The sequence below is a fragment of the Panthera onca genome, chromosome C2, assembly GCF_046562875.1.
Source record: "Panthera onca isolate mPanOnc1 chromosome C2, mPanOnc1 haplotype 2, whole genome shotgun sequence".
In the NCBI taxonomy this organism is placed as follows: Eukaryota; Metazoa; Chordata; class Mammalia; order Carnivora; family Felidae; genus Panthera; species Panthera onca.
In genome coordinates, this window is record NC_138347.1 from 87,998,970 (window position 1) to 88,548,843 (window position 549,874).

At 38.5% G+C, this 549,874-nt stretch overlaps 1 protein-coding gene and 1 pseudogene across 2 annotated transcripts; both read right to left on the reverse strand.

Moving 5' to 3' along the window:
- Positions 1–22,225: 22,225 nt before the first annotated feature.
- On the reverse strand, positions 22,226–266,724 carry KCNMB2 (potassium calcium-activated channel subfamily M regulatory beta subunit 2). Of its 2 annotated transcripts, none has more exons than XM_060639254.3 (5): positions 266,219–266,724; positions 60,541–60,663; positions 44,812–44,982; positions 42,230–42,425; positions 22,226–27,923 (listed from the first exon to the last, which is right to left on the reverse strand). In XM_060639254.3, the coding sequence occupies exons 2-5, from the start codon at positions 60,594–60,596 to the stop codon at positions 27,639–27,641; spliced, it is 708 nt and encodes a 235-aa protein (XP_060495237.1). In that variant the 5' UTR covers positions 60,597–60,663; positions 266,219–266,724; the 3' UTR covers positions 22,226–27,638. The 2 variants fall into 2 exon arrangements, with proteins under 2 accessions (XP_060495237.1, XP_060495235.1); XM_060639252.3 differs by lacking the exon at positions 266,219–266,724 and adding an exon at positions 242,933–243,045.
- Positions 266,725–389,656: 122,932 nt separating this feature from the next.
- On the reverse strand, positions 389,657–434,027 carry LOC132684279 (inositol 1,4,5-triphosphate receptor associated 2-like; annotated as a pseudogene).
- Positions 434,028–549,874: the final 115,847 nt, after the last annotated feature.

Consider the following 549,874-nt stretch of genomic DNA (forward strand, 5'->3'; position numbering starts at 1 on the left):
ATATCACTTCACATTTGTCAAGATGGGTATTATCAAAAAAACAAAAGACAACAAATGTTGGAGATGACGTGTAAAAATTAGAAACCTTGCACACTGTTGGTGGAAATGCAAAATGGTACAGTGTTATGGAAAACAATGTGGATGTTTATGAAGAACTTAAAAATCCACTGCCATATGATCCAGCAGTCTCATTTCTGGGTATTTATCCAAAAGAATTGCAATCAGGATCTTGAAGAGATAGCACTCTGTGTTCATTATAGTGTTACAATAGCCAAGATGTGAAAACAACCTAAATGTCTGTTGACAGATGAATGGATAAAAGAAAATGTGGTACATACACACAATAGAATACTATTCAACCTTAAAGGACATTCTGTAATATGCAACAACATGGATATACCTCAAGGACATTATACTAAATGAAATGAGCTCAGCAAGACAAACACTGCATGATTCTACTTATATGAGGTATCTAAAATAGCCAAATTAATAAAATTGAAGGGTGCAATGGTGGTTACAAGGGGAGAGGGGCAAAGGAAAAAGAGAGTTACTAATCAACGGGCATAAAGTTTCTGTTAAGCAAAATGAATAAACATTGGAAGTTTGCTATCCAACATTATACCTATAGTTTACAATAACGATTATACTCTTAAAATTGAGTTAAAAGGTATAACGTGCTAAATGTTTTTATATCAATAAAATAAAAAAAAATGGATTTTCTTCAGATACTTTTGTTTCCACTTAAATCATTGATTCATTTAAAATTTATGTATGTATGTATTTATTATTTATATATTTAAACAATTTTAACTTTATTTTTTTAATTTACATCTAAATTAGTTAGCATATAGTGCAACTAATGATTAATGAGTAGATTCCTTAATGCCCCTTACCCATTTAGCCCATCACCCCTCCCACAACCCCTCCAATAACCCTCTGTTCTCCATATTTAAGAGTCTTTTATGTTTTGTCCCCCTCCCTGTTTTTATATTATTTTTACTTCCCTTCCCTTGTGTTCATCTGTTCTGTGTCTTAAAGTCCTCCTATGAGTGAGTCATATGAAATTTGTCTTTCTCTGACTGACTAATTTCGCTTAGCATAATACCCTCTAGTTCCATCCACGTAGTTGCAAGATTTCATTCTTTTTGATTGCCAAGTAATACTCCATTGTATATATATACCACATCTTCTTTTTCCATTCATCCATCGATGGACATTTGGGCTCTTTCCATACTTTGGCTATTGTTGATAGTGCTGCTATAAACATGGGGGTGCATGTGTCCCTTCAAAACAGCATACCTGTGTCCCTTGGATAAATGCCTAGTAGTGCAATTGCTGGGTTGTAGGGTAGTTCTATTTTTAGTTTTTTGAGGAACCTCTATACTGTTTTCCAGAGTGGCGGCACCAGTTTGCATTCCCAAAATTTATTTATATTTAAATTTTGAAATAGTGATTTAACTATATTACTGTTCCTAAAATTGATATTAGTTATCCCAGTGCCATCTGTTATAGCCATTATTTTTCCATTAATTTTGAAGTCCCATCTTTGTCAAAGATATGATGTGTTTCTAGGCTTTGTATTATTTTAGTTACTTTTTCTATTTCTGCACTGATGCTATGCTGGTTAATTGCTTTATCTTTATTATCTGGTAGGGCCAGCCAGCCTCTATTTCTTTCCAAATTTCTCTTAAATAGATTTTTAGTTTATTCTTTCAGAAGAAGCTCAGAATTTTATTGTCAGTTTCCCCAAAAGTTTTTTTTTAAGAAAGTTTGATGGGAATTATATTAAATATATAGGATATTTACTGAGACTTCTTTGTAATACTAAGTCTCTTCATTCAGGAATGTGGTCTCTAATAAAATCTTTCATGTCCTTTGGTTAAATTTTGTCAATTTCTTCATAGAAATGGTATGTTTTTCTTTTTTTTTGCCACTGAGAATGTTATTTTTTTCCCACTGTATTTTATAACTATATATTGCTGGTATAAAAAAAGCCATAGCTTTTTGTTACATTTATTAGGTAATGGCCATCTACTAAACTTGCTTATTGTTTCTTATAAGTGAGACTATTGCTGGTGTTTTTAAGAGGAAAACAAGTGACCTGGGATCCAAGGAGGGGCAGCTAACTGACCACCTTAGAGGTCTCACAGGTTGTGACCCTTAGTCTTGAATTTACAGTTACTTTCACCAATACCCTCTACAGATGGATAAAAACCACATTAGTAGGGGACAAAATGAATAAACCAGAATGGTAACTAATTTGTATACCATGAAAAGGTATATTTTGTAGGAATGGGAATGATCTTATGTTTTAATCCAAGGCACTTAAAAAAAATGTTTATTTTTGAGAGAGAAAGAACATGCAAATGGGGGAAGGGCAGAGAGAGAGAGGGGGACAGAGGATCCAAAGTGGGCCTTTCACTGACAGCAGAGAGCTCTATGTGGGGCTCAAAGTTGTGAACCATGAGATCATGACCTGAGCCGGGTCAGATGTTTAAACAACCAAGCCACCCAGGTGCCCCAGCATTTTCATTCTCTATTATGAGGTGGTTGGGAAATAAACTTAACAATGAAAAGTTTGCTTGGGGAGCAGGCAGGTCAATGGTCTTGGAGTTCATTTCAGTTGGATCTTACTGGAATTGAGTTTCCTCAAATCCTAAGCAGATAGTGAACATTTCTTCAAGGTCTAGAATATTAGAATTCTGCCTGAGCCATTTTCATCCTCCTGTCTAGTTCTGCACACGTGCTCCTAGGTTTGCCTTCTGGACCCAGCATTTTTCTGTTGACCACTGACTTCTGTTAGTACATTCTTTGTTTAGGTGCATTTTTACTACCAAGAAAGTTGCTGTTTTTACAAGAGCAAGTCTTGGGGAACCTGAGTGTGGCTCAGTGGGTTAAGCATCCGACTCTTGATTTTGGCTCAGGTCATCTCACGGTTCGTGGGATCATCAGGCTCTGTGCTGACAGTGTGGAGCCTGCCTGGAATTCTCTCTTCCTTTCTCTTTGCCCCTTCCCCACTTTCACTCACTCTCTCTCTCTCAAAATAAATAAACATTAAACAACAATAACAATAACAACAGTGAATCATGAGTGTTTGTCACCTGCTTAAAATAAAAAAAGGGCAAGGTGTGCCTCAGTGGCTCAGTCAGTTAAGCATCCGACTTTGGCTCAGGTCATGATATCACACCTTATGGGTTCGAGCCCCACATTGGGCTCTGTGCTGACAGCTCAGAGTATGGATCCTGCTTCAGATTCTGTGTCTCTGTCCCTCTCTGTCCCTTCCCTGCTCACACTCCGTTTCTGTCTCTCAGTCTCTCCGTCTCTGTCTCTGTCTTTCTCTCTCTCTCTCAAAAATAAATAAGCATTAAAAGAATTTTAAAAAGAGCAATTTTTCTATGGGATCAAAGAAACTGTTTCTCTTACCATTATGTGTCAGTTTATTTAGATTAACTTTCAGAAGGTGGCCTTAATTTTCTGATTTCCAATTTAGAGAGTGTGTGGGAAAATTACCTAGTTATGAATCCTCGACCCCTTGGTTCACATAGCCACAGTGCAAAAACAGAAAGTTTGGTGGCCATTTTGGTTTTGTAATTCTTTTTGTGTGAATTAAGGTTACTAAATACAGAAATATAAAATTAAAAAACACATTTTGATAACAAAGGGGACATTGCCAAAGCTAGGGATGACGGGATGGATAAAGCTTGAATATGCATACCTGTGCCCTTCTCCATCTCAATTCCCTTTCCATGGTGAACACCAACGCCACAGCTGTGGGAATCCCAATGATAGTTGAGGTATGCTCCAGGGCGAAAAAGTCTGGATACTTTTGAGAACATTGTTAGATAATGGGCAGAGGGTTCTCTTCTTGTCCTTGCCTTAGAAAAGTATGTTTTGTATTCTCCTGAAACAGGAGAGGAGAATTAAGCCCCTTAGTAAAAGATAAAACTTCTCACCAATTTAATAAATAAACACCATCTCATTATAGTTTGGCTTAATACAGTTTATCGGAGTCAGTCCATTGGGTGTTATCTGAAACATTTGCTAGAAAAAGTTTCAAGGAGACCTGCTTAAGCTGAGAAAGCACACAGAACACCGACCACATTCATCAGAAATCCAAACTGAAAGAGGAGCCAGATAGAAAATAACATACTGTGTGAGTAACCTTATAAGTAACAAAGGCTAATTAGCTTGAACAGGTGTATTTTACTTGATATTTGGACATTATTGGTCCTTTATTTGTTTTCTTTATGGTTTACATATTTACTATTTATAAATCATGCTCTGGTCTTCCCAGATGCTGCTGAAGCAGGGAGATGGTCCTACTCCCCCTTTACAAATAAAGAAGTTTTAGAGTATGTCTTTCTCAGTTCAAAGCGTAAAAGCGAATAGCCTTCGCGGAGCCTGTGTTTCATGCATCTTCTTTTCAGGTCCCATCAAGGCTGTCACAGTGCATTTAGCTAGCGGACCTTTACCAGGTAGTGGTTGGTACACTGTAGCCATGTCCTGGAATAGCTTCCACGTTTCTCAGAATAAAAATTTCAGGACTAGAAGGGGAAAGCCTAAAAATTGTCGAATTACTAAAAGAAGTCATATAAAGAGAGCTGACTTGTTAATCTTTGAGACTGGCTGCCAGCAAAAGGTAAGAATACAAAGAATCAAGGAGAGAATCAAGAGTAGACCTGAGCAGGAAAGGAATCCAGTAGTGGCAGAGGAAGAGAAATTCCTTACATGTTTCCGAGAAGGAAAACATGGACTGTGGCATCCCTGAAGCCAGGAGAGAGTAAAATGGTCATTTTGAGGAGAACCAGGAAAAAAGCCATTGGATTTTGGAATCAAGAACTAATGGCCCTCCGGAAGCAGTGTTAGCAGATCAGAGTCAGACCTCAAGAGGTTGAGAAGGGAAAGGTCAATCATGGGAGGTGGCAATACAGCTGGATGGTTAAGCACAGACATTTGCAGTTAGCTAGTCCGGGTCCAAATCGGCATTCTTCCTAGCTCAGTGTTTCTGATGAGTTACTTCAGCTTTCCAAGACAGTTCCCTTGTTGGTATTGATGAACTAATGGCAGTGCCTACCTCAGGACGAATAAATGGGACAATACATATAAACACTTAGCATAGTGCCTCGCCCACAAGAAGCATTCAATAAATACTAGTTGCTAAAAAGAAATAGAGGTAGTGCATTTCAATATTTTTGAGAAACCTGGAGGGAAAGGTGATTGAAGAACAGGAAAAACTTGAGAATATTTTTTGGCCAAGTAAAACAGGGTAAAAGAAAATATTGGTGCTAGAATAAAGGATGGCTAATGCAGGTGTGAGGGGAGAGTGAAGACAACATGATGAAGGCAGAGGATCTTGGCCAAGCAGGCCTTTTCAGCCAGAGTAAAAGGATGTTAAAGAACTCACTAGATTACCCTGGAGTGAAGCTCACAGGTACATTTATTGGCTGAGAGAATGGAGATGTAGTGAATATTTAATGGCTTAGTAGAGGGAAGAGGGTTGGAACAGAGATGTAGTGCATGCTATGGCAAGCTCATGAAAAATGAGCACAAGGTAAACAGCTAAGCCCTTCTGGCTTGGCTGACAACAGGATGATTTCATGGTGGACCATGCAGCCAAATGGCCAGTTAGGAGACTCACATTGGCAAGCCTCCCCGGGTGGAGAGAAGGTGCAGAGAGGGAAAGTGGAGGAGTTTACCCAGAATTGGGACTGGCAGTAAGGTACAGGAGAGGCTCTAGAGGAGAGAGGTTCTGGAGGGCAGGTGAGAGCATAGTTGATGAGGGACTGTGAGGTCCAGGTGGAAAAACAAGCCAAGTGATGGTTGAAATGAGCTGATGACCAAAGAGCCTGGGAAATGGAAGGAAAGGTGTAGGCAGAGGTCAGATGGATATTTTACTGCATCTTTCTAGAGTTCACATTAATTCACAAGGAATTTGAGAGAAACTGACTTCTTAAATAAAACTAAGGTAATTTTTACAAAGAAAACTTGGCAAACCTTCACTAGAAAAAAAATAACTTTGGGTCTGTCTCCTTTTGATAAAAACTAAAAAATGCATAGAGGTCATTTAGTTTTCTTGGCCAAATGCCTTCCTTGAATAATGACTTCAAGGTTAGGAAGCTAGGAAATTAAAGATTTCTCTTAAAAATATCTAATCCTATGGGGACATATGGGAAGCATTCTACTACACATGTGGAGAACTGAATACACAAAAATGAACTCTATACTTAAGACTTTGAAAATCTGAACAGTTGAATAGAAGAATTTTTGGCTTACGGAGACAGTTTATGTATCAACAAACAAGTCATTTCTCAGAATAAGTTAAAAAATAGTCACTTCTAATAATAAATATTACCATAATTAAAAGAATACTTTTAACACAACAGCTCTGATACGTTGGTATATTAGTTTCTTATTGTTGCTGTAACAAATTACTACATTTAGTGGCCCAAAACAACACAAATATCTTACAACTTTTGAGGTCAGATGTCTGAAACGGGTTTTGCCCGGTTAAAGCCAAGGTTTTGGCAGGGGCTGCATTCCTTCTGGATACTCTAAGGGAGAATCCACATCCTTGGCTTTTCCAGCTCCTTGATAGAGGCTGCCCACCTTCCTTGGTTGGGGGCCTGTTCTTCCATTTTTTTAAATGTTTTTATTTATTTTTGAGACAGAGAGAGACAGAGCATGAACGGGGGAGGGTCAGAGAGAGGGAGACACAGAATCTGAAACAGGCTCCAGGCTCTGAGCTGTCAGCACATAGCCCGACACGGGGCTCGAACTCACGGACTGCGAGATCATGACCTGAGCCGAAGTTGGCCGCTTAACCGACTGAGCCACCCAGGCGCCCCTGTTCTTCCATTTTTAAAGCCAGTAACACAGCATCTTCCAATCTCAATCTTTCTCTCTCTCTCACCTCTGTTTCCATTGCTGAATATTTCTGACTCAGACTCTTCTGCTTTCCTCTTCTAATGAAACTTGTGTTTATACTAGGCCAACCAGGAAAATCTAGAATAATCTTCTCATTTCAAGATCCTTAACTCAATCACACCTGCAAAGTCCCCTTTGCCATGTGTGATAGGTTGCACAGGTTCCAGGGATTAGGACACGGATGTCTTTCGGGTCTTTGTCTTCCACAGTAGGTATGGTTAACCCATGTCACGGAAGAGGAAACAGGCTCAACATTTAAAAGGTTTTCCTGAAGTCACGTAGCTAGTGATGCAGCATGAATTAGAGCTCAGGCTACCATGCCATCATAGAAAGTTAAATATATATATGACATATATATATTTAAGTAAGCTTCACACCCAGCATGGAGCCCAATACGGGGCTCAAACTCATAACCCTGAGATCAAGACTTGAGCTGAGCTCAAGAGTCAGACGCTTAACTGACTGAGCCACCCATGTGTTGGTGTATATTTTTTATACAAGTGCTACATGAATATAGGCATGCTCATTAGTTTTCCATGACTACTATAACAGATGACCAAAAACTTGATGGCTTAAAACAACAGAAATGCATTCTCTTACAGTTCTGGAGGCCAGAAGTTCAAAATCAGTGTCTCTGGGACAAATAAAAGTATCAGCAGGGCCATACTCCCCCTGAAGTTTCCAGGAGATTGTCTACTTCTTGCCTCTTCCGGCTTCTGGTGGCTGCTGACAGTTTTTTTTTTTTTTTTAATTAAATTTTTTTTTTTAACATTTATTTATTTTTGAGACAGAGAGAGACAGAGCATGAACGGGGGAGGGGCAGAGAGAGAGGGAGACACAGAATCGGAAGCAGGCTCCAGGCTCTGAGCCATCAGCCCAGAGCCCGATGCGGGGCTCGAACTCATGGACCGCGAGATCGTGACCTGAGCTGAAGTCGGACGCTTAACCGACTGAGCCACCCAGGCGCCCCAAAACAGTTTTTGACTTTTGGACATACCACTCCAAATCTGTGCCTGTCTCACATGGCCTTCTTCTCTGTGTTACAGTAGCAAGATTCCCTCAGCCTCTCTCTTATTATAAAGATGCTTATGATGGCATTTAGGGCCCACCTGGATAATTCAGGATGATTGTCTCATCTCAAGATCCTTAACTTAATCACATCTGCAGAAAACTGCTTTTCCCAATAAGGTAATATTTATAGGTTCCAGACATTTGGATACGCATCAGTGAGGGTTCTCCAGAGAAACAGAACCAATAGGACATCTCTCTTTTTCTCTTAAGAAACTGGCTCAGAGGAGAGCCGGCTAGTCTGAAATCTGTAGATCATGGGGCAGGCTCAGGAAGAATTGTTGCTGCAGTCTTGAGGCAGAATCTCTTCTTCTCTAGGAAACCTCAGTTTTTACTCTTCAGGCCTTTGACTGATTGAAGAGGCTCATTCATGGCATCAAGGGTAATCCCCTATAAAGTCATCCATCCAGATGTTAATCCCATCTACAAAATACCTTCACAGCAACCCCTAGCTTAGTATAGGATTAAATAACTGAGTACTATTGTCTAGCCAAGTTGACACATTAGACTAACCATCAAAGGACACATATCTTTGAGGGCATTCTGTTTTTCAAAAAAAATTTTTTTTAATGTTTATTTATTTTTGAGATAGAGACAGAGCATGAGTGGGGGAGGGGCAGAGAGTGAGGGAGACATAGAATCTGAAGCAGGCTCCAGGCTCCAAGCTATCAGCACAGAGCCAGACACGGGGCTTGAACTCACGGGCTGTGAGATCATGACCTGAGCCGAAGTCGGACGCTCAACCGACTGAGCCACCCAGGTGCCCCAGAGGGCACTCTTTAGCATGGTACACCATGTTATAAAAACTAAGGTTTAGGTAACATAGAAGAATAAAGAGTAAAATGTGAAAGCCCCTCCTTTACTTTTTGTCCTCCATTCAACTCTTTTCCCCAAGACATCACTGTTAAATGGTGTTTACAACTTCAGATATATAGATTTACATAATATACGTTTCTGTGCTTATATCCATTTTATGTGTATCATAAATTTGACTTGCTTTTTAAATATTTTGTCTTGAAGGTCTTTCTGCATCTGTATATATAGGTCTACTTCAATTTTCTTAACTACTGTATAAGTGTGCAAGGTATAGATGTACTGTGAAACACTTAACTACTTTCCTTAGTGATGTATCTTCCTTTTCTTTCTTTCTTTATTACTATGAACAGGACTATTACAGTACACATTCCTTGATCAAATATCTATGTGTAATTAGTTACATCTTTAAGAGATATCCTTAGAAGTGGAATTGCTATATCAAATGGGATTCACATTTTAGCATTTGATAGTACTTTTAAATTATTGTCCATAAAGGCTATAATAATTTGCACTTGCACAAACAGAACAAGCACTTACTTTTACACAGCTTTGATATGAGGAATCATACAGTTTTAATATTTTACAGCCCGAGGGGAAAGTGACATATGAAGGGAAAGTGATATATCATTTTTTAGTTTACTTTTCCTTGCTTACTAATGTGATCAAACATCTTTTCAAGCATTTATTGGCCACTTTTATTTCCTTTTCTACGAATTGCCTTTGTCTGTCCCTTGCTTATTGTCTCTTGCCATGTCTTTTTCTTATTTATTTTTAAAAGCCTTTTATTTATTAACATAAAGTTAATTTGTCTATTTTATGAATTATATATATTTTACCTATATTTTTCACTTGCTTGTGAACTTCATTTTTGGTTTGTTTTGTGGATATTTTTGACTCTGTGCATATTTTCGTTGTAGTTGAATCTGTCAGTATCTTCCTCTATGGCTCCTACATTTTGTGTGTTGCTTAGGAGATTCTTATCAACTTTCTATTAGGCTATGAGTAGAAAACTTGCTGATTTTGTATTTTTTGCAGAGTTTGTATTTGATTTCCATAGTGCAAGCAAACCCAGACAACTGTACGGTGGCCTGATAGTTGGCTATAGTTGTTGTGATTTTCAATGGACTGTATTCTTCAAGATCTTTGACACATCTGAGCTCTCTAGATATCTTTTTCTATAAATAAAATTTTCATGTTTATTTACTCAGCTGTTATTTTAATTAATTTTTTTCCTGGAACCACCAGAAGCTAGTTTATTAAGTTCCTTATTTCACACCCTATAATTCACAGATATAGCATTTTAAAATTTTACAATAAAATCAGTGACAAAGAAAGCAAGAAGTTAGTGGATAAGCTCACAGTCTGATACTCTAGTGTCATGCTAGTGATGAGGCTGTTTCTTAGTTTCCCTCGGCATCATTTGTATGTTGGCTTTTTATTCCCTGCCATTTTATTGACGGAGAGTTAGTTCCCTATAGTTTCATCTAGCATAGTAGGGATCTGAATTGGAAATGGTATCTGATATGAATATGGTGTATCTATATATACATGTATATATATATATATATATATATATATATATATATATATATATATACATATACATGTGTATATATATATTTAACAGCATCTGCCATTTCACACTGCAGTAATTGGTCCTGGTCCAGCCTCACCATCAAATTACATGATTTCAAATGACATTACAAAATCCCAGGAAACACTAAATGTGAATGATTACCCTGTATCATAGTGTAATGGGACTCCCTGTTGGGCTACAATTGAGTGCTCACTTGTTTCTTTGATGTTTTTCCTATTTCAAAGTGAATCTCAACAATATTTTTATATAAAATATTGAATTAACTAAGCATTCTCTCTATAGATGTTTATTTTCATGAATTCCATCATCCTGCCTATGGACCCAAAGTTTGGCAAATACATAGACTCTCCTGAACAATTTCAAAGTTTTTAAAAATTGTGTTGTCCATTGAGCTTTTCCAGGCATAGGTAGTTTTTGAGTCACATTTTGAAAGTTTTGTGTTAAGAAGTGACTATGTTTTAGGTCAATCTGCTATGGTGGATATAGATAAGACCTGAATGTATGGAAAAGGGGAGAAAAAAGTCAGTGAGAATTAGAATTAGACTCTTGAGGAATTATGTGTCTTTAAAATAAAAAAGTTTTTGAATAGGTAATAAATTCAAGTAAGTTCAAAATTCAAAGTTACTAAATGGTATATGGTTAAAAATGCCTTGAGGCACCTAGATGGCTCAGTCAGTTAAGCTTCTGACTCTTGATTTTGGCTCAGGTCATGATCTCATGATTGGTTAGATCGAGCCCTGCATCAAGCTCTGTGGTGACAGCACCGAGTCTGCTTGGGATTCTCTCTGTTTCCCTCTTTTGCTGCCCCTCCTCTTCTCTCTCTCTCTCAAATGTCTTTCCCTTCACTATTTTCTAGCCACCAAGTTTCTTCCCAGAAGACATAAAACATCATTTCTTGTGCATTTTGCAAAGATTGTCATGTGCAAGCAAGATACATATATATAGGGCAGGAAATTTCAGGCATGAGCTGAAGGTACAAGCCATGGCAGAATTAATTCTTCTTCAGGGAAACCTTGATTCTGCTCCTAAGGCCATTCAACTGATATAATCAGGCCTGCTCAAGTTATCTCAGATAAACTCCCTTACTTAGAGTGAATTGATTGTAGACACATCAATCAGATGTATGTCACACATACAAAATTCTTTAATTATAACACATAGATTAGTGTTTGATTGGATAACTGGGGGTATGTCCTAGCCAAATCTACACATAAAACTGATTGTTCATGTCTTGTCATCTTGGCATTTATACACATCTCCCTAAACCATACTTTTTTTTTTTTTAAGTTTATTTATTTTTTTCGAGAGAGACAAGGACAGAACAATTGGGGGGGGGGGGAGCAGAGAGAGAGGGAGAGAGAGAGAATCCCAAGCAGACTCCGTGCTGCCAGCATAGAGCCCAATATAGGGCTCTAACTCATGAAACTGTGAGATCACAGTCTGAGCCAAAACCAAGAGTTTGACACTAAACCAGCTGAGCGACCCATGAACCCCTCCCTAAACCAGACTTAATTTCCAAATAAAGGTGATAGCCAAGTCATACTTCCACCCAACATGACACAGCTATCCAGTGAAAATACACTAACTCTTTCCCAAAAAAGAATATAGAACCCTTGGGTGATGTTCACTCTTATTCTTGATATTCTGTAATTCAACTATTGTGATGTAAAGTTACCTATTATTAGTATATCTTATGTTAGACGATCAAGGTATAAGAAAGGAGAGAAAATAAATATATTCATTTAAAATATATACAAACATTCATAACAAAATAAGGACGACGTATCTGTAATTACTATAGTCTTCATTTTTGCAACTAGTCAAGTGGTTATATCTGGTATTTATAGCTTACCTTCTTTCACTACCCATTTCTTTTTTTTTAAGTATTTTTTTTATGTTTTTCTTTTTTTTTAAGTGTTTTTTAACGTTTATTTATTATTGAGAGACAGAGAGACAGAGCATGAGCAGGGGAGGGGCAGAGAGAGGAGGAGACACAGAATCTGAAGCAGGCTCCAGGCTCTGAGCTGTCAGCACAGAGCCTGACAAGGGGCTCGAACTCACAGACCGTGAGATCATGACCTGAGCTGAAGTCGGACGCTCAACCAACTGAGCCACCCAGGCGCCCCTGTTTTTCTTTGTTTTTTAAAATTTATTTTTGAGAGAGAGAGAGAGAGAGAGAGAGCGTGAGCAGGGGAGGTACAGAGAGAGAGAGACAGAAACACAGAATCTGAAGCAGGCTCCAGGCTCTGAGCTGTCAGCACAGAGCCCAATGCAGGGCTCGAACTCATGAACCACGAGATCATGACCTGAGCCAAAGTCGGCCGCTTAACCGACTGAGCCACCCAGGCGCTCCCCCCCCCATTTCTTTTTTAAAAAATAGTTTATAAAAATGTTTATTTTGAGAGAGAGGAAGAGAGCGTGAGCACAGAGGGGCAGAGAGAATCCCGAGCAGGCTCAGTGCTGTCCTGCAGAGCCTGATGCTGGGCTTGAACTCATGAACCATGAGATCATGACCTGAGCCGAAACCAAGAGTTAGACACTTAACCAACTGAGACACCCAGGTGCCCCTCTTTTGCTACCCATTTAATATCCTCTTTGCCCTCAGCAAGAACTTTAGATTATTTTATCTCTTTTCCTAGTGGGGTGACCCAAATTTTCATTCCTGAAGGGTCTGGGCCATTAGCATTCCTGTCTGAATTGGGTTTTTGTATCTTTCTATTGACTTTAATCAGAGGGTATGATAGAACTAAGGGACACTCTAAGAGATCTCCTATATTCCAGACACACTATTCCTTACCCTCATCGTGTAGTAGCAACTCTAGGATCAGTCTCCCCAGCCAATATAGTAACTCTATCTCTGCCTGTTGATTCAGAGCCATGAGGAAGAAGTGGCTGAATGTCAATGTTAACTTCCAGTTCAAAGAAATCGTTGTGTCTTCTGGTTGAGCAGCCCTGCTCCCTATGAAACTTAAACCTTTAGACTAGCAGAGCAGAGGTCTGCTGGGAATGGGAGGTAATGGGAATAAGAAGCAAAAATTTTGCTAGTGGATGATTCAGACTAGTAGTGAATGATGCCACTCACATTTCTACTCCTCAGTCCCAGGACCCATGAATTCTGACTCTGGGAGAAATAGAACTATATATTGGATGCTAAATTAGAGCATATATGGCATCCTGATGAACCTCGCCCAAGCCCCTGCAAGGTATTGCATCACTGTAACTGAGTTTTCAAAAGGCAATTCCACTGCTCTGTCAAGCCAGATGCTTTAGGATGGTGGCAACATGGTAAGACCAGTGAACCATGATCATGGGCCCTTTGCTGAGCTTCTTTTATTGTGAAGTGAGTTCCTTCATGAGAAGCAATACTGTATGGAATAACATGATAGTGGATAAGGCATTCTATAAGTCCATGGATGGTAGTTTTGGCAGAAGCATTGCATCCAGGGATGGCAAATCCATATCTAGAATAAGTGTCTGTTTCAGGTAGAAAGAGTGCTGCTCCTTCCATTATGGAAGTGGTCCAATGTAATCAACTTGCCACTAGATGGGGAATGATGCCTTTTCGAGGACTTAGTGTTGGTCTCTGCTGCTGGCAGATTGGGTACTCAAGCAGTGGCCATCGCCAGATCAGCCTTAGTGAATGGGAGTGCATGTTGCTGAGCCCATACGTAACTGCCATCCTTTCCACCATAGCCATTTTGTTCGTGAGTCAATTGGATGATGACAGGGGTGGCTGGGAAACATGCTGACTGGTAGCCATAGAACAGGTCATCTTTTCTGCTTGAAGCACGCCCTATATACTGGCTTCTCCCTTACTTCTTTTCACTAAATAAGTCCTTAACAAATATTCCATATCAGTGCATGCAGAGTTTTATGCATCTTTCTAAGAGATTGCTTTATTTTTTTGTTTTATGTGGCCAAACTAATTTTTAGTAATGTGATTTAGTGGAATTGAACAGTGAGGGGCAAGCTCCTTTCTAGGCCCGAGTTGTGCTGTATACCTGATATGTTGAACTGACCTCATAGAACTAGAAATACTTGGTACCTAAGCAGGAAGCTAGCAAAATGGCAGGGACATTCTCAGAGCACCAGTATCTAGACCAGTTTTAGTCATGACCGTTTAGCCCTTGTGTAGTGGTTGAAGAGCATTAACCTAAGCCAATGACTATTTTTGGCTATCTATGTCTCTTCCCAAAATTCTTTAACTCATTAATGTCTATTTCTTTTATTCATTAATTTGTATATCCCCTCTGTAATTTTCTTGTGGATAGGGACCTTGTCTTAATCATTGTTGTATTTCAAGTGCTTCACATAATGCCTGATGCATGATAGGTACTCATTTCTTAGTCACTTATTACTTTATTCAGCAAATATTGACTGACTCCCTGTTATTAATGCATCTTGAATGAACAGCCCCTTCCTCTATTCCTTCTTTTTTCTAACTATAACTTTTTACCACATTCTTCCCTTATTTGGCATAGAAGGAAAACAAGTCTTATTGAAAGATAACTTAGTTTGCTTCAATTCTACAGACATTTATTGAGTGCTTACTTTGAAAGGGCACAAAATTTGAGAAGACTTTCCCTCAAGGCACCACTGAGTAAAAAAAAAACAACCCCAAAACAACATATAATGAATATAATTAAATATAATCAAAAGTAATATGGCAAATACAATGATAGAAATATACTTTTGGAGCTAGGAGAGTGTCTTATAGCCACTATGGAAGCAGTGTGGAGGTTCTTCAAAAAATTAGAACATAGAACTACTATATAATCCAGCAATCTCATTTCTGGGGATGTATGCAAAGAAAATGAAATGAGGATCTCCAGGAGAGATATGCATTCCCATGTCCACTGCCACATTATTTACAATGGCCAAGATATTGACACAACTTAAGTATCTATTGATGAATGGATAAAGATATATGTATATGTGTGTACACATATACATAGGTGTCTATAGATATAGGTATGTATATACATATAGGTATATTCATTTAACCATGAGAAAGGAAGAAATACTGCCATTTGTGACAACATGGTTGGCCCTTGAGGGCATTATGCTAGATCAGACAAATCAGAGAAAGACAAATACTGTATAACATCACTTATATGTGGATTCTAAAAATGCCAATCTCATAGAGACAGGGAGTAGAATGGTGGTTTCCAGGGGCTGGCGGGGGAGAGTGGGGGCAGTAGAGAGATATTGGTCAAAGTCTACAAACTTCCAGTTATAAGATAAATAAGTTCTGGGGATCTAATGTACAGCATGTTGACTATAGTTAACAATATTGTATTATATCGTTGACAGTTGCTAAGAGAGTAGACCTTAAACATTCTTATCACACAGAAAATGGTAATTATGTGAGGCAATGAAGGCATTAACTAACCCTACTGTGGTAATCTTTTCTCCCTGTCTACATGTTGAACACCTTACATTTACACAACGTTATAGGTCAGTTATATCTCAATAGAGCTGGAAAAAAAGAATTGTGTATTGGTAACCCAGGAAGCTTGCCTCTCAGATGGATATCTCTTGGGTAGGATGTCTCTGAAGCAACAGTTCTTCACTATCTCTCAGAATTTCCCCGTGGGATGACACGTCAGCCGCCCGCAGAGGGAGCTGGCTCGATAACATGGTCTCTATTGGGGCGATCTCTCTTCCCTTTTTCACTTTGCTTACTCCCCTATTGGTATTTTCTGAGCCTCCAAATAAACTGCTGGCACTTGAATCCTTGTCTCAGGGTCTGCTTCTGGGTGAACCTGAGCCAAGACAAGTAACACACACAGGGTAGAGACAGGATTTGAACCCAGGCACTTAAAGCCTGAGTCTATGCTTTTACCACTGACAAGAGGAGGCAGGTTGGGCAGAGAGCAGGGGTAAAGACACAGAGGCTTGAGAAAGTCTGGTGGGTTTGAAGAAATGGTTCAGTATGGCTAGAACAGAACATCTAGGGGGCTAGGATGTGGCTGGCTGGAGTGGGGGTGGGGGGGGTGGAATGAAGCTGGAAATGTAGCCTGGGGTGAATTCATGGTTAGGTTAAGGCATTTGAGCTCTATTATGAGGGCAACAGGAAGTCATTACACAGTTCTCTTCAGAGTGTGATATGGTCAGATAGCCTTTGCAGAAGTTCCTTTTGGTGGAAAGAATGAATTGGGGTGAGAGGCAGTGGGGAGACTGGAGAGAAGAAGACTGGTTTGGAGCTGTAGCCACTAGCAGAGCAACAGTGTGGATAGAAAAGAAGGTGACCCGACAGGTGCTTCGAGAACAGGGTCAATGCAACTTGGTGACGAGTCTGGTTGTGGGCATGTGTGGACAGTGAGAAGTATTGGGTGGGTGGCAGGGAGAACTGGGGCATGTGTGAGCTATGTGTGTTTGTATAGATTTAGAAAGGGGACCATTTCAACCAGACGTATTGGGTTGTAGGTAGCTGGAGGCTACTCAGGTGGAGATTCCCAGAAGCTGATAAAGATAGAGCTCTGAGATTTCAGAAAAAGCCCATAACTAGACATACAAATTTTGAAATATTAATTGATATTTGAAGATCTTAATGCGCTACGCATGGACGGAGTTCCTTGGGAAAAGGGAAAAAGGGCTCTGCAAATGATCTCACTTGCTCTTCATAATAACCATCTGAGATAGGGAGGAAAGATGATTTTCACCATCATCTTGTAAGGGACAAAATCAGGATATAGAGAGAGGTAAGGTGGCTTCTCCCTTAGCTGGAAAGGGGGAAGAGCTGAGGCAAAGAATAGATCTACTGGCTCCATATCCAGTGCTCCTCCCATCATACTGCACTGTCCCTCCCAAAATACATCTGCCTGCCTATATTGAGTGATAGAGGCTCTCTCCAGAAAAGTTTTTTTTTTTTTTAAAGAAGGTGTCATTTCTTTCCTCATGTTATATATGTCTCTCATATATTGTAGACATCTGGCATATGTCTAATCATGATGTATAATATTCTTTTATGCATTTTTGCTTATTTGCTGGTAATTTGACAGACATCTAACATAATGGTTGGATACACGCATCAATGACACGAATCCCATTTTTCAAGGCAATGCTTGCAGGTGCATTCTTGGAGGCTCAGCTTATCTTGGTCGTTTTTCTCAGTCCATTCATCCCTGCGTCAGCTGTCACCATGGTCGTCTTCCCTTTTCATTATTTTTGGCCATGTGCAAACTAACTCTATAGAATTAAGTTTTAGGCTGTAATAATTCACATTTATTCAGTGGACATCCTAAATGCCCACAATAAATCTTCCTGAGGTTTTTCTCTTCCTCCTTTCATGCTGTGGGGAAAGCACACTCCAAACAGTACAGTAAGTCATGTCAGGAAAAGACCCTGACACAGAGCCCCTCTGAATACAGAGAACACAACCAACCTTTTTTTTTTTTTTTTGCCAAGACTTTAAAAAACCTCCTTCCTTTTCTTATTTGCCAGGGAGATGATACTGAGATTTGGAAAATGTTGCAGGAGAGGTTTTATATGTAACAAATTGTGACATGTTTTATTACAGGATTTGTGTCATATTTTATCTACTTGGGGAAAAATACCCTGACAATGTCACATATATATAAGTGAGTCAAGCCCTTGTAATGTCCCTGGGGCGGCCGCAGTTTGAACTGAGTCGAACCGGCTGAAGGAGCAGCTCACGTACACAGAGAGCAGGAGGGGGCTTGTCATGTTCTTGCTGTGGTTGGCAGTCTGCTTTCCCACCTCTCTGAGAATATGCTAAGTGACGGTGGGGAAAAATGATCCCAGATGATGGCAGGACACCCTCGGTTGTGTTTTCTCAGCTTTCTTCCGTTTTAACCAATTGCCAGTCAATTTTACTGATTTTGTTTTAGGCACAAAAACATCACCATCCTGATCTTTCTCTTTGATCATGAGAATTTGCTAAGTTTGTTTTAATTGTGATAGAAATCAAGTTATGACTTACTTGTGAGAAGGGACAGTTTGTAGAACTTCTGTCCCCTATTCACTCCCCTCTTTCCCCCTTTAAAATGTCTAGAACACAGCCACTACATGCTAATGACTGGCTTAGGAAGCAGATGTGCCCTGACTGATAAAAAACTTGAATAAAGCTACTTTTTTTTCCCAAATGGTATGTGTCTGTGTGCATGTGCACATGTATAGATTTTTTAAAGCACTGTGGTCCCTTTCCCACCACCTCAGACCTCCTGATTATCCAAAGTATTTTTGTGAGGGCAGAAAGTATTCCTCCTATAGCCATCCTTTCCTTTTGGGAGAATAAAAATTGTTTCCAGTGTGAGGATATTTAGCCATATATTGGATCATTTTCTTCTTACTCTTCCCAGTTTGCTGGAAATCAGAGACAGAAAGTAGGGGATAAACAACATTTTCATTGCTGAGTTGAGAGCTTATGTTTATGTTCTCACTCTCAGGGAAAACAAGTGCCCTGTAATCCTGTGCATAAAAATGACAACGTACTTAGATAAGGTGTGTGGTTAATCAGAGCCAGTTTCTTGACTCTTTTCTTGCAAGAAACAAGAACTTGGATCCAGTGTCTGGCACTCTTGAATGGATCCTTGGTGTTAACGACTCTGGTTCAAGTGTATATATTCATGTTCTCCTCCTCCTCTGTGTCTCTCCTTGTACCCTTGTTTCTTTTACAGGTGGCTCTCTGGAGCCCCTCAACTCAGACGCTTGTTTTCTCAGCATCTTGTGCTTCTATTTTGAAAAATGTTTCTGGGATTTCATGCACTGTCTAGATGAGGTTTGATGCAAGTTCTTAACACTTTGTGGGTAGTGACAGTGAACAGAAATCCTCTTCATAGGTTTCTCCTCCAGAGAAACTGGGGAGCATGTGATACAATATCTCAAGTCAATCTCTTGACTCCCCATCCACATTTCTCTGTTGATAGGGGTGCTTTCAAGTCTCCCAGAACTGACCTTAGTTATGAGATTTTGTTTGGTGGTGCTAAGGCTGGAGTCAGTCCTAGAAAAAATTGTAGAATCCATGAAGCTCATTTTAATAATATTTGTACTGCATCCATCTTTTTACCTTTGCCTCCAAACTCTCCGTGCTCAGTACTAAAAATAATAATAACCTTTGACTTTTATTGTGTATTACTATGAAGTGATTGCTGTCATCCCACAAGTGTTTACCATATGCTAGACATTTTGCTAAGCATTATCATATATTATCTCATTTAATCTTATGACTTGGATATTATTATTCCCATTTCCCAGATGAAGAAATTGATGCATGAGTGAGTTAAGTATGCTTCCCTGTGTCTCACAGCTAGTGTGTAGCAGAACCAAGATTCAAACTTAGGTTTGAATGATGCCAAGGCCTGTGTGCTAATCGCTTGTTTAGACTACCTTCCCCTTCTTGGGCATTATTTCATTTTATAGGTTTAAGATTCTAGTTGTCTCCCATCAGAATTTAACTGTTACGTTTTCCTGCAGCCCTGCTCTTTGCTTTCTGGCATGATGGTTCTAGGGTACTGAGGATGTATTGGCAGAGAGAGACAGCATTGCCTTATGGTCATCTGCAAGTTTGCTGTCAGATCACCAGAATCTATAGTAAAAGGAACAGATCTCTAATGATGGCTTTTCAGGTATATTGTCATTTGGAAAGATCTTCCTGTACAGAGAAGTCTACTTAATTTGCCTACTTTTTATTAATAATTCACTTATTCATTTATTTATTTAACTGGCATTTGTTGAGTCCCTTCTATAGGCCAGGAATTGTATTAGACCAGATGATAAGAATTTAACAAAAAACAAAGATGAATAAAATAAATCCATGCCCTCCAGAATCTTGTAGGAGTACTAGAGAAATAAAGCAAGACAATAATGTGGGTAATAAGTGTTTCCATAGGGGGTGCAATGGGGTGTTATGGAAGCGTAGAAGGCAGGCACCTAGCCTGGGCCTGGGGAGCTCAGGAACGACCAACTGGTGTGGATGAAGTTTGAACTGAATCTTAGAGGATGAGTGTAAGTTAGCCAGGTGGCTAGAAGGGAGGTTGGTGAAGGGAGTCTCAGGCAGAGAAAAGTGTAAACACAAAGGCCCAGAGGTGAGAAAGAATTTGGAAGACTGGGGATGGCCACTGATCCCATGGCTGAAGAGTAGGGGATATGGGGGTGATGATGGGAAGGGGATCTGAAGGGCCAGTTCACTCCATGATCCAAGTCCTTGGCAACAGCAGTTTCTGGGGTGTAAGTCTTCCTAAGTAAAGGCAGAACACTGGGCTGGGCTACAGTCTGTTGAATGCAAAGCACTTCCTAGCAGGCCTCTAAGTCTGCAGATGCCAAAGTTACTCTGGGCTCCACTTACTGCTTTCCATACAATAGAAGTTTTCCCAGTGGCTGCTATTCAGGGATCACAGGCTACACTGATATCAGAGGTAAAGTGAATGGCTGGCTGGCTGGCTTTAACTGCTCTTCTGAAGGGCCTCTTTAAGGTTCCAGTTCTCCATGGTTTTTTTTTTTTTTTAGTCTTTTTTTTTTTTGAATTGAGTTTAATGGTAAATGTTCAGTTTCTGCGGCTACTCAACTATTAAAATGCTTCGTTCTTAAAGCAGAGAGAGTTGCTGATTTCTACTATTAGACAATTTGGACACGTGGCTTTTCAAACATACCAAGCAGAATCTTCTAAATAGCCTTGGATGCTTGCCAGGCTAACTTGAAGGCTGTTAGTATTTAAAGAGTTATTTATTCAGCCAGACAGGATAGCATTTTTAAAGAAACGGAGGCCTGGAAAGCCTCTTTGAAATGTTAGCTTCAAAACTGGTGTTAGCTCAAACCCAGTTTGTTGTGAGAGGCCTCAGCTGGTGGAGCTGGGCCTGGCTCCCGAGATTTCTGTTGATGGATGCCAGAGCTGTAGTTAGAACACTTTCTTTTTCTAGGAAAGCTGAAATTTCTCAGCTGATTATGACTTTCTAGAGATGGATCTAACTGTAGTATTGGCACCAAATTGTGTATTTGCCACAACAGTTGAACGGAAGGGATATCTTTTATATACAACATGAGTCCCCGAGCTTAAACTCTGTACTTTCTTCCCAGTATTGCTAGATGTTAGCTACAGCAGCTGATACACATACTGCTAATTGTTCCAAAAGGATACTTCTGTCATGTCAAGGATGATGCAGGGGTGGCCTGCTGTGTTTCCTCACCACTGGAAGGAGCTAACTGTCAGGGTTTACAGCTGCCTCACTGACTGCTGGAGTTTTAATGCACCAAATAAAAGGACTGAGCTTTGGTGACTGTCCAGCTGGAGGAAGCTGATGAGTTTGGACAGACCTAAGTTGAAAGTGTTATATGGATGTGTAGATGCTGAGGTCACCATGGCATCGCAGATGGTAGGTAAGGTCGTGGATGCTTCTTGTTGATATCTCTGTGATAAGCTCTCTCACTGTATGGTCCAAGAAGGAATCATTTTCTGAAATGTTATGATGTGTGAAACAGTTAATGGGTAGAAAGAACCCAGGCTTTCCTCTCTTCATATGCTCCTTAAATGAATTTATTCCAAAATAAGCAGCAAATGGGACAACTGAATCTGTGCTAGTCCAAATAGGTATTTATCAGTCCAAAGAATCCAAGGCCCTTAAGAAAAACACAGAGAAATTCTTCAGTATTGGATGAATAGCAATAGTTTTTTTAATTAGATTTTCGAATTCCCAATCTCCTTTCCCCGTGGCGTATCATCCTCTCCCTTTTAAGTTAATTTGTTTCCTAGCTTCCCTCTTCTTGCCCTATCAGTTGTTTCTAAGGGAACCTTGTGTCCTTTGCTGAAACCAAAGTATCCCCGCATCTCTCATTGAATGAAAATCAGAAATTTCTTTTTCTTTTAAATTTTATTAATAACTGGGGGAGTGATAGAAAAATTGCAAAGTAAATTCTGAGTACTAGTTCTTTTTTACTCTTTCAGTCCCATGAGTTTTTCTCATGTCTGCAGTGCTCTTTCTCCTTCACCCAAAATCTCTGTTGGTAGAAGCACTTGGTCCAGGTTGCCGGTAGTGGATATCTGTTGTTTTTGCTTGCCTGGCACCCCTTCTTCTCTTCTTTCACATGTCCATTTTCCTTCGGGAGTTACTTGACCCCACCCAGTGGGCTGCTCCGTAGTGACTGGGGTGGGTCAGTAGTGGCCAAGTGATACAGAGAGAGCTGGCAGTTTGGAGGACTGAGCGGAGTTCTGGCTTAGTCTCCTCCTGCAGTTATAGACATGAGGAATTTTGTCACCATGGGGCCATCTTTGCTGGTGTATGAAGATTAAGAACACAACCAACAGAAAAAAAAAGCTAGGAGAAAGAGAGAGAGAGAGAGAAACAGAGAGATACAGGGAGAGGGAGGGAGGGAGGGAGAAAGAGAGAGAGAGGGAGATGGAGAGACAGAGATATTTTTATGAAGGGAAGTTGTGATTTCTACCCAAAGCAATTTCTGGTACTGCTAACAGTGCTAATAGGGGATGAAATTGTGTAGATGACCTTGAGCCTTCTCCATGTCCTGATATCACACTATGTTGGTAACAAGTCACATTACAACTTGCAAGGGCTTGGGGATTACATTTGTTTTGGAAGAAGCTGGCTAAAGAACAGTTCTGGAAGCCCTAATTAGGTGATTATATTGAGAGAACAACTTTTCTTCCTACCTAAATGAAGCAGTTAATTCATAAAGTCACTGCTGGAGTTCACAGATTGACATTTCCTTCCAGTTCCTTGGCCTTGCACTGGAGAATGGTACTTTAGCCAAGGCGAATCCATGGCATAATTATAGTAGTGTCTTGTTAGGAACATATCTATGCTCCTAAGTAATCTGGTTACTTAGATAACTTAGTCTGGTGTCAGAGTTGAATAAGAACATAATGTAGAATTTCAGACAGTGAAATTACTTGAGAGATGGTGCAGGATTAAAATTCACATGGGCATCAGAGGATTAAGCTAGCTCATCATTTATGAATGTGTAGGTTCTAATAGGTATATTATTAACCTTTTAAAGTTGATGTCATTTATAAATTTTCATTTATGTCATAATCCTGGCTGAATGTGTGATTTTCCATGGTTTTGTATTCTAAACAAATGAAAATTGCTCTTTCCCCAATCCCTCCTCCATTTTTTAATAAAATCGCACTAATAGGGTAAGTTAGTGACACAGGAGTACTGATCTGATTTTGTGTGAATTTAGTGGGTAGATATTATAGGGAGGCAGATTTCAAACTGCTATCAGGAAAACTTTCCAGCATTGTCTTATTAATTGGTAAACTATCCCACTGCTGGCAGGATTCAAGTAGTAACTATCCCTATCACTAGATGATCCCTGTGAAGGATGTTGTAGAAGCGATTTAGGCATTGCTGTGAGTTCTGGGCAAAACGACATTTTTGAGCAATTCTAGCTCTAAGAGACTATGTACTACTAGTGGTTATATGATTAATACTATTAATACTACTTCTACATTTTGCTATTAATAGTAATAATTGCCACTTGGTAAGCATCTATTATATGCTATATACAGTGCTAGGCATTTTACATATATACCCCAGGTCAACCTCATATGAACCCTCTGTAGATATTATGCTCACAGATGTGAATTAGAGACCTAACTGTTCTCTCTCTCTCTCTACTTTTTCATATACGTTGTCTTGACCCCTTCTGGTTAATTACAAACTCATTCTTAGGAGAGAAGGCAGTGTTGTATACTTGTATTATTCCTTACAGTTGCTGCCATTATGGAAAGGTGGAACAGATTCACCTAAAAAGTTGTCTGCTTAGTTCTGTTGTGCACATCACCCTGACAGGTTCTTCAGGAGAGTCCTGAAACTTTGTTCCTTGAGTCAAACTTCTCACATGGTACATACATTGGAGTGGTTACCGCAGAACTGTGAGGTTGTTCTTACTGAATGTTTTACATAGAGAAAGGGAAAAAAAGTAGAAGTTGGGAAGAAGAGGAACAATGTCCAACCTTTAATCACCTCCTTTTCCTCATCAGGACAAAAATTCCCTTGCTTGCTGGAGCATTGTTTGCTTCAGTATTTTGGCAGGGGAGGGGAGGAAATTTAATTGTGCTTGTGAATGACAAATTATCGCTTTAAAATTATTGTTTTAACTCACTTGCATCAATTGCTCATATTATTTTGCTGTCCTAACAGATCTCTCTGTTAATGTCAATGATTATTTTGCTGTCCTAACAGATCTCTCTGTTAATGTCAATGATTACAGTGCCAAGATGTTTTACCCACTGAAATGTGATGTTTATGGCTTGACATACTGAAAATAATATTTGTTATATAAATGCCACGCATAATCACTTTTTTTGGTTATTTACAGCAATGAGAAAAGAGTAATGTGCTGGAACCCTAAATGTCACGTGGCCTATATAAGAGGTATTTTATGATTGCCTACACCATCATTATGATCAGTCAGCACTTCATCAGTGGCTTTCTGTAGAAAGCCGTATTTTTTATTATGGCTATTTGCATGCAATCATTGGTATATTTACCATTTTCTGGGTTTTAATATCATTACAACTCAGGGAATTTGAAATCAATAAAGTTTTAGATGGGATATGCCAATTGGCTAATGAAAGTGATTTGGAAGCATAGGTATTCTGTAAGGGATATCATCTTTGTTGAATAATGTGGAGACTCAGAGCTCTGCTTCTGGGAGGTGTAAATAAAGTTTTGGGCCCTAAAGAAGGGACATGTGGCTTATGGGGAATATTAGCAGGGAGGCCGTTTTTAATCCATGGACAAATATGTGTAGGTTCTATTTAAGGATCAGTTCTGTGCTATGAAGGTTGGAGAATGGTATTCATCCTTCCTTCCATACACCTAGGATGAAATGTTAATGTTATAAGGGGACTCAGTGATCAGCTGGCCACACATTCTAATCTTATAATTAAAGAAGTCAAGAGACTAATTGAGAAGCCTGAAGTCATCTAGTCACCATGTCTTGAAAGACATCTTTGCCTTCCAGCTCAGTGGTCTTCTTTACCTTTTACCCCTATAATCCTTTCCCAACTTTAGCATTCCTCAGTGTTATCAACAATACTCCAAAGCCATGGAAATGGGGGAGAAGGTACAGGCTGGGTATTTTCTCAGCTCTCTGCCATTTGAGTATCTGTGTAACCTTCGGGAAGTTACTTAACACCTCTAAGCCTCAACATTCTCTTCTATAGAATGGGAAAATAATAATGCTCCCTCCAATAGGATTGTAATAAAGATTAAATTAGCTAACCCATGCAAAGCATTTAAGATATTATTATTATTCCCAGTTCATTCTCCTTTAATAATGAGCATTTAATTGTGGATACATTTAAATTACTTGAAGGGGCCGTTGTTTTACTGGAACTTAGAGGGCACTAGTTAACTTCTTTTTGGTGTCTTTATTTTGACATTTCTTCATTCTTCTCTGAAACATTAGTTGGGAATTTTTAATTACAAGTCCGTGAAAAAAAAAAAAGTCATCTTTGGATTACTTGAAGGGAAGCTCAAGAAATATTGAAGATTATAAATTTTTAGCTCCACGATTTTTCTATCATCTTCAGAATTATGTTTTTAGAGTAAGAGTCGAATTTTCCATCATATTTTCCAAATATTCATAATATTGCTTGAAAGTTTTATGTGTTTGGATGTCAAAGGGACTTTCTTTATAATCTCTTTAAATGCTGTAAATGTAGTGAATCATAGGTTTTTGGACCGCCATGGGCTTGTCAGCTTAGAACAGAACGCAAGAGGTATTCAAATCTTGCTGATGTCATGGATTTTTGTTTAAATTTTAATTACACATTTGAAGTCCTGATTATACCCTAAGGATTTATGTGCTTATGGAAAGTCAAACTATGAATTACAGTATTACAGGATATTTTCCACTTCATCAGATTAGTTTCACTATTCATTCCACAAATATGTTTTGTAAAATTTTCCAATTTGTAGAAAACTTTGATACTACATTACAAAAGGGTACTTAAATATAGATGAGAAAGATAGATGTATGTCTTTCCCTTTTGATATTGATGTTAAATAAAAGATGGAATGTTTTTGTTTAAAATCAGTCCCTCATTCCACCCCGCCCCCCTCAACACAATAAGTAAATGGCATTGTGAACAAAGTCTTCCTTTAGAGCTGTTACTCATTTTAAGTGTGTGTTAGGAAAAAAGTCTACTCTGTGTATAAAATCTAGCAAAAAATAAGAGAATTGTAAATAGAAAAATAAAACATGTAGAGGAGACAAATATTCTGTGCACATAGTTTTAAAATCCCAATGGGGAACACTTGTCAGAAAGAGAGACTACATACTCGTTAAGTTAAACATAAATTCCCAAAGAGTAACATTGCAATATGTTAATTTGCCACAGTAGATTTACCCACTGAAATCAGTCTACCAGTCTTGGCCAGCAAGTAGGATCTTAATTTTACCATCTAACAGTTGACTTGAAATAGAATAAAGATTTTCACATAAATATCTTAGTGACATAGACTTTCCTGGATTGCAGTGGTGCACCTACTCAACATTCAGTCAATTCACAGGTAATGAAACTCTTTGTAAGTGTTATCTCCTCACACAGTAGCAGGGTCTTAAATGGAAAAGGGCTCTGTTCATTTTCTATTTAAATCACAGGAAGAGATTATAGAATCAGTTGATGAAAACAGCTTATTTTTGGAAATCAGTTAAAAAATCTGAAGTTATGAATAGAAAATAATAAAAGAGAAGTAACTGTCTGGGTTTTCTCCCTTCTTTACAGTGATATGGTAGAAATATAAGGAAAATGCTTAACATCTTTTAGTCAGGAAATCTGGTCCCTTCACTTGCTACAGGGCTCAGTTTTGAGTAAGAAAAGAAAGAACATTTTTGGCTGCAGCTTTAGTAAACAATGAATGATGAAAAATATTGCAGAAATGTCTTCAAGAGATCTGACAATTGAGAACACAGACCTTATCGTGTTGATATTGTCTACATTCCTCCACAAAGCTTGGCAAATGAATAACTGAGCCCTGTTTTGGCGGAACGAGAGAAGGAAGTACTAGTTCCAGCATCAAAACAAGATAATGAAAACAACCAACCAACACAAAACAGTTATTTCTTCTCCTGAATAATAAAGACATCATGTTTGCATATAGAACAGCTTTTGCATTATTGCTCTACATATAAGAATATATTAAGGAACTCATAACAGACTGCACATTACAAACTTAAGGTTCTTTGGTGAAGAATGAAAGAAAACAGTATTTGAGCTTTAAAGAAAATGATCTCATCCCTTTTGCTTTTATCTATTGATCCGTTGGATCCTCTCACAGAGCAGGGAGAGGTACTGTGTGAGTTTCACCATGGCTACAATCACCACGCCCCCAGCCATCATACATGTTGGCCAGAACAGTGAATGGAACAGCACGTTGGAACTGTAGAGTTTGGTGAGGATGACGCTCTTCTGGTTTCCTTCTGGGTCGGAATAGCAGGAGAAGTGTTGATACTTCCTGAAGTTTTCCATGACAACATTCACCAGGGACATGGATTCTTCAAAATTTTTTCCACACTTAGGTATATAGGAGCACTGTGGAAAATGAGATAAACTGTCACCAGAAGATACTTTCTTTGTGTATTTATGTATGTCTGGTTCTGGGAGGGGATGGGATATTGAGGTCAGCTTAATGAGCTGTGAAATAATCATGATGGTTTTTCTTCTTGTATTCAAACCAGTGCCTCCAGAAACCCTAAGATCTCACACAGTAATGAAGACAATGTTTTTGGGTATCTGACCCACATGGACCTAAATAGTTCACCCATGTATAGTTTGATTATTGATTAGAATTGGATGACTCCAATGGATTCTTTTCACCGTAGCATGGTGAGTTTTAATTATTCCCTACTGAACACACTTTTCCATGGAATCAGAATGTCAATTTCTGTCTTTTGTCTATCCACGGCTGTCCATATAATATCAAAAGCTACCAGTTCTCTCAGGGAAAGTAGTTTATTCTCTTTTTGCTTGGCTTACTTTATTCAGCCAAGTCACCTTGGTCACCTTGCTATAGTAGCCAAGGAAATAGCTATACCTCTGGTGAGTTGCTGAAAAAGAATCCTGGAAAGGGTAGAGATACTGACTAGTTAAAGAGCCGTGATGAATTGTTCATGCTCAGTGAGCATGATAGCATGACAAAGCAACTTTTTCCATAAGCCAGGGAAAAATAAAACAGAACCAAATGAGTTTTCTCTTCAAGCAGCGCTCATCTGAAAATTTACACTATATTTCCTTTGAACTTTTCCCCTCTCTTATCTTTACTGTTGTATCTCTTCTACATGTCTCTCCTTTCCTCCTACATACTTATATTCTTGGATTGCTTTCTTTGTGTCTCTTTTTCTTCCCTGCCTTGCCCCGACTCCTCACCTCACTTTATATTTTCTGCTCTGTTCCCTCTGCCTGTCCTTTCTTTCTCTTCCCCACTTCTCTATGTACAGATGGAATTAAAGAACTTTGAGTTTTTATTATTTATTGCATATACTTTGGAACCATTTTTTCCTAATTTAAAAAGCAGTCTTCAAGGAGATGAAATCTCTGTGCCCCTTTTCCCTTGGCCTGTCAATGGGCAGTGACAAAACTGATTTTTTAAAAAGTTAGGAAAAAAGTGATTGAAAGAAATCTATTCAAACCCCCTCCTGCCTTCCCACCCCAGCCACCCTTACAGACAAAACTCACAGGGATCTGCACTAGGCCCTAACTCTTTGTTTTTCTAGATCCCAGGGCATTACATTCTTAGAAAATCGACCCCGACTACAAAACATGTTTTTCTCTAGCCTGACCACAACACACATCCCAGATGAGCCCCAGTCAGAACCCCTTGAGAAACCTGCCCCCTCTTGCTCCACTGGCCACGAGTTGACCCCGGCCCCACATTCTCCCCAGAGGATAGCTGCAACCCTTTCACATCCTTCAAAACACCTTAAAAGGCCCAGCCTAACAGAAATGTGGGCTGGCCTCTCTCCTCCCTTGAAGAGTAAATAAACTCTTGTCTTGCTTGTTGCTTTACTCCGTGCAATTCTTTGCCACCTGTGCCACTGGCCACCCTAACAGTGATTTAAGTCACTTTCCAGGGAGATGTGTGAGTCCTTAGCTAACTCTTTCCCCTCTTTATCATAATTGCCTTTCAACAGGAAAAAAAAAATCCCTGCCTTATTGTTATACACATTATCAAATGATTAATTTAACTGATTTTTCTGAATTGAATTGGTTTGTGACAAGATCACTGCTAATCTATATAATGTTTTGGTGTAAATTAGACAGCTGTGTCCCCTCTTTGGAACACTATTATTTTTCTGTCAAAAAATTGTCCTAATACACTTATTTTATGAAAAAGCCTCACATATTTTACTGCTATTGCCAACTTACAAGTTGTGCTTACAAATATTCACATCTATGACTTTTTACAGTGTGACTGGTATCCCAAAGGTTGTGCAGTGCATAACTCACACAACTGTATGTGGAGACACAAAATGAGGTGCGGTATTGTTGACCTTTAAGGTACATTCTGGAATTCCAGAACAATTTAGACCTGTAGATTTCACAGGAAAAAAAAATATAAAAAAGAAATGGAATGGGTTTCGCTAATGGAGTATGTTTGGATTACTCTTTTTCCCTTATTTTGTTTACAGTGCTGTAATCATTGGATTCTTTGACTATAAACAGCAGGAAGAGTCTTACTTAGTTAAGAATGGAGATGGAGTATGCTGGTATTAATCGTAAACCAGGCTTAAAGTAATGTTCTCATAGCAGGGCTGGTTGACACCTTCCCATGTAATCAGCTAAGAATAAATGTGAGTACACTCACAATATGAGTACAGCAGAGAGCTGGCACTAGAACAACATTAAGGGTCTGAAAGTAGCTCCAAAAAAGCAGAATTTCTCAGTGAGTTACAAGTTAGTACAAAATTAGCCTATGACTCCATGAAACAAATTTTCTACCAGTTGGATGCCTTTTGGATCAAAAGAGTTTAAGGCAGGATGGAGATACCTACCTTTGTTATTTTTTTCTTCTTCAAAGCTCCCTCATGTCTTTATAGCTTTAAAAAATGTTTTCTGAAGCAAAGCATTAAAGACATCACAGACAAGCCATTTGTAGTTGAATTTGAACAGAGCCAATTTAGATCATAAACGCATCAGGCTTCTGTATATTTTTGTGCCAAGACAGTTTATAGTAGTGGTTTCAGTGGTTAACAGTACCAAATTATTGAAATGATCTCAGTAAAATTGGCATTCCATTAAAATGGAGTTTTTCTTATGCTCTTGTGAATTGATCTGGCTTAAAAAAATTTTTTTTTGAAGAAACATTTGTCAGTCAAATAACAATAATTCTGTCACTAGGTAAGATTCTTTCAAGTAAAATGAGATGTAAAGTATTAAAAAGTTTTTTTAAAATTTATTTTGAGACAGAGAGAGAGAGAGAGAGAACGAGCAGGGGAGGGGCACAGGGAGAGGGAGAGAGAGAATCCCAAGCAGACTCCATGCTGTCAGCACAGAGCCTGATGCAGGGCTTGATCCCACGAACTATGAGACCATGACCTGAGGCAAAATTAAGAGTTAGATGCTTAGCCGACAGAGCCACCCAGGCGTCCTGATATAAAGTACTTTTGAGACTGTCTAGGAAGGATCTAGTACAGGTTTACTATTCCTTATTAAAGTTTCAAACTATCAGGGTCTCATATACGTTTGGAATGGCCAGATAAGGCATGTTCTATAGAGATTGGACTGACTCTGCCAGTGTCAATCATTCATTTACTTTTATTATTGATGAATCCTTCTTTTGTCATGACCAATGCATGCGGTAGCATAATGAGCTCAAGCTGTGTTCAGGAGATCTGGTTACTGTGTTTCTATAGGCAATTTACTTGGCTCCTCAGAATCAACTTCTTTATCTGTACAAAGGGGTTAACAGAGCCTTCCGGGCAGGCTTTGTGTGAAGAGCAAATGATGAATATGCCTAAAGCCTCAATACATTTTCATTTATGTACTTTCTTATTGGAATATCACATTGTCCACATGATCTTCTAAAGTCTTCAACCAAGTGCCGCATACTAAACTACGAAACTTCTAAGAAGGGCAAAATTATTAGTTATGTGGTTTTCACAGGGGGAGTGCCGTTCAATGGCTTTTATGTTATGGTCCTTGCTTTTGTGTCCCAGGAGAGTTGACATTATGCTGAATCCTACACTAGGATTCTAGGTTTCTGTCTCTATGGCTCAAACTTAGCCATGTGTACATTCCTGAGGCTGGTGTGAATTTGGGGTGAAGGTTTAATGATCTTATGATTTTATCACATGCTTGGAGGATCATTTTCTGTGTTTGGTTTAAAATACGCAGAATGCATTTCAGCATATGGAAACTTTACTAAGTGATCTATGTTTATTTGGAAAATATAATGTGGATTGAAAAGATAAAAATCCCAGCATTTTAGATCATTTCTTTTTTTAGTGGGAGGGGTGGGTTAGGAAAGATTTAACTTTTAGACTCTGCATGATATATATGATAAAGGAACATATGAGTTATAATTTTATACACACAACACACTTAAGTACTAATAAAAATATGGTAATTTTTTTACCATGGCCTTGAGTCATTCTTTCTTTCGTGTTTTAACATATGAATATATAAACCTTTCAAGCCTCTGAGATGCTCATTCAGTGGAAGACATAGTCTCACATACCTGTTCTCAATCCTGAGTTTTGTTAACAAATCTTATTGCTTTCCCAAGTCCCTTAAATTCTCTTTGGTATTGAAAACCATCAAACTGGCTCAGGGGTATGGCCTTTCCTCTCTTAGCTGAAGAAACCTGGGTCCTGACAACTTGTCTTGTGGCCCTTACATGGCAATGAAGACCCAGCATTGCATATTTTCTACAATTCTTTGAAAAGTGGCTGAAAATTCGCTTTTATTAACCTCACTTCCAGAATCTTTGATATCACTGGAGTTATTTTTATTCTGATGATGGACAGAAGTTTTGAGGAACTATCTGTTGGGCTTTGCTTAGACATGCTTTGCTAAGCATGTATAAAGTAAATAGTGACAGGCCTTCACCCTAAACATAAAAGGTGTGGGGAGAAGTGGGGGGCAGTGGGAAGGGGATGGTTTGGCTGAGTAACCTCACTGGCCAGTCTCTCTTTTTTATATTGGTAGGAAAGGGGCTATCAAGGGGCCTCAAGGGAAGGGTTTGTTCTTCATTTGTTCTTTTACAAAAAGAGAAGAGTTTTATTTCAGAGAGTGGTTAGAAGTTTAATGAAATCCAATCAATGTTGAATGTCTCTAATGTGCCTGATGGCATGCTAGACACAGGCATCAAAAACGTAAATAATAGGGGCACCTTGGTGGCTCAGTTAGTTGAGCATCCAACTTTGGCTCAGGTTATGATCTCATGATTCATAAGTTTGAACCCTGCATTGCTCTCTGTGCTGATAGCTCAGAGCCTGGAACCTAGCCTGCTTCAGATTCTGTGTCTCCCTTTCTCTGCCCTGCCCCCGCCCCCATCCTCTCCTTCCTGCTTGTTTTCTCTCTCTCTCTCAAAAATAAGTAAACATTAAAAAAACATAAATAACACAAGGCAGATCATTAGAAAGAAACAGGAAGAGGTTATAAAGCAAGGATGGGGTGATAACAGTGGGACCAGGAATGAAGCTAATGAGGTTTTCAGTAAAGATATATCCTCCATGGGGGGGACCACGAATTTGCTCTCAGAACTTGTTAGTAGCCAGGGCATCCTAAGCCCACCATGGCCATGAGATAAAAACATAAAGATTGCTAATGTGAAACATAGATATTCTTGGTTCTAGAGTCAGATGGAATTGTTTCTCATGTCCTCAAACAACGAATGTCCTGCATGTGGTGATGAAGCTGGTCCACTGTGTGACATGCCAGGGTTTGTGTTCTGTGCTGGAGAAGAAGAAAGGATCCGCATGTTGAGAGAATATAGAGATCACCTGCTGGAAGCCCTGGGTTACTCCAGTCCACAAGTGTATTTTAAACTTTTGAGTTTTTTGGATATAAGTGATGGACAAAAGAGATGAGAGAGAGAGTCAGTCGGGATGTTTTCTTTCCCTTTTGAGACTTCTTGTTCCTTATCGTGGCTTCTAAAAAAAAGTGAATCCCAAAAAATCCCACAGAATCTACTGTCTGCTTGATCTTGGCAAGCGGGACTGTTTGAATTGTTTGCAAGAGGAAAGGAAAACAGCATTCACACTCTGCTATGCGCTAATGTTCCTTTCAGTATCGAGACACAGGTCCCTCCGGAGAGAAGTGTTCCTTTCTTGTGTTTCCCAGAGCTGCCACGCTGTTACGGCATTTCTGCCTGATTTGAAGTAGAGAAGAAGCTAAAAGGACCCAGGAAGTCTACTAACTAAATACAAGCCACCTGAAGTCTTGAGATTAGTCAATACCCAAGATGGCTAAACCACAGAGGCATCCGCCTTCCCAGTTCACAGTGTATCCAGTTAGGATTAGAGTAAGTCAGACACGTCCTCTGACCTTGCCCTTTGACATGATCTTCTTTCTCAGCAGTTGGAAAGGAATAGATTATGTCTCCATGCTTTTCTTCTTGATGCTTAGTTCAGGGTCCTTTTGGGCACATTCTTTCATTTCTGCACAAAGGTGCCCTGGGATGTCCCAGAATTCAGTTTTGGCAAGAAGTGACTAAACTTTGTCAATCATAAAAGCATTTCTGAATCTCTGGTCCATAGGTAGCTTCAGCAAAATCTCCTAGATATCCTTCAATTTAAAGTGCTAATTATGGGGATTTCATACGTCACATTTCCAGGCATGTCTTCTGCCCCCTTTCAGGGTTCACTTCTATCTGTTTAGTATCTATTCTTGGAAACTGGTGATGAATACACAGCCCTGACCTTCCCCATGGATCACAGATAATTCTACTCTGGGTGCGATGACCTTTTGCTTCTAAGCAGCTCTTGGGATATGATGGAATGGCATGGATTCTCACCTGTACACTAAAACGTATTATCAGAGGATAAATATTTCATATAATTAGATTTTTCGTCCTCTCAAGGGGATGCTCTCATGTTTTCCTCTTTAACAGTAGGATGAGATGAAGAGACTTCGAGTTTTATTCAGACCTAATTAGTGAATGTGTGACTTTAGGAAAATTATTTCATTTTCTGAGCTCAGTTCCATTACTGCAAAAAGTGAAGATAATAGTGGTACCTAAAATGTGGGGTTGCTGCTGTAATTAAGTAAGTTCAGGGGCGCTTGGGTGGCTCAGTCGGTTAAGCATCCGACTTCGGCTCAGGTCATGATCTCGCGGTCCGTGAGCTCGAGCCCTGCGTCGGGCTCTGTGCTGACAGCTCAGAGCCTGGAGCCTGTTTCAGATTCCGTGTCTCCCTCTCTCTCTGGCCCTCCCCCGTTAATGCTCTGTCTCTCTCTGTCTCAAAAATAAAATAAACGTTAAAAAAAAATAAGTGAGTTCATGTAAAATATTTAATATGATACAGTGCCTGGAACATTGTAAACTCTTGATAAAATCTGACTGTTGTTTTAGGAGTATGGTTTTAGTCAGGATTAAATGAGATGATCTTTGTAAAGTTCTTAGCATAGTGCTAGGGACACTATACATGGCAGACATTTGACAAATATCAGATTCTTTTCTTTCCTGTCTAGATTTTCAACTTCACTTGTACCCTTTTACCCTTCTTCCCTTTTACCCTTACCCTACCAATACAATGTAGAGGACTTTAGTGCTTCCAAACTTTGCTTAGGATTTTGGGATCTTACAGCATCTACATTCAAAGTTACATAAAGTCTTGTTCTGCCACTGTCTGGAGACATTTTTAGTTGTCACAATTGGAGAGGGGAGGATGCTAGACATCTAGGGGGCAGAGACCAGGTATCCTACATTGAACAGGACAGAAGCCACCCTCACAGAATGACAAAGAACTATCCCCTGCGCCCCCACATCCCCAAATATCGATAGTGCTGAGGTTGAGAAATCCCTGTCTAGATATGTATATTCTCTGCATTTTGTAAACCCCAAAAGCTTCAAAATGACAAAGTGAGGGACAATGGTGAGTTTGGAGTTGCAAATAATTGATTAGTTTATAGAACTTATTACATCAATAATAGCTGTCTTCCCTATGACAATTGTACATAAAATATAATATAATATGGTACTATCCCACATAACCAAAGAATGGATGTGATATTGCGATTTATAATAAGAAATAAATATTTGTTCTTTGTCCCTGTTTCTGGAACAGAGCTCCTAAAACCCTTGGAATTTCCTAAGTGATAAGAGCTATAAAGGCGTCTTTTGTTAGATTAATAAGGTGACTTTGGGACCACACTTACGGATTGGGGCTGGCTGCCAGGAGAACCACCTATGTGATTAGAGTATTAGAATGTTCAGTCTTACCCCCCTGACCTCCTGGGAGAAGGGCTGGAGAGTGAATCAACTGCCAATGGCTGATGGATTAATTAATCATGCCTATATAATGAAGCCTCCATAAAAACCCAAAGGACAGGGTTAGGAGAGCTTCCGGGTTGATGAACGCATGGAGATTTGGGGAGAATGGCATGCTTGGAGCAGCTCTGTGCCCTTCCTCATACTTTTCCCTATATGTCTCTTGCATCTGGATGTTCCTGAGTTCTATAATTTTAAAACAACCTGGGAATCGAATAAGCAAAATGTGTCTCTGCATCTGTGAGCTACTCTAGCAAATTAATTGAACTTAAGGAAGGGGTTGCTGGAATCTCTGACAACCTGGGCTTGTGACTGGCATCTGAACTCGAGGTGGGGGCAGTCTTTTGGAACAGGCTCTTAATGTAAGGAATCTAATGCTATCTCTGGGTAGATAGTGTCAGATTTGAGTTGAATTGTAGGACACTCAGCTGGTTTTGGAGGATTACTTGATGGTGTGGGAAACACCATCTCTTCCCGCCCCACACACATTGGCATTGAGTTCAGAACCCCTTTAATGGATACGTTTTCTTGTTTTATACCAAATTTCATTTTAAATCCACTCTCAAACTACAGAGTCATGTTTTGAGAATCCCTGGTGGGCAGAATAGGTTTTAAACTTCCAAAGGAGATCAGCATTGAGGAATTTAACAACCATAGTGAATTAATCATCAGCCACTGTTTGTGATTCCTCTGACAGCCTTGCGGCCTTGAGAGGCAGAGGCCCTTGAGCCCACTTGCAGCAAACAGGAACAGTCAGCCAATTGCTCTACAAGAGCATGCCAGCTTATCAGCTTAAGCAGCTCCAACTGTAATATTGACAAGAGGCTGGGCACTGGGTTTAAAGGCTTAAAAAAAAAAAAAGAATATATGAGAGATTGAAAATTTAAAAATAAAATTCTTTTGGATATTTTCTACAAAGATACAGACAGCCTGACTGATATCCTTTTGCCTCCTGTTTTCTCAGATCAAACATGGTCAGTGGTGACTTATGTATCTCAATAAAACAATACCCATTTCTTGGCAACTCTGGGGCAGACTGTAAGCTTGTGGGAGGGTAATAGGAAGGAGAGCTCCACATAGAGAATATTTTTATGTTTTCTATAGGAATATCCTGAATACTCCCCATGTTGCATGAAGAGTGGTTTAATGACCTTCTGATGTGGAGGTAACTGTATTTTCAATATATATACTTGTTTTTTTTTCTAAATGTTTATTAATTTTTGAGAGAGAGACAGAGACAGAGACAGAGTGCGAGCAGGGGAGAGGCAGAAAGAGAGGGAGACATAGAATCTGAAGCAGGTTCCAGGCTCTGAGTTGTTAGCAGAGAGCCCTACGCGGGGTTTGAACTCACAAATTGCGACATCATGACCTGAGTCAAAGTCGGATGCTTAATTGATTGACTTAACTCAAGTGTCCCCCAAATATGCTTCTGATTAAAGGCAGAGGACAGCTGTCCAGAGCGTGAAGAGCTGTGGGGCCAGAAGGGTGAGCCACCTTTGGTGCCACCTTTCCCTTGGGAGTATGTGCTGATTCTAGAAGGGGACTGAAAGCCTAGAAAGCTTAACAGAATTTTTGACAGCCTTGCAGAGGTAGGGGCAGGAACCATCATTGAAGATCTATCAGGTAGGGGCCCCAATGACCCCCCCCCCCCATTCACTGTATTGGGACCTTGAAGGGACTGCATTCTAGGAATAATGGCAACCTGAAGTATATCTCCAAAGGGACTTCAATTCAGACTTGTATATCTCAGTTTATGAAGTCAGAATGACATGATCATGTACAGAAACAAATAGAAATACTATTTGGAAAAGATGACATCATGACATCATCCCAGGCTTAAAATTATTTTTATAAATAATTTTGCAAATGTGACACCTGATAAGAAATAACTAGATATTACAAGACAAACATGAAAACATACAAGAGAAGAAAAGAAAATAACACATTAGTGTCTCTGGATATTGAAGTCATGAAGATAAACTTTAAAATAACTATAATTTTACTTTTAATGTTGAAGGATTTAAAAGACAAGCATGAGATATTTCATAAAACTAGAAATGATAAAACAGACTCAAATGGATATTCCCAAAATGAAAAATACAATACGAGAAACTAAGAACCCAATGGGTAGGTTTAACAGTAGGTTTGTCAAAGCTGAGGAATGAATTACAAATTAGAAGATAGGTCAGTATTGGGGATGAAGCACTGAGAGATTAAACAGAGGATAGCTACAAAAAAGAGAGATATGGCCAGTATGAGTGCCAAAAGGAGAAACAGGAGCGAATCAAAGTAGAGAATATTTGATGAAATACTGACTGAGAACTTTCTGAAATTGAGGAAAAACATCAAGGAACCGCAAAAGAAGCCCTGGGAAGCAGTAAGCAGGCTAAATAAAAATAAATGCACTCTCTGCCACTTAAGAGTTAAACTATACAAAACCAAATAAAATGATCTGTAAAATAAACCAAGATTAGCTTCAAAGAAGCAGCAATTAGACTGAGAGTTGATTTCTAAATAGTAATAAAGCTTACCAGAAGACAATGGAATGTTTCTGATGTGCAGAAACAAAATAACAGCCAAGTTCAGATTTTAGGCTCAGTGAATGTATCCTTCAAGAATAAAAATGAAATAAAAATATTTTCAAACAAATGAAAGCTGAGATAATGCTTTAGAGCAGATACTGCACTAAGCAAATACTGAAGAGTATTCTTTATGTAGTAGAAAAATGATCCTAGATGGAAAAACAGAGATAAAGGAAGGAATGAATGATAATAAAAATAGAGAATCATGAGGACACATCTAAATGAATATCTACCACCTACAAAAACAATAATAATGTCTGCATGAATTTAAAGTGTATATAGAAGGGGTGCCTGGGTGGCTCAGTCGGTTGAGTGTCTGACTTCGGCTCAGGTCATGATCTCGTGGTCTGTGAGTTCGAGCCCCATGTCGGGCTCTGTGCTGACAGCGCAGAGCCTGGAGCCTGTTTTGGATTCTGTGTCTCCCTCTCTCTCTCTGCTCCTCCCCCGCTTGTGTTCTCTCTCTCGCTCTCAAAAATAAATAAACATTAAGAAAAAAAAAGTATATATAGAATAAAATAATAATACATACCTTGGGAAGATAGTAAGTAGGAGTTAAGATGTTTTAATGTCCTTAGTCAATATCACAAGTTGTAATCTGTAGGCTAAATCCTAAAAGAATACTAATACAAAAGATAACATCCAAGAAAAAAAGGGGGGGATGAGATTATAAAATAATCCAGTGAGGAAAATGTGGTCTTTTCATAAATTGACTTGGGCAAATGGCTATCCACATGAGAAAAAAAGAGAAACCCAGAAACCAGGCTGGAGGGAAGGTGGGTGGGGGATGGTTCTAAATGGGTGATAGGCATTAAGGAGGGCACTTGTGATGAGTACTTGGTGTTACATGTAAGTGATGAATCACTAAATTCTACTCCTGAAACCAATACTATACTCTATGCTAACCAACTTGAATTTAAATAAAGTCTTGGGAAGCCAGGGGATGAGGGTGTGTGGGGAGTGGCGGGTGTGGTGGTGGGAGGTGGTGGCTGGAGGGTGGGGGGGTGTGGGGTGGGGGCAGTGGAAAGAAACCACTTTCATAAAAATCAATTCCAGGCAGATCGTATTCTAAATATGAAAGGAGAAATAATGACATTTCTCAAAGATAATTTAGGAGAGTGAGTTCATGAACTCAGGATAGGTAAAGACTCTTAAACAGGACAAAAAAATACCAGAAAAACAAAACAAACCAAAAAAACCTCCCCAAAACCCAAACACCAAAACAACAACCACCACAACAGCAAAAACAGACTGACAAAAAAATTTGTCTATTCTGAAATTAGAAAGCTCTTTCATTCAAAGACATCATGAAGAAATTGAAAAGGCCACAGAATGAGAGAAGTTATTTACAATGCATGTAACCAACAGAGGTTCATATCTAGTTATAGAGAATTCCTACAATGAATATGAAGAAGAAATAATCTGATAGGAAAATGGACAAGGGACTTCAACAGACATTGTACAAAAGAGAACATCCAAATGGCCAATAAATAAATGAAAAGGAATGTGACAATATTAGTCATCAGAATCCCAAAGAAATATCAGTACATTAGCTAAAGTTAAAATTGCAGATGATAGCGATGTCAGTAAGGATTTGAAACAATAAAAACTCTCATATCTTTAGAGTTGGTGGGAGTGTAGCTGGGCAGGCACTTTGGAAAACCATTTGATATTATCTACTAAACTTTCAGATGTGTGTACCCTCTGATCTAGATATTTCATTCCCAGGTTTATATCTGCCAGAAATGTGCATGCTTGTGCACCAAGAGACATATACAAGAATATTCATGGCAGAATTATTTGTAATAGCCCCAAACTGTACAGGACTCAAAATGTCCATCAGCAGTAGAATGGATAAATAAAGTGGCATGGTCATACAGTGGGATATGATATGTAATGGAAATTAATGAATGGTCACCAAGTGGAATGGCTCTAACAAACCTAAGTATAATGTGAAAGAAGTCAGACACAAAGGGAAATATTCTGTATAATTCCATTTATATCAGGTTTAAAAACCAGGCAAAACTAAAAGATAATGTTTAAGGATATAGGCTTAGGTGATAACACTACAAAGAAAAATTTAAAAAAGTAATTACCATATTGTCAGGATGGTTGTTATCTTTGGCAAGAGACAGCCTATTATTGAGAGGGTACGTGAGGGGTATTTTTGCGGTGCAGGAAATGTTTTATTTCTTTACCCTCGTGGTGGTCTCTGTGATGAATACTTGAGCTGCACTCTTTGATTTCTTGCGTGTTTCTGTATGTTATAATCCATGGTTAAAAACAAGGTAATGGGGCAAATAAACCAAACAATGACCTAGTATCATGCTGACAACAGACAGATACTGGTCCTAAATTTTTAACTGAGACTTTCTATGGTAGGTTCACTCCCTGTTTATAGCCTAAATAATGAATTCACAGGGCTGTAGTGATAAAATGTCAAAATGAGGAAAGGGAAATTTGTCCTACTTTTTGATGCCTCTTCAACTTTGGCCAATTTCCAGTTCCACAGAGATCTGAGAGTTTTATAGGCATTTGCCATTACAGGTCAGTTTTGATTTAAAGATCTGACTTGAGGGAAGATCTTGAAAAACAAACACTTGTGCAAGAGCCAAGCTTTATGTATTTGCAGAACAGGGTTAGGATTGGTATTACTTGTAGCTGCCACAAACGAAAGGAAATCAGAGCAGACATTTTCAAACGATGGTCTCTGAAATATTCATTATGTTCAGTCCTCAGAGATATCTGCAAGGATTCTTTCAAGTTATTGTGGCCAAAATGCAAGGTGGATTTTCTTCCTTTGTGTCCATATAACACAAAACAGGTCCGATGTTCTAGTGTCTAATTTCCAAACTACTGCATTTTTTTCAATACATATAACCTGTATCATTTAGGTGCTGATAATTGTGATGGAAATAAAAGTTTTTACAGAAACAGTACGGTTCATGAGGCTTGTATCCTAGTAATGAGAGCCAGTTATCCTACTGCAGAGTGACATCAGGTGGTCTTGGCATATCTAAATTGCTACCATAAATCCTATACTCAATATATTTAACTTAACATTGATAATAGCAGGTTGGTCCTGCTGACACGTTACTCATCATCTCAGACCTTAGAAATGCAAGTGTTCTGTACAGCTTTCACACAATACACTTTTGTTGTCCATCTACCTTGTGGAGTTGAATATATCGGCTCTAGAAAATTCAGCCTCTCTGAACTTAGTGCATATGAGGAGAGAAACACAGACACACACACCGTGACCATGGATTGAAGGTCTCCCCTGTGCCAAGGACCATGGTCTGCTGCACACTTTACATACACAGCTCTGATTCTCCAAATGACTTTGCAAGATGGCCATTGTTGTTTCTCCTTTTAGAGAAAAGGAAGCTGAAGCTCCGAGGGATTAAGTTATGTCCCTGTGGCAATCAAAAGGCAGTTTTACCCTAGTGCTCTCAGGTATATGACGAATACCTCTTTTTTGTTTTTTTGTTTTTGTTTTGGCTTGTACCACTTGGACTAAGCTGCATGTTTGCTTTGAACGACCTAGTCTATTTGTGTAGAAATGATAGGATGTTTACTCTCCTAGATGAAAGTAAAGGGTAAATCCACACTACCACAAAATGGGGGAATGATCTGTCCACAACATGCACAGAAAATAAATGTCTCCCAGGCAAGAGTCAAATAGTTCTGTGAATGGATGAGGCAGGGCCCGCTTTCCAGTGGTATTTTCCTTTGAAATGCCTGCATGGGAGGACTTCAGAGGGCTGAGTGCAGGAGCTCTGTGAGGGTGACCGAAATGCAGTGTGTGTGTGTGTGTGCCAAGCTCCTACCTTCTGATTGATTTTCATGGTCTCTTCGGTGTGGTAGAGAAGGAGCTTTTCACCAGAAGAAGTCAGGTTAACGTACACCTGGAGGCAGGGGTACTGAGAGAGTTTCCAGCAGTCTGGACCACAGCTGAAGGAGCAGTTAAATGTTTCTGTGATGGACGCATTCACCAAGGTGCATTGAGACTCCTCAGTCCACACGCTACTGAGAGAGGGGAGAATAAACACAGGCCCAGACACTAAGGGCGAGGAAGGCATAATCAGAGGGGATCATCTGTTAGCTCCTTAACCTGAAGAATCCAAATCTATCGTACAATCTATTTGTTATAGTTTATGCCTTTGAATTGAGCAGCTTTAGGCAAGGTACAATATAAAGATGGATAAACTGCCTGGCACCTGAAAACTTCCAGTGACTTCTATCAGATGTACTATAATATCCAATGCTTGATTTAAGTTAGATTTTTACTTTTTTATCAAATTCGCTGGTAAGCATAAGGCATCTTTTATATCACACTTGTAGTCACCCTGCATTCCTATCTTGTCAGCCGTCACACCCCAGTCCTCACCTCTGCAGTGTCTGCCTAGTTTGTAGGTAGCAGAGGTGTAAGAGAGAAGCGGAGGGAAGATGGCAGAGGGTGGGCAGACTTGACATCTAACTTGATAGATACGAGGTCAGTGATACATTTCTTTGTATGGTCTTTCTAATAAGGGAGAAAAGATAACTCCACCCTTTCATTGTACCAAAACCGATCACTTGTAGCATCTGTCTTCACCCTAACTGGTGTTTTGTATACATTTCCAAAACTTTATAGGTTGGGTATTGAATTTTTTTAAGGTGAGTTTACTGAGAGTCAGAGAAATCAGGAAACATTCAAGGGCACACAGCTAGTAAAGCGATGGAAATGGCGATTCTACCCAGTCCGGCATTTCTCTAAGGCCCAGGCTTATTCCGTGGTACTGCGCTGACACCCTTTGAACACAGTGGAAGAGAGGCCCTTCCATGGAGATAATGGGTTCATGTCAGTGCCCTGGGAACCTCTATTAGAAAGATCAAAAAAGAAAAAGTAAACAAACCTCCAGCTGCCCATTGGCCAGTTTTCCTTCTAAAATACATGTAATTTTATGATCAAGGGTAACATTTGTGATTAAGAAGAGACACACAAGCAATCAAAGTTTTGCCTCTGGGTATAAGCTGATTACCATTGTGATTGGAAAACAGCACATTTTCTTCACAGATGAATACTCTTTCTTTTTGCTGGACATGTGTTGACTTCCCTTTTCATGTCCAGCTTTATGCTGGAGGCAGGTTACTGGCCCTGACCCCCTCTGGCGTGGCAAATTGTATTTTCCTAGGATATGGATGGTCAGATTTTGCTTATACAAAGGGGAAAAAAAAGTCTTAGATGGTTCTAAGCACAGATGTGAAGATCTGAAAGCGGTTTTGGAAACAGTGAACACTCAGGCCTGAGGCATCAGCGCTTTCATTGAGAAGGAGCACAGCTGAAGGCATCAGAGACACAGAGCAGAGCAGCCACAAATGGGAAAGATGATGCCTTAATTTTAGCAAATTACTGTCTTTCAGCTAGATTTTGCTTCTAAAATGAAAGTATTAATTTAGGTGGATAAATGAATGCCACAAAATGGTTTGATTCTCTTTCAGATCGAAATCTCAATTTTTCATTTGAAAGGGCCTCATTCCTTTGAGCCAAACCACTGTGAGACTTTCCCCATTAGTTACAGCAATGCTGGTCTCCCCTGTGCTCAAAGTGTCCAATGTATGGACAACAGTTAGCTAGAGAGGCTGTGGGGATTTATCATGTGGCTTACTCAGGGGGAATACACTTGCTGTCTCAGTATTTAATTGCCTCCCTATCTATTCAGTAAACCTAGGGCAAATATTAAAATGAAAGGAGTTCAAAATCTGCTACTGTTAAAAGTTGATGCATAGCAGTATTTCTCAGCCTTGACAGCACGTTAGGATTGCCTGGGGGAACTTTGAAAGATGTTGGTGACTGGGTCCTACTATATGCCATTAAATCTGACCTTCTGGGAGGATGGGGGAGGGGTGACTGAGCATCAGTATTTTTTAAAGTTTCTCAGGAGGTTTAAATGTGCAGTTGAGAACCACTGACATGTGGGGTGATGAAGAGGGGTGTGGGCTGGAAAAGAATGATGGTGGAGAACAGAGGTGTGAAGAGGCAAGAATAGGGACTCTGGGATTAGTGGGATGGGGGTTTGAATCTTACCTCTGCCATATGCTAGAGTTGTGTGATATCAGGCAAATTAGATTTATCTTGAGCCTCAGTTTTGCCATTCTTATAAGGAGCATATTTGTATCATACTGCCTTTATAACATACGTGTGAGCGTTAAGCAAGTCAAGTATGGGAAGGGAAGTTCCTGCACATAGTAGGTAGTACTATTTTTATCATTATTATCCGGTAGCATTATTAAAAATATTACATGCCAGTCACTGCTAATAGTTATTATTGGGAAAGGAGGTGAGGAAGAGGACTTTAGGGTTGATAAGCTATGGGAGAGGAAGGAGGAGAAGACGAACGACCGTGTCCCAACCACCCAATGGCATTACCTCTGCATGTATGAGCGCAGGAGTGTGATTCCCAGCAGAAAGTACATCATGATGGAGCAGACCATCATGGCCAGTCCCAGGAGAATGGCCCGGTCCTCTCCTGCTTTCAGTGCTGTGACAGTTTTCCTTTTGTCCAGGAGGTCGTGGTCCCTGATTTTTTGGTAAATATTTCTGAGGTTGAAAATAATACAGTCTTACATGAAGTTCACAGTTAATCAGCACACTCCTAGAGAGTGGGTAAGTTTCTGCCCATGCTTTCCTTACTTTTCAGAGGAGCCCTCTAAACCTACCTGAATGCAATTGGATCCCACCATGTGACAACTATCTCCCAACACACACATGCACCAACCTTGAGCCGAAACAAGTCCCCCTTCTTTCCTTGGGGCCCATGTCTGGTTGTAAGCACCTTTTTCCTCCTCTTAAATCTGAAGAAAGAAAGCACTTCCTTCAACTCTTAAAAGAATGCTTTTGGATTTGCCATTTAACCTCCAGCTGATCATTATTGATCGTTTTAAACTCTCTGAATACCTAATGGAGCATTAATTCAAATAAATGGCAGTATACCTCAGAAATCTATCAACTTAATACCTTATTTCCCTTCAGTAGTAATAGACAAAAATTATTTTGGTTAACATTTTTCTCAAGTTTAGGGTAGCTTAGGGCGCTGTTGGGTTGAGATTTATAAGCAGTATGAAAATGTGGAGTCGTGACCCAGTCTTTTTTCTCATAGATGTAAACACTTGAGTGAGTTTTGAAAAATGTCAGTCAAGGGCCAGACTGCATAACTTTGACTACTTTTATTAGTATTTTTAAAAAATTTTTACAGCAGAAACATAGAGTAAGAAGGGACGTGAGACTGGACCAAACTGGCTCCTGTGTTCAAAATCTGATTTCCCTGCTGACTACCTGTGTGATCAATGCAAGTTCCTCATCCTTTCTGATTCCCAGTTTCCTGCATAGTGGGAATAATGTTTAACTGCATTGTAATGTTTAAATGAGATGACATAAGTAAATCATCCAAGAGAATGACTGACGTGAAGCATTTAACAAGTGCTCCCACTGGAAAATGGGGTGGGGAGCTATAGTTCCGTGACAGGTGCATCGAAGTATCCTAAAATTGCTACAATCTTCCAAGGAATTTCTAAAGGACAGAATGGCAGGGAAATGAATAATGTAGAAAGCTTATGAGCAGAAGACTGGATTTGAAAGAAGATCTGGAAGAGAAGACAAAAAACAAGAAATTGCTGGGCTGCTGGATGCTTGGAGAGATATGTGAGAAGTGTAGGATTTGGTAAAGCAGGTGACTGGGGAAGGAGCAGCTCAGGACTTCCTTTAGTTTCTATTCTGAGAAGCAAGTTTTGGATTGCAGGGGTCCAGGAGTAGGGGTATTGTTGTTGGCCTTTAGGGTCTTTCAAATAGAAAGCTGAAAATGGAGAAGGAAACTCTTAGAGCTTTTTTTTTTTTTTTTTTTTTTTTTTTTTTTTTTTTTTTTAGCTTCAGGCAAAAAAGCCAATATACACAAGAATAACTTCAGATTTTCCTTAAAAATTTTTATCACTAGTCATTCTTGTTGCTTGGAAAAGAAACCAGAGTGAAATCCAGAATGGAACTTTGCAGGGCAAGGAAGAGATGCCTGTTACTTGTACAATTGTGTATATATTCAGGGCTTCTATTTAGGTTTGTGCTCCAGGATGGCCTTACTGATATTGATGGCTGGCATCCTTTTTGGTTGGCTAGTTCATTCTGGACTGGTTGTTAGATATTTTGATTCTCTGTGGAAGTGTGAAAACGTGTATTAGTTTAATATATTTCCAGAAGGTTTTAGGGTAGAGTATTTATTAATTTAGTTATTGGAGTATGAAATTAACCAATTAGCTTATTATTATTTAAAGTTCTTTTCATGAAGTAGTTTATACAAATCTTAATCTTTCCTTAAAGAGTGGGCCCATTGTAGTAGGAGAATCATAGCTAAATAGAAGCCATATTTCTGTGGTCTTGTCCTTCTTGGCTCCCCTCCACCCTCCCTCACTCTGGGCTGCTCATTATCATCATTGCCAGAAGCCCTGAGAGTTCATATCTTTCATTATTCTCCAGTTCCCAAGTCTAGTGCCCCCAGACTAGCTGCTGTGCTTTAGACTTCCATAGACTGTCCACCGCCCACCTCTAAGTTTCTCCATTTGTTTCCTGAGATTTCCTTTGGAAAATATAAGATTTATATAAAAGCTCTTTAAACTTGACTCTTTATTAACTTGATTAAAAAAAAAATCTTTTCCCATTAGCAGCTAAAGCCAATAGTAAGCAGGAAGAAACTGAGTGGCTTCAAAGACCTGTTGTAGAAGCACGTGGGTGGCTCAGTTGGTTAAGCATCTGACTCTTGATTTTGGCTCAGGTCATGATCTCACAGTTTGTGAGTTCGAGCCCCGCATCAGGCTCTGTGGTGCTGGCACCAAAACTGCTTGGGATTCTCTCTCTGCCCCTCCCCTGCTTGTGCTCTCTCTCTCTCTCAAAATAAATAAATAAACTTAAAAAATAGACCTGTTGTAAAAGTAATGTGATGTTACTAGGCTATTATTTATCAAAATGTATTTAATTCTGATGGCTGTCTTTACAATTTGCATTTCCTGCAGAGGGAAGCCAGCAAAGAGAAAGCAGTAGTCTGACGGTTCCAGAGGATTAGGCTGTCACTCCACATCACTTATGTCAGCCCATATCTGTGAAAGATGCAGTGTAATCAGTCAGTTATGTCACCAGAACAAGAAGCACATAAAAGTGATTCAAATGAGTAATTTAAAAACAAATCACAGTTTGGAAATGGGTGACAAATGATCTTCATATGCTTTGGAATTTCTAAAGATGGAAAATGGTTGGTTTCCACACAGGCCAAAGGTATTTGGGAAATTAGGATATTACTCAGTCAAAAGAAAGTGGATGAGTCGAGTGGGACATACTCATGAAATTTATCAGTAAATTATTATTGAATTCATGGATAAATTAAGGAATGAACAATTTGGAAAAACAAGGAATTCAGTTTAAGTCCACAAATTTATCTCAAGTGCTGGAAGTCTCTATTTCCTGGGGATATGGCCCCTGCCCAAGAAAGGCATGAAAATAAATATCAACAAAGGGTAGTGAATTCAATGATGGAGCGATTCACAGAGTGAGTACAGAAGGGAAGTAAGTTCTCTAGCCTGGAGGGAGCAGGACAGGAAGCAATAGGCGTTAAGGTTAGGGAAGGCTTCCTGGAGGTAATGTCTTAAGCAGAATCTTCAAGATTGAATCAGAGTTAACCAAATAAGACAGGGACTCTAGGGTATTTCAAACAGAAGGAATCACATGAAGGAAGGGATGAAGATTTGGAACTGCAAGGCGACTGTCAAAAACTACAAGCATTTTACTATTACATGAATGTGGGACAGGGGATATGGGGCAGGTGAGTTTGGAAAGGCACTAGGTCATGAAGTGTTTTGTAAATCCTTCTAAAGAGCTTGGCCTTTGTCCAGTAGTGAACGGGAAGCAGTCAAAGAGTGACATAATCAAAATTGAGTTTCAGAATGATCACTTTGGCTACAGTGTGGAGATTAGATTAGAAATAGAACAAAACAAATCAGAAAGAATTAGGAAATTGTTACTGTAGTGTTGGCAAAGGGTGATAAGGCCTGGATATAGGATTGAAGTAGGATAGATGGAGAGAAAACGATGTATGGAGAAATATGTAGAGGTAAAACTTTAGGGTTTGATGATTGATAGAATGTAGAGGATGATGAGGAAGTCAGAGGAAGGATGTAGATTAGATTTAGGCCCAAGTACTTGGCTTGGATCACTGGGGATTGGTACAACGTGTTAAAACTGGGATTCTTCTGTTCTTACTCTTCAGGGTCCCAAAGAAGGGACTTTTGCTGCCTTGGCTAAGAAGGGAGAGGCTGAGGGTGCATCACAGATTCTCCCACAAGCATAGTGTCCTGAGCTCAGGTGAGGAGTGACTAATCTGACTGATGAGATGGACCAGAGCATGACAGTCATGGGCCAGGTCTATCTTTTGGGTGACTTTGAATGTCATTGTTCATGTATGGCACAATTTTTTAAAAATCCTTTTGGACTTGTCTGTGTTCAGGCCTGGGGTGCCTTGACTTTCCTATCTCTAGGTAGTAAGCCCCAGTGGGGGAGGGCAGTATCCATAGCCAAAACCAAGTGGTCAGTTAGGTGGGCTCTTTCATGCCAAGCTGTCTTCAGTGCTATGTTTCTGGCTTCATACCAGGAAAGCTTGTACTTTGGAAGTTACTGTGCCAGCACTAACAGAGCTGGTATTTCATCTCCCTTTGGTTCTTTGCATTTATTCTCTATGAATCTACCTGAAAGGGGGCAGAGGAGAAATAAGGGAATGAAGGCCAGTACAGTTCAATGAAGTACAGTCTTGGGAGGAAGAATCAGTATGGAGCAGGACTACAAATTCAGTTTTGAACATGTGCGATGTCCAACAACAGTAGGTATAGAGCAGGAACTTGGATTTCTTAAAAAAAATTTTTTTTTTAATGTTTAATTTTGAGAGAGAGAGTGAGGGAGCAAGTGCATTAGTGGAGGTGGGGCAGAGAGAGAGGGAGAGAGAGAGAAGCCCAAGCAGGCCCCACACTGTCAGTGCAGAGCCTGATGTGGGGCTTGAAACTACAAACCATGAGATCATGACCTAAGCCAAAATGAAGAGTTGGATACTTAACCAACTGAGCCATCCAGGTGCTCCAGGAATTTGGATTTCTAAGCTTGGTGCAGATCTAGCCTTGGTGTGTTCTGGAAAAGCAGTACATTTGAGCTCTGTTGAGGCAGTCGTGGCTTCAGGATGAACTATGAATCAATATAGTGGATATAAGTCAACATTTATAGATGTTGACAGAATAAGTAGTAGATAATGTATAGTCTTTACTACGTGTGCAGGGGGCATTCTGTCCAAATCTTTTTGGTGAATGGGCGTTATTAATAAAGGTACAAGGCAAATCCAAGTACAATAAAAGTCTCACAATAAATCTACAAGGCAAATCCAAGTATGATAAAATATCTTGCATAAAAAAGGATTTTCAATTATCTAATAAAGCTTCCTTCACCCCCCCCCCCCAAACAGTAGTCAGCACAATATAATTTTATTTCAAACTCCATATTTGGATAGTTTCTTAAAGTTTGATATTAGGACTGAGGCTATAGTTCATAAGCAAATTATTTACAAGACTATCTATATGCAAACATGGATATAAAGAGTAAAATGTGTAAGATTTTTCTCCCTAGCCTTCCCTATTTAAATTCAGATTCTCCTGATAGTTAGCTTGCCAGGAGAAAATATTCAGGTTAAGGCAGGGTAAAGATTATTTATTAATTCATTTGTTTGTCAATATTTTTAAGTCCTCATCGGATGAAATATATGGTGCCGAGTTCTGGGGATACAAAGTGAGTAAGGCATGTCCTGTGGGGCTGGGTAAGAGACCACTGAAATTGATTTGAGAAGAATACAGAAGAGAAGCAAGTCAGTGTGGTGCAGCCATTTGCCAAAGGATCAGTTAGTGAACAGCTCATTCACCAAGAGCCAATCTACTGAAGGATCAGTTTGCTAAATGGATAGTTTGCCTACTTTATCACATTTACACACTTAACAAAGACTTTTTAAAGGAGTATTATCTTAAGTATGGTAAATGAATACGGATACCTTTTTGTTATGGATATTTTAAGAACACATTCAATCAAAAAGTAAATTCTTCTTGTGAATATATTCTTTTTAGCAGCTTTGTAAGATCTCTTTGATTTTTTTTAAAGCTAAGCTTCCTAGGGAGACTGAGTCTTTTTATAAATATATTCTTATGAATATATTCATAGATATATCTTTCTTGACTACGTGTGTGAATATATTCTTCTAATAGATATAACAAAAATTGGCATTTGATTTGGGAGAATCTCAGTTTATATTAATTTTTTCAAAACCTTTTTAGAGTCATTGCCATTTTGCTAACATTTTAGCATCATTGGTATTCTTATGACAAATTTCATATTGACTACTCTGATTTGTTAACTTTATCAATTAACCAAATTTCTTTTAACTATTTATAAGGTTATGGTAGTTAATTTTGGACAGGAATTTTAACAGCTTTTTGAAGATTTTTTGAAGTTTCATTTGAAAAGTTTTTATTTTGTCCTTATGACATCATCTTCCAAAATGTTTAATTTGTCTCTGCTCTGGTCCTGTTATTGCAACGGGAGGCATCTGGGTAAAAATGGTGGGACCCTCTGCTGGGGGAAAATTGAAGAGGAGAAATCAGCATATGGCACAGATTGGCAGTCTGCTAACCTGTAGAACTATGTAGGATTACATTGAGCATACTAAGTTTTTGGTACGTAGCTAAATTTGAGAAACTCATCAAAATGATTGGCAAATTATTTTGGCGGGGGTGGTGAGTAATGGTTTCAGGCAAATTGGCTATCACTGTGTTGGGTATTGCTTGAGCTGGGCATTCAGCAGATTGACAGTAGATAAATGATACTAGGGCTATTATTTATAAGCAGGAAGGTGGTGTAGAAGTGTGCCAGTTGAAGGCCATAACTTGATTTCATTGGCTATGGTTAAGGGTCCTATAGCAGACTGAACTGAGTCTCTGATGAGCAAACAATTTAGAAAGAGAAGAGTATCTAGCAGAATGTGACAGAATAGGAGTAGCTGAGAATAGTTGGATTCTAGGATCTGGTGGGTGGGGGATGGCAGGCAGCAAGCTGGTTAGGTAGGCAGGGGCTGTAGGTAAAGGATCTTGTGTGTTTTCTTAAGTCAGAAGAACCATTAAAAGAATTTAAAGAATGAAATGATATAATCTCATTTGTACTTTAGGAAGATCACTCAAGTTAGTGTGGTTGATTATTTAGAAAAGTTTAAGTCTGGAGGTGGAGGCTGATTCTGGAACTCTCCCAATGTTTCAGGGGTTAGGTAAAGAGGAACTGGAAAAAAAAAAAAAAAAAAAGCAGTGGCAGAGGAGATGAAAATTTAGATCTGAGCATCATTGGTTTCCAGAACAAGTAACACCATGGATTTTAATGAGATTTTCTCATCAGAGAAACAAAAGACAGTGAGGGTGCTGGATGGAACAGAGAGGGCAAGAAGACAGATCTGCAAAGGGTACGGAATGTGTGAAAGGTGAGGGGGCCTGGAGGGTGTGGGAAAGATATGAATAAAAGTAAACAATTATGTATATCTGAAATTACTTGGGGGGGATACTTAAGAAACTCATACATAATACTTAACATACTGAATATTTATGTTTATGTCTTTCTGGTCTAATGAATACTGAGCTGCTTAACAGTGAGAGCCAGACCACATTCATCTTTGTAGGCTCAGTCTCTTGATTTATTAGGGTCACAAAATATATTCCTTTTATGTGGGCTAGATATGGCTACGATATGCTTAGATTGTGAGGTAGCCAGCATTAGGAAGCTAAATGACCAATGGAAACCAACTAAATTAGGGAAACATGGCTACAGCAGGCTCCTGTCTTCCTTTTTCTGTCAGTGTCCATTGGACTCTACCACCAACAAATTTAGTATTACTTCCAGAAAGACTTAAAACTTTTGAGACACTAAGAGCTCTCATTTCCAGACTTCAAGGAAAAGAGTCTTCTGTTACATCCTTTCGGGGATGAACCTATGGGGCAGTGGATGGCTGAGGGTCAGGTGAGCTGAAATGAGCAGAGTTGCTATATATTTCTGTTCCAGGAACACAAAAACTGTTATCTCATATGGCAGAGCTGGGAGTGGCATTGATTAAAACAGTCATTGAGGTGGATGAAGCTAGAATGCATTATGCTAAGTGAAATAAGTCAATCAGAGAAAGCCAAATGCCATACGATTTCACTCATATGTAGAATTTAAGAAACAAAACAGATGAACATATGGGAAGGGGGGGAGAGAAAGGAGGGGAATAAACCACAAGAGGCTCTTAATGATAGAGAACAAACTATGTGTCGACAGAGGGAGGTGGGTGGGAGGTGAGCTAGACAGGTGATGGGTACTAAGAAGGGCACTTGTGATGAGCACTGGGTATTGTATATAAGTGATGAATCACTGAATTCTACTCCTGAAACCAATATTTCACTGTATGTTAACTCACTAAAATTTAAATTAAAAAAAGAAAAAAGAAATAAACTTTCAAGGAAAACAGAACAAAACAAAAAAAACCAGCCATTTTTCTGCCTTTTGTCCATCAAAGCCTTCCATGTTTTTGAGATGTGCTTCTTCATATGTATATCCTCTTTTTCTATTACTTCCACACTTCATGTTTTCTTTTCCTTGAGCTAATAGGTGTGTGTGTGTGTGTGTGTGTGTGTGTGCACATATAAATTTAATTATTCTGTTTCCAATCTTTTAAAGTACATTCCATTGGGAGAAATGTGCTTTGAGTTTGGGAACAAATGGTAGTCACATTTAATATAGTCATTAACAAGAGACGTTTTGTCCATGAGCCTACTGTTATTGTAAACTTATTAATCCACAGGACTTGCCAGGAAGTCTTGAAATATTATTTTATGAGTAATGGACAAAGGATGAAAGCAAAATGATGGAGATAAAAGTAGGAGTTATTTCTTTTTAGTCCTGCCTTTAACTTACCAGATCACACAATTTCCCAGTGGTATCTTAATTTTTAATTCTTAATTTTTAATCATATTGTAGCCACTTAATTTTATTTTTTACCTGATCTATTAGCATATTGGAATTGATTAAAAACTCATTAGTGAAAATAGAAGGAAAGAAAATTATGTGAATCATTCAGCTAAGGTAGGGTAACTTGATAACCTAAAGAGTCTTTGAGAAGTACTGCTTTTTACATTGACTACAGTATTTGGCACTAGTGCAATAATGGTAAAAATAAGTAACAAATAACTAGAATGACTCTATACATGGAGATAAAAATAGAGTTACAAAGAACTCATGGGTCGTAGAATAAAACATGATAAAGTAGGACATATTTAGGACTGAATAATAACAAAACACTAAAGAGCAACTAATGGGTTGTGACTAAAGCAATACATACATTAAATACATTAAATGTAAATACATACATTAAATAAGCAATACATTAAATGCTTGTATTAGGTAAGAAAGGAGCCTAAAAATTAATGTGGTAGACATCTAACTTAGGGAGTTATAAAAAGATTAAGAAAATATATTAAAAGAAAATGCAAGAAGGAAATAATAAATAATAGAAGATAAATTATATTAAAGGATCAATGAATTCAAAATTAATTTTTTGAAAAGACTAATGAAATATACAACCTCTGACAAGACTGATCAAGAATAAAATAGAGAAGGGCCAAATAAATATTAAGAATTAAAAAACCATAAATACAGATACAACATGGATTAGAAAGATAATAGAGGATATTTAAAGCAACTTTATAGCAAGACATTTGAAAACTCTGAAATACATAATTTACTGAAATATACAGTAAATTCTTTTAAATATAGAACTTACTGAAATGGATTCAGAAATAACTAGAAAATCTGAATAGTTCTAAATCATTAAAAAATTGAATCATGAAATTTAAATATCCTCATAATGGAAATCATTCTGGAGTATAGAAAAAGATGGAATGCTATCCAACCTATTTATGAGGTTAGTAAATTTTGATGCCAAAAGCAAATCGTACAACACAAAGAGGAGAGTAATGGACCAATTTCATTCATAAACATAAATGCAAACATTTAACAAATAAGTTAGCTCCCTAAATCTAGCAATATATAAAAGTGAAAACACATCATTCTCAATTTGGGGTTATCCCAGGAATATGATGTTGGTCATCATTTGATTATCAATGTAATGTATAAACATATTAAAGGGTTACCATTATATGAAGAGAAACATATTTGATAATAATTAACATCCATTCATGATAAAAACTTTTACAAAATTAGAAATAAAAATATTTTTTAAATGTTTATTTATTTTTGAGAGAGTGCAAGTGAGGGAGGGGCCAAGGGGGGTAGGTATGGAGGACCCGAAGCAGGCTCTGCGCTGACAGCAGTGAGCAGGGTGTGGGGCTTGAACTCACAAACTGCAGGATCATGACCTAAACTGAAGTTGGATGCTCAACTGACTGAACCACCCAGGTGCCCCAGAAATAGAAACATTCTTAATATGATGAAATAGAGGAAATATAGTAAACCTGATACTTAGTGGTGAAATGTTTATGAGCAGGAACAAAGCAAAGATATTCACTATTATCTGTTTTATTTGTGGTTTACTGGCTGTATAATATGGCAAGAAAAATAAATGAATTTTATATTTATTGAAAAAAAAGAAGCAAAAATGTATTATTCACTAATGATATGATTGTGAAGAAAATGCAAAAGAATCTATGGATAAATTATTAAAATTAATTAGAAAATTAGTATAGTTGAAAAAGTCGATATATTTGCTTTTCCACATGCCTGTAAAAGCAGAAAATATAATTTATATTTATTCATTTTGTTTTTGAAAATATAATTTAAACATTAAAAAATCAAAACACTTGGGAATAAATCTAATGAGCTATGTGCAAGTTCTCTTTGGAGTATCTATGAAGTTTTATTGGGAAATATTAGGGAAGACAAATCAGTGTAGAGATTAATCATATTCAGTGAAAGACTTGATGACATAAAGTTGCAAATTTGCCATAAATTAATTAATGGATTTCATAAAATTCCAATAAAATTTCAAGAACTTCAATAAAAATTTCAAGTGGGGTAGGTATGACTTGACAAGCTGATTCTAAAATTTATATGGAAGTACAAACATCTAGGGATAGCAAATCCACTTCTGATTATAAAAGAACAAGGTGGGCAACTTGTCCTGTCAGATACCAAGATTTTTACAATGCAAAAGTTTGTAAGCTCAAGGGTGGTATCTGTTTGAGGTAGACAGAGTTGACCAGTGAAACAAAATGGAGATCCAAGAACATATCCACGCATGTGTGGAAACCTGATATATGATACATGTGTGCTTTTAGATCACCGGGAAAAGGATATTCTATCTAAGAAAAGGTGCTGGGCCATTTGGTTATCCATAAAGAAAAAAAATTGGATGCCTACTTCACAAAACACAAAAGTCAACTTCAGATGATTGAAGACTTAATTGTCAAAGGCACACCTACAAAATATTAAGGAAACTGAACTTGGAGTAGGAAGGGATTTTAAAATGTTCAAAAAAATGCTAACACATTAAAATAAGAACATATATTTATGAGAAGACATCATAAACAGGGTGAGGACAAACTGGGAGAAGCTATTTGCACACAATAAACAGCCAAAGGGTTAATGTAAATTTTTACAAAGAATTCCTGCAAGTCAATAAAAAGACAATCCAGTAGAAAACTTGACTTCGTATTTGAACAGGCACTTCACAGAAAAGAACAAAGGAAACAGGCTCAATCTTATTAGTAATCCGAGAAATGGGAATCGAAGTCATAGTGCCCTCTGGATTGGTGAAAATTAAAAATCTCAAAACCTGGGGCATGTGGGTGGTTCAGTCAATTAAGCATCGGACTTGATTTTGGCTCAAGTCATGAGCTCACAATTCATTGAGCTTGGGCTCTGTGCTGACAGTGCAAAGCCTGCTTGGGATTCTCTCTCTCCTTCTCTCTCTGTCCCTCCCCTGCTCATGCTCTCTCTCTGTCTCTCAAAATAAGTAAATAAACTTAAAAACAAAGTCTGAAAACCCTATGTAAGGTTGTAGAGCAATGAAATGACATTAATGGCTGCTGTGGAAAGCAATGGCATTACCTGGTAGAGTAGAAGCTGTACATACTTTTGAACTAAATATACCCATTAGGTACATATCCTAAGAAATATTTGTACAAAGTGTACAAGAAGACATGGACAAGAGGGATTATAGCAGCATTGTTGGTACAAAAGGAACTAGAAATGATGCAAATGTCTATTAGCAATAGACTGGATGAATAAATGGTAGTATATTCATATCAGAGCAGACTACACAGCAGAGAAAATGAGATGTAGCTACCCACATTGGCACTGATAAATCATAGAAACATAATGTTTGGTGAAAAAAGTTTCAGAATAATTCATAAGGCACGATTCCATTGATATAAAGCCTCCAAACATTCAGAAGTAAACAATATATTGTTTAAAGATTCCAATGTGATAAACTGAAGAAAAAGCAAGGGGATGACAAACAGAACATTCAGGATGGTGGTTATCTCTGGGTAGGGAGGAGGGTGCTATTAGGGAAGCATCCACAAGGGCTTCAAAAATTCTGATTGCTTTATTTTTTAACCTTAATGAAGGGTGCTCAGATGCTTATTATATCATCATCTTTTGTGTGTTAACATGATGAATATTCCTTTATATCAGTTCACTATTTAATAAAAACAACCCAAAGAATATTTGATAAAAGCTTGGCTGTACTGTCCTTAGCCGATAACCTCTCTTTCCTTTAAATTCTGAATTAGTTATTGTTGATGCTGTTTTATTCTGCTGCCTGCAATTTTGGGATTAAACTAAGCTCACCTAACCAAGAAGTTTGTTCAGAGATGAAAAAGTTTTCCTTCATAGTGCTGGTGCGTGGAATGGGGGATAAGGATAGAAACCAGTATTTTGCATAGAGCAGATGATCAGAACAAGGACTGGCTTTGATTTAAACAGATGGGAAAAAAATGCAAAATTGACTTTAACTTCCCTTGAGCCATAAGACATTTGGTTTCAGGATTTGGGGTGGACTTTTCCTTCTCTTTGGTTGCTCTGCCTGTCTGTAAGCTATTTCCTGATGTTCCACCTCTTGAGGAATCCCAGGGAAGCCAGTGTCCTAACAAGTTTGGCTGTGGTCTCTCGAAGAGGGCGCACGGAGTGGAGCTGAGGAGTTTTGGCTGCCTGGCCCCTGGGATCGCTGCAGGAGCCTGGCGCACAAAGGCCAGCTTTGCAGAATAAGAAAGTGGAGGTGGAACCATTGCCAGCAGGTCTGGGCAGTGCTGCCAGACAACCTACTTCATTTATTTCCAAGTAATTAACTTGAGGACCTTAATGATCTAGATTCATTATCAGCCATCATCACCTTCATTACCACCATGATTACTGCCACTAAGAGCATCTTAAGCAGCACAATAGACGCTGTTCCAAATCAGTTTTAAAATCGGAGTCTTGTCCTGCAGGAGTCTGTGAATTAGGCAGTGAAGAGGAAGGTGTGGTCAAGGCAGAGGTACAGACAAATGAACCAACATCAAACTAAGGATACTGGCTTAGTGGCAGATTCCGTTGCTGGGTTCGTTGGCTGTTTTTCCATTTGTCTTTGACTTTCAAGGCTAAAACCGTGCAGATTGATTTCATAGGCCTTGGCATTCCTATCCCATAAATAAAGCTTGCTGAAAATTATTTCTTATAGTCAATAGTTTAATTATTTTAAATCTTATAGTTATTGAAATCATAACTTGAAAATAAAAAAAAATGAAAGTAGTAATTTAAGAGTTTCATATAATTTTAATGGTGTAGAATATGAAGCTAATTATTGGCTCCCTTTAACTGCACAAACATTGCCAACATATCATATCCACATGTTTACTGTCTCCTTTGATATGCGATTTTCAGCTGTGTTTTAATACAGTCTTCCCCGCTGCGGGCTTGGCTGTTCATTGCTGTTCCAAATGTCTCATGTTTGAAAGAGCCGATGGAAGCTCTGGGTGCAGGGGAGAGAATATGACCTTGAGTTCAAATTCTGATGCCATCACTGGCCAGTCGTTGGACCCTTGGAAGTTATTTAAAAATCTCTGAGCCTCAGCTTCCTCATCTGTAAAATGGGCGCAATCATCTCTATCTTATAAATTAAGAGGGCAGTTTATATAAAACATATAGTGCATAGTAATTTCTTCTCTGGTGTTAAACTTTTTGTAAAAATGTTTTATATATATATATATATATATATATATATATATATATACACACACACACACACACACTTAATTAAATTATTCGATGAGAATAAATAGGAGGTGAAATAAGTCACGCTTCACCTTCTCTGGTGAAGCCTTCAACATCTCAGTCAGGCTGGCCATTGAAAGTCACAATATTGCTCTAGAGCAGCACAATCTCTGCCATTTCTCACTATCACTGTCAGGGAATTTTTTTTTTTTTTAAGGAAACGAGATTATATGCAAAATATGCAATTTTCAAATGACACACTGAGTTTTAGTCTTACAGTAAAGATCTTGCTGGAAAATGATTCACTTACTTGGATTGAAAGCAAATGAAAAATAACTTGATTAAGCCCTGAGAAAAAGCACGTGGAAACCTACAGATGAACAAACATAGCGAATTTTCAGTCCATCTTCTTGTGCTGTGTTGAGCACTAGGACTTTGTTCAAACACTAGTTGCCTCTGGGCTGTAATTTTACCTAAACATCATATCATTATTTTCCCCATAATTAAGATAGTATAACATATTACAAAGCATTTAGAAAATGGAGAAGTAAAAAACATGTTTTTCCTTCCAGGCTTTTTCCTGTGTGTGTGTGTGTGTGTGTGTGTGTGTGTGTGTAGATACACACACACATAAGGTGGCTGCAATCATAGATTGTATGCAATTTTTCAACTTGATTTTTCAGTTAATATGATGTCAAAGTATTTTTAAGTGCTAAGTGATATATTGCATTTCATGATTTATTTAACAGGTTTTCTGTTGTGAATACTAATGTCGCTTCCAAGTTTTTCGCCGTAATATATAGTTACTGCGAAGAACAATTTTGCTTTTGGAATTTTTCAAAGGATTTCCTCTGTAGGGTAATACAGACTTTAAAAGGAAAAATGAAAGTACCAGCTCTCAAAACTGCATTCAAGCCAACCTCCTTCAGGTCCTTCCTGTGTCCAGCACCATTTATCAGGTCTGGTTTCTGTCAGCTTCTGCAGGCAGATGAGCCTTGCTTAAGTTGCAATATGCTGGTGTAGGTAGTTGTGTTTCCAACTCCACCAAACCCAAGTAATAGTATAAGGTCAACGAGGAAAAGAGAGAAGCGGCAGAAAATAAACGGAGAGAAAGCAAATATTTAAAAATGGCCAGAGAATTTTATGAATGGATGTGCTCCCTAAACACAAGTGGGAGAGCTAGACTGAGATGTGTAATTGTCGTTTTGTCTTTTATTAACATTGCCTCTGCCTTTCAATCTTTCTTCTCATTCCTCCACTCCTCCCCTACCCCATGCTACTTCTTCTTCTAAGGACTTTGAGGGCTGCATGGGCTTGTCCATCCTCTTTTCACCCTCTCATAGTTTCTGCTTTCCTTCCTTGCCATATGTCTTTGAAAGGCAATTTTTATCACTTTGGTTCAGTATTTATTGAGAATTTACTGTGTGCCAGGAACAGTGGTAGGTGCTGGGGATTCACTGTGAACTACAAAGTCTGTGCTGGTCAAGAGGATCGTGGGAGGCTCTGATTGAATGGATATTCTGAAAGCAGAGCTAGAGCTAGCTAAGTGATGAATAGGTATGTGTGTTCATGGATGAAGGGCATCTATGACAGGGAATAGCCTTTGCAAAGCCATGCAGTGGGAGGGAGCACCGAGAGTGCAAGGCGGTGGGCCAGAGTGTCAGAAACCCTACTCCCTCAATGTAGTGCCCGTTCCTCATTAACACTTGCCAAACATGAGGCTCAGTTGCCTCTTGCTTTCCTACTGGCGCTCTGTCTGGGTAGTTGGGTTAAATGATTCTGAAAAGCCCCCGGGAGTCCCCAGTAATTTACCTTTTCTCATCGTGTCTGTAAGATGAAGAGGTCCGGCCACTGGTCCATATAAACATCTTAGAGGATGTTGGTCCAGGGGCTGTTTTCCTTACAGTGGAAGTCCTGGAGGAATGGTGAAAAGACCTAGAAGGGGAACACACTGAAGTTAAATCCATTGCCTTGAGTGTGGGGAACTCTGTATCAGTAGCAACCAATAGCTTCGGTGGATCGACTCTCTTAAATAAGGCCAGGTTTCTGTTGCTATAGGGCAGTGGTTCTCAACCTTGGCTGCATATGAAAATTAATTGGGAATCTTTTAAAAACCAGATCCCTTCCTCAGAAATATGCATTCAATTTTTAAAAAGTTTCCTTGTTTCTAATGCACTGCTAGGGTGGAGAGCCACAGCTGAGCCACTGCCGTAGGGAAACCCGGTTAATTGATGTTAGCATCATATTCCTTCTCCACAAATCTAATTTTGGTATGGTTTCACACTCTTTGGTACACTCTATTTTGGTTCAGATTTGGATACTAAAATTCTATTTCTCCTTTCCTATTTAAACTCTTTTCCTTGATGTTGACAGATGTGCATATTGGATGACAAAACATCATCTTTTATTTTTATTTTTTATTTAAAAAAATTTTTAGTGTTTATTTTTGAGAGACAGAGAGAGAGAGACAGACAAAACACAAGTGGGGGAGGAGCAGAGAGAGAGGGAGACACAGAATCCGAAGCAGGCTCCAGGCTCTGAGCTGACAGCACAGAGCCCCACGTAGGGCTCGAACTCACGGACAGTGAGATCATGACCTGAGCTGAAGTTGGAGGCTCAACTGACTGAGTCACAAGGGGCCCCAAAACATCATCTTTTAAATATGCTCTGCTGTTGCCAAAGCTGTGGATGCATTCTGTGGTGTTTGAGTCTCTGAGAAAATCACAGCAGCAGGAGCAGAAGCAGATACTCTCTGGTTCCTAGAGGCTAGGTTTATAGGATCAAGAGTCAGGATGTTAGACGAATGTTGTGTTCTCTTGGTTAGGATTTGGCTTAGGGGTAAGTTTTTTCATCTCTAAGCATAGCACTGAAAGCAGTTAGCTATTATTATTTGTTTTCTGCATAATAGTCACTTTCTAGGGATTTAGAAATATGAAATATAGAAATCTTAATCACATATAAAAGTTAAAATAATATTGAGCAAATAGAACAAAGGAAGGAAGGAAAGTGATTCCTTCATGACGTACAATCACTTATGACTTCATTTTTTTGGTTGAATACTATTTTAATGGGAGGCATGAGACTGGAAATACTAGCTATTATATGATATATTAGCTACTACATGCCAGGCACTTTGCATATATTATTTATTCATATATCTTGAGATGTATATTCATATATCCACCTTGTGCTTATATAATGAAAACTGCAAGGTGGATGGTGCTATTATTTCCAGATTACAAATGATACTTCCAGGAGATTGAAATATTTGCTCAGATTTAGAAAAAGTGAAGCCATGCTTCAAAACCAATGTCTGCTTGCCTCAAATTCTCATGTTCTCTGTAGAAAGACATATTATGATCTCAGCCCAGTGAATCTCAAACTGTAATGTGCTTGTGAATTACCTGGGGGTTTTACAACAATGTGGATTCTGATTTGGTGGGGTCTGGGGTAGGGCCTGAGTTTTTACATTAATAACACAGTCTCAGGTGATGCTGTTGTTGAATGTCTTCAGAAAATACTGAGCAGCAAGGGCTCAGAGCATGTACTTAGAGTCAGTGGTTGGTTAGAGGCCCAATTTTGTCACTATATAACTGTGTGGCCTTAGGAAAGTCACTTAATTTTGCTAGGGCTTGGTTGTTTCTTGTTTTTTTTTTTTTTAATTTTCCCAATGTTTATTTATTTTTGAGAGACAGAGAGAGACAGAGCTTGAGTAGGGAGGGGGCAGAGAGAGAGGGAGACACAGAATCCAAAGCAGGCTCCAGACTCCAAGCCACCAGCACAGAGCCTGATGCAGGGCTCAAACCCATGAACCGTGAGATCATGACATGAGCTGAAGTTGGATGCTTAACACACTGAGCCACCCAAGTGTCCCAGGGCTTGATTGTTTTTAATCTGTAACATAGAAAGTTTGAAATAGAGAACCTTTATGATTGCTCTCAGGTCCAACATTTTGTGATTCAGTAAATGGTAGAAGGAATCCAAGCATATTCAATTCATTGTGTACTGCCTTTCTGGGTCTAGGTCTGGGAATAGATTTCCTTCTGCAACTCTGGGGCCAGCATTCAAGAAGGAACAGGGACCATGGAGATAGCAGGGGTTTGGTAACCAGTATAGATGAAGAAAGGATACACCTGAATGGAAGCCCTTAACAATTTTAGAAAGGCTTAGAAGTTGAATCTGATAGCTATTTTTAAAAAAATGTTTATTTATTTATAAAGTTTTTCTAAATGTTTATTTATTGTTGAGACAGAGTGAGACAGAATGTGAGCAGGAGAGGGGCAGACACAGAATCCGAAGCAGGCTCCAGACTCTGAGCTATCAGCACAGAGCCCCTCATAGCTCAAACCCATGAAGTGTGAGATCATGACCTGAGTTGAAGTCAGACACTTAACTGACTGAGCCACCTAGTTGCCCCTATTTATTTTTGAGAGAGAGAGAGAGAGAGAGAGAGAGAGAGAACGCATGTGGGGGTGAGGAGAGGCAGAGAGAGAGGGAGACAGAGGATCCAATGTAGGCTTTGCGCTGTGAGCAGAGAGCCCTATGCAGGCTCTTGAACTCAAGAACCATGAGATCATGACCTGAGCTAAAGTCGGAAGCTTACCTGACTGAGCCACCCAGGTGCCCCCAAATCTGCTAGGTCTTTAAATGACTTGGATCTGAGATACTGAAAGTTAGTTATGTTCCTTTTTGAAGATCTGTAAAACACATCAAATAGCATGGAGATTAAATCCATTACCAAAGCCAGTCAGCCTTCAGGAGATAAGAATGATTTGAATCTAAGTTGAATGAAATACTCCATAAGAATGTGGACTGGCTTAAACTTCCAGGAAGTTACTTCAGCACTGACTCTAGTGGAATCTTCTGCTCAGCTCAGTCACTCTGGAAGGACTAGGGACGTGGAGTAGACAGAAAACTGGCACACTTTGAGTTAAGGTAAAGCAATAAATTAGTGAGTTCCTGCCCTGTTACTGGTTATTAACCAGCATTTAATAGACACACCATACACATTATGGATGCTTTGAAATCATTCTAAGTGCAAAGAGCTGCAGTGATTTTAATATGCTTAGGATACTTTCAGACTGTGTGTCATTATTCTAGCATGTACCTGGCTCTGTCGTTTTAAGATATGGAAAGTGGGAGACGAAAGATATATTCATTCTAATTAACCATGTAAAGCTTGTTAGAAGGGACTCAGTGACTCCTCAGGTTAGGTCACTGAGTGGAATTGGGGTTTCTCCAGCCCAATGTCCTTTCATAAAGACAAACTGTTATTTAAAGCCTGTTAGGTTTGCTGTTAATTAAACTGAAAAGGAGTAGCTGCTTTCAGGACAACAGTATAAAGGTTCTGTGGAAGTTGAAAAAATTTCCAGGCTTCAAAGAAACTCCCAGGATATGTTAATGGAAGTTAATTTGGAGGCTCTCTGAGCTCAAAGGCAGTCCTCCTGAACTCTTAAATAATTACCTCAACTTCACTCACATTCTAAGACAAGGAACATCTCATTTGAATTGTGATAAGAACAGTGATACAGAGACAGAAAAAAACACTTTATACAATTTTGCGATTTGGAATCCTAGCATGAGCAGAGACCTGTGTTAGTGGTGGCACGGGCTGTGGGCAGGGGGCGGAAGCCTGGATCCAGTTCCATCACAAAGTGACCTAGGACTTGCAGTGAGCCTGGCAGGGCCATGACTCGTGTGACTCCAGATGAATGTGGTCGAAAACCCAGCAACCTAAAAGACCCAATCTCAGCCTTGAATGAAAACAGGGTGTCTGTGAGAATGTGACAATTTCTTTGTCTCAGGAACTTACAAAGGGCCTCTTTCATTGCTCAAGCACACCTTGACTCTGGTTTCTACCTCCTTGACTCTGTTCAAGCTTTCTCTCTGCCTCACTTCCCAGCCTGGTGAAGGAGTTTCTTTGTCTCCAGGGCTGTCTCAGATGTCACCTCTTCTGGGAAGCCTTTCTCTGACCCACGGTAGCAGCTCCCTCAGCTCTGCTCCCAATCCTTGGTACTCCACTTCTGTTAGAGCAAGGCATGGTCTCTCCTGCTTGTATGCAAATCTGCCACCCCTGCTAGGCCACAGGCCCTTCCAGGGCAGGGCTGCATCTTACATACGTTTATGGCACAATGTAGTTCACACAATGACACGCTGCTTATGTTTGCCGCCTGACTGTCCAAGTAGCCATTTGAAAGCATAATTGTTGGTATGACTCTGGCCTCCCGTGTTGTGGCTCAGTGCTGCTGGGTGCAGCTGCAGCTCCTTCCTGACCAACCCTGAGCTCAGCACAGGTTGTCATTCCTTCCCCCACTCACACCTCCTCCTGCTCCTTCTCCTGATTCTCCTATTCCCTCTGTCTCTTTCACTGACTTGGCCAAAAGTTTCTGTTGCTTGCTGAATTGTCATCCAATAAGGTTTTCTTTAGAAAGGCAGCATGGTCCAAGGAGAGCCAGATGGGGCCTATTTGTCTGTTTGCCTCCTGGCATCACCAGCTACCAACCGTGTGACCTTGGACAAGTCAGTTTAACACCTCGGCGTCTAAATTTCCTCAACTGGAAAAATGGGAGTGGTGACATTTGTTTTTCTGGGTTGCTTGGAAGATTAGTGGAGTGACAGATGCCTAAGGACCTAAAGTGAGATCGAGGCACATACTAAACATCAGTTTCTTTCTTTTTCCCCTTGTTATTAATTTTTATAGCAAATGAATGGGATTTTATCTTTTTGTAAAAAAAAATCCAATTAAGTTGCTTGGTACTTGCACATTTAGACTATTGATTTTTTTTTTTTTTTTTTCTGATGGGTCAGTGGCACTCAATAGAGGAAAAACAGTTTTCTGAGATACTGAGATCATGAAATCTGAAGTACTTCCTCATTCCCGTTAATTTCTGGTACGTATCCTAAGCCGGGAGAGCAAAAGACAGTGTCCCTGAACCCTGGCCACACACTACAACCACCTGAGGAAATGTCTAACAAACACTGGGTCTCCAGCCTGACCGGTGAGGATCGTTGGGGTGGGGACCTTGCACTGGAATGTTGTATAAAAGCTGCTTCAGGTGATTCTGATGTGCAGCCCAGGTGAGAAACACGGCTGCAAACTCTCAGGTTCTGATTTCATTTAAGTTGAATCCTTTATGGAGACTCGCCCTGTCTCTAGAAGCTTCAGCGGGAGAGTAACATTTCTGAGTACTGTTCTGGGCAGTGGCTTCTCCACTGGAACCAGTGCCGAGGCCTTGGGGTGACAGCTGCAAGGACGAGTAGCATATGAGGCAGGGGAAGAACAAGCGGACGGATGCCGTTTTCTGGTGTCGGTGGCCTTGAGCTACGCATATGGGATACTCTTAACGCACTCTGCTTTATTAAACAGCAAGCAGGAGCCAGCAGAACTATTTAACACATAATTACATGCCTAATCTTGTGTAAAATTGTAACACTAATGACATCACAGCAGCAACTTGAAAGGTCACTCTAAGCACAGAAATTTAGGAATGCTTCTAATCTGAGAGACACTATCTTTGCAGACGGCAAATTATATGTTCTCCATAGGAACCGAGTTGTTTTGGCTTCAGGGCCTTTGGAGGGAGAAGCCAAATGTATGGTGATAATTTTAGACCTAGTGATTTAATGTAGAAAACACTGGTACATCTTAAGAGCCGCTTTAAATGTCTTTGGGATGTTTCTTTCTAAAATAAACTATGACGTCTTGTTTTAATGAGTTCATTTGGGCGTCCATTTGACGACATTTGTGAAGTGCCTATACGTGCCAGGCACCGTACTGGGTGCTGTGGGTGACAGGCCATCATATTTGCTCCTAAGGAGAGTGTACAGTCTATGGAGGAGTGGAATAACAAATCGACATTTGCACTCTACCAGAACTGCTCTTTCTAAGGGTGCTGTGACTTCCCAGTGGGCATATCTGATAGTTTCTTGTCTCTTCACATCTTATTTAACTTGCTCAGCTTACGGAATTTGACATTAATATCGTTGGTCGTTTCCTACTTCTAAGATGCTTTACAACCTTGACTTATAGGACAAGGCTCTCTTGTTTTTCTTTCTCGCTCTCTAGCTGTTCCTTCCGTTTCTTTGTTGGGTGCCTGATCCTCTCTCTGCCCCCTAAATGTTAGTATCATCTGGGGGACTAGTCAGTACCATTGAAAAGCCTTGTGACCATACCTCCTAACAGGGATGTGAAAGACCTTTCTTCCCCAGTTTGATGCCTGAAAGATGGAGTGAATGGCTCTGTTTGCTGCTCAGTTGTAGAGGTAAAGAAGGGTATCACTGAACACTAATGGCCTCTTTGAGAGGAATCAAGAGAAAATGGGTTCTGTGAATTTTTTTTTGCAGACTGCTTTTCAGCAGCCGGGTTGACAATGTTCGGACTCCTGTGGCTGGAGATGGGTGCAGGAGTCACTTGTGACCTGTCACATATGCTGACTGGACTGCTGCTCATGTAATCAGGATGTGTTTGACTTCTGCTTCAGGAGGACACAGCCCGACTTAAATAATGTACCTGTCCGTTAGCCTGCTGGTGACTTGGCTCACTGAGCATAGCATTTCTGAGGCTCTGGGCTTCTAATCTTCACTCTGTGGCCGAAAAGTTGTATGAATGAAGGCAAAACACTCCTTTTATCCTCAATGTTGCCATCTGTGAAAGGATGTGGAACTCAACGCTATTCTTTTAGTGAATTCAGTTCTTAACAAATACTGAAGACGTAGCATGTGACAGGCACTGAGCTGGGTGTTGGGGATATATTGCTGAACACAAAATGCATGGCCCCCCTTTTATGGACCTTACAGTCTAGAGGAGGGGCCAGTTCGGCCACACAGGGGTGCATGGGGGCATGGGGGTCTTTAAGGTAAGATTGTTATGCATGTGCATATAATGAAGCAAGTTGTACATGACATCTACAGTCACAACAGCTATCAGAAATAATTGTCTCCAGGCTTAGTTGAAAAAGCCTTGAAATTAGTTGCAGGTTGAAATCCCAGCTCTACAACACAGTAATTATATAACCTAAATACATTGTTAAACTTCTCTGAGCCTCATTTTCCTCATCAAGAAAATCGGAGTAATAACAGATATCATAAAGATTCACCATGCAGATAATTTGAAATAATGTATGACATTGAGTAGGCACTCAGTAAATGTTAGTGTTTTTCATTTGGAGGAAATAGAATCTTTTTTTCCAAATTGCCATACGAATATATCAAGTCCTTCTGTTTGCATCATTTAAAAAAAAAGAGTCTTATGCAGAAATGGAACACATATTTCTACATGGGCTTAATTAGTCCACTATTCCATAATTCATTTCTTAATGAGCTTTTCAAGCAGATAATCACAACTGATGTTCAGTTTGATTCCTTCCATGCTACATATTTAAAACTAGTTTAATTGTTAAACATTCACTCTATTGGGCATCACACATACACAGCTGGTGTGAGAAAACCTGCTCATAACTCACGTGTGCCTCAGATTGGTACAAATGACAGATTTATGCTGAAACCATCCATCTCTTCTTGGTGAATATGGTTTAATTCTTCTATTTCAGTTGAAAATCAAGGATGCTAAACTATAATAAGAGTTTTTTTTTAATAGAGAAGAGCTAGAAATGCCAATAATAAACATAAAGGTATGAGGTTCTTCTCCAGACCTATACAAATAATGTATGTATATGCATTGTTTCATGAAATACAGCAATCTGTTTGGGAGCTCTCGCTGCTTACCAGAAGAGGAAGCCGATATTCAGAAAAGTAAGTAAATTGTCTCAAGTCACAGCTATTGACTATTGATCTATAAAGTGATGATTCAGAATTTCGGACCAACCCTGTCCAACTCCAAAACCCATGCTCTCTCAACCTCTTTTGAGGTTTTGAGACTGCTTTTGCCTCCTGGCCTCCTGTTCCTCATATATAACATGAGAGAAATGAAGGAGATGAGTCTAAGTTTCCTTTCATCTGAAAAATGTTATTTCGTTCTGCTTTGGAAAATTGCAGTCAAGGTCTATTCCTACAACCTGGCTTTATAATTTCACTTTGGTTAGATATAACTTCTTTCTATATTACATTCTGTTAATTTTTAAAATGAAGTCTTCAGTAATGCTCATGGTAAATCTAGTAAAGTAGAGGGAGGAGAAATTAAGCACCAAATAAGGAGGCAGAATGAAATCCCCCCCATGACTCTTGAAAAGGATTTCAGTGGACCTAGGCATTTCTGTAGAGCGGGACATCTTGGGTACAAACCCTGTCTTGATGTCAGGATTCCAACAGACTCTTCTATCTAATTTCTCCCACTCCCTACGCTGCCTCACCACACAGCTCATTTATAACTCAATTGTTAAATCACCACTCTATCCCAAGGAGGGAGCTGTGATCGTCAATGCTTTAGATGCTGTAGCATATTGGTGAGAGAGACATTTTGGGGGCAAGAGAATATAGTTCATAGGTCCAACTGTGGTCATCACTGAATGGACTTTATTTAGTCCATGGTCTCTCCTAGTAGGTGCTCTGAACGGACTACTGATAATATGTGTAAAATTCTACTCCTGGAGGAAACTAGCATTCTGAACTTGCTGTTCTCAGCCTCAAATTGAGTGCCCTATCTCTTTCTTTTTGCCAACAGGATTATTCCTTTGATTTATCCTTGTCTTTAATTGCTAAATGGAATAGTGGTAAGAAACCATGAGCTCTGAAAGCAGAGTAAACTTGAGTTCATGTCCCATTTCTGCCCTTTTGCTATCAATATTACATTGGATACAAGTTAATTAACTTCTCCGAGTCTCAGTTTCCTTATCTGTGAAGTGGGAATATGATGTAATCTTCAAAATTTTTTTGTGAGGATTAATTACAACAATGAACCTGACATTATTGGCAGCTACTTATTTATATGTAGCTATTTATTTATGTGTATATAAATAAATGTTTATCTGTATATACTAATATACCTAATATGCCAAATTAATACCATTATTCTGATAAAGGGATTTGAGACAGAATTCTAAGAAATCATTGAATACTAGCTAGAAGAGATACCAGAAATATTCTAGGACATATGCCAATAATTAGTCCTGGAGATTTTAGGTTTTCTTAGATAAGCTGTTTAAGGCTTCAGGTAAAAGGCAAATGGGTCTAATTATAAAAGTAGTTTTTCATGATGCAAAGTCACTAAGTTGGCAAAGGAAAATATTTTTTAAGTTCTAAATCCTACTTTGATTTGGTGGAAGGAACTGTACTTAAAGATACAAGAAAAAAAAAAAAAAAAAAGAACCAGCAGCAGAAATAGTGATTCCTTTTTGAAGGCCACAAGTTGAAGAAAAACCCATTCAAACTGCTTGGATTTTGTGGTGAAATACTCTTGACAATATATGTTAGCTATATAGTTCCTTTTAAAATGTATGTTTTTATTATTGTCTAAAAAAGGCCTGATGTGATAATTCAATTGCTAAGGATAATTATAACATAAATAATATAATTACCTTGGAATAGGTTGCTTAAATATCTTGCATCTCCTGCATTTTGTAGCATATATGATTTTGGCTTCCACATTAAGAACTAAGAAGCCAGGAGACTAAGAGAAACCACCGAAGATGAGCGAGTGTCAGAAATTGGAATCCTACACATCTACCCCTAAATAACCACCCAAATTGGAAAGAAGCAGCATGGAGGCAGATAGGGTCACTTTTACCGCTCACTTTCATTTCTTCCTTGCTCTGTGATATGGGGTGAGTTAATTAACCTCTCTGAATCTCAATTTTGTTACCTGTAAAAATGAGGGGGCCTGTAATATCTACCTCCAACAATTGTTTTGGTATTAAGTGAGAAGACATGTTAAGTGCCTGGAGTATGATAGGTACTAATCAATGTAAATCTCTCTCTGAAAGGAACTGATTTCATTACCTTGTCCAACATCTGTTATCAAGACCCAGAAAAACTGCCTCTTTTCAAGCAGGGAAAAACAGCCAGTGTATATGGTTGGTGTCTCGAAAAAACAGACATCAAGCCATTAAGAAGCATTTATTGGGGCACCTGGGTGGCTCAGTCGGTTGAGCGTCCAGCTTCGGCTTAGGTCATGATCTCACAGCTCATGAGTTTGAGCCCCGCATTGGGCTCTGTGCCGACAGCTCGGAGCCTGGAGCCTGCTTCAGATTTTGTGTCTCCGTCTCTCTCTGATCCTCCCCTGCTTATGCTCTGTTCTCAATCTCGCCCTCAAAAATAAATAAACATTAAAAAAATTTAAAAAAGCATATATTAAAAGTTGCTTCATATTAGAAGATGTTAAACATATAGGGATAAACGAAAGAAGTGATTTCCCTGTCCCTCACACCTCAGCCACTCAGTCTCCAAATTCTTGTATATAATTTCTTACTATCTCTAGAGGACCACTATTCAATGAAAGTATAATATGAACCATATAGGTAATTTTAAGTTTTCTAATAGTCACAATAAAAAAATAAAAAGAAAGAGTAGAGATTAATTATAAGAATATATTTTATTTAACCTAATATACTCCAAATTTTATCAACATGTAATAAAATAAAAATTATTAATAGAATAATTTATGCTTTGTTTTAAAAAAGAAAATGAAGGCTTTAAGATTGAGTGCCTGTTTTATACTTGTAACACAAAGCAATGCAGGCTAACCATATCTGAAGTGCTCAGTAGGCACATGTGGACAGTGGCTAGTGTTTTGGACTATTTTCGAATCTACCCTCTGTCACTACATCAATTTTTGTGACAAAAATAAAACACAAAAAATAATCGTCATTTTCATTTATTGACTACTTGCCATGTCATGAGTCTGGTATTTTATATGCATCACATTGACAACTACCCTATTTTATGGATGATGAAGCTGAGGCTTACAGGGATTAAATAATTTGCCCAAGGTCATACAACTTTTTAAATGACAGATCTGGCATTCAAATCCAGGTCAGTCTGATTCCACTGTCTATCACACTGTCTGTCTGGTTTCCTCGAATAGCTAACTGGTTACCTGTCTTACAGCAGGACATTTTGATGTGGTTATGTCACAATAGCCACTTCAAATGTAGTGCCATTATTTTATCATTATCACCTAGTAACTTTTGTCACAGACATTCTTGACCTTCAGCAGTCTTTGAGCCTGAACCTATTCATGAGGACCAGCCAGACCCTCATTTCATTCTCAAGTCACTTAGAGGTATAGGGTTGGGGTGAGATGCAGGGATATAATAGGAGTTCAGAGTGGGTCAAGATTGCTGGTGAAAATGCCAGCATTGTTTCTAAAAGGGATGAAGTTTCCTTAGCCGAAGCCAGATCTAGGGCAGGAGCTATACAAGAGGAATCATACCAGGTAGCAAGACATCTATCAAAGACTATCGGGATCATTTGAAAAGGATTTAGGGGCTGACTTGAAAGTGCAGAGATAGAACAATCTGACTATTAATCAGAATAACAACTAAAATGAATGGAAATATAACAAATATGTTTAATTTGTGATTTCACAGTATTATTTTAAAAAGGCAACTGGTTACCATTAGAAGATGCTAGGAAACAAACTTATTACGTTGAAAATTGGTGAGTATAGGGAAAGAATCACTCATCCTACGTTTCCAATATTAACAAAAGCACTGGGAAACCAAATAGCTAAAGTAAAGTTTGTCTTTATAGAAATATTTCACCTAATTAAGGAAGATTGAACTATCATCATTTTTCAGCTCTTAAGAAGCTAAAGTTCTTAGGCTTTGATCATCAATGACTGTTATCATCAAAAAAGAGTATCAGTTATGAATTAGTCTTGTGAAAAACAAAAACAAAAATAACCAAACTTGAATCTTATCAATTCTCTGGAGCCAACAAACAATTTATAGAAAACAAAGGGGACAGAAGAACATGTTATAAAATATAGTGGGGACGCAATCAATGAAATTGAGACTTTGAGAACAGATACCCTGGAGTGTTTAATAAATAATTGCTAAGATAAAATAGAGAAGGGGCCTGTAGATTAAATGAGACTTAAAAATATATTTACCCATTGCAACATTTGAATTTTATTCAGATTCTGATTTACAGACTATGAAAGGAAAAAGTCATGTTCTCTTCTGTTTTTAATCTTTATTGCAGTCCATTTCCACTAGAATTATTTTTTCTAAAGCATACTTTTAGTAAGGTTATGTCCTTACTAACATGTTAACTAACATGTTAACTAAGGTTAACATCCATCAATGGCTTTCCATTATCTGTAGGTAAACCCAAGAAATATTTCACAGGCTCTAAATACTCTAAGGAGGGTGATATAAACATGAACTTTAGGGAAGGCTTCCTAGATGAAGGGGAAGTTGATAGGCAAAGAAGAGGAAGAATATTAGACAGACATTCTGGGAAGGGCAATCGAATATGTTCTCTGATGTGAGCATAGTATGTAGGGATTGGGTGGGAGGTTGGAACTTCATGAAGTGGAGGGTCTGTGTTGTGTAGCTAGAGTGTGAAGAGCTGTGAAAACCAGGTCTCAGAGGAGTTGATACTTGGTGCAGTGGGATACATCATTGCACTTTTCCTTTTGCTCCTTAAATATCATTATAAGATGAAGCTCTTCTTTTTGTAAATTTTTTTAAGTTTATTTATTTTGAGAGAGAGAGAACATGAGGAGGGGAGGGGTAGAGAGAGAGGGAGAGAGAGAATCCCAAGCAGGATCCAGGCCATCAGCACAGAGCCTGATGTGCGGTTTGAACCCATGAACTGTGGTATCATGACCTGAGGTGAAATCAAGAGCCAGATGTTTAACTGACTGAGCCACTCAGGCGCCCCAAGATGAAGCTCTTCTTTAAAGCAGTGATTCTTAATTTTTTCCCCTTCATGACACACATTCTCATGCAGTCTACTCCATGGGCATTACCAATTTCTGAAGGTCAGGCTGCAGCATAGTCTCCCAGTTATGCACCAGCTTTAATGTGGTGGCCTTCATAACCGATCACAGTACAGTGTGTCTCGTTACCCCAGTGGAAAACCCCTCTTGTGCTGATGGTGGTAAGGTAGAGCCCAGCAACCTGTTGGCAGGAGTTTGGGTCAAGAGTGCTAGGGCTACAATGAGGAATATTCTAATTGGCTAGTCCAGAGCCAGCAGACAAATGCAGGTCCAAGACTGAAGGACAAATACAAATGTCAAGAATTATATTCAGATTCAAAGACTGGCTTTAGTGTGTTTCCAAGAGGGAAAGGTATTCAGGATCATGGAGAATGACACAGTGGCTTCTGATCCTCTCAAGATCTGAGACAAGTTTGGCTCTATGATGCAGGGAGCGAGCCTGGAACAAGTGAGGAGAGGGTCCTGACATAAGTGAGGCAGGCTTGGAGGCAAGTGCTTTCCATCTTTATTGGCATGTGACTCTCTCCTTTCCCCCTTATTGACTATGTGGCTATCAGTTGGCAATTAAGCATACCTTAGCTTGTTTCCTGATTTTTAAAAATAGACTTATTATTGGCACATGGAAGGAACTCCACCAGGTAGCTCTTTTAAATGGATTTATCTCAAAGCTTCAATTATGTCAAGGTCAAAAGATGACCCATTTCTTTTTTTCTGAGCATTCTCACCTTATATAAACTGATGCCTAAAACCAAAATAAAGCTCTTCTCAAACTCATGTTTGCCATATTGCTTTCAAAACATGTCAGTGAATGAAAATAAACACTGCAAACAAATTGTAGAGGAAAAAGACAGTCATTGTTTCTTTCAAGGAACAGAATTCTGTAAGAAACAAAAAGAAATGCAGCTGCAGTAGCCAAGGATAGCTGCCACTTGAGGACATTTGGCTAGACTTGTCCCTCATGAATTGTGGGACCAGGAAGATTGCTTCAGATGCTGTGGTGTATTACAGATCTAGAGTTTACACAGCACAGGGACAGCAGGTTTATTGAGGGAAACTAGATGACAAACCAACCTAAGCTGGTGTTAGTGACATAAATATTTATGCGATATGGAATTCACCAAAAATATTCAATTACTATAAACACCTATTTACTGCTTAGTGATATGTTAAGCCCTTTGTCATCTGAGACTCGTAAGATCCTTAGAGGTCATTCTTTTCCCTTGTATCTGATGCTTCAATTCTTTGGAATGTTCTAAAGAAGGAGTTATTTGGCTATTGATTAAAAAACGCTACTGGTGAGGAATCTACTTTCCCTGGAGACAACCTCCCCCCATTGTTGGACAGTTCTATTTGTTGGAAAATGTTTCTATAATTTGAGCTGTAATCTGCCTTCCTAGAGTACCATATTGCTCCTGGTTCTGTGTCTGGATTGCTTTCCAGCTGTTTCAGTCAGCTGTAATATTCTGTCAATACTTCTTCACTATAAACTGAACATTATCTAACTGTTTATCACATTACATGATCTCAATTTCTTTTCTTATTTCCCGCCTTAGGCCATACTCCATTGGGTAATGCCTTTCCCAAAGTATCATGGGCAGAACAATACTAAAATTTATTATTTAATAGTGCTATATTTAAAAAATTAATTTAGTTGCCACAGAACCTTTATAAGATAGGTATTCTTATTATTCCTATCTTACTGATGAGGAAACAGAAGCAGAGAGACTTTAAATAGCCTGCCAAAAGTCACGGAGCTGATAAGGAGAGGACCAAGAAAATGAACCCTGGCTGCCTACACTCAAAATCTATACTCTTAAACACTGTACAATTGTATTTTTCTGAATATATTACTTCTAGTATCATTTGATTAGGCTGAGAATGGCAAAACTATTACCTCCTTCTGTGTATGTATCCTGAGGTCACATTAACACTTTTGGCCATTATGACTGACTGATACAGACAGGGAATTAAATCAAGAGTCAGATCCTGAAATTCCACATCTGTCTTGCAGAGGCCATGCAGAAGTCCTTATCTGGAAGATGATGGAGTCCTATTTTGCATTTAATATGATGAATCATAGTGTTCATTTTTTATTTTGATATCCATCACACATTTTTGAGCATGGGGGCAAGCCACATGATCCTATTTACATATTGGAAACACTACTCTGAAGCTAGAATCGAGGATGAATTGGAGCGGGATGAAATGATAAGCAGGGAATTACATGATGATGAGGGCAATAATCCAAGCAAGACCCAAAAGGAAGTGGAGATGGTAAAGAACAAAGAGACCCAGGCAGTGTTTGGAAGGTGTGAGGTCGGAACTCAGTGACTGATTGGATTCAAGGGGGAAAAGGTGATGGGAGGAAGATTTAAGAAGGATTTTCAGGTTTCCCTTGAGGACTGTGTGGATGGTGGCATCATTTACCACAGTGGGGAATATAGTAAAGGGAGGGGTGCTCTGGGGCAGGGGCAGGGGGGATGGAGTTTGGGGGAGGGCAGGGATGGTCAGGAAGGATAAAGGAAATGTCAAGTGAAACACCCAGTAAAGGGCTGCAGGCGGTGGATGTGTGTAGAAACTCGGAAGGTCCAGCCGTGTACGACGTGCTGAAGTTTGGCTTTTGTTCTTGTTCTTGGGAGCCCCAGAGGATAAAGTCCCTGCGCTGCCCTTGATGTCTTCCTGTGTCAAAACTCAAGCAAAATGCTTCTGATTTTCTTTATTGCCTTGTCAGTTGTAAATGAATTTACATTTACATAAGGAATAATGTTTGACAAGAACCATGTTCATCACTTCAAGATGGTCCCCAAATACTTGAACAAGGTGACTGTTTGGTATAAGTGGTATGTTTGAGGATAGTAAGTGATTATCTCTCAAGAAAACGAATTCCTATTTGTAAGAATCTGATATTTTTGTGTAAAAACACAGGAAGTTTACATCCCAGTAAAATAAGAGTTAAGAGTCTGTTTTGTCTAGAATACAAATGTTAGGTCATTTTTCCTTAGTTTCCTCTCTTAAAAAAGTATTCTCCTTGTTTTTATCTTTTAAACAATTTCTGTGAGTTTCTCATTCATTGATGCATTCAATTTATCCAATATTTGTTAGAAACGTACTAGATCAGGTCGCATACTGCATGTGAAGGATTAATTCCTTTTATTTGGCCATTATCAGAAATATGGGAATTCTTAAAAGAAATCAAACACTTAACGCACAATAGTGAACGTGGTGACTTGGCAACAAATATTGATTGGTGAACTGCTGGCCATTTTTAATAGCCTACTTATTCTTGTGGGAATCGAGTATGAATTCTTGCTCCAGAAAGTCAAAGATGAAACAGTATGTGTCTCTGAACTTTGATGCATTTCTGGAGTCCGGCTGCAAATATTACAGAATATTCAGAAAGCAGTTCTGTCCCTGCATTTGTATGAGGATGATTCTGGGAGGCCTATTAGCCTCTGTAAGTTGAAATCTTTTGCTATCTTACAGAGGAGTTTTCTATTTAAAATTAAGGTCAAAGAGACAAGGAAAATACTAAGGTGTTAGATAGAAGGAACACACATTTGACCTTCAAAACTGCCCTAGGTATGACATCTAAACTGTTGGGATCATTTTGAGCTATTGTCCCTACTGTCTGCTCTTCTTGGATATATTTTCAATAGGGAAGAGAAAGATGGCAAAGTTGTTCTAAGTTGGAATGGACAAAAGGAAGTTCTTGTACTTCTAGAAGTAGTTCTTGGCAAGCCTATTACATGTGTCTCCTTTCCAGTCCAGAACTGGGTCTTCTCAGTGTGTGCTTTCCTCAGTGTCTGTGGCACAGGTCTGGCCTCATGTACGCCTACCTCTCCTGGTATATAAATGAGAGCAGAGGACCCACTGAACCCCAGGTGTTCTCTTGCTCAACCCCATCGGATCTAATGCATTCTTCAAGACTGTGAGTAGGAAACAGGGCCCTTGGTTATTGTAATGGACTGAATGTTTGTAATTCCTAACCCCCAAGACGATGATATTAGGAGGTGGGGCCTTTGAGAGATGATTAGTTCACAGGGTGGAGGCTTCGTGAATGGGATCACTGCCCATATAAAAGAGACCCCAGGGAGCTTCCTCGACCTTCTGCCATGTGAGAACACAGTGAAAAGATTGCCCATTTGTGAATAAGGAAGTGAATCTTCAGCAGACATTGAACCTGCTGGCACCTTGATCTTGGACTTCCCAGGCTCCAGAACTGTGAGAAATAAATTTCTGTTGTTTATAAGCCACCCAGTCTGTGGTATTCTGTTATAGCTAGCAGATTGCTCGGTGGAAGACAGACATAGTAAGTACTCTGTAGGTCTCTTTCTTATCTTACTCATCTTTATTTCTTTTGCTCTGTATCTTTCCAACATCCAGCCTGAAGAAAGGAGTAGCCCTGAGGGCTAGGATTGTAGCTGAAGCAGAAAACCCTGTCCTAAAAAAACCCCCTAAGTTAATGTGTTTGAATAGGGGCATACTGAATATTTGCTCTGTGGCAGAAATGAAAAATGTAATGGCTTTCTGACTGTAAATGAGAACTGGCAAATGGGGAACCCCTTACTTCATGCAGGTCAGCAATCATTTCAGTAATGGAAGATGAGGTACCATAAACTTTCAGGAGACTGTGCCTGCTAAATTTCTAGAGTCCCAAAGGGGACATTGTTTTTTGAGTATTTAAAAACATTTTCTTAAAATTTATTTACTAATTTTGAAAGAGACAGAGACAGCACAAGGGGGGGAGGGGAAGGGAGGAGGAGGAGGAGGAGAGAGGATCCCATGCAGGCTCCATGCTACCAGCACAGAGCTGGGCACAGGGCTTGAACCCACAAAACCGTGAGATCATGACCTGAGAAGAAACTGAGTTGGATATTTAACTGACTGAGCCACCCAGGCGCCCACCCCCCACAAAGGGGGACATTGATCTGGAGTATGGGTTAATGAGGAGAGTGAGGAGGAAGGGGCAATGAACATGCATATGTGGTCTTTTCTTAGATGAGGGCATTCTCACTACAGTCCAGTAAAATCATGTTATTTTTTCTTAAGTTTATTTATTTTGAGGGAGAGAGAACACACGCTTGCAAGCAGCAGAGGGTCAGACAGAGGGAGAGAGAGAGAGAATCCTAGCAGGCTTTGCTCTGCCAGCACAGAGCCCCATGCAGGGCTCGAACTCACAAACTGTGAGATCATGACCTGAGCCAAAATGAAAAGCCATATGCTTAACCAACTGAGCCACCCAGGTACCCCTGTAAAGATCACGTTCTGAGTGTAAGAGTGTCCTGTTTTGTTAAAAAGACATGTGTCTGAACAAAGGGGTAAAGCCTATTTGATTATTCTGGACTCAGATTAAAAAAGGGGAATGAGCTGGCCTGAGATTATTAAGCACATACTGCTATCAAGAAATAATCACCATGCAAATATATAAAGGTTATATTGATTAGTAAGAAAGCAGTAAAAGAGGAGTAACTTGCCAGAGAATAATGAATAGGAAATAAAATGTGTTTAGCAAGTGTTAAGACTGGATATCAGGAATCTCTCTGCCTTGAGCAGAGGGAGCAGACAGAAGGGCCCTTCAGCCTTTTCTCTCTTCCCTATTCCCACATCAGGGCAGTCAGGGCTTGTTGCTCTGGAGGCCTGCCTGACACTATAAGATGCCCTGGCCTACGCCGGGTCTCCCTTTGCGAATATGGAAGGGTTGTAATGGAAATCAGCAGCGAAAAGTAATGGATACCTTGTCCTTCTAAAAACGTCATCCGACCTCTGTCTTTGAAGTGATAGAGGCAAGTTGTATGGGTGCCACTGGCTTTGAGTTCTGAAGAAACCACCAAGGGGTGTTCAGGTGAGGCTAAATCCCTGATGGGCATAGGAGATGGTGAGCGAGGACCAAATTGAGCTAAGGTGGAGAGTGGTTGCTACCAGTTAGATAAGACACCTGACTGTTCCTGCATGTTCTGGTTCCTTAAAACTCACCTCAAACAAATCACTTTTTCAACGTGTGTTTATTGAACACCATTCTATGCAAGGCATTGTTACCTACATAGGAAAATTTAGTAGGGAGTAAAACCAGCCCTCATAAAGCTACTAAATTAAACCATATGAAATTGAAGATATTTGGCCATTTTTGACCTATGCAAATGGCCATTCCATACGGTTTAACCGAATGTATTCGAGTGGGGATAAGGAGATGAAAAATAAATGAGCCAGTACATGTATCATGTCCATTGGTGACGAGTGCCTGGGGGGCTGTCACACAGGGTAAGGAGGGCCTGATCATTTATATACATCAGTCAGGGAAGCCTCACTGATAAACTCATATTTTGGTGAAGCAGTAAGGGATTGAGCCAGTGGTATGGAGGTAAGAGATCTCACCTGCTGGCAGGAGAATAGCAAGTGTAAAGATGCTGAGGTGATCATGTGCCTCTTGTTTTTGAAGAACAGCAAGGAGGCCAAGTGTGGCCCGAGCATTTGGGCGGCGATGGGATGGCAGGAGGTGAGTTAGAGAGTTAAGAGGCAGGCGGCTAGGTCTCTAAGGGGCTGGAGGCTAGGCCAGCACTTGGCTTTTGCTCAGGTGACATGGGGAGTCATTGCAGGATTTTGAGCATTGGAAGAGCATGATCAACGTAGATTTTCCTGGAATCGCTGTGCCTGGTGTGTTGAGAACAGACTGCAGAGGGCAAGGGTTGAAGCACGGAGTCAGTTTTTGAGGTCATAGAAATAGTCAAGACCCGAGAGGAGGGATGTGTGGAGTGGTGTGGTAGCAGTGGGGGTCTTGAATACCTTGTGAAGGTAGAGCCTGACGGGACTTGCTGAGAGCTGAATGTAGGCTGTGTGAGAAAAAGAGGAGGTGAGGGTGATTCTAAGATTCATATGCAGCTTTGCTCTTGTCAGGTGAACAGAGATAAATGATCAAGCAGACAGATAATTATCAGTTAATGAGTATGTATGCTCTTCAAATCTCTGACTAGATTTTGTGCAATTGTTTTTCCCAAGAGTAAGTATCTGTTGCTCTTACCCCATGTTTATAGGCATTTCTATTCATTCACTGGAAGAGCAATCCTAGTACCAGCAAACAGCACTGGGTGCTGCCTCTATCACTTAGCAAAGGTGTGAGGTATCTTTCCTGGAAGCCTCACACAACTCTGTTAGATGAGGTGAACAAAAAACCTCTGCGGAGAGGTGGCTGTGGTTAGATGAGATAATGCATGTAAAGTGTCTAGCAATGACTATTTTATATAAAGGCAGTGATAATAAAATATGTACGGACACCATTGAGGTGTTTGGCAGCCCTCTGCACTACTTTCACACATTTTGTGTTATTTTAACCTCTGGAGCTTTTATTTTATTTTATTTTTAAGTGTTTATTTTTGAGAGAGACAGTGTGAGTGGGGGAGGGGCAGAGAGCGAGGGGGACAGAGGATCCGAAGCGGGCTCTGTGCTGACAGCAGACAGCCCAATACGGGGCTGGAACTCAGGAACCATGAGCTCATGACCTGAGCCAAAGTCAGAAACTTAACTGACCGATGGGGCGCCTGGGTGGCTCAGTCGGTTAAGCGGCTGACTTCGGCTCAGGTCATGATCTCACAGTCTGTGAGTTCGAGCCCCGCATCAGGCTCTGTGCTGACCGCTCAGAGCCTGGAGCCTGTTTCAGATTATGTGTCTCCCTCTTTCTGACCCTCCCCCGTTCATGCTCTGTCTCTGTCTCAAAAATAAATATAAACATTAAAACAAAACAAAAAACTGACCAAGCCACTCAGATGCACCCTTCTGGAGCTTTTATACTGAGAACAATTTTTATGATGGTTTGTTTTTTTATGTTGGTAAAAAAGAATGGTTATTCTATCTCAACAACTTCACTGAAAATTTTGTGACACTTACACATTGATAAAAGTAAGTGAAAACCACGCTAGGCCCTGTCTGGCTCCTGGCCCTGCACAATGTTACCCTTGGTCTCTACCTTCTGGCTGTACTGGCTTGAGGCAGTCCCTCGATCAGACTTGGGCACTCAGTATCAAGGTAACCCTGATGCTCCTGTCTTTTATTTTTCTAAGTCATTAAAACCAGATTTCTGCCTTGATTGCTATCCCCAAATTCCTATAGATATAACTTAAATATTATCCACTGACCCTGTCTGTGAATGTGGGACCTGCTTTCTTCTTGCGACAGCCTCTCTCAGAGCCTGGAGCTTAGTTGGTGAATAACTTCCTGGTGACCAGGACCCTATTACCAGGGTAACCATAGAATTTAGTGCCCAAACTGGAAAACTTTGAGAGTGAAACACTGAGCTATTCATAACTATGCATGGACAACCCTATTTATAACATATAACCATAGGTCTGGATTAGCATCCGACAGTCCAATTTTTGGCTATTGTTCCAGCATCCACTGGTACTTTCTTTTACTGTTAAATTGTCTTGATTTGGACAGTAAATTGTATAACCCACCAACTGAGTTATAGAAACCTACTTGGAGCAGATGTTTTTCTGTTAAATGGTAACTTTATCAGAGACTGAATTCCTGGATCTGTTTCTAAATTATACTCCTGTCCATTTATATAATTTCCTTATTCTGGCATCAATAAAGTGTTGATTACTATAAACTTCATGGTACATTTTAATATAGGAAAGAACTAGTCCATCATTTTTTTTTTCTACCAAAAACTTCTTGGCTATTCTTTAGTATTTACTCTTCTAGATGAATTTTAGATATAGCTTGTCAAATTTTGTTTCAACAATCTTTTGACTTTGATTGGAATGACTCTGAATTTTGGACCAATTTGGAGGGAATCAACATTTTTACCAAATCAAGTCTTTCTGTACTTTCTGCCTTCCTGCCTGGACTTCTGAATATCATTGCTAACTGTGGATTTGCAATTCATATGAAGAGAACCTTTTGGGATACCCCACTGGCTGGATTTGTTGCCTGTCTCCACAGTTATTATGGATCTAATGCCTTGTACAAATGACACCATCTATCGGGGTCTTCTGGTGGGTCAGACCCCACTTCTATCCCACCCCAGCATTTCGGCCTGACTTGTGTAAGAACTGGTCATGCACGAATAAACCATAAGACATGATAAAATGGACTTTCATTAAGCAGTACAAGCATTCTTACTCTCAGAGAACTTGGAAATGCATTTACATGATATATTACTGTGATGGGAATGTAATGGTCAAAAAAAATTAAATGGTTCTAATGAATTCAAGGTAAATTAGAGACCAGACATACAGGGGGTGAAAAATGAAATCGATGAGGTCAATTAAGGAAGGCACATTTGGAAAACTGGAGGAGTCTTTGCACTGCAGGTGGCAGGCTACTTTTCAACGTCATCCTGCGGGGCTGGTTAATGTTCACTGATCCTGTAAATGTAACTGTTTCTTCCTCGGGGGGAGGGAGCGGGTGGTGTTTGGGGGTTTGGTTTACTTTGGACATTAGACAGTGCCTCCGGGTAAGTTGGCTATTGCTGTCACATTGCTGTTCAATGTTCGTACATCACTGGGTGTCCTTCTCTTTCAGGCTTCACTTGTGCAAAATTAAGAGAAATGTGTGAAAATTAGAAACACAGAATTGATGAGTCTGGCTGAGTTTTTTATTTGCTCGGTGAGCTAGAGATGGGGCTCTTTGTTTATGCGGAGGGAATTACGACACAGGTCAGTGGGATAAAAGAGGGGAAAATGCAGATCTGCAGCCTGAGAGTAGATGCTCATTGTCTCCAGTAAAGGGAGGGCTCCTCTGGAGAAATGAAGTGGCAAGGCAGGGATCCTGAGAGCAGTGCCTCTTGACCTTTTAAAATTCATGCCTCCCGCAGTGCTTTTCATTCTGTTTTCTGACTAGTCTTGTGAGATACTGTGATTTATAATACGGAATACATATTTGGTCTTCTTCTGTTTCTGGCACAGAGCTCCTAAAACCTTTGGAATTTCCTAAGTGAGGAGAGCAATAAAGATGTCTTTTGTTATGTTAATGAGGCAATTTTTGGCAAGCACCTTTGGTTGGGGGCTGGTTACCAGAAAAATCGACCTTGTAGGTTAGAGGGTTGGAACTTTCCCACGCCCAACCCCTGGGGAGGAGGGTGGGGCTGGAGCTTCCATCAATCACCAATGGCCAAATGATTTAGTCAATCCTGCCTATGTAATGCAGCCTCCCTAAGACCCCAAAAGGATGAAGTTAGGACACACACAGAGATTTAGGGAGGGTGGTGTGCCTGAAGGGGGGCATGGAAGTTCTGAGCCCTTTCCCCACACCTCGCCCTATGCATCTCTTCCATCTGGCTGTTTCTGAGTTATATCCTTTTGTAATAAACAGGTATGCTGGTAAGGAAAATGTTTCTCTGAGTTCTGTGTTTTAGCCACTCTCACAAGTTAATTGAACCCGAGGAGGGGGTTTGGGGACCTTCTGATTTGTAGCCAGTAAGTCAAAAGCACACGTAACAACTTGGAACTTGTGACTGGCATGGTGGAGGCAGAGAACAGTCTTGTAAGACCTGATGCTGTCTCCAGGTAGATAGTATCACAATTGGATTGAGTTGTAGAATATCCTGCTGGTGTCTGATAAATGCTTGATATTGTGTAGGAATCACTTCCTACCCTCCCCACCACACATGCACGTGCATGCACACACACCCACACACCCACACCCACACACACACACAGAAATTGGGTCCAGGAACTCCAAAGATCTTTCTAGACAAGAACATTTTGTCAAGTGTTACTTTCAATAATGTATATTACAGAAAACAAACACACAAAAATACTGAATATGCTTAAAAATCTACTTATGTATTCCTTTTTCAATTTGAGGTCCCTGTTTTGAGTGCAGTATGTAGTCTTCAAGTTGGTTTGGAAACTTGATGGCTTTAAAATTCTTGAAGCTGCTGCAATTTGCAAGATGCAAACAATGGTGGCAAGTGTCCTGGGCTGGGATATGTGGATGATGTTGGTCTCGTGAAATGGGTGGAGAAGGAGAGCAAGTAGGATCAGGCAGAAGAAACTCTCAACCAAGACAACTCAGGGATTGGGGGAAACTGGCTTTGGGAGAGAGGCTGCTGCACCACTGGGGAGGCAGATGGCCCAGGCATCAAGGTTTGAGGTCCAGGGGAGAGCAGGTGCTAAGTAAAGAGTTGCGGAAAGAATCTTTGAATGAATTGTTCTGGGGAAATCTGTACTTAAATTCCTACCTGCATGGAGTAGATAATGGAGAAAGATCATCCCTGGGAAAAGAGACCTGGCAAGAGCCAGCCAAATTGAATGTGGACACAGCAGCCCCTGGTGATGCAAAATCAGATCAAAGGAGAAGGTGTCTGGACAAAAGTCCTGTCCAATGGATTGAGCCAATGTGGAGTGTATGTGCAGATGCGAAGCACTCCATCTCAGGGCTAAAGAGGCACAGACCTGCATACAGCTTCAGGTGTTGGGTTGGACATGTCAGGTGGCTCTTGACTGACATTTTGTGGGTGAGGTGAAGTGAAGGTAGATGAGGCAACAGTGGTCATAACTAAGCACCTTATCGTAATCTGATCTAATCCCTAGTTCTAACATCTAATCCCTAGTTCTACTCACAGGGGTTGCAGATGGATGAAGGAGATGTTTTAAAGTACTGGTTCCTTGTACAAAACGTTCCTACCTTTGCATTTACTGAAGAGTTTTATGCAAATAATTACTTTTTAAGAGTTTGGTTTGTGTTTCTGTCTGCAACACATGAAGAGGCATGGCAGAAATAAAATAATAAAATATGAAAGTAATATAACAAAGTTAAATAAGAAAATATGAAAATAAAACAATTCAAGATCACAATGCAGTTGTCACAAGGCAATGAAATGAATTGCCAAGTCACTTGCCTAAAAGATATTTTTCCTAGGAATCTGGAAGAGGGAGGTCTCTCCTTTTGTGAGGAGGTATGGGAAGATTTTATATACGAGGTGGGATTTGAGAGGAATTTTTATGTTTTCATAAGATTTGGAGAGGCAGAGAGGAATGGTGATGTGCAGAAGTAGATGTGGACAAAAAGAACTGCAGTAGGTATATGGTAGGGATGGTTTGTTGGAGACCAAAGCAAGTCTCAGATCGAGACTAAAGAAGGGAGAAGGGGACACAGGAAGGTCAAGCATAGAATAGAATATTTGGAGTAGGAAAGATAGGATACTTTGTGTTTTACAATTGCCATCTTCTTAGCAGAAGTAGCAGAAAGGGCATTTAAGTAAATGTGAGGGGAGCAGAGATAAGCTTGGGGGTATGATAAACAGGGGAAACGTCTAGAATGGCAATTTTTGAGAGGTTCTGGGGATTAGGGAACCGACAATGATTAATAGAAGCATTGCCTTGTACAAAACCAGAAAGGATACAGCCCCCCTGCCCCATATGCACACACACGTACACACAGGCAAACACACAGCTAAACAGATTCTAGCAGAGCTGATCTGGAAGCCTGACTGGCACATGCTGAAGAGGAAGTAGGTGGGTATTGTAGGAGGAGAATTGGTGACAGGTTGTGCAGAAGGAGAGCTAAATCATGTTTACTAAAGAAAATATCCTTTTCTTAGCTCCTCTCATGCTCCCTTTAGAAAAATGAAAAAAGGTGGGATAAAAAGTCAACAAGAAATGGGAGGTGGTTTTATTTTATAAAACAGAAAAGCAAGGCTGCGACAAGGCTCCTCTCTCCTGACCTTTTAAGGGATGGCTAGGGTCGCCGGCGGATGGCAGGCTTCTTTTTCTAGCACGTAGTTACTAAAATGTGTGTGCGGTGCAAAAGCCACAACGGTGCCCTTTAGGAAAGAAAGAGTGGATTCCAGGAGTCCATGTCCACTTTCACACTCTGGATGATTGTTTCTTTGGTGTCTACTTTACAAGAGGGCACAACCACCATTACCTGATTAGCAAAGTATGTTTGAGAGCAGGAGGCTAGGGTTTTAGTTGGATGTGCTCACGCTGTAATTTTGGCAGGATTCCTGTACTACGTTATTCATTTCAGACGTGAAAGAAGAGCAATAAAGATACTATTTCTTTTTCTTGCTGTTCTAAATTCAGTTCATTGTTCTCGTTGATGGGATTTCATAGGGTCACGCAAAGTATTACAGTTACTTATACTCCTTCAGTTGTCTGAGTTAAATAACTGTTTAAACACCCCTTGCTTCTGCTTCCATTTTATCCTGTGACTATTACAATGCTCTGGGCCAGGAGAGAGATTTTGTTCTTTTTTTCGTTTTTTGGGGTAAAGTTTAGTTTTAATATATGCGTATTATTCTGGGTAATCAAACCCAGACAAGCTCCCTGCGTTCACATCAGGCTTATGATAGTCTGCATTGGGTGACAGTGCTCAGAATCGTTACGGGCTCCTGGGTGGCTCAGTCAGTTGGGTGTCTGACTTTCGATTTTGGCTCAGGTCATGATCTCATGGTTCATGGGATCGAGCCCTGCAGTCGGTGCAGAGCCTGCTTGGGATTCTCTCTCTCCCTCTCTCTCTCTCTGCCCCTCCCCCACTTGCGTGTGTTCTCTCTCTCTCTCTCTCTCTCTCTCTCTCTCTCACACACACACACACACACACACACACACACTAAATTAGTAAACTAAAAAAAAAAATGCCCCGAATTCTTAGTTGTTCTGATTCTTCAATCCTTGACTCCCCCAGGAAGTAATATGTTGTAATGGTAGGGTATTAAGGATATCTACTTTTTGGGTGACAATTTATGAAAAATCAGTTTATAATTTATTCATGCTTCTTGTTATAATGAGTGTATTTACACAAAGATCAAAATATTCAAAAGCATTTGCTTTTAACAAATGGGCGTTAGATTTTATGTTTGGCAAAATGACAAATAGTGTGATGGAAAGAACACTGGACTATGAATCAAATAATGGGCATTTAATTCTGGATCCTTTATTTACTGTCTAACCTTGATCACTTAATTTCCCTGAGCCTTGGTTTCCTTTTCTATAAAATAAACCTAATCATGACTTGTGTTCTATAGTGGTTTCCTAGTTTAAAATGAGTTTGATATATGTCACTCTATTGAAAAGTGACAATAACTTAATAAAAATAAAAGTAACAATAACTTTGTGAGTGTTGACTTAGTTACTATGAGTCCCATGTTTCAGATGAAGAAACTGAGGCACTATGGGGTTTTTGAACCCATCATGCCACTAGAAAATGGCAGAGGTACAACATGACCCACTGTTTTCTACTTCCAAATCAAAGATTTGTTTCACCAGACCACAGTGGTGTTTTTGGCTTGATTCCTTTACAAGAAATTGCTGAGGATCAAAAGATACCATCTAATCTCCCTCTCCACCTCAGCCACTGACTCATCCTACATTTTATCATCACCGGTAAGTACCATTTCAGGAATCTTGATTTTGAGCATCCTACTCCCTGGTCAACAACCCTGTTTCAAAGCTTATTGATTCCAAGATTCTCTCTGGTACATTTTTTTTTTTTATCTTATTGGGTCCCCCAACCCAATGCCACTGCCTCTTCTCATTATCCATCAACGTGTCACCTCCTCTTTTTACTTCTGTATTATCTAAATGTATTTCATGGTCTTTCACTATAACCCTCCCTTGCAGACACCCTTAGTTCCTTTGCCTCACTTTTCTGTCATTGTTTTTGCTGGACTAAACCCCAACCTTGGGTAAAAATAACTATCCATCTTCACTGTTCCTGCACAGTGGCAGCCAAACTTTGCTGAAGAAAATCACAAAGCCTGACTTACTGGTTTTACATTAAATAATGACTGTAAATTTCAAATGGCATTCAGCCATTGCCTACAGTTCTCTAGTGAGTTTCATCTCTCTCTCTGAAACTATTCATATGTTCACCTTTCCTGTCAAACATCTCACAGTTTCCAATTCCCTAACTGATGACCTTGCCTCTTCTACCATAGACCTGTGTGGTAGTCCCCCCCAGTTTTGTGGGGGGTACATTACTGGACCCACAGTAGATGCCTGAAACCATGGGTAGTGCTGAACCCTAGATATACGAGGATTTTTCCTCTATGGGCATACCTCGGAGATATCGTGAGTTTGGTTCCAGACTGCCACCGTAAAGAGAGCATCACGATAAAATGAGTCATATTTTGGTTTCCCAATGCACATACAAGTTATGTTTATACTATACTGTAGTCTATTAAGTGTGCAATAGCATCATGTTTTTTAAAAAATGTAAATACCTTAAATTTAAAAATACTTTATTGCTGGGGCACCTAAGCAGCTCATTAAGTTAAGTGTCTGACTCTTGATTTCAGCTCAGGTCATGATTTCACGGTTTGTGAGTTTGAGCCCTTAGGGATTCTATCTCTCTCTGCCCCTCCCCTGCTTGTGCTCTCCCTCTCTCTCTCAAAATAAATAAATAAACTCAAAAAAATTTATTGCTGAAGAATGCTAACCATCATCTGAGCTTTCAGTGAGTCATAATCCCTGATCACAGATCACCATAAGAAATATAATAATGAAAAAATTTGAAATATTGTGAGAGTTACCATAATGTGACACAGAGACACAAAGTGAGCAAATGCTATTGGAAAAATAGTGCCTATAGATTTTCTCATTGCAGGGTTGCCATAAACATTCAATTTGTAAAAAAAAAAAAAAAAAAAAAAGCATATTGTGAAGTGTAATAAAATGAGGTATACCTGTACATACATGCCTATAATAAAGTTTAATTTATAAATTATGGACAATAAGAGATTAACAATAAAAATCAACAAAATAGGACAATTGTAACAATTGTAACAAAATACTGTAATAAAAGAATGTGGTCTCTCAAAATATCTTCTTATATTATATGCATTCTTCTTGTGATGATGTAAGATGATGCCTATGTGATAAGAAGAAGTGAGGTGAATGGCATAGATGTTGAGACATAGGGTTAGGCTACTATTGACCTTCTGACTATATGTCAGCAGAATCATTTGCCTCTGGACTATGGTGGACCATGGGTGACTGAAACTGTGGAAAGAATACTGTGTGGATGGGGCAGGGGTGACTACTGCACATCTGCTGGCATCTTTTCTCACCTTTCCTGTTTTTCCTCATGGGATTCCCACCCCATGCGCTCAGCCAAGATCTTTCCCTTTATTCTCAACTCAGGATCCTATTGTCTCCTATTTCTGCAAAGTTTTCTCTCCTTCCGTTATTCTCCACCTCTCTTCCTTTTTATTGCTTTTGTGATTACAATCACTCTAATTAGCAGGATTCTAGAATATTCCATATGAAAAAAAAAATTCCTCAATCTCGCACCTCCCATTCATTACCTCCTTGTTTTTCTGCTTATCTCTACAGCAAAACTTTTCAAATGAGTTGAATATACCTATTGTCTTCTCTTCCTCATTCTCCATTCAGTCTTCATATATTCCATTAGGATGTGAATCTCCAACTCTCACTAAAACCTCTTTTCATGGTCAGCAATGATTTCTAAGTGCCAGAACCAATGTACAGGTCTTTACTCTAAATTTACCTGAACTCTTAACAGCATTCAATATAGTTGGCTACTTATTTCCTGAGCAACTCTTCTCTTGTAGATTCCATAACACCACACTGTTTTGGTTTTCTTTTCTCTCTCTGTTTCTTCTCAGTCTCCTTGGGTGGCTTGTTGGTCTCTGCCTGTTCTCCAAATGTTGAAGTGACTCTCTTCTTTATCTATGCTTCTTAGATGGCCTCATCCAGTTCCATGGCTTTAAATACCATCTATAGCTAACTGATTCCCAAATTTATATCTCCAGACTTATCTCCTGCGTTCCTGACTCCAGTTCCTCAAGTCAAAAATTTAAAAATAACTTTTGATTGCTTTCTTTACTTCACCATACTTTCCCACATCCAGATAATCTCCATACTCTGTATGGAGTACTCCACAATCTAATTTATCTCTCAAACCAGTTTTCTTTGTTACTGCTATTACAACCCTGGTTTAAGCTATCAACATTTCTTCTACCTGCACCTCAGTAGTAGCCTCATTTCTGATGTCTCTGCTTCCTTTTTTACCCTTATTGTCTACACCTTACAGCAGTTAGAGAGGTATTTTAAAAGGGGAAATTAGAGTGGGCCTTTCCTTGCTCTAAATCTGCTAATGGATTTCCATTGCTCTTGATATTTGAACTCTTGATGGGCCCTATGTAGCCTCGCTGACATTATTATGTCCTGTTATTCTTCTTCATCCGGCCACACTGGACATGATGTCTCCTCGGAGCCTTTGGACATACTGTTCTGTCTTCCTAGAATGCTTTGCTCCTACCTCTTGGCTTGGCTGTATATCCTTCTGATCTTTTTGTTTACAGCTCAAGATCATGTCTCCAGAGATGCTTTGAATCACCACTCTTTCTGAGAGTCCCACTTGCTTTTCTTCTTTTTCCTAAATACTTTCTACCATTAAAATTTTTTCTTTATGGGGCGCCTGGGTGACTCAGTTGGTTAAGTGTCCGACTTCAGCTTAGGTCATGATCTCATGGTTCGTTGGTTCGAGCCTCATGTCGGGCTCTGTGCTGACAGCTCAGAGTCTGGAGTCTGCTTCAGATTCTGTGTCTCCCTCCTCTGCTCATGCTCTGTCTCTCTCTTTCTCTCTCTCTCTTTCAAAAATAAATTACATTAAGAAAATTTTTTTTCTTTGTAATCCTTCTCACAACTGAAATTACTTTGTGTATTTGTTTATTTATTTACTGTGTTTCTCTCTCAACCAGTGGGTCCATGCATGACATTAGCAATCTTGTTTATATTTTTTATAGCTTTTCTCCAGTGCTTGGTATGTTTCCCATCACCATGGAGGTGAGAATATTTGTTGAATGAATGCATATGCATAAGGGATGTGAAACTGTTCATTGTGCTGTACTGGTGTAACACATTCTATTTTTCACAGATTACTTTAGTAGATCAGTAACACAAGTGGTCTGTATTGGGCACTAAAAGGTAAAATCATAAGCCATATTGGCTGTATTTGCCATGCAACAGCTCTCTTTCCCATATGGAGAGCTATTTTTTGTTTTGCAAAATCAAAACTGGACTAATAGGATATGGATAGACTGTAAGGAAATGTTGACTCAGGTAAATAATACCTGTTAAGAAAAGTTTGTGGCAAAATGGCATTGCATAAGATGAGTACAATTGTATTTCTTCTATGTTTTAAACAACCCGACCTTAAACTTCTATTGCTTATTCTGGATGAAGGCCTGAGCAGAATATACAGTAGTATTCAGGCATCACAGGAAATAGTCTTACAACACTGATATTATAGAGGCAAGGGATGGGAATCAAGAGTATCACTCACCACGATCCGTTCCTAGCTTCTTTGTCCAAGCTTGAAGGTTTTCTTTAAAAGTAAGTTAAAGCTCATTCTGACTGAGAGTTAATGCAGACCCAGAGAAACTGTCCGTTATCTCATCTTAGTAATTAGAAGTATGCCACCTTGAAGGTCTCACACCTTCCCATTTGCACTGAATTTAAGGTTAAAGAAATCGTCCAATATCTTGTGTCAAGGCTCTAAAACCCAGAATTTCAACTGGTACACATCCTTGCTAGTAAGTCAAGTTATTGGATGGTATGTTGATCAGAAAATGGCATAAGTAGTAAAAAAGTAAACTCTAAGTATCTTCTTATAAAGATCCTTCCCTTTCATGGCCAATATTTGCTTCTTTTTCCTCTTGATGCTTATCTCTAAGGAATTGTTTTGTTTATAAACATTTTTCTTAGAAATCCTATTTGTTATTTAAATCAACATAGTACCCATTTCAAAGCCCTAGCTCCCTATAGGAGTTGCTTAGCTCTTGGATACTTTTCTGCACAATGTCTTTGTTTCTCTTTTTTCCTTAAGTTTACTTCTTTCTTATAGAAGAAAATTTAGCAAATGCTGATAGGTACAAAGAAAAGCAAAGGAGGAAAGGAAAATTACCACCCAGAATCAACTGTGGTTAAATTTTGAAATATGGTACTTTAGGCATGAGGCTAATTTTGAGGAGTCCTATCTTTGACAACAGAGTTGGGTAAAACTTGGAAGAAGGTTGTGTTTTAGCTGAACATGAATACATTTTTGAAATAGTTTGAGCAAATTCAAAAATAGCACAGCAATACCATTGACATTTTGTTTTACTTGCTTGATACAAAAAGGTGGCGGTGATCCAACTGGGGTTAAGGTTTTTGACTTTTTGTTATTTTTTTTTAATATGAAATTTATTGTCAAATTGGTTTCCATAAAACACCCAGTGCTCATCCCAACAGGTGCCCTCCTCAATACCCATCACCCCCCCCCACCCTTCCACCCCCCATCAACCCTCAGTTTGTTCTCAGTTTTTAAGAGTCTCTTATGTTTTGGCTCCCTCCCTCTCTAACCTTTTTTTTTTTTCCTTTCCTTCCCCTCCCCCATGGTCTTCTGTTAAGTTTCTCAGGATCCACATAAGAGTGAAATATATACACAATGGAATACTACTTGGCAATGAGAAAGAATGAAATATGGCCTTTTGTAGCAACGTGGATGGAACTGGAGAGTGTTATGCTAAGTGAAATAAGTCATACAGAGAATGACTTTTTGTTGTTAAAATGATCTCAACCAAAAAAATATTTCTAAGATACTAATAGGTATTTTCCCATTCCACGTTAAGCTTAAAATTTTTTTTAACATTTATTTATTTTTGAGAGAAGAGAGGGACAGAGCATGAGTGGGGGAGGAGCAGAGACAGGGAGACACAGAATCTGAAGCAGGCTCCAGACTCCGAGAGGTCAGCACAGAGCCCGATGCAGGGCTCAAATTCATAAACCGCGAGATCATGACCTGAGCCGAAGTCAGATGTCATTCCACATTAAGCTTTAAATAAAAATTCAAACATTATAACTTTTAGAGTTTCCAAACCTGAAAAGATGATGGTATTTCCTACCCCTAATATATGATGAAGAAAAAAAATAAGGCTAAACTGCAAAATAAGTATGAGAAGGTTCACAATATGACATCTGTCATGTCTATTTTGAAACCTTTTTATTTTTTAAACATCAGGTTCTTTCATGGAGCATTTATTGGGAGCCCCTGCTTTGCAGGTGCCCAGGCACGTCCCCTGTCCTTGCCGCCCCAGATGGAGGAGGTGCTGACATTGCCCGCCACAGCAGTGGTGCTCTCTGAGCTGTCGGTCATGCTTCCCTTCCTCTGCTGATGGCGTTAGCATCTCTGGGATGCAGGGGGAGCCTAATGTGTGCCAGCCAGAATAGGGAAATGTCCATCTGCTCTGCGCTGGGCCTGAATTTCATCACCGGCGATGGCTGCATAGCAGATGCCTGAATCCGGGGTACGCAATGGCCATTTACTCAGAGGCCACGGTAGAGGAACTTTAGTCAGTCTGTTTATAGCCTGTAATGCGGAGAGAGAGCCAAACGTGCTAAACAGGCTGTCTCTGCAGAGGTCTGAGCTTCGAGATCTATGCAGTCTCAAACGGATGGGGCACACTTTGTTTCTAACTCCATGATGTTGTTGATATGACCTTGGGCAAGTCCCTTTACCTTCATGCTTTGTTGTAACAAAGTATCATCTGTAAACTAATTGCAGATTATAGAATGCATTCTATGTTCCCTGCCTGTTGTGAGGACATAACATCAGATCTCACTTATTCATCTGAGCATAGCACACATGCTGCCTCCTTTGTAGCTGTCAAAAAGGGAACCATTCTTTTTGATTTCTATGGGCACTTTATTAGCTTTTCTCTTCGGACACATAATAAATACATCAGCAAACATTTATTAGCTGTGCCTACTTTATTCCAGGTGCTATTCTGAGTACTTCGGTGGTTATGGGTGATCGGGTGGGGTGGGGTGGGGGAGTAGTAGAATCAGCTACAAAGATCCGTAACTGAGTTCTTGAGGAGTTACTTTAAAAATGATTCAGATTACCTATATTCCATCTGCTTCTCTCCCAGCAACTTATAAACTCCTTTACGATGGAGTCTCTTGCCTATAAAGAGACTTGACTCTTTATACTTGATTACCCTTGACTACCTCAAAGCATCCATCAACACACCCTGTGCAAAGTAATGACCACATATTGGACACTTACTAATGCCAAGCGTTCTTCCAAATGCTTTACATGAATTAACCCATTCAGCCATTATCACAACACTATTATTATAAACATTTTACAGATGAGATCAGAAAGTGGCACGGAGCAGTTAAGTAACCTAAGGTCACATAGTGGGTGCATGGCAGAGCCTCACACAGGCAGCCCAGCTCTCTAGCACATACTCATAATCACCGTGGTTTCACATCAGTGGTAGGTTGTTGAATGAATGAGTGAGGAGTGTTGGAATGTTTTAAAGAGTGTAAAGCACTTTTATGGGTTCAAGTCATTACTACTGCTTTTGCTCCAGACAGAACTATCACTACAGGATTACAGCTGACATCCTATATAGCATTTTGGGGGAAAGAAATCTCAGCATTCTACTTATGATGGTGGAGCTCAAGTACAGATGGGGAGCAAGCACCTGACCAGAGTTGAGCAAACTTACTGTGAAAGATAAATTCAGCTGTAGGAGAACTAGAAAAACAATGTCCCTGATTTCTGATCCTTACCTGTGGGGCCATGACACTTAGGCCAATTCTGGGTGACTTCTGATTATAGGCTTAGCCCATAACTAGTCTCTTTCCCAAAAGACTCTGTATGAGATTATCTTTTGTACCCCAAACTGACTTTTCTCTGAAATTATTTTTGCCCTCAATATACCCTTTCTAGTACCCAAGCTAGACAATGCCACCTCATCCTCAGTTTCCCCCTCCTTCACTTTGTGGCTAAGTCTTGCCCATTAAGTGTTTCTTAAAGATATCCCCTTCCCTTCTATTCTGACTGCTGTTAATGTTAATATCCCTCCCTGTTAAAAGGCATCAATGGCGGTGCCTGGGTGGCTCAGTCAGTTAAGCTTCCGACTTGATCTCAGGTCATGATCTTGCGGTTCACTAGTTGGAGCCCCGTGTCGGGCTCTGTGCTGACAGCTCAGAGCCTGGAGCCTGCTTTGGATTCTGTGTCTCCCTCTCTCTCTGCCCCTCCCCTGCTTGCACTCTGTCTCAAAAATAAATAAACATTAAAAACATTTTTTACAAAAAGGCATTAAGGGCATTTAATTGCCTCTAAGACAGACCATAAACTTCTTACCATGGTGGTCAAGGCACTCCACTACTGGGTCTCAACCTGCTTTTTGGATATCATCTCCCATGATACTTCCACAGTAACCCAATACGTTGTAGCCACACTGGGTTCTTTACAGTTCTTGGAATGGATCATATGTTCCCATGTCCCAAGGATGTATGCCCTACCTTCTTTAAAAAAATTTCTTTTCTTCTCCACCTGTTAAAATATTTGATCTTCTTCAAGGCAAGCTCAAATGTCATTTCCCGATTACCCCAAGATAGAATTCATTGCCATTTCTAACAACTCTATGTTTATAGTTTATGTTCTCTTCAGACATTCTTTGTGTTACAGGGTGGTTGATATGCCTTTTCCACAATAGATTGGAAGATCCTTGGACTTGGAAAACATTACGTCATCTTTGAAGCCATGTACCACCTAGCATAGTTTTCCTGTAATTTTAGCTTTCTGAATGTGTACACCTCTACTCCCCATATAGGTTGTTGGTTTTTGGCAGGCAGTGACCATTTACAATATGAGCTATCTTCTGTATTTGGGGCTTTAGTTGACTTTAAATTTGCTTTTGCCAGTTAACATGCATGTATAGGGGATCAAAAGAAAGCTATTACCTCTGATTCCTACTTTCAATGAGTGCTGTGAGGGCTGAGAAATAACACCTTTAAAGCACTGGCTGCATAGCAGAAGCTCAGAAGAGGTAACGATTGGTTAGCTTCATGGTTGCACTCCTTGGCAAGTCATTTTATGTGACTGAGATTTGGCCTGAGCCATCCAATCTCAGGACTGATTGTCTTCCATAATGAAACACATGTGCAGTTAAATTCTAGAATACTCTCCAAAAGAACATTTATCTTCCCTTTTTCTCCATTGTACCATCAGGCACTTTTACCATGATGTCAGTTGCTCCAGAACAGATAATCGATTTACTAGTACCTTGTAAATGCTTTTAATTTTGGATAGTTTTATTATCATTATTGTTATTATTTTTATTTGTCTCTAAACTCTTTGTACCCCCTTGCTTTAGTCTTCCTGCAATATAGAAAAAAGCCTCACTTTTGCAGATTACCATGCCTGGAGCACAGTAGGCAACAAATATTTGTTGACTCAATGAATGGAGAATGAATAAATGAACTCCATGCTCCTTAGGCAAAAAAGGACAAACTATTTATTTAAATGAGTTGTCCACATCAGTCATGCAAAACTCACTCTGGCTCTAGGCAGCATAGCTGGGAATGGTTTTCTGTCCTGGGGCAGATGGATCTCTTCCTCTCTCAAATACCAACTAGATCCATTGAAAGAACAGTGCCATGGTGGATGCAGGCAGAATTGAAAAGAACATGAGCATTACATGAGGCAGGAAATTATTTGTCTGCTGGAGTTGATGAGGAAGTTACACTGGGGAATCAATAACTATTAATCTCTGCAGGATCTCTCCCTCTCTCATTACCTAATGAAGCTCTGCCAAGCAGGAAACCCATAAACTCTCACAGTCTGAAGAACAGTGTGGAATCAGGATTCTTACGGGAAAACCTGACTCTAAGATCTGTGTGGGTGTGGAAGTCTATCTGAGACCTTCTGGGCAGTGTATGCTGAATGACAAGGCAAGCCTCCACAAGGATTCCTAAAACCCAAATGGGATTAGATGAGGGTGGAGATGTGGGACAAATTTTATGAGGAGACTCCTTTATGTATCAGGCCCTGGAATAAGGTGCTGTTGGATTTCCCCTTCAGATTGGAATGGCTGACTGGCCATTTTATTGCCCTCATCAAAGGAAAATGTTTAGAAAGTGAGTTGATTGAGAAGTGGGTCTTTTATAGATGGCTGCTACAGATTAGAGTAGTTATATGAGATTATTACATCAGCTACCTTACATTCTTCTTCAGAAAAAACAGCACCAAAACTTTATCTCCTTTCCCCCTCCTTCTCAAAATCCCTAAGGCTCCATGTCTTATTTTCTAAACCACTTTTTTTTTTTTTTTTTGTCAAGGTCATTGACTATAAAGACTATGAGATCTTAATGGCAGAGTGGATTATTTTAATTTTTATTTGACCTCTTTTCTAAGTGATTTCCTCAGCAATGAGTGAGTTTCCATCTCTGCTCTCTAAAAGTGGTTAATGGATGTATCTCTCTCTATCAGTTTAGTACGGATTGTGTCTTCCTACTTATTTTTTCATAAGAATACATCTAATCTGCTCTTTGTGCCCCTGCATCAACATTTGTTGAGCAACATTTAAGAGTTTAACAGCTAATATTTATTTGGCACTTCCCTGAGATTATCCAAGATCCATTGGCCTTCAAGTACAATGTGTCATATTCAGAGGAATCTCTGCTATAGTTCTGCTATGATTTTCATGTCGGTGCCCTTGGGAAAGAGCCCATGTCTACAGTCTTACATAGTTACTCTGAATGTCATCACCAAATTAAAGGCAGAACAAAATGCTGAGATGATAAATTTAATCAGCTTTCCCAGAGGTTAGAAACATTTCTCAGACACCTCTGCCCTGACACATCTATATTCCAATCTGTTCAATTCGGCTGTCACAATTTCACCTCAATTTACCCATTGCAAGCACTTGAAATGCTGCCTTTAATTAATTCTCTGCACTCAGAACTTTGAGCAATGCCAAGTGAGTTAATTACCCAAGTTTATGGCTTTAAGCATTTCCTAGATGCAAATGATGAAAACTCTTAGTGAGTGCCAGCACCCAGTCTTCAAAGACTTCAGCCTCCTCCCTCCACAGAACTGTTCTGAGGAGCTAGAGGTGGGTGTGCTGGGTGCAAAATGACCAGATGGTATAGAACAGTATCTAGATGAAATTTTCACTGTAAACTAGCAGATGGTTATTTTTAGAAACATCCTCACTACTTTATTGAAGAAGTGGGAAGGTTCAAAGGGAAGTTGTAATCTGCTTCTGAGCAAATTGGATTAGAATTGTTATTATAGGAATTCTCTTAGGATAAGTCGCTTATATCTCTATGCTAGGTGTTACAATTTGAGGTCAGGTAATGATCATGGATGCCAAAGTGTACTGTTTTAGTGGAAATTTGTTTTATAAGGAGTTTCTCAGGAGGGAAGGAAGGAAAGAAATAACTTTTATTTTCTCCTCTCTAGGCAGTCTAATATATCACATGCATTCCTCATGAGAACTGTGTGATAGGTATTAACATCCCCATTGTTATAGTTAAAGAAACTAAAGCTCAGAAAACGAAACTAAATTAAAGATAGTTGAAGGATTTGAATTCAGGTTTGCCAGACTTTTGGGGTGATGCTTTCTCCATTAGACTACCCCTTTTCTGTGTGTAATTTGATAAATAGCACTTAACCATTAGGAAAGTCATTAATAAAGTTGTTGCTCCCCTTGAGATCACTGGGAACATTTGTTTGTTAAATTGGGATCCTAGTTTGTTGCAATCACTACTACTTGTCAGTAAGAGAAAGGTTTCTTCAGTTTCTTAAATATAAGCACATGTCTTGCCCCTCCTAACAGAGGAGAATATTTCAACATAATGGACCTGGTGTCACCAAGACACAAGGCCTCAGGATAGCTAAGGAATAGTTTTGTGTTCCAAGGTAACTTCACATAAAATGTTCCATTCTTAATTTTCAATAGCTAGTTTCCACTTGTGGACATTAATCTAAAATTGTTAAAAGCATAAAGTTCAGAGTATTTCCCGTGGGCCTGGGAGAAAGGGTATAGACAAAAGTCTAATCTCTTAATGGAGAATCAATTAGTATAAAACTTTCTACTGTGCAGTATAAAAAAGGATTTTACCCTATCATGCCCAATTTTCTACCCTCACTCATAAGTCATCATTTTTCTTTCCTAAACTTTGAATTTTGGCAGATTATTCTAGGAGCCTCTGTTGCCCTCCAGCTCCCCTTTCCTTCCCCAAATGGCATCTGGTAATGTTTGAACTGGTAAGAACTGTGTGTTGATAGAACTATGAAGTGTTTCTTACTCTTTAATACATACACAGGGAATCTTGATATAGGAATCAAGAAGGAAAAAGAGCAAATGTTTACTAGAGAGAAGTTATTGTATCAGGTGAGCAAAGTACTTTTATCATAGACTAAGCTCCATTGTATAGACATAGCTGAAATATTCTTCAGTTCTTTACTTTTTACTTGATATTGGGGAATATAGTTTTGGCAGTAGTTATTTTTGAATAAAGTAATGGCTCCAAGCTAGGCAGACTTTGGCCTCCATATACACAGAAATATCACAGAGGAAATAAGAAAGTTTTATTAGTCTCCAAGTCAAAACTCCAAGTCAAAAATCCCAGATCGAAGTCCTACCTCTGGTAACAATTAACAGAATGAGCTTGGGTTAGTCATTAGACTTTTTATTTATTTTATTTTTAATTTTATTTTTTTAAATGTTTATTAATTTTTGAGAGAGAGCATGAGAGTTAGCAAGCTGGGGTGGGGCAGAGAGGGAGGGAGACAGAGGATCTTGTCTGATGTGGGGCTTGAACTCATAAGTTGTGAGATCATGATATGAGCCAAAGTCAGATGCTTAACCGACTGAGCCACCCAGGCACCCCAGTCATCAGACCTTTTAAAACCTCAATTGCTGTACCTGCATAATGAGTACATTAGACATGTCAGTCATATTTCCTGCCATGCCTATAGCCCCTTTTATCTGGACCCTACTGAAAATAAGTAAACTTACTGCCTACAGCCACAGCAAACTGACCCTGGGTGGATAATGACATAAGGTGGGCCAGCAAACTTTGAGGGGATTTGTCATGAAAAGATGAGCTGAGATTTGAAATAGAATTGAGGCCAAGACAGGTCATGGTGAGTGGAAGTTAAGGGTACTTCAATCGAGCAACATTGAGATCAAGAAAAGATTTACAGATTCAAGGACAAGACCGAGTCAGTTATTATGGTAGCACAGTCATTAAGACCACAGGTCTTGGAGTTTGTGGATTCCCATACGCTATATAATTATCAGCAATTTATTTAACTTCTCTAGGGTGCTAGTTTCCTTTCAGTGAAATTAAGATAATAATAGTACTTTCATCATAGGATTGTTGTGAAGATTACATGAATTAATACATGGAAAACCCTTAGAACACTACTTGGCACTTTGCTACATCCTATGTCAGTGTTGTGATAACTGTTATTGACTGAGAAGCACCATACCACAGGCTGTATATTGATTTATGTCAGTCAATCCTTCAACAACTTTGTGAGGTAGGTTCTATTAATATCTCCATGTTAAAGATGTGGAAAATAAGGCACGGAAATATTACTGACGTCTTCATGGTCACATAACTAGGAAGAAGCAGGCTGGCATTTAAACCTGGGTTCTTTGGCTCCAGAGTCTGCTTGTTGACCATGACTTTCTACTGCCTCTCTGTAATTGATATGTCCCAACAAGAGGAAAGCAGAGCAGGGCAAAGCGTGGCTGAGTCCTAGAGATGGCTAGAAATTGGTTTAAAGAAGAGCAAAATCAGCTTGAGGAGACTTATGGCTGCCCTGGGTCCAATTACAAGTCCAAGGAAACCTTACCATGTTTGTTCCTGGTCTTGGAGTACCACGAGATCCTTGTGTAGCCTTCTAGAAAGTATCCCCTTTCATGAGAGGGCTCTAGTGAGCAACAAAGAGGAATGGATGAGGTGAGCCAGTGGGTACCAACCCTTTGTCTGTCTCGTTCTCTAGGATTGATGAAATAGGGGTCGCTTTGTTTTGGTTTTCACCATCTACCTATCATTTAGTATAGCACATAGTAGGGGCTACTGAAATACTCATTGAATGAAAGAGTGAAAAACTGTGATGCATTAAACAAATGTAGAGTATAATTACTTCCTTCTAATGATTGATATCACTATTCTCTTTCTTTCAAAGACTAATTTCTCATGTACAAGTCTGAATAGTTACAGAAAAGGACGTTCTGCTAGAAAATTGAGGATTTGTATTATAGTCATAAAACTAGTGGTTGGGATTTCTTTTATTTGAAGGACTAAGAGAGCAAAAAGGCATTTCAGGTTATTATTCCATATTTATCATGTCAACAATTTATCAGGCATGCCTAACTATAAAAGGCCCATTATAGCTTCATTTAATGTGAAATACTGTGTTATTAACTTGCTACATTAAGTGTATTTCATCCTAACCATGGTAATTTCAGAGATCACAGTCTCTTTCCATCTCTGCTAGTAGTTAAAATAAGATTTAACTTCTGCCACCCTAGCACATCATTCGCTACTGAATATTGACCTTCTTGAGGGTCACATGTCTATGCACTCTAAATTAAAATCTGTTAATGATATCATTTCACGAATCCCCAGAAATAGATGTTTTACATTCTGACTAATGTTGCATTCTCTTCAAGCAATGGCCCTCTTTTTCTTGCTGAAAATTCATAGCAAGACCAGTGGTCGATGAATCTGAGCACTTCTCTGGCTTCCCTTTGATCCTCCTGCATTAAATGCTTAAAATTTAATGCTGGAGCTTATAGCGCCATGAGCTCGAGAGAGAGAAATAAATGAAAAGTCAACCTTTTGGGCTGTATCCCTGTGCAGGCTTTTGTGTTTGTGTTCCACCTTTCCCCCCCATGGCTGCTAAAACAGTTTGTTGTCAGAACACTCTCCTGTCAGAAGAACTTTGTGGTTGACACAATGCAGAGATTGGAAAATGTCACTATTAAAGAATTAAAGTGAGCAGGGCTCTTTCCAAACAAGTCCATTTGCACCTGCAGAATTTTGTCAACACGGCAGGAGCCTGGGGGTTCACGTCATTTGTACTAGCACTTGAGAGTCTGTTTGCTTTTCCTTGGGGAAAATTCAGAAGATGAGAAAGCCCAGCTGTTCTGAGAATTTCTGAGCCTTGGAGGATCGAGCTAGAAAGAGGAGATGGGGAGGGGGTATTGGGGTAGAGGTGGGGGTCAATATAATCTGATCTCTGATATGGCTGTGACAGATTACCATCATAATTTTTTTTTTTGGTTTTGTCTTGAAAAAAACTTAGCCAATATATGTTTTTCATTTCTGGAGTTGATTTATTATTTTAACATATTTAGACACTTATGACTATAACTTCTTAATAGGGCTGAAACTTTGGGGAGAGGGCCTGTGCTGAGCAGGGAGAACATTGTGCCCGATTATGGCCACAGGACCCCTGGGCCCCTTTCTGCATGCTTTGTTGTACTGCTATGGAGCAAACAGTGGTCCTATCTCAAGGCTTGTCTTCTCTTTTGCTTTCCCCCCTAGGAATCTCACTCACTTTGCCAACCAGGCTTAGCCCTAGTATTTCCTCAAGGTATCACCCCAAAACTCACTTGGTTTACCCTGCCCTGAACCCCACACAGGCCTGAGAGACATGCCTGGACAAGGCTCGGTGCCTTTGCCTCAACTGCCCAGTGCCCACTTGGCAGGACAGGCGTTGGCTACTTCTTGGCCAGCATATGCCAGAGCACAGTGATGGGAGATGGTGCCCCATAGCCATATTGAAACAATATTGCAAAGTGTGTGAGGCGATTGACTCAAAACCCTTTCAGGGACTCCCCCATCCCCAGCCATATGCTTGGTACTACAGGTATGTTTGTCTTCCTGTATCACTTAGGGCATTTTTTTTTAACGTTTATTTATTTTTGAGACAGAGAGAGACAGAACATGAACAGGGGAGGGTCAGAGAGAGAGGGAGACACAGAATCTGAAACAGGCTCCAGGCTCTGAGCTGTCAGCACAGAGCCCGACGCGGGGCTCGAACTCACGGACCGTGAGATCATGACCTGAGCTGAAGTCGGACGCTTAACCGACAAGCCACCCAGGCGCCCCACTTAGGGCATTTTTTGACGTTTCCTCCATTATACCGTGATTTGCTGCCTCCACAAGGGCTTTCCATGAATGCCTTGTTGCTGTGTAGGGAGGCAGAGAGAAGAGCCTCAGGTTTCAACTAAGATGTTAATTATGCTGGTGACAGACCTGCCTTAATGGGCCTTTATTGGTATCTCTGCCCCAGTCTCAGAAAATTTAAAAATTTGCTTTTGTTTTCACCTTGACCAAAGAATGATCATTATTCCTATGAGTTGAGTAATGATGCAGTAGGGGTCAGACAAGAGTAAATTTTGAGGAGCATCCAATGTCATTGGAGTTATTTGTTTTGCCATGGTCATGATTCCACAAGCACAGAGTGAGTGTCAGATCAGAGAAATTTTACTATAGCTGAGACCTGGGTGTGCAGGTGCAGAACCCATCTGATAAAGGCCCCTGACTTGTTGGAAGAGTGTGCTATCCCATTGGAGGTTTTATGAATGTGAGTAGCATTTGAATCTTCCTAAATGAATGTACCTAATTTCCCTAATCATTTACTGCAGAGTAATTTTAATGGCTGTACCCCATGAAATATATACTGACAGTGAAATTGCCTTTATAAGGTGTTCTATGACTTTCAATGCTATGATTCCTCAGTGAAATGTATTTTTATGATGGATATTAACAGTTGGTTAGACTCTTCTTACCAGCCCATTATATCTATAAATCAGTGCATCTACAATATTTAAGAAAGATGAATTTGTTAAAACTTAGGTTTATTTTTTCACATAATAATCTTTAGTGCTGGACAGGTGCTTGTTAATTACCCAGTCATGTTGAACTTCTCTATAATCACTGGACAACTTTAAATCTAGCCTATGAGCCTTGGTTAGATGTGGAGTTGGATTTATAAAAGAGAGATTTAAATCATCTGTAAGGCAAGTTGATTCACTCATCAGGTATGTACTGATGGTCTGCTGTCAGCCTGACCCCAAGCTAGGCTGGAGGTCTGACCAAAAAGAAGAGGCTGGCTCTTGAAGGTCTTACGTTCTCATAGTTGAATGGAGGATGTAGATCCTTGTCTTAAAAACAGCAAGCCCAGAGCATATCAACACCTTCTCTTTTCAACCCCAGCCCAGAGAAAAAGCATTGTAGAGGGAAGAGCCTTTGTGGGAGAAACAGGAAAGAAAGCCCTATTCTTAGGGGCAAACCAGAGTCAGTTAAGGAGGGGAAAATAAAGCAAGAAGGAATGGATAGAGACAGATTTGATGAGGGTTAAGAGGCCCTTATAGAAAGCAAATACAATCAATGGGAAAAGAAAAGCAAGGATTGTCTCCTCTTCCTCCAAAGAGGGCTGGGAGAAGTAAGCATTCATTAAGTGTTTTCATTTTATTTGTTTTTGAAAGCAAGAGCACAAGTAAAGGCAGAGGGCCAGAGGGAGAGAGCACACCCAGTGCAGAGCCTGACGTGGGACTTGATCTCACAACCCTGAGATCATGACCAGAGCTGAAATCAAGAGATGGATGCTTAACTGACTGAGCCACCCAGGTGATCCTCACTGAGTTTTTATTATGTGCTAGTTGTTTCATGCATGCTGCTCCAATTATTTCTTAAAACAGCCCTGTAAGTAGATGTTATGTCCAGTTTTAGGGAAGGTATTGAGGTCAGAAAGGTTAAATAACTACCAAAATTCATATTCCAGTATACAGTGAAGATGATGTTCAAGTACAGGTGTGTCTAACTCCAAATACATTCTCTTTCATGAAACAGATTCCAATGCCTTGACTGCAAATTCACAAGCATGTTCATTCATTCGGCAAAAACCGAGACCTTAAGATATATCAGACAGTCAAGATTATTTCTCTCATTCCTTTCTTTTCAACTTTAATGCTGCTCTCTGTCCTTGTCTTCTGTTTTGTACCCTTTTAAGTTCTTTTGAACTTGTTACTTGTAAGAAATTGATGACTTTGCATCCCTGGTCTACTGTTAGGGAAGTTAAATCATTTTGTTACATTGAGCCTCTGATTTTTCCCCTGTAAAGTGGAGAATAATAAGAATCCCTACCTCATGATGTTGGGCAGTTTAAATGAGGTAATACATCTGAGCACATCTGTTGCCCAGATGGTGGGTGGTTAGCATATGTATGCTCATTAATATATTCACAAAAGATTCTTTCTGTACAGTGGAAGGTGGTACAGACATGTCTCTTTGGAGAACAATAATTCTACTGATAGTGATGATGGTGAGTAATGATGAAGAAAATCCTTAAAGACAGAGGTCATAAGCTGGCTGCCTAAATATGTGTTTTGTGTGGTATACTCAGTGTTAAAAGTAGTTTCCAGTATTTAAAATAAGATAAGTTTATATAAAAAGCCCCAATCTTTTGATTCTCCTGAAAAGTGGGAAGACCTGTCAATGGTAGGTTGGTGTTCTACATTAACTGGAGCCAACCAGTCATACTTCCTAGTCTGGGTGACCATATGTCCTGGTTTGCCTGGGATAGCCTTGTTTATACCTATTTCCCTAGGATAATTAATAGTAATATGCCCTTTTTTGGGGATGGGACAACATTTTATGTGTTGCCCTCATCTCTAGCATGCTATGGTGTCTGTCTACTCACCTCAACTGCCTATCACCTTTATGTTATCTGCCTGCCCCTGTAAGCATTTGAATTTGTGACACCCCCCTCCCCCCTATTTTTTAAGGGCATCTTATTCCTCTTGACTTTGTTTCAATAGCACACTGCTTTCCAAAGGATGCATCAGTTTGGAGGTCAGGAAGATTTAGCTTCTCCACCTTTAGAAACTATACTCACCAATCACTCTTGAATGTAAGGAAAAGGTAATGTCCTGTGAAGTGGCATCTGCCCTACAGAGAGCTTCTGCCAGCCTTGGTAATTCACTGGAAAATTTGGTCAGACCTAGACTGTCCAACTAGACAATTTATTTAGCTCTGCAAGGAAAAAAAATCTGGAGTTGTCCCCCAGAGGCAAATTCATTGAAACATTTAAACAGTGGAAATAAGATATTATTTCCATGGCTATCCAATAACAGTCTGTTACTTTTATAGAGTTCCTTTCCTTGGACATAGAAGTCTTTCCTTCAACATATCACTTGAGGTGGACAGAAAAGTGTTTTTATTTCTAGTGTTATAGATAAAGAAGCTGATTTAGAGGTTAAGCAGCATAGGCTAAAGTCACATAGCCCATAGCACACCCCCCTTGCCACCACATGCATGAATGCACACATTCTTTTCCTGTTACCTGAGGACATTTCTCTACACTGGAGCCCCCTTTCTCCCCTGTACACACCATGTATCTTATGACCTTTTCCTAATTACATATCAACTGATAACTTGAAATTATATATTTTTATAAAAATTGAAATATATAACCTTGGCATGTACTTTCATTACTCTCTGCGTGTTGAGAGATAGAGTGGCTCAGTAAATGTTTATTGTAGGCATTCCATGGGTTAGATATGGTGCCTGATTTCATGACTCTTACAGTCTGGTGAGGAGGGGAAACAGACATAGTCAAATATTCACAGAGTACGGAATTAGAAGTGGACAATACAGATAGTCCCTGCCCTGAGAGATATTTATGTCCCAGTGAAGGGTAAGGATTGAGAGTGGTAAGAGGGGCACATTGGAGGGGTGTGGGGGTGAGGGAGTAATGGGGAAGATTTACTATGGAGACCCAGAGAAAGATTTTCTTAGGAAGTAAAATTTGACTCGAGGTTTAAAGTGGGGCTGGGGTTTAGGTAGGAGAGTTCTAAGCAGAGGAAAGGGGATATGAAAAGGCGCTGGCAGGAGGAAGTTTGGCTTCTTGGGAGAAGTTGGAGAATACTAATGGGTTAGAGTGCAAATAATGAAGGGGAGGGTGGTACAACCTGAAGCTGCCAGACCACATGGGACTTTGGGGCCATGAATCCTGGACAGTATTCTGAAGGCAATGGAGAATTAGTAACAGTTAAGCAAGGGAGCAGCAGGATCAGATTTAAATTTTGAAAACATCCATGTTGCTGATATTTTATAGTAGAATAGATTGATGGAGCAGGGCCGATAGTGAATGTGGATTTTTACAATGCTGGAGGGGCTGATGAATGGGACCAAAGGGGGAGTGAAGTTAGAGACAGACTTAGCATGGGAGTAGAGGCAGAGTGTCAGGATTACCCCTAGGCTTCTGTCCTGGGTGGTGGTGGTGCCATTCATTGAGTCAAGGGGTGGGAGGAGCAGTTGTGGTGAAGGTGAGATTAACACTAAAGAATTGATACCAATGGTTTGTCAATGGGCAAACATGCCAACTTTTACTCACTGACAGAAACATCAGTGTCTTCTGATCTCTGGGTGGGAAGGTATTATTCCCAGTTTGTGGCCATTCAGTAGATAAACATTTACTGGCACCTAGCTGAGTTTTACTAAATAGCAATACTGTCAGTAAATGTGGTTATTTCCTATTGCACAGCTCTCTTCAAAGTGGGCATCTTGGGTTTCACTGGCAAAAGTCACGGCAGTGGGGATCCACTTAGAAGAATTTTAATTTAATTCTGAGTAATTCTGTCATGTCTGAGCTGTCTTTCCTGATATTACCCTCAACTCACATCTTATGTGCAGCTCCCTTAAACCATTAGGCATAAGTCTATATATTTTTTTCATATTAAACTATAATTTGTTGTTGTTTTTACCATCACTACTTTGAAAGCTTCTTGAAAGCAGGGACAATGTCACATTCACATTTCTTTTCTAGGTGTCCAGAAATTGCTGGGCACATGGGATTTATGCAGCAAATGATTGTTGAGTAAATGTTTTATATCATAGATATGTTTTAAATTTGTTATTCATTTGTCTCATTTTTGTCCCCACTGACAATGTACTATAGTGACTGTAGGAACATTTTCCAAAAAGTAGTGAGGAGGAAATTTGAGACCTAAACAAATCTTTCGGGCTGTAGTTCATTAAAGTGCAAAGAACTGTTTTTAGTTCCTTAAATTGTAAGATGTATACTCAGATCCTTTAGCAGCTTGATTTTGGGGAAGAGATGTAGCTAAAGTTTGCCATGATGCCACTGTAATAATGTTTGGTTACAGTGTGGGAAGGGAATAACCTGGGTTCTGGTCTTACGTCAGCTTCTACCGTTCTTTAATGAAGCTGGTAGACAGCCTTTCTATGATTATTTTACAGTCTTTTTTAAAATTACCTGGGCAATGTCATTCATGCATCATAGACCATTGTTTGGCACTAGTAATCCAATTAATTTAAAAGATTAAATATTCTTGGTTAGTTTCTTTTTTTAAAAATACTTTGTTAGTATTATTTGTCTCCCTGACTTTCCAACTTATTCTTGACAATATTCCTGATGTCCACCTGGAACTCGCAGAGTCTATATATCCAAGAGGCTCCTTTAGAAGCCCTTTTTCTGAAAGCTGGTGCACATTATGAATGTCATCCAAAGCCATCCATCAAACTCGTTACTGCGTGGGCAGAGGTGAATGAGCCTCTGGTGTTGGGTCAGATGCTTCTACAGCTCGTGGGGCTTGGTCTTAGACATTCATCTTTAGCTGCGGAATGGCAAGGTCCCAAAAGGAGAGTACAGGCTGTTCTTTGATGAGAAAGACAAGAAAGCCCAAGTGGGCGTGAATGAGGGAGTCTCAGTCTAGCAAGTAAGTGCAGAATTTAGAAACAGCCCCTTTTAAGATACAAAGCCAACATTCACCGTGGCCTGGGCATTTTAAATGGTTGATTCTTTTAGATTAGCTACCTTTTAAGGAACATTGAGTTTTCTTATGTGGCAGGAAATGAATATTTCTGTTTAACTGTTTTTATTAATTGAAAGTTATCTTCTTTGCCATACTTAAAATACTGATTATCAAGTTACTGTGATATTTTTGGAAAAGGCATTTGTTTAGTGTCCAGAGAGATGTTGGGTTTGCAGCCAAGCTCTGTTAGTCACTAGTCTTGTGTCCCAAGACAAGCCCTTTGGCCCCTCTGAGCCTCAGGTACATTGTGAGTAGTAAAAGGGGTGTGTGAAATGTGTCAGATGTGGATCAGTTTTATTTGTACTCATAAACATTTTATTGGTCAAAATTGTATCATCTCTAATGGTAGATACCTCAATATTTTGTAAATATTTTCTTCCCCATATGAGTTATTAAAAACTCCTTCATTGTAGTTGCTGGGGTCCAAAATCTTGATCCTTTCTTTATCTCATATCCCACACTCAACTGGTCAGGACATCCTCCTAGCTCTACTTTCAAAATATATTGAGAATCAACTACTTATTACTATCTCTACTGCTACCACTCCTGGCCCCAAGCCACCATCTTTTCTTACTTGGATTGTCACAGTGTTCTGGGTATCTTTGCTTGCATTCCAGATTCCTTACACTAAAGTCTATACTCGACAGAAGCTAGATAATCACTTAAAATTGAAGTCAGATCATTTCATCCCTCTTCTCAAAACCCTCCAGTGACTACCTGTATAATCCAGAATAGAAGTCAAAGCCCTTATGAGGACTAATAGGCCCAATGTGATTTGGCTTCCCATTACCTCTTTGACATTATCTCCTCTTGCTCACTGTACTCTAGCCACACTGGTTTCCTTTTCAGTGCCTTGAATATATTAGGTACACTTTGCTTCAGGGCCTTTGCACTGACTGTTCCTTCTGGTTAAATTGATTTCTGGCCAGTGTTGTCACCTGTTTCTAAAATGTCATCTTCTCAGGGAGACTTATCCTGACCTCCTAATTGAAAATGTAAACTTATGCATACCTCCTCAAATCTCTAGTTTACTCTAGCTCTATTTTTATAACTTTCTGTTATAGAAAATTTCAAACATATACAGAAATGGAGTATAATGAAGCCCCAAATATTATCACCCGATTTCAACAATGATACAGTATGGCCAATCTTGTTTCATCTACCCTCACCCACTACTCCTTATCCCAGATTATTTTGAAGCAAATCCAAAACCATAAAATTTCATTTGTTATACAGTCAATTGTTATTTTTTTATTATTCATAATTTTATTTTAACCACTATGTATACATTTATAAATGCACATATGATATAGTTTATGTACATGGATTAGGTGGGTGTTTAAGGACACATAAAGTGTCTACTAGAAGATTATTAAAGTGTAGAAGTCTGAAAATCATATAATTACATTTGTTATATAGTCAATTCTCATTGGTTTTGGTTGTTATGTTCCATAAAGTTGCTACAAACACTGAATTAGCAAATAGAGAACCATTGCTTCTAAGGGAAATAGCGGGTTAGGATTCTATGAGCATCTGGTTATATTTTTGTCAAGTGGTCAGTGCATAACTTTTTTTATGTGTGTTTCCATTTAAAGACACCTTATTTAATATGTGTTATTGATTCATTTACATTGAACTCATGGCCCACAGCACTATAACTGATGCCTGAAGGAGGTTTATCTGACACATGTATTTTCTCCACATGGTACATCACAGCCTTCTTGTGTTTAGGAGTACTACACAGGACTTCAGCACTATGCTTGGGGGGGCCATTTTAAACTGCAAAATCACTCACAAAAAGTACAAAAATGTGAAAAATGTGTGGCACGAAAGAGACCATGAAAAGGACACTTGTTTATAGTTACAAAAGCTGAAACAAGAAAGTAGACCATTTCCTTGTTTGACTTCAGTTGAAAGCTTATGTGCCAGGTGACTTAAATATTTTGCCACTCTGTGCATGTGCATGAGTGACTGCAACAACATTATGAGTATTGATTTTGGTGTTCCAAATAAATTGTAGCGTGTAGGAGAAATTGCAAATATGGAATTTGCAAATAATAAAGATTATGTTTCAATATTTACCTCTAACAAAAGGAGTTTCTTTTAAAAACATATCACAGTATTATTATTTCACCAAAATTTTAACAATTACTTGGCATCACCAAAAATCCAGTTATTGTTGCATTTCCCCAATTTTTGCTGTCTCTTTTAATCTGTAGTTACTTCTCTACTTCCCTCACTTTTTCTTTTTCTTTTTATCTTGCAATCCTGTCATGAAGAACAGATTTTTTTTTCTGATGGTCTGGATTTTGCTGATTGTCCTTCTGGTATTGTTTAATATGGTCTTTTGTGCCCTGTACTTTCTGCATATTGATGGTTATATGTGGAGGCTTAGTCAGTTTCAGGTTTTGTTTGTTTTTCTTTTTTGGAGAGATTATTTTATGGGTTGTGTTCTGTATTTCCATCAGAGAGCACATAATCTCTGTCTCTTATTTTGTCATATAAACAGCTATTGATGCTCATTTCTTAGATCAGTGGTTCTTAAGCGATTTTTCCTCCCAGAGAATATTTGGCAATGTCTAGAGACAATTACCAGCAGCTGGAGGGTAGAGCCAGGGATGCTGCTAAATATTGCACAATGCACAGGACAGTCTCCCAGAACAAAGAATTATCCAGACCAAAATTTTGGATAATGGTGATGCACTAATTGTATCATTCCTGTTTTGTTGATCAACTGAAATACTTTTTTTTTTTAAAGTAATTTATTTTGAAAGAGACAGAGACAGCCCAAGTGGGGGAAGAGAGAATCCCAAGCAGGTTCTGAGCTGCCAGCACAGAGTTCGACGCAGGGTTTGAACCCACGAAACCGTGAGATCATGACCTGAGCTTAAACCAAGAGCTAGATGCTTAACTGACTGAGCCACCCAGGCTCTTCTAGCTGAAATACTTAAAAAGAAAAAAAAATACTTAAAAACAAATACTTAAAAAGAAAATATAAAAAGTATATATATATATATATATATATATATATATATATATATATATACATACACACACACACACATATACATATACATTATTTATACATATATATATATACACACACACATATACACATATATATGTACATATATACGTATACATATAGGTATATTTAATGTTTATTTATTTTTGAGAGAGAGAGCATGAGCTGATGGAAGAGGAGAGAGAGACACACACACACACAGAATCTGAAGTAGGCTCCGGCTCTGAGCTGTCAGCACAGAGCCTCACGCAGGGCTCAAACTCGTAGACCATAAGATCATGACCTGAGCTGAAGTGGGACACTTAACCAACTGAGCCACCCAAGTGCCCCTGATTATAGAGAAAAACTTCCCCTCAAAGTTTTATCATCAACTTCAATTATCCTGAAGTGCAAATCATATAGAAGTGGCAGGATTTAAACACAGTAGTGCTCAATATTGTACCATTTTTGGCCAGTAGGAACCTATTCAAGTAGGTATCTATTTTGCTCTGTTTTCTTTCTCTTCCTTCCTTCTGTCCTCCCTTCCCTTCCTCCTTCCATTTAATAAAATATATAACTTACTTATTTAATATATTTGTTATCTATGTCTCCACTTCCTGGAGCAGGCATATCTATTTCTTTTGTTAGTATATTTAAGTATCTAAAACAGTCTCTGATGCATAGTTGACACTTAAATATGTGTTAAATGAATAAATAACATTGAATCATTGGAGGGGGTACTATTTTAGATTGTGTGATCAGGGATAGTCTCTCTAGAGGGTGCATTAATATAAGACTGAATGACAAAGATGCCAGCCATGTGAAGAATTGGGGAAAGAGTGTTCCAGGCAGAGGAAAGGGTTAACACAAAAGTTCTGATGCATGCATTAGCTTGGCTTATTTGAAGATCAAAAAGAAGACAAATGTGGGTAGAACAGAGTGGGTAAGGAGAAGTGGTGCCAGGTGAGGTTGAAGAGGTAGGCAGGGTGAAGATCTTTATAGGACATGGTGAAGAGTTTGTATTTTATTGTTACGTGGGAAGAAATTGGAAGGTCCTAAGTAGGAGAAACCTTGATTTGATTTTCCTTTTGAAAAGAAACAATCTGGATGCTATGTGAGGAAATGGCCTTTGGAGGGCAAGGGTGGAAATAAGATCGGTTTGGAAGCTGTTGGAGTCCTTCAGGACTAGATGAGCCGTGTGGGTGGGAGAAGAGGTGTGTGTGTGTGTGTGTGTGTGTGTGTGTGTGTGTGTGTTGAAGGGATGGTAGTGACAATGGAGACAGGGAGAGAAGCAGCTAAAATATGAAAAACTGAAACACATAGATGTATTCTGGTTTATTACATGCAATTACCTAAAATATCTAGTAGGTTATTATAATAATAAGCACCTGTACAATGGGCAAGGTATACAACTTGATATTGTGGATCAAATGACACATCAAAACACAAATTTTTACAGCAGCACATGACTGTCATCAGTGTTGTCAAATATTTTAAATCTCTAACTTACTAAAAATGGTTGGATTGTTTCCTCATTTCCTTGTGGTTGTTTGGAGCCAACAAGCTGTGAATAGAAGTGATGTATATCACACTGGGTTAGAGCATTTACATATATGTCAGTGTGAGACTGTCTAGAGGATTCTTTTCTACTGAGATGGCAAGATGGCGGCTACTTTGTTAGTCTGGGTGCCCCCCTCCCAGTGACTACAATGAGATCCCCCACCCCCACCCCTGTCAATAGGCAAAGGACATGTAGCATGAGTGAGGAATAAACCCTTGCTGTTTTAAGCCACTGGGATTTTGTTGTGTTTTTGTTTTACTTGTAGCATAATTTAGCCTCCTATGATTGACACATGGCAAAGAAGGCAAAAGTCTTGAAGACAGAAAAACCAAACCATCTTCCAGGAGATGTCTAGGAATGACCACTATTTAAAAACAATATCTACAGACTGCTGAAATATATATATATACCTTCTGGGATGAAGAAAAGTATAAAATATGTCTGGAAATGGGATCTAAAAATGTAATATTCTGCAGAGTGGTTGTTTTATTCATCTATTTATTAGGAAAAGAACTTTCTGAAGGAATCTTTGACCTGGCTGACTTCAGCCCAGCATTGGGCTAATTGAAAATCTTACCACATGAAGTATAAAAGTCAGGATAGCAGAAATCCAAAAGAGAAAGACTTAAAGAGATAAGAGATTTTAAGATCATTGGTAGTACTGGAGATTAAACAAACAAATACAGTAGAAGAAGAGGTGGAGAATTAATGAAATACCTGACTGGATTTTGGTCTGCTTACAGCTGCTGACTCTGCTGGAAGAGACTCTGGAAGAGACAATCATTTCAGCCATCTTCCTAATCAATAGTGCAAGCTGGGACCAAACTGATTGTACGGTACATGAAACACAGCCTAGGAGAAGCTGATAGGACCTAGACACCATGATATATTTGGCCTGACTCACTCACTTGCTCTTGTGCCACATTTCGGTCAGTTTCGATAAAAATCCAGTACTAAGGAATTTTCTTTTTTTCTCTTTTCCTTCCCTCATGTCCTAGTGTCCCCTTGGTTAACAAACCTGAGTAGAAAGTGGTTTTGTTTGTTTGTTTTTGCAATGTTTGTGCAAGATTTGCTAACCTGGTACCAAGTAGAAAACTTCTTTGCTTATCTGTTTCTCCCACATTACATTTCTGGGAAATAATGTGGTAGGCTAGAGTAACACACAAGCCTCTCTTTTCAAGAGTTAACCAGGCCTAAATATGCACTTACACACTGACACTTGATCCCTGGATTCTCAGCCTCGTGGATAGGAGGTTGGGTAAGCTTGCGAGAGAATGAGATAGGTGCGAATGATGGACTAAGAATTGCATGCTGTCGCTCTCATCTCTTTTGCTTCTTGAAAAGACAGCGCTACAATGATTCATAACTTGGCTTAGAAATAGTCATTCATCTGATGGTGTCATGGGTAACATTGCTTGATGCCTTCTCCCTGACACTCTTGTGTGAAAAATAAGCAATTGCATTTCCTTTCTGTGGTTTCCCCCCCTTCTCCTTGGCCCATCATATTTCCCAAAATAACCTCACTGATTCACTGGGAAGATTTTGTGGATACAAATATGTCTTTAATGTCCTTTGACTGCTGGATCTAAAGATATGAATGCCATCAGGGTCCACGTCTGGGTGAAGTCACCCATCTTTATTATGCCTGATGCTCATTCCATTTCTTTAATGAAAAATCACAGGCAGGAGACCAATTGGAATGAAAGAGCAATGTTAATATGCATTGTCATTATCAGAGCCTGTCCCAGAGCCAGGTGTGAAGTGATAGCTCAATAACTGTTTTGTGTGATGAATGAACGAATTCACCAATAACCACATTCTCACATAAAACGTCTATACCTGCTTTCAAGGCACTCACAGTCCTTTGCAAGAAGCAGACAAGTAAGCCAATGGTATCACTGCTTTTGAGAAATGGTACATACATATTGTTAGCACTATGTGTGGACTGTGACAAGAGCTTATAGAAGCGGCATTTAACACAAACTGGAGGGGGTTGTATTAGTTCCCTGTTGCTGCTATAACATATTACCACTAACTTAGTGTCTTAACACAAATTTATTATCTTATAGTACTATAGTTTCTAGCTTAAAGTCTGACACAGGTGGCATTAAGCCAAGTTTAAGGTGTCAGCAGGGCTGCCTTCCTTTCTGGAGGCTCTAGGGGAAAACTGTTTCCTTGTCTTTTCCAGCTTCTAAATGTCATCTACATTTCTTGGCTCATGGCTCCCTTCCTCCATCTTCAACTTCAGCAATGTTGCATCTCTCTGACCTTCCTTCCTTGGTCACATCTCCCTCTGACCACAGGCAGGAAAGGTTCTCTACTTTGAAGAACTCATATGATTAGATTAGGCCAACCTGAATAATTCAGGCTCATCTCTCCACTTCAATTAATCTATTCACACCTGCAAAGTTGCTTTTACCTTATGTAAGGTAACATATATTCAGGTTCCAGGGATTAGAATATAGGCATCTTTGGAGGGGGGCTACTATTCTGCCTATCACAATGAAAAAATAGGAAGTGAAGGAAAGCATCCTAAAAACAATGACACTTGATTTGGAGCTAAAGGCCAAACTGAAATTCTCAAGGTGAACGGGGAGAGGAGAGAGACATGAGGAAGGGATTCTACGCTAGATGGGAACCCCAGCTTCTGTGGGGAAAATGTGTAGTAGCTGGTAAATTGATTCAAGGGAAATCCAGAATTGATTTTTCTTGGTCTTTTAAAAAGGTATATGGCTATTTCCTATTACTGCAATAAATACCTACACATTCAAGGGTTTTGCTATTATTAGCCTATTAATTCTTGTTTCAAAAATTTTTTTAGTTTTGAGAGAGACAGAGACAGAGACAGAGAGACAGAGAGGGAGAGAGAAAGCAGGGGAGGGACAGAGAGAGAGGGACGGAGAATCCCAAGCAGCTTCTGCACTGTTAGCACAGAGCCCTATGTGGGGTTCAAACTCATAAACTGAGAGATCATGACCTGAGCCAAAATCAAGATTGGACGCTTAACCAACTGAGCCACCCAGGTGCCCCTATTAATTCTTGTTTAATTTGCAGCCCAGTGAGGGAGGCAGATGCTAGATGTTATTAATGAAGATTGTTTGGTTTTAACTCATGAACTAGTGGTCTCTAGCCAGGGCTATGATGAAGGGGTAATCACAACAGGATTAGAAAATCAGTGAAAGGAAAACTAGATCTGTAATATGAGAGACAATATGTCTTTTCAGTTAATTGTGGGAGAAAAACCAGTTACTCGAAATAGTGACAGGCTGCAGTCTTGTGCTTTGTTGGCTCAATATCTCATATTATCCTAAGTGTACATTGTATGTTTGCTATAGCAGCTTTCCTACTTGAGGGCAAATGTGGAAGTGCAAACAAACAATATATTTGAATGTCTATTTCATAAGAAGACAAAATGAAACAGACTCTGGTCCATAAAAATAAAAATAAAAAATCTCAATGTTCTTCACATTCAGTGTATATCAGAAAACAGCTCAAGAAATATTTGAAGAAAAAAAACCCTGTGAACCCAGAATTCTATAACCATTGAAAATATCTTTCAGGAATGAAGGTGAAATAAAAATTTCAGGCAAAAGAACACCAAAAGAATAGACCTGTTCTAAAAGAATCAGAAAAGGAAATTATTCAGATGAAAGAGAAATTATACCTGAAGGAAACTTGGAACATCAGGAATGAGGAAACAGCAACAAAAATAGTAGATAGAGTAGACTATTCTTTTCCTCTGGAGTTTAAATATGTTTGATACTTGAAAGTAAAGGTTAGAGCATTGTCATCTGAGGTTTTCAATAAGTGCAAATGTAATACATAGAACTATTATAAAGGAGAAGGATAATGAAATCTACATGGTGGAAAGATTTTCACACTCTATTTGAAGTGATAAATATTCTTTCTATAGACTACAAAGAATTATGTAGATTGTAATCCCTAGACTGGCCACTAAAAAATTAACAGTGAGATATAGTAAAAAACACATTAGGTAAATTAAACACTAAAAATGTTTAAATAACTTGACAGGAGTCAGGGAATGGAAAACCAAGGAATGAGAAATAGAGGAAGCAAACAGAAAAGAATTAATAAAATAGTAGACCTAAATTCACCATGATTATATTAAATGCAAATGTTATAAACACCCCCAACTAAAATACAGAGATTGCTGGGATGGATTAAAAAAAAAATGAACCAACTATATGTGGTCTACAAGAAATTTGCTTCAAAAAAATGATATAGGTAGGTTAAAAGTAAAAGGGTAAGAAATGATACACCATGAAACTATTAATAAAAAAAAACTGGGGTGGCTATATTAATATCTGAAAATGTAGATCTTTGAGCAAAGTAAATCACCAGGGATAAAAAGTAGTGCATTACATCATAATAAAAGACTCAATTCACTAAGAAGAAATAACAATTCTAAAAGTTATACACTTAACCACAAAGTTCAAAATACATGAGACAAAAACTGACATAACCAAAAGGAGAAACAGACAAATTAACAATTATAGTTAGTAATTTCAAAGTTTCTCTCAGTAATCCACAGAATAGTAGACATGAAATCAATAAGGACATAAAAGACCTAAACAGTATTATCAACCAACTCAATCCAATTGATGTTTATAGAACATTCCACCCAACAACAGCACACAAAATGTTCTTTTTTAAGTGCATAAGGGAAATTCACCAAGATAGATCATATTCTAGGTCAAAACAAACCTTAAAAAATTGGAAGAGATTGAAATAGTACACAATATATTATTTGACCATAATAAAATTAAACTAGAAACCAACATCAAGAAAACATCAGGAAAATCTCCAAAGCCTTTACTTTTCTCTTCTAAATAGTGTGTACCTATTCTGTATGCTAAAAACAACAAAACACTGATGAAAGAAATCAAGGAAGACAGAAATAACTGGAGAGACATACTGAGTTTATGAATTAGGAGACCCAATATGGTAACAGTATCAATTATCCCCCAATTGATCCAGAGATTTAGTGCAATTCCAGTTAAAATTCTGGCAGAGTATCTTCAAGATACAGACAATCTGCTTGTAAATGTTATATGGAAAGGCAAAGGAATTAGAATAGCCTGAACACTTATGAAAATGAGAAACAAAGTCAGACAAGTTATACTACTGATTTTGAGACTTACTGTAAAACTATAGTGGTCAATCCACTGTAATATTAATGAAAGGATAGGTACATAGATACATGGAACTAAATAGAGTCCAGAAATTGATCAACACAAATATGGTCATCTGATTTTTTTTTTTACAAAAGTGCAGACAATTCAGTGGAGAAAGGCCAGTCTTTTCAACAAAGGTGTTGAAACACTTAGACATATATATGAAAAAAAAAAGAACATCATTTAAACTTCATACCACCTTATACAAAAATTAACATGAAATGAATGATAGGCCTGAACTTACAGCATTAAACTAATAAACTTTTGGAAAAACACAGGAATAAATCTTTGTTACCTAGAGTTAAGGAAAGAACTCTTGGACATGATACCAAAATTCATCAAAACTCATCAAAATTCATTATTTTTGCTTTGCCAAAGACTGTGTTATAAGAGTGAAAATACATGCTACAGTCTAGGTAAAAATATTTGTAAATCACTTATCTTACAAAGGACTTGTATCCAGATTGTATAAAGAACTTTCAAAATTCAACATTAAGAAAATAACTTAATCAAAAAAGCTTTTTAAAAGTTTTATTTATTTAGGTAATCTCCACACCCAACATGGGGCTCGAACTCACAACCCTGAGACCAAGAGCCACATGCTCCTCTGACTGCCCCAAATACTTAATTTTTAAAACAGACAAAATGGCTTGATACACAACCAAAGTATATATAAAGATGGAAAATCAGCATGTGAAAAAATATTCAACATCATTAGCCACTTGTGAAGTTCGAGTTAAAACTAAAATAAGACAGCACTACACATCTAAAAAAATAGCTAAAATTGAAACACACTGACAATTAATACTCAGTGCCTAACAGGATGTGGAAAAACTGTAACTCTCATAAATTGTTGGTCAGAATGAAAATGGTACTGCCACTCTTCCACAGTATGACAGTTCCTTAATATATGACCTGGTAGTTATGTTCCAGGCCACTTACCCCAGAAAAATGAAAACTTATGTTCACACAAAAACCCACACGCAAAAGTGTATAGAAGATTATGTATAATTCCCATAAAGTGGAAACTACCCAAATATCCTTCAAGTGATGGATAAACAACTGTGGTACATCCATACAATGGAATACTACTCAGCAATAAAAAGGAACCAACCATGCATACAACAACATGAATAAATCTCTAATGCATTGTGTGAATTGAAATAAACCAGACTCAAAAGGTGACAGACTATATGATTCCATTTATATGTCATTCTGTAAAAGACAAAACTATAAAACAGTGGTTGCCAGAGGCCAGAGGTGAGGCAAAGATTTGAGTACAAAGGTGCATTAGGTTGAGAGAACCCTATTTTGATTGTGGTGGTGGTTACATGAATCGATACATGTGTTAAGATTCATAGAACCAAATAGCAAACACACAAAAATAGTCATATTCACTGTATGACAAAAGAAGGAAAGAACTATTTGGACATCCAGATGGGAGAAGCAGACAAATCTGCTGCAGTTCTCCAGTTTACGATTGTGTTTTTGATGTTGAACAGGAGAAAACCTAAAAACCGTGAACTTGTTCCACTTGAAAATCATATGCATTCCCAAGCCACTGGAGGAAAACAGGTTTGGGAAGGTAAAAAAATCAAAAAGAAAAAGAAATCAAACTTTGAGAAGGAATACAATGAAGCCAAATGCTGTCAGCTGCCCTCTGAGAGCAGGGTTAATCGCTTCAGAACTGGCTCAGAGGCCCAGAGTGGAGTCACACAGGCTGTCACCTAGGAATCATAAAGCAAGACCTTCCCCACCTGTTCACTGGGGATCACGGTCAACGAGGCATCACCACGGCCTGAAGAGAAGGGTCTTGAAATAGAGCTCACTGGAATGTTCAAAGGTCCTACAACTCCCTTGTGGTGAAAAGACACTAGTGAGAGGAAAGCCCATGACTTTGGCCCGCTTGGAGCAGTGCCAGCTTCCCTGTGCAGGATTCAGTCTGCTGAAAGGAGAGTGTCGACACTTGATCCTTATAAGGGAAAGAATAAAGCAAGTGTTGAAAATGCAAGAAACTAGGCTAAAATGTCACACACTGTGCTCCATAAGTAGCCCTAATTTGAAGACAACTGAGTAGGCCCAGCTTGGTGTAGGATGCTCATGGGAAATTCACAGGGCTTGGTTGAAGGCTGTGAGAACTAGTAGTTCAGGGACCCACCCTGTCTTTGGGGGTCCATAGCCTGAATTACACCTCATCTCATCACCACTTGGAGGAGATCCGGTTATCTCCAGAAGGGACAGATCTCATACTTTCCACAGTGTCCTGAGGCTGTCTTATTCATCTTTGCCTCCCTTAGTCTAGGAGAGTGCCTGACATACAGCAGGTGCCCAGTAAATGCTTGCTGCGGAAGTTGATAATGTCAGCTTTGTAAACCTCAAAGGACCACGTAAGTATAAGGGATTACTTTACTGTATTAGTTGAGGAGATGCCTCCCTGAAGCTACCTTAACTCCCAGGCATAGATAGCTGTCACCATGCTTGATGTGAGCAGGGGCTTTTTAACTTCAGTTGTCCAATTCTCTCTGGAGGAGTCAGCTGAAGCAAACCCATAGGGAGTGTGGACCCTGTAGGCTAGACTTCGGGTAAAGTTCCTATACTGAGGTTGTACTAGGCTCTGTCAATATTTGGAAGGCCTGGGAATAAATTTCCTGCAACCATAGCCAAGGAAGAAAACCAATGACAGCCTGAGAAAGACATGATCAGGCAAAGGATGCAAGATATGAGTAGGAAGGCCTGGCAAGGCCCGAGGAACTTAGAAACAGGTGGAAACATGACACAAGGCAGCATGAAAGTAAATTGTTCCTGAATACAGTGGTGCTGGAGCCTATGCTTTTGGAGCAGGTGCCCAGTCTAAAAACCCAAGTCATATTAGATACGAGAATAGCAAACATAATAGAAACACTGTTTTTCTTTCCTTCAGTTTTCCATTTATATCTGGACACATCTTGATGTTGACATAGATGTATTTTAGGTTAGACGTGTTGGAACTTGAATAGCTCATCTTTTTTCTTTTTTAAGTTGTTGAAATTTGCCCAAATGTGAAACACCAACATGAGCCTGACAAGCTGATCATTTAACTTACTCCAAAAAAGTAGGGTTTTATGTTTTTAAAAGCAATGCCTAAAGAGAAAGACTGACTCTACTATTATCTGTGAGTATGAACTCCTCTTTTAAAGTGAGCCAAATCCTGGAGGGATGGGGAATGTGCCTGGGAGCTCTTCAGTCTCTGATTTGGGGTCAAATAGGACCTGATCCACAGAGCACTGGGCCCCCCTGTAGTAACTAACGTGCCAGTGTTGGAAAACCTCTGCCCCTGAGATGTTCCTAAGGGCCATGGTATTAAAATATGCAAGTTCTAATTCCTGTTCTGGGCCTTACCTGCTCTGTGACCACAAGTGAGTTACCTTTCTAAGGTTAAGTTTTCTCACTGGTAAAATGGGGGGAATAATAGTATTTAGCTCATAAGACTATCCATGAGGGAGATAAATGAGATAGCATATGGATGTTTAGCATGTCTCTGACATATAATAAGTGCTCGGTAAATATTTGATATTATTGTTTTTATGTACATTATCTAGGCATTCAGAAATGTCAGAAATATCACATGTAGAAGAAGAAGCCAAGACCATGGCTGGAGTATAGTGGATCAAACTGCAGAACTCTTTCCCTTGGGAATGAACACTCCATGGTTAATTTGCAAGACGATTGGGAAGTGGTTGAATTGTATACCTTGGTAAGAGGGATGTGTGGAATCAGTAGGGAACAACTGACAGTAGGGACAGACACCTCACGGGAAGAGGACACTGACAGAAAATGGTCATACAGCATGGGAAAAGTTCAGGTATTTTCAGCATCTCTACCCAAACCTCAAGCAGGTCTGAGGTACCACTGTAGACTTCTGACTTGCTTCCTGAAAATTCAACCCCTGTCTACTCAGGGTCCTGGGAAGTTCTGTTTAGTTGTCATCCTACCATGAAAGGGAAGTTCACTAAGCCAAGGGCCCTTTGTTAAATTGTGTGATTAAAACTAGAGGTGGGTGGGAAACCAAACTTCACTGGTTAAATGCACCTAGGATCTAAAAAATTCCAAGTGCACAGAGTGTTTAATAATCTCTCAGTGAGTCAAAGGCAGTTCCTTATTGGGTATGGCAATAAATCCAACCACAGTAGCATGGTGTGGTTTCCAAATAAACTAGATTTATAATAGGACAGTGAAAACAGAAAGACATCCCCCAATGCAGGTCCTAACTTGTCCCTCCTTGAAATGAATACCGCAGTCTAGCTGAAAACCATGTTAGCTCAAAGACACAGGTGGATCCTATGTCAAAATATTGAGAAGGTAGACTTCAGAGGAATGGCTCACACAAAACTTCCACTTGAATCCATAGAAAGAACCTTTCACTATTTGCCTCAAATAACCAGCAACTTTTTGAAACAACCCAACACACAAAACTGCACCACTGCTCTTCATATCTCTTCTCCCCAAGTGAACTGAATATTCAGGAGTTAAATTCTCTTCTGTGGCTCTTGCAATCCCCCTAGAATAGAGCTCTAAAAGGAGATAGGCAGCAGTTTCAGAAAAGCATGAGGCAATAATCAGCCAACATTGCTTACCAAAGCACAAAGCTCTTGGGAACACAAGCCATTATTCAAATCAGCCCCAAACTCTCTTTTTAAAATCCTCCAACTGAAAAAGTAGGTTGGAACCTTCAAAATCTCTCTGTAATTACCTCCAAAATAAACAAAAGTGGTCAAATATTTTTTTTTCCTCTTCAGTACTATAGAAATGCTGGGGCAGACATACGGAATTTCAGGATTAGAGAAGAAGAGCTTCAGAAAACAGAAGATGTGTTCTTTCTAGATGGACGACTCTGGTTCAGGTGTGCTTTCCACAGTCAATCTCTCAAAGAGAAGTGGGACCCAGCCTCAAGTGCAAAAGCTGTATCTCAGGCTGACAAACATTAGGTGTTACTAACATGGCCCTTATCTGGTCACTGCTGCTTCAAAGCCTCCACTGGAGTGAAACTGTCCACCTGCAGATTAACAAGCACAAACTCTTTCACCTGACCCCAAATAACCTTGTTATCACTGTAACCTATCTTTCTAAACATGGCTCACTCACTCCTGCTCACCATTCCTCTTTGTCATTCATAAGCACATCATGCTTTCTCCAGAGTCTACATGCTTACATATGCTGTTCTCTCTGTCCCAGGTACCCTCCCCATCATCACTCAGCAAATTCCCAGTGGTCTTCCAAGACCTGGTTCAAAGTCACTTCCTCTGTGACACCTTCCCCCACTGTCTCAGGAAGAGAAAGTTGCTCCTTTCCTTGCTCTCAGTACTCTGTGCCAATCCTTTAGAGTCTTTGGGAGCACTTGTAATATAGCTGTTTGAGGGTATTTCCCCACAGTGAACCCCTCCAGGCAAGGACTGTAAGTTATGTCCAGTATAGGACCAAATACTAGCAACTCTGAAGGAATATTTGCTGAATAAACATTGAAATGAAATATTTTGGATTTGAAAATTGAAGAAGGAAGGTCATATTTTCACGTGTGTATGTGTGTGTTACTGAAAGGACGGTGCAATTTAATCATAACCAGGAATCTTTTGTAAATTAATACCACGTTTTTCTGGCTACTAGCTATTTTTCTGAAGGTTTCCATTTCCTCATGGGTAATGCAAAAACGTGTGGAGACCTTGAGAGTTAAATAAAAATAATTATAAGATTTTCATATCTAGAGGGAATTTCTATATTTCTTTTAAAAAAGCAGACTGTAGTAAGACAATATAGACAAATACTTTTACAAGGTTAGTGATCAGACATTTGTGCATTTTGGGGTCTCTGTTACTTGGGGACTTCTATACAGGTTTGCCCTTTGGTGCTGAAATTTTTCTAATGACGGCCAATCTTAGACCACACTATTGGAAGAGGTCATGGAGAGGATGTGACCTCCAGTTGACCCACAAGCCCACCTGGGCAGTTTGAGGCTCCTCCCCTGCACCTGTTCTTGCCTACCATTTCTACAGCTGGAGCCATTTTAAAAAGGCTGCTTTGAGATAATGATGGGTTCTTGAGACCAAGTGGATGGTATTCACGACTGAACCCAGTTAAGGTCTCTATATAAGCTTTTAAGAGGGCTGTGGGTGAGTGTAGCAATCTATTTATCTTGTTTGTGGGTGCAGGATATGTCTTGTAAGTTCCCTTGCTTGTGAAATCTGCCACCTACCAATCTGGAGTGGCTTTCTTCCTTGTCTCTCTTTGCCCTCTGTGTATAGGGGCCAATTTGCAAACAAACACACATCAAAAAGTCTCCTTCCTTTAAATTATCCTAGGGTTTGTATGAGGGTGGTCTCAGAGCATGGCTCCTCAGGTGGCATTATAGGGCACTGCTGATGAGCCTTGAGGAAGCCCTTCCCTTGGCAGAGATCATGTTCCTGAGGGTGGGGTAGAGAGTCGGGGGGGTAGGGGGCAGGGTGAAGGGTGGGAGGGTGGCACAGCCGGAGTCTGGTCCCAAGTATTTTGCCTCCAACAGGATGTGGGACTTTGTACAAGGCAACTCCTGTCTGTGGTTTGGTTTTTGGATTTGTTCAACCAGATCTCTAAAGTGAGCTCCAAGGACTATTTTTGCTCCAAGAGTAGGTGACTTCAGGAGTAGGTAAGTCCTTTTCTTCATTTTTAGCTATAATATTATTTTTCTTATCTTGGATGCTCTTTAAACATTCATGTGGACCAACTTTATAAGACGAGCTGATTTTGTATTGTAATTTTAGAATAGTGACTTCAAAAATTTCCTGGGGATGAGATGCAGTTTCTCTTGAGCATTTGCCTATGTCCACCAGGAAAGAATAATAATAAAAATTTATAACTGCAAGATGAAGAAGCTCTAACATTTACAGAGTAATCATTGCATGTTGCTCGCTATATATGTTTTATCTCAATGTGTCCTTACAACAATTATCTCAAGGCTACGATTTTACCCTGATTTTACAGTGAGGAAACTAAACATTGTCTAAGATCAATGGGCTGAGTTCATATTTGCACTTTTCATTTATTTTTTATTTTCGTACTGAGTTCATATTTGAACAACCTCTTCCCTCTTTTTTCCAATGGAATATATACATATATAGTAAAAGGAATACTGAAGACAAAAAAATGTAAAAAATGAGTTCTTGTGTCTATTTCCTCCTGGTTTACAGCTGCTTTACCCTTCTGTTTGGTTTTAATTTCAAACATGGTGATTTTTTTTTACCACTTGCTATTTCCAATTCATAGATGTGTTAAAGCGCCTAGAATATAAAATTTCTCTGAATAATATAAAATACCATTTAAAACTCCAGATTAAAGAAGCAGTTTGTCCACTGGTTAAGGCAGCAATCTTTGCCTCTGATATTTACCACGTGTGAATCTGAATCCTGGCTCTGATATTTATCATCTGTGTGACCTTGAGCAAGTTACTTAACCTGCTTTAGATTCCCTTCTGTAAAATGGAGATACTGAAAGCAGCTAATGCTGATGAGAGTCTTAACAAAATAACATGCATATAGAACAATTACTATTGTAGTGCCTCACATATAGCACACATCTTATAAATGTCCATTTTTGTTAGTTGCATTATCTCAGTAGGTTAAAATGCCATGAGAGCAAAGTCTCTGTCTTTCAACATAATGTCTTCAGCACCCAGATCAGTGGCTGGCACCGGAGTAACATTTAATAAATATTTGTTGAGTCAATATAACACCCACACACAGCCTCCTTCTAGCAGACTGTACACACTATTAATTAATACTCAGACAGTCTTTTGGGATAGGTTTCCAAAATAACAGGTGGATTTTTAATCAGTCCCAAGTTCCACCCATTATACACATCTACAGATTACAGCTTCTGGGTGGTAGCCACCCCCCCTCATAAATATGCTAATCTTATTATTTTCTATTGGGGAAGAGTGACCTGGAGATAGCAGATACACTATTAATCTCCTGGTTTGAATAAGGATGCTATGGTAGGAACATTTAATTTTTAATTTTTTTTAGTGTTTATTTTTGAGAGAGAGAGAGAGAGAGAGAGAGAATGGGGAAGGGGCAGAGAGAGGGAGATACAGAATCTGAAGCAGGCTCCAGGCTCTGAGCTGTCAGCACATGCGGGCTTGAACCCATGAACCGTGAGATCATGACCTGAGCCAAAGTTGGACGCTTAACCGACTGAGCCACTCAGGCGCCCTGGAACATTTTAAAACTTAGCGGCACAATAGAAGAATTACACTCAAACCTCAAGGTGGGACACACAGACTATTTGAATACTTCCTAGTCACAATGACCTCAGCAAACACCTTGTCTGATGGAGAGAGGGTGGAAGCAAGGGAACCAACATTCGTTGCATGTCACCGTAGACCAGGAAATTGATCTTAGTGACCTTGTAACTACGCTGCATTTTACATTTTCCACTTTCCAAATGTGAAATCAGAGGTTTCGACAGGGAAGTCGAACAATTGGCTTAAAGGAAACATAACATGGTTTTGAAAGAGGTCCTTTTATTCCAAAGCCAGTGCTTTCTCTGTTAAATCAAGCCTGGCACTTAGAAAAGGTTCAATAAATGGCAAACATTAAAAAAAAAAAAGTTAACTTTATTTCTTCTGGCCAGAGAGGATAATGGAAGTGATACTGGGCCTATTCTTAATTTTCAGTGGAACTTTCAACATTTTTTGAGGATTCAGTCTTCTCTAGCATTTTGGGTTGAACCCTGGGCTCTCTGGAAGAAAGGGCTTTATTGACTGAGAGATTCCTTGCAGCACCAAGTGAAGCTAATCTTGCAGCGGGGCCCTATTCTATGGTCTTCCAACAACTTGCACAAGAAGCCCATGGGATGCCTCATGGAAAGCTTGCATCCTGCCCTGCCCCTACCACCAGTTTACCAAAATAGAATCTTCAGGGGTTAGGCCTGTAGATCTGCATTTAAAAAACCTCTGGGGCACCTGGGTGGCTCAGTTGGATAAGCTTCCAGCTTTGGCTCAGGTCATGATCTCACAGTTCATGAGTTCAAGCCCTGCATGGGGCTCTGTGCTGACAACTTGGAGCCTGGAGCCTGCTTTGGATTCTGTGTCTCCCTCTCTCTCTGCCCCTCTCCCGCTCCTACTCTGTCACTGTCTCAAACATAAATAAACATTAAAAAACCTCTAGGCGATTCTGATGCATCTTAAAATTTTATAAACCAATTCTAGGACTTTGGGGGGATACTGTAACAGGTGGACCCCAGGGGTAGGCTTTATACACTCTGAGTCTAGAGAGACTGGGGAATGGGGACCTCCTCTGGGCTTCTCTGAATGAGAACAGGTCTCCCAGTGTCCATGTACCAGGCTTCCTTTTCCTTTGAGGAATGACAAAGTCTTGCCTCTTGGTTTTTAGAAGATAGTAGGGGAATCTGTTTTCAGGGGAGAGGCAGGGCTGGGCAAGAGGAAGACTGTCTGGCACTTACCAAGGGGACCTGGCTATGATAGAAGTTTCAGGAATTTAGGATTAAGTTCTGTCTGCAAGATGAGAATAAAAATAATGCCTGCAGATTAAATGCCAGGTTAAGGGTTAATGATGTGAAGGGTTTTGTTTGTATTGTGGCCATTAATGTTCACAGTGAAAATCTATGCAAATGTGCACAATTAAAATAGAGGCACTGTGGCATGGTGGTGAAGTGTTTGTGCTCTGGAAGACCTGGATTTGAATTTTGATTCCATGTTGGCAAGTGCTGTTTCCTTCCCTCTCATGGACTCCCTTTTCCCTTGTGTGAAAAGGGATTTATCGTGATATCTACTTCATGTGGTAGCTGTGAGGGGTAAATGAACTGTAAATAAGCTAGTGATGTAAAGAGACTAGCCTGGTTCTTAGAATATAGTAAGTGCTCAATTAATGTCTCTTTAACAGGAATCTTGGTAAAGGCAGGGCCAACGTCCACGCAGTTCATAACTCTGTCTCCAGTTCTTTGTGCAGACTAGGCATTCAACAAATATTAAATATGGGTTGAATACACGAATGGAAGCCAGAGAGGAAGCATGTGATGGCCAGGGCCTCATCAGAAGCATCGGAGGGAATTATAATATTGATACTATAAGATGGTTTAATATGAAAATTAACAAGATCCTTAGGGAAGATGGAAATCTTTCCAAACTTTGCTCCCTATTTAGTACCAGGAAGAATTTGGATGTTTTGAGTACCTTTCATATGCAAAATGGCTTCTCTTACACACACACACACACACACACACACACACACACACACACACACACACACACAGAGTTATAGCCCCCCAAGCAGGGAAGAAACACAAAACTGCTTTCCTCTAGCTGGCATGCAAATCTGGAATCTAGAATTACTGAGTTTTGGAATGTGGCACCTGAGAATTGTGTCCTGATAAGGTTCTCTCCAGAGCCCCAGACTGTGGTGCATTGCCTCCTCTAATTTGGATGTGTGCGGTTAAAGGACGATGGGGAAAGGCAGGAATGAGACGTTTGAAGTGATTGTAATTTGTAATCTGGGGCTCTGAGAAGGAGCTGGAGCTGAGGCCCTCCTTGATTCCTATAGCCTGAGGGTGCCCTGTAATTCAATGGTAGTTTTGTCTAACTATATTACTTCAGGTCCCTGGGGCACCTTCCAGGGCAGGGGATCTGAGAGCAAGGCATAGACAGGGGCCCCAGTGGCTGGTTTGGGCAGGCTTCAAGTATCAGAAAGGGGGAGTATGCATTTCCAGGGCTAGGCTGGGATTTAAGTGTGCTGGCAGAAACTGCTTTTTTTTTTTTTCCTGGGCTCCTCTGAAAGTCTTTGAGACCCAACTATGAATTCTAAACAAGCATCTTATCCGCATAATCTGTTACTTTATCTGTAAAAATGGTGGAAGTAGTTTTCTCCCAGAATCTCATTGGAGATGAAATAAGAGCTATGTGAAATTGCTTAGATGAACAGTACAAACAAAATCCTGGGGAGACTGGTAAACAAGTACCAGAACTTCATTAAACCAATGTGTTAATTAAAAAGAATTCTCAACTTCCACTAAAACAGAATCTCTATTTGATTCTGTCTGTTCATTTGAAATTACCGAACTTAATGAACAGAATTCTATTATTTAGAATCCATAATTTATGCTTTTGACTACTTTAGAAGTGCCCTTTCTGATGTTTAATTGAGTTAGTCTTACTGTATTAAAAAAGTGAGTTAAAAAAACACATTGTGTTAACTTGTCTTTTGCTATTGATCTAGCACTGTGACAGCTGCTAGTGACAAGTCTCGGAAAACCTGTATAAAGTCAAATGCCCTCTTCTGTGGTTCAGTTTCAATACTTTGTGTGTCACAGCCTATGGCTGCAAGTTTAATTCAAGACCTCTTCAGAGCTGAAGCTCAGGTGACTTAGCTAAGGTGCCTGGAAAGCAGGAAGTATGTTGCCTAGCAACCAGAAACATTTGAAAATATCCAGTACATCTTCTGTTCAGTGTTCCCAGCCTTCCTGTTTTTCCAATACACATAGCAGATGTCAAGCCTCCCGTTTAAAATTTAAACACATGAAACACCATAGTGAAAAGCAGGGACAGCACTTCCATTTGCAAACTAACAAACTGGCTTCAGGAACCAAATCTTGGGGAAGTGCAGAGACTCCTTTCCTTCATGTTGATTTCCCCCATCTTCTCCCCCAAATAGAACTAGGACACTGCTTTTTTCTCCCCCCTCCTTTAACCTGTAAGAAGAGTTAAGCTGCTTATAAATCAGGGATGCTTGCCAAGAATGTTGATAAAGATGGCAAGAATAGAAAAAGACTTGAAAAGATCATTCACTGATTTCATCCATTCTTGCATTCATCCATTGGTGGATTAACAAATAATACAGTATTGTTTAGTAATAGCCAGAAATCACACACATTTGGGTTCTGTGCCCTACCTTGCTCTGTGAATGACCTCATTTGCAATTAGTTAACCTCTTACCAAGTTTCAATTTCCCCCTCCTAAAAGGGAATAACAGGACCTGCTTTGTAGGTTTTTTTGTTTTAGTGAGAATATAATGTAATCTAGTTGGTAAAGGGATCAGCCGAGATCATGGGACAGAGGGAGCTGTCAATAAATTGTGGGTGATACTGTTGCTCCTTTATTTTTGTCGGTAAATTCACTAAGTCCACACTATGATATGGAGGTGTTTCTAACTTAATGCAAAAGAGTAGAGGCTCCAGAGTCTGACTACCTGATCAAGCAAGTTTCTTAACCTCTCAATGCCTCAATTTTCTCAGGTATAAAATGAAGCTAATGATAGCGTTTTACTCCACATGTTGTGAGAATGGAACAAGAGACCATTTGTAAAGAGTGTAGCCCGATGGCAGGCACACAGGGTTAGCATTTCATGAACGTTGGCTATCATCTTTATCATTCTGTATCTTTGCCATTGGAGTTACAAAGATGAATAAATCATGGTCCTTGGTCTTAAGTAGTCTCGTGGGGGTAGAGGCACTTGCTGGAGCACACTTATAAGGAATTACCTAGATGGGGATAATGATAATAGAGGTGTAAACAGAAGGCAGTAGAAGCCCAAGGCCAGGTGAAACTCTCCTAAGGCAGCCATTGGAACTATGGTTCTCGCACTTGGCTACACATTAGAACTACCTTTAAAAATGACTGATGTCTGCATTCTCCTCCCAGAGATTCTGACCATTGGTATGGGGCATATAACCTGGGCATTTTAAATCAGGATTGTTTTAAAGCTCTTGGATGATTTTAATGTGCAGCCTAGTGTCGATAGTGTTGACATTTACTGCAAAATTGGCACAGGTATCTGGAAGGAGCCGTGAAGTTTTTGCCCTTGTTATCTCTATCTTGCCACGAGCATTTCAGAGTAGCAATTGCAATAGTAGCAATTCCTCTGATCTTCCGTGTAGTAGTATTAGCAGTAATACTAATACTGACAGTAACTGCTATCGTTTATTTGGAGCACACTGTGTGCCAGGCACCGTGCCGGGGGCTTCTAATGTATCTCATTTAATCATCCCAACAACCCTAAGAGTTAGGGGACTTTTCTCTCCTTTGCATTGATGAGGAAACTAATGATCAAAAATTTACCTTGTTTACCCAGAGTCTCACGATTAGTAAGTGCCAGATGCCTCTGCTCCCTGCAACTCAGCCACAGGCTATCACTGTCTACCAGAGACCTTGAAACTAGACCCTGGAAATCAATACTACTGGCCACTCACATTCTCCCTCAGGCCTTTCTCCTTACATTTCTACTTGCAAATAGAAAAAAAAAAATGAGGTCTGGTTGCTCTGTGGCACTCCAGTGGCTGTGTTTTGTGTTGAAATGTTAAATAAGCTCCTGGTGGGGAGGAGCCCAGAGTCACCCTGGGGACACAGGGGTTTGGAGTGGACTGCAGTGTGAACCTGTGGAGGACTGGGGTCGGGGAGGTAGGAGAGAAAATTAGGCATTAGAGCTGGGTGGGGGTGGGGCCGCAGAGAGACCTGTTCTTGTTCATCACAAGAAGAAGTCTAGGCCTGCCATAGTGACCACAGCCAGAGAAAAACAACTTTCTCCTTTCTTGAAGTCCCTGATGGTACAGTAGCCCTGGCCCAGGCCAGGGAGTGGAAGTGGAAGTGGGAGTGGAAGGCTGTGAGGTTAACAAGACAGGGGAGACCAGACTAGAGCTATGTGTCTAGTCAAAGTTGCTCTGCACTCATTTGGAAATAGTGTAGACCTTTGAAGTATGGTTGTTTCTATACACTGAAAGGGATAGGTCAGTGAGGGTGGCTAATGTGGCCTTACACATACAAAGCACGGTGTATAATCACAAAACGAACGTCAAGGGCTGTTTGGGGAAGGTCTTTGTGTATATTATCTCATTTCATTACTAAAAAATGCTATGAGCTTGGAATTATCATGATCTTGCTACAGATAATTATACTGATCAAAAGTTTAACTTGTTTTATTGAATCTCTAGTACTCTAAAGGTTTTTTGCTGAAGATCAAGCAGCTGGTGATTTGAGAGCTAGGCAAATGCCTCCTGTCTATGGCTATGGATACCAAAGGCAAGGATGGGGGGGGGCATGAAATATAGACATTAACCAGTGTGGGTCTTGGAGTGGATGTTCACATCAAACTTCCAACAGCTGGTCATGAGATTGGATGGGCCAAGGTTTTCCCCTACCCCTAAACACTTGAAGGTGTCTCCTGTAGTCTGACTGGGGGTAGGGGAAGCAGTACCTAGTGGTAGTACTAAGTCCAAATGTGTCTTCCATGTTGGTACTTTTCTCCTTCTGCTTCTGGGTTTACTTTTCTATGCAAACCTTTTTTGGAAGAAGAGGATGGGATTTTATTCCTTTTAACTTTGATTATAGGATACTTGGCATTCTATTTCCTGGCAGAGATGGCTTTGACTCTAAGTTTGGTGTTTGCTTTTAACAATAATTATTTCAGATATGCTACATCTAAATAACTGTTCAAAAGCATAGGCATGAATAATTTTAAAAAGTTAGAAAAATAAGACTATTATAGACAACTCTAAAAAGTTTTTTTTTTGTTTCGTTTTGTTTTTGGTCTTTCCCCAAATACAAACATCAATCCTTCTGAGTGTGTGTGTATGTTATGTGGGTGTGTGTATCTGGAACTCATTTTCAGACCTTCTTTCCTGTGCGATTAAACTCTAATTTTAACATTCCTGTAATTTTACATTTTACAAAAATAAAACCTACTCTCATTTATATTACTTCAATGTAGGCAATGAAATATGTATCCACAATTCATAGTATCTCATATGGGTTTTCAGATAGGCCAGTCCCACCCATGGGATGGCTTGTGAGGCGAACCAGGCTTGATTTTTGATAGGTCTCTAGTAATGGCTGATTAAGATCTCCCACCTGCCCAAGTGCTGCTGTACAGTGACAGCCTGGCTGTCACAGGCCTGTGACTCAGAAGTGATCACCGGGGAGTGTGCTCACATTCCTGCATGGATACCACAGGAGGAAGGTCAGAAACTCAGGCTAGGTCTCTGCTCAAATCAGGTCAAGCTGCCAGAGGGATTGTATAGGGATATAGTCAGTACATTTTCCTCAGAAATGGTTGGATTGGGATCCCAGCTTGAGGGCTGAGGCTGGGAGCATGGGGTTCTCTGGGACCTAGGACCATAGATTTATGGGAAAGGGCCTGGGTTTTGGTTTAGAGGACTTAGGAAAAGTGGCCAAAGGAGGGTTTATGGTAACCTGGATTTGAATTTGAAGAAGGGGAAAGGGTGGTCAGTACCCAAAGAGGGGAGAACAGAAACTGAAGAGGCTGGAGACTCACAGAAGTTTCATTTTCTAGAAGTTAGGAATTGATGATGATTGGAAAATACTGTGGCCACTCAAATATGCCCTTTATTCTTAGCCTTAAGTGAAAAGACCCTGTGAATGGGCTGGTACTGAGCATGTGCAAGAGAGGCAGAGTTGAGTCTTGATCCTCTCATTAACTGGTATGATGAATTTGAGAAAGCCAGTTAACCTTTTGTATCTCATGTTGTTACATTGCAAGAGAAGAGGAAAAGTGATTACTTTCTTGTTTCTCTTGTCTGACAAGGTATTTTTAAATAAACGTTTCGCCTCTATGAAAGGGAGAATATTTGTTTAGAGTTGTTCTGGCCAGGAGAATTTTTTTTTCCTGCAATGATGGAAATGTTCTATAACCCTGCACTGATCAATTATGGGGCCACTAGACACAAAAGGCTCAAATTGAGCACTTGAAATATGACTAGTGAGTCTAGGATACAGAATTATAAATTTAATTAACTGAACCCCACCTTTGGGTGATGCCTGAAACATTTTACAAATGACATAAACCAGGGAAGAGATGATCTTTTATTAGGTGACCTTTCTCCTTGGGGACTGCCACCACTGTTTGGAACCATCTGAGATGATTATATGAAAGTGTAATTTTTATAAAAAATACAGGAAATGCCATTTTTTTTTTACCATGGTACTTGAAATTAAATTGTTTTCCATGGAGGATGAAGATTTTAAATAAAATTATCTGAACATAAAAGCACTTCATCAACTACTAAAGCTGTATTTCTCAATTCCAGCATTATAAATTGAGAGGCTTCTCTTCTCCAGGGCATGACATTCATTGGTCTATGAAAAAAAAAAGGCATTTCGTTTATTGCTTAAGAAATACACCTTAGACTTGCCTCCTGAATATCCTTGGGCTTTTAAAACCCTGGGAATTGTGTTGATTTATACCATCATTCAAACCACCCAATTTCTCATCTTAACATCTTATAATAAATGCTTGAAATTACTCACAGATTAAGTCCTTTGAATTATTCAGTATTTAGAAAGAGTTTGGGCCTATAGCCAGCAGTGATCCACATGGAAGAGCCAAGATCTGCATTCATGGAAGCAGGTACATGTTCACAGGAACAAAACGTATGGAGAGCATTTATACATTTGCGTGACTCTCAAAGTTTTCATGGCTCATAAATGAGCTCGTGTGTGTGTGTTTGTGTGTGTGTGTGTGTGTGTATTTTCCTCCCCACAACTTTTGGTCCAACATTAACTGAGTACCATTAATTAAAGAATAAGCGTTTTTCCCCATGATTAAAACATTTATATTCTTTGTAGCTTTCAATCTGAATAATGGACTTGAATAGCTACTGCTTTTTTTTTTTTTTTTTCTGGGCATCTGAAAGGGACTTACTGGGGTCTCTACATGACCACCTCACTAAAATGACCATCTAGAAGCCAAAAGGACATAAATGGAGAGCTAAATATCTCCCTGTTCTTTTTTCTTTTTTCCTCCCCAGCCACATCCTCTTTGCTTTCTGAAAGCTTTAGGAATAATGGAATGGTGGAAAGCATGTAAACAAACCACGACTTCAAAAACCTTCCAGATCTATGACCTATGCTCCATTCCAGCTTCCTCCTCTACAAAATGAGAGTATGGATATCTGTTAAAAACATGAAAATATCAAGGATTCAGTACCTAGCAAACTAGGAGTCTCTTAGTAAATGCTTATCAATATTATTGGTCAGACTTCACTGTCCTCTTTATTTTCTGATCCTCTGTCCCTTTTTTGTTTCCCTCCTTTTTTCTCCTTCTTTGTTTTCTGTTAATCTTAATCATCCTTTTCATAGTCCTCTCAGCCATCCTAAAACTTTAAAGGAATAAGACTATATGTATAATTAAGTAACCTTCATCCCTTTCTTTGTCTAGATTTCCTTTAGTCTGCAAATAGAGCAGGAATGACTATCTGTATATAGAGTATATTTTTAAAAAGCTGGTAAAGTTGAGGATCCCATTAGGTTGAAGATACTTAAGAGTAAAGGAAAAATGTATTAAGTACCCACTTTTTACCAGGCCCTGGGATTAGACACCTGCAGTAAGGAAGGCGCGTGTGGTCTGTGTACTCTAACTCCATTGGCTTCTGTGAATAGAGATTTGACAGTGATGGGCTCAGACTAGGTTCCTATCCCTTGTTTCACCATTTTCAGCACTAGTCGTTACATAGAAGTGAATCCTACTAGAATTTTAAAGAAAATCATCAGACTAGATCTGTTTTTGCTTTGGAAAAAATACACCTTAGAATGTAAGCAGCATTAAATTGAATTTAGATTGGCTGTTACAGTAAAATCCTAGAAGAGGAGGACCTTTGGCTCTTATACTATGGCTCAGTGGGCCTCAGTTTCACACTCACATAGCCAGACACTCTAAGACTTTAGGACTCTATTTGAAGAGTATTTTAAAAACACAAGCAGGGGCACCTGGGTGGCTCAGTCGGTTAAGCGTCCGACTTTGGCTCAGGTCATGATCTCACGGTCCGTGAGTTCGAGCCCCGCGTCGGGCTCTGTGCTGACAGCTCAGAGCCTGGAGCCTGTTTCAGATTCTGTGTCTCCCTCTCTCTCTGCCCCTACCCTGTTCATGCTCTGTCTCTCTCTGTCTCAAAAATAAATAAACGTTAAAAAAAAATTAAAAAAAAAATTAAACGTTACTCCTCAGGAGGATGTGATTGAAGGTGAGTTGGGAAAAGAGATGAGCTCTCGTTCCTTTTGTTTTAGTGCTGTTGGCTGGAGTGCCTCCTCTGGTCTCTTTAAATCTGTTACATTAGAAATGGAAGAAATTGGAGAATAATTATGTTCTTGAAGGAAATAGCCGTGTATTGACAGAAAATTTCTTCACATCTTTGGACCCATGATTCCTTTTTAGAGAAAGAAGGGCATTGGGCTAGCACTGTATGGTCTGAAAAGTCCTTTCAAGAATCGAAGTGTCAGGGCTCAGGTACTTTAACTAACCATCCTAGTCAGGGGATGGTAAACTGGAAGAGAGTTTGTCCATACACTTTCAAAAATATTTGCCTACTTCTTAAGGGGTTAGGCACAAACTAGAATTTTAAATCTGATAAATGTTTTAGACGGTGAAATGGGATTCTTTAGTTGATGGAAGTATTGAATTGTGTACCAGAAGACCTGTTTTCTCGTTTTTGTTTTTTTTAAGCTAGTCTTGCAGCCATAAGTGATTAGTATGAACTCTTTGGGCTTTAGTTCTTCCACTGTAAAATTAATATAATTATGCCTGCACAGAATTATGAAGATTGAATGAGGTTATGCACATGCAAGTACTTTGCAAACTGAAAGGCTTTAATAGACATAGATCCCTGAATCACTTCCATCTTTCTTGGGGTATGTTTCAGAAATTCCATATACTGCCCTTAAATTGGTTGAAGCTGTGACCCTTAAGCTTCATTCCAGGCTTGAGTCTACCACATGAGGATCTTCCTGTGGGTGAATTATCCTCAGTATTGAATATGACCACATTTTTTTCTAATGGGAAGTCCTATTTTATGTCAATGATATGTTCTTAAAATTTTGCATAGTGTATAATTTGGATAACTGAAAGCTAATTTTCCCAAATTGGTAAGTAAAAAGGAGAGTGCATTGTTGGAACACAGAAATCTATAGCCATTATGACAATTCCTCCCTACTTCCTCTTTCTTCTTCCTCCTCACTTATTCTTTCTGCTGTTCTCCCCATTTTCTTTTTCCTCTTCTTTTTCTTCTTTCTCTCTTTCTCCTTTTTCTCTCCTCCCCTTCCTTCAGAGATGCTTTTATATATCTAGATGCAGAATTACCTATTATTTTTAGAGCTTTCTCCCCCAAATCAGCAGCCCATTGTCTCTTGGTACTTGTTTGGCCTTCTTTAAAGTATTTTAGCATATCTGATCTTTCTTCCAAAGTTGTTTATTTTGGGAGTTTGTTTTTTGCACTAGCAACATGGTTTGATTAATGATTAGAAACTTTGCTATAGTATTTAAAAAGGGGAATATAATCATAACACTGAATGCTACAGATTTCCATTTCCATTCAAGGAAACTCAGTTTGGCTAAGTTTAATACTTAAAAAATGGCAAGTGCAACAGGCTATAAAGAAAGCAACAGAGAATGAAAGTGCTTGAATATTTCCAACCTCTGTCAACACGTGAGTTTTCTTTATGAAATCCAGCTACACATAACTGCTGCCTGGGGACCCTGATATCCCCTTTCCCTTTGGTGAGGTTTCCATAGTAATATTTAGAAATACTTCATCTTTTCAATAGAGGTATTGTGGAGTGGTGGCAAGAGTATGACTGGAGAAGACTCAAGTTCAAGTCCTGATCCCACTACTCAACTAACCTTAAGACCTTGGATAGACACGTAACCATTCCTTCAATCTATATTTCTTTCTTTAGACAAAGGAAGAGGTAAAGCATTTCTCAGAGTATTTGGGTATCAAATGAGATAATTTAGATGACTGTGTCCTGTAACTTCTAAAGTGTTATATAAGTTCTGTATGTTATTCCTGGTGAAACATCTCCTCTTTTGAACACTACTCCAAGCACAATAAAATGGGAGAAAAATAATCTTAAGAATCTGTAATTACCAAGATACTTGCCACTATCAGGTCAATCTGAATTTTTTACTACCCTTTTATAGGAGAGAATGTCACAGATTTACTAGAACAACAGAAATTTAGATTATAATATGCAGTACTCAGTATTTTTTTTAATATTAGGATTTTGTGAATGTTCCTTCATTTAAAATTTTGTGATATCTAATAATGCTCTGAAGACTTTTGTTTAGCTTAAGTCCAAAATGAGAAGTTTAAAGTTCTTTTTCTCTGTTTCATGTATTTTTAATACTTACAGAGTACTTTTTTTAATAGGTGAAAGACACGTAAACGTTTGTTCAAACAGGAATATGCACTGATAGCAAAAGCTGATAGACATTGGTATTCACATTTTTTGATGGGAATATAAAGGGAATTCACTATATTTAAGTATACTCTATTGTTTCATATTTGCCAACTTCCTTTTTCCCTTATCAAAGAATATGCAAATATAAACAAATTTACATAGACATGAAATTTGAGTTGGAAGTTCAGTAGTTGAAAAAAAAAAACATTCCAAATTCCACATTTAGGTAATTTATTATTATTTTTGGATTCTCCTTTTATTGTCCCTGGAATTGCAGATAGGACAACTGCATTATTGTGGAGACAGGTACTCTTAGGTATAATGTATAACCAGTTATGAATGAAAAAACATTGTTAGGGAGTTTTCAGCCTCAGAGTTCCTTGTTTTTGTGCTCCAAGACTTCTATTTCTGTGTGTCCTCACTATAAATTCCTTATTTCTTTTCATTAAGGTAAGTTATTTAGTGTGTTCTCAATCTGAAGTCTGAGGTGATAGATACAGATCAATAAGATTTGATGACAAATGTTATAAAGTTGTCAGAAAAATAGGATCATATGCTTGAATTTTAAAAATTGAGGCTACAACGGCTGCCACCAGCTTTATTCTGGAGATGACGTAGCAAGATTTATGTCATAAGACTAACCCTCAAATTGTCCTATAAAATATCTTTCACTTGAGCAGAATCTCATTAGTTTATCATTTCAAAACTGCTAAGCTCTTAGAATTCTTATCTGAAATGTCAAAAGCAAAAGAGAGAGTTTGTAGCCCACTTAATTCTTGATTCCCAATTTTGCTCACCCTAAACCTCATCTCTTTTCTCCCCTCATATTTCATTAATAAGTTTAGGAATATTCCCCAAACTTTAATTGATAGTTTCCTTAGTAACAGTAGACCCAAAGTTCTCAGTAAGATTTCAATTGTGTCAGGCAAAGGTATTTTTCCTTCCAATTACATTCATCTGTAGTTTTACCTTTAGGAAGAAAGCCTATTTAAAAATAGGTAATTTATTCAAAATCTTTTTACAGGGATTTTTGGATTTTTTCCCTTTATCTTCATTTAGATTTTTAGAGATGGCAAGAATAACATACATACTAAAAATTTCAAAACTATACCATTGTCCTAATGTTCTGGTGGTTGCTCAGGAATAGAAATAGTCATAAAAGTAAAAAGTAATAAATAAATTGAATAGTAAAAATTGAGATTCTGAATCAGACTTTAGGTTACAAACCTCTAGTCACTTCTACAGTTTTTGAAACTTCCTCCCTGACCTGCAATGCTATTTGTATCTCCTCCTATAATTGTTTTACTCACATGATTCCTGGGCATTATTCTAATTTCCACAAACAGCATTGAGCATTCCACTGGATATGTGCCTTGCCTTTCATGTTCTCTTTGCAGAAGTCTTCCTTTAGTAATAGCTACTGGGTTCCCATTGTACGGCCATGTAGAAACTCCAGACTCATAGACCGAGGCTTATTATAAAAATATGATGAGAACCAATGAAGAAACTTTTGGATGTGAACATTAATCTTCCTTTTGTCAAGCCATGAACCAAAAAATCTGATCTGACTTTCCCAATTATCCATGCAGTTCACTGTCGTCATGAGCGGTAATCAGGAGTCAACCCTTTTTTAGTGGCACTGCCATGATTTTGGAAAATCTCACTGCTGCAGTCAAAGATGTAGAGATTTCCTTAGTTCCTATTTCCAAGAGCATCCTCGTGCAGATTCCTGGATGGAAATGCAGAGCTCTTTGTGTTATTGTTAGTCTCCTCCACTGGGCTACTTTGTCCTTGGATGGTATTTGTTTTCCTAAATCAAGCATGCTCAAGAGATGTTCCCCGTCTATCTAAATCTGTTCAGATTTCCTATAAGAGGCACTTGCTAATTTGCTTCTGTCGTTTAAAAAAAATAATAAAAGCTGTCTGTACTTCTTGCCAGTAGATATTCACAATCCAGAATAGCTTGGGATATGATTTGTTCCTCTTTTAAACAGAAGGTTTTCTGAACTAAGCAGATATAGTATGTTTAGCTATCACTCTGATTCATCAGGGGATCTCCTTGGTAACTAGCTTTTTCTCTTTGTTTTGGGAAAGTTCTTTCAATTAAAAATGAACAAATTAAAAGTTGTATACCATATACAAATATGAACCTAGGGGCATATATAAAAAGGTATTACTAAAAAGTGATAGTTTCATATTTGCAAAGTGTGGGCGTAGCAAGATTTCCTTCTCTAACATAATGAAATGGGAATGGGTTATGGAAGAACCTATTAGGGTTATGGGTTTTAAGAATGGTGTCTTAAGCCATATATCATAATAACTTGACAAGAACATGCAGTTGTGGTAGTCAGTGTTTTTTTTCACGAAGCTTGGGGGGGTTTTCACTTTAACCAGAATTTGCAACTTGAGTGGCACTTATTTGTAATTTAAAAGGGTAAAGGATAATTTACTCAGAAAATATTGACTGGACTATTAAATGCTTAATTCAATTTTCTTCTTTCAGTTTCTACCTATCACTGCTTGTTCCTTCAGACTGATACCGTTTAAAGGAGGCAGCACTTGGCATACTACGGCAATACTACTGATGAACTTCATAGAAAGGACATAAAAATTGCCTAGGTTTGGAGTTGATAACTTTATGACAAAAATATCCCACCGGCATGCTAATAGCTCTGCAAGGCAGTGTGATGATGTTCTGTAAAAATGAGGTTACTGAAGTATTAAATATTAATTTCTTCATTTAAAAATGGAGCCAGTGTTGATGTGGCTGACTGGTTTGGCAAGGATGAGCAATAGCTGCCTTGATCTCTGACTGGCTTTTGATGGTACTAACACTCACAGGCTAATATTGTGGTGCTAATCCTATGCCTCAATGTCACAAGAAAATGATCACCCCATGGGGTGTATGAAAGAGCCACTAAAAGAAGCATTTTCAAGTATGGATTTCTCGGGTTAAACTAGAGTATCATTATTGCTAATTGTGGTCTGTTGAATGAGCTTTTAAAATCCTGATAGCTACTGGTTTTAGCCCCACCTGCCCTCCCATATGTCAAGGGTAGTTAATGGCAGAACCTAGGCATGAAGGTAAACCCAGGCCTACCTCATGTCGCAATCATTGCTCTTCACCAAGATCCCTCTGCCTGTTAATCACTAGACCTCTCTTCGATGGTCTGTGACTTCCTACCCATGTGGAATTAGGCAGAGACAATGTCCTTAGAGGAGCAGTCCAGCATTCAAGATTCTAAACAAGTATAAGAGGAAGGAGCAAGAGCCTTCCAGATGAATGAAGGATTTGTATATTTCTTTAGGTAAGAAAGGGAGAATATGGCATATGAGTATTTTTGATAAATGCTTGATAAACCCATAAAATTGGGGTCATTAGCAAAGAGAAAGCAGTTGGTGGGTGAAGCTTAAACTGATACAGGCTGTGTGGTTCCATGATAGTTACTAGTCACATATGGCCATTAAGTACTTGAAATATGGCTAGTCTGAATTAAGATACACTGTAAGTGTAAAATACACACCAGAATTTTAATACTTTTACTTAATTTTAATACTTAAGTTACTTAATTTTAAGTAATTATTAATACTTAAATTAAAATACTTAATAATACTTAATTTTAATACTTAAAACAGATTGTCAATATTTCACTAATAATTTTCACATGGTATCATGTTAAAATGACAACATTTTAATACACTAAATAAAAATTAATTTTAGCTATTTCTTTTTACTTCACTTTAATTTGGCCACTAATAAAACTTAGAGTTATATATATGGCTCACATTTGTGGCCTGCAATTTATTTCTACTAGAATCACGAGCCTTGGAGATGTAAAGGGAGGAGAAGTAAAGTTCCAAGTCCCAACTTGGAGGTTATGATGATGGAAAAAGTGTTGCTCTCTATAAAATCCATTACATGAATTAATTGCAGTAACATACATGAATTGGGTTCCCACTGTAAGACTCTGCCTAGCTGGATGAGAGACAAATAGAACCATAAAATACAGTCTGTAGTCTTGTTTACATGGGAAGGCAAGAAATAAGCCTCTGAAACTATTGACTGGTAACAAACCTCAGGGTAAGTGCAAATAATGGTACCTGTCTAGGATGTAGGAGGTGTAAGTTGGTTCTTACCCTATATTTTTGGGTAACTATTAGTGTGACCTTATGTAAATTACTTAACCCTTTTAATGGTCAGTTTTCTTATCTATAAAGTTGGCATAACATTATATTTTCATGGCTGTTAACAGGACCAAAATCCAAATGAGTAAGAACCAATATCCATATTCATATACGTTATGAATTGTGCTATATTTGAAAATCCATTTATTAGCTATTACTGGGTTAGACAGATATAGAACCACTATCTCTTGGGGACCCTTGTTAAATCTACAGATGTTTTTAGGCTTCTGACTCATTCCCAGTAGCACCTGAGTGTGAATTCCATGGACTCTGTGAGCTATTTTAAAAAGTAAACTTTATTAAGCATATATAATTAATTTTTACTTCTCACAGCAACTCTGTAAAGTTGCTATTGTTAGCCCCATTTTACTAATGGGAAAACCAAAGCTCAGATTCAGCAAGTCTAGTAGGTTTGAGAGGATGGCCTTAAATCTAGGTTCTCTCACACATGGTTCTGTGCTCTTGCCTCCAATTCCCAGAGTCTGATCCTTTTGTATTTGGAGTAGGGCCCAGGTATGCATATTTTAAAAACTTCTAGAGATTGCAGTAGGCATTGAGGCTCACGAACCCTGCTCAGGCAAGCTCTTTGGGACAAGTATTGTCTTGTGAGGCAGCTGGGAGCTTGGACTGTTAGAAGAGTCTCAGTCTGATTCCTGGAGCTTCTACTGATTTTCTTGATCCTATCCTGCAGGATCACACAAGTAGTCTGAAAACCTTTTAACACACACACTTCAGATACTTCAGGTGTCCTTTGGGGGTATCTGTTGAAGGCATGTGGGGCCCCTTCTGAAGAGATAGTCTAACAAAGTTTTCAGACTCCAAGTCTGTTAATTTTTCTTTACTGGGATGCTTTTTGCTGAGAGAATAGGGGTGAGAATTAGAGGCAAGACCCTGGTGAGGTAGTTGGTTGAGGAGAGTGTAGGTCCTTTCTGGACACCTTGAATGGGTATATATAAGTGCTAATAGAGAGCCCTAGGGGGAGATGTCAGAGACATAACCCCAGTAGCTTCAAGAGTCGAGAGAAACTAGAAATTCCTGGTATTAGAATTGGATTCTAATACTTTTTCAGTAAAATTTAATATTAAATATTTTAGTTGTTTCTGTTTTCCTTCCTTTTAGATTCCCCCAAGTGATAAAACAAAACAGAAACTCTTCAAAAATAAGGGAAAAAAATATTTGGATAAAGAACAGCCAAAGTGAGTGACAGCCAGCCTCCAGACAGCCCGGCTAGTAGGTGTAGAAGCTGTCAACACAGCTGGAGGACATGGGCAATCTTGGAATAAGTGTGCTTCTAGACAGACAGGCCTTAAAGAGACCTCTGGGGCCTCACTAGGCAGGCACTGGTAGAGCCAGATTAAAAGAAAAGGCACAACCCTTCTTCGATCTCCAGCTCCCTCTAACCTTATCTCTCTCCCACAGGCTTTGCCTCGACTTTATTGGGATTAGGGGATATGTGCAGTCTCCTTTAGAAAAAAGTGGGAGTGGGAGAGACCAACAATCAGTTGCTGGTTTGTGTGCATGGATATGCTTCAGAGCTCTTTGGGGTCTTGCAGTCCATCTTTTCCTATGGTCTCATGCCAAGGTCATACTCTGTGTTCTCCTCCAACCATTTGAGGGAAAAGCCCTGAATAATGTCTTTAGATAACATTTCTAAGGACAGAGCATCTTGTGAATAGGGACGTTTTAAACTGCCCTGCCTCCATTCCTTGTTGGAAAGAAATGAGGAAAATATACATCACAATAAAATGTTAGGAGCTCTGGAATGGTGAGGTCATAGCCCAGGATTCATTGTGGCAGGGAGTTTTCAAATCTATGTCTTTGTAGGTACTTGTCAGACCATTTGTTCTGATTTTTAGTCCTCTTTATTTTAACTGTCAACCCTAGAGGTCAAAGGGGACAGAGTAGATGGGTATGAACTTAGGTAAAACTCCCCTGTTTCCAGAGATCCTGAAATGTGGTATGGTCTCTCCTGCCAGTCCTAAGACCTCCTTGAACATAGTCTTCAGCAGCTCTTTTTCCTTTTTTTTTGGGGGGGGGGGCAGCGTGAGGTGGGGCATGTATCTAAATCATGTTTCTCATACTGCCTTGTGTAGAATCCTATATTTTCATGTGTCCTTACATTCAGATGGACTGTAGGCTCTGAGAACAGTTGGACTTATGGATTATCTACTGAAAATCAGGTGCTATGACAGAGATATCAGTGGAATGAATGAGTATTAATAACAATTGAGCCCTTACTCGATAATATCCCACAATAGTAATGAAAGTAGACATGCTAATGTAGCTTCTGTCTTTTGGGGGAGCCAGCCAACAGACAAATAAATTGATGAGTGAACAAAACAATTACAGATTATTAAGTGTTAAGACAGGCGTAAACAGTGCTGTGATTAATAGAGAAAAAGGAAGGGTGTCAGGAAAGGTCTCCAGGTCCCATTCAAATTGAGTCCTGTAAGGTGACGAGAAAGTCATAGTCATGCCAGTAATCGAGGGAATCCTGTGGCAACAGGACATTGTATGTCTCCACATTATTCCAGGACATGTCTGTCTCCCCTTCCTCAATCCCTCAAGTGCCTGACACATAGAATACAAAAAGAATTAGCATATCTTCCTTTTCTCCTTCTGACATAGGCAGTCAGAAGAATCCCTGGTGGGGCAATCTTCAGAGTCTTCATGTATTGGTGGCTCTGTGTGGTCAGGTATATGTCAAAAATGAGGTGTTCAGCCTACACAAAATGTTTCCCAAAGCAATCCTGTTTTACTCAGTCATTCCTATTAGGCTGCCACATTTTGTGAAGATAAACAAAACAAAGTCTGTTTGGGTTTTCTTGAGTAGTATTGCTAGGTTTTCTTCTCTTCTACCTTCTTCCTCTTTCTTAGGCCTTTTTGGCTAACTTCTTATAAACCCTGGTTCTCTCTACATGGTGTATAGACTATCGGCCAGGATTGTAAGAAAAAGGCTGGGAAGTGAAGCACAGAGCTGCTGGTGGGAAGAGCAAACACATGGGGCCATGGGCACCAGAGGAGAGAGGGGCTGTAGTGCTTCATCTGGTCCCACACAGAGGCTGCCCATGAAGAGAACAGGTCAAGTCATGGCCTAGCTTCCTACAGGGCCAGGGTTTCTGTGTGAGAGCCCCTTCCCATTCCTTGTCTCTTATCTATCCCACTGTCCCCATTCTTCTGATTTCTTTGATTGTTCAAAGTCTAAAGTTGTCCTCCATGTAAATGTTTTTCTTAACAGCTTCCAGTGTTTATCCACAGGAAACGTGCTACCATTTATAAAACTACAAATAAATGGAGGATGGGGAAAAATCCCTGAGCCAAGAAGCCCTCTATGAATTGATGTCAGCACAAGAGAGTTTGATTTCCTACTGTTAAGTTCTGGCAATGGTTTTGTTTAATTTGATTTTATGTCTATTAATGGGAGCAAAGGTCCTATCATGAGGAAATGAAAATTAGGCTAAAGAAGCCTACTGATCTCTGGCAGGTTGAGTCATTCTCTTTTGGCTATAGTGAAGGGGGCAGTTGGATCTGGGCTCTGACCGCTGCCTGATGCTGAACAGCTCTGTGGCCCACGCTAAGCTACTCACTTTCTCTGAATCTCTATTTCTACATCTGACCTGAGGGAAAACACCTCCAGCACTCTTGGAAAAATTCAGTGAGATAATGCAGCTGGAAGTGTTTTTGTAACATGCTAAACAAATGGGAGATATTATCTTTCCCTGGCATGGAAAGGTCAGGAATAAGAGGGTCAGACAAACCATGAGAAAATTGATTAAAGCATAAGCATTTTGACTCTGCTACCTAGGAGCTGTGTCAGACCTCACAGACTGCCTGAAGGAAATTTGCTGTGAGAGATTACTTTACCCTCAAGTGGGTTATGTTTTGCCTCTCTATAGGTTATTGTTACCTGGGTGCTAATGAAAAACTTGGGGTAGGATACTTGATGTGATCAGGGGAAGCTGAGAGGTCTCAGGAGGGAGGGGGTGGTAGAACCAAGAACAATATGCCAGGACCTTCATTTTGAAGAGACAAAAGGGTGAGCTTGGAGAGAACAGTAGAGGTTGGAGGAGAAAAATGGGTGGACGAGGAGGATGATAGGGAGAAAGGAAACCCATGAGGTAGCCTGTGATCAGCCTCAGCCCTAACCTTACCTCTCTGTGCATCTGTCTCCACGGTCTGCCTACATTTGTCTGCCAAAAATTGGACTGCAGCCCAAAGCCTGGTGTAAAGCCCTTGTCCTGTGTGCCCACTGGGCTAGTTCTTGTCATTCATGTCAGTGTGTCCAAGCTGTTGGGCTGGACTTGTGCCCTGAGAGGCTTCCAGTTCCCTACTGGGGACTGAGCCCTAGCATGATGCTGGCCTGCTTACCCTAACCTCCCTTTCCAGGCCTGAGCACTTTTTCTAAACCTCTGCTGCAGCCTAGTATAGGAGCATTAACATGGGTCTGGGATCAAAGAGACTTGAGTTTGCATACTGATCCTATCACATACTAGTTGGGTGAATTTAGGCAGCTGATGATCCTTTCTGAGTCTCAGTGTTCTTATGTTTAGAATGGGGATAATATATGTGTTTTGAACATCTGTGAGATGATTCACGTAAAGAACCTAATAGACCTGACACACAATATGTGGTCCATAAATGGTCAATATTATGATTATTGTTCTTCCACACAGAGAAGCCTCTGAGAACTAGCACGCTCCTACCTGCCTGACAGGAGGCCAGACCCTCCTCCACCTACTGGATCTGAAATTTTCAGTATCACTCTTCATTTTGTAATGGTGCTGTGGACTCTCTATACCCTGGCCTCTATTGTTCATGGTGTGCCTAAACTGACTCTATTCTCTTGTTTCCAGAAGTGGTCTACAGCAGACCATTCCACTTTTAGATAAGCTTTTCCAAGAAAATGTGTGAGCACCTATCAAAGATTACTTCTACTTACTAAAGCAAACACTTAAAAAAAAAAAAAAAAACCTAAGGAAAAAGTGCTCAGATACCAACTTGCAGTCTTTACTTACCCACACTTGCCCTTGCTCAGGCTTTGTCCTGAGTCTACCCCAAGCAGGTGTGGCAGAAGTTCTGACATCTACAGAAATCAATCCCTGTGGGAAATTGGCAGTTCATACTTCTAAACTTAACTTCACCTTGATCTCCTTGGAGTGCCCTCAGAAACATGGTAGTTGGTTCCTAATTTGATTCAATTTAGAAGAATAAAATCCATTATTTTAAACCTCAGCAGGTTCTAGAAGTCTGGCTAGTGTTTACTAATCAGTAATTTAAATACATTAGGCTTTTTACCAATGCTTATTAAAAGGCTCATTAGGCTTTTAAGTACTAATAGCTTTTATAATAGACATGATGAATGAATTAAAAATACATCAAAATCATATTTTAAAATTATTTTGTCCTTCACTCAACATTTAAGAAATATTTGCTGAATACCTACCACATGCTGACCTGTTCTGCTGAGGATTCAAAACAATAAAAAATTCTCTGCCCTTGTGGAGATTGCCTTCTATTATAATTATTAGTAAAATAAATACATAAGTTGTGTATTATTGAAAGATAATTGTTCAAGGCACATAGTAGGTAGGAAAGGAGGAAAATTTAGGACCTGCAATCACAATTGTGAGGTGCTAGAGTCTTTCCAAGAATAGTTGAGCCATGTGGAATTCTGGGAGGAGGGCATTCTTGGTAAGGAGAGCATCAGGTGAGAAAGGCCGTGAGGCCAGAGCTTGCCCACTCTGTTCCAGGAATAGCAAGGAAACCATGGTGAATGTACTGGATTGAGAAAGGAGAGAGCAGTAGATGAGTTCAGGCTGTGGCAGACAGCTTGTGAAGGACCTGGGAGGCCATGTAGGGACTTGGGATTCTACTCTGGGAGAGGTGGGTTTTGAGAAGAGGAGTGTTATGAGCTGACTTGCCTTTTAACAGGGTCACTGTCTTGTTGGGAGTAGACTGTAATGTAGGGAGGGAAGGCAGAAACACAGAGCCTTGCAATAACTGAGGTGAGAGATGCAGGCAGTTTGGGTTAGTGTGGTAGAAGTGGTGGTGTCAGATTCTGGCTCATTTTTGAAGGCAAGGTCAACCAGATTTACTGATGGGTTAGATGCAGGAACTCAGCAAAAGGTCAAGAATGTCTCCTAGACTTTTGGCTTGAGCAACTGAGAAGTTAGCATTGATTGAGAAGTGGATGAAATAGGTTTGGAGAAGATCAGGCATTCGTTTTAAAATGTTAAGTTGAAGATACACATCAGATATGTGTGAGATGTGAAAGATGTGATATTAAGTCATCCTGGGAATGGATGGAAGAAGAGCAAAGGAGTGGTAGTAGAGATGTGGAAAGACCAAGGAGACTGGGAAGGAGTGGTCCCTGGGACAAAGAGGAAATTAGAGAATGGTGGTTTTAAGTAAGCAAAGAAGGTGTGAAGTATGAAATCAGCTATCAAATACTTCTGAGATGCAAGTAAGGTGAGGCCTGAGAGTTGATATTTTGATCTAACAAACAGACAAAGGAAGAATTGGTGTAATTATTTGGGCAAAGTCTAAATGAAGTGAATTTAAGAGAGAAAGGAAAGAAAATAATTGGAGAGAGTGAGTACAGACAAACTTTGAGAGGAACTTTAATTGAAGGAAAATAGGAAAATGAGGCGGTTCCTATAGGGAAGTGGAATCAAAGAAATGTTCTTGAAGGGTTGGAGAAGAGTAGCCTGACTTTAAGTGATGGTATAGGTTCCATGGAGAAGAAAACTTAATGGTGCAGTGTTGGAGCACTGTCCTGGTTGGGCATGGAATCTAGTGCCCATGGGTGGAGGTTGGCCTTTCATAGAAGCCTAAACATATGTAGCAAGAGAAGGGAAGGCAGGACTTAAGAGTACAGGTGCTAGGAGATGGGGAAGTATGATGGTGGGAGCTTGAAGGAGTTTTCACGTGGTTGCTTGTTTTGTTTTGTTTTGTTTTTAGTGAGTAAGAAGTAAGATCATCAGCTGAGAGTGAAGATGCAGCAGTAGGGGGAGAGAGTTGATAAATAATAAAATGGGATAGAAGAATATTACACTTGCGGCTGGGCGGCTAAATTGGTTGAACATCCTACTCTTGATTTCGGTTCATGTCATGATCCCACAGTCATGGGATAGAGTCCTATCTTGGGCTCTGAGCTGAGTGCGGAGCCTGCTTAAGATTTTCTCTCTCTGCCCTTCCCACACGTGTGTGCACACACCTGCGTGATCTCTCTCTCAAATTAAAAAACAAATGAAAGAATATTACACTTGGGCATAGACTGAGAAGACATAACATGCTTGCCCTAATGCCACTTGAAGTTTATGGTCATAATTAAAAAGTGAGGCCATCTTCTGTTGTATGTTTGTATTCAGCTATTTTCAACTGCATGAGTAGAAGCGAAGAGTAAGTAGAAAGTTGAATTTAATCAGGGTTAAATCAGGGTTGAGTTTTTTCCAAGTGTGATGAAATAACGTAGTAATGGAAATGGGTAATATAATTGAGGATGCAGGCGAAAGAATGATAAAAAAAATTGGTGATGGACTTCAAGTTGGTAAGAGAGAAGTCACGTGAAATAAGGACATGGAGACAAGAGACAATGAAAGGGTAGTATGATCAGTGAATTGGAGATCTTGGCATCTGTATCAAACCATCATCAATGGTTTTTGGCAAGATACAAGAGGAAATGAGCTGGGGAGATGGGAGGTGGTGGTCAGAGGGTTGGATGCTTCAAATTTAGATTATGGACATGTTGCAGGTTTGGGGAAGGACAAGCCTGGAGGTGTGACCCTAGGAATGAGTGGCTGAGATAGGATGAAGGACCATATCACGGGAGTGGAGGAGTTTCAGAAACTGAAAGTGAAGACTCAACATGAATATTAAAGTTGCTAAGAATTTAAAGAATTTCCCAAATCTTGCTAATGATATTGAAAATATTTAAGATACACTGTTATCTTCCTCAGCATGCACAAATCTTATGTTGTTCACAAAGGCACTTCACTATAGGTATATGAACTCATGAAACCAATGTTAGCACAGATCCTTGTGCATATTTCGTGTCTCTGCTCTGCATTTCCATAAGGAGTCTTTATGTTCCTCTAGGCTAGCAGTTACATTGCAGTCATTCTTTTATGTATTGGTTTTCCTAACCCAACTGTAAGCTCTTTAAGGTCCAAGATGATATTACTACTCATAGTAGCCTTGCAGGCTGGCATAGTGGCTCAATGGGTGTACAATAGGTATTTGTTATATGTAGTATATGGTGGCTAAGAACACGAATTCTGAAGTCTGACACAACTGGGCTCTAATCTTATTAACCACATACTCCTGGAAAAGACACTTAAGCCCATTTCCTCATCTATAAAATGGAGACAACAATAACACCCCCTTATGGTGATATGGTAAGGAGTTGATGAGATGGCGCTTTACATGTAAAGTGCTCAGTATAGTCCTGGTGCATAGAATGCGCTTGGTGACCGATGCATGAAGGCAATAAAACTTCATGTTTGACTGGATTGTTTCCAGAGTGGTATACTTTCACATCAGCCACCCTGGGCTACAGTCCTTCAGAGAAAAACGGTATGGGGAGCAAGCTGAATGGTGTCCAGTGATCCAATAACATACTGATGGAGAAATTGATGAAAGAATAATTGTATTTTTTATTAATAGAGCAGACTTCATGAGCTCTCTTAGCAAAGGTGTACACCTCTCTGTACATACAACCCGGGAAATGCACGGTCTTTGTTTCCATAACTACTCAATGAACTGAGTGGTGTTGCCAGTTCCTGCTTCTGTGTTGTCAGTGATTACATTATTGAATCACATGTTGACTAAACTAGAGCACACAGATATGATAAATGCTCATATATAAGCATGGAAACTACTATTTCACAAAGGCACACTTAAAGAAACGTTCTCATACTTTTTGTTTTCGGGGAAACAAGGACAGACCCAGAGCAAGGTGAAGTAGCTAAAATGCATATTTTGTCATGCTAGCATAGCCTTTTTTTCTGTCCCTCATTAAGCACCCCCCCATCCTTTCGATTGACCAGAAAACTGTGCTGTGGATCATCAATTTCACCTTCTGTCTCTATTCTGTATTTTCTCCCTAAGCTCAGATCTTCCTGCTCTGAGACACTGGGGGATGAGATAATGAGTCTAGACTGCTCATTTTCTCTGTCTAGCAGATGGGAGCACCTGTCATGTGTGGGCAGACTGCCTCTCTAGAGGTTGGGCAGCGGTAGAGTATTCGGACCCTCTCTCTTTCTAAATGCCACAAGGTTGCACAATTAAGAGAGAGTCAAAACATCTTATGTCAGCCCTCAAAGCAACTGACAAGTGTCTCTTCTTGTATTTGAAGTTAGAATTTTAGTAGAATTACTCTGGATTGGAAACTTGAATCCTAAGAAAATTTTCATTCAACAGGCCAGAAGTTTTTAGAAACCAACACAGACATTTTTATACTCTCTTTAGGTTTCTACAGGTTCAAGATGACATTGGCCAAGTGCTCTATTTCTTTTGTGTGTGTGTGTGTGTGTGTGTGTGCAGCCTGTGTATTTACAGGTGTGTGTGAGAGAGGGGGTATGTGGCGGGCAGGTGACTTTCAGGGGTCCAATCTTTTAATGCTAGTATCACATTGAATCTGAAACTGCTTTTTATTCCAGAGGCAATTCCATTGTCACCTGTTACTTGCTTTTACGTACAGTTGTCCTAGAAGGAGGAACTGGTTCCTCTGCATCCATCCCTAGGCAGAAAAACATCTGAAGAGTGAGCCACAAGACCTAGATTTTAACCACAGAGAAGTTACCCAATAGGCAAGTGACTTTGGGAAAGTCCTATCACCTCCTCAAGCTTCCCCTCCTTCTTAGCAGATTAGCAAATTAGCTGCCCTTAGACTAGAAGCAATGCAGCAGAGTGGTTATGCTTTTTGGCTGGGAATCAGCTGACCTGGTTCAAATCTCGGATTCAAAACTTAAGAACTATAGGACTTTGATCTTTAGTTTTATCACCGGTAAAATGGGGATAACAGTTGTACCTAGTTTATATAAGGACTGAGGTCTTCTGTTGTGTAGCCCTCCCATGGCCCATCAGTGGGCCATGATCTTTGGGTAGATTTATTCAGCTAATTTTGAATCTACCTAACATAAAAATAATAAAGCCCTTAGAACACTAGCATGCAGCATTAAATTGTTGTTGTTGTTGTTCTACCTCTAAGATGTCTTCTACCTTAAAATTTTCTTTTATTTAACATCCCTTGCTTCTTTAGTCCCCATTCTCTTTATCTGGTGGGTAGAACCCAGAGATGTTGCTAGACATCCTATAATGCATAGGACAGAACTTCTCTCCACCAACAGAGAATTACCCTGCCCTTGAGGATTGCTGGAGCAGGGAATGGTTTAAAGGCTGCTTTGAGACTCTCTTGGCGATGAATTTTCTTTTTCTTTGCCAAGTAAGTATGTATTGGTAGTGGTGATGTTTTTGGCTCCAGGTGAGTGAGGATAGAGTAATACCCATTTTATGTCCTTAACTTTCCAGTGGGAAAGCTCAGAAAGTCTAGAAGAATAAAAAAAAATCAAAAAATAAAACTTCTCTCAGCAGTATCCATATGTGCTCTCTTTCCCTTATCGCTGTGCTTTGTTGCCTCTTTGCCCTCCATTTGGGACACAGCATCCATTTACTGCACATGCCCTCATCATTCCTACCTCTTAAAATCCTATTCATCCTTTAAATAGGAGGGACTCAAACATGATTTTCCCATGATGGTTTTCCAAATCCTTCAAGTGTTTCCTTTGTCCCTCTGACTCCCAGAACCAGTGGTTTATATCTCATGACGGATATCCTATCCTGCCTGGTATTTCAAGTGTTGCTGTTCCTGCCTAGTCATGCCTCTTAAATGAGAAGTCCCTAGAAGGCAGGAATTGCTTCCCATTCTTCTTTGAATCCTGTAGAATTTAGCACACCATGTTGTACACAGTAAGGGCTCAACCAACAGTAATTGAATTACAGTATTGTCCCGCTGGTCACTGCAGGTGCCCATGACATCCCTCAGCCTGCACAGGATTCCTGTTTCAACATTCCTACTTATTACCTTTACAACCTCCACACTTAACCCTCCCTCTCTCCTCTCCTCTGTTTAGTGACGAGCAGGCTATTTTAGGAATGCAGCACAAAGTGGCAGCTGCTATTTATAAAGTAGGAAGTGGTCTGTAGTCCCCTGTGGGTCACGTGTCTATCCATCTTCATTTATATTTGAAAGATATATTTCCTACAAGTCCTTGTGGTTTCCTTTTTTTTCCTATCACATCACCCACCCTACTCACTACCCCAGTCATTGGGGATTTTTATTTTATTTTTGCCTTGGCTTTAATTTTCTATTTGATTTGGATTTCTTTCCTATTTCTTCTCTCTTCTCATAAAAAGCAGAAGCAAGAGAGAAAAACCCCACTAAGCTATGTAAATGTCTTTTTATGAATTTGACCTGGAGAGGAGAGCTTCACTACTATGGGAAAAATGAACCTCTGCTCCTGTGATTTGGTAATGGAAATGTGGTATTTTATGAAATCTTACACATTTTTTACCCTGGTAATATGTAAACCATTTAATATTCTAATAACTTGCTATTGAAGAGTGGAAGACATAGTAATAGCTTTATTTTTAGTACTGGTGAACAGAATTAAATTTGGGCCAGCTTTTAAATATGCAGTGTTCATACACCTGTATGTTGGAATTGTGATTCAGACACACACTGGAGCAATACTATTGGATTGTGCAGATTCATAACTTCAGGACCTCATGAGTAATGACATTCATTATTTCAGGTCTTTAAAGAACTTCTGAACTCAGCCCCCTGACACTTCTCCTTTCCCACTTCCATCTAACCTTGTTTCTGCCAGGGTTAGAATTTTAAAGATAGTCACAGGTCTTGTTTCCTTAAAAAACATCTGTCAGTTCTCCATTATGTACAGCATGAGGTCCAAAACTCCTTAGTGTGGCAGAAACGGGTGTTACACTCCACTGCTATATATCTCTTTACCTCCTCTCCTGCTCCAGTGTTCGATACACATTTTACTCTAGCCATGGCAAGCTCCTGTCCTTTCTTTGAAGACACTATGGACCCTTCTGTGCCTTTGACTCCCTCAACAACGACTTTCCATTTTCCTGGGAGGCTCTGCTTGTCCCCAGGCCCCCATCTCCTCTTGACATGCCCCTACACTTCATTCTATGAAGTGATAAATGTGAAAAGGACTTAGCAGAGGGCTTGGTGCAGAGCAAGGGGTCAGTAAATAAACATTCAGTGAATGAATAGACACCTGAGTTGGCAAATTCAAAGGGAAGATTTGTGTCCTATGAATGGGTTATGTTCTGGATATTTATGTCAGTTTAACTATTTATGTCCTATTTACCTCAGCATGACTGATCCACGTATAATGTTATTTTTATATGAATATATACATTCTTTCCTTCCTTGAAATCTCTCAATGGCAACAGAGGACCCTCTTCCTCAATAGTTTTCACAGTAATTATTGCCCTGGAGGCTGCTGCTCTATCAGCCTGGGGGAGCAGCAACCCTGGGGGTGGGAAAGGAAGGGAACTTTGGGCAGGAAGGTTGATACTCGAGTGGGGCTTTGGGGACCAGAGACCTGGGATAGTAGAGGTTCTGACAGAGGTTTATATTAATTTTCTAGAGCTTCCATAACAAAGTACCACAGACTGGGTGACTTACATATCAGAAATTTTCTCACAGTTTTGGAGGTTAGAAGTCAGAAGTCAAGATGCTAGCAGGGTTGGTTTCTTCTGAGGCCTCTCTCTTTGGCCTGTAGATGGCCATCTTCTCCCTTATCCTCTCACATGGTCTACCCTCTGTGTGCATCTGTGCGTTAATTTCCCTTATTATAAGGGCACCAGTCAGCTTGGGTTAGGACCTACCCTAATAACCTATTTTAACTTAATTATCTCATGAATGATCTTGTCTCTAAAAGCAGTCACATTCTGAGGTACTGGGGGTTAGAACTTCATATGATTTTTTGGGGGGATACAGGTCAGCTCATGAGAGGATGATAATGGGGACCTCAGTGTCTCCTCACAGGAATGCCTGGAGGGCAGGGATGATACCCTCAGCATTCTTCAGTGGCTTAGTTATGGTGGGCATTTGGTACAGGTTTTGGAACTGACTTATAGCCTCCACTTAGAAGTGAAGTAAGCTTCTGATGGTGGCCCTCCAACATGTACATGAGCTTCTCCTCTCAGACTTTTTTTTCATGTGTGAATTTTATTGACCTTCTCATTTAAATAATTGTGGAAAATACTGACCATGATCAAGGATTGAGGCCTTCCCTTGTGCCTCCCTCCTGTGAATTGAAAAATGGGCCATGATGTTTAGGTAGGTTCATTTAGCTAACTTGAAATCCACCTAACTAGATTGCCATGCGGGCCATGTTTCTTCACAAAGATGTTTTGTTTACATGTTTATTTCACCAACGTTCTTCATGAAATTTTTAGTGATGGGTTTATCACCACCTGATTCCTAAAAAAGGTCTTGAGGTAGCTCTTAAAACGTAGACATAGTATGTCTCGAGCATCATCTGCACTTACCCCTTTTATGACCTTGTTGCAGATGCCAGGAACGTTGATCTGATTTGCCTGACTTGTTCTCAGTGAACCATGCTTGCGCCTGGTAATTGCCATTCTCTTGAGTCCACAAACCACATTTTTAAGTAACCTTTCTGGAACACTGACATCTACTTCCCTGGTCTGCAGCTCCCCAATGACACATGAACATCTACATTGAATAGACAAGTAGGGCTAAAGTATAGAGATGTACATGGCTACTCCATGGGCCATTAGGATTAGCTGGACTCCTACTTGAAAGGCTTAATGGGGAATAATGTCCTAGGACAGCTATTTAATTGGACTTATACTGATGGAAAGATGCTAAGAAAGGCTTAGATCTGAGAAAGATGACTTGTGTGATTTCAGTCTCATCGTTATTGTCTTGACATTAGATTATTCACTCATATATTGACAAATATTCTCACTCTAGAAGACAAACTCCCTGAGGGCAAGAACTTTGCCTGTTTTGTTTGCTGTTCTATTGCTAGCAATCAGATATGTTTCTGTTATTAAGCAAGTCACTTAGATACTCTGAAACTAAAATTGCTCCTGTGCCTAATGATAATACCAATATTTGTTCTATCTAACCTCAAGGTCATTGAAAACATCTTAATGAGATGTAAAAGCAATTTATAAGCCATAAAGTAGCTTCTAAAGATAAGCAGCTATAAGGTATGTGATTTTGAAAGGCAAGAAACAAGATACGGAGACTCTATATGATAAAGAGCTTTACTCTCACGTATGGAGTTCAGACTTGGAGTACAAATCAAAACTTTAAAAGGAATCCATTCATTTGCTGGGTTGTCAGCTCACAACTCAGCTTTTAAAAAATGTTGAATTTGATTAGAAATATCAAAAAATAGCTATAGCTGTATTTGAAAGCACAAATTATTGAATTTGTGAGTGACACACATGAACTTCACTTGTATCACTTCCCTAGTAGATGAATTCTTTTTATGAGAAATGTCCTTTGGCAAAACCTCAAAGGTGGCTGAGAATTCCTTGAAGTAATTTGTTTAAATAATCACATGAGAAGATCCCTCTTAAACTTCTCTGTAAGCAAACACATGCCACAAAGCAGAATGCATTTCATACCTTTTGGGAGTCCATTAATTTATTTTCAGTGGCATTAAGTAATGAACGCTCTTACAGCAAGGTCACAGTTCCATTTTATATCAAACAGCTATCCTTTCTCATATATGATACATGAAGCACATTTCTTGCTTAGGGCAAAATGTTTTATTAAAATCATCTCCTTTGTTCTTTTGTATAGACTGTTTTCTGTGACAATAAAGATTGTCTGCATGACATATCTCTTTAGGACAGCCATTGTATAATTATACTAATAGAGCTTAATCTAATGCTACATTAATTTTCTTCCATTATTTTTTCCAAGAAGGAAGCCACTATTGTTTACATGACAATGCAATTTCTTTCTTTTTGTTTTCTTTTATCTGTGGGAGATTTATATTAGGGGCAGTAAAGGAAATAAATCTCAGGGTTTGGGAAGCCTTTCTCAATCCTCTGGGTGCAAAGGATCCCTGATAGTTACAGAGCAAATAGACCAATCATTATATCCTACTTCCATGCCCCCCACTACCATGATTCTATTATTCAGGCATTCTTGATGAGAGGAAAAAAAACATCCTGTAGCAAACAAGAGTGAATGGCCAGGTTGTTTGACTTTAGAACAATCCCTCCTATCCCTTGTACTTGAATGTTTACAGCGTTTCACCCAGAGTAGTGCAAAAGCCTCTCAGTTGGTCTCTTTACTCATCTTCTGCTCCTTTAATCCACCCTCTCTCTGTGGCCTGAGAGATCTTCCTAAAATGTCAATCTGATCATGTCATACATTAAAGTTCCCTAACTCCTTAGTATGGCTTATAAAGCTCTCCATACACTGTCTCCAGAGTGGTCTTCCGATGTTGACCCTCTTCTCCCATTACTAGCATTCCCAGATGCCCACAGGGAAAGCCCAAATGCTCTTCCACTCTAAAAGTCCTGTGTGATGCACAGTGAGGTAATGGTGTTATCTTTTTATGCACTGATGCCACTTTAAGTATCAAGTCCCTAGAGAGAAATTATATAAAATCAATCTTTCTAATAATATGAATAACTTAAGGAATGAAAAGTAATCTCTTTATTTTGTATTTTGTTAACCTAACTTCTCTTAGACCCCTTTTATCATTTCTAAATGGGGTTAGTTTTAGTAACTTAGGGTTGTTGTGTAGGTCAAATGAGATAGTTAATGCAGAGGTCTTAGTACACCAAATGATCAACAAATGTTGGTTATTATGACAATATTATATTTCATATCAGTATTATAGTGATTAAAATATTATAATTTTATTTCACTAATGTTGGGCATGAGAGATAATGTTTTCATATTTCTTATTTGATACCACTTCTGAGATATTATCTACTTTTCATATGTGAACAAATAGAAATTAAATGATATGCTTGATAAACAAGTGCTTCCCAAGTTTGGCCTCACTGTATTATGTAACAGATAATAAAGCACTGGTTTCACTTTTGGAGTAAGATGCTACAGAAAAGGTATAAGACTCTGATATACATTTTGTATATGGTCCTCATCCTTGGGCAGATTTTATAGCCCTCAATAATCTATATCATTGTTTATTTCATTTTTTATCTTATATTTTATGTGTTTATAAGTTACCTCAAAATTTTTTTTATTATTTTTAAAAATTTTTTTTCAACGTTTATTTATTTTTGAGAGAGAGACAGAGCATGAACAGGGGAGGGGCAGAGACAGAGGGAGACACAGAATCTGAAACAGGCTGCAGGCTCTGAGTGGTCAGCACAGAGCCCGACGCGGGGCTCAAACTCACGGGCCGTGAGATCATGACCTGAGCCAAAGTCGGACGCTTAACCGACTTAACCGGCTTAACCCAGGTGCCCCAATAAGTTACCTCAAATTTTTAAGAAAAAATTTGAAGAGGAATTTAAAAAGGAATAAATATAAAAATACCATCTGAGTAATAATATGGCCCTCTGCAGAGTTTATGATGTTAGGTAAAGTTGAGTAAAGGACAGTATGTGAGGGGTATTGTATTTTTATGATTTTATAGGAGAGTGAAAATTTATTTCTATGACTAGGCAATACTTTAAATCCTTTAGAATAATAACCTGTGTTTATAATGATGAAAAAAATATTATAATTCAGAGTTAGTGTCTCTGAAATACTGTGTGGCCTTGATCATACCATTTCTGAAATGAATATCAATAATAGATTTTTAAAATTCTGAGCTAAATCTCAGTGCTGTTATCTTCTTGACTTATTTAATTTCTCTGAACTTCTGTTTCTTGGTCTGCAAAATGGGATGATAGCAGCCATCTTGCCACGTTGTGAACATTATAGATCAAGTATGCTTTGTGCCTGGAATAGTGCTTGGACTATAGGATGTATCCAATGAGTTGAAGATAAGATGTATTCAATGAGTTGCACACTTTAATGCCTACATGAATCACCTGGGGATCATCTGAAAAGTCAGACTCTGATTCAGTAGATTTGGGGTGAGATCTAAAATTCTGCTTTTGCAACAAGCTCCCAGATGATGCTGGTGTTTACGGTCTATGACCATACTTTGAGCAGCAAGCATGGAGAGCAGGGGTTGGCAAATTATGGCCCATAGGCCAAATCCGGCAGTTGCTTGTTCTTGTAAATGAAGTTTTGCTGGAACACAGCCATGCTCACTTGTCCATGTATTGTTTATACCTGCTTGTACACTACATTGTGAAAGCAGAGTGGTTGCAACAGAGGTTGTGTGGCCCACAAAGCCTAAAATATTTAGTGTCTGGCACTTTACAGAAAAAGACCATCAATCCTTGATATAAAGCACTGTAAGTTCATAACACTTTGAGGGGACAATGGAATGCCACTGAGGGAGATGGAAGGATCTGTCTGAGGAAACACAATATTGTAATGGGTCTCACCGGGTCCTCAGATGCTGGGTGTGGGTTTGATTTGATCTATGATTGTGAGGCACTGTGTATAAGATGCAACTGGGCTGGGTGACATATAAGACTCCAAACAGGCTTTGGAGTCTTGGCCTTGCCAGTTATTACCTCTGTGACCTTGAACAAGTCATTTTAACTTCTCTGTGCCTCAGTTTGCTCAGCTGTAAAATAAGATTCATCAAACCAGTCCATGGGTTCTATTAGAGAATTAGTGATTATATATAAAAGATATTTAACATTTAACCTCCATTGGAATAGGTAATAACTGCATTATGGTCTGTGTGTCCTCCCAAATTCTTATGTTGAAACTTAACCCCTAAAGTGATATTATTGAGAGATTGGGGCATTTGGGGGGTGATTAGGAATTAGTGCCCTTATAAAAGAGGCTCCAGAGTGCTCCCTAGTTCCTTTTACTATGTTGAGGACAAAACAAGAAGTCTGAACCCTGGAAAAGGATCCTCACCTGACCATGTCGTGGCACCCTGATCTCAGACTTCCAACTTCCAGAACTGTGAGAAAAATAAGTTTCTGTTGTTACAGTGGCCCAAACTAAGACGCGCTGTTCCTACGGCATTGGCCAGGAAGAGAGAAAGTCTTGTCAGCCGTGAGAGGCTTGCTGCCAGAATTTCTAAGCTTTTGTGATGCTCAGAGTCAAGTGGGTAGCTGTTTACAGCTTCCATGCAGTCCTTTTTGGGAAAGGGCCCTGGTGAGAGCTTGTTTTCAGACAACTGAGCTGGGCATCATGTCAGCACTCGAGTGGTGATGGTAATAGTTTAGAACCCAAGACCAAGTCTTCTCACAGGGATAGGGAAACAATGGTGGTTTTATTGAGTGCCTACCATTGTCAGTTGGTGTACTAAGAATTTTGCACCATTATTTTCTTTACCCCAGTCTTATTGAGAAACAACTGACCTACATCACTGTAAAAGTTTAAGGCAAAGAGCATGATGGTTTGATTGACATATATTGTGAAACAGTTACCATGATAGGATTTATGCCATTCAGGGTGTGTCTGCTGGTAATGTCTTTGGGTGGGTGAGACCTGCTATTATGATCTCTATATTTGGGCAAGGGAACTATTTGAGCTCTGAGGACAGGAATGGAGGATGGGTATGAGAACATTGGGATAGGACTGCTGGCTTGCTTCCCTACCCAAGTGAGGCTGTAGGATGGGTTTCACAGTTACCTGGATTTTCTGGTTAGTCTTACTAGATGGTTGGGACAGAGTGCTGTATTTAGTAGTAGGTGGGGCTATAAATTGGCCTCTTACCCTGGCAGGGTAGCAGGAGGGGATCCAGGGCCGCCTATACAGCTTATTGTTTAGGGGCCCAAGTTGGGCCAGAGTGTATACTGAATATCCTGGTCAGGTGAAGCCATTGGTTTTGCTCTGTAGATGGGGGAAGCCATGAGCTGTGTCAAGTGCCATTGTAAGCATTGCTGTTGGGTGAGTTGTACAGTTTCTTGTATGCTCTGGTTAGGTTCCCCAATCAGACAGGCTCAAGTCTATATTCAGCAATGAGTAGGTCTATGAATTAGGTTCTCTGCCTGGGCATAGTGGGAGAAGCAATCTAAAGCCAATAAAGCTTTTTTGTTGTCTCAACTCATGCTGACCTGTACCCCAAGTTCTATGGCCAAACAGGGCCACTGGCTTTGCTCTGCAAGCTAATGGCTCTGCTGCCCTTCTCTAAGTTTGAGTACTGCTGGGCCACACAGTTTCCAGGACTTGTCACCGGCTTTTCTGGTCAGATGGGGTCAGAAGACACTTTCCACAGCAGTTGTGGCTATGCCTCAGTTCCCAGGCCTGGGCAGAAAGGGGAGGGGCTGCTCTAGGCTACTCTCTTTCCCAAACTGGTGCTACAATTCTGGGGGGTGAGAGTAGGAGCTACCCTCCTCCTTGGCTATGAATTAATCCCTCTGCTTGTGCATAACACTGTAAATCTCCACACCCAGAATTGGCTTTGCTGTGGGGTGATCAACTCTGCCTACCCACTTCTTGGCTTGTGTTGCTGAGGCACACAACTTCCAGAAGTTGTTGCCAGTTCTCCTGGTCGGATGAGGCTGGAAGGTACTCTTCATGGCAAGTGAGGCTGTGACTCTGCTCCTTACCTGGGCATGGGCAAACTGGGCTCTAGGGCCACCAAAACTCCCCATTTGAGGATATGAATTAGGCAGATCTGTACCCTGATAGTATCCCTAGTTGCCATTTGGTTCTTCAGATGAGCAAAGCTGCTGGATCACCACTTGGGCTCTGCAGGTTTGTACTTGCTCTGGCAAGATCCCTGTACTAGCTGTTGCAAGCCCCTCCCCACTTCCCTCACAGTGATTCCCAGTGGTTGAGTCTCGCAGATTCCTCTGCAATCCCAGTAGTGCAAGATCAAAATAGGGGCTCCCCAATAAAGACCCTAATGTTTGGGAAATGTTGGCCTCCCCTGGGTTCTCTTTTTCTCACTAGAAGAGCTGGAGGCTCAAGGGATACCTCTTCTGGTGCTGTGCTGGCCTGATGGAGGGACAGTGTGGTCAATGTATAGCCGCTTCTCTCACCCTTCTAATGCAGTCTGTCTTGCTCTTTGTGGGATGTGTGTGTAGCTTGCTTCAGCCTCATTTTCTAGGATTCTCTCAGAGGTGTGTGTTGTTCTTGAATAGTTGTTAGTTGTTCTTATAAGGGGAAGAGAAGTCAGGAATGACCTATTTTGCCATCTTGGTGATGTCACTACATTATTTAATCTTCTGTACATTCTCTGCAATGTAAATACTACTCCCTTAAGGAGAAAATTAAAGATCAGAAAAATTAAGTAATCCAAGGTCAACCACATAAGTGACAGAGCTACATTAAGACCCAGAACTGTCTGATTCAAAACCAAATACTCTTTCTACTTGGCCATGAGGCTTCCATAGGCTAGAGGGGAAAGTAACTTGGTAAAGACTTGGTAAAGAGATTAGTGCTCAGGGGCTTATCCTAGACTTGTTGGAACCCTAGCTAATCGTGGGAACATCAGTTCTAGGCTTTGTTCACTGCTCAGAAGGGGATTCTTAAAAACACAGTGAGCCTGACTAATCTGATGGGAAATTATGTGAAGCTTAGAGGGCAACAGGTTGGATAGTAATAATAGTAATGATAATGATCCTAGCAATGGCTACCATTTATAAAGTATTATGATGGACCATTTCTACATACACATGTTGTGTTTAATTAAAATAACTTCCCTATGAAATAGGAATTACTCATTTCAAGAGAGGTTGATTTGCTTGTTCACAAAGCCCATGTGGTAAGCACAATGGATCTGAGTGGACTGATAAACTGAGCTGTGGAGCATAGTATTGACCAACTCTGAGGCCACATTTAGCTTTGATATTAGCTGATGTGGTAAGCTTTGACAAGCCATGTGTCCCTCTAAGTCTCAATTTCTTTACTGTAAACAGAGAGAATTTCACCAAATAATATTTTGTGGATATCTGAGCTCTAGCATTTTAAGGCTGTATGAAATTTACATTAAACTTGACTAACATTGTTATTTGGAGAAATTTGAACTTTTAAGAACTATAGTTTTCAGAAACATGTTGAGAGCTTTAACATTCATTTAAATATTTAAAGGTGAGGGACCCATGTCTAAATGAGGGTTTGTTATTCACAGATGTTTTGTTTGGCTGGCAACCTGAGGATTTAGAACATTCTGCCTTGAAATCAAATTGCATAATATTATGCTTCTGTGATTTTCACCTGGCAGTTGTCACATCAGATCTGGCCTCCATTCTGGAAACATGCACAGAATTCCAGAGTGAGTGCTTCACGCATGAACTGACTTTGCTATTTGAAATGGTAAAAACATCCTTAGTCTATTGCCTTGCAAAGATCCTTCAGCAGGAGGGGCTGGAAGGAAATGAGTGTCTTTTGAGTGCTGCTTCACTTCACTATGGGATTTCTGTCAAGGCCCAAGCTCAGGCATTTGCCTAATGAAGTAACTTGGCGTTCACATAGTCTGATGGGGTGAGAGCTGTCTGCCCGGCATGTGACTCCTACTCACTCACTACTGTGCATGCCAGCCAGACTTAGTGAAGGTGTCTTAATTCAGGAAGATAACGTTCTGGGCATATGCGAAGCTTTGGTATAGTTGTCTGAGCAGTCCTTTAAGCTTATTATTTTGGGCAGCATTTGCTGAGTAATATGCTATGTGTATGGTATAGCGCTGGTTACAGGAGGCTTGGGGTGAAGGGGCAGAGACAGAAGGAATGGCCCTCTGGCCTTTGGTTTCCCATTGTCTGGCATGCATTCCATCTAGACTGGGAGGCAACCAACCTCACATCAAGTAGTCCGTGAAGAGATTCAGCTTTTAAACCACTGCTAGAGAATGTGACACAGATGTTCAGAAGAAAGAGAAAACAATGGAAGAAAGGGATTGGCACAGAGGCTAGAAAAATGTTCTTGGAGTATTTGGTAAGGTAGGTTTTCCAGTTGGGTGCCAGAAGAAAGAGGAGAGGCTATAATGAAGTAACTCTACCTTGATGTGATAATGTAGGTCTATTTGTTATTCATGAATGGACATCTTTGAAATTCCTCAGGGATGAGCAGACTAGCAGCTTACTGCACCAGCACTTTGGTAGCGTGAGGAAAACCTGTTTCTTAAAGTGTGCACTTGAGAAGTTTGAGAAGTGGGCTAGGAATATGGCATCTTTTTGATAAGGCTTTAAGTTTTGGAGCCAATGGTGGCTGTCTTTCCTTCTATTCCCTCTTTTCTTCTCTTGCTTTGCTTATTTCTCTTTCCTAGACTCTTTCCATGAATGATGGGGTTCTAAAATGCCAGTTCCAAGATGGGATTAATGTTAAAATGGGGCCAGGGCAAGGTCAAGAACTTGGGAGAGGATGGAACAATGTTAATTATGAAGTGAGCAGCCTCGCTGATGACAGGCCACAGCTATGACAACAGCCCTTAATCATTGATGGAAAGTTTGCTATGTGTTACCCCATTTGAAAATGGACTCCTGTGGAGTAGGTGACTATCCCTATTTCACAGGTGAAAACCCAAGGCTTAGAGAGATGACCTAGCTTGATCCAAGTCACATGGGGCAGGGGTGGGGTTTGTTTCCAGGTCAGTCCACCTCCAAAGTCTAAGCCCTAGGCTGAAAGCAAGAGACCTGGAATCAAAGCTGGAGTGACTGAGAACTTGCAACTAAAGACAAACCCTCACATCTTCCAAAGATGCAGAGCAATGAGGGCTGAACTCACAAACCCACACAAATGAATTCCGAGGCCTTGTCCCCTGTGGTGTGGGCCCCTTTTGGGGCAGCATAGCCGGAGGGCTCTAGAATGGATAAGTGCCTCTGCCAGGCCCTGGCTCTGTCGCCTTGGACAAGTTGCTTCTACCCTGTGAGCCTTAGTTTTGCATTTTGCAGAGATGGAGTGACAGCGGAGAGACAGAGTGCAGTTAGCAGGCAAACAGCAGAGGCCAGCATGCAGTGGGTATGAAACCAGTGCAGCCTCAGAGGCTCGCCTCTGCATTTGGGTTTTACCGAGCTCCTTTTAAAATGTCTTCAGCTGAGCACGCTGCTTGTCTCCTTCACTCCAAGGAAGGCACGTTTTAATCATTTTGATATATGCTATTTAAAGCTCACACATGAGACTTCTTTTTTTTTTTTATTTTTTTTTATTTTTTAATATATGAAATTTACTGTCAAATTGGTTTCCATACAACACCCAGTGCTCATCCCAAAAGGTGCCCTCCTCAATACCCATCACCCACCCTGCCCTCCCTCCCACCCTGCCCTCCCTCCCACCCCCCATCAACCCTCAGTTTGTTCTCAGTTTTTAACAGTCTCTAATGCTTTGGCTCTCTCCCACTCTAACCTTTTTTTTTTTTTTTTTTCCTTCCCCTCCCCCATGGGTTTCTGTTATGTTTCTCAGGATCCACATAAGAGTGAAACCATATGGTATCTGTCTTTCTCTGTATGGCTTATTTCACTTAGCATCACACTCTCCAGTTCCATCCATGTTGCTACAAAAGGCCATATTTCATTTTTTCTCATTGCCACGTAGTATTCCATTGTGTATATAAACCACAATTTCTTTATCCATTCATCAGTTGATGGACATTTAGGCTCTTTCCATAATTTGGCTATTGTTGAGAGTGCCGCTATAAACATTGGGGTACAGGTGCCCCTATGCATCAGTACTCCTGTATCCCTTGGATAAATTCCTAGCAGTGCTATTGCTGGGTCATAGGGTAGGTCTATTTTTAATTTTCTGAGGAACCTCCACACTGCTTTCCAGAGCGGCTGCACCAATTTGCATTCCCACCAACAGTGCAAGAGGGTTCCTGTTTCTCCACATCCTCTCCAGCATCTATAGTCTCCTGATTTCTTCATTTTGGCCACTCTGACTGGCGTGAGGTGGTATCTGAGTGTGGTTTTGATTTGTATTTCCCTGATAAGGAGCGACATTGAACATCTTTTCATGTCACACATGAGACTTCTAATATGGGCTGAGGCGAGTACAGCATTCCTTGAGATGGGTGCCAGAACACCCTGTCACCTTTTCTGTTAGACTGATGAACACATTCCTGACATATGCTATAATGCCATTATTCAAGATGAATTCTCAGGTGGTAATTTCCACTTTATAGCAGTATCATTTCATTTCCGCATCCAATAGCATTAATGCTTATTAACCTACTAAAGAAAAGAACTTGACGGTTCCTAGAGAATCACTTCTGGAAACTCCTGGCTTTTATTCCTGCTGGAGTTTAGTTGTCAGAAATAGAGTTCCATTTGCATTTAGTAGACTGTGAAGATCTCTCAGAAGAAATTAAACATGGATCCCTAATTTATATTAATGTAATATAATTGAGGTCTTAGTTGGAACATTCTAGGTCATGTTTACATGTCAGCCTGCTTTTATCACGTTTGCATGTCTGGATAGGAGACCATTGCCGCGGGTTTCAAAATGGTAACAACGTACTTTTGTGGGCCTCCTTTATGAGAACCTACCAGTCCCCCTTGGTTTCATTACCCTTCCATCTCCTGTTAAAGGGGGCAGACAGCTGCTGGGATGCAGACCTCCTGTTTTCCCCTGGAGGAACGTGAATTCTGATGGCAGGTTGTGAAATTCAGGAAGCTCTCACACTTTACAAAAATAACTTTGCAGCCTGGGGCTCTGGAGAAAGCCTCAAAGGACCAAGGCAGCTTCTTTGGAAGTTGGCTCCCAGGACTGAGGGCCCAGCAGGGCATCTATACCTGGCACGCCTGGAGTCCAGGGACTCATACCCTCCCTGCGTCTCTGGAAAGCCCGCTCCTCAGATCAGTAAACAACAGTACTGTCACTGCTTCTGGGGGCTGTCTCACTTCCCGCATTTTCTCTCTGTCTTATTTTGTTTTCCTGAGAATTCTGTATAGAATAGAAGAGGCTGAAAAAGCTCCAGGGAAAATCAACAAGGGAGGGGCTTTGCTGCCCTGGTCAGGTGTATAGTTCTTTCACAGTCACTCTAAAAAGCTTTCTCTTTCGATTTCTCAGCACTCCATCCGGGCTAGGGCTGTGATATATTCTTCCCCATTCCACTGTCTACTTCTGTGTGCATGAAACCCAGAGATCATTCTGCACCAGATCTTTGCCACTGAATTTCTCACTCGTGCTCCGAAGCCATATCATACCACTTCCAGTCTGGATTTGGGTATCTTATTTACACAGTGCTATCACATTTATGGGAGAATTAAAATTAATACTCGAGCATGCTTTCTTAGTTTGTCCAAGATTTTCTCTTCCATGGAAAGGGGTATGTAAATATAATACAGTTTACTAAGACCCATACACCAAGAGCTAACATTTACTGAACATTATGTTAAGCACATGATAGACTTAATTTTATCCATTTAGTTCTTATGACTGCTCTCTGAGGTAGAAACCATTATGCTCCCCACTTGCAAATGAGAAAGCAGGTTTCGAGAGCCTGAGTGCGATTGCACGGCAAAGTGGCAGAGTCAAACACTGAACCCATTGGGTTGAATATAGAGCTACTCTCGCAACGAGTACGCACATCTTTCAATAAGTACAGTAATACAGCTCCACTTTACCTTTTGCTGATTGAAACAGGTTGCCTCTGTGATTTTCCTCACCAAATTCTCAACATTGTAAAAACAAAACAATGAAAGCAAACAACTTTTTTTTTTGGTCTACAGCTTAAAGTCATATATATATCTAAAAGCACTTTAAAAAAATTGCCAATTTTAGCTACTTCTTGTTTTCCTCCATCTCATTTATTTTTGCCATTAATCTCATTATTTTCTTTTATTTTGGGGGGTTTGCTCCATTGCTCCTTTGAGTTGAATATTCAGTTTAAGTTTTTGGTTCTTCTTGTTTTATGATAAATATATTCAAAACTATGCATTTTCCTACAACTATTTTAGCAGTGTCTCTCACGTGTTGACATTAGATGCTTTTATTGTCTCTCAGCTTGAAGTATTTTTTTTAAGTGTGCATAAATAAAACCGAAAGCTGCTTCTTTGAAGAGACAAATAAGAGAAACCAACTTATGGCAGGACTACTTAAAGGATGAGAATACTTGAAGTCTGGAATGAAAGGAGAAAAATAGTAAAAAATAAAAAGAATGTAGTAAATCATTGCATGCTAGTAAATTTGAATGAAATAAAATGGATACATTTCTAGAAATGAATAAAATGTTAAAATTGGCTTAAAAAAGAATTGGTTAGTTCTATAACCTACAGCCTCCAGGTTCAACCCGTCTCACAGATGAGAACCAAACTTATATAAGAAATAGATAGTTTTTATTTTAGTAAATAGAAAAAGGGAAAATTGTCGAACACATTTCATGAGGCTAGTGTTACTGAGACCCAAGACTTATGCATAGCACACACACACAAATTATAGGCCAATTTGACTATCATTGATGTAAAAATTGGGGATGAAATATTAGCAAACCCAACATTGTGTTTTAAAAAATCATAATCATGGTTTAATTCTAGAAATATAAAGATGAGTTGACATGAACAATTTATTAATGTAAGTTAATAGGTTAATGAATGGTGAAAAATTAATGATACCTAAAAACCTTTTAGAGAACCAAGATTTACTAATTTTATAAAAAATTATATGCCAAAAGATTATGACCAACATCATAGTTAATGGATATGCCTTCAGGCACAAGATAAGGATGGCCATCATCTCTGCTAGTGCTCAATACAGAACAAAAGTATTCTGGCTATGCACTAAGAAAAAGTGTAAGAGGAGTCAGGATTGGAGAGGAAGAGAGGACTGTTGTTATTTGAAAATGACATCATTTACATAAAAAATGGAAAAGCACCTGCAAATAAACTATAAAAACTAATAAGAATGGTTAGTACATTTGCTGGGTCTAAGGATAATTTAGTATGTTTTGTTAGCAAAAATCAAATAGAAAAGTAGAGAAAATGTAGCATTATCAAAGGCTATGAATATAAATCATCTACGTAGAAATTACTCTCACAAAGAATGCATAGAACCACTATGGATAAGATACAAAATCTTATAAAAGAGATCTGAATAAATGGAGTGATAGCACTATGTTTGTAGATGGGATGTTTTTGTGAAGGTGTCACTAATCTCTCATCTACCGATGTCAAGTTTCCTGGTATTTTAATTGAATATACAAGTTGACTCTAAATAGTATCTGGAGAACTAAAGGTCTAGAAATAGCTAAGCTAATTTTTAAAAAAGGAAACGGGGGGATTTTCTTACCCAATATTAGACACATGACACTATTAAATTTAAACACTTAAAACGTATTAACAAGGTCTCAGTTGTATGTTATAAATAGCTTCACAAACCAGCAGAGAAAAGATCAATTACTCTATAGATGATGTCGGGAGAATTGATTCATCATATGGGGGAGGGGGAGTTGAACCCTATCTGATATCATATGTAAAATGTATGTAATTGAAATCAGTTCTGAATAAGAGTAAAAATAAAAATAGAAGGGTATGTTTGAGAATATCTGTAACTTTTAGATTGGAAAGAATTTCTTGAACAAGACCAGAAGAGCTTAAAACATAAAAAGCAAGGATGAAGGGTTTAATGACAACAAAACAGATTGTATTCAATGCAGGAGAGCATAGTTAAAACTGTGAAAAATGACAAGCCAAGAGAAGTTATTTGTGTAAAACAAAGAACATTAATATCTAAACCATGTAATTACAAATCAATAAGAAATAGCAGAAACCTAATAGAAAAATGGACAATTTAGAACACGAGATACCTATGTGCCATGAACTGAGGGAAACAATTAACCTAATAAAACCATATTGAGATATGAACAATATCACAATATCATTTACTTAGAGAAATGCAAGTTGAAACAACTAAATGCCACTTTATACCCATCAGATGAGAAATGTTAGCACATCAAATAATGCCATGCTTTGGCAAAGATATGGAATCGAAAAATGGTACAAAAATGTCAGTGACCATAAGTATGCAAAAACTTGATGCCTCGGTATGTATATTTACCAAAAAACTCTTTAACAGATTCATAAAGATACATGTGTGATGATTGTCAAACTGCTTATAGCAGCAGGATGTAAAGCAGTTAGGTGCCCAATGCTAGGAGAACAGATAAAGGTGATTTATACGTACCAGGGAATACTAAGAGCACTAAGATCTACATGAAAATAGGAAGACTTCATTTAAGAACAGTGTTAAGAGGACAGAGAAACAACTTATTTATAACCTAATACTTTTTATGTATATTACATATGTATATTACATATGAACACTTTATACATTTCAAGAATACATATATCTCTAAGTGGATGGGTGGAAGCAGGGTGAATGGACACATAATCAATAGTGGAGTCTGTGCCTATGGTGAGGAGGGGGGTGGGGGTGTTGATAAGAGAGGTGAAAAAATAGAGCTTTGCATGAACTCATGGTGAGAGTGTGTCAAGAGCTGAGAAATAGTATTAATTCAATTTTGTGCACCTGAAATCAAAATAAAAAAGGAAGAAAAGGAAAATATACTATAAATGAAATGAATTATTTTTACATATTGGGGCATTACTGATCCTCCTGTTTGAAAATAATAAATCACTATGTCTTTTATCATTTGGCTTAAAATAACAATCTTCTTCATGAATTATTAGTCAGGATTTATTTAATGACTCTCTTCCCTATTTTAAGGAAGTCAGATAATGTCACTATTATTCATTTCTGTATCCCCAGACCCTAAAACATTATGACTTGCCCATGAGAGATGTTTGATAAAATGAAACTGAGTTGTTTATCAAAAACAACATGAAGTGAAGCCTACTTAACAGTTTTTAAGCACTTACTATGTGTTAGTAAGTAGCACATATTCTCAATTCTCAAAGCAGTCTGAAGTAGGCTTTTTCACTTGTGTTTTATAGATTACAAAACTTGGGTTCAGAGAGTTTAAATAACTTTTCCATGTTTATAAGTGATGGCACTAGGATTTTTAACTCAGATTGTTTTGATTCCAGAGGTCTCTTAATTACAGGACATGACCAGATCGTGATAGAAAGTAGCTATGTTCTTTCTCTCCCCCGCCCCATACATTTTGGTCTCCAAATTTTGCCTTGAGTGTATTTCTAGAATATAAAAGGGGAAACATGGGAAAAGCACACCCGTAACAAACTTCAGCTGCCCAAGAGGAATATTCTCCCTTTGGATTATTCTTCCACCTACCTCATTTTACATGCAACTCAGAACGATTACCCAAAAGGCAGGCCAGGCCTTAATGCTGATCTTGGATAGATTATGAATTGATCTGGAAGAACTGAAATGTAAACATACTTTATAGTTCTTTATTATATCTACTTAGAATTAAAGTATAGCTGTAAGATTGTATTTGTTTTCCTTAGAGCTTACTTGCATTTATCCAACAATAATATATATGGAGAGGTGGATCCAGATTAATTAGGTGAATATGTAATAAATTCTACTACTGAAAAATGCCTTTTTAATAAAGATAACATATCTGTGGTGCTGGCATAGTTTTAATCGAAGTCATTTTTCTCCTTCTTGAGTGGAAGATAAATGTTCTCTAATGAACTTTGTCACCGTGGCCAGACCAAGTTCATTAACAGCATGATACACTGTTAACTTACTATCTAGAATTGTGGTTTTGGAGATTGATGCCAGAGAGCCCTCTACCACTGTCCCTTCTGTAGTTCTATCTGACTAATTCTCAGATCTGCTGGCTTAAAGGAATGGCATCAGAGGTGCTCATAATAGTAGATCCTGACTTCTTTCCAGGGAATGTCCTGTCTTCCCTGGACTACAGCATCAACACCCACTGCCTTGCAACTATTACCTTTGTATCCATCTCTAAGTCAGACGAACAGATGCCATTTGCCCCTCGGAGAGTTAGCCTACTTTCTTCTGGCCTGCATAGCTAAATTATGCTAAGTCTGGGCCAAAATGAAGCCAGGAGTTAAACCAAGCTTTATAATTTGGAGGAAACAAATTAACATGCCTGATTATAATTACAACCTGTGTCACAGATAGTGAGCCATTGCCAGATCCTTGTCTGTTTGTTTCCAGAGCCTTAATGGAGTCTATGGCCCAGAACAGGTGGTAATGTGCTGTGGGCTCTGCCCTACAGCTGTTTGATTTCCCTGTGATCTTGAAACTGCCTTCCCAGGACTATCATCTAGTCAGGGAGATGGATGCCTTTAGGAAACAAATGTTCTCAGGCTTGCTCCTCTAGATGCGGTCACCTTTTGTGATACACACCACATTTTCTTGTGTTCATATCAGAAACTGTTTTGAAAGTGATGATAGCTTTGGATTCAGAGAAATGCATGCAGATGGATGCCACAAATGGAGAGCCTGCCTTCTACCTGGAATAAATAAGTGTCCTCCTTTTGTGGTTCCAGGAAGACCCCATAAAACACCTGTCTCTGCACTCAAGTAGTGCCAGAAATTCTCTTAAAGTTCAATATCTAATACTTTTCCTTCTGTTGAAAGGTAAATACAGACACAAAGGCTTATTGGTCCTGTTGACACACGCCTGTTTCCAGATGCTTTCATTCTTGGTGCTTGGCCTTGTTTCCTCCCTCCCCATCTCTGTGAGCAATGCTCAAATGCCTGCCAGAAGTAACCATATATCTTGGCTACAAGTTTTCTCAGCAGGACAGGAGTTCCACTAAGAAGTGATATTGTGCTCCACCAAGAGCCCTCCTAACCAGTGACTGGATAAAAAAAAATCCTGCTTCCCCTGAAGTGTCCTTCTACACTGGCCTTTAGGGCTTTCTTGGTGTGATTCCTCATCAGTGACCTGAAGAGGTAGTTGGTTTGATGTTGTCCCTTCATTGCTGGAGCTCTTAATTTCTGGTCTTAATTCCCTTTCTCCTATAGGTGTTTCTTCCCCCTTGCGAAGAAATGACTGGTACTAGAATTGTTGTTTCAGGGGATTTGCTTTAGGAGAATTCCAAATATGAATGGCAGTGTGAGAACACAAGAGAATCTTGGATCCTGAACAAGAGGGGAACTACCATTAGAAAAAAGAAAATTACAAAACCAAGAGCTTATCTATTAGGGGCAAAGATCTGTGAAAGGCATGTTTCAATATAATTCTCCATTTAACTTGACAAGAGATTTATGTGGTAGATTCTTATCCCCCTTTTACACATGGGCAAACTAACACTCAATAAAATGAACTTGCTCAATGCACATAGCCTGTAAGGGATACAGAACTTTGGTTCCAAGTCTAGTATTTCTACAGCACTATGGTTGCCTGCTACTCTGCCTTCCCGTTTGGGATAGGATGCAAAAGGAAGGCAGGATGGGTCTGCAGCAGAAACTGACCTAAAACCAAGAGAAGAAGTTGATGTATACACATGTAATTTTAACTTAGGGACAGCCTGTGAGCATTCTGGGGCAGAAGCAGCACCTTCTTGGTCCCAGTCATCTCGTTGTTGCTCCAGTGCTGAGAATAACTTGCCATGCCAGATACGCTGAGTTCTAGGTGTGTCAGGAGGGGTGTACATTCTAGGTGTGACAGAGTATGGTGGTTTTCATGTAGCTGTGTCTGAGCACACCCCTCAGTCATATGGTACCACAGGAAACATGGGCCTCAGAAATCAGCCAGGCTGGGTTTTAATCCTCCTCTCCAACACCCCCCTACCACTCCCCAAATCAACACTCCAGTAATAAACCACTTCTCTTTCTTTGTCCAGAGGTTCCCTTTGCCAGGAATTCTACCTTGCCAGCTTTCAATCTGGAGAGTTTCTCCTTTACCTTAAAGTCTCAGTCAAATACTACCTTCTTGGACACCTTCCCTGATTGGATACTCTGCTTAAGTACTTTATTTTTGACTTGGGCATTATCGTTCCTGTCAGATCCTAAAGGACTCCTGACAACCAGGCACATTTGGTGAGGTGGTAGGACTGGGTGGACCCTTGAGGTTCTATTTCACATGCTCATTTGTCCTGAGGGACATTGGTCTGTGAGAAGGCTATTGTTTAGATGTCTAAAAGTGTAGAGGGCAAAGAGCTATGGAGAAAACAGTTGCCTATCCCTCTAGTACCTTCATGAACAAAGTCTGAGCTCTTCAGGGATGATAATATTTGAAAAAGACAGCTCTGAGAATTGGGCAGTGGTGACTTGGTGAGCAATGCAGTTTGAGGAGAAAGGAGGCATCACATGTGAGGAGTTGCTGAAGGTTCCCAGAAATAATAGGGCAAGACCCAAGAGGGTTAGGCTGGAAGGACTGAAATTTGAGGCATTTCTGTGATCTGAACCTATTGGTTCCTACAGACTGGAGAGGTTAAAGAGATCAGAGTTTTAGCTCTTCGGAGGTAAGGGAACTTGTCTGTGTGCCAATAAAACTTTATTATTATGTACACTACTGTTTAAATTTCATATGATTTTCATATATCATGAATTTTTCTGATTTTTTAAAATTAAGACTTTTTAAGAGCAATTTTAGCTTCACAGAAAAACTGAGGGAAAGGTGCAGAGTTTTTCATACATCCCCTACTCCCACACATGCACAGCTACCCCCCATTATCAATATCCCCCACCAGAATGGCACATTTATTAGAATTGCTGAACTTAGATTGACACACTGTCATTATTCAAAGTCCATAGTTGACATTATGGTTCACTCTTGGTGTTGTACGTTCTGTGGAAACCTTGTCTTTTGTAAACTTTACATTTTGAAATAATTATAGACTCCTAGGAAGTTGCAAATCAATGTACAGGGAAATACTGTGCACCCTTCACCTAGTCTCTTCCAATGTTAGCATTTTATACAACTATAATACAGTATAAAAAATGAAGTTGACATTGGTATAATCACTAGAACTTATTCAGATGTCATCAGTTATACATGCACTTGTATATGTTTATATAGTGCTGTACATCTTTATTACATGTTTAGCCTTAAACATGTAGGGCTCCTCCACCACTCCTCCAATCAAGACATTCAACTGCACTATCCATCATCACAAGACTTTCTCAGGTTACCTTTTTATAGTCACTTCTGTCTACTCCTATCTCTAACGCTGGCAACCACTAGTCCATTTTCCATCTCTATAATTATTTTATTTCATGAATGTTACACAAAATAATGTAGTAGTATCCTTTGAAGATTGGCGTTTTCCCCCCACTCAGCATAATTGAGGTTCATCTAGGTTATTTATAGTAGTTTTTTTTTTCCTTTTTATCCTGAGTTGTATTATATGGTGTGTATGTACCACAGGGACCTTTATTTTTTTTTTTATGTTTATTTATTTATTAGAGAGTGAGAGAGAGAGATAGAGAGTGCAGGGGAGGTGCAGAGAGAAGGAGAAAGAATCACAAGCAGGCTCTGTGCTGTCAGTGCAGAGCCTGACATGGGGCTTGAACTCACAAGCTGTGAGATCATGACCTGAGATGAAACCAAGAGTCAGATGCTTAACTGAGTGGACCACCCAGGCACCCCCAAACCTTTATTTTTTTATCTCTATATTTCCTGCATGGCATCTGGCACATGGTTGGAGTCCATCCAGCATCAGCTATGTGAAATAATTGACTCTGCAGATAACTTTGTCAAATATTTTGCGTGAATGTGGAAAGCTGAAGTTGGTTATTTCTATAGCATTTAGAAGAGTCAAATATTCTGACCTACTGGTTCAAATTCACCATGAGTCCCTCTGGATGACCAGTCACTTCATTTGACTGATGAACTGGATTATATAAGACTGATAAAGAAACTTTATTTGTATGTGGTATGATTAGGCCAGATTTGAAATTGGTGCTATGTGTGAATTAAGCCTTCGGTGGCTTGATAACCTCATGTGATTTTTTACCTGGCAGTGAAGGTCAATTAAAACTTGAAATCACAGAAAACGAAAGTGCATTGATGGGGTTTAAGTGTAAAAATCTGATGAATGTCAGAACTTTCCCCTCCTAACTTAAACTTCCAATAATAGTAATGTTTTCCATTTCTATTGTGCTTGAAAATTATAAAAGATAGTTTTCCATATTCTTACTTCTTCCTGAATAAATACTGTGAGGTGTGTGGGGAGCACACAGTGGTGGTGACACTATTATTGTCATTGCACTTGACAAATGAGACTACAAAACTATGTAAGTGTCAGGTGATTTGCCTAAGACTGAAAAACCACTTAATGAATGAACCTGGGTAGAACTCTGATATTCATTCAACATCCATTGTATCAGACTGATGTTGCTCATCGATAAGCAAACCCTTTTTTAGAACACAAGAAATCTTTGCTTTTTTTTTTTTTTTTTTTTTTTACTTACAGACTACATTCATCATTTGTCTCTCAAAATCTCAATGTCAAAGTATCCCAAGTATGTATTCCTACAGCATTCACTTGCTGAAAGTCATTTTTGTAAAAAAACAAAAAACAAAAAAACAAACAAAAAAACCTCCAAACCAGAAGAAGCTCTATCTTAATTGTTTTTCCTTAAACAAATCTTAGAGGTACTTAGAATAAACTGCTGTATGATATTACAGATGATTGCGGTAATTTATTTTACCTGGGAGCAAGATCCTAGCTGTTCAGTAAATTTTCTACAAATCTCCAGATGGCTTAATTATACCATTTTAAAAGCCAAGCATATAAAAATAAAATGGATAAATAAGCACAATTTGGAAATATACAGTGAAGAAAAATAAAAGTTAAAGCAAAACTTGAGTTTTTAAAAATGAAATCTTTTCACTTATGATAAAAACTCAACAAACTAGGAATAGTTGATATTCATCAACTTGATGAAGAATATGCATATAAAACCCACAGTTAACATCATACTTAATGGTTAGAAGCTGGATGCTTTCCTCTAATATCAGGAATAGGGCAAGCATTTTCTCTCATCACTTCTACTCAATATCATACTGAAAATCTTAATTACTGCAATAGAACAAAAAAAAAAAATAAAAGATACAGTTTGGGAAAGAAGAAATAAAACTGTCTTTGTTCACAGGTAATATGATTGTCTATGAAGAAAATGCCAAGGAATTGACAAAAGGTCTCCTGTAACAAGTGTTTATAACAAGGTTACAAGACACAAAATTAATATACAAAAGTCAATTGCTTTCTTATATACCAGCAATAAATAAATAGAATTTAAAATTAAAGAAAAATAGTACTATTTAAAATGGTACCCACCCCCACCCCACCCCACCCCCGCCAAGAAATACTTAAGTATAAATCTAACAAAATATGTACAGGATCTATATGTAGAAAACTACAAACTCTGATGAAATAAATTTAAAAAAAACCAAATAGATATTCCATGTTCATGGATTAGAAGACTCAATATTGTTAAGATGTCAATTCTTCCCAAACTGATCTATAGATTTAACACCATCCAAGTTAAAATCCCAGAAAGCTACTTTGTAGATATTGATAAAATGATTCTGAAGTTTATCTGGGAAGGCAGAAAGCCTAGAATCCATAACATAATACTGAAGAAAAGGATTTATACTACCTGACTTTAAGACTGACTATAAAGTTAATCAGGACAGTGTGGTATTGATGAAATAATATATTCATAGATCAGAACATAGAACAGATATATAGATAGATACATAGAATAGACAGAATACATAGAATAGAACAGAATTGGAGCCAGAAATGGGCCTAAACAAATATAGTCAACTGATCTTTGACAAAGGAGAAAAGAGTATGCAATGGAGAAAAGGTAGTCTTAACAACAAATGGTGTTGGACTAATTGGACATCCATATGCAAACAAACCTGAACACAGATTTTATATCTTTCACAAAAATTAAACTCAAAATGGATCATAGACCTAATGCAAAGACAAAATTATAAAACTTCTAGAAGAGGGCTTAGGAGCAAACCTAGGTGACCTTGGGTTTGGTGCTGAGTTTTTAGCTACATTAGTTAAAGCACACATCATGAAAGAAAAATTGATATGTTGGTCTTTATTTTTTTAGTTTATTTTAGAGAGAGGGTGGGAGAGGGGAAGGGGCAGAGAGAGGGAGACAGAATTCTGAGCAGGCTCCATGCTGTCAGTGCAGAACCTGATGCAGGGCTTGAACTCATGAACCATGAGATCATGACCTGAGCTGATATCAAGAGTTGGGCACTTAACTGACCAAGCCACCCAGGCACCCCGTATATGTTGGTCTTTATTTAAAAAATGAGAACTTTGGCTCTGTGAGTCAGAGATTATTTTTTGTTGTAATAGTAAATATTTAACCCAAGTGAATTTTAGAACATATATAAACAAAAAGAGGAAACTTTTCAAGGTTTTAAGACTTATCAACAGAAGTTACATCTGGTACTCATTTCATTGGGTTGTAGTAAGTGGTGATATATAAAGTCCACAGGAGTGAAGGACTTTTCTTCCTGGGCAAGAGAAGCCAACTTGTATTTATTGAGCACTTGTTCTATGTCAGGCATTGTACTATACACTTACATATATAACTGCAAGAGGAAATCTCTCCCCCTCTTAGCCGTGAGGTTCATACATCCTCACACTGCTCACTGATTGCATCCTTCATTCCATATGGACGTAATAGAAGAATGTTCTGTGCAGTAGAGAAAACTTTTAACCTCAAAGGTCCTTCTGATCTATAGAATGAAGTGGTAGATATAGATGTAAATGTGCTCTAGTGGGTCTCTCTTTTTTTTTTTTAATGTTCCAGAAGGCCTTAGTGTGATGTGGACTCACAGAGAGTAGAAATATAGGAAGGAACATGCAGCAGGAGAATGGACAACTTAGGGTCAGGCTGAAAAGGAGCTCTTTTTCCCAAAGGGGAGAGTTACTTGTGAGGGTAAGGAGCCTAGAATTGAGTTACAGAGATATCACTTTATTTATTAAGAACTCTGCCAGGTAGGTGGTATTTTAGCCATTTTATAGATAGTTAAGGGAGTCTCAGAATAAGTAATTTTTTCAAGATCACACAACTAATAGCAATAGCAAAGGCAGAGTTAAACACTTAACTCCAAGGCTAATATTCTTTCTTCTCTTCTAGTGGTGGCATAGTATAATGGTTAAGTGGGTAGATTCCGGTGTCAGGTTACTTTGGCTCATTTTCTGGGACTTCTATTAGTTATTTAATCTTGGACAATTTATTTCACATATCTATACCTCAATGTCACCATCTGAAAAATAGTGAAAATCCTATGATTGTATCAGAGTGTTGTATGAATTGAGATAATTATGAGCTTTTACCATATTACATGGTACATAATAAAGGATCGATACATGTCAGCTAGAATTATTCCAACATGACCTTGCTTCTGTTGAAAACAGCAAAATATATTTTAATGTGTTACTTGAATTCATAGACATAAAAAAATATCTGACCAGCAACTTGAATCTTAGAAAGTCCATAAATAAATGACTGACTAGTGGTATTTTAGGAGGTTTGTGTGGAAGGAGTTTCACCACAATCGGTTAGCATAAACCAGAACAGCCTATCTAAACTGCTCCTCTAATCTATATGTTCTTTCTGATAAACTTCCTGGCTAAAATATAATTTATTCATATCTGTCTCCTCTGATGAGACATTCAATACCTTAAATCTATATATGAGTTGGGGCCATAACATATTCAAGGTACTACATTATTTATACAAGGAGTTTACAATCTTGTCAAGAGTTTTCTTTAAAAAATATTTTAACATAAAAAGTGAGAAGTGCAATAAGAAGTGTAGATTCAATACTGTAGGTGTTGGGAGGTAGAAACGGTTGCTTCTGGCAGGTAGATGTGGAAAAGCTTTAGAGAAAAGGTAGTGTTTGATTGGTGCCTTGACCCAAGAGTACATTTAGACACTCAGAGATAATAGTGAAGGTGATCTAGAAGGGAATAAAAGCAGGGAAAATATAAAGGAAGGATGACGGAGTTCAGTAAGTTAGTGTATGTGAAAGAGATTAGAAGGAAACAAAGTTTGGTTGAAATCGAGTTGTGGGAATCAAAAGCAGTCTAGAGAATTTGAATTCTCTAGGTAAAGGGTACAGTTGAATATGTTTAAGAATAATAGGCTCTGACCTGCCCTTTGGGAAATAACTCTGGTGGCCAATTATAGCCTGGACTGCAAGAGAGAGAAGAGGTGAGGAGGTGAATTAGGTATTGTGGAAATCCACAAGGAGGTCTGAAATAAGGTGCTCACTGTGAAAAGGACATATCTGCAGTAAATTGTGGGAGTAGACCTGGCAGCGTTGAGCCATATTTGGATGAGTTTCCAGGGACTGAGAGAAGTCTGATACATTTCAAGGCTATGTGGGTAAGAGAATGCTGGGAACCCTTGATAGAAACAGTAGGATACGTGGCATTGACAGAAATACTGAAGTCACTGGGGGACATAACAAGGATGAAGTTCACCTTATAGCACCTCCAAGTAGAATGTCCAGTAATATTTTAGAAAGGGGGGGATGGAAAATACAATATCAGAAATGGAAAACAAACACTGTATGCAAGGGTCATTATGATCCTTGGATTTCTTCTGTCATCCTTGTGAGTGACTAGTGTCCCCAGCTTCCCTCTGTGAGTTTGCTAGTGGTTTCTTCATATACCATCTCTCTGTGTGTGACCTTCATTTAACATATGCTAGATCATTTACATTTACCAACCCATATAGTATTAAAATCAGTGTGAGACTTCAGAAGTTTTTTCATTCTATAATTTCACTGTGAAGATGAGGAGACTGAAGATCAATGTAATTAAGTAGTCTCTGAAGGTTATTAGACACTGATGAGAGATCTGCTCACCCCCCCTCTGCCAGTGGAGTTCTGCTTCATTTGATACCCCTCTCCAAAGCTGCCCTGTATCATAAGATACCTCTGCCCACCCCTACATCACAAGCAGCTCCTGACCCCAGGAAAAGAAACAGCAATGCTCAGAAGAGATCCCGCTGTTGGAGAAAGATGATTCTTGAAAGGAGGCTCCAGCTGGCTTGCTCAACTTACAAAGCTAATTGTGCATATTTATTCTACATGAAGATGAACAGAACACTGGAACTTCAAGGTAGCAAGAGTCTGAGGGAGTGCACTTTTTCTTATATGTTTTTTAAAGTCTCCAACACACCATATTCTCACAATTAGGACACCGGTCCCTTGGTTTGCATTTATGAATGATATTTCTGGAAAACATAATTCATTGAAATAAAAGGGATGTTTGGTGTGGGAAATAATTTGTGGTGAATCCCTGGGTTGGGGCTGGAAAACTGAGAAGAAATAAGATCCTTGTTGTCATACCTGAGTCACAGATCCCAACCTCATCAAATACTCAAACTATTAACTAATTATATCTAATTTTGGATGTAAAGTCCAAATTTTACGTCCAAAATTAGCTTGGTAAAAAAAATTATATAAACTCTATGAGGTGTGCAGGTGGAATATCCTTTTTGTATTTCATTAACAATGATGCCAACAAAATTATCAAACTCTAGCAGTAACAATTATTTGTGGTGCTAAGACCATGAATTAGGTAATGAATAATAATTGAAGTATTGAGTTTTATAATTATAATAATTTGTTATTTATCATTCAGTGATATTTATAATGATTATAAACTGAAATAAAATTTCATGCCAAAATATAAATGTTTTAAGTGTGGTCATATGGACTCTGGGCGAATGACTGGTGTGTGAAAGAGACATAGAATGTGTATTTAGATGTAAAGTTTTCCCAGCTCTCTAACTTGGTCTCACAGCCTGGTTGAAGAAGGAATTTGAGAAGACTGGGAAGAGCTGTCATGAGTGATGAGAACCTGGTGTGGAAAATATTGCGAGTTGCCAAATGATACCTGTATTAATTTATGGAAATCTGTGAAATAGTGCTCCTCAAAGCTATTCCACTATAGCTATATCTAAAGCTGTCTTTCGCCTTTCCCTCTGTGTGGCATAAAAACTGAGCTCATTGTGAGGAAGGTGAGTGTGTGTGTGTGTGTGTGTGTGTGTGTGTGTGTGTGTGAGCATGCACGCAGATCTCCTTTTACTAACAGTGCTGTTATGTCCTGATAAACCCATCGTAAGTTGAAAATATTGTAAGTCCAAAATGCACTTAATGCACCCAATGTAGCAAACACCATAGCTTTTCTTAGCCTACCTTAAACATGCTCAGAACACTTACATCAGCCTACAGTTGGGTAAGGTGTCTAGCACAAAGCCTATTTTACAATAAAGTGTCGAAAATCTCCTGTAATGTACTGAATACTGTACTGAAAGTGAAAAACTGAATGTCTGTATGGGTACAGAGTGATTGTAACTGTACCGATTGTTTATCCTTCTGATTGTGGGGCTGACTGGGAACTGCAGCTTGCTGCCACAACCCAGCATTGTGGGAGAATATCATACTGTATACTGCTAACCTGGGAAAAGATAAACATTCAAAGTGAGGTTTCTACTGAATGCATGCTGCTTTTGCACCATCATAAAGTAAAAAAAAATGTAAGTTGAACTAATGTAATTGGGTACCATCTGTATATGTTTTTGTATATGCACCTGTGTAAGGGAGATTTTAATGAAAGAAAACCAGAATCCCGTGTCTATTGGAGACTTGTCTTAGTAACCTGTTTGTCTTCAGTCTTCACCAGCCCACTGGTAGGGAGAAGAAAAATCAGCATTTTGTATACAAATTGTGCTGGCTCTTAGCTCTCCTCAGTTCAAGCACACTGGCAAAGTACCTTCCTTAAGCAGGTATTTTGGCCCATCTCCCAGGCTGCTGAGCACTTGCCCAATCAAGTCTTTGTCCTCTGGGTACTGCTGGCTTTCTTCCAGGCTTTCCACTGCAGAAGACCACTACCATATCTAGACTGCTGTCTTCTGCTATGTCCCAAAGCTGACCAATCGCACACCAAAACAGGTCCATTCCCTTTGATCCCCATAGGCCAAAAGCCTCAATCCATTTCACAGGGGGGCAGGAGAGGGGAAGATGGTCCTCTCCATTGGGCTCAGGCTTGTGCCACTGTGTCTTCCACTGCCTCCATCTCTGATTTCACACCAGCCTGATGAGACCAATGAAACAGAGGTTTGCAGAGCCTCAGGCATCCTGTAAATTTAATCTCAATTGCCCCTCTTCTGCCTTTCTCAACATTTCTCCCTAGGACTTCATGTCAGAAAGATGGCAGCTGTTCATTTTGCCTCTTAGGGAGACTACCATTGGGTTTTGCAGCATTGGACCAAACTATGGGTCTTAGTTGGCTCCCAAGGGTTTAAGAGCTACTCTGTGTGCAGCCTTTCCCCTTGATCTAGGCACTCTTGGTGCCACAATGTTCTTGTTTAATATGGACATAAAGGCAGAGGGACACACCCAGGAGTCAGAGCAGGGTCCTATGTTTTCAGCCTCTGTTTTGAGGTGTGTACATTTCCTGAGGCATCATGCTGTTTTGTTTCCAAAGGAAACAAAAGCATCAGAATGAGGAAGTCTTGCCTCCCAGGTGATGCAGAATAATTTATGATTTCAATTAAATTGCTCCCAAACCTGTTGCACTGTCAACCTGTTGTGGTGAATGCAAACCAAATAGGCCATATTTTTTATTTTAAAGGAAAACATTTCCTAGGCAAAGCTGGAAACCATGCATGAACATGACACAGTGTCTAGAATTGCTCTTTTCTCCATAGGAGAGTCAGTATCTAGATATATTACATTGGGTGTGCTTGCATGGATTGAAAATTACATTAAAACAACAAACTCTTAGTAAAATCCAAATTAGTTCACCAAGGGAGTGGCAAGAGAAGCTGAAATCCCTAAGTCGAATTTTAGTCTGTAGCTTTGGTCCCACCTTTTCTCACCAAACCCTTTAATTTGAATTGCAACAGATAGCATAGCTGAAGTTTCATAGCTGAGGTTTGAGTTTCCCTTTCTCATTCTTTAAATACCCTGACTCCAGTCAGAAGGGCCATTCATCCATCCAGTGTCCACCATGTGTTATTTGTTCCTAAACATGGGCAGCAAAAGGGAATCAAGGAATGCCAGCTGGACAGGCAGAGGCAGCTGGGTATTTTGTTGTCTTGTTGTGGGTCAAGGGATAAAATGCATACAGGCTCCTTTGGCTAAGAAACTCGGGTCCTCTAGCCCACTTTCTCAGTGTAGCTGTGATTGACAACATTAATAACTTGTCAGTCCCTTTTTGGCCCAGGTGAGGCAGGAAGCATCACTGTGAATGACATCTTTACCAGAAATCTCAGAAGGTACTGAGACGTTTATCAGTCACAGAGAGAAGTGAAGCTCAAGTGGGAAGATGGCCAAGAGGGTTGGGTTGTGAGTGAGAAGTAATTTTCACCTCCAAGGATCATGTTAAGAAGAGTAAAAATAGTCTCAGCTTTTCTTCAAGTTCAGTTATCTGAATCCTTTTGAGAGTTAAGCTTCTATTAGGAGACAATGGAAATACTTCCCCTGTCTTAGAGATGTTGTGTAGTCTTATTGAGTTTTTTGGTTCATTTCTTTGCTTGCAAATAATGCCTCACATCCAGCATTACCAAAAAAGAATTTACTTTTTCAAGTAGTTGTAATTTGCTTCTTAAAACACTAGAGCTTGTTAGGCTTTCATGGAAATTTTTTCTAAAAACTATTGTAGCATTTCTGACCTTATAAGAGCACAGACCATTAATGTTATGGAACATATTCCTTGGCAGATCGAAGCTCAGGCCCCCATCTACAACATCAATTTGCATCTACTGATACATATAATAGCTTCTGTTTGTATCCGGGAAGGTAGAGTTACAGAAAGGAAAAGAATGGAGGAAATGACATAATGTCTGTGTTAACCGTCACTTGCTTGAATTTAGCTCAAGCTAATATCTGGAGCTCACAGCATAGTTATCAGGACCTCAAAGTGGGCACAACTCTTTTTAAGAAAGAATTTGTGAGAGGCACCTGAGTGACTCAGTCGGTTAAGTGTCCAACTCTTGGTAATGGGCTCAGGTCATGATCTCACAATTCATGAATCAAGCCCTGTGTTGGGCTCTGCATTGACTGTGTGGAGCCTGCTTGGGATTCTCCCTCTCCCTCTCTCTCTGCTCCTTCCCTGCTCTCTCTCTCTCTCTCAAAATAAATAATGGAACTAAAAAAAAGATTTTGTGATATTCTACACCCAGCCTAAGCCTGATTGGGGTGCAGGTGACAAAGTGTAGCCAAGAATTTGAAAAAGGTTGTTCTTTCTGTGACTGGAATCAGTGTAACTCAGTAGTCCATGATCTTGGAATTAACAGTCGCTTTGCAGGGGAGATTGGGGATAGCAATCTTGTTTGGAATGCTAGGACACTTCTTTTGAAATTGATTTTATGTTCAAACGTACATTTTAATTTAGATTGTAGGTTTAGTTGGCTGTGGGTTCCAGAAGAATTTTGCTGGAAATTGTCAGGGAACTAAAGCCCACCCAAACCATCTGTTGACACCACCTTGTTGTCATGGTCTTAACATGAACACAGATGGTTCAATGGTAGCAGGTAGTCTCTTTTTTTTTTTTAATTTAATTTTATTTTATTATTTTATTTTTTTTCAATATATGAAATTTATTGTCAAATTGGTTTCCATACAACACCCAGTGCTCATCCCAAAAGGTGCCCTTCTCAATACCCATCACCCACCCTCCCCTCCCTCCCACCCCCCATCAACCCTCAGTTTGTTCTCAGTTTTTAAGAGTCTCTTATGCTTTGGCTCTCTCCCACTCTAACCCCCCCCCCTTTTTTTTTCCTTCCCCTCCTCCATGGGTTTCTGTTAAGTTTCTCAGGATCCACCTAAGAGTGAAAACATATGGTATCTGTCTTTCTCTGTATGGCTTATTTCACTTAGCATCACACTCTCCAGTTCCATCCACATTGCTACAAAGGGCCATATTTCATTCTTTCTCATTGCCATGTAGTACTCCAATGTGTATATAAACCACAATTTCTTTATCCATTCATCAGTTGATGGACATTTAGGCTCTTTCCATAATTTGGCTATTGTTGAGAGTGCTGCTATAAACATTGGGGTACAAGTGCCCCTATGCATCAGTACTCCTGTATCCCTTGGGTACATTCCTAGCAGCGCTATTGCTGGGTCATAGGGTAGGTCTATTTTTAATTTTCTGAGGAACCTCCACACTGCTTTCCAGAGCGGCTGCACCAGTTTGCATTCCCACCAACAGTGCAAGAGGGTTCCCGTTTCTCCACATCCTCTCCAGCATCTAGAGTCTCCTGATTCGTTCATTTTGGCCCCTCTGACTGGCGTGAGGTGATATCTGAGTGTGGTTTTGATTTGTATTTCCCTGATGAGGAGCGACGTTGAGCATCTTTTCATGTGCCTGTTGCACATCCGGATGTCTTCTCTAGAGAAGTGTCTATTCATGTTTTCTGCCCATTTCTTCACTGGGTTATTTGTTTTTCGGGTGTGGAGTTTGGTGAGCTCTGTATAGATTTTGGATACTAGCCCTTTGTCCGATATGTCATTTGCAAATATCTTTTCCCATTCCGTTGGTTGCCTTTTAGTTTTGTTGGTTGTTTCCTTTGCTGTGCAGAAGCTTTTTATCTTCATAAGGTCCCAGTAATTCATTTTTGCTTTTAATTCCCTTGCCTTTGGGGATGTGTCAAGTAAGAGATTGCTACGGCTGAGGTCACAGAGGTCTTTTCCTGCTTTCTCCTCTAGGGTTTTGATGGTTTCCTGTCTCACATTCAGGTCCTTGATCCATTTTGAGTTTATTTTTGTGAATGGTGTGAGAAAGTGGTCTAGTTTCAACCTTCTGCATGTTGCTGTCCAGTTCTCCCAGCACCATTTGTTAAAGAGACTGTCTTTTTTCCACTGGATATTCTTTCCTGCTTTGTCAAAGATTAGTTGGCCATACGTTTGTGGGTCTAGTTCTGGGGTTTCTATTCTATTCCATTGGTCTATGTGTCTGTTTTTGTGCCAATACCATGCTGTCTTGGTGATTACAGCTTTGTAGTAGAGGCTAACATCTGGGATTGTGATGCCTCCTGCTTTGGTCTTCTTCAAAACTACTTTGGCTATTCGGGGCCTTTTGTGGTTCCATATGAATTTTAGAATTGCTTGCTCTAGTTTCGAGAAGAATGCTGGTGCAATTTTGATTGGGATTGCATTGAATGTGTAGATAGCTTTGGGTAGTATTGACATTTTGACAATATTTATTCTTCCAATCCATGAGCAGGGATTGTCTTTCCATTTCTTTATATCTTCTTCAATTACCTTCATAAGCTTTCTATAGTTTTCAGGATACAGATCTTTTACATCTTTGGTTAGATTTATTCCTAGGTATTTTATGCTTCTTGGTGCAATTGTGAATGGGATCAGTTTCTTTATTTGTCTTTCTGTTGCTTCATTGTTAGTGTATAAGAATGCAACTGATTTCTGTACATTGATTTTGTATCCTGCAACTTTGCTGAATTCATGTATCACTTCTAGCAGACTTTTGGTGGAGTCTATCGGATTTTCCATGTATCATGTCATCTGCAAAAAGCAAAAGCTTGACTTCATCTTTGCCAATTTTGATGCCTTTGATTTCCTTTTGTTGTCTGATTGCTGATGCTAGAACTTCCAACACTATGTTAAACAATAGCGGTGAGAGTGGGCATCCCTGTCATGTTCCTGATCTCAGGGAAAAAGCTCTCAGTTTTTCCCCGTTGAGGATGATGTTAGCTGTGGGCTTTTCATAAATGGCTTTTATGATCTTTAAGTATGTTCCTTCTATCCCGACTTTCTCAAGGGTTTTTATTAAGAAAGGGTGCTGGATTTTGTCAAAGGCCTTTTCTGCATCGATTGACAGGATCATATGGTTCTTATCTTTTCTTTTATTAATGTGATGTATCATGTTGATCGATTTGCGAATGTTGAACCAGCCCTGCATCCCAGGAATGAATCCCACTTGATCATGGTGAATAATTCTTTTTATATGCTGTTGAATTTGATTTGCTAGTATCTTATTGAGAATTTTTGCATCCAGATTCATCAGGGATATTGGCCTGTAGTTCTCTTTTTTTACTGGGTCTCTGTCTGGTTTAGGAATCAAAGTAATACTGGCTTCATAGAATGAGTCTGGAAGTTTTCCTTCCCTTTCTATTTCTTGGAATAGCTTGAGAAGGATAGGTATTATCTCTGCTTTAAATGTCTGGTAGAACTCCCCTGGGAAGCCATCTGGTCCTGGACTCTTATTTGTTGGGAGATTTTTGATAACCGATTCAATTTCTTCGCTGGTTATGGGTCTGTTCAAGCTTTCTATTTCCTCCTGATTGAGTTTTGGAAGGGTGTGGATGTTTAGGAATTTGTCCATTTCTTCCAGGTTGTCTAATTTGTTGGCATATAATTTTTCATAGTATTCCCTGATAATTGTTTGTATCTCTGAGGGATTGGTTATAATAATTCCATTTTCATTCATGATTTTATCTATTTGGGTCATCTCCCTTTTCTTTTTGAGAAGCCTGGCTAGAGGTTTGTCAATTTTGTTTATTTTTTCAAAAAACTAACTCTTGATTTCGTTGATCTGCTCTACAGTTTTTTTAGATTCTATATTGTTTATTTCTGCTCTGATCTTTATTATTTCTCTTCTTCTGCTGGGTTTAGGCTGCCTTTGCTGTTCTGCTTCTATTTCCTTTAGGTGTGCTGTTAGATTTTGTATTTGGGATTTTTCTTGTTTCTTGAGACAGGCCTGGATTGCAATGTATTTTCCTCTCAGGACTGCCTTCGCTGCATCCCAGAGCGTTTGGATTGTTGTATTTTCATTTTCGTTTGTTTCCATATATTTTTTAATTTCTTCTCTAATTGCCTGGTTGACCCACTCATTCTTTAGTAGGGTCTTCTTTAACCTCCATGCTTTTGGAGGTTTTCCAGACTTTTTCCTGTGGTTGATTTCAAGCTTGATAGCATTGTGGTCTGAAAGTGTGCATGGTATAATTTCAATTCTTGTAAACTTATGAAGGGCTGTTTTGTGACCCAGTATATGATCTATCTTGGAGAATGTTCCATGTGCACTCGAGAAGAAAGTATATTCTGTTGCTTTGGGATGCAGAGTTCTAAATATATCTGTCAAGTCCATCTGATCCAATGTATCATTCAGGGCTCTTGTTTCTTTATTGACCGTGTGTCTAGATGATCTACCCATTTCTGTAAGTGGAGTGTTAAAGTCCCCTGCAATGACCACATTCTTATCAATAAGGTTGCTTATGTTTATGAGTAATTGTTTTATATATTTGGGGGCTCCGGTATTGTGTGCATAGACATTTATAATTGTTAGCTCTTCCTGGTGGATAGACCCTGTAATTATTATATAATGCCCTTCTTCATCTCTTGTTACAGCCTTTAATTTAAAGTCTAGTTTGTCTGATATAAGTATGGCTACTCCAGCTTTCTTTTGGCTTCCAGTAGCATGATAAATAGTTCTCCATCCCCTCACTCTCAATCTAAAGGTGTCCTCAGGACTAAAATGAGTCTCTTGTAGACAGCAAATAGATGGGTCTTGTTTTTTTATCCATTCTTATACCCTATGTCTTTTGGTTGGCGCATTTAATCCATTTACATTCAGTGTTATTATAGAAAGATACGGGTTTAGAGTCATTGTGATGTCTGTATGATTTATGCTTGTAGTGATGCCTCTGGTACTTTGTCTCACAGGATCCCCCTTAGGATCTCTTGTATGGCTGGTTTAGTGGTGACGAATTCCTTCGCAGGTAGTCCCTTAAAAGCAATTTCAGGGAAGTGGATATTGTGGTCATTCATACATGGATATAAGAGCAGGCGAGAAGCAATATGGTGGATACTGGGATAGGGTGAGCTCTTCTCTTAGCACTGGAGATTCAGAACTGTACTTGGCATAACTATAAATGTGAATCTGTTGGTAATGCCTAGTAACATTGGAAATATTGTATAAATGTTATCCTCTCTTTCTAGATTTCTCAGAACCATTATGCACATATGCTGGTTATTGCATACTGGCTTATAATGCAGAACTACCCTTGTAGAGTACAGAGATATGTAGAGCATTTTGCCTTACTCTAAATGGGCCCAAATTTAATGAGGAGATTCAATTTCGAATTCCATTGGCTGTTTGCAAGAGATCAACCTCACAGTTCTTGGCTTTTCATTTACTTCTTGAATTATTTGTGTTCATTCCATATTTCTTTGAGGTCAAGGAGTTTGTCTTATTGATATTTGTGTATCAGTGTCTATCACAAAGCTGTTCATGTAGCAGGTACTCAATAAATGTTACATAACAACATATAAAGATGACTGTGATCTCAGATTATTAGTAGCCTTATTCCTCAGAGAAGGACCCTGTTTATATGGTTCTGCACTTCTCTGATTCTTGACAGAGAGTCCCAGTGTGACTTCAATGTTTCTTTTGCTCCCCAAACTCCCCTACTCACCTCAATCAAATCAAACCTTACAGATAGGCCTGGCACTTTCCTCTTGAATTTGATGCAGACTCTCAGAATTTTGATACAGTATTTGTGTTTCACCACCCTCCCTTTCAGGAGCAATTAGCCATTCTGCCCATGGAAATTTTTCCTACAGAATTGCTTTCAGTTCACTCTTGCTTATTCTATACCACAGAACCTATTTATGATAAATCCAGAGGGAGAAAGTAGTGTGAACAGATGTATAAATGTAGGAAAATTTAAGACCATCTCTAGAGAACAGTGAGTAACTCAATATGGCTGGTACCAAAAATACAGGAAGGCAGTCAAAGAGTCAAAGTTTGGAAAGCTAACTGGGCTTGGAGTAAGAAAGTTGGGGTGATGATGTAGATAATTAGAAGTCATTTAAAAGAGATAAGGAGTGATCTGAGTGAAAATATTCTTCACATATGTTAAATGCAACTAATTAAATTTACTTCAGCTAATAAAGTAAACAATGTGTTGTTGAAATAAGGTTTAAGAGAAGATATTTAAGTAGACAGATCTTATAGTGAAAGTAGTTATTACTTTTGGGCTATGAGCAATTTAAAACTGGGAGTGTTTTCTTAGATAGAAATATAATGGTTAAAAAATACATATAGTTGAAAGTATTCCGTCCAGGGTAACCCAACTAAAATTGTTCAAAAGACTTAGGCATTTGAGCATCTCCCTTTCTCTATTATGATTTTCCCTTCCCCAAATCTCAGGAGACTATATCATGTTCCTTAACACAAAAGTTAGAAAGTTGCCTTCCCTGGTAAAGTCTATTATATCTCCCAATAATGATGTTTTGATTTATTTGAACCATACCCTGAACTGGGCACTTATAAAAACTCCTCATTTTCTCTATGGTTTTAAACTGTAATTCCCTGAGAATATTGCTAGATCACAACCCTCAAATCTCATTCTCTAATCTTAGCAATGATGGCTAATGTACTTTCTCCAGCATTTGACTACATCTATTCTGATTTGTGTTCTGTGTTATAGAAAGCTAAATGATAAATGCACTTTAACTGACGGAAACCAGAATTAGCGTGTTTTTTTTTTTGTTGTTGTTGTTCATAGGTTTCCTTTTCAAGAAATATTTGTTTACAAGATGAGGTGGGAATAGAGTCTAGTATTAACAAGGAAAGCCAAGGGCTCTTGACTTCTTGTGTTCTTTTGGCATTAAGCATAGAATCCAAGAGAGGAGAATTTGAGGGAGGAAGTGTGTTGAGAAAGGGTGGGGACAGTGCCAGCGAGAGTTCCATATAAGACACATAATAGCTAAGCTCTAAAATCACTCACATTAGAAGTATGAGTTTGAATGTATTTTGAAAGCATTAAAAATATGGAGGAAGATCTTATGTAGTTAATTTGGGCTTAAGCTGTTTTCTTAATTAAAACTAGCTAAATGGTTAGTTTACACTCATGGACATTGGCCGGAAGGTTCACACTAGCTGCTTCCACACAATTACAGCTGTCCTCTGGATGTTCAGGTTTCATTTTTCTTCCTCTGTCAAAATTTATATTCTTGGCTTTTCTTTGGAAAATCAGTGACGGAAATACAAGAGCAGAATATTTGATTGCACTGGGTACTATCCCCATAATATCATTCTTAGTCTTTGAGAAGCAACAGCTTATTCAAACACAATGTTATCAGATTAGCATAATCAGGGTTGAAATGGCTCATGAAATACAGGTGGAGATAGGGGAGCATAATCAGCAGCTGCGGGTCTGTTCTTTTCCACCTGTGACTGTAAGTCAAATGGTGACCCTGATGAAAGAAAGTTAACAAAGGTTTTCAGGGACAAAGTTGAGGAGGTGTCTGAACATTTGGGGGAAAAGTTGTTTCCTGGCGAATGTTATCATAAAAGTGAAATAAGTCAAAATGAGATACCATTTTTCTGATGCTCTTAGGAGAACAAATGTGATAAGTTCCTTTAAAAATAGGACTGGGGTTTTGGGTTTCTGTATCACTTGAGTGATGAAGCCCTGGTCAGACATAAAAATATCCTCCCAGGACTTTCTATTATAATTCCCTAAACAGATAGGCAAAGCCACACAATCAAACCTCAAACTAGTTTCAAAGACAAAATTGATGATTTGACATAGCATAAATTGATTATGGTATTTTCTTTGTAGTTGTACATTTAAGGGAAAACATTATCTGGTAACCAAAAGATGAGAATTTCAACTTTTCTTGCTGGTCACTTCAGAAGCTTAGGCTCTTAATAGAAAATGAAACAAATATCAAAGTTTGTAAATAACCTGGCTAACTCGAGCTCTAAACCACAGTGAGGCAATCAATAAGATGATATTAATCGTACTTAATTTAAAAAGGAGACCTAAGCATTTATAGATTGCTTTTCTAATCCTGCGTTTTATCTTTGGCTAGTGTGAGGTAATGTAGGGACAGTAATAATGATCACTTGTTGAATGCTTACCATGTGCCAGACACTTACATGATTTAATCCTTTCCACAATCCTTTGTGGGAGATTTCATTACCATTTTCACTCTATAAATGAGGGACAAGTGCTCGCAAAGGTTAAATAACTTGTTCAGGTTGACGTTTAGCCATTGGAGGAACTGGTGTTCAAATTCAAGACTCTCTGATTTCAGGTTTCCTTTGTTGTTGTTGCTGTTTTTGCAAGATCTTGTACAGAGCGAATATTGCCAGGAATAGAAGTTTTCTACTTCCTTTGTGGGATCCTTGGGTAAACTCAAATCTCACCTTGTAGGATATGTCATGTCAAGGTTTTACTGTTTGCAGTTAATACATTTCAAGGCACATGAACAGATGACCCCTGATTTATCTAAGAAGGGTAGAAAAGTAAACAAATGTGTATTGAACATGTAATGTGCCAGGTTGATAGGCACAGTACCTCTTTTAATCCTCATGATGGTCCATTTTGCAGAGGAGAAAGAAGGTTCAGAAAAACTAAGGGACCTGCCCAAGTTTACCAACTAAGTTGGTAAAGAGCTGGGGTTTGAACCTAAGGCTGTCTGATTCCAGCTCCCACCTTCTCTCCCCTGCTGCACACTGCTCGAGGCCCCGTGATGCACTACCTCCTTTGTGGCAATGTCTGTTCTCTATATTCCTGATAGAACTATTAGTATAGGTTAGAAAATGGAAAGCTACTTGAATTTTTCTGAAAGCCCCCAAATTCAAGGTATTATGCAAATTACTAACATAGAGGTCAAATGGATCACACTGAACAAATGATGTATTGTCTCAATGAATATGTTTAAAACGGAGACATTGATCCCAGGCAACATTACACATTTTCCACAGTGGAATTCAGCTATTTTCTTTAGTCAGATGTTTTAGTGCAGACATTTTACAGCTGCGAAAATGAATTTATGTGTTTTCAAAAATCCAAGGCAATAATGAGAAACATTTTTAAAAACACTGAGCTGTTCATGGATTTGGTGTCAACCAATCAAGGGTAAGGAGAAATAGATACATTGGAAAGTTTTTTTCCCCCACTCTGAGACTTGATTAAAGGAAAGCAGTTTAAATTTGCCCTTGCATGGTTTAAGTCTCCTGTGGAAGAGGGGCCTTGGGTGAGCTAACATCTCTGGGAATTGGGCCTAGACAGAAATAACAAGTAGGTACTCACCCACGTGAAACCTGAAGCTCTAAAGTGGGCATCTGTGTCTGATGTAATTTTTCATCTGTGCGATGTAAGACCTCGTCTCAGGAGAGCTTCTGGGCAGGTGTTCTCCCTTGTGAGATTAGACCCATGTCTTACCCAACACTCAAGGAAAGGACTAGCTGGGGTTTATCCCACAACATCATGGATGGCTCTGACATGTCATTAAAATTTTTTTTAATGTTTATTTTTAAGAGAGAGAGTGAGACTGAGTGCGAGAGGGGGAGGGGCAGAGAGAGAAGGAGGCACAGAATCCGAAGCAGGTTCCAGTTTCTGAGCTGTCAGCACAGAGCCTGACATGGGGCTCGAACTCAGGAACCATGAGATCATGACCTGAGCTGAAGTCGGAGGCTTAACTGACTAAGTCACGCAGATGCCCCATCTGATATGCCACTTTTTAAGTGGAAGTCTTGAATACAGTCCACTGTTATTGATTGGTAGTCATCTATAGGGCATTTTTTTTTTTTTTTTGCAAAACAGAGGTGGGTATAGATTGAAACTATGAAAGAAAACCTGAAATAAATTATATACACGTTCTGAATCTTAAATCCAAATATTATTACCTTTATTTTCAACTGAACTGAGAGATGGATGAAACAATTTTTTTTTTATTATACCCCAGTGGACTGGTTTGAACCTATAACTGATTCATTAGACTGGAACCAGGTTAGAACATCAAAATATTTTCTAAATCACACATGAGTCACTGAATATTATTCAGTTAGAGTTCTTGTACCAAGGGTTTGTTCACTATCAGAACTAAAATTCAAGTTAACAATTTCCCTGCTATGTATCTATCTGTGTGAGGACATAGATGCTATTAGATGCCTTGGTAGTAGAATGTAGAATGGGGAGAGAGAATACATACTAAATCAGTGTTTCAAACTTTTCTTTTAGCTACAAATTTCCTTCTTTCCTTCCTTCCCTTCTTCCCATACTGATTCTGAAAGTCAATATGAGTCAGATAAATGTGATCCTATGCTGTTTGAAGCAAGCCCTGAGGCCCCAAGCCCAGGCAGATAGATGGTCTCTTATTTCCTCTAAGGAATACCAGGACACCATGGAACATGGTTTGAAAAGGTCTGCACTAAATGATATTGTGCAGGATTTGGGTTCTTTGTCTTCAACCATTCCTTTGGCACAGATGATTCCTGCAGTTCTATCTTGACATCTCTCCTGAGTGCTAGTCCCACTTCCAGTTGTTAGCTATCCATTGGTCACTTAGAGTCCTTACTGGTATTCCAAACTTGACATGTCTATGCTGAACTGATTCTATGTTCCTCTTAAGTTGACTGTTTGTGTTAACATGGCCACCATTCTCCCGGTTAACCAGGCTTATAACTCATTAATTCATTAGTTAATTCATTAATTTATTTCTTCTCCTATCCAGCCAAGAAAGAAAGAACTCCCTACCTTGTTATGAGACAATGAAAGCACTCTTGGGGGCAGGCTTGGTCTGTGATGCTGTACTCAGATTTGAGGCGAGCAGTGAAGTCAATAATGGGTGCTTGGAAAAGGAGGGAGCAGCAAGTACCTCAGAGGATGATACAGAGCAAAGCTGAGGCAGCAGTTCGAGAGGTTATTAGGAGTCATGGCAAGGCCAGGGTTCAGACCTGGGTCAACCCAGGAAAGCGTCATCCATGGTGGTTGCTTTAACCTTGTGCGTGATGATTCTCGTTTGGGTTGTCTTTAAGGCACTCCATGGCCTCATGCAGTCAGGGGGCTAGGTTCTTCTTTTGGCTCTACCCTTTATTAGCTATACGAACTCGAGCAAAGAGCTTCCTGAGATTTAACATTCTCAAAGGTAAAATGGGAGTAACAGTTCCTTCTCTGCCTTTGAGTTTGTGGTTGGAATTAAACAAAATAGTGAAATATGCATAAGTTTTAAAATACTCTGCACATGGGGTGGTGTTAGGTGGTACACTGTCTGATCTCAACCTTTCATTTGTTCATTCATTCAAATATTTACCAAACGCTCACTGTGTCTGGGTGCTATGCTAGGCATGAGGCAATATAGCAATAAGCACAACCTCTTATTCTTATGGGCAGATTCTGCTCTACAGAATAGATGAGGAGGCACATTTTAAAGAAATTATCACACAACTAATAATAATTTCCAGATATATGAAACTTACTATGTGCCAGTCTTGTTTTAAGCCTTTAACTAATTTAATCCTCTTAACAATTTTAGGAGAGAGGCAATAATGTCATCCCATTTTACAGATGAGGAAATTGAAGTCAAGAGAGTAAACAACTTGTTCTAGGGTCTCCCAGATAGTAAGTGGTATAGCCAAGAAAAGAACTTAGTCAGGCTCTCAGCTCTAAATTCTGTGTTGATGGTAACAATCACTATTTCAAGCTATCCCCCATACATGAGCTGGTACATCTAGTGGGTGAGAGCAGTCACTTCCAAATTCCGTAGTTAACTACTTCTCTGATCTTCAGTTCCTTTATCAGAAAATAGTGAAGAATACTAATACCTTCTTCATGGGGATATTTTGAAGATAATACTTGTAAAGGAATTAACACAGTAACTGACATCACAAATACACAATAAATGTTAGCTTTTAGCCATTAACTCTGATAAGTGCAATGGAAAAAAAAAGCAGGGTGGTGCAAGGTGTAAAACAGGAAGGCCTCGTCTTGACTGGCAGAGGGGGCTGGTAGGCCAGTACTCCTGGAAGAAATATTCAAGCTGAGACCCAAAGTCTCAGGACAAAAATGTTGGAAGGAGAAGGGTGGAGGGAGCTGCTGTGTAAGGACCCTGGGCAAGAAGGTTGTCAGTGACTTCCAGGAACAGAGAGGTGGTCAGTGAGGGTGAAGCAGTTGGAGCAAGAGAACCAGGGGTAGAAGTTAGCCTAGAGAGGTGGGAGGGAGAGCTTCTCCATCTGTTCCTCCCTTGTCATTCCCCCTGCCATCATGCTAATCTGAGGCCTAGTATCTCAGGCCTAAATTATTTTGATGACTTTGTAAGTATTTTTCCTGTGTGTACTCTCTTGCACCTCCCATTTAGTGAGTGTATATACGAGGCAGATGAAGGTCTTCAAGCATTTATTTGATCATGGCATTGCCCTACCAAAACCCCTGCAAACATTTGCCATTGCCTGTCATATTTGTCATTGCCTGCCCCAGATTCCTTCACCAAGCATGCAGTGGCATCCACCTGTTTTGGGTCTTCTCTTTCACAACTACCTTTCACATGCCCCAAACTCTTAGCAACCTTGCCCTCCTCTTCCCTGCCTGGAATGTATCTCTCTTGCCCCTTTGTTTCCTGTCTTGACCTGTGTTAAGTCCTATCTATCTTTTAGGACTGTAACAAATGTTCTCTTTCCCATGAAACCATCTTACATTGTGCCAGCCAGAAGTTATGTCCTTGTCTTTGAGACGCCGTGGTTTTTTGGTTGTATTTCCTGGAGGTAATTTTTCCTCTAAAAATACTCAGTGAAATAAAAATTCATTTTTTTAAATTTAAAAACCTGCATGTAGAAAAGTACAAAAGTCATCCCTAATGCCATCACGCAGTCTAACTATTGTTAGATTTTGCCATATTTTTTGTACAGGTTGAGAACTTAATTCCTATATACTTTTCAGTATACTATCCTATCCATAAAAGTTCTTTCAAAATGGTATTTTAAAGGCTGCATAATATTCCCATGTAGGAATATACTACATAATACATGTAATCATTCCCTGCTGGGAACTTCAGTTTCTTTATCCATAAGAAGAATGCCTGGGATGCCTGGGTGGCTCAGTCATTTAGGCGTCTGACTCTTGACACTCAGGTTCTGATCTCATGGTTTGTGGGATTAAGCCCCATATTGGGCTCTGCACTGACAGTGTGGAGCCTGCTTGGGATTCTCTCTCTCTCTCTCTCTCTCTCTCTCTCTCTGCCCCTCTCCTGCTAGCACTTGCTCTCTTAAAATAAACAAATTTGAAAAATAAAGAATGCCTGTTTCCTAGGGTCATAGTAAAGATTAACTGAGACATACATTAAAGCTCTCTCAACAGTGCCTAGGACATGGTGGATGCTCAATAAATGCTGATTGTTCCTTTTATTTTGCTAGAAAAATTTCCCATGATTCATCTGCTCTCATCTGAGGAAAAGAGTGTGTAGTATGGATGGAAGAAGGGAGTGTTCCCATAAAGGGTCTTCTCTCTGCCCCTGAAGGAAGTCATAGTTCTTTGTATGAAAAACAAAAGGCTTCCATTCCCCCACACCCCAAGAAAAACATCCTTAGACTCAGTAAAAATTATCCAGGAAATGCACATTTGCATTTTTAGCAATTTGTTGGGTCAAGGAAGGAGCTTGGAAGTTTTAGTAAAAGTTGGGTTTGAAAAGGATAGCAATTAAATTTGCTTCTGTTTTCTGTGGCCCTTATTTCCATATATAATTGTAGATTCTAGACCTCAGGCCTTTCTAGCCTAATTGTTGCAAGCAAAAATACCTTTGGGCCTAGTTGTTTGATGCTCTAAAAAAACTTCAGAATAAAATGTCTTAGAGGTAGTCTTAATTCATCTTGTTACTCCCAACTTGAGTGGAAGTCCAAGAGTAATCCTGTCCTCTTGGTGTTTAGAGTCCGGAAATCTTTGGAAATTCCACTTGGCAGCCATCTTCTACCAAGTTACATGTTCTGTACTTTGAGTGCTTTTTAGTTTTCTAGTCCCTTGGCCACTTGGTGAAGGTGGTCAACTTGGTCTACTGGTCAACTGACCAGGCTGCTTGAAGACACTTGTGTTCTCCACATTTTAATATCCATATGATTCCCCCCTTTTATCCTTAGGGGAAAGGAGCAGTTCCATACCTCAAGTATTCTGTAATCTCTGTAGTGGGTGGAGGATAGTGTATGAGGCCCTCAAACCTTGCTTCCCTTCCTCACTAGACTGCAAACTCTTTGAAGCCAGAGGCCATGGAATGCTCTACCCTGCATTCTCAGAACCTAAACTGTGTCTAATACGAGGTAGCTGCACAGTAAGTATTAGCTGAGAGAATTAATGATGACTATTGCTTCCTCCTCTTAGTAGAGAAATCCTTCTAGGACATAGACTTTAAGATCTAACAGATCTAGGTTTTAATGCCACCTCCATCATTGGCTGTGTGCTCCTGGACAGGTCATTTATCTTCCCTTGCCCCAACTTCTCATGCAAACAGTGGGAAAATTTTTCTCATCTTGCCATAGGACTAAAGGAGATAATATGCGTTTGAGAGCTTGCCACTTAGTACACTCACAGTCAAAGGAACTTCCTTTCCTTTAGGAGACATCCCAATTTAAATTTCATTTTAAATTCTCTTTACCTCTCTTCTCTTTGTGATGAAATTTAGAAGAGAGCAAAATATGCAAGGGAAAGGCTGTAAAAAGAAGTAGGAAGATTGGGAAAATGGCAAGGACATTGAGATTTTTCCAATGTTTTTTTCTGATTTTTATTTTAGTAACTTTAATTTTACAAAAATATGTTCTTGTTTGTCAGTCACAAAGCTTATCTTCTCTTAACCTCCCTGTTTCTCCCTTGTGAGTCATAAGTGAGAAAGAGGCATGAACAGAGTGACAGAAAGTGTCAAAACTCTCCATGCTTGTCCCCTGAATGCAACAATGAGGCTCCTTAGGCCTGTCTTGGTAGTTATGTACTTGGTCTGTCCTTTTTTTGAAACTAGGTAAGGTTAGAGAAGAATTTGGGAGGATGGCTCAGTGCACAGCTGTGGTCAGATAGGTTGTAAGGATAAAGTAACGTAATTCACGTAAAGAGAACTTTAGCATGGTATCTGAAACATGGTGAGCCTGAAATAACAGCAATATTTATGATGATGATGATGATGGCTAGCAAGAAAGCCCCACAAAGTGAAAAAAATTATATTATTTTTGCTAATTTTTAAAAACCACTTTATTGAGGCATGTTTGACATGTAAAAAGTTGTATTTATCTTTAAATGTTTATTTATTTTGAGAGGGAGAGTGGGGAAGGGGCAGAGAGAGAGGGAGAGAGAGAATGCCAAGCAGGATCCATGCTGTCAGCACAGAGCCCGACATGAGGCTTGAACCCACGAACCATGAGATCATGACCTGATCTGAAATCAAGTGTTGGATACTTAACCAACTGAGCCACCCAGAAGTCCAAAAAGTTATTTGTATTTAATGTATACAACTTGAGTTTGGGTTATTTCTTTTTAAATGTGGAAAAGTAAGAATTTGAACTAGTGGAACATAATTTGATACTGTTTAAAAGTTTTTTTCTGCTTTTGATTACATATTAACTCTAGGAAATAAAACTAAATTTACTTTTAAAAATACTACCTATAAAGTGATTGTAATTTTATTAAAACCTATGTAACATTTTTTCTGTTGGTATACATTGAAATGTATACCAACATTTCTTATAAAAACATCAAGGATGATTTCTTAATGTCAAGGATAATTTCTTCTTGGTAATCAGTTTTCTCTTTGGTTACTTTAAAACTTGCACTCTTGTATTTTTTGAAAGCATTTAACTTTTTAAAAAATAGTGATCGCATTTCTTTAGAATAACAAAATGATTTTTAAAACTAACACAATTAGAAGCAAAAATTCTGATGTCCTAGTAATAGCTAATTCTGCATCATAGAAATTTGGATGATTGTTATATCCTAAAAGTAATGTAGAAACAAATAACACACATACAATAAAATAACCTTAAAGAAAGCCAGTATCTAAGCAAACAGAAAAAATAAAACATGTTTCCTCCCTTGCCCTATACCACATTTCCGCAGTGAGATGGATGGGGGTCTGTCTAGTCCCAAAATCTCTCTAGGGAATAAAATGGAATTATTTTGCTGGTTATCCATTCTAGACTGGTCTAGGGAAGAAGGAATGAGTTGGAAGATACGATATCTAGGTCCCATTTTCCATTTTCACATGTGGTTTGGTATGAATTTGTAGGTATATCCTGAAAGCTTACTCTCTTCTTTGATTTTTCCATTTGTGAAATGGGAATTATAAAACCAACACTACATATATTTTAGAGCTGTTTTAACAACATAATAAGAGGTCATTTGAGCATTTCAACTTGTACACAAGGTCCTGATAGGTCAAATGACATTTATCAGCCTGCGAGTGAAACTGTAAACCCTTATACATCATTGTTTACTTTCCTGGGTTAAAAATCTCCTGGAAGTCCAGTTTTTTTTTTTTTCCCAAAGAATTTATGCTGTTTGTTGTTTTCCTTTAGAAGCTTGAATTTAATTTTCTTATCTTCTCTATTTTGCTCTTACCTCCCTCTGAGCCTCTATATCCCATGACTATAATTTTTTTCTCTGCAATATGTATTTTCATGTTTGTTTCAAGTGATTCATAATATGGACCTATATTTTTAAGCTCTCCTACCCCCTTTATATTCCCTGTGTCTCCTACCATATCCATATTAAAATTTTATTTAAAGGAGAACCATAGAGCTACCACAGAAATATCATTCCTGCAAGCAAGTAGGAAAATGGGTCCCATGCACATTGATTGGCCCTTTCATTAAAGCTTTTAAAGAAAATATGGTTTTAAAGAACTGTTTTAACAAGATACCAGAGCACAGAAGGAAATTTCTCATGTTAGATATTCACTAGTTTGCCCTCAGAAATTATGAATGATTTCTTTGTCTTCAGCATTTGCTGATAAATCAATTAGCAAAGCTGAAACCTGTGAACACACACATTTTCTGCATGAACTCTGAAGGACTAATCTGAACTGAAGTGATAATGACATTTACTTTATTCTCTGCCTTGGTGATCCCATATATAAATTCTCAACTGTAATAAAATACCTCCATTGCTGAGAATGAGAAATGCACAGCTCTAATTTTAGTCCTGAAGTTTAGACACTTTAAGCACAAGTATCTAGCAGGCTCTTATAACCAAAGGTTTGAAGAGGTTCAAAGGCATTTTAAAAACAAAAACATTGGGTTTAAGCAGGCAGTAACATACCCAATGTGCGATCCTTCCTATCTTTTGATTTCATTTATCTTATCCACTTCCCCTCAGTGGACCGTACATTTCGTATTCTTTAGAATTCAAAGATCTTTCTTCTAGGAGATGTATCCCATTTGCCATTATATTGTCCCTTTCCTCACACCTGACTCACCCTTGAGTTTCTGTGTTCAATACTTCGTGTTGTTCATGGCTTTAAGGTGAAGATACATATGCTGTAGAGGAAGATGATAAAGTGGAAACAGTATTGGTCTTAAATCTGACTCTGGATCTGGTCCCAGAAAGCTACTTGACAGTGGGCAAGGTATTAAATCTTTTAGGGCCTCTTTTTATAGATAAGTAAACAGGTTGAGGTTGATAATGTCTAAGCTTTCATCACCCTAGGATTCTGCTGGTCATAAGCTATTCTTGTAAGAGTTCTCAGTATTCCATGTCCTGTTTCCAGCATTCTTAGACAAGGCAGCACCTTAGACAGCATCTAATCAAATCGAGTAATTTTACATACTCGGAAATTGATAGATTAAATGGTTAGACACAACAGGGTAGATTTTGGGCTTTTTCATAGAAGGCAAGTGACTTCAAAATAAATATCATTAGTCACTAACAAATCAAAGGAATGATTGAGTAAAGGGAATGAATGCTAACTGGTATTGGTTAAAAAGAGATTTTCTGGATTGGTCTGAGTTTGAAAATCATATCTCCTCAGCCCAAACTGATACATTGCATTTACATTTTAGTTTGCTAAAATATCCATAAAACATTACAAATCCTACTCTAGTTTTTGAACTAAAACAATAGGGTAAGCTTGGGTCATGAAGAGAAGGGAATATGGATTTCAGACACTCCAAATTGCTGGCCATACACTATAAAAGATGCATGCTTCTGGTTTACGCTGTGTCTCCTCAGGTTTAATGGCCTCTCCTCAGCCTGCTTCTGTGTTGGATATTATTTCAGTTAGCCTGTCTGTGGCATAGTCTTCTGTATTTGGGAATGAATTTCATAATTTCTCTCGATCATATCTGACTTCACCTGTCTCGTCTCCATGCTACTCTCACACTCCCCTCTAGCTGCTTGTCCACTCTATGGTTTAATTTTCTATGGTGGTGCTTATGCTTAGCAAGGAACAGCACTCCCATTGGCTGGTCCCAGAAGGGGGGGACTATTGGGCAGGGATGGCAGGGAGGAGGGCATGCTAAGGATATGGTGAGAGGAAAAGAGCCAGAAACAAGATGCCCTCGAGGGAGAGAATTGTGCCAAGCTGTAGTTGTTGGGTTAGCCTGATGGGCTTCTCCAGAAAAAGGCTTGCCATGGTCACCTTGGGATGGCTCTGGGTTTCCTCGGTGTGAGAACTCTTGTTCTCGGGCTTTGAACTATGTTGCAAGCACTCCTTTCCTTTCAGACCAATATATGTATGATGTCAGTTTCATTTGCCAGCCTCTGAATTTGTTTTGTCCTAGGCATGACATTTTCAAAGGTCTCTGTACATAGAATTAAGGTGCTTAAATCTGCAGTAGAATTTCCAATCCACAGTAGGATCACCACTGCACAGAATATGCCATCATGCCAGCACTGCATCCAGTTCCTTCTCTCATCATTCACCTAAAGCGCCCTCTCCGAGGTCACCACGCTTCCTTGTTTCTAAAGCCAGTGGATGTGGTGACCCTCTCTTCTTTGCCCTCTCTGCATTTGTAGATCACTCCCTCCTGGAAATGCTCTGTATTTGGTGCATTTCTTGGGCAGTTCTGGTTGCCTCTTTCTGACCATTTTGGACTTTTTTTTTTTTTTTTTTTGGCTTTCTTTGTGCTCATACCTCAGATTATCATTTTAATTTCTTTCAGCATTTTGTTCTTGGGATTCTCTTTTTATCTACATGCTCTCTCTGGGCCATGTTTACAGCTTCAATCTCTGTCTCTGTGCTTATGCTATACCTTCCCAGGACCTTAGCCTGTGTCTCTAGCCTATTTTGCTATTCCTTTTAGCTCTTGAACAACCTATATTTGACCACCAACTTTACAAACCTTTGCTACAACATCTATTCTGTTACTACTTCTACTTATGTAACTCATAAGCAACACCCTCAAGACCCAAATGCCTTTTTCTGCCCCAGATCTGCTCCTCTTTTTCCCCTGGCTCAGGAAGTACATGATCCTCCCGCTCCATGTTCTCAACAGCTCGTTGCCCTTGATAATCAGTTAGTCACAGAACTGTCAATTCTACAGTTTCCATACCTGCCTATCACCACGCCTACCACTGGTCCAGGCTGCAATCATTTCTTACCATAAGAGCCACTTTCTAGGGCAATGTGCCAATTGCCAATTCCACTGTATTTTATATATTACTAGTTCTCAGAATGCGGTTCCCCCAGACCAGACAAGCATCACTGGGGAGCTTGTTTGAGCTGCAGATTCTCCAGAGCTAAAACATCAGAAACTCTGGGGGTGGGTCCAGCTGTCTGTGCTTTAATAAGCCCTCCAGGTGGCTATGGTGCTCACTGAAGTGTGGGAACTTCACCAACCTCATGGCCTGATTCACTTCATGATTATCCTACTTGAGCTACTTACCCACTATGTCGGCCTCTCTCCTGTCACAGGGCCTTTGTATATGGTGCTTCCTCTTCCTGAAACCCACTCCTCCTCTTTACTTGGCCGAGTCCTCCTTACCTCTCAGGCTCTACTTAGATACGACTTCCACCAGAATTCTATCAGGGGCTTGGCCTAAATGTCCCATGGCACTCTGTGGCAACATCTATTTTTCATTGTCCTTTTTACCATAATTGCTGGTCACTTGCCTGGCACATACTCTAGAAACTCCCTGAGGATTTGCACCAGGTTTGTTCTATTCGCTAAAGCTCTCTTAGCAACCAGGATCATTCCAAGTGCATAGTCGGTGATCCACAAAAAAGATTTTTGGACAAATGATTCTGGTTTTGAACCCTGGATCTCTGTGGCTTGATTCTGCACTATAGTTACAGGTTGTACCTACTCCAGATTGCCCATCTCTTCAGACTCCCCAAACCTGCACTTTACCCTGTGTTCCAGGCCTCTGCCATATCAGCCAAGGCATCTGAGCTGGTGAACAGGGTGTTATCCTCAATCCATCCTTCTTACATCCTCCTCCCTCCAACCACATCAAAACAGTCAGTAAGCCTCTTGAGGAAAAAGTATGCAGAACCCTGTTATTAATTATAGAGACATCTAATAATTCAGTCTGGCAGAAACCCTTCAAGTCAGCCACTCTCTTCTCCATTCTTTGCCAAGACTACTCAAGGTGGGCAGGCAATTACTGACCAGATATTTGCATAATAGCTTTCCCTTTGTTGCCTTTGTTCTTATCTGGCCCCAGCTAATTGCTTGAGAGTGCCACTATTACTTCTCCACTTCTTCTGATAGGAAGCTTCTCTACTGATGTGTAAAATTTAGGCAACTTGCTTTTCAAAGCACAGTGCAGAATTTACTGGTGGTGCTATCAATTTTAGAATAACGGAGGAGGAGACAAGGCCCCCAGGCAAAATAGAATGAGGACACTTTCTGTATATTTTCTTTACTCTGTGACTTAAAATGAGGGCCTACTGAGAAAAGGCTAGGAAAATAATGCAGTTTTCCACTTTTCTATAATCCTTATAGCAGCTTTCCTTCTGAGTCAGCTGTGGACAGGGACATTCATTGACCCGAAGTTTATGCTATCCAAGGAGTTTTGTGTTACTTTAACACAATCCAGAACCTTCTCGCACCAACTCCAACCTTCCCCCACCAACTCCAACAGGGCCACAATCACTAAAGAATAGCAGGGGGTAGGGAGACCCAGAGACCTTGACACAATCACCTACTTCACCTTTCTTTTCTTTTCCTGCTACTGCCTCTCTATTCCTGGCATTTCTGCCCTGTGGTCTGCTCTCTCTGTCTCTCTCTCTCTCTAGCAACAGATTCCTCCCCAATTAACTTCTCTAAATAAATTCTTATGCAGAACTCTATTTTATAAAATAGACAAAGTTGCTTTTTATAAGGGTGTGGAGATTTCACTTACTAAAAGTCAATGTATTCCTCAAAAAATTAAAAATAGAAATACCATATGATCCAGCAATCCTACTTCAGAGCATATATCCCAAAGAATTGAGAGCAGGGTCCTGAAGAGAGATTTGTGCACCCTGGTTGACTGCAGCCCTATTCATAGTAGCCAAGAGGTGGAAGCCAGACAAATGTTCGTCAATAGATGAATGGATAAACAACACGTGGAATGACCTAGAATGGATTATTATTCATCCTCAAAAAGGAAGGAAATTCTAACACATGCTACAGTATGGATAGGACATTATGTTAAGTGAAATAAGCTAGTCACAAGAAGAAAAATACTGTATGATACTACTTACATGAAGTATCTATAGTAGTCAAATTCATGGAAACAGAAAGAATGGGGGCAACTAGGAGCTGGGGGTAGCAGGTAATAGGAAGTTACTGTTTAACGGGAATAGAGTTTCAATTGAAAAATGAAAAAGTTCTGAGATTGGTTGCAAACAATGAGAATATACTTAACACTACTGGACTGTACATTTAAAAAAGGTTAAGATGGTAATTTTCATTGTATGTGTATTTTGCCACAATTTTTCAAAAAGTAAATGCATAAGAAAAAAAAGTCAATGTACAAGAATGAGTTTGAGAAACACAGATATTTGAACTCTGGGGTCTTGGGTGGCCATTCATTCTTAACATTCAATGTATGTTCTGTTTTGATTGTATGATATTTAAAAAAAAATACTATCACTTGGTGACTCTCCCTACCCACCTTTTAAAACAACTTGCCTTATAACTCCAGGCTGTTCACTAATTAAAGATCTCAGGAGGATACAGAATTAAATTTGAAACATAATTTCACCCATTGTTGTGTTTAAATTGGATTTATGTCACGTTGGAGTTTTTGTCAATTATTCTTTTAACAGTAATTAAAGAAATGTTTTTTTAAAAAATTGAAAGCAAATGTTTTATAACCTTTGCAAAAACTCCATAAACCCTAGAATTTTGGTGAACCACAGTTTGAACACTACTGCTCCAACAGACTGTTAGTTTTTACCTAGTTTCCACCTCTCTCCAATTCTCCACACATCTGCTAGACTTATCTTTCTAAAACACAGAAGTGACCTTGACATTTCTCTGCTTAAACATTCTTGGCATAACTTCATCCCTCTAGTGTTGTGCTCAGCCCCAGCTGTACCTGGATATCATTGAAAAATGCCACTTCAGGACCTTCCCCAAACCAAATAAATTGAATCTCTTAGGATGGATCTGAGTATATTTTAGAAGCTCCTCAAGTGTGATGTGCAACCAGAATTTAGAACAACTGACTTAGAAGAAAGTGGATACACTCCTTAACATTGCCTGACAAGATTCTGAGAATCTTATCTTTCCCCAATTATGTTTAACTTCAACATAGCCCTGCACATCTTGGATCACATGAGGTTCCCTGGGCACATGCACACTCTAATCCCTTCTTCCTTCTCGGGCTGCTCCCTGTGACTCTGGCCTTTTCCATTCTATCCCTGACAGATTGGTGTTCCACCTTGTAAAACACAGCTCAAGTATCACTAATTTCATGTTGGTTTCTTCCTTCCCCTACCCTTTCCTCTGTCTCTCAACTGATCAATGAATGAACTCTACTGCAACTAAAGCTTTTTCTTTTGATCTCTCCCTTGCTAAATGTTTGGCTTTTTGTTGATGTGTATCCCTTGGATAAGTTTCCTTACCAGAATGAATGAATGAATGAACAAATGAATAAGTAGAACATCTAACAGATTTCTAAAAAGCCTGTTCACTTTACCTTTATATACAAGCTCAAATTCTGTAGTGCTTTACAGACTTATTATTATCTATATTTTGCATCTCAGAAAAGTGTTGCTGTGTAGTTATCTCTTGGCTCAAACCCAGAGTCCTCTATGAATCCAAAGCTCATCCCACCAGACCCTCTTCTGCCTGGAGCAATTTCCGGGGTTCAGATGGAGACAGTGGAGCTAAAAGGTCAGGTAATCTGAGTTCAAGATTGTGTACTCCGTAGAGATTTTTGGGGCTGGTGTTAGACTCCAACAAGAAACTTACACCTCATCTGTTATTCTGTATTTTTCTAGATTCCTTGTCATCAAACTATCCACCTTCCAAAAGTTTAAAAATCTGATTTCTTGTTAAGGCTTCATGATTTACTTTCCATGTCTTTTCTTCTGTCCCCAGAATTTAAAATTGGAAATATTGCAGAGCCAACACAAAACAGGGAATTGTGGTCAAGGAGATTATTAAAAGGGTCAGTTTTTTACTAGTAAAGCTTGGTCAGAGGGGGAAAGATGAAAGTCAGTGTCAAAATACCTTGCCCATAACCATGAAAAACACTCCCCATGGCAGTCTGGAAAATGAAGCGTGGATGGCACATCAGTCAAAATTATTTATGCGAAATTACTGACATGGTGGTACTCGAGTACCTCCAAGATTTCTGCTTCAGGAGTCTTATGCAATTCATGGTGAATGCTGTGTTTGTTGTATCACTATGTTAGTAATGGAAATGACAATGTGACTTTGTCCCCACTTTCATGCTTTGCATTCCAATTTTATCCCAATCGAAATTTTTCCTTTGATTATTCTGTGGGCCTGGCTGTGCAAACTCAGTGTTGTGCACAGTTCATGACGAATGAAGCTGAGGAGAGGCAAGTGGCTTTTAGATGCCAGAACACTTACAAGTGAGCTTTACTTTTTCCAGTACTGTGTCCTATGGGTCATTTTCTCTGTCATAGTGATGATATTGGAAACAAACTTTAAACTAGACACTAATGAAATGGTTATTGAGCTTCACCTTGTATATCTTTGTACCTATTAACATCACAATCCACATAACATTCCAAAGTGCTCTGCAATCATAATTGATTCAGCAAGGCAATGATTTCCAACTGGCCAAGGAGCTCCTTTATGATGTGATAAAAATCCATTATAGGCAACAGGCATAAGAATGTCAGCTTGTGACCTAAACTCTTCCCCATGGTGCCTGTTTAGGGCAGGTAGCTTGAGACTGTGTGACTGACCCTGTTCCTTTATGAGTGCCAAGTGTCCACAGGATGTCTGGCACTGTGTAGAAAATACTGGCAGGCACACCTGTGAAGCCTAAGCCTCAGGTTGGAAACTCCACTGATCCTCTTCTCTCTAGCCATAAGCCACATAGAAACCTTGATCTGAAGCAAACAATGGAGTAGATGTGTTAACTGGAAGAGGTTCTCTTATAAATCACATCTTGAATTTGGTGCAGATTTATGGGAGCTGTTTGAGAAACAGATTTGGAGCCTGATACGAAATTGGATCTTTTGTCTTTTAGACACAAAGAAGTTCTTTTCAATCTGGCTGTTGTTGAAGGTATCTGATTCATTCCTGGACTTCAGTAGTTCTAACAAGGTTTTGACAATCTCCAGGGTGGTGGTGGCAGGGGGGCAAGAGGAAGAGGATGGGAGAAGAGCATGTAATATTTTCAGGGATCTTGTAAGGGAGAAATGAGAAGCAATTAACCTCATCAAGAAGGAAAAAACAGACCATAATTTAATTTGCGTTGATGTTTTCTCCTGGAGAGTGGGACAGCGTCATGATGAGGGGAGGTGGTGGTGCAGAATTAAGAAAAGAGCTTGGACTTTGGAGTAATACAGACTTGAGTTCCTATCTCAGTTCTTCCAGTTATTTTCAGCTGTGTGACCATTGGAGTTTGGTCATGTAATTCTGAGTTTGTTTCCTCATTTGTAAAATAGAAAGTGTCTTTCTGGTTAGAATTATTGTATAGTTTAGTTAACATGGGGAAAGGCCAAGTGTGTAGCAAGTGTAAAATCAATGCGCTTTGTTCTTATTCTGCACTGTTGTTGAGGAGAGGTTATTAAAATGGATAATCTGCAACTGGATGCAGGCGAGTGTGTGGGTAGGACTCAGAAACTTAGTTCATAAAGGGAAGGTGTCCAAGATGGGAGGCTAATAATGGAGCAATGTCAAATCTGAGTGGGAAGCAAATGTATGCCTCAACATCTGAGGGTACAAATCCAGGCAAAAAAGTGGCAAGGTTTGACCAGAGGGTGAGGTAGTTTAGTGGAAGGCGGGTCCAGACACATTTTCAGGCACATTTTTCTCTCCCATGGTGCTGTTTTGGAAGGCCCAAGTTTCCATGCCTGAGGGTGGTTCTGGAGATTATTTAACCCAGATCTGAGACATACATAGTGTTGCTGACCTGCTGGATGGTATCCAGTAAGGACCATTTATGTTTAGTCTTCACAATGAGATGGAAAAGACCCCTGCTCATCATCCTGTGAAAGTTTTATTGGCCTGCAGTTAAATCTGGGGCAGACCTCAGGCTCCTCAGGGAGGTAACCTACAGAGTGGTGTGGGTACTTGTTGGATTACCAGGTTGACCCATTTTTCAACTCAAGTAAATTACTTTACCTCTTTGGCCCTAGTTTCTTCAAATTTAAAAAGAGGATAATAATTCCCACCTGCCTAGTTATATGGATTTATGAGGTTCAGATTCAAACAGAGATAATGTATGATAACGCTTATAACTGTAAACTGTGAAAACTGATACAGATTATGAACTGTAAACCATCATGTAAGGATATGAGAAGTTTTTAATGTGCCCAAACATGTCTTTTGGGTGTGATACCCATCTAAAACTCAACACCTCATCTTATAGATGCATTGATCTTTGTTTCTTTTTTGCAAACATATGACCACTAAGGTATAGAATTAAAAGACTCAGTAATTCCATATTCAAACAGATAATTGTGTTCACCATACCTATAATGAATAGTCTAATAAATAATTCCACTATTTCTATGTCTTGGAAATGAGAATCTCCAACAAGTTTTCCATAAGAGAAAAAAATAAATGAAATCTCTTGAATGATACTAATATGAGACTTTTGTATTATTTACTTTACTCTGCAAGTTGGTATCTCAGTATAATTAATTATCCATTCATCTCACTTTAACAATTAAAAAAAATTATTAGAGAGGCAGAGGGGGAAGGAGAGAGAATCTTAAGTAGGCTCCATGTTCAGGGCAAAGCCTAACTCGGAGCTTGATCTCACGACTATGAGATCATGACCTAAGCCAAAATAAAAAATTGGACACTTAACTGACTGAGCCACCCAGGTGCCCTGCATCTCACTTTTTGAAGTGTTTTTATGTGTTAACATTCCTCTTTTATTTTTTTTTAATGTTTTTTTATTTCTGAGAGAGAGAGCGTGAACGAGGTGGGGGGTGGGGGGGGGGGTGGCACAGATAGAGGGAGACAGATCTGAAGCAGGCTCCAGGCTCTGAGGTGTGAGAACAGAGCCCAGTGTGGGGCTTGAACTCGCGAAATGTGAGATCATGACCTTAGCCGAAGTCAGATGCTCAACCAACAGAGCCACGCAGGCACACCAACATTCCTCTTTTATATCTATACTCACTTATAAATAATGCCTACAATTGACAACTTACATATTAATTTCTCTAGATGCACCCTCTTCCTTGAAGTCTAGACTCCTATATCCCACCTCCTACAATACATCCCCACTTGTATGTCTAATAGACATCTCACAATCAACATCTTTAAGACTGCTACCATCCCCTGCAAATGTACTCCTTTTGCTATATCTCAATAAATGGCTGCTCCATTTTTCCAGTTTCTCTGATTTCATGCTTGGAGGTCTTCCTTGATTTTATCTTTTGTCACACTCTACATGAATTCATCAGCAAGTCCTATTGGCTCTGGCTTCCAAATATATTCAGACTCTGGCTACTTTCCACTGTCTCCATTGTTTCCAAACTAATTTCTTGCTCAGATAATTTCTTCCTAATTAATCTCCCTGCTTCTGTTCTTCTCATGCTTTCCTGCTTCCACAGACCATTCTCACCATAGCAGCCAAAGTGAACTCTATGTTAAGTACAAAATACATCACACTACTCCTTTGCTATGATCTTTCCACTACATTCCATCTAATTTGAATGTAGGGTCCTACATGATGTGCCCTATTTTCTGCCTCCCACCTTATCTCCTAATATGTTTTTCCTTGTTCACTTTGCTCTTGCCTCAGTGGCCTCTCTGCTATTGATCAAACATTTCACACATGTTGGGTACATAAGGAAGGAGGGGGAAGGGCATCCCAGGAGAGAACAGCAACTTCAAAGTCTTGGTCCTCAAAGAACTTAGTATGATTGGAATTTCAGTGCCCCTGGGGGTGAGCCTATATGAAGATATAGGCTTAGCCAGGTAATCAGTGGTTTGGTATGCAATGTCCAAGAGGTTAGACTTTTTCCCAATAGGTAATGGGTAGCCCATAAAGAGTTTTAGGCAGAAGAGTGATATAATAAGAGTTGTATTGTAGGAATTTAGAGTGAAAGATGTACTGAAAGTAGGCACCTGTGGGGAGTATATGGCAATGGCCCAGATAAAGAATTTTTTTTTTTAGTAAAATTTTTTAAAAAATATTTATTTTTGAGAGAGAGCGCACCAGGGGAGGGGCAGAGAGAGAGGGAGACACAGATCTGAATGAAGCAAGATATAGGCTCTGAGCTGTCAGCACAGAGCCTGACACAGGGCTCGAACTCATGTACCATGAGATCTTGACCAGAGCTGAAGTAGGATGCTTAACCCACCGAGTCACCCACGTGTCCCCAGACAAGGGATATTAAAGGTCCAATCTATGGTAGGTACAAGATGATCAAGAGTGTTTCAGGAAGTAGAACTTGACACACTATAGACATTAAATAACCATGGGTTAAAAAAAATAATAATAAGCCTTGTCTAAAAATCAATAGAAGTTTGTCATCAATTGGTTCTCAGAGTAGATATTAATGCAAAAAATTCAGATCAGTGACTCAAAAAACTACTTGGAAATCAGTTTAGGGACCTTCACTTAATTCAACAAAAAAGCAGACTCATAAAGGACCAAGTCATGTTTTTTTGAAACTGTGTTCTCTGGCTAGACTCTATAGTATATTTAATTATGGATTTCGAGACACATTCAATTGCCCCTGAGGAGGAACTGAGTCAGGTGATATATGACTTTTTATTGGTTTGCTTATTTTATCAGACACTTTTTTCATTTCTGGTACTTGTTCCCAAATGTATCATTTGCCATCTCACACATCATAAATATGTACATAAATATTTTAAAAGTTTCTGTTTTTCCAGGTTGAATATGTGCCATTTAATGGATATTAGCTCTAACTGAAAAGTACCTAAGGTAATAAACTGCTCTGGCCTTTAAGCTTAAGTTAAGCCAAATAGCATCAGGAATAGCACGTTTGAGTTGGCAGAGACCTTAGAGATCATCTACAACACTCTCACCCCCACCCAAGAGACGCTGTTGTCCATATGTCATTTAAAAGGAAAACAGAAATTGAGTGGCAAGGAGACTTGCCAAACCTCATAACTGCGGTGGACAATGATTTGGAACACAGGAATGAGGTTTTCTGAGGCCATATTATAGCAAAGGAGTCACACACACAAAATAAAAGGAACTTTGTATGCACTAGCAGACCTGGAGAACATGCTAACAATATAGGCCCTTCTTGTAAGATTCTGATTCAATAGAGATCTTTGCTTTTCAAAAATACCTCCCTGCCATGATGCTGGTAGAGCTGGTCTATGTACTACAGTTTGAAAGTGACTTAAACAAAATATGTAGGCACAGACATATACACCATCTAGGATTATGATATTACCCAGATTCTAGACTGATCGATACTACTTTAAAAAAAATCTCTACTAACATCTATTGTTATGGAAAATGCACATAGACCATCACGGGGCTCTTTGTGGCTGATGCCAACATAACATGATAATTGCAAATCTAGCTGTCCCTTTCCAGCAATTTCAGTATCAAGCTCTCCCAATTTTGATGTATTTCAAATATGTGTCATTCCTTAAAAGAGTCTAAGATAAACACTGAATAATGTCCATGTCCTCAATGAACCTGTGTCTTCGGGAACTAGATGCGATTCCTTCTTTGGGGGAGGCAGATGCTGGGCAGTATTAACTTTGTGTGCCACCTAGGACTCTTGGTTTTCCAGAGTCTGAAATAATGTGGTCAAACTATGACTTTGGAAATGCTTGTATGAGGACTGAGTGGAAGATCGCCAATGTATAACTTGAACATGATCTATAGGTGCTGGTGTGATTGAGATAATTCAGACCCTCCATGAATATTTTCAGTAAAAGCAATAAGCCCCATGCCCCCCCCCCAAAAAAAAAGGCCTGTGGAAAACAATGTATACTACAGACATGAGAAAGATGTAGTCTTTTGGGTTCACATGAAATACACAAACTTGAACTGGGTTATTACAGAAAAATTGCATGGAACTGAAACAGACTTTAGGAATCATCTAATTTGGTGACCCCCCCCCCACCCCCCACCAAAAAAAAATTGTAGCTACAGACTTTTTTTTTCAAACAAAGTTTTATATAGAACCCCCAGATATAAAAAGATAAAGGCAGAGCCATTCTGAATGAAGCCAGGGTGCAGGGAAAGGCTAGCCTGATCTTCCCAAACTGCTGGCTGTCAGACTGGATATCCTACATCAGAGCCCTGGGGCCTCAACAGAAAAGCACTATTTGAGTCCATGCCTTCTTTTTTTGAGAGCAGTGAGGGACCAAGGTTAGGGATTTGCCCATAGCAGGAAGGGGTGGAGCCAGATTTTAACTCACCCAGTCTCTTTGTGCTCCTAAGAAGTGCTAAGTGCTGCTTTCTTCCCTGGGTTTCTTTAGGGAACTGGTCTAAAACAAGGAAGATAGGAGTGCTCCCTCCCCAAGAAGGTCTGTGGTTGAGAAGCCATAAGCTCCTCATTTATGCATACCCTGAAGCTCCCTGGGTAGAGTTTATGGTTCTACAACAAGAATGAACTCTGGAAAAGGGAAAAACAGTAAAAACCTGGTGATCCTTGCAATTTGAAGACAAGGGTTGTGAAACATCACAGTCAGCTCTTCCTTTAGGCAGATCCTTACTTATGTTGACCCCTCAAATGAATTTTTATTGATTTTAGCATTGCATATTGATGGTATGTGGGAAGTTTGAGATTTTTCCTCTAGCAGTTCTCAGGTGTGTGGGACTAACTGTAAGAGGATGGGAATTACTTTAAATAAAGACCCCTCAGAGGGGATTTGTGAGACATTAGCTTCTTCTCCATCCTAGAATGTACCATGTTTTTGTAAGTTACCTCTACAAAATCCCGTAGCAATTTGCTGTCAGTCACTAATCTTAGGCTGTTTTTCAGTGCTCATGCAACATCACCCAACACATTGAAATAAAGTTAGTAGACTTGCCTTTTTTCCCCTTCAATTAGAGACTAGGAAATTTGCCTGTTCAGGGGAAAAAGAGTGCACTAGTTCTGTTCCAAAACTATAAGTGTAGTATGATGTTAACTCTACAGTTGACCTTTGAACAACATGGGTTTGAACTGCACAGGTCCAGTTCTACATAGCTTTTATTTTATTTTTTTAAAATAAAAACAGTACATCACTGTAAATGTATTTTCTCTTATGATTTTCTTAACATTTTCTTTAGCTTTATTGTAAGAATACTGTATATATACATATGACATGCAAAGTATGTGTTAATTGCTTATGTTAGTGGTGAGGCTTCTGATCAACAGTAGGCTATTAGTAGTTAAATTTTTAGGGAATCCAAATTTATATGTGGATTTTCAACTGCATGGGGCCAAGGGGGTTGGTACCCCTAACTCCTGAGTTGTTCAAGGAATAATTTTATTTTAAAAAGTGATTAAAGTATTAGATGAAAGTAGGGTGGTTGAAGCATTGGAATCAGACTCTGCAAACTGTTTTAACCAATTGTAAGCTGTGTGACTCTGGCAAGCAACTCAATTACTCTGTGCCTTAATTTCAACTATAGATAGGAGATAATAGTAGTGCCTATTCTGTAGTGTTGTGAGGCTTAAACAAGGTAACATATAAAGCTCTTGGTGAAGTGTCTGGCACATAGAAAATTCTCAGTAAATGGTCAGCTATTATTAGTTCTGAATAGTGGGACAATGGGTGACTTTCTTCCTTAATTCTGCTCCCCCCGCCGTAATTCAATGCAATTATATTATATGGTATGGTATGACAGAAAACAAAATCATAAGTACAAAACAAAAAGTTTCCATTTTTGAAAAATGCAAAAATTTGAAAGCTCCTTCCTTTCCCAAATTCAATGTCAACCAAACTGATGCTTAGTTTTTAAATGTAATAGTGTTTATGAAGAGGAGAAAAAAACAAATGGAGCAAATGGACAGGTAAAATTGTCCCACCCAATCTTCTTGAAAATATCCCTTCACCCCCTTTCCTCTCAACTGCCCCTTTGTCTCTATGACCTTCTAGCACCAAACAAGAGAGGGAAGTAGGAAAGAGAGGGAACAATGAGAAAGGTGATGTGTACTTTTGGTTAAACACTCCCAAGGTTTGAATCTAAGAGGATGGCATTTTAATCTCAAGCCAACCCTCCTCTCTCATTGTCACACTTGCGGGGTGCCAGTCTGCCAGTTGCTTTTAGTATATTATTGACATGGAAGCAGATCTGACTTGATTGCACCTCTTTGTAGATTTAGATAAAAAGATCATTCAAAAGATTGTAGCTCCTAATGAACAACTTAATGTGTTAGGAATTTCTTTGGGCGTCTTGCTTTAGGGAATGGCCTGAGACCAGGCTTTTACCTCACCCTGCCGCTCCAATTAACCAGGATAATTTATGGAATGGCCACTCCAGGCCCAGGTTGTAAAACTGAATTGAAGGGGTCCCTGCCTTTCTAGGAGGCCTCACACAGTCCTTTTTCAGATGTGAATGGTCCTGATGGGGATCACTGAATGAAGGCCATGGGCTAAGTTCCCAGGGTGTGATGTGGGGTCTGTGGGCGGGGGATTTCTGGGGGGCTGTGGAGGGGGCATCCAGTTAGATTGACACAGGCTTCAATGTTTGAATGTGCGCTCAGGCAGAACCAAGTGTGCTGGCAAAACTGAATGGTTTTTAGTGCTTCTATCAGAAATCTGGGGTCTGGAAACCTGCTGTTGACCTGACTGGAGGGCTTGAATGGTGAAAGCTGAGCAGTTGCAGTATTGGAGTAAAAACCTATTACATGTGTTTATAAAAAACTTATATTTTAAATCATTTTCTTCTCATTTTTTTAATTTTAATTTTAATTTTTTTTAAAAAAATTAATGTTTATTTAAGAGAAAGAGAGAAACAGAGCACGAGTGGGGGAAGGACAGAGAGAGAAGGAGACACAGAATCCTAAGTAGGCTCCAGGCTCTGAGCTGTAAGCACAGAGCCTGAGGTGGGGCCCGAACCTGCGAAAAGCAAGGTTTTCGAACCACGAAGAGCAAGATCATGACCTGAGCCGAAGTCGGACACTTAACCAACCTGGATCATTTTCTTTTTAGATAAACTTGCCTTTATTTTTATAAAGGGACTTTTTTTTTTTTTTTTTTTAAGGCTATAGAAAATGGTTAGAGAACAGAACAAAACAACCTAATGTGTAGTTAGTGTTTAGAGCCTGAGGGGAATCACTTTATTTGCATAGGTCTGTTTGGCCACTTAGTTGTGTGACCTGAACAGTTATTAGTTGTTGAGCACTTTCTAGGTGCCAGACCCTACGCTGCATGTTTTATCGCCGTTATCTCATAAATTACTCACCGGAGTCCTTTGCATAGACCCTCATGTTTTCTCCATGAGGATCCTGAGGCTGAGAGTAGTGCGGTAATTGCTTAGTGGCCTAGAAGTAGTGCGATGATGTTGGGGGGCAGCTCAGCCTCCGCGTCTTCAAACATGAAATGAAAATCATAATAGCTGCCTTCTAGGCTGCTCGTCAGGAATAAACGAAGATACGCACATATAAATCATGTGTAAACTATATGACATGTAAATTAAAAAAATGAAAAATTATATTATATACACATATATATGTGTATGTATCTGGTACCTAATAAACATTTAATAAATGGCATTATTTTAACAGAAGTCTCTTTTCTACAAAGACCAAGTTGCTTCCGTAGAGGAATGTGTGGTGAGCAGTGAACAAAGAAGCTTTCATCTGGGGTCGGCTAACACACTCCTGGGGTCGGTTTAGTTACCGTCTGTCACCTCCCTGAGCAGCTTCCTGGAAGTCCTTTCTCTCTTCCATTAGTGAAATGAATTATTCACTGATAGGAAACTTTTGCTTTTACCTCAGGTGATGGTGGCAGGGATTTTAACCTCTCCTTCAGCTCCTTGTTAGAACTAGACCCTCTTCTATCTGTGTGAACTTTTTTTTTTTTTTTTTTCCCGCTAGGCTATCAGCTCCTGAAAGGCAGGGACTGAATCTGGTGAAGACTACATTCCTTGGCTTCTGCCGGAGTTCTGTTCCTTGCCATGTCCTAGTGGCAGAGTCACCTGGACCCTCAGACAGAAAGGATCATTGGAGAATCTAGTCAACCCACAGAATTCTGTTTATTGAGAAAGAAAGATCCTTGGATTCCAGGATTCTGTCTTCCATTCTGTATTTCCCAGCACTTCCCAGGCCTTAGCTTAGCATGGGATAATCCATCTCTATTAGAAAATTTGTTAGAGGTTATTTATTAAAAATGGTTAAATGAAGATTTTCGCTAGTAGAAAAATGTGGTACAAAAATGGAAGAAGTTAACACCCAGATGATAATAGTAGAGGAACAGAAAAATAGACCCATGGAGTAGAAGAGGGTGCAAATTATGTCCTCCATACCATCTACTATGCTTATATGATAAATGTGGTGTTGTAAATCAGGAAAGGGAGAGGAGACTATTAGACCTGTTTGGAGAAAAAGAATATTCCTCTGACATCATCCGAAACAAATTCCAGATTGATTAATACTCTAAACATAAAAAAAAACTATGTTGTCCTAGAAAAGGTATAAAGGAAAAATATTTTAATTTTGACATCAAAGCTGGAAACCATAAGGGAAAAGATTGGCATATTTGACTGCAAAAAAATAAACAAATAAAACTATGACACAAAATACATGTAAATGCAAAAAAAAAAAAAACCATACTCAACATGTTGGCAATGGTTACCTTTTGTGAAATTAACACAGAGGACATGTCATATATTATTTGGGCTACTAGAAAAACGTTAAATAGAAAAATGTTCAGAGAAAATATATTTGTGTTTGGCTATGGATCTATCTGAAAAAAAAAATACGGTAGGTTTTTCACTACACAATTTTACCCTGTATCAGTCTTATTTCTTTCATTAGTAGACAGTATTTTTTCATCTTTCTTTTCATGTGCTTCTAAAAAAGCCCCCACCCCCTACCCCTTTCTCATCTTCTGAGAAAGGTTGTAATCAATCAGAAATTGATTTTTAAAAACCCAGATTTTTTTAAAGATGAAATAAAATGTTGGCTAAAATAGTCCATCCTCAATCTGTTTGACCTGTAACCACAATTACTTCTTCCCCCTGTCCCAGCCCCGTCCATTGGCATATCATAAAATTCCTTTTTAATTTGGATCTTTGCTGGTATTTGCAGTTGGAAATTATTTATACCCCTCTGGGCAGGAGAAAGCCTGGGTTGGAGGAAACTTAGTTCCATCTAGTCAAATCCCCCATTCCAAACTTGAGTTCCCTTCCCCAAACCCCTCTTGGTCCATAAATGTGCCTATGCCAGCTGCCTTAGTCTGAATGAGGCAGAGGGCACACAGCAGAGAAACAGTGAGAAGGGGAGCTGTGGCAGTCCTTAGACCCTAAAATCTGAAGAAGTTTTATATACTGCTCTCCCATATAGAGAAAAAAAAATCAATTAAAGATGGTTGTATAAAAGGTTTTACTTTCTGGATAGATCTTCTGTTCCACCATACACACTAAGTAATAAACGTACATGAAAGTGTTGGAGCATTTATGAGAATGAATCATTCCTAAATTATCAGCTCACATTATCATATAAACGATCACTTTTGTTTTCTCTCCCAATAGTGCTATAATCGCTAATAAAGCAGTTTATACATGTTTTAAGCGAGACTACAGCGCCCCAGAAAACTAGTATCCTATTGCTTTAATACTAAAAATGCAAAATTATTCAGGCAGCTTCCATCAGATGCCTGAGTGTCTGGATCAAGTCCCAGTCAGTCTACCCTACATCTGTAAGGAGAACAAGTCAGACTGAACCCTGAATACAGAACTGTAGGAAGTGTCCCCGGCTTGGCATATTTAAAGACCCAGATCACGCTGCTACTGCTGGAATCTGTTCCCAGTCTCAGCCACTCTCCTCTTCCCATCCCTAAAAAACTCCTCCTCCAAGAATTTGGGTCTCCAGAAGAGAAAATAAGTGGAAAATAATGATCCTACCTTTGATGCATGGTGGCCATGTTATGGGCAATTAAAAAGAAGTTCTCTAGTCTAGTGAAAAGGATGGCTAATATAATAGTTTGGACTTAAGTGATGCAGATTGGCTCTGTGGAAAAAAAAAAAAATGACCCTGAGGGGGGAAAACAGACCTTTATAAATTTCATCATACATCATGTGGAACAAAAGAGCCATTGAAATTGGTGTTTGAACAAGTGTATTATGAGGATGCTGTTTTCAATAAGTTCTGCCAAAATCTTAAAACCACAAGCACTTTCAGAGCTGATAATTGCCTGGAGAGATAATCTACTTTCTGTTCACTGAAATCTAAGTGAAGGAAAGAGGATCCTGTCCAGAGAGTTTTAATTGGCTTGAAAGCCTTAATCAGATGATGAATTTTCCTCTGCAGACCCTTTCTTAGTCTGTCAAGAAGAGTTCCTGCTGCTAAATCTGAAAATGTTGGCCGACAAACATTCCTTAATAGAAGTAAGAACATTGTAGATAGGTGCACACAAATACAATATATACACAATGGCTCTGTCTCAGATGGTTTCTGTTTGTTTTTTGAGGAGGTTGGAGGGGGAGGATTGCAACTTTTGACAGTGGAAAAGAGCAGGTGTAATCAATTTGTCTTTCTGTCGAGTACATTTGAGTGGGTCCTGCTTACTTGATATTAATACAGTAGAAATCTGACCATTGGTCCCAAATCAGGAAATAGGGATTTTTTTAAAAAAAAATACAGACTTTGGTTCTTGGAGAGGGAAGGAGGGAGAGAGAATGTGCGAGAGATTGAGCAGGCTCTCCCCTGTAACATCAGAACAACTATTGCCTGGGGCAAAGTACTCTGCATTGTCTACCACTAAGCCTCACCAATTTATCTTGGCCTATCAATGTAAAAATCCTCTACTACTCCAGCCTTGGACCAATTTTTCATTATTGTTCAGGGATTTCTATGGTGGACAGTGGGCTACTATTGGAGCCACTAAACTTGTCTTTTGGTTGGGATGTTAATATCCTGAGCTATCCCTTTCATCGTCTTCTTAAGGCAGAAGTGCTAACCCCATCAGCTAGGACAACCTGTTGGCTTAGCTGCCTTTTGTTTTGTGTGCATCTCCTTTGTTAGTTCCCTTGCAGAAGTTGGACATCACAAAGATAACACTGTTTTTGGTAAAATAAGTCATTTCGACCCAGGTTTTCCTGGCTGCTGGGGGGAGACAGTTTAGTCTGGAGCTTCACAGACCCCAGGTTTCTACTCTCCTCCTGCTATTGTATCACTTTCAGGCATGAAAACAGATAATTTGAATACTATGGAGTACAGTGAACAGTCTGCTATGGTAACAAAAAGAAAGGAGCCACTGACTCTGCCCAGGTTCTTCCATTGTGTTTCAGTGTTTCCGAATTTTCTGAGTGCTTTTATGTCTATCATCTTATTTGTTCCTCAAAATAGCACTGAAGAGAGGAGAGCAGACATTATGCCCACTCTTATGATTGAGAGTTCTGTGCCTCAGAAAGGTTAGGTAACTTTCCAGGATCACATAGCTGCTAAATTTAAGCCTCAAGAAGGAAATTTATCTTCTGCTTCCAAATTCTAGCCTCTTGAGGTCATTCTGGTGAGAGATCTGATCAAAGGCAAACTGTGGGGCGCCTGGGTGGCTCAGTCGCTTAAGCCTCCAACTTTGGCTTGGGTGGTGATCTTGTGGTTTGTGAGTTTGAGCCTCACGTCAGGCTCTGTGCTGACGGCTCAGAGTCTGGAGCCTGCTTTGGATTCTGTGTCGGCCTCTCTCTCTCTGTGCCTCTCCTGCTCATGCTCTCTTGCTCTCAAAAATGAAGAAACTTAAACAATTTTTAAAAAATAAAAAAAGGCAAACTGTTATTGTTTTGATATTTTGTGAATCAGTCATATTGGAAAATAATAGTTCAAATTTCTGACTGGACAAATTTCTGACATCATCTCCAACTACTGAATTAAATAATATTTTTGATAAATTCCTAGCCAAAAAGAGACTGAAACTTACCATTATTGTTACTTTTTTATATTTACATAATTTAATTCTGGTTTAGATGAGAAAATAATGTTTAGCCAATGATTAGTATAAAATTAGCCAAAGAATATAATGTAATTGCTTATGTTACTTTGTGAAATATAAATAGCAAATGGGTCATATTTAAACAGCCAATTACCTGTAAGTATATAATAGCAATTTTTAGAATAACTTTTTTATTTCTGAAACATGCATTTTAATATGTCTTAATATATCTAAGGTAGCCATTTTATACACCATGTAAATAATGTGCACTTTGTTCATGTTCTGAACTTCATACTGAGCTTCAATATTATATCAAACTCAAAGTACATTATGTCTTTTTCCTCCTATAATCAATTGGACATATAGAAAATTATGCCACCTTGAAAGAGAACTAAGTTCATTAAGTTCTTATTTTGTGCTCCAGAGTTTACATACAGCATCTGTTTTAATCATAAACTTTACCATTGAGGAGCTGAGCTTCAGAAAAGTTAAATAATTTGCTTATAGCCACTCAACTATTTATGGTAAAAAATATTTAATCCAGGTCTTTTCTCTGCATCACATTGCTTCCCAAAAGAAATTATTGTTTACTTCTTATAAATGTAAATATAAACCAACTCATATGAAAAGTCCTATTCTGGAAGGTCTAAAGGATGGATACAGAAAAAAATATTATTCTGCAGAGGAAAGCTCAACATAAATTAACTGGTGAGGGGAAATAAGTGATGGATGTGGGAAAAGATCTGTCAAAAAAAGTGACCTATTGAACAATTTCTACCAGTATTTGTAAAGATAGATAAGCCATGATCTGGTAATTACATGATCATGCTTATAATAAAAAAACAATTAAAACATTTTAGTCATGCTACTGTTTTTATATGAGTTTATGATGATGTAAAACGGTGGCATGACCTGAGAATGTAACCTGTAAATTGAGGAAAAATTTCTGACAAAAATTATATTTTTATGAGATACTGGTGTGGAAATTACAGTGCACTTAGGCTAAATAAATGGTAAAGTGAAGGCACTTTTGATTTTAAATAATGTTTCTAACAGGGATAACATAAATATATGCATATAAAGTTTTTTTCCCAGTGAAGTTTAGTCTTGGTAATGTTCTCTCCATTGACTACCATGTGTATATATTGTAAACATTTTTGGATTACTCACAGTTTCCAACAAGTGGGATTGATCGATGTCTACCTGGCTTGGGATTCATTGTCCTTTCCTTCTCTCTAGTTGATAATAGTAAGGCCATTATCCCTTATATCTAAAACTACCTTTACATCCCTATCAACAATCCTGTGGAGTAGGAATCCTATCTGATTAACCTAATATATCACTGGGTAGTCACTTTATTATCTTGGTTTGTGCTTCTATATATTTGTAAGTTGATTCTTCATAGCTCCTAATAGCTAGTATATATATTTTAAACTTGATAAGTTAATTTTGAACTTGGTTGGGAGGAGGACTGGTATAATTAACTTAGCAGTCTTGGTGTAATTTTCTTATGGTATTATGATATAACTCACTACTGACCACACTACTGACTATACTCCTCCACTCATGGGGTATCACCTCCTTCTGTAACCACCCAGCTCAAATTAGCATCTCTTCACCCACCCCACTCCTGGTCATTCTTATTATACATTTTAATACTTCCATAGCATTTATCACCAACTGAATCGATCTTGCTTATTTTCTTACTTTTATTACCCAACTAGAATAAAAGCATCATGAGGACAGACTTAAATTGTTTACATTGTATCAAATACATAAAACAATGGGAGATTGAAGAATAAATGTATGAAAGAGGAGAACTAAATGGTCACCTTTGAATCCTATTCCTTTCCCCCTGACCAAAACTGATTGGACAATGGTCGGAACCTGACTCAAAGGTGGGGTGCAATTCTTAAGCTCTACAGGGATATCTGAATGGATTGGTATGGAAAAGATGCAAGCATATTCTCTCTCTCCTCTCTCTCTCTCTCTCTTCTCTCTCTCTCTCTCTCTCTCTCTCTATATATATATATATATATATATATATATATATATATATATGGACAAGTAGAAGATGAAGGGAAATGCTCACAAAGCAGAGAGAGAAAAGATATGTAAGGGAGAAAGAAAGCTCACGTGGTTAGAGAAGCCCTGTAAAGAGCTAAATTAAAGTGATGGAGACAAGGAGTGGAAAGGCACAAGCCCTACTGATCAGGTCCTCAGTGCTATCTGGATTTCCAAATAAGCTTTTGCTTCCAGATCTTCCTCCAGGAGGACCGGCTTTGTCTGGCATCTCCTTGTCTAGGGTATGATGTGTTTCCTTGGTCCCTGTGCCCTTAGTAGACCTCTGTTTTTACATCGAAAAGTGCTTGATCCAAATTTCCTTCTTGATGTCTGATTTAGAGTGCAACATGTTCCGTTCTGCTCTTGGAAAAAGAAAAAAAAAACATCTAATGATGGAACAGGATTTTACAGTTTATGGAGTGCTTTAATGTGTATTTTGCTATTTTTTCCTGACAGCAACTCCTCTCCATGAAGTGGTTCTTGATTTCCTCTAGGTGGGAAATTTCTCTCTTCAGTACTTTGTTACCACTTTGATCTCATTCTCAGCATGCATTACAGTCTTTATTTGTGTAAATGCTTTACCTTTGCTACTAGGTACTAAGCATCTAGAAGGCAGAGACTACGTCCTGTTTATTTCATCCCTCACAGTGTTTAGTATCCTGCCTCATATAATATTGTTGCTAAATAAAATCTTTGTTCAAATATTGATCTGGTTTTAAAACTGACTATAAATCCATTCCATGATCTCTGGTTGCACTTAAGTATTCTAATGATTTAGATCTTAAATTATAAACTTTGGAGTAGTTATTTTAAACATTTATTTCCTCAAATATATTTATATATAAATATTTTCTCAAATATTTATATTTATGACTATATTTGTATTATAATCCATAGAGTCCACAACAATTTCTGGAAAATATCCCATAAGAATTGCCATATGGGTTTTTAAATAAATGATCAAAAAAGAACATTTAGAACACGTATTATAAAATTAGTAAACTTAGTTCCAGACAAATTTATTTTAGTTAATCCAAGCCTTTGTCTAGATTTTTATTCTTCAAAATTATAACTTCTCAGACTATGCATGAGGTTCTTCAGATTTGGTGATTGTTTTTCCTACTATGTAAGTGGTATTCTGAGGACTGAGTCTGGGGTGAATAAGGTTATCATCCATGGGATCCACATTTGTCTCAAAAATCCTAGGATTTCCCTTTGGTTTCATCCTGTTTTATTTTTAAATATTCAGAACTGAAGAGGGGGGAATAAAAGCAAACCAACAACAAAAATGCACAAGATTACAATTTTTGCTCAAGGGCAATAATGATAGCACCAGAATTTTGCATAAGATAAATAAATCTCCCCTTCTGTTCTTACTAGGTACAATGTTCTAAACAACTATATTATTATATGCTGAGGTCCTATGTTTGATATCCTTAGTACTTTTACATGGATATTAGTTAAAATAGGATATAGGAAGGACAAGATAAGATAAGGTGTTTGGATGGTTCTGCCCTTGAAAAAAAAATCGGTGAATATCTGTTTCCTTAGCTACTCTGTTAAATGGGTATTTACACATTCTTTAATCATTCACTAAGCACTTACTGAGCACCTGCTGTATCTTTCTATGTACTGTGCTAGGAACAGGAGCAATAAGATAAAACGTGGAAGAAGACACACAAACAACTGACTATAAAATCCTATGGTAGGTGCCAAAGTAGAACTTAATAGTTTTCTATAATTGAGATACGCACAAAAAAAAAAAAAAAAAAAAGAGAGAGAGAGAAGGAAGGAAGGGGGAAAAAAAGCATTATCAACCCTGCTTTTGTAAAGGAGTGGGAGGATTGCTCAAGGAATTTTATGGACACATGCTTGAACTAAGTTTCAGATAGAAAAGGCATATAAGACCTTTTAGAAAGAAGGGACATTATAGGCAAAGGCATGATAATGTACAATGATATGGGCTATACTGGGTAACTGCACAGTTGTTCAATTACCTGGAAAAAGAAAGGAGAGTGTTGGGGAAGGAGTTTGGAGAGGGAAGGAAACTTAGCTAATGAATGGCTTATAAAGTCATTCTAAGAAATTTATCATTTATTGTGGGGGTAGTAGGGAGCAATAGTAGAGAGGGGTTAAGAATGTAATAGGGGGCACCTGGGTGGCTCAGTTGGTTAAGCATCTGACTTCAGCTCAGGCATGATCTTATGGTTTGTGGGTTTGAGCCCAATATTGAGCTCTGTGCGGACAGTTCAGAGCCTGGAACCTGCTTTGGATTCTGTGTCTCCCTCTGTCTCTGCCCCCCTCCTCCCGCTCCCATTCATGCTCTGTCCCTATCTCACTCTCAAAAATAAATAAACATTAAAAAATTTACAAAAAAGAATGTAATAGCAAGGCTGGAGTTTAACTATGTAAAATATAATTGGTTGGGGGAGTAAGGCTGGGCTAGTGAAATAATTTCTCAAGTTGATACATGTCAGAGCATTTGAAAACAGCAATTGCAAGTGAAATAATATTTTGCTATCAATTGCTATTATTATTCACATGCAGTTTTAAAGTTCAGAAAGTATTGGCTAAAACAAGTTTAAGCACATGGTTAAATACCATTCCAGAAAGCACATTAATGCCTACCTCTCTAGCTGCCTATTTTATTCCTTATTTCAGAAGAAAATAAAGATGCATTGTAGAGCACATGAACAAAAGGGAAAAGAGAGGCAAGTGGATTATCTACCTTCCCAGAAGAGGTGTTTTCAATATGTGCGTTCATAGGTACATGAGGAATAGTGGTCAGAGGAACTGAGCCTGAGACCCAGTTCTAATACACGTTAGCCGTATGACTTTGAAAAGTTAGTTGACTTCTCTGATCCTCACTTTGCTCATCCTTAAAATGGGGTAAGAAATTCCTGCCTTGACTATCTTATAAAGTCACTGTAAGCATCTGTTGATGGGGAGCCTGGGTGGCTCAGTTGATTGAGTGTCTGACTTCAGCTCAGGTCATGATCTCACTGCTTGTGGGTTCGAGCCCTGCGTCGGGCTCTGTGCCGACAGCTCAGAGCCTGGAGCCTGCTTCGGATTCTGTGTCCTGCTCTCTCTCTGACCCTCCTTCACTCATGCTCTGTTTCTCTCCCAAGAATAAATAAAGAATCTGTGTTTTTTATTTTTTTTAATAAAAAAAAGAATCTGTTGAGATAATACTGTAAGTACGAAAGTATTTAATTTGTACATATTTTCAAAACAAGGAATCCTGAGGGATACCAATAGCAAGAGATCATAAATCATTATTAGAAAAACTTTCTTCAAAATGCTTATAGATATCTCTCCAGAAACTATCTATCTCCAGGCTTACCTCTCTCTGTTCTGTTTTTCACTCTGTAATACAAATGTAAGAATTTATTTTTATGAATGATGGTGCTTGGATTGGAAATGTTACTGTTATGAGTGTTACACAATGACAATTTCTCCAAGCAAATAAGACATATTCTAGGACTAGCCACATGGAATATATACTAAGGAAGGGTGGTTGGGTCAGTACACATGGTTTATTTTTAATTAAAAATTTTAAGGAATAATAGGTTAGTACAGAGGAAAGAGAATTTTGGGTGGAATCGTATTACTTGTTCATTTAGGCTCAATTAGGCTATAAGTTACATCCATAGGGAAATTGTAGGTTCACATATCCACATAGTTCAACTCACTTACAAATATTCAACTACCAAATATTTATTTAACATATTATTAGAGGTTGTTTGGGAAGATAGATTAGCAACATTAGAATTGGAACTTCAAAGCATTTCCAGCAGAACTTCAAAGCATCTGCAACTCTGGCAAACTCAACAGCTTGGCTATTTTTTATGCTCTCTTTATCCACAAAGTAATCACTATGGCAGGATAATATAGACCTGATTAGAGCCCAAGTAAAGAGGCGTGGTTGAGCTCTGTCAGTTAACTTTGCTCAGGATTGCGGGAACTAGCTGTTTTGTTTGAGGAAACTGGAATGAGTATCCAGAGAGACCCCACTATGGTGAAAAAAAATTGTCCTCGGCTAAAGGATCACAAAGAATTTTCTTTTTCCTCTTCATCTTAGAATCTGAAGATTTAAAATTCCATCTACTGCTGTACCAAGATCGCTCAAGTTCCTGGCCAGTAGATGGCTCTCTCTCTTTTTTTTTTTTTTTTTTTTTTAAACCAAGGTGCTGTCCAATGTACTGAATTTAGTAAAGGTTCAGAATAGCCTGTATCATAAAGATAATTGAAGTAATGGAACTCAAGTTTTGAGGCCATTTTCTCACTAGTTTGGTGAACTTGAATGGAGATATCTATTGAATATTTTAAGTCGATCTTTATTTCCTTTATAATTAGGAGGCAAACTCATGAGGCCTTTCATGCTTAAATATTTACACAGATTTTCCTTCTGCCTTTCTCATCCATGCAGCAAATTGATGATAAAGTTGTGTTAGATCTATATTATCTGATTGCAGGCAATGCTGACACATTTCACCGCATAGCACACTTTTTCCAGTTCTTATATGATAGTGCTAAATGCCTATCATATGAAAAGATTGGGGTTATTTTATTGCATAACCATGATTTATATCTCATCTAATCCTCCATATATATAACTTATTAGATGTCCTCTACATTTTAGATTGTTCCAGTTAAAAGAGGAGCTATAGCAAAAATTATTGAGAAGTAAAACTATAACTTAGACATATATATGTGGGACAACTAAAAAGTAGAAAAATGAAAGTGTAATAAATTAGAGATTTTATTCAAAGGGCATACAGGGCTTCAGTATTTTTAAAGCATATGACTAATTTATTGAAGCAACAGAGGCAGAAATGGTGTTATGGAAAGAGTACAAAATGTTGAAATCAGAAGATGGCTGTCTTTCTCTTTTGGGAAAAACACTTAAAGTCTGAATTTCAATTTTCTAATCTGCAAAGTGATAATATAATATCTACTTCATAACTTTCTTGAATAGTTACACTGTCTGAGGTAATATAAGTAAAACTTTTGTGTAACTTGTAAGATAGCATATCTTTTTGGTCAAAGCTCCTTTTCTTCTTGGCAGAGTCCCTGGATTCTATTACTTATTTCTTTCTCTTTTTGTAAACAAGAAAACCGATGCATTTTATATTTCTCTTGACTGTTATTTCTTTGCGAGGAGGCTTCTGTTGTATTAGCTGGTGTATTCTGCTCCTCTTTCCCTTACTTTCTGTTCCAGAATCAAGTTTTCAGGCTTTTTTTCTCCTCCACAATAGCTAGTGACAATTAGAAACTGAGGGATAAAGCCTTTGTTATTCTGAGTTGTTAACAAAAGAAACTTTTATTTTAGCAAGAGCAAAAAGGCATCATTGCTATTGGTCAGTGTCCAGAGAGAACTTGGAAATATTTTAATTATAGTGAACTTGTATTGCAGCCGTGTTCATTTTAATGAAACTTGACTTTCCAGTCTTATCTTTACTGAAATATTTTCACATTTTCTCCACTCACTTTTTCCTTTCTAAGACTAAATACAAATGCACTTTTAGGAACGTGTGTGTGTGTGTGTGTGTGTGTGTGTGTGTGTGTGATTAAAAAATGATGATTAAAACATGGTCTTCCTTGGAGGGTTATAGTTTGTCTTCCTACCATAATTTTAAATACATGAAAACCAGAAAACCTTGAGAGAGAATCTTAGGAATGTAATTTTACAAAAATTGGTGAGAGGCTGAACTTTCAAGATGGTAATGACTTGTAAAGGGCTGAAAATAAATTGAGGGGCCACAAACCACTTCACTCTGAGTATTAAAGGAAACATCATCTACTGGAGAAAGAACCAATGCAAACCAGCCTAGATGTGATAACTACCAAAAAGGAAAACAGATGTGGCTACATTTCGGGTATCTTATTCAATGTCAGGAAGGGGAAACAATATTACAATGGGTACTATAGGAGGTATAGTTCCAGGTAATAACATGATATTTTGTTTTATCTTCAGCCCCTTTATTGTGTGAATAACGAAAAATGCCATGCAATAAAAAGATACAAGTTGAAGGAAGCATAGGTGCAGAAGCCATTGCCAGAAGCAGTCCTGCATCATCTCCTAAAATCACTGAATTTTAAGATAGAAGTTCTGATGTTTTTATTTTTATTTATTTATATAAAATTTTTGTTTTTAATGTTTATTTATTTTTGAGAGAGAGACAGAGAGACAGACAGAGTGTGAGCAGGGGAGTGGCAGAGAGAGAGAGAGAGACAGAATCCAAAGCAGGCTCCAGGCTCTGAGCACAGAGCCCAATGCGGGGCTCGAACTCATAGACTGAGATCATGACCTGAGCTGAAGTCGGATGCTTAACTGATCCAGGTGTCCCATGATGTTTTTAACTATATCAGGTCAAAGACAAGTCTCCTGCTCTAAATACTTATATAATTCTTGACAGTTTACAGTTTAAATGTATACAAATATACAATTATATAACTCTTTACACTATACAATTGTGTATAAGTTATCCCTTTAAATTAATGAGTACTCACAATGTTCAGTGTACTATATTATGAGGAAAACATATCCTCCACCCTGAGAAAGCTGAAATCCTAATAAGGTCTGGGGCATGTAAACCACTGACTATAATATTAAAATTTTTTTTATGTTTATTTTTGAGAGAGAGAGAGAGAGAGAGAGCAAGCGAGCAAAAGAGCAAGTGGGGGAGGGGCAGAGAGAGGGAGACACAGAATCTGAAGCAGGCTTCAGGCTATGCTGTCAGCCAAGAGCCTGAGCTCAAACTCACGGACCACGAGATCGTGACTTGAGCTGAATTGGATGCTTAACTGACTGAGCCACTCAGGTGCTCTACCACTGACTATAATATTATTGAGGCTCAAGGAAGGAACCAACAGAGGCTATTAAAATAATTTACAGTAAGGGACTCTAGTTGGCATCTATTACTTTAGCTTTCCTTCATCTTTCTTTTGGAGATTGCCTCTTTCTCTCATCATATGTTTCTGGTAGGGCTATCAATCACAGAGCACTACCCCCACCTCCCCCCCACCCCCCACACACACCCCATCCCGATGTGGTCACATGAACCAAGGTGGCAAATCAGAATGCCATGATCAGTGCAGGGCCAGTCAAATCTAAGCAGAGTCACTTGGAACCTATTTCTGGGTAATTATTTGGATGTTTGAAATCTTCTGAGGGCAAAGTCTATGTAAGTCAGAAGCTGCTGGTGGCTATCTATTCTTAACACATGGAGAGAAATTTCTAGAAGATGCAGCCAATCTGAAAGAAAAGCCAAGAAATGAATAGAGGACATTTTTGAGCAGATCTAGCTATGCCAAAAGTAGTCAACCTCTGACATTTTTACTTATATGAGCCAATACATTTTATATTTGCTTGGATGTGTTTGAACTGTGAGTTCTGAATAACAGACTCCATTCTTTTGAATCAGGTCCTAATTTTATCTATCATAAAGATTTCTCTGTGCATTCCAGTTAGGATTCACATATTTACTAGTTCAATAGGGATTTCTTGAGTGTCTTTCAAGCTAGAGAGGCACTGGTTATTCCATACTTTTCTCCCTTTTACCATTTCTCTTAAGTCTCTTAAGACTATTAAAGTGATTGAATATGCCCATGGTCATAGCATGAATGTCATCAGAAGGTTTTGTACTCTTTCAAAGAGGAGCTTTTCTGTCAGCCATTGTGGATGCTCAAGGTCTCACTGGCATTTATAAGAATGTATTTGGAGGGATTCACATTTTGTCTGTGATTTCAAATGAATAAACAGAGAAATGTCATGGAAGAAACAGCAGAAATATACTTGCAAGCTAGCATAGTTACACTTACAGAAGTGTAGTGATTGGTCCAGTTTCAATAATTTTTCAACAGCTTTTTAAGTCTGAAACATTTGTGAACTTACTTTGACCCAGATAAAATGGAAAAAAAAGACATTATTCTTTCTGCCTTTTGATTACATATCTTCTTCTTCATCTGTGTCTGATTATATATTGTGTTATAAACCAAGTTTTCATATTCATAGCAGCATCATATAGGCTTTCCATATGTTCACTTTTTAGATAACTGAAAATTATTCCCTTAAGTGACACAGTTGATTTATAGCATTAAACTGCTTGAAAGGGATCTTTAAAAGTTAACTATGTATTTCCATGTTTTTTTCAAAAGAAAGTGTAATAACAATATAGCTATTATTTTTTTAATAAGTGGATTCCATGTGGCAATCCCTTTGTTAGCCATTTATATTTAACATCTCCTTTAGAACTACTCCTATGATGGAAGAGATACACTCCTTATGTAAGAGAGGAGTAGACTGAGGATCAGAATGGTTAAGTAACTTAACCAAGATCACAAAACCACAAGGAGGCCAAGCTGGAATCTGAACTCAGATCTGACTCCATGGCTGCTATTCTTATCACAATGTCATGATTAAGAACATCAAAGGTGGGGCGCCTGGGTGGCTCAGTCGGTTAAGCGTCCGACTTCAGCTCAGGTCATGATCTCTCAGTCTGTGAGTTCGAGCCCCGCGTCGGGCTCTGTGCTGACAGCTCAGAGCCTGGAGCCTGTTTCAGATTCTGTGTCTCCCTCTCTCTGACCCTCCCCCGTTCATGCTCTGTCTCTCTCTGTCTCAAAAAAAAAAATAAATAAATAAACGTTAAAAAAAAAAAAAAAAAAAGAATATCAAAGGTGTGCTTTGCAAAGATATAATGATGATCTCCCTGGCTTCAGATACTCTATATTATCTGCCCTGGTGCAAATGGCCTCATGCTGTTCTTTCTTTTGATTTATGTCTGACATATATAATTTTCTCCCTTATTGTAAGAATGCTAACTCTCTTTTACTATTTTAAGTAGGCCTGGCAGAGGCAAAATGTGTCTGTCCTCCATTTAAGATGATTGCTTCTTAGCTGCTTTAAATCACTTTCTAGGATAACTGATCCCAGGCCCTCTGTATCCATGTGGAGACAATAATGATGATAATGGTGATAATAGGGTGATCATTTATCAAATACCTTCTATAAGCCACTAGATGTATTACATATATGGTCTACTTTATCCTCACTTGTAGACATTTCTTTTGGTTGCTCAGGACTTTTCCCACTTATTTTCTAGGTCTTAGGTAAATTTCAAACAGATAATATTGACTAATGGGTAAATGATACCTTGCTTAAGTGAGCTACTTAGACATATATATTCACAAAAATGCACACTCAGAAGCTCTGATTATTTACATTGACCTTTCTACCTCTGGTCAAATATTGGCAAGGGTAAAGATGGGAATGAGAAAACCCAGAATGGTGACATGCCAAGGAGATTTTCGATATAGTCATGATGTGTTGGTTGGAAAATGACTTAACTACTTCTGTTAAGTGCTGAAAGGTTTGAAGTAATCTTATTAATTCATGTGATTACTTGTTATTATGCATCCTCAGTACCTAGAGCTACAAGAGGCATGAAGTTTATCTTTAAATGAATGCTTCTCAATTATGCAAACACCAATGTGTTTTGGTATAATTTTTCCTGTGGAGCCATTAGGTGGTTAATCTGTAGAATATGAGTACACCTCTTAAAGTACAAGTCTGCTTGATGACATCTGCAGTTTGCATTGTAAATGCATCAATAATAAAATGATTTTGCTGAAATCGTCTCACCTGAGGAACATTCATATGAAGTTTTCTCAATTTGTATACTCTTATCTAAATATAAGGCAAGGGCATGGGTTTTGATGTTTGTCTGATTTTTTTTCTTAATTATTCAACACTTTGTTCCTCTCTGACATTGGGTTCAAAATAGAAAACAGAGAGACAGTGTTTTTCTGGGAGGAGACAGGATGTATTAGCCAGCTGGGCCAACCTGTTTGTTTTCATTTGGGTTTGGATACATTTAAAAACACATTTTTAATGTTTGTTTATTTTTGAGACAGAGAGAGACAGAGTGTGAGAGGGGCAGGAGCAGAGAGAGATGGAGACACAGAATCCTAAGCAGGCCCCAGGCTCTGAGCTGTCAGCATAGAACCTGATGCAGGGCTTAGACTCAACAAGCTGGGAGATCAGGACCTGAGCCCAAGTAGGGTGCTTAACCGACTGAGCCACTCAGGTCCCCCTGGATACATATTTTTAAGTGACTTATATATTCTCTATGAATTTTCTCTGAGCTAAAATTGCCAAGTAGGTTTGTATGTACAAGCATGCGTGTGTATTTGTGTGGTGTATCTAGATGCTGCCTGCTTGAATGCTGTGACCATTGAACTTTCCAGAAGTGACTTACATCTGTATTTGAACCTACATAGACAAGTAGCTAATAGTGACTCTCATGATGGAGTGATTCTCATGATATTTTCCTGTTAGTAGGAGCCCACCCTGCTTTAAAGAGATCATTCATTACCACTTTATTTGTCCACTCTTGGTATCCTTGGAACTTTGGAAATATTTTTGGGTGTTTATATTCATGTTCTACTCAGTCCTGGTTGCCTTGTTTCAGAAATCTGTATCTCATTAGTATCTATAATCAACAGTGTGGTTAAATACTGTATTTCTAAAAATCAGTTCTTCTGCCTGCCATGGAATTTATGCTATAGAGATGTGATTTACTAGAACCCTGATTTTCAGCATGATGCTATCGGAGAAAAGCCAGAGGAGATGTTGAAGGTTTAAATTTGTAGATATAAATGTGTTGACAGAGTATGTGGAAGGGGTGTAATCAGTGGGAGCTATGTGTCCCTGACCACGTCTGGTGGGGTAACTTAATAGAGTAGTTGGAGCTGCTATAAAGAGCTGAATTCTCGGGAGAACAAGCTGATGTGACACAATACAGTTTAGCATAGCTCTCCATGTCTGGAAGGGTGTATTCTTTGGCAGGGAAGTGCATTTATAGTTGCTGCCATGGCCTCCATCCATGCTTGAATTGATTTTCCCTAGAAATTTTTCACTTTTTCTCCCAGGTAATTCTACTTTGCATCATTTTCCGCCCTAGATAGAGTAAACTCATTTCAAGAAGGGAGAATTCCCAAATTGTAAACTTAGAAGTCAATTCTGGAGGAAGCACTGTGCTGAATTCTGACTGCCAGCTGCTGCTTGTGTGACTTTGGGCTCATTATGACTTTCCCTCTTTTTTAAAATGGAACAGCACATATTTGTCTAAAATAGTTGAAACAATATGGGCGCCTGGGTGGCTCAGTCAGTTAAGTGTCTGACTTCAGCTCAGGTCATGATCTCTCGGTTCGCGAGTTCGAGACCCACACTGGGCTCTCTGCTGTCAGCACAGAGCCTGCTTCAGATCTTCTGTCTCCCCCTCTCCCTGCCCCTTCCCTGCCTCACACACTCTCTCTCTCTCAAAAATAAACGTTAAAAGATTATAAAAAAATAAATAGTGGAAACAATACAGAAGAGCAGGAAGTAGAAAGTGGTCCCTTCCGCCCTAGCTCCTCATTCTCCTTCTCTAGATGTAACGACTACCAGTCACTCAGTTTATATGATTCCAGACCTTCCACTATGTACATACAGGTTTATATACTTTTTATGAATAAAAAGTTGACTTTGCTACATACGTTTTGTATCTTGATCTTTACGCTCAAAAATATTTCTAAGATATCCTTCTGAATGAGTTTAATGTCATCTTTTTCATTGTTCTTATTGCATTCAAAGCGTTCTAGAATACAGTTGTATCCTAAGTTATTTGACTAGAAAATACTTGGGTGTCCTCAGATGTCCAACATTACTAATAATACTACAATGAAGACAATTGCACATAATATCCTTACACACTTGTGAAAGTATTTCTGAGGAATAAATGGCTGCAAATGGAATTGCTGAGGTAGTAATTTTGCTCCTTAAAAATTTTGATAGATTCTGCTGAATTACTCTTCAAAAAGTTTTTATTGATTTATAATCCCTCAAAAGTATATATAAGAGCTGAATGAATTTATTAAATTGAACTCTATTTTTCTTTTGTATAAAATGGCACTAAATTACCTTTTTGTTAAGGTTAACCTGAGAATTAGATAAAATAACACAGGTAAAGTAGCTAGCACTGTGCCTGACCAAAAGTGGATACTTCAGAAATCTTTATTTTCTCCAAATGCTCCATTTTGCACAAAGCAACAATGAAGCAATTATTAAAGAAGTCCAATTTTCCCACCTGGGTCATACCCAGTGTTCTCAGCACTCCAGTATTCATACCTACATCAGTGCTGAGCTTCTTAATTGAGTAAGAGGTCTGGTCACTATTGTCTTTATACTGGTCATTATCCTTCTTTGCACATGATGCCCATTGTAATCAGAATTTAGGTATTTTAAAAGTATTTTGCAAATGTCTCCTCAGTCTTTTGTTGTGCCTCTTTGTTTCCATGTAATTTAGAGTTTTGAGACCTGGAATTCTATTTTGAGTGATCAAACATGAAAGTGCTCACATCTGTTTGGTTTGACAAAAAGTCATAAAGGAGGGTTTGAGAGATTGGTAGATGCTAAATTTTGATGCTCTCATTGTGTCTAAGCCATTCACTTATTTGTAGGAGGTCTCTGGGAGCATTCTGGCAATTCCATTCCAGAGCGCCCACACTTCCATTGCGACCTCCTTCACTTTATATGGTTGTATATACCTCCCCTGTACTTCAGTTGATGCTTGTATATTTGTCTGAGAAGTGAGATGTGATGCATGGCCATCCAGTAGAGGAGAAATGTCTTTCATATTTCATGCACATACAACTGAATCCAAGTTTACAATTTACCTTAGAGAAACATCCAGACCTGGATACTGGTAGTCTTCAAGTCTCAGTGGATTTTCTGTCTGTCAGTGTTCTGGCCCTCAATCATCCCTACAAGATGCCCACCCTCTGGTCACCCACCTCATTTAAGCTCAGTTAAGCTTTGGACAGCTCTGAATATCCAGTGCATTTTATTTTATAATAGACACTTCTGCATTGCTTACTCTGTGCAGACACTGTTGTGGGCGCTTTATAAATATTAACTTACTTGATCCTTAATGGCTGCCCCTGTTTTTCTGGTTCCAGCTCTTAAGGAAAGATAAAACATTTCTAATCCCTTGTCTGTAAACCAGCTTTCACATACCAGGTTCCCCAGGGCCTACTCTTTTTCAAATTAAGGAATTCCAGCTCACTCACTTGTTCACATACCACACGATTTTGAATTATTTTATATCCTGACCACTCTCCTCTGAATGTCCTCTGATTTGTTAATGACTCTCTCAGAGATTGCAAGCTGTCTGGTTCTGGCCCACAGATGTGTTTTGCTTGGCACACTTTTTTATTTATTTTGTTTTTCAATAAAACAGAAAAAGCAAGAGAAGATGGACCGCCTTTCCACAGGATATGCGTTCTCCAGCTCCAGGTTTCTATGTAGCACCTATTGTTTTAGTTATGGCTTCACTCAACTTGGCCCCTAGAGTTGTCTGAGTTTGAGACCCTGCTGAAATACAATATCCAGAACTGAACTTAGATGCCATCTGGCCACAGCACAGTAGAGGGCATCCTTCATTCTACAGTGCTATTAATATTGTAAACTTGGATATATCTCTTACAACCAATTTTCTTGAAATGCATTTTTAACCCATATATCAGCCATTCCTCCACACCGCTTCTGAGGCTGGATTTAATCATTTTTACTTTCAGAATAAAAAATTTACTTGCACCAAATCATTATTGAAGAGTATATACTTTCTTGGCAGTTTAGAGATAGAGGGGAAAGAGATGGTTTTAAAAACCCAGCCTTCCCCTTCAGGTCTCTTCTCTTAGCCTTACAGCTCTTGGGGTCTCCTATTTCCTTATCCCTTCTTTCAGCACCAGTGGTTAACTTGACTGCTTCCTGCATCCTTTCCCAGAATCCCCTCTCTGGGGCTTCTCAATCTTTTTCCTTAATCACACAGAGCAACTTAGTCCTGGGCTAGCTGTGCCAAACTTGGTGCTCACAACTATTGTCTTCCCAGCCAACATCAGAGCCTCTACCTATCAGGAACTACTTTCCAAAGAAGGCAGCAAGTGACTCTCATAACCAAATGTATTTTTTCCTACTGCAGTAAGACCACTTGTTTTAGAGCTAGGCAACATGTCCAATCCAGTGCTCTCATCTTACAGGTGGAAAAACCCAGATCCAGAAAGGTCATATTAGTTAACTACCATAATGCAGCTAATTAACAGGGAGGTAGATCATGGAAGCCAGCACGTCTGTATATATAAAATTGTGCTATATATGATGTTACTAGAAACTCTGTATTTATACATGAGCAGTCACTAATTCTATGTACAGTGAGTCTTGGGGCTATTATATTAGATTTGACCTTGTCTACACCAGAGTGGATCATTGCATTTCCTCTCCCCTTACACACACACACGAGTTGCTGTGTCCCAGCTTGTGGCTAAAAGGCTGCTGTATTCCTTTCCATACTGATTTTTGTCATAAAATGTCTTTGGATTTCCTGACAACATTTTGCAAAAGGTAAAAATTACAAAGTAAGCATTTCCAGCTACACGAACAGTGGAATCTAATGTAGCAATATTACAGAATGATGGGATTTTAGAGTTGTGAGACCTTATCTATCATCTAATCTGATCCTCCCCTGCTTTTAACCATGTGGAGATTTAGGTCCTGAAGAGATCAGCCTTCTCTGAGAGCCATAGAATCATTTAGTTTCGGAACCAATAATAGAACCAGGCTGTCCTAACTAGTCCAGTCATACAACTCCATACAACTTCCATGTAAAAACAAATAAACAACAAAGCCTGCTTCTCAGCATTGTTTTGTGTTGATTGATAGCAAAGGGGATCATGTGCCACTTACAGTAATCTCTTAAGATCTTATAATAATCCTTACATTATCCTGTTAAACTGGTTGTAGCTCTGTGCTTAATAGATTGAAATCTATTATTCATAATGCCATCTTGTTCTGTTCAAATAACATTATCCTTATAACTAAAATTTTATGGATTCATACTCCATTTCATAGCACAATGAGATAGAGTTTTTAGAACAAAGAGTTTTCATTTGTGAATTCAGTTCAGTAAGTATTTTGCAAGTACCTACTGTGTCCCTAGCATTATCTTTAGCCTTTGTGGTAATTCAGAGGCAATATATTGCACATGGCTTTTAGCCTCAGAGAACTAATATTGTGTTGTGGGTGTCTGGGTATCCAGAAACATCATGAGAATAATGTTCTTTCTAAGGAGGTGAAACAGTGTAATGGGTAAAGGCATGGACTCGAGGTCAGGCAGTGTTGGGTTTGCACCTTGGTTTTTTATTTACTAGCTGTGGTATCTTAGTTAACTCTCAGTGTCCTCATCTGGGGATAACAATAGCACTTATTTCATAGAGTTATTTCCAAGATTCTGTTAAAAGTCAAGAGTGAAACCACTTAGCACATGCCTCACATATATTGCTCAAAAATGTTAGCTAAGGCCATCACTCACGCAGGTGGAGTCAAGATGGAGGAGTTCATGGGACAGCCTTGCCCTTGGTGAATTGTGGATAACTGTGGTGGGGCCTTTATTAGGGATACCATAGGTGGTGGTATACTTTCAAGCAGTCAAAGGTTTTCAGAATTCTCCAGTGGGAGTAAACCAGTCTACGAGTGGGTTTTGACAGCTCTTAAAACCAGTACTCCACGGTTGGGAAATTGAAAAACAAAGCAAAACAAAACAAAAAAAACAAACAAAAAAAAATGTGAGCCGATGTTTAAAATCTTTATTATTTTATGCCCAATGAAGTCTCTTTGCTCAAAGCACGTTAGAAAAACCAAGTATCTCAACACATTTAGGGGAAGGAAACTTAGGCTTTGGATCTGAAATATTTAGATTTTATTGGTTGATTGACTACTGGTTGACTGATTGGTTGAGTTCTGTTTGTGTGGCTCAGTGTAGCCCGTTTGCCCACAACAGCAATCTAAGTTTTTGAGGAAGAATCCTAAGAGTAAAGTTGGGAATAGTAATCACTTCCTGGAGCATTATCTTCAATGTAATTTTGAATTATTTGTTCTTGTGAGAAGTGTCCTCCAGATAGAAGTCTCCCTTCCTTTGACTGTCAGTGTTTCCTGTTCACGGCAGGTTCTCAGACAAAGGCCTCCCAATTGGTTGTCAGTTACTGGTGTTCCCACCCTGCCTTATCTTGAACACCCTCTGTTGTTGCTAAAAAATTAGCCACTCAGAGGAATGCATTTGAACCAAATGGTACAAAGTGCTTTGGAAAGACCTAAAGCATTGTTTGTTGATCTAAGATAGTCAAATGAACTTCCTAATTACTTGCCAACTTTTGTTTGCTTCTTTCCAAGTTCTTTTGTTCCTCGTTATATATTTTTTTCTCCTTTTTTTTAAACGGAGAAAATAAACCAAATATAGGGAAGGAGGAAAGGGCTTTAACAATGCATCTGTATAATCTGAAAGAAAAAGATTATGCCTAATTTGAATGAAATGTTTCTTAAACAACTTTGCAGTCAGACTATTAATAATCATTTTGCAAAGCTGGTGACAAATACCAGAGCACACTGGAATATTAGGGATCCGTGAATTGCTGTCAGTTTGAATTTGTATATATTTTCTCATAACTAAAATTACTCTGATTTAGTTTGCAGAGGAAGAAAATCTCCTGTAAAGTAACACTATTGTCAAATATATTTGTGTGAGACCATTTGCACATATGCAAAATTAGAGATCTCAAAACATTCTTGGATAATTAATACTAGTAAAGATCAAAGACTTGTCTAAAATAATCAATTAAGATACCTTTTCTAGAGTTGTCCAGATGTTTGCAACTATTCCCCAATTCTGTTTGCATGTTTTGATGGAGCTTCTTTCAGAAAATTGATCAAACAGAAGAGAATTCTGGTAATAAAATAATTGAAAATTTAAAAGGCTGAGAAAAATCACACAACTCCCTTGTATTAGAGTTGCAACTGTGACTTGTGAATGAACCCCACACCATTGTAAAAAATGAGAAAATATACACTAGAATCTAGAAACATCCTGAGTCCAAGAGAGACGAAAAATTACTTCCCTATGAAAGGAAGCATTCCCACAAGTTATCAGCTCCCTGTACTCTGGAGTTTTTGGTCCTACAAATCTTTCCAGAGTCAGGAAGCATTGTCTTGTCTAGTTTTCCATCCTCTAGCTATTTTCTGACACAACCAATCCGATACCATTCTCTTTAATGCTTCTTTCTACATAGTAACTATCACCAATTCCTCTGCTAATTCAAAAGGGTGAATGCAAAATAAATACGGTTCTCTGAGAGATTCTAGCTTACCTACAGTGCATGCCACTCAGTCAGCACTCTGCTCCCTCAGTTCTCCCCAACATGGCCCAGATGGCTCCTGAGATGACCCAAGAGCACACCGCACACTGGGGTAGGATCCAAGAAAAGGAGGAAAAGAGATAGGTGCTCAGGGATGTTTGTACCAGGACACAGTGCTCATTGGTCAGTGCCCTCCCTGGTTGTGTGGGACGTGGGAACAGAGCATTCAGCCGTGCAGGGTAAATAGCAACTAGACTAGTGCCTGGTGCAACTAACCAAAGGTGGTGACGAGGCCCCTGAAGCACAGAGCTGAGAGGGAAGAATATTTACTCCAGTGCTCCTCTGCCTTACAAAAGAAATCTGAAGCTGAGACATACATTTATTTAATTAAATTAATTTTAAAAAATTAAAAAAAAAAACAAAAACAACAACCCTGGAACTATGATCCATGAGATATTCTATGTAATTTGTCTTAACCTATTTCAGGATATTTTTGTGGAGGATGATGGCAACAATCAAAATACAGTCCGAAATGGAAAGGACTTGAGAGGTAACTGAGTTTAGTCTTCTCGCTTTATAAATGAACAACACTGGCCCTTGCATGTTATGGCCACGGTCCACGTACTGAGGCCCTGCAGTGCAGGTGAACACTAACCTTCTCACCACACACCGCCCCTTCTTCATTACCTAGGATATGTCTTTTTACACATTCATAGGCTCCATCTTCCTGCTTCAGGCTTGCAAGTTTCCATCCTCCTCTTCGGTTGTATTTCAAACAATGTACTGAGTGTGGCGATTGAATTATTACAGTTCTCTCTGTATTCTATGGGCCGTTTAAAATTGGCTTAGGTTAAAATGGGAAACTTCACACTAGTCGTAAGAAACTCTTAAGAGACACAGCAATTCAATCTGGTTCACGTAATAATAGCAATAAAGTAGAAATTGAACATTTTTTTTTCTCTCCCAACAAGCTAAAAACAATTTACAGATTTTCTTATTAATCCTCACAGAAGAGCTGTGACCATTTTCCTCACTGGAGACCTCAACCACCGAGGTCATGAGGCAGAATGCACAGGAACAGCAGGCTCTGGTGTGGGAATAAAGGATTTTGTTTCAGGGTCCCTTGGTGGTACTAATATGCTGTTTGGTCTGGTCCCTCTGAATTTCCATTCATTCATCATTTAAAAAAAATTTTTTTAATGTTTATTTATTTTTGAGAGAGACAGAATGCGAATGAGTTAGGGGCAGAGAGAGAGGGAGCCACAGAATCCTAAGTGGGCTCAAGGCTCCGAGCTGTCAGCACAGAAGCCGACACAGGGCTCGAACCCACAAGCTGTGAGATCATGACCTGATCAGAATTTGGACGCTCAACCAACTGAGCCACCCAGGTGCCCCTTCATCTTTTTTTTTTAATGTTTGTTTATTTTGAGAGAGAGAGGGAGGGAGTGAGGGGGAGGGGCAGAGAGAGAGGGAGAGAGTGAATCCTTAGCAGGCCCTGTGCTGCTAGTGCAGAGCCCTACACAGGGCTTGATCTCACAAACTGTGAGATCATGACCTGATGACCTGAGCCAAAGTCAAGAGTCGGCCTCTTAGCTCCCTGAGCCATCCAGGTGCCCTGTAATTCACTCATTTAAATGGGAGGAGTTGGGCAAGGTGATTTCCAAGATGCCTTCATGGCAAAGTCTAAGAGATTTCACAGGGATTGGAATCCACAGCTTAGCTTTTCTCACTTTTGATACCCCTGGTTAAACAAGTTTTCCTTAAGGCTCTGTAACTTTACTGTTTTTCTAGATCTTTCCTGTTTACAAATTCTTTTTCTTCTCCTTTTCCTAAGAGGAACAGGAAAGAGAGTAATTCCTTTTTTGTGTCAGGAAGTGGCCCACCGATAGGGATAGAGAGGAGGAGGCAGTAAATGGACAATTACCTTATTTATCCCTGGTAGAAGCCTATTGTTCTTTGGGGTTTGAAGTTTCTTTCATGGCAATGTCACTCCCACCCTTTCCTCTAAGTCTCACATTCTACTTTTTCAGACTGAAAGCATCCATTATTTCTTCCAAGTTCTTTCTTCAAAATGTTTCTGCTCTTAATTAATCCTTACTCCTCCACCCCAATAGTACCATAATCCATTTTAGAGGAAGAAGAGCCTTTTGTCAACCAAAAGCAATGTTTATTGTGGCTTTAATCCAATGTCCAGTTCTTCGGAGTCAGTGGTTTTTCTATCTGGATACATATTAGAATCACCTGGAAGAACTAATAAATAATACAGATACCTTTTCTACCCCAAAACAATTTAACCAGAATCTCTGCATATCAGAATTAGGCCTAAGTATTATTGCAAGGGTCCTAGCTGAGTTTAACATTCAACAGGGGTTGATAACCCAGTGCTCCCAGGTTTTGAAACACTTATTAGCCTTTGTTTATTCTTCAGCTTTAGTCCATTTTACTGGCTCCTTCTGGTCAATCTGCAAATGTGCTCAGCCTTCTGTTATCTTAATAAAACACCTTCTCTTGTCCCTCAAGCTATGATTCCTTGCATCCTCTTTCCTTCCACTTCACCCTCTCAATTGTTCTGCTCCAGGTCAGTCCTGAAATAGCTTTCTTTGAGGTCACCACAATGGCCAAAATAGTCCCTCTGTCTTCATCGTCCCCAGGCTCTCTGCAGGGCCTGACATTCCTGATCATCATTGCCTCTATGACATTCTGTCTTCCCTTGGCTCCTGTGATTCTGAATTCTCTTGGTTTCTTTCCCAGGTCCCCAAAGTTTCCTTTAAAATTACACCTCTAAAGTGGCCCTGAAGTGTAGCTGCTTCTCACAGTTGTATCCTAGTTGCTTTTAAATTCTTGATTTGTTCTTTCCCCCAAAGTGATTGCCTAAGTTTAAATGATCACATTTGTGAAAATGGCTCTAAAATCTGCATCCCTCTCCTGAGTTGCAATTTATATTTCACAAGGAGACATTCTTATCTGGATGTTTTTCCTCCATTTTGAACTCATGTGTTCCAACTGACCTTCTCCTCTTCTACCAATTCCCTTCCTTCTCTGTGATTCCCCACTGAACTCCAACCAACACTCTCTTCCCACTTTTCTGGGCTTAAAAAGTCTGGTTATCTGTCAATTTTCTCTCTTATTCACTCCTCATATCCCATGAATCCCAAAATTGAGTCTTTCTTACCTTTGTAATTTTTAAGACATCTGTTTCCTCCTTTTCACTTCTAATTCTTATCCAAGCTCTTGTCTAAAGCCACAGATCAAATATCCAGTCTTCTATTTGCTGTCCCAAATTCCCAGTCAAAATTAGCCTTTCCTTTCTTGGTGGTCCCAAAGCACTTTGTGGGTCTAGTATGAGATTTAGCACATAATTCTCTTTAATACATCACTGTGTGTGAAGTTTTCATTACTTAATTATAACATCTCATTGTCAGAGACCATATCATTTTGGATGGAGTTAATATTAAAACAACAGACTTACAATTTATCTGAGTAAAGAACACATACACACACACGTACAATACAGTGGAAATGGTTATGCACCATAAAGTTTAATGTGGCATGAGGCTTTGTGAACGCAAGTGATCCTTTATCACCATGACTAGTTTGGATTGATCACTCATCATACCAACACATACTTTATAAATGTCATTTCATTCAAAATCCCGACAAACAAGCAAGGTCAATGTTATGGGAATTCATTTGACACATGCAGAAACATACCGAAAACCTTAAGTGACTTGGCCAAAGAAACACAGCTAATAATGGAAGAACAGGGGTCAAATCTAGATAGAGAACCTTAGAATCCTCACACTACATGAGTCCCTCAGATTAAGTCCCACCCTGTGTTCACATGCTGGGAGATGGTGGGCCAGAGAAGAAGAGCCTTGGCTAGAGAAAGGCTTAGAGATAGCAAAGAGCTGTTTTATTGCTGAAAAAGAGTAAAACATTCTGTTCTTTGTTTGGACTCTCGTTGTTGTTGTAATTTCCCAGGTGTAGAGTGAGCCTGAGTAGCGGGCAGTGTGGAGGGCTTTCAGTGGGCATGTGGGAAGTTACTCCCATGCTCTGCCAGCTCCTCTGGTCTGTCAGTCCACCACTCGTTTCCTCTCTTTCCTCCCTGAAGGCACTGTATCCAAGAAACACCCATTAAAATGACAAGAACCTTGGACTTGGTTGTATGTTCTGATCAGCTAAGTGCTGAGAAAGAATTTGTTGGATGGCCTTGTGAGGTCCCCTCTAGCTAACTCCCATCCATGTTAAAGTCACGTGCAGAGGGCAGGGACATGTGTCCTTTATACAACCCCCAGATGCTGTTGGTAACTGAGCAGTACTTTCTTTTAAGGGGTAATCAGTATTAGTTTGCAAGCAATTTGAGGGCAAAGGAGCATGTCTTCTAGTCTTTTTATTAATCTTTTTGTCTTACTAGGCTACTGACTCTGAATGTAAATTATACCTATTTCATGGAAATAGTGTGAATTTGAGTTATTTATTTTTAAGGAGAAGCAAAAGCTTAAGTGCCTTCTCTCAAAAGGGGCCCAATAATTGATTGTTTAAAAGAACTGAATTAAACTGATTTGCATTTGGGTTGCTTCTTAATCAGAGGAAAAGGAAGGAATTGTTTTTTCTTTTTCTTTTTAAAAAAATTTTTAATGTTTATTCTTGAGAGAAAGGGAGAGAGGGAGAGAGGGGAGGGGAGGGGAGAGGAGGGGTAGAGAGAGAAGGAGACACAGAATATGAAGCAGTCTCCAGGCTCTGAGCTGTCAGTACACAGCCCGACCCAGGGTTCAAACCCTCAATCCATGTGATCATGACCTGAGCTGAAGTCGGATGGATGTTCAACCAACTGAGTCACCCAGAAGCCCTGAGGAATTGTTTTTTTCTAACAAATTCTATGCGACCTTGATAAGAAAAAAAATTTTTCTTTAAACATAAATTTTTATATATTCTCCAAATCATATTATGATTTCAAGTTCTATTTCGTAACTGTAACAACAGATGAGGAAAAGGCATGGTGTTTTGTTACCAATTGTAGTTTCAAGATCTGGTTCTGATAAATATTTCAGGTTTGAATTCTTATTAGAAGTTCATTTAGGGGCGCCTGGGTGGCTCAGTTGGTTGAGCAACCGACTTCGGCCCAGGTCACGATCTCATGGTTTGTGGGTTCAAGCCCCACGTTGGGCTCTGTGCTGACAGCTCGGAGCCTGGAGCCAGCTTCGGATTCTGTGTCTCCCCCTCTCTCTGACCCTCCCCCACTCATGCTCTGTCTCTCTCTGTCTCAGAAATAAATAAACATTTATAAGAAATTTAAAAAAAATGTTCATTTAAATTTACCTGCAACCTTAATGGTCTGAAAGTTATTATTTTAAATGCACATTGCTTTGGAATTTCTTGGCAATGGTGATTAAGAGTATAGACTCCGGAATCAGGACTGGATCATCTGAGGTTGAATGAAGGACTTAACACTAACTGTGTGACTTTGGACAAATTGCTGGACCTCTTTGTGCCTCAGTTTCTTTATCTGAAAAACAGAGATAATAAAACCTACTTGTAAGTTTGTCAATGGGATGAGATAACATAGAACAGTGCTTGACTCATGAATAAGTAATCAAAATTTGTTAGCCACTATTAATTTTAATAATTTCTTATAAAACAGTTTGGCTCTGGCATATTCCTTTTCAACGATTTCTTCCAATTATCTACTCTTTCTTCTCTGCCTACCCTTACTCCCTCTCAAGTATTTACTCTTGGGTAAACTGATTTGAACAATCTCTTGGTACCAAAAGAATCTCTGAAGCTGATCAGAAAATGCTCAGTGCTGGGTGACATTCCTATTGGCAGCCAAGAGCTCTGTCCTTTCTGTCTCTGAGTGGCCTGCCCATACATCTGCTTCCTTATTCTGCTTTTGACAGGTATTCCTAAAAGTCAGCATTGGCCAGTATCTAGTTCATCTTGCAGAATTTTTTCATCAAATCCTATAAGCACATCCGGACCAAGAGTAGCCCCAAACTAGATTTCTTGTTTTTGTTTTGTTTTGTTTTTCCTAGCATGGTGCCAGATGGCACTTATGTTAGGATAATAAAGGAAATCTGTTTTCTTCCTCCTATTTTCTATATCTGTCATAAATCTTAACTGACTTTGGCTGAATAGAAATTTAGAAGTTCAAGTTTCAGGTGAAGTTTCAGTTTGAATTTCACTTTAAATTTTTATTAAAATTGATTTGCTTTTGCAAATATGAATTAATTCAATGTCACTTTAGTGGAAGCTTGTTGACAAACAGTGATAAAGATCCAGCCAAGAGAACACTTTGGCATAGGAGAGTTTTTTTCTGCTTATCTTTATTGAAGAACTACCAGTAAGAAACCCCTTAGCTCCTATTATGCCTTTGAAATATGGATCACATCCAACTGCACTACCTAGCAAAGAAGAACGAAATCTGCACACCATTAAAGGTGCTGTCAGAATTGACTGTGGTATTTATTCACAAATCTAGCAGACTACTGAGGCATAAAACGTGTAACTTATTAGGTCACTGCTTTCGAATACAAATTATAATAATTTCCCGGTAATAGAGCGTTTGAATATCTACAATTTAAGGAGAGCAAACCCCAGGAAAATTACCATATTTGCTTGAGTTAAAATAGTTACAAACAACAACAAAACAGCAGCAGCAGCAACAACAGCTTCTAGAAATGGAAGGACCTGTCATCCAAATTCTACCTCGACTGAGGAAAGGTGATTATATAGGAAAGTAGCCCATGTACTACATTGACGAGGTCAAGGCCGATTTGGGGAAAATGGGATGGCAAGGAAATAGAGCTTATAATGCCACTGATCTATAGTGGGTTGTGGAGAGTATTATGGAGAGAGAATTGGGACATAATTTATATTTTATCTGAAATGTGGTGTCAACCCAAATTATCTTAGAAATTGGCGGCAGAAGAATGGAATCATTTTTTGGTTTTGTTATTCAAAGGATAAGACTGCAGAAAAAATAGAGAAACAATTTGAGGTTACGTTAAGGAATATATGTGAGGTCTGTTACAAAACTGTGTTCATTTGTGTGGCTCTCCTTTCCCTTTTACTACTTCTCAGTGTGGAAGCGTGTGGGGGGACACTGTCAAATCACTCTTCCATAGTTACCATTTAGAATCCTATCTGCAAACCTTGCTCAGCATCTGGATGAGGGCCAGCACTGTGCGTTAGGGGTTTACTTAATGGGTAAGGAGAGAGAGCAGAGATAGATGTTAATCCACAGGAAAGCAGATTGCCCTGGTCAGCTGCCTGCAAGACCTTTGTATGTGAGTCATGTGCTTCCCTCTGTTTCCTGGGGTTCTAGGCATGACCCTTTTGGTACCTCACAGTCTGGGCCTGTACAACTGGGGCCTGTGCAGGTTGGTGCCTGAGCAGAAAATGTGTCAAATGGCCAGCAGGTGTCAACTTCAGTGCGTGAAAATTGAGGAGTCAGTCTGGCTTTCTCTTGAACCGCAGCTTTGCCACCTGCAAGTTGTGTTGCCTCAGTTTTCTCAAGTATAAAATGGAAATAAGAGGAGCACTCATTTCTTGGGTCTGTTCTGAGCTGAAAATGAGAAAACGCATATCAAATGCCTAGCATAATACCTTGAACTTGCTAGGGGTTCACAAGCTACAGAAGATATTATCATGTCAAGTGCCTATATGTAAAGGTCTTGTTAACAGGAACCATATGAAAAATGAACAGCTACTTTTCCATGGTTGTTGCCCCCAAATCTTCTCTGGAAATGTACATGTCTCAGTGAAACAATCTCCAGAAGGAAAGGTGATGTATTCGTAGTTAGGTGAGGCAGTGTGGCCTTGGATCTAGAGTCAGAGGCACTGGCTGAGAGGCTAGCTCTGCCATTACTTGCTGTGGGACTTGGGACAGGACATCTAGTGTCTTTGAGCTTCCATTTCCCTGTCTTAAAACTCCCATTTCATGAGGATGCCCACCACACAGTTATGGGACTCAGCTTAATTGAGCGTGAATTCCATGTGTAATGCACAAAATGAGGTAAGATGCTAGTTCACCAGCTATCAAGAGGCCCTCATGGCTCTCCTCAAAAGAAAGGGTGTCTATACCACTCTTGCATCCTAACTGGCTCTTTGTCAACTGCCCTCACTCTTGCTTTGTTTTTTGGGGAAAAATTCTTTTAAAGAATGGCCTGTTTCCTCACCATCTGCTCAGTCTTTTAATGATATTGAATCTAATTTTGATGCTTAACCTTGTTTTGGAAAGTGATCTCTCCTTTCACCAATGAATTAGTAAAATGCAAATCACAAATCCAAAGCCCTGCCTATTTGAATTCTCTGTAGCATTTGACATGATTACCTGGCCCCCACCTTAATAATAACAACAGGCACCATTTCTTGAAAGGCTATTTCCTGCTCCACCGCGCTAGCCACCTGCCCCTGCATGGCAGGTATGAAGGCCTCATTTTATGAAGGAGGAAACTGAGGCACAGAGATGTTAATTAACTTGCTCAATGGGACATAACTGGCATATAAGTGTCAAAAAGAAAAAAAAAAGAGAGAGAGAGGTAGATTGAAACCCAGTTAATACTGATGCTTCTTCTTGGAGCTTTGTCCTTTTCTTAGCTTTGATTTGTAATCTTTCTCTATGAAAATACCCAAAGCACTGCTTACCTTTCTGATGGCATTTGTCTCCTCCTAGCCCCTGGAACCTGATATAGTACTGGGTAATCTATAATCTCCTTGAGAACATCCTTTAGCATAATGACTTGTGGGAAAAATTACTTTTTAACAAAGGGAGCATTAGACGAAGAATCTTTCCTTGGGCTGATAAATCTGAAGAGTTAACACTAAGTTGGAATGTGAAAACATCAACATCTTCCTGGTTCATTTATAACCAATATAACACTGACCTTCTCAAGCTCAGAGTTCCCTTAGGGTTAATTGGTCAAGAGGTTTCTCCATACTCTTGCAAGGGTAGAGAAAGATAGCTAAAGACACCAAAAGTGCATACTTTGTTTAGAAGTTGCATTTGAGCGGCACCTGGGTGGCTCAGTCAGTTGAGCTTCTGACTTCAGCTCAGGTCATGATCTCACAGCTTGTGAGTTTGAGCCCCAAGTCAGGCTCTGTGTTGCCAGCACAGAGCCTGGAGCCTGCTTCAGATTCTGTGTGTGTGTCTCTCTCTCTGCCCCTCCCCTGCTCACTCTCTTTCTCTCAAAAATAAACATTAAAAAAAAAAGTTGCATTTGAAAATCTCATTGCTGTTCTGATTGATGACAAAAGATCCCAGTCAGGGGGAGCATAATGTGAGTCCAATCAACTCTAGGTAAGGTCATGCTCAGGAGAGGAATTTGAGCAAGTTTGTGTGATGCCCAGAAGGACCATAAACAAGAGACAATGAGTGTTGTTACATTTCCTGCTGACCTTTATTTAACAGCACTCTCTTATTAGGAAAGAGCTTACTTTAGCTTATTGTTAAAATTGCTGTTTGTTCACCTGGTTTGAAAAAGAAATGGGCAAGAGTAAGCCTGGAGGTAGGTTAAGAGTTTGCCAACTCCGTGTTGGGGCAGTGCCCTTTTGGGCTCTTTTTCCTTTAATATTGCAATTATATGAATATAATGAAAATATATGTATATAATATTATACAAATATACACATATATGTTGGGCAAAAGGGCTGATGTATTAAGTGGATGCAAAGCACAGGGTGGTACACAATGTTATTTTATTAAAAAAAATTTTAATGTTTATTTATTTTTGAGGGAGAGAGAGAAAGGGAGAGAGTGAGCAAGCAGGGGAGGAGCAGAGAAAGAGGGAGACACAGAATCCAAAACGGACTCCAGACTCTGAGCTGTCAGCACAGAGCCGGATGCAGGGCTTGAACTCATAAACCTTGAGATGGTGACCTGAACTGAAGTAGGACGTTTAATCGCCTGAGCCACCTAAGTACACCTACAATGATATTTTAAAGGAAAGTGTACTAAAACATAGGAGGACTTCTAGATACAATGAAATTTCCATTTTTGTAAGTGAAAATAATTGAATATAAGCAATTTCCTATGGCTCAGCTTTTTACAAGACACCTCAACTTACACTGACCCAAGTCCTATAATGTAAGTGACACTATCCCACTTAACAGAGATGAAGCTCAGAGAAGTTAAATGATTTTTCCCAAGGATGTGCACTAGATGGATCTTGAACTCAGGTCAACTTCCTTCCTATTCCAGAAGTGTGTCTTTTTATAAAATCTAATTCTTCTCTTCATGAAATTTGTAAGTAGAATTAAAAGAAAAATGATGTAAAACTGTGTAATGAGTAAGTAGCAAAATGTAAAACCTGCTGGAAGACCTCAAAGCCTGGAGAGGTCCTTTCTAGCTTGGAGGACAAGGAATGGAAAGAGAGAAAGGAAAATGGAAAGGGTTGAGAGAAAGGGTCATTGGGGAGTTGGTAGAAGTCTGACAGTTGGAAATGGAAGGGAAGAGAGACATTTCCTGGGTGTTCAAAGTGCAGTGGGCCAAGGGACAGAGGCATGAGGGTGTTATGATTGGTATGTTTGAGGGGTGGTAAATAGTACAATTCACTTCTATCACAGGGTGAGAGAGGGGAGGTAAAGATTAGGCTGGTGTTTTATGTGGACATCAAAAACTGGAAGACTGTGATGTCCTGTCCTGGGAGACTTGATTTGCTTGGTTGAGTGAGAGCCACTGAAGAGCTGTGATTAGGGAAGTTCCATGATCAAGGTCAGGCTTTGGAACTACTCATTAGGAAAGGCTATGAGGAAGAAAACAAGGTGGGAAGAGATTAGAGCATTTTTTTTCTTCCAAATTTATATATGATAGATCCATTTAGGGTGTTTGTTCAAGTTGCAGGCCTTACCCAGAAATATTCTGATTAAATACAGGTAACCACATGAATTGATATTTTTAAAAAGCTCCCCAGGTAATTCTTATGGAAGTGATTTAAGGACAGCACTTTGAAAAAAAAAAATCAGACTAAAGGCTAGGAGGTTAGTTAGCCAAACTATCATAATAACCAAGGTGTGAGAACAAAGGGGCTTTATTTGTATAGGGAGGAATAAAGATACACAAGAGAATTTTGAAGGAAGAATCAATAGGACTCAGGCCAATTGAGTCTATAGTTGGAGAAGGATTCAAAGAATAGTTGGCTTTAGAACCTGGACCATCAGTAGCACAATGAATAGAAATATGAGACAGAGTAGATTCAGTAGGTCTTACTGTGAGTTAAGCTTTGCCAAGTGAGTTTTGAAGTATAGACAGCCATCACAGGGAAAGGTCTACCAGGCAACAGGCAATGTAGGACCTGGGTTGGGGAGCAGGGTCACAGCCAGAGAGATAGTTTGGGATGAAAGTAAAGACAGTATTTTCAATTACTGAAAAAGTATAACAAAAAATAAGAAAACGAAAAAGAGGATCCAGCAAAGAGGAAAGCTAGGAAAGAGCTATAAAGTGGGAGGGGACCTAGGAAGTGAAAACATAATTAAAATCAAGGAAAGAGGGGTGCCTGGGTGGCTTGGTCGGTTAAGCGTCATCAGCTCAGGTCATGATCTCACGGTCCGTGAGTTTGAGCCCCGCGTCGGGCTCTGTGCTGACAGCTCAGAGCCTGGAGCCTGTTTCAGATTCTGTGTCTCCCTCTCTCTCTCTGCCCCTCCCCTGTTCATGCTCTGTCTCTCTCTGTCTCAAAAATAAATAAACGTTAAAAAAATTTTTTAAAAATCAAGGAAAGAGGATTTTAAGAGAAAATTAATCTCTCTCTCCCTCCCTCCCTCATATCTCTATCTCTATATCTCTATCTCTATCTCTATCTCTATCTCTATCTCTATCTCTATCTCTATATCTAAGGAGGGAGGGAGAGAGATTTTATATATATTATATATATATTATATATATTATATTATATATATTATATATTATATATATTATATTATATATATTATTTATATTATATATGTATTATATATTATATATGTATTATATTATATATATTATATTATATATTATATATTATATATTATATATTATATATTATATATTATATATATTATATGTGTAATGTATATAAATATGTATTATATATATTATATATATTATATATATGTAATGTATATAAATATATATGTAATATATATAAATATATAATATATATTAGAATAATATAGAATAATTGAGGGTCAGGAGGTCTGTGAAAAAGCCAAATTGGATGATAAAGGGTAAAGAGGGCAGTCACAGGAAAGCTGTGTGGTCAGTATTCATACACCAGTGCTTTAAAAAAAATGGGGAGCAAAGGAATGGAGGCAGTAAGTATAGACTATAATTTCAGGATGTTCTTTGATCCAAGAGAGTTCTAGTTATGTTCCAGGGTTCTATAACCTCCCCATCTATTGGGTTACTCAAACTAGGAATCTAAAATTGTCCTTGACACCTCCTCCTTTACTCCTTTACTCATATCATCTCAGATTTAACCCATTGCCAACTCTCTGATCTGACTTCTTGAACACGGATGAATCCTTCTGGCCACTTGTCTGTCATTTTGCTGCTACCTGGTCTAAACTACCCTCACCTGGATTATTACAATGGCCTTTAAATTAGCTTCTCTGTATCTACTTGGTCATCTCCATTTTGATCAGCACATTGCAGCAGATCAATGGCAGAGATAATGTTTGCAAAGCACAAATATCTTCTCAGCCTCCCACTTAATGCTTTGAGTGGCTTTCCATTGCTCTTAACATTAATGAGCAAACTTCTCCACGTGGCCTGTGAGGGCTTACCTAGCCAGACTTTTTTGCCTCTTCTGCCTCATCTTAACCACCTGCTGCTTGATCCCTGCCTCCAGCTACACTGGCCCTTCCTTGGAGCACAGTCCCCATTTACTCCCTGTAACAGGCTTCCTTCTTTGTTTCATTCATTAATTTTTAAAAATTCAGTGCCTTTCACTGGAGCATAAGCTCCATTAGGGCAGGAAATTCCCTCCCTCTCCTGCACACAGGTGTGGCACCTGATAAATGTTGACTAAGTGAAAGGGTCGTGCTTCTGCCTTGCACATTCTTTGCTCTGCTTAGAAAGCTTTTGCTCTAATCCCTGCTGTTTTCACACTTGATTTTTCTTGTTTTCACTCTCTTGCTTCCTCATTTAGCATCTTAGTCCTTTCTTCTTCGGAGAAGCTTTCCCTGACATTCTTGACTACATTAATCTCTCTAATTAAACAATCTCTTAGCACTTACTACATTTGTAATTTTACATTTATTTGAGTGACTATTAGAAAAATATCTTTCTCATTCAGGACTGTAACCTCCATGGTTGGGGATGGGGTCATTTCTGATTTGGCTCAACATTGTAACCCCAATACCCATCGTAGTGCCTAGTCCATAGTGAATATTGAGTAAATATTTGTTGAATAAATGAATGAGTTGTTGAGTCAATGCTGACATGAAATGAGGACTGATCAATTAAAGGCTAGCAGAATGGATAGTAGATATATATTTTTAAATGTGGACGCCTGAGTATGTTGGTCTAGGGTAAGAATCTTCTTCTACTCAATAAACTAAACACCATATGATATCAAAATTACATGCAAGGCAACTTTTCGTAAAGGCATATAAAACAGAGCATATCTCCTCTTTTTTTATACCATGTTTTCCTCAGTTTCTGTTCAGCAGACACCAGATCCACTTGTCAGGGGAGAAATAGGCCGAGAAGATTGAGAAGCAGGTTGTAATAGGTATTCTTTGGCCAGTTTTCTTTGTACCAAGGCTATTGTTATCTTGTATATACCCAAAGAGATTTTTTTCAAATTTGGTAACCTATTATCCAAGCCTTCCTTCTCCTTTGGATATGAACATTCTCTCTCTCTCAACATTTTTTTTTTATTCATTCCAACAGAGAATCGAGTCCTGTACTGTTCTATTTTTATGTTTTTAAAGCAAATAGTTACCTTGAGTTGTCTACACAGAAGCCCCACATGACTGTTGCCAAGCACCACACAGGATCAAATAGAACCACTAGGAAGTGAGGTTAAAGCATTCATTGGTTATCCCCACAGAGAGGAAGAAACTGGATCAATCCTGGTAGAGTTTTGCCTCTAAAGTTAGGTATTATTTTCTTCCGGGTATCAGGTTGTTGTTTTTCTCCCTGAATTTCTTCATTTGGAATATACCAGGAAATGAAAAAACAAATCCAGAGACAATCAGTGGCTCCAGATTTACTACAGAATACAATCCCTCTGAGGAAACTGCAGTTCAGTTTGATGAAGCTACAAATACTTCATATGGTCAGAAATTTTCAAATGCTTGTACAAAGCCAAACTCAAGACATTCAAGAATTATCTCACGGGCAATATTTACCATGAGCTTCTTCTCTCTACCTCATAAAGTACTGGGTGCTGTGTAGCCAGAATGACCCTCTGCATCTTTGTGAAGCAACAAAGATTCTAGATTTGCATTTGAATGACCTGTTGTTGTTTTTTTTTAACTTCCTGAGAATTTCACTTTGAAAGATATTTTACTTTTGTGGATAACAGTGATGGAGTCTAATGCTTGACCTTTATTAGCTTTCCAGTGAAAAAATTAATAATTAAAAAAAAGACGTAAAAAGTCTAGCCAAACTCACTATTTATAATGTCCTGAACTATGTCACATGTACACTGGAATTTCCCCAGACACATGTAGTATAGTCAGGGCTTTATTTTGACAAAATTCCAAATTGAATCCTCCTTTGGTAGGATCCTACGTGGATTGGTTTTATAAATTATTTCCAATGACAGATGTCTGTGAATAATAGGATTCTATGGATAAACAGGCAACATCAGAACTCACAAGCCCCCTTTTCCTTGCTCTTCCAGAAGAGCCCTGTCTGCACCACAGTGCACAAAGGGGATTCAGTGCAATTAAGATTTGTGTGGTTTCTAGAACTCTACATCTCCAGTCATGCAGCCTGGTAAATAATGATAAGACATTTACCTGATTTCTCTAGTGCAGCTTTACCTCAGGGAATAGGGTGAAGAGGAGAGCATATATCAATCAAAAAGTTATTAAAAAAATCTTATATATTTCATACAGTTCTATTCACCTAAGAATTATAAAAATGTAGTACCTGCTCTCAAGGAGTTTGTAGCCTAATTATCTGGGCTAAAAATTATACTTTAAAAATTAGTTCCATATTTTACTACTTGCCTAAATGTCCTGATTTACTCATTGAGTGGATTTGTTGAAAACTGAAAATGAACTTCCATATCCAGAATATTCTGGAGTTTTAATTTCACACTCAGGAAAACACCAAAGTGACAAGGAACCTGCATGTGGGATTCATTTGACATTTTCCCTATTTAGTACAAATTCTGGCAAATGTAAACCAAAGCCCTGCTGTCTGGTCACATAAGCATCTTCTCTTTCTTTCCTAGGAAGTCAGCACGCTTGACATTTTGACAGCTGATTTATTTTTTTCCCTCCCCCTGAGCTGAAATTCTCACCCAGGCTCATCTGTCACCCTGGCTTTGAGGAGGAGAGGGTTTAGGTGTTTGCTGTCTGAGGTTGTCAGACTTGAAGTTGGCTTCAAATGAAAGGCTCCACCATACTCTTTAGAAAGATAGGGTAGTGGCTGTGGGCAGACAGAAGAGAGGAGGAGGGATGGGGAAACAGTCAAAGAAACATCTGATATAAGCTGGAGAATATGAAGAGAAGAGTTGAGAGGGCAAGTGAATGAGAAGTTAGCAAGCACAGGTGGGTCCAGGGCTGTCTTATTATAAAATAGTTCCATGCAGCCCTCTTTCTGAGGTGCATTGTTTATTTGTTCCTTTGGTCATTAACCCATCTTAGGTCAAACTGGACGCTATAGACATCATTCATTCATTCATTCATTCAAGAATTATTTACAGGGCAGGGCGCCTGGGTGGCTCAGTTGGTTGAGTGTCCAACTCTTGGTTTCAGCTCAGGTCATGATCTGGCTTTGTGGGTTCAAGCCCCACATTGGGATCTGCACTGGCAGTGGCAGTGTGGAGCCTGCTTGGGATTCTCTCTCCCTCTCTCTCTGCCCTTCCCCCACTTGTGCTGTCTCTGTCTCTCTTAAAATGAATAAATACATAAATAAACTTAAAAAAAATTACTTATAGAGCATTAATTACTGCCAAGAACTCTACCAGGCCCTGGAAATAGTGCAGTGACTATAGCCCAGTCCTTAACCTCTAGGGACTTACAATCTAATTGGAGAAGAGGGGGGCAGATTAGTGAACCAAAGATCACAGCACAGTGTGCTAAGGGTTGTGGCAGAACCATACACAGAGTATCCTTGGAGCAAAAGGGAACAATATCCTGTGAAGAGTTAAAACAAAAAATCAAAGCTTGAAAATCTGTGACATTTTTTTGACAACGGCACATCTACACTGTTGGAGAGAGAGAGTACTGTTGGGACTAGTCACATTTAAAGAGGTGAATTTGAGAAATGACAAAATATTAAAGGAAACACAAATACACAAATCTGATCATTAGTGTTACAAACCAACCTTCAAGAATCTGAAATTGGGGAAGTTGTTTCATGTCGGATGAAGTTCAAAACTGATTAAAGAAAAATTTAGCCTATGTAGTAGATTGGTATTCAAGACTTTCTTCCAATAGTTTAATAGGAGGTGCTAATTTTTATTAAGCAATTAAAAAAATCGAATTCCTTTGCATTAAGAAATTAGTAATGTTAAATCTAGAATAATTGATGATGCTAATTGCCAATTTCATGCATGTCCTGCACTGAAGTCCTATTATACAATGTTGTGTTTATCAGGTTAGTTTAGCAATAATAAAGCCCATGTAGTCACAGACAGAGTGGAGAAGGGAGATATTGAAAATGGAGCCTGACAAAGCTGAGGGAAGGCACTTGGATAAAGTTCTTTTAACATGAATCTGTAAAATTGGGTTTGGTATCTCAGAAAAGCAGATATTTTCTTGATTTGTCCAGAATTTCCTCTTTAATTTTGGGTCTAATCAGAAATGAGCAAATGTCAAACATTTCAGGAAATTCTGCTTCTGGTGCTGGCCAGATGCTCAAACACCCTGAGCTTTTACATGATGCCTTAGTGCTTAAGTGTCTCTCAAATGATAGCTACTGGATGACTTCGGAGGCATTGCAATTCCAAGAAATATGACTTAAAGGAGATACTTCAGACCAAATCTCTCAGGGTCAGGGTCATTGTGTGTGTGTGTGTGTGTGTGTGTGTGTGTGTGTGTGTGTATACACACACATATAATGTTTAAAGTTTCATCTAAGATAATAGTTGAAGTGAATATAGGTAATCTGTGTATCTCATATAATCCTCACAACCCCAGGAATGACATGTTATTTCAACCTATGTTTCTGCTGCAGAAAAGGAGACTCAGCAAGGTTTTGACAACTGGCAGTGGGCAGAAGTGGGATTCAAACCTAGGTATTCAGGACAGTGAAGCTGGTGTTCCAACACTCCATTATGCAGCATGTCTAAAGATTAAGGTTTTCTTAATGAGCACATTAGGGTTCATTTAACTTGTTTCTCAGGAGTTTAAGTCTACTTTTTATTTAGGGAAGGAATACATGAAGCCACTCACATTGTTCACAGAAGAAAGAAAATAAGCTTTTCTTCAGGTTCTACCTTTAAAAAAACTCCTCTAATCACTGGCAGTCTTTGGGCACTAAATACATTAAAGAAGGTTAATCTGACATTCTGTTTATGAAGAGTCTCTGTGGCTAAAGGAAGAGTAAATTTTCATAGCTTACTAGTTCTTTGACCTTGAGCCATTTGACTAACTTTACAGCTTAGTTTTGCTGTCTGTTCAATGGAAAGTATAATATGTACTATTAAAGCATACTGTGAAGATAAAATGACAACAGCAATGAGAACGCTATTGCTTTTTAAGCGTCTCCTCTGTGCCAGAGTACTCTCATGAGGTACTGACTTACATGGTCACATTTAATCTCTAACCCATAGAGGTACCAGTGATGTAACTGAGGCTCAGTACAATTTTTAAAAACTGCCTGTAGTCACATAGCTATGAAGTGGAGGAGGTTAGATCCAGATCAAGCCTATCTGTTCCTACAGCCTATGCTTGTCTTAGATGCTGTGCCCTTTTCACATTACTCTACCTCTATAGACTACAGAACATTCTAGAAATATTGGGCATTATTATTTCCACCCAATTTGGACAATAACATTATTTCATTATACTTTAATTATTTGAAGACATGTACTTTATGAATACTAGGGAATTCACTGTTAATGAGACCATGAGGTTGACCATGCTGTTTTGAGAGCAATAAATGAATGTAAGTTACTAGTACCAGCATTAGTTATTGTTAGTTGATTCCTGGTGCCAAATAAACTACTGGGGCTTGTATGCTCAGAAAGGGGTATTGAGCCCACCTGTATCTTCTAACCTGGTTTTTTCATCTTCTCTCTTATCACCAACAGAGGGCAGAGAAAATATAGATAATGTTTATGTCCATAGTTAAAATCTTTTTTTTTTTAACATTTATTATTGAGAGACAGAGAGAGACAGAGCATGAGCAGGGGAGGGGCTGAGAGGTGGGGAGACACAGAATCCGAAGCAGGCTCCAGGCTCTGAGCTCTGAGCTGTCAGCACAGAGCCCGACACGGGGCTCGAACTCTCGGACCATAAGATCATGACCTGAGCTGAAGTCAGATGCTTAATCGACTGAGCTACCCAGGCACCCCTGTTTATGTCCATAGTTATAGGTACAGATCTGTGAAGATGTCTTTTCGAAAAAGAAGTCATCTTCAGATAAGATCAAATTCAGGCAAATTGAATTTTTATTTGCTTTGACATAGATTGGAATCAGTGATATTTTTTTCCCTCCTGTGTAGAGAGGAGAAAGAAAAGCATCTTGATAAATCTCCTTGACTTTCCTCAAGGTGTTCAGTATCTTTCTCTTTGGAAAAAGCAACAGGGTGTTATGACACAGCTTTGACCCTGAGGTTGAAAAGCTTATGCCTGGGGCCTAATGCTACTGATAGATTTTGATGGGGACAAACATTCAGTTCCTGTATTCAGCAGCTTGTTCATTCATATGACAATCGATACTATAGATACATCCGGGAACACAACAAAGTCACTGTTCTAGAGTTTACATTCTAGCAGGAGAGAGACGGACAATAAAAACTCAACATACAATATGTTGGGGGATAATCTGGTATGCTGCAGAGAAAAACCTGGGACTTGGAATAGGAAGCTTGTGAGAGGGTATGATTTAAAAGACCTACAGGAAAGTCTTCTCTGATAAAGAGACATTTGGCAGAAACCTGAAGAAAGTGAGGGTCTGAGTCATGTGGCTGTGTAGGGAAAAAGTTTTCCAGGCAGTGGGCATGGGCTCTGAGGTTTGAGAGGACGTGGCAGGTTTGAGGAAAAGTCAGGAGGCCAGTGTGGCTAAAGAGTGCTGAAGGGAGGATGGAAGCAGAGGAAGTGAGGGAAGAACCCAGGGCTGATCACACGTAGCTTGTGGACCACTGTAAGGATCTGGCTTTTATCTGTGGTCAGATGGGAAGATGTTGGACACTTTCAAGCAGAAGATACTATGGTTTAAGTTCAATGTTGAAACAAACCGGGTCTTGGATACAAAATGGAATGTGTGGATGGGAGCAGGGGAGACAGAAGCAAAAGGTCAAGAATGATGAACATAGTGCAGTAATCTGAGAGTTGGTGGTAACCTGCCCAGAGTGGTGGCAGTGGGGATAATAATTACATTCCAGGTACAGTTTGAAAGTAGAAGCAATGCGATTTTCTGCTACGTGTGAAGGGAAGATTCGAAGAGGATTCCAAAATGTTTCTTCTGAGCAAGTGGCAAAATGGAGTTTCTATTTACATACATGGGAAAAATATGGGAGGATGGCATTTTGTATGGAAATTCAGAATTTGATTTTGAACAGGTTGAGTGTGAGGTGCCTATAAGACATGTATGTGGAAGTGTTATATAGATAGTTGAATATGTAAGTCCAGGTTAGGGATCAGAATCTGTGACGTGTCTGTGTATGGATAGTTTCTAAGGTCCTGAAATGAGGTTGGACTCATTTAGGGAGTAAGTAGAGATAAAGAAGAGATGTATAGTTGAGCCATGGAGCGCTCCAATCTTTAAAGATTTAGAAGATAATTAGGAGCCAGCAAAAGAGATTGGAAAATTCTCTGCCTGTAAAGTAGGGAAAATCAAACACACACACACACACACACACACACACACACACACACACACATACACACACACACATACACACATTCTTTTTCTGGTAAATCTGAGCTAACAAGTCAGTCTACTGGGAAGGATAATGCTGAGTTTTTCATGACATGCCAAGAAACCGAAGGAGAAAAGGGCTCTGATAGGGGAATAGCACTTCTCTTCAGTTTTGGTTGGACTGACAAATGATTTTAGAATTTGGGGTGAAGATAAGGTAGATGACATGAAGTATGATAATGGGGAAAATGAGCAACATGGTTATAAAAGGAGATAAAGAAACCTGTATGATGTAAGTCTCCTTGTGGCTATGAATATACCTGCTTTTTGAAAAAAATTAGGAACTCTAAACGAATGAATAAAGAGAATAGAATGCACCAATAATACACACCAAGATAACTTCTAACATTTTGGTATACTTTTTTCTAGTTTTTTCATACACACACACATATATATATAAATTAGGATTATATTGTAGATACATTATTATAGTCTGTCTTTGAATTGGATATAATAGTAAAACTATTCTTGGAAGGTTCACTTGTCATTCTGTTTTGGTGAGAGGAGAGAGACGATCAAAGAGAAGACGGTGCTAGGTTGAGAAATGTGTGGTCCAATATCAACCAATGAAGTCAAATGATGGCTGTATGTGTATACGAGAGAGACACACAGTAAGGGCGATTGTGGACTTGGTGAGTTGTGTCTTGGTGACTGACACATTGGTTGTGCTATGCATGGGGGCTGAGAAGACAAGGCTGACTAAAGCTTTGCCTATTTTTTATGTCAGGGTGGATTTCGGACTTGTTTTCCTGGACAGCTGGAGAATTGGTGGTTTTTTTCATTGCTAGATGTAGCAGAAACTGAAAGGGGAAAATATGTATAAATGCTTTGGCTGATATCTATCGATGTAAAGAGGTAATGAAATGAATTTGTGACACAAAGTAGGTTGTTTTGACTAAATTACTTGGTTTGCCTTTCCCCACAGCTTACAAAGAAAATAAATTCCATATCTCCACTATATTTTTGAAGTTCTAGATACATATACCATCAAGATTTAATATAGGAACTTTTCCCATATATCTGTGAACATTTTGAAAGGATATTTTAGTTAATCAGTGAAGTGTTATGAACATGATGATAGCAAAATGATTTCTCTTATTGACAAGTTTTATGGCACGGATTACCTCTAAAATAAATACTTGATGAAATTAGATTCAGAAGATATTGGTTAAGACAAGAGCCAGTGAAAATCTCTTTCAAATAAATAATGAAAACAATAGAAATAATGTTCAGTTGTAAACTTCTGACAGCAGTATGTAAAATGTGTGTGTGTGTGTGTGTGTGTGTGTGTGTGTATGTGTGTGTGTGTGTGTGTGTGTGTGTGTGTGTGTGTGTGTGTTTTTCTGTTTGTGTATTGCGAGCTCTCTTTTCATGTATGGGTTCTTGACTGGGGAGCACAATTGGCTAGAGAATGGGACTTTACAAGGTCAAGGTCACACATTCCACTGGCCACATAGAGGCAGAAAACTATGTCACAATCATCAACTGCATCAGAAATTCTATATAGTCATTTCATGGACTGATGCTCTTGGTCACATAACTAGACAAGAGAGTTTGGCTGGTTCAATCATATTCATCAGGAAAAAGAGACACACAACTTCAAGCTATATGCTTTAGGCTATAGTGTATTGTCATACACTATAGGGCAATGATTTCAACTTTGTGAATGGCAGTATATACACAGAAGCTCCCAAATGTACAAACTCAATTGCATTAGAAAAGAGAAAAGCCCTACTTAGTCTTAACTCCAATATTTAGCTGAAAACAAGCATACTATAATTGTCTTTCACTTTTTTCCTAGTTAATACTGCATCAATAGCAAAGTTTTAGAAGAATATCACATTCTTTTATGAATGTACTATTCTATGTATCTCTGTTATTCATTATAATCAAATCAATACATCAGAACACAGGCTTTTTCAAGATCTAAAGCAGCATCTTTACATTTCGGAGTTTGTGAAGTCCATCAGGGAAATAACGCCAAGAGCACTGAGAAATTCACTCACTACGTTTCTGCCACTTCACGTTGAGGGTCATATGCAATGACAAATACTGAAACTTGCACCAGAGATCAAGTTGGTGAAACATTATTTTCTGACCATTATATTTTTGCTTTAAAAATCTCAACCTATGATTTCCTGACAAGTCCTTTTCTGATCGAGCTATCTATACCAGTCCTATAATAAAGTACAAAGCAGTGTAAGTTCCTCTGCAAATCCACTCGTTATCTGCTGGACTTTGGAACCCAACTGCCCTCTCATCTTTCAAGGAGAATTATGCTTTTATGCTATTCATTAAAAGAAGAAGAAGAAGAAAGGAACAAGGTAAAACGCCAAGTCCATAACCTCTAACGAATCACTATTTCCATCTGCAGCCCGGCAGTAGTCTAAAAGCAGGAGCAGGAACAGAGAGAAAAGCCCCTTCTTTTAATCTAAAACTCTTGCTCTGCTTTAGCAAAAACCATTAACACAAACAGTGTGGATCAGCCTTTCCCTATGCAAAATGGACGAAGGTACCCAATTTTCTTTTATAATAAATCCGAAGTAGTTCTTTATCAGGGAAATCCGTTGTAATCTTTCAATTTCCCCTTTTAAAAATTAGACTCTGGCCATCAAAGCATGTTGGCCATGGGAATAAAATATTTATCTAACAGGTTTCCAGTCTTGACCACTTCCTATTCTTTATTTTTCTTAGACCTTGATGCCTCCCACCTACCAAAGTCTTCACTCAACCCTACCAACAGCCCAGCTGGCACCACAGATAAGAAACAAACTGTTTTTTCCGTGACCTCTAAGCATTCTACTCCAAGGGAAAAGCAACGTGGAATGCACACTCAGCAGGCTACGAGCCTGGAGCCAGTTTGTCCTCGAGGCATTTCTGCCATAAAATATAATACTATCCCCTGTGTTTTGCTCTAAGCCCATCCGTTCCCCACTCCCCTCTCTCCCCTTCCTGCTCTCACTCCGCACCTGGCTGCAATTCACGACCCGCACCGCACATTGCAAACAAAAGCCCAAAACAGCAACAGATTCCTTTGTTTTACATGCAAATCCTACCTCCGGTAGTTGTCACATCTTCCTCAAAAGCCACGCTTAATTTTTAATGACAGCGATCCAGTGCAGTCCTCCAAATAGCCACGGGTAATCATCATTGCCTCTCGTGCCTAAAGCTTTTCTGGACCATTAATGTCACAACCCTTGCTAACTCATAGCTTTAATACTCTCTGCTCAAAATGTCTGAAAGAGTTTGGGAGGACAATAGTGACAGGCACGCTAGACAGCCATGCTTGAAATTAGTTATCAGAAGCTCCGTTAAAGCTGCTTCATACTGTTTTTAAAGCGTGCAGGAGGTAGGATTTATTAGCCTATGATAGGCATGCTGTTTCTGTTTTTATTAAATACTGTAATAGGCTGTCTGTTAGCAATGCTGTGATAGGTCCAACATCACTTCCCACTGCTTTCGAATTCTCATATTAAAAAGGGAGAGAGGACTCAGACTTCCTTGGGAGACCGAGAGGGACACCACCCTGCCTACTGGATCAGATTTCCAGATCCTCTATAACCGCAGGAGGAAGAATTCCTTGTGCAAATGGTATTTTTACATGGAAGGTGAAGTTGGGATAAAAACACTCTAGGATTCCCCAAACAATTCTCTCACTCCCAGCAAGGGACTCCTGCTCTTCCCAGTTACAAAAATAAATGTTCTCTGGAGTCAGATAAAAGAATCAGTCCCCGTGGGAAATGCTCTCATTATTACTGAGGTAGGAGTCAGGGTATGCATATATGCAAAATCTCAAGTGATGTATCAAATGGACTGAATGGATCAATGAGCACATTCATTATTTCATGCGGATTTGCAGAGCTTTGTGTTACAGTTTGAAGCAATCACATGTGTGCACTCCTGTCAAAGTGCAAAGAACGAAAGGTGGGTGGAGGGGAGGGGGGGGATCCACATTGGGCAGTCATGATCGTGGAAGATGGAAGGAGGATTTCCTACCATTGGTCAGAGATGAGACTGGAAATGCTACTCGGAAAAGTTGCTAAGTACTTTTCCAAATAAGGAAACAGAAAAAAGTTCTTGGTAGTTGACAACAACACAGAGAATGTGTTATGCTTCAACTACCCAGATTTTGTCCTTTTTTTATAGTGTTCTTTCTCCCCTCCTGCTATCCCAGGAGCAATAGTTATGTAGTAGTTGCTATGGAAACCGAGTGGTCGCTCCAGCAGAGGGGCTGAGGAAGGGCGGCAGATGGAATACGGACCGACGGAAAATGTACTATGTTGGTCTATAGAATTGAAAATAAGGAGTGATTAATGAACACACAAAACTACTACCAAACAAAATCACAAAGGGAGTGATTGTAAATCACCATTATTTAATTACTTGTCGTTCTGTTATCTGGAAATGCTATTATGATCACAGCTTCCATTATTTGATTATATGTAAGAACCGAATACCTGAATTCTTAGATGCCTGATAAAAAAAAAAAAAAAAGATACTTTTTTGTTTTTTCTGCCTTTTTTTTTTTTTTTTTTTTTTTCAAATTCCTGGTTGTCAGTTTGAATATGCCTTGATTGTATGTGAATTTTAGTTATTACTTGACTGGTCACAATTTCTTCTCAGGAATAAAGTGTGATTTAGTGGGAAAATCTCCTTGTATCACAAACCATAGCCATGTTTCATTTTGAATGAGCATCCTTGTAGTGGTTTCTCTGAGGCAAAACCAAAATCTAAGTTGAATTTCAGTAAATAACTGTTTCCATAATGTTGGGGGGGGCAGAGAAGATTTTATTTTTTCATTTTCACATTTGCAGTTCTTCAAATAGAGAAAAAAATATATATATTTTTTGTATTCCATGTCCAACATCTTTCACCAGCCTCGTGATCATGCACAAGAAACTATATCTTACCAGAGTAATTAAAATTTCACAGTTGTAAGGAGTCTGGTAATACAAAATTATCATCTAGAGTGCCTCAGCTTCATAGTTTGTAATTGGAGTAACTGACACCTTTGAAGGGAGAGCTCAAAAATTCCAAAATAAAATTGTTGGGAGGCAATTCTTCAGGATTTTATGAAAATCCCATTTTTATATAGGCAAGCATATCATACAAAAATTTGCAATGGAAGAAGGATTATATCAGGGAGAAAGGATTTATGATATACTCTTTAAAAATGATGAGAGAGTAATATTATAAATTGAATATCCCAAATATCTTTTTCAAATGTAGGAAAGTATTTAATGACTGTATATGACAATCTAAACACCATTAACCACACCATGTATGATTTGCAGCGGTGGGAAGAGAGTCACAAAACTCCCTCCGTTGGATATTTCCCTCCAAATCCTACGTGTGGTTAATTCAGGAAATAGCTGATACTCCTACATGAGACAAATAGACAAGATTTGGTTCCTGGGATGAAAGGAGAGGACGGGTCTGGGGCAGAGATAGTTTGTGGTGCTTTGGGGAGACTCTGTCCCTGTCAGAGCAAAGGTCACATGATCTCTCTGAAGATGAGGGGGGTTGCTGAAAGGACTCCTCAGATGGTTGTGGGCGGGGTGGAAGGCAGTTCGGTGGAGGTAATGGACGAGGAGCAGGGAATGTGGAAAGGGAGCTGAATGGAGGGAAAGAAGAGGGAGAGTGATCTATGAGGGAGGGAGGGAGGAAGGAAGGAATTTCTTGAGAGGTGGCATAGTGTCAGAAGAGGACCCAGGCTTTGAAATAAAGAGCCCTGATTTTTGACCCTCGGTTCTGTTAGCCTGGTTGGGGTCTTGTGTAAAATGGGATGCTAACATGTCTGTTGTAAGACTGAAGTGACAATGGCATGGGACGTGACAAGGGAGGAGTGAAGCTCTTTGTAAACTGAATGCTAAAATAAGTGCCAGTTATACATGAGCAGGAAGAAAGAGGGCGGCCAGGAAGGAGGGGGTACAGTGGGACAGAAGAGGAGTAAAGGAAGGGCAGGAAGAGAAGGAGGTGGGGCTGGGGAAGACAGAGGGGTAAGTGGAAGAGACTTTCTCCTGTTGAATCACGTAAGACAGAATTTCTTTCTTTCTGCTTGTTTTCTGGATCCCACTCCAATAACTGTTGCTTTATCGTTCTTGCCCTTTAATGAAGTTTCAGATAATAAAGTGTTCGGAGCTCCCACCTTTTTCAACAAGAGAAAAACTTACGCTGAATTTGTTGAAAAGCATGTACTACCATTTCAGAAACAGCTGATCTGAGGATTGAATTTAGTAATTCTTAGCATTGCTGTTTTGGATGGTTCCCTGGAGAATGAAGTTTGGGGCAGCAGAAGGCAGGAACTGAAGTGATATTTCAGAGCTATATTGCCAAACACATTCAGCAAGAGTACCTTGCGCATCTGTAACTTGATAACATTTTCAACAGCATCTGCTTTCTGAATGCACATTAAAAAAAAAAACTCGTTCTGGAAAGAATTTGTGTATGTTAACAAATATTAGGTTGAGAACCGGAGCCTGGGTGAGAGTGATGTGATCACATATGCAGAGAATTTGCAGTTTACATGCACAGCCTGTAAGTTAAACAGTTTAATGAATGGAACGATGAATGCATAATTTCATTATGAGTCATCACTATTAAAATAAAAAAAATTGATAGATACATAACCAGAAAGTGTAGCTATCTGTTGCAGATACAAGTGCTAATTATATTTCGGAGTATATAATTTATGCTCTGAATAATAGAGTAACTGCTTTTCCTCTGTTGTGACTATTTTTTCTAGGAACAACAGGAAAGTTACTTTAGAAACCACTTCCTTCCTGTTATATTCCTGTGAATGCTGAAGCTGACTCACTCTGAAGTCCAAGTTTAGATCCATGCAAGAGGCATTCTCCAGTATAAATGTGAAATTTTAGCCCTAGAAAAAAATTAAAACAGTGGAAGACAATGTGACATTTAAAGCAGTGTCTGATTTCCAGGACACAATGAGGTGCCTTTCATTGGTCTACATCACTTTTCATAAAGATTTTCCTTCTGATTAGAGGTTAAAAAAATTTAGTAGTAAAATGATAGTTTTGAAAACTTCACATTTATATATATTCCCATACATCATATTCGATTGTCAGAACAAAGTTTTCAGGAGGCAGGACCAATTTTAATAGTCCCATTTCCTTTTGGAGGGCCTGAGGGTGAGGGAAGTGAAATGTTTTTCCAAGATCACATAACCTGTACATACGTCTTCTCACTCATAATCCAGTGTAATTTTTACTACACGAAAATTTATACCTAGTTCCTGATATTTCTCCTAGAAATATTCAGAAATATGAGCACTAGGAGAATTTTTTTAACTATTAAAATCCTAAGAGTTTCCTGCTGTATTTTTTTTTCTTTTCATCTGGCATATGTTCATGCCTGGATTTTTGCTTTTGTTTTCACAGCTCTTTACATTTTTAAGATACAGTGGGTAAACCTTTTTAAAAGGTAAACTATAGATTGTCACAATTCTGCTAATTACGGAATTGACACTGAATATAATTTCATGTTCTTGGCAGCAGCTGAACAGGACTCTTTGATCTATGGGCCTGGAAGCACAAACCCACCTAGTAAGGCAATGAGTTGGATCATCTTCTTGGATTCTTTGTTTTTTTTTTTTTAAATTTTTTTTTTAACGTTTATTTATTTTTGAGATGGAGAGAGACAGAGCATGAACAGGGGAGGGGCAGAGAGAGAGGGAGACACAGAATCTGAAACAGGCTCCAGGCTCTGAGCTGTCAGCACAGAGCCTGACGCGGGGCTCGAACTCACGGAGTGTGAGATCATGACCTGAGCTGAAGTCAGACGCTTAACCGACCAAGCCACCCAGGTGCCCCTCTTCTTGGATTCTTTGATTGCGTTTCTGTCTGCTTAAACATTAGGGAAGGTCTTGCAGAAACTCCTTCCCCTTCCTGTCAGCAGTTAGAACTTTCTGCAGGCTCTAGTGAATTACCATTCTGTATGCTTACAGTTGAAACGGGAAAAGGAGGTAGATAATTATATAATATACACGTCAATTAATTTATCTGAATTTCCAAAAGAGTAGAAAACTCCTGTCTAGCATGCCCCCTCCCACCAGCAAGCACAGATAGAGATGCCGGAGCCTTGCTTGGATGCCCATGAAAGACCACTGGCAGCAGCTAGTTTAACCCAACTTTTTGAAGCTATCATTCTTTGGCTGAGCCATTGCATTTGGCAGACAGTTTATTGGGGCTGCGTCTCCATCCTTCTGAAACCTGTCAGAGTAGTGGACATAAATCAGCTTAAAAATAAAACATAAAATAGAACATTGACAATTGTTGGAGTTTTATTTCATTTGGATTCTCCAACTTCCCAGGGCCTAGCTGCAGTCTTCCTGCTTACCAGAAACATGTACTATATGGCATTGTAGCACTCAGGGCATGGTGGATCTATGTGCAGTCAACGAGAAGCTGATTGCTAGTCGCTGTGATGATGATGATGATGATGATGATGATGACGACGACGACGATGACTTATGTGCTACAGTAATATGTACTCTCTACGTAACATAGCATTAGATAAAATACCTGCTGCTTTCAGTGTAAGTTAATTAAAGGACCTCTGTCTTTGGGGTGCTTGGGTGGCTCAATTGGTTAAGTGTCTGACTGACTCTTGACTTCAGCTCAGGTTATGATCTCACAATTTGTGAGTTTGAGGCCCACGTCAGGCTCTGTATGAGATTCTCTCACTCACCCTCTCTCTCTGTTCCTCCCCCACTTGTGGTTGCTCGCTTGGTCTCTCTCTCTCTCTCTCAAAATAAATAAACATTTAAAAAAGACCTCTTCCTTAAAAACAAAACAAAACAAAAAAAATCCTTTATATGAAGAAGACTCTGAGATTAGGTACAAAGGACAAAGATTTACATGTATGTTGGTGTTTATATTCATTTGTATATTTTAATTCACTTTATGTTGCTAGATTCTTAAGGTGGGGGAAGAAACCCTTGACAAAAAAAAAATGCTTGCTTTTTAGCTAGTGTGTAAACATGGATTGTAAAAGGTCCTGCAGTACAGAACTATAGGAAAATCCTAATAAATCTATTATGCTTTGTTGACTGGAGAATTTCTAAGTGTTTACTCCATGCTAGACATCTAGGAAAGTTTTAACTATTTCAGTATTTCATAATTTACTTAGACAAAGAATGAGCAAAATGGATGTCAACAAATACATTTGTATACTGAAATGTATTTGTGAGGTTACTTTTAGCAAGGGTATCTTATCAAGGTTGGATATGATAGTGGTTTCACTGCATGTTGCGTTTTTTCTCCTTATATACAAAATACAGTTTTAACTCTGATTTAAAAAGTGACATATGCTCATTTGCTCCTGGTTGCAAATTACGCATATAGAAAATATAAATCAAATTCTCCTGTGATCCTATAATCCACAGAAAATTTCTATTATTTTTTCTAACTTAAATCCAAGTTAGTTAACATAGTGTAATAATGATTTTAAGAATAGAACTTAGTGAGTCATCACTTACATCTAATACCCAGTGCTCATCCCAACAAGTGCCTTCCTTAATGCCCATCACTCATTTAGTCCATCCACCCACTGAACACCCTGCCAATTTCCATTATTAGTTAAAAACTAAGATTATATTACATATGTACTTTTATGTTAATTTTCTCTTTAACATTATAACATTTTCCATGTTACTGTGAAATCTTCAAATCTTTTTTAATGGATGCATATATTTTGTCATGTGGATCTTCCCTTATTTAAAAAAAAAGCCTGTCATTGAACACACAGATTATTTGGAGTATTTTTCTTTAGCATAACGCTTTACTGAAGGCCTTTTCACATAAATTTTGCTGTAACATCTCTGGTTATATGTATTTAGGATAGATTTCCATATTTGTATCATTAGTCTGAAATATGTGAACATTTAAAATGCTCTTGGTGTGCATTGCTAAGCTGTTCTCTTAAAAGGTTGTACCGTTTTCATGGTTCTACCACGTCATACCCTCCCCATGGCAGGGTAGTCCTCCTGGTGAGACGAGGAGGCTTTGTTCTTCTCTTTCACACAGAGAAGTTTATTTCACTTTCATTTTGCTTTTGGGAATGGGTTGGAAGCCAGGAGCCATATGAAAAGAGGGGAAAGAAAGGAGGGGAGGAAGAGAGTTCCTAATGTTAGAATTTCGGTTTCAGTTTCCTGACGTGGACATGTTTGTGTTCCCATCGTGGGACATGAGAGGGAAAATGAATTTTGCAAATTCTAAGGCTTACGCTCATGTTGCTCTTACTGCTCAGAGCAAAATCTCCCCAACTGTGGGCCTTGAAACCTGGGGGTATTGCTACGCCTGGGAGATTCTGTCGTATTCACAAATCCACAATTTAAATCTGGTGTGTCTTTCTGAAAATCAATTTTCTTAAAGATTTTGGTGGCAGGAGTTCTGAATTTTTGTGTTCTGTCAAGTTTTTAGCACGTGTATAAGTTAGTAGAATTGCTTTCACAACATCATCAAACCTGGAATGTTTTAGATAAGCTTAGCAAACAGAATATTTTTATGAAATGGAAATCAGTGGAAATCTGGAATTTTCTTTGTTTAAGGAATTCTTGGAGGCATTCGTCAGAATGAACGGAGAACATATCCTTAGAACTGATGATGCTGATGCAGAAGGGTGTGAGCATATGACTTCTTGGTAAGTAAGAAGAGGCCTATCTCTGTGGCTTGTATGAAAATGGAGTTTGTCACCTTTCTAAGAATTGGTAGTTTTTGGATGTCACACATACAAAAATAACCCCCACACAAATCATATCAACATCCTGCCAAAATTTCATTCAACCAAATCTCAATTTAAATTTACATAGTTCATGTTTTAATTCCTGCCAGTGAAGTAACTCAGATTGTGTGTGTGTGTGTGTGTGTGTGTGTGTGTGTGTAGACAGAAAGAGGGAAGTTTTTTTAAAAAAAATTTTTTAATGTTTTTATTTATTTATTTAAAAAATTTTTTTTTGTTTATTTTTGAGACCGAGAGAGACAGAGCATGAGTGGGGGAGGGTCAGAGAGAGAGAGGGAGACACAGAATCTGAAACAGGCTCCAGGCTCTGCACTGTCAACACAGAGCCCGACGCGGGGCTCAAACTCACGGACCGTGAGATCATGACCTGAGCCGAAGTCGGACGCTTAACCGACTGAACCACCCAGGCGCCCCTGTTTTTATTTATTTTTGAGACAGAGAATGAGCAGGGGAGGGGCAGAGAGAGAGGGAGACACAGAATCCAAAGCAGGCTCCAGGCTCTGAGCAGTCAGCACAGAACCCAACACAGGTTTTGAACTCATGGACTGAGAGATCATGACCTGAGCTGAAGTCAGACATTTAACCGACTGAGCCACCCAGGCACCCCGAAAGAGAGAGGTTTTAATGCTATTCCTAATTTATCTTTTAAAAGTATACCAATTCTAAAATTATGTTTTCAACCGGGATCACTGACTGATAGTTAAAAACAGTATATTCTTTTTAAGTGAGCCTGAAATATCAGAAAATATGCAAGGTAATGAAGGAAATTCAGAATAACCTGAAATCACTGAGACATGTGTCAGAACTGACATCCCTTAAGTGCATCACAAAGCACTTGATAGCAACAAGGCTGATAACATTACCCGACTATGTCTAGTAAATGTGTAATGAAAAGCTGCAGTCGGTCAAAACCAAAGTGTAGACTGTACCCAAAATTTGTTTAAAATATGGGTTTATTATTATAGAGATGGAAAATGACCTTTTTTCTTGTGCAAGAAAACACTGGATAAGCATTCCATGAAGTCATCACTTCAGGGAAATTTAAATACCAATGATACAATTTTTAAAGGAAAAAATCTCCAGAATTCCACCAACTAAAAAGAAAGTTTTGGTTAGATTTACTAAAATGCATTGCATCGTAAAAATCAAGCAAGCCAGTCCAAAGTGCTTGACATTGTCTTTAAGTTCAAAACATTACCTTTTCCATTCCTTTGGAGGATGAAGCTCATGGGATAGAAGATAATTTGGTAAAATCTTAACTATGAACATGGCCAGATGGTTGTTTGTTAAAATTAGAAAAAAAAAACTACCCCTTCATCAGGGCATTTGTGAATCACCTACTAGAAAATTGTACCAATATATAGAAAGAAAAGGGAAACAACCTAGGATTTTATGAAATGAATGGTAGCCCCAGAATGGTAAAGTAGGAAAACTGTATGACCACAAGTGGTGGCTTTGTATATCTGAACCAAGAAGAGGTAGCAAAGGAAATATAATGCTGCTAAAGTTATGTTTTCAAAAGACTGAGATTAACCCTGCTGTTTTTTAACTTAAAAAAAAATCGAGCTGTAATTGATATACGTCATTACATTAGTTTTAAGTGTATAACATGATTCAATATATGTATATATTGCAAACTGATTACCACAATAAGTCTAGTTAACGGCTGCCCTCATACATAGTTATGGACTTTTTTCTTGTGATGAGAACATTTAAGATCTACTTTCTTAGCAACTTTCAAATATACAATATTAATAACTATAGTTGCCATGCTGTACATTACACACCCATGACTTATTTATTTTATAGCTGGGAGTTTATACCTTTTGACTTGTTTACCCATTTTTACACTCCCCACTCCCCCACCTCCAGCAACCATCAATCTGTTTCTGTAAGATTTTCTATTCTAACTTATATGTGTGAGAATCTAAAGCTTCCACATATAAGTGAGATTGTATGGTATCTGTCCTTCCGTGTCTGACGTATTCACTTAGCACATAATGCCCTTAAGGTCCATCCGTGTTGTCACAAATGGCAAAATTTCATTCCTTTTTTTTTATAGCTGAGTAGTAGTCCATTGTGTATATACACCACATCTTCTTTATTCATCCATTGATGGACACTTAGGTTGTTTCCATGTCTTGGCTCTTGTAAATACTGCTACAATGAACATGGGGGTGTGTGTATCTTTTTTGATTTTCTTCTGAAAAATACCCAGAAGTAGAATTGCTAGATTGTATGCTGGTTCAATTTTTAATCTTTTGAGGAAACTCTATAGTGGTTGCCCCAATTTACATTCCCACCAACAGTGTATAAGGGTTCCCTTTTTTCTGCATAGTGGCTAATGTTTGTTATCATCTTAAAAAATTTTTTTTGGGGCACCTGGGTGGCTCAGTCGGTTAAGCGTCCAACTTCGGCTCAGGTCACGATCTCACGGTCCGTGAGTTTGAGCCCCGCGTCGGGCTCTGTGCTGACAGCTCAGAGCCTGGAGCCCATTTCAGATTCTGTGTCTCCCTCTCTCTCTGCCCCTCCCCTGTTCATACTCTGTCTCTCTCTGTCTCAAAAATAAATAAATGTTAAAAAAAAACTTTTTTTTTTGTTAATGTTTATTTTTGAGAGAGAGAGAGAGAGACAGACAGACAGAGCATGAACTGGGGAGGGACAGAGAGAGAAGGAAACACAGAATTCAACACAGGCTCCAGGCTCTGAGCTTTCAGCACAGAGCCCAACACAGGGCTCTAACCCACAAACCATGAGATCATGACCTGAGCTGAAGTTGGATGTCTAATTGACCGAGCCACCCAGGTGCCCCTTCTTATCTTTTTGATAATAGCTATTCTAATAGTTACAAGGTGATATTTCCTTGTGGTTTTGATTTGTATTTCCCTTATGATTAGTGATGTTCAGCATCTTTTCACGTGCCTGTTGGCCATCTGTATGTATTTTTTGGAAAAAATATCTATTCAAGCCCTCTGCCCATTTTTTTAATCGGATTGTTTTTGTTATTGAGTTGTAGAAGTTCTTTATATATTTTGGATATTAACCCCTTATCAGATATATGATTTGCAAGTATCTTCACTCACTAAGTAGGTTGCCTTTTAATTCTGTTGACAATTTTGTTTCCTGTGCAAAAGCTTTTTAGTTTAATGTGGTCTCACTTGTTTATTTTTGTATTTGTTCCTTTTGTTTTTGGTGTCAAATCCAAAAAATGGTTGCCAAGACCAATGTCAAGGAGCTTACAATCTATGTTTTTTTCTAGTTGTCTTATGGTTTCAGGTTTTACATTCAAGTCTTTAATCCATTTTGAGTTTATTTTTGTGTGTGGTGAACTCTACTCTCTTTATTTTCATAGTAACTTGGATGTTAATACTTATTCATTTTTATTTGATAGTTCATTATTAGTGATATTAATTTCTGTGATGTTGATTTGAAAGTTACTTAATGGTGAAATATATGATGAGCACATATTTAGTAAGCAATGTGCTTAGCAAAAGCAATACCAAGTACAAAGATGTATAGATGAAGAGGAGATTCTAAGACTCCAGTAAGCTGAATGTAGCTCACTTTTGCATTCCTTTCTCCAATCAGCTAATGGTTCTGTGCAGGTATGGCCTTAAGCTCTGCTGCGTGTCCTGTGGAGAAAACTCCATGGAATGCTTAAATGACTGAAAACTGACTTCTAGAAGTCATGGGGTGGGGGCAAGAAAACAGCATATCCTAGAAGGCATGACCCAGGGGATCTATGAATTCCTAGGGAAGGTCCTTGTTGGAATGTTTTGTTTTTTATATTCCAAGGAAAGAAACAGCAAAACATGCACATTGACTCCATTCTGGCCCTGAGCCTGGGAGAGTACAAGGTATCTGAAAGCAAGGAGGTTTTTTTCAGGTGCCCAAGGAGGCACTCACTGTCCACTTCTATACCAAAGACCTATGGGAGTAGAGACCACATGCCCAGGAGTGCCGCTACTTGGGTTCTCCAAGGATCATATGTAAGCCCCAATCAGTCAACAAAGAAAATAACAAATCCCTAAGAGAATGTAGTAGTTAGAAAAAGATAGTTTCAAACAAACTGAATAATGCCAAGTCAAATACATCTTCCAGAGGAGATAAATGATAATATATTTATACAGTGTGCGAGAGAAGGCAGGCAAGCAAGAACACACTAAATACATGACTTTCTATCTAAACTATTTTGCTGGATATTAGAGACGCTTGGATGGTCACCACTATGATGGAAGATCAAGTAAGTGCAAGATATATTCGAGGCACAGAAAAAATACAGAGGCAGAAAAAGATATGAGACCTGGGGACTTGAATCCAGCAAATCAAACAGTTAACAGATGTTACGGGGGCAGAAGAAGGAAAAGTTGAAAAAGAGGGAATGTTTTTTTTAAAGTACCAAGAAAGTGTTTTCCCTGAGTAGAAGAAAGATTTGAAATCTGTTGCAGGCTGGACTTGACAGTATTTTCTCATGATCATCCTAAAATTGTAGTACCCTTGTGGATCTTTGTTTTGTAAATGAATATTCATTGAAAGAACCAAACGACCAACGGAGGCAGAAGACCTGGTAAACGGTAACACCTGATACACACGTTCACACTTGCACAAACATACCCGCGCAGTTGGCTAGGGAAAGGCTGGCCAGCAATGCACTGTGAAAGTGCTCTGTGAGCACACTTGAAGCCGAATGGTCATGCTGAAAAAGGAATTCTGATAAAAGCCTGGAATGGAGAGGGAGAGGATAAGTAAAAAACATTCCAAAGGACCCCTTCTTGAGGAAAAGAGGAGAGAGTCAAGTATTTTAAATCTCCTATTACAGGGGACAGAGGAGGAGCCATGTTGATGAGTAACCTAGCATCTTGGTTGTGGAAACAGAATGTCCTGGTGAGAAAAATATTTAGTATTTAAAAATAGTGTGGAGAGGAGAGAATAATCATTGATGGAATGGAATGGTGCGGTAAAACTCCCAAATTAACAACAAAAACCCATCACACTACATGACAGCTTGATTAAACTAACAAAAAATGGCAAAGGACAAAGGGAGAAACACCAGTATAAAATAAATAAGATAAAGTGGAAAGGAAGACATAAATTTTAAGTATACTGGTTATTTTATTATTTGTAAATAGAAGTTTTTCTTTAAAAGACTGAAATTTTCAGATCGGATTAAAGACAAATTCAAATTCTGTATATCCTATTTATTTATTTTTTACTTTTTTTTAACCTTTATTTATTTTGAGAAAGAAAGAGACAGAGTGAGAGCGGGGAGGGGCAGAGAGAGGGAGATGCAGAATCCGAAGCAGGTTCCAGGCTCTGAGCTATCAGCCGAGAGTCCGATGAGGGGTTTAACCCACAAACTGTGAGATCATGACCTCAGCCAAAGTCAGACGTTCATCTGACTGAGCCCCCTATATATCTTATATAGGCACTCAAGTGCCCCCTATATATCTTATGTATAGGAAAATAAAATTAAAGTGATAAAGCTTGAAAATTAAAGGGTTGAAAAAGAGATACCAAGCAAACACAAGCTAAAAGAAAGGGGTGCAATATTAATGAAAATCAATATATTTAAACTTAGAAACAGTACACAGGATAAAAGGAAACACTAGATAATGATAAAATTCTATAAGATGATAATTTCTAAAGAAGGAATAATTGTCATAAACCTATATTTACTCTCCTACAAAGTAAAAAATGTAAATCAGTAAATTCATAAAGCAAAAATTATTGGAAATCTAGAGGTGAGCTTTTAAATGTTTTAATAGGAAGCCTTATTATTTTTTTAAAATGAAATTTATTATCAAATTGGTTTCCATACAACACCCAGTGCTCATCCCAACAGGTGTCCTCCTCAATGCCCATCACCCACTTTCCCCTCCCTCCCACCCCCCATCAACCCTCAGTTTATTCTCAGTTTTTAAAAGAGTCTTTTATGGTTTGGCTCCATCCCTCTCTAACTTATTTTTCCCTTCCCCTCACCCATGGTCTTCTGTTAAGACCATGTAAAGTGAAAGCATATGGTATCTGTCTTTCTTTGTATGACTTATTTCACTTAGCATAACACTCTCCAGTTCCATCCACATTGCTACAAAAGGCTGTATTTCTTTCTTCCTCATTGCCAAGTAGTACTCCATTGTGTATATAAACCACAATTTCTTTATCCATTCATTAGTTGATGGACATTTAGGCTCTTTCCATACTTTGACTATTGTTGAAAGTGCTGCTGTAAACATTGGGGTACAAGTGCCCCTATGCATCCGCCCTCCTATATCCCTTGGGTAAATTCCTAGCAGTGCTATTGTTGGGTCATAGGGTAGATCTATTTTTAATTTTTTGAGGAACCTCCACACTGTGTTCCAGAGTGGCTGCACCAGTTTGCATTCCCACCAACAGTGCAAGAGGGTTCCCATTTCTCCACATCCTCTCCAGCATCTATAGTCTCCTGATTTGTTCATTTTAGCCACTCTGGCGTGAGGTGATATCTGAGTGTGGTTTTGATTTGTATTTCCCTGATGAGAAGTGACGTTGAGCATCTTTTCATGTGCCTGTTGGCCATCTGGATGTTTTCTTTAGAGAAGTGTCTATTCATGTTTTCTGCCCATTTCTTCACTGGGTTATTTGTTTTTCGGGTGTGGAGTTTGGTGAGTTCTTTATAGATTTTGGATACTGGCCCTTTGTCCGATATGTCATTTGCAATTATCTTTTCCCATTCCATCGGTTGCCTTTTAGTTTTGTTGATTGTTTCCTTTGCAGTGCAGAAGCTTTTCATCTTCATGAGGTCCCAATAGTTAATTTTTGCTTTTAATTCCCTTGCTTTTGGGGATGTGTCAAGTAAGAAATTGCTGCGGCTGAGATCAGAGAGGTTTTTTCCTGCTTTCTCCTCTAGGGTTTTGATGGTTTCCTGTCTCACGTTCAGGTCCTTTATCCATTTTGAGTTTATTTTTGTGAATGGTGTAAGAAAGTGGTCTAGTTTCATTCTTCTGCACGTTGCTGTCCAGTTCTCCCAGCACCATTTGTTAGACTGTCTTTTTTCCATTGGATATTCTTCCTGCTTTGTCAAAGATTGGTTGGCCATACTTTTGTGGGTCCAATTCTGGAGTCTCTGTTCTATTCCATTGATCTATGCATCTGTTTTTGTGCCAATACCATGCTGTCTTGATGATTACAGCTTTGTAATAGAGGCTAAAGTCTGGGATTGTGATGCCTAGGAGACCTTATTTTAAGTGAATGACAGTACCCTCTAAGAATTGGACAGGTTGGGGTGCCTGGGTGGCTCAGTCAGTTAAGCATCTAACTTCAGCTCAGGTCATGATCTCACAGTTTGTGAGTTCTGTGAGTTCCAGCCCTGCGTTGCGCTCTGTGCTGAAAGCTCAGAGCCTGGAGCCTGCTTTGGATTCTCTCTCTCTCTCTCTCTCTCTCTCTCTCTCTCTGACCCTCCCCTGCTGATGCTCTGTCTCTCAAAAAAATAAGCCTTAAAAAGTTTAGAATTGGACAGGTTGCGTATACAAAATTAAGTACACCCATGCTGCCCTCTTTGTCGTTCTGTGCCAGCTCATCCTTGTCTCATTTTTCACCTGAGCAAGTCCTCATGCTTAAGATCCAGCTCCTACCATCCCATAAATGCCCATGCATTTCTCTAATACTGCTCTTGAGAAATAATGTGTGGGCAAAGAAATGGGGCCCTGTTTTCTTTTGTGCATCCAGTGTATAGCACTGTGCTTGACACCTAGAAAATATGCAATAAAAGTGAACTGAACTCATGTATGAAGAGATGAACACATCCATGAATATGATGGATTCTGTTGCTTAGCTTCTTTTGCTTTTATTCTTCCTGGTAACAGTGATGGGTGTGACTTCCTGCTGAGAGGCTCACTCATGATGATGACATAACCTGTGTCTTTGTATATAGATGGCTTCTCTTTTGTCTTATGACCCACATGCTTAGTTGGTGAATGATGCTGTGAATGCATTTTATTTAGGTTCTGCTTCCTGAACTGCCAGTTGTGTCCATATCTGTAAAATTATTTGTTCCTTTGTTCTGGCCATTTTGTGCTGACTGTAGGGGGGTGGTTAGTGTGGAGGCAGAAGAAATGTTACAGAAGCTCTGTTCAGTGACCCAGAAGATGTCTTTACCTTGCAGATGGTGTTTCATACAAATTTTCTGGTGTCCTGCTGAGATGCCTTCCTTGGCTGATGACTTCTTGAACATTTGGACAACCATTGCTTTGTAGCCTAGACACCTTAGTACTTAACTTCAATTTCTGAAACAGTCTAAGGGGAAATTAATCCTGAATGGATTCAGGGAAGTTCAGTTGGTGAGCTTGACTCTACAGCTGCTAGAAGTGCTGCTTCTTGTAGGTTTTATTTATTTATTTATTTTAATTCTAGCTTCTGCCATCTGTTAGCACGGCCCAGGTGTGCAGGATTTTCTCGTTCTCCTGTAAACATGACTTTGCCGTCCCCTTTATTTGTCTGGCCATTAGTTATCAGATTGTTGATGGTTTGACTGACCACTCCTCAAAGCATCTGCTCCAGATACTACTTCTCCAAGGGGAATGAAGAATAGCTAATATGCTTTGCAATTAGTAGCTTAGGTTTAATTGCTTTTGTCTAGTTCCAGTCAACTTGCATGATTTTTAATCTATGTAATTCAGACTCAGTTATCCAATTTATGAGTATGTAAAATGTATCATATGGAAATCAATATCATACTCCTCTGTCTTCAAAATTCATTTCAAGGACCATTTTCTCAGGGAAGTCTCTTCTGACTCCATCCAGAATGAGTTAGGGTTTCCTCTTCTCATATTCTTATTTTATTATATGGCACCTTTCATTGTAGTTGTTTATATATCTCAGTAAAGACATTCAGCCTGACTGACCAGCTACCATAGTTTGAACTCCTTATATCCACTGCGGTGAGTCCTCAAAGAATGCAGGAAAGCAGTGGCAGGGAATATTCTAATAATAAATTTTCAGTAGTCCTTCTTTAGAAGGTTAGTTCAATATAAGAGCACTGGATTTGTAGTTGGAAAATCTGAGTTTCATTGTCATGGATCCCGTTTTTGAGCTACAGCTCCTTGGGAAAGTCATGTGCATTCAACCTTCCTATCTGTAATATGGAGGTACTAACATAGTGTGGCCACCTCATAAAGTGTTGTGAGAACCAAATAAGAGGGGATTTGATAAAGTGTGAAGCAATATGAAGAAGAAAGCTGTGGCCTCTGCTCATTTTGACATATTCAATGTACCCGTTTAGGTCACATGATATTTTTTTACATTTAAATATCATTAGCAAAAATTATTGGTCACACAAGCTATATTTAGCACTCCCAAAGAGATGATCAAAGTGATTTGCCTTCTGTGCCTAACCAAGGCTTTAGTAATCCCTCAAAGATGGAAATATGGCAGTTTACAAAAAAATTAAGCACAAATAAATAATTGGAGCATTCCTTTGCAAAATTGGTTGCTGACTCTCTTTTTGTTCTGACTAAATGGGAGTCCTTGCATTCATATATACAGGAGGCATCTGACCAAATCAGGCTGTCTATAAAGAATTTTATAGAATAATTCCAAAGGAATGTCACACTCTTGCTCTTCTTGATATGAGGTCATAAAATTCACTTGGCTTCAAAGAGACTCATGTGGCTACTGGGAAGTTACCTCACCTTCTCCACCTGTTGTGCATTTTCCTGAGCTCCAAATGACCTGCTGACCTTCCATTTGTTGAGGGATGGATTACCTATTAAACACTATCACTCTGACAGGGCCTAGAATGAGTTAGAAAACTTCAAATTTTACTTCTATTTGAGAGTCCCGCAATCACTACCTGTTTTGGTAATTTCTCCAAAGCCTTCACATAGCAATTGCTGCTGTTCCTTTTTGGGGGTAATCAAAAGCAGCTTAGAGACTGAATTATTCACCTCTCTTCTGGAAAACCTGGTACCTTTATTGGGACCCTATACTACTTTCTTCATCATCTAGGACAGGCATTTTTTTGCCTATGATATTAAAAACTTTTATGCCAACTAGTTATAACTTATCAAAGTAATAGAGGCTAATTTGTTTTTTTTTAATCTGAGAAGAAGAGTCAAGGTCTTTAATAGTGATGGCAAGGTGGTTGGCAACATCATGTCTGGAAGCTAGAGTTACAGCATCCAGAAGAGTCTGGCATTTGCCAATGTCCTTGTAGAGCTAAACAAAGTAGGACAAGTGGAAGTTGAACCATTAGGCAAAAATTGCTCAGCAACTTTCATACAGGAACCCTTGATATTGATGGAACCAACAAGAAACTGGCTTCAGAAAAAAAGGCGGAAAGTTAAAAATTTGAAAAAGACCTTCATCAGGCAACTGAATTAGGTTTGCTATATGACTGTACCCCAAATCATAACTGATTTTGGGAGAAATATGAGAAACCAAGAATTCATTTCAAAGTTATCAAAATCTAGATTTATAATATTAACATTTCTTAATTCTTTTCTAAAATTTTTTCGTTTAAAATTTAAAAATCTTTTTTACATCTCATTCTCGTATTGTCATTTTTCAATTACAATTCTTTGGTGTTTTATAACCAATGTACTAAAAACTGAACATGATAAAAAAAATACAGACCAGTTCTTTGGAAAAGACTAGAGAGAGCCAACTGAAGGGCAGAAACAAAAATGGAGTAAAGATGGACCCAAAGAAAGATTTGTAAAAATGTTACATATTTTTTCCCTGAACTCTTTGGCATGTCATTGATTCAAATGTTACTCTGATCACAAGATTTCATTCTACTGAACATCACTTTAATATATCCCTACCCTAGCATTATTTTCAAAGATTGTTCTCTGGTTATGTTTCTTGTTTAAAAAATTGTGCTGACTTATATCCTAGGACACTAGGATAGGTATCTGTTGTGGATGGGATATTAGCCCAATTAGTGAAAATTAATAGAAGTATGGGAACATGAGTGAGATAAAATGGCAAATTATAGCCCTAACCTTTAACCTTTTTAACAGAGGAAACTATTATAAAATTTATTTCTCCAGAACTCTAGAGCTGATATAGAATTTGGCCTAGGAATACCTGCCTTCAAATCTGAGTTTTGCCACTTACTTTCTTGTGAATTACAACAGCCTGTCAACTTCTGGTCTCTCCTCTATTAAATGGGACCTCACAGAGTTACCATCTAAGTTCAGTTATGTGAAAGTCCTTTTAATACTCTAAAGCACTGTACAAATGATAGTTAGTATTATGGTTATTGCTTAGTAATATCAAGTGCTATCTGAAAAACCTAATCTCATTGAAGGCAAGAGGATAGTTTTGCTTCCTCTAGATGTCATTTCCATTGATCTTAGTAATGTTTTTAAATTGACCTTTGTAACATAATGTTAACCTTATGGAATTATGGCTAAGAACAGAAGTACAGCTCCTGAGTATGTTTCTAACATCTGACTAGAAGCACAATCTGAGAATGATTCTTGAAAATAAATGGTAGTCTAGGGACAGAACAAGTGATGTTCAATAAGAAGTATGGGGACCAGAGTAAGTCACATTTCAGTCAATGACTCAGTAAATACTCCAGTGACTATTAAGTTACTTAAGTATACTGATGACAAGATTGTATAAACTGGGTTTTACTTCTGTGACAAAAGATAGGTTCAGAATCCAAAGTGACCTTGGTGATTTACAAACGAACTTAGAAATAGACACAATAGAGTTTTATCTAACCGGGAGCAGAGATAGACACGGGAGGAGGGAGGGCCCAAATGTGCCCATGTTTATGGCGGGGAAAGACCTGGCTATGTGTGAGGACGCAGGAAGAGAGTGAGAGGTCCTGGGTAGTTATCAGATTGCCTGTGAGTCAGCAATGCAGTGCTGCAGTTACAGAGCAAGCCAAGCGCTGCAGGGCAGGAAGGTGGCATGGAGTGAAACCCAAAGGTGTGGCTCCTCTTACAGAAACACCTGGACAGGCCACATTTGGGTGACTAGGCTGGGGAGCCCTGTGGACAACTTGGCTCAGGAGTTTGTCTCTGATTAAATACCTGTAAATATTTATTTAGGACACTTTACCCTCATTACGTTTGCAATGGGTTAATTAAGATCCTTTACTCTTTCTGATGGGAGCCATGGAGATGATTTATATATGAGACAGTGCAGTTATCTAAAAGGTGAATTCTATAACCCCAACCATCTTAATCTACTTTATTAAAAAAAGCATTTGTGAGTTGTTTAGAAATACTTAAATATTTTAAGGACATCTGGTTTTCAGCCCCTGTGATCTCTTGCATTCGTACATCTGTAAGTTTCCCACACGTAAGGGTGCTGTGCATTGTGCCACTTGTGCAAGCTTACTCCCTTCCTGGACAGTTCCGTTCCCTTTTGTCTGCCTGCCTGCCGAACTGCTCCTCACCCTTCAGGCCTCAGTTGAGTCCTCACTGTTGTGTTAAGCCCTTTTTGACCCTCCAGGGTAGAGTTACATCTTCTGTGCTTGCGTCTTCTGTGTCTTGTACCTTTTTTTGTTAAAGGCTCATTAATCACACCACATAGAATTAAAATGTGAGCTTCTTGAAGTTACGGATAAAATCTTCTTTATCTTCGTATTGTTATTACCTAGAAGGGGCCCCGACTCATGGTGACTGCTCAATAAATATTTATTGGATGATTAAATGAAGGAAGGAAGATAAGCATATTGGCACAAAATCTATGTAAATAGGTTTAAAAAAAAAAGTCTGATATTTAGCCTGAAGAAGGAGCCTCTCCAACTTTGCGTGCCCTTTCGTGTATACCCTACAGATTCACAGGGAGTTATATTCGAAGTTGAATTTTTTAGAGTTTCCAGTGAGCTATAAGGAGGAAGTCTTAGCCAGTATCACCTAGGCTGAGGCTTTCCTCTCTTTACCTACAGAGGAAGAGCTACACAGAGTCCCTTTCAACTCTAAGATACTTGATTACTTCATGCTCAACTCTAGGCCTTACTGTTCTTTGGCTTGGACCAGTTTCCTGAGGGTCCATGATGGAGACAGAATCAGCATGAAGGAGACGATTCCACCTTCAGTACCCTGCTAGAGGCTTCCTCTGCTGAAATGATCCAAAAGTTTAATGAGTGAAGAAATTTTCATACTGTCACGTATTTATTTAATAACGGAGAGCGATGTGACACCAGCACTTGTGGTTTTCAAGGCTGTAATACATAAATGTGTCTTTTTGATTCTGTAAGTCTCTTTTCTCATAGTAAGTTTGATCAGAGGGAAACAAAAAATCTTTACTATAGCATTGTCTCCAGGTGATCTGCTGCTGTCATTTGAATGAAGTGTTTGATGCCTGTTGAGGATTTTAATGATCTGTTCCTGTCCCTGAAAGATATTGGTCTCTAAGACACGATCCCCTCCATCCACCAGCATTTTAGGTTCGGAAATAAAGCAACAACAAACCACATCGTTTGTTTGCCTCATGGCATGTGTTAAAACACACACACACACACAAAAACAAAAACCGTCCTCCTTTCCTCCCACCTGTTTTTAATATTTATCTTTTCATGAGTGCATTCAGCTGTCTTCAGTGTTGTCAACATGTTCCTAAGCAGGCTGACTGGGGTGTTAGCAAACATCAGCAGCAGGAAACCTCCAGCCCCTGACAGTTAGAGAAGACTCCCCTCCGAGCGGTGAGTTTCAAAAGCACAGATTAGTTAATTTTTTTAAAACTTAGACTCTTAGATATCTCAACAAGTTTATTAATGTTCTGATTTAATTGTTAGGATTTAAAATACTTTAAAATGTTTTAAATGTCTGCTTTAAAATGTTAGGATTTCCACAGTGCCTCATGATTTTATTAGTTTCTTTTATTAACAAATGAGTTATGGATATTTTAACTTATAGCTTAATTTTTAAGAGTCCAGAAGCTACAGTTTGTTAGAGACATCAAGACCTTCATGAGACCTGTGGTAGGGATTAGAGCTCAAGCTTGGGAACCAGGCTCACTTGAATCTGAATTATGGCTCCGCCACGTCCTAGCTTCATAACCAGGGAATGAGCCTCTCTGTGCTTCAGTTTCCTCATTTCTGAAGTAAGATTGACTTTATCTCCTTTGTAGAGTTATTGTTAAAGGAGTTACTACACGTAAATCTCTTAGTACAATTTGAGATACGCAGTAAATGTTAAATGGTGATGAGCAATGGTGATGATGGAGAAGCTCAAAGATGGCATTTTTTAGCAGGTGGGGTTCATCCTGTTTTGGAGAATTCAAATCCTTATCCTTAAAAAACAAATTTCACCTCTTAGGATGGGAAACATTTAAAGGTTTTCACTGTGTTAATTGTCAAATTTCTTGAAGAGCACAAAACAGCTGAAAGCTTCACTGTTTTGACTTTGTAATAGCAGCCCTGAAGATTGAAAGCCAGTTCTGTGTGAATCTAGGCACTGCATTTACCATTTATTTTCTGAATCTCTCAATACATGTCTTGGGCCTTTATTTAAACACATGGGTGACAATTAAATTGCAGGAGTATCCATGGCCATTTGTATTTGGGTGACCGTCACTTTCTGATACCGTGAAGACACAGATTCTGACAAACAGTAATATTTGGGAGAAGTTTACAAAAGAGGATCAAAAGGATCAGTGGGGAAAGGAAAGGTGTTACTATTTTAAGGTAATTAATATTTTGGTTTTCTTGACAGTAAAAATAGAACTTCACCAGATGGCAGATGTCTTTTTGGTTAGTAATGTTATGCTGTATTTTGAATGAAGAGATGGCAGGGGGAGGAGTTGTTAAGAACAGCTTTTTCAAATCACACCAAAGCATGCAATCTGGGATTTGGAAATGGGGAGGAAATGAGAGAGCAAGCCAGGTATTTTTATTGCTTAAGCACATGAACTTCTTTGTTTTCTTGAGAAATTGTGACTTTTTCAGGTGAAATTGGACACATGAGGGCTGTGGAATTCTGTGTGGGGTGCATATGTCAGAAATAGAGCAACATGAAGACAAAATTCCTGACACCTCAGAGCAGGGGTCTTTAGGGTAGTTAGGAGAATGCCTCCCTGAGGAGACTTGCAGGGACAGAACAGAGTAACAGGACAGACAGGTGGCCCTTGCTCTAGACTCTTCTGTGGTATGTTCTCCTTTTATCACTTACAGACTGATTTGAACTCCTTTAAGCCCCTAGGAAAATCACTGGGGAAACAAAAGTATCCCCAGGGTAGCTCACAGCCTGGTGGAGACAGGAGCCAAGGTGAGAGCAAGGCCAAGGTCTTTTAACTATGGTAGCTGGTGGGAGTTAGACCTGAGCCCAAACTTTTTCTGTCTTATACTCTAAGTGTTCTCTATGTTGCTCTCTGGAGGCACCAGGGAACCAAATGGCTGAACCATGACTGAGCCTCAAACATGATAATAACTGAGACTTATTGAATACCTACTATACCTGATACTTATGGATCAGGATCAGTGCAATCTCTGCTCCCTTGTTAAGCCCTCAAGATAGGTATTATCTCCACTGCATTGGAATCACGGGATCATAGTGGCTCAGGAACCAGCTCAAAGTTACACTGAGCTGTCATTAAGCCCATATGTTTTTGGAGCCAAAGCCTATATTCTTCACATGATATCACGGGGTTCTTTAGGGCGTATGCATGGCTTCTGGCTTGTTCTCACTTTCTTTAGCATCAAGGTGAGGATGAAAGGAAATACACATAGTTATAAGATTTTATATCCATATTTTAATGTGGCGCCAAAACATGAAGTATGTATTAATATCTTTTCCTCCTTTTTTGCCACATGGAAGCAAGGTGGCATGTGGAAAGGACACTATTTTGGAAGTGAGGCCATGTAGATTTTAATCTGAGCTGCATCGCGATAAAGCTGTGGCCTTGGGTAAATCATTTAATCCCTCTGACCCTAGTTACTTCAATACAATGAGGAGTGGACTAAGTGACTATATGTCTGAATTTTTTTTCAGGTCTACTACTCAATGATTTTTAAAAGACCTCAAAATCCTTCACTAACATGAACTTGCACTCCCTACCAACCACTTTATTTTCATGCGAAAGGTTAAGGTACACATATAGCAGATAACCCATTTCAGGTCCTCTTTGAGTGCAGATAGACTGTTGCCCTCCTGATTGAGTCTTCGGTGATGCTACGAGTAGATTCAGAAACACACTTTTCAAATAATTACCAATATTCATGAAGATAATTAACTTACTCAGACATTTGGAGGCATAATACAATGCTTGGCAATATCATCTGTTGCCAGAAGTGTTTACTGAAGATGCATTTATTTCCCCCATCAGCTGAGGCATGAGGGGGGAAAGAGAAGATACTTTCATGGTTTTATGTGCTCTGTGGATATTCTTAGAAATCTCCCTAGCTTCATTATTTGCTTCCTAGACTCATTAATTCTGTTGAGAAAATTAAAGAAGCAAATGCTCGTGAAAGAAATGAAAACTCTAAAATGCTCACATCAACATATATTATCATGAGGAAATAGTAGTAGCTGCTGGTTTGTTGAGTACCTCTGAAGCCCAGATTCTTCACATCTGTCATGGTCACTTGCCACGGTGACCTTTTTAGGTAGGCATTGCCATCTATTTTTTTCTAATCAGCTTTATTGAGCTGTAATTCACATTGTCCTCTTCCTTTTATCGGCCAGGATAAAAAAAATCTTACAGAATTTATGTTATCTGTTCAAAAGAACCTATTGTTTATGATAAAAATACTACAGGAGCCCAAATCTATTTTGTTACAAGCAATGTTTTCCATTATGTTCCCTTCAAAGGAGAGAACATGATCATGGGAGGTCAAGAAAGGATAACAGATGTAAGATTAGCCATCTAGTTCCTTCTGTGCATGTTGGCGGTGGAGCTCCTCAAGCCAGAGAGTGGGTGCTTGTGACGGACTGTGGAGGGGTGTGGCTTCCAGTGTATAAGCATTTCTCCTAAATCCTGTACACACGTTTTTCAAGATTTTCTTTTGCCCATTGTCCACTGTTTCAGAATCTGAGAACCACCTAAATTTGGAGCTTATCTGATTCAAGCTTCAGTTTTCAAGGACACTCAGAAAGGAAGTAACATACTCAAGGCCACATGCTCGTCTAAAGTGGACTTGAGATAGAGTCCAGACAGCTATATTTAATTTGCTGCATTCTATTACTTAACTTTTTTCATCCATGTTAGCCCTTGATCTGAGCGACCATAGGATAAACTTAGGCCTTTGGAGCCATGGTAATAGGATTTTGTCCCTGCCAGGTAATAGAAGTGCAAGTACGGGTCACATACAAAACTTTTGAAGACATCGTCTTGTTATAGGGAAAAAAGTTTGTTGCATTGGGTTTTCTCTAAATATGTATTAGAACAAACAAAGTATTTTCCACTATTGCCGCTGGCAGAATTAACTTAGTAGGAAGTTTTAATTTAAATATATTAAACAATTTGGAACACGGTAGTTTCTATCTATAAGTAGACAAATGCAGAATTTCTTACCTGGAACATTTATTTTCTTTCTATAGATACTCAGTATGATCAACAATTTCATGTTGTTTAACTCATACTTTTGACATTTTAGGAAAATACTGTTACTACGCTGCTAATTATACTCCCACATTCTTGACTCTGCATCTTTTGCTCTGGCCTCTGGTTTTATTTGTTTTAACACACACACACACACACACACACACACACACCTTCCATAATATAAATGAAAATAATTGGAAACTTTTATACTTGATATATGAATGTAAAAGTTTATGTGAAACCTTTGTTAAGATTTTTTTTTTTACTCTTTATTTCAGGGCATGCTACATTTCTGTTTAATATTTTCAGGTTGTTTTTGTATTAAAATAATATTGTCACAAGTTGGCCTCTCTGGCAGTAAACACTGAGATGGAGTTTGGGGTGTGTATCCGTTTCCTAGGCCTGCCATGACAAAGTACCCCAAACTGGGTGGCTCAAATAATACAAATGTATTGTCTTACAGTTCTGGAGTCTCTAAGTCTGAGATCCAGGTGTGGCAGGGCTGGTTCCTGTGAGGCTGAGGGAAACACCTGTTCCAGGCTGCTCTCTCAGCTTCTGGCAGTTTTCTGGCAATGTTGGCATTCCTTGGCTTGTGACAGGATTATCCCAATTTCTGCCTTCAGGTTCATGCAGCATTCTCCCTGTGTGTGTGTCTCTGTGTCCAACTTTTCCCTTTTATACGTCCTCCTGTCATGTTGGCTTTAAAGCCCATCTTACTTCAGTATGACCCCATCAGATCTAGTTATGTCAGCAATGATTCTATTTTCAGATAAAGTCACATTTGGAGGTACTAGGGGTTAGGGCTTCAACATATGAATTTAGAGGGTATTCGATTTGACCCATAAAGGGTACAAAATGTATACCTTCAAGGGAATGGTACAAGAAGCAGCACTGGGCAGGCCCCACAAAGCCTCAGACAACCTGGCAGCAAGCTGTGGAACAAATAATGCCCTTCAGCATGTCTCTCTGAGAGGACTTGATACACTGCCTCTCTCAGTCATCCGGTGTGGATTTCCCGGGAAGGACTTCCTTCCGGTAAGTCATCTCTCTGAGTAAAGGCAGGCCCTGAGGGACTGACAGTTGATGCCTGGCTGCAGAATACTCTCCTCAAATGGACACCAAGTGCTTCTATAGACGGGTATCTGGGTAGTGCAGCTCCATGTCTGTCACAAATATATTAAGTATTACTGACCTCTATGAGGTTAAAGCAAAACCTTGATCTCAAAAAAATACTAATCTTATAAAATATCTCTTTTTCCTGCTTAAATGCCTAGAATGTTCCCTATGGCCTGTAGGTTAAGGTATAAATCCCCTAATCTAACTCTCAAGGCACTCTGCCATTGGACTCAAAATTATGTTTCAGTCTCTTTACTCTTCAACAGGATCCTCTGTCTTAGCCAAGCTGCTTTTTCTCTATGTAGGGCATGGAACCCAAGTAGAACTTCTTCCTTAATATCTTTTACCTATTGAGTATTACCTACAGAGATATTGAAATCTTTTACCTATTGAGTATTACCTACAGAGATATTGAAAAGGTAGATTTCAGTCCAATTGGAAGGGTCTTGAAGCCAAGACTAAAAAAGTTGTAATTAAATCTATAGTCTAATCCAAGAATTGACAAAGTATAGCCTGCAGATCAAATCCAGTCTGCCATCTGTTATTGTAAATAAAGTTTTATTGGAACACAGCCATGCCCTTTTTCTTACATGTAGCAATGGTGGTTATTCCTTTAATTCTACAGAACTGAGTAGTTATCACAGATACTGTATAGCCAACAAAAGCCTAAAATATTTACTGTCTGGTATTTACAGAAAAGTTTGCTGGCCCTTTAATCCAAGCCTTCTCTTGTAGTGGAAAAAGTACAGTCTTTTTTGAGGATGGTTCCTGCTCAGACTGATCTTTACAACCTTTAAACTCATAAGGTATATAGCAGTTTTCCAGGGTTGGGATTTGTGCTTCCAAGGTCTGTGTCCCTGTGAATTTGTGATTTATAATAAGAAACATATGTATTTGGTTTTTATTTGTTTCTGGCACAGAGCTTCTAAAATCTTTGGAATTTCCAAGTGATGAAAGAATCAAGGTCTTTTGTTTTGACTTTCAGAAAGCTCCTAGGTTCCCTAAGGGCTGGTTGCCAGGGAAACCAATCACGTGAGTAGAAGGTTGGAATTTCAGCTCTCTCCCACCCCTATGGAAAGGGGTGTGAAGATTGAGTTCAATTGCCAATGGCCAATGATTTAATCAGTTATGTCTGTGTAAAGAAGCCTCCATAAAAACTCCAAAGATCAGGATTGGAGAGCTTCAGGGATGGTGAACATGTGGAGATTTGGGGAGTGTGGTGTCTCAGAGAATACAGAAGCTCTGTCCCCTTTCCCCACACCTTGCCCTATGCATCTCTTCCATCTGGCAGTGCCTGAGTCCTATCCTTTTATAACAAACTGGTAATGTAGTAAGTAAATGTTTGTCTGAGTTCTGTGAGCCACTCTAACAAGTTAATCAAACTCAGGGAGTTGGGGCAGAAGATGGAACCTCCAATTTATAGCCCATCATTCAGAAGTGCAGGTGACAATCTGGATTTGCAAGGGGTGTCTGAAGTCAGTGTTGGGGGCCCTCTCCTGAGACTGACTCCCTTAACCTGAAGACTTTGATGCTATGTCCAGGTAGATAGTGTCAGAATTGAGTTGAATTGTAGGACACTTCCACCTAGTGTCAGAGAATTGTTCGGTGGGAGGGGAAAAAACCCACACATCAGAACGGGTGTCAGAATTGTAGTCTCATAGCCCTAACAAGATTGTGAGCTTGTGAGCACAGACTGTGCCTTCATTTTATTTTGGATTTTCCACAGTGTTTAGCATGAAGTATCTGTTGATGACCTGGAGATCTGTGTCACTTGCTTGAGAGGCAGTTGGTTGGAGTGTCGAAAAGTGATCTTTGGAGTCCAATAGATGTAGGTCCTCTGTCTTAAATGTATAACCTTGAGAAAGACCTAATCTCTCTCAGCCTCAGATTTTTGCTCAGCCCTGCTATGGCAGTCACAATTTTGAGGCTACAAGTGTCTTACAGGTAAAACTTGACCTAGGAAGTAGACTTTTGTTCCAGGTTAAAGCAACAGTTCTCACACTAAAGGAGAGCTCAGCAGAGGACATTGTGTGGAAGGTATCACGGGGGTGATTCATCTACCTCCTGCAAGAAGAAAGAGGAACAGATAGAGCTTTGTGCTTTTCACTGGGGCGTTAGTGACATTTGGGAAGTGATAGTTCTCTACGGTGAGGGAGTATCCCTCTCTTTGTAAGATGTTTGGCTTTTCTGTTTCCCTCCCCCTTCTTTTTTTTTAATGTTATTTTTTAAATTTATTTTTGAGAGAGATCCAGATAGAGCATGAGCAGGGGAGGGGCAGAGAGAGATGGAGACACAGAATCTGAAGCAGGGTCCAGGTCTGAGCTGTCAGCACAGAGCCTATGAGGGGCTCAAACCCATGAACCGCGAGATCATGACCTGAGCCAAAGTCAGCCACTTAACTGACTGAGCCACCCAGGCGCCCCTCCCCTCCCACTTCTAATAGTGCCCTTGCCTACCACTATTTCAGCCATAATAGCCCATACATAGTTCCAAATGTCCCTTGAAGGTTACTACCATCTTGGCCGAGAACCACAATACATACTTCAAATACCACTAGAGGTTTAGCATGTGTTTTAGAGAACACTGAGGAAAGCAAGTTGGGGTTGTGGAGATGTCCACAGAACAGCTCTACTTCAACCTGTTTTACATTACTTAGATTTTGTTTGAGAAGATTCCTATAAATAAAGGTTTTGAAAATAGAAATGCAATTGTATAGCTGAAGTCAAACATTGCTTAACTGTAAAGGCTGAACTACAAACAGTATCAGATTGAAGCTGAGACAGGGTCCATTCAACTCAAGGAGGCACAGAGCTGGAAAAGAAAAGAATAAAGGGGTCCTGCCCCATCAAGACCAATACAGACCCTCCCTTATCTTCTAGGAATGGACACAAGCACTGGCAATCCTACTGCGATCATAATGACAATACTGCCCATTCATTCATTCATTCCCTACCGTGAGCTACACATTACATACAGACTACTTCTATGCTGATAACTATTTCACATGGTAGATATTAGGCAAAAATAGTGTCCTGGAAGTTGAGCCATATCTCTATACCCACACATCTAATTAGTGACTGAACCTGGATTCAAGTCCATATTTTACTATCAGAGCTTACCAAACTATGATATGATTTGTAATTTGTTCTTCACCTAACATTTCAAGTTAACAGATCTTTATTTGGGGCTGTTGCTATGTTTGCTATGCTTATGCTTAAATGCTAAAAGATTGTATGTGACATTGTATATGAGAACTTATTTTCTTCCAGTCAATCCACTATGTGTCCTTTTGAAAGGCTTCTTCATGTAGTTAAGTGAGGTATTTCCCCGGGGGTGACTTGGGCATGCCGAGCCCTCCCCTAGCAGGGCTTTCAAAGGAGCCTTCTTCCTGTGTCACTTATTACTCAGGGTTGGTATAATATCCGAATCAAACATCTCCACAGGGGACAGTTTTTCTTTCTAGCAAGTCTTAAGGAATGGTTCTGGGAGGCAAATAAAACACTGTTTGAAACTGGGGACTTTTGATTTTCTTAGGCAGAATAAATGTGAGCCACTTATAAAAGCTCTGAGTCAGGCCTGTAAATGATTAAGTGGATTGCTATTGTTAAATAAATAGGACAAGCGAATTGATTCTCCTCAATGAGATACAGGAGTCTATCTTGCAAAATCAGCTAATGCACCTAATCACGCACAGAAGTGAGATAGGAAACCTTTATGCGTAGATCAATAATAAGCCATTTTTATGAGACGCAGATACAGGGCTTCCTCTTCTTTTGCTCATAACATGTCCCTCCCATATGTTCCACCTCTGACAACAAATTGGAGGTATGCAGTAGTTCTCACTTATTCTCTGGCTTAATCACATAGATCAATTGCATGGGAAATGCCATAAGGATGCTTCTCTGTATTTACTGAGATTGCTCCATCGTTTCAGGATATGAAATTCTATAGGAATCTGTAGTTTATATGTCTGTCTTCGAGTTTCATTGTCATCTTTTTTGAAATAAAATATAATGGATTGGTTTGACCAACTCAAGACAAAACTATTTTGGCCAAACTTTCAGAGGTGTATGTTTCCCCCTCGTTTCTTTCTTCTACTTAGTGTCCCTTTTCCCATGGTCTCAGTAAAAGTGGTCTGATGAAATGAAATGAAAATGTGATGTGGATAAAAACATTAGGGGGAGAAGAACAGTGCACCTGCAGCTTAGAAAGATGGATATTCTTTGCTTTTCATTTCTTTGTCTTCTAGATTGGTTGAGCGACATTGGACAACCACTGTTAGTCTAAGCAAAGCAGCTTTACCTGTCCCTCACCACTCCCTTGTCCACCATCTGTGCTAGGCAGTGTGGGTCAGGCATGGCTGTAGTGCCCACAGGACCGAAGTCTGGCTCCCTCGTTCCTCTTAATATGGGACTCTAGACAGTACTTCCAAGTGATTAATTAAATGCAGGTTTTCACCCCCGTGGAACGACTGGTTGGTTCTTTCCAACTCCCCTTCTTGAGCTCTAATGTGAGGCCCTCCTAGATATTTTTAAATATGCAAAAGACTATGGCAGGGTACAATATTTAGTGAAAAATAGTGAATTCCTGACAATAAAGAGATAGCAGAACAGAAGAGAAAATTTGGGTGAGGATAGATGTATGGTTGAGACTTTATTGATAACCTTCCAATCATATGCCTTAAATATCACCCTGTACCGTCTCCCTTTCAAAGCTTCCATTTAGAAAACTAAGGAATTTAAAAAACTAAGGAATCCAGTTGCTAACATACAGTTAAAATTTTCCTATTGCTTTAAAGAAATTCAATTAAAATTTAAAATGTTTTTTTTTATTTAAATCAAAATTCTGACCACTATTTGATAAATACATTAAGAGTCTCATTAGCCCACCCTACTCTTTTCGGGTAGTGGATGAGAAGAATTTCTGAAATATATAGTGCCAGTAAAATAGATATATTTTTATATTTTAATTTTGCCTTTTTGGCTAATGTTCTAATGATATGGAAAACCGAGCTGAAATCCTCATGAATGATTTATAGCATCATTTAAATCCTTTTATTGAATGAGAGCTATTTCTAATCTGGGCATGATTAAAATCTTCCATATTAAATAATAAATAAAAAAAAACCTAGTCCCCTAATGTCATTTAGTATTTTATGATAGAAAAATGTTGTCTAATAGGTTTGTTTTATTTAATTACCTTTTCATTTAATCAACCAGGAGTCTATTACACTTTACAATAACCTTATTTTGGAAAGGAGGACAATTATGGGTAGAGTGGTTAGGCTAACTGCCCAAGGTCCCAACTCTACAATACCCTGGGGAAGAATTTGAATCTAAGTTTCTTGACCTTCTGTTCTAAGCTCTTTAGCCTACATTTTACATTTCTTTCCAAAAATTATATTTTTGGGTTAAATTACTTAAAACAATTTAAATATGAATAAGAAGTAATGGGTTCTAATGGTAAGGAAATTGAAGGAATACTAAAAAACTGCAAAATTTTGGACAAATGTAAAATATTTTTATTGTGGTTGGGTTTCTTAACTTATAAAAACCTCCTCAAACCCTCAACTGATAGGGTTTTCATAGATGATATGCTCTTTTATTTATTGTTAACCTTGTAGACATACTGGAGACACACACACAGAAGCCTCCCCCCCACCTCATTCATATGTATAGTCTCTGTCACGCGCATGCGCGCATGTTCACCCCTTTCCCCCAGTCCTGTAACCAGTTCCTATTGTCTCTCTGTCAGGGGAAGTATATTAGAGCTGGTCACAAGAAACATGTATTCTCAGGTTGCCATTTATTGTGTACCTAATGGCAGACCTGTTTACTTTTCCTTTTGATGAGATCCTAATCTTTTGTAAATTGTAAATAGGACAGAAGAAAGCACCTGTTCTGATTCCATGTGTTCTCTCAAACTACAACTCTCCTTTAAACTTAATTTAGCCAAATGACTCATGTAATGTTACACTGATATCATTGCAAACAAACTCACTCCTCAGTCATACCCAAATCCTTGCTATCAGGAGCCTGTGAATTTCCTTGTATTCTCACTGCAATTTGACCCATAGTAGATACTGGCCACATTTGTTGACTTGAATGCAGCCCATTGTTACAAAGAACATAAAAGTGTGCAAAAAAGGAAGTGCTATAACAAAAACAGTTCAAGCTGTGGGACTGGACAGATTAAAGGATTTACTTCTGGCTCTATCATTTCCTAGCTTGTCTTCTACAAATACTTGAACTTTTTTGAGACTCAGCTTTTCCATGTGGAAAATGGGAATAATATTCTCGTTCAACAGCACCTAGCAGTTTCTAATACATAACATATGTGCAAAAGTGATTGTGATTATTATGTTATTGTTATGATTATTTGTTATTAGTTAAAATCCCAAATATGGGAAAATCATAGAACGTGGCTATTTCTGTTTTGGCTGGGTTGGAAATTAAACATTTCCTGCATGGAGAGAGTCTATAAGGTCTGTTCTTATTTTCCAAGGTAGAAGAGAATCCTGTACCAGTATATGGAGTGAAATTTGTTTTAAAATATTGTATGCATTAGATTTATACTGACCCATAGGATTAACAGGCCTCATTAATACTCTCCCAGGAGCTGGTTAGTACAAGCTGCACGGCAAAATCCATGAACTCCCATTTTAATCTAATTGTACTGGAAAAGTCAATGAACAAATGGTGTTGACTGAAATTTTGCTGTCTGTCCTACACGACTAAAGTGAACTACTTATGGTGACAAAGGTATCCTGAGGTCAGTGAAACTTCCTTTTCTGGTTTACTTATATAGAGCGTGTACAGTGCTATGAGAAACACTTAAACCTGAGTATCTCATGGGGTGGGACAGGTTTATCATTCATTCACTCTTGATTTTATTCAAAAACAACCATTGTTTTGAGTTTTGGCAATAGTAATGATTATCAGCTAGTATTTGTGAAATGGTTACCTTGCTTACTTTGTTAGCACAGGAGAGCAAAACACAACTTGGGTACAGGCTCCGCCTTTGTGTTGCTTATCGTCTAGTAGGGAAAGACCAATGAGAGTAATAAAGTGTTATGGATTCTCTGGTGGCACTGTAGACAGAAGGTTTGAAGACAGAGGTAGTTAATCCCCAATTTTTTATGTGGTATTCAAGGCACTTTGTGATCTTGCAACAGCCTAATGCTTCAGCCTCATCCTTCCGCATTTTTCCCACCCCACTGCCAGCCTCCATACATACACATCTGTACTCCATGGTGTATTAAACTGTATCCATTGCCACCCTGTATTAACTTATATTTTTCTGGCTGCTCCTTCACAGTTGCATTATTTGAATTTTAGGATGACCTGGGACTGTCTCTAACTTGGTAGGAAGCCTAGATCTTGGCTGAGCCTTAAACCAGTGGGGAAAAAAACGGTTAGCATCTTCCAGGCAAGAGAGGACTTCCTCACTGAAAATTCTGGGGAGTCACATTTCTAAAGAAACTGCCTCATCAGTACCTGATTTCTTGAGCATAGTGCCTGAGGGAAAAGCTAAGGAACTCCATTTTATTAACCAATCCAAATCCCTGGCAAATGTTTTCCCTGGAGGATTTTTTGAAAGCAGGGAGTGAGGTCTCAGTGGTGAGGAACATGAGCACGTGGGCTCTCTGCAAAACATTTTCTCCTGGAGGGCAACTGGAGGCAAGTTTCCATGTCAGATGTTTGACTCCCACATCTGATGTGAATATGGCAAAGAAGTTCAGGGCAACAACTTTACGCCCTGATCTCAAGAGACAGGTTTTGCAGAAATCCAGTCTCAGAGGAACACATTTGCAATGCTAGGCTTATAAGTGTACTTCTGTGTCAGGGGAATTCAAGTCTGGCAAGTCTCCTTTTTACTCTTCATTTATTTTACAAACAGTCTTTGATTATTACTATGTGTTAGGTAACACTTGAAGAAACAACTCAAGTTGCTGTACAAACTTGAATAACTCTTAAGCCTGCTCCAGTCCTCACTCACTGGGATAATGTGAAGGCAATGGTCAGGTTTTGATGGTCAGGTTCACAGCTGCTGTCTTAAGAGTGAGTATATGCTACAGTTCTGGTGATTTTTCTTGAGGGAAACAAGGACAGTTTCATATCATTCTAGGAGGGTTTCTGCTAGACTATTATTGAACATGGTTCTGACATGAGATTTGTCAAAGGAAGCAAGCCTGGCCTAATTTTTCCATTATCTGACTCACTTCCTTAAAATATAGTTTATAAAACTAAAACTAAATTCCCTTTTAGTGATGACCATGGTATAGTACCAAATTTTACAAGGAACAGTAAGGATGTCCCCAAAGTTGTGAAATGAAGAACGCCAGATCAAGAGATATTGGCATTTTTGCTAGACTGAATTTCTAGTTTGAAAGAGGTGAGGGCTAAAGAAAAGGGTAAGATCCCTGGCTAGTGCTGGGAATGGTTCAGAGATCTTCTGAGGTCTCTGAATGTTTAAATCAGAGACAATTACCTAAATACTAAAAAAACAAAACAAAACAAAACCCACCCAGCAAAATGATTTAATGAGGACTGAAGTACACAAAGCCATGATATCCCCACATCTTGATAGCTTTGAGCCATGCCTGGGTGGTCAAGGATTTGACCCAAAAGGGTCTGGCAGGGTGGAGTGGGGGTAGGAAGGTAGGAAGGTGTTTCACAGCCCAACAAAGGGGCTGTAATCCTGGAATGCTGAGAAGACGTTAGGAAGGGCAGCACTGGAAGGGAAAGCTCATAAATTGAGATTTAATGAGAAAGGTTAGGTTTCTGGGAAGTGATGCACATAGAGAGCCAAGCTCGTTCCTAAATTTCTCTCACATACTCAAAGGACTTAAAATTAAAGAGAAGTGGTTTCTATTGCTTTCATTATTTATGTGACCTTGAGCAAGTCATTTAACCTTTGTAGAGATCAGTTTCTTCATCTGTAAAATAAAAGGATTGAATTAAACAATCTTTAAGGTCTCTTGCAGCGCTGATATCTAGGAGATTAAAATCACTGATATTAAAGGGATTAAAATGTTCTCTATCCATTTCCCTTCTCCCCAACAAAAACAAAAATAGACTATAACCCTGATAGATATTCCATACTCAGATGGTTAGATTGTTAATGAGTTATTAACAAATACTTCAAACACTCTATTTGTCTTTAGGTAAAAAAGAAATCTTAACAGGATCTCTTAAGATGTGCCCTGAACTGCACTATTGAGCCAGCTCATCCCTGTCTCCCCGCTGCCCTGTGCCTTTTTTGCTCCCCAATCCTGTCTGAAGAGCTGTGGTTCCCACAGCATGGCCTTCTACCTCATCTTGGTACCAGGTGCCCCCGACCTCCCTGTGCCTGGCTGACTCTTAAACTCTAGGACTCACCATAACAACAGATTCTGCCAGGAAACCTGCCCTTCCAGACACCTTATTTCCCACTTCCAAAGAAAACAAAAAGTCTTATTTAGCTGACCCCCCACTTTTTATAAACTTTCTAGCATCTGAGCATTATCTCCATTATTGTAATTTTAATTGTTTATTCACCCTTCTCCCCTACTAGTCTATAAACTCCTTGAGGGTAAGTGTTGTCTTATTTATTTTTGAATTGCAAGGCTGGGCACTTTGCTTGGCACAAGGAGATACTCAGTTAATGTTGCTGAATCAATGAATGAATAAATAATTTAACACTATTCAGGGAAAGATGCAGAGACAAAGCAACATCTTTAAAAGACAACCCAGACACATGTCTGCTTTTTCTAATAGTCGATTGCAAATGAATGCTCTGTCACCTTCCCATTGGGAAGAGTCTAACAGCAGAGGTAATACTAATCACTTCCCATTTGCATGCAATTGCCAATTTTCTGAGTCGTGTTTGGCTGGTAGCAATGGAGTCTAATCTGGTCCCATCCATTGGAGAGCATTCCATTCTAATAGCTGCCTTGCCAGAAGTTGGAAATGCATCACGCACAAGCTACTTGTTTCTGCATCATAAACTTCTAATGTTTCTTTAGGCTGATAGAGTTTCGTATTTCTTGAAGTTGGGAGATGAGCCAAATATTCTTTTTTGTTAGGCAATGTCTTAGATTGCCCCCTCCTCTTGTGCCACCCTCCTGTCTCAGTGCTCAGTAGAAACCTGGGATTTCTGAAGTTAGCAGATCTCTTCTCCAAGATGCTGTTTTCTTCTTAAAATCAAATGTAAGTTTCCAGATGCTGACTATAGTTAAGAGGTCAGCCATTTCTGGAGTTTATGTCTCAGGGGGGTGGTACAGAGGTCTCAGTTCTGGAGGTTTGACACTTTAGTCAATCCATATTACCCCTCTCTGCCTCAAAACCTCTGCATCCTTCTCCCTCTAATTCTCTGGGGATGTGGGAGTAAGTGTATAATGATGGCAGGAGGTGGAGACTGGTCCTCAGCATGGAGCCATTGATGACTCAGGACCAATCCAGAGGTTTAGGTATTGAGAGGGCCTGGGAACACAGAAATGAATAGGACATGGTTCTGAACCCCATGAAGATTACAATCTAATAGGGAAGCAGATAATTAAATTACAATACAATTAAAATACAATACAGGAGTAAGCACATACTCTTTCATGCCATTTGTTATCTCCTTGACACCAGAGTAGAGCAGAGTGCAGTGTGTAGAATGTGGTCCCCTGCTGCCCTAGAATGCCTCTTTTCATTTGTTCCTTCACAAGGCTGGGACCAAACTATTCTATCTTGTGACTGGTTGCAGTTAACCCAGAGCAGGTAGGGAGGAAAACAGAGCTGTGACTTGACTCTGGAACCACTACTGAGGCATCTGTCCTCTACGTGTGTGAGGTGTCAATGCCACAGGGAAGAAATTCTTATGGCCTTGCCCTTTAGGGGCTCACAGTCTTCTGGGGGAGATAGATATATTACATGTTTGCAGTCCAACCTTTCTTGACATGGTGGAAATAATTATGGGGCATAGTGAGGACAGGAGAAGTCTATACTGGAGGGCACATGAGTGAAAGGGAGGAGGAGATGGAGAGAATGAGAAGGAGAAGTGTTTTTTTTTAAATGTTTATTTATTTTGAGAGAGAAAGGGAGGGAGAGAATGAGTGGGGCAGGGCCAGAGAGAGAAGGAAAGAGAGAATCCCAGGCAGGCTCCACACTGTCAGTGCAGAGTCCAACACTGGATTGATCTTAATAGCAGTGAGATCATGACCTGAGATGAAATCAAGAGTCAGATGCTTAACCAACTGAGTCACCCAGTTTACCTCCCTTTTTTTTTTTTTTAGTATTTATTTATTTTGAGAGAGACAGAGAACATGCAGAGCAAGGGAGGGGTGGGAGAAGGCTTTTTGAACTGAGACTGGGGAGATGAATAGATGTTTACCAGGCTAACCAGGTAACAAAATGGCATTCCAGGTGGGATGGATCTAGAATTCTTGACCTGATAGCTCAAGTGATCTATGATAGTTGAGATGCAGCTGAATGGGGTAGGACAATTCCAAGGGCACAACACTTATAGTCATGGTACAGGTATATGACAGGCACTAACAGTCCAATGGCAGGGATTCATTGGGTGGTTGGAGAACAGAGGTGGTGAATCCAGGCAGTCTTCACCCAAGGGGAAGCACATTAAGCTGTAGTACCTTGAACACTAAAAGATCTGTAAGGTAAACATCATCTTACATCTGCTGAGGGGTGCTGTCAAGGCAGACTGAAGCCTTTAGGCATCACATCTAGGGGGCGCCCAAGGATGGAAGGCCCCATGGGACCCCACCATCATCAGCAGATACCCACCTCTTTTGGCAGGTTAGAGAAAAATTTGAAAATTCAGTGTCAGAATGCTGAGAATGTGATGGAATTTCCATAGATTGGGCCAAGGGTACAGCTGTTCTATCTGCTGAAGCGCCTATAAACTGGCTCAGCTTGGATCGGCTCATGGTAGTGAAGCAATGAGAGACCCCCAAGTGGAGCCTGGGGTGGCAGAGGCAGAGGGGAGTTTTCTTATATCACCACTTCCATCATATGATTCCTTCATAAAGACTTAGAGTAAGTCAGAGATGCCTCCCACTTGAAGCTCAAACTCCTGTGCGTGACCTTCCAATTGGCCCCACGTTCCCTTTTTACTCTTATTTATCACCTTGAAAAAAACATCTGAAAAATGTTCCCAGATTACAGTAGGCCCAATCCTATCTCTAGAATTTTGGTTTTTCCTTTTCTTCCACTTGGAATGGCTTCCCCATTATTTGGGTAATGACATTCACCATGAAAGACCCAGGTCCTTTTCTTGCCCATGTTTTTTCCCCCTAAACATTTCCTGTCTACTCGAGCCAAATCGACCACACACACACACTGGTTTTCTATCCTGAAGCATTTGCAGTCAGGACTATACCATTTAATGTGTGCCTGTCCTGTGATGGTTTTGCAGATGTTAGCTTTATCTTCTTAGATAGATGATGAGTTACTACGGCAAGTTTTTTAGTACCAGTACAATACTGGGGCACCATGTGGAGCTAAATACAGGCAAGCAAATTATCCAGGTGCTTGAAGTAGTTTAGAGAGGTGGATTTGAGTTTCATTAGACACCTAATGCCTTATATTGGGTTTTGAAATTGGTAGAGCCTTGTTTGCATTCTAACTAGTCCTATCAGTTTTCATAGTTCATTGTGAAGGATTTTTTTAAACTAATCACAATCATTTTTGGCTTTACTTTGTATAGTTTTTGTGGGTTTGGGACTTTCATTTTACTTTAAAAATATTTTCAACAACAGAAGGTTTGGAGTAAAGCAGGAAACAATGACAGATAACAAGTATAAAGTTTATTTTGCCATTCTGGTTTGAAGCCTTTACTCCACTGGGTTATGCAATTCAAACCTCAAAAGCCATTTGGGGGCCCAAGAATTTAAAAAGCATCCTCACTCTTGGTCTGAGAGCTGAGGCTTTCTCTAATAAGTAAGAGAAAAAGGTTTCTTTTATGATAATTCCAAGTGAAAATAAAGGTCTATGAATGACAGTGACGGCTTTTAGGAGCCTTGGGTTGTAAATGTCATGGTCAGTGGTCAATCTGTTGAGCTCTTTTATTTCAACAGCTCTGGATTACATGTGTTATTAACTTCCTCAGTCTTGTAGGAGTCCAAAATGCATCAGAACTGCCTGTGATGTGGAAAACAATAGCCAAAAGGTGACACTTGAGGAGAGGTGACAGCGCTGGCATCTTAGCCACATGCCCCAAATGTCATCACATTTTGTGGCTGTTTACAGGGCTGCTTAAGGCAGCTTGGGAAGAGAAGAATCTGGGATGTGCAGGCCTGCACCCCACCACTTCCCCACCCCACCCCACCACTTCCTAGCTTTCTGACTGAGAGCAAATCATTTCATCTTTCTGATCGTCAGTTTAGGTATCTGCACCATGCAAGATGGGAATAACACACACTCTGCAAAATGATTATGTGTATTTCTGCATGGCCTAGCACAACATCTGGTACTAGTTGACAGTCAGGAGCTAATCATTACTATTTCAAAGAACATGGCTTACAGGGACAGGTTCAGAGGTGGCATGATATTGGGGACAGAACAGAGGCTTTGGAGGAAGATCTGGTTCTCAATTCTGGCTCTTCCATTTATCATCAACCAAAGTGGGTATAATACATAGCTACTCTGGGCTTTAAATTCCTCATTTTTAAAATGGGATAATAAGCATAGCTACCTTCAAGAGCTGTTTTGCAGGTTTAAAGAGTGGTAAGGCATGTAAAAAGTAAACCCCTGAGGATAATGCCTGGCACGAGGTAAGTATATCATAAATAGTTGCTGCCCTTGTTGTTGTTTATTTTCGTATCCAAATCTTAAAGAATGAAAAATAGGGGTGCCTGGGTGGCTCAGTCGGTTAAACGTCTAACTTTGGCTCAGATCACGATCTCACAGTTCATGGGTTCAAGCCCCATGTCGGGCTCTGTGCTGATGGCTCAGAGTGTGGAGCCTGCTTCAGATTCTGTGTCTCCTCTCTCTGCCCCTTCCCCGCTCGCACTCTATCTCTTTCTCTCTCAAAAATAAACATTAAAAAATTTTTAAAAAGAATGAAAAATAGTATTTTGGCTTATTGCTTTCTGGTATGTCTGGGAAATCAAAGGGGAACATTGTTCTGAGGAAGGCGAGAGGGCTTCACCAGTGGTATACTGGTGAATGTTTAACCACTGGCTATCCTTACCCATCTACCTCTCCAAAAAAGACCTAATTTGTAGCATTCGCTGGTGTCTATGGTGTAGATTCTCCCAGCCTGGCCACCCCCACTACTAAAGTGACAGCAGCAAGCACAGAGCTGGGAAGAGGTGGTAATCAGTGGCTTTGCTTGCTATTGTTATTGTTGCCTCCAGCACACCCCTGGGGTTTCCCTCTTCCTGAGCTCTCATACTACACAAGGGCTATAGGATCACACCATCTGTTCCGTACATTCTGGTGATGTACCTCAACACATCTGAGTGTTGCCACGTCCTTACAGGACTGGGAGTCAGGAGACCTGGGTTCCAGTTCTGACTGTCCAGGAAAACCTGTGACTTTGGGCAAGTCCCACTTAACTCCTTTGAGCCTCAACTAAGTCTGACCCCTGCAGAGTTTCTAAGACTCTTTCCAACTCTAAAAGTCATTATTCAATTATTTCAAAGATACATCCTTTCCATTATTTTTTTCTAGGTTGCGAGTCTTTTTATCTTGAGGCAGAATGGAGAGACCTTGGATTTTAACAAGCTCTGTAGAAAAAGAGAGAGAGAGAGAGAGAGAGAGAGAGAGAGAGAGAAAGCTCTTTATCTTTATTGGTTCTGATGAATATTTGTTCTCTGTGAAAGGGATTTTATTGATCATTACAAGAATGCATTCTGGAAAGAATCTTGTCAGTGATTAGATATTTGAATAAAGTGGGTTTTACCTTCCTTTCAGGGTTATTATGTGGTTTAATAAGATAATGCAGCACAGGAATACAGTTTGGAGTATGAAGTGCTGACCACTCTAAAGGTATTGTTTTAAACAGGCCTTTCCTATTTGCTATGTAGCTATGTTAGCATAAAAATAGGTGTTTAAAAAAGTATTTTTAAAAACCATCTACCACAAGCTGCGATATGTGATGCTTACAATCTCTGCCTATAAAATAAATGATTATTTCATGGAAAAGGATACCATATTTTATTCTTTTTTATTTTTAAATTTGATATTTTATTTCTTACTGAAGCATAGTTGACACACAATGTGTCAGGTGAACAACATAGTGATTGGACAACTCTGGTCATACTCACCACAAGTATAGCTACCGTCTATCACTATGTTACAATACCACTGACTATATTCCCTATATTATACCTTTCATCCCCATGACTTAGTCATTCAATAACTGCAAGCCTGTACCTCCCACTCCTCTTCAGTCATTTTGCCCATTTCCCACTTATACCACTTTACTAGTAATCTACACTTTACTACCAGAAATATACAAATCTGATGCTTTGCAAGAGATTTTCAAACACCTATGGAACTAAAACTTAATATGAGTCCATTTCATTTTATTTAGTATAAGAATAATGCCATCAGGTGCTATAGCACTCCTGACACTGCAGGAGTTAAAACACTGAAACTAAGAGAAAAAATATTAATGGAAACATAGGAAAAAGTCTCTTTGATTGAAAAGCAAAAAGTCTCTAAATAAAGAATTTAAAGGGATGTTAAAAGTATCAATTCTTAATTTATCTGGCTGAGAGGTTTATACCCGAAATCCACCAATTATTTTCTTTGCTTTTTTTTTTTATATCAGCAATGCTTAAAAGCTGTATCTTGGCAACACCAAAGCATCCACTGATTGTGTTATTTCAGACTAACAGTCTGTTCACTCAGTGAATAATTTGTGAATGGTTAGGCTTGAATTAGCATTACTTGTTATTCATCCATTCCACAATTTTGTTGCACACCCACTATGTAAGACACTGTGGGGATATAAAGATAGCTTAGACTTGAGAATTCGTAGTAGGTTGAATGATGCTCCCCCCCCCCCAAAAGAAATATCTATGCCCTAACTCCCCAAACCTGTGGTGTTACTTTATTTGGAAAAAGGGTCTTTGCAAATACAATTAAGAATCTTGAAATGAGGAAATAATCCCCAGTTATTCAGATGGGCCCTAAATCCAATATGTGTCTTTATGTGAGAAAGGCAGAAGGGCACTTGACACAGATGGAAGAGGAAGTAACGTGGCCACAGAGGAGGCAGAGATTGGAGTGATGTGGCTGTGAGTCAAGGGATGCTGATGGCCACCAGAAGTTGGAAGAGGAAGGAAGTTAATTATACCCTGGAGCCTCAAGAGGGCGTGTGGTCCTGCCAACACCTTGCTTTTAAACTCAAGATCTCCAGAACTGTGACAGAATGAATTTATGTTTCTTATGTCATCAAATTTGTAGTAATGTGTTACAGTAGCCTCAGGAAACTAATCTAGATCCTTTCTCTAAAGAGAACATATTTCTTTCTACATTATATTGTTCCTTAAGTTTGGTGAGGAGTTTAGAATAAGAAGAGGTTGCTTTCTGTTGGAGATATTGGATATATTCACTAGAGGAAGAATGATTTGAGAATTCTCTTAAAAATGCATAGGAATTGGATTTAGAAAGATTGAAATGATGGTAGTGGTGTTGGAGGGTGGTGGCAGGTGCGGGAAGGTTGAAGTAGATGTGTCTGGAATGGGGGTGGAGGTGGGCAGAAGGAAGCTTGTGCTTATAGTCTGTAAAGTGAGAGACCTATACTGGGAAGAAGGAGGGGTTCAATTAGTTTGGGAATAGAAGAGACACACATAATCCTGGAACCAGAAAGAGCTTTGTGTGGCTAGCTAGAATGTGGACTTCATTTTATAATCCACAGGCAATTGGGAATTAGTTTTTAAGCAGGAGGATTCCAGGATCAGAACTGTGTTTAAGAAAGATTTCTGACCATGGTATGATTTAGATGGAAAACATACTGGAAATGTGGAGAGACTGGTTAGAAGGAGATAGTGTTAGAGAACTTCCAGAGAACTGGAGTGTTTTGAACTATGAGTCCCCCAAACTCATATGTTGAAGTTTGAACCCCAGTGCCTTAGAATGTGACTATTTGGATATAAGACCTTTAAGAAGGTAATTAAAGTAACATGGCCCTAATCCAATAGGATGGTGTCCTTAAAGAAGAGATTAGGACACTAACAACATACAGACTAAGGGGTGACCATGTGAGAAAGGTGGCCATCTGCAGCCCTGGAAGAGAGGCCTCACCAAACCAAATCTGCTGGCCCCTTGATCTTGGTCTCCTAGCTATAGATCTCCAGACCTGTGAGAAAGTAAATTTCCTTTGTTTGAGTCACCTGGTCTGTGGTATTTTGTTATGGTAGCCCTAGCAAGCTAATACAGCGAGTTAACACTAGGGCAGTTTTGTGGCAAAGCACACTGTTCTACCTGGAGATGTGTGCTGTTATTTGCTTTTCTAGATACAGTTGTGGTTATATATATAAAGACATGCAGCTTAATTTCATGACCTCCCCAAAGGAATTGTACCATTGCCATGTTCTAACTCTGAAAGCATGGTGCATCCAAAGGCACAAGAACAATACAAATTTTATAGTTGCTATAATATTGCTTCTTTCCAGGATATTAAACAGGATCTCTTCTGGTTCATAAGCTAATGCATTTTTCTCCTGCATTCTTGGTCATAAATAATGATACAGGACAAATGCTGCCTTCAGGTCTTTGTTGATTGAGTTATGAAATATGCCCATTGCCTGAGCTTCTGGGCATCCAGATACAGCCATCCATCTTGGTCCTCCTCTTCCTAACTTGTCCAAAATTTACCTGTCAGCCAGACCAAATGCCTGATTGAGTGTATGGGTTTGTCCTAAAGGTGAACAGCAGTTGGGAAGTAAATGAAAAAGATATGGACCAACCCATATTGAATATTAATGTAGTTAATATTGAATGTTTCTGAGAAGAAAACATTGTTGGGATGAAGTGATATAAAGTAACTTGTCAAAGTATAGCTATAAGAGTAGGGAAAGGAGCCCTAATGGATGCCAATTCAGGTTGGTCAGGGGTGATTAGTTTGATGATATTCAGCCCTCTATAGTGGGGGATTTGCAAGTTGTTGGAAAGCAAAAGAGATAAGGAAACTCAGACTAGTCTTAACATTTTTCCCATTTACATATTTTTTTTCAGGCTATGCCTGCCTAACCCTGGGCTCCATGTCATGGTCAGCCATAAAGCTGATTGAATCTGCCAAGGATCCAGCACCACCCTTTTTGTTCTGGGGTGGAAGGAGAACTCCAGGCTGTCAGGGAGGTGATGATTAATCTGGGAAGCAGATCACATATTTAACACTTTATTAATTTTTGTAAGTTAGTGTGGAACAGATTGAGCTAAAGGTGGCTGATTTGCTATGGGGTATTAGATGGCACTGATTCTTTCATAATATTTGCTCAATGATGAGTCAAGTGAAATGGGAGCCATCCCTGCCCCCAAGAGCTCTTAGGCCAGTTGAGTACATAAGAATTATTTAGGTGAAATAACCAGGTAACAAAAACTAGTGCCCAAATTACTGGCGTTGCTCTGTAAGTGCTTGAGAATTAGGAATTTCAGAAAATTAAGAGGAATATATAAGTTTAGTTGTAGGAGGCTTTATGGAAAGTAGTGTTGGGATACTCATTAATTCACATATTATCTATTCATTTTCCATTCACACAGCAAATATTGTAAGTTATATACAATGTTCCAGGTTCTGATAAAATGATGAAGGCAGACATATTTCGTATTCTTCTGGAGCTTGCAGTCTAATGCAAGATAAAAGTCACATAATTGTGCAGATATTAATTATAGAGTGTGATAGGTGCCTTGAAAGAAAATGATTAGGGGGAATAGTCTGGAGGAGTGGGTACTTTGAGTGATACTGAAGCAAACATTTATTATTGTTGATGTTTTTTGGGATCATGGACGTCTTTAAAGATCTGTTGCAAACTATGTGTCCTCTCTCCAGAAACATGCACATATATTTTCGGTTCAGGAAGCTCACAGATTTCCGGAAGCTTCTTTGTGAGTTTCAGAGTAAGAAATCCTACCTTAGGGACAGTTGTGATTGGAACTGGCTCTCAGGAAGAGAAAGGGTTTCCACAGCAAGAGAGAGGGTGGGAATGAGCAGTGTCTGCAGGATGGTAGAAAGCAGGGGGTTCTCACTTGGCAGGGTTATCAGTCTTACTCCAGTTCCACTGCATGCTCTCAATTCACAAAAGTCAAAGTGAATAATAAGGGATGGGATATTGCCATGCTTGTGTGCATCTTGAATTTGCTTGCAATGCTAATAGTGGCATTTGGCCTTTAGATAATGACTTCTCTCCTTCTCCTGGCCTACCTCTCTCCTACCAGTGTGGTTCCCATCTGCACCAGTGAGTCTATACGGTGTATGAGGCTATGGCAGAGAAGTAGACTCCATGGCATTGATTTTCTGACTCAATGGGTTTCAAAAACAACAAGAATATTAGCGGAACTGTTGAATACAAACCATCTCCTAATGCATTTTTAATTAGCATTTGGCCAGTTAATTTGTAAAACATGTGAAAGGAAAGGCCTATTAAAATAGAATTCATGCTTGGTGAGGTAGACTTTTCCATAAACTACAAACCAGATACTTCCTCCAAATGGGAACTGTGGGCAGGCAGGTATACAGATCCCCTGTGGAGACTATTTTTGATATTAATTATCTTGCTGTGCCTTAAAATGGTTTTTGTTTGGGTGTTAAAAGGTTTGTGAAGATTAGATTATTTAAATGGCAAAAATCAATTTTCCTGAACTTGGACAGTCTTTTGCAGTCAACTGTAAAAAAGCCAAAGGGGTAGAGAGAGAGGAGGGTTTTATGCATCTCATTTCTCCTTTTTAAATGTGAAAACAAGATGAATTGTTGGTGCAAAGGAAAGCTAGGTGTGCATGAGAGGAAAGGAGTGGGTATACAACACACTTACCTTTCTTTGGCAGATGCTGGCCAGGGCAGTGGGGATTTCCAGTTACCATGGCTATGGCCAGAAACCCCATCATGACCTGTACTCCCTGAGCTTGGAAGCTTTTTAGTTCAGGTGTTAGGAGGGCACAGGCAGAAAATGAGATAAAAGTATGCGGCGTCACTGCTGAGAGGGGGAGCTATCATGTGCCCTGAGGAGAGGGAATGCCATCTGTCGAACAGCAAATGACTTCTTCTGCAGGCTCAATACATAGTTTAAACAAAGTTTGGTTTTAGTTCAGGGGATGTGTATGACTGTACCAAAGGCCTGTGCCCAGTTCTGAGCTGGATCTGTCCACAAAGAGCTTCCTTTTGGGCAGAGGAGAGAGAGGCCTCATGCATTAGTACAATGGATACAGAGCAGGCTGTGCTATGTAGGGACCATGACAAAGACACCCACTGTATAGTAATCTTGCAATACAAGTTTGGTAGGTGTTTTCGTCTGCCACAACAGCCACGACAAGACACTACACACTAGATGGCTTCAACAACAACATTTATTTCCTCACAGTTATGGAGGCTGGAAACCCAAGATTTGCTTTCTCTGGAGGCCTTTCTCCTTGCCCTGCCAATATACACCTTCTTGCTTTATTCTCACATGGCCTTTTCTCTGCATGCAAACACCCCTGGGGTCTCCTCTTCTTCTTGCAAGGACACCAGTCTTATTGGATTAGGGTCCCATCCTAATGACCTCATTACCTTATGAGTCTTTTTAGTCTTCAGGTATCTTTTCATCTCCTCTTTCTCTTACTCCCTCTCTGTTCTTCACAATTATGTGTCTCTGCCTCTTCATCCAAATTAGTTATAACCATTTAAATATTTAAACATTAAATGAAAATTTCTCTTTATGTGAAAGTATCATGTGGAAATATCAAACTTACCTAATTCAAACTTACCCTAATCCTTTACTTCATGACCTGAATGACCTCCTTAAAGACCCTATCTCCAAACAGAATCACATTGAGAGTTAAGGCCTCCACATATGAACTTGAAGAAGTGGCAGAGGGCACAATTCAGTCTGTGACAGTGAGTGCATGGATGGCTGATTGGATGAAAGAGAGAATAAAGAATAGAAGTCTGGAGTGCTATGCAAATTATGAGAAAAAAAGATTAATTTTGACTTGAAGAATTAGGGACGTTTCTTAGAAGATTTGAATTTGAGCTAGGTCTTGAATAGTGGTGGGCACATTGATAGGACAGTATGGTGGTAGAGAAGGGAAGCTATGTCATGCAGAGGACACAGGATTTTTAGAAAAGTCTAAACTTAAAAAAAATCATCCCTTGTAACTGTTACTTTAATGCTCTCCACAAAGGAGAAAGATGGCGAATTGAATGTAAAACCTCATCATATATTGTAATTGCTGAAATACATACTTTTAATTTCATATTATGGTAAATTGAAAAACAAAGGGGAAATAGGAGATTTTAAAAGATGGTAAAATACACATACAGGTGCACAGAGAAGAGAGAAGAAGAAAATGTGGTTAGGAAGAAAAGAGGATGCCTGGCTGGCTCAGTCGGTATGTGACTCTTGATATGGGGGTTGTGAGTTCGAGCCCCATGCGGTGTGTAGAGATTACTTTAAAAAACTCTTTAAAAAAAGTTTCTTTAGGAAGAAAAGAGAGAATGGATCCTTCTATCCTCTCAGATTCTGTCATCTGGAATCATGAAGGGAAATCAGGCATTAAGCTCATTTCTTACTCAATTATTCACTCCTCATGAGAATATGAAAACACATCCCATTTGTTTCTAAGTAGACAGAGTATTGTAGAGTAAGATTGAATGATATTTTCAAATAACAAGGATTTTCCCTTTCCCACTTTTTTTTTAAAAAATCAAAACCAGGTAAAAATCAGCTCCCAAGAAAAAACAAAACAAAAACTGAAAGGCAGTTGTGAAGGAAAGGTTATCTTCTAGCAGAGGCTGTATAGAAGTAGAAAAGGCCTTTTCCAACTTTGTTTTGGATATGGTGGCAGGTTTAGGGGTTGACTGAATGTTTTTAAGCCTCAGGTAATACTTGGCCCCAACTTGTGAGCCATCTTTTCTGCCTCAGCAGTCCTCCTGCCCACTGCTTAACTACAAGGCCTCTCATATTATGGCCATGTTGATCATATTCACCAAATCCAAGAATGTTCCTGGAAACAGTACAGATACAGCTGGCCGATTCACCTACTCAAGGGAAAGTTAGAAGATCGGAGTCTATGCAGAAGAAGCATTAAAAGCAGGAACTTGCAGGAGAAATTTCCCAGCTGATTTAAAAAGGAATTATTTGTTGAAACAATAGATTTTTAGGTGGATTGAGAAAGTTTCTCTATTTTTCTCCCTTTTCCTATAATACAGATGTAAGTCTTGTCCCAAAAGGGCTATTTCCATTAGTGTTGCATTTTATTGAGATCACTGCTTCTCACCAGTGGGTTAGAGCCATTAGTGCTCTGATTTTTAGCCATCATGACCTCTCATTACCCAAGCTGTTTTGCCTTATGATCATAAAAAGCACATAATAATAGAACCACTGGTGTTTTAGATTTCATTACAATTCATATTTTGTTTAGCGCTTTCCCCCCTGTACACTTTAATTTCTGTGCATGGCTGAACTGTCTCATTTTCACAGAAATGAAGTTAGACCCAAAGGCTGCGGGCATTTTGGTTCAGGAGGTGATGATTCATTTCTGAGCTTTGGTGTCTTTCTACCCCCCAGTGGGACAAGTGCCACACATACAAACACAGAGTGCTTTATCTTTTTCAGACTGTGTTGTTTTCATTATCTTTCCTAAAAGTAGATATGGAAATCTTTGCTCTGCTCAATTGTTTTTAAGGCCATGGGCCATTAGAATTCTTAGAGCAAGAGCGTCTAAGTGCATTCTGGATGGCCATGAGAACAAAAGACTCATTCTTTTATGAGTATCGGCTACTTTTGGTTGAGTACACACATTACACACATGCACATACTTTCAACAATTTTTTTTTTACTGAATTCACTGTTTCTTAATGGGTTATTAAATTGGTCAGTGTGTGCTTGCTGAATGAAATGACCATTCCCACCCCATGCCCAATTTCATTTGCTCTATCAATAGAACTGGTTTGGGTGCATGGACAAAACTTTAGCTGCTTGTTAAAAATATCTTTACCTTTCAGGGCACCCAGGTGGCTCAGTCAATTGAGTGTCTGATTCTTGATTTCTACTTAGGTCATGATCCCAGGGTCGTGGGACTGAGCCCTGCATCTGGCTCTGCACTGGGAGTGGAGCCTGATTGGGATTCTTTCTCTCTCTCTGTCTGCCCCTCTCCCCTGTTCATATTCTCTCTCTCTCTCTCTAAAAAAATACCTTTGCCTTTATCATTGTTTTCATGGATGTATAAAGAGTCTCAATAAAATCTGAACACAATCCTTCTGAATGAAAAGTTAGTGACATCATATGCTGTTTCTATGGGAAACCTTTTTTTTTTTTAATTTAAGTAGCATAGAGTTTCCTGTTGCTGCCATATTTGGGGTCACACCATAGGTAAAGGCTCTGACATTCCTTTTAACATCTGTTCCTAAGGACTTCTCATCCCCAGGAAAACCAGAGGAAAGACTGAACCTAGGTTGCCTCTATTTTAGTGCCAGGGTCAGATCTTTGTTTTTCCTATTTCATGCTACTGTTTCAGCTATCAGAACATCTGGATTTGAGGCCTTTTATGTGCTTTGTCTTCAGTTTTGTCAAGCACTTTAGATTTGACTCATTTCCTCTTAGCCCTTTATTTAGTTTCCTGCTCAATTCTTTTTATCTTGTTGAACTTCTTTAACTTTTGGCCAGGTGGGACTTCAGATGTCTTCTCTAATCCAAAACAATGCCTGGATCTTTGAACTTATTCCACCAAAAATATGAACTCAGTTAAATGTGGGGACTTCTAGTTCCAAATACTGAGAGGAAGGGTTTGGTAAATTTCTGGAAGGTGAAAAGTGGGTGAGAAAGATTGCTGGATAAATGGGTGGAGGGAGCCAGAGTTCAAAGCGCCCACAGGGGAAGTTTGCAATGAAAGTGAGAATCACTTTTTAAGGAAGGGCTCCCCCAAAAGGGTGACAGTAGGTATAAGGAGGTGAAGCAGGGTAAGGGATAGAAATCAAGGTAATTTATTAGAAATCTGTCTCCTAAATGGCCACACAAGTGAACCTTCTCACTGTGGTTTCTTGATTTGCCTCTTAGCAAACCTAAGCATTTCTCTCTAAGGAAGTAGAGAAGCTAAATGAGAAGCAGAGGGCTTCGAAGAAGTCCTTCCTTTTTTTTTTTTTTTGTCACTTTAGGCATTCTCCAAACTGCCTGCCTATGATCCACATGCACAACATAGTGGAAGTCTGCTAGTCAAAAGACCCTGCTAACTTGCAGAAGGCTTTCCTTCAGCCCTCTCCCTCAGGGTGGAGCCAGAGAGGGAGTCTCTGGGACGACTGATGGGAGATGTGCTTTAAGGTGGGTTTGCAAGAGATGCTGCATCTGGAAATGTAGAAATAAGTGGGAAGAATGAAGGGATAGTTCAGCATGTTGGAGACCACAGTAGCAAAAGACAGGGACAGAGGGTCAAATGTTTAGAGCTTTCAGTTGCAAGAGAGTAATGGGCTTAAAACCCACTACTGTTTTTGAAACTGTGGAACTTTGGTATAAAAGATTAAAATATAAATTTATATGTTAAATATATAAATATTTACTATAAAGTTAAATATAATAAATAAATTAGGAGCAGAGGCTTACCTGCTCAGCACCTTCTTCCTCACCATTAGTCCTTGACATGGATTCTATAGCATTTACATCAATACTGGGGTTCTCCAAAGTATAGTTTGAGATCTACTGGACCAGATTGTGAAGTGCTGATGAAGATGAGTAGAAGAATGTTAGAAAGATGAGTTGGGGAGTTTATTCAGAAGGCTTTTAATGCCCATCTAAAAAGTTTGAATTTTTATTCTGGAGACTTTGGACCATCTTGGACATTTAAAAATACATTAATTTGGCAAGGGCTGTATATATATTATATGTATATATATTTATGCTTGAGTAAGGTTGAACTTTCACTACAATGTGGGACATATTAAATGATAACACTGGAGGTGAGCAGTCTAGGTTGGGGACTAGTAAGGTTCTGGGCAACAGGACCTGAGCCAAGATGGTGAAAGTAGGAAAGTAAAATGTAGGATGGTGTGAGAGGTCGAAGTGACAGGACTTCTATAGAGCATGGGTGGGGGTAGGGGCAGGAGCAGGAGCCAATGTTGCCCTCAAGTTCCTGAATTCATGACTGGTGGTATCAATGATGCTATTAGTAGAGATAAGAAATGAAGCCCTAATGAAGAAACAGTAGGTCAGAGAAAGGGAATGCTTAATGCTTTACTTAGAAGTAATTTAAGGTGCAGACTTCAGAGTCCAAATTACTTAGGAATCATAAGGAAGGAAAAAAACACACCTATGGGCTGAGATTTGAAAGAAGAAGTTAACAAAAAGTGGGGGAGAAGATGAGGGGGACTTTTCTTGCATCAAAAAAAAAAAAAAAAAAGAACACCCTCCAGTTCAATAAGATGGTCTCATGAGGAAAGACCTCTTTTATAAACTTTCGTCACAATTCCAATTCCAACCCACCAGACTTTGAGATCTTTCAAATAAGCCCACCATACAGGACACATAACCTCTGAGATAAGCTCAGGATTGTGGTTGTGTGGGTGGTACAGAGACCTGCCCCAGCAGGAATTGTTTTTGAGGTGCAGGGAGGGGTGGTGGTGAATGAATGAGGGGTGAGGGCTGCTGCTTCTCTATGGATTGGGAGCCCAGGGTATAATCCAAGGGCATACTGCCTTCCTGATGCCCCACAGACCCTGATGTCAGAAATGGTGCTCTGAATTGCATGGCTTGCCAACTTTCTGAACCCTGTCGTAAAATGCCATGTATCTGGATAAGGGCTAAGATGAAGGCGGCAGTACCAAGGCTGGCAAGGCTGGGGAGCAATTGGAACTTCATAGACTGCTGGTGGGAATGTGGATTAGAACAGGTCTTAGAGAAAGACTTTAGCATATCTACTAAAGTTGAACATTAGCATACCCTTTGACCCAACAAACCCACTCCTGCTATACTCAACAAAATTGAATATATGTAGTCACCAAAAGACTTGCGTGGGATGTTCATAACAACATTGTGTGTTAACAGCCCAAATCTGAAAATAGCCCAAATGTCCCTATCAACAATAGAACCGATGAAGTGTGGTATATTCATGCAATGGGATACTGTTAAGCAATGGGAATGAAAGAAATGCAACTCTATCACAATATGGATTAATCTCACAAACACAGTATTGAGCCAAAGAAGTAAAACACTAAAGCATACATGGCATGGTGTTCCATTCATATGAAGTTCAAAACCAGACAAAACTATCAATAGAATTGGAAGTCAGGATGATGGTTACCTTTGGTGGCAGGAGCAGAGGGTTCTTGATGAAAGGAAGGAAGCATGAGGAGTCTTCTGGGGCAGGTGGTAATGTTATGCTTCTTGACCTGGTCCTTGTTTGGATGGTTAGTGATTACTGTGTTACATGGCTGTGTTCATTTTGTGAAATTAAACAAGTTGTACATTTCTTCTACATTCTATCTATAGTATACTACAGCAAAATTTATAAAACCAACAAAATAAAACTCCTAGTGTTTTGATCATCTTACTCTCCTTCATAGAATCTTCGGATAGTTCTTCACAGCTTTCAAGTTAAAATTCAAATTCATTAGCTTCCAATATGAGCTTTTACAATCTATCCCCATGTATTTTCCCAGACCCATCTCTTACCATCCCTGCTAAGAACCCTATTTTCCAGCTACACTGGAGTTTTTTAACTATAACTTTAGTCTTCCATATACTTCTATACCATCAAGACTTTGCTGGTATTGTCCCCTTTGTTTGAAATCCACATCCACATTCATTATCTTGATGGCCTAGCTCAAATGAAATGTTACTTCCTTCAAGGAGCCTTCCCTGAGTTACTCAGACATGCATGTGCTTTCTCTGTGCTCATACTACTAACTACTATAAAAACACATGTTGTCTAGTTCAGAATAAATACTCCTATATATTTGCTAAATTAATGATTTCTTTCTGAGCAGGAGGACCTGAAATAATGGGATTTATATTTCAAAGAATCTTGTGATGTGGATAGATGCAGAGACTGTCAATAGGAATTATGGGCTTCACTGTTTTTCATTGTTTACTTAGTGCTGTTGCCCCACCCTGGCAAAGAAAGAATGTCTTCGTGGGCTTCAAAGCCTTTCGTGAGGCTACATTATTTTCCAGTGCTATCTCTTGATGGTTCCTGTAGCAGCTGCAGACTAAAGATAATTTTATTTTGCTCTTATCTTTTGGGGGGATGGGGAGAAATAAGAAAGATACATCTACTTGTTTATTTCAAGTTAAAATAACATTTTAATCTACAGAGTATGAGCAAGAATAAAATAGGGTCAAATTCTGCCATATTCCTAGGACTCTATGCTTCTTGTGCCACATTTTATTCTTATAGTTGCATCTCCAGAGAAGTTTCTAAATGTTAAAATTTCATTTCTACAGAATTCAGGTCTTTGTATGTTAACTTGATCACACTGTATGACTCAAAAATAATCTTCTAATGTTCCAGCCACTTACTGCATTAGGAGTACATACATATTAGAAGATTAATATTGGTTTGTGGGAGTTTACCCTTATATCAAAATGCACTAATATATGTATGGAGAGAAAGGGAAAAAATAGACTACGTGAAAATTTGTTTATGAGCCTCCAGAGCTGTAATAGAGAATCAGAAATATGTGAATAAAAACTCACACTAATTTAACTGGACAACTTTTAGGTGTTTTTTTTTTTTTTCCTTCTTTTTGTTTTATATACACCAATTTGAAGCCTCACATTTCTCCACCCTCTGCAATTATAGCCACCTAATTCTGCATCTACCCTGGAGACATGAATGAGCTAAAAAGAGACTTTCTAATCAATTCTTATAATTATGCAGTCGGATGGAAAATACTGATAAGTGAGTCTTATTCTTAGTTATGAGCTTTGCATATTTGGAAGTAGATGGGTGGGCTGCAACACAGACTATAGCATATGCCTAGATCTGGAATACAGAAGTGACCTTCCTAAGCAAGACATCTTAACAAGCCTTGGTTTTCACAGTCTTAAAATATGAAAAGAAAAATACTTCATTAGGCTGTGAATGTCACTTTTAGCGTTGTTCATATTTATTTTAAAGTGTCATCAGATCATCTCCATGCAGTCGAGACCATTGTGTAACCTGAAGCTTTGGTGTAGCAAAACCTCTTCCCTAAGCAGAAACACAGTGATAAGGAATAGCCCCCAGGTGGTTGGCATCAGAGCCTGGCTGAAACCCAGGTCTCTGACAGTTGGCTTACGCTATTCTTCCTTTTGACTCACTCCCACTCTTTCTGTAGGCTCATGCTGCTGTAGAAAACACAAAGGTGTTAGATAAAACACATGTCCTCAGAACGTGGACTGCTATGAAGATGTTGGATGCTTCAGTCTCCCATGTACCAGGAAAGAGTCAGCATCCTCTTCATTTCCCCCTTCTCCAGCCCTTGGTAGAACCTGGCTGCTGTGATGATGGCATACAGATACACTTCTCTAGAGTGGCTCAGAGGCCCTGAGCACACTCCCAATGGGCCTCCAGAACTAACCACACCAACCGATACAATCAGGCAGCATTTTACTCAAGTACGTTATAAGAGGTAACCCTCCCACCCACCCCTTCCCCCCAAATTGTTGTTCACCTATTATAAGGGGTGTAGTTTGAGCAAGTCAATCAAAAACAGGATGGACTCTGAAGCCCCAGAGCCCTGGGTTCTAATCCTACGTCTGCCATTTTGTACTTCCCTCTTGGAATCTTAGGCATTCCTTGAATGTACATTCCTTGTGGGTTATTTAGGGATTTAGTGGCACAGGCAAAATTGCCTGGCACATAGTAAAAACTTGAAACCAGTCTGAACCAAAAAGTTGTGTCAGTTAAGGCTTAAGAATCTTGGATTCCATGCAGTTTAAATGAGCTCGCATTATAAGTGATTCAGAATGTGCTGGGGCAACTAATGCAGTCTTCTGTCTTCACCCCATTTACCCTTGTCACAGTGCCTTATGCTTCCAGTTGAACGTTTTTGTCAAATGTATCTGGTTACATGCCAGATCTTTCCCCACATCCAAAAATCTGCTTTTTATTCACTTTCTGATCTATGATCACAGGTGTTTTTGGGTTTTTTTGTTTGTTTTTTGTTTTTAAATACTGGAGGGGTGCTTGGGTGGCTCAGTTGGTTAAGCATCCAACTCTTGATTTCAATTCAGGTCAGGATCTCATAGTTCATGAGAGTGAGCCTTGTGCCAGGCTCTGTGCTGACAGTGTGGAGTCTGCTTGGGATTCTTTCTCTCCCTCTCTCTCTCTCTCTGTCCCTCCTCCACTCACGTACTTGCTCTCTCAAAATAAATAAATAAACTTTAAAAATATATATTGGAAAAGACTTTTAGACTCTGGCAGGGTGGGGCCTGAGCCTGTTTTGCTCTTGTTGTTTTTACTGAGCATAGAGATAGAGGAATGAATGAATGGCTAGGCCAGAGAGTGCTGGTATCTCAAAAAGTTTCATTAGCTAAAGAAAGCACAAGTCATCAAGTCACTGCATGCTGTCAGTAGGCCCAGGCATCATCCTTCCATTTAAAGGGCAGGACGTCAATTTTTAACTGTCAGAGTTCCCAAGTACATATTTTGGGTCTGCTGCTGACTCACAATATGACTCTGGACTATTAAAATTAGCTTTGAAATTTGGGGGGTGGTGATATTTGTCATGGGAGGATGAACTAATTAATTTGTATGACATACTATCTCATAGAAGTAAGAGGGTAATGAGTATAATCATTAAAGCAAATTAGTTAATATTTCAAAAGTGAAAGCAAAACTATTTCATGGATGAAATTTGAGATTCAGGATCCTTGGGATAAAGAGCAGCATGAGACACATGTTGACCACCAGCTCGTTACTTCATAGACATAGCACAAATCCTTGACAAGGTTGAGTTGCCTAGAAAGACAACATTACTAATGTACACTTACTCCAGGTTAAAAGCTGCACAAACACACTAGCTCTGGGTGCCCTGTGCTCTCCTCCTCTTCTCTCTCTCTCTCTCCCTCTCTTCCTCTCTCTCATACTTTCTCTCCGTGTCTCTCTCTGGTTGTTCCTAAGCATGCTTATTGTCCTGAGTTTTTGATGAGTTTCCTCAAAACATCAGAGACTTCAGAGGCACAGGACATGTGGTAAAAAAAAAGACCTTAGAAGTCATGTGGTTCCATACCTTAATCTCACTAAGTCTAGTCTTTTAAGAGTGACTCCTGTCATTTCCCTGCCATGGGCTTATCCATGCTATTAGCAAATGAGGTCAACCTGTCTATTCTCCACTCATTGGTTTCAGTTTTGCCCTAGAATATTACACAGAAAAAAAAAAATCTGCTTGAAGTGAGCTGTTCTGTCCCTATATAGTCTTATCTCTTCTAGCGATAGAGCCCCAGTATTTTTGTAATTCTGCATTCAGTATAGATTCCTGTCCCCTCACTGCTCTTCCCTGACTTCTCTGGACATGCTCCAATTTGTCCAGTTAGTCCATAGTCAACAGCAGTGGCTTTGCACTGATAAAATTCCACACACCGAGTTGACTCAGCTTGCTCTTTGACTTTACATCGCTCCTGTCCCACTGCTATGGCCCCAGGACCTGAGGACCTAGCCTAGCAGAGCCCTCGAGACAGTTCTGACCTTGATCAGTAGAATCCTAGGAACTCTGGTTTGGTAGCTGTTGTGATTCAGCAGCAAGTCAGCCTGACTGCTGAGTCTATTCTGGGCTCTTGTGACCCGACTATCGTAAGTGGATTTCCATCAAACTCCTGTAAATAAGTTATTTTCATTCATCTCTCCATCCTCCATAAAATGCTTATTTAAAACTTATAATATTAGGGTCTGGACATTTAAAGATGGATAAAACATAGCATCTGCCTTCAAGAAGTTCCAGGTTTGGTGGGAGAGATGTATCCAGACATATCCTTGTATAAGGACAGAGCTTGGTAAAGCATTTTAAGAGCACCATAACAATTAGCATGGAACTTCATGGTACCTGGGTCTGGTTCTGCTCCTCTGGACCCAAGTTCTTGCCATCCTGGGACCTTGTCTGCTCATGGCAGGCCCTCTAGAACTGACTGGTGGCTGGGTCCACCTCCCAGCTATACTGAGGAGCCAGGAGTGACATCATTGGCTTGACTTCCTAATGCTGCCCATCTCTCATCACATGTGGGGGTCCTGCCCCTTCCTGAGAATCTGCATCCTGTTCTTCTTTGTGGATCTAGCTGGTGGCCAGGTGTTGATCTACAATCTCTTTAATAGGTGTTTTTGATGTGTATTTTCAGCAGGTTTTAGCTGTGTAAACATGGAGTGGCTTACACGATGTGGAATACCCTATGTATTTTAAGGTGCTTCCCTATGTATTAATGATGAATTTTAGGCAATGAATGTCTTGTCTTCAACTCTTTGATCTGTTCTACTCACATGCCGTGCTAGAGGAGTGAATAGAGGCAGCTATGAACTCTCCTTCCTGATCCCATTGTTTACCCAGGCAGGCTACCCTCCCACTTTTCTGCTCCAGTGTCTTTTCCTGCTCTTATATTTGTTCCTTCTTCCACACCCTCCTATTATTGTGTCCTACCCCCAACAACACATTCAGAATTCCATTTTCTCATGGTATAGAGATAAAACCCGAGATAACTTCTTAGATAGGAGGAGATGCAGTGTACAAGAAGGAGCAGAAATCTTGGAATTAGATGAACTTGAATTAATACCAGGCTGTAACACTCTCTGGCTGTGTGAGCTTGGTTAAATTTAAATAACCCAGCTGATGTGATTTACAGATGTCTTCCACTAAGTGGATATAATAACTCAGCTCATGGATGTAGGAGGTCATTATGAGTCAACATGTATAAAGCTCTTAGAACTTGGCAGATCCTAAGTATGTACCTGTCCCTCCCTTCTCTTGTATATCAACACAAAAACCCCATCTGTAACTTTGTGATTGCTCTTCTGACTCTAACCTGGGTAACAGCCACAATGTATCCGTGTAGTAGCTCTGACTTGACAGAAACTGCTGTTATGAGCCTTGGCAAGATTTTTGTTATTTTGTCTTAAAAATATCATTGAAAACATCTTTACCATTAGTCTAGGACAAGGTATGGAGTAAGGACACATATTCTCTTCGAACAATTTAAGATGGAGAGGACATCAATGAAGACCATCTTTTTCCCTCTTTGTGTGTCCTCAGCTCATGATGTGTATTATTTTCTCTGACATCAGCCAAGTAAGAGTGTATCCAAATCATCACACCAATAGCATGGTGGTGGGAAGGAATAATTGCATGAACTGGACAGTTTGGGTTCAGATACCAGTTGTACCTTCAACTAGGTGAATGATTTGGTCTCTAGTTTTTTTAGGGTAAAATATTATTAGAATGAGTCTAATTGAGATCATTCTGAGGATGACCTGAATTAATGTGTATAAAAGCCCTTAGAAAGGAACATGGCCGCTGGCAAACATCTTAATCAGCTTTTGCTATGATTATTCTACCCTTATGAGCATTATCATTTAGGAAAAAAAAATCTTTGTTAGTCCGTAAGCAAATATATCTTAATCCAAATTAATTTAATCATGGAAAATAGTTATTTTTTCATTTTTTTACCAATGGTGTTCTTTCTGGATTTATCATTTGCATTCTTTCTTAAGATTTATATTCATATTCCCTACCCATTTTTAATTTTTACACATTAATAATTTCAAAGAACTTCTTATGTTGATGTTTATATTCCATCACCTTTCCTTTGTTATTTTGCCTTAAACATATATATTTTCAACCCAGATTAAAATTTGCTTCAAGATAGAAGTAAAGACAAGATTTACTTCAGGTCTCTTTACCAAAATTTTGACATTAAAATTTCCTTAGCCTTTTAGGCACTTGTCCTATATTTTATAATACTTAAGGTAACACAGTGAGCTGACACAATTGGTTATAACTGTTTAAATTGCAGCTGGTGTTTTAGTCAAGCAATCAATATCTAATTATGTATTTTATTAGGGAAATAATTTCAGGGGCCTTAATCCTATCTTTATGCAATGTGGCCAATGTGCCAGTCCAACAGGTTTTACTTAACTATATTTTCATTCTTGACTAATGGGCTTCTAAATTATACAAAGCCTTTTGGCTAAGAACATTGCAGGTGATGGGATGAATTATAAGAACATATATACTATTGTTCCCCTATGAGATTGTGTTTGCTGAATTTACATAAAAACATGTTTATAATCAGTTTTATATCTTAAAATTATATTTTCATTTAGTAAAGACTTTTCCTTACAATTTTCCAAACCAGCATAAGATACAACCATGGAACTTTTTAGAAGATAAAGTATGATAATAATGACGAATAACACAGAGTTCTTACTATGTGCCAGGGACTGTTTTAAGCACATTCAGCACATTTAATTCACTCAGTTCCCACAGCTAGCATATGTAGTTCGTGGTATAATTCTCATTTTGCAGATGAGGGAACGAAGCATGGGGAGAAGGCTAACTTGCCCAAGAACACCCAGCTAACAAGCGGTAGAGCAAGCTTAAACCTAAGCGGGATGAGTTCAGTGCACTGATTTAGCAAACATTTTCTGTAAAGGGTCAGATAGTAAATATTTTAGGCTTTGAAGCCATATGGTCTCTGTTGTAGCTACTCTCTAGTTGTAGTGCCAAAGCAGTAAAAAATAATACATAAATGAATGCATGTGGCTGTGTTCCAATAAACCTTTAGTTATGCACACTGACATTTGAATTTTATATTTTCCTCTGTCATTAAATATTTTCTCATTAAAAAAAACATTAAAACATGTAATGAACATTCTTAGCATGTGGGCTGTACAAAAACAGGCAGTGGGCCACCCTTGGCCCTTGGGCTACACATTGGCGACTCCTGTTCTATAGGGTAAGCTCTTAGCCTCTGTGCTTCCTCTGACTTGTGTGTACCAACAAACAGAAATCAAAGGTATTCATTCTACTAATGGTGTTACCAAATAAAGGTAACTTCTTATTTTATTTAGGACCAAGTTAATTCCTATGATCAGAAGATACTGTTTATGAGAACAATTTTATTTGGTTTGAAAATTGACCAATTAGATTCTTATATTTTTCCTGGGTGTTTTTGTTTCTTTCACCCTTAATGGTGGTATAACCATCCTCAATTTGAATCTACATGGTAAAAGTGAAGACATGTTTACTATATAGATTCAAACAGATGATACACGGAGCCTGCTTGGGATTCTGTGTCTCCCTCTCTCTCTGCCCTTCCCCTGCTCAAGTTCTCTCTCTCTCTCTCTCTCTCTCTCTCTCTCACAGAATAAATGAACATTAAAAAAATTGAAGACATTTTGTGATTACTGAATTGGCTTTGATAAAGTACAAACTTAATGGAATAAATCAGAGTGAGAAAACCCAACCTCAGGTTCTGTATTATGCTGCTTTACCATCCACATTTATGAATTAACCTGATTCATCATCAAAACAGCATTTTGTTTTGTGTGGATAGAACCTCATTCATAGCATTGGCTTCTGGCTTGGTTTCTTTATTATAGGAAAGAAATTCCCATTAAGCCACTAGGCAGCATGATTAAATTTTTAAAATAACATTGGCATCATGGCAACATCATTTTAATTGTTCTCTCTGCCAGCCTCGTTTATCTGTGTGGCAACCACCTCATTCATTAGCACCTACCACCTGTCCAGAAGGTACTCAGTGCCCCATCTCCAAGACAGTTCCAAACAATAAAGCCAGTTGTATGTCTAGACAAGTCATGTTGACTTAGAATATGACTGTGGCTCCTGAACTGTTGCATAGGGACTGACAGCTTTCTGTCTCTGAGGGTCATGAGGTTCTATTTGAGATGGGGGCAGGGAATGGCCAGGGCCCAGAGGAGCAAGACAAGAAGTCAGGGTTGTTGAGGAGACAAGCGTCTCAGCCTCATTAAACGTTATACGCTGTCTTCATGCCAGGTAATGTCAGAATTCCGTTGATTAGCCATACCAGGAAGGCTGGAGAGATCATCTTGAAAAAAATGAAGGACTGCAGGAGATTTTCAGACTGAAAGGACTTACATTATTGCATAGAGATAGGGTGGCCAGATAACTTAGATTTTTGCATCAACTAGCAATTGTGGCTGCAAATGTTGGTTCACTTGTTTTATAGCCCTTTATAACTGTCAGGTGCTTTGACCCTTATGAGATAGCTCATTAAGTAGAGGAGAGGTCCTAATCTCCCTTCACAGCTGAGGGAAGCAGGGCCGAGGTGAGGTTTATTGATCCAACCAAAGTGGTTGGAGTATTGCTCCAAACTCCTGGACAAATGCTCTTTTTGCTGTGGTTCGCCATCTGTGCTACTGAGGAATGGTTAAATGTTGTCAAAGCTACTAGCCATTGAATAAGGAAAAGCAACAAAATGTACATCTGTAAACACTTAAATGAGAGAAAATCAAAGGCCTTGATTTCCTATTTAGGAGAGAAGGATTAAAATTACCAAGTTCATACATTACTAGAAATACAAATCAGAGCTTGTCAGTGGTCATTGTGAAGCCTTTGTTACCTCTTCTGTAAAATGGGAATGATAAGTCTCATTAAGTTATTGTGGGAATAGAATGGGAATAGTAAATAATAACATGGGAATACCAAATCTCACTAAGTTACTGTGAGAATATAATGAGATAAAGCCGACAGAAGCATCTAGTATAGTGCCCAGCACTTAGTTGACGCTTAGTGGACATAGTTCCTTTTTTTTCTTTTGGAATCATTCTCTGAAGCCAGGTATACATGGGTAAAGCATCAGACATGTTTTCAATCATCGGTACAAACTGTACAGAACTTTCTTCAATTTGAAAGTGCTTTTGCAGGTACCACTATAATTTTAACTTTGTATTTTATTTTTAATACCCCCTTCTATCCCTAATGAACTGAAATATGCAAACCAACAAAGAAAACCAGGATTATTTAGGAGCGGAGGGAGTTATTAAAAGCTACTTTATGTATTTTTTTAACGTTAAATGTTTTTATAGTATTAAAAAAAATACAGTATTAGTATAGTTTTAAAAAGTAAAAATACACTTTTTAATACTATATGAAATTTACCATCGTGTACAGTTTGGTGTCACGAAGTATATTCACACTGTTGTGTGTCCACCACCCCCATCCATACTTATATCATCATTCCAAATTGAAACTCTGTCCCCATTAAATAGTAACTCCCTTCTCTTTTCCCCACAACCCCTGGTAACTAGTATTCTATTTTCTGTCTGTACGAACTTGACAATTCTAGGTACTTCATATGAATTGCTTTGGGTCTTTAAATTTCTGTTCTCACATGCTGTTTCTTTAAAGTACCTAGAAGCTTAGTTCCTATTTTTGCTGTAGTATTGTGTAAACTCGAGTTATTTGATGAATTTTCATCCCAACATTTAAAATTATTTTATCAAAAATTCATCATACACTGTATGTTAATTAACTGGAATTTAAATAAAAACTTTTAAACCCAAAACCAGAAAAGTAACGGTGGAACTAAATTTACAAAGGAATCAAAAATTTTCCAGGAGCAAACATTGCATCAATAGTAACTATTCCCCGGACAGAAAGAATACCTGTAGGTGCACATGTTGGGTGGATGTGTAAAAGAAAAAAAATACTGTTAATTATCCAAAACAAAATAGTATTAGTTGGTATTTTCATGTCACTGAATATTGTGTATTTGGACTTACAAAAAGTACATCATAAAGTTAAAGTTATTGAAAATAAGTATATTGCTATTTTACATTTTTTGTATAAAACGGTATTTGAGTATTTGGATTTTTTTGGTTTACATTTTACTGTAAATAAGCATCTCTACATTATTATATGTTTATTCAGTAGGCATCAAAGTTTCTAGTGGCTCCTCAATTCCTTTTAAAACTATTCTTCAAATCAAATCAGTAATAACTACTAAATGATGTTTTAAGTGGCCAATAAATTCCATTTCAGAATTTCATCTACGTGCACTTCAGCATTCAACTAATAAATGCCTGACATTATCGCAATTATGCAGCAACTTTGTGAAGAGAGATTATAGCTTCCACTTTACAGTTGAAACATGGAGATCCAGAGATCTTGAGTAATTTGCCTGAATCATACACAGCTCCCTGTCAGTCCGGGTATCGGACTCAGGTCCTCTCCCTCTAAGTTGTGGGCTTGCTCCTCTCAAGCCTGCTACATTGAGTAGCTGCGGGAGGCATTATTCAACCTGTACAGCTGTCCCCTTTCTCTTTTTCGTGTTACCATTTGTTTATGGTACCCACCATCTTCCTTACACGTCTAGCAGGTATAGACTGTTCCCAACCAAAAATGGTTTGACTTAGCATTTTTCGACTCTATGATGGTGAGAATGCGATACGCATTCCGTAGACACCTTACTTCCAATTTTGATCTTTTCCTGGTCTCATGATATGTAGTAGGTCCTCGCTCACGTTGCTGGCTGGTGGCAGGGAGCTGCACCTGCCTGTTAGCCTCGGGAGCACAAGAGGAAACAACGGAGACACTGACGGCTGTTCTGGTTTTCATTTTCAGACACTATTCAATAAATTACATGAGATATTCACATAATTATAAAGTAGCCTGTTGGAGGGTTTTGCCCGGCTGAAGGTTAACGTACATGTTCTAAGCACGTTTAAGGTAAGCTGGCCTAAGCTGTGATGTTTGGTATTAGGTATATTAAATGCATTTTCAACTTACAGTATTTTCAACTTATGATAGGTTTATTGGGAGTTCCCTATTCTAAGTTGAGAATGATCTGTACATTGTTTTACTACCTATACCAAACTTTCATCTCGTTGAAGTCTGAGTATTCTTAGTCACCTTGGTGTCTTCCATGGGACCTCATGTGCCACTAACTACATGCTTTCTGAAATGAGGCAGTATTGGTGCATGTTCAGAGTATGTCATGTGAGGCCATCTTCCTGGTGTCAAAATATTAGGACAAAAAAGTGAAAATTACAGTCAATTATCCAGATACTTTTTTCATAAATGCCTATTTGGAAACAAATCGGGCTGTAAAACACGAGAGTGGACCTTTCATTTTTAAGCAGGAAAATTAATGATATGTAGCAACATCTTAACTGTTAGAGAGTCTTGTTGCTATGTAGGCTATGTTGTCTTCATGATGTCCAATTAACTTTTAAAGTCACTCTTTTATACTATTTCAGGTAGACTACACAAACCTGGGAAAAATTCATCTTTCTCGTTGGTAATGGAATCGATCCCCATTTATAGATCCCATTTTGATATGATGGTGCCAGATTTTGATTTCTATAACTTAGTAACAAGAGACAGCCCCTGAAACAGGTTATTAGTAGGGTGCCCAAAGAGCAGGCATATTCTGAACTTCAGTGACAAATTAAATCCTGGACATTTAAGGAGCTTAGGTCTAAAACTGTTTTATATTTAGGGCTCTCTTGATAGTATGAATATATTATGTATATAAATATATGCATATTCAGTTATATCTTACAACTGAAGTTTCAGATTTCATCTTTCCTGTAGTATGTAAAACAAATTGAGGGTACCAGCATAATGTGTTGCAAAGATGGCCCATCTGTCAAATATTTCCCTTTTTGGCATCTCAAGAACAGAGAATCACTAGGGATCAATTGGAGTCTATATTTTGTGTCTGCTATATATTATTTGAGCCTATATATTCATTTAATTAAAATTTCATAAAGCCTAAGATTATACTCTTTCCCTGGACTATGAAAAACATGATATCTCCTGAATTCACTGTCACTCTAATTGTATCTCCTCTGCCAGTAACAATGCTTTCTATTCTTGGGGTTTTAGACCAGCTTTAATATGAACTCTCTCCCCAGATATTTTACAACACCGTATAATGCAATTAATGAGCTAAATTTTATAAGCAATCTTGGGGAGAAAGAAAAGGAGAGAAGTGTTAGCCACAAGGGAAAGAGATGTTTCTAGGTGATATCAGAAGACCAGGAGTCGATGCTGTGCCTATCTCTCCAATATCTACAGATGTCAGACCCAGCTCCAATTAGTATTTACCTGGTAGAGGTACAACCTTCTAAGTGCTTAAATGGCCTTTGGAGAAGAGAAGGTTGTTAGCAATTCTCCAATCAGCAGAAGTGGAATTCTAACAGCCTGAAACTAATTGAGGCTGAGGAACTAAGCCTGTCTCTGGAGTTCTCAGGCTGAAACAGGGCAGCTGGGAAGCTCCATATGTTTTGGTTATTTCTATGTAATCCCACAAGTCTGGTGCCTCCAGTGACCATTGCTCCTTAATGGCCCTGGCCATAGAATGCTGGCCACTTAAGGACTGTGGATGAGGTGGTTTAATTTCCCTCTTGGCTCCTAGTCTTCTCCGCTTTTCTTCTTTTCCTTCTCTTCCCCTTTTCCTCAAATTTTTATGCTATATGATGCCCTGAAGCCCATAACAGACAGGAGGGAAGCATGCTTAGTATGGTGATGGTCAGGTTTAGTATTGTGGGAGACACTAAACCATTTTGTTTCTTTTGTACTTGAACCCTAACCATGCAAATGTCTAATAGAGGCTTTTGAACACAGATTCACTTAGGCAGAAAAACTTCCATAATAAGAGAGACAGTGTATGAATATCTGAAAATAATAAGCTGTGGTGAAGTAATGTCCACTTGACAATCTTGGGACTGTGTCAAGGATAACACATATCAACTGCTTACTAAGTATTGGGTACTATAGTACCCAATGCACCTTGCTGCATTATCTCATGTAATTCTCACATTTAGCCTAAAAAAGTAGGTATTGTTACCATCCTCGTTTTACAAATGAAGAAACGTAATTAGAAAGGTGAAGTTATAATCCCATGTTTCCTTGAGTTTGGGACCTAAGTGCTTAAGTACTCTGCATTACTGGCTGGTTCTAGGCTCCCTTGACTTTGGTGTTTGTGACTTGGTGCTCATTCCCAGCTTCTCCTACCACTTAGCACTTTTAGTAGTGGCTTCACCCTACTTGATTTCTTGCGGAACCTAACACTACTGAGATTCTAGCACACCATTTTATCTACTATCCCTGTACTATTCAGATCTAGCTTCATGGTAACCAGCTCCTTTTGGACTAAGGGGATATGTAGGGGTTCTCAGACTAAGCAGCTCATCTCTTTGGCTTTGAGAACCACCTATCCTCCAATGAATACAGGCTTAGTGGAATGATTAATCAAGAAGATCTTTTCTCATTAGTCAAATGGTGGGAAAAGACCCAGTGAGGCCCACCGGACCTCTCTCCATGGAACAGGCATGTCGAGCAGAAAGCACAAACCCCCCGAATAGTGGAGTGCCTAGGCAAATGACTTCTCCCCACAATGTAGACCTCAAGAGATACTTTGCCCTTTTTTTTTTAATTTTTTTTAACATTTTATTTAATTTTGAGACAGGGAGAGACAGAGCATGAACAGGGGAGGGTCAGAGAGAGGGAGACACAGAATCTGAAACAGGCTCCAGGCTCTGAGCTGTCAGCACAGAGCCCAACGCAGGGCTTGAACTCACGGACCGCGAGATCATGACCTGAGCTGAAGTCGGCCGCTTAACCACCCAGGCGCCCCAACTTTGTCCTTTTTAAAGACTGACTCTTCAGTTGTTCCTCTAATGCCGTGACTTTCCCCATGTTATACCATTAGAAGTTTTTAAAAAGATAGCCTGAAACAATTTTTGTCGTTTCAGGGGCAATAACCTCCAGTGAAATAGGCTCAGCAGTAGAAGCTCTGGAAACTGTAGTCTTACTATTTGAGTTTCAACAAGGTAAGCCAAGCCATTCATGTGCTCTTTGGCCACATTCACATTGAGCCTGAACAAGGCAAGCTCAATCATCATCTGGGCAATGGGCAAACTAGAGGAGGTCAAGTATACAGGAAAGGTGTTCAAGAGACCAAGAGAAATGTGAGAAAAAAACAAAACAGAGAGAAAATAAAGTTGGAGAAGAATCATCAGAAATGAGAAACAGATATTTGGATGCATAGGCCTTTCAGAAAACAGCATCTCTGGTGTACTTGTCACTGATTTGTACATCCTGTGCAATTACATGACTAATGCTGTGCTGGGTGGCACTTATAATCTAATGCAATTTGACCGACCTAATCTATCAGGAATGACACGTCAAAAATGGGCCTGTCAGCTTGAGTAATTGAAAAGGAGCAGCTCTTTGAAATTTCATTTTTAAACGAACTTTGAGAATGTTAGTAAACTTGGTTACCAATATTAAAAGAAAATTTCTTTTTTGTCAAACAATGCCCTTTCCTATATGCATTGAAAACCTGGTGCCCACCAAGCCAAACATTTGGAGTCTCTGATTTAGTCCCAGACAGACAAGATGCCTCTCTGCTGGATCTCAGTGACTTACACATCTGAGAGCACACTCTCCCCCCACATTCTCCTCATTTCATATTCTGAAATTTTCACTTTCAACATATCAAGCCAGCTATTTTCTTCTCTCAGCCGCTCCCCTTTTGAAGAAGAGAGTTACCAAGCAAAGGATAAGCATGAAGCAGTCTCCCCTAATAATTTTTCTTTCTTTTAAATAGATTGTGCACTACCTGTGAGAGTCACCCTCCCTTCTCAGGATCCTCCCCCACTTTTGATCAAATGCAGCTCATGTTCTGTTTGAGCAGTAAAGTCAAGTTATGCGTAATGCTTCTGTGTGTGCTTTGCCTGGCCAAGCCTGGCCCAGGACAGCTGCGGCCCTGCATGTGTAGCTCTGCATAGCATTTGAACCATTCCAGGACAAGGCAGGTGGTGCTCTGGAAGCAGAAGGAAGCTGGCTTTAGTCCTGGGTGGCTGCCCCCTCTGAGATGAATGTGGTGGGAGCCTTGGACACCTGCAAGCAAAATGTGCCATGGTCTTCCCTTAGCCCAGTCGCATGAGCTCACCCTGGTTAGCTGAACTTCTGCCTCAGTTTCTTTTATTGGACCTCTAAGTTCCTGCCACAACCACAACCCTGTCCTTGTAGCTTCAGCCCCCTTGACTGGGACCTGACCTTCTGCCTTGTTCTTGCTTGCTCTCCGGGGGGTTAATTTTTAAATTCCTACTCACCAGATTAGGCAAAGGACTGTTCCTGCTCCAAACAGCCCTGTCTACTCTGAGTCGTTGCACCCTGTGCTGCGTGATTTCATGGCTCTCGCATTGTCTGCACCTCTGGGGTTGTGCCCACCTACTGAATCGGACCTTTTGATGCTGAGAGCAGAACAATCACATTGGCCCAAACCTTTGGATGCTGACCCTCAGGGGGTGGCAATGCCATCAGATCCATTTCTTTAGCTCCGGACCTACTAACTGGCAGTCCCCGCCCCCCCCCCCCCCCCCCCCCACACACACACACACATTTTCCAGCAGCACAAACATTTAAATAATTCCAACATACCTTGTAGCTAGGTGCCTGCCCTGAGTTATGGTCGGGTCTGGTACATCAGACTATGAAGAGACAATCACATACTTCAGAAAGTAAGGGTGCTCCAGAAAAGTTGTTCAGAAGTATCTGTAGGGGGCATTCCAGATGACAATTAACAAGGAGGACACATTATAAACAAAAAAATATGAATTATATCCTATGTGCTGGCATTTTATTCCTTAATCGATACAATAGTCCTATAGAATTACATTTTACCGGCAAGGAAAATGCAGCTTTCATGACTGTATTTTATGCACTGAGGATGTGAACACATGCTTCTTTAAGGCATTCCCCATGTTCCAGAATCTTCCTGCCACCAGTCTCAAAATCTTTAAAAAAGCCATCACCTTTAAAAATGAGGAAGAAACCTTAGCACCCCCCATAGTTCAACCCTCTTGTTTTGCTGATGAAGACACTGAGTCTCTGAGACTTACTCCAGAAAATGGGCTAAGTAGTGGCAGAATCTAAAGACAGTATCCTGATTCCAGTTCAGAGTTTTTTCTATTGGTCCCAACATTTCCCTGCACATATATAAGGATTCCTCAAGAAAAGCTGTCAGATAGGGGTGCCTCGGTGGTTCAGTCGGTTAAATGTCTGACTTCAGCTCAGGTCATGATCTTGTGGTCCGTGAGTTTGAACCCTGTGTCAGGCTCTGTGCTGACAGCTCAGAGCCTGGAGCTGCTTCAGATTCTCTGTGTCTCCTCCTTTCCCTGTCCCTCCCCTGCTCATGCTTGTTCTCTCCCTCTCTCAAAAATAAACATTAAAAATTTTTTAAAAAGAAAAGCTGTTGGATAGATTAATGTCATAATTAAAGAGAATTTCCAATAATTCTTGTTTGATAGAGACTCCCAGGAAAATCTGCATTTAAGACAAGTCATGTGAAAAGCTTCTGGTTAGACAGGGAAGATCCGACTCAGAGCTTCCACTTTTTTCCCTACCTCATTTCGCTAAAACAACACTAAAAGATTTTAGAAAGTGTAAGCCCATGAGGGTAAAAAGAATAGAAGAGGAACAGTGGGCACGAGGCATTATTAAGTGTTTAGAAGACAGAAAGGAGACAGCTGAGAGAATGGCAAAAACCTAAGTACTTTCAGAGCAGGATGCCAACGATGAATTGGCACAGTAATTCATCTTGAAAAATGTTGTAATGATTTAGGCATAGAGGCACTAGGGACCATGAAGGGTTAGAGTGAACTCTGGGCTGAATCCTAGCAACCTGATTGGAGGGTGCTAATAGGATAGTCGGACCCCAGGTCCCCACCCCTGATCTATGAAGCTAGGTGAATAGCCCTGCCTACTTCTGCAGGACATGGTGGGCTTATACTTTGGAGAAATCTGACCAGAGATCTCATTGACTCAGGTCAAGTGGTGGTAAGACCCCAGGCTGAAAACAGGGACACTTTCACTGAAAAGTGAAATCTCAAGCACATTTCCTCTAAGAGGCTTTCAGGAAATCTGTGAAAATCTTTGACCTCATCAGTTCTTTTAGGCAGAGGCAGATTGTTTTCTGGGAAGATTGGACAGCTTCAGGGAAAAGGCCAGTTAAATACTGATACTTTGGGATTTTCTAAGGCAACATCAGCTTTCCATAGGAACTCACAGAAGTCCACCATTTCAGAACTCCTATCTCTACACCCAGAACTTTGAGTTGGCTTTTAAATGCTTCACTTTTATTTATTAAAAAACAATTTGTTGTCTGTTTATTTTAAAGAGAAATAGAGTGTGAGTAGGGGAGGGGCACAGAGAGAGGGAGACAAAATATGAAGCAGGTTCCAGTCTCTGAGCTGTCAGCACAGAGCCTGACGTGGGGCTCGAACCCATGAACTACAAGATCATGACCTGAGCTGAAGTCGGATACTTAACTGACTGAGCCACCCAGATGCTCTCATTTTAAAAATATTTTAATGTTTATTTATTTTAGAGATAAAGAGAGACATAAATACTTCGCTTTTAAATAAGAGCTAGCCAAGGGTAAGCAGGCATTATTGAAAGTATCCAACATGGAAGACAGAGAATAAGACATAAGAAAACAAATAAATAGGAAAAAAAAAAACTTGCAAAAAAATATATGGAAGTCTAAGGGTAACTCTCTTTACATAAAGCTCCTACAAATAAATATGAATAGATATTATCTTTTGAAGCTCAGACTTATGGAAGAGCCAAGTAAATAATATGGATTGGCAATTTATAGGACAAACATAAAAATGGCCTACAAGAATGTTCAATCTCCAACAGTGATTAGAAAAATGTTATCTAGGACAATGAAATGCTTGCTAAAAAATAAATTTTTAAAAAGTTTTACACTGGAAAATGTTAAAAAAAATGGATAATGTCCAAATGGGTGTGAGCAATTGGGCTTTCCCATATAATAGTGGTCATAGTGTAAATTGGTATAGTGTTTTATGGGACAGTTTAGTACTATTTGTGTAACATTTAAAAATAATGTAGGGGCACCTGGGCGGCTCATCAGTTGGCCGGCTGACTTTGGCTCAGGCCATGATTTCATAGCTTGTGAGTTTGAGCTCTGCATTGGGTTCTGTGCTGACAGCTCAGAGCCTGGAGCCTGCTTCGGATTCTGTGTCTCCCTCTCTCTCTGCCCCTCCCCTGCTCACACTCTGTCTCCACCACTGCCCCCCCCCATTCTCAAAAATAAGTAAACATTAAAAAATAATAAAAATAATAAAAATAATTTAAAGTTATGCATACATATGGTCTCAACAATTTCACTTCTAGAAACTAGCTATCAGAGATACTTGCACAAGTATAGGTAATATAAATACAAGGGTGCTCATGGATGTCTTATTTGTAACAGGCAAAACTTGGAACCGATCTAAATATGTACTGATAGAGGAAATCATGGAATTGAATATGCTAAATGAATTTAGTGTAACATGATATAGCTATTAAAATGGTAAAAAAAAAGATAAGTGTGTGTTAAAGACAAATGTCCATGATATGTTATTATATTAAATGAAAAAAACTGTTAAAGAACTGTGTGTAAAGTATAACAATATTTTTTCAAAAGCAACAAATATTACTTAGCAATTGATATTTATTTAAAAAAATTTTTTTAACGTTTATTTTATTTTTGAGACAGAGACAGAGCATGAACGGGAGGGGCAGAGACAGAGGGAGACACAGAAATCGGAAGCAGGCTCCAGGCTCTGAGCCATCAGCCCAGAGCCTGACTCGGGGCTCGAACTCACGGACCGTGAGATCGTGACCTGAGCTGAAGTCGGATGCTTAACCGACTGAGCCACCCAGGTGCCCCAGCAATTGATATTTAAACACACACATGGAGGTTTCTGGGTGGCCCAGTAGGTTAAACGTCTGACTCTCGAGTTGGGCTCAGGTCATGATCTCATGGTTCATGAGTTTGGGTCCTGCATCAGGCTCTGCACTGTCAGTGTGGAGACTGTGTGGAATTCTCTCTGTCCCTCTCTCTCTGCTCCTCCCCTGCTCATGTTCGTGTGTTCTCTCTCTCTCTCTCCCCCGCCTTCCCTGTCTCTCAAAATAAATAAATAAACTTAAAAAAATAAACACGCACATTTCACACACAGAGAGAATTGACTACAGAATTAAACAAGTTACACTGGGATGGGATGGGATGGTGGATGTATACTTTCCATTTTCTCAAGCATTTTGAACTTACTTTTTATAAGCATGTGCTAATTGTTTAATTTCAAAGCACTGATGATTGTTTTAAATTTGATCCACATGCAGAACAATCAAAACTAGCTGGGTATAGGTTAGAACAGTGCTTAGTTCAAAGTAGAGCCCAATAGTTATTGTCTGAACAAATGATTTCTAATAATTATCACCAACTGTTTGTAAATCACACCTCTGCTTAAAAAGCTCTTTTTAAAACCATTCATTGAGTAATTGTCTTATAACACTTGCTAGCTTAATCTGAGTTCTTTGTGGCTTATGGGAGCACTTTAATTCTGAGTTTGATCATTACACCTACCTTTGAGCAGTGGAAAGTGAAGCTTTAATTACTGCAGAACCAGTAGCAGGACAAGGGAATTGTGTTTGCACGCCTCTATGAAGGCTGTCCAAAGGTCTTCAAGGTTCAGATCTATATGGTTGGGTGACAAATGTCAGGCTGTGGATAGCACAGGGCTGGGATCTGAGCTCAGGGTGGGGCAAGGATTAAAAGGTGCCTTCAGTGGCTGTCTGACACTCTTACCGGCAGTGAACAACTCCAGAAGGAGCCATGCACTGCCAATGATTTTCCTTTTCAGCGCTGTCTGTCCTATAGCACCTGGAGCAGCTGTACTAAGAGGCGGTAACTGATGGCTTTGATTTACTGAAGAAGAATAACGTGGGCAGTTATCTAGTTCAGGGAGAAGTCCTTGTGGATGTGAAAACTGTGCCCTCTCGGTAATAGGGGACTGTTGTAGATCTTTAAACTGTCATTTCTGCCGTAAACCAAGCCCAACCAGGTATGGGCTTCTCTCTGTGTATTTCTGTACCTGTCCTACTCTGAGAACAGCTTGAAACTCACCCCCAGCTAAACATTGCCCCACTGTACTGATTCACTTTTTATGGTTCCCTCATGGCTTGTGATTCCATTGGGGCTGTTATTTTGCCATTTTGATGAGTTATATTGTATTATTTTCAAGCAGTGTCAAACATGCACGTCTTGTCTCCCACATTAGAAACAACTTGCCAGAGGAAGGGCAGAAAACTGTACTACTGATGCTGTGTGCTAAGCAGAGTGTTTCCTTTCGGAATGGAAGCAGAACGGCCACCCCCACTTCTTAGGAATGTGGTTTTTGTTGTTGTGGTTAGTAAAGAGAATATTTTTGAGGGCATTATGACCTCCAAATTTTTGGAAATCCTCTAATTTATATTAAAAATTCTTCTGAATTTTGCATCTGTACCCCTTGTCTGTATATTTGTTTTAATATATAAATAATAATTCAAATTACTTAATATAGACCAAAACAGATGCCCCAAAAAGAGGGAGCTTTCTCTCTTGTGGCTTCTAATTTTATGCCCAGGTGTTGCTTGAATATTTGGAGAAGCTATCAAGCAACATACCTATAAGGAAGATACGATTATATCAATTTCAGAAGCAAACAGCTGAACCTTGGCAGTGTTAAATAATTTGCCTAAATTCATGGATTCACATATGGCAGATCTGGGATCCAAACACAAGCAGTCATTTCTACCAGACCATGTTATAGTGATTCTTCTCTATTAATTGTTTTTACTCTTTTCCTCTCCTTTGTCTTATCATTAAATAGAAATTTCATTATACTAAGTATAATGCATTTAAAATGCATTTTAAAAATTATTAAGTAAGATCTTTAATAACATTTTTTTGGTAGTATAGATGGAGCTGGGGTAAAGCAAAGCTTCATCAAAAACCCTATCCAAAATTTTAGGAAGTGCCCAGTCACTGACCCTCTGCTGAGGCTGCATTCTTCTGAGCTTACATTTCTGGCAGAATGACTGAGTAGCAAATCACCAGATCTAAGTTCTAATTCCAGTGATGCCACTAAATAACTTCCTATGTACAGGGGAGTCATAAACCTCTCTTATGCCCTTCTATCATTTGTATTGAGGGAGTGGAGGCTGGAATCAGTATCTTTGAAGTCCCTGCACTACTGTTTTCTTCTAATGGAAGAATCAACTGACAATGGAGAGAATCCACCCCTACCAACGTTTTCATAATATTGTATTAGCAGAATCCAGGCCCGGTGTATTTTTTCAGCCAATGTTTTTCTCCATAGTAATGCTATGGTGCCTATTTCATATTGTGTTTTCTTCTCTTGATTTGCCCTGGTGTCTAAGGTTCTACCAGAAGTGTGTGAATTGGACACCAAGGTTAGTCTTGATGAAGCCCCCAAAGCCTGACAGACCCATGTTTGTTCTTTGGCTCCAGCTTCCTTTTGACTGTCAAGTGTTCTCACCATTCTGCAAGCTTCATCCCAGCTGCAGCAAGAGGCCCAGTAGAGTGTTGATTTGTCTTGGCTCAGATGCAACTCATAGGGTTATTTTAATGATCAGGCAGTTCCATGTAAAGAAAGAAATTCTTCCTTCATCAGCTACCAGCTACCCCCTACTGTCCAAGAACCTTTGGTTCTTCAATGATTCAGGAGGCAAAAAAGTATAATCTTCTGACCTCCCTTTTCAGCATCCTTCACTGTAGGGAAGATGATTAGAAAGGATCAGCCTTTAATTAACTTCCAGGGCCTTCAGCTCTGTTTCACATTCCTCTTTCTCCTGATTTAGTGATTGATTTAGCACTCTTTTGGAGGGTACAAAATGATCCACTGCCAATATTTTCTGGGGATTTGTATGGGATTATTTTTTGGGATTTACTTATTTCTCTTACAAGCAGGAGATAAACAATTGAGGGTTTTTTTTTTTTTTGCAAATGCAAAAACCTTTAGGAGAGAATTATTAAGCTCTACTCTTTCATGCATTTTAAATTTGGCTACCAACTATTGAAAGACAATTAATTGGAAGTCATTGGAACAGTCACCTTTGGTCATACTTAGTAAATCATTCAGTTAAACTCTCAACAAGCATTCACCTAAAAACTTTGGTATCATCCTCCATCCCCTCCCTCATCTCTCACTAGCAATGTCCACTTCTATCAGGGAAAAGTCAGTTTATTTTTCTAAATATCTCTACTAACAGTTTATTTATAAATCCACTAAATATTTGAAAAGTAGTGGGCAAGTTTTTGAAGACTTTACTAGAAAATAGGTATTAAAGGCAAATAAGAATATGAAAAGGTGTTGGACATCACTAGTCTTTAGAGAAATGCAAATTTAAACCACAGTGAAGTACCACTAGACACTTATTAGAATGGCTTGAAAAATAACAATGCCAAGTGCTTGTGAACATGTGAAGCAACTGGAACTCTCACACACTGCCGGTGGGAATGTATAATGGCACAAGACTTGGGGAAATCATTTTCTAGGTTCTTGTTAAACATATACTCCTAGGTATTTACCCAAATGAAATGAAAACTTATGTTCACACAAAAAGGTGGATGATTTGTAATCCCCCCAACCAGAAACAACCTCAGTGTCTTTCACTTGAGGCATGGGTAAGCTTTGGTACCATGGAATTCCACTCAGCTATAAAAAGAAATGAGCTACCGACACACACAACAACATGGATGAATCTCAGACTCAAAAGGCTGCATACCAGATATAGATGGTTGCCAGAGGTTGGAGTTGAGAAATTGACTCTAAATGGGCAGCGTGAGGGCATTTGGGGAGTCACAAAACCATTCTGTATCTTGATTGTGGTAGTGGTTACACTATAGTATACATTGTCATAGTTTGGAAATAAGGCAAATTTTACTGTATGTAAATTTCTCCATTGAAAGGAAAGAAAGCAATTTATTGAGCACCTTCTATGTAGAGGAATCATTGTTCCTGCAGTGGAAAAGACAGACCAAGTCCTTGCTCACCAGTATCTTATATCCTTGTTCTGTGTTCACTCTGTTCTGTGTCCACAGTCCAGGCTCTTTATGTGTCTTGCCTGCTCTAACCTTCTCAATACATCTTCCTATCCCCCAGTTTTTCTCCTCTCCAATTTCCTTTCCTTTCCAACATATCCTATAATGTTGCCAAAGGAATCTTTTCCTGATGTAAATTTGATTATGTTTCTTCCCTGTGGTAGTAGAGTTCCATGATTTGTGGCCCTTTGGCTCCTTTTCTATGTTTGGGATTTCCTACATTAAGGATTCTCAGTGCCAAGGTAGAGGCTAGAAACTCATATTTCCAGCCTCCCTTGCAGCTGTGGTGCCAGCCTGAGACTTTGGCTCTACCAATCAGAAGAACGTAAGTAAGACTTTGATTTGCAAGATAGTAATGTGCGGAAGGAAGTGCTGTTGTGGAAATCAGTTGTGTCTAGAGTGACAGAAATGGCTTTCTTGGAAGGATTGGTGATGCTTTGGCAACTAATGCCCAGGGTCATTGGTGTGGCTCCTGGAGTCTATGCTCTGTGGAAGTGACAGTGGTCTTTGTTAGAGCCTACAAGCCTAGACTCTGTCCTTCCGAGTGTCTCTGAACTACTTAATATCCTGTAATAAATTCTTTTCCCCCCTTAAGCTAGAGTGTTTACTATTTCATTTCTTTAGTTGGCCTATGAATTTCAATTGATATACCTGTTTATGAACTTTCAATAACTTCTCATCACCTTAGGAAAAAAAAATCCATACTTTTAACCATAGCATGTAATGCCTTCAATATACATCTCTGATATACCTTTCAGTCTCTACTATCCTCAATGTGTTCTACATTTCAGTCACCCTGAGCTTTCAAACACTCTATCCTCATTTATATTTTCATGCCTTTGCAGATGATGTTCTCCTTCTTTGTACAAGTTTCCCTGATGCTTTCTCTTCACTTTGCAGCCCTTTTCTCACATTGTCCCTATTCACTCTTGACCTTTATTCTTCCTTCAAAATTCATCTAAATATTACCAACTCAAATGCCTTCTGTGAAGCTTCCTTTGACAGCCTTACCCTGGTCCCAGTTCCCTCAGAGATATTTGTTTCCTCTTCTACTTGAGAACTTCTCATAGGGTATTATAATGAATTCAATAATCCTTGTTGAGCAAATACCATGGGCCAGGCATAATGGTAAAATCTGAGTGATAAGTAGGAGTTAATTAGGTAAAGAATGGAGTAGAATAGGTCTGCAAAGACAAACTAGCACAGAATGGTAGGCAAGCACATGGAGAGTATGAGCATCTAAATGCGGGTACCTCTGCTAGGGCATGGAGAGCAGATGAGTGCCCTTCATGCTTCTGTAACTTCTCTGAGGCAGGAGCCAAGTCTTACTCATCTTTGTGCTGCTAGTGGAGCTGAGCCAGACACAGAGTAAACATTCAGTGAAGGTTTGCTAAATTAATAAATGAATGACAAGATCATATGTCTCCCCAAGACTTTTGTCTGATGCTTGAGCTGGAGGAAATAACTGAGGCTTAATTTCCTGTTCATCAGTTCAAAGCCATGATATAGGAACCACCTTTAATTATCGAGCAAAATTTCCTGTATCCTCACACTAATAATCCAATGTTGCATTGATATGATAGTGGTGAATTAACTTCAAAAGTATTGTCTTGGATAATTATTCAGGAGCCATCAGTTTACACATCTTTAAAAGCCTATTAACACAGCAAATATTTGATCTTTTTAATCTGATCCTGTCATCATAGCAACCTCACAAATCAGCTCTTAGTGTTCTAACATTATAGCTTGGGCAAAAAGGGGCAAAATGGTTTTCTGTTCATGACACTGGAATTAGATGCATAATCAGGAATCATTCTTTCTCTAAATCTCTCTTTTGAAGCCGTGGGTCATCTTTTGGTAAGAGAGCTATCAAATGAAATAAAGGCTGCATATTAAGTCAATCTGTGTATGGTAGTGTAGACACCTCAAGTAGCTCCATAGTTCCAAGGTACAGAAGAGAGGCTTTCTGGCGAGGGTATAACTAGAGGCACAGAGCTTTACAGTGCTTGTTATTGAAATGCATACCATGCTGCTTTGGACAATTCTGAAAACCTCCTACCATCAGATAGCAATGACTTTCCTTTGATTTGGTACCAAAGTTATGCTGAATTTTAATCACCTCCTTAATGCTTAACTTCACAGAGAAACAGACTGAGTATTAGGGATATCTTTCTGATGTTTTCAGTGAACCAGAGGCACAGACGTGGCTGTCATCTTCATCCAAGGACAAATCATAATTGGCTAGACTAGCAAATTGCTTTTTCTTATTGGAAATTGCCATTGGCACATTAGATTGAAAATAAAATCCTTACTGTATGGATGTGATGTGGTTCTTCACCATGCAGCTGTAAGTGGAAAGTTGTTTTTCTAAACGAATGTTTATAGAGATAATTCAGTTTGTGATACTGAGAGATATAAATTTGGGAGATTACTGAAGATGATTCAGCCTTCATTTTTTTTTTTTCTTGAACTCCTACAATTGCCTCTTTTCCCCCCTCCCTAAACGTAAAATGGTACATCCATCTTGTTAGGAACATTCTCAGAGGATATAAATGAGCAGTCTTCCTTAAGAAGAAAATGAGAATTGAAAGGAGGAATATGCCATCATCACAAACATTGTCCCCAGATGGCAGACGTGGGACTTCATATTGGCATCATTAATCATGGTGGGGCCCTGTGGCTGTCTGCCATACAGCTCTCAACTAGACACACTTCTATGTGTCTCTGAGGCTCATTTGTGGATGTTAAAGATGGTGGGTTCTGTGCTGTACTTAGGTAGAAACTCTGCCAGTGAGTGGGGGTCCTTCTCCTAGCTTGAACATAAGCACTGGAAACAGTATCCTCTTTAAAAAACAAGGTAGCACAGGTTTCTGAAGCAGAATAAAAATGTTCTTCCAGTGCAACCAGCCATTCTACACCTAGCTGAGAACAACTGGCTAACTTTAATAAGCCAGTGATGGTGAAACTAGAACATCTATTTTTTAGAGTCCAATTTGAACCTCTCAGAACTTTTTACTGTCTTCTATATCTATACTGCAGACAAGCTTTATAAACAAACATCATGGCACAGCAGAAACAGCAGAATTTAAAAGCAGACCGTGCAAATCAGGCTTTACTAAGGTAGGAACAAAATTGTGTGACTAATGGACATTTTCCATGCCATTTGGTATTTAACAAAATCTTGTCCTCCAGGAAAATAAAAGTTGAGTTCAATATTCAGGTGTCACCCTAAGCTCTTAGATTCTAGTTTCTCTGACTGTGTACTCTTATACAGTGGGCTTTGAAGACAGACTGTTGGGATTTTGATCAGGGCCTGATTTACTACTATGTGGTCTTGGGGAAGTTATTTGGTCTCATTTGGCTTACCTCTTAGGTGGGGACAATAGAATGTCTTTGAGGATTAAATAATGCCCATTAAATGATTTACACAATGCCTGGAACATGGTAAGAACTCAATAACATTTAATATTTTCTAGACCTTATAACATCTCTGCAAATAGATTTATGCCTCTGAACCCCAGTCATATGGCTGGGGTTTGGTTTAACTGCTGTCAGTCTTCCTGAATTCATCATGCCTAGCTGATGTTTCTGAAGTATATTAGAGTGATTGGTTGGTAAGGGGACTCTGCCTGTTCCTATTCTTGGTATGGTATCTGAAGGCTGAAGGAACCTAGAGCCCTTGATATTCACTTACTAGGGAGGTTGTGAGATAAAGGCTACACGTGTGTGTGTGTATGTGTGTGTGTGTGTGTGTGTGTGTGTATGTCTGTGTTTTGTATATGCATGTAGGGGCATTATAAATTTATGTAAGATGTGAAATTGGATGGTTAATAACTTGGGGCATGTTTGTGGTAAGGAATTGATTATTTTAGTAAAAGGCTAGGAGCTGCTGAAAGAATCATCTAAAGTATGAGATTGTTGGGCTTTGAGAAGATATGCAGAGATGATAATACCAATTCACTAAGTACAGAAAGGGTTGGAGGTTGACTTGGGCAGTTTGCTCATCAATTATGTAGACATTTATTGTCTACATAAATTGGCATAGATGTGAGCAGTATAATTATTTGTTAACTCATCTGATTGATGATGAGCTCCTTGAGAGAAGGAACATAGTTTGTCTTTGAATCCCCACTGTTGACCTAATGCCTGGCACAGAGTAGGTGCTCACTAAAAGTTTGTTAAATGAATTAATAAGTGGGGCCCTGAGAGGAAGGATTCCCTATAAGTCACATGGGGCTTGCAGCTTGGCAAGTTTTGTTGTACTCTTGGGGAACTTAACGTTCATGAATACCCTTAATACCCTTGAAGGAACCAAATCTAAGTAAGTTTTGTTTTGTTTTCCAACTTTTTAAATTTATTTTTGGGACAGAGAGAGACAGAGCATGAACGGGGGAGGGGCAGAGAGAGAGGGAGACACAGAATCGGAAACAGGCTCCAGGCTCCTAGCCATCAGCCCAGAGCCTGACGCGGGGCTCGAACTCACGGACCGCGAGATCGTGACCTGGCTGAAGTCGGACGCTTAACCGACTGCGCCACCCAGGCGCCCCATGTTTTTTGATGTTCCTGTTTACATGGGACACTATCAACTTTGATTTTGGGGGCAATAACAATCTTCTGACTTGGAAATATATCATAAGACAAATTTGGAAATGGAATAAATCTGGAGAATCATTTTATCATTCTTAGTTACATGTTATCCAGCATAGGATTGTGTTTCAGCTTGGTGATTGATCCACAGAGTGAAAGTTTGGGATACCTGCTATAATTAGTATTGCCAGACCTTTAAGTTGTTCTTTAGAGTCATAAACTCATTTTCATAGTAAATAGTTTTTTCTGGCTGGGGTGAGTTTAAGATTAAGTGAGTACATGAAAATGTCTGAATTTCTGAATTAATAGCATATAACTGTGTCAGGAGAAAAATAACAGGATGCCAATGTGTTGTGAACAATCATTTATAAAAGTTAAAGCTCCTTTGCATATTGGTAAGATAATGCTGATCAGTAAACCAGTGGTTCTTCCATACTACCTGGTCAAGGGACAGTTAAGGAGCTATTTGTATACATAAGCATCTTAAATTGCCCTCGTCTATCTCCCTAATGTTGGAACAATGATGTTAATGGACCAATTTGAGATTGCACAGGACTTTCTGACTCTTGGAAAGTTTTCATATCCTTCAGAAATAGGGGTATTTTAGAACTTTGAGTTGGGTCTCAGATGATAATGAGAGTCATTTCAAATGGAGTGTGCTGATACAGGTCACAGAAGTAAAATTAGGATTTATGAATGTATGATGGCACAAAAAGTCATGGATGATGAACTGGAAAATCTTCCATGTATTTCTCTTTCTGAGATCATATAGCTTTCTTTGTCTCTTTTGGGCTTAAGTTCAAACTTAATGGCCACTTTGTTAATTAGAACTGGCCCAATAATTCAGAGATCAAGAGCAATGGGTATTTCTTACTGATGATGAGTACATTTAAAACCTACTATTTCCCGCCTCTTTTTTTTCCTGATAATGAAAACTCATATTCCTGAAACCCTGCTGGAGAGGTTAAGGCCTACCTGGATAAACCTGTGCTTTGCAATTTGGACAGTTTTCTCATCTGTAAAATAAGAGAGCTGGACAGATGATTACCTAATGTCCTTAGCCCTGATATTCGAAGGGTCTAGGATTCTGTGTCCCATGAAGCCCCATTTCCAGAGATATCCAAAGAACACATGTTTACAACAAGGAAGATCTGCATTGGCATGACGATGACATATTCACATTTATAGGACCAAGGAATCTCTGGTTGATTGACTTAAAATACAACTACAAAGACTACATCCCTCCATTAAGTAAGTGCTTCTGTTGCCTCTGGTGCTCCTGACAGTATCTTGACAATCTTGATGCTTGAGTAATGCTGACACAGTTAGCTTGGAACATGTCATAGGAAAGTACCTTGAAATTATCTTTCTCTCGCCCCACCTTCAAGCCCCTGCCATCATTATCTCCACTATGCAGTTTCCTGATTGACTCTTTCAGAAACTGGAGCCTACTTGTCAAAAGATTTTAATATTAAAAATCTATTCTTCATTATATATACAGTGTGACTTCAGTAGTTTAGGTCCACTTAGTTTAATATTTTTTTAATGTTTACTTATTTTTCAGAGGGGAAGGGGCAGAGATATTGGGAGACAGAGGATCTGAAGCCAGCTCCAAGCTGATAGCAGAGAACCCAATGCGGGGCTTGAACCCACAAACTATGAAATCATGACCTTAGCAAAAGTCAGACGCTTAACTGACTGAGCCATCCAGGTGCTCCTAGGTCTACTTAATTTAAATCATAGTGTCATAAAATCTGAAGGTTGGAAGTCAGTAGACAGATTTATTGTGATGCCTAATTCTCTGATAGTTTCTGTTAAATCATGTGGTATATGGATCAGGGATCCAGAGTCAGATGTCTCAACAGAAGCACATACTTAAGTTAAATCCTCTTCAGCTGAACCAACAAAAGCTTCGCCCCCGCCAGATGCTCCCTTGGACCGGGTTCACGCAGCTAGCTGGTAGAACAGGCCTAATAGCTGTACGGATAGGTGAGTCTCTCCCCAAGAGTCGGTGGGAACTGCAGATCTCAGAGGAGCTGCCTTGTATTCCTCTCTCAGAGACAGATTAGAGATTGGGCTGGAGTGTGGAGAATGAAGTCTACTGTGTGATCAACAAGGTGGACTTGAGCTACACAGAAATCTGCATGGAAAATCATCAATGCTGACTTTCCTGTGCAAATCAAGCATCCAGCTCATGACTAAGACATTTTGGATGAGGTGACAAAGGATGAAATATAGATATTACTATTCCAAGGTATTGATTTTACTTAAAATGACAAAGTCTGAAAATCTAGTAGAAGATGGTATCCTATGAAAAGGAAATATAATCTCTGAGTATTTCTTTAGAAGATAGAAATAAAGCATATTATTTTCAAACTCTTGGTTGTTATTTCATGAATACTAGATAATATATAGCCAAAATATCTTGGCAAGATTTCTTAAGTGAGGCAATATGTACATAAATTTCTAATGTGTTTGAACATAAATATGAGTGTACATTAGACAGAAAAAGAAAGCAGACACCACTTTTAGCCATATTTTCCTATTTCTTGTTGCAAAGAAAAGTAATTATATTTTATAAGATGAAACAGAATATAATTTTACATTGTGTTTCTACAAAGTAGTGAAAAACAATATTTGCAATTATGATGAAGATATATGTGTCAAAGTGTAGTCAAACATGACAGCCATTAAATGCTTGGTTGGAGAAAGATCTTTAATTACACAGGACATTAGATACAGTTGGATTGAGAAGGATTATTGGCCAAGTCAACAAAATTATTTTTGAGACTACATCCATGTTGTACCAGTGAATGAAATCAAGACGTACATTTTCAGCCACACTCAGATTTTAGGTACCATCAGGGTACACCTTCCTTACTGTTACTCATGATCACTGGCCATGCCTCCTTGAAAGGGATGTTCTCAAACATAGTCACTGAGGCTTTTGGGAGTGTGAGCTCTCAGAATGCTTACTGATGTTTAAAAGCACAGATATCTCAAAGGTTTCTTAAGAAGGAAGGCTGATGGTATGGAAACAAACAAAATGGGAAAAACAAGGGAAGGTAGAGGTCTAGAAGGACTCCATCTTAGGATTTGGGGGTGGGATTTCTCTCCCGGGGAAAGGATTGGTAAAAACAAAGTTATCCTCCAGTCTTGGTTGCGCTAAAAGAATTATGGACTGAGTGGGTCCAGAATAATAATATTAGCTAAAGTATAGTGTGTGCTTATCGTATGCTAAACACTGTGTACACACCTCATTTAATCTTCAAAATAATCTAACGGTAAATAATAAGATTTTGCCCATTTTACACATCAGGCATTGTTCATGGTTGCAGAGTTAGGAGGTAAATTCAGGGTGACTAACTATCTGAGTTTTCCCTCAACTTGTGGATTTCCTGTGACTGTAGACTTTCAGTGCTGAAACCAGAACAGCCCCAGGCAAACCAGGATGGGTTGATTACCCTAAAAGTGATGGTACCCACAGTCAAGCTCAGAGCCTGATATATTAATTCTCCTGATTTTTACTGCCTTTCCAAGGCAGAAGTTCAAGTTCAGGACAACATGACAATGAATCCAAATGACAAGTACCTATGACAAAGGGAGGTTTTGTCTTGAGGAAATAAGGCTCAGCTACAATATTGATCAGAACAGCCAAGAAAGTGAACGTATGTTGAATCACCTAAAAAAGTGAAGAATGGCTCCAGACCCTTAGAGGGAAGGGAGCTGAGTTTGTAGGTCTGCTTTAGAAATTACAGGTACAGAGAGGTTCCTGACAGCAGGAAGCCTTACCAGTCATTTCCTAGTCAAGAACATCTGATATTAAGAAGGATTAATGCCCATGATTTATTCTGGACTTTACTTTTGACACTAATACTATATAACAGTAATCATAGATGATGATCAAAACCCATAGAGTTTTATTGGAATGTCCTTTTGAGGACTTCGATATCCTTGGGAGTGGCTTTAGTGGGTATCCCTGTTCTCACAAACTCAGGGCAGATGCTAGGTCGATGCTTATTGGACCTAGTATGGCACTCTGGCCACCCTTAGCTGGCATAGAATAGAGCCTGGACAGGAGAGAGATCCTGGAGTTTTTGTGTCTGTTTTTCAACTCTTGCCTATTTATTTTGTTTGATGTCTTCAGAATGTATGGCAAAATAGAAATTGCACAAAATTTGATGTCATATAGTTCTGTCTTTGAATACTAACTCTGGCTCTTATTGGTTGCCTTGGGAAATTGACTTGGCTTCTTTGAATCTTGACTTTTTCAATTGTAAAATAAGAATTTAAATTTATAGAGGGCTATTCTAAGGATTACAAATAATTTATGTTAAATGTCTAGCACATATGAGGCATTCAACAAATGGGACCTTCTATATGACTATAAATCCAGACCTATAGGTTTCAAAATGGAGGCTTGGAATCTTTAATTGTTTTAAATTAAAACTATCTCCCAGTGTTGGATTTATCATTTTAGCCCAAGGCTGACACCTTGTGGAATTCTCTGACAAGTAAGAACTTACTTGCTGGTTTGTATATGTTACTAAATCTTTTCTGGAGGCTGAAGCAGAGATGCACATTGAGGGGAATATTCTAGTTACTTAGGTAATAATAATGGACAGAGTAAAAGTAAATTAATTTTTGGAGTCATTTTGGGAGATTATTTCTGAAATTAATTAAAACATTTTCATTTTATTTATTTATTTATTTATTTATTTATTTATTTATTTATTTATTTAGTGTTTTCCCAGAAAATACATTATTGCAGAATTTTAAGCCCCCCACCTTTGCTTAAATTATCCAATTCCTAAATATTATTCAAAGTCTGACATCTGTCTTTCTTTCCATTTACTTCCCCTGACTTCCTGTCACTCAATGACAACTCACATGAGAAATTCTGTGTCACTTACAGGCAAAAGCAGGTATATAATTTGTAGGGCCCAGTATAAACGAATTGAACCTTTTGTTCAAAAATCATTAAGAATTTCAAAATGGCAATAGCAGGGCATTAAACCAAGAGCAGGGCCCTTCTAAACATGGGCCCTCTGTCTTTTATTAAGCACTTTAAAAAATAATGATCTATCTATAGATGGAATATAATTATTGACTAGCAGAAACAAAATACGTTTTTTCTTTTATCTTAATTTCTGAGACCATTTTCCTTTCTCAAAACTTCCGCATTAGAAATAAAGGATCCAGCAATTGCATTATTAGATATTTACCCAAATGATGCAAAAATACAGATTCAGAGTAGTACATGCACCCCAATGTTTATAGCAGCATTATCAACATTAGCCAAACTATGGAGAGAGCCCAAATGTCCATGAACTGATGAATGGATAAAGAGGATGTGGTCTATATATACAATGGAATATTATTTAGCTATCAAAAAGAATGAAATCTTGCCATTTTCAATAACGTGGATGGCGGTAGAATGTATTATGCTAAGCTAAATCAGAGAAAGACACCATATGATTTTACTCATATATGGAATTTGAGAGACAAAAAAGATGAACATGTAGGAATGTGGGGGGAAAGAGAAGAGAGGGAAATAAGCCACAAGAGACTCTTAACAATAGAGAGCAAGCTGAAGGTTGATGGAGGGAGTGGAGTGGAAGATGGGCTAGATGGGTGATGGGTATTAAGGAGAGCACTTGTGATGAACACTGGGTGTTGTATGTAAGTGATGAATCACTAGATTCTATTTCTGAAACCAATATTGCACTGTATGTTAACTAAAATTTAAATTAAAAATAGATGAAATAAAAAAAGAGAATTGATTATTTTATTATTCACTGCTCCTCAACCTCAAACTTACTTTGACTTCCTTTTTTTTTTACTACAACTTCCTCTTGCATGAGATAGAGATATATGATAATACTAATAACAATAATAAAGATGATACTTTAACAGTAAATACATTTAAAACATTAAAAAATAAAGGAAAATTTTAAGAAGAAGTTCCTTTTCCATCACATTTCTATACAGATAAAGTTTAGAGAAGGCAATCTGGCTCTGGGGGAAGTGTTAAGTTATAAGTGACCTGACTTGAAGCTGCATTAGTATAACAAGCATTTTATTTTATATTTGTATGATTGGGGCAGAACATTGTGGGGGCCTTACTGATGTAGATTATGGAGGGGCTAAATTATCTATAAGCTATGCTTTTTTAAGATTTACATTCATCAGTGTAGAGACCAGGTTTTTCCTTGAACCACATTGATCTAAATGATAGGTGGATTCAGACTTCCTGAAAGAGAATAGAAAACCAGTTCTTGAAGGGGACAAGCAGGTGGAGACTGTAAAATAGATGCATTGATCATGGTTCATAATGATCATTTTGTTCAAGTTCAAATTACTTAGGGTTTTGGTAGGATCACTTATCATTGTGCTTAGAGGTTGACAAATGCTAAGTAACTGTTGACCCAGTGGAGATAAGGATACCCAGATGGTTCAACATGATTGTTTGGTCAGTTGAGAACCTGGATGTCTTTGATAATGGCTCTTCTCCAGCCCAAGCTAGCAGGCATTTGCAGTGAGAAGAGCTGGGCTGTGTGGTTAGAAGCAGATACTTTCAAATGGTGGGCATTAGGGGCATTCACCTTTCTTTCCTCTGTTTTCCTTAATTCTCCTTGCCCTTTATGCCCCTATAATTCTAAACTGTCTAGAGCTCCCAGGGCACATTATTTTCTTTCTCACCTCTAGGCCTCTGCCTGGTTGTCTCTTCTGCTTTAGTTGCCCTTGCATGGTCCCATCCTCCTGAGTCCCCTCCTCCTGACTAATGCCTGCCCATCCTTTCAGAGAAAGCACAAACATCATCTCCTACTTCACTCATTGTCATCATCATTAAGAAAAGGGAACATCTCACTTAAGTTTTTTCTTTATGCAGTACTGGGATAATATGCCTTTCCATCAGTTTGAAATTTTAGAACTGTTCTTGCAACATTTTTTTCTGGTGAGTTGTAGGAATAATAGGAAAGGGAAAATGAAATTATTTTGATAGAGACTAAAATGAATTTATGTAATATTAATTTTTCTCGAATTGCATGAACTATAAAATGAAAGAGTTTCATTAAAGGTCTTTAAGGATCCCTTCTAACTAGAAACTACAATTCTAAGTTCCCCAAATGGTCTGATTTTATGTAAAATGGTTTTATGCTGTGGTCTTTATTTAATTTTCTCTATTTATTTAAGCCACGGCTTAGAGTGTATTATTTGCACGCTGGGAATTATAACTAGTGCCAGAAGAGGGGCAGTGAGCTGCATACTGGCAGGGAAGTCATCTTTGTAGTGTTCACCCACATGTCCATCCACAGCACTTTGTATAATCAAAACAGTGTAGTTAGAAGCAGGGGAAAACACATTTGTAACACAGTTATGCCGAAGCCATCCTGAGGGTACTAGAAATCAAGACAAAGATTTTACTTTATGGAGGCCCCTGTGCTGTGGTAAGTCCAACATGGCTGAAATTAGCTGGTAAGATGTGGAAGAGATAATTTAAGGTTTTTAAAGTTGTCTTCCATGTTTATGTGTATAGCATGTGCTCCATATACATAGAAGAGTGCCTTGAATTATTTTTCGAAGCAAGGTGACACATTCAAGAGTTTCACTGCAGTCTTCCAGAAGACTGTTTACAGAGATTTGGACAGACTCAAAGGATCCAATAAGGGATGATGACATACTCAAGGTCTAGCAAGAATGACATGCACTTTTCCTCTCTGGGTCTGAGGGACAGAGGTGAGAGCCCAAGTGGCTGTGAAAGAGGGACTGTCAACAGAAGCCGTTGCCACAAAGACAGAGAAGGAGCAAGAGGAATAAATACTCTGATTCTCTCTCTCCAACCTCCCCTAGCACCTCCCATTGTCCAATGCTAGCCACAAAGTCAGAGGCAAGGAAGGTCAAGGGTGCCGTTGTTAGAAGTGGGGCTCAGCACAGGAGCTAAGTGTGGAGAATGGATGGGGTGCAGGAGTAGGTGGTGCTGTCCAGCAGCCCCTAGGCAGCAGTAGATAGCTGTTAGGTTGGCTCTTGACAATTGCATAGATTCAGTTGGTGAGGATGCAACAAGCCCAGATAGATTTAGACAGTTGATTGCTTGGTGCAGTGGGCAGTATGAGCTGCACGACTGCCTCAGCTCCCATGGCTCCCCAGGGTCCATGAGGGCAATGTGGAGGAGTCCATGTAGATACTGTGCACACAGGGAGTTGTGCCACTGCTGATGAATAGTGAGTTTAGGAAACCCCCTTAGAGGGATATTTCCCTCTAAGTGAACACACCCAACTTTTGTCCCTTGTGGACAAAGTCTACACTTATCCTGGTAAGAAAACAAATCTTCTATCAACCCTGGAGGGGGAGACACTACCTCTGTCTTCCAAGGCTGTTTGCTGTGCACACATCTTTGAAAAGATAATTCTGAACAAAAGCTGTCACAAGACTTAGAAGTGCCGTGGAGAATTGCCTCCCATCTGGTGCAAATGGAGATCAACCAGCACTGGCACAAATATGTTTAATATGTATATAATTTGTAGGTGAGCCTGGCTGTCTGACTTCATGCTGAGTTTTGCCCTGCTCCACATTCAGGCCTAAAGTTGTCCCTATGCCACAGTCCTCTCCTTTGCCTTCAAAGTGTGATTTTGCTATTTTTTCCACCATGTTTTAAATGGACTTGGGAAAGTAGTGCATCTTAGTGAACCCAAAACTGGCTTCAGCTGAGACGAATCTGAGTTTGCTATCCCTTACAATTCATTAGCTCATTCACCTTGGGTTTTGTTTTCCTTTGGCAAACAGAGATCATCACATATATTTTATGTAGTATTTGTAAGGATAAAATGACAAAATGTTAAGTATCTAGTCCAGAGCTCAGCCCAGAGTGGGATACTATTATTGTTTATAATGTGGTAGAGGAAGGAGAGTCAGATCGTGTGATTGGCCCCTAGCTGCTCCTCTCCCCCTTCATGTTTCTTAGGATAGTGTTGAATTTTTTCATATAATGGTTAAGACACAGAGATTCCACTGATGTTGAAAAGTCCAGGGGCACCTGGGTGGCTCAGTCAGTTGAGCCTCTGACTCTTGATTTCAGCTCAGGTCATGATCCCACGGTTGTAGGATCAAGCCCTGCATTGTGCTCCTCATTGAGCATGGAGCCTGCTTGGGATTTTCTCTCACTCTCTGTCTCTTTCCCTCTCTCTCCCTCTCAAGAAAGGAAAAGTCCAGGCAGAAATCCCTCATGACTTAGCATAAGCTAATGTCCATTCATTCTAGCCATGCACACATGCTGACTCCCCCCCCCCCCCACTTGCAGGTGCTTCCCACTGCTCGAAGGAAAGAGAGGTCCCTGAGGGGTTCTTATTCAAGTACTTGAATTTAGATTAATGTTTGGGGAATAAATACACGTTTTAATAACCCTGTGTATTCAGTGAAATAATATAACATGCATTTGTTCATTATCTAGAGTGTAGACTGTTCATAGAAATTTATGAAAAATAGCACCTGGGGATCTGAGACTGAATAAATCACTAAAACTCTTTTCATAATGTGAACTCCTGTGGGCCAAATATGAAGAGAGGATGGTATATATTTGTTTAATATTATTAATGATTTGGAAATCCCAAACTTCTTAAGTTAATATTTAATGAAGTACATTCTTCTAAGACAGGTGTAAATTAATGTCAGTAAAATAATATTGCAGATAAATATTATAGCAGAATGACTTTTGAGTAACATGAAACTAGACTAATGGAAATGTATTGTTTAATACATTTTGTGTAATTGAGAATGGACGCAGGTCGATGATGATAAGTTCAAGGTTGCAGACTGCAGAGATTTTCTGAAACGATCCTCCAGCCTGCCTTTCTGGCCTTAGAGCAAATCACTTTCACCCTCATGCACACCCCCATACTCTGTGTCTCCATTTTAAGGACCTAGTCTACACAGTGCTATCACTCCTATTCTTCTGAGTCATTGCACATGCCTGGATTTCCTTGTCTTCTTTTCTAATGTATAAGCCCATCCCTCAAGCCTGGCACAAAGTAGGAAATAAATACGTGTGTGCTGAATGAACTGATTCATATATTTTTTTGAGCTATAATGATTTTTATAGGCACAGTAAGAGGAGCAATTGGATGACATTCTTGTCTCAGCAAGCTTGAGGCTGTCTCCCCCAAAAGGTCGTCTAAAGTTTTGCATAAAGGGATGTTATGACATCTCACACAGGTTGTTCTGTCTGTCATGATGGGTGGGAGAAGGACTTGTACTTCCCCCAGGTTAAACACTGAATAAGTAAGTTCATGTGTCATTTGGGAAATATTTTCTTCCCTCTGTGTCTCATATTTGATGTTATGGCTAAAAAAAAACATATTCTTATTTGTAAATGCGTAGTCTTGCTTCGGCTGTGAATATTCTGTTAGTGACTTGCATAAGGGATTTGAAATCCAGTATTAAAGGCATTTTTTGTGATACTTCACTAACTATAAAATTCTGTTCAATGACACTCCTATCCCCAAAAACCTCACAATTATTCTTGTGTAAATTAAATATTTATTGATTTTTCAATATATCTCAATGCCCCATACAGATTTATATCAGTATTTCAAGAGAGAGCAAAAACAAACAAAAACCCTGATAACCTGTCTCACATTATCTTTCCTCATAAAATCATAGAATCTCAGGCCTAGAATGGGCTCTGAATGTGGTCCCACCTTGAGACTGAAGTCATTCTGGACAGTAACTATTTTAGCCCATTGCTTCTTCATTAGTAATGTTCATATAAATCTCCTGGGGATGGTGTTAAAATGCACCTCCTCATGTGAAACCTAAGTTCAAGTATATTCTTAATGATGCTCAGGGAAGACCCCTTCCCAGCCCCTTTTTCTTCAACTGAGAGGAATGCACACCGAAACAGACTGGGATAGGGTTGTCAGATGAAATACAGGACACAAAGATAAATCAAATTTCAGATAAACAACAAACAATTTGTAGGTAGAGGTATGTTTCAAATATTTCATGGCCATACTTACACTAAAACCAAAACCAAACCCTGTTGTTTAAGCAGAAGTTTGAATTTAATGGGGTATCCTGTACTTTGACTAAACCTGACAACTCTAACTGGGAAGTAAAGAAAAAAAAAAAAAAAGGATGGGCTTTGGCATAAAGATTGAGCTGACAATAAAGATTGAGTCCTGGCTTGTCAATTACTCACTGTGTAAATGAGGCAGTTTTAGGACGTCAGGACCTCTCTTCCCTTGTCTATCTATCTTCAATAATAGAGAGAGAGAGAGAGAGAGAGAGAGGGAGGGAGGGAGGGAGGGGAGAGCACTTGCCCTCAGGGGCTGTTGTGAGGACTAAGTGAGTTGGTGCATAGGAAGTGCTGGGTTCCTAGTTGGCCACTAATAATAAGGCCCATGGCAATGAGAACTGATCAGGTTTGCCCACGCTATCCATTCTGAAAAGACAGCAAGCTTTGTGTTTATTAGGATGTAACATTTGTAACGTTGTACATTTTAGTGTTGCCTCTGTAGAAAGTTACTGTCTGATTTTCATGCAAACCTGGTTTTCTATGAATAATCCTTGTCGGTGTTTTTCACATTTTAGGATGCGACAGCATTACCTGGATGACTTGTTAAAACCCAGATTACTGGGCCGGGCCCCTAGAGATTATGATTCAGCTGGTCTTGGGTAGGTCCCAAGAATCTGCATTTCTGACACATTCCCAGGTGATGCTGATGCTGTTAGTCTGGAAACTGAGATTTGAGAACCACTGATCCCTGTCACAAGCAACATAGCCTTTTCAGGGATCTCTTGCCTTGTATGCTTAAAGTGGTGCCACCTACTGGACACAATAGTATGTGCTTGGGTTAGCCTCAGAAAAGAGAAAGAATCACACTTAAGATAAAGGTCTGTTTTCTGACATCATGTAATCCTCCTGTTATATAAAAACTAACCTAAATATTTTTGGGACTCCAAAGTACTTTTGCCTTTTCTTTCCAGGCCACAATTTCTATATCAGTAAAATTATGATGATGATGATGATGCCGCCAAACTTCCCTTATAGAACTATTTTAAGGATATATTGTATTCGTTTGCTAGAACTGCCATAAGTACTCCAGACTGGGTGGCTTACACAAGTATCCGCAGGGTTGGTTCCTTCTGAGGCATCTCTTTTCAACAGGTAGATGGCCGCTTCTGTGTCTTCATATGGTCTTTCCTCTATATCTGTGTCCAAATTTCCTCTTCTTATGAGGATACCAGTCATATAGGATTAAGGCTCACCCTAATGGTTTCATTTTAACGATCCCTCCGTCCAAATGTAGTCACATTCTGAGATACTGGGAATTAGGGCTTGAATATATGAATTTTGAGGAGACACAATTTGGCCCATAACAGTGGTGCTTAAAGCACTGTACAAACATCCTTTTAAAACTGTACCGTGTCTCCTTGAGTTTCACGTTCCACATTTGTAAAATAAAGGCGCTTTCCTCTGGGAGTTCTGAGAACCTTCCAACTGTTGGGTTCTGTTGTGCTAGCCTTTCTCTACCCCCTCACAGTCTAGAATTATGGAGAAGTTTCTCCAGCAGCTACTGTGTACCAGGTCTAGAAGAGGAGACCATTCACATTGAAGCAGCATAGTGGAAATAGATTGGAGTTAGATGACTGGATTTGATTCCAACTCAGCCATTTTCATACTGAGAAACCTAGGATACAATACCCTATCCCTCTGGGCCTCAGTTTTCTCCTGTGTGAGATGGGGCTATAGCATCTGCCTTGAGTTCTACTAATGTAAGGGAGAGAACATGCATAGAGCACCCAGCACAAAGGTCACTTGATGACAGGAGTTCAGTGAAAGGTAGTTTACACATTGTGCATTCAGCCTTGCCTTGCCTCTCCTAAGGGGGATGGCTGAGTCTTGCAGAAATGCCTTGATGGCATCTTGGAGACTATGTCATATCCTTCTTTCTGTTGCAGTCGGTTCTCTCCTCTGAGTCATACTGCAGACATGGGGAGCAAAAAGAAACCCACCTCTGTCCCTATTACAGAGCCCAGCTCCTTCCATAGGGCCCATAGAGAGCAAAGTTTATTCCAGTTATTTCAGCAGCTGCTCATCATTACGACATCAAGTGATTTTGATGCAAGCCCCTGAATTCGAACACCAGCCAGTACTTTACTTTCGAGGTCCCACCAGGAAGGTAAGAAATGCTATGTCAGCTCCAACAGCAACTCTAGAGGGAAATGCTAGGAAAATCAGGCTCTAAAGATTGGAAGAGGTAAATTTTTTTAAAGCCAGACCATCAACAAGAACTTTGGGGAGTCTTAAGTCACTTTAACTCCCTTTCCCTATTTTAAAATTGCCCAAAGTACAGGCTATCCAGGTGCTTTCTGGGAAAGGCTGTCTTACGAGGAGAAGCTATCATATCATACTTAGGCAATTACAATATTACTTAAAATGTGAAAAACAAGTAAAGGCATTAATAACCCTAGCACCCCCAAAACAAGTATCTTCATTCTTTGTGCAAAAACTTTCAGTCTAATGTTCATGTGTGCGTGCATTTATATATTTTACAGAGCAAGATTGTGTTACGGAAATACTTTTTGTTAAACTACTTACACTGGATCTTAGCTAAGAAATATTTTTCCACATCTGTCATTTTGATGGTTGAATTATATTCTGTAGGTGGGATGGACAAAAATGTTTTCATTCTGCTATATAAAAACATTAGGTTGCTTCTAATTTTATCAATCATGCAGTGTGCATCTTTATACATATATATTTTACTTCCACTTTCTCTTAAGCTCTTTCCCTACAATAAATTTCTAGAATCGGACATGAACATTTTAATGTAGATTGGACTTTAGAATTAAGTACCCCTGCCTTTCCTGCAAAGTGCTGTCTTCTTTACAATCTTTGATTCTCTGTGAAAGACAGCCTCTCCTATGATAAAACCTTTTGTTCTCATGCATAGGAGAGAGTGCCATCTGCTGCCTTGAAAACATTACTTCCTGCAATTTCCTGCTTCTTTCCGGAGAACATGAACAGATAAAAGCCCAAGTAGGATTTGCTCCAGGTTGAGTATTAAATGATAGAAAAGTGCTCATTAAGTGAAGTCACACTGCCAAATTGCCAGGCCCAAAGTAGCCCGTTATTTACAATGTTGAGTGCAGTCAGGCACTATTTCCTGCATCCTTTGGGAAACACCAATTGGTTCTAATAATTGGTTGATGGGAACTTGTGATGCAAACCACTGTAAACTGTGTGCTGTGCTCTGGGCTGCTGGTGGTTCTGTCCAGGCTGTCTTCCTCCTCTTACCAACACAGATCTGACCACCTGCATCTTTGGTCCAGCTCTGTGCTTTGGCCATATTGCTCTACTTGTGAAATGGCTTTTTCTCAGCTATGGATTCCAGTTAGCTTTGATGTCTCATCTTAGTGTTCCCTTTCTCCTCCCCTTCCTCTCCCATTTCCTATCCCTACTTTTTCCTATCCCTGCAATGGACCTACAGTCAATATCACATCACCTCCCATGACTGCTCTTTAACTACTACATGGGGGATTTTTTAAAGAGCAAGTTGAGAATATTTTCTGGGTCACAAAAGATTCTTTATGATTTAGCTCCTGATGATTTATCCAGCCTTAATTATCACAATTAATTCTTTTGTTTCCAACACTCTAGGACAGCATTATCCAATAGAAGTATGTAATTTTAAACTTTGTAGTAGCCACGTTAAAATGGGAAAAACAAATAAACCAAGCAAACTATCCTCAAACAACAAGAGGGGACCCAGAATATTATCATTTTAACACTTGGCACTGTACACATTTCAGGTGTTCAACAGACACATGTATCCCTAGCTCTAGGAGTTCTAAGCTACATATAAATTGCCCAAATACATGGATTTGGCTTCAATGTTCATGCCTTTGTACGTGCTCATCTTTATTTTTGCCTGCACTGAACTTTCTCCAATGTGGCAAACCTTTACTTGTGTTTAAACACCCAGCACAAATACCACCTTTTCCAGCAATTCTCCCTTGACTCTGCAAATGGGATTAATCTCTCTGAATCTCTCCTTTGTTCTACCACTCTACTTTGCACATGCTTCTGCTTGATATTTATAACTCTCTATTGTAATATATTGATTTGCATTTATAAATGGTTTCTTTATAGCTTTATACTTGAGTTAGGGCTTCTAAAGGGCAGAGGTGTTCATTTATCGTCTCTGTATCCTGAGAGTCAAGAGCAGAGGATGTTCTTACCATCCATGTGCAATAAGTGGATGAATATCTATTGATTGAGTTACTATCACTTGTCTATGTTGAATACTTAAGTCTTTTTTAATGTTTATTTATTTGAGAGAGAGAGAATGAGTGGGAAAGGGGCAGAGAGAGAGGGAGACACTGAATCTGAAGCAGGCTTCAGGCTCTGAGCTGTCAGCACAGAGCCTGACATGGGGCTGGAACCCATGAACCTTGAGATCATGATCTGAGCTGAAGTCACATGCTTAACTGACTGAGCCACCCAAGCACCCTGAATACTTGCATACTTAGTCTTTATTCCTATGTCACCTTACAAGGCTTTATTATAAACCTGATGGAAAGATTTACCCAGAAAAGCCATCATTTTTTTTTATTGTTCCATTTTTTCTCAGAGTTAGAAGCAAAATGAAATAACTGATAAGAGAAAAAAGGTTGATGGCTTGATTTTGATGCGTCTCCACACTGATTTTCTGGGAGTTTTATGAGAATTGGCTTTTCAGGTTAAATTGAAAACACTATTTTAAAGTATTCAAACTTGAGTGTCTTCGTACTTTAAATAAGGTGTTTCCTTGAGAAAAGCTCCTCCTTCACAAAAAATCTGCTCTGATGTGTAATGAGATGTGACCCAGCCTCATTTATAGTTAGATCAAACTCTCTTCTCATTAAAGTCTTCTTCCTAGGATTCTGAAAGAAAGCTATTGGGGAAGGCTGGAGGCAAGATCACTGGCATTGTATTTTGTGGAAAATATAAAACAGTTGCCTTTCTTATTTTATTCCACTTCATTTCATCTTATTTAGTATTTTTTTTAAAAAGAGCACTTTAAAACCATTTAATTCCTGAAAGTTTGTGTAGGAAAGCAGCAGTATGAAAAGTCTCATTGTATGTTTCATAATTATCCCTACGTAGAGTTATATAGATGACAAAAGACCAAGTCTGTGTTTGAAAATGTTGCATACCATAGGGAAAGAAACTTCAGTGATAGGCCTGGGTTTCATTTATCCTAAGATGAGAGATTTGTTACTGAGACCAGGTAAAGTATTAAAATGAAAGATGATAAATATAAATATGAAATGTAATATAAAAGTAAATATGTTTGTGTACCAGCCCCTGTAACTTGGCCTTACTATTTTAAATCTACATACCATATATACATAGGTACCTACAGATAATATATCTTTTAAGTAGGTCCATTTTATACAGAAGTATGGAAAAATAGATAAAATGCCAGGCATCAATAGCTTTTTAGGATCTGCAAAAATGGTTGGGAGTTGAAAGATAAAATACACTAGCCCTCAAATATGAAAAATCATGGTAAAATTAAACTTAAAAATATCTACTTGTCTCAAAACATAACACTATATAAACTTGGTCTGTAGTTAATTAATATTCATAAACATTTTATTATATTTGAATAATTTGTGGGTTAAATTTCTTCACATCACAAGAATTCTCGAGGATGTGCCATGATTGCTAGATAATTGGTGATCATAATTAAAAGAGTTAGTCATGCTCAAGTAATTTAAAAAACAAATTATGGAAATATATAAATTATAAAATATTTTATAAAAATACCTTATAGCGAAAATAATATTTACTGTGGGATGTGGGGACATTGTAATAGATTTGATATAATGTGAGATATAGCCTTGGGGCTTACAGCAACCCTAAAATGGCCCTTATTTTTAATTTTTAATTAACAGACTTTGTTTCTGAGAGCAGTTTTACATTAACAGAAAAATGAATGGAAAGTACAGAGTTCTTCTCTACCCCTCCCCAACATTGCTTTCTTGTATTATTAACACCTTGCATTTACATTCATTACAATTGGTGAGCCAATATTATTATATTATTATTAACTAAGTCTATAGTTTATAGTGAGGTTTACTCCTGGTGTACATTCTGTGAATTTTGACAAATCTATAATGACATGTATTGAACATTACAGTATCTTACAGAATAGTTTCACTGCCAAGTGGCCCTAATTTTAAGACTCAGACATCTGTAACAAAAGCTCTCATTGCAAGTTGCACATGAGAGTTACATATTTCATGGCCAATTAGGACACTGCTCACCTGCAGTGTTACGAAGCTACAGTCAATAACTAGTATGAATCTGTCCAAAATTATGTTTCTTATTATTTTTGAAGAGGGAGTTCTAAGGTACTGTTTTCCTCATTAGTATTATCCTGCTTCCTTTTATTTTATTCTTCTAATAGTTATTTATCTGGCTTGGCTCTTTTTCTCCTTTAAAATTTGTTTTTCCTCTTAGTGGCATCATAATTGGTCTATTTTTATGGAGACTAATTTAATCTTCTGGGGTGTGTTCCAACATTGGAGATTTAAAGTGCTTTTATTGCTGCCAGGGTCATTACTATGTTTATTCAGGACATCTAGGTGCTTAGTTTCCTTTCTTTTACAGTTGGTCACCTTAGATGCTAGGTCTTTATTTCCTGTTGTGTTCCAGAGTCATTTTCATAGATTATTACTTATTTTTGGATTTCCTTCTTTGTAGGTAAGACTCCTTACATATTCTGAGATAAACATGAAGGTATTATCTTCCTTTCCTAGAAGAAAAGAGATCTAGTAACTTACTCAAAGACACTCAGATACTTTGGTAATTCCTGGTCCAGAGCTCTTTTCTGCCTTTTAATCTTACCCACACCCATAGCATACACTCTGCTTTTAGGTTGCCATTTGTACATAGGGAAGTCCTCTCTCCTATTTCTATGACATTCCCACTATGTATTGTGTCATCAGTCCCATCAAGTCTTTTATGAAACAATTGTGTTTTCCTTGTAATGAACCCATTACAGTTTACTTCTTTCACCTGTACAATTATCCTCTCACAGAAATGTAGAGTCCCATTTAACCCTTCCTCTTTTGCCAACATTTTCTCTCACAACTTATACACCAATCTCTTTCCATTATTTCTCCTAGTGTCCTTTGCTTCAGCCTCCACTGCTACATTTTTCTAGATGGGACTTTTGCAATAGTCTCTTAGTTTTTCAATTCACCTTGTACTGAACTGGGTCAACCTTTATAATACTCATTTTGCATGTAGCACAGAAATCTCCAGTGGCTCAGGATTGGGTATAATGAAGACTAAGTTGACTAACACTGAAAGATCTCAAGTCTGAGGAGTGCTATCATTTGATCATAGTAGGATCGGCAATTATGGGCCTAGTTGACCAAGAGAAACCAGGATCATGAATCTAGCCAAGAGAAGATAATGCCGGTCTAGACAGACAAGGCTCTCGTAGGTCTTCTCCCTAATTATTTAAACTGATCTTTTATTTTCCTCAACATAAAACTCTTTTTTCTACACACTCAGTTCTTTGAATAAAACTTGGACCCACTGTGCTTATTTAACTCTGTACCTTTGCTTATGTTGCTTTCTGATCACTTAAAATTGCATTCAACAAACATTTATTGAGCACTTTCAAGGCAAGAGGAATATAAAAATGAAAAAGATCCTTTGCCCTTAGTAGCTCAGAGGGAAGTAAGGAGGGGGGACAAATAAGTGATTAATTATAATGAATTGCACCAAATGCCACTGCTTGTAAAGTGTTTAATGGGGACACATAAAATGTGTTCAAGGCAGGCAGGAAAGGCTAGAAAGTGGAGGTGACATTTGAACTGGTCTTCTGCTTCTCCTCAATCTTTCCAGATCCTGTTCAGGCTTCCATCCAATGGTGCTATGCCTCTCAAATGCCTGAGGCCTCCGTTGAGGTGTCAGCCTGCATTTATCAACTCCCATAACTCTCTTGGAAATTACTGTCGTTATCTCTTGTTTTGGCATTGATCATCGCCTGTTATTTCACTGTTCTCTGTGTACTTTCCTCAGTTCCTCCAAATAAGTCACAAACTCTTAAACACTACAGATCATGTTTTATACTCCCTAATATCCATCTCCAGACACAGAAACTAAATCCATGTTTATTAGAGGATTTCTTCTGATCCTTTATGTACATATTAATTTCCATGATTAACATGCAGTCACACAATAGTGACTACAAGCTACAATGATAAAAATGAATTTTTCAGAGAGAAGAGTGCACTCTGAAAGCACAATTATAATTTCTAGTGGAATGTATCATCAAATAATTCAGGTTATGCATAGAAAATCTTAAGCTGATTATTATGATAGTGATGACTCTGTTACTTAGTGCTCAGGGAGAAATGTACACATATTTAAAACAAGTACTGCAGGAAAAACAAAGTGATGCCATGTTGTCAAAAATGTATGCAATGTTATTGCAACAAACATGCTGGGTAGAATGTATATTGATTCTTTCAGTCCTTGAGTAGGATTTCAGGTCTATAAAGAATTTCATATTGCTTACCAGTATCAAGTTTCCTTAAGCAAATACAGCTGACTGCTCTTTCCTGATGCTTTTCATCAGTGATTACCAGACTGCACCATGATGTACCCTTTTTCATTCTTCCCTAAGTACTTGAGGAAAGCATGAACGATGACTATTTTTGTTTTACTTATTTAAAACAAAAGATATAGATGAAACTGAACAAAAGTGGGCAGCTTTATAGCAGAGGAAGTGTGCATGCCCGAAAATAAATTAACTATTCAAAATTGACTCAATTTGCAATTTAGGGAAAATTCAATCTAAACAAAATTCAGTCTGTCTGGATTTGGATTTTCTGGATGAAATGCTCAGTTTAATAACCATCCTGTCATTCAAAAAATGTGAATCCAGTATTACTTTAAGTGTTAGTATTGGGCAATTACTTTGCTTTTTTTCAGGAAGGAACTCATAAGATAAAACTGAAGCAAATTTTGCACAATACTTTAAAGGCATTGACAATGTATGAATTTGTCTCTACAAGCAGTTGTATCTCAAGATCCATTATGGGGGAACACTAGCAAAATTTAAACTAATAAAACTAGAAAGTATTTATACTGGTTGCCCATTTGGGGATTTAAATTTATAAATGATTTCTTTCATAAACTTCTTAGTAGAGTTAAGAAACAGATTGAAAAGCTCATCTAGCACTTTTAAATTATTATAGAAAAAAAACTATACAAAACATTTCTAGGTTATTTAAAAAAAAACAGCTCCAAGTTGCAGAAAAGAAAAAATGTTTGTAAAATTGGAGTAGATGGTTACCTAGTTTTATTGTGTATCATATTATGACATAATCCACATGTCAAGAAATTGCTTTATATATGGGTTATAACATTTGCTCCTTTTATACGCACTAAACAACAGAGGACCCAATTATACCATTACACGTAGTGAGGTCTAGAAATGTGACCCATCACATCACCTCATTTCACAAGAAAACTTCTGCCAATATTGTCAGCAGTGTATTGGCTATGAATGATCAGGAAACTAGAGGCAACTCCTAAATATAAATTTTCATGTTCAATCTGCATATACATTTCATCAATATTCATTTTCATGTAGCATTTGCTCTTGCACTATGGCCATTCTGTCTGTTCACCTGCTTCCTTTTATGGTGAAGTTTATAACAGAGGTATTCTTCTCTGTTGCTCTGCACTACTTGAAGAAAAGTGTTTCATATGTTCTCAGCCAGGCTCTTACTTTAAAATTTTTTTTTTAATGTTTATTTATTTTTAAGAGAGAGAGAGAGAGAGAGACAGTGCGAGCAGGGGAGGGTCAGAGAGAGAGGAAGACACAGAATCTGAAGCAGGCTCCAGGCTCTGAGCTGTCAGCACAGAGCCTGATGCAATTCAAACTCATAAGCCTTGAGAGCATGACCTGAGCTGAATGAAGTTGGAGGCTTAACTGACTGAGCCACTCAGGTCCCCCTCCAGGCTCTTACTTTAAGTTCATTTTGTTATGAGGCTTAAAAGTAAGACATAATTAGCGGCACTCTCAACAATAGCCAAATTATGGAAAGAGCCTAAATGTCCATCAACTGATGAATGGATAAAGAAATTGTGGTTTATATACACAATGGAATACTACGTGGCAATGAGAAAAAATGAAATATGGCCTTTTGTAGCAACATGGATGGAACTGGAGAGTGTGATGCTAAGTGAAATAAGCCATACAGAGAAAGACAGATACCATATGGTTTCACTCTTATGTGGATCCTGAGAAACATAACAGAAACCCATGGGGGAGGGGAAGGAAAAAAAAAAAAAAAAAGAGGTTAGAGTGGGAGAGAGCCAAAGCATAAGAGACTGTTAAAAACTGAGAACAAATTGAGGGTTGATGGGGGGTGGGAGGGAGGGCAGGGTGGGTGATGGGTATTGAGGAGGGCACCTTTTGGGATGAGCACTGGGTGTTGTATGGAAACCAATTTGACAGTAAATTTCATATATTAAAAAAAAAAAAAAAAGTAAGACATAATTTATCTAAATTTTCATGGTGAGTTCTAACCAAATTCATTTGTTTTATTAATGTCTCAATACTGTTTCAAATATTATTCAAGATAAATCAGACAGTAATTTTAAAGCAAGATAGCTCAAGTACACCTATTCTGAAATTTATTTGTCGTATATTGACATTGTTCACTAAAATACGTAGCACTTCCTTAATAACATGGGTTCATTTTTTTTTTCTAGCACCTGATTATTCCTGATATTAATGGAATACCTTCCAAGCAAGACCTTGGAATAAAAAGTCAACTTTTTTTTCTTATCAAATGCAATTTCACTGGAGAGAACAGTAAGTAAAAGTTTAGATGGCTCACTTGTAAGTTGGGATGTAAATAATTAACGGATTTGATTGCCTGTAAGTTTTCTTATACTTTTTACTTTTCTACATAAACCAAGGGGGAAAACACTTTATCAAATGCTCATATACCATTTTGTTTGTTTTGCTATTACAGTGAAGTCATATTTTCCTTTTGGAAGTGAGAAGAGTTAGGCTGATATCCAATAGGCATACCTTATAATACAGTAACACTACTCCTTTCAAAATTATTTTACTAATCATTAAAAAAAATTACTTACCTAACTGTATCGGTGTGAGGTTCAAAGTTAAAGTTGATTTTTTTCTGGTAGTAGGGAGGCTTCTGTGCTGAGCATTTTCTGGCTTGTTCATAAAACTGTGTTCAGTAGAAGAACAGGAAAGCAGTGAGTAAAACAAACATACAAACCCAGGAGAAAAGATGTGCCCTGAAGACCTGTGCTAGTAGCAACGGAGAGAGGGCAGGGACAGGGCTGCTCCTCTGACACTTTCTCCTGATTTACAGTCTGTGTTAGCATAAAGGGCTCACAGGCAGACACACTTTTTAGATGAAATCACGTTTTTGCCCCTTCCTAAATAAGGCACATCGCACATTCGTACACCAACATAGCACGCAGTGTGCTAAGGTAATAGCTTATTGACATCTCTGAATTGCATAGAGTGATATAAAGAGCATGCAAATGTCACCTGCTGCTTGTTTTAGTAACTGTTGGAAATGGTTTCATTTGGTTTTCAACTCAAGTCATAAAACAAACCTACTGTTTTAAAAGCCCACTTTTATGGCAATTTCTGGCTGTAAGGCCTGGAAAAAAAGATCATAGAGGCAAAGTGGTTGGTTCTGAGAATAAGTTACCCAGTCAGGAAAACATGAACTAGTTTCACTGCTTTGAAATTATTGACATCTTTGATGTCTACATCCATGTGTAATAAGGTGAAAAGGCAATGTTTTAACTTCAGAAGAGGAAAAGGTGTTTTTGTCGTGGATTTATTCCTGTTGTCAAAAAACAAAATTCAGCTGAGTAAATCTGAAGATCTAATGGGGTTTAGTAAGCAATTCATGTATTGGGCAGCATTCCATCTAGCAAGTGGAGGGATGCCCCAAGGAGTTGTACAAAATGGAAGATTTTTATAGGAAGGTGATGAGGGCAAGCAGTATTAGCAAACAAAAAGAAAAGATTGTTTCAAACAAGGCCTCCTTCTTTTAGTGGGGAGGGCAGAGGGTCTTATTAGGTGCATTACCTCATCTTCCTTCGGGTGTTGGAGAGCCTGTGTGACAGATGACCTTATGGGTGCCAGTCAGAAAATTCCTCACTGACCAGTTAAGACTACATTTCTGCCACAGGTTAAAAGGTAATTAGATTAGGTATTAAGCCTTGGTTTGATGACTTGTCCTAAGTGCTACTGTTTTGAGCCTGTGATTTGTGTGTTTGTGTTTGTTTGTTTGTTTGTTTAACACTGTGCATGTAATTTTAAACAGAAAGACTCAAAATGTTACACTGGAAATAAATGAAAAAAAAAATCAGAATAATGTATTCATTAAAATGACACCCTATGAATGTCTTGTTCTTCAAAACCTTTACTGATGATTTTGCAACCATAGATGACTCTTGGCTGAAATACTTATTACAGTGGAGCTATCAATGGTGATCTTCTAAGTCAGTCACTCGCTTTATGTGTTTTTTTTTTACTTTTTTTTATTTTTTAAAATTTACATCCAAATTAGTATATAGTGAAGCCATGATTTCAGTAGATTCCTTAATGCTCCTTACCCATTTAGCCCATCCCCCCTCCCACAACCCCTCCAGCAAACCTCAGTTTGTTCTCCATATTTATGAGTCTCTTCTGTTTTGTCCCTCTCCCTGTTTTTATATTATTTTTGTTTCCCTTCCCTTATGTTCATCTCTGTTGTCTCTTAAAGTCCTCCTATGAGTGAAGTCATATGATTTTTGTCTTTCTCTGACTAATTTCACTTAGCATAATACACTCCAGCTCCATCCAAGTAGTTGCAAATGGCAAGATTTCATTCTTTTTGTTTGCCGAGTAATACTCCATTGTGCGTGCGTGTGTGTGTGTGTGTGTGTGTATACATATACATACATACATATACATATATACACCACATCTTCTTTATCCAATCATCCATCAGTGGACATTTGGGCTCTTTCCATACTTTGGCTATTGTTGATAGTGCTGCTATAAACATGGAGGTGCATGTGTTCCTTTGAAACAGCACACCTGTATGCCGTGGATAAATGCCTAGTAGTGCAATTGCTGGGTTGTAGGGTAGTTCTATTTTTAGTTTTTTGAGGAAACTCCATACTATTTTCCAGAGTGGCTGCACCAGCTTGCATTGCCACCAACAATGCAAAAGAGATCCTCTTTTTCTGCATCCTCGCCAACATCTGTCATTGCCTGAGTTGTTAATGTTAGCCATTCTGACAGGTGTAAGGTGGCATCTTGTTGTGGTTTTGATTTGTGTTTCCCTGATGATGAGTGATGTTGAGCATTTTTTCATGTGTCGGTTGGCCATCTGGGTATCTTCCTTGGAGAAGTGTCTATTCATGTCTTTTGCCCATTTCTTCACTGGATTGTTTGTTTTTTGGGTGTTGAGTTTGATAAGTTCTTTATAGATTTGGATACTAACCCTTTATCTGATATGTCATTTGCAAATACCTTCTCCCATTCTGTTGGTTGCCTTTTAGTTTTCCTGATTGTTTCCTTCGCTGTGCAGAAGGCTTTTATTTTGATGAGGTCCCAGTAGTTCATTTTTGTTTTTGTTTCCCTTGCCTCCAGAGACGTGTTGAGTAAGAAATTGCTGCGGGCAAGAGCAAAGAGGTTTTGCCGGCTTTGTCCTTGAGGATTTTGATGGCTTCCTGATTACACTGAGGTCTTTCATCCATGTTGAGTTTATTTTTGTGTATGTTGTAAGAAAGTGGTCCAGGTTCATTCTTCTGCATGTAGCTGTCCAGTTTTCCCAGCACCACTTGCTGAAGAGACTGTCTTTATTCCATTGGATATTCTTTCCCTCTTTGTCAAAGATTAGTTGCCCATACGTTTGTGGGTCCATTTCTGGGTTCTCTGTTCTGTTCCATTGATCTGAGTGTCTGTTCTTGTCCCAGTACCATACTGTCTTGATGATTACAACTTTTTAGTACAGCGTGAAGTCTGGGATTGTGATGATGCCTCCTACTTTGGTTTTCTTTTTCAAGATCGCTTTGGCTATTCAGGGTTTTTTCTGGTTCCACACAAATTTTAGGATGATTTGTTCTAGCTCTGTGAAGAATGCTGGTGTTACTTTGATAGGGATTGCATGGAATATGTAGATTGCTTTGGATAGTATCGACATTTTAACAATATTTGTTCTTCCTATCCAGGAGCATGGAATCTTTTTCCATTTTTTTTGTGTCTTCTTCAATTTCTTTCATAAGCTTTCTATAGTTTTTAGTGTATAGATTTTTCACCTCTTTGGTTAGATTTATTCCTAGGTATTTTATGGTTTTTGGTGCAACTGTAAATGGGATTGATTCCTTGGTTTCTCTTTCTGTCGCTTCATTGTTGGTGTATAGGAATGAAACTGATTTCTGTGCATTGATTTTATATCCTGCAACTTTGCTGAATTCATGAATCAATTCTAGCAGTTTTTAGGTAGAATCTTTTGGGTTTTCCATATAGAGTATCATGTCATCTGTGAAGAGTGAAAGTTTGACCTCCTTCTGGCCAATTTGAATGCCTTTTATTTCTTTGTGTTGTCTGATTGCAGAGGCTAAGACTTCCAATACTATGTTGAATAACAGTGGCAAGAGTGGATCTCCCTGTCTTGTTCCTGACCTTAGGGGGAAAGCTCTCAGCTTTTCCTCATTGAGGATATTAGCATCGGGTCGCTCGTATATGGCTTTTATGATCTCGAGGTATGCTCCTTCTGTCCCTACTTGCTTAAGGGTTTTTATCAAGAAAGATGCTGTATTTTGTCAAATGCTTTCTCTGCATCTATTGAGAGGATCATATGGTTCTTGCCCTTTCTTTTATTGATGTGATGAGTCATGTTAATTGTTTTGCAGATATTGAACCAGCCCTGCATCCCAGGTATAAATCCCACTTGGTCGTGGTGAATATTTTTTTAAATGTATTGTTGGATCCTGTTGGCTAATATCTTGTTGAAGATTTTTGCATACATGTTCATCAGGAAAATTGGTCTATAGTTCTCTTTTTTAGTGGGGTCTCCGGTTTTGGAATCAGGATAATGCTGGCTTCATAGAAAGAATTTGAAAGTTTTCCTTCCATTTGTATTTTTTGGAACAGTTTGAAGGGAATAGGTGTTAACTCTTCCTTAAATGTTTGGGAGAATTCCCCTGGAAAGCCATCTGGCCCTGGACTCTTGTGCTTTGGCAGTTTTTTATTACTAATTCAATTTCCTTACTGGTATGGGTCTGTTCGAATTTTCTATTTCTTCCTGCTTCAGTTTTGATAGTGTACATGTTTCTAGGAATTTGTCCACTTCTTCCAGATTACCCATTTTATTGGCATATAATTGCTCATAATATTCTGCTATTATGGTTTTTATTTCTGTTGTGTTGGTTGTGATCTCTCCTCTTTCATTCTTGGTTTTATTTGGGTCCTTTTTCTTTTTGATCAAACTGCCTAGTGATTTATCAATTTTGTTAATTGTTTCAAAGAACCAGCTTCTGGTTTCATTGATCTGTTCTACTGTTTTTTTGGTTTTGACAGCATTAATTTCTGCTCTAATCTTTATTATTTCCTGTCTTCTGCTGGTTTGGGGTTTTATTTGTTGTTCTTTTTCCAGCTCCTTAAGGTGTAAGGTTAGGTTGTGTATCTGAGATCTTTCTTCCTTCTTTAGGGAGGCCTGGATTGTTATATACTTTCCTCTTATGAGTGCCTTTGCTGCGTCCCAGAGGTTTTGGGTTGTGGTGTTATCATTTTCATTGACTTCCATATACTTTTTAATTTCCTCTTTAACTGCTTGGTTAGCCCATTCATTCTTTAGTAGGATGTTCTTCAGTCTCCAAATATTTGTTACCTTTCAACATTTTTTCTTGTGGTTGATTTCAAGTTTCATAGCATTGTGGTCTGAAAATATGCATAGAATGATCTCGATCTTTTTGTACTTACTTAGCACTGATTTGTGTCCCAGTATATGGTGTATTCTGCAGAACGTTCCATGTGCACTGGAGAAGAATGTATATTCTGCTGCTTTAGGATGAAATGTTCTGAATATATCTGTTAAGTCCATCTGGTCCAGTGTGTCATTCAAAGCCATTGTTTCCTTGTTGATTTTTTTATTAGATGATATGTCCATTGTTGTGAGTGGGGTGTTGAAGTCTCCTACTATTATGGTATTACTATTGATGAGTTTCTTTATGTTTGTGATTAATTGATTCACATATTTGGGTGCTCTCATATTTGGCACATAAATGTTTACAATTGTTAGGTCTTCTTGGTGGATAGACCCCTTGATTATGATATAATGCCCTTCTGCATCTCTTAATACAGTCTTTATTTTAAAGTCTAGATTGTCTGATATAAGTAAGGCTACTCTGGTTTTCTTTTGTTGACCATTAGCATGATAGATGGTTCTCCATCCCCTTACTTTCAATCTGAAGGTGTCTTTAGGTCTAAAGTGGGTCTCTTGTAAACAGCATATAGATGGGTCTTGTTTTCTTATCCATTCTGTTACCCTATATCTTTTGATTGGAGCATTGAGTCCATTGATGTTTAGAGTGAGTACTGAAAGATATGAATTTATTGCCATTATGATACTTGTAGAATTGGAGTTTCTGGTGGTGTTCTCTGGTCCTTTCTAATCTTTGTTGCTTTTGGTATTTATTTATCTGTGTGTGTGTGTGTGTGTGTGTGTGTGTGTGTGTGTGTGTGTTTCATCTTTTCTCCCCTCAGAAAGTCCCCCTTAAAATTTCTTGCAGGGCTGGTTTAGTGGTCACAAACTCCTTTAATTTTTGTTTGTCTGGGAAACTTTTTATCTCTCCTTCTATTTTGAATGAGAGCCTTGCTGGATAAAGAATTCTTGGCTACATATTTTTCTGATTAAGCACACTGAATATATCCCACCACTCCTTTCTGGCCTGCCAAGTTTCTGTGGATAGGGCTGCTGAAAACCTGATCTGTCTTCCCTTGTAGGTTAGGGACTTTTTTTCCCTTGCTGCTTTCATGATTCTCTCCTTGCCTGAGTCTTTTGTGAATTTGACTATGATATGCCTTGTTGATGGTTGGTTTTGTTGAATCTAATGGGGTCCTCTGTGCTTCCTGGATTTTAATGTCTGTGTCTTTCCCCAGGTTAGGAAGGTTTTCCGCTATGATTTGCTCACATAACCCTTCTACCCCTATTTCTCTCTCTTCTTTTTCTGGGACCCCTATGATTCTGATGTTGTTCCTTTTTAATGAGTCACTGATTTCTCTAATTCTTAAATAGTGCTCTTTTGCCTTAATATCCCTCTTTTTTCTGCTTGTTATTCTATATAAGTTTGTCCTCTATATCACTGATTCTCTGTTCTGCCTCATCCATCCTTGCTGCCACTGCATCCATCCGTGATTGTAGCTCATTTATAACATTTTAAATTTCATTCTGGATATTTTTTACTTCTTTTATCTCTGCAGAAAGTGATTCCAATCTATTTTCGACTCCAGCTAGTATTCTTATTATCATGATTCTAAATTCTGGTTCAGACATCTTGCATGTATCTGTGTTGGTTAAATCCCTGGCTGTCATTTCTTCGTGTTCTTTCTTTTCAAGTGAATTCCTTCCTTTTGTCATTTTGAAGGGAGAAAAGGAATTAATGAGGTAGAAATATTGAAATTGAAAAAATCAAAATTAAAAAAATAGTAAAATTAAACATTACACACACACACACACACACACACACACAAATTGAATAGATGATGCTAGATCCTAGGTGTGTTTTTGTCTGGGTGTTGAAAGTGGTTTGACAGAGTAGAGAAAAAAACAGGGGGGAGGAAGAGAAAAAAAAGGAAATCACTTGAGAATTTGAAAAAATGAATACACTGAAGTAGACTAAAATAAGATGAAGGGGGTAAAATAGAATTTGAAAAAATATATACACAAGTAAAGAATATAGTAGAAAAATATTAAATAAAAATATTTTTAATAAAAATTAAAAATAAATATGAAAATTTTCTTTTTATGTATTTAAGAAAGAAAAGAAAGGAAAAAGAGAAAAAAGATAAAATAGAAAAGAAAAAAGAAATCGTTTGAAAATTTGAAAAAGTGAATACACTGTAGTAGACTAAGATAAAATGATGGAAGTAATACAGAATTTGAAAAAATTTACCTAAAAACAAAAAATATAGTAATAAAAATTAAATAATATATTTAATAGAAATTGAAAGTAAAAATGAAGTTTTTCTCTTTCTGCATTCAAGAAAAAGAAAAGAAACGAAAAAGATAAAAAAAGAAAAATAAAGAAAACAAGGAAATTGTTTGAAAATTTGAAAAGGTGAATACACTGAAGTAGGTTAAAATAAAATGACAAAAGTAAAATAGAATTTGAAAAAAATTACACAAAGATAAAAATGTAGTAATAAAAATTAAAGAAAAATATTTTTAATAAAAATTGAAAATAAAAATGAATTTTTCTCTTTCTGTATTCAAGAAAAAGAATTGTAAAAGTGAAAAAGAAAAAAGAAAAAAAAAAGAAAGAAAATTGAATAGATGAACCTGCTAACAGATTGAAGTAGGACTGAAATTGCTTCTTTTTCCCCTAGAAGTCAGTCTATGTAGCTTTTTATAGTCCGTAAATTAAGCCAGCAGTGACACTTGTGTTCTTGAAGAGGAAAGTTGGCCCAGTTGGGCGGGGCTCCGTGTAACAACTCTGCTCTCCACTAGATGGCACTGCTAGCCTACTGGGGTGGATTGTTGTGGTGCTCATAGGTGTGTATGTGCATGGGCAGGAGTGGTGAAAATGGAGCCACCCAGCTACCCAGTCTGTTCTCCCAGATCAGCAATCGCGCACCTGTCCTCTGTCTTCAGCTCTCATCCACTCCCTGCTTTTCCACTCTCTGTGACCAGGTCCCAGGCAGTACCTCTCTCCCGAGTTTTGTCTCAGATGTGGCTGTTTTCCCCCTCCCCTTACTTCTGAAAGACTGTGGCTTTGCCCGTTATGCCCCCCTGTGGGAGGGTCTCACCAAGCAATGGCCGAATGAGCAATGGCCGAATATTGGCTGCACTCAGGAACGCCCAGTGGACCCTCCTGCTGCCGGTGCCCTGGGACTGTGGCCAGGTGCCAGCTGCCCCAGAAACAGTTTGTGAGACAGTGCAGCAGCAGTGTTTCAGGGATTATGGAAAATCACAACACACATCTGGCACCAGGCTTCACCCTTAAAGACCTTGTTCCAGCACCAGCGAACGTGGCCATTTTATGGGGGTGCTGGGACCTGGTGGCCTCAACAGTCTCTACCAAATGTCCTTCCAGCAGTGGAACCGCTTTTCCCCGTGTGGCCTGAGAACCTCCTGGACCCCACTCTCTTCCTGAGGATTTGCCCTTCCCACCAGAGCACCGCCAGGTATCAAGCTGCAGAGTTGCAGCCTTTGCACTCCCCTTGTTTACAGACTTAATGGAATTTAAACCTTCCCCTTTCTCCTTTATCCCTTTTTAGTTTAGTCCCTGTGGCTGTTTCCAATTTTCTACTTTCTCTCCAGTTGTTTTTGGGGAGGGGTGCTTTTCCTGTATTCTCCCCCCACCCAGTCTCTGTCCTCTCTCTGCCCGGAAAAGTGATTCCCTACCTTTCGCAGCTTCTCACTCCCCAAATTCATCTCTCCACACCATGTACCTGGTGAATTCTGTGGTTCAGGTTGTGCAGATTGTTGTGTTAATCCTCCAGTCAGTTTTCTAGGTGTGTAGGATGCTTTAATGTTGGTCTGGCTGTATTTCACTGGAACAAGACACACAAAAAACTTCCATGCTGTTCTGCCATCTTGGCTCCTCCCCTGGGATCAGTTGCATGATTTCTCTTTTTGTTGCTTCATTATTGGTGTATAGAAATGCAACTGATTTCTGTACATTGATTTTGTACCCTGCAACTTTGCTGAATTCATGTATCACTTCTAGCAGTCTCTTGGTGGAGTCTTTTGGGTTTTCCATGTAGAGTATCATGTTGTCTGCGAAGAGTGAAAGTTTGACTTCTTTGCCAATTTCGATGCCTTTTATTTCATTTTGTTGTCTGATTGCTGATGCTAGGACCTCCAACATTATGTTACACAACAGTGGTGAGAGTGGACATCCCTGTTGTGTTCCTGATCTCAGGGGGAAAGCTCTGTTTTTCCCCATTGAGGATGGTATTAGCTGTGGCCTTTTCATATATGACTTTTATGATATTTAGGTATGTTTCTTCTAGTCCAACTTCATTGAGGGTTTTTATTAAGAAATGATACTGTATTTTGTCAAATTCTTTTTCTGCATCTATTGACAGGATTATATGGCTCTTCTCTTTTCTTTTATTAATGTGATGTATCACATTGATTGATTTGCAAATATTGCGTCAGCCCTGCAGCCCAGGAATGAATCCCACTTGATCGTGGTGAATAATTCTTTTTATGTGCTGTTGAATTCAATTTGCTAGTATTTTGTTGAGAATATTGCATCCATATTCATCAGGGATATTGTCCTGTAATTCTCCTTTTTTGTGGGATCTCTGTATGCTTTGGGAACCAAGGTAATGCTGGTATCATAGAATAAATCCAGAAGTTTTCTTTCTGTTTCTATTTTTTGTAACAGCTTGAGAAGGATAGATATTAACTCTTCTTTAAATGTCTGGTAGAATTCCCCTGGGAAGCCATCTGGCACTAGACTCTTATTTGTTGGGAGATTTTTGATAACTGATTCAATTTCTTCACTAGTTATGGGTCTGTTCAAATGTTCTATTTCTTCCCATTTGAGTTTTGGTAGTTTGTGGGTATCTAGGAATTTGTCCATTTCTTCCAGGTTGTCCAGTTTGTTGGCATATAATTTTTCATAGTATTCTCTGATAATTGCTTATATTTCTGAGGGATTGGTTGTGATAAATCCATTTTCATTCATGATCTATATGGGTCCTCTCTCTTTTCTTTTTCAGAAGTCTAGCTAGGCGCTTGTCAATTTTATTTTTTCAAAAAACTAGCTCTTAGTGTCATTGATCTGTTTGTTTTTTGGGGGGGAGGGAGCGGGTTCTATATTGTTTATTTCTGCTCCAGTCTTTATTATTTCTCTTCTTCTGGCCTTGGGGTTTCTTTGTTGTTCTGCTTCTAATTCCTTTGAGGTGTGCTATTAGATTTTGTATTTGGGATTTTTCTTTTTTCTTGACATAGACCTGGATTGCAATGTATTTTCCTCTTAGGACTACCTTTGCTGCATCCCAATGTGTTTGGACTGTTGTGTTTTCATTTTCATTTGTTTCACTGGATTGCAGTGTATTTTCCTCTTAGGACTACCTTTGCTGCATCCCAATGTGTTTGGACTGTTGTGTTTTCATTTTCATTTGTTTCCATATATTTTTTAAATTTCTTCTTTAATTGCCTAGTTGACCCATTCATTCTTTAGTAGGGTGTTCTTTAACCTCCATGCATTTGGAGGTTTTCCAAACTTTTCCCTGTGGTTGATTTCAAGTTTCATACCAGTGTGATCTGAAAGTGTGCATGGTATGATCTCAATTCTTTTATACTTTTTGAAGGCTGTTTTGTGACCCAGTAGGTGATCTATCTTGGAGAATGTTCTATGTGCACTCAAGAAGATTGTGTATTCTGCTGCTTTAGGATGAAAAGTTCTGGATATATCTGTCAAGTCCCTCTGGTCCAGTGTATCATTCAGGGCCATTGCTTCTTTATTGATTTTCTGTTTAGATGATATATCCATTGCAGTAAGTAGAGTATTAAAGTCCCCTGCAGTTACCACATTCTTACCAATAAGATTGCTTATGTTTGTGATCAATTGTTTTATATATTTGGGTGCTTTCAAATCCGGTGCATAAACATTTATAATTGTTAGCTCTTCTTGATGGATAGACCCCACAATTATGATATAATGTTCTTCTTAATCTCTTGTTACAGCCTTTAGTTTAAAATCTAGTTTTTCTGATTATAAGTATGGCTACTCCAGCTTTCTTTTGACTTTCAGTAGCATCATAGATAGTTCTCCATCCCCTCACTTTAAATCTGAAGGTGTCCTCAGGCCTAAAATGGGCCTCTTATAGACAGCAAATAGATGGGTCTTGTTTTTTTATCCATTCTGATACCCGATGTCTTTTGGTTGGAGCATTTAGTCCATTTACATTCAGTATTATTATAGAAAGATATGGGTTTAGAGTCATTGTGATGTCTGTAGGTTTCATGCTTGTAGTGATGTCTCTGGTACTTTGTGGTCCTTGCAACATTTCACTCACAGAATCCCCCTTAGGATCTCTTGTAGGGATGGTTTAGTGGTGATGAATTCCTTCAGTTTTTGTTTGTTTGGGAAAACCTTTATCTCTCCTTTTCTGAATGACAGATTTTCTGGATAAAGGATTCTTGGCTGCATATTTTTTCTGTTCATCACATTGAAGATTTCCTGCCATTCCTTTCTGCCTGCCAAGTTTCAGTAGATAGGTCTGTGACCAGTCTTATGGGTCTACCTTTGTATGTTAGAGCCTGTTTGTCCCTAGCTGCTTTCAGAATTTTCTCTTTATCTTTGTATTTTGTGAGTTTCACTATGATATGTCATGCAGAAGATCAATTCAAGTTACATCTAACGGGAGTTCTCTGTGCCTCCTGGATTTCAATGTCTGTTTCTTCCCACAGAGTGCAGAAGTTCCCAGCTACGATTTGTTCAACTACACCTTTGGCCCCTTTCTCTCTCCATTCTTCTTCTGCAACTCCTATGATATGGATATTATTCCATTTCATTGAATAGTTCTCTAATTCTCCCCTTGTGGTCCAGAATTTTTTTATCTCTCTTTTTCTCAGCTTCATCTTTTTTCATAATTTTATCTTGTATTTCACTTATTCTCCCCTCTGCCCCTTCAATCCTGCTGTCAATGCCTCTAGTTTATTTTGCACCTCATTTACAGCATTTTTTAATTCATCATGACTATTTTTTAGTTCCTTGATCTCTGTAGCAATAGATTATCTGCTGTCTTCTATGCTTTTTTCAAGTCCAGTCATTATTATGACTATTATCCTAAATTTTTGTTTAGTTATGTTGTTTATATCTGTTTTGATCAATTCTCTAGCTGTCCTTTCTTCTTGGAATTTCATTTGAGGAGAATTCTTCTGTTTCATCATTTTCACTAGTTTTCTGTCCCTTTTGTGTTTTAAAAACTTGTTATGTGCCCTGCACCTGCGAACACTACTATGTTAAAGAGGGGTCATACACTGTCCAGGGTCTGGCCCTTCAGGAGGTGTTTTTTTGAGTGTGTTACTTGATTTCTGTTGTTGTGACTTTCAGTACTTTATCTCCCTACTCAGTGTGATGTTTTGGACCCTCCACCAGGTGTGCTTTGATTTGTTCCTTGAAGTATCCCTGGAAAGGAACACAAACAAACAAACAAAACCAAAAACAAACAAATACACAAACAAAAAATCCCCAAAACAGAAAACCAGAAACACCAGCTACAAGTAAACAACAGGGTGGAGGTGGTGCTGATGGAAGAGATCTTATCCCATACAAAGAGAGAAATGACAGGAGGAAGGGGAAAAAGAAAAGAAAATTGACCAGAGAAACCATATGGCTTAATCCAGACAGAAAGGAAAATAAGGGGATGTAGAACAGGTATAAAGAGAATAGATTAAAAATGTCTGCTTAAACAAACCAACAACCAGAATAACCAGACTAGAGGAGGAAAGAGATAAGAAGGAGAAAAGGAAGGGGAAAAAAATCAATATATAATAAAAATTGTCCAAGAATTAAATCAGGCAATGCAAAACTGCAGGGTGTGGGTGGCAGCGCTGGTCTGGAGGAGGGGCCATCTGGTTCATCAGGGTCTATCCCACTGAAGTAGATTTGCAGTTAGCGGGTGCTGAGGAGCATGGTTTTGTGTAGGCGGGTCCTGCCTCCCCTGTGGGCCCACTGTTTCTTCCCTGAAGCCCCACCTTGTTGGTGATGCAGAGAAAAATGGTGACACCCCAGTCTCTCCTCCACAGACCAGGTGTCCCAAACTACTCTGTTCAAGACATTCTCACTGTGCTGGGGCATGAACTAGGTGGTTTGTCCTGCTCCACCAGCTCCCGTGCCTCCCTGGCACTTGGTTGTAATTTAAACCCTGATGTCTTAAAGAGTTCTGCTCTGTGCACCCTGATGAGGGAAGAGCTCCCCTGCTGCCTCACAGTGCCATGTGTGCTATTTGTCATGCTCTGCTGACTTCGATACCTCCCTGGCACTCCGCTGGAACTTAAACCCTGATGTCTTAAAGGTTCCCACTCTATCTGCCCTGGTTTTGGGGAAGTGGCAGTCCATGCTGCTGGAAATGTGGTCTCTGGCTGGTGGATGCAGGTAGGCTTTGTCCTTCCCACAGCACCCAGGGAGGGGATTTCTTGCTTTTACTGTACTTTGAGGACTGTGCCCCTGACATAGCCACTGAATGGGGGGCTGGATCCCCTCCTCTCCAGGTGCTTGACCTAGGCAACAAGCCCCATCCAGAGCAAGCCCCACTGTTAGAGATTGGATCTTTCTCCATCCCAGTCTGAGGTTTTTCTCTTGTCTGGGGACAGTCCTATGCTTCTCCAGCTGCTCTTTCTCTTCCCTTTGTCTCTCTGCAGAAGGGGATCCCTTCCCTCCATTCCTACATGGCCCATTTTACCTCTCCCAGTTCATAATCACCCACCGATGGCCCCCCAGGTTGTCCCAATAGGTCCCTGGAGGCATCTTTGTCACTTTGCCACCCTGACTCTTACAGTTCAAAGTCCTTTGGCCTCAACACTGCTGTGTTTGAGGGATGAGGGAACTTCGGATCCCCCTACTTCTCCACCATGTTGGATCCCCCTCCGATTTGCATTTCTTTCCTGTGTTTTTTAGATAAACTGGGCAAATATGCATACAGATAGATTAGTTCTTTTTTTTAAGTTTATTTATTTTGAGAGAGAAAGTGTATGTGAGCACATGAGCAAGGGAGAGGCAGAGAGAGAGGCAGAGAGAGTTAATCCCAAACAGACTCCGCACTGGCAATGCAGAGCCTGACATGGGGGCTCAAACTCATAAAGTGTGAGATCATGACCTGAGCCCAAACCAAGAGTCAGAAATTTAACCGACTAAGCTACCCAGGCACCCCATAGACAGATTAACTCTTATTTCGCCTTTATTCTTATACAAAACTTAGTGTGCTACATAAAACTCAGAGTATACTAAATCTTGTGTAAGAATAAACCAATGTGTCTTGCTTTTTTTCCCCACTCAGTATTTCCTGTAAGTCACTCCATCTTAGTGCATAGAAATTTTCTGTGTTCTTTTTCATGACTCTGTAGCATAGATCTATTATTGCACCACTGTTTATTCAACATATCCCTTTTTAATATTCCTTATTAATTAGAATTAAGTAAAATTTTATGACAAATGGGACCTTATGCCTATGTTGTTAGTCTTTGTGGAGTCATATTTACTGCTGATGTATAAGAAGTCCTGTTTCTCTATAACCTCACCAATGAAGTGTTTTTCAAACTCTTGATTTCTGCCTGTTAGTTAACTAATGATATCTCTGTGTAATTTTGAGTCTCTGATATTATGAGTGATGTTAATCCTTTAAGGACCATTTGACTTTTTTGTTCATTTTCTATGAACAGATTATTAATGTCTTTCAACTCCAAGTACTTGAAATTATTTTTTATTTTTGTAAAACTATAGATACACAGAAAAGTGGTAAGTATAGTGCAGAGAGTTTCCATGCACCCTTCACTTAGCTTCCCACATGTTAGCCTTTTAAATTACCATGGTGCCTTGACTGAAACTAAGAATTTAACCTTGGTATAATACTATTCACTGAATTATAGACTTTATCTGGAGCTTGCCAGTGTTCCCACTAATAGCGTTATATTCTGTTTGAAGATCCAATCCAGGATGTGACATTGCATTTAGTTGTCATGTCTTCTTAATCTCTTCTGATCTGTAACTGTTTCTGAAGTTTTCCTTCTTTTTCATGACCTTGACACTTTTGAAGAGTACTGGTTTGGTGTTTTGTAGGAAGTCTCTTGTGGGTTTGATATTTTCTCATGATTAGAGTGGATTATAAATTTTTGGAAAAAATATTGCAGAGCTGAAATGCCTTCTCATTGCATCATATCTGAGGTATGTGATATCAATATGCCTTATAACTGATGATGTTAACCCTGATCACTTGGCCAAGGCAGTTTTTGCCAGGTCTGCTCACAATAAAATTACTCCCCGCCCCCCCCCTCCCCCCCCGTCATATATTAAAAGTGAGTAACTGAGTTCAGTCCACACCCAAGGGAAGGAGAATTATGTTCCACCTTTTTGAGGAAAAGTATACAAGAGTTAGTGGATATATGTTAAAACCACCACAGGACTTAAAAAATATTTGTATAGGAGTGCTTGGGTGGCTCAGTTGGTTCAGCATTGACTCTTGATTTTGGGTCAGGTCATGGTATCACAGTTCTTAGGATCAAGCCCCATGTCAGGCTCCATGCTGACAACACAGAGCCTGCTTGGGATTCTCTCTTCCTTTCTCTCTCCCTTTCTCTCTCCCCTCCCCTATTTGCATACATGTGCACTCTCTCTCTAATAAATAAATATACTTTAAAAAAAAGAAAACAATTTATAGAAATATTTTTGCTGATATGAAAATATTGTTTATCCTTAAAGTTCTGCCCACTAATTTTAGCACTTGCCTGCAGCAATTGTCACATGGTATTCCAACGGTAATTTTCTATTTCCCTCATTGCATCTACATTTATTATTTGGAATTCTTCTATAAGGAAGATTTGTCTCTTAAACCCCATTTAGCTATTTATTCAATCATTTCTTTGTATTACAATCATTTCTTTATATTAGTGTGGACTCATAGATATTTATTTTAATATTTGGCTTTAATCCATCATTATTGTTATTTATGTATTGCTCAAATTGTTTCAGGCTGTTGGGAGTTCTTTCAGATGGTCTCCTGTGTGTGTGTGTGTGTGTGTGTGTGTGTGTGTGTGTGTTTACTACCTTGCTTTCTAACACTACAAAATACTTCAGGCTTGTCTTATGTTTTCCCTATCATGTTCTATAGACACATACAAATTTTAAAAGCTTTTTTACTTTGAAATGTTTTTATGCTTACAAAAGATTTGCAAACATAATAGAAAGTTCCTATAAAGCCTGCACCCAGCTTTTCCTAATGTTCACATCTTATAGAACCATAATACAATATCAAAGCAAAATAGATATTTCTTCCACCTTTTCTTATCTATCATGAATGTGACACTTTTAAAAAGTACTAGTCAGGTACTATCCTCAATATGGTTTTATCTGATATATTCTGTTCTTAAACTGTGTATCTTGGGAAAAAATACTGCAGGGGTGATCAGACACATTTTTTAACCTCTCTCAACTTCAGACTCCTTGTCTGCAAAATGTAATGATACAAGGACTTTCCTCATAGATCTGATGTGATAATTAAAGAGACAATAAAATAAACTGCCCAGCATAAGACTTGATGCATATAAAGTTTTTGATGTTAGGTATATAATCATCATCATCATCATCATCATCATACTTAAGTTGGTAATTTTTTAATTAAAATTTTTTTCCCTCAGCTGTTGTTTTTACCTTTTGAAAAAGCAAGTGAGAATCCATAAACTGAAACACACACACTTTAGAAAAAAAAGCTTTTTTAATACCCCAATAATGATGACATTGTAGAATGAAAATATATTCAATCACTTTCTAAGTTTGTTGTTAGAAAAATCAATCTTTTGTTGCAGGTTAAAAATAAGTTATGAGCCCATTCCCCATGGCTTTTGTATTTTTTAATTCTGCATAATTTGTGTTGTAAACTTGATACCTTATAATATACTTTCACTAAATTTTAATCTTTGTTTTAATATTAATATCCTAATTTGTTTAGGGATTTCTTTTAATTTTGGGGTGAGCATCTTTTTTAAAATTTTCAGTATAGTTAACATACAGTGTTACATTAGTTTCGGGTATACAACATAGTGGTTCAGCAATTCTATACATGAGTCAGTGCTCACTGTGATATGTGTACTCTTCATCCTCTCTGCCTATTTCACCCACCCCCCAACTCTCCTCTGATGAACACCAGTCTGTTCTCTATATTTATCTTTTCGTTTGTCTCTTTTTTCTTTGTTCTTTGTTTCTTAAATTCAAGTGAAACATATGGCATTTGTCTTCCTCTGACTTATTTCACCCAGCATTACGCCCTCTAGTTCCATTCATATTGTTGTAAATGGTAAGATTTCATTTTTTGATCACTGATAATATTCCGTTGTATATGTACCACCTCTTCTCTATCCATTAATCTATCAGTGGACACTTGAGCTGCTTCCATACTTTGGTTGTCATAAATAATGCTACAGAAAACATAGGGGTCCATATATCTTTTTGAATTAGTGTTTTTGTATTCTTTGGGTAAATGTCTGGTGGTGGAATTACTGGATCATATGATAATTCTATTTTCAGTTCTTTGAAGAACTTCCATACTGTTTTCCACAGTGACTACATCAGTTTGCATTTCCACCCACGGTTCCTTTTTCTCCATATCCTCACCAACACCTGTTGTTTCCTGTGTTTTTGATTTTAGCCTTTCTGACAGGTGTGAAGTGATATCTCATTAGGGTTTTGATTTCCATTTTCCTGATGAGTGATGTTGAGCATGTTTTCATGTGTCTGTGGCCATCTGGATGTCCTCTTTGGAGAAATGTGTGTTCACATGTTCTGCCCATTTTTTAATTGGATTATATTTATTTGTTTGTTTGTTTTTTTTATGTTGACTTGTGTAATTTTATATTATGCTGGTAATTGTTAATATCACTACTGTCCTTTCACCTTCATTATTTCAACAAATCTTTATTGAACATTTTACCATACTCAAGTCTCATTCCCTGTTCTCCTCAAATCCATCCAACATATATCTACTAGAGTGATCCATAAAAAAACCAAGCATTTATTTGATCAAATTATTTCATTCCTTAAAATATTTCTAGGGGTGCCTGGGTGGCTCTGTTGGTTAAGCATCCGACTTCGGCTCAGGTCATGATCTCATGGTTCGTGAGTTGGAGTCCCGCACTGGGCTCTGTGCTGACAGCTTTGAGCCTGGAGCCTGCTTTGGATTCTCTGTGTCCTTCTCTCTCTGCCCCTCCCCCATTCTCTCTCTCTTTCTCTCTCTCAAAAATAAACATTAAAAAAATTTAAAAAATGTTTCTACTATATTAAGTAACTAACCATTACCTAGAGGGTGAAGTTTAAATTTCTTAATGTGACATCAAAATCATTCATCATCTGGGTCCCGCATACTTCTTCAGGTTTATCTCCAACTCGTGCTTTGAATAATTGCCTTGTGGGTCCTCACGATAAAGATGCTCTTTCTTCTTTTTGAACTCATGTAGTTCTCTCTGCCTGGCTATTTTCTCACAATGTTTCACAACCTCCCAATAAACTTCCATTCATTCTCAAGACTCAACTCTTATTTAATCTCTTCCCAAAACTCTTCTTTCCCTTTAGAGGTTGTGTTAAATACCTGTTCCATAGGTCCATAGCACCCATTTACTCATTTATAGAGTCAATAGATATTTATTAAACACTATGTTCTAGGTTGGGTGTTAACCAGAAGCCTTGATAGGAGCAACTGTATAAGAAATGGGATTTCAGGTGACCAGCAAGAAAACTATGGCAAGAATTATGACCAAGCATATACATTCTGGTTTTTCCTGCATTTAGATTGCTGGCAGAGGTAGACAAACAAAAGTCTATTTGAGTAAGCTGAAGTTTTTAAAAGCAAACCCATATTAGCAGTTTCTGAACTCTGGTACTCACTCCTAATATTTGTTTGAGAAGAGTCAGAAACTTAAGCAGTAAGCTTCCTTTTGAAACATTTATCCTCCCCTTGGATTAAAGGAATGGAAGTTCCAAATTTAGGGTGCACAGTATTAACTGTACCCTTTCCCACAAAAATGGATATTTTTGGAACTCAAAGGTCATATTCAGAAGGAATAAGATTGAAGTTAGATTGTGAAATTGTTATATATTAATTCAATGCTCAACTTTTCTTATGGTTTTTATAAGTTAAAGTAAATTATTTATCTGCTAAAGTTTCTATTTTTCTTATGTAAGCACTAATATTCTCATATTTCCCAATAATATCTCATTGTTTTCAAGGGACCAAGTTCACTTATATGGGAGCCAGTGTTTTTGAGAATGATGACAAGAGCTTGAAGTCTCTATGGATACCTGTGGTACCTTCAAGTTCATTTGTAATTTAATAAATTATTAGAGAAATGGAGTTTAACATGTAGAGTTGAGTAGGGATGAGAAATTGACAATTATTGCTGCTTTTTATTAAACTCCTATATGCCACTGACTATGCTGGGTGCTTTACATACATGATCTAATTTGACTCTTATAGTAGTTCTTCAGATTAACTATTAATATATCCCTGTTCAGAAGAGTTGTCACTTGCCTATAGTCAGCTAGTTAACCATGCGTGTGGGGTTAAAATCCATGTGTTCTGGATTTGAAATTTTTTTGCTTTTTCCCTACAGGAATCTATTGTTCAAAAAGTGGTGGGATGAAGGCAAAAATGTGGTTGGAATAAGATGATAGAACATAGAGTCCCTCACTCGGTCAAGTATCAGAGTGATTAGAAGTAGCTTTTTCAAAATAGAGATTCCCAGGATCTACTAAGATCGAGTGAATCCTCAATGGTTTTTTAAAGGCTCCAGGGTGACTTAGATACATCCTCTGTATGGAATAGGGTTAAGCAATTCCTGAAATGAAGTATTAACAAAATATTTCAATTATATTGTATAGAAAGACAAGGACACTTGTCCTTGGAGAGGGTGAAAATATAGCCATAGGAGGGGAATTACATGCGAATTCCACAGAAAGAAGAAATGAAATTTAAGGCTGGGAAAATAGGTAATAATTTATTAATCTTGGTATCATAATATTATTTCTCAGAAGTTAACTTTAAATGACTTTTGGCTACTTCAAAACATGAACCTCAGAGGGTTATAATTTACTACCAGTGAAGCTATTCAATAGAATGGGCTATTGAAGGTAATTTCTAAATAGGAGTTTCAGAAATTGAGTGATGGCGACTTTGTGTAGTTTCTTAAAGAGGCTAGGGTTTACTTGTATAGATCTGACACAGGTTTCAAAAGAGCTTTTTCTTTTATTTCTTTCTTTTTAAGATTTTAATGCTTATTTATTTTGTTAAATTTTAACAAATAATATATATCTTATGTATCTCTTTCTCAAAAAGCTTATTAAAATAATAAGCTTCCCCCCCATTGTATTTTAATTGGGGAAGTAATCTCATAAAAAGGAAATGTAAAATATCTTATAACAATTCTGAGGACCTCTGGTTCCATGCTATAATTTCCCAGCTGAAAGTTACTAATTTATGAAGTTCCTATACTGAAACTTTACAAATCAAGATATGCATATTAGGATGTGCTGTAGGTGCACTGGTGGTGGCTCATTGTGTCAAAGTCTGAGAAATGGATGCACGATATGTTCTACAGACATCCAGGAGTCCCCATCCTCTGTGAGAGCAGCATCCAGAGACATTTGGGGAAACTGGACTATGAGGAAGCCCATCAAAGCTGCAAACAGTGCAATGAATACAACAAAAGCCAAAGTGCCTTAGTAGTCTTTTTGTTTTGTTTTGTTTTTTAAGTTTATTTTTCAGAGAGAGAGTGAGCACAAGCAGGGAGGGGCAAAGAGAGACAGAGAGGGAGAGGAAAATGCCAAGCAGGCTCCACGCTGTCAGCAAGGAACCCTATGTGGGGTTTAAACTCACAAACCATGAGATCATGACCTGAGCCTAAATCAAGAGTGAGTCGGTTAACTTACTGAGCCACCCAGGCACTCCTTAGTAGTCTTTCTGGTGGAAGTCTTGAGATTTGTTGTTCAGGGAGCTCTATCATGTCATAAAAACATGAGATAGACCATTTTGATGGATTATTTCTCTTTGCAGAAAGACTTAATGTGGCATTCTTGTCCTTTCTACTGTTTCTTCTTCAGATGGTTCCAAGTCACCTTTAGTTTTTAGTTCACATTTTTCTTCTTCAGCATCTGCCTGGGAATAGGTGCTTATAAATCCTTGTAATGAGGGATGGTGCTCTCTTTGTTATGATCCCCCAAAACGCCAACTGTTTGACCATCCCCGTCACCATTCCTGAATTTCCAATATTTCTGGGTAAAGAGATGATGGTCACTCTTCAAAGAGAAAATGGCTTGATGTTTAAAAAAGTTGAACTTTTTTTTGAACTTGGCAGTCATCTTCATTGACAAGAAAGTTAAAAGACCTTTCATTTTGCAAAAGAACCCATTTTGGTTCTTCCAGTTCAACATGCTTTTTGGCATACATTATTTTTCAGATTTTCTCCCTGCTGAGTCATCATTTCGACTGCTTTACTAACCTGGCTTGCCTGATCAATAGCTCCCAATATCTAAGCCCTCCTGGCTTTTCATGCTGTACACTGGCTAAGGAACATTATATTCTTCTCCAGCTTCTTAATGATTTCCTGGGCCTGGCTGTCATCTTCACAGAACAATGTTAAAGACTCTAATAGACATTTAGGTATGTCTGTCTTCAGATTTTCTTCTGTCCAGTCACAGGACCTTCCTTCAAACTCCACTACTTTCTCCAAGGTAAACCAGTTGCATTATTGCTGGAAAACAATAATCTGAGAAATTTGGCCTTCATCTCCTTCTCATTAGCAGAAGTGTTGTCACTAAGATTTTTCCTATTTTTAAAACGTGTTTAAAATAGTCACAAAACTTCATGTTAAAGTGAATTATTAGGGCTTAATTTATAATTTAAAATGTATCCCCATAGTATAAAATAACATAAGGTTGAATAGTCCATTAAAAGGAAATAACAGAAATTTGGCATTATAATTAAGAGATAGTTAACATGTTTAAGAGGTCAGGGTTTTATTCTGTATATATCAAACAGTTTAAAATATATAAAATATGACTTATAGGTGCCGGAAGCCGAGCTATCCAACCAGCCTGATGGCAGGGCCCGGGCGGTGGATGGATCGGGACTGCAGGCGGCCCACCGACAGTGAAGCTTCTTGTACTCCTGCTTTTATGTAATTTGGCCTTAATAAAAGTACCTGGGGAATTGTCTGTTGGGGAATTGCCCTCGACAGGCCCCCTGGGAAAAGTACCATTGGGGAAGGAAATAAGGTTCCGCAAGGAAATTGTGCAGCCCTGCGTTTAGCCCTTTCCACCCTCTATAAAGACTCCTCTACCTAAAGGAAGGGTAGCCTCATACGTTTGCCAGCAAAGGAGGAATAAATGGATTTAAAAGCCCCACTCCGGCAACAAAGGAGTGTATCTATGGGCACAAGTTACTCCACCCCTAGACCCACTTGGCCCCCAGAAGGCGTTCCAGATGATTGAACCTAGTAGGTTAAGGTACAGAATGGTTCATTAGTTCCTAGGTGCATTGTCTTTCTGAGAATGCATAAGGCGTGGGTTCCTAAGGCCCTCTTGGCCCCCTCCTGGCACCTCGGACTGAGGTGAATACTTTTGTTCCTCAGGCCACAAATGGTTCAGGGAAACAACTAAGGTCATGTCCCTGTAACTGTTCCACTTGAGATGTTGAGAGATAGATGACCTTTCATGAAAACAGCAAAACAAATGCTCTATAGATTATAGATAAATATAGATACATAATGAAAGTAATATAAGAAATTAATCAATAAGCAAAGGGCAGGAGGGAGCATTATGAGAAAATAACCATGTTATTCCTTAGAGGGTGATTACATATAGGAACATTTTTAGAATTAGGTAATGCCAGAACACATAGATGATGCATGCTACAAGGAAATTGCTAACAAATATAATGCCACATTTGCCACAATAAAGTGGCCAGTTCAACACACTGCTGTTGTCTGTGTCCACTTTTATTTTTATTTTTTATTTTTTTTTCACTTTTTCGCTGATGCCATTCATCCTTTGGGAACCCCTGGACCTGCTGGAGCTGGACTCCAGCATAGAGGGCTTCAGGTCTGGGAGGGTTTTTAACCCTCTAATCCAACTGCCCATCTTTTAATTGTAAATCTTTTGAAATATCCTTGTAAGAGAGGAGACAATGTGTGATGAAATAATCCACTAATGGAAATCTCATTGTTTCTTGAGAAGCGCACTCAATCTGGATACAATCCTGATATAAAAACATTTCTTCTTTTGAGATGGAATCTGGCTTCCTAATCATTGTTATCTGTTCAACTCCCTAAGACCCTATAAACAAGGTCATCTCCCTTTGCCACATTCCAACCATCAGAGGTCTAGTGACTAAAATGTTCATTCCTCTTTAGACTAATCATCTCCATTCCTATAGTTGCTTTTCATATAGCATTATTTCAAGTCACGTCAGCATCCAGGAGGTGCTCTCTTGCAACCATTTTAGTTTCTCTATATTCCTTTCAAATGTGTGTATCCACAAGCATTTTAAAATTCAACAACGTATATACTTCTCATTATATGGTGTCATAGTGATGGAGTCTAATGTAGTAGAAGGACTCCTCATTAGTCTAGATAGGATAGTTTTTTATTATTTCTCCTTTGATGTCTCTCTTTCCCTGTTGGACTTTTAGCTCTTTGATGTAAGGGAATATAGCTCTGTCTTGGCCCTCATTCTGTTTTCCATGCTTAGCATAATGCCTGTCTGATGCATAGTGTTCTATAAGTATCCATTAATTGAATGAATGGATGGATGGATGGATGTTAAGGTGTGTGGCATCATTTTTATTTTAATTCAGTAATAAATTATTTACCTGTGGTTTCAGCAGGGCTCTGATATAAACTAGTTTATGATAGTATCTCATAACTATTTCCTTCAAGAGCTATAAAATCTTTCTAGCATGACTTTTTACAAAGGAGAAACATTATACATCAAGAGGCTGTATCCTAGAGGATAAGGTGATTCGATTCTGTGAGTCTGACCTGTGGAGCATCCAAGTTATTGATGGATATTTTTCCTTGTGAATTCTTTTATTGATTTCACCCTTTGGAAGGAGGTGAAGTGTTAGGCAATTATTGATCTGAAATAGGCTTGATAATAACATGCCCTCAACATCTTAATCAAGATTATGGATCAAGAGATTTCTGAGAGGCTGATCAATACGCAAATAGAATGGATTTGGAATATACTGTGAACACTGGAATCTTGATCCAAATTGATCTCAGCAGATGGAATTGTGATGCAGTTTCTTCCTTTTTCATCGAAGGTCGAGAGAAGATAGAAGAAGCCATAAATTACATAGCCTGACTTGGAAACAAGAGCTTGTGGCAGACCAGAAGCTATAAGGCATGTACAAGAAGGGGAGTAGATAGGATGCTGCATTAGGCAGTTTGGTCTTCAGCAATATAGTCTTAAGGGCTATTGAAGAAAGTACTGCAGGACCTCTCTGAAAGAACCTCATCCCATACAGCAGCACAGGATCAAACAAGTGAAAGAGATATGTAAAAGCCTAGAACTTTTTGCTAATGTTGAGAGGAGAAGAAATATTATCTTAGGCTGCATTAATAGAATAGGGAGGTGGTAGTTCAGTTTGGAATTTTATGTTCCTTACAAGGTGTCATTGTTTTAAAAGCAAGATTGAAAACCAATATATCCCAAAGAGTAGCTGAGATGGAGAGGATATTTTGGATTTTATCAGCTGAAGAAAGACCAAGGAAATTAAGACACTGGTTCTTAACTTGGCATGTGCTTCAGAGTCATTTTAATTTTTTATTTTTAATATACATACAGATACCCCTCCTCCTAAGCATTCTTACTCTTTAGATCTGGAATAGGGAGAGGATATGCATTACCCCCCTGCCCCTCCCCAAAGTTTTACAGACAATTCAAATGTATACCTCTGACTGCAAATCATCAAATTAGAAATAGCTTAGAGAAGAAAGTTAAGAGGGATAGGACTGTCTACAATTGTAGAGATGACAGAGTTTTACTCCCTGAACCTCCTGGGAAACCGATTAGTGAATTCCCATCTGGGGTCTTTTGCTAATTCCAGAACTGACAGCTAAGCGTTGTGGCCATGCTCTTTAGGTAACTGTGTCAGTTGAGTGGGCTGGCTGCGATGGATATTGCTGGCACAGAATCACTATACTGTTTTCTCCTATGTTCTGCAACCAGATGCTGAGAATGGATTTTCTTCTTTCCTTTCTCTCCCTCCTTGAACATTCGTCTTGTACCAGGGGAGCCCAGGCCTTGGGGGATGGGGGTGGGATGAATCTGAACTAGCAGTGGGGCTTAGATAGGGCCTGACCTTAGTTTGTATGTGGTTCATAATTCAGCAAAGATATGAAATTCAGTGACTCTTACTAAAAGTCTTTAGTAACTCTCTTTTTCTCTCTTTATCCGCCTGTCCCCCCTCTTTTCTTTTCTCATTATTGCCTCAATGTCAGTTTTCCAAACAGGCTTTACTCATTACAAACATTCGCCACTCTTCTGTCCTGCCATCTTGGCCATTGTGCTTGAAAAGTAAGATAATAATATGCTTCTAAAACTCTGCAAGACTCCCTATTTATTACAAAGTAGGTAAAATTAGTCACCTGTGTCCATGACTTCACTCTTTTCTCTCTGTTCACTATGCTTTACTCTCCTAATTTGGTAATTCCTGCCTGAATGGATTTTTCTAGTTGTGTTTGTGGTTATCTGACTTTGAAAAAGAAGGAAGATAAAGCAGGCTCAGCTGTACTGATAATTTCCTCTTAAATTTTCTCTCCTTGGAAAAAGAATGGCAGAGGTCACATCAAGTTTAGTTTAGAACATGAGTATGTTTTGTCTCATAAAACATAGCATAGTCCAAACCTAATTATGCTCTAGTATTTGAGACCTCTCTAGAAAAGGTTTTGTTTGCTTGAATTTTGCCAAAGGTTGTCTTCCTAGGTAAGCTACATCAGTTGAGATAGTAACGTAACATCCCTGGGAGAAAGGGACATCTTGGATCAGATCTGCTTATTACACAGGGTCAGAGGAAGTTTGGAGGTGAAATGGACTCCTCACATTTTGTGTCTTTGGAGGAGGCTCTGAGACCCTACTATAACCTGTCACTTCCCCTAAAAGGACAAGACACACCTGAAAATATAGGCTCAGTGAAGTCAACTAGTTCATCAAAGAATATTTTGTGTCCCCTCTGTCATCTAGTCCATCCATCCTGAGGAAGGAGGAATGCCCAGCCACCCACTCTGGGACCAGTGAGATGAAAATAGGGAAGCAGGTATCTGGTTACTTTATCTGTTCCATGTTTTTCTGTGGCAGAGAAATAAATAGCCCCTTCCTTACCACTCCCCTCCTTATTTTAGAATACATAGGATTTTTTTTATAATCCAGTACTTAATTCCTCAAGTGGTAAACTAGCCTCCTGCACTTTTCCTTTAAGAAAAGTGCTAATAGCAGTTTTTCCCATTTCAGGAAATGGTACTTTTCTGGATATGTTTACTTGGTATTTTTCTTAGTCATGTTTACATATTAAACCTCTCATTTAAAAAAATAGAAGCTCAGTCTTTTATTAAAGGAATTTCAGGGGCACCTGGGTGGCTCAGTCGGTTGAGCGTCCGACTTCGGCTCAGGTCATGATCTCGCGGTCTGTGAGTTCGAGCCCCGCGTCGAGCTCTGTGCTGAGAGCTCAGAGCCTGGAGCCTGTTTCAGATCCTGTGTCTCCCTCTCTCTCTGCCCCTCCCCTGCTCAGGCTCTGTCTCTCTCTCTCTGTCAAAAATAAACATTAAAAAAAATTAAAAAAAAAAAGAAATTTCAGACATGGTGGACTCTGGTGTGGCTAGTGGGACTGTGGGATATGCTTTGGAAACTGTGGTTGTGTCAGAGCTTCTACATTCATACCAAGAGATATGATATGATATGATATGATATGATATGATATGATATGATATGATATGATACGATATGATACAGAGCAGATTTTTACGTTAAATATCTCTGTCACTCCTGAATTTTTCCCAGCTAAGACCTCTGATACACATAGCAGTTTCCCTTAAAATCATGTTAATGACTTCAATCACTCACCACTAGCTTCATGTCTCTATTGGAAATGTCACCCTGACAAATCTATCTCATCATTTCCAAATGATTGATTGAGACCTTTCATATCAGTGAGGTCAGAGTGCATAGTGGTTTGGGTTTGGGTCTTAAAGTCAGAAGAACCTAGCCTTCAATCCTAACCTCTACACTAATTAGAATGACCTAGGACAACTTACTTAATCTCCACGATTCCCAGATTCCTTACCTATAAAAGGGAGATGATGATGCTCAGCCCACAGAGGAAACGACGCTACCTGCCTTAGAGTAAGCAGCAAATAAATGATGGCTCATATTTTGTTAGTTGCCTTACTTACTAACCTGATGTTCTACTTGCTCCAGACTCTCTTCTCATTAGTTAAGCTAAGGCATTAAAAGCCATAGTAATGATGATTATAACAGTTATTGATAATAATTATAATTTATTCATATTTACTAAGTGATAAATTTATGTGTATAATCTGGCATGTAATAAATATTCTTACCCCTATGTTTCATAGCAAAGCTGAAAATGAAGTCTGAATATTCTAAATATAGTTCACACTCACCACCCCCCACTACCCAAAAGAAATCTCTACCGGTTTTGAATTTCAATCCTTTCTTTCTCTTTTCTTGATTAAACTTGTGGGTTTTTTTTTTCCCACAATGAATGCCATAAAAAAAATCTAACTCTGTGACATAGAAGTGGAAAAGGTAACTTTAGGGGATGATTTAAGCTGGAAACACATTTGTTTATAGCACTCACATTATCCCAGGGCATCCTGGACAGAATGAGTGCTGCCTCAGGCCACTAGCTTCTCAGGTATTCATTAATCCTGAAGAAAGCTTCAGGTTGAGGCCATTACCGCTTAATTACAGTTTGTGATTACTGGCACATTCTTTAGTGACCTTATTCTACATGCTGGCCTGTTCATTCACTAGAGAATCCATGCAGCTGGAAATTTTGGCTGACTAGAAAGTATAAATGGGGATTTTGGGGGGGGCTTGAATTGAAACCATTCTTGCTGAAATGTCAACACATTTTTCTCTCATCTGGATATGGTTAATCATGGTGCTTGCTTTGATATACTTTTTCCATAAGCTGCGCTTTTGAGGTGTGCCTGAACTTATCAAAATGCTATTTTAAAGCCGAGCTTTGAGCAGAAGTGCTTGTCTATCATTATTTACCCTTTGTGGCCATAACAAGGGAGGTTGCTTATGAACAGTTCAGCATTTTAGAGCTTGCAGTCTAGGTACCATCCAAGACTAGAAGAAACTGGAAGGAATTTTAATTCGCTGATTACTCTAAGAATAATATTGTTCTATAATCGAAGGGAAGGAAGCCTAATCTAGGAGCAAAGAGTGCTTGGCTAGGAACTGGAAAATCTGACTGGATTCTCTGCTTAACTGCAATTGATTTGGGGGCAAAATAGTTTCACTTATAAATAACTAGTGAGTGTTTTTTTTATGGGCCACACACTGAGGAAGGTATTGTGAATACCGAAGTCTATGGGGCGTGGGATGGTATTTTCCCTTTGTTCCTATGACACCTTCCCCAATGTATGATAATTATATAAGCAAAAGAATGTGGCCAGGCTCCAATAACATTATATTTATGAACCATAAAATTTGATTTTCATATAATTTTCTGTATGTCATGAAATACCACTTTTCTTTTTTTTAAGTTTATTTATTTATTTTGAGAGAGAGAGAGAGAGACAGAGAGAGAGCGCACAAGCAAGGGAAGGGCAGAGAGAGGGAGAGAGAGAATCCCAAACTATGAGATCATGACCTGAGCCAAAATTAAGAGTCAGATGCTTAACCAACTGAGCCACCCAGGTGCCCTGAAATAACGCTTTTCTTTTGACTTAAGACACTTTAAAAATGTAAAAACTATTCTTAGGTCATAGACCATTCAAACAGCAGTATAGATTTGGCCTATGGGCTATAGTTTACCAACCACTGATATATACCACAAACAAAATAAACAATAGCATGATCATTGTTGGCAGTAGATTTTCTGGGTTTTATGGGAGCATGTAGAACTCTTGGGTATCTGAGTCTTTCCTAAGGGATGAGTTACATGATAGGACTGGAAGGATAAGTCCGTTGGGACCAAAAAGAAGGGTATGTGTGAAGGCCCAGAAACAAGAGAATAAATACAATAAATGAATGACTGAAATACAGAATATAAGAAATAAATACAAAATAAAAAAAAAAACAGTGATAAATGTATGGTCTGCTTAATTGTGCAGGGACCATATTTTGAATAGCTTTATGTGCCATATAAAGATTTTGGAGCAACAGGAAACTTCTGGAAGGTTTTTAATAAGCAAGGACAAAATTAAATTTCAAGTTTAAAACATCTCTGAGGATACACATGGAGGATAGAATAAACATGGCTGTGCCTCAGTATGACTTTATTTACAAAAATAGTGGCAGATCAGATTTAGCCTTTGGGCTTTCATTTGCTAAACCCTGCTGTAGAGTCAGACAGCTTGATTGAAATCTTGTCCCATAAATATTTTTTTTTTGCAAATTGCTATTTTTTTTACTATTTTCTGTTCAACACTTCTTTTCCTTCAAAAAAATCCATCAGAAATCCATAAATATCTTAAATGAAGAGTGGACAAACTTCATTTGCTATGTTGAAAGAAAGCACTAACTCTGGGAAGATATTGAGACAACAGCTACTTTATTTCATTGCATTGAATGTTAACTCCCAGGGATTTGTCCTTCCATAGAGGAATTTGTCCCCTCATTAGTTCTAATGTCCCCTTTCCTGCACATCTGTATCCTGATTTCCAGCTTATGCTATTGAGCTTCCTCTGTGACACTGGTTATATTTACTTGAGTTATAAGATGCCCAGCTAACTAACTTAAAACCTAGCCTTAGTCTTCCAATTTCAGTGACTTCAAATGCAAGTAGAGAATGTCAAAGACTGTCTTCCAGACTACTTAATTTTAAAGGCTTTTTACTCACTTTGATACAAGAAAGAACAATTTCTCTAGTGGTAAGATCGCAAAAACAATCTTGAATACAAACACGTATAAGAAAAAAATGACAAAGAATGGTAGTGCCAGTGAAAATGCTGACAAAGGTGAATATGAATAAACTCTATAGAAGTAAAGACCTCCTTTTCAGCAAAGGATTCAACACAAATATCCAGAGTTGAAAGTTCAGCAATAGAAAGAGAGATTAGAAATTTGAAAAATCATGAACTCATTGACATGCTTGGCATTCTGAAAAAATTGTATGACTATATATTTTTTTAAATAAGAAGTGGGGAACACCTGGGTGGCTCAGTTGATTAGGCATCCAACTTTGGCTCAGGTCATGATCTCCAGTCTGTGAGTTTGAGCCCCTCATCAAGCCCTTTGCTGACTGCTAAGAGCCTGGAGCCTGCTTCAGATTCTGTATGTGTGTGTGTCTCTCTCTCTGCCCCTCTCTCACTTGCGCTCTGTCTCAAAAATAAACAATTAAAATAAATAAACTTAAAAAATGTTACAATAAGAATTGGGTTAAGCATCCAACTCTTGATTTTGGCTCAGGTCATGATCTTACAGTTCATGAGTTCGAGCCCCATGTTGGGCTCTGTGCTGACATTGAGGAGCCTGCTTAGAATTCTCTCTCCCTTTCTCTCTATCCCTCCCCTGCTCATGTGCACTCACTCTTTTCCCTCTCAAAAAAAATAAGTAAACTTAAAAAAAATGAAAGAGAGGGGTGCCTGAATGGCTCAGTCAGTTAAGTGTCCAACTTTGATTTTGACAGGTCATGGTCTCATGGTTGGTGAGATCTGCATCAGGCTCTGTGATGACAGTATGGAGCCATCTTGGGATTCTCTCTCTCCCCTCTCTCTGTCCCTCTCCCACTAGTGTTCTCCCTCTCTCTCAAATTAATAAACATTAAAAAAGAAAACCCAAGGGATCTTTTCAAGGTAAATCAATATATGAAATGTGTAGTGGATAGACCCCAACGGGGTTGCAGGGGGGGTGGGGAACACAACCTGTGTTATAGTCCAGTATCTGCAGTTAACCAGACGCTATTTGACTTTGAACAGGTATTATGATGTCATATGAAATGAGAAAAAAGAGCGTATCGTGTTTTCTCCCCCTGCATTTGCTCCCTACTTCTGCCAGCTTATCGTCCCAGAAGAAATCTAGACTTAATTAAGACAGTTTTCTCCAACATTAGTCAATATGTATACTTAACAATATTATAACAACTATAAAAGCAGTAATTATTCTTAAACTGATCGCTCCAAAAATTGATAAGAAATCATATGTGGATTTGAAGACTCATATAGATGAAAATTCTTCCAAAATTGATCCTTGGACTTTAATTCCAGTCAAAATTCTGGCAGGTAAGTTCTGCTTCTGAAAGCTGCAAAGGAATGTTGCTCCCATCCTAGCAGTAAGAGAAAGCCAGTGGTTTACAAATTTATCATTTAGCTCAAAGCCATCAGAGTGCTGAGGTCACAAGACAAAAAAGAAACCTGACTTCTTAAAAGTGACAGATCCCTTGGCATGAGGAGGACAGACACAGACCTTTCAACCTTGGCCAAAGCACAGGAAGAATATGTGGCTACCACAGAAGTATATAAGAAAAAAGTCAGTTGATACTGTAAATACTTTTTTTAAAATTTCATTTATTTGTTTTGAGAGAGAGAGAGCAGGGGAGGGACATAGAAGGAGAGAGAGAGAGGGAAAGAGAGTAAAAGAGAGGGAGAGGGAGGGAGAGGGAGAAGGAGAGAGGGAGAGAATCCCAAGAAGGCTCCTCACTGCCAGTGCAGAATTTGATGCAGGGCTTGAACTCCAAGATCATGACCTGAGCCGAAATGAAGAGTTGGATGCTTAACTGATGAGCCACCCAGGTGCCCCATATTGTACATACTTAAAAGGCCAAGAGTGGGTAAAGATTTCGGTTTAGAAAAACTGAGAGCCACAGGCACAGGGGAGTTTGGCCTCACTCACAAACTCTTCTCCACGAGTGTCATTAAGTGCTCACACAGAGTAGGTTCAGGGCAAGAGAGCCCCTCCCTACCTCTTGACCTGTGATAGGGTAGATGTGCAGGAGGTGATTAGATGCCACTGACTGACAGGCAAAAAACAGTACTTACTTCACAAGATCCTTCATCTGAAACAAAAGAAGTCTGAAGCCATGAGGAGGGTCAATTCATCCAGAAGATATAACCATCTTAAGTGTTTATGTACTCAATTACAGAGCTTCAAATATATTTTTAAAACCTGATAGAACTCTCAAAATAAAAAATAGACCAATCTATAAAGATAGTCAAAGATGTCAACACTCCTCTGTCAATAATTAACAGAAAAATAGACAGAAAATCAGAAAAATTATGGTAAGTATCCGAAATCTGTAGTAAGACTGTAGAGATCTGAAAAGTTCATCAACTGCCTAATTTAATGGACTCTTAGCAACCCATTTCATAACATCACCACACACATTCCATTCAAGTGCTTGCAAAACATTTACTGAGATCGAACATATTTTTGGCTATCAAAGTATGATAAATCTCAATAATAGGCTTATACCAGAGACAAATAACAAAAAATATAAAAATTCTCACATATCTGAAAAGTAAACCATATATTTTGAAATAACTTTTGTATCAAAGAGGGAATGCTCAGAGTCATTTGAAAATAGTTTAATTTCATGAAAAAGCACAACATATCAAACTTTAGGGTATACAGCTAATGCACTGTCTATAGTTTTCTCTATATAAAAAATAGAAATAATATAAACAATAGAAAATAAATATTAGAAAAGAAGAAAGATTTGAACTGAAAAATCTAAAGTTTCACCTTAAGATAACAGCAAAACAAAAGCAAACTAAATTGAAAGCAAGCAAAAGAAAACATGTAATAAACTTAAAAGTTGAAGTAAATGTAATTCAAAACAAGAAAATAGAGAAAATCAGTGAAACCAAATGCTGGTTCTTTGAAGAGATCAAATTGATAAACTTCCAGATACAGATGACAAATATCAGGGAAAAAAAAAGAACATCAGTATAGATCACAGACCTTGAGGTTATTAAAAAAAATTATTAACACATTTATTTAAATACATTTGATGGCATAGATTAAAAGGACAAATTTCTAAAAGGTCACAATCTACCAAAGTTAATTCAAGAACTAGGTAACTTAAGGGGTGCCTGATTGGCTCACACGGCTGAGCATCTGACTCTTGGTTTCTGCTCAGGTAATGATCCTGGGGTTGTGGGATGGAGCCTGGCATCAACTCTGCACTGGGTGTGGAGCCTGCTTGAGATTCTCACTCTCTCCCACTGTCCCTCTCCTCTGCTCATTCTTTCTCTCTCTCTAAAATAAATAAAATGAAAAAAAAAAAAAAACCAACAAGAATTAGATAACTTAAATGGTCTTCTATTTAAGATAACCTGTGCACAAAGAAAATTCTAAGTGAGATGGCTTCACTGATGAATTCTACCGAATGGTTATAAGCTACAAAAAAATTCTCTAGATAACTGAAGGAGGAATACTTCCAAATTTATGAGGCCAGTGCTACCCAAAGACATGACAAAAAAAGAAAACTACAATATTCAATATTCCTCATAAGCATAGGTGCAAAAAAAAAAAAACCCTTGAGAATAAATAGCATATTTTGTGAGCAGAAAATGTTCTCAAAGGAGATCTTGGTGTCTGGAGCAATTTTCCAACCTCAATCAGCTCGAAACCCCTAAGAATCAAGGGAGGAGTTCAGACTTCGACTCCAAATTCTATTTGCTAATTTTGTCTCTAATCTCATTTCCCCAAACAGATTGTAAATACTTTGTAAATACCACGAAATTGGAGATCATATCTTCTACTTAAGTTTTTTCCACTAGCATAGCAATTAGGTATTTAATTAATGTTTGTTCAGTAGTTTGAGAGACACAAATGTAGAAATCAATTGTATCTGTCCAACAGATAAATTGACTGCACACTGAGATTTTGATACTGAACTTAGTCTGACAGTTATCTTGGGCTTGCTAATGGCAGCTTCTGTCTCTCAATACATAAACCTTCCAGTGCAAACTTTTAATACATCTTCAAAATGCATAGAAATAAAATGTAGCAGAATAAATTTCACAAAGTAATACCAGCAGAATACCACCCAGATCCCCCAAATCCTCTTCTGTCCCCTTACAATTTAGTGCCAGGCCTCTAAGAATAACCAGTTTCCTGACTTTTAACACCTTAGGCTAATTTTGTCTGCTTTTGAAACTTTTATCAATAAAATCGTAACATATGCACTCTTTCGGGTCTAGCTTCTTTTCCTCTTCATCAGATTTACCCACTTTGTTATATATAATTATAGTTTGTTCATTCTCAATGCTGAATAGTATTTATTTGTTACATAAATACTATTTATCTAGTCTACTATTGTTAGATAGTTGGGTAGCTTCCAATTTGGAGATATTATGAACAGTGTCATTATAAACACTTGTACATGTCTTGTGGGGTATATATTGATATATTTCTATACGGTTTAATTAAAATTTTTTTTTTAAATATAATTTATTGTCAAGTTAGCTAACAGTGTATATAGTGTGCTCTTGGTTTTGAGGGTAGATTCCTGTGATTCGTCACTTAGATACAACACTCAGTGCTCATCCCTACAAGTGCCCTTCTCGATGCCTATCACCCATTTTCAAAAGTTTATTTATTTTGAGGTGTGTGTGTTGGGGTGGGGGGGAGAAGCAGACAGAGAGAGAATCCCAAGCAGGGTCTGCACTGTCAGCACAGGGCTCAATCTCAACGCAGGGCTCAATCCCACGATAGTGAGATCATGACCTGAGCCGAAATCAAGAGTCAGACACCTAACTGACTGAGTCACCCAGGTGCGCCAGTTTTTACTAAGGAGTAAAATAGCTGGATCAAAATATGCATATACTTAGCTTTAGTAGACATGGCCAGGCATTTTTCCAGTTTATCGTTCTAAGGGCAGTGTAGGAGAGTTCCAGTTGCTCTACATTGTCCTCAGTACTTGAAATCGTCACATTTTTAAATTTTAGCTATTTTGGTATGCGTAGTGGTAATTGGTTTGTGATTTAAATTCTGACATTCTTGATGATTAAGGAAGTGGAGCACCTTTCTTTAGTATTTTTGGCCAAATGGTATGTTATTTTGTGAAGCACTTGTTCATATCTTTTATTCATTTGTTTTCAATTGGATTATATCATGTATTCTTCTTGATTTGTAGAAGTTCTTTGCATATTCTAGTTATAAATCTTTGTTGGATACATTGCAAATATTTTCTCTCACTTTGTGGGTTACCTTTTCTTAATGGTATCTATTTACAAGACTACTAAAGCTTTTCACAGTCTTTTAAACTTTCTGTTTAGGTTTTAGTATCCTGCTTGCTACTGTTCCAGAAATTGGTAACTGTTGTGAGATAAAACCAGCAGTAAGCCTGAGGCCCCTCGTATATCTATCAAAAGCTTAGTTTTTTTCTTTCTCTGTCCTCCATTAGCATCCCTTTCTGGGATCTAAATTTAAATTCTCATCCTTATGCCCATTCACAAAAGTTACAATGAACCTTGGATAAAAGTGATTGCAGAAATCTGTTCACTTTTGCTACATTCCTTCTCTCTGAAGTATGGCCCTTCCAATTCTCTGATTAACATGTTTTATCTTGGTTTTCCTTTTTGTTCTCAGTGGCAGCATTGGTCTGCCAAAATCCACTCTTTCCCATTTATTTTTTAAGCAGCAATCTACCACAGTATATTTTGGATTGATAGATACTGATAATTTATCAACTACCAATCAATCAAGAAACATCAGCTAAGTGGGGTGCCTGGGTGGCTCAATCAGTTAAGCATCTGACTCTTGATTAGGGCTCATGTCATGATCTTATGGTTCGTGAGTTTGAGCTTTGCGTCAGGCTCTGTGCTGTCAGCCTGCTTGGAATTCTCTCTTCCACTCCCCTGCTCATTCCCTCTCTCTCTCTCTCTAGATAGATAGATTTTTTAAAAAAAAAAAAACTTAAAATTAAAAACAGACATGTCAATTAAGAAATATTTTATGTAAAATGGACTTGCAAATATTACTCTTCTTGAGGCTGACACATTTTGGGGTAAGTGGGCATCGGGAGACCTGAAGAGGAAGACTCTTGAGAGAGGAAGACCTCATCTTTATTTGCTTTTGGGAACTGAACCCTTCTTAGAAGCACTGGGAAACTAGAGTGGAGCTGTTTGCCCTAATCACATGGGAGAAGTGAAACAGAAACAGATTTAAGGGTGTTTAAACACATTAGTAGTGATTTTTCCCGTGCATGACTAGCTTTGTTGCCAATTCAAGTAATGTAACTAAATCATGGCTTTGGGACTTTTCTCAGAAAACCATGAAAAGAAACTGAAACATTACTTGGCAAATTGCACATAGAAAATTGTGATTTGTTCTGAAATGAATTTCTGACCTAGATTGCCAGCCTGATTCCTGTATTTATGCCAAGGGTGGAGCTTGAACCTATGATGTCATAACTATCTATGGCTAAGGCAGACTCATACTGGCAAACCACATGGCTGATGCCTGAGGATAACAACATGAACAATCTCAGTCTTTTTAACTACATTGTCACTCTTACTGGTATTTTAACTTCTTATTTAGGTTTCAGCAATGTTTGTGTACAGTTACTTTTTTATCTAAACAACTGCCTCAACACAAAGCTGAAGTCTTAATAATATTTTAATAATAGTTAAGCCCTCCCAGGGGATAGTTTTAGATTTTATTCTTGAGCCAAGAGATTTCCTAAAGATGATCTGAAATAATATTTCAAAAACAGACACAGGTTTTTAAAGAAAATTCATATCCAAGTATCACTCACTATGATCGGGTACAAATAATGTGACACAAATAATAATAGTTAAATATGTAAGTGTGAGGTACGTAAGTGTAAATATGTAAGTTTTCTCTGATTCTAATTTTAAAAATAAGATTTATTGACTTTTTCTGATTATAAAGATAATGCTTTTCTGTGCAAAACTTTAAAGAAATGATTATTTATCATTTCACCCAGAGAAGTGTTAGTCTGTGTAAAACCTTATATTTTTATATCATAAATATATATATATATATATATATATATATATACTATATATATATATACTATATATATATACACATACATGTTTTTACATATGTATATAGATGTTTAAACTGGATTTATATTATATATTATCTTTTATAAACTGACTTTTTTCATTTAACTATATATTTTGAGAATATTTTGAGAAATTTCCCTTTCCATTACATTTTGTGTAAAATGTGATTTTAACAGGTATATAGTGTAGTAAATGTATATGCTAGTACACTATTGATGAACATATACGTCGTTTGAAACTTTTTACCATGTTCTAAGAACATTCTTGTATATGAATCTTTCTGTACACATCTAATCATTCTATTAGAATAATTTCTTACAAAAAGAAATATAAGACAACAAATTCATAATTTTAAGGCTCTTGAATCATGATATCAAATTACTTTTCAGAATAGAAGTGAGTGTATTAAAGCATATATTTCACTGAGAATTTGCCAGTACTGAAAATTGTGCATTTAATTATCTTTCCCAGCTTCACAGTTGGAAAAATAAAAAAGAGTTATTTTTTTGTTCTTTTAGCATTATTTACCATTTGGCAAGACTGGGAATTTAGATAACTGTTAATGTTCACTGGCCATTTGTGTAAGCTGTTCTTTATTGAATTGTCACTTTACATACTTTGCTTACAGTTATAATTGGCAGTTTATTTTTCTTAAGATTAATGAGACCTCTTTTAATATAAAGATTGTTAGCCATATATCTGTCATGTATGTTCCAAAATATTTCTGTTTATAATTTGCCTATTAATTTTTCTGATGTAATAACATTTTTTTACTAGTCACATCATCCAAACCTATCATAGAAACAGAAACCATAGAAAGCTATTAAATTTCTTTATGGTTTCTTCTTATAGTTTCTTTGCTATTGTTTCTTTGCTATTGTTGATTTTTCTGTAGCTTCCTCCTTTGTTTAAAAAGGTCTTACTAACTCCAAGATCAAATAGATGTTTATCTACATTTTCTTTTATTTCTTTTATTATTTAATATTTTTATATTTAGTTCTTCAATCCATTTAAAATGTGTATGAGGTATGATAATTATCTAATTTAACTTTTTCTAAATATACAATTTATTACACAGCTTTTATTAGCAAATTTTTATGTATAGCAGGTCATTAAAAGATGTTCTTTCTGTTTGTGTTCTGCTTTTCACTATTGTACTGTTTCACTTATTGCTTAAAATGTGTTTAGACAGGTAGCAGGCTATGCCAATTCTCTCTTCACTATTCTGTTTTCAAAATGTGTTGAATGCTTCCATGCATTTTTTCCTCCATATTAATTTAAAGATAATGTTTTAAAGTATAGAAATAATCCCACACAGCTTTTCAAAAGCGTGAGTAAGCTTCTGGTGAGCTCTTCTATCTGAAAAAGAAAAAGTAATAGGTAAAAACAAAAACAAGATAAATAACCATATAGAGTAAACTATTTTTGGTGTTAAAAACGAATAAAAATTGCATTTGCTTGAATATGAGAAGATTTTCTCTGGAAGGACACATAAACAGTTCTTAGTTTCAGGATTGGAAGACAGGGATGACTGGGAGGTTTACTTTTCATTACACATTCTTCTGTACTTTCAAATTTGATAATATGCTGAAGAAAACAAATACAAAATTTTCAGTCATCAAATAACAGCCTTGTAGGTGGTTTTAAAATTATTTTGAGGTTTACACATTGAAAGAATTAAAGCTGCAAGGTTAAAGCGCTTGCCCCAAACCATGTGACTAGTGAGTGGTGTGGCCAGGACTCTCTGAAAGGACGCCAGAGCGTTACATGCATAGTCCACTCAAGGATGGAGGCAGAGAACCCACAAGCAACCGTAGTCCAGGAAACCCTTTTTTTTCTTACTGCTTCCTAGTTTTTGCTTGAGTCATCTTAGACATAAAATTTTTAGTTTGAATATCATTCAATTTCTGAAGGTAACCTGTATCTTTAAAAAGTGAGGATAGGAAGTTAGTTTGAAGAGAAGCAGGAGAGTTGAAGAGACCCAGTGTAAAGAAGGTAAATGCCTGAGAACACAGAGGGATATAACCCATGAAAAGTTCCATAGTGCCCTGAACTGTTGATGTGAAGTGGTTTGTAATGGTGATATATAGGAAGTGTCACCTTATACATATAAGCAACTATGTTTCTGCTGAGTACCAAGTAGAAAGAGTGTCTCAACAAAGGGCATTAGTGCTTCCCATCTTAATAGCACAGGAAAAAATGGAGTCCCCTATACAGAACACTGAGAAATCAAGCATCCCACTCAGATAAGAGGGGCAAGGCTGACAATTCACACACTGCATTTGGAGAAAAGCAATGTTTTTCATAGTGGTAGACTTGACCACTCTGTATTTAAGAGCCTCTTATTGTTTGCCTCCCTCTCTGTTTTTATCTCACTTTTCCTTCCCTTCCCCTATGTTCATCTGTTTTATTTATTTATTTTTTAATTATTTATTTATTTAGAGAGAGAGCACATGCAAGGGGCAGAGAGAGAGGGAGACAGAGGATCCCAAGCAGGCTCCACACTGTAAGTGCAGAGCCCAATGTGGGGATGATCTCAGGAACCATGAGATCATGACATGAACTGAAATCAAGAGTTGGATGCTTCGGGGTGCCTGGGTGGCTCAGTTGGTTGAGCGTCTGACTTTGGCTCAGGTCATGATCTCACGGCTCGTGAGTTTGAGCCCCGTGTTGGGTTCTGTGCTGACAGCTTGGAGCCTGGAGCCTGCTTTAGATTCTGTGTCTCCCTCTCTCTCTGCCCCTCCCCTGCTCATGCTCTGTCTCTCTCTCTCAAAAATAAATAAACATTAAAAAAAAAGAGTTGGATGCTTAACAAACTGAGCCACCAAAGCACCCCTCATCTGTTGTGTTTCTTAAATTCCACATATGAGTGAAATCATATGGTATTTGTCTTTCTCTGACTTATTTCACTTAGCATAATACATTCTTGTTCCATCCACATTGTTGCAAATGGTAAGATTTCATTCTTTTTGATCAAGTAATATTCCAGTGTGTGTGTGTGTGTGTGTGTGTGTGTGTCTGTGTGTGTGTGTGTGTGTGTGTGTATCACATCTTCTTTATCCATTCATCAGAGAACAAACTAAGGGTTGCTGGCAGAGAGGTGGGTGGGGGGATGGGCTAAGTGGGTGATGGGTACTAAGGAGGGCACTTGATGGGATGAGCACTGGCTGTTAGGTGTAAGTGATGGATCACTAAATTATAAACCATTAAAAAAAATAAAGAAAAAAGGGAATGAGGCTGAAAAGTGAAACTGGGCTTGGCCAAAGTCATATAGCTAGGATGTAGTCAAAAACACAGCCGTCTGCATCCTGACTACACATTCTGTGCTTTTTCCACAAGACTACAACTGTGGTATCAAATACAGCTACACATGACAATGTGTTCAGTTCATGGCTCATCCTCAGGGATAAAAGTAAACTAGGGTCCATGATAGTTGGCATAACTAAAGATAGACCCAAGTGATACTAAAATATGAGTTCGCTTGGGGCGCCTGGGTGGCTCAGTAGGTTGAGCATCCTACTTCAGCTCGGGTCATGGTCTCACAGCTCGTGAGTTCGAGCCCCGTGTCGGGCTCTGTGCTGACAGCTCAGAGCTTGGAGCCTGCCTCAGATTCTGTGTCTCCCTCTCTCTCTGCCCCTAACCCACTCGCATTCTGTCTCTGTGTCTCTCATAATTAAATAAACATTAAAAAAATTAAAAAAATAAAATAAAATGAGTTCACTAAAAATGGCAACATTCAGTGCCCCTAACATATGTTCACATAAATTATCTGAATAACAGCAATCTTGTGAGATACATAGGGCAATACTGAAGCCACCAGCCACATGTGGCTACTGAGTACTTGAAATGTGGCAAGCCCAAATTGAGTTGTGCTGTAAGTATAAAATACTGAGTTTCAATGACATGGTGTGAAAGACAATGTAAAATATCTTTATAAATTTTTATATGAACTGTAAAAAATTCTTCTGAAATATATCCTTTGACTTTTCAAGTCAGATAAAACTGGGCTTTACTTCAGCCCCAAATCTTAACTGTTTAACCTTCAATGAAGGACCTGTTCTTTCATAACTTTGGGGCAAGGCAAGATCACCAAGCCTTTGTTTTTTCTTATGTCAAATATTTATTACAATACTTCCAACATTCACCCATTCATTCAACAAATTACATATCAGGCACTGTTCTAGTCACGGGGGATACCGTGGTAAATAAGAAAGAAATATTCCTGCCTCCATGGATTTTATGTTTCAATAGGGGAAACGAAATGAAATAAAAATGATGCCATGTTTGCTAGGACATTTAGCACAGTAAACCCTGAATGATGGATATTATTCATATTACATTTATTATAAAATTGTATATGTATACTATAGCATTATAGATGATTTTGATTATTTTAGCAAGTACCTGAGCAAGATTCACGTCTGAATTTTAAAGCACTTGGCACAAGGCCTGGCAGAGTAGCAGACATGTGGCGCCCACAAAGTTGGAATAAGACAGGAGCAGACCTCAGTCCTTCAATCTCACTGGTAAAAAAAAAAAAAAAAAAAAAATCTTCACTGGTCCTTAGCAAAGAGTTCTACAAGCTCAGAACCAGCCTAGTATTCTTTAGTTGTCAAGTTTTATGTGTTATAAACTATGCCTAGTTCTCATATTGCAAGATTTAGCTCTTGGCAATGAATTTTACCATTTTTACAAAGTATTAAGTGAAAGAAACCTTTTAATCTGGTTCTATATAGAGATCTATACTGGGAGAATACAATTCTGTACTCTGAGTAGAAAAATAAAAGCCACCTGGGTGGCTCAGTTGGTTGAGCCTCCGACTTTGGCTCAGGTCAAGATCTCATGGTTTGTGAGTTCGAGCCCAGCATCAGGCTCTGTGTTGACGGCTCCGAGGCTGGAGCCTGCTTCGGATTCTGTGTCTCCCTCTTCTCTCTGCCCCTTCCCCACTCATGCTCTGTCTCTCTGTCTCTCAAAAATGAATAAACATTAAAGAAAATAAAAAAATAAATAAAAATGAAAGCAGCATTCCCTCTCTCTCTCTCTTTTTTTAAATGTTTATTTATATTTGACAGAGAGAGAGAGAGCATGAAACAGTGCATGAGCAGGGGAGGGGCAGAGAGAGAGGGAGACACAGAATCCGAGGCAGGCTCCAGGCTCTGTCTGAGCTGTAAGCACAGAGCCTGATGCAGGGCTCAAACTCACAAACTGCGAGATCATGACCTGAGCCGAACCAACTGAGCCACTCAGGTGCCCCACAGTATTCCCTCTTCAGGGGGCTACATACCTCCCCGGCAGTTAGAAAATTCTAGTTTGATGAGCTTAAGAAAATGTACCTCTTTCAAAAAAAATTATACCTCTCTCTCACCTTTATTATTCATTTAACACTTATTAAGCAAGTCTTTGACATTGCTCAGAAGTGAATAAGGAAAAGGTGAGGCAGCATATGGAATTTATTCTGATTTTGTGAAGGGTTTTGATTTTATCCCTTAAGGGTTTTTGAGGTGAAATTCATTACAAAGTGGCGAAGTATGAAGCACAGACCTTCATCACTGAATATCACAAATCACTTAAAACTATTTGGGGAATCCATTGGGTTCTCTTCTTACGTGAGAAAATGGTGTTTTTGAAGACCAGGAAGAGAAAGGTAAATTTTCCTAGATTAATTCTAGAATTACAGGGTCAACATCAAATAGTCCAAGTATAACTAAGATAATTGTAGAGATAATGGGAATGTAATGATGATATTTTGGAAGTGCAGACTACCAGGCCACAAGCACAAATAATTGCTTTCTTTTTTAGCAAAACCTTTTGGCTGCTCATTCCATTTAAGAGGCTCAGACATATGGCATTACCCATTGCTCGGCAGGCATTTTCTTAATTGGAAAACATGTGTGCCCCTTTTAGAGTCACCAGGATACTCCGGAGAAATCATTTTAGCATCCATAGATGTTCACGTCTGTTCCTCTTTACCTGCATCAGAAGTTGTATGTTAAAACAAACTCAGCCGCATTTGGTTGATGGCAATCACTATTTCTAGCTTGCTTAAGTGTTTGGGCTGAGAGTGAAGACAGGAAAAATCCCTAGAAGAGGAGATAATGCTTTTAAAGTCTTCACTGTATCCATTTAGAGGGAAAGATGCATGGCAAGGTCAAAGAACTAGAAGACTCGTATTTATAGAGGATGCATTGGAAATCAGCAGACCTTTTCTCCCACTGTCTTTTTTCCAGCTAGAAATAGATTCCAAAAGACATTGTTGCCTCATGGATATGGCTTTGGGTTTTGGGGAAAGGCTCCTCTGAGGAAGGATTACTGCTGTTCAACAACCTCTTCCCCCTCATTCCCCAGCAGCCTCTGGGAGGGATGTAGGGAAGAGAGTCCAGTGCTGGACTCAGGGACATCTTTGCGAGGTAGTAACCCAGTTTATGCATCCTGTTTCCTAACCTTATACCATTGTTCTCCAGGAGAATCACATCCCAGGGAACAGATGTTATAGCTTTTCTCTCCTAGCGTAACCATAGGAGAGTTAATCCAAGCAGTTTGCTTTGCTTCATGAAGTACGAGGTTAAAGATTAAAGGACCTATAGAACAGAGAAGATCTGTCACATCTCTTGCTCCATAGAACTGACGTTTGCTCAAGTTCAATGTTTTTTTTTTTTTTTTTTTTTTTTACTAGTCTTTTGTACTCCCAATGGCTATCAGCCCAATACTACGGGACTTGAAGGTCCTGGTCATTCAGACATGCATTAAAGCTCCCATTTAAAGGCTCCAAAGCATGTTGCCTTAATTTTACACCTGTCTCCTTCTTTCCCGAATAGGTAGTGCCCATTGATCTGTTGTGATACAATTCTGGACAACTGAGGCATAGACAGCAACTAGTCTAAAGAGATTGCTTAGGGAAATTGGCCATGCTGAGAGCAATGTGTAAGGGCTCTATCTGCCAGTCTAGCCATCTCTGCAGTATTTCTTCTGTGAGAGGCACCAGGCAATTCTAGCAGAGCATGGGTTTTCTGGTCAGCCTACCTGGGTTTTGATCTTAATTTCACCTGCTAGTGCCTTTGTGACTTTGGGCAAATATTTTCATCTCTCTGCGTTTCAGCTTCATTCTGTGAAATGGGTTAATAATATGTCTACATAGAAAAGTTGGGATAATTAAATGAGTTGATACATGAACAATGTTTGGAATAGTGTCTGGCACATAGTAAGTGTTGTAAGTTTCCTGTCATTATCAGTAGGCAGAAGTTCTTTATCTTCTCAAGTTTTACTGGCTCTGTGAACTCCCTTGAAATTGTATACAGAATCTAATGTGGCTGCTTATATATAAAATTTCTTGGCAGAGTGCTCATACTGTTCATCAAAGTCATCTCTGAAATGAAAATGTTTAAGAACCACTGTGCCACACTGTATAGGTCTCCAAACACTAAGAGTTAGTTTCTATCATTACTACATGTTTTGGGTCCCTATAAATAACAAATCTTCAAGTAAAATAATCATTAAGAATCTATCTATAGGGTTTGTGAAAGCTATTGGTAAGGTATGCTACATTTGTTTTCTACAACTGCCTTTTCTGAATAAGAAATTATTATTTCTTATCCACAATTACAAGCAGAGGTTAGCTAGAAAGATCACTGGGCCAAATTAAATAATCAAAGAGAACATGCCATATTGAATAGCCCCCAAATTTGGGCATTTTTTTCCAGGCTTTGAGCTGCCCTGCATTAATGCAGTGACCCACTAGATGTCAATGTTTCCATGAGAATGAGTAAAGGCATTCTGTTGTCATCCTTAAAGCAAAGGATTAATTGATTGCTATAAAAAGTTAGATGAAATAAAATGTTCTCCTTGCTCTTCACACGAAGATAAGCTAATAACTTTGGACACAATTTTACTCCTCTGAATTCACCAAATGTCCAATTACATATCCTCTCTGCCTGGACCTTCAAAACAATATAAAATTGAATGAAGGCAATGAAAGAAGTCACAGGAGGATTTCGGCAGAGCACCATCCAGTTCAGAAACAAAGCAATTCAATATGTGTCTCCAAGACTTCTAAATGCAGTGACTTAGTAAGTAATGTTCTTCCTGTATCTCCCCCTATGTTCTTTTTCTTTTAGCTTTGGGACATTAAAAAAAAAAAGTCTCTTTAAGAAAACAATGTTTCAGCCATCTTTCTTCAAGTAGGCTTGCTTAATTGGACAAAGATGACCCTATTTGAATCATAAATCTGTGTGGAATAGTTCTGTGTTTTTAGATGTTCTATTTTTCCACCATTTGAGCACATTTTAGATGATGTGCCTCAACCATCAGACACAGATAATTAGCAGAGCCACAAAGAGCTATCTAAAGAGGCAAGGAAACATAATAGATGGGATATAGGAAAATTATATAAGCAGAAGTATCTAAATGAGTAAGGAGGATGCTGAAAGCATTAATTCAAGGAAAACACCAGCACAAGGGCTTCCTGGTATCCTGTCCTTGCGGTTTTATTCAGTACATGTTCTTTTCTCCAGGAGCAAGGAGCAAAGCAAATGTTACTTTATAGTGGTTCTGCTGCATGTGCGCTGAAACTTCCCCACTGTCAAATATCACCTGGAAATTTAAGATCTACCATGTTTACTAGAAAATTAAAAACAGGGAGTTTGTCAAATACATGCCTGAGTTAAACAGAAAGATTGATTAGGCTGGAAATGCTTTTCTAATCAAAACAGTAGGAAAAATGTGTTCCAGGGATTCAGCGTCCTAGGTTATTTTCAGAGCTGACAACCACAGAAAGCAGATGGCCTCAGAGGCTGTGCTGGACACTGGTTAGGAAACATAACACAAGGTTAACAGTGACATATGCTGTCATCTGTGAGGTACCAGAGTTCCAAGAAATATGCTAATTTCAGGGTCTTCTCTGAAATAGTGTTTCCTCTGTGCATTTTCTAAAAGTTAATGTAATCAAGGCTTAAAATGGCTCAGAGAAGGGAGCCATTTTATTTCCCTTGGAAGATCTCCAGGGAACTTCCCCAGAATCCAATCCCTTTACTCCATCTTTGACAGTTTCCTCTTCCAACACATTGAAAGTAAAAGTGATTATTTGTGAATAACTCTTTATTATTTTCAACAAGACAGTATTTCAGTATAATAGTCTAAACATCCTAGAAATGTAATTCTTTATTTTAAAAGCAGTATAGATGTATTATTTATGTAAACCCAGGGTTTTAGACTTGAAAATATCCAGATTAATATTTATGGTGAGGTTTAGGGCTAGCAGTGGTTAGCAAAACTGTTCCCAAAGAAATCCCCTTTTTCTTCTTGCAACTTATCCATGATGTCTGAAATGGCCCCATTAGAGATTCACAAGAGAAATGCCTTTGCTATCAGAGGAGAAATCCCTTTATCAAATTACTATCATTAATGTCTTACTGTGAACTCATTTCTTTGCCTCTTTCTAATGTCATGGGTAAGATGGTAGAAACAAAGTGTGTAGGGTTCTTCCCAGAGAGGGTAGGTCAGGTGGATTGCCCTGGATAGTGATAGTATAAGGGAGCCCTGGAAGTGGGGGGTATGAGTTAAACAGAAGTATCCAAAATTAACAAGGATACCTGAAGTGTTAATAAAATCTTAGGAGAACATTATTTTTTTTTAAGTTGATTCATTGTTTTTGAGAGAGAGGGAAAGAGAGAAAGAGAGAATGTGCACGAGCATAGGAGGGGCAGAGAGAAGGAAAGAGAATCCCAAGCAGGCTCCACACTCAGTGAGGAACCCAATGTGGGGCTTGATCCTGTGACTATGAGATCATGACCCAAGCTGAAATCAAGATGCTTAATGGACTGAGCCACCCAGGTGCCCCAGGAGAACATGTTTTGTCTCCTCTTTAATTTTGTATCAGAAGACACTGAGAACAGGGCATTGGTTCCTGAAAATTATGTAGCCAGTTTTACCTGAGAAGTACCATTTTCTAGCGAGAAAAAGTAGAATTACAAGGGAGAGGTAATTAATGGAATTCTTGGTATAATGATATGTTGAGTTTAGTAAATCATTTTTCCTCCATTCCACGGGTGTTAGGAAAGACTGTTGCCTCTCTCCCTTTTTCCCAGCTGTGGATCCCTTATATAGGTACAAGGTTATCATGGTTTTAGAGGTGGCCACATGGTTTTCAAGAATTGTTTTACCACTATGTGCTGTTCACTTTGAGAATTTCCCTTAACCTTTCTAAACTTCAATTTTCTCCTCCTCAAAATGGAAAAAAAAAAAAAAAAAACAAACCAAAAACACCACCATAATCTGTCCAAACAAGTCATAGGGTGGTTTTAAGTTTAAAATGACAATTAAGTGTAAATGGATTGTGTGAACTGTGAGATGCTTTACATGATCCCTTGAGTGCAATTATTTGTATACATAGTGTAATTATTTCCTCTTAAAGTCTTTCTGGTCATGAAAACTAAAGTAATTGCAGGTAAAAATACGTCTAGTATGAACTCTGTTACAAAGCATGGAAATGTGTATAAGCAGATTAGAAGAAAGTTATACCTCTGAGAAAGGAAAACAAGAAATACTGTGGGATTTTATTGGACCCCTGACAGCGGCACAAACTTTACAATGTGATGTTAGCAGATAAGGGGGATGGAGTGAGATTGTCGGGCTTGTGACAATATCCTTCTGATGTTTTCTTTGGAGATGAAAGAGATAAGGTAATTTTTAAAAAGCATGTCCCAAATGCTGACTTGGCTTGTGACCCTTTCCAAACATTTGTGATCACTCATTTTGATGGCCTTTCTGATGTGACTAAACCTTATGAGTTATTTTTATTAAGATCTTGCAAGGTTGCCAGATAACTAATTACAGTGGAAAACAGCCAAGAAGCAGGGCCCAGAGTAGTGCACAGGGTGGATTGTCTTCCTCGCCTGTTAGTTATCAACTTCCCTAATCATTCTAACAACCTCCTTTTAAAACTGAACACACCTATTTCTGTGTATTCTTCTTTTATTTTGTCTGTGTCATGTATGTGTTTGTAAATTGCTTGCGTCTTATCTCCTCCTCAACACAGCCTGTACTTTTTGTTATCTTTGAGACTATCTTCAGGGTCCAATGTACTTAGACACATGGGTCTTGCTCTGATGTATATCCTTTCACCTTCATGGAAAGGAAGATGGAGTCTAGATTCAACTGCGCTCCTTACTAATTGTACAAATTTTATAATTATCTTTACAAAATTGGATCTTGATCTTCTTATGAAGACCCAAAAGAAAAGAGGAAGCTTAGCTTATTCCTTCACATTAATTCATTCATGAAACACTGTTGAGTGCATGTTGCCTTCCAAGGCTCTGTATAGGGACTGGACTTACCTGACAGATTTGATAAGAATTCTATCTTTGAAGACTAGAATAAAGATTTCAGAGAAAGAGAAACTCAGAGGAGAATTTCAACTGGGTGAAATTTATCTTTCACAGAAAGATAAACCCTAGGTGCTGAGCTTTAAGATTCAGATATATTTGTACCTCACTTGTTTCTTTTATCCTGACCCTCTTTGAAAGAGGACATCTCAAAGGCATTCCATTTTGTCCTCACACTTTGTTTTCCCATTGTGAAACTCATTATCAATAATAGGATAGTTCAGATTATTGGGTATCTTAGGTGTCTCCTTACCCCTAAACTTGGCTTTACTGAAGTTTCTTCATAATGGTAGGATATAGAGGGAGCATTCTTGGGCCAGCTAATAAGGCAGCACTAAGAAACAGGGCTGCGTCATCAAAGAATACACAGGACAATTAAGGGAATTGGGGATTTGACAGAGGTGATAAAAGAGAAGATTAATGAGAAGAGGAGAGGCACTGAATGCATATAAGTTCTCATTACCAGTGTACAAGTAGACTCAAGTAAAGCAGAGGTTAGAAGTGAAGGAAGGGGGTCAGTCATTAACCCAAATCCTAGGTACCAAGGTATTTTATGGATACTGTGGGAAGGTGAATAAACTTTTTGTCACTGTTCCTCACTAAACTTTCCTCCAATCCCCCAAGTCCCTCCTCCAGTGACAGCTGAAAATAATTCTTGGCTAAGAATTATATCTGAATGTAAAGCATTAAGGGACTGCTATTGTAAAATCTTAAGGGATGGTGCGTTAAAATAAGGAACTGCAGAAGTCATCTGGATGGCTCTAATTGCTGATTATTTAGATGGGGGAATGGATCTGTGTTCTTAACACAGATTATGAGTGTCCTGAGTGTTGGTGGACGTAATGGTAGAGGTATTCCTCCTCTATCTGCACATGTGGTTGAACTGGTTTGTTGGTCCAGATGCTAATATCATTCTGCGGGCTCTTCATCTGATTGTTGTGGCTCAGGGTGGACACTGGTTAGCACACTAATTATACCATTAATTCCAGATTAAGATAGATAGAGGATAGACAGGAGAGGAAAGGAAAAGAAAAAGAAAAGAAGTTCTCAGCAACACATCAAACAGAAGAATATCTGGAATTTGTGAGGCAAATGAGACATCTATACATAGATAAGGCTAGGGCATAAAATGACTAATCTTACCTAAGGATGAAACTCAATCTTAGTGAATAAATATACTGGTATATATAGAAGCAGAAATATACCAATTTATCTAGAAACAAATTCATTACAGTATCTTTTAAAACAGGAGATTGTTGGAAAGCACATACGTATCTTCCATGAAAATAACGTATAACTACATTATAATCCTTAATGGATGCTATTTCATTTTATGCTTTTACGTGTGTCTAAGATTTTTTCCTTAGGATAAACTTCTTAAAAGAGAAGTACTGTGTCAAAGGATATACACATATTAATTGATTCAATATATTTTGTAATCTGCATGCTAGGAATGTTTTGAAACATTTAAATTGATGGTTTGAGTGATGTTTGAATAATTTATACCCCCACCAGCAGAGTATGAAGGTCTTATTTCTTCATCTTTTAGACATTAGGTATTTTTCCCTTCCCGCCTAATAGATAAATGTTGAATTTTCTTGGTCTTATCATTTTTATTTCTTTGATTATTAATGGCTCTGGCCATTACTGGCTCGCTGGCCATTTTTATTTCTCTTTACAGGTTACTTCTTCATGTCCTAAAGCCATTTTAGGATATGCTTTTTTGTCTTTTTCATGTTCTTTTTAAGAAGTATTTATGTATTCACATCATATGTGTTGCAAATACCTTTTTAAAATTTTTTTAATGTTTTTAATTTAGTTTTTGGAGAGAGAGAGAGACAGAGCACGAGCAGGGGAGGAAGAGAGAGAGAGGGGGAGACACAGAATCTGAAACAGGCTCCAGATGTGGGGCTTGAACCCACAAACTGCAAGATCATGACCTGAGCCGAAGTCAGATTCTTAACTGACTGAGTCCCTGCATTTATTAGTCTTTTATTTTCATTTCTGCTATTGGTGTCATGCCTAGAAAGATTTTTCCACCTTGATGGCATTTAAAGTGAACACATATTTTCTCCAACTATCAGTATGGCTTACTCTCTTTATATATGATTCTTTCAACCTGATGACATTTATAATGGTAAAAAAAAAAAAAAAAAAAGTAGGAATCTAACTTTTTCTCTCCAAATGTTAGTCAGTTTTCCCAATGCCACTCATTGGGATATCTTCTTTATTACATTCTAGGTTTTTCTGTGTGCTTCTGTTTCAGACTTGTCTGTTCTTACACTTATTACCACAGTGTTCAGATATTATAATTCTAAACTACACTAATATATGATAGATATTATCCCCGCCCTATCACTCTTTTTTTATGTGTTTTACAGTAATTTTTATCCAATTACAGGAAGAAACTAAGATGCCAGAAAATAAAAATCTAAAGGTCCTAGTGTTAAAGAACTCTCTCTTGTCAGAAGGAGAAGATGAAGTATCAGAGATTTTTTGGATGATTTCAAAAAGGATAAAGCTTATCTAGCAGAGGAATCCAATTCTGATTCAACTTCAGATTCTCTAGACTCTGTTGATCCAGTTAATCCTGTAACAACTGCCACTTCAACAGATTTGGAAGGCAATTTGATAGCCTCTATAAAGCTGCTTTGTAATACCCAGGACCAAAATAACTACGGCTGGCAAGATATTCAATTAAAATAGGTAGCATTGATACAAATGATGCAGAGTCAGACATAAGGTACTCAACCTTATATTTTATGATCAACCAGTGGTAGTGAACTATTTCCATTTAAAAAAGCAATGTACCTCTAGTGACCATATGGTACCTGATATCGAAGGAAGCCCAGGCCCGTACTTGGGGATCTGCCATCGATGCCCTTGCTATTGGATCAGAGTAAAATCTTTGGCACAGGTCGGAGAAATGGACTTTAAAAAAAATATCTGAGACCAAGACTCTACTAGGAGCTTAAGGAACTAAAGAGACCTATCACCCTAATCCCAAAGGTGGACATATTTATTGCTTTCTATGGATTCACCTTCTCATAACCTTACTATTAAAAACAATTCCAAGTATAGATAACATAGCCTAATTTTAAAGTTATAAAATGCTAACTTTAGGAGTTTTCAATATAAAAGCAGTCAATAAGATCGATTCTTCTGAAACCACGGTCTTCACCACCTCAGATTAATAGATTCAATCTAACTTTATACAAGAGCTGAAGACCTTTAAGGAGAACTCTAACCAACTCTAATCGGTCATTCAGTCTCTATTTGAATATTTGCAGAGTCAGGAAACTCATATTTTTCTAAAGTAGCCCATTCTCTGCTCCTTAGTTTTATTAGATCAAAATAGCTTTTCCTATAACTTCTGTGATTCTATTTTCTGGAGACCCAACAACACATACCTACCCTCTCTTTGACAAGTTTGCTCTTTAAATGTTTGAAAGGACTAAACTTCTGCAGGATCTCCAGGCTGCCCCTGGTCCTCCTGTGGTGCTAGTCTCTGAACTTGGATGTTTCCTCTCTGGTGTATCAGAATCTGGAGCTCCAGATCAAATGAAAATTCTGAGTCAGAGTCAATCAACATAGAGTATAGTGAAATGAATCATTTTAAAAATCAGATATATTTCTCTTTGTATCCCCAGTGTGTAGCACAGAGCTCAATAAGTATATAATAGGTGCTTATTAAATATTTGAACGTCTAAATGAATCAATGAGACACTTTAGATCCTTTTCATGATCATTTTAACAAAAAATAGGTTGTGTTTTCTGAACAGAATGCAATTCTTATGCACATATGCCCATATTCCTTGAAATGTGTGGAGAAAAATCATAGTAGAACAGGTTAAATAAATTTAACCTGCTTCGATTTTGCTTAGGTAGCTTCAAGTGTTACAGATTTGATTTGATTTTTATTCTGTTTATAGTTCTAGGACCCAGAGCAGAGGTTTGGTTCGTGGCAGCTCCACATATCTCATAAAGGATCATTTCATGTGGAAAGTTCCTGTAATGTCCCAGTGCACAGACATTGGTCTTTTTAAATGTGCTGGTGCTAGAGGATGTGCGCCTCTTTGTTTCATGACCTGGCAGTTTGTTTCTCAGCTGCATGTTGCTTTTGTTAGTGTTTCTGCTATTGCCAGAGGCGTATCTGTTGAACCTGGCATCTGTTAGTGTACTTTCTCCAAAACCGAAAGCTAATTTAGGCTTTGTAGTGTATGAAGTCCTACTAGTTCTTGCCATTTCTGATTTTTATTTTGGCCCCAAATTGTCACTGTAATGAGGCCATTTTTTAATTTTTTTTCCCTCAAATGATTTATTTTTCCTAGTGAGTTTTTTTCCTCCTGGAATCTGACCTTGTACATTTGTGCTTGAGTTTTATTAGGAGTGCTTTCTATTAATACTCCGTGACTTCTCCCATTCTCCTCTGCCCTTTTTCCCACCTCAGCTTCTTGCTCCAATTTTTGTATAAGGTTTCCTTTGTCTGAAACTGAGAATTGGATCTCTACCTTACACTGTCTCATAACTACCCAAGTAGCATATTGTGGACTGTTCCAGGGTAGGATGAGACCCTTCCCTAGGAAGTGAAGAAGAATTAGCTGCAATATAAAGGAACAATGATAGTTTCAAAATGTCTATAGGGAGAAGTTTGGGGGTGATAATCTGGTTGAAAGAATTGGAGGAAGAGTATGTCTGGACGGTTGTGTTGAAGCTGTGTTTGCATTAAAGCAAACTTTCTACTTAGAACTGATTGTATCTTTATTGAGGGGAGGACATGATCGGAATTATTGTGACAACTAAAGCCACCTTAGCTAGCCCTCTGCACCACTCCTATGCCTTCACTTGGTATTAAATGGTGTGGGAGAGAACCCTCTTAAATGCTTGCCACCTCCCTTCCATTTATTCCTTCTCCAGGATCTGCTTTCCTCCAGTTTTATGACAAAGCTGGGAAGGACAAAGCTCAATGATGGAATGGAGAATTCAGGAATCTAGTTTCCACCTCAGCTCCATATTTTCAAGATTCAAGCCTGTCTTCCCCAATTCCTTTAGCCTGGCTTCCTACTCTCACTCTCCTTTGGACGGGTGCTCCTGGGCATGCGGTGTGGTAAGAGAGAAATCATATTGGCCCAAGTTGATGCCCACATTGGGATTCTGGCTGTGGCATCTATGAATGTGAGGCAACTGGGCAAATTATTTGGCATCCTTGAGCTTCAGGTAACTTAACTAGAGAAAGGGGGATAAAGAAAAAAACCTACATTTTAATTTTATTGGTGAGTGGGAAGATTGAACCAGGTATTGTGTATTATTTGTATAAGAAATGTTGAACAAACACTATTTCTCCTCTTTCCCCAAGGAAACAGTAGAAATTATGTAGCAATGTGAGAAATATAAAGAACATTCTCCCCTCTCTGGTTGCATTTAATTCAGTTCCATTCAATATACTCTTTAACTGGGTTCATATAGCTAATGGAAAAGTGGTGTGTGGAGAGGGATCCAGACTTATAGATGGTGGTTCCTTAGCATTAACTTGACATAAAGGATTGTACTTGTTCAAAATTCAATAAAAACATTTCATAATAATACAATTAATAATTTGTAAGCAAACTGCTTGCTAGGAAGTACATTCTGTGATGGAGTTTTGTGTGGTGTGTATGCATGTGTGTGTTGTATCCATTCAGGGGACATCATTTCTTCTACCCAAATTGTGTGCACACGTGCGTGTGTGTGTGTGTGTGTGTGTGTGTGTGTGTATTTCTATGTTTTTTTCTCTATATAAAGACCTGATGACTTATTATCTCACAGGTGTGCACATAGGTGGTAATACATGAGTACACGAGTAATATGATAGGCTGTATTCAGGCATATGCTACTCTAAAGAAGGACCAGGACCTTAGCAAGATGAGCTTTCCTCTAGCTGAATGTCTGGTTTTGAATTCCATCTCCACCACTAATGTTCTATCTGACCTGATAAATAATCTTCCTGAGTTCACTTTCTTGACTGTAAAGTAAGAGATTTTTAATTTTCCAAGTATCCACCTTGTAGAGTTTGGGACACATTTCAAATAATATAGCTGAAAGAGATTTGTAAATAAGAGTGCTATACATGTGCTACTTTTATTAATTAAGGTTGGGGTGGGGAGCTTCTTGTGTGATAAGCCAGCATTACGTTCCCAAAGGCAGAGACCATGATGGCCCTATTGGGGAATCAAAAGTTGATGTCCTGTGGGTACTTGTCCTGGAAGCCAGAGGGAGAAGAGCTTCTCCCTATTGAAAATTTCCCCTTCCATTTACTTCCATACTTACATAGTGAATGCAATAGTGATAGCAGAAACACTACCAGAAGTAGGAAGCTTCCTTAAAAAGCCCTCAAGGTCACTCATTAGTATCTTATCACATGGAATAAGATTTTTAAAATGTGTTGATTTTAACACATCTTAATTGAAGCATGCTACACTTCTTTTGTGTGTGAGTCATCTGAAATCTTGCACTGACCTCTAAAAGTAGACACATACAAGGATATAAAAAGTGATGTTTCAAGTAGAAGGAAAATGTCATTATGATGTTTTCTTTTTCTTTATGTAAATATGGTTATTCTGTAGAAGAAGTACTTCCCACCTTGTCAGAATGGGGCTCTGTGAGTTTTCATGCAAGAGAGTAGATTAGTAAACTGGAACTCAAAGTGACATTGATAATATTAACATAGATGGCATTTATTAGAGTGTGTGTGGAAAAAGTAGCTTTACATATGCATTAAGTGATTTATTATTTTTTTTTTAATTTTAACCTTTGTTTATTTTTGAGATAGAAAGAGACAGAGCAGGAGTGGGGTGGGGGTGGCGAGAGAGAGGGAGACATTGAATCTAAAGCAGGCTCCAGGCTCTGAGCTGTTAGCCCAGAGCACAACATGGGGTTTGAACCTACGAACCGTAAGATCATGACCTGAGCTGAAGTTGGATGCTCAACTAACTGAGCCACCCAGGTGCCCCATGCATTAAATGATTTTAAAAGAAACTTCCATTTGGATGAATTTACTTCTCTCAAATATAGGTATGTTAGATTGAGAAATATTTGCATTTATTAGAGTTGAAGATTTGCTATTTTTACTATGTACAAGTTGAATGTTTTACTTTTTCTCAAAATATGTGAAAGAAGAGTTCCCATCATGACTGAGTGCAGGTGGCCGAGGAACTTGGATATGATCAGGGATACAAGATGGGTTCATTGATCTGTAGGGACCAGGTCTGGGAAGCACTGAATGAACAGATGGTCATGAGGAATCTTTTCACATGAGGCGACAGACAAAACTGTAGTTGCATTCCAGAGGGGATGTCACATGCCAGAGAGATCTGTCTATGGGTTCAGAGGCAAGACACTAAACATGTTGCTGAGGGCACCCTTAACAATTTTGTCAAATGGTCCCTAGTCAGCTGTCTTCATAGAACTGGGTACACATCAGTGATGTTTACGCAGGGGCATCTTATATTTCAGCTAAATGAGGATGAGGTCTAGGAGAGGGGCTATAATGCTTCCGGGTGAAGTCCTCTCTGGGGAAAAATATGTACAAAATGAGAAATAATAGCACAAGAGGAGAAATGGGGGACATTAGATAATTTTTCCCTGAGCCAGCAGTTACCCCTTCCTTCTTTCTAGAAGACCAAATTATAATAATGAAGCTCATAGCCAAATTTGCTTTGGGGCTATAGAGTATAAACACCATGGAAAAATAGGTCCTCACTCCTCATAATGTGCAGATCTAGGATTTGTACAACATCACATTGTCCTCACTCTTATACGTAAATGGATAGATTCGTACATTAGGAGTTTAATAGAACATGAATATCCTCTGAGAGAAAGTCCTAGTTTCTTAAATGAGGTAGCTTTGGGTTAATGCTATTTGTGGTGTGCTACGGAGTCAGAAAAGTCACACCAACCTTTCAAAAGTGACAATATTTAGAATATATAAGATGAGGGTAGATAAATAACAGCTTCTGTAATCAACAGATATTTGGGGGGGATCAAGTTAGCTATGTATAAAAATCTCCGTACATAGAAAATACAATCGTGATATAGTATTATTTAGGTGAATTTGAATTGCCGTGCCACCACGCCCCACTAAATTAGAATCTAAAAGTGCATCTCCCTTAAGCTTCTAATTAATTTCCATAATTTATTCTATCTATAACACATTCTAAAACAGGTAGGATCTGTCTCATCCAATTTCCTCAAAGCCTTAAATGTTCTATGTAAAAATAAAAACTATTCTTCTAGGTTCCCCTGGGTTTACCTTTCAATCTTCATACTCTTTGTGTATTCAGGCAGTTTGATTAAGTCACCTGTGAGATTGACACCAGGGGTAGTTAAATCCAGTTTCTCTCTGCTCCACACAAACTGGTAGATATTGCCGCACCTAGCCAAGTGTGTAGGAATTTCAGGTGGTTTTCCTTTCCTTAAGTAGTCATGGCTCACTCACATGCTTCTTTGTGTCTTCTGGGATTAGAAACATATATCAATGTCTATCTAAATTAGATGAGCATGCCTGGTAGAATGTGCTGCAATGCTATGTGCTGCAACCCTGAGTGTCTGACATGTGACCTTCTAGTGGACCATATGGAGCCAGTGGACATGGAAGAAAGTATAGGCAATAATAACTTGGCCAGCTTGGGTTGAATATTTACTGTGTATAAGGCACTGTTCTTCCCACAGCAGATCTTATCAGCACCAATAAGAAGCTCAGGTGGTAGGTAGTGCTATGATTTCTATTTTACAAGTGAGAAATAGGAGGCTAGTTGATTTCAATGATTTTTTGTATGGCCAAGTTGCAAGGTGGGTATAGAACATCAATCATCTGGCTGCAGATCCATGTACTTAACCATCACCTATTTCAACTCTTTATCCCTGGCCTTTAGACATTTAAATGTTTGATCCATTTTTCTAATAGCATCTCTTCTTAATATGCCTGTTTCACCTAATCCCTCAGAGAAAAGAAATCCAACCATTAAGACACTGGCTGTCTACCATTTCCTGGTATAAATAGCCCACTAGAGCATTACCAAAAGCAAAGTAAACCAAAGCTAAACAAAACAAAAAATGAGGCTGGACATTTTTAACCATGAACTGATCAAAGCAGATGCATTCTGTTTTTTAATATATATTTTTTTATCCTGAAGTTTCTTTTTCCAAAAGAATCTTCAGGAAGAGAGGTAAAGATACGCAATTTTAAACAAACAGAACAGTAAGGCATAAAGTTTTCTAGGCAGAAAGAATATTTTTAGGAAAACATTTTCTGTTTAATACATTAAATTCAGTTTGGATTCTGATGAATTATATCCAACATAATTTGCAATTAAGACACTTGAAAGTAATTAGCTATAATAATCATTGAGTATGAAGCAGTATAACATAATATTGCATATCATGGACTCCAGAGTCAGGAAACGCAGATTCACATCCTAGATTTGTCACTGTTTTGTGGCCTTGGACAATTCACTTAACCTGTCTAAGCCCTTGTTTATTCCTCAGTATAATGAAAATAATTATATATCTGCTTCAAAAGTTTGTAAAGTTCTAAGCTCAGTTCCTGTATTATATAGTAAGCAACCAGTAACCCATTATTATATAAGTCTGTGATGCTTGGGGGATATTTAGAGTAATGTTCAGGCATGAGTATTATAGTCATGTAGATATTAGTTGTTGCCATGAGTTTAGGTTTATTTCTTCAGGAGTTATTCATAAAGTAAAAACACAGGGGTGAGAATGAACCATTTAGGGTGGAACAATGAGGAGGAAATAGGCTGTGAGGAAGATTAAGGGATGGCTGGAGAAATAGAAAATTAGGCAAGAGGGAGTGTATTAGGGTATTGAAGAACCAAATATATATGAGGGTATTTATTATAGGAATTTATTATAGGCTCATGTGATTCTGGAGGCCAGAAAGTCTCATAATCTGCCCTCTGCAAGCTGAAGAACCCAGGAAAGCTGGTAGTATCATTCAATCTGAGCTCAAAGACCTGAGAAACTGGGGAGCCAATATCATGCTTCCGATTCCAAAGGCCCAAGAATCTCAGGGATGATGGTGTAAATATGGGTTTGAGTCTGAAGGCTTGAAAATTAGAAATGCTGATGTCCAAGACCAGGATGAGACAAGCCAAAAGAACAAATCAGCCCTTCCTCTGCCTTTTTGTTCTATTCAGGCCCTCAGTCCTCAGTGGATTGGATGATGCCTGCCCTGGTGGATGAGGATGATCCTCTTTACTTAATCTGATTCAGAAGCTAATCTCATCTGGAAACACCCTGATAGACACACCCAGAAATCATGTTTTACCAGCTATCCCTTAGCCCAGTCAAGTTGACACACAAAATTAACCTTCCTGAGTCCACCCCTTATCAACTTGGCACCCACATAGGTCACCTTAAACCATACTTAATCTCCAAATAAAGATAATTAACAAGGTCATAATTCTTCCTAACACGAGAAAACTATCCTGCATACAACTGAAAATGCACTAATCCTTTCCTCAGAAAGGAGGTAAAGTCCATTAGTGGTGTTTACTCTTCTCCTGATATTCCATAACTTAAATACTTTGATGTAGAATTAACAATACTTAAATACTGATATAACATCAATACATCTTATGTTATATCATAAACAAAACAAAGACTTCTTTTATATATATCATATATAAATATGTGTGTGTGATGTATTCAGAACAAAATAAGGAAGAAATATTAATGGCAACTATAGTTCTCAATTCTGTAACTGGTCAAATAGTCTTAGCTGGTGTTTTAACAACCTTTTTCTACCATCCATTCTGTCTGTATTCCCTTTGTCTTTAGCAAGCACCTTAACTAGTCACAGTTTTTCACCTGACAGGGTGATTCATATCTTAATTCATGAAGGGTCTGAATCATTAGTAGTCTTGCCTGGATTGAGTTATTGTAGGTTCTTTTGACCTTAATCACAGGGCATGGTAATAACAAGAGATGGCCTGTATTCCAGACATACTCTTCTCTATTTCCATCGTGGAGTAGTAGTTCAATTTCTCCTGGGTAGTCAGGATCAGTCTCCCCAGACAACACCACAGTTACCTTCTTTGCCATTGATCCAAAGCCCAGACTGGCTAGGTGGCAGTTCAGTAGAATCATTGTGTCCCTTGGTAGAACTATTACTTCCTCTGGAACTGACATCTGTACACCAGCAGAACATAAAGCAACAAACACAGGAAACAAAAATTTCACTGATTGGTTACCAGAGGTAATGGTGAATAGTGCCATTTCCATTTCTACTTCTTGATTCCTGGACCCCTGAATCCTGGCTATTGGAGAATCCACACCACATATTGGATGCTGATTCAAAGTATAAAGAGCCTCTGGAGAACCTTTCTTCAGCTCTGCAAGGAACTGCCATCTAGCTGGCCCTATAACTGAGTCTTCAAAAGGTCATTTCACCATTCTATCAAGTCAACTGTTTCAGGGTGATGGAGAGCATAGTGAGACCAGTGAATTCCATGATCATGGTCCCATTTGCCTCACTTCTTTTACTGTGAAGTGAGTTCCTTGATCAGAAGCAGTGCTGTGTGGAATACTTAAAAGAAAATGAGTTTCACCCACCAAGGGAATTGCAGTCACCTAGTCAGGTGAGGAAAAATATGCCCATTGACTTTGACAATTATATATGTCATGGGCAATTTACAACTTTATAGTAGGTAGAAGTGACCTTCCAAGTGTGAATGACAAGTGTGCCACTTAAGAGGGAAAAAGGTTGCTAGCTAAAGGAATCAAAGAAAGGGTTTTCTGTTGTTGCTCTAAGTTGTTTTTGTTATTCAGGTAAAAAAAGGCATGTGCTGAATGCCAAAGGGCCAGTATTGGTAAGAGAATGGTTTAAAATATAAATGAGAAGGTGAGTCACAATCCCTTGAAGGGAATGAAGGGCTAGGACACAGAGCCCAGGTTCTTCATGCATGCATTCCTTCATCGTTATTCTACCAGTACAGCATTTACTTCTTGTCAGGCACCAAAACAAGTACAGGAGACGTTGCGGCAAACCAGATGTATAAATCGCGATTCTCTTCTTTGTGAAGTTTTCACTTTACAGTTTGGATTTTATTCCAAGTCCAAGGAGAAGAAGTCATCGAAGGAATTTAAGCAGATAAATTGTCTGATTTTTACATAGCATCGTTGCAGTAATGGCTCATCAATATGTAAGGAACAGAGTAACATGTTAAAATCATCCACAGGAAAGTAATCGGAAACACTCTAAAATGGTTCTGGGTAGCTCATGGTCTAGTAAGGTGAGAATATGGGTTCTTTGCTCTAGCTCTTTCATCTGCCTGGGACCTCTTTGCCCATAGTGTTTGCAAGACTGGCTCCTTATTGTGATTCATTTAGCAGCTTAAACTTCATTCTGTCAGAGAAGCCTTTCTTAATTCCTCAATCTAAAATAGCTACCAAGTTGCTCTCTATCACCCAATCTCAGCTCTTTGTATAGCTTTATCTAGCTTTATGTCACAATATAAAGATGTTTATGTATAGATACTTACTTCTATTTTATTGATTCTCTTTCTCTATTGGAATCTAAATGTCATGAGAGCAAGTGCTATTGTGTGAATTTCACAACTGTGTTCCTGCATCTGGAATAGAGCTTGGTACATTAAGCAGGTGCCTAATGAATGGATTTTATGAATAAATACATAAAAGCATAATATTAATATAACGTAGCTGCTGAAACAGAAACATGCACCAAACACTGTGTAATACAGAATAAGAAAAACTGCAGACTAAGTATCATTTGTATATGAATAGACAAGGAACCCAGGGGACTTTCTATTTTAAAGTAGGGATGTAAGCAATTAATAACTCACCACACTTCTAATAAATAATAGAGGTGGGATTTGAACTCAAGTTGAAGTGGGTTCAAAATCGACACATTTTACACCCCGCCATACTGCCTTTCCTTTCTCCCATGTGTGAAAACAGGGTGGTTTTTATTAATTTCTTATACACAAAAGGAACATGTTTCTCTAGTTATTAATATAGAAGACAATTTAACATGATCAGTTGAGGAATGAGACAGACCTAGTTTGAAGCCTGACTCAGCTGTCTACGAACTGTGTGACTTAATCTCTCTGGCCTTTCATTTCTTCACAGTCATTGTAAGGATTAAATGAGATGATACATATTAACTGTTATGATACATATCAAGTATGTATACTTGTGTATTAAGTATGATGGTACATATCAAGACTATTAGAATAAGTGTTGGCTATTTTTATTCTAATAGTCTCATTAACATGGGCATTATTGTTATGACTCACTTGAAAGAAAAGCTGCCACTCAAGAAAAGAAACTAGGCTGTTTCTAGATTCTTCTGTCATTGTTACAGAAAGCTTGGAACTTGGAGGCAGCAGCATGTGAAAATTGCTTGATATTAAAGACCTAGGTTGGCATCGTATCACAACCCTTGTCACTTGCACCAAGGATGTCAGTGATGAAGTCTGAGTGAGATGCTCCGGCTAAGTATGACAGGGATCAAGAAGAGGGAAAGAACTCTGTGAACCAGAGCCGAGTCCTTCTAGGCCGGGCCCAGCGGAAGCAGAGGCCTGGGAAAGGTGGAAATATATAAATTCTGTTCACAGTGTGCTAAGTAGGGAGGCTTGGGTAGAGCAGTGGGATCCTGCGTGGGGGGCTGATGTTAGAGAGGACATTATCTTGTCAGAAACAAAACGTGTCTGTTATCACTTTACCTGCTTTGAAGAGTTTTCTTTCTAGGAAAGTAGTGTCACTCTGTAATCAGGAATTAAATCTGATATTTTTCTTAGTTCTGTTTAAATGTATTTTGGAAAAATGCCACTTAAAACAAATTAGCCTCCTCCTCCTCAACAAAGTGTTCTGTTAACATCCCAAAGTGATCCTGCTGTACCTTTCCCGTGCTTGTTTTAATGAGCTCTTTTTATCTTTTAAATCCTATAGACCTTCCCTAAAACCATCTGAAAGCCTTCAATTTGTTGCATTCTTACCCAAGAATCTTGCCTCCAATACCTATGTGTCAGGAAACATGCATAACTATGTTCAGTCCGTTATCATTTGTAATCACAAAAGATAGGAAATAACCTTAATGTCCATAAGTAAAGACATTAAGATAAATTGTGGTACAGTTACAGAATAGAAAACTACTCAATAGTAAAATAAAGCTAAATCTACGTGATTTAAAAAAGTGTTAAAGTTTAGAAAGCAAGGTATCAAGTCATGTCTAGAGTATGATAGCATTTGTATAAATTTGAAAATTCCCACAAAACAATAATCTATGCTATTTATGGAGATATAAATAAAAGCATTAAAACATGGATTAGGAAGATAGAGATCAAATTCATGGGAATGGTTGTGTCTGGGAAGGGGATGTGGCAACTGGGATTGGGGAAGGCCTCCAGGAGGGCTCAGTGTTAACCAAAATATTTTATTTCTTTTGTAAAATAAATTAAGTAAAAAAAAAAAAAAAGACAAAATATGAGCATTTACAGGGTGCCTGGATGGCTCAGTCAGTTAAGCATCCAACTTGAGCTCAGGTCATGATCTCATAGTTTGTGGGTTTGAGCCCTGCATTGGGCTCTGTGCTGACGGCTTGGATTCTGTGTCTCCCTCTCTCTCTTCCCCTCCCCCACTCACACACTGTCTCTCTCTCTCTCTGTCTCAAAAATAAGTAAACATTAAAAAAATATGAGCATTTACTCATTCAGTGAGGGTTTATGTGTACATTGTTATATTTTTCTCTGTAGTTTTCTGTATTTTTTCCATCCTATCAAGAATAAAAGTTAAAGATAAAAATGATCATTAAGGAATAGATTAGAATGTAAAATCTCACACTTTCTACCTTCTAAGACCACTTTTGTTATTCTCCGTCCCTCATCAATGGACTTTATAGTCTGAAAGATTTTGTTTGACAAGTTGTATTTATTTAGCATAATTCATATCCTCACTTAAGAAACAAATGTAAAAGCTAGGGCACCTGGGTGATTCAGTCAGTTAAGTGTCCTACTTTGGCTCAGGTCACGATCTCATGGTTTGTGAGTTTCAGCCCTGCTTTGGCTCACTCCTGTCAATGCAGAACCTCCTTCGGATCCTCTGTCCCCCTCTTTCTCTGCCCCTCCTCCTCTTTCAAAAATGTAAATGCCAATACGAGCTTATCTTGAAATAAACATTCGTAGAGGCACATGACATGGTGATGGTCATTTTGCCCAGATTTGTACTTGCGTGAATGTTGTGAGGTTATTGATGAAGGGGCTGGTAGGGGGGGCTGGGTGACTGCCCAGCTCCTCCTCTCCAGGCCACCCTGCTGCTCCCTGCTCTTCATTAGCCAGCTGATGAATCTTGTAAAGGGATTACACACTTCATTTTGTCACAAAACCATCTATACTCAAGGTTAATGTTATAATCCTGACTATGCTTTGCAATGAAGTTTAGAATTATTGGGGGATGTGTGGGAATTTATGCTGATAGCTATAATCAAGTGTTCAAAAATTAAGGATATCTAAGGCAGTATCTTTAGTTATAATGTACATCATGTCAGGAGATATTATATAATGTAATATATCCACAGTTTGGAAGAATCACCTTGGGAATGCCACAGGTATAATATAACTCCAACCAAAGCAAAGAAACCTGACATTTTAGTTAGCCTATATAATCTCATTTGGGGCAAATACCTGATTACTATTTTAATTTTTGAAATATTTAAAGCAACTTGAAGATTTTTATTAAGATCTTTTAGAGCCCCCAAGTAGCGAGGGATTTCACACTGGGGACAACTACTCTCATAGGGATCCACTTAATGTTTTTTGAATCAATGAAACAATTTCCTTTTATCTCTAAATAAGCCCAATAGCTTCACAAGTGTGACTATTTCTTTAGTCTGAATTTAGGAGTACGATGGAAAAACATTAAATCACAAAAAGACACATTCTGGCATGAGAAAATGGTGTATAGGGCACATGAAGATGTGCCATTTATGGGAAAGAAAGACTGAGTCTGGGGTTGAAAATCCATTAGTATGATGAGGTCTGAATTTGGGGTAAGTATCGAAGTCACCATAGTAAAACTAAAAACGTAGACCAAGAAAGCTGAGGCAATAGTTTCTCGCAGAAATTCTAAACTGAAGAAAGGAAACCATTCCTCTTTGCAAGTCACTGTAGCCTATCCATTATCCCTACCTCTGGTGAATACTTGGCAATGCTTGGGATGCCTACCAGTAATGCTGGCTGACAGGCGAACACATTCATGCTAGAGCTGAGATACTGTGCCAGATTTCAGAGGTAATTTTAGGTCACCAGATCCAAGCCAAATATCCACACTTGAGAAAGACTGCCTAATGCACTAGGAGAGAGAATGGGGGAAGGGGACCCCTACGCCTCCAAACTCTATCGGGGCTCCTCCAACAGTTATTACTTCAGTTAGATTTCTTTGCATGGCTCCAGAAGGCTGGAGTGAAAATCTGCTTGCTAATGACAACTCATTTAGTTGAATGACAGCTGTTTGATGCTCACAGGGAATGAAGCGAGCATTGCCTGGTGCATGCTATACCCTCTTTTAACAGCTTTGCTGCCAGAGGATCTTTACTACTATGGCACTAGAATTAAATGGGAGCTTTTAATGAAGGGAAATCTCACACTACCAAACAATAGCCTAAAAAAAGTATGAAAGAGAAGAAAATTCTGAGAAATAATACAGTGTTTTACTCTGGTCTACTAGCTGAATCGATTGCTACACCATTCAAATCTATGGGGTACTGATGCAGTAGGGTTTGGGACCACAGATAAATCAACATAAATCCTTGTTTGCATTCATTTAAGAATTCATAGTACTGTTTGTCATAGGAAATAGGGGTCTTTTAGGCTGCCCATCTGTATGCAGACATGCTCTTACATACAATAGCGTTTGTACAATTTAGAATTTAGGTAGCAGTAAGTCTGGATTCTGAACAGCTTTATGTAAAACTTTAAGAAAATTGCCAAAAATGTGTTCTATAATACGATCTTGACTACCATATTCGATTGATTTTCTTTGATGAGATTTTGTAGTCTGCTTTGATATACTGTTTCTTGAACCCATCATAACAGAACTGGAGATGAAGTACAGTGACTACCGACATTGCTGCTGCTCTGCTCAGCTCATCAAAGTGATTTGATCTGCACACAGAACTCCGTTTTGTTTGGCTGCTTGAGAGATAACTATTACAAGACTTTTACAAAACGTTAAAAATTGTTATTCAAATTTTATATTTCAGGGAAGAGTGATTTCTTCAGGAATTTACATTTGGTGAAGAAAATGTTGCTTCTCTTTTAGACCTCAGATTCCTTTTTGTAGCAATGCACAGTTGGCTACATGAGCATAAACAAATGTGAAACCACATACTGAGAGACGCTACATTAAGAAAGTGAAATAAATTCAATGCAATGTCAGGAAATATCATTCTCTGTCACTCTCTGAAGGAAAGGGTAATATGTTTCTTTGTGCCAGACTCCTCTTGGCATTAAAAAGACCTAGAATACATCTTTGTGCTATTCATTATTTTTCTTCCTCTGAGCCCTCATTCATAAACCTGAGACAGTTAGGTATGTTTACTGCCTTACATTGCCTCATTCTTACTTATTCTAGGACACAGAATTTTTTAAAATGCTTAAAACCGGTGATTTGATGTGGTCCCTTACTAACAATTTAGCAGTTTCCTTTTTGGGAAACATCAAAGAAATCTTCCTGCTTTCCATGTCCTGCTTGGAAAACTTTACTGTATTAAATCCTTTATCAAGAATGAAGACCTGAGGGGCACCTGACTGACTTGGTCAGAGAAGCATGCAACTCTTGTTCTCAGGGTCATGAGTTTGAGTCCCACGTTGGATGTAAAGATTACTTAAATAAACAAAACTTAAAAAAAAAAAATGAAGACCTCGAAGGAACCAAGTAGGCAGAGTATCATTCACTATGGTATTCCTTAAAGAAAGATAACTCACCCTTGATCTCCTGTCAGAAAGGGATTTGACTCTTTGCTCAAGGTGAAAACTATCCTGTTACCTCTGTTTTATAATGCTTCTTAGAAGACCATGGGGGCTCTAGCACATCCTTCTGTACTCCAATTACATGGGCATATAATGAGGATAAGTATGTAAGGATCACTCTGCTGGCTCCCTGTTGCCACAAGGTTGTCCCGCTTCTTTTTTTCCACACAAATTATGTGTATATATATGGGCTTGAACTGTGTGGGTCCACTTATATCCTGCCTTTTTACAGTTACAGTACTGTAAATGTATTTTCTCTTCCTTAGATTTTCTTAACATTTTCTTTTCTCTAGCTTACTTTATTGTCAGGATACAGTATATAATACATATAAGATACAGAATATGTGTTAATTGACTATGTTATCAGTAAGGCTTCTGGTCAACAGTAGGCTATTAGTAGTTACATTCTGGGGGACTTAAAAGTTATACATGGATTTTCAACTATGCAAGGGTCAGTGCCCCTAATCCCTATGCTGTTCAAGAGTCAACTGTATATGTAAAGTACACAACATGATGTTGGATACACACATACACAGTGAAATGACTATTCCCATCATGCTAATTAATATATCATTTTCTCAAATAGTTACCATTATTTAAAGTGAGGTGTAATTGATGTCACAAAATATATTAGTTTCAGGTGTACAATATAATAGTTTGGTATTTGTATACATTTGCAAAATGATCACTACAGTAAGTCTAGTTAACATCTGTCACCACGTACAATTGCAAAAAATTTTTTTGTTTTCTTGTGATGAGAACTTTTAAGATTTACTCTACAAAATACAATATTAATAAGCACAGTCATGATGCTGTACATTATATGTCCATGACTTCCTTATTTTCTAACTAGAAGTTTGTACCTTTTGACCCACTATATTCATTTGCAGCCCCTGCCCCTGCAACCTCCACTCTGTTTTCTGTATATATGAGCTTGTTTGTTTGTTTTGCTTCTTTCTTTAGATTCCACATATAAGTGAGAGCACATTGTATTTGTCTTTCTCTGACTTATTTCACTTAGTGCAGTGCCCTCAGGGTCCATCCATTTTGTCACAAATGGCAAGATTTCACTTTATTATTGCTGAATAATATTTCTTTGTGTATATATATAAGTATTTGAACCTTTTATCTATGAAAGAACTGCTGGATCATATGATAGTTCTATTTTTAATTTTTTGAGAAACTTCTATACTGTTTTCCATACTGGCTGCATCAATTTACATTCCCAACAATATAAGGGTTCACTTTTCCCTTCATATTCCCTAAACTTTTTATTTCTTACTTTTGATAATAGCCATTCTATCAGGTGTGAGGTGATATTTCATTGGGGTTTTAATTTTTTTTAATGTTTATTCATTTTTGGCAGAGAGAGACAGAGCATGAGTGGGGGAGGGGCAGAGAGAGAGGGAGACACAGAATCAGAAGCAGGCTCCAGGCTCTTTGCTGTTAGCACAGAGCCCGACTCAGGGCTCGAACTCACAAACTGTGAGATCATGACCTGAGCCGAAGTTGGACGCTCAACTGACTGAGCCACCCAGGCACCCCTCATTGGGGTTGTAATTTATATTTACTGGATGATTAGTGACGCTGAACAACTTTTCGTATACCATTGGCCATCTATATGTCTTCTTTAGGAAAAATAATTTACTCAGATCTTGTGTCCATTTTTAAATCAGATAGGTTATTTTTTTAATTTTTACTTTTTTAAGGTTTTATTTTTGAGAGAGACAGATTGTGAGTGGGGGAGGGGCAGAGAGTGAAGGAGACACAGAATCCAAAGCAGGCTCCAGGCTCTGAGCTGTCAGTACAGACCCTGATGCAGAGTTTGAACCCGCAAACCGCGAGATCATGACTGGAGCTGAAGTCACACACTTAAGTGAATGAGCCACCTAGGCACCCAGAGATTGGTTATTTTTGTTTTTGTTTTATTTTTACTAAGCTGTATGAATTTTTAAATATATTTTGGATATAACCTCTTATTAGATATGTGATTTGTAAATATTTTCTTCCATTTGATAGGTTGCCTTTTCATTTTGTTGATGGTTTACTTTGCTGTGCAGAAGATTTTTAGTTTGATTTAGTCCCAATTATTTACTTTTGCTTTTGTTTTTTTGCTTTTGGTGTCAGATCCAAAAATCATCACCAAGACTGATGTCAAGAAGCTTATTGCCTGTATTTTCTTCTAGGAGTTTTATGGCTTCAGGTTTTCCTTTCAAGTTTTTAATCCATTTTAAGTTAATTTTTGTGTATGGTGTAGATAGCAGTTCAGTTTCATTCTTTTGCATGTGACTGTCCAGTTTTCCCAACACTATATATTGAAGAGACTGTCCTTTTCCCCATTGTATGTTCTTGCTTCCTTTCTTATAAATTAGTTTTCTGTATATGCATGGGCTTATATCTGGGCTGTCTATTCTGGTCCATCGATCTGTATGTCTGTTTTTGTCCCAATATCATACTGTTTTGATTAATATAGCTTTGTAATATAGTTTGAACCCAGTGAGTTACAGTTACCATTTTTGTGTGTGTGGTGAGAGCACCTGAAATCTACTCTCCTGGCATATTCCCTGTATTCCTTCATTAAAGAGTCATCTTATTTATTTTTCTAGTTAAATGCATACTCAATGTTTAGATTTTAATTTGTGTTACTTTTTCAGAAAAGCCTTCACTCATCTCCAATTCAGGTTTTTTGAGTCTTATACTTTTATGGAATCATGATATTTTCTTTCCTATGTAACACTTCAGCTTTTATCAATTTTATTTGTGTTATATGACTGTAAACTCAATGAGACTAGGAATTGTGTCTGTTTTCACTGTTATCTCAGGCACATATCATGTTTCCTGGTACTTAAAATAGTACATAGTAAAATGTACATAGAAAATATTGTTGAATAAATATATACCTGAATCCACAAAAGATTTGAACTAAAAATTTCTACCAATTATCAGTAATTTCAAATGTATTCACAGAAAATAAAATGACCTTACCTTTAATATCTTATAACTAGAAGCAGTAATTTTGCCTTCAAAAAAAGACTCTTTGATGCTTTATATTTAAAAGGAAGATGTAAGGAAGAAAGTTTCTCAAAACCATTATAATATAGCCATCTCAGTTGCTTTTTTTTTAAAAACATTTTTCAAAAAAGACTTAGAATTGCATGGGTAGACTTTTTCTACTGATCACATAAGTGCTTAACCAGCTCTTCAATTTACATTGGATAGGCAAATATCAGCATAACGGGAGAAGTTTGCATAATGGAAAGTGCTCTGATACCCAACCAGCTGTGCCAAGATTCAATTTTACTTATTTACTGTGAGCACACACATCAAATGCATGCAGTAGACAGCAAGGGGTTGCCTGGTGAGGAATGTGAGGCTATGTCTTGGGGCACATGAGGTGACTTAGCTCTCAAGAAGCTGTTTACTAGGATGAGTGATAAAAGTGACTCCCATCATTATCCTGGAATCTTTTTTTTTTTTTAACGTTCATCTATTTTTGAGAAATAGAGGGAGAGAGAGGGACAGGCAGAGACAGAGGGAAACAGAGAATCCCAAGTAGGCTCTGCACTGACTGAGCAAAACCTGATGAGGGGCTTGAACTCACAAATTGTGAGATCATGACATGAGTTGATAACAAGAGTTGGATGCTTGACTGAGACTGAGCCACCCAGGAACCCCCTAGCCTAGAATCTTTTTAAAGGAAGGTGTCTTGTGCTTCTTCCCTACATACATCATGTTCTGACACACACCTTATTCTCCAGCCACACTAAACTTTTTATTTCACCCCAAACACAGGCCCGGTCACACTTTATGCCTTTGTACATACCTGTCCCATATCCTACTTTTTATTTCCTTCTAGTTGAAACAAGATATAAATTTGGTCTTTGAAGAGTCAATTTAGGGGCACCTGTGTGGCTCAGTCAGTTAAGTATTTGACTCTTGATTTGGACTCAAGTCATGATCTCATGGTTTGTCAGTTCAAGCCACACATTAGGGTCTGCGCTGACAGCAAGGAACCTGCTTAGAATTCTCCCTCCCTCCCTCCTTCCCTCCCTCCCTCCCTCCCTCCCTCCCTCCCTCCCTCCTTCCTTGTTCCTCCCCTGCTTGTACCCACACTCCCTCTTTCAAAATAAATAAATCATGTTGGATAATTCTCCTGACTTAAAAAAAAAAAATAGTCCTTTCCCAAGCTCCCTTATGTGTCTTCATGTCTGTTTTCTATGCCCTTACCCCTCTGAAGCTAACCATTTGGTTCATGGTCTTTCTCCTGACCCCATCTATCTCTCTCTCTCAAGGACATTATGCTCATACTTACCTTCCTCTCTTTATAATCATCAGTCTTTCTTTGTTGTTTCCTGTCCTCAATGCTTATATATTAAAAATCCAACTCCCCCATCTATATAAAAATAAAGACTACCTGGGATATGCTTTGTAGTCATTGATTGACCTTATATTATTCTCTTGGAAGGCCCCAATCCAGTGTCTGACCACCTGGCCCCTCTGCTTCTGCATCTACCATTAAATTAGACCCAGTTTTTTCAATGGCACTAAGATGCCCTTCTTGATCAGATTTCAAAGCTTCCTAGACCTCTTGTTACTTTATACCTCAGTGATAGACGTTCTATTGGTAACTTCAGTCTCTTCTCAGACTCCACTTTGCCCTTTCTCCCACTCTCTTATGTGTCTTTTGCCTTCAGTCACCAGCTCCTCTTTCTCCTATAGTCTCTCAACCATGGGAAGTCCCCAAACTTTTTTTTCTAGTTCTTCTTAAACTTTGTTTATTTTTTGGAGGCTACTATCCTCTTTTTCTGTTTTAAATCTTCACCTGTAAGTTAATTTTTCCTATATCCTAGTCTTTTACCCAGTCTCTCCTTTGTGGTGCAGCCCTTCAGTTAAAACATCCTATAGGAAAACTTCTTTGGAAGTTTCCTCCAAACTGAAAACTTAAAAAAAAAAAAAAAAAAAAAAACAAAAAACTGAAAACTTTAGAGTGACTATAAGAAAACTTGTTATTTTTGTCCTTAAGAAGTCTCCATTTGTCATCATCTGCATTTCAGATCATGTCACCAGTACTTCTAATGACAAAGCCCAATGTTCTCCCCGTTTTATTGTCCTCCTGTCATTACCCTATGCGAGGACTTCACACTCATCTGTGAACTTAATGGCTTCCTAGTTTTATTTTCTATATCTCATATCTTCCATTCTCCCCAGACTGTATCTTACTTTTCTCTAACTCTTTTTTGCACTAACTGTATTACACAATTGGGTCCTCCTATTATAAGTAGGTGGTTGTCTGAAAGACTATATTCAGAACTCCATTTATGAAATCATAAGTCTTAGTAATCTGCTTCCTCCAATTCAAAAGATTTTTATTGCCTTAAAAAAAACAACTTACTATTTATAAGAAACTTAATAATGTTTGTAACATGTTCTCCAAAATGAGCTCAAACACAGCAAGCATGTGGGCCATTAGGAAAATGAGTAGGGAGATGACAGCAATTAGGCACAAAGGCATAGGAATCTGTTGGTGATGGGCACAGTTGCCCTGGCACTCAGATCTCTGCTGTCTGTGGAAGTTTATAGGCAGAAAGTCTGAGAAAGAAGCATTGGTACTGCAAGAGTTAGTATACTGCTTACTATTATTTGATGAATTGTATTCTCCCTAATATCTCCATATGAAGAGAAATCATGTTTCCCAGTTTGTCTAGCATATCTAGTTTCATAGAGAAAAACCAAAACATCTATAACTCTATTGACTAAGTTGTATTATAAGTAACGTGAACAAAAGTTAGAAATTAAAGATTCCATCATTAAATAATTGGAAACACATACATGTTAGTTTTGTTTATCTTTAAATGTGAAGCCTTTTAGGAGAATTCAAACTGCATACTGGTGTGTGTGTATGTATGTGTGTGTATATTTAATGAACATAGTCTCCTTCAATTTAAATGTTTCTAGATCTAAAATGTCTTTTATAGGTAACTTAAAAATTAATAATTATATTATACCATCAAAAAGTTTGATAAGTCCTGAAAAGAAAAAAATTAACATGATGTCACTAATCATACCCATCTGTTAACAATTTTCTGTATTTCCTTCTAGTCTTTTTTTCCACATTTATGTGCTCTGCACTTCTGTAATCATAGTGTGCATGCTATTTTTTCCCTATGAAAATTTAAAAACAGCATTGTATTGTGAATATTCTCCCTGCATACGCTATATGGCTTCTATGTTTCTGTGATGTTTTTAGAAACAGGATCTCACTAGTAAGCAGGATGAAGTCTAAGGACTTGGAGCCACGTGCTTTCCTCTTTCATTGGTAACATGCCAGCGGCCCTTCCACTCTTCTCAGCTTCTAGCTCACTGTGCCACACACTATTACATGATACTTAAAAAAAATAGTTAATTTACAGGAAATAATTAAGACTCATTGCCTCGAGATTAAAAAAAAATCAGAATTGGCTCTACATGAAAGATTCTCTCCAGTGTAATGCTGACTGAGAAAACAGAGTAATGTTTCTATCTGTGAAATAAATTATCAGACAGTCTAAACACATTCATGCTGAGAAGGAAACATCCAGCCATTTCAACGTTTTAGAGATACAAAAAATTTGATCTCGTCCTCTCTGACATCTCTGTCATATTTGGCCACCATCTTAGCTGTCAGCCCCTGCCCTATTACTTACATGACTTGTTTGATCTGTGTTGGTCAGTTATTGCATCAGAAGCCCTAACTCTCTGTTAGTTCAAATCAGTTTAAATAAGACAAAATAGGTCTGGGTTAACTACAGACTTGGCTCTCTTTATTTTGCATAATACCTGTTACTTTCCCCTTATATTTAAATCAGTTCTTTCCTTTGCCCTAATTATTTGCTTCCTTCCTCAGTGCCCTGTATCATCTGTATGTTACAAATTATATTTTGGTTCTTATCTGGGGATTATTTTAGAGAAACAGCTTTGTTTTTATTACTCATTATTATTTCCCATTTTATTTTAAAGAATTTCATTATTTTAGTGACTACATTTATATTTCTGGCTGAATCTGAAGATATATCAACCTCCATCCCACCCATTCATCCATCCCATGCATCCATCCCTGCATTCTTTCATTTATTTATTCATTCATTGAGGGTCATCTTTTGCAGTAGGCAAAACCTAGTTGGACTACTTTTATGAGTTGAATCACTTAGTTCAATTAAAGAAAGAGCTAATTTAGTTAAGTAACCATTTGTGACCTATCAATTTTTCCAAAGCATCCATGCATGAAATCAGAATCTGTTTCCTAGAAATGGAGTTTTTATATAGCATCTCCTGTCAGAAATAGCAAATACATTTTTCCAACAATTACTTAAGATTTTCTTTTTCATATCTTTATTTTAAAAGCTCGCAAGTTTTGTTTCCTAAATCTATATATTGGGTCCTCTAGAACTGATACATGAATTCAGCAAAGTTGCAGGATACAAAATCAATGTACAGAAATCAGTTGCATTCTTATACACTAATAATGAAGCAAGAGAAAGACAAATAAAGAAACCGTTCCCATTCACAATTGCACCAAGAAGCATAAAATACCTAGGAATAAACCTAACCAAAGATGTGAAAGATCTGTATGCTGAAAACAATAGAAAGCTTGTGAAAGAAATTGAAGAAGATGTAAAGAAATCGAAAAACATTCCATGCTCATGGATTGGAAGAGTAAATATTGTTAAAATGTCAATACTACCCAAAGCTATCTACACATTCAATGCAATCCCAATCAAAATTGCACCAGCACTCTTCTCTAAGCTAGAACAAGCAATCCTAAAATTTGTATGGAACCACAAAAGGCCCCGAATAGCCAAAGTAATTTTGAAGAAGAAGACCAAAGCGGGAGGCATCACAATCCCAGACTTTAGCCTCTACTACAAAGCTGTCATCATCAAGACAGCATGGTATTGGCACAAAAAGAGACACATAGACCGATGGAATAGAATAGAGACTCCAGAATTGGACCCACAAAAGTATGGCCAACTAATCTTTGACAAAGCAGGAAAGAATATCCAATGGAAAAAAGACAGTCTCTTTAACAAATGGTGCTGGGAGAACTGGACAGCAACATGCAGAAGAATGAAACTAGACCACTTTCTTATACCACTCACAAAAATAAACTCAATATGGATAAAGGACTTGAATGTGAGACAGGAAACCATCAAAACCCTAGAGGAGAAAGCAGGAAAAAACCTCTCTGACCTCAGCTGCAGCAATTTCTTACTTGACACATCTCCAAAGGCAAGGGAATTAAAAGCAAAAATGAACTACTGGGACCTCGTGAAGATAAAAAGCTTCTGTACTGCAAAGGAAACAATCAACAAAACTAAAAGGCAACCGACAGAATGGGAAAAAGATATTTGCAAATGACATATCAGACAAAGGGCTAGTATCTAAAATCTATAAAGAACTCACCAAACTCCACACTAGAAAAACAAATAATCCAGTGAAGAAATGGGCAAAAAACATGCATAGACACTTCTCTAAAGAAGACATCCAGATGGCCAACAGGCACATGAGAAGATGATCAACGTTACTCCTCATCATGGAAATACAAATCAAAACCACACTCAGATATCACCTCATTCCAGTCAGAGGGGCTAAAATGAACAAATCAGGAGACTATAGATGTTGGTGAGGATGTGGAGAAATGGGAACCCTCTTGCACTGTTGGTGGGAATGCAAACTGGTGCAGCCGCTCTGGAAAACAGTGTGGAGGTTCCTCAAAAGATTAAAAATAGACCTACCCTATGACCCAGGAATAGCACTGCTAGGAATTTACCCAAGGGATACAGGAGTGCTGATGCATACGGGCACTTGTATCCGAATATTCATAGCAGCACTTTCAACAATAGCCAAAGTAAAGAGCCTAAATGTCCATCAATTGATGAATGGATAAAGAAATTGTGGTTAGAATACTACTTGGCAGTGAGAAATAATGAAATATGGCCTTTTGTAGCAACGTGGATGGAACTGGAGAGTATTATGCTAAGTGAAGTAAGTCATACAGAGAAAGACAGATATCATATGTTTTCACTCTTATGTGGATCCTGAGAAATTTAACAGAAGACCATGGGGGAGGGGAAGAAAAAAAAAAGAGAGGGAGGGAGCCAAACCATAAGAGACTCTTAAAAACTGAGAATAAACTGAGGGTTGATGGGGGGTGGGAGGGAGGGGAGGGCAGGTGATGGGCATTGAGGAGGGCACCTGTTGGGATGAGCACTGGGTGTTGTATGGAAACCAATTTGACAGTAAATTTCATATTAAAAAATTAAAAAAATAAACATAAAAAAACCTATATATTGGGGTTATACACTGACATTGTTTCTGTTTATAAGACAGTGTTTCTTTCTTCACATGCTAGTTGTCATTATGGTTTATTGTCCTTACTAACACTGATAATTGGTCTATGAATGTACTTTGAAGAATGACTTTTGCTTATACTAATGTACTAAAACTTATTTTCTTTTTCTTCTGGAGTTTTCATTAATGTTTTTTCCTGTTCTGCATATTGAAGAAAACAATTATTTCATTTTCTCACATTCTTCAATTCTTTCTGTAAAATATCTTTGATGTTTTATTCAAGATTATTCTCTAGATAGTCCTCATAATACAAGCAATAATAAATAGTTATTTTGGTATAATAATATTAATAAAATAATTACCTAGCTCTTTGCTGCTGGTTTATTAAATTTTAAATTAGACAATACTGAATTGAAGCCAAGTAAATATTCTAAGTGATATTACAAATTTCCCTTTTCTGGATCACTCTTTGTGGCAGTTTCCTGATGATTGTTTTCATGCTTCAGGCAAAAGTGTGTTTCTTTACAAGGTATTTTGAATCTAATACCAACCATCCTATGCCACTGGTACTGGAGACATTTCTTCTTGGCCTAGTAAATATTCATTGAAGGTTTTACCATTAATAGTCTTTTCTTATATTAACCATTCAAATTCTTTCAAAGTGATTCATGAACATTTAATCAACTGAGAGTAAAACCCTATATTTTTAGAATCTCATTACGCATCTTCAGAGCAATGAGTAATTCCTGCTAAAGGAATATTTATTGGGAAGAAAAGCAGCATCAGTCCAAATTTCATCATGTTTATGTATTATGATATCTGAGGCATTCCATTTCTCAGGAGAACCCTTCTCTACTCTACACTCTCAAAATGCATTTATGGTAGAACTATATACGCTTAACAATTGTACAAACTCTCTTTGTATGACTCACATCAATTGTGGTCTTTTATGAATTGAGTTTTACTTTTGTGTGTATAACAAATGAGTTTAATACAGCTTGATATGCAGCATTGACCAGAAAACTTTTAGATCATAAGTCAGTACTAACTTATGATCATAAGTTATGATCATTGACCAGAAAACTTTTAGATCATAAGTCATCATCAGTATTAACAGATTTTTTTCTATTACATCATTACGTTTCCACAGTTGATGAAAACACCTTTCCCCACACTCTCACCGATACAGAGCTTCCTATCTGTTTCTGCTGTAGCAGCCTGCTGCTACATCAGGATTGGTCTATGTTCTCTCTCTTTCTGTATCTCTATTATGAAGTAATATTTAAATACCTTCTTGTCTTAAAAAAATTCAAACAGTATACATGCATGTAAGTAAAATGTAAATATTTTTCTTTATTTTTTCTCCAGGAAACTACTCCCAATAGTTTAGTTAGCACATCCTTTATAAGGCAATTTTTAAACACATTTAATTGATATGTATGTGTGTGAGTTTTTGCATATACATATTAAGGTATAGGCATTGTCCTATCTTTATTTTTTCTTAAGAATATTGTAAGAATATAAATCTATTTTTAATAGTTGCCTGTTTGCTTTTTTGTTCTTTTAGGTTTCTTTTTTTTTTTTTTTTTAGTGAAAGAGAGATGGCAAAAGTGAGCAAGGGGGAGAGAGAGAGAGAGAGAGAGAAGCAGAGCTCACATGAAGTGGGGCTCGTGTTCACCTTAAGCAGGGCTCAAGTGCACCCAATGTGGAACTTGAACTCAGAAACCATGAGATCATGACCTGAGCTGAAGTCACATGCTTAGCTGACTGAGCCATCCAGCCACCCCTATTTTTTCTTGATTATATGTAAAAGAATACTCATAATTAAGAATGCTGAGTAGAAAAATATGTCTAATTTAATTTATTAACACTTGCTTATTAATAGAATTGATCACTTTCCCCATGTCCTTAATTATTTTTAGCTTGTTTTATCTATCAGTTTCAAAAAAAAGGAAGAAAAAAATTTCCCACATTGTGGATTTGTCAATTTCTCCATAGTATTAATTTTGCTTCATGCATTTCAGGACTAAATGTTCAGTGATGCACAGTTATGATTATTATAACTTCTTGGTGGACTTCTCTTTTATCATGATTTTATTTTCCTCTTTATTTCTACTAATTTCTTTAAATTCTGTCTTGTCTAATATTAGTATTGATATACCAGCCTTTTGTGGGTTTTTTTTTGTTTTTAGTTATTTGTTTGGAGTACGCTTCTTTCTTCTTTATGAATCTCATGTGTATAGAATTGGACTAATAATAATTTATAGTTCTTAATGCACTGTCATTGACATCCTTTATCTTCATTTACATAATTTAATTTTTAACAATATTCACTAATGCATGTATATACAGGTGTTACTATCTTTAAAATCTCAAATATAATATACATTTTTAGGGTTAGATTCATCATTCATTATCCAGTTGCCTTTTTGATACTTTTGAACATTTTTGACTGATTTCTTGTCACATTTGATCAGTTCATCGCTGATTTTAATCTAATAGCATGACCGATGATGAGCTCACTTTGGGAGTACAAGTGCCAGCTGTGTCATTTTAGGTTTGCTTGTGTTTTCTGTATTATTTTTAGCCTCTTGTTTCTTGGCAGAAATATTTAAAAGTCATTTGACCCTTTTTGTGGGGATTAGCCTCGTTAAAACGCATAATATAATTGGCAAATCCACTTGATATCATAAATCAAAATATAAACGAATAAGGGAGTAAGGTCACCACAGTAAACCCCTTTGGGTTGAGGAACTCTTTTTCCTCCCTTAGGATATAACGTATAATGTATGATACATAATCATTTGACATGCCAAAATGAGGGTACTGGTGTTCAATAGTATATTAAATATTTAGTAAAGCTTTATTTCTTGTTTTAAATACAAATTGCATTTCAGAGAACATATGCCATTTTCCTCATCGCAATAAATCAGATAGTGGAGTGATTCTCAAAGTGTAGTAAATGAACACCTGGGGATCCAGAGACCCTTTTTAGAGGTCCACATGTTCAAAATTATTTTTCTAATAATAAGAAATTATTTACCATTTTTTAAACTATGTCTGCCTTTGCACAGGTGATGCATATGCCATAGTAGACAAACCAGTGGAGTCTTAGCATGAACCAAAGTAGTGGCAATAAACTGTTCTGGTAGACACTGTATTGTTCATTGCAATGCAGGTACAGGAAAGGGGGAAAAGTTTCACTTACAAATGTCTTGGATAGAGCAGTAACAATTTTTTTTAAATTTTATTTGTTTTGAAAGTGAGAGGACACGTGTGCATGTAAGTGAGAGAGGGGCAGAGAGAGAATTCCAAGCAGGCCCCATGCTGTCATCAGGGAGCCTGATGTGGGACTTGATCTCACAACCCTGAGATCATGATCTGAGCTGAAATCAAGAGTCAGATGCTTAACCGCCTGAGTCACCCAGGTGCCACAAGAATTTTAATTGTGTTTAGTCTCAATTCTTGAGTACGCATTTTTTTTAACATTGTATGTGACAAAGTGTGCATAAAGCATTTCTGCTACATAGCAAAGGGCAGTGGATGACTCATTGCACAATGTTGAGAACATTTTTTTTAATGAAATACTATTTTTCGCTTGAAAGAAATTATGGTTATCCAGACTTGAGTATTTGGCAGACATTTTCTTGAGAGAGAATGAAGTGAGCCTGCCACTTGAAGGAAAACAACTGACAGTATTTTTGGCCAATGATAAAATTTGAGCTTTCAAGTTACAAATCAGAATTTTGAAAACATGTATCTGCCACCACAAACTTGATAGCTTTTGAATATAGACCCCAGTGCAAAATGAAAATGTGGGGTCCTTGTTGAAAGAGCAAAAAAAAAAGTGCCATTAAGTTTACTAACATAGAAAGCTTTTTTCCTTCTTCCATAGTTTCTCTTATTTTTTGCTCGTCATGATATTTTTTATTTGCTACTTAATGTTGTTCTAAGTAAAGGAAGTGAAATTTTAAGTTATTAACATGAATTTTACCCTTTATATTGTGCAATGGCAGGTTTATATACAAATCTGAGAACATTTGATTCATATGCAAAATCACAAAAATTGCACAATTTGTTTTTCATGGTTGATATGGGCATATTTTTGTCATTACAGAAGAGTAGAAATGATGTAAAACTCTGAGGCATTTGTATGTTCTGTGAACACAATCTTCAGCTTATTTGTGACCAACAAAGGACTGAAAAGAAAAGGGACTATGGGCTGCTTGATCTTTCATTTTCTTACTGTCATCATTTTCAGGGAAAATGGTTGGCTATCACAAGAAAGGAACACCAATGACAAAGGATATGATAGAGCTCCTAGGTGCTTCATCTTTCTTAGAAAGCACTATCTTCTTTCTGCATTCAAAGCAAATTCTGATTTGATTGTAGAGTGTGGTTTCTCAGGGCCGTTAGCACCCCAACTTCATCATAGGCTTATAAGCTTACTTTGCACTTTGAATCTTGCTGAATTCCCATGCTGTGGGCACCCCAGAGCCTTGTGAATTTTGAGCATTGTATACAATGTATGTATATGAGGCACCAAGGAATGGCTGACATATTATATATTGCATGTATCCCTTTTGCTTTTGTTATCTAATTGGGCTTCACTTATAAAACACAAGTTCAAAGATAAAATTATTAAAAATTTCAAGATGGCAATAGCAGGACACTATTAAACCAAACCCAGGAAGTTTCTGAGTGTGGGGCCCTCTACCACTGTGCAGCCTACACTCGCACAAGGCTGATTCTGCCTAAAGACGTTTATGAGATTAGTGATGATACTAATGTGAATTGTTTATATTGTATAATGCAATGTGTCAGCATTTGGGAGATTTGCATAAAGCTGTGAACTGATATTTTCCAAATGACCAATGCGTAATTATGAATGGGTAAAATATCCACTCCAAGTGCAAAATAGGCCAATGTATTTTAATGTCAATGGAAAACAAAGAATTCATTGCTATGGTTTCAGATTCTACATAGCAACTAATTTTTAATAAACTATCACTCATTGATTTGGGTGCAGGACCAAAGAAAAATATTCACAGTTACCTGAAAAAACTGTGATAATTTTTTTTTTCCTTTTTTCAACTACATACCTGTGTGCAGCTAGACTTTCTTCATACTTAAAACAAAAACATATCACAGTACATTGATTGCAGAAGCAGATAAGAGAATCCAGATATTTTTCTATTATGCCAGACTTCATTAAAAAAAACTTGCAAAATTACGGAATAATTTCACTGTTTGTATTGATTTTTTTGGCAAAATATTTATATTTTTAAATTATCCTATGTTGGCTAACATGAACTAGGCTTGGACTGTTATTTTCAAATTAATTTATAATTAAAAATTTAATAATTTCTATTGTGACTTGGACTAGAAAATACCCAGTAGAAAAAATTTGTATAAGATAATGCTCTCTGGGACTCTCAATTTTTAAGAGTGTCAAGGGGTTCTGAAACCAAAAAGAGAGAGCCTCTTACCTAATAGATCAACGAATGTGACATGACTTCTCAAAACAAAAGTGAAACTCATTTTATAAAAATCAGACAGTTGGCACTTTTTTTTAGAGACCTATTTTTTAAAGTTTATTTATTTTAAGAGGGACAGAGACAGCATGAGCAGGGAAGGGGCAGAGAGAGAGGGAGACCGAGAATCCCAAGCAGGCTCTACACTGTCAAGAAGCTGTGAGATCATGATCTGAGCCAAAACCAAGAGTCAGACACTTAACCGACTGAACCACCCACGTGCCCCAGACAGTTGGTACTTTTAAAAAGTAGTAAATATACTACCTCTTAAAACAAAATTCTTAATAATAGGGTGTTGTAATACAGTTTTAAGACCTTGGATTTAGGTAGGAAAAATAGTATCACAAAGCATAAATATAAAACTAATGCTTTTATTGACTGTGACAAAATATTTTGTTAAAATCCTCAAGATACATGCTAGTTTTTGTTCATCTCTTCTTCTAAATTTGCATGTTTTTATTTCCTAATCATAAAATAACACATGTTGACTAAAAGAATTTCAAATGTACAGATGTAGAATATTGTAAATCCTCTGAACGCTCACACTTTTTAAAAAATTTACATCCAAATTAGTTAACATATAATGATATGCTGATTTCAGAAGTAAATTCCAGTGATTTATCTCCTATGTATAACACCCAGTGCCCATCCCCAAAACTGTCCTCCCTAATGCCCCTTACCCATTTGCCCCATCCCCCCTCCCACAACCCCTCCAGTAATCCTCAGTTTGTTCTCCATATTTAAGAGTCTCTCATGTTTTGTCCCCCTCCCTGTTTTTATATTATTTTTGCTTCCCTTCACTTATGTTCATCTGTTTTGTATCTTAAATTCCTCATATGAGTGAAGTCATATCATATTTGTCTTTCTCTGGCTAATTTCGCTTAGTCTAATACACTCTAGTTCCATCCACGTAGTTGCAAATGGCAAGATTTCATTCTTTTTGATTGCCGAGTAATACTCCATTGTATATATATATCACATCTTCTTTATCCACTCATCCATCGATGGACATTTGGGCTCTTTCCATACTTTGGCTATTGTTGATAGTGTTGCTATAAACATTGGGGTGCATGTGCTCCTTTGAAACAGCACACCTGTATCCCTTGGATAAATAACTAGTAGTGCAATTGCTACTCGGGTGGTAGGGTAGTTATATTTTTAATTTCTTGAGTAACCTCCATACTGTTTTTCAGAGTGGCTGTACCAGTTTGCATTCCTACCAGCAGTGCAAAAGAGATCTTTCTCTGCATCCTCACCAACATTTGTTATTGCCTGAGTTATTAATTTTAGCCATTCTGACTGGCATGGGGTGGTATCTCATTGTGGTTTTCATTTGTTTTTCCCTGATGATGAGTCATGTTGAGCATTTATTCATGTGCCTATTAGCCATCTGGATGTCTTCTTTGGAGAAGTGTCTATTCATGTCTTTTGCCTATTTCCTCACTGGATTATTTGTTTTTCAGGTGTTGACTTTGGTAAGTTCTTTATAGATTTTGGATACTAACCCATTCCGTCAGTTGCCTTTTAGTTTTGCTGATTGTTTCCTCTGCTGTGCAGAAGCTTTTTATTTTGATGAGGCCCCAGTAGTTCATTTCTGCTTTTGTTTCCTTTGCCTCTGGAGACATGTTGAGTAAGAAGTTGCTGCAGCCGAGGTCAAAGAGATTTTTGCCTGCTTTCTCCTCTACGATTTTGATGACTTCCTGTCTTACATTTAGGTCTTTCATCCATTTGAGTTTATTTTTGTGTATGATATCAGAAAGTGGTCCAGGTTCATTTTTCTTCATGTCACTGTCCAGTTTTCCCAGCACCATTTGCTGAAGAGACGGTCTTTATTCCGTTGGATATTCTTTTCTGCTTTGTCAAAGATTAGTTGGCCGTATGTTTGCTGGTTCATTTCTGGGTTCTCTATTCTGTTCCATTGATCTGAGCATCTGTTTCTGTGTCAGTACCATACCGTCTTGATGATTACAGCTTTGTAATACAGCCTGAAGTCTGGGACTGTGTTGCCTCCAGGTTTGGTTTTCTTTTTCAGGATTGCTTTGGCTATCTGGGGTCTTTTCTGGTTCCATATGAATTTTAGGATTGTTTTGAACTCTCACACTTTAAAGCCATTATCACTTTGTTGCATTTCCTCTGGTGTCTTTTTATCCCCTATTACAAATAGCATTATAATATTATAATTGTTATATGTCAAAATCTGGTATTGATATTCTTTTTCAAGATAATAATGTCTTAAGTTACGTTTTATGAAGACTTCTTTCTATTTTATTATATGAGTTCTGCCTTTAAATATTATATTTTTTAAAGACATATATGAAATTTGGATCGTTTCTACTTTGTAAACAAATATTTACCTGAAATGACTGATTTGCAATAGACTCTTATTTTTCATCTGATAGGATTTATGGTTATTAAGCACATTCATAAATGGACTTTTCCAATGTGCAATTGGTCATGACCAATACATAATAACTTGTTAATAAATTTGACATTATGATTTGTGAAAAATTCAAGTTCAGTTATGGTTAAAAATTAGCATTATGGAGTCTCTGGTCTAACAAATGCTAGAATCATATAGAGGAACTACCATGTACATAAATAACTGTAATACTAGTAGTGTGTCACAAGCCTATTAAAAAGGAAAGTGCCTTGTACTTTGTGACCTACATGAATTAATATTTGATTAATAAAATTAATGCCTATAACAAAAGTGTTTGGTAAAGTATTTTCCATTTTACCAGACTTTTCCAGGTTAAAAAGGTTTTTCTTGAGCACTTATGCCATAGTTTACCCATGCTAGTATTAATAATTAAATGAAATATACTGAATACAGTTCAGCTCTTGCCTGAATCAGAGTTACGGCAGGTCCATTGCCCTATTTAATTGTAAAAAAGAAGAATGTCAATACTTTGCTCACAAATGTCTTCTATACTCAATTTGGGTACCATTCTGCTATCTCTGCTATTGCTTAGTCTATTTCAATTAATGCTAGAGCAGATGAAGACATCTACTCAAGAAGCAATATATAAACTTATCATAAATCAAATTATTCAAATTAAAATATAATGCTATTCTTATATTAGGTTATTTTTTAAAGTATTCTTCCAGTGTTATAAACATTAGAGCAATATCAGTCAATCATATAGTGCAAATTTATATCATCCTTTTTGAGAGCATTACGTCAGTACATATAAAGAGACAAAAAAATGCATTCTTAACTCAGGAGTCTAATTAGTGGAAATGTATTATAAAAATGTTTAAACAAAACTAGAGAAGCTATTAAAATTATTTATCTCTGTATTAAATTTCCAATATGAATGGAATATGGGATAAATCATTGTCTAACAAAGTGATTAAATATGCGGCCATAAAAATAGCAAAAAGCATTTGCAAAACAAGGTAACATGTTCAATAAGTCAAAACGATAATAAAAATTAGCAGATACTTGGATTAGGCCTGCATAAAATTATGAATTTTAGGTAAATATTATTGGGGAATACACACACACATGCACACACACACAAATAGAAATGTTATGCCAAAGTAATAGCATTATATTTGATTTATTTCCATTTTGCTGAACATTGTTTAATATCACTTTTTCTTGGTAAAAAACGAATGAATAAACAAAGAGCTCAAGAGGCTTTCTGAGGCATTTATAGTATAACACATTGCACTTGGAATTGAGATTCAGGCTGGAAGCCTCGCCATCATATATACATACATACATACATGCATATATGTATATATACACACAACACATATATATATACATATACATATACATATACACATATATATGCTTGTATATCTCATATATATATGCTTGTATATCATACATACACACACACACACACACACACACACACACACACACACACATGCTTGTAGATAAGTAACCTAATTTTATGAACCTTAATTTCACCATCAGTTAAATATAAATTCCACTAGCCCTTCAGAGTTATAAATTAGTTAAGACTATATATGTGAAAGAGCCCTTTACAATCCCTGAAACATAGTTGATATTAAGTATATTTTAGTAGAATCTGAAATAAGGGAGATTTTTTTTCTCCTTCTAGTATTTTAAGAATGTTAATAAACTTTGTTGAAAGGCTTAACATACCGGCCTGTAGAAGGTTATATACCTTGGGAATTTTACTTGATAAGTGAGTGTACTTATTACTTTCAACACGTTGATTGTGTGTGCTTGAATGATTTTAAGAAGGAAATCCAATTTTTAGCTCCAAAGACCATTTATTGTCCCACTCACAATAATAAAAAGGGAGTCAAATGCAGGTGTGTACATAGTACAGGCAAAATGCTATGCTCTATCGAAAAAGCAAGGAATCTGCAATGATCTTCTATAAGGAGACTTTCTAATTTAAATTCTTTCACTGTTCTGTATTGTACAAATAGTTGCAAAGGATTGTAAATTCTTTAGTGGTATTTGACTGCAGGATTCTATGGAAATATTTATAGAGTACCTAGTGGTATAGTGGAAATAGCAGAAGAGTGAAATCTGGGAGAACTGGGTTCTTACAAATTCAGCTTTATCTCTTCCCTCTTCATCTGTCAAATCAGGGGTTGAATTAGAAATTATTTAAGGTTCTTTTTCAGTTTTCAAATTCTGTGATCTTATGATTCTTTGTTTCTTTCTTTCTTTCTTTCTTTCTTTCTTTCTTTCTTTCATCTATCTATCTATCTATCTATCTATCTATTTATTTACCGACTGACCGACCAACCAATCATCTACCTGTGTATCTACCTATGTACCTACAGATCTGCTTATCTAGCTAATGGGCATTATACTGTTCTTGACATAGAGTACACCTTTAATTATATATGATTATTACATGATTTATCAGCCACCTACATGTCCACAAATGTCTGAAGTAAACCCTGCTAAAAAGACTGCATAATTCCCTAAATATGGCTGTCTTGTAGGCTAACTTCTTTCACATATTTAAGAATGGAGAAAATCTACCTCATTGTTAAAGGAAAGTCTGTAATAGTCTAGAAACAGCATAGTCTAGAAACCAACTTTTTGGAGGAGGTGGGGCTAATACTTAGCATTTATTATCTTAGGTAAATACTGTTAAATATGTAAGGAACTTGGGGCGCCTGGGTGGCGCAGTCGGTTAAGCGTCCGACTTCAGCCAGGTCACGATCTCGCGGTCCGTGAGTTCGAGCCCCGCGTCAGGCTCTGGGCTGATGGCTCGGAGCCTGGAGCCTGTTTCCGATTCTGTGTCTCCCTCTCTCTCTGCCCCTCCCCCGTTCATGCTCTGTCTCTCTCTGTCCCAAAAATAAATAAAAAAAAAAAAAAAAAAAAAAAAGAAATATGTAAGGAACTTGATACCCAGAACTCAAAGGAAACTTTCTTTAAAGCCACATATTTAAATAGCCAAATGGGTGTGAAAACCCAGGTCCACCTGTGTCGAAGCCTGAGCCCTCTGTAGTATTCTATAGTGTGTTATAAGAGAAACTTGGCTAATGGACGTTTCCCCAAATGCCTCTCTTGTTTATCATGACACATCTATAGATATTCATAGGCAGCCTTTTTCCAAATGGAAATGAAAGTTTCTGTTCTAGATTTCAGGATCCTTGGTTTGCCAAGTGAAGAGAATGAAAGCATAGAAGGAAGGAAGCTTTATGTCAATTTTTCAAAGGCAGCAGAATTGGGAGCAGCTATACTAAAATGAAAAATCAGAGCAAAGCAGAATAAGTGGAGAAAAGACAACAAAGATATGATTGAGAAAGTATGCTTATTGAATTATTACACAGGATGAGGCAGGAGAAAAAAAAGATGTTTCCACTAATGATGACTGATTGTTGGAAAAGATATTTTTGAAACAAGATAGCCCATTCTCCACAAGTCAAGTGACAGGACCAAATCCAAATTTTAACAGAAAAATGTGGCTATGATAGAGTGCGCTTGTATGAACATCACAGGCAGAGCTCTGTCAATTGATGTTTCCCGCGACTAAAGCAAGATATTACTGAAGTTGCACGTTCATCACTTTCTAAACTAGATGTCAGAGATCTTAAAACACTCCAGAAGAAAAAGTCCCATTTTTTATATGGTGAAAGAGATAAAGCACACAGCAGGAAATGTAATTCTCTTGAGAATTCTTCCCAAAGGATTTGATAGAGCATAGCATTTCTTATGTGGTTTTAAATAAATATCCTACACAGAAATTTTAGCTTTTGGATCCAATTAAAACCATACTTCCTGTGCTAAATACACGTGAGGACACACCAGATTTGAATCTACAACATTACCATGAACCTGAAGGGATGTCTGTTTTCACTCCTCTCATGTAGATCGAGTTAGAGATGCTTGATGTTTGAATAAGGCAACCAGAACACTTAAGGTCATAAAGATGAGGAAGGAATGAGTGAAACTGTGCCCTTGGAGATGACAGGACATTTAAGTAGAAAGTTCTCAGGAATCTGTGAAACAACTACTAGAACTAATAAGTGAACTTATCAAGGCCATATAAAAATAAATTATTACAATACATTTAACAGCAACCAATTAGAAAATAAAAATTATATTTAAAAGTCTACTTAAAATATTATCAAAACACCCATGAAATTCTTAGGAATAATTTTAACAAAAACATGCATGACCTTTTCACTGATAATTATAGGATATTCCTGAGAGAAATTATAGAAGGCCAAATATAGAAGGCCAATGTATATGTATATATACATATATATAACTTAATATATAAAATATATATAACTTAAGATATATAATATACATAATGTATATATAACATATATATAATTTATATGTATAAAATATATATACATATATATAACATATATGTAACTTAAAAAAATATATAAAATATATATAAACTTAAAAGAGATTAGGGAGACATGGCAACTAAATCCATTGGATACCAGATCAAAAAATCTGGAACTATTCCATACATTAATACATTTTTCATAAAATATATTAATGGAACAATTGTTGAAATTTGAACAAAGTATGACATTGAGGTAATTATACAATATTAATGTCAATTTTTAATTTTGACAATTATCCTGTGGCCACATAATAGAAAGTACCATTTTTTAGAAAGAAATGCTGAAATATTTAGGTATAAATATACATTATGTCTCAAACAGTTGAGAAATCAGTGTGTATTTGTGGAGATTATATACAAACACACACACGCACATACACACACATAAAGAGAGCAGACGAGAGAAAATATGGTAAATGTTAACATTTGGAGAATATGGGTGAACTTATGGGAATTCTTTGTACTAATTTTGCAACATTTTTGTAAATATAAAAATATTTCAAAATTAAAAGTTTAGAAATTAATATCCAAGATAAACAATATAACTTTAGGCAGGTTCATCTATAATAAAATTTTCAAGGGAACCTTTTGATCTAAAGATCAATGAAGTCAGTGTGATTTTAAAGATATAGGTAAGGATGAATAGAAAGCCATAGCAATTGACACTATGTAATTTTGAAATAGTCATAGAAAAATTTATCAGGAGAGAGATACCTAGAAATGCTATGTGACAGAGAAAGGATAGTAGTTCAGTTGTGAATGGAGCCAAATGAATAGAGCTTGTGACAACTAGTTATTTATGTGGAAAAAATTACTATTAATTTTCTACCTTCCAACATAAAAAATATCTAGCTGATTTAAACAATAAAATGTGAAAACAAAGAACTCAAACTTTTAGAAGAAAATATTTTTTTTAGTGCTTTAATGGTTTGTTTATTATATAATTTATTGTCAAGTTAGCTAACATACAGTGTATACAGTGTGCTCTTGGCTTCGGGAGTAGATTCCCGTGATTCATCACTTACTAGAAGAAAATATTTTTTTGATTTGGCATAGAAAAAATAGTTTTTAAATATTATATAAAAACTACAAACCACAAGGGAAAAGACTGATAAATTCAATAATGTTTTCAACTGTATCAAAATATACCTTACAAACATGAAAAAAAAAATCAGAGCCTATGAGAAGATATTTAAAGATTTTAGTACTTAGAATATCTAATGAATTCCTTGTAGTCAATAAAAAAAAAGAAAGAACCACATTATAGAACACTGAGCAGAAGATATGAGGCGGCAGATATGAGGAGGATGAAGATTCAATAAGAGGAAAACAAGTAACCCAATTTAAAAATGGACAAAAGATTTAAACAGACACTTCAACAATGAAGATGCAAGTATGGCAAATAAGTACATAAAAGATGCCCAACGTTGTCATTAATTAGGGACGTGCAAATTAAAACCACGATGAGAAACCACTCACGGCCTACTAGAGTGGCTGACACCAACAACAAAACAATTTGACATTACCAAGTGCTGTGAGGACACATAGTGACTGCTGTTCACGTGATGCTGGTGGTAATGTGAAATGGTACAGTCACTTGAGTACTTAGAACAACCCAATGGGAACTCTTTTTAAAGATGGACAAACTGAGGGGCACCTGGTGGCTAAGTGGGTTAAGCATCTGACTTTGGCTCAGGTCATAATCTCACAGTTTGTGACTTCAAGCCCTGCATTGGGCTCTGTGCTGACAGCTCAAAGCCTGGAGCCTGCTTTGGATTTTGTCTCCTTTTCTCTGCCCCTCCCCACTTATGCTCTGTCTCTCAAAATAAACAAATGTAAAAAATAAAAAAATAAATAAAAATAAAGGTGGAGAAACTGAGAATTAGAGAAGTCCATGCTGTGCCCATGGACACCCAGTTCATTATTCTGATTAATATTAACTTTTAATTAGGGATCTGTATGCTTATTGGTTTGAAATTCTTTTAACCCTCAGCGTTCACAGAAATAAGACTTGAAATTTGCTTACGATAAATACTCCTGCATCAGAAGTGATTTCTCTGGCTTCTGACCATATAAAGATCACTGTGAATGTGCAGCTTTACCCTGTTATAATTAAAGGAAAGAGAACTGATCTCATTCTTCTTCATTTTAGAAACTGTAAACATGTAGGAAAAATGCCTTTGACTTTTGACCAAACAGGAACAGAATTAAAAATGAAAAAAGGGATATTTTGGAATTTCCACTCTCCTCCCTTCCCTACTGGGTTTGAAGGCCCTTTCCTTGTATTTGTTCTTCACCTTCAGAGATTGACACTATTTAATTTCCAGGGACTTCAGTCAGGAATAAGTATCACGTCATGACTTGAGGTGTAAGAAGAGTCTATTCCCACTGAAGCAATCACCTCACAAATTGACATCACCTCTATTTGTATATTTTGAAATATTTCCTGATATTTAAAATTTCATTTGTAGGGGCTAAGGTAGGCAGAAACAGCAATGTTTTCTTTATTCTTGAAAGCTGAATAATATATAAATAAAAAGTAAAAGAAAATCTTTAGACATTAATTCTAAGTACTGATCAATTTCTAATATTACCAAAGGAATGAAAGATACGATGCTATAGGATCTGTATAGGATCCTAACTCCTTTGAATTGAGACAATTGCTGTTTAGAAAAGTATGTTAAATATATACAATATGTCACAGAAAGACCCAGAATCATACTTGTTTTTTCTTTTCATATACAACCTCACTGGTTAATAAAAATATGAAATTCTGAAGTTTGGAAATAAATGGTATAGAATCCATTTTACAGACATTTTGAAACTATACTATCTATGTGATCAGATGGAAACTTCTGTATCTTGACACCTAAGAAACACATAATTCTATTTTAAACTTTCTATCATTCTCAGCACTTTTAGCCTTGAATGCTATGCTCTTGGCATAAAATTTTTATGATCACAAACTCCTTGCTTTAACTCATATTTCAAAGTATGCTTTGGAGGGAAAATAGCCCTACGCAAAACAGTACCCATCTTTCCACAGTGACTGTGCCACTCTCACTTTGACATTTCCTAAAGGTCATTCTTCAGGTTTCAAGATCATGTTGCTGATTTTTCTGTCTCTTTTTGCACTATCAGGGAAAGAGAATATTCTGCAAACGTTTCCTGGGCTCCTCTGTTCCCAATGGAGATTAAACAGAAGAAAACTGATTCCTTAAGGTTCAGAATCTCTAGGCTAGCTTCAGATTCTTATTTAGATACAAACACTCATAGCTTTCAGAAACCTAAAGAATCTTAGACATAAAGCACTGAGGGATTATAAAATCTTTTCAGAGGCCACAGTCTTTCCTAAAAATGAGAATGAAAAATATCATCACCACCACTGTAAACCGTCCCCCCCACCCGGAACGTGCAGTGTTTTAGTTCATTCAGCCTCTGTTGGAAGCAAAACTCATCATCATATCAAGGCATTTAGCTGTAATTCAGTGATGATATCTCAGATGTTGAGCCCATGTGTGGAGAAACATGAAACAAAGGGGGTCCTAACATTTACTGGATACGACATATATTCCCACTTAATCTTCACAGCTCCATGAGGTAAATAATTATTAGAATTCTTATTTTAAAGAGGGGGAGAGTGGGTCTAGGGCTGAAAAGCAGCTTGACCAAATACACAGATGAATCTGATTGGCTTTTGTTGCACATGTGGTTATCAGGTGCACAATCCTCAAATGTTGGTGGACCAATTCTGTTTGGGTTTTATTTTCCTAAGGATCTTTGTTGCTGATCTTTAAAGAATTATAACTGTTGTTCTTATTAAGATCATTTAAAAGGTAGCTGACTGAACTCTTTCTCCTCCTGGAGAACCTTGACAACAGAGGCAGGATGTTACTCCGCTAATTAAAGCAGGTCAGGACGGTGTCCCTTCGGTAGGTGAATGTTGTCAATAACATCAGCATGAGTCACGAATTCGTCCACTGCTTGTTTCAGCCATTCAGGGGATTTCAGCTCAATCTATATGTGGTAGACCAAAGGATCATTCAGTTTAATTGGTTCTGTAGATTGTGCATTCTTGAAGGAACAGCAAATGTTGTTTGGGGTCTAATGTGAAGAGAAACAGGAGAATGGCTGCTGCAAAATGGAAATACAATAATTTCTTGCCTCCCTTCTGAAATGTTGAGAGATTAATGAGACTGTACCCATAACATCATTAGGCTCCTTAGAAGAAAGCCGCTATATATGCCCTAAACCTTTTCCTGCTTAGTTACTGTCATCACTGCTGGAAATAGTATGGGACTTAAATCTAAAGCTCTAGACCTGAGTCCTGGCTCTGCCTGTAATTACTTGTGAAACTTTGGGCAAATTACTTAACCTTTCTCAGTTTTTGTTTCTCCATATTCGAAATGAATATTTTAATATCGAATAAGATAATTTTGAGAATTAAATGAGCAAAAGCACATGAAAATGGATGGTAAGCCATAAAAAGTATACAAATAGTAGTTATACTCACATATCACTACAAATTCAATACCACATTTGTATCACAAGATACCAATGGTTCCCAAAGTGTGCTCCATGGAAACTTAATGTTACAGATGTTCTCTAAAAAGTGGATTTTTAGTATTTGGGGCACATTTATTTATTGCAAAATAGCCTCTGAGTCTTGGGAGATGGTCTGTCTATTCAGTCGGTAACGAAATGTGGCTCTAGGTTTTCTGTTTTATGAGGCTCATGGTCACACAATATGCTTTCCTTTCTCTTTGTACTCCAGATCCGGTTTCAAAAGTGTATGTATTGTCTTTCCTGGATGGATCACTTCCATCCCTATTGATTCTTTTGCATTCTGCTCTCTTGAACCTTAGCCTCCTCCCATAACCCCTTTCCCCTCCCAGTGTATGCACACAGTACAAGGGACAATATGGATAGCAATTTGGTTTTTCCTAGTCTTGGAAAAAGAAGTAAAAAAAGCAACTAAAGCTGTAGTCTATTGATTTGTTTTTTATCCTAACATTCCAGTTTATTGCTAGATTCCCTTTTTTATATAGCATTTTCAATCATTTTCTTTAAAGTTGCTCATAAGAGACTTGTCTAACTTCCTTTATTTTCCCAGGTCCCTTCAATCTAAGGTCTTTACATCATGCATCTTGAGGTTCTATATCTTCTGGGTAAAGATCTTTTGTCTCTTTTGAGAAATATATGCCTGCTTCTAAAACTAACGTAGCCACCTCTCAGAGGTGGAGAACAAAGCTTGAAGGGTAGAAAAGATGTTTTTCATTTTTGTATTAAAAACTCAATACTCTGGCTTAAACTTGCTGCAGACAAGCCATGTGTTTGATGTTCTAAGGGTGAACTACATAGTTCTGCTTCTATGCATGGTGCCACATCCCACATTCCACAAACAGGTTCCACTTGCGGCATCTGATTGAAGTAGAACGTGTTCCAATCTTAGAGTCATAGGATTTTTAGAGCTGTGAGTCCACTTGGCCTATTATACTATATATCAAGAAAGGTATCACATATTTTTAACAGCTTTCTTCTGACGTCCACTGAAGTTTTAGAGAAAGTGTCTATTGTGAGCTATGAATAAGAAGCTGAGAAAGAGGAGTCAGAAAATATGAGACTTGGTTCAGCTAATATATGTATCCATACTAGGTAGGCTTTATATTGACTCCTCAATTCATTTATCTATTTACTTCAATCACTCATTTTTTAAGTATCATTTTGTGCAAAATGCTAGGGGAGTTGAGCGTCGCCTAGGTTCAGAATGGCCTGTTTGCTGCACACTTGGTACCTTTAGCCCTAATCGTGTTCCTATGGCAGAATCAGGCACAGCACTCTTTCTCTAGGACCTCCTCTGAATTCTTAGCATAGTGCTCCTGCAGCTACTCAACTCCATCAGAGTTGGCATGTGAGAAAAAACAAAACAAAACTATTGACCATCTCTCACCTAAGTGGTAAAGATTATAATATTTAAATTACTGAGCCATGGGGTGCCTGGGTGTCTCAGTCTGTTGAGCGTCTGACTCTTGATTTCAGCTCAGGTGATGGTCTTAGGGTTCATGGGATAGAGCCTCACATTGGGCTTTGTGCTGACAGTGTGGAGCCTGCTTGGGATTCTCTCTCTCTCTCTCTCTCTCTCTCTCTCTCTCTCTCTCTCCCCCCCCCCCGTCCCTCTCCCGCCTCCCCCTTCCCTGCTTGTGCTCTCTCTCTCTCAAAATAAATAAATAAACAAAAAAGATAAATAATTGAGCCACTATGCTAACCATTTCACATAGTTTATCTCAGTTAATCCTCACAACACCCTGTAAAGGAGGTAAGATTATCATTCCTTTCTTACAAATGTGAAGCCTGGGGCTCAAAGTACCTTGACCATAGTCACACCAGTATAGCTGGAAACTGAATCCAGGCAGTTTGAATTGAGAACCAGTGTCCTGGAAATAGTTCTTAGAAAGGGTTTCATGATGTAAGAATATTAACAGAGAACTTAGAGTTCACTAATAAGTGACATTAATGAAAATAGAGTTGACATTACTATTTTGAGTTCCATTTCCAACTCTGACATTCAAAACCCACTTGATTCTAAAAAATTAGAATGGGAATAAAATACCTCTATCACAGGATTTTAGAGGAGATAAAAATGAGATAAATCAGCATATATGCAAAGTTTTTATAGTGAATGACCTACAAATGGACACTCAGTAAACATTGGATTGCTCTCTTTCTTTCCTAAAGTATATAAGGGAAAGTAGTGGATCTCATATTTGCTCTGTCTTCTTTCAGCTTAGGAAATAAGATCTTTTGTCCTTCTGAACATTGGGATAGAGCCCTTGTGCCCCATTGAGATGATGGGAGACAGTCTGCCTACAGAAATGTCAGTAAGTCTTATCATCTCCATAGAAAAGCCACAATCATCATAACATATGTCTATATATCTCTATCTCTATCTCTATCTCTATCTCTATCTCTATCTCTATCTCTATCTCTATCTCTATCTCTTAGGATATACATATTGGCCTAAAAGACTTGATACCTATCAAATATAGATTCTTCTGAGTTGAGCAGTAGTTGATGTTGTTGTCAGCCATTTACATTTTAACATTAATTGAAACTTCTATGAGATGGCTTTGTAGGGGGTCAGGATCAGAATGCATTGGTTTATGAGACCTTGGATAATATCCATATGGAAAAAAAGGAGAAAAAATGTAGGTGGTAGAGTGTTGAAACATGTCACCCACTTCTGGTCATGCCCAGGGTTGCTTCTGCATCCCTAATTGCCCACACAGCCTATGTAATGAGCGATTTCAAGGTACACATGTGTGTGGGGAGAAACAACAGTCTGGGTGCAAGGATATGACCTGTGTGGTATTTGGTGGCTGTAGAGAAAGAAAGAGGAGGATTAGTCTGTGACTTTACTTAAATATGCTTTACTTTGAGTCTGACATCATTTTGAAAGACTGGCTTCCTATTGGCAAACTGCTGGAACAGCCTTGGTGTATACCCTTGGGAAGTGGCTTCATATTAACAGTCATCCCTGTATTCCATCAAGGCCAGCAAATGACCCAGTGGCTTAAATTCTTCTAGTGACCAATTTCAAATGTAGTAAGTGAAAGATTGTTAAGAAACAAAACTGACCTCTAAACAAATCACCATTAGTCATAAGCCTTGCCTGAGGAAGTAATCTCAATGAGAGGTATTCACAGCTAAAGGAAGAGTGTGTAAATGAGTCTTAACATGAGACAACTTGGGTTCAAATACCAGCTTCACCATTTCAAATTGGTGTGGAACCTATTGTTTAAGTCCTTTCTTTTTTATTTGTTAAAATTTGGTTTAATGTTCTATTTCTGAGAGAAAGAGAGAGAGAGAGAGAAAGAGGGAGGGAGGGAGGGAGGGGGAGAGAGAGAGAGGGAGACACAGACTCTGAAGCAAGCTCCAGACTCTAAGCTGTCTGCACAGAGCCCGATGCAGGCCAAACCCACAGACCGTGAGATCATGACTTGAGCAGAAATTGGATGCTTAACTAACTGAGCCACCTAGGCGCCCCTTGTTTAATTCCTTTAAACCTGTATTTGTTAAACAGAAATATTAATATGTATCTTATTGCTGAAAAGACTAAATTAGAAGAATAAGTGAATATGTTTGGTATATTAAAATGATATGTTTTGGCCCTTTAGCTAAATGGCACTTGAAGTGTTCTGATCTATTCCAGGGGCATCTGGCATAGAAGTATAAATGACAATTCTGTGATCTCCTCACAACCTGAGGACTCCTTGGAAAAAGGGCTCCAGGCAAGTGAGTTTAGGAAGCATAAGATTGGTCCTACTTCTGTCGTTAAGTGGCATTTTCCTGGAGAACCATGAAGCTTATGCTAGACATCTTGTACACCATCTCTGTGTCTTAGGACCGCCTCTTGTTGTCAGTAGAAAGCTCAGTAGCTTTTCCACCAATTCTCTTTTTAGCAACAGAAATTGCATTAGTCAATGAAGACACTGAACTAGGAGCCTGGAGATCTGAGTTTGCAAACCACAGAGAACTTCATGGGGCCTCTAATTTCTTACTTAGAAAATGGGGACTAGAAAGAAATGGAGGCAGAGAATGTTCTCCAATCTACAATTTAGCTCTCTGAGTCTATTTTATTCAGTCTTGATTCTACTTGACTGTCCTAACTCCTCATTTTTCTATCCTTGTTTATATCTCTATAAAAATGGACAATTTTTCTTCCTTGTTTTGTTATTTAAGATTTTGGCTTCCTTTAGAGAAGAGAAAATGTGAAATAGAATGCTAGGACTATTTAATTGTAAGACAATCTTATTCCAAAAATATTATACTGTGATAGAGATTCTTTTGGTGAATATGTATGAAAATTCAATTATTTAATTCTGTATCTATGTAAAAATGTGTTTCTCTAAATGCATACTCCTTTAATGAGGATAATTGGAGTTTCGAAAATAAGCCTTTATGACAGTGATCTCACTATTTTCTTATGTTGGTGATATTCAAGTTTTCTACTCTAGAGGTCACTATAATGTTAAAAATGGAAGACTTTTTCATGATAAGATCTTAAAAACAAGGTCCTTAAATCTGAATCTCACATAAAACTGAAAAAATAACTCTCTAACCACAAAAAGACACTTGTAAAATGACGATAATCCCAAACAGAATGTCCAAAGGGAATTAAACAGTGATTGAGGTTGGTGACTGAATTACATGCACAAAATACTTCCTCAAAGTTATATAACCCTGGGAACAACATATGATGAGCAGAAGGTGGAAAATAATGTAAAAGAAAACTAAACAAAAGAAAGTCATGAAGAGGCATCAGATAGAGTGGGAACAGATATTGAAGATCATATTGAGAAAGTCACTTTGCAGATTCTAGGGTGCCTACATGATATTTAAATAACAGTGACAAGAGAATAGAGGAAAGAAATACCTGCATGCACATTAGGAGGGTCTACATTTTACAAAAATCACTGGTCTTCAAAAAGCCACATTCAACTCTTACCTCTCATTCTCATCCCATGGTCCTGCTTCCTTGTCCGTCTAGAAATCCAAGGCAAAGCTGTGATAGACTTTCACATACAGCCTTGCAGACTAGTTTATATCTGTCATCAATCTTGCTTCTTCTTGCTAGTATCAGAAGGAAGGATACACCACTTTTTGTTTAAATCTAAATTCTTTCAGTGTTTATGGCCCCATCTCTTCCCTACTCTGCCAAGATTTTCTCCATTAGACATTCTGCTTCTTCAGTGGATATCTTTAACCCTATTTTTAATTTTTTTTTTTAATTTCCTGGCTCATCTTTCTCAGTCAATAAACATGTTTGAGCATTTCTTTTTTTTAAATTTTATTTAATTCCAAGGTAGTTAATATATAGCGTAGTAATGGTTTCAGCAGTCAAACTTAGTGATTCATCCCTTACATATAAGACCCAGTGCTCATCACCCACTTATCTTCTCCCCCCTCCAGCAACCTTCAGTTTGTTCTCAGTATTTAAGACTCTCATATGGTTTGCACCCCCCCTCTGTTTTTAGCATTTCTTATCCAAAATTGGAAGAAGAAAGAAAAATGAACCCAAAAACCCTTTATCTTTTGATCTTGCTTACTGACTATCCATCTGGTCCTCCAAATCTCTGGTAAAAATAATCTATAATCTCTTCTAAATTTACTATTTAATTCACTACAGTATAATGTTTGGCCTCACCATTCCTCAAACTGGCCTTACTGAATGACCTTCTAATTGACCAATTCAATGGATATTTTTTAATCCTGCTTTGTATACTTTCCTTTGCATTTGACATTACAAATTATATCCTTGAACTTTCTAGTCTTTTATTTTTGGTGACATTTTATTCTTCTCTTTTACATATATACCTCCGGTCTTTGCAGACTGCTCTTATCCACTGACCGCTTCATTATTAGAATCCCCAAGTCACTCCCAATATTTAAAAGTCTTCAATGGCTCTCCATCACCATCACATAAAATCAAACCTCTTGATATGGCATGGCAGGCATTCCATAATCAGATGCCTTGCCTAACACAGTACCTTGAGCCTAAATTTATAAATATTTGCAAAAGGAAAATATGTAAAAATAAATGCATGTAGTTCTTAAATTTTTAGAGTTTTCACTAATTTAATGTTTTCATGTGTCTATTCAAACTTGGACCATGAATCACAATTTTTGTTTGGACAAATTAAGTCTCTAAATGTTTGGCTGATATAAGGTAATAAAATATAGCTGTAGTGAATCATGCCAATCTATCCACTTAAAATAGGAAATGCTTTATTTTGGCATATGGGCCTTCTTTGGGGAACTTACCTCCTATAATAACATATGGCCAAGTTTTGAGCGTGGAATTAATTTTTGTCACTATCACATTCCAAGAATTCTAAGTATCATTTACTCTTCTTTCCTTAAAAGACCTAATAATGTTATATTTATTGAACCTAGTATTTATTTCAGCCATGAAAATGGTTATTTGCTTTGCTTTTTTCATGTATTATTCAGTATCTATTACACCTGGTCATTTTTTCCTGGTGCAAAAGCAATCATTGACTATATATATACATATATATATATACACACATATATACACACACACACACACACACACACATATATATATATGGTTGTATATATATATATATATATATATATATATATATATATATATGGTTGTGTTTCAATAAAACTATGAATACTGAAATAATATAATTGTGTCATAAGATATTACTCCTGCTATGAATTTTTCAACTAAGTAAAAAATTTCAAAAAAAGAAGAAGAAAAGAAATTTAGCCTAATAGGCTATACAAAAATAGGCAGTGGGTGGCCAGGTGGGCACTGGAATAAGTTAGCCTGGCATAAAAACTGGACTCTATAATAAATGTCAGGACTTTTTTTTTTTTAATTTTTTTTTTAACGTTTATTTATTTTTGAGACAGAGAGAGACAGAGCATGAACAGGGGAGGGGCAGAGAGAGAGGGAGACACACAGAATCTGAAACAGGCTCCAGGCTCTGAGCTGTCAGCACAGAGCCTGACGCGGGGCTTGAACTCATGGATCATGAGATCGTGACCTGAGCCGAAGTTGGCCGCTCAACCGACTGAGACACCCAGGCGCCCCTAAATGTCAGGACTTTGAATACGCCATTTAACCTTTCTGAGTTTTTTCCTTGACTTTAAAATGGAAATGATATTACACACAGGGTTTGGTGAGAACTAAAAAATACTACATGAGGATATGTGGACACAAAATATATTCCTACTAATTGAAAAATCCACATGTTAGGTATTTTTATCTTACCTAAAATCATAGTAATTCCTGATAGAATAAGTGTTTACTGGGTGCCTGGGTAGCTCAGTCAGTTAAGCATCCAACTTCAGCTCATGTCATGACCTCATGGTCCATGGATTCTGTGTCTCCCTCTCTCTCTGCCCCTCCCCCACTCGTGCTCTGTCTCTCTGTCTCTCAAAAATCAATAAACGGAGAGAGTGCCGGAAAATGGCGGCGTAGGAGGACGCGGTGCTCACAGCGCGTCCTGCCGATCACTTAGATTCCACCTACACCTGCCTAAAGAACCCAGAAAACCGCCAGAGGATTAGCAGAAGGGAGTCTCCGGAGTCAAGCGCAGACGAGAGGCCCACGGAAGAGGGTAGGAAGGGCGGCGAGGCGGTGCGCGCTCCACGGACTGGCGGGAGGGAGCCGGGGCGGAGGGGCGGCTCGCCGGCCAAGCAGAGCCCCCGAGTCTGGCTGGCAAAAGCGGAGGGGCCGGACAGACTGTGTTCCGACAGCAAGCGCGACTTAGCGTCTGGGAGGTCATAAGTTAACAGCTCTGCTCGGAAAGCGGGAAGGCTGGAGGACAAAGGGAGGGAGAGCTGCTGAGCCCCCGGACGGCAGAGCTCAGCTTGGCGGGGAACAAAGGCGCTCGCCAGCGCCATCTCCCCCGCCCATCCCCCAGCCAAAATCCCAAAGGGAACCAGTTCCTGCCAGGGAACTTGCTCGCTCAGCGCAAACACCCAACTCTGTGCTTCTGCGGAGCCAAACCTCCGGCAGCGGATCTGACTCCCTCCCGCTGCCACAGGGCTCCTCCTGAAGTGGATCACCTAAGGAGAAGCGAGCTAAGCCTGCCCCTCCAGCCCCCGTGCACCTTGCCTACCCACCCCAGCTAATACGCCAGATCCCCAGCAACACAAGCCTGGCAGTGTGCAAGTAGCCCAGACGGGACACGCCACCCCACAGTGAATCCCGCCCCTAGGAGAGGGGAAGAGAAGGCACACACCAGTCTGACTGTGGCCCCAGCAGTGGGCTGGGGGCAGACATCGGGTTGGACTGCGGCCCCGCCCACTAACGCCAGTTATACACCACAGCACAGGGGAAGTGCCCTGCAGGTCCTCACCACGCCAGGGACTCTCCAAAATGACCAAACGGAAGAATTCCCCTCAGAAGAATCTCCAGGAAATAACAACAGCTAATGAACTGATCAAAAAGGATTTAAATAATATAACAGAAAGTGAATTTAGAATAATAGTCATAAAATTAATCGCTGGGCTTGAAAACAGTATACAGGACAGCAGAGAATCTCTTGCCACAAAGATCGAGGGACTAAGGAACAGTCACGAGGAGTTGAAAAACGCTTTAAACGAATTGCAAAACAAAATGGAATCCACAATGGCTCGGCTTGAAGAGGCAGAGGAGAGAATAGGTGAACTAGAAGATAAAGTTATGGAGAAAGAGGAAGCTGAAAGAGAGATAAAAAAATCCAGGAGTATGAGGGGAAAATTAGAGAACTAAGTGATACACTAAAAAAAAATAATATACGCATAATTGGTATCCCAGAGGAGGAAGAGAGAGGGAAGGGTGCTGAAGGGGTACTTGAACAAATTATAGCTGAGAACTTCCCTGAACTGGGGAAGGAAAAAGGCATTGAAATCCAAGAGGCACAGAGAACTCCCTTCAGACGTAACTTGAATCGATCTTCTGCACGACATATCATAGTGAAACTGGCAAAATACAAGGATAAAGAGAAAATTCTGAAAGCAGCAAGGGATAAACGTGCCCTCACATATAAAGGGAGACCTATAAGACTCGTGACTGATCTCTCCTTTGAAACTTGGCAGGCCAGAAAGGCTTGGCACGATATCTACAGTGTGCTAAACAGAAAAAATATGCAGCCGAGAATCCTGTATCCAGCAAGTCTGTCATTTAGAATAGAAGGAGAGATAAAGGTCTTCCCAAACAAACAAAAACTGAAGGAATTTGTCACCACGAAACCAGCCCTACAAGAGATCCTAAGGGGGATCCTGTGAGACAAAGTACCAGAGACATCACTACAAGCATAAAACATACAGACATCACAATGACTCTAAACCCATATCTTTCTATAATAACACTGAATGTAAATGGATTAAATGCGCCAACTAAAAGACATAGGGTATCAGAATGGATAAAAAAACAAGACCCATCTATTTGCTGTCTACAAGAGACTCATTTTAGATCTGAGGACACCTTTAGATTGAGAGTGAGGGGATGGAGAACTATTTATCATGCTCCTGGAAGCCAAAAGAAAGCTGGAGTAGCCATACTTATATCAGACAAACTAGACTTTAAATTAAAGGCTGTAACAAGAGATGAAGAAGGGCATTATATAATAATCACAGGGTCTATCCACCAGGAAGAGCTAACTATTATAAATGTCTATGCGCCAAATACCCGAGCCCCCAGATATATAAAACAATTACTCACAAACATAAGCAACCTTATTGATAAGAATGTGGTCATTGCAGGGGACTTTAACACCCCACTTACAGAAATGGATAGATCATCTAGACACACAGTCAATAAAGAAACAAGGGCCCTGAATGATACATTGGCTCAGATGGACTTGACAGATATATTTAGAACTTTGCATCCCAAAGCAACAGAATATACTTTCTTCTCGAGTGCACATGGAACATTCTCCAAGATAGATCATATACTGGGTCACAAAACAGCCCTTCATAAGTTTACAAGAATTGAAATTATACCATGCATACTTTCAGACCACAATGCTATGAAGCTTGAAATCAACCACAGGAAAAAGTCTGGAAAACCTCCAAAAGCATGGAGGTTAAAGAACACCCTACTAACGAATGAGTGGGTCAACCAGGCAATTAGAGAAGAAATTAAAACATATATGGAAACAAACGAAAATGAAAATACAACAATCCAAACGCTCTGGGATGCAGCGAAGGCAGTCCTGAGAGGAAAATACATTGCAATCCAGGCCTATCTCAAGAAACAAGAAAAATCCCAAATACAAAATCTAACAGCACACCTAAAGGAAATAGAAGCAGAACAGCAAAGGCAGCCTAAACCCAGCAGAAGAAGAGAAATAATAAAGATCAGAGCAGAAATAAACAATATAGAATCTAAAAAAACTGTAGAGCAGATCAACGAAACCAAGAGTTGGTTTCTTGAAAAAATAAACAAAATTGACAAACCTCTAGCCAGGCTTCTCAAAAAGAAAAGGGAGATGACCCAAATAGATAAAATCAGGAATGAAAATGGAATGATTACAACCAATCCCTCAGAGATACAAACAATTATCAGGGAATACTATGAAAAATTATATGCCAGCAAATTGGACAACCTGGAAGAAATGGACAAATTTCTAAACACCCACACTCTTCCAAAACTCAATCAGGAGGAAATAGAAAGCTTGAACAGACCCATAACCAGCGAAGAAATTGAATCGGTTATCAAAAATCTCCCAACAAATAAGAGTCCAGGACCAGATGGCTTCCCAGGGGAGTTCTACCAGACATTTAAAGCAGAGATAATACCTATCCTTCTCAAGCTATTCCAAGAAATAGAAAGGGAAGGAAAACTTCCAGACTCATTCTATGAAGCCAGTATTACTTTGATTCCTAAACCAGACAGAGACCCAGTAAAAAAAGAGAACTACAGGCCAATATCCCTGATGAATATGGATGCAAAAATTCTTAATAAGATACTAGCAAATCGAATTCAACAGCATATAAAAAGAATTATTCACCATGATCAAGTGGGATTCATTCCTGGGATGCAGGGCTGGTTCAACATTCGCAAATCGATCAACGTGATACATCACATTAACAAAAAAAAAGAGAAGAACCATATGATCCTGTCAATCGATGCAGAAAAGGCCTTTGACAAAATCCAGCACCCTTTCTTAATAAAAACCCTTGAGAAAGTCGGGATAGAAGGAACATACTTAAAGATCATAAAGGCCATTTATGAAAAGCCCACAGCTAACATCATCCTCAACGGGGAAAAACTGAGAGCTTTTTCCCTGAGATCAGGAACACGACAGGGATGCCCACTGTCACCGCTGTTGTTTAATATAGTGCTGGAAGTTCTAGCATCAGCAATCAGACAACAAAAGGAAATCAAAGGCATCAAAATTGGCAAAGATGAAGTCAAGCTTTCGCTTTTTGCAGATGACATGATATTATACATGGAAAATCCGATAGACTCCACCAAAAGTCTGCTAGAAGTGATACATGAATTCAGCAAAGTTGCAGGATACAAAATCAATGTGCAGAAATCAGTTGCATTCTTATACACTAACAATGAAGCAACAGAAAGACAAATGAAGAAACTGATCCCATTCACAATTGCACCAAGAAGCATAAAATACCTAGGAATAAATCTAACCAAAGATGTAAAAGATCTGTATGCTGAAAACTATAGAAAGCTTATGCAGGTAATAGAAGAAGATATAAAGAGATGGAAAGACATTCCCTGCTCATGGATTGGAAGAATAAATATTGTCAAAATGTCAATACTACCCAAAGCTATCTACACATTCAATGCAATCCCAATCAAAATTGCACCAGCATTCTTCTCGAAACTAGAACAAGCAATCCTAAAATTCATATGGAACCACAAAAGGCCCCGAATAGCCAAAGTAATTTTGAAGAAGAAGACCAAAGCAGGAGGCATCACAATCCCAGACTTTAGCCTCTACTACAAAGCTGTCATCATCAAGACAGCATGGTATTGGCATAAAAACAGACACATAGACCAATGGAATAGAATAGAAACCCCAGAACTAGACCCACAAACGTATGGCCAACTCATCTTTGACAAAGCAGGAAAGAACATCCAATGGAAAAAAGACAGTCTCTTTAACAAATGGTGCTGGGAGAACTGGACAGCAACATGCAGAAGGTTGAAACTAGACCACTTTCTCACACCATTCACAAAAATAAACTCAAAATGGATAAAGGACCTGAATGTGAGACAGGAAACCATCAAAACCTTAGAGGAGAAAGCAGGAAAAGACCTCTCTGACCTCAGCCGTAGCAATCTCTTACTCGGCACATCCCCAAAGGCAAGGGAATTAAAAGCAAAAGTGAATTACTGGGACCTTATGAAGATAAAAAGCTTCTGCACAGCAAAGGAAACAACCAACAAAACTAAAAGGCAACCAACGGAATGGGAAAAGATATTTGCAAATGACACATCGGACAAAGGGCTAGTATCTAAAATCTATAAAGAGCTCATCAAACTCCACACCCGAAAAACAAATAACCCAGTGAAGAAATGGGCAGAAAACATGAATAGACACTTCTCTAAAGAAGACATCCGGATGGCCAACAGGCACATGAAAAGATGTTCAACGTCGCTCCTTATCAGGGAAATACAAATCAAAACCACACTCAGATACCACCTCACGCCAGTCAGAGTGGCCAAAATGAAGAAATCAGGAGACTATAGATGCTGGAGAGGATGTGGAGAAACAGGAACCCTCTTGCACTGTTGGTGGGAATGCAAATTGGTGCAGCCGCTCTGGAAAGCAGTGTGGAGGTTCCTCAGAAAATTAAAAATAGACCTACCCTATGACCCAGCAATAGCACTGCTAGGAATTTATCCAAGGGATACAGGAGTACTGATGCATAGGGGCACCTGTACCCCAATGTTTATAGCGGCACTCTCAACAATAGCCAAATTATGGAAAGAGCCTAAATGTCCATCAACTGATGAATGGATAAAGAAATTGTGGTTTATATACACAATGGAATACTACGTGGCAATGAGAAAAAATGAAATATGGCCTTTTGTAGCAACATGGATGGAACTGGAGAGTGTGATGCTAAGTGAAATAAGCCATACAGAGAAAGACAGATACCATATGGTTTCACTCTTATGTGGATCCTGAGAAACATAACAGAAACCCATGGGGGAGGGGAAGGAAAAAAAAAAAAAAAAAAAAAGAGGTTAGAGTGGGAGAGAGCCAAAGCATTAGAGACTGTTAAAAACTGAGAACAAACTGAGGGTTGATGGGGGGTGGGAGGGAGGGCAGGGTGGGTGATGGGTATTGAGGAGGGCACTTTTTGGGATGAGCACTGGGTGTTGTATGGAAACCAATTTGACAGTAAATTTCATATATTAAAAAATAAAAAAAATAAAAAAAAAATAAAAAAAAATAAAAAAAAACACTAAAAAAAAAAATCAATAAACGTTAAAAATTTTTAGAAAATAAATGTTTACTTTTCTTTAGTGTCAATAGCGATAGACCTTTTTAATATAATGAAGCCCATTGTGCTTTTATCAACATTCAGTGGGTTTTGCTCTTCTGAGTGACTCTCAACATTCACTCACAGATGACATTTACCTCTGTTCATGTTCTTCATTGTGTAGTGTTTCCTTGTTTCTTTGAGAAACAACTTACCAGGAGATTTATGAGATGTGAGAAAAAGTTACTGGGAAACTTTACTACTTTATTTTTGACTTAGGGTAGTAAAATGATCAACAATAATTTTTTGTCGACTTTCAAGGGTTTTCTTTCACGTTTTAAAAGTAATTGTAACTTCGCCACTTTTTGAAATGTTTTCCGATATTATGAAGTTTTAAAAAATATATTTTATAAAAGTATTTTGAGCAATCAGTTCATTTAGAAATAGTAGGATGGCAATACCCGATTTATCTATACCTGCCAACCAGTGTCCGGGGCTGGAATCCTGGGAGCTAGGGGAGAAAACAGTTTTGTGGGAGAGTCTTAAAACTGGGAGACTTCCTGACATGTAGGCATCATTACCATTCAGATTATTTTCACAGAGGGTGGGCTGTGTTTGGTCTGCCATGGGAGAAGGAAGCAGCAGCAAAATGCTGATTTCTCCTATTCCCTGTTATTTTTCATGTCACGTATGCAGCGTGGGGGGTGAATGGGACAGAGCATCTCTCTTAATCCCACCTCCCTTCATGGATGCCCCCCACCAGGACTCCCCGGTAAGTCCTGTGAGATGAAGATTTTATCCTGGTGTTCTGGCCAGCTTCCATCTGGCCAAAGGCATTTTATCTAAATATTTCTAAGGCGCCTATCTCTGCAGCATTGAAGTGCTCAATTAGATATGGGCTAAGTCTTTGTAGCATATCAGTCTGCACTGCTGAACAGCTGCTGCATTCCAACAGAGGGTGAAGTCATCTCTATATATAGAGCATGGCAAGCTGTTTGGAACAGCAGATTTAAGCAGGCAAATGCACACCTGAGCTGTAAGGCAGTCAACTGCCCAGAGTGATAGAAGGGTCTGGAAAAATCTTTACTTTCTAAAGGGGCAAGTGGCATGGAGACCACAGGGTCTTTTATTCAGCTTTTTTTTTTTTTTTTCTATAGCTTATAGCCTCTCCTAAGTACTTTTTTTTCCCCCTGTAAACTCCACAAATACATTGTCTACAAAAGTGGCTTTATTTTCTTCTGTGATTTTCTCTTACAACTTGTTTGTTTATGGATAAAAATTTCATCACATATTAGCCAGTATCCAGGATATTGCCATTTAGTAAATATCACTGTTGCTGCAAAACCATTGTGCACTTATTCATTTCATGCCTGTTTTCCCTGTTGAATTGTAAGCTCCTCACTCCTGATGCATAATACTTGAATAAGTACATAAATATTTAGCATTGTGACAATTCACAATCCCTCATGGAGTATGATGTTCTGGTCACCATCAAAAGGCCTAATTATTGCGCCTTCTAAAGTGATCAGCAAAAGATGTGAAAACATTTCTGAAATTTTTGAGTTGGTTCTCAGAAGGCTATAGTTACCAGTGAAGTGACTGATACCTGGCACTGGAAGGATCCTGGGAAGTTGTCTAGGTGCCTCTCTCTCTCTCTCTCTCTCTCTCTCTGTCTCTCTGTCTCTCTGTCTCTCATGGGCTGAACATAGGTTGCTTTGATTTGAAGAGAAGGACAGGATGAATAGCTAATTGTGCAAAGATGCCTGGGCAAAGAAACAAGATGGAGGTGGCCTTGGAAGTTTCTGGAGTTCCATCCTGGCTCAACCACTTCCTAACTGTACTACTCTGGTAAAGTCATAGAATGCTAATGGGCCTCAGTTTCTTCACCTAACAAATGGAGATAATAAGCCCTGCCCTGCTCCCCTCACAGGGCTGTAAGGAGGATCTTCAGCAGGACTGAGTCTGAAAATGCTATGCAAATGATACCACTTTTAGACATGAAGGTATAGTCCTATTTTTGTCATCCCTATTTTATCTGTCACTGAGGGTCAGATAGCCTCCTGAGCATCCTACTCTAGCCACCTGGAAGCAACAGCTCCCTGTCTGCCTTTTTCCCCTGCAATGACTGTAATGGTGTATCAAGGGGGCAGGCAGGTGAGAGATTCTGAGAGAGCCGGCTTCCGAGCTTCTGATATTGCAAATCACCTGAATAGAGAGCCACTGTGACTCACTCTCAGACTCTCCACTCTGCCCCTCAGCAGGCAGTGATTCTGCCTCATTTCATGGAATCGGAAACCACTGAAGGTCAAATAGTGCCCAAATGAGAAGCACCAGAAGAGAACATTTCATTTATGGCCAGTGCTCTCCTTATCCCACAACCCTGTTCTCAGCTATTAAAGCCAGAGCGTGTCTGTGGGAAGGTAAATTACTTTCTGGGGATATAAGCTGTCCTTTCTGTCAGCACTCAGATCCCTCAATGATGAATTTATAAAATGAACTTTGCCTTCTGTGAGGCAAGCATGACGCAAACCCTTGTCTTGTGATTTGTGGGACACACCTACTTTTTCATTGATTAGTCATTAAACAGAGTCAGAGTGATATAAACACATGCTACCAGGAATGTGAATCAAGGAGCCCAGAGCAAAAAAGACCTCCCTGGATGAACAACTTCTTTAAATCTGTTATAAAATCCTGCTATGGGTCATAAAACTCTATTCTCAGTATACAGAATAACCCCATGTAGGTAAATGTCTTACTGGTGCTAATACTTCTTTTTTTAAATTCTATGAGAGCACAGATGACAGCATATAAGTCCTCTTCGTCCCTTAATTTTTCTCTTGCCCACCTCTGTCTCTATTCAGTCTGTATTGGTCCTTCCAAGTCACCTAAATTGCCAGCTATGTAGTCTGACAGCCAGATACGTATGGGCAGGAGGGGGAGGAATTGAGCTGATTACCTATTAACTTCAGCCTAAATTAAATAGATTTCCATATTGCTTTAAAATTCATAGTTCTTTTTTATGCATCCCCCCTGGGTTTCCATGCTCTCTCTATAAAAAGGCAATGTGACAAATTCCTTTGCCAAGGCTTAGATGTTGGGAACTCAGAGTTTTTATTTAATCATGGTGCTGAGTTCCTGTCTGGCCTTGGATATGCTATTTTACATTTCAAATATTCCATCTGTAAAGGCAGAATGATATTTCTTCCCCATCTTGCAAGAAGTTAGGAGATGATCTATCACTTAGTGTTTTTAAGAGCTTTGGAGACACCAGGTGCTTAATGGACTCTCTGAACTGATTAAGAATACTGGGAAAAGTTGATGCTGAAACATCATTGATCAGCTGACCTGTTTTGGCATAAAATCTGCTAAGGTTTCTCTTTCCATAGCACTCACTGAGTGGTGCTGCTCTGCATATCTAGTAATCAAAAGAATCTGGGTCATTAACTTGGATTGTCGAAATAGTGCAGTTCTTTATTACTTGTCCTATTTTATTTTATTTTATAAGAACACAATTCTAAAGCATCAAACCAGTAGAGATCCCATTATATAATAAACGTGCCTAAAAAGAGCTATTTTATCATGAAATGTGCTATGTTTTTATCTTAAGGTCATAGTTGGTGGTTGGGGTAAGATAATCCCTGGCCAATGTAAACTTTTGCGAGCAAACTATAATTATCTTTGAGGTTTACCATTTCTGTAATGAGGACTGAATCTCTGAGATTTGGGGGAATTCCTCTCCAATTTGGATACATTTTATATAGATATTTCACTTCTTGGCCAATATACACCGAGTTTCTATATTGAGTCCAGCCCACAAATATAAATATCTCTATTATGCACCGTGTCTCTATCATAGAGGACTTTATGATGTTGAAGAAGTAGACATTAAGTACCAACTAAAATGTAAGGTGAGATATAAATAGGATAGTGTATGAATACAAATGAGGGTAACTATTGTCTTAGAAGTCTAGGAACGATTTCTCAGACATTGGAGACATTTACATGGGAATCTTGAAAGAAGAATATTTTACCAGGTAAATAAAAAGGGATAGGAAATAAAAGAGTATTCTTTGCAGACAATGTAGTGAGTGTATTGAATATTTTAGGTTCACCATTTTGTAACAGGAAATGAGAAAGTGGCATATAGATTTACCTACTGAGTTCCACTTAGATATTCTGGAAGAGGCCCTTTTACCTTTATTGATCACAAATTAACATCTCTTGCAAGGAAGAGCTCCTCTTTTCCAAGTACCCTTCAACACAAAGTTTACTTGACTTCTCATACAGCTCATATGCGTGGAGGGGAAAAAAAAGAGTCTCTTGAAGGTCATATTCTTTACCATGAACCAGAATTGCTCTTCCTTGACCCTTGTGTTCTATTTAAAGTGATGACTAAAATCACAAGAGGCCCTCTTCACAGTGAATGGCTGCTCCTTAGCAAGCACACACTCCTCCAGCTTAAAGACCATGTTGTAGGGAGCCACAGAGGTCTTCGATAATACCTTTAATCAACCCTTTGGAGTGGAAGACATGGGAGAGCTACCAAGGTACCATAACATTATGTGACTCTCTCCAGACTTCATTAGGCTCCAAGGGAAGATATTACAGAGGTTGTTTGGGCAGCCTCTACTACAGAGGGCTGTAACATTATAAATATAAATTAACATCTCATCTCATTTGGTTCATTTTTATTATACTTACTATGCCAGGCATTGTACTAGTTATTTTCATATATTATCTGATTTCTTTGTAGTATTTATACAAACCCAGTATTTTTAGATATTATGTTGATCTTATAACTTTATGCATTCTTTTTAAAAAATGTTTATTTATTTTTGAGGGAGAGAGTGAGAGAGTGAGCCGGGGAAGGGTAGAGAGAGAGGGAGACAGAGGATCCAAAGTGGGCTCTGAGCTGTCAGCACAGAGCCCAATGTGGGGCTAGAACTCATGAAAGGTGAGATCATGACCTGAGCTGAAGTCAGACGCTCAACTGACTGAGCGACTCAGGCACCCCTAACTTTATGCATTCTTAAAAACTATATATGTTTAATATAATAGGATTAATTTGTTGTTGGATGCTTCTTGACTTTACAGTAGGGCTGTGAGCTACTTGAGAGCAGCGACTTCGTCTAATGCTCATTATGCCTAACTAGGCACATGTAAGTATGCCAACTTTAAAGTTCTCAGTGTGACCGTTTTTTAATTGAAGAATTATTGACATGCAATGTTTTATTAGTTTCAGATATAAACATAGTGATTTGATATTTATATACATTATGAAATGGTCACCACAATAAATCTAATTACAATCTGTCACCATACAAAGTTATTACAATATTATTGGCTATATTCCCTATACTGTACATTGTATCTCTATATCTTATTACTGGAATATTGTACCTCTTAATTCCCTTCACCTGGTTTGCCCATCCACCATCCCCTCCCTTCTGGCAACCATTAGTTTGCTATCTGTATCTATGAGTCTGTTTTTGTTTTGTTTTTCAGATCCTACATATAACTGAAACCGTACTACACCTTTCTCTTTCTGAATTATTTCACTTAGCACAATACCTTCAATTAATGTCACAAGTGGCAAGGTCTCATTCTTTTTTATGACTTAGCAATATTTCATTTTGTGTGTGTGTGTGTGTGTGTGTGTGTGTGTGTGTATGTATAGAAAATATGTTCTTTATCCATTCATCTGTTGATGGACACAGCTTTCTTGCATATCTTAGCTATTGTAAATAACATCACAATGAACATAGGGGTGCATATATCTTTTTAAAATTCATGTTTTCATTTTCTTCAGATAAATACCTAAAAATGGAATTGCTGGATCACATGTTTGTTTTATTAATTTTGGGGGGACACTTATACTATTTTCCAAAGTGGTTGCAACAATTTATATCCTTAACAACAGTGTAAAAGGGTTCCTTTTTCTTTACATCCTTGATAATAATTGTTATTTCTTGTCTTTTTTAATAGCCATTCTGACAGGTGTCAGGTGATACCTCATTCGGGTTTTGACTTTAATTTCCCTAATGATTAGTGAGGTTGAACATTTTTCTTTGTGATTGATGAGTTCCTGTTGTGTTATGTTTGGATTTCTTTCTCTCTCTCTCTCTCTCTCTCTCTCTCTCTCTCTGTACTATTATAGGTTTTTGGTTTGTGGTTACCATGAGATTCATATGTAACACCCATGTGTATAGTAATCTATTTTAAGTTTGGTAGTCACTTAAGTTTGAAGTCACTCTAAAAGTACTACATTTTTACTACTCTCCATACCCAAATTTTATGTTTTTGATGTCATATTTTTTTAATGTTTATTCATCTTGAGGGACACAGAGAGAGAGAGCATGAGCAGGGAAGGGGCAGAGAGAGGGAGACAGAATCTGAAGCAGGTTCCAGGCTCTGAGCTGTCAGCACAGAGCCTGATGTGGGGCTCGAACCCACGAACTGCGAAATCAAGACCTGAGCCGAAGTTGGACGCTCAACTGACTGAGCCACCCAGGCACCCCTTGATATCATATTTTATATAGTTTTATTTTGAGTATTTTTGGCTGATTATTATAGACATAGTTGATTTCACTATTATCTTTTAAACTTCATACTAGCTTTATAAGTGGTTGATCCACTGCCTTTACCATGTTTGCCTTCACAGTGAGGTTTTTTTCTTTCATGTATATTTTGATTTCTACTTACAAACTTTTTTTTTCCATTTAAATAAGTCCCTGTAATAAATGCCCTCTATAAGGACATTTTAGTGGTAATGAATTCCTTTTGCTTTTGACTGTCTGGGAAACTATCATCCCTTAATTTCTGAATGAGAAATTTGCCAGGTGGAGTATTCTTGGTTGTAAAATTTTTCCTTTCAGCATTTTAACTGTATCATTCCACTCCCTCCTGGCCTGCAAAGTTTCTCTTGAATACTTAGTTAATGTCTTATGGGTGTTCCCTTACACACAACCATTTCTTTTCCCTTGCTGCTCTTCTGAGTCTCTGTTTTTTGACATCCTAATTGTAGTGTGTCTTGGTGTGGATCTCTTTGGATTCATCTTTGGAACCCTCTGTGGTCTCTGGACTCAGATACTGTTTCCTTCTTCAGGTTAGGAAAGTTTTCAGATATTATTTCTTGAAATAAGTTTTCTGTCCCTTTATCTCTCTTTTCTCTTTCTGAGACCACTATAATGCCAGTATTGATGTTATCCAGAGGTCTCTTAAATTATCCTCATTATTTTAAATTCTTTTCTCTTTTTGCTGTTCAGTTTGGGGGATTTCCACTACTGTGTCTTTCAGATGGCTGATCCATTCTTCTGCATTCTCTAAAATGCTATTGATTCCCCCTAGTATAGTTTCCATTTTTGTTATGCATTCTTCAGCTCTGATTGGTATTTTTTTATATTCTCTCTGTTGCGAGTTCTCACTGTGTTCATTCTTCTACTGAGTTGGGTAAGCATCTTTATAACCATTACTTTGAACTCTCCATCACATAGATTGCTTATCTCCCTTTCATTTAACTCTTTCTCTGAGGTTTTCTCTTTTTCTTTCATTTGTGATGTATTCCTCTGTTTCCTCATTTTGCTTAACTCTTTGTGTTTATTTCTTTGTATTCAGTAGCTCAGCTACATCTCCAAGTCTTGAAGGAGTGTTCTTATGTAGGAGATGTCCTGTGGGGCCCAGAAACATAATCCTCCCTCACCACCAGAGGCAGGTGCTCCACAGGTGGCCCCTGTGTGGCCTGTCTATGCCTTCCTATTGTAGTGGGGCTATGACTACTGCAAGTGCACTGGTAGGTGGGGCTGGCTTCTGACCCAGCTGGCCAGCCACAAGGCCTGGCTGCAACTGCTGCAGGTGTGCTAGTGCAGAGGGCTGGTCCCTGACTTGGCTGCCTGTGAGGCCTCACCATGACTGTTTTGGGTATGAAGGTGGGTGGGGGTATTCTCTTGTCTGCTGGGAGGTCCAGATGAGACACAGAGTTGCATGGATCTCTTAGCAGGACATGTCCTCTGACCTTAGCAGTCTAGAGGAAGGATTCCAAAATGCCTGTCAGCATATGGATCAGCATGCAGAAAAAGATAGCAAAAATGGTTGCCATCGGTCCTCAGGGAGAGGACCAGTTACTTCCTGCCTCTCAGGTGGGTGTCCCAAGATTAGTAAGTGGGACTCCTTCACCTATGGTCTATACATTTTTTTTTGATACGGTGATTTTACACTGGTTTCCAGGTCAAGACAGTCTGTGTGTGAGCCCTTTCAGAGTGAATTTTCTTTCCCTACAGTTCTATAGTTTTCCTGGTCATATTCCCTTTTGTTTTTCAAAGCCAGGTGTTCTGGGGGCTCATCTCCCTATGTAGGATCTAAGGGTTGGGGTGCCTGATGGAGCTCAAATCTTTCACTCCTCAGGGAAAAGCCCATACCTTTGGGATCACTCCCAACTGTAGACTGCCACACATGGAATGTGGTTTGTTCCTTGAGGATACTGCATCTCTACCTCTTCTACCTGTCTTGGTGCTCTCTTTTGTTGTGGAGTCTTTGGTCCCCTTCAGGAGGAATTATTCCACAGATAGTTATAGATTTATTGCATCCACAGGAGAAGGTAAGCTCAGAATCTTCCTATACTGTCATCTCGAACCTATCTTTTGACTCTTGACATGACTTTAAAGGTACATTACAGGAACAACACATCAAGCTCTCAGGCCCAAATGAGGGTGAGGCTGAGGGGTACAAAACCAGTAACTCTATTAGTTTTCTATCCTACATGACAAATTACCACAAACCCAGTGGCTTAAAGCAGCATACATATATTATCTCCCTGTTTCTCTGGGGCAGAAGTTGTGAATGGCTCAGCTGGGACCTCTACTTAGGATTTCACAAGGCTCCAGTGAAGTATTAGCCAGAATGTTCCTTTAAGGAATCTGGTGTCCTCTTCTTTTTCTTTTCTTTTTTTTTTAAGAAACATTCTTTTTAAAAAAATTTTTTTTAACGTTTATTTATTTTTGAGACAGAGACAGAGCATGAACGGGGTAGGGGCAGAGAGAGAGACACAGAATCTGAAACAGGCTCCAGGCTCTGAGCTGTCAGCACAGAGCCCGACGCGGGGCTCGAACTCACGGACCACGAAATCATAACCTGAGCTGAAGTCGGATGCTTAACAGACTGAGCCACCCAGGCACCCCTTTTTCTTTTTTTTTTTAAGTTTATTTATTTATTTTGAGAGAGAGAGAGCATGAGCAGGGGAAGGGCAGAAAAAGCAGGAGAGAAAGAATCCCAAGCAAGCTCTACACTGTCAGTGCAGAGTCCCATGCCAGGCTTGATCCCACGAACCATGAGATCATGACCTGAGCCAAAATTAAGAATCAAATGCTTAGCTGACTGAGCCACCCAGGCACCCCGAGGATCCTCTTCTAAGGTCATGTGGTTGTTGGCACAACTGGGTTCCTTATGGCTGTAAGACTGAAGTACCCATTGCCATACTGGCCGTCAGCTGGAGGACACTTGCAAGTCTTGCCATGTCTCTCTCACAAGTCCTTCCACAATATGGCAGCTTCCTCATTCAAAGCCAGGAAGAGAATCTCTTTCACCAGTATGCTAAAATGGAGTTATATATGTTGACACATATCATGGAGGTGACTATTCTATCACTTTTTTGTTTGTTTGTTTGTTTTTACAATATTCCATTGGCTAGATGAAAATCCCAGGTTTCTCTTGCATTCAAGAGGAGGAAATAATACAAGAGTGTATACACAAGAGGTTGTCTTAGGGTATGTTTGCCACACTGAGGGTGAGATCCACAGTGATGCTTATATCCAGCTATCAAGCACATGTCCCTAACTCCTTATCCCCTGAGCTTGATTAATGGTTAATAGAATAACAGTTGTGCTAATACTTATGTAGATGTAGGTACCAGAAGAATTAAAAAGCATACCAATGCTTAGGTAGATTGTTCAAAATGAGTGTGTATGGGGCCTGGACCCAGGTTTCAGAGTGATTAAAGTGGGGTAGGAGGGAAGTCCTTATTAATGAACATATAGAAACATCACTCTCAAATCTAAGAGTGTACAGTAGCTATTATGTTACAGGTTAGAATCACTAGAATTTAAAAAATAAAAAGATCTTGTTGCCTGAGTATAAACCAAAACCAGTAAGATACAAATTAATAGAAATAAATGAAAATCCACATATGTATGTTTTAGCATGTTCCCTGATCCTCATCATTAATCCCGACTATAGCCTCCATGAAAGAGTGTTAAGAAAAATGAGATTAATCTTTGGAGAAACAAATGGTGCCAAATATATGAATGTATTATATGGCATCTGATGAATAGAATTACAGTGACCAGATAAAGGGTGATAAGAATCCATCTGATATCTGTTCTAATCATACTCCATCTCGAACCCTCTACTGGGAATAGTGCAAAGATATCACATTTCCTGAGGAACAAACTAAGCCTCTAGCATTGGAGATCTAGTAGAAATAGATGTCATTAGTGGAAAATTAATGTGAAAAATGGCTAAGGTAAGTTAGGTTATGTTGTGTGGACGTGACAGGTGATTTAAAATATCTGAAAGCTGCCACATAAGAAAGAGGATGGCTTATTTGGGGTAGGACCAGTGGGGACCAATCATGTAGGCTACTTTGTAGGTGGGAGTGCTCTTCACAGGCATGCTCAGAGAAGATTTTGGAGACTGGTGAAAGAGGAATTACTGGGATTGGGGAGAAGTTGTCCTTTTTTTTTTTTTTCTTTTTTTTTAAATTTGTTTTAATGTTTATTTATTTTTGAGACAGAGAGAGACAGAGCATGAACGGGGGAGGGTCAGAGAGAGGGAGACACACAATCTGAAACAGGCTCCAGGCTCTGAGCTGTCAGCACAGAGCCTGATGCGGGGCTCGAACTCACGGACCGCGAGATCATGACCCGAGCCGAAGTCGGCTGCTTAACCGACTGAGCCACCCAGGCGCCCCGAAGTTGTCCTTTTTAACTCCAAGGTTTTTGATTTAATGAGAATGGAAAGCCCTGAAGGGTGATGCTATAAAAGCAGATGAATGAAGAAGCTTGAATCTCTTAGATAAAGAACAAAAGAGAATGAAGAGCCTACTGGAATAGAAGGTAATATAGTCCTAAAAGCGCAGAGAATAAGGCTGAGTGGCAGAGATACTTCAAGACCAAGTCATTTCAAAGAAGCAGTTCAGAGAGCAGACACTGACTGGAAAAGTGCAGCCAGGTGGCAGATGGTTTCATGCACAGAATCCACAAAGGTACCAATGGTGCTTGAATCAACTACCTTCAAGAAAATGATCTCTAACTTAGAAATCTCTTTTCTAGAGATCCTGATTTCTGAGCCAAATAGCCCTTGAATGTGTAGTAGAGAAAAGTAAGAAGGGAGTTAACAATGATTATAAAACCTATACACATGGGTACTTATAACTGCTAACTTGAGTATAGCTTGTCCCATAAGTTTTTCTAAATTGTAACAACATAGCCTGTTCATGTTAAAGAACAAATTTTTCAGAAATGGCCACTGAGGAATTAGCAGTAAGATTCTGTCCAGTGGTTTTAAAGGAGGGTTCCTTGGTCAACAGTCTCATGGGAATGGGAGAAAACCTGCCAGAGGATATTCTGTTTGGTGCCTTTTCCTGGAGGGATTTTTCCATCATTTCCTGGAACCATGGGAAAGCATCTAATGTTATTCATGTGCCAAAATAAAGAACACTGTCTTCCTATGTTTTATTTATTTATTCTGGGTTATAGGCCTTTTCAGTTTGCCCCCAGGGCTTCTGTTCTCCCATGTATAACGGCTTTTTATCACATTGGATTGTTGACTTGTCTGCCTCTTTCCCTATTCTAAGAGCTCCTTGAAGGTGAGAAATGTCTCAATTTATCTTTGGCACTAGCATTTGCCATACATTTGATTGGCATTAAATATTTTCTAAATGGATAGATATCGTCACCACATCAGAATTCTGGAAATCCAGCTCTTTGAAGTCATCATGCCCCTGTTACAATATTCAATATAGAGACTCTTCACCAGAAATCATGTTATAAACGTAGTTAGAGACATAGAATCCTAGAAATATAGTTGGGGTTTGCATCTAGAATTAAATACAAGTTTAACAAAAATCTCAAAAATAATTGTCAGAAATTTTTCAAAAATTAATAAAGAACTCATTAATCTGTTCAACATATACCAGATACTCTACTGGATCCTAATGGTTTAAGATGTATAGGACAATATCCATGTGCAGGATGTTTTCCCAGTCTGGAGAGAGAGAGAAATATGCAAGCAGATAATTCCAGAAACAGTGAATAAAATGCTAATGTAGATTTGCACAATGTTACTTGAATCCAGAAAAAGGAACAACTAGTTAAGGATTCATAGAGTTGCTGATAAATATCACATAATGGGTGAAAAGAGAGGAAAAGCATTTCACGTGAAGATAACATTCAAGAGAATAGCAGCATGAAGGATCATGGGGCCCTTGGCAATAAGAACTAATATATTACTCCTAGAAGACCACAGGGTCCATGTGGAAAAGGCAGGGGATATAGAAAAGTGACGAGGACTACATTGTGAGATGGGTTTTATGCCAGTCTAAGGCATTTGGGTCAGGATAGGGAAGAAAGAAGCTTATGACTGTGTGGGAAACACCAAAGATCTTTTTTTTTAATTAACAGGTTATTGAAATATAATTACTACAGAAAAACTGTGCACATATTTAATGTATATAATTTGATGAGTTTGGATATATGCATATACCCATGAAGCCATCACCACAGGTAAAGCTATCAACCATCTCTAAGCTTCCTCATACCCCTTGGTTTTTCATTTGAGTTTGTTTCTTTTGTGATAAGAACCCTTAACATGAAGCCTACCCTCCTCACAAATGTTGTAACTGAAACACGTAACTGTTGTTAACTATAGATACTGTGTATAGTAGGTCTCTAGTACTTGTTTGCCTTGCATAACTGGAACTATTAGCCATTGAACAATACCTTCCCATTTCTTCCCCACCCCCAGCCTCTGACAACCACAATTCCACTTTCTGCTTCTATGAATTTGACTATGTGAGCTACTTCATATAAGTGGGATGATGCTGTATTTGTCTTTCTCTGATTGGTTTCTTTCACTTAGCATAATGTATTTCAGGTTCATCATGTTGCATATGGGAGGATTTCCTTCTTTTTAAAGGCCAAGTAATATTCCATTATTTGTAGGTACCACATTTTCTTTATCAATTCATCCACTGATGGACATTTAGGTTATTTCCCTAATATTAGCTATTGCAAATAATGTTGCAATGAACATGGTGGTACAAGAGGAAAATACTGCCAAATCATATATTTGATAAAGAGTTATTATCCAAAGTATATAAGAAACTCCTATGACTCTATAGCAATAAAAACAACCTGATTTTAAACATGGACAAAGGATTTGAATAGATGTTTCTCCTAAGAAGACATACAAATGGCCAACAGGTATATGGAAAGGTATTCAACATCACTAATGATCAGCAAAATGCAAATCAAAACCACAATGAGATATTGCCTCCCAACTACTAGAATGGCTATTATTAAGAAAACAAAAGGTAACAAGTGTTTTCCAGGATGTGTAGAAATTAGAACCCTCATACACTGTTTCTCTGAATATAAACTAGTGCAGCTACTATGGAAAACAGTATAGAGGCTCCTCAAAAAATTTAAAATAGAAATACTATACAATCCAGCAATATCACTTCCAGATACACATCCAAAATAATTGCAATCAGGATCTTGAAGAGATAACAAAGACCTTTTTAACTAAAGTACATCATAGCTGCTGCTCCTGTAGGGCCTTACAGGTATGTATTTATATTCCTCAGATGACTAGGCAAAACATTTCATACTCTTTGTACAAAACTTATTGGTGCTAATTTGGATAACAAAGCCAGAGACTGGGATGACTCTCTGAGAAAAATGTAGAGATAATAAGTTTTCTATGTTCCTCTGCTCTTGCACCCAACAAAGGAAGAGTGAATGCAGAAAAGTTCCCAACCTCTTCACCATCATCTCATCAGACATTGGGAACTGTGAAGTTCTTTCCCTTTACCTCTACCTGTTGTTAAATACTGATCTTTGTGCACCGATATGCTAGACCCCTTAACTTGGATTATCTCATTTAATCCTCATTCTGTAAGGTAGATTCTATTATTTGAATCTCCTTAGGATGTTAGGAGATTCCAATCCAGAGAAGACAAAATAGATCACAATGAGATAGCTCAGGAGCCAAGGACCAAAAGCCAAAACATAGTAGACAAAGAATAATTGAATCAAAGGAGTTTCAGATACGGGAAGAAAAAGTTTCAGGATTTCAGGACCTGTAGAAAGGGGGCATGCTCCAGGCTTCAGTAGGGAGCAAAGGAAAAAAGTTCTTGGTAACTGCCTAGAATATTAATAAGTGTATATGATTTGCTTTGCTTTTATGTCCCAACTGGAACATAATATGAGACAGTATGAGATGTAGGTAGGTTTAATTTAAAAGAATGGAATGGATGGGGGTGCCTGGGTGGCTTAGTCGCTTAAGCTTCTGACTTTGGCTCAGGTCATGATCTCACAGTCTGTAAGTTCAAGCCCCACATTAGGATTCTGTGTCTCCTTCTTTCCCTGTCCCTCCCCTACTTGCACCCTGTTTCTCTCTGTCTCTCAAAAAAAATACATGTTAAAAAATAAAAGAATGAAATGGATGTATTTAAATCATGGATAAAGTTGAAGTTTTTAAAAATTTCACTGATTTACAGTTTTCATTTTAGAACGGGAAATTTAAGCCTGAGGTACAAAGCTCTAGTAATTAATTATGTGGCTCTGTGAGCAGAAACTTGAGGAGGCTTGAGAAGGTCAGAAGGAGATACAGCCTATTTTAGCAGTCACTGAATCATACCTTACATGAGTAAATGTCTTGTTTGTCTACCACAGGGATCCACAAACTAGGCCAGTGGGCCAAATCTGACTCATGGCCTTTGTGTAAGGTCTTCTAGTTAAGAATAATTTTTATATTTTTAAAGGGTTGTAAGATACACACACACACACACACACACACACACACACACACACACACTATATGAGACAGAAGCTGTATGTTGCCTATAAAGCCTAAAATAGTTGCTCTCTGGCCCTTACAGAATAAGTTTGCCATGTCCTGGTGTGTCAGACAGACCTCTGTATGGATTGCCTGGTTTACTTCTCAGCCTCACACAGCCTGACTAGAAAGAGGCCTCTCCCCTCCCAGGCTTGTTGTGTTCTCAAGTAGTGCTCTCGGGCATCATCCCACAGCCCATTATGCAAATTGGTAGACCCCATTTCAACCCTTAATGGATGGTGACATGAAAACCACATGTGCAGATGAGGCCCTTTCCAGGAGTCCCTACAGAATGAAACAACCCATGAAGACCAGACCACCATCCTTTCGTGTTGTGAGGCACGGCACCTTGCCAAGGCCTTTAGAAGTTTAGTGACTGGTGCTGTCAGTCTGTCTCCTTTCACAAGCACTAAAATCATGAAGAATTCATGGGAAGCTGCTGTAAACATCACACATTTTTGAAAGAAAGCTTTTTAATCAATTTAAAAAATAATGGTTTCAAGTCAAAACTTATAGGATTTCCATGGCTTCCTTTATTGATATCAAGAATAGTATTATTGATGCTTAATTACTTTGGTTTTGATGTGCTAGAGTCTATACTAAAAATATCAATAGTTTAGAAACTGAAGATAATTCAGTTATTGTAATAAAATGACGGCAATATTGGTATTATCACCTTCCATTTCTATGAAAACTTACATCTTTCCATGAATCGTCATATTTACATTTTATCTAATCCACAAAATTACCCTAGTTATGAATGGTACAGCTGATATTGAATTTATTTCTTCACTAAAGGAAACTATACTTAGAAAAATTAAGTAATCCAACACAATCAAGCCAGAAAATAAAAGAATAAGGACAAAAATGAAATTATTTGGACTTCTGGTCTGTGATTCCTCTCCTCTACCAACATAACACTTACCTAATACCATGAAGAATTTTAATGTTTAAAAATTGTAATTATACAAATGAAAGGATTAAAAATGCGTAAGAGCTAAAAATAATTTTAAAAACCTCTTAACTGATAGCATGACTACTATTAATGATCACTTTCCTGCCTTTGAGCAAATTTTGTAAGTCTAAAAAGATAAAAAAAAAAAAAGATAACTAAAAATGTTCCTGTAGATCGATTCTAATTACTTGTCCCTGGTAAATATTTTTTTTCCTTCTCCCAATCCTTCAAAAGATAGAGAAACAACCTTTTTATTACTACCCTGGCTAGATTCCTTATGGTCTAGTCATTTTTTTTTCACAATCACCTAAGGCCATGACCATGGATGAAGAGATTCCTTGCCAGTAAACCTCAAAAACAGTTTTCAAATCCTGTTCGATTCTTTTGGAATTTGTTTTCAAGTTGACTGCTCTGTTCCTTGTTTAATGGAAAAAAGAAAATGTATCAGAATCAAAATGTATCAAAGTCAACTCAAAATTCAGCCCTAAAACTGAAAAAAAGGTAGCATTATTTAAAAGACTGCCCACAGTTAATTAAAGATAACTTTATTTTCCATAAAATATTCTATTAATAAATTGCTATTTAACAAAAGATACATTTTAAAGATAAAAGAAGCTGTACTTTAGTGTATATCAGATTAGTAGTAAAACTGTTGAATGAAAGGCTAAAGTGCTAGTTGTAAAACAAAACCTACTTCTATTGTACATTAGAAACAAAAGGAAAAAAGAACAGTCTGGGAAAACATAAGAGAAAGGGCAAAGCATTTACAAGTGAGGCATTTTATGTAGTACTGATGTTAGACAAAACAATAAATTCCATCACTAAAGAATAGAAAACTGGTTGACATAGCTACTAGTATGCTTTAATTGGTGAGTTTTAAGGAAAACAAGGTCCCTACCTAGGCCTATCTAGCTGTTTTCCATGAACCATTCTTTTAAACAAATTGATGGTTACTTTCTGAAAACAAAATAATTCTCAATGTATAAAACTTGGAAACAGAAAAAAAAGGAAGAAAGCCATTATATTAATTCTCATTAATTTTTAAATTATTTTTTCAATCATTTTTAAAAAGAAATCTTTTGTTTACAATATACTGGATTGATAGAACTACCAGTGAAGTTTTTTAGCCAAGTGGGAGTTACTTGACTCAAGTGGTACCAATCCAAATCTCTCCTGACACTTTGAATACAGTGATTCAAAGATGGGGGCGGGGGGGAGGGAAGAAGGAAAAAAGATTTGAATCATGTAATGGTAAGCAGATGAGGCTGACAATTAGCTCCACTGTCTGGATCCCAAAAACTGTCTCCTCTGAGATTGATTCATCGGCTCCCTTCCCCCTCCCCTTCATCTTCTTCCCTTTCTCCTTCTTCCTTCTCCTTCTCAACTTCCTCTTTATCCTCCATATCTTGCACCATATCCTTTGGTTTAAATTAGCTAACCTTTGTTTCTGTTACTGGCACCCAAAGAACCACAACTCCTGCATATGCTGTTTTGTATCCTGTTTTTGTTATTATATAATTTTATTACATAGTATTAAAAATGTTCACTGGGGCCCCTGGGTGGCTCACTTGGTTGAGTGTGGACTCTCAACCACACTCAGGTGGTTTTGAGTCAGGTCATGATGTCACAGTTAGTAAAACTGAGCCCCAAGTTAGGCTCCTGGCGATGGTGCGGAGCCTGCTTGGGATTCTCTCTCTCCCTCTCTCTCTGCTGCTCCCTAGTTCTCCCTCTCCCTCTCCCTCTCTCTCTCTCTCCCTCTCTCAAAATAAATAAGCATTGAAAAACAAACATTCAATGCCTTAATGATATTCCATCACATGGATGTTTCAGAAAATTTTTAACCAAACCTCTAGTGTTAGATATTAAATAACCCATCAGTAAATATCTTTGTATATAGATCCAGGTCCATATGTCTAATTATTTTCTAAGGTTACATCCTGACATAAAATTACTGAATTGAACATTATGGGCTTGTTAAGAATCTTGCTCTTTTAAAAAAATGTTAATTACACTTTAGTTAAGATTATATTTGAATATATTTCTCATGCTCTTACATTATTATGACTTAAAACTATCTTGCTAATTCAATGGGAAAAATTATATATCTTTATTTGACTTCATATATTTCTTTCACTGCAATGGATACTTCCTTTTATCCTTCCCATTGAGTCTGAATGATAGCATGAAAAGAAATGTCACATTTTCCCTACAATTGGCAGTGTGATCCAGTGGTTTATAAATCAGTTAGGTTACAAAAGGTTTAAAAATGCAGTATGAATGTCACATTTTAAATTGCTTTAGGCTCATGCATTCATCTAGATTTGGAATTCTTACTATATAAACACTGTGTGTTTCATCTTTTTATTCATTTGATGAGATTGCTTATATTCATTTCCCACATCTCTCAAAAAGGGCTTAGTTCAGTGAAAAAAATTGTTTTGTGTTCTATGGAGAAATGTGTTATTACTTTGTTGGACCAACCTGCTGTAGGAATTACTTCTACAATTTAGTACCCTTGACCTCACATACAAATTTTAAAATATAATGTAGTCATATTAAGGTATGACTCAATCTCAAAAACGTTTTCCTATTTCCTGTGTGTTTTGCTTCTAGTTTTCATGTTAGGGAAAAAAGACTACAATTAAGGTATCTGTTTAAAGGCATATGTCATTGAGGCATTTGTTAGGCTGTGGTCAGTAAACATTACACAACAGAGAGTAATTTTATATGTAGTCATCCTGAATTCAGTCATTTTTTTGTATCATCCCAGTTACCAGATTTAATTTGCTAAATAACTAGTGGGTGTAAAGAAAATTCCATTCACAAAATGAATTACGGGATAGCTTTGGAACCCATCTTCATACTGATGTTTTTAGATGGTGACTATGGTCAAATATAAAACAGAAAGGGGATTTATAAAAATCTAAAGAAATTGAGATTATGTGAAAGATAATCCTAGGTGCAAATACACACACAAACACATATCCAAATGACTTACTTGCATATAAAATGGAGACAGATTTAGGACCAGGCAACATTATTGGTCACTGTGACTTAGACTCAAAGTTTTAAAGGTAGATAGAGGAAGTTAAATCCCTCCTATCTGAGTTTATACTTTGCTCTGGGGCTTGGTTCAGGCAGTTTTATCATTAGGAACTCTCCTGTTTTCTTAAACCTCAGCTCACCTCCCCCTTAATTATTATTCTTGTACTGTAGTTCTAGTAACTGGACTTCTGTCTCATAACTCATCATATGAAGTCTTGTTCTATAGCTTCCTATGTCTAGTCCCTGCTAGATATGAGCCAAGTCTTTGTCCCAGGCATGCACACTGCCCTCCTTCAGCCTGATGACTGGCCTCTGCTGTATCCTTATTACAAATACAGTGCTCTGCCCACCTATCTGAAAGGTCTTCTAAGAACAGTATTGCCAGTTGACGTCTCCATTGATTCTTCCCATCCACATGAAAGTTATTCTGCTACTTTATCTTGAATTCTTTGTTGTTCACTTTTTGCAGGTCAACTTTCAGGATGATCTTTGTCTAACAGCAGTTACAACTTGCAGGTCAATACTTTGGACAGATCCTGAGTGTTCCTCTTTGTGGACTGAAGTGATCTGATTTAGCGCTGTGTCTATTCACTCCATGCAGTAGTAAAGACACACCAAATAGCCTGCTAATGTGTGGTATGCGCCACCATCACCCCCCAAAAAAGTTGACATTCTCTGGCACTAATGGTAGCCATCAACAGAAATGACTTAACTACTCCATTTAGATAATTATAGTAATTGTTTCTCTACACATAGCAATACAATAATTTCAGCTTCTTTGCATATTGCTCATTATAGTAGGCGGGCAGGCAGATAGATGGACAGATACAGAGTAATTAAGAACATTAATAACTCTACTTCCTATTAGTTTTGTCCATTTCCTATTCTTCAGTGATGGATCATAAGGTATCACTGCAATGACTCGCAAACTATTTAGTAACCATCCTAGTACCGACAAAGATCAAAAGCAATCGTCAACATGATTTTAATTTTCTTTACTTGTAAGTTATCTTTTCTACCTTTATACACAAAGTAGGCAAACATAGACATGCATTCAAAATGGTAGAAAAATCATTTGAAAGTCTGCTTGGAATAGTTTTAATTTTCTTTTTTTTAAATGTTTATTTGTTTTTGAGAGAGAGAGAGAGAGAGAGAGAGAGAGAGGGAGCGAGCATGATCAGGGGAGGGGAAGAGAGAGAGGGAGACACAGATCTGAAGCAGGCTCCAGGCTCTGTGCTGTCAACACAAAGGCTGATGTGGGGCTCAAACTCATGAGCCAAAGTCGGATGCTTGACTAACTGAGCTATCCACGTGCCCCTTTAATTTTCTATGAAATATAAAGCTGGTAGCATGGTGATCCCCAAGAAGAACTAGGCTATGAGTCAAAGATACTAGCATTGTCCCAACATTACTGCTAACTAGCATTGGGAGCTGAGATAATTTGCCTGTGTTTTCCATTTATAAAATGAGAGCGTTTACCTGAATGTATTAAGTCCAAGTTTGACATTCTGTAATTTACACAAATTTGTTAATGTTGTTTTTTTTACTTTATTTATTTAAATTCAAGTTAGTTAGCATACAGTGTAGTATTGGTTCCATGATTAGAACCCAGTGATTTATCACTTACATATGACACCCAGTGCTCACCCAACAAGTGCCCTCCTTAATAAGTACACATCACCCACTTAAAATTTGTTAATGTTCTAATGTTAATTTTTACAGATTTGTTAACATGATTCCAGGGTTTCATAAGTCAAATATCTTGACCAATATCAATAATTTGGGGTATATTGATATTTGGTACATTTTGTTTGTTTCTTTGTGCTGTACTCTACTTTCCTTGAACATAATCCTTGTTGTCAAGCTGGTGTTGTCCATTATGTAAAAAAGAAATTTTAAGTTTAGATTTGACTTTTAAAAATATGCTATCAATTAGAATTTCACTATGTTACATAATGATATTTTCAACAGATGTGTAAAATATTGGACTATACTGAATATTCAAATGCATACAGTACCAATCTCACAAAAATTCTTAGTGACACTTTGAAAAAATTATAATGTTTATAAGAAGCAATAAAAATTAACATGAATTCTTTGTTCCAAACACTACAGAGAGAAATGTAAGATTCTGACTATGTTTTTATAATATGTATGTAAACTGTATAATAAGCTGATGTCTTTAAGGTAAACAGAAAAGTATATGACATTAGTAGCATCTGTACCCCCCAAAAATGTTCTTTCCCAGCATTGGCAATGAAATTTCACTCTTTCATCCACATTCTCTTAGGCAATCTTTCTTATGACAGAGTTATGACCACAGATTGCATACTTGGGACAGGAAAAAAAATCATCATTTAAGAATGCGATCAAATCACTGTGTCTGTAAGTGCATCATGTTCTAACCAACCTATTAAGTAGGTAGAGGAAAGCTTAGGATAGAATCTACCCTCGACAGTTTCAGTAGCACATCCTGAGACCATAATAAATTCCTAAAGTTATAAACACTCTTATTACACAATATGATTTCTTTCACAAAAACCAGTAAAGTAGAACCACAAATAAAACATATTATTCTTCCCTCCTCTCTTTCACCTGTCCAACTCCTATTATTCTTCATGTCTCAGCTTTCCCAGGGAGAGATTTCCTGTAAAGTTCCTAGGTTAGACCTCATAACTCCCTGCAAATCATCTTTTATGATTCTCATCATGCTTTGTTACTGATTTCTTGCCTAATGACTGTTCCATAGCTTCAGGCTCCTTGAATTCAGGGATTCAGTCAGCCTGGCTTAGCTCTCCGTCTTTTCCACACCCAGGACAGTGCTTGTCACAGAGTCACTTAGCTGTTTTTTGTTTTGTTTGGTTTGGTTTGGTTATGAATGAATGAAAGGCCCAAAGTATGTAATGGCTGACTTCTCTGGATCCTTATGAAATTAGCAATAAGGAATAAAAATAAAATAATTAAGTTGAGATGCAAATACTGGGCAGTAGCTTAGCCTACTCCCTAGTAACTGACTTACACCTAAGCATGTCTTAGCACACAGTTTTCAGAGTTTTCACCAAAAGTTTTATAAATTTTTACAGATCTTTTCTTGAAGACCTGTGAATAGTTACAACTGTGATTGTGATATTCCAGCATCCACAACCTCTCAAACAATAAGCACATTCATTTCATTTACTAGTAGTATGGTCATGGGCAAATTATCCAGCTTTTATAAAACCTCAGTTTCTTCATCTGAAAAATGGATATTGTAATTCCTTTCATGTTTAAGTCACATGTGTCGTTCTTAAGAACTGTGTGAATTAATTTGTATGAAAATTTTCTGAGAGCACACGACAACTGTATGGTGTTTGCATAAACTGTGATTAGGGCATGGTGCCATAGTTATTTCAAAGAGGGCCGTAGCTATGACGTTGTCTGCTAGAGGAAAGATAAAACAAGCATGTGTTATTTCATAGCTATTTCATTCCAGTTTTCAGCAAACTACTGATGATTGCAATCAATGAATCTGCAAAGAGACATTTGCCTCCGAACACGGGATGCAGCTTCACCTGGCTGAGAGCCACAGTGAGAAGCAGAATTTGTCACAGGCTTGCATATCCAAATGTTCTGAAGGAAGGAAAATCTCCTTAGAAATACAATAATACTGTTCATATTATAAATTGTGATGTCTCCCATGGCATCAATTTTCACTGAGCACATTTCTTTCTAAAAATTCTTTGAACATTTATGCAATTAATTCAAATGCAAAAACCAATTAACCGTATATCCTATAATCAAATCAGTTTCAAGTGAGTGCCCCAAATTTCAAGAGGACTTTGAAAGCACTACCAAAGTGAAATGGAACAAGTGAAGTGTGTAGTGCCAGCACAGGAAATTTTTCATTATTTTTTTCAGGCCCAAATACAGCTGCACAATATTATGCAACTTACTAAATATGTCAGGGATGCACTAATTACACCATTTTCCTTCACCAGGATGTTGTATGTTGGTATGCATCGCAAGTGGGGACTTTGGAAAAAGACCTCAAGAAGCCATGAGTGGTATTAGAGTCCTATAGACTTGTGTTGAAATGCCTCTTGAAACTAGCTGTGGGCTCTTCGGTAAATTAATTAAACCCTTTGCTTTAGGGTTGTTTTGAGGAAAACGCCAGGCACGGGGTTGCAGAGTGTTCACCCCACCAGCAGGGGCTCTTGTTCTTTGTGCGTACTGTGGGTTAAGAGTCGTCTTTGCTTATACCCCCATGACCTGGTCTCATACATCCACTTGTACGAGGGCTAGACAGAGGCATCTGCCTTAGAGACAAACACAAGCAATGCAACTGGTAATTGTCATAATGATCTCTTCTTAATAGATTGTGTCTTTGATAATATCATTCCCCTATTGTGGAGTGTGACACAGTGACACAACCAGTCACCAACCAAGTCACACAGCCAGTTGGCTAAGCCAACTAAATGCCAAGATTATGAATGTGATTTCAGAAACCCTGAAAATGTCCCTTTCCCATGGGCAATCATGGATGTTCTTCCCTACCTCATCTGTTAATATTTAAAACTAAGCAGATGTATTGAAAAAGTTTTTCTTTTCCTTGATTACGCAAGTACCCTTAGATGGGTCCCTATAGAAACTTATCAGTACAGATAAAGAATCCGTGAACAGGAGTTGATAGGAGTATGGGAAGAAAGGCTGAATGTTATAGGCAAAAGGCAGAAAGAGGGGATCTTGCCTCAGTGAGAGCTAATGGACAGCACAGGAAGCTGGACTATAGCGATGGCAAATTACACCTTTTCAGCAGACACCAGATTATGTCTATTATTAATAGCTCCATAATTTCTTACCCATGTGACTTCATGCAAGAAATTAACTTCTTTGTCAGTTTCTTCATCTGTAGAATGGGAATAATAATGCCTATTCCATAGGTGGTTGTAAGAGTTAAATGAGTTAATAAGTGTAAGTTCATTAGAATAGCGTTGAGTACATTGTAATTATGTTTAGCAATTATACATTAAAAATTTTTTTTAATTTCTAATCTTTATTTTTGAGAGGGAAAGAGACAGAGACAAGCAGGGGAGGAACAGAGAGAGAGGGAGACACAGAATCTGAAGCAGGCTCCAGGCTCTGAGCTGTCAGCACAAAGCCTAACACAGGGCTCGAACCCAGGAACCATGAGATCATGACCTGAGCCAAAGTCGGAGGGCCAACTGGCTGAGTATCCCAGGCGCCCCAGCAATGACACATTTTTAAAGAGGCACAACCAGTTTTTTTTTTAAGGAAGTTTAATTTTAACAATTGTTAAGTCTTCAAAGTGCCCTCATTAAAACCTGTTTCACACCAGAATTGTTGTGTAAACAGGTAGTTTTGCTTATATTTAATATGTTCCCAAGGTTAATTATTTTTATAAATACTTTCAGTAATTTTATACATGTTTGTTGATGACAGTTCTCGTCAATTCATTAAAATGAGTGACATCTTGGAACTTAAACCTTTACCAGACACCATCTACTAATTTGCTGATCTGTGTCAGACATACTGTAGTTATCAGAAGTTAGCTAGATATGCACAATTTGGTATTTTGAAAGTGGATTTATTTTGGTATTTGATGTTGAATCTCCTAAAGTTAAGCAGCTGTCACATTCCTCTCCACATATCCTGAAATTAAGTTATCAGAAAGCAAGATAGCAGAATCTGTCCTTAGATACTCACCACTCAGAAAGATCAAGTGGATGGACATGTAGCAGAGGCTGGTGTCTATTTTGTCCTTTATCTCAGAGCTCCCTAATGGCAAAACAGGAAAATTCAACTAGTTTGAACCCAGTAATTTCCATCATTCAAACAGAACAAAATGGTACATATTGAGGCTGAAACAACCAGGTACACAATGTTGGAATTATATATATTTTAAATTCTGAGGTGTTTTTTTGGCTTTAGTAACTTTTTTTTCTGACTTTTTAAATAATTTACTCATTTGTTCATCCACTTGTTCATTTGCTACTCATTTGTAAGGAAACATTTAAGATAGGAGCTCTGTGAGGTAATGAAAATAACAATACCTCTGACCATACCCTCAGGGGGTCCACAGTCTGTGACAAGAAACAGATATATTAGATAGATAATGAAAATACAAGGTGATGAGTGGACAAGAAGAGTACATAAAAAAGTTGCTCTTACAGGACATCTCATGGGCCAGATGGCGGTTTTAAGGCTTTGTTGTGGAAGTGACATGTAAGCTTTTGATGCCTTGTTGCATGGGATGTTCTATATTGAAGTTTGCTGACCTGTAAGTGGGAGTTGGGCACTTCTGTTTGCTTCTTGTTTTTTTCCCTGAGCTTACAGTTTGAACTAGACTATTGCTAGATCCATGGGCGGGGGGGGGGGGGGGTAAGTTGGGGGGAAAGCCTGTAAGAACTTAATATTTCTCATCCTTCACTTTGATTGGTGAAGGATTTGCCTGAGGTCACTCAGCTTTCAGGTGTTAGAGCCAGGACCACAGTAGGTAAGATTTCCTGTCTGCCAGTCTAAACCTCCTTGTACTATGGCAAGCTATTTTCAAACTTTCCCTTTGGTTTTCTGAAAAGAAAATTTGGTAAACTGTTAGGAAATAAAACATAGCTCTTTGATGGTTTTACTAGTTAGAAAATTACAGTTTTAGACTTTGCAGAAGGATTGTCTTATTTCATTTTCTTACCATTGACAGTTTCACAGTGAGAGAAACTTATTCATTCACTTCTTTTTGTTCTTATTTTTATGCAAAGAAGTTGAGGCTAAGAGAGAAGATGTAATTTGTTCAAGGTCACAAAGTGGTCATTGAAACAACATGGTTCCAAACCAGGAAGGTCTTTCTCTGAGATCTGCTTCCTTTGACTTTATCTTGCTGCCTCTTCACATCAAGGTAAGTCACACAGTTCCTGCTGTGAAGGAGTAATTTGGTAGAAAAACACAATTTAGTAGAAAGCCATAAAGAAACAAAACTCAAAGAAAAGAAATATCTCTAGTCACGATCCACCAAAAGAAAGATATGAGGAATTTCTGTAAGAGTTCAGAGAAAGGATGTGAATTTAGTATGGATTTGTAGGAAAGATGATATTTGCACTAATATTTTAGGAATTTATATGATTCAGGGATGTGGATATGGCATGATAATGGGAAAGAAGATTCTGGAAAAAATTAAACACAATTATCACATCCACAGAGGTCTTAAATTAAGATGCGTATAAAGTGAGAAGTTCATTTTGAGTGACACTGGTGTATATGAAAGACATGTGGACACAGAGGTAGAAAGCCCAGTAGGATAAAGCCATGGGCAGACCTGAATGTACAGATAAGAATGTGGATACCTTCCATAAGCTGTAGAGAGTCATCCAGCCATGTAAACTAGAGAAGTAGAATGATCTGTGTTGAGCTTTATTTTCTTCCCTAAAAAATAACTCATTTCACCTAAAATTTTATTTTCTTTAAAGCCTACTTCCTAGAATCTGTTTCTTAAAAGTCTTTGAGTTCATTTGATCAATATGCATTTAATAATGTGGGTAATAAATTTGTTTCCTAATTTTAAATTTAAGTTTGAGATGTTTTTGTCAGAAGGATCAGGTTCTGTTTATAGCACAAAGAGCTAGTGAGACAGCAAATATGTTACATTATCAAGTTAAGAATTATAATTTGGTCAACATTGTGTCACTGAATGTTGATGCATTTTTTAATGATAGAAAAAAGATGAATAACAAATTGATGCACTTAATAAATTATAAATTTTTTCAAGCTTCACAAGGTAGGCAGAATAAGAAGACTATATAGTTGTTTATGGATGAAAATGGTAAACATTTATTGAGTGCATTCCATAATCTAGTCCTGTGAGAGAAGCTTCACCTCTCTTACTAATTTTTTGATTATTTATTTATTTTGAGAGAGAGAGGGAGAGAGTGTGTGTGTGTACGCGTGTGTGTGCAAGCACGTGGGGGAGGAGCAGAAAGAGAGGGGGAGAGAGAGACAGAGACAGAGAGAGAGAGAGAGAGAGAGAGAGAGAATCCCAAGCAGGCTCTGTCTGCACTCGATGCAAGGCTTAAACTCATGAGCCATGAGATCATGACCTAAGCTGAAGTTGGACGCTTAACTGACTGAGCCACCCAGGCACCCCTCTCTTTCTAATTTTCATGGTAATCCTATAAGGTGGTATTATTACTGCTGTTAGAGATGAGGAAATGGAATCTCAGGAGGTTAAGTGATTCACTTCATTCTCATTGTTGATGAGTGGCTGAACAGGGATCAACACCCCTTTGATTCTGATTTCAAAGGTAATGTTTTTAGTCGCTTCACTCAGACTCATGGTTATTAAAATATTTTTTACTTTATATTTTCTGTGTAATGCATAGATATAAAATAGACACAGCCTATCTTATAGAAGGCTGAATTCTGTCAAACAACCAAATTCTCACCATTTTAAAAGTGTTCAAATTCCATGTTTCAGTGTAAAAAACGAACTCGTCTCAGTGTATAGCCATGGTCTGATTTTATTTTGACTGTTGTCACGTTGAATCTCTAATAAAACAGAAGGCAGAAGTAACCACAATTTATAATCTTTGAGAGATGTCAGTATATATTTTAAAGCCACCTTACTTGATGTTATGAGGAACTTCAGATTGGGTTTGGAAAATATATATTGTTATGCCCTGTGGCATTTTCTGACCTGTCATGATGCCACTCAGTTTCAGAATAACTATTCATAGATGTTGAGAATATTTTTGTTGAATAAAGAGGCCATTTTGGAAATGTGTGGAGGTTAATATTATGCACATGAAACTGTGCTTTCAGCTTTCCTACACCCTGTCAAATCTGAGCAATTATTCTACCAACTCGCTGCCTGTCCCCGCCCCCACATCATTTCTTTAAATTGCTATGGAAATTAAATCGAGAGACACACTCTTCTTTGCAAGATGCCTCCTTCAGAATCCTCTCTGCTTTGCCCTAGCCAGTTTGGAATGGAAAATCAGCCCACATTTCCATGGAACTTAGCAAGGCTTGGGCCAGATCTAAAAGGCACAATTTGCCTGACATCTGTGTTCCAGCCTCATGTTGCATCAAAACAATCCGTGCTGCTCAGATGAAAGCAAGCATCCTATTGTATTAAAGCATTTAACAAGCTAATGGTGGTCACTTTCTATTCTCACATCCATACAATCACATCCCACAAGGACAATTATACTTGCAAAGTATCCAACTCCAATTACATTATTCCATGATCACACTGATATATTTTCTATCATTTTGTTTTCATTTTATCTTCCAGTGGGTGTTGTGTGTAGCACAGCTGAGGAGAACAGAGGTTTTTTGTTTTTGTTTCTGTTTAGTCTTTATTGAAAGAAACTAGATGTCTAATTTATGGAGGCAAGAGCTTACTAATAACTTGTAGGCACTCCTCCTTACAATCAAGATCCAGGTGCTTAGGCCTGATCTGTGGCTGTGTAGTTAGCCAACAATGACTTAACCACAAGGGCTGGATGGCCACTGGGAGCCAAACATCTGGGTTGACCACTTTTCATTGCTGTTTTTAAAGGCAAGACCATGTTTCTAAAGTTTTGGAAACCATGACATCTGCTCCTTTTATAATTATTGGTAGAGTACTCAAATTTCTAAATGGCCTCATGGTCTTGAAGCTTCAGATGTATCCCCCATACAACTTCAAATATCCCCTTTCCCTAAAACAAAACAAAACAAAAGCAGCTGCCATTTGTAAGCTGGACCAAAGTAACTTATAACTTGAATATTACAGGAGAGATGGCTGTGAAAATAGAGATTGGACCTAGAAGTAGACTTTTTTTAAAAAAAATTTTAATGTTTATTTATTTTTGAGAGAGAGAACGTGAGCAGGGGAGGGGCAGAGAGAGAGGGAGACACAGAATCTGAAGCAGGCTCCAGGCTCTGAGCTGTCAGCACAGAGCCCGACGCAGGCCTCAAACCCACAGACCGGGAGACCATGACCTGAGCTGAAGCTGGACACTCAACCAGCTGAGCCACGCAGGCGCCCCTCTAAGTAGATTTTATAGATACTTAGGATAAACAGCTGTATTAAAGAGATATTAAGAGTGCTAAACTATAGAGATATAGAGTAATAGAGTAATAGAAAGGTCTAATATAGGAAAGTAACTGAATTTGGATAACCATAACCTGAGGGAATTCAGTAAGGCAAATTTGGGAGTGCCTGGCTGTCTCAGTAGAGCATCCAACTCTTGATCTCAAGGTCATAAGTTTGAACCCAATGTTGGGCACAGAGTGTAGTTAAAATAAATTAATTAATTAAAAAAAATAAGGCAAGTCTCCCTAGTTGACTTTTCTAGGTCAGTAACTACTAAACATTCTACAGGTTCCCTGCTTCTATCTAAATTCCTTGTTCTTTTAGGAAGGTGAGAAAACTAAGTGTTCTCTGAGGTCTAAGTTGAAAGTTTCTAGTTTCAGCTCTAACTAAAAAATAACTTTCTTCTCCATAAATACAACACAAAGTAAAATTAGGTAATAGATTCTCATCTTTTGCAGCATAGAACAAATACCATAGATCCTGGTATTTTGGATATGTTGTCACTCATTAAATTATCAAATTATGGCTTTATAAAATTAGAGCTTGGTTTCATTAAGAATTCTTCTTCCCAATTCAACTGGACACTTTGACATCTTAATTATAGCCATTGTTTTGTTTGGGGCATAATTTCTGTATTTTCTTAAAACACAATGAAACACTGTCTTTGAACACATGCTTCTAGGTCCACCAAATTCAGTGAGCTGAAAAGAAAGATATACCTAATTGTGATAGTCATTTAATAGTTTATTCTCCTTTTTACCTTGAAATCTTTATCTCTCCTATTTCAGTTTTCCATGCCCAAACATGGAAGTCTCATGGTTGCCTCTGTTTCATTGAATCTGTCAGACTTTCAATAATAGTATGAAAATAACTGCTCATTTTCAGTCTGGAAGACCAATACTGAACATGTTGTTATTCTATCATTGGTAGTTTAGCAGTGGAGTTTTCAGAAATCCCTGGGAAGACGTTTCCCATAAAACACCCACTGTTGGGTAACTCACATAAATCCTGAACAGCCGAAGAAGCTTTGGGCTAATTGAGCTCTCCAGGACTGGCCATGCTGGTGCTCATCCAGCAAGATGGTTACAGAGACTAATGATTTATGACTTCACATCCTGGTTCCTTCAACTGAAATTGGAAATAAGTGTTGAGCATAGATTCTACTGCTTTTTTGGTAATTGTGCAATGAGCAAGAGTCTTGTGGGAGGTTTCATTCTGACACAGTGTTTTTTGAAGATACTGCATGGAAACTGTGTTAGGAAAAAAAAAATAAAGAGGCTTATGCTTTCTTTTTCTAGAACAAAGCCTCCTTTTAGCTTTGTAAAGATTATAACCACAACAGAATCATGAACGTAATAGAGATAGTTGCTATTTGAAGTGTTAGTAATGGAATTCATTTTATACTAAATATTTATTTAGTGAATGTTAATGACAATTATATAGTTTTTTCTCACACTTTCCATGATTACCATGACTTCCTCCTTATCATGAAGAATATCCAAATTAATAGGCACTGCCTTATTATTTTTATTAATTTCTATGATTTCTTGATTTTCACTTGAGCGCATTTGTGTCATAAAAAAGGTCTAAAATTAGTATTTTATTTTTCACTTGAGAATGTAAAGTGAAAAAAAGGGCAGATATTATTCTTGATACAATTTCAGCTTTTTCAATATGATAGGCCTTCTATATCCATGGTTTCTCTTTCTAAGGGTTCAGTTACCTGAGTTCTACTGCAGTCTGGAAGCAGTTAATCTTCCTTCCAACGTGTACTCAGATGAGTAGTAGCCTAACACTATGTGACGATGCCTACTACGTCCGTCACCTCACTTCATCTTATCACGTGGGCATTTTATCATCTCACATCATCAGTAGAAGAAGAATGGTGAGTACAGCACAATAAGATATTTTGAGAGAGACCACATTCACATAACTTTTGTTATGGAATATTGTTGTAATTATTTTACTTTATTATTAGTTGTTAATCTCTTACTGTGCCTAATTTATAAATTAAACTTTATCATAAGTATGTACGTAGAAGAAAAAACATAGGGCATATAGGGTTTGGTACTATCTATGCTTTCAGGCATCCACTGGGGGCTCTTGGAATGTAACCTCCATGGGTAAGGGAGGACTACTGTAAGTAGGTTGTACATATGGAAAATCATTTCAAGTCCCTAGGTCGCAATTTCCTTATCTACAAAATAAGAAGTTTTTAGTATAAGGACTCACTCTAAAATTTTTCCTAGTGCCTGCAACTTAGGATGTTACATTTCATTTTTACTCTGTAGTATTTTACACATGACATTATGAAAACATAATGGCAAAAAGTTAACTGATTCAAATGAATAAAAGTCTTGTAAATACACAAAACACAAGACCTACAAGATAAGCAAGCAGATAGAGTGACATGCACAACTCCTGTGCTGGATGAGTAAACACTGGCAAAATTTTCTTCAATAAAGTGAGAGATAAATTCTAAATAGAGTAAGGATTGCTTCCTTGCATGAATTGATATGTGTTGTGAGTTGAGCATTCTTTTAACAAATACTGCTCACTTCTATATTATAGTCTAGTGAAAAGAATATTGGATCTACTTTCCCAAATATGTTGCTTAAAGATTGATGTGACCTTAGCCAAATCATTTACCACAGTTTTCTTTTATAAATCAGCAGGTTTGGGCTTTTTAAATCTAAAACTTTTTATACTTCTGAAAAGTTTATGTCATGAATTATATGGATATATGGGTGGATTTGGAGAGTGTAGATTTTGGAGCCAGGCAAACCTGGGTTAAAATCCTAGCCTGTTTAATTATTTTCCAAGCTGTATAAACTTGGTCAAGCTGCTGGGGTCACTGATGTCACTGGGTCTCAGTTTTGTAATTGGTAAAATTCAGTAGCTTAACTAAATAAACGTGCTCATTCACGTAATAGTCCAATGCCAGTATTCCTGGTAATGAGGTCACTTTCTCTACGTGTGATTCAGCAGATTTACAGGGAGGACAATGGGGAAGCCTCATTTTCTTTTTTCAAAAGTCTTGGCTTGAAGGTAGTACACATCACTTTTGTTTACATTCCTCTGTTGAGAATTGATATATGATTATTCATGGATGCAAGGAGGGGTACAAAACGTAGCCCTTGTCTCCTCAATGGTTCTAGAGGCCATTCCAGAAAGGAAAAAAGAAAAAACTTTTTGTGGACCACTTGTAGACTGTGCCCCAGTTGACATTCAACATTTTTTTCATTACCCACTTTTCTCTCTTGTGATTTGACTTCCATTTATCAGATCTTATGGAAATGAGGAGAAATATTAAGTAAACTCTGATACACACGGTTGCTTCATTTTCAGACATCATATTCATATCTGAATGCCACGTGTACAATCTTGGTACATGGCTATATGCTAATATCTGGTACGTACTTGAAAAATACCGTTCTACTATAGACTAGAAGTGTTTAGCAATAATGCCAATAATAACCCTTTTACTTGCAAATGTTTCTGACACACCACACATGTCACTGTTATAGCAAAATAATTCCTTGATTTATTATAATTCCATAAATCATTCTGCATTTAACATCTTTACATCCTTTTGTAAAGGATTTGCTTTACAAAAGCAAACCTTTTGTAAAGTTTGCTCTTCATCCAAATGCTCTTAAAAGTGAATTGACAAAAAAATGCTTCAGTCCTATATGAATGAATTCAAAATCATGTTATGTGATTACTTTAGGATGCTTTTGAGCCAAAGCTATGTTGTAGGGTGTGTGTGTGTGAGTGTGAGTTTGGTATGTCATTAGAGCAATACTATGCTTCAAGAATTTCATTACATTTCTTGGGAATTGCTGCATACAAATAAACCAGCCTCTAGCGTTCAGCTTCATGCTGTTTTTAAGGAAATAAAATACCCTTTGCTCTTCCCTGGAAGTTATGTTTTAGTTTCTGATTATTGTCCACATTGTAGTTGTCTGTAGTATTTGTTAGCGAAAGTCCAGATGGCTGACATATAATTGATAAAAACAACTTGAAGCTTTCATCTCATATGCAAGTTTTTGCTCTGAAGTATATGTCTAAATACTAGACAGAGTAGACTGGCAGTCCGTATCTGTCTTCAGTGGGAACATACCATGCTGTTTTTCCCTACTGTGACTATCATTCTTCTCTCTACTCATACTGCCACTGGCCAACTGATCCCTAAAAAATGAAGAGAAGAGGGGAAGAAGCTTCCATGCTGACTTCCTCGTTGATAGAATTGCCAGCAGGAACACATTTGATTCAATTAAATCAAACAAGTGTTTATTGAACACAGTCACTGGGCTAATGCTAGTGCAAAAATAAAGAATAATACAACATGGCCCCTGTCTATAAGAAGTTTATTCTAGGTGAGGAGATAAATTTATAGACTAGAAATTCAGTCTTCTGTTAAAATCATTAGATAATATTGTTTTACATGAGTGCTAAGGCAGATTATCTTCTGATAACAAAAAATAAAACCCAACATTACCAACACGAGACACTACTATACACCTGGCAGAATGGCAAGACCAAAAATGTCAAAGATCGGAGAGGGTTTGGAGAAAGTGGAACTCTCATACATCACTGGTGAGGGTGAGAGTATAAAATGGTACAATTACTTTGGGAAAATGTATTCCAGTTTCTTTGAACATACAATTACCCTAAAACCCAACAATTCCATTCTTAAATATTTACCCAATGTACATGAATATATATGTCCCCAAAAGACTTGGACAAAAATGTTGACAGCAGCATTAGCAGTACTAGTATCCATCACTGGGGGAACCGCCAAACAACTGAAAGCCACTTAGCAATCAAGAGGAATATGCTATTGATCCACACAGCAAAAGAATGACCCTCAAAAACATTATGCTGACTCAAAGAAGCCTTATACAAATCAATCAATATGGTACTATCCCATTTATATGAAGTTTTAGAACTGGAAAATATAGTCTATGTGGAAAAACATTAGAATATCACAACACTGGTAGACTCTGGGGGTGTGGGTGAAGACTGCCTGGGAACAGACATGAGGGAGTTTTCTTGAGTGATGGAAAGAGTCCCTATTTTTTAAATGTTTATTTTTTTATTTTGAGAGAGTGCATGCACGAACAGGGGAGGTAGGAGAGAGAGGAAAAGACAGAGTCCCAAGCAGGCTCTGTGCTAACATGGGGCTTGATCTCACATACTGTGAGATCGTGACCTGAGTCAAAATCAAGAGTAGGATGCTTAACTGACTGCGCCACCAACATGACCTGGAAGCATCCCTATCTTGATAGGGTTTGGGGTTATATAGATGTGTGCATTGGTCAAAAGTCAGCAAATGTACATGTGAAATTTTGCATTTCATCATGTATAAGTTTTACCTCAAAAGAAAAAAATTGTAAGCTAATATTTAACTCTAATTAATGAAATTCATGATACAGGTTCTAGGGGAAGCAATTTATTTCAAAATGTATCAGAAATAAATGACGGGATTAAAGGGTAGATAAATGGATATGTCATAAAACAGACCAAAATGTTAATGACAGAACAAAGTGGTGGGTATATAAATATTCACAGGAAAAACTCTTTTAATTTCACTATCTGTTAAAAAATTCATAATGAAATAGTTGGCATAAATAGAATAGAGCAGAAATGGTCCTGTTTTCCACCTAGGTTATTGAAGTTCCCCTGTGAATGAGTTTTATCACCTACTCCCTTATTTTTTTCTTCTTCAATCCTTCTGTTATTTTTATTTCTTCAATTTACTAATTTGCTTAGCTTTCACAACCTTAAAAAATTTTGTCCCTAAACCTGTCTCTATTCAAATTGCTCTTTTTTTCTCTTTCTTAGTAAACTTATTTTCTTAAAGAGGATCTAAATTTGCCATCCTGCTAGCTTCCCCTTCTCACCCCCCCTCTCTTCCCCACCCCCAGCAGTTTGGTGTTCATCCTTGTTATTCAAATAAAGCTGCTCTTTCTCCACTGTTACCAAGAACCACCTAATTGCCAAATCCAATGTGCCTTTCTCAGTCCTCATCTGTTCTCTCTGAGGTCGCAGCAACAGGCCAAGGCAGCTGGTTTGACTCAGAACATTATTATGGCTATAAAATGACATAACCTGCCAAACTGCTTCCTGTGACAGACAAATAAACTGCCAGCTGAAGAGGCGCATGGATGTCACATTGCAACATCTCCTAGGACACATTTTTTCCTGCTTCTCTTCTCTGAATATTTACTGCGGCTGATCATCCACAAGTGGAAAACCTTTCTTCATCCAGTTTCTATGATTTAGATTTGAGTCAGTTTTCTTCCTCCTCTGATTCCTCCATTTGCTGACCATTATCAAGCTTTGTTAGCTCCCCCTCTTTAAGTTTCTACTCTGAAATGAACCCGTTTCATTAATTGTAATGACATCTATGTGTATTTTTTAAAATAGTATAAGCTATTGAGAATTAAGGCACCAGACAAAACAGGGGTGTGTGTGTGTGTGTGTGTGTGTGTGTGTGTGTGTGTGTGTCTATTTAGGATCCCCAGCCTACATTTTGAGAACCACTTGTATTCTAGTATACTTGTTTGATGATTTTTAAACATTCTCTAAGCAAGAGATTCCATTTTTAAAGCTTAACGTGGAACTTCAACACTTAAAAATATCAGACCAGGGCACCTGGGTGGCTCAGTTGGTTGAGCATCTGACTCCTGATTTCATCTCAGATCATGACCCCAGGGTTGTGGGATCTCTAGCCCTCCACTGAGTTTTGGGCTGAGCATGGAGCCTGCTTAAGATTCTCTCTCTCCCTCTGCCCTTCTCCTCTCCCTTGCTCACACGCTCTCTACTCTAAAAACAATAACAACAACAACATACAACAAAAGCCAAAGCTACACTGCTCTGGTGGTGAGGAGGTTGGAGAGATTCAGAGGATCCACCCCTGCCTTGGGTCTTGCAGAGGTCTTCACTCTCCTTAAGGAAGGCCCTGAAGTTTCTCCTCAGTACTCTGGAATCATGTTCCTGAAAATTTGGATGCATACTTGTCACCTGAGAATTTTATAAAGATAAAGCTCCCGATTCAGTAGGTCTGGGATGGGATCTGTGAGTCTGTCATTCTAACAAGCTCTCAGGTGATACTAGTGCTGCTGGCCCGGAGACCACACTTAGGAAACAAAATGCTAGATTTCCTCAGTGCCACATCTGAATGCAATGTGTAAGCTTTTTATATTCCAGAGAATATTCTGATTGTTTTGTCCTTTAGGAGATAAATATTTGTTTCTTCAGGGATCAAGGAAGTAGATATTTTATTCTCTGTGATGTACAATTATTCCTCTAATATGTTATCAATTTTGAAAATTCTATTTGGAATTGGACAATTGCCAGGTGGAATGATTAAGGAGATTATATCATAAACCCTTTTTCTAGCATTAAAGTAAATAGGGGAGGAAGGCCTAGAGACAAGAAGGTTTAAGAACAGAAACAAAATCAAAACTCTTCAAGAAAACTCAAACCCTATTTGGAACTGGTAACCAGCAAGTTTAGTCACAGGAGGACTCAATATAGGCACCAAAATTATAATGGATGGTTAATAGGTCTACTTGGATTCAGATATTTCTTCTCTTACCATGACAACCAAAAAAAAAATACTAAAAGCTGTTAACTGGAGAATGACTTTTGATGCAAATAGTTTCCACGAGTCAGAGGTTAGGGCAAGCATCAGCCTGATAGTGAAATCAGCAGAACCGGTAGATCCCATACACAGACTGCAGAGCACTGTCTTTAACTTCCTAACCTAATAGGGCTATTCCTCAAGTTGAAGACCTCCTTCCTTTTTTCTCTAGATGGCCTTTTCTCCTTCATCTGGAACTCATTTTAAATTCTTTTTTTTAAGTTTATTTATTTTTGAGAGAGCGAGCGAACACATGAACTGCAGAGGGACAGAGCAAGAGAGGGAGATACAGAATCTGAAGCAGGCTCCAGGCCCTGAGCTGCCAGCACAGAGCCTGACGTGGGGATCGAACCCATGAGATCTGTGGGATCATGTGAGATCATGACCTGAGTGGAAGTTGGAGGTTCAACTGACTAAGCCACATAGGTGCCCCTGTAACTCATTTTAAATTCTAATTGATGACCTCTATATATTTATCTTCAGCATTGATCTTTCTGGAGTTTTTATTTCTGTTCCAAAGGTTATTTACTCATTTCTCTCATTCATTCATTCATTCATTCATGATATATCAGTATAGAGACATAACAACAGAGAAAGGGTAAACTAGTCCTTAGAGTTCCTGTGGGGAATATAGAAAACCCAGTAATTTCAATTCACTATGTAATTCCTCTAGCTCTTGGGGCCTCACACTTTCCTTTAATTGTCAGACAATGTGACTTTCGCCCTCATCCCACATACTGTGGGACGCTTGATGACCCACTCCCCACTTTTGAGCACTCCCAGTGCTCTTTCATATATTTGGATAGTGCTTGCTTCAAATTCCTGTCTAGAGTTAAGAACAGGTTCCTTCCTGGAGCTGTTGTCCTGTCTCCACACAGGGATCATTATTGCCTCTCTTATTTCATAACCTGAAGCCTGCAAACACTGGCTCTTGCCAATAATAGACTTTTACACAAGTACTAGATATAACGGAGGTATAACTATAGAAAGCTAGAAGGGAAAACAGTGAAATACTGATGCTTGGTGGGCATTTTCTCATTGGTATCTTTATAGGTCTCAGCTCCCTACCTTAATGTGAAGACCTTCTCTTTCCTGCAGTGTTCTCCCACTCCAGTGGTGAACCCACAGCTCCTACTACTCCCATCCCATATAAGTAGTGCAACACAGCCCTGTTTCACAGACTTGCCTTTCCTGATCTTTCACAGGGGCCTATCCTTTCATGATCAATAAAGGGCAATCATGCTGTCATCCTAAACAATTCCTATCTTTCTAGGGCAGTCACCTTTAACTTAATTATAACTATTTTCTTTTTCAACAAGTATGTGAAAAGTGCCACCCAAAACCATAGTAAAAATGGAAGTCCTATAGCTATATACAATAGAAGTAAGCCTCAGAAATATCATATTTATTTATTTATTTTTTTTTCCTTCCCATGGGGGAGGGGAAGATGGGAAGGAAAAAAAAAATAAATATGATATTTCTGAGGCTTACTTCTATTGTATATAGCTATAGGACTTCCATTTTTACTATGGTTTTGGGTGGCACTTTTCACATACTTGTTGAAAAAGAAAATAGTTATAATTAAGCTAAAGGTGACTGCCCTAGAAAGATAGGAATTGTTTAGGATGACAGCATGATTGCCCTTTATTGATCATGAAAGGATAGGCCCCTGTGAAAGATCAGGAAAGGCAAGTCTGTGAAACAGGGCTGTGTTGCACTACTTATATGGTTAGAGTGGGAGAGAGCCAAAGCATAAGAGACTGTTAAAAACTGAGAACAAACTGAGGGTTGATGGGGGGTGGGAGGGAGGGCAGGGTGGGTGATGGGTATTGAGGAGGGCACCTTTTGGGATGAGCACTGGGTGTTGTATGGAAACCAATTTGACAGTAAATTTCATATATTAAAAAATAAAAATAAATAAATAAATAAATAAAAAAAATAAAAAAATAAAAAATAAAATAAAAAAAAATAAAAAAAAAAGCCATCATTCTAATATCAAAAAAAAAAAAAAAAGAAATATCATATTTAGTGTAAAAGGGAAGTTATAGGAAAGCGTGTGATTATATTTTCTAAAGACTAAAAATGAATGTAAAAATGTATAGGCAGACATACATATAGGACAGAATTATTTTAGAGTTTATTTTTAAAAGATAGCTCTTAGTCTCAAAACAAGATAGTGTTATCTCTGGGGCTGGGAGAGGCAGTAAGAAGAGATGGACAGGAGCCTGTAGGTAGATATAATGCTCATGGGAATGTTCCCGTTACGAACTTGGGTAGGAGCAATGAAGTCTTATTTCATCTTTATGCAGTATAAGTGCTGTGTTGTACGATATAGATCCTTTGTAAAGCAATATGATGATGCGTGATGCCCAGGGTTCTCTGATTCCACAGATATTAAATTCAGATTTGGAACAGGGGATTAGAGGAAGCTCCAAGAGAATATGATTTCTGAGATACTAGTGAAAGGCAAATGGCCATTTCTATCTGTAAGTTCCTCTTGCAACTCAGATTACATCCGCAATAAACTCATGTTTCTGTTTACTTTACTCTCAGCCAACTTCTCCTATCTGTCAAAAGTTAGCTCTCCAAAATATCACCAAAATAACCTGCTGATAAGACAAAAAATTTTTATTGCTTACCATGTTAAGGGAGAACACTACCTCAACAGTATCAGGAGCCTTGCAGAGGGGAAAGAACAACACTGGGATATTTATTAAGATTCTGAAGTCTAGTGCGTGATTCTGAAATTACATTGAAATCAATGTGGGATTGACATATGGAGAAGGTATGCTTGGATAGAATTGGGTAAAGATCATGACTGATAGTTTAGAATTGGTGGACACTGGAAGAGGAAGATTTTGATGCAAAGGTTTACGGTCTTGGAATGCAAACAGTTGTTTGATGCTTTCTACAGAAGACTTGAAATTCCTGGAGTGAATAATTCATAATTGTTCATCAAAGTAATGAACTTGCTTAACAAAGTAATCTGCAACTTATCTTCCTGAGTAAGGGTTTCCTGGAACACTAAAACTTTCTTGGTGAGGTCAATAGAATAGTCATGTTAATGTAGACAGTAGGCTGTATAGACAGTTTCAACTTTCAATAATCCTTTCTATGTTATTTAAAGGCAGCATTAGTTATCCAGTGAGGAGAAAGTGATTAAATTTAGTCAGAAATATTGCATCTGCTTCCTGATTCTGCCATTGACAACTTGGATGAGTCATGACACACTTTTAAATAGCACTTTTGGTACCTTTAGAAAGGGGGAAGAAAAAATAATATAAAAATAGAGGAGATAAACCATAAGAGACTCTTAAATACGGAGAACAAACTGAGGGATGCTGGAAGGGTGTTGGGTAGGGGGACGGAGCAAGGGGCATTAAGAAAGGCACTTGTTGGAATGAACACTGGGTGTAAGTGATGAATCACTAAATTCTATTCCTGAAAAAAAAAAGAAAGAAAAGAAAGGGGGACTATGTTTCCTTTAAAATTCGGTGATAGAATTAAATGAGGAAAGGGTATTAGTATTATAGTATTAGTTGACCCTAAATCTCGTAGGGGAGGAAAATATCTTTTTCTTAAGTTTATTGATTTTGAAAGTGAGAGAAAGTAAGTGCACATGCATGTGAAGGGGAGGGAAAGGGCAAGAGAGAGAAGGAGAGAGAGAGAATCCCAAGCAGGCTCCACATGTCAGCACAGAGCCCTATGCAGGCCTTGAACTCACAGAAAGTGTGAGATCATGATGCGAACCAACATTGAGTTGGACACTTAATTGACTGAGCCACCCAGGTATCCCTTTCTTCTACTTTTCTAAATTCTCAGCTGAGGCCCCTGTAATACAAAAAGCTAAATTAAGGGGAGATAAACATACATACGTATTGAATATAAATTTTACATGACACAGGAGCCTTCATAAGGAAATGAGGACCTGATAGTGTGGCTAAATCTGAGTGTTCTTACGCTAGGTTTGATGAAGAAAGGAAATGTGTGGGAAAATGTGATAGCTTATAATCTTTTTTGTTGTTGTTCTAAGCATCATAAACCAGGGAAAACAGCAAGGTCTATTCGTTTAGATTCCTTTCAGGGTCTTGGAGATAAGTATGTTCCCTTACTCCAGGTATAAGGAGGACATCTCTCACAGGAGGGCTTTGTGACCTGCTTCAGGGGAAGTTCTGAAAGTCCTTCCAGTACTTGCCATTTCTTACATTCTTTCAGCTTGAAACATTCAGTATGCTAAGGTGTTACATTTTGGGTACTGTGTCCTGAACCCTGTCAATCCCCGCACACACCACGTCTAAACTGGTCAGAAAATGTAGACAACTCTCTCAACGTGCTACGATGCAGGCACGTTTCACATTACAGTGTTTAAAATTTTCTATATAATGGTGAAAAAAAAATCTTAGTCTGCTTAAACAACAACAGAATTAGAACAAAGATATTGATCTTAGATTTAAATTCTACCTGGAATTTGTCATTTCTGCCAATGAACTCAGCTTACTCAATATTACAATTGACTGAGGTTCTGTATGTCTCTCTTGCTTTTTTTTTTGTTGTTGTTGGATCACTTTAGCATTCAAAATGAGCCAATTCTGGGGGCGCCTGGGTGGCGCAGTCGGTTAAGCGTCCGACTTCAGCCAGGTCACGATCTCGCGGTCCGTGAGTTCGAGCCCCGCGTCGGGCTCTGGGCTGATGGCTCGGAGCCTGGAGCCTGTTTCCGATTCTGTGTCTCCCTCTCTCTCTGCCCCTCCCCCGTTCATGCTCTGTCTCTCTCTGTCCCAAAAATAAATTAAAAACGTTGAAAAAAAAAAAAAATTAAAAAAAAAAAAAAATAAAAAAAAATGAGCCAATTCTGTTTCAGTCACGCTTGATGAGAACCGGTGATTCAACTGTTGCAAAACTTTGAAAGTGTTCATTAATTCAGGCTTAATTAATGCAGAATGACAATTAAACTTTTATGGAGTATATGTTATCAACAAGAATACCATGCATTTATTATATTCCTGAATATTGGGATGAATACAAATGAATTTCAATGACCAAAAAACTTAAAATGTTACCCCAGTTGTATAGCCATGGTTATATATGAAATGTGCCTCACGTGACTGAAAAAGATTTGAAACTACATTTTATACCTTATGATATAAATGCAGACAAAGCATTATATTTTTATTAATGTAATGGCAGCTTTTCTTATGAAATCAGCCTCTGGAAAAAAAGGAATAGATAATTCCTTTAACTTCTGGCTCAATAATTCATATGTCCTAAAAATATTAGAATTCTATATTCATGGTATTAAAAATTCAGTCTGTGATTTCAAGAATATTTAGTGTTTCTTAAACTCAAATGTCTGTTCTTTTGTGTTAAATGGAACAGCTGTACATTCTAGAATCTAAACCAGCATAAGGTGAATGGCAATGTAAAATATGCCTGTTCATTTAAAAATTACATAGTTTCATCAAATCCTAGGCTTATATGCCAGGTTCCAGTATTCAACAGAGCCAGAAGTTTGCCATGGCAACTGCTGTTTCCTTTTTTTATATATAAATCTGCAGACTAACAGGAAAGAACCATCATGTCAGGATGTTTTTCCAATTCATATACAACTAGATTTTTATTGATGTTCATTTCTTATGATAATTTACGTTGAATGTTAAAAACTTTTGGTTTTAATTAGACTTTACATCCATATACTGATAGTATGTCACAAATTAAGAAGGTAGTATGTAACTTTTAAAATGACTGTGGAATTCTGTCCTCTGTATCAGTTAGTATTCCACTTAATTGGGAGTCAGCCGCTTTTTTTTTTTGCAGGAAAATGAAGGGTCTGGGATCTGTACCTTAGTTTCCGCCTAAAACATTCAGAATCCTATAAACACCTTGCCATATTCATTACTTTTTGCACCAATACCAGTCACATATATATCATCTAGTAACAAGATCAATAATCATTTTATTAGCAGACTTTTTAAAGAGGACTGGGTAGGATTTCTTGGGTGGCTTAGGTGGTTAAGCCGCTGACTCTTGATTTTGGCTCAAGTCATGATCTTACCATTGTGAGATCCAGCCCCACATCAGTCTCTGAGCTGGGTGTGGAGTCTGCTTGGGGTTCTCTCTTTCCCCCTCCCTTTGACCCTCCCCCACTCTCTCTCTCTCAAAAAAAAAAAAAAAAAAAGAGGACTGGGTAAAACTAAGTTACCATAGAAAAATTCACCACAGCAGAATAGACTTACAGGAGAAATAAGAATTTTCCTGAAAATTTATATAGATAGAAAACAATTTCATACAGAAAATGAAAATTATTTAAGAAATAAATTTTTATTAAAAACGTAAGAAATAAGATATAGTTAGGTTGAGTGGCAACTGTAAAGCCTTTCTTAAAATAATTATGTTCAAAAAAGACATCTTTCAATGATGAGTTCTAGAGGTTTTTTTAGTTTATATTTATTTCTGCCCTAATCTTTATTTCCTTCTTTCTACTGGCTATGGGCTTTGTTCTTCTTTTTCTAGCTCCTTTAGGTGTAGGTGTAGGTTGTTTATTTGAGGGTCCTCTTGCTTCTTGAGGTAGATTTGTATTGCTATAATCTTCCCTCTTACAACAGCTTTTGCTGCTTTTCAAAGATTTTGGACTATTATGTTTTCATTTTCATTTGTCTGCATATATTTTTAAACTTCCTCTTTGATTCCTTGGTTGACCCATTCATTGTTTAGTAGCATGTTATTAAGCCTCTATGTATTTGTGTTCTTTGCAAATTTTTTCTTGTGACTGATTTCTAGTTTCACATCATTGTGGTCAGAAAAGATGTATGATATGATTTTAATCTTTCTGAATTTATTGAGACTTCTGGCCTAAAATGTTGTCTATCCTGGGGAATGTTCCATGTGCACTTGAAAAGAATGTGTATTCTGCTGTTTTGGAATGGAATGTTCTGAATATATCTGTTAGATCCATATGGTCCAATGTGTCAATCAAAGCCACTGTTCCCTTGTCAATTTTCTGTCTGAATGACCTACTGAGGTCAGTGGGTGTTAAAGTTCTGTACTATTGTTGTATTACTATTGATTTCTTTCTTTGTCTGTTAGTAGTTGCTGTATGTATTTGGGTGCTTTCATGTAGGGTGCATAAGTATTTACGATATTTACACATCATACTTTTGATAAGTGTCTTTTCTCTAAAATATACAAAGAAAAAACCCTACCAAATTATACAAAGAAGAATTAAAACTCAATAAGAAGACCAAAAGACCTGAGCAGACATCTCACCAAAGAAGATACAAAAATGGCAAATAAGCATAAGAAAAGATGTTCAATATCATATCATCAATAAATTGCAAATTAAAACAAGATACTCCCACCTATATATTAGAATGGCTAAAATAAAAAAAAAAAAAAAAAAAAAAAACACCAAAACCCTACAATACTAAATGTTGACAAGGATGTGCAGTAACAGGAACTTTTATTCATTGCTGGAGTTAGTGCAAAATGGCTCAGCCACTTTGGAATACATTTTTCACAGTTTCTCACAAAATTAAACATAGTCTTAACCATATGATCCAGCAGTTATGCTCCTTAGCATTTGCCCACATGAATTGAAACCTTATGACTACACAAAAATATGCACTTGAATATTTGTAGAAGCTTTATTAATAATTGCCAAAACTTGGAAGCAAGCAGAGTATCCTTCAATAGGAGAATGGATAAACCAACAGTGGTGTATCCAGATGATAAGAGAGCTATCAAGTCATGAAAGAACACAGAGGAGCCTTAAATCCATACTAACTAAAAGAAGCCACCTTAGAAAGGCTTCATAGTATATGATTCCAATTATATGACATTATGGAAAAGACAAAACTCTATAGACGAAATGGTAAGTAGGTCCCATGGTTCAAGGGGAGAGGAGAGATGCATAGGTGAACCACAGGGGATTTTTAGGGCAGTGAAGCTATTTAATCATACTGTCATGGTGCATACATGAAGTTATGCATTTGTCAAAACCCTTAGAATTTAAAAGCACAAACAGTGAACCTTAATGTTCAAGAAAACAACCTCAATTCAAGAAAAAAAAATCATTTAGGAAGAAGGTAGGGGATCTCAGGAAGGAATGCAGAGTATGACAAGAAAATCTATATATTATAAATATATAAAACAACCACTGTCTTCCTTGCAATAACCCACAGATCCAGTCTTACCACAAAAATAAAAACAAAGACAAAACATCAAACAAATCCCAATAATGAGAATACCCTGCAGAATTCCTCAAAATTGATAAGGTCATAAATAAACAGGAAAATAGGAGAAAATTTTATGGCCAAGAAAGGCAAAAGAAACATGAAAACTAAATGTACTATGGTACCCTAGGTGAGATCCTGGAACAGAAAAAGTACATTAGGTTCAAACTGAGGAAACATAGATAAATTATAGACGTCAGTTTCTAATAATGTATCAATATTAGCTTATAATTATAATAAATGCACCATGCTAATCTAAGATGTTAATCATAGGGGAAACTGAGTATATGGAATATATGGGAGTTCTTTATACTGTATTATCAATATTTCTGTAAATCTAAAACTTCTAAAACATAAATCTGTTTTTAAAAAAATACCAATTTGCTGGGGTGCCTGGGTGGCTAAGTCGGTTAAGCGACTGACTTCAGCTCAGGTCATGATCTTGCGGTTTGTGAGTTCGAGCCCCATGTCGGGATCTGCGCTGACAGCTCAGAGCCTGGAGCTTGTTTTGGATTCTGTGTCTCCCTCTCTCTCTGCCCCTCCCCTGCTCACGCTGTGTCTTTCTTTCCTTCAAAAATAAATACATTAAAAAAATTTTTTTAAATACCAATTTGATGCACTGAAGCCTTTGCAAGTCACAGACTGCTTTTGGATTTATCATTTCACTTATTTTTTTATAATAATTCTTCTCCAAAGCAATTTTTGATATTTTCATAGAATAATTCTTGATTAAAGCCCAGATCAATTTCTCTTTCATAGCCTAGAGGTAGAAAGAGCTTCAAACACTTTTCAGAAATAAGTAAATCCTGGAACATCAGAGTTGCTCTTTCTACTTCTCCTTCCCTATCCCCTTCTTCAGTGTTTTTAACAGCTTTCTTCTTTCCATTGCCAAGGCTGCTGACAGCATGTCCCTTTGGTGCAGCCACACCTGATATGTAACCATCTCAAGACCTTACCATTAATCACACTCGGTTGTAGTTTCCTACTTAATTGTATCACCCACCAGATTGAGGACCCCTGTATCCTCACATACTTGCACAAACTTATCATGTAGTATACGTTCAAATATATGTTTGAAGACAGTGCCACAAACCATGACTCTAACATCAACCTGCTTAGGGAACTGTGAACTAATACAGTTAGAGGGGTTTCCCTGTACCTGTTAAATGCCATTAAGGGGGTTGTGCCCATAGGAATGTTGATTGTTGTTGCAGTAGTTATGTTCTGTAAAGTCACTGTAAACACTGAATTAGTGGACACTGAACAATTGCTCATGGGGGAAATACAGGGTTAGGTTCCTGAGAGACTCTGGTCACAGTATTTTCCTCAACTAATCAATACATAACCCTGTTTTATGTGTGTTTCTGTTTCCATATGCCTTATTTAATATATGCTCTTGATTCATTAACATTGAACTCACGAAACACAGCACTGTTAATCATGCCTGAAAGAAGCTAATTTAACACAGGTATTTTCTCCTTAAGGCACAACCCAGGCTTTTAGCGCTTCAGTACTACCTTGGGGGCCATTTTAAACAGCAAAATAACCAACAAAAAGCACAAAGATATTAAAAACATGGCACTAAATTCACGCTGTAAGAGATGAAATAAGAATGCAGCGTGTTATCTTGTTTACATCAGCTGGTAACATGCATGTCACGCAACTCAAGTTTTTCGACACTTTGTATACATCTGTGAATGACTTCTAAAGTCTTGCAAGTGATGATTTTGAAGTTATAAATAAAATTTAGTAAGTAGATGAATTTGAAAATACAGAATGTGTGAATAATGAGGAATGACTTACTTCATAGGTTCTAGAGCCTGACTGCCCAAACAATAATTTCCCTATTGCTATATAATGGATTTTTGAAAGAAAACCTGACTGTGGGTAGTAGAAAGCACCAGGACTGGGTACCAGGGTGCCTGATTTCTCTTCCCCTGCCTTATATTTCCTGAGTGGATGAAACAGCTCTAAGATATTCTGTTTCCTTCCATGCTAGTTTGTATCTACCCCTCCCATGTCCTAAGGGCATATGAAGAAGAGCAAATATGGGGTAGCACTGTTCATACAGGATACTGTTGAACCATAAATTTTATAACTGAACAGGATCTCAGAGTTCATCTGTTTTATTTCCAACATATTCCAAATTTGGAAACTGAGACCCAGATGTTTTAAGTGACTTGCCCCAAATTAGCAGCAATGCCAGGATAATAACCATGTCTGACAAGTTTTTATTTTGTCAGTGCATTGTGTTACTTATGGATTTCTTTGCTTGCTTATTTAATTACATTTACAGAAAGTTTACCATGTGCAAGGAAATGTATGGCTGCCTCTCCTCAAGAAGCCTCCAGTTCAGAGATTCTATGCATAGACTCTCCCTACATTCATATTTTGAGTTTTGATGCTCTACCAAATTATTGACTTTAAAGTTTTAGTTAACTGGTTTAATGCATAGATGTTGGGCAATGTCCATCAGTTAGATAATATGTTTAACGCTTTTACCTATATATTGATTATGGGCCCTCTTCCCTTTTTACTTTGTATCCCATCATTAGGATAAAGACTTGGAAATACATATTCTGATTGAGATTTCTCTTCTGAAATCTCCACTTATATTTCTTAAGAGTACCTTAAATTTAACATATCTCAAAGTAAAATTGTACTCTCCACTCCTCACCCACACCCAACATGGGAGTACTTAACACTTGCATTTTCCATACCACCCATGTTCAATAGCCAAGAGCTGTTTAGTGTAGTTCCAAAATGTATTTTGAATTCATCTAGATCTCTCCATCTCTATGTCAAATGCCCTCACCCAAGCTGCTACTATTGTCTAGGACACTGCATAGTTTCTTAACTGTTTTCCCCACTCCATTCTTGTCCCTCCTACAAAATATTCTTCACACAGAGGCCAGAGTGGTTTTTTAAACTATAAAGTATATAATTGATTTGAATATTTAAAAATCTTCAGTAGTGCTTGCTATGTAGTTCAGAAAATGTCCTCAAACTCCTTAACATGATCTTCAAATATTTGTATGTGCTGCCCTTTGTCTCTTCAACATCAGCTCTGGTCGTTCTCCTCACTCATTATATTTTAGATATCCTAGCCCTCTTATGTGCAGTAGGATGCTCCACACCTCCTCTCAGTTCAGCACCTGCAAATATACCACTCCTTCCACCTGAGAAATTCTTTCTTAGACTATTAATCAAGATGATTTCTGCTTATATTTTGGATCACAATTTAAACATCATTTCTTCAGTGAGAACTTTTCTGCCTCTCTCAATTTAAATTAGACCATAATAAACTCAAAAAAAAAAATAGACCTTGTTGATACTGCATACATGGTCTTTCCTTTCATAGCACTTATTATAATTATAAATCTGTTTTGTAATATTTTGTGTCCTATCTCCCTTTCTGCACAATGTATTCCATGTGGAAAGACATCCTCTTTCTTAACCTATCTCTGTCTTACTCTCTAGTGCTTAATCCTCATTGTCTAGCACCGGACTTTGCCAGCACACCCTTTCTGAAAATAACTGTTGAATTAATAAATATGCTGACAGATCTATTTTTTATTTAGATATGAAATACATTATAATAAAATACATAAGGTAACCAATATTAAGGATTCAGCTTGATTTTTTTGTGTGTTTTTATATTTTATTTATTTATTTATTTATTTATTTATTTATTTATTTATTTTTAATTTACATCCAAGTTAGTTAGCATATAGTGCTATAATGATTTCAGGAGTCGATTCCAGTGATTCATCCCCAATATATAACACCCAGTGCTCATCACAACAAGTGTCCTCCCTAATGCCCCTTACTCTTTTGGCCCATCCCCCAACACTAACCCCTCCAGTAACCTTCAGTTTGTTCTCTGTATTTAAGAGTCTCATGTTTTGTCCCCCTCCCTGTTTTTATATTATTTTTGCTTCCCTTCCCTTTTATTCACCTGTTTTGTGTCTAAATTCCTCATATGAGTGAAGTCATATGATATTTGTCTTTCTCTGACTGGCTAATTTCGCTGAGCATAATACCCTCCAGTTCCATCCCTGAGTTGCAAATGGCAAGATTTCATTCTTTTTGATTGCCGAATAACATTCCATTGTACATATATACCACGTCTTTATCCATTCATCTATCACTGGGCATTTGGGCTCTTTCCATACATTGGCTATTGTTGATAGTGCTACTATAAACATGGGGGTGCATATGCTCCTTTGAAACAGCACACCTGTATCCTTTGGATAAATACCTACTAGTGCAATTGCTGGGTTGTAGGGTAGTTCTATTTTTAATTTTTTGAGGAACCTCCCTACTGTTTTCCAGAGTGGCTGCACCAGCTTGCATTCCCACCAACAATGCAAAAGAGATCCTCTTTGTCCGCATCCTCACCAACATCTGTTGTTGCCTGAATTGTTAATGTTAGCCATTCTGACAGGTGTGAGGTGGTATCTCAATGTGGTTTTGATTGATATTTCCCTGATGATGAGTAATGTTGATCATTGTTTCATGTGTTGGTTGGCTATCTGGATGTCTTCTTTGGAAAAGTGTCTATTCATGTCTTTTGCCCATTTCTTCACTGGATTATTTGTTTTTGGGGTGTTGATTGATCAGTTCTGTATAGATTTTGGATACTAACACTTTATCTGGTATGTTATTTGCACATATCTTCTCCCATTCTATTGGCTGCCTTGTAGTTTTGCTGATTGTTTTCTTCTCTGTGCAGAAGCTTTTTATTTTGATGAGATCCCAATAGTTCATTTTTGCTTTTGTTTCCCTTGCTCCTGGAGACATGTTGAGTGAGAAATTGCTGCGACCAAGGTCAAAGATGTTTTTCCTTGCTTTTACCTCTATGGTTTTGATGGCTTCCTGTCTTACATTTAGGTCTTTCATCCATTTTGAGTTTATTGTTTGTGTATGGTGTAAGGAAGTGGTGCAGGTTCATTTTTCTGCATGTCACTCTACCGTTTTCCCAGCACCATTTACTAAAGAGATTGTTTTTATTCCATTGGATATTCTTTCCTGTTTTGTCAAAGATTAGTTGGCCGTATGTTTGTGGGTCCATTTATGGGTGCTCTATTCTGTTCCATCGATCTGATTGTTTTTGTGACAGTATCATACTGTCTTGATGATTACAGCTTTGTAATACAGCTTGAAGTCCAGGAATGTGATGCCTCCAGATTTGGTGTCCTTTTTCAGGATTACTTTGGCTATTCGGGGTCTTTTCTGGTCCCATACAAATTTTAGGATTGTTTGCTCTAGCTCTGTGAAGAATGCTGGTGTTATTTTGATAGGGATTGTATTGAATATGTAGATTGCTTTGGGTAGTATCGACATTTTAATAATATTTGTTCTTCTAATCTATGAGCATGGAATATTTTTCCTTTTTTGTGTGTGTCTTCTTCAATTTCTTTCATAGGTTTCCTACGTTTTCAGGGTATAGATTTTTCACCTCTTTGGTTAGATTTATTCCTAGGTATTTTATGGGTTTTGGTGCAGTTGTAATTGGGATCAATTCCTTGATTTCTCTTTCTGTTGCTTCATTATTGGTGTATAGGAATACAACTGATTTCTGTGCATTGATTTTATATCCTGTGACTTTGCTGAATTCCTCGATTAGTTCTAGCGGGTTTTTTTTTTTGTGTGTGTGTGTGGAATCTTTTGGGTTTTCCATATGGAGTATCATGTCATCTGTGAAGAGTGAAAGTTTGACTTTCTCCTTGCCAGTTTGGATGCCTTTTATTCCTTTGTGTGGTCTGATTGGTGAGGCTGACTTCCAATATTATGTTGAATAACAGTGGTGAGAGTGGACACCCCTGTCATGTTCCTGACCTTAGGGGAAAAGCTCTCAGTTTTTTCCCATTGAGGATGATATTAGTGGTGGGTCTTTCATATATAGCTTTTATGATCTTAAGATATGGTCCTTCTATCCCTACATTCTTGAGGCTTTTTATCAAGAAAAGATGCTGTATTTTGTCAAATACTTTCTCTGCATCTATTGAGAGGGTCATGTGGTTCTTGTCCTTTCTTTTATTGATATGATGTATCACATTGATTGTTTTGCAGATATTATACCTGCATGCCAGGTATAAATCCCACTTGGTCATTGTGAATAGTTCTTTTAATGTATTGTCGGATCTGGTTGGCTAGTATCTTGTTGAGGATTTTTGCATCCATGTTCAACAGGGAAATTGGTCTATAGTTCTCCTTTTTAGTGGGGTATTTGTCTGGTTTTGGAGTCAAGGTAATGCTGGCTTCATAGAGTGAGTTTGGGAGTTTTCCTTCTAATTCTATTTTTGGAACAGCTTTTAAAGAATAGGTATTAACTCTTTAAATGTTTGTTAGAATTCCCCTGGAAAGCCATCCAGCCCTGGACTCTTGTGTTTTTTGGAAGATTTTTGATTAGTAATTCAATTTCTTTACTGGTTATGGGTCTGCTCAAATTTTCTATTTCTCTTGTTTCAGTTTTGGTAGTTTATATGTTTCTAGGAATTTGTCCATTTCTTCCAGATTGCCCAATTTATTGGTGTATAATTACTTATGATATTCTCTTATTATTGTATTTCTGCGGTGTTTGTTGTGATCTCTCCTCTTTCATTCTTGATTTTATTTATTTGGGTCCTTTCCTTTTTATTCTTGATCAAACTGGCTAGGGGTTAATCAATTTTGTTAATTCTTTCAAAGAACCAGCTCCTGGTTTCATCGATCTGTTTTCTGTTGTCCTTTTTTTTTTTTTTTTTTTTTTTTTTTTGGTTTTGATATCATTGATTTGTACCCTAATCTTTATTATTTCCTGTATTCTGCTGGTTTTAGGTTTTATTTGCTGTTCTTTTCCCAGCTCTTTAAGGTGTAAGGTTAGGTTGGGTATCTAAGAACTTTCTTCCTTCTTTAGGAAGGCCTGGATTGCTACATACTACTTCCCTCTTATGACTGTCTTTGCTGCATCCCAGAGGTTTAGGGCTGTGGTGTTATGATTTTCATTGGCTTCCATGTACTTTTTAATTTCCTCTTTAACTTCTTGGTTAGCCCATTCATTCTTTAGAAGGATGTTTTTTAGTCTCCAAGTATTTGCTATCTTTCCAAATTTTTTCTTGTGGTTGATTTTGAGTTTCATAGCTTTGTGGTCTGAAAATATGCCCGGTATGACCTCGATCTTTTTGTATTTGTTGAGGACTGATTTGTGTCCCAGTATGTGATCTATTCCAGAGAATGTTCCACGTGCACTGGAGAAGAATGTATATTCCACTGCTTTAGGATGAAACGTTCTGAGTATATCTGTTAAATCCGTCCAGTCCAGTGTGCCATTAAAAGTCATTGTTTCCTTGTTGATTTTCTGTTTAGATGACCTGTCCCATTGTGGTAAGTGGGGTGTTGAAGTTCCCTAATATTGTGGTATTAATATCAATAAGTTTCTATATGTTTTTGATTAATTGATTTATATATTTGGATGCTTTCATGTTTGGAGCATAAATGTGTACAATTGTTAGATCTTCTTGCTGGATAGACCCCTTAATTATGATATAATGCCCTTCTTCATCTCTTGTTACAGTTTTAATTTTAGAACCTGCATTGTCTAAGTATGGCACTCTGGCTTTCTTTTGGCGACTATTAGCATGATAGATCATTCTCCATTCCCTTACTTTCAATCTGAAATTGTCTTTAGTTCTAAAATGCATCTCTTGTAAACAGCATATAGATGGATCTTATTTTCTTGTCCATTCTGTTATCCTATGTCTTTTGATTGGAGTGTTAAGTCCATTGACATTTAGAGTGAGTACTGAAAGATATGAATTTATTGCCATTATATTGCCTGTAGAGTTGGAGTTTCTGGTGGTGTTCTCTGGTCCTTTCTAGTCTTTGTTGCTTTTGGTCTTTTTTTGTTTTATGTTTGTCTTTTCTCCCCTCAGAGAGTGCCCCTTAAAATTTCTTGCAGGGCTTGTTTAGTGGTCATGAACTCCTTTAGTTTTTGTCTGAGAAACTTTTTATCTTCTATTTTGAATGAAAGACTTGCTGGATAAAGAATTCTTGGCTGCATATTTTTCCAGTTCAGCACAGTGAATATATCCTGCCTCTCCTTTCTGGCCTACCAAGTTTCTGTGGATAGGTCTGCTGTGAACCTGATCTGTCTTCCCTTATAGGTTAAGGACTTTTTTTTTCCCTTGCTGCTTTCATGATTATCTCCTTGCCTGAGTATTTTGTGCATTTGACTATGATATGCCTTGTTGATAGCCAGTTTTTGTTGAATCTAATGGGAGTTCTCCGTGCTTCCTGGATTTTGATGTCAGTGTCTTTCCCAGGTTAGGAAAGCTTTCGACTATGATTTGCTCACATAAACCTTCTACCCCTTTTTCTCTCTCTTCATCTTCTGGGACCCCTATGATTTGGATGTTATTCCTTTTTAATAAGTCACTGAGTTCTCTAATTCTTATCGTGCTCTTTTGCGTTAGTTTCCCTCTTTTTTTTCTGCTTCATTATCCTCTACATGTTTGTCTTCTTTATTGCTGATTTGCTGCTCTGCTTCATCCATCCTTGCCGCCATGGCATATACTTGAGATTGCATCTCAGTTACAACATTTTTAATTTCATCTTGAATTTACTTTTTATCTCCACAGAAAGAGATTCTATGCTTTTTTTCAATCCAAGCTAGTATTCTTATTATTGTGATTCTAAATTCTGGTTTTGACATCTTGCTTGTATCTGTGTTGATTAAGTTCCTGGCTGTCTTCCTGTTCTTACTTTCCTTTTGGATTGAATTCCTTCATTTCATCATTTTGAAGGAAGAAAAAATATTAATGAAAAATAAAAATCATAAAATTTAAAACAACAAAAAAAATCAAAGAAAGGATGCTAGATCCTAGATGTGTTTTGGTCTGGTTGTTGAAAGAAGCTTGGTAGAGTAGAGAAAAAAAGGAGAGAAAGGAAAAGAAAAAAAGGAAAAAAAGAAAAGGAAATTGCTTGAAAATTAAAAAATGAATACAATAAAATAGAATAAAATTATGAAAGTAAAATAGAATTTAAAAAATTTACAGAAAGTAAAATAATATAGTAGAAAAAAATTTTAAAAATCTTTTTTATAAAAATGGGAAAATATATATATTTTTTCTCTTTATTCAAGAATAAGAAAAGAAAAAAGTGAATAGATGGATCAGTGAAAAGAATGAAATACGATTGAAATTACATCCAGTTTCCCCTAGAAATCAAACTATGAAGCACTTTATAGTCTGTAAACTAAGCAGGCAGAGAGACTTGTGGTGTTCCTCCAAAGCGTGGTTGGCCCAATTGGGTGGGTTTTGGTGTAATGGCTCCATTCTCCACTAGGTGGCACTGCTTAGTTTACTGGGGTGGATCATTGTGGCTCCTGCATCCATGTATGCCCATGTGCAGGAGGGGTGAAAATGGCGTCACCCAGCTACCCAGTCTCTAATATCAGAACTCTGTGCTCTTGCCAACCAGCATTCAAGCACCCCTCCTTTGTCTCCAGCTTCTTATCCACTCTCTGCTTCTACACTGTCTGTGACCAAGCCATCAGATTGCTAAGCAGCACATCCCTCCCGAGTTATCTTAGATGGGGCTGTGTTTCCAACCCCCTCACTTCCGAAGGCCCTGCAGCTTTGACTTGATCAGACCCTCTAGGGAAGGGTCTTGCCAAGCAAGGGCCGGGTGCTACCCTACTGCCCCCAGGAATGTTCGGGAGACTGTGCTGCTGCCGATGCCCAGAGACTGTGGCCAGGTGCCAGCCCTCCCCAGAAAAAGTTTGGGAGATCATGTAGCAGCAGCATTTCAGGGTTTATGGAAAATCACAACACATGTCTAGGGCCAGGCTTCACCCTTAACATCCTTGTTCCAACACCAGCGAATGTGGCTGTTCTCTGGGATCTGCTGGGACTTTCGCCTGTGGGGAGGTTGCACAGCCTCTACTAAATGTTCTCCCAGCAGGGGAACCACCTCTCCCTGTGTGGCCTGTGGACACCTTGGACCTTGCTCTCTGCTCTTTGGGATTCACCCTTCCCATCAGAGCACTGCCAGGCATCGAGCTGTGAGTTTCAGACTCTGAGCTCCCTCTGTTTATAGAATCTTAATGGAATTTAAGCCCTCTTCTTTCTCCTTTCTCCCTTCTCCCTTCTCCCTTTTTTGTTCAGTCCCCCTTGCCGTCCCTTTTTCCTTTCTCCCTTTTTTGTTCAGTCCACTCTTTCTCTTTCTCACCAGCTGCTTTCAGGGGGAGTGCTTTTCCTGTACTCTCCCTGTAAGCAAAAACAGCTCACTGCTCTTTGCGGCTTTTCTCTTCCCAAGTTCACCTCTCTGCACCATGTACCTGCTGAGTTCTGTGGTTCAAGTTGTGCAGATTGTTGTGTTAACCCTCAAATGATTTTTCTAGGTGTACAAGATGGTTTGGTGTTGATCTAGCTGCATTTCAGGGATAAGAGAGGCCAAAAAAAAAAATACAAACTTCCATGCTGTTCCACCATCTTGGCTCCTCTGCTGCAGCTTGGTGATTTTTAAATGTAGTATATACCTGTGTAAGCACTACCCAGGTTAAGATATAAAACATTACAAGTTTTTACTATAGCATTCATGCCTTAACTTGAACATTTTAGCTAAGAGCCTCAGCTGTGTACTGTAGCAGTTTAGAACAGTGTTTCTAAAATTTAATGAGCAAGTGAATCACCTGGGGACCTTGTTAAAATATAGATTCTGAATCATCACGTCTGAGGTTGGGCTCAAGACACTGAATCTCTAACAAGCTTCCTGGTCAAGCTAGTGTTGCCAGTTCATGAACCACACTATAAGTAACACTGTTTCTGAGAAGGGAGATATGAATGAGCAAAGGACTGGGTTTGACTCCTGGCTGTGCTATTTGTATCTCTGTGAAGCTAGATCAATTATTTAACGTCTTCATGACTCTTTTTTTTTATTTGTAAATTAGGAACAACAGTACCTACATTGTAAGGATTGCTGTGGGATAAAATGAGCTAATATAAGGCATAGTGTTTGGTGTGCAATATATGAAGCATCACTACTGTTGTATCTCATATGGAACACTGGCAGGTACTCCACACCATTGGATGAAGTTTCTCATCTGTAAAGTTAGATGGCCCTTCAATCACTAAACCTCTGTAATTCTCTTCTAGAATCCATCTCCCTCTAAGTATGTTTCAGTCATCTTTTACACTTAAGAAGAAAATGTGGGAAAAAAATCAAGCACACTGTTTCATAGAGGGAGGTGTAGTTGAGATTAAAAACAATCTTAAAACAATAATGAAAGAAGTAAAACATCCACTTAATAAATGTTTATGGAATTCCTTCTCTGAGTGAGCCCTTGTCCCAGCCTTGAAAGAATTCATAACTTAATGCAGATATAGAAAATGGATATCTGAATCAGTCGTACTTTTCTAAGGAACTCAATACTCCAGGAAATCATTTCTGTTCACCTTGATTTAAAAAGGTTTTATAACATAGGCTCAGCAAAACCAATAATATCCTGAGACTTTCATAGAGCCTATTTACTTTTGGTTCTCCACCCATTTCTTTCAATTAAGTGCAAGGTCTTAAGTTCTTTTTTATTTTCTCAGATAGGTTAATAGAGAAAAATTCTATGGTCTTTGGGGAAACAAAGTACATATTCTTTAGGCTAGAACTGAAAGCAATTCACAGATGGACACTGCCCTCCTTGGCTGCCTAATCTCTACCATCTCCACTCCACCAGACCTTCATTTGGCTTTATCATGACCATCCTTTCCCACAATGGAGTAATTCTCCCTACTATTCCTGGGCCTTTGGGCTTGCTGTTCCCTTTGCTTAGATGCTCCTTCCCCCTGAATCCCATTCATTCTCCATTGGTCACATTAAAAATCTTCTATTCCAGGAAATATTTACCAAATTCCAAATCTGAGTTAGTTGCACCTTGCTTTTGCTTTTGTGTTTATTTAAACCATGACTCACATTATGCTCTAATTAGTATATTTGCTGACCCTGCACTAACTGTAGACTTTTACAAAATAGGCCTGAGTCTTACATTTCTCTGCTGCCCATATAGTCAGCAGTGGATCTATCCATGGGGGTTCTGTAATGATGTCTGTAGAGAGCAAAGAAAAACTCGCTTCTCATGCAAGATGCTATATGGAAAGACCTGAAGCTTATTAGTTTTGTTTTTTTTTTTTTTTACATTTGACTAAATTCTACAAAAAAAAATTGTGTTGGCAGATTACTATGTTGGGGAGAGCCAAGACAAATGGGATGGTAAAATTTAAGAACACTGGCATTTAGGAAATAAAATACAGTGGGGGAAAATGAACATGAAATAATTGAGATAAAATAGCAAAGCTAGAAGGATCATAAAACTAAATGTATTGAAAGAGATATAAATCTGTAAATTGGGCATGTGAACAGTGAGAGTAAAAGATATAGTTGAATCAGGCATTTTGAATTGTCTTTGTGCGTATAGACTGGGATTTTTGTTTGTTTGTTTGTTTGTTTGTTTGTTTGTTTGTTTTGTAAGCTTCCTTGGTGCTTGTTCTAGAGAAGTGAGTCCCAGAGGAGGTGTCTATGTGAAATCCAGAAGAAAGCTGACTAATGATCAGAAAGAACATCAGACAGCATTGTGTTTCTTTCTAGGTTGTTAAGACTACACCTCCAGAACACCACCACCCAATAATAAATAATGTAAATCTCTTGAATTTCATTTTGTTTGGTCATTTGCCTGAGACAAATATCAGGGAAGCAAAGAGCTCATATTCTATTGCAGACGTTGGCAGCCATTACTAGCTAGCCTCTTTGTGTAAGTTACTTTCCATGGAACACAGCCACACCCACTCATTTGCATCTTTTCTCTGGGCCACTTTTGTAGGACCAATCACATTAGAGCTGCGTAGGAGACAGGGATCTTATGCCTAGTGAAGCCTAAACTATCTGTCAGGCCCCTTGCAGAAAGTTTGCTGTCCCCTGTTTTAGTCTCACACATTCCTCCTTTCTGTAACAATGCAGACAGGAGGCCATGATCCCATGAAAGCAATAAATCAAAACTTGAGTTGCAGTCCATATACCATCTGGCATGTTTTCTTTCATCTTTCAGATTGTTGACAACTATTCATTAGTTCATGAAAACTCTGCATTACATATAAGCTGCCACTAAAAACAAATACTACACTATTTCATTTTATTATTACAAGGAGTTAGATAAAATGAAGATCAGTATGGAAGATTTTTGTGTATCAGTATAGGAGAATTCACAGCTCAGGCATTTTGAGGTGGTAATTTCCAATAGATAACAAAACATTGCTAAGTATATATGCTTAAACCTATGTATGGAGAGTTAAATCTACATATTTATCCTGAGGAAAGCTATATGAACATGCAAGAAGATGTAGCCATTAGAACATTTTTATATGGTATAAAAGAGCTTTAATAATCTAAGTTTCCAACAATAGAAGATTCAATCAGTAAATTAAGGTCTACCTACATACCTAACTTGAAATGCGATGTATGCAATAAAAAATTTTAAACTGTTTATAAACAGGAAAATATTAACTTGCCATTTGCTATTAGAGAAGGTATGACTGGAAGGGGATAGAGCAAAATACTAATAGATGTTATCAGTAGATGGGAAAATTATAAATGAATTAGTTTTTATTTTTATATTGTGTATTCCCATAATTAATAGGTATATTTGATTAAAAAAACGGGATATACCCCACTTCCAATACATATGTATACATTTTTTAATAAATGTAGTGAATAGTCTGAAGGGAAAACAATGTTCCAAAATGGTGTTCTGGAGTTTGCACCAATTTATCCATCTCCTGGGGTTTATACTTTAATAATATGCATGTTGAACAACACATGCACACACACCTGGGCACACACACACACACATAAATAGGAGGCAATACCACTTCCTATTTTCTGGTTCCTCCCTTCTCTAAAGTTCTGATCCATGAATTCCTTTGGATCTCTCTTTCCTATACATACACCCTCCACAACTAAAAAAAAAAAAAGACTGAATATGATTTATTTATATTCTTGTCTATAAATAGTCCTGAGTAAAGCCAGATTTCCTATTCCCATGCTTTCTAAAACTTAGATGAGTTACTATTTACTTTCCACTATTGAATGAGATAAATCTCATGAGTAATTACCTCATTTCTATATAAAAAATAATTGAGACATAACCAAACATAAAAAAAACATAAGGGAAAAAGAGGGCAATTTTGGATGAAAATTTTCCATTTTTTTCACTTTTTATCTCATGAATCAAGATCATGAGATAATTATTAAACTTTTCATGACATTCTGAGCTTCAAAAATGTTTTTGAAATAAAGCAAGCCATCTAGTGTAATTTCCTCCTCTCAACTGTTGTGATATGCTTTAGTGATAAAGTAATGTTCTCCTGTGTTTAGGTTTTTTTTTTTTTTAAGTTTATTTATCTATTTTGAGAGAGAGTGTGAATGAGGGAAGGAAGAGTGAGAATCCCAAGCAAGCTCCAAGCTCAGTGTGGAGCCCAATGCAGGGCTAAGTCTCAAGACTGTGAGATCCTGACCTGAGCTGATATTAAGAGTCAGAAGATTAAACTGACTGAGCCACACAGGCACCCCATCCTGTGTTTAGTTTCATAGGATCCTCTCCATAAAATATTTATTCCAAGTATAAGTTTAAAAGGCTTCTTTCCAAGTTTAGTAAATTTTCATAAAAGAACATTATAATCCTACTGCCTTAAACTCTTAACCTTCATTGTCATCCATATTATATATTTTTTATAAATATTAAATTAAAAAATGTATGTAAGACGTCAGGGGTATTTCTTGGCAAGCTACATCATTCAACATACAGTTGCTAATCTTGTCCCTTGTTTTTTTTTTATGTGTGTATATATATATATGTGTATATATATATATACACACACATTTTAATTTTTTAAAATGTTTATTTATTTTTGAGACAGAGAGCATGAACAGGGGAGGGGCAGAGAGAGGAGACACAGAATCTGAAACAGGCTCCAGGCTCTGAGCTGTCAGCACAGAGCCTGATGCGGGGCTGAAACCCATGAACTGTGAGATCATGACCTGAGCTAAAGTCAGACGCTTAACTAACTGAGCCACCCAGGCGCCCCGTAATGTATATATACTTTTGAAGGAGAGAGAGAGAGAGAGAGACAAAGAATGAGCGGGGGAGGGGCAGAGAGTGAGGGAGACACAGAATCCAAAGCAGGTTCCAGGCTCTGAACTGTCAGCTCAACGTGGGGCTCAAACCCACCAACTGCAAGATCATGACCTGAGCCAAAGTTGGATGCTGAACTGACTGAGCCACCCAGGCACCCCATTGCCTCTTATTTCTGATCAAACATGTTATCTGGCAAAATAAAAGCAAACTAGTATATTGTCCAACACTTTAATTTTCTTTCATTCTTTTTTTTTTTTTTTTAATGTTTATTTTTGAGAGACCAAGAGAGCACGAGCAGGGGATGGGACAGAGAGAGGGAGACAGAATCTGAAGCAGCCTCCACGCTCTGAGCTGTCAGCACAGAGCCTGACATGGGGCTCGAACTCAGGGGCCATGAGATTATGACCTGGGCTGAAATCAGACGCTTAACTGAGTGAACCCTTCAACATTTTCGTTTTCAACTGATTATTGTGGACAATGTAAAAACCAGCTTCCAGGTACTAAGTTGGCTTATAGGGAATAGTTTCTTAGGTGGCAGTTTCAAAGCTAAGACAGCCTGGTTTCCTCTTCACTTTTTCCTATTTCTCTCTGAGGTAAACATGGAAAGTCACCCATCTTTTGCAAAAGGGCAAGAAGACTGAAATAAGAAGGAGGATATGATTCTATGTAATACGGGAATATTAGTTTCTGAGGGAGTGTGATCTGCGTATGCCTGTGAAAGTCCCTGTTCTCAAACACTCCCAACAGGGCACCTGCAAAAGGCGCTGCCACCAGTGTCCATTTAAGGTTGCAGGAGCAACCTTGTTTACCAGATTCTGAAATGAAAAACAAGATGCTCCGGGGCAGGATTGCAGAGAATTGCAGTTCCTGTGTCAGCCTGAACTTTAGCTTTTTCTCCACCCACATGGAGTTTAGACAGAGTCTTACCACATCAAGTTCAAAACAGAAACACTCATCACCAAAATAATGCCTTGTTTTTCTCCACCACAAAAACGTTTACCTCCGCTGAAGTACTTTCTTTTTTTTCCTGAAGCCCAGATTTGGTATTTGCTTCCTTAATCTCTACATGTTAAATGGCTTCTTACAATTCTTGGATGAATACAGGCATGGTTGTATAATACAAAAATCATTTAAAAGTTGAGAAGATTTTAAGTGGTGGTACACAAAAGGCTTATTTCCTTTAAGTCTTGTCTTTTGGTACATAGAATCAGATGAATTGCCAAGGGGGGAAATAAATCCCATCTCTGATTTGCTGCTCAAAAGTGATTAATGTTTTGAGTATGCTGGTTGCTCTAAAAAATTTTGTGTGGCTTTGAAGCTTTTATCAAGTTTCACTTTTATCCTTATATTTAGGCTGATCTTTCCCATTAAATGAGTTAGGCAATTGTGTAATATGACATTTACATACTATATAAAAGTATTGTCACTCTGACCTACAAAGTGCCTAACAGCCTACAAATAAGTAGCTCATAGAATGCTACCTGGAAGGTAATATGTATTCATTGAACAGACATTCATCCAGTAGATACATTCTAAGAGAAAAGAAGACTCGGGAACAAAAAGGGTCCTTAACTAAAAAGAGGTACTGATAAATATTTTAGGTATATTTTTTAAAAAAATTAAAAATTTTAAAAGTTATTTATTTTTGAGAGGGAGGGAGAGAGAATTCAAGCAGGCTTCACACTATCAACGCAGAGCCTAATGTGGGGCTCAAATTCACAAACCACAGACAATGACTTGAGATCAAGAGTTGACCGCTTAACTGACTGAGCCACCAAGGAGCCCCTAGATATAAATATTTTAGATTGTCTGTAGAGAAAATATCTATGAAAGGAAAGTATGAAATACGAAGACTGTATTTTATTACATTATTTTGCTTAGATATAATCTATTTGCCATTTAATTTTTAAGGTAGAAATTGGATGTAATGATCCATGATTTTCTAGGAGCCATTAGCCAAAGATGTCCATGTTTTATCAACTCCAAAAGGGAAAGGCCGTTTTCCAAAAATTTTTGGCTTGATCATCTGGGTAAATGGAGGTGCCATTTGCCCAAAAGAACTACTGGGATCAAAACAGAGTTGGGTGGGGTAAAGGGAGTTCAGTTTGGGACAAGTAAAGTTTGAGATGCTTGTGAGACTTTTTTTTTTTTAATTTTTTAAAATCTTTATTTATTTTTGAGAGAGAGAGACAGAGCGTGAGCAGGGGAGGAACAGAGAGAGGAGACACAGAATCCAAAGCAGGCTCCAGGCTGTCAGCACAGAGCCCGACGCGGGACTCAAACGAACTGAGTTCTCAAACGAACTGAGAGATCATGACCTGAGCCAAAGTCAGATGCTTAGCCGACTGAGCCAACCAGGTGCCCTAGATGCTTGTGAGACTTCTAAGCAGCCACACCAAGTAAGCAGGTTAAAAGGAGAGCCCAAAGGTGGCATTTGGGGCTGGAAGTAGCCATTTTCAAGCTATTGGCACATAGAGTTTTCCAAACCAGCAAAATGGATATAAAGTATGACACAGGAGTTTAGGACAAAGTTGAAGTTAAAAACATACTTAGGTTTAAACACAGATAGTAGTTTACATGTTTACACTGTGCTAAGTGCCTTATGTCAATTACTCTTACTCAATGCAGCTTTATGAGGAAGAGCCATCATTTCCATTTTATGAATTAGCAAATGAGGATCCAGAATTATAAAGTAACTAGTCCAAGGCCCACACTGCTAATAAGTATCAGAACTGGGACCCAGAAACAAGTCTGTTTTGTCCCCAAACACGTTATGTCCATGAGCACAATGTGCTATCTCTGCATCATTCATTTAATATTCTATAAGTGCCATGTGCTACTGTGTAAATAACCTCACTTTAATCCTCACCACAAATCTGCAGGGAAGGTGTTATTATCTCAGTTTTGGTGCTAAGGAATCTGAGAGTTCCAAAGGTCCAGTGGTATGTCTTTGGTCGACGGCTAATTCCAGGGAAGCAGGATTCCTATCTTTGTCCCCCTGTGTGCCATACCACCTCTTTGGCATAGAGAGGATAAAGATCTCTCAGGTGCATGCCTGGAGGAAGGCCTGAGCTGGAGAGTGATGTAAAAACTTCTTTGAGGTCCAAAGATTGAAAATAATATCAAGAGTTTGTAGATTACAATATTAAGGGAAAGCTTTCCTGATTCTTTCTCTGGGAAGCAATGGATTTGTCAGGAGTCTGTTATTATCTGAGTAACACTAAAAAATAGAATGTTTTGAGAAATTAATGGGCAAATGTATCCAAGCCTCAGTATTCTGCAAAATGAGAAGTTTAGACTGAGGTCCTAATGTCCCTTAACCTTAAAATGTGTGAAGTTGAGATATCTCATGCACTTCTTCAATTTACTGAACAGAGCATCCTGTTCCCATTGTGCACAGAGCCTAGTGATGAGGACCAGACAGTCAGACTATCGACTAAGCTAATATTTAAGAAATAATTTTTACTCCTGGAAATTCTCTTGCCCCATTTTCTCCCCCCAGATCACATGAAACAGGACTGACACATCTTCCCTGGAAACTATCCTGATTTCTAAGTCACCCTGTTCTCTTTGCCCACCCAGAACATAATGGACTAATGAGATATTCACAGTATGCTGCAATTAATGTAGACTGCAATTACTGTTAATTTCCCATCCTATTACAGTACAAGCAATGCTGAAGTTCAGAAGATCTGACTTTGTCCTGTGTCTATGCCATGGTTCTGGAAATTTCCAATCCTGTGATAGGGTGACTAGTTTTGCTTAAAGCAGGTTTAATTACTTAGAAAATCTCAAGGAATAGTCAGATGGCAGAAATTTGTTACCAGTTTCATTCAAAACAGCCCAGAGGGATTGAAGGAGAAAGATGAATATTATAGACAGTTTGTTACCTAGGAGGACAGATAGATAATAAACTTGGCTCCTTTTCCGGCTGAACTGTAAAAATCATAATCTCTCCCTTGACAGAGATTCACCAAATCAGTCTGGTAGTCTTTGGATAGCCTTGAACCTAGGGTTACTGGCAAAGATAAAAGAAAATTGCACATGGCTGGGGTTGATCTATTGACCTTCCTTCCAAAGCCATGCTCTGAGGAGAAAGATACTTTTAGTAAAAAAAAAAAAAAAAAAAAAAATGCAGCTTTTCATGGATCATCTTCATTCAGAAAACCCCTAGTATTGATCAAGTCAGAGGTCCCATATTCCTTATGAGATATTTGTAATAAAATGTATATTTTAAGGCATTATTAAGATCGGAATTTAAAAGGAATGAAATGAATATGAATACTTTGGGTACATACCCTATTAAACTCCTCTATTTCCATTCAGACTGGATCACATCTCAGTAGCATAGTTCACATTGTGTAACTGGACACAAAGGTAGACATGGATGTGAGGACTCTGAATGCTTAACCTAAGCATGTAGATAACTAGTCTGCCTGCTGCTAGAAGACAGATTTCTAAGACTGTGTAAAGGCATACATTTGGAGATTTCTGCATGTAGTTGCTGTTTAAATGTTCATGTGCCCTTGAACTGTAAGGTACCAACTCATTCTGTCAATCTATCATGACTTCTATTTTCATAAAAGCTCTATCCTGGATCAACTTTTGCTTCAGATCCACAGGCATGGGCACTACTGTGTTAGCTTTATCAGGTATTCAAATGGCCATTCAAATCTTACTGCACTCAAAAAAAGAACCTTACACTATACAGAGACTACTGCTTTTAGCTAATGTTTATGGAAAGGGTGCTTCTATATAGGCACCAAGTTTGAGGAATCCGACTACTGTTGGCAGTGGGTCCCCCTGGAGCTCATGCCCTTAACCACTATGATTATAAAGTTTCCCATACAATACATAGATCGGATCTCTACATCAGGATAAATTAAATGCTCTCTGAATTTTCCTACTACTTCAATTTTAAAAACATATTTATTTAATGCATACTATATGGGCCATGAATGTAGAAAGAATTCCTTTAAAGCCCTCCAGTGAGGCTTTCTTCTTTTTTTTTTTTTTTAAGGTTTTATTTATTTTTGAGACAGAGAGAGACAGAGCATGAAGGGGGGAGGGGCAGAGAGAGAGGGAGATACAGAATCGGAAGCAGGCTCCAGGCTCTGAGCCATCAGCCCAGAGCCCGACGCAGGGCTCGAACTCACGGACCGCGAGATCGTGACCTGAGCTGAAGTCGGACGCTTAACCGACTGAGCCACCCAGGCGCCCCGAGGCTTTCTTCTTCTGACTCATCAAATCTGTTCTCAGTAATGGTATCAATTACCTCCATGTTGTTAAAGACAAAGGTCTTCCTTAGCTTTCATCTTATTTTAATTCAAAAGCAGCCTTAATCAGAGTTGATTTTTCCATTCTCCTTTATGTATTTTCTTCACTTGGCTTTAAGTACACAATGTATTCCTGGTTTTCCTCTTGCCTCACTGGTCATTTTTTCTCAGTCTCCCAGGCTTATTCCTCCTGTTCATCTGACCATGATGTGTGCAGGACTCAATGTTCAGCCCTCTTCTCTCCTCATGTGCTATGTGTATGTACATACCATTCACACATCAAATAGTTACAAATTTCTGTTTCCAACCCAGGCCTTTTTCCTGAACTTTGCACTTGAGTATTCACCTGTCTGCTTGGCATCTCCACTTGGATGGCTCAAAGTTAACAAGTCTCAGATAGACTCTGAATGTCACCCAAACCTTAGTAGCCTTCACCATCTCATCAGTGAAACTCCTCTTTCTAGTTGCCCAGGCCTTGAAAGTAACCCTCTTTTAGTCTCATATTCTCTATATTATCCATGGAGAAATAATATTGGTCTTACTTTCAAATATAACTAGAATCCAAGCACCTCTTACACTGCCCCTGCTATGACCCTGGCTCAAGAAGTCATAGTCTCTCACCTTCTTGTGGGTCTTACAAAACTTAACTCAGATCATGTGTGGTTGCTCAAAACTCTGCAAGATATCCATTAATCTCAGAGTAAAACTAAGGTCCTTGCAAAGATCTGAACAGCCCTATGTTACCTGCCTCTGTACCCTCCCAGTCCTGAGTTAGTTCTTTGTCTTCCTCTCCTCATACTTTCCTTGCCTATGGATCACCTTGCTCCAGACACTCTAGCCTCCCAACATACTTGCTATACTAGCTTCCAACACAACAGGTATGTTCCTGTCTTAGGGCCTTTGCTCTACCTTCCTTCTGCTTGGCACACTCTTCTCTAGGATGTCCTCTTGGTTTCATCCTTCATTTTCTTTAACTTTTCTCTTGTCAAATCTTGCCTTTTTAATCTTAGTCTTCCTTACCCTATTCTATAATGATGCTATTTCCATAGCACAACCATCTGTAGTATATTCCATAATAAACTTGTGTATTAAGTATGATATATTGCCTAAGATCCACAAGAGCAGGGATCTTAGCACAGAGCCTAACAGACCTGAGATCATGACCTGAGCAAAAGTCGGATGCTTCACTGAGCCACCAGGAACTCCTGGAGCCTTTCAATTTTTAAGGGAGAATTGAGTGTGGACTATGAATGTGATACAGAGACTGGAAAGGGGTCTCCCTTCTATGCACAATTCACTCTACTTAGATAACCAAATCATCATCTCTTAAAACCAGCTCTGAATATCAGGATTTAAGAGAATAAGATATTTGTCGGTATTGTTGGTTACAACTTTATCTGTGTTTCATTCAACATTTCTCCTTTGCATGTAGATTTTTATTGCTATCTCTCTTTGAAAGAATAATCTTGATGAAAGAAAATGGTTGCACCCCATTCTAAGCCAGATAGAAATAATGTTTACTGGCAGTAGGGAGTTATCTAATGACATGGGAAATGGCCATGTCTTCTTAAAGATGCTTCATAACTTCATTGAATCCAACCTTTGGTAAGTAAACCTTCCCTTCTGTTAACTGCCTGTCACCTAAGAACTTTTGAGACATCAACTGAGATTTAAATTTTAGAAGTTGTTCATATTTAGAGAACACAAAAGCAGTTACCACCTGTCTAGTAATGCAAAGAGAACTTATCTCAAACTTAATAGATTCAAATGAATCTTAACTGGTGTCCTGGTTTATTGAGAACAATGTTTTTCACATGAATATCATCAGTATAGCTACTACAGTATAAGAAGATTGTCCCATGTTCTCATTAGTGCAGAGATTTAAGAACAAAGCCATAATTCTATTATTTATATAGCAACAATAAACATTCAACACAGGGAAGCATTGTCTTAATTATGGACAAGTTGTTTTCTAATGATTATTGAATTTTTTTTTACCTTTCTTCCCAGCTTTATTTAATAAATTTTAGTGAAGCATTCATTACATAAAATCTACAGAGCTGGCTGTGTGCTTTATACAAATATATTAATTTCAATTCAGTAGACACTGTGATTACCTACCATGTTCCAGGAATCTTGCCAGGCACTGAGGATGCAGTGATGAATGAAGTGGTCCCTTTCCTCTAGAAATTGACAGCTTGATGAGACACTAAATAGACAATTAAATAATTAAAATACAATGTGATATTTCCACCAATAGACACATATAAGATCTAGCTATAGTACCCAGGGAACAGATGAGATATTAACTGAGATGCTAGAGATGGCTTCATATGGGGAAGACAAATGTGATTATAATTTGAAGACTCTGTAATAGTTTTCCAGGCAAGGATGGGAAGATAATTTTATTGTACTTTGGGAGGTTTGCCTTTCAGTCTTGAAGGAAAATATCTGTGTGTGTGTGTGGGGGGGGGGGGGGAGGATGAGGAAGGAGAGTCATAGATATTCAAACCAAAAGTTATAATGATGCAATATTTATAGAGAGACAGAATGATGTTTATTGCATACCAATCTACTAATCGAAACAAACTGTATCAAGTACCTTGTCATATCCAAAGATGAGTGAGACATAGACTCTTGCAATTTAATGAAAGAGATATGAAAATGATTACTTAAAAAAGTTTGAATAATGTAGTGTAATGATAGTCAGAAACACAAATTGCAGTGGGACTAGGCTGTCTATTGTAACTTGGAAATTGATCAGGGACAACAGAGTTAGAATGAGGCTGGTGCATCAGGAGTAGAGGTTAGCATTTGCTCAACTTTAGGCCCTTGATCTTCTGGAGTGCCCCCATATAGCCTTTCTGAATGCCTTACACACATAGACCCATACACCACTGTATTCATGGGACTCCCAAGCACAAGAATTCCTTCCTAGCTCCCACACTGCTTCCTTCTCTCCATCAACCAGTTGACATTTTGGATCTTCTTGCTTCCGCATCTTATTTTCCATTCTTTTTTGCAGCATGCAGATTTGGTATGTGATCTACTTCATGACTAACCACAGAAATCTCCAAGACTACTGCTAGCTATGATCCATGTTCCACATTCCATGACTAACTATATGAGATACTGTACTCTAGAAGGAAATCTGGAAGTTATCCCAGAGTCTGGCAGCCATTGCTGGGCCACAGAATAACAACATGTAGAAAGGTGACTGGTGCTATATTGTACTCTCTTGCCAGGATTGGTACAATTTCATCCTTTCTTCCCCTTTTTCTTTTAAATTAACTTTTATTGACAACTTATATAAAAACCTTGATTTCTCACAAAACCTAACAAATCTTAAACTCCAGAGGTGTGTCCAGATTTGTATCTGAATGTACTAAATGCTTATAGGCAATTATGTCTGTAGAGTGTGAGCATCCTACCTTGCCTGCCATGATATACCTATCACTTGTTAAAATAGCGTCTTTCCAACCAGTAAGACTGGAATCTCAACCAAGATTAGTATGGCACATAGACTAACCAATTTATCTCAATCTTGGCTTCACATTTGAGTCTCTGAGAGTTATTTTAAAATACTAATGTCTGTGTCTCACCCCAGAACTAGTTATTCAATCAGACTCTGAAGCTTGGGACCTGGATTTAGTACTGTAAAGAATTCTGATAATCAGCCAGGGCTGAAAAACACTCATCACCAGAACCTAATGCTTGTAGAGCTGTCTAGAGATGAACTAGGGAACTAAACTGAGCTGACTTTTCAGGTAGACCACATACAGAAATGGGAAGCTGGTATGGCCAGAATAAATATGTTAAGAATAAATGACCAAGAAATGCACTCATGGACAAATGGTATTGGGTAATTAGATGGACAGATATGTGAGTGGATGGATGGACAGACAGAATTTCAATAAGAAAAGATCAAGGTAGAAGGCATTTAAGTTGGAGGTCTATGGAAGCAGTAAAACCTTTCGGGAAGGTAGGAAGTCCGAGTGTCTGGCATAAGGAAAAGTATATGTAAACTGTAAGGCTTTGGTGTTCATAGAGTTGTCCTCACATCGACAGCATCAGCTTCTGGTTGCTGTTGGAAATGCAGAATCTCAGAGCCCAGGTGACACCTGTGCTTGTGTAGGAGATAACACTAAAGCATGGAAGCCAGACTAAGCCCACTTTGGGAGTAGGTTAATGATATTCAACGGGCACTAATACTGTCATTCACCTGGCTAATATGTCATTATTATATGACCTGTTTGATATAGAAGAGACTATACAGTACAGTGCGAAAACTTTAATTGAGAATATAGGAGATTGTTTATAAACCTAAAACTCTCTCTCCCTAACTATGTGACTTTGGACAAAGTCTTTTAGCCTTTAGGTTTCTTTTACTCAAAAGGAAGATATTGAACTATGATGACTATTTTTTTTAGCTCTAAAATACCAATTAGGCATAATCACAAATATATACTTATCTACAAACTAACGAAAGTGGGAATGGTCTGTAAACCCTTGAACTTTTCATAGGGTTTCCCATTGTCAAGTAATTCTGCATGCTTGCCCATTACAATTTAGGTTTTCCTATTTCATCAGCCAGATTGTAATTTCAATTTGGTTGCTCAAATAGGAGTTTAATTTAAATTCAATAAGACATTTATTACATACTGTGCTAGCCAAATGCCATCCAGTTATTTAAGATAATCTTAATGAGGTTTGTCGTCCAAGTAATTATTACAGTATATTGCTTAAACTAGAAAATATGTACGTGCAAATCATCTTTTAACATGGAATTATGGCAATTAGATGCATCTCCTTAGATTTACTTTAAAATAATTTAATACATCTAGATATTAATTGATCCAAACATACCTGTTTAATACCACTTAAAACTAATATTTATATAACTTTGTCATCAAAATTTGGTAGTGCTAATAGTTCCTCCAAGGAGAGGGAACATAACATTGGACAGAGACTCTGGTGTTCAAATCAGGTCAGAACAACATGGATTCAAGCCCCGATCTGATGTTTTCCAGTCAAATTGAACTGAGGTGAGATTCTTAAATTTCTGAATGCCCATTTTTATTACCCATGAGTTACAGATTTTATCCTTTATCTTGTAGAGAAGATAGTTGGGGATTAAATAAAGCATGTAAACTACGTGACATACATAGTAGACAAAGAGGTGTGGCCATATTATAATAATCCTGCAAAGTCTAAGCTAAGAAAAAATGTTGTTAAACAAAAACTAGCTGATTCATGATGTTTAAAATACAATTTCAGGGTTTGTGCATGTGTGTATGTATGTTTCACCCAATTTATAATTTATTAATTACAGTAAATGCTCAAGAAAAATTTGTTGATTTATTCAATTTGACTTCTAAAACTCCTTGTGTTTACAACCCCACCATTTTATTTCATAATGCCAGTAAAGGTCTCTGCGATTGGTCTGTTTTGCAATTTGGATTTTCAGGTAATAGTTTTTCACAAAGTAAAACACAACTAAATATCTAGTTCTTCTTTCTTTTCCCCTTTAAATGTACCAGTGAACTATTTTTACTGCTAATTCTAATTTCCAGTACCTAATTCATACCCACTGAAAATGCCTCAGGGCAATGAACTTGCCCCTTAGCATCCTTCCTGAATTACTTTCTCACTCTCAGTTCATAGGTGAGAAGCAGAACCTTTTTTTTCCCCCCAACTCATCTCCTTTCCTCTCAAATCAACAATTAATTTCTTTTTGTAGGATACGAATCACATTGTTCTCTCCTACTTCCACTATGGGACAGTATGGAGAAGACAAGAAGGGAAAGACCTTTCTAGAATCCAGTCACTATAAAAATAGGCAGATTAAACCATTTGAAAAATGAAACATTTAATCAAGTCACCTGCTTCATAGGAAACATGGTATCAAACACCCTGTTCTGATTCATTCTGTTCCAGAGAGAAATAAAAATTATTTACGTGTTTTATTCATTTCTGGTCAAATGAATAATAATTTATTCATCCCATTTGTTTATTCATATGTATATCACAAAATGTATGAAGTTTTGCTTAACTGTTGATCTCTTATTACAACTTAAAAATAGTCTAAGCTGGAGGGAGCTGCTGAGGTTTGGAAGGAAGGAACTAAAGATATAAGATCTAATCTTCTCCCTTCTAGAGTGTGATGGTAGAGACCTTGTATAAAGACATAGAAAGGGAATGATGTATATCAAAAATAAAAGTTCAATTTGATAACCACTGGAAAGCAAAAGAATGGTTTGTGGTTTGGCCTAGATGGAGCTCAGAGTTCATATGTAAAATAGAGGAAGCTGATAAGGAAATTTGAAACCAGACTGTGAAAACCCTTAAATCACTCACTCTATTAAGGCATAACCTTCATGGGTAGGCTTTAATAATTAGTAATCAGAAGAAGTTGCCAGAACCCCCATTAAGCACAGAAAGAACTATACCCTCCTTCCTGGAGATATGGCAACTAGCCGAGCCTCGGGATTTTGCAAAATTGAATGTTTAAGTCACAGGCTAACTCATGCAAGCTTCAAACCTTCATGCCTACTTGTAGCCTGAAAGAATCTCGAGTTTTTTATTATTTAAATGGTCTATTTCCATGTCTGTAATGCCTATAATCACCTACCTAAAATTCAATGTTTAACTTTTTAAAATAAAATACCTCTCTATTTGATGTTCGGGCCATAGACTGGTATTTGGGAAGGACTGTAAATATATAAATTATGCACACACATACATGACATGAATAGATAATTGCTGAGAATAGGAAATTGTATCTGGAATTCCTATAAGTAAATAAATTTGTAGAAAAGAAGTAATGCCTATAAGAGATGCATCTCCCAAGAATTACATGTATCAAACTTCAAATACCATAATATCCACTAATTCTTAGGCATATGAAGGCATTTGACAATCTTCTGATTAAATCTTTCTCTTTCTCCCCTTTTGGTAGGATCTAAATCAAAATAGTGACAAACAATTTCAGAAGGGAAAATGGAAAAGTACATAGGATAGTTGGAGTTACATGCATGTCTGTGCATTCTCATGATTTATATTCTGTTGACTTCTGTAGTGCAAAATAAATAAAAATTCAAGCCCCTTTTTATTTTGGAACTATGATTTTGGCAAGATGGAGAAAAATATTTTACCATATAAATAGGTAATTTTTTTTTTTGGTAACATTTTATGTTATCATGTAACCATTCACCATATAATTTCACAGACCTCTTCAATAACTTCTTAAGGACAAAAAGTAATTACCGAATCACCGTTAAGAGCGTCTGATCTTTAAACATCTGAATAAACATATAAACTGCTTATTATATATCTTTATTCTCTCATCCATTTTTTTTCAACAAACATGCATCCAGGGCCTCTAGTGTGTCAGGAATTGTTATGTAGAGCAAGTCTGTAACAGAGGGAGAAATGGGCCAGGAGGGTTAAAAGGTAATACTGTATATTGAAAATACCAGATTCAAGGAAGAGTCGGTGGAATAACAGCACGGCCTAGGTATACCTATGGAGATTTGAAGTGCTTTACCTCTCCCTACTAAAAACAAGAAAACAAAACAAAACAAAGCAAAAAAACCAACAAAGCACAGAACTAGATGTCTTGTGATCTCGGGTAAGTGGCTCAACATCTCTGTTCGCTTAGTTCCCTTATCTGTTAAATTGGAGAATAATCCCCAGTTCATAATTGCAGGGTGAATAAAATAGGATACTGTACGTGAAAGCAGTCTGTAAATGATCAAATATTACTCAATATGAGTGGTTGTATCTGTTCCTGTAGAGATGAGGAGGACCAGTGCTGAGCAGACCTGGGGTATGTGGAAAGAGTTATCCTTCGTAGGGCAAACTGAAACCAGAAGTTATGTCTTGGTAACAGTAAGAAAAGGTGTAGCTTTGTGAGGGAGTACATGCAGGTGATAATAATTCCTATCATGGTGAAAAATAGGGTTCACAAAGCAATATGGAAGCAGATGTCAGAGAATCTGCTTATCATTTTTTTTTTTTTTATCAATAGCCACTTCGGAGACCTATCAGTTTGTCAGTGTATTCATTTAGCCAACTGCATAAAATTCTCCTTCAGACATAACAAAGGCATGAACAAAATCAGTATTCTGGCAGTATTAGTGGCATTCAGCTTGATAAGCTGTGCAGGAAGCTACTTGTCAAGGCCCTGTGATAATGAAAATGGCTCTCTTCACATTACAAAGATATTACTTATCTCCTATAGTTTGAAAGCTATAAAAATTCTTATGCTTTTCATATTTACATTCTAGGCTTCTACATACCAGTTAAGTGCATGACATTTTGTTTCTGCTGTTCTTGCCCAAATGTATGAAAAGATACGTGGGTTGCCGTTACGTTTTGTGTTAGGAACCAGTCAAAGCATGGTTGCCTGTCACTTTAAAAGACTTTTTAAAACTTCAAACTTCTTTGTTGTTGTGACTATTGACCATTTTTTCCTCAGCCTGGAGACAATGATAATAAATTCCAGGTGTTTACCATGGCACTGATAAGGAGGCTTCCAGATAATAGACTTCTGCAAAAGCACAGTCTCACCACGAACAGGGGTTGAAGGGGCATCTGCTAGCTTATTTGAAGTAAGCACCACAAGAAACAAACTGTAGTTAATATTTTTTTTAAGCAAGATCAAAGGAATGGATCGAGAGAAGAGACTTTACATGGTCTTTGGAAGCCTTTGCTATAGACATGATCACCATGTCTATAGAGGTAGAGAAGCATATTATTTGAAATAATAATCATTTAGCTCAGCGCGTCCCAGGTAATGTTTGTACAAAGTGCTACTGTTTCTTAGTGTCCCAGGCTGTGAAAATCATTGGCAAAAGTAAATACATAGGTAAATAAATAAAAAAAAAACAATGGTCATTTAAAAGATAAGTAGTTTGTAAGTCTAC

Bases quoted from the DNA above. Each gene is read 5' to 3' on its own strand.
- KCNMB2 (XM_060639252.3), bottom strand. The intron at 44,983-60,540 runs GTAAATTACTGG...TTTCAACCTCAG, and splicing joins TACAGACACGATGAGAAAAG to AAATATTTACCAAAAAATCA. The intron at 27,924-42,229 runs GTAGGAGCTTGG...CATTTTCCACAG, and splicing joins CCATGAAAATCAATCAGAAG to TGCTCCTATATACCTAAGTG.